Below are 559,376 nucleotides of genomic sequence, written 5' to 3'. Positions count from 1 at the left end.
AAAATTAACTGAGGAGGCCTGAGGAATAGTACAACAGGTAGGATATTTGTCTTGCACTCAGCTGACCCAGGTTCAAATCCCAGCACCACATTTGATTCTGCCTACCAGGAATGTTGCCTTAGCTCAGAGCCAGAAGTAAGCCCCAAGCAGGCTGGGTGTGGCTCAAAAACCTAAAAAAAATTTTTTTAAAAAGTATACTGGGGCCAAAAGAGATAGTACAGGTTGGGCACTTGACTTGCTTGAGGTTGACCCTGGTTCAATTACTGGCATCCCATATGGTCCCTTGAGTACTGCCAGGAGTAATTCCAGAGCTCAGCAGTAAGCCCTGAGCACTGCTGGGTAGCACTGTAGCACTGTCCTCCGGTCATTTATCGATTTGCTTGAGCGGGCACCAGTAACATCTCCATTGTGAGACTTGTTACTGTTTTTGGCATATGAAATACACCACAGGGAGCTTATCGTGCGGGTGGGATACTCTCAGGAGCTTGCCAGGCTCTCCGAGAGGGACGGAGGATAGAACTACTGAGTATCATCCAAAAACCAAATAAACAAAAGTAACTGTAAAGCAAACCAGTTATTAGGAATCAGGGGAAAGAGCTCAAGAACATGCACAAGATTGCAATTGACCTTTGTCCTTTTATCTTTGTCATATTTTTCTTCTGTCCTCTATCTTGACTCTCTGCTCTGAGTATACTTCTTCTCGCACTGTAACAATTATTTTCATTTGTCCTTCTTATTGTTGTTTAGATCTTCTAGGCTCTAAGGGATTCCTTTGTGCATCGAGGAAATAATCTAACTTACACTGTGCCAAATGCTCAAATTTTTTATCATATTAAATTATTTGATCCAAATATTAAAAGTATTTATCAAATTGTCAGACCTTATAATGTTTCTTTGGGTACAACCAGAACATCAAAATGATTCAATTTAACAAAAATTTCCCAAGTACTGGGGCTGGAGAGCTAGTACAGTTGGTTAGGCATATGCTTGCCTTGCAGGCAGCCACCCAGGTTTGAACCCTGGCACCCCTCACCCACCACCCAACATGGTCCCCTGAGCCCTACCAGTAGTGATCCCAGAGCACAGAGCTAGGAGTAAGTCCTGAGCACCACTGGGTGTGGCCCCCAAACACAAAATTTCCCAAGTATTTAAGCATTTATTACAAATCCTATCAACATACCTTTAAAAGTTTAAATTTTACAGGCCAGATGGGTAACACAGGGGGTAAGGCACGAAGCATTCCGGGTTCCAGGTTTCATTCCCAGCCCCAATACAGCCTCAAATATTATTCTCCTTGCACTGCCAGGAGTGATCCAGAGCACAAGGCAAGGAGTACTCCCTGAGAACCACCAGGTACAACTCAAACACCCACCTCTCCCAAAAAAGGAAAGGGGGGGGGAAAGAAGAAGAAAAGAAAGAAGTCAAAGATATAAAAAGAGAAAGAAGATGGGCAAGAGAAATAGTATAGTAGGTAAGGTGTTTGGCTTGCAAGCTCAGTGGTGCTCAGAGCTTACTCCTGGCTCTGCGCTCAGGGACCACTCCTGGCAGTGGTCAAGATACTATATGGGGTGTCAGGGATCGAACTTGGATTGGCCATGTGCAAGGCAAACGCCCTACCCACTGTATTGTTGCTCTAGCCCTCAAAAATCTTTTTGCTGCTATTGCTTATTGTTTTGTTGGGGCCGCACCAAGCAGTGCTCAGGGCTTATTCCTTGTTCAGCACTTAGGGATCACCTTTAGTGAGGCTCAGGGGACCTTACGGACTCCAGAGATAGAACCCAGATCTGCCATATGCAAGACAAGCACCCTGTGTGCTGTACTATCTCTTTTGACCCCAGTACACTGTCAAGTTTTTTAGGTCCCAGAAGAATCGAAGAATCTATTCAGTCCTGTCCTTTGAGACAGCTAAAATTCCATTGGTGGGACAGGGAAGATAGTTCACAAGGTTGCAGATGCCCTAGTTCAATCTCTTGCACCACATGGTGCTCCAAGTACCACCAGATAACTGTAGCACTGTAGCACTATCCTCCCATTGTTCATCGATTTGCTCAAGCAGGCACCAGTAACGTATCCATTGTGAGACTTTTTACTGTTTTTGGCATATCGAATATGTCATGGGTAGCTTGCACAAAAGCAAAATACTAAAGGGGCCAAAGAGATCATGCATTGCATGTGGGAGTACACTGCATGCCGGGTTTGATCCCCAGCACCACTTGGACTCCGAACAGTGCTGGGAGAAACCCCTGAACACAAAACTAAAAGTAGCTCTGAAGCACCAACGGGTATGGTCCACAGACCTAAATATTTACATAAAATCCCATAAAGAAAATAGCATATTTATTTGTGGGTGGGGGGAGTGGGAGGAATTTGGGTCACACATAACACTGCTCCAGTGGCTATGCCTGGTTCTATAATTGGGACTGACCCCAGCAGTGCTCAGGGGACAGTGTGTGATAATGTGAACCAGAGTTTCTGTCTTAGCAGCTGTATACAAGGCAAGTGCCTTATCTCCAGAACTCTTTCTTCAGCCAGAAAATAACATTTTATTTTCAGAAAATATTGCTGCATCCAATTTTTATAGTATTTCAATGTAGGAGGTGATAAGTAGAATTTCAGGGGCATAGAGATTCCCAAAGAACTGGTGTGCATGTTTTGGGAGACTGGTGTCAATCCCATCACTACACGGTCCCCTGGGCACCACCAGTTGTAACACCTAAGCAACCAGCTGGGCATATAGTCCCCTGAGCATCACCCCTGTCTCCCCATTTTAGATTCCCTTTCAACTAAATAAGAGTAGAATATTACCAAATGAAATTGTTTGGATAACTACTTATCAAGCCTAAATAATACTTAGCAGGCAGGCAGTTGGGGTTGGGGGCTGGGCCAGTACTTTTGGGAAATAATGGAATGTTATCATTATTAATAAATTACCTAGTGGGGCTGGAGTGATAGCACAGTGGGTAGGGCGTTTGCCTTGCACGCGGCCGACCCGGGTTCGATTCCCAGCATCCCATATGGTCCCCCAAGCACTGCCAGGAGTAATTCCTGAGTGCAGAGCCAGGAGTAACTCCTAGGCATCTATGGGTGTGACCCAAAAAAAAGAAAAAAAAAAGAAATTACCTAGTGGGCTCGAGCGGGCCCAGTAATGTCTCCATTGGAGACTTTGTTGTTACTGTGTCTGGCATGTCGAATACGTCACGGGTAGCTTGCCAGGCTCTGCCGTGCAGGCGAGATACTCTCAGTAGCTTGCCGGGCTCTCCGAGAGGGGTGGAGGAATCGAACTCGGGTCGGCCATGTTGGCTGTGTGCAAGGCAAACGCCCTAGAGATCATACTGGGTAGGACTCTTACTGCTGGCCAACCCAGGTTTGATCCCGGCATCCCATATGGTCCCCCAAGCTCCTCTAAGAGTAATTCCTGAGTGCAGAGCCAGGAGTAATCCCTGAGCATAAAAATCCCCAGCCCTGAAGAACTCAAAGGCATGAAGACCACATCCCTTTGACGTACCAATCTTGAGCACCCAAAGAAGGGTGACATGCAAATCCTACGCACTTAAAGCAAAGTCGAACCCAAAATAAAGGAAAAGCTACAGAAGAACCTGTGTGATGAACAGTGCAAGGGATGAGATTCTGAACAGGCCATCAACAATGCAAGGCTCTCCCTGTGACAATACCCAGATTAATTTCTGTGTACCAAAATTCCAAGAAAAGGAGTTTGAAGAAGAAAGCCTCTCAGGGCTTAATCTTCAAGCCTGTGTTCGCCCTTGAACATGTGTATCTTGCTTTTTTTTCATTGTCTCTGCTTTTTGCACTCTGGAGAAGCCTGTATTCTCTCTTCAGCACTTTTGTTTCTCTTTCTCTCACATCTCTAAGTAAATTTCGTTCAATAAAATCTATCTCGCTTCACTGTTTTGCCTCCTCCTGAAACTATTTTTTGTGACTGAAAGGCACACAACGCCTGTGCCAAGGTTAGGAATGACTTTCCTTTCCTGCGAAGAGCAATTCCTCACTCCAGCCTCAGTCCATGGCTCCCAGCGTAGGACAAGTGGAGAAGCAGCTTGGAACTGGCAGAACAGGAATGTCTTACCATGTAGGCGCCCGTGGCAGACTTTACCCATCCTGACCCACGCCAGATATTTCCCAGAGTGCTTGTGGCTGAGATGGATTGAGGTGGAAAGTTCCCCACTTTATCCAGCCACTAGAAATAGCACTGTGCATAGGATTATATTTTGTTTCTTACAGTTGGTAACAACAAAGAATGAAATTTTGCCAATGATTTTCTGTTAATTATTCCTAAGGAAAAAAAGCAGTGTTTTTCTTTTTTTGTGGGGGAAGATAAACCTGGCAGAGTGCTCTCAGGAGATACCCTGGCCCAGTGCTCAGGGCTCATTCCTGGCAGTGCTTAGACACCAAATCTGAGCTTCCAGCATACAATGCATACATTCCAGCCCATTGAGCTATTGCTATAGCCTAGGAAAAAAAAATTTTTTCTGTATAGTTACTGTCTGAAAGAGTCAAAAATCCTACAAAACAGGGACTAGAGAGAGTGCACAGGGCACCTGCCTTGTACGAAGTCGACCTGGTTTCAAATCTTGGCACTACATATGCTCCCCAGAGCACTGCCAGGAGTGATCTCTGAACACTCTTGGGTGTGGCTCCAAAACAAACAAACAAACAAAAACAAACATCTACAAAATAAATCATTGCCTAAGTTAACCTTTGCCTTGCCTTTATTCTAAGATTTGTATAACAGAGGGGCTGTAGAGATAGCTCAATAAACTGGACCCTGTGTTTTGCATGAAAGAAGCAAATGTTCAATCCCTCACACCACATTCTGCACTGAGCATCATCCAGAGCACTGAGCACTGGAGTAGCAACTGAGCACTGTGAAATGGCCCCCCAACAAAACCCAGAGAGATTTGTGCAAGAAGATAAAACTGACATCTGACATTCCCTAAGTCATTTCTAAAAATTTCTAAGTTCACAGAAAGACACTGAAAATGTTTAAAGTCAAAGAACTAACACAAGCACCTTCACAGAGAAACTTGGAGTGAAGCCGCAGTGTTGGTATTTTGCCAAGCTTTTCATGTGATATTGATTATGACTTGCAGCCAACTATGACTCATTGCTATAAAGGTATATGTAAAATGATATCATGGTGAGGTGAGGGAGGACCTTGAAACAAAGGTGGAGGGAAACATACACTAAGGGGGGTGGAGGGGAGGGTGGGTATCATACTGGGATGTCATATGCGTGAATCCCTCCCTATCATTGACAGTATCATAAAGTTGTAAACCATGGTGCCTACAAATTTTTTTAAGCAAAATATTGGTTTGTCAAATTTTAAGAAAAGAGAGAGGCTGCTGCACGTAATCAAAATAGGATAAATATTTTGGCCTAACTAGGAAGTTAGCATGTTGCAATTATTCTCAACATGCACAACGAATGCCGAATGCCTATAATGTAAGTTTAAATACTGTCATCAAGGGTTCTCTAAGATAAAATCTAGCCAGATTATTCCATAGTGACTCCCACGAGCTGATAAATAATACATGTCACGCATCCAGAGCTTTCAATCAGTTTCTTACTCTTGCATTCCAGTGTATAAGCAGACAAAGTTGACCGTATTTTTGAGGATCAAAAACAAACACGTAGGAATAAAAGGAAATTACAGGGCGGTGGGGGGAGGGGAGAGAGAGAGAGTAGAAAATCTCTTTAAAAAGCTTCTTTAGGGCCAGGGATGTAGCTCAGTGGTGGGCCATTTGCCTGGCATGTAAGAGACTCTTGGTTCCATCCTCAGAACTGCAAAAAGAGACAATAATAAGGAGCAGCTTTAATTAATAGTCCGAGAACCTGAGAAGTATCTATTAAAATTTTTTTTAATTAAAAATAAATTTTTTGAAAATCCCCTCTCGGAGAGCCCGGCAAGCTACCGAGAGTATTCGATATGCCAGACACAGTAACAACAAAGTCTCCAATGGAGACGTTACTGGGCCCGCTCGAGCAAATCGACGATCAACGGGAGGGCCTTTACCTTTACCTTTACCTTTTTGAAAAACACAGTGTGCTAGGAAAAGTGAATACTGGGGCAGAAGAGATGATGACTCAGAGAGCAGGAATCTACATGCAGGAGGCCTTGGTACAGCTGTGTCCTGAGCCGAACAACCCCCAAGCAGGTGTGACCCAACATACAAAAACTGGGCCAGGGAGATGCACAGATAACTCAATGGACTGGGTACATGCTTTGCATGCAGGAAGCCCGGGTCAGCCACTGACACCACATGGTCTCCTGGGCACTGCTGGGCGTGAACCCTGAACACAGAGCTGTGAGCAGCCATAAGCACTTCTGAGTGTGGCCCCATCAGAAACAAAAACAATAATGAAAATTGTTTGAAAAACGAAAAGTAAAGATAATGGTAAAAGGTAAAGGTAAAGGCCCTCCCGTTGATCGTCGATGTGCTCGAGCGGGCCCAGTAACGTCTCCATAGGAGACTTTGTTGTGACTGTGTCTGGCATATCGAATACTCTCGGTAGCTTGCCGGGCTCTCCGAGAGGGGCGGAGGAATCGAACGCAGGTCGGCCATGTTGGCCGCTTGTAAGGCGAACGCCCTACCCGCTGTGCTATTGCTCCAGCCCTAAAGGAATAAAAAGAAGGAAAAGAGAAGTACAGGATCTGAGCAGAAGTCCTGATAATTCCAAATAAGAATTCAGAAAGAAAAAGCAGATTAAATGGAGGGAAGGAAGCAAAGAAATAAACCATGCAAATTTCCCAGAAATGAAAAACATGAGTCAGGAGGTTGAAATGTCCCGCTGAGTGTTCAGCATAATGAATGAAAATAGACCTACACTAAGAAAGGACATAAAATAGACATAATTACCTATTTTTTTTTCATAAGGTAAAAATAGGTTCACATGCAAAGCAGCTGAATCAGAGTATGTATCTGAAATTTCAGCTTAATGCTAGGAGACAATGGAAGAATGATTTCAAAATTCTAAGGACAAATAAATTGCAAATTAGAAGTATATTTTTCTTCTATTATGCGCAATGTTCACTGTCCTCCCATTTTTTTATATTTAAGTGTTCCTCTTAAATTTTTTGGGGGGAGAATATATGCTTGGGGGGGTTACTCCTAGCCCTGTGCCTAGGTTGCTGTGTGGGGCTGAGATAAAACCCAGGACTCCTCACTTCACTTAATCACTTAACTTCCCGTTAGTCGTTGATTTGCTCGAGCGGGCGCCAGTAACGTCTCCATTTGTCCCTGTCGCGTGCTAGTGTAGCCCAATGGCATCTGTTCGCTCCGGGAACATGAAGGGCCTCAAACCGATCGTTCATGATCTTGACGAAGAAGTCTGACAATCTGGTAAGTGGGCGGCCACTATGGAAAACATACCTTCAGCCTTCTGAGTTATATCTCTGGCTCTTCTAAAATTCGTAGCTGTGGGAATGGAGGTGAGCTCAGTCACAGAGCCCTCACCTTGCATATGAGACCCTGAATTTGACTCCCAGCGCTGCAGACAAAATAAAACTGATATTTGAAATTTTGCCTCCCAAAGTGGTGTTTTCAGAAGTGGGTCCTGTGGGAGCTAATTAGGCCTTGAAAGTAGAATGCTTGTGCATGGGATCAGTGCCTTCAAAATATTCTCCAGAGAGAGCTAGCTTCCTCCCGGCTGTCTGCCCTGGGAAGGGGCGGTGAGAAGTTTGCAGCTGTAACTCAGGAGCAGGTCCTTGACAAAACCAGAACACGCTGCCACTCTGATCTTCGCCCTCAACTTCTAACCCCTCAACTTCCAGCACAATAGAAATGAAGTTCTGTTGTTTATAAACCCTGAAGAAAGTGGCACTTTGTTGGAGCAGCCTAAATGATCTACCTGCCTATCAAGCTTAGCACTGTAGCACTGTCCTCCCATTGTTCATCGATTTGCTCGAGGAGGCACCAGTAACATCTCCATTGTGAGACTTGTTGTTACTGTTTTTGGCATATCGAATATGCCATGTGGAGCTTGCCAGGCTCTGCTGTGCGGGCGGGATACTCTCAGTAGCTTGCCGGGCTCTCCAAGAGGGACGGAGGAATTGAACCTGGGTTGGCCTCATGCAAAGCAAACGCCCTACCCACTGCGCTATCAAGCTTAAGGGTAGGATAAAGAACTTTCGAATCGAGACAAGTTCAAGACATTTATTGCATGGGCATATTTCTCACAGAGATACTGGAAGAGGCATTTTACTAAAGAGAGTAAACCAAGAGTAAGACTTGGGCTCCAGAGAATAAGAGATCCAGGACTGAAGCAGTAGTACAGCGGGTAGGGCACTTGTCTAGTATGCAGCCGACCCAGGTGTGACTCCCAACATCCCATATGGTACCTTGAACTCTGCCAGGTGTGATTCCTGAGTGCAGAGTCAGGAGTATCCCCGAGCATTACTAGGTGTGGCCCCCAAACAAGCAAAAACAGAAAATAAGGGCTCCTACCTACGAGAGATGTGAAGGGAGTTGAGGAGACACAGATATAAGAATATAAAGGTGAAGGGTGCAATCAGCTGAGAACTATGCAGGGGACTAGAAACCTACATTACTTTTAAACTGGGAAGGCTGAAGCTTATAGGGAACAAAGGGATGCCCCATGGGAGTTGAAGGGCACTAGTAAATTTGTTAGAAATATTCTAATGTCACAGAGCTAGTTCAGCGGGCTGGAGCATAAGCTTTGCATGCAGGAGAACTGGGTTAAATCTTTGCACTGCACAGCATCTGAGTATCACCAGGAGTGACTCCTGGATACTAGGGCAAGAGTGTATGGGCGGAATAGCTAATGCATATTAAACAATTAATAATGTCCAGGAAGGAACTCAAGACGGGCAGGCTATGGAGATGAGAGGGAAATTGCCTCACAGATCGGCACAGCCCCCCTCCAAGGGGCCCCGGCGAGAACAGCCAGGCGCAGGGGCAGGAGACTCTGCGCTGTTCTCTTCCGGGAGCTGGGTTTCCTCTGCAAGTTGAGTTTCCCTCCTCACCCCCAGAACCAGCCACAATCATGCTGAGACCACTCTCCACACGCATGAAGGTACCAGCAGAGGAATAAAGGCATGCAGGTTCCGGGACTGAGATCTCCAAGCCTGCTCGGATTGGGGCTGAGCATCCTCCACCCAGATCCTCCATCTTCCAGTAGGCGGGGGTCACACCCACCAACTGGCCCCCTGGCGCCGTGTAATCCCATCAACGGCCAAGACCCAGAGACCATAAAACCCAGCTCCTGGAAGCGCACAGCCGCGAATGCCTTCTTATTATCTCATTCTTACTTTGGACAACCTGGCAGGCTACCAAATGTAACCTGCCCACACGGCAGGGTCTGGCAAACTCCCCGTGGCGTACCCAATATGCCAAATACCAGTAACAACGATGGGTCTCCTTCTCCTAACCCTGAAAGAGCCTTGAATATGGCACTGTTTAAAATCTCAGGGCTAGGATGAAGGAGACGTTACTGGGGCCTGATCGAGGCAATCGAGGAATAACAGGATGATGGTGATAGGCACAGCAACCAGTCACAGGACACTGGAGAGAAGACAGCAGCAGGCTGCACAGGCCAGCATCCTGAGCCGGGGGTAATAGAGGGGCAGAGCAGCAGGAATAAGTAAGCGCCAAACATCAAGCAGGGGGTTGAGAGGGCCTAAGGGGACACTACAGTCTACAGGGGAGATACACCCACACAGGCTACTGAAGAGCTGTAGCACTGATGACCTCAGATGTCCTCAAGGACCTGGACATTAGCTAGTTACACCATCTCACCAGCACATCAACCCATGTTCTCAACTTGGAGAAGATATACAGAGGAAAGAGACAGAGATTGGAAAAATGAACAGTGGTGGGGAATGTGCCTCCCCGAGGCGAAGCCCTGGGTCTGTCTGATCACCAGCACAATCCATGCAAAACATTTTTTTAGTCTTCAACATTAGGGTCAGAGACAGAGACGAGTAGGCTAAGCAAGTACTTTGTGTGCAGGAGGCCTGGGTTTTATCCTGAGTACTACACGGTTCCTTGAATGACATCGAGTAACCCTTGAGGCCTGCCAGATAGGGTCCCAGAGCAAAAACAAAATTCAATGTCATTACTGTTATTGCATATAAAGTAGTTTCCTGAGGAAAATACCAGCACAGAGAATATTTAAGACATAGAATTGATTTAGCTATAAACCTCTTTCTTGAACGGTTGTTTTCTGACAATTTCAGGATCATTATGCAGCAGTTTGGGAAAGCAACTCTATGACAGACTATTCCAATAATTTAATAACCTATGCTGTAATTCTGTGATCTCTCTTGCATCTTTCAGTTTTTGTTTTTGTTTTTGAGCCACACAGCTCAGGGCTGACTCTTGCCTCTTCACTCAGGAATCACTAATGCACTCATGAGAGCATATGGGATCCTGGGAATAGAAGCCGTTTTCCCATGTGCAAAGCAAGCACCTTACCTGCTGTACTATTTCTTCGGCCTAAGATCATGAGCATTTCCAAATGTATTTTAATTATTTTCTTTTAAAAATATTTCTCGTAAGGTCAGGAGTTGCCCCCCACTAGCGGCTCGCCAGCAGGGCCATGGTTCCAGAAGCACAAGGACTTAATGCAGAGCCCAGCAGCTTGCGGCAGAAAAGTGAATGGACTATGCGTTAATCCACACCAGCATGCCTGCCCGGAGGGGAAAGGGTGTTGCTCCCTTCCGCCTTTTTCCCTCTGGAAAGTAAGATGGCAGCTGCTTCAGAGCTTTACGGAATGCCAGGTATGAGCCGGTCGCGACTGAAACCTCATGGGAAGGGGGGTGTTCCCGGCTCTTTCTTCACGCCCTATTGAGGTCAGGAGTTGCCCCCCATGAGCGGGTCTCCAGCACGGCCATGGCTCCAGAGCACAGAAACCAATCTCATAATTATCTGACTCTCAGCAGAAATACTTCCAGGCTTAATAAGTAAAATACCAGAAATCCAAAATCGCACAGCCACTCTTGCGGCCGCGTGACATCATTTGATTCTTGTAACCAGCTGTAGAAAACAAATTATTTCACAATGCCTTTTCAGCATGTCTGATTTGGGGGTGTAAACTCTAAATATTAATGGTGCATCTTTTGTCGAAACAATGAATCTAATCAAAGTAGATAGAGAGTTAACTAGAATTCATCTGCCTCACAGGCATTGGGAGGGTTGGGGGGGGGTTCATTGGGGTTCTTGGTGGTGAAAAATAAGAATTGGTGAAGGGAAATATGTTTGATAATTGCATGACCGAGACTTAAACCTGGTAGCTTTGTAACTTTTCCCACAGTGATTCAATAAATTAAAAATATATATATAAAAAAATTTTCTCATAAACATATATAAAATGTTTAAATATATATAACATAAAATATATTTATATAAATAATAAAATAAATGCAACATTAATTTTATTCTTGTCCTTTGTGTTTTAGACGACTGAAGTCAGTGGGCCAAAAAGATAGTACAGATAGTACAGAAGGTAGCATGCTTGCCTTGCACATGGCAACCTAGGTTCCATTCCTGATCTCCCACATGGTCCCTTGATCCAAGAAGTGATCACTGAGCACAGAGCCAGGAGTAAGCCCTGAGCATTGCTGGATGTGGCCTCAAAATGAAAAAAAAAAAAAAAAGTCTGAAGTCAGTGAGATGAAACCCAACAGAGGAATTTGAAGTGATTTGTGCAGGAAGGATGTAAAGAAAACTTTGGTGATTTGGCTAGAGAATAGAGGCTTTAACGAGATTTTGTTTTTAATTGTAATAAGCTTTTATGTGCTATTTCAGTTTTTTAGTAGCAAGTATGTGTATGTGTGTGTGTCTCTGTGTGTGTCTCTATGTGTGTGTGTTTGTGTGTGTGTGCATAGAGAACTTCATTACAGTTGAGATATTTTCGAGCACCTTTAAGAAAAACATGGTCTGCTTCCCAGATTACTCTGGAGCAGCTGTGAACACTATTTCCTCTGGTTCTCAAAAGTCTCAAAATTTCTGTTTGCTCAGCACATATGCTTTTTGTCTTCTTCAGACTCTTCAAGGTGAAAGAGCAAGATTCTGCTTACCCCAAAATCTTTATATAAGCTTGGCATATCAGAAGAGGAGCAGCATAAATCTCTTGATGTCTTACCCCTGGCCAGATGACTATTGTAGTATTGATACACTTCAGTTTGTAAATCCCGCAGTTTTTTTATTTTTATTTATTTTTGCTTTTTGGGTTACACCCAGCAATGCACAGTTTTCTCCTGGCTCTGCGCTCAGGAATTACCCCTGGCGGTGCTCAGGGGACCATATGAGATGCTGGGAATCGAACCGGGTTGGCCGCGTGCAAGGCAAACGCCCTACCCGCTGTGCTATTGCTCCAGCCCCAATCCTGCAATTTTAAACCCACTGATTCGGGGGCCAGGGAGACCGTACAGGTCCAGCCAATTCAGATTCCTTCCATCCCTGGCACTGCATATGGTTTCCCAATCAGTGCCAAGGTTCACTCCTGAGCAAACATCCAGGATTAGACTCTCAGCACCACTGGGTGTAGCTCCCAAACAAACAAAAAAAAATGAAGACAGGCTGGAGAGAGTACAGTAGGTAGAGTATTTTCCTTGCACACAGATGATTTGGGTTTGATCCCAGGAACCACATGTCCACGCCTAACCGCAGGAATCAGCCTCTAACACAGAGCCATGAGCAGCCTCCAACACAGCAGGGTATGGCCTAAACTCCAACACACACAACAAAGTAAACAAACAAGAATCCCTAATTATATGAAGAACTCTTACAAGTCAATAATAGGCACAAAAAGGCCCTCTAAAGAGTAAGTGCATATTTTGTATCTGAAAGCCTGGATTTCCTCTCCAGCCCTGCAAGGAATGGCTTTTACATAGTAGCCCCAGAGCACCACTGGGCATAGCCCCAAAACAAAGGGGGATGGGGCAGAGAGATAGCATAGCAGGTTGGGCACTTGCCTTGCATGCCCCCACCCTGGGTTCAATCCCTGGCACTACATATGCTCCCCCAAGAAGTGGTCCCTGAGCACAGAGCCAGGAAGTAAGCTCTGAGCACCACTGGATGCAGTCCCAAAACCAAAACAGACAAGAAAAAGAGAAAAAAGAAGAAATTAAGACAAACAGTGCATTTAAGAAATTGCACTTCAAAATTGGCAAAGAATTTGATTTTGTTTTTATGAAGAGCCCCACCCAGCAGTATTCAGGGGTTACTCCTGCCTGTGTGTTCAGAGAGCCAGGTGGTGCTTGGGGATTGAACATGAGCCTCCAACCTGGAGTTATTTCACCAGTTCAGAAATGACTTAAAAAGTGTGAACTAGGGGCTGGAGCGATAGCACAGCGGGTAGGGCGTTTGCCTTGCAGCCAACATAGCCAACACAGGTTCGATTCCCAGCATCCCATATGGTCCCCCAAGCACCGCCAGGAGTGATTCCTGGGTGCATGAGCCAGGGGTAACCCCTGAGCATCGCCAGGTGTGACCCAAAAAGCAAAAAAAAAAAAAGTGTGAGCAAAAAAAAAGTGTGAACTGTGAAGGCCCGAACAACTTGCTTCTGGGGGCTGGAGTGATAGTACAGCGGGTAGGGCATTTGCCTTGCACGAGGCCGACCTGCGTTCAATTCCCAGCATCCCATATGGTCCCCTGAGCACCGCCAGGAGTATTTCCTGAATGCAAAGCCAGAAGTAACCCCTGTGCATCGCCGGGTGTGACCCAAAAAAGCAAAAAAAAAAAAAAAAAGCTTGCTTTGCATACAACTGACCTTAGTACTAATCCTCGAATCCAAATGAGGTTCCCATACACTTCCAGAAGAGAGTAAGCCTTGAGAACTGCTGCATGTGTAACAAAAACATACCTAAAAAGGGTAAATTTTGCAGTATTTGAATTCACGTCAATAAATCTGTGATTTGGCCTTGGGGGCCACATCTGGTAGTGCTCAGATTCTGTGCACAGGGACCATTCCTGCTGGTTGCAACACCTTAATCCCTCCTATATGATTCTTAAAATAAAAAAAAATGTTTTAAAGTATGAGGGAGGCCTTGGTTAGATTCCAGCATAGCCCCCAAAAGGAGAAAAAGCAATCCTTTTTTAAGAAAAAATTATTTAATAATTTAATAAACTGAATCACAGTGATACACAGTTACAAGCTTGTTCATGATTGGGTTTCAGTTATGTAATATTCCAACATCCCATCTTAGCAATCCTTTTTTGTACTTCTCCATTAAGCTAATAGGTGAGTTCTTGGAGAGACACAGAAATCTCTTTGCTACTGGGAAATTACTTCATCTGACCTTTTTAGCAATTGAATCATCTGCTCTGTTATTTAAATGTCTTTGTGTCTTTTGCTTTATGTTTTTTTTTAAATGAAATATCATATCTTCCTTCCTGGGACACTGCTGTTCTGATTTTGGTAAAAATCTGGAACTTCCCAGAGAAATGAAACAGATAAGTGTAGGGCTTTTCTGACTGGTAATGATGCAGAGGACCTGAGATGGCTGAAATAATGTTTTCAGAGCGAGAGACACAGAGACAGAATATGTGCTTTGTCTGTGGGAGGCCTTGGTTTGATCCCCAGCTGTAGAATAACACTGCCACAGGGAGCTCAGGTTTATCGGGTTACACCCATCACAGTGTTCCTGAGTCACTCCCATTCCCCTGTTTATCTGTAAACGCTTCTCTGTGTTCTCCCCAGCCAGTTAATCACCTTTTCTCCCTAATCAGATTCTTTTAGCTTGTAAGATCAGATCCTTCTAAGGACACTGAACTTGTACTGTAAGTTATGTCATTTGCATAGTTTACCTTAAAGCAATGTCCTTTCTGTATGGACACAGGAAGACAGTTAATATTATGCTTTGTAAGTTGGGAGTTGATTGACTCCGAATAATATTTACTCCTGGGCATCTGCTTTCTTGATTCAGTTGCCCTTAGTTCCTAGCACCCCAAAAGCAGGGTCCCAACGAGGGACTGAATGGACCCAGGGCAAGCTGTGAGCTACCCTGGCATCAAAATGGGCCAGGCCAAAGTGCCATGATACTCAACTATAAGTTGAGGGCATGATCATGAACCAATGCTATCATGATCCAAAAGTAAGTAAGGACGAGACTAGGACCCTGCTGGGCTAGGAAGACTAACCTGGCCTGAGGACTGTAATATATATATTACAGCGATATATATATATTACATATAGCTGGAGTGATAGCACAGCGGTAGGGCATTTGCCTTGCACGCAGCCAACATGGCCGACCCGAGTTCGATTCCTCCGCCCCTCTCGGAGAGCCCAGCAAGCTACTGAGAGTATCTCGCCCGCACAGCAGAGCCTGGCAAGCTCCCCGTGACATATTCGATATGCCAAACACAGTAACAACAAAGTCTCCAATGGAGACGTTACTGGGCCCGCTCGAGATCGCCTAGTAATCTGGAATAAATCTCTTTAGATGAGATTTAATCCTTGAGTTAATCTCCTCAGGAGTGGTTTTACCTCTCTTTGCTGATTTGTTAATGTTCAACCCACCTTTGTGTCACCACCCTACGTGATTGCTATATAAACTAAGACTGTAAGCTCGAAAGGGGCTTGGGGCTTGAGAGAGCAGAGACTGAGGCTGAGGCTCGGGCAGAGGCTCAAGATTGGAATAAACTACAATTGATACCGACCAGCCTGGCCCTCGTTCATTGCTTCGCCTGCCCATCGCCATCGACCTCCCTGGGGTGGGGGAAACGGCTTGAGACTACCCAATGCGGGTGGCGGGAGAGATAGAGCGCCGCCGGACCTTCGGAAAACACACACCCAGCTTTGCATGTTCTTCTAAGCACCATCAGGATGGCCACCAAACTGAAAAAAAAAGAAAAAGAAAAAAAAACTGAAACAAAATATAGTTTTGCAAGTAGTCTGATTTTAGTACACGACAGAGAATAAAACTAACCTTTTAACTGAGATTTTTTTTCGGAATAATAGGGACAATTATAGACCATTAGACATTTAAGACTTCTCTATCCTAACCTATTAGTTGGACTTAAAAGAAGAATCTAAGCATTAATCAAATGATAACTATAAGTTACACTCTCTCTTTTTGGGGGTGAAAAACTAGGGGTGCTCAGGGGCTATTCCCAGTTTAGTGCTTGGGATCCCTCCTGGTTGTGTTCAGGTGAGCAGGTGGTACTAGGGATCATATCTATAAATTAATTCTAATGCTATAAGAAATGGGTTTGGGATTTACTTTTGTGGAGCCAGCCATTGAACCCAGGGCCCCACAAACGGATTTGGAGTAATGATCTGATAGAAAGGTGGACATAAATATTCTTTTTTAAAAAAAATTATTTAAGACCTTTATTAATAGGTGCTTGCAGTTTATTGACTTTTTTGAAAAAATCAAGCTGTAAACTTTTTATGACAAATTAAAAATGAGGTTCTTAAAAATCTCAACTTGACATAAATATTCTAAAGTACTCTTTCCTTAAGGTTATCTTAGTTATTTTTTTTATCACCTACCAGATGAAATAATTTTGAGTGTTAAACTTTAAAATATTTCTGTCCTCAGAACTGAGTATCTGTTTTAGGAAACTCCACTTCATATCTTGGCTTTATACAATAATATTTTATTTTTCTAACATAGAAAAATAAAAAGAAAAGATGTACATAGGGTCCTGTGCAGAATGTCTTTAAAACCCCACAAATAAATATTTCCTATTTTCTTTTTTGTTTTGTTTTGGGAGCAAATCCGGAAGTGTTCGAGGACTACTCCCAGCTATGTGCTCAGAGATTACTTTCTGTTGTGCTCAAGGAACCACACGGTAGTGGGGATTGAAACTGGGTCTGCCCCATGCAAAACATGTGCTCAGCCCCTTCGGAAGATAAGCTCGGGCTGGAGAGAGCTCAGTGTGAACTGAAGCACCTGTTTTGTATCCAGAAGGCCCAGGTTCAGCCCTTAGGATCACAGAGTCCTAACTCCGAGCTAGGAATAGCCCCTGAGCACCCTAGTGCTCCACAAAAAAAGAGGAAGTTTTACATAAACAGGGCAAGTAAACAGCATGATGTAGGAAAACCACAGGTTTTGGGTACACATTGTCTTAGAACGCCACAATCCACTCACCTCTTTTACTGATGACAAACTTTTTCGGGGAGGAGGTGTTTGGGCCACCTCCCAGCCCAATACACAGGAGACCATGTGGTGCCCGGGATGGAATAGGCCCAGTACACCCAAGGCAAGTATCTTCACCTCCACTGTCCCATGTTCACAGAGCCAGGACCTCCCAGACAGAGCTGGGCCATTGCAAGGAAAACAGCAAGTTGGGGCCTGCCAGGGCTGCTGGCAGCCATGCACATCCCTCTGTGAAGGAGAGACTCACAGGGAAGCTGGCAGCAATGCTGGCCTGTGGGGATGAGTTGTTTAAGGCAGGAGGTGTTTCCTGAAGCCTTCCAGCTGCGGTACCAACACGGGTCAGCAAACCGTGAATTCACCCTTGCCACAGTGGCATGTGGTAGAGTTCACAGCCTTTTAACCAGCTCCCCAAGGATGGGCTCTCAGCTGCCACCCCGTCAGCAAGGCCCAGGACTGAACGGAAGAAGAAAAAGAACTGGCACACCAGCCCCTCCCTCTCCAGGACCAGCGTCTTCCATTGTTTGGTTTCACTGAGACCATTTTTCAGGAGGGGAGGGGTGGGGTAGGGTGCTCAGGGCTTACTCCTGGCGCTGGCTCTTTGCTCAGGTACCACTCCTGGTGGTGCTTAGGGGACCAGATGGGGTTCTGGGGACGGAACTTGTGTAGGCACCTTACTCTTTGTCCTTTTGCTCTGGTCGGCTAGGAAGACCTGTTTGTGCAAAGTGTTTCTGAACCTTATACTCTCTTATCTCTCCTGAGGATAAAAATGTGTTTTCTTTCCCTGGAAATACATCTGTCTTGTCTTCTCCCTTCTGATGGAGACCAGGATCCTCCCACAGGAACTTCTCTCTTATCTGTTCCCCTGCTCAAGGTTCCCGGCTATTTTCCACTTGGTTGCAGAATTGTGCAACAGTAAGCGAAGAGGCCAACGAAGGGTGAGGGAGACACAGACTGTGTCCTAATGTCAAGGTCTCAGAGCTCTGTTGTGACCATCAGGAGTGCTCAGACCACTGCCACTTTAGGACAGTAGTTTGTGAACGGACTAAAGATGCACTGGCCCCTCAGAGGCCATCTCCCTACCAACATTTCTGAGGCTGGATCTCAACCACAGCCTAGGCACACACGCTCAGGAGATATTCCAGCAGCCACACAAGACACCTATGAGAAAGTAGATGCCATTCTTTTCAGCAACTTTTGTTTCTGAACGTATAGCTATGTTTTATTTTATTATATTATTTTTGGGATTTTGTGTCAAATCTGTTGGTGGTCAGGGCTCACTGGCTGACAGTGCTCCAGGTGCAAATTGGGACTGACTACATGCAAGGCAAGGACCTTACCCCTTGCACTATCTTACCCAGGCATGTATAGCCATGTTTTAAAATTAATATGCCACATATTGAGAGGCCAGAGAGATGGTACAGGGGTAAGACACTTGCCTTGCGTGTGGCGGACCTGGGTTTGATCCCTGTGGAGGAGGGCGATGAGCACTGAAGCAGGAAAAGCCTGACCTTGTAAAGTGGTCCTGAAGTGAAACCTTGCAAGAGGGAGTAACTAGGCAAAGTTAGCAAAACAGGGCACCTGTGTAATGTGTCTGGCCTTAAGACTTACTCGACCCCTTAATCATGTACGCTGAAATGCAGAAACTGTCATGTATGCCTTTAGCAAGTCATTCTAACTGCAACCGACAGCCTTGAAGGGGATTGGACTGGGGGCAAAGCAGAGAAGAAAAGGTAATAGGCCAATAGTGCTAAGCTCTATGTGATTGGACCTCCTGTAAGCCAAGATTCTCTATAAAAATGTGTGCGTTTGGCAATAAAGTGAGCTGTGATCAACTGCTCCCGGAGGGGTTTCTCTGTGCGCTCATCCTCCTTTGCCCCACGATCAGGTTCCTGCCCAGACCTGTTGTGCAACGTATCTGGGAACCAGCACCCCAGAGTCCCACCAAGAGTGACCCTTGACCATAGAAAAAAAAATAAAAACTTAAAATAAAATAAAATGCTATTATGATGAGGTGACCCAAAGTTAACAGAAAAGCAAGCAGCTGCTGATAGATAGCTGGGAAACAGGGTGATAGCTGGGAGGCACTCCAAGGTCAGGATGCTCTGGAAATAACCAGTGTCTTTAGATATCATACACTACTCTCTCCAGTTACCAGAAAAAGAAAAGTATTGGGGGGTGGGGTCACACAGTACTAAGGAATTATTCCTGGAAGTGTTCAGATGCTCAGCATATGGGATGCCAAGGATTAAACCCTGGTTGGCCACATGCAAGGGAACTGCCCTACCCACTGTACCATCTCTCAGGCCCCTCTCTCACCATTTTTTAAAGTATAAAGGGGTTTTGAGAGTTAAAAGTAAGAGAGCTGCTGCTCTAAGTTGGTTCTCCTGGCTCTTACTGAGAGATCTCATCAAGACCCCTTGCTTCGGCTCTGTAAGGGTCTGGAAATAAGGGGAATAAGGTCACCCCTGACACTTGGGCCAATTAACCCCACTTAGAGGGTGTGGTCGGGCATTCACTCATTCAACAACTATTAACTGAGCACTTATCCTATACCAGGAATGCTTTCAAATATTGGCGTTACAGCTGTAAGAAAAGCAAGACATTATCTGTAAAGACTTCGCTTTATAACGTATTTGCGATAACCACACATTCTAGTTTCCTTTCTCCACCAAGTTCCCAAAGGGGATATTCAGTCCAGACAAAAATAAAGAAATGCATTGAGCAGTACAATACAGTAATAAAAGTATAGCAGTAAAGCTGGTAGTAAAGCAGATAATACAGCAGGTAGGGCTCTTGCCTTGTACATTGCTGACCTAAATTGGATCCCCGGCATCCCAAATGGTCCCCTGAGCACTTCCAGGAATAATTCCTCAGTGCAGTGGCAAGAGAAAGCACTGAGCATCGCTGGGTGTGGCCCCCAAACCAAAATAAATTAATAAACAAAGTAAAATAAAGGAAAGCAAAGAAACATGACAAAGACTGTGCATGTGTGAGTATGTGTGTGTGTGTGTGTGTGTGTGTGTGAGAGAGAGAGAGAGAGAGAGAGTGTGTGTATTGCTTTATTTGGGGTGTTACGTCTGATGGATCTTTGGGGCTACTGCTGATTCAGTGTTCAGGTGTTGCTTTCGGCAGAGACCAACCAGTGCTGGGGATCGAACCCTGGGTTTCCGCAAGCAAGTCATGTGCTCAGCCCTTTGCGCCATCTCCTCAGCCTCTGCCCATTACATCAAGTTTCCCAGTCGTCATTCAGCTACTGGGCCTCTGGGGAGTGGATGTTTACCAATTTCATCTTGCTAACAGTCAGCAGGTATGATGCAAGAAAAGCTCCTTCCAGCCTTGAGAGCAGGGAGGGAAGAGAGGCAGGCAGACCTTTGTGAGGATTGGAGGCTCAGAAACAAGACCAGACTAGCCTCCTTGCAGCACAGGTTGTGCTGATCTAGACAAGAGCAGGGTGTTAAGTGACAAACCACAAGGTCACCAAAGCACCAGACATTACACGCTCCCTCTAGACACTCCCTCGAGAGGGCAAAGGGAAAGGGAGAGAAGCAGCTCTAATAGGGAGTTATTTCTAGGAATGAGACCATCTTAAATTAGAAGAGTCAGGCATTTTTTGTTGGTTATTTTAAGTCCCAGCATTTCCTTTGCACATCTGAGATATAGTGTGATGAATTTCAATGGTGGGGGCTGGGAGGAGAGCTGGAGAGAGGCTCCAAGTGATGAGCTCATGGTTTGCCTGTGAGAGCCTCAAGTTTGATCTCTGGCATTTGCACGGTCTCCTGAGCGCCATCAGGAGCCATCTCTGAGCAAAGAGCCCAAGTTGGGAGTAGCCCGAGTACCACCTGGTGTGGCTTTTAAACTGTCTGTCTGTCTGTCCTCCCGTTGTTCATTGATTTGCTCAAGCGGGCCCAGTAACGTCTCCATTGTAAGACTTCTTGTTACTGTGTTTGGCATATTGAATACTCTCAGTAGCTTGCCAGGCTCTCCGAGAGGGGCAGAGGAATCGAACCCGGCTCGGCCGGGCTAACTGTGAGCAAGGCAAACGCCCTACCACTGTGCTATCACTCCAGCCCAGAGAAATAAACAAAAGTCAATCTGGGGGCTGGAGCAATAGCACAGCGGGTAGGGCGTCTACCTTGCATGTGACCGACCCGGGTTGGATTCCCAGCATCCCATATGGTCCCCTGAGCACCGCCAGGGGTAATTCCTGAGTGCAGAGCCAGGAGTAACCCCTAAGCATCACCGAGTGTGACCCCCCCCAAAAAAAAAGTCAATCTGACTGCATTTCACTAGTGGGGAATAGGGAAGGTTAGAGTCACACCCAGAGATGAGGGGGGCTACTCCTGGTTCAGTGTTCATAGGAGCAAACTGGGGTCAGCCTCATGCAAGGCAGCTGTAAGAAAAACAAGACATTATCTGTAAAGACTTTGACTTTATAACGTATTTGCTATAACCACACATTCTAGTTTCCTTTCTCCACCAAGTTCCCAAAGGAGATATTCAGTCCAGACAAAAACAAAGAAGTGCCTTGAGCTGTAGAGTACAGTAGTAAAAGTATAGCAGCAAAGCAGGTAGAAAAGCAGATAATACACCAGGTAGGGCTCTTGCCTTGTACATTGCTGACCTGAGTTGGATCCCGGGCATCCCAAATGGCCCCCTGAGCACTTCCAGGAATAATTCCTCAGTGCAGAGGCAGGAGAAAGCACTGAGCATTGCTGGGTGTGGCCCCCAAACCAAAAAAATTAATAAACAAAGTAAAATAAAGGAAAGCAAAGAAACATGACAAAGACTGTGTATGTGTGAGTATGCCTGTGCATGTGGCACGTGTGTGTGTATGTGTGTGTGTGTGTGTGTGTGTGTGTGTGTGTGTGTTACACTTGATGGTTAGTAGACTTGGATGTCAAATGCCTGGGAAGAAGGACTCAGTGAGACCGTGGCTTTGAATCACATGGGAGACTGGAGGTTGGAGCGAAGAGAAGCCCAAAGGCACGAAGAACAGGACAGACTGGTCCTCCCTCTCAAGCCCCTGCTTCTCATCCTTTTCTCCACCTACATTGCCTGGAAGGAGAAAGCTGAAGACTAAAAGCCCTGCCTTCATACCACCAACAGAACCAGCCAAAGAGAGAAAGGAGAGTGGGAGAGGAAGGCAGTGGGGAGGGGCGTCTCCTTCAAAGCAGGGAAGTGCTGACCTTCGGACAAGATGAAGGAAGACCAGGAGTCCTGGTCTATCCCTGTCCCGACATCACCCTGAGGTTAGGCTTTGGAGTGGCAATGAAAACAAGGATCAAAGCACCTGAGCAAACACCTTCTTCCTTACCTCATCCATAGCATCCCAAGTTAGACATTGTAAACAGTCAACATTAAATGAGACTCAAGAAATTAAGGGTGGGGCCAGAGTGATAGTACAGTGGACAGAGCTGACCTGGGTTCAGTACCTGGTATCCCATATGGTCCCCTAGCACCGCCAGGAGTAATTCCTGAGTGCAGAGTCAGGAGTAACCCCTGAGCATCGCCGGGTGTGACCCAAAAAGCAAAATAATAATAATAATAAATATATAATAGGGGTAGGACTGGAGCCGTAGTGCAGCAGGAAAGTGGTTGCTTTACATGCAGCTAAACTGAGTTCAATCCCTGACACCGCATATGGTCTCTCTAGCACCTTCAGGAGTAATTCCTGAGTGCAATGCCAGGAGTAACCTCTGAGCATCACCAGCTGGGTGGTGTTCCCCTCCCCCAAAAAACAAGAACAAAAAATACTTGGAGTGATGTGGTGATGGGCAGAAGACATAGTTCCCCAGTAGGAAGAGCACATGCCTTGCATGTGTGAGGCCCTGGGTTTGATCCTGGGTACCCTCTCAAATAAGTAAGTAAGGAATTGGAAGCCAGGGGCTAGAGCAATAATAGCACAGCGGGTAGGGCATTTGCCTAACATAAAGCCGACCCGAGTTCGATTCTCAGCATCCCATATGGTCCCCTGAGCACTGCCAGGAGTGATTCCTGAGTGCAGAGCCAGGAGTAACGCCTGCTCATTGTCAGGTGTGACCCAAAAGCAAACAAATAAAAATAAAAAACTGTGGGATAACACTGTTATGTCCTTCCTGCACAGTCTCAGGTAGTTTAGGTTTACTGGGTTGCTCTCATCACAGTGCTCCATTCCTCTGTGTTTATTTGTAACTTCTTTCTTTGTGCTCAGTTGACTTATAAATATTGTTTTTCTCTTCTCCCTAAGTCCTTTGCATAGTTTATTCAGAGCAATGTCCTTTTTGTATGGACACAGAAGACATGCTTTTGTAATGTGACTCTCAGTGATATTTCCCTCCTGGGCATCTGTTCTCTCACCTAAGCCTCAGCTGCCTTTACTTCCTAGCGCCCCCAAATGCAGGATCCTGAAGAGGGACTGGATGGACCCAGGGCAAGCAGTAAGCTATGTGCTACCCTGGCATCGAGATGGGCCTGTCCAAAGCGCCATAATGCTTAACTATAAATTAAGAGCTTGGCCATGGACAAATGCTGTCATGATCCAAAAAGTAATAACTAGATTTGGACCCTGCTAGGGTTAGGAAAGATTAATCTGGCCTGAGCGCTGTAGTCTGAGTCTGTGGCAAGATTTTCCCAGGAGAGCTGCCTCAATGTTATCTCTTATTGTGTCCATACAAAAATAACTAGTATTGAGATGGTGATAGAGTTATTGGACTGAAGAAAGGAGAAAAACACCTTAAGAGGTATTTTGCCTGGGGCAGTCTGGAAGGGCTTTTGAATATCCTAGGTGGTGTTCCCTTTGAACCTGGTGGGCCTTCAGGAAGGGCTTTATTATGTTGATTTGGCCACCTGACTGGGTGCAATGTCAGCCAGGAGAAATCAGGGAGCTGGAGAGGCAAGAGAGCTGGAGTGAGAGAGAGAGCAGGGCAGCATGATGGACTGCGGAGAGGATAGCAAGGGGGGCAGAGAGAGAAGAATGTAGAAGAATACAGGAGCAAGCACGTGGAGAGAGAGAGAGAGAGAGAGAGAGAGAGAGAGAGAGAGAGAGAGAGAGAGAGAGAGGCCCAGGCTGCGAGATGGAGGAGAGACAGGAGGAGATGGGAATGAGGAGCAGTGGAGACTAGGATGGGAGGCTCAGAGAGACTGGGGCAGGTGCATGGGGGGAATGGAATAAACGGCATCTGATCAATCAACTGGTTTGGCCCTCATCTCCTCCCCAGTCTGTCCCATGTCCCGGGCTGCCCCGGCTGGGCGAGTGGCTCGGGGCACCACGAAGGCAGACAACTAGGGAAAGAGCTGTTGGGGCCTCCCCCTGGCCTCCCTCAAAGATTTTTTTAAAAGAAATTGGAAGCCAGGTAAATGTTCAAAGTACTGGAGTGCGTGCATCAGACTCCTAATTCAACCCCTGGTACTACATGGCCTCTGGAAGCCCCAGTGGCCTCAGTCCCACTGGTCTAAGCAGTGCCACATTGCCCAGCCCAAGCATTAAGGCCATCCATCCATGTATTGAGAGCTCCACCTTCCCACTCCCCCAAATGAGAAAGAAGAGAAAGTGAAGTTGCCTGTTAAGTAAGGAGCAGAGTTGTTGCTCTCCTAAACTGTGCTCTTCCACCATCCACAACCAGCTATAATGAGTGTGGGTGTCCTTCCCCACCCCAAGGATATTAAGGGGAAACTGTTTTCTCTGAAGGGCCACACCTACTGTAATTAGTCATTCATCTGAGCTAATATTTATAGAGCTGGAGGCCTTTCCTCATCCGGAGTCCTAAGCTTGCTTCTGTGATCCAGCCTGCTGAATTGTGAGGCGCGGGGAAATGGATACAGCTACTGGGGAGCTCTGAGAAAGCCAAGAGGCAGAAGAGGAGAAAGAAAGAAAAGAAATACTCCCAAGTCCAAGGCAATGGAATTCCTTACTGGGGCAGGACAGGGACTGAGTCAGTCTCACAAAGCAAGAAAGTGGCTTTGAGGCCCGTGTCTGCGTTTGCGTGAGCACACACTGCCTCCTTTCTAGTTGCTTGTTCTTCAGATGGTCCCTTGTCCCATAAAGACACTGTGTCTTTAATTAAGAACAAACAAGCAAACAAAAAAACCAGTGCAGTGCTTGGGGGACCATGCAGTGATAAGAATGGATAAGGATGAATAAGGATGAGGCTCTTGCACGTAAAGCATGTGCTCCAGCTCTGTGATCCATTTCCCTGTCTCCCAGCTTTCTCTTTCTTTCTTTCTTTCTTTCTTTCTTTCTTTCTTTCTTTCTTTCTTTCTTTCTCTTTCTTTTGTTCTTTCTTTATTCTTTCTTTCCCTTCCTTCCTTCCTTCCTTCCTTCCTTCCTTCCTTCCTTCCTTCCTTCCTTCCTTCCTCCCTTCCTCCCTTCCTCCCTTCCTCCCTTCCTTCCTTCTTCCTTCCTTCCTTCCTTCCTTCCTTCCTTCCTTCCTTCCTTCCTTCTTTCCTTTCTTTATTTCTTGAATCTTTGGGTCACACCTGACGTTGCGCAGGGGTTACTCCTGCTTCTGCACTCAGGAATTACTCCTGGCAGTACTCAGAGGAGCATATGGGATGTCTGGGCGAGAACCCAAGTTGGCCATGTGCAAACCTTACCCGCTGTATTATCTCTCTGCCGCCCCATGCAACTTATTTTTAAAACATATAATCAGGTTTATTTTTATTGTTTATTATTATTATCTTTATTATTATCATTATTTTGTTTGCTTGGGGGGGTTATACCTGGAAGTGCTTATGGGTTATTTCCAACTCAGTGCTCGGGAGTTGCTCTTAGCTGTGCTCAGGGGAACAGATGGTGCTGGGGATTGAACCCAGGTCTCTTGCATGCAAATATAGGTGCTTCAGCCCTTTGAACTACCTCCTAGCCACGTTTTTCCTTTTCTATTTTATTTTGTCTTTTATTATTGGAGGGGGCACTGGTGGTGCTCAGAGATTACTGCAGGTGGTGCTTGGAGTGCCAGGGATCACACCAGGGTTGGCTGTACGCAGCAAGAGACAGTACAGCGCCTGAGGCCCTGTACTATCTCTCTGGATATTGTTGTTGTTTTTCTTTTTTAAAGCTGATGAGCAGTGCCTGAGCATCGCAGGGTATAACCCAAAAAGTCAAAAAAAAAAAAGCACTATAGACAGACTGTATGTTGACCATCTTTATTTTTAATCTTTTTTTTTTTCTTGGCTCAAGTATAGAAACTTAGAAGACTGAGGCTCTGTTTTCCAACTCTTCTTGCCATCAATGGTAGTAATGTGATTCAGTTGTGTCTAGTGAGGCATACCTAGCTTGCAGTTTGGAACTGCTGCTAACACTTTATGAATAGGTGAATACTATGAATTAACAATGGCAGTCTGTAAAATTAGGAGGAGTTAAAGACATTGATTATTTAGAGTATATAAAAGCTATGAATGATCTTCTAGATTTATAGTTTTAGGACAAAATGACATTATTTGTTTAAGTCACTATAGATTTTTTCATTTAACTTTAAAAAAATGTATTTTACATATTGCTATAACGGGCTGGAGTGATAGCACAGCAGGTAGGGCATTTGCCTTGCACACGGCCGACCCAGCTTTGATTCCTCCGGCCCTCTCAGAGAGCCCGACAAGCTACCGAGAGTATCTTGCCTGCACGGCAGAGCATGGCAAGTTCCCTGTGGCATATTCAATATGCCAAAAACAGTAACAACAAGTCTCACAATGGAGACATTACTGGTGCCCGCTCTAGCAAATGGATGAACAATGGGAGGACAGTGCTGCAGTGTTGTTTCCTAACTTTTCCTCAGCAATTCGAATCATCCCAACTCTTCCTCAGCAATTTAAATCATCCTCTTTCAACAGTCTTTGAAAGAGTCTAGAAGGTGGAATGCTTCTCTTGTGACATTGTGAGTCCAACCACAACAGAAAGTGTGTGATTCCCTGGTGCACCACATACGGATGCTTGCAACTGCTCTCACACTCTAATGTTTACAACTCCCATGCAAACATGCCACAACCAAGGGAAGGGGAAGCTCGTCTAAAGAAGTCTGAGCAAATAGCAACTTAGACTGGAGGGCACCGGACTGGAAGTGGTGAGGTGCATATTCCCACACAAAATGAGGAAACTGGCATGAGAAAAAGGTGGAAGCAAAAGTGCCAGGGCCATAATAGGATACTAACACCTAAGGGTAGTAGAAATAAGGGCCAGGAGTATCACTCCATGGCTTGGAAGCCAGTCTCATGTGCTGGGGGAAAAGGCAGCTGGGATAGAGAAGGGACCACTAAGTAAATGATGGTTGGAGGGCTCGCTCAAGATGGTAGATGCATGCTGAAAGTAGACTCTGGACCAAACATGATGGACACTTAATACCTGTATTGCAAGACATGACACCCCAGAAGGAGAGCAAAAGAGGGAATGTGCCTGCCACAGAGGCAGGGGGGGGGGGGGTAGCGAATACAGGGGGAGGGGGGGTGGCAGGAGGGATACTGGAAACATTGACAGTGGAGAATGGTCATGGGTGGAGGGATGGGTACTCAAACATTGTATGACCGAAACATAATCATGCAAGTTTGTAAGTCTGTAACTGTATCTCACGGTAATTCAATAAGGTTTTTTTTTTTTTAAATTAGTTTGGGCTTGATTCAGAAAAATCAAGTGAGCTGTTTGTGTGACTGTTTGTCCTTGAGGCAGCTACAGATTTAGGGTTTGTTTTGTTTCCATAGGTTCCCAAGGTATTAGAACCACATCAGTTTAATGATCCTTTCAACATAGTTAACCCTAGCATGGAGTTGACTAATCCTTGGCAACACCTAGTTATTTTTGAGTTTTGGGTGCTGGGCTTCTACACCAGGGAAGGCCTTATTCCTGTGCTAAATCTTTTGCACCCATCACAACCATGATCATGATCATCCTATTGTTCGTGGATTGCCTCAAGCAGGCACCCGGTCCTTAGTCCTAGCCCTTAGTCCTTAGTCCTTAGTCCTTAGTCCTAGCTCTGAGATTTTTAAAGTGCCATATTCAAGGCCCTTTCAGGGTTAGGAGAATGAGACCCATCATTGTTACTGGTATTTGGCATATTGGGTATGCCACGGGGAGTTTGCACCCATCACAAAATTTAAATCACCGTCCTACCATAGCTAGGAATCATTTTCCTCTAGTCTTCTGTGAGTGCACATTTAGGGAATATTAATCTACATAAAACGCAGATTACCCCTCAATTCTCCCCCTCCCCCCTTTTTTTAAAAAATAATTTATTTATTGGGGCTGGAGAGCTAGCACAGCGGGTAGGGCATTGGCCTTGCATGCGGCCGACCCGGGTTCGATTCCCAGCATCCCATATGGTCCCCTGAGCACCGCCAGGAGTAACTCCTGAGTGCAGAGCCAGGAGTAACCCCTGTGCATCGCCAGGTGTAACCCAAAAAGCAAAATAATAATAATAATAATAATAATTTATTTATTGAATCACCGTGAGAAAAGTTACAAAGCTTTCAGGTTTAAGTCTCGGTCATACAATGATCAAACATACCTCCCCTCACCAGTATTCATTTTTCACCACCAAGAATACAAATATACCCCCCTCCCACCCCTCCCGATGCCTGTGAGGCAGATGATTTCTACTTAACTCTCTCTCTACTTTGAATACATTCATTATTTCGACAAAAGAGACACCATTTATTGCTTGGAATTTCCCCTCAACAATCAGAGCTGCTGAAAAGGCATTGTGAAATAATTTATTTTCTATTGCTGGTTATGAAAACCATTATGATGTTGTGTGGCCATTATTGTGGCCACGCGATTTTGGATTTCTGATACTTTATTAATTAAGTCTGGAGGGATTTCTGCCAAGAGCAGGATAATTACAAGATTGGTTTCTGTGCATCTGGTGCCATGGCCGTGCCAGAGAGCCGCTTGTGGGGGCAACTCATGGCCTTGGTTGGGCGTGAAGATCGAGCCGGTTCTGCCCCCCTTCCCATAAGACTGCAGTTGCCCCGTCACCACCGGCTCATACCTTACTTTCCAATAAACTCTGAGGCAGCAGCCACCGTGCTGCCGGGGGCCGGGGGTGTGGGGGGGGAGAAGGCAGAAGAGATAGACACCCTTTTCCTCCTGAGGAACTGCCCCCCTTTTTTGTGTGACTTTGGGGTCATACCCCAGCACTGCTCAGAAGCTATTCCTGGCTCTGTGCTCAGGAGTGATCCCTGGCAGTGCTTAGGGGATGCAAGACCAGTACCTTAACCCCTGTACTATTTCTCCAGCCCCCTAAACTTATTCTTTAAAACTAGATAGTGTCTCCCAAAGATGTTTTTGCTTAGAAGACAGTAGAGCACAGTGATAATAGCAGCGTCCCAGGTGGAGAACTTGGCAGTGAAGTCCTGACAACTGGCACTGTGACTTTGGGAGAGTTAGTCAGCCCTCCTCTCTTTTGTTTTTCCTCAGATACAATGGGGCAGATGATGTGCGAACAGTGAAATTCAGAACCCTCTTCTGAGCAGGTGGGAGGCTAGAGTGCTCGTACTTTTGCAGATTTGCCAAGCATAGGAACCAGCATGCCTTGCATCTCCCAGGAGGGTGATACTGTTTTCTTCTCTGCAGACTGCCAGATGCACTTTGTAGAGGGCATTAGTCTCAGACTTGGGGAGAAGTGGAAATAGATTTTTTGATTGTTTTTTGGGGAGAGATGCCACACATCGGGTGATGCTCTGGGCATATTCCTGGCTCTGCGCTCAGGGATTACCCCTGGCATTCTCGGGGAACCATATGGGGTGCTGGGGATCAACCCCTGGGTCAGTCATATGCAAGTCCCTCTGACCCCAAGGGTTTTTTGTTTGTTTGTTTGTTTTTGTACGTGCGTATCTTGCCATGAATGTACTTAACAATTTGTTCTCTCTTATGTAGTTTTGTTTCTGAATAAACCCTACTTATTGTCAGAACACCTGATTGCTTTTGTTTGACAGGGCTACATAAATGGCTTCTGGGGGTTGGAGAGATAGAACAGAGGTTAAGGCACTTTATCTAGCATGCAGCCAATCCAAGTTCAATCCACAGGGTCCCTGAGCCCCACCAGGAGTAATCTCCGAACATAGAGTCAGGAGTAAGCCCTAAGCACAGCCAGCCAGGTATGGCCCCAAAACTAAATGACAACATATACATAAATGACTTATTTTCTAGAGTTGAGAGTAAGTGAGCAAATTATTGCTCCATAGATAATAAATGACACCCGATAAAATTCCAATTTTATCATAAATAGTTTTAAAATTTCTCTCCCTCTGTTCTCTTCTACTTGCACTGCTGACAGCATTTTCTTCTTTTTCTTTTTGTAGAAAATACCTATTCTGATGACAGAGATAATACCTAGATTCCGAGAATACATAAAAGGATTTTAAAAAGAAATAGAAATTACCCATTCATCCCAGGCCAAATTAGAAACACCTCTCCAGAAATCTAGAATCTCTGAAATGCCTGACATTTTAATTACTTGTTTTAATAAAGAGAAAAATCTCATTTGTACCAAAGTGCTGGGCTGGAGCGATAGCACAGCGGGTAGGGTGTTCGCCTTACAAGCGGCCAACATGGCCGACCCGAGTTCGATTCCTCCGCCCCTCTCGGAGAGCCCGGCAAGCTACCGAGAGTATTCGATATGCCAGACACAGTAACAACAAAGTCTCCAATGGAGACGTTACTGGGCCCGCTCGAGCAAATCGACGATCAACGGGAGGGCCTTTACCTTACCAAAGTGCTATTTCTCTAGCCTACTCTGTCTTAGTAGGCTAGATTTATACACGACTATATGAATTTTTTTATTTTTTTTAAAAAAATATTTTTTAGTGAATCATCATGAGGTACAGTTACAGACTTAACAAACTTTCGTGCTTGTCGACTATATGAACTTTTTAAGTGACTCCCTATAATTTCCTTTCCCAAAGGAAATAAAATAATTACCCTCAAGTTCCGCTCTTTTCTCCTCAGGCCTTGCATTCTGGGATGCCCCATGGCCTATTCCAGGACCATATCTGGGGCCAGGGATGGTACCAGGCAGGCCGAGTGCACCGCAAGCGCCCTAACAGCTGTAATATAGACCCTGCCCCTCCACATCCGAGTCTTTGATTTAGGGACAGAGAGAACCACAGCTTTCCCAGATCCCGCATTTCACCTGGGGACCCTGAGGCCCACCCCTCTAGGCTGCAAAGCCCAGCTTCTCCCCTCCCCCGTGCGTGAAACCTCACCCCTGAAGCCGCCCCTTGCCACGCAGCTGCGACAGGACTCTGGACTCAGAAGCAGCAGGGGCAGAGGGTAATCCCTGTGCTTGAAAGCTTGCCTTCTAGAATAGAAGCGCATGCACCTTTGTACTCACGGCTGCGGGAAGCAGTTTGACTGCGCTCCTATGGAAAAATCCCAGGCCTGCTTGCCCGGTTTGTGTGGGACAGGTCTCCTGGAAACAACCGGTTAAACACGCCCAGAAACGCTGAGTGTGGTTGGCGCCGGGACCCCTCCCGCAGTCACTTCCTGGAGGAAGGGGGAAGGCTCAGTTCCCCTCGCCAGCTGCTGCTGAGAGTAGCTTTGTCTCTAGTAAATAAGTAGGGGTGAGGTGGCCGGCCAGGAGACAGGAAAGGGCCCCCCCCTTCCCATGGCAATGGAATTCCTAGGATGTAATAAAACCAACAGCCCAAGACTGCCAAGAGCCCACCTTGTGAGATCAGGCCTGATAACACTCTCACCTGGCACCACAACAGACCCCCGAGCAGACTGGACCCCCCTCCAGCAGAGACGTTCCAGCAGGAACAAAGGCCAGGAAAGGAATTTCAAAGAGGACCATCCACCACTCCCAGTTCTACCCCCTAGGCAACCACCCTAGCAACGGACATATACCTAGGTAGAAGTCCCGTGTGTGTGTGTGTGTGTGTGTGGGGGGGGGGGGGGGTAGGTGGGAGAAACCCTATAAAAGCCACCTTGGACAAAGGAAGAGTGGGCATGTGACGCCCATATAGCCAAACACGTGTGTCGCCCACATCTCCCTCTTGAGATGGGCCTCTCTCTGCCTTTGGAGAAGCCTGTGTTCTGCTTTGAACAGGTTACTCTCTCTACTTTCGCTCTCCTTCCTTCACCTTCCTAAAAAGCTCCAAATAAAATCTATTTTTACTTCACTGCTCTGTCTACTCCGGAAATTCCTTTTAATGAGATAGGACAAAGTACCTGGAAAGCCTGGGTAAGGCCTAAGACTGACTTTTTCTGCGAAGAGTATTTCCTTTTGCTCCAGGCTGAATCTGTGGCTCCCTGAGTAATTGAGTGGTGGGGATAAACTCCCGTGTCAAGAGGACAAACCACATCAGGTATGGCTTGACAGTGGAGGGGGGGGGCAGGGGGAGGGGGAAGGCCGGGTGCTGGCCCGTACAAGCAGGGGCTTATCTGCAGGCGAGCAGGGGCTTATCCACAGACTTCGCAGTCCTAGGCTTCCCAGCCAGTCCTGGGATGGCAGAGGCAGATCTGGAGAAAGTCACCGTCTCTCTCCTCTCTGCCACACATAAACCACCTCTGCATGCAAATCCTGAGCTCACTGAAAGGGAGAAATTGAGGTAGTACTCTGATGCAGAAATCTAAGACCCATGCAAAGAAAGGTGGGCCTCTAAGCAAAGAAGTTATACGGGCTGGAGCAATAGTACAGCAGGTAGGGTGCTTTTCTTTCATGAGGCAGACCCCAGTTCACCTCCTCAAGCCCACCAGGAGTGATCCCTGAATGCAGAGCCAGGAGTAAACCTGAACACCTTGGGGAATGGTCCACAATAAAAAAGCTACAGAAAAATCTAAGAGATTCTGAAGAGACTATCAAGAATGCAAGGGATGATCGCTTCTCCCCGTTTGGCTAAGACCAAGTGTAGTATCTGTTCTTATCAGTTTAATATCTGATATGTCCTCTACCCAAGGACAGTATATTAAACGGAATTTTGGAACTAGGAGTTGGAATAGGAGCTTGCTCCACCCACTCCACGCATCAAACTGGTATTGCAATACCTCCAGGAACGATGCACCAAAAAAAAAAAAAAAAGAAAAGAAAAAAAGAATGCAAAGGATGAGGAGACCTATCATCCAAAGCAATGTGAAGCTTTCCTTGTGATCACGGTCACGGTCACAGTCCTCCCGTTGTTCATCGATTTGCTCAAGCGGGCCCAGTAACGTCTCCATCGTGAGACTTCTTGTTACTGTGTTCGGCATATCCCAGATTAACTTTAAAAAAATTTTTTTTAATTGAATCAGTATAAGATACAGTTACAAAGTTGTTCATGATTGGGTTTCAGTCATACAAAGTCCCATCACCAGCATACATTTCCCACCACCAGTGTCTCCGTTTCCCTGCTGTCCTACCTGCCTCCCCCGAACCTGCCTTCATGGTAGACACTTCCTCTCTGTCTCTCTCTTTCTGGTTTTTCTTTTATCTTTTTATCTTTTTTTTCTTTTTTTGCTTTTTGGGTCATACCAGGCGATGCACAGGGGTTACTCCTGGCTCTGCACTCAGGAATTACTCCGGGGAGCCCACAATGAAGTCTCAAGTGAACTAAGCTCCAGGGCCGTTATCTGAGATCTTACTCTTAATTTAGCAACCCAAAAGGGGACAAGACTTCTCTGGGAAGTATAGGGGAATCCACCAATGCTTTTTTTTAACCAGAGCTGTCTCTTGAGGCTCTTTGTGTTCCTAAAATGAGCAGATGCCATTGGGCTACACTAGGATGCGACAGGGACGAATGGAGACGTTACTGACGCCTGCTCGAGCAAATCGATGATTCATGGGAAGTCAAGTGATCAAGTCATTTGGTAAGAAACAGAAAAAACTTCAATTTCCCCACAAAAACCCTGCCCTAGAGCCTGCATTTTAAATTAGTCCTAGGTTAGGCTGGTCTTCTGCAGAGAACTTTTCTTTTTCCTTTTTTTTTCTCTGCACTCAGGGGGTGGGGCGGGGGCCGACACGGACAGGGGGAACCATATGGGATGTTGAGAATTGAACCCGGATTGGCCCTGTGCAAGGCAAACACCCTACCCACTGTCCTATAGCTCCTGCCCCAAACAGAGGACTTTTCTTCTGCTTTTCTATAAACTTTCCTGTGGGTTTTTAACTCTGTGCTTCTCTACTAGTGTTTTATTCCTGGAAATGTAGAAGAACCTGGGAACCGGAATCAGCCAGACACCTCTTCACCCCCAACCCCCCAGTTCTTTCCTCTGTTCTCTCTGTTGCTACATTCCCACCTGCCACCCCGCAGCCCCCAACTACCTTACCCGGTTCCCTAAAAAAAAAAAAATAGTTGCGACGGGGTCTGGGGAGACAGTTACAGTTAAAGCACAAGGCTGGCGCGTGACTGACCTAGATTCTATCCTGGGCATCCCACAGGGCCCCCTGAATAAACCCCAAGCACCTCCAGATGTAGCTCCAAAGAAAACCCCCAAATAATAGTGTGTGCTACCTATCTTCCTTGCCCAAAAGGCCCCTGGGGACACCAAGGAAAGCTGGAAGGGCCCAGGGCTTATGCTGGGCAGGCCTTCCCCTGACCAGGGCTATCTTCTTCTATAAGCCGTGGCTGCCCTCTCTGACCTAAGCACCTGGCTATTCAGTACAGTCTATTCGCGGCCCCCCATACTTCCTGCAAATCAAGCCCCTTGGGTTCTGGCTGTGAGCAGCCTCCTTGCAGAGGTGAGCACCAGCCCTGCAGCCCCGCCTGGCTCAAGACTCTGTCTTCCTGGCTCTGAGCCAGGAAGGCCTGGAATTCTGGGATTGGATCTGCAGGGGCAGGAGGCTACTCCCCTCAGCACAGGGCGGGGACAAGAACCCAGGGTGAGGAAGGAGGCTCAGGGCTGGAAAACAAGCATAACCGAGTCACAGAGTAAAGGCCTTCCACAGCACAGACACACGCAGACAGGCGCAAGGATGGAATCTGGAGCTAGACACGTCATTGAGGGCCAGGGACACAGCTGGGTAGACAAATCCCTGGAACAACTAATCAACTACCTAAAAAAACTACCCAAAAATGTTACAAAGAAACACTTTATTATCTTCTTCCCTTTTAGTGGTTGGAGGGAGCCCCGCAGAGCATGGGTGTGTGTGGAGTGGGGGAGACACAGGGTGGAGATGTTAGAACCTCTTCAAGCACACCATCTCATCTGGAAATGCTGAGTGTTTACTTTCTCGGAAATAAAGATAGGGGGCCAGAGAGATAGGACAGTGGGTAGGGTGCTTGTCTAGCAAGCAGATATCCTGGGTTGGACTCCTGGCATCTATGTTCCCCTGTACACCTAAGTACAGAGCCAGTAGTTAGCCTTGAGCCCTGAGCACTACCCAAACCAACAAAACATGGGCTGGAGCAATACTATTACAGGTAGAGTTCTTGCCTTGCATGCAGCCAACCCTGGTTTGGTCCCTGGCACCATGTATGGTATCCTGAGCTCTGTAAGGAATGATCCCTGAGCTCAGAGGCAGAAGATGAGCATTATCAGGTGTGCCCCCCCCCCCCAAAAAAAAAGAAACAAAGATCAAACAAACAAACAAATAGAACCCAGATCCTGATTTGGGGCCAGTAGAGAGCTCTAAGGGCTGGAGTTCAAGCTCTGTGTACTGGTGGTCCAGGTTTGATGCCAGAAACACATGGTCCCCAGTACCACCACGAGCAACCCCCAAGCACTAGTGGCTATGACCACAAAACAAAAACAAAGGAAACAAAAACAAACCCCACCTTCCCAATAAAAACCCTCAATCTCCTCCAAACAAACCCAAGTCTCTCCCCTAAACAAACCCAACATCCCAATAAAAACCAAACTCTGACTGGGACAAGGGTTTGGGCCACATCTGGGTTTCTCAGGGGTCACTCTTGACTCTGTGCTTGAGGGTTCCGGGGATCTAGCTGGGACCTTGCATACTCTGCACCGCCCCCGCCCCCCCCCATCCCAAACCAATGCTGATTTGATTGCCCTCTGAAAGTACTCAATCCTGTCAGGAGTCATGTCTCCCTAGCTGTCTGTGAGATGATTCAGCATGGACAGCAAAATCCCCTTCCTCCCCAATGGCCAGTCAGAACCATAGTATAGCAAGAAGGACATCAAGCTTCAGCTTGAATGAGCTGGAAAAATAATCATCTGGACACAATGTTCTTCTTTTAACATACATGTATTTATTTTAAATGTGATTGTACTTGAGATAAGATAGTTACAATATTGCCAACATTCACTTATGCTTGTTCATATTTTTGTTATACAAAGTTATTACATCCAAGGCCAGAGTCACAGTACAGCAGGTAGGAAGGACACTTGCCTTGTACCCTGCAGATCTGGGTTCGAACCCACATAGTCCCCTGAGCCAGCCAGGAGTGATCCCTGAGTGCAAAGTCAGAAGTAAGTCCTGGGCACTGGTGGGGTATGGCCCAAGAACCAAACAAAAAAATGTTGCATTACTTTCACCCCCCGTTAAATGACCTAAGACCCTTTCCCACTGTCCCCTCTTTGTCACTTCTAGCCAGCCTTTACCTCCTCCTCGACCCAATCTGAACCTGTTGTTTTTCAAAGCATAGCCACCTGGAGAGCAGTTTGGGAGGCCTTTGATCACAGAAATGAAACTCAATGAATGAGATTTACTTCATAACTCAGATTCCAAACTTTTTTTCTTTTTTGCTTTTTGGGTCACACCCAGCCGATGCTCAGGGGATACTCCTGGTTCTGCACTCAGGAATCACTCCTGGGGGTGCTTGGGGGACCATATGGGATGCGGGGAATTGAACCCGGGTCGACGACGTGCAAGGCAAATGCCCTACCCGCTGTGCTATTGCTCCAGCCCCTTGTTTTATTTTTTTAATTTAATTTTATTTCTATAAAGTTGTTCGCAATGATTTATTACATCCATTATTACAACACCAATCCCACCACCTTACACCTTCCCACCACCATTATTTCCAATTTTCCCAACCACCACCCAAGCCTGTCCCAATAGCAGGCGCTCAATTTTTTATTTGGTATTGCTTGTTATGAATAATTCACTAAAAACGATCAAAAAAGATTTCCTTAGAAAAAAGGTGTGTGAAGATTGTTGTATCTCACCCTGGAGCAATGAAGCCTTTGTAGAAGAGATTGCTAACATGTTGTTACAGGTTGAGCCTTTTGTGTTAATATTTTCTTAATCAAGATTAGTTGCCTTCAACTTTACATCCCATCCAATGTGGAGTGCTACTCCTGGTATATCAGTTGTTGGATGACATTGGTTTGTCTTTGCTCCTTCTGCAGGGAGCTTGGGTTTATTGAGTTACTCCCACTACAGTGCTCCCAAGGCACACTCAATTACCTCAGGCACTAATTAACCTATATTGCTTTTCTCTTTCTTTTATGTCCTTTGCATGGGTTAACAATGTCCTTTTTGTATAGACACAGGACAGTTGACTCTATGCTTTGTAACATGGGAGTTAATTGAGTCTGAATAATATTTACTCCTGGGCATCCATTATATTTACTTGACTTAAGCCTCCATTGCCCTTACTTCCTGACACTCCCCAAAGGAGGGTTCTGATGAGGGACTTGGATGAACCCAGGTTAAGCTGAAGGCTACCCTGGCATTGAAAAGGCACAAGCTAAATTCCATAAGAAATATAATAAAATTAAGAGCATGGTTGTGGAACAAATGCTGTCATGACCCAAAAAGAAGTAACTTATGGACACTGCTAGGGTTAGAAAAAACTGATCTGGCCTGAGGACCATAGTTTGGTATACATAGCAAGATGTTCCCAGGAAGAACCACCTTTTAAGCTTAATATATCTCTTACTCTGTTTATACAAAATGACTAGAAATGTTGGTATCACTGCACTGTAGTACTGTCCTCCCGTTGTTCACTGAGTTGCTCGAGTGGGCCCTGAAACGTCTCTATTGTGAGACTTGTTACTGTGTTTGGCATATATTGGTAAGAAACAAATTTAATATGTTGGGTTTTTTTTTCGTGCTTTTTGGGTCACACCCAGTAATGCTCAGGGATTACTCCTGGCTCTGCACTCAGGAATTATTCCTGGAGGTGCTTGGGGGACCATATGAGATGTCAGGGATTGAATCCGGGTCAGCTACGTGCAAGGCAAACGGCTATCACTCCAGCCCTGAAATAAATTTAATATGTTTGTTTAAATGGATTACCAAGGAAAGAGGAAAGCAATATGTCCTTAGAATCTGCCACTGACCGGATCTCCTAGTGATCTAGAGTACTGAACCCCCAAATGAGATTTTGTCCCTCAGTTAATCTCCTAGACAAACTTCCCCTTAAGGAGAAGCTTTATTCCTGCTTGTTGTTATGATAATGTTCAATGCCACCTATGTGTACCCCCACCCTTTATGATTTCTATACAAGTATGCTGTAAGAGAGAAATAGGGAGAAATAAATGTTGCCTGATTACCAACAAGCCTTTGGTCCCATTCCTTCGTTCCTGCATTCCTCTGCTCGTCTTTCATCATGGGCCAGCCTGGGAAAGTGGTTCTCAGCCACTGAACACATGCGTCCCACACCCACAATTTAAACTCACATCAGTGGTGTAGAGTATGAGAAGTCTCACAGTGGTTAAAGTTACTGCACACTCCAGAGATTCTAAACTTTTGGAGGCTTATCATCCCCTCCTGAAAATGATCAGTCATTGAAAAAATTCAAATAAAACAATTAGCTCAAAAGTGAGTTCTTACTATGGAGAGGATCAAGCATCTTTGAAAATATACTGTGTGTTATTGAATCATATACATATTCCATGCATATCCCATGCATTTTATGTCTTATGAAACTGAACTCTGTGGCCAGAGCCATAGTACTATGGGGAGGGTGTTTACCTTCTTTGCAACTACTCTGGGTTCGATTTTCGGCATCCTGAGCACAAGAAGTCATTTCTAAGCACAGAGCCAGGACTGACCCCTGAGCATTCCCGGGTGTGGCCCCCAAACAAATAAGCTAATTAATTAATTAATTTTAAAAAACAACCCTGTACTTAAAAAAAAAAACCCTGAAAAATAAACTGAGCTCATGCTTAGTAAATGTTGTAACAACATATTTAACATTTAAGTTAGGGCCAAGTTCAAAGCAGTTCTCAGTGTTGATCTTTTGAAATTCATCTCAGTGTTGATCTTTTGAAATTCATGATCCAGATAACCATGACACAGCTCTTATTAAAAGGAAAGTCCCGAGAAGAAAATTAGGTCACTCTTAGTGTGCTTCTAGTACTAGTTAATATAAAGCAGAAGTGAAACTGCAGCATTGCCCAGGAGAACAAGAGTTTGCGTAAGGCTCTAGAAGTTCCTTACTTACAAGACTCCAGGGCCAGACCGTACGTACCCTTGTTCTTCCTGGTAGGCCTGTCCATACTGTCTAGATACTTATCTATTACTCTTCTGTGCTTGCCACTCACTCCATGTGCTTCTCTGCTGGGAGGCTTACAACTTTTTTTTTTTTTTTTTGGAATCATTGTGAGATAGTTACAAGCTTTCATGTTTGGGTTACAAACACACAATGATCAAACATCCATTCCTCCACCAGTACACATTCCCCATCACCAATCTCCCCAGTGTACCCCCTCCCCGTCCCTCCCCCTGCCTCCATGGCAGACATGATTCCCCATAATCTCTCTCTACTTTTGGACATTATGGTTTGCAATACAGACACTGAGAGGTCATCATGTTTGGTCCATTATCTACTTTCAGCACACATCTCCCATCCCGATTCCTCCAGCCATCATTTTCTTAGTGATCCCTTCTCTATTCCATCTACCTCCTCCCCTCCGCTCATGAGGCAGGCTTCCAACTATGGAGTAATCCTCCTAGCCCTTGTGTCTACTGCCCTTGGGTGTCAGCCTCATGTTATGTTATCCTATACTCCACAAATAAGTGCAGTCTTTCTATGTCTGTTCCTCTCTTTCTGATTCATTTCACTTAGCATGATACTCTCCATGTCTATCCATTTATAAGAAAATTTCATGACTCCATCTCTCCTAACAGCTGCATAGTATTCCATTGTATATCTTTAACCAGACATCTGTTCTAGGGCATTTAGGTTGTTTCCAGATTTTAGCTATTGTGAACAGTGCTGCAATGAACATATAGGTACAGATGTGTCCTCTACTGTGCTTTTTTGCATCCTCGGGATATTTTCCCAGAAGTGGTATTGCGGAATCATGGAAGCTCAATTTCTAATTTTTGAAGGACTGTCTATATTGTTTTCCAGAAAGGCTGCACCAGTTGGCATTCCCACCAACAGTGAAAGAGCATCGCTTTTTCCCCACATCACATCAGAGTTGAATTATTTTGTCACAGTTTTAAGACTTCTTTGTCAAAACCCTGAATGAACAGTTTGAGGCTCTTCGTGTTCCTGGAGTGAGCAGACGCCATTGGCCAGCACTGGTTGCTTTTGTTCTTTTGAATGTGTGCCAGTCTCTGTGGTGTGAGATGATATCTCATTGTTGTTTTGACTGCATCTCCCTGATGGCTAGCGATGTGGAGCATTTTTTCATGTGCCTTTTGGCCATTTGTATTTCTTTTTTGAGTAAGCTTCTGTTCATTTCTTCTTCCCATTTTTTGATAGGGTTGGAGGTTTTTTTCTTATATAATTCTACTAGTATCTATGAGATGGTCAGACTTCTTTGTCAAGACCCTGAACGAACAGTTTGAGGCTTTTCATGTTCCTGGAGTAAGTAGTCGCCATTGGGCTACACTAGCACGAGATAGGGACAAATGGAGACATTACTGGTGCCCACTTGAGCAAATCGATGAATAATGGGATGTTAAGTGATCAAATGGCCAAGTGTCTTGTATATTCCTGGATATTAATCCCTTATCAGATGGGTATTGGGTAAATATTCTTTTCCAATCTGTGGGCTCTCTCTGTATTTTGGTCACTGTTTCTTTTGAAGTGCAGAAGCTTCTTAATTTGATGTAGTTCCATTTATGTTTGTTTCCATTTGCTTGGTCACTGGTGTTTCATCCTTAAAGATGCTTTTAGCTTCAATGTCATGGGGGGTTCTGCCTACATTTTCCTCTATGGACCTTATGAATTCATGTCTGATATTGAGGTCAGAGTTGAATATTTTGTCACAGACTCCCAAATATTTGACTACTTAATCTTTGACAAAGGAGCAAGAAATGTGAAGTGGAATAAGGAAAGCCTCTTCAACAAGCGGTGCTGGGAAAACGGGATAGCTACCTGCACAAAAATAAACTCTGTCTAGCACCAGGCACAAAAGTCAGATCAAAGTGGATTAAAGACCTTAATATCAGACATTAATTCATAAGGTACATAGATGAAAAGGGAGGCTTACAACTTTTAATGTAAACATAAGAAAGCAGCTAGATGATAGTTGTACATTGCGCAAGGCCAAGCAGGAACTTGTCAATAAATCTGCCTGGGGGTGTGTCATTGTTCTCCCCAATGACACTGCTTATCTGGAGTGAGTAAAGAGCAGTTTAAAGACCTCAGTTGACATGAATGTGTGGACTTTGAAAAAGTCCTGCTTCTGACATAGTGCACTGAGGTAGGGCTGGCTATCTCATGACTTCTTTCCATTATTTGGCAATACTGTTGACACAGTGAGCAATCAAGCAATTACTGAATAGCCCAGTCTTACACCTGTGTTACTAAACAGGACGTGTTCACTGCCAAACCCAGATTCTGAAAGCATCCAGCGCTGTAGGCAAACTGAAAGTTTTCAGGAACAACATCTCCTTTCTGGACTAGTCAACAACTGTACCCAGTTCCGCTCCCTTGTTTTCGTCCTGTGACTCTCCCTGGCCCCGCTCTGCCTAGACCCAGCCTCAAGTCCTCCCCCAAGAACCAGCTCTTAGACATTTCCTGAGCCTACAAATTCTCTGCCACTTAGCAACTGTATTACTTGAGGAACTTCCATGACCTTCTCTGATGGGACTTTTCTTGCGGTGGTGGTTTGACCACAGATGCTCCCAAATCCAAGTTTTTGTTTTTTTTTTTCCCCCCTGGCTGTTCTAGAACAAGAATTGCATCACTTTTCTTCATAGTTTAGCACTTAATGCATTCTCTATTCTTACTCTTCACTCAAATGAGAGAAAGAATCCGGAGTTCCGACCTCCGTCGAGGATCAAGAATCAGGGACGCTGTCTCATTTGCCAAGGCATCAAAAATCAGATGGGCTGGTCACGTAATGAGATTTAAAGACGACCGCTGGACTAGAGCTGTTACCGACTGGATTCCACGGGATGTCAAAAGACCGCGTGGCCGCCCACCTACCAGATGGTCAGACTTGTTTGTCAAGATCATGAACGATCGGTTTGAGGCCCTTTATGTTCCCAGAGCGAACAGATGCCATTGGGCTACACTAGCACGCCACAGGGACAAATGGAGACGTTACTGACGCCTGCTCGAGCAACTCGACGACTAACGGGAAGTCAAGTGATCAAGTGATTCTACTTACTCATTGTAGTATGTGGTTTGTTAAATCCTCATTAACCTAACCCTCCTTTTGGAGAGATAAAACATTTTTTTTCTTTCTCAAAAGAGCACACCAGCTTTTGGGGGGCTACTGCTAGCTCAGTGTTTTAGGGTCATTCCTGGTGGTGGTCCAATGATCCAGTAATCCAGGAATTAAACTCAAGCCTTCTCATGCAGAGCGGGCTTTTTCATTTCTCCAGCCTTTTACTCTTTATTTTGTTATATAAATTTGACCAAGAAGCAGATTGACAACTGGATAGATAAGAGGAAAGGTTCCCGGTTTATTTAATGCATTTGTACTCTACCTACCTGTGGCCAGAGGGTTGAGTAAGGAGTGCAGTTCACAAAAAGCATTTATATTCTAGTTACAGCTATATTGTTCCTAGTGGGAAACATTTTTCATTGAACATAGACAATGGTTGCTAACATGCTTGCTAACAAATACGGTCAGAGATAAGTACAATTTGTTTTAAGTTCTATTCAAACATTTCTAATTGTTTCTTGATCCTTCCCTGTTTAAGCAACCTGATCAGACTTGCTCCCTTGCTCTGTTCCTGTTCTAATGTTGTGATTTACAGCCTCTTTATCTCTGCCCAGCTCCTACAGCTACTAGAATGGGTCCACTCAGAGATCCTGCTTCTAATGTTCCTCCTGTGATTGGAAGTCATCATAGAATATCTACTTAGTCACCATGCAAGGACTTTGAGTAGGCTTTGAGTATGTTATGGTGGAGTAAGTTATTTGATTGATTACACTACTACTTTCAGCAACGTTAGGATCAGACCAAGTGACTGAAGCACAGGGCCTTGTGATGGACTACTGGGCCTCCGTCTCTATGGTTCTCCACTTGACGGGGGTCATCTTATTACAACATAAGAACTCAGGGCTAGAGAGGAAAGGCACTTGCTCTGCAACCCTGGTTCAAATCCCCAGCACTATCTATAATCCCCTAAGCACCGAGCCCTGAGCATGGCAGTGAGAGTGTGGCCCCAAAACCAAAGGGAAAGAGGTGTAGGGGGAAGAGTCCAGTTTCTGCGGGTGGAAAGTTCTCAATTACTGTATCAATCAAAACAGGGCTTAAAAAATTAGTCTAATATGTGAAATATCTCTTACTCATTGCAGTTACTAACACCCACTTGCCCAGTGACGAAACCTGAGCCATCCCTAAGTATTTTCTTTTCCCCTCCTTACCCAAGCTGACAGTCAGCAAGATCCAGAAGATTCTCCCTTTTCTGTGACTTCAGTCTGAACCCTCTAGGTCCTTCCTCCTGACTTATTTCAGCCACTGTCTCCCATCTTGATCTTTACAAAAACCTCACAGCAGTGTCCTGGGAACTAAATTTACCCTTCTCCCCTTTGACTTCCAAAACTGCTGCAACCTTTATCTTTCTGAGCAACCAGAATCCTGTTACTCTCCTTGCTAAAAATCCTTTAATGATCCATTATAATTAATAGGGAATAAAGTAAGTCTTTGCCCCTCACCCACACCCACCATCAAATTCCTTCCTGCTGAAAGATTGGCATCCAAATATCTAAGATGTGTGAATTGTTAAGGGATGTCAAGACCTATGTGCTCAAGAGGAACCTTTACCCTTCTTGGGTGGGTGGGGATAAATCCTAGTGTTGCTCAGAGGATTGTGCATTTGCATACAAAGCGTGTACTCAGGCCTTTAAAGTGTCTCCAGACCTTTGAGACAGAAGCCCAGCTAGTGTATTTAAGGTAAGCAGGGTCAGAGAGCTCGCTCGCAGGGCTGAGTGTGTGCTTCACACGCGGGAGTCCTGGGTCAGTTCTTTCCCAGCACCACGTGATTCTGTCCTCCGCACCACAAAGTCCTCCCGAGTTATCCCTGGGAGTGATCCCCAAGCAGCACTGGATGTAGCCCCCCCGAAACCAAAACAAAACACGGTAAATGACTGACCTAGATAGGGTAGGAATCAGAAAACATTGGCTGTCTTGGGAAAATATTCTTTTGTGAAGATATTGCAAAAGTTAACCACAACATTCTATTTCCTTAAACATGTTTGTGCTTATACAAGGATGAGTAACTATTAAGCTCTGTCCTTAACAAGTCAACATAACACGCCTCCCACCTTCCACCAGACTTTCTTATGCAATCAGATACATATAAACTCTTTTAGTAAAAACATTGTATCTGGCTGCATAAGAAACTCCATGGAATCCAATACTGGCTGGAGTCAAGGAAATTGAAGCTGGCAGTGATTTATGGATGAGTTCCAGCTTCATTATACACTCATTGTAACATATTTGCCTACTGAAAATCACACCCACACACCTATGTCATGACAGCTTAAAATTGCCCCGTGGCAATCCCAGGAGTGACCAAACACAGTGAGAATCTGGGTGGCACCTTGACTCGGAGGAACCTGCTACTCCAAGTCCCTTACCTTCTCTGAAACATGACAAATATTTACCCCTTACTAATGTGTCTGGTTTACTCTCTGAGTGTGTGCCATTGCTACTAGTAAGCTGCCTTAGTATTTCTTGTTTCTTTTGTTTTGGACCACACCCTGCTGTGCTCAGGACATATTCCTGGCTCTGTGCTCAGAGATCACTCCAAGAGGGGCTCAGGGTAAGGTGCTGCGGATCGAAGTTCAGTCAGAGGCATGAAAGACAAGCGCCCTCCCTGCTGAGCTCCTGCCCCTAGAGTTCTCTGAGCTCGCCCCAGCCGCTTACAAAACAAACACCCCCCCACCAAAAGACTGAATGAGGGGACCAGAGAGATAGTATAGTGGGTAGGACGTTTGCCTTGCATGTAGCCTACCGGACTTAGATTCCTGGCATCCCATATAGTCCCCCAAGCACTGCCAGGAGTAATTCCTGAGTGCAGAACCAGGAGCAAACCCTGAGCATCGCTGGGTGTGACCCCAAAAGCAAAATAAATAAATAAATAAATAAGATGTTTAAAAAAAAAGAAAGAAAAATGGCTGAATGAGAAACAAAATAGTGTGTCACCTAGCAGAGTGTAGCAGAGTACCCAGCACAGAGCAAAGATCATTAGATGCTGCCTACTGCTACCCCTTGGAATGCAAGTGTCATGTTAAGTCTTTGCTCTCTCTGTTGTGGGCTGAGTGATGCTCTCTCCTAAATCTGCAGCAGAATCTCCTAATCTTTGAAATCTGTGAATACATTTCTTTACATAGTAAAGGGGTTTTTGCCTATGCGATTAAGCTGAGGAGTCTGAGATGGGAGAGTGCTCCATGTCATGACAAGGGGGTCTTTCTGGTACTCTCTCTCTCTCTTTGTTCTGAGGCTATACTTTCAGTTCTGGAAGATCACGTGGTGCTGGGACCAAACACTCATCTCCCATATACAAAGAATGTGCTTGTTTGTTTTGGGTGGGGGGCTTACCCACCAGAGCTCAAGGGCTTTTGATGGGTTCTATGGCTCTGTGCTGGGGATCAAACCTCTGGTCTCCTGCAGGCAAAAGGCTCAGTCCACTGAGCTTGAGCTACTATCCAGTCTCAGAGGGTACTTTTTTTTTTTGTGTGGGGGTCACACCCATCTATGTTCAGGGGTTACTCCTGCCTCTGCACTCAGGAATTACTCCTGGTGGTGCATAGGGGACCATATGGGATGCCAGGGGCCAGGGATTGAAGTAGGATTGCAAATGCTCCATCTGCTGTACTATCACTCCAGTCCTGTGGTCTCACAGGGTTCTTAAAAGAGAAAATCAGGATGATTAGCGAGGAGAAAAAGATGGCCTGATGATGGGAGAAAAGACTGGAAGGATGCAGTCAAGAGCATAAAAAATTTGGCAGTGCTAGGGCTGGAGAGATAGCACAGCGGGTAGGGCGTTTGCCTTGCATGCGGCCAGCAAAAAAAAAAAATGGCAGTGTTTAAACACTGGAACAGACAAAGACTCTAGAAGACTTAGCATTTAAACTTTGGGAAGCACTAGAGACTCCTAGGACATTCTGGGTGTCCTGTCAGCACCTAGAATATTAGCTCTGAAGACTCATTTCTGACTTCTGACCACCAAAATTGAAAGAATCCACTCCTATTGGATTAAGCAGCCGGAGTGTAAGTCTTCTAACACAGCAGTGGTTGGAAGCAAACACAACCTCCTAGAGATGGGTTGAATTCCCTAGCATCTGCATGTGGATGCATAGTTTCAACTCATATGTCTTCCCCATTAGTCTCTGCTTCTTTTTCTTTCTTTTTTTATTCAGGGATTAATCCTGGTTCTGTGCTCAGGGGTCACTCCTGGCAGTGCTCAGGGACCATATGTAGTGCTAAGGGATTGGACCTGGGATTGGCCATGTGCAAGGCAAAAGCCTTAACCCCTGAGCAGAAGAGGTTAAGCAGAACTATGTCTTATCTCCAGCTCTTAGACTGTTTCCTTTTCTTTCTTTCTTTCTTTCTTTCTTCTTTTTATTTCTTTATTTCTTTCTTTCTTTCTTTCCTTCTTCCTTCCTTCCTTTTTTCTTTCTTTTCTGTCAGTCTTTCAGTTTTGCCTTTCTGTCTTTCTTCCTCAATTCTTCCTCAATTGTGTTTCTTAAGGTCTACTACTTTTTTTTAATTAATATTTAAAACAATCTCTTCCTTACCTCTACATACCTATCACAATCCCAATACAGCTTAAATGCCAGTAAATATTTGATAAAAACAGATGGTGGTCTCAAGCATTATTTTTACTTTTGTTAGTTTTGGTTCATGTCAAAATAGAGGAACCAGGCATGGATTTTCTTTTTCTTTTTTTTACTTGGCACATCTTACAGTTATTTATTTTGCAGTATTCAGATGAATATAGAGACTGAAAACCCAGAACACATATAATAATAGTTTAGAACTCATGTTAAATAAAGAATATTTGAAAAATATCTGAGACATTTACTCTGTTTGAAAAATATGGGGGTTGGGCTGGAGTGAAAATATAGTGGGTAGGGCCTTCCAAGTCATGGATTTTCAAGTAAGGTTCATCCTCTGGAATGCTTAAGTTTGTCTGGGAGGAATGTCAGGAGAAAAGATTGACAAGAGGTCTGGGGACAGTTGTTAAAGAAGAGAGATGACTGCAATGAAAGGAGTGGCCAGTCCTGGAATATTTTAGCGGATGAATATTTCATGGGGCCTGGCTCCCGCTTCTCAAAGATATACCAAAGCCAGGAAAGATCCAGAAAAAGACATTAAAAGTGATCCAGGGGAGAGAGAGTTAAACAAGGTGGCAAAAATAAAAAAGATTCCATTTGCCAAAAATGTCAGTCCTTCATTCACAGAGAAAAATCAGGCAATATTTTCTCAATTCCTGAAAGAAATTAGAAAGAGGCAATATTCTTTGAAGCCTGACAGCCCTTACAACATGCCCTTTTATAAAGCATCTACTGAAATATAGAAACCATTACCTTGCAAGAGGCAGCCTTCCAAAACTGCAAATACTGCAGGCAGGGCTGAATTTAATGCCAAGCCAGATGGGCAGCTGCCCCGATGCTTTCAGGAGACACAAATCTTTGCTGAAAACATTTGAATGTGGTGTCTGTCCATCTCATGTTTCACAGACACAGCTTCTTTCCAGTTTGCATTCTGAAAAATTGCCTGTTCTCATATACATAAATAGTGCCTTTAAATGGGATTTAAAGAGAAGGAAAGCAAAAAAATCTCTCCCTATTCTAATTCATATACCTTGGAACACCTTTGAAATGCACCTCTAAAACCTCAGACTGAACTTCTTAGTTGAATATAATATTCTCTTGAGTACTGTTTACTAGAAGCCTGTGATTTGCTTTCTTACCTACATTGTAATCTCTTTATAATTGCTTTGTAGCACAAAGCTATCAACTTAGAAAATCATCAAAGCAGGGTGGAATGATAGTACAGTGGGTAAGGTGTTTAATTTGCACAGAGCTGATCCTGGTTCCATGCCTGGCATCCCATATAGTATCCTGGATCCACCCGGAGAGAATCCTGAGTGCAGAGCCAGGAGTAAGCCCTGAGCACCACTGTGTGTGACAAAAAAAAAAAGAAAGAAAAGAAAAAATCATCAAAGGAAGCTATAGAGAGAACAACCACAGCATAGCGGGCCTGGAGGACAGACTCTTGTCTTACACACAGCTGATGCCAGAGTTTATCTGACACTCACAACATATAATCCCCATCCCTCCACCTCACACCTAGCAACACCAGAAAGTGATCCTAAACACAGAGCCAGGAGTAAATCCTGAATTAACTGTCAGGTGTGGGGCCCCAAACCAAAAAAGGAATCATAGAAAAGTGGTAACTGTTTTGAAAGAAAACTTACGGGCATTTATCTTTACATGGATGAATGAAAGTGGTTAGTAAATAATTTTAACTGATAAATGTTATTTGATACATTATATGTTTAGAGAGTTCAAACAACTAAAGGCAAGTTCAAATTGTTTTCTTTTAACCAACCCTCCCTTTAATGCCACAGATACGGTGCGTCACATGCATGTCTGGTGGTGATGGTTGTACAGTTAAGTTGTGGAGCTCAGCTGGGGGTGGCACACTCCTAGTCAAAGAACTCATGTGTCTTTTGTTGTTCTGGGGTCACTCTCAGTAATGCTCAGGGCTTACTTCAAACTCTGTGCTCAAGGATTACTTCTGACTAGGTTCAGAGGATCACATGTGGTGCTTGGAATTAAACCTGCGTCAGCTGCATGCAAGGTAAACACTCAACCCCTGGACTACCTCTCCCCCTACTTAGAATTCTCTTAATGACAAAAGTGTATGCATGTGTATATACTACAACACATATTTAAATTTTGCTAAGCAAGTTAGTGGAAAGTGGAGTCTCTTTTCTATAACAGCTAATAATATTGCATATCTATTAATTGGATAATAATATTATAATACTATAAATAATAAACACTAACTGCTCTGCCCCGATGAGGGTTGGTTAAAAGAAGTTCTTAAGCTTCTATTTAGAAGTATATCTGAGGGACTGGAGTTAGAGGGCATAAGGTAGGGTGTTTGCCTTGCAGGTGGCTGACCTAGGTTCAATACCTTTCATCTCATATGGCCCTCTGAGCACCACCAGGAATGATTCCTCAGTGCAAGGTAGGTAAAGGCCCTCCCGTTGATCGTCGATTTGCTCGAGCGGGCCCAGTAACATCTCCATTGGAGACTTTGTTGTTACTGTGTCTGGCATATCGAATACTCTCGGTAGCTTGCCAGGCTCTCCGAGAGGGGCGGAGGAATCTAACTCGGGTCGGCCATGTTGGCCGCTTGTAAGGCGAACACCCTACCCGCTGTGCTATCGCTCCAGCCCTCCTCAGTGCAGAACCAGGAATATACACTGACTATCACTGGCTGTGTTCCCCTCCCACCCAACCACCATGCCCCCACCATCCAAAAAAAAGTATATCTGAAACCAGTAGAAGAGGGGAATCCCTATAAGAGAACAGGATTTGGGGCCTAAGAGAGACAAAAAGGACTGAGCACAAGCTTTGCACGCAAGATACCTAGTTTCAATCCCCTGCACCACATGATGTACTGCTAGAGGTGATCCCTGGGCACAAGTCAGGAGTCGCCAGCACTGTTGAATGTGACCATACAAAACAAACCAAAATGAAGAAATAAAACAAAAAGAGAGAGAGAAAGAACAGGATTGGTTCCCTGAATTTCTAGCCACGGGAGTTTCCAGCTAGGAAAGCATGGGGATTTGGGGAATCTCCGTGGGGACCCACCGACTTCATCATGACCGGGTATACAACCCCTTAGGAGCATCGCAGCCTTCAGCGAGGGTGGCCCCTCGTTATCACAACAACATTAACAGCAACATTAACAAAAAAAAAAGGAGGAGGTTGGAAATTTGAATATGGCTGTTCTTTTCAGAGTGGCTTTCTTTGATAAAACATTTCTGAATTGTTATTTTAACCTGAGGTCATCTCCCTTTTGTACTGGTGATTAAAAAGTGAGTTCTACCTCTCCTACTCCTGTTGAACCAACTGCTGGTCCTTTATTTATTTCTAATTATTTATTTACTTGGGCTGGAGCGATAGCACAGCGGGTAGGGCGTTCGCCTTACAAGCGGCCAACATGGCCGACCCGAGTTCGATTCCTCCGCCCCTCTCGGAGAGCCCGGCAAGCTACCGAGAGTATTCGATATGCCAAACACAGTAACAACAAAGTCTCCAATGGAGACGTTACTGGGCCCGCTCGAGCAAATCGACGATCAACGGGAGGGCCTTTACCTTTACCTTTTATTTATTTACTTATTTTGGTTTTTGGACCACACCCGGTGATACTCAGGTATTACTTTTGATTCTGTATTCAGGAATTACTCTTGGCAGAGATCAGGGAACCCTATAAGATGCTGGGAATTGAACTCAGCAAGGTAAGTTCCTTACCCACTGTACTATCTCTCTGGCCCCAGCTGCTGGTCCTTCAAATGTAAAATCGGTACCACTTGAATTTGTTTTACATAAAAGTTTAGCATATTAAAGGTCCCAAATTTCCTCCTAAAACTTGGAGCACCCAACACTATGAATCAGAAAATTAGATTCAAAACGATTTACAATTTACAGGTTTATGGTAGCCAGATCCACAAAGTGTTTCTATCAAATTGCATGTCGGGGAATAAATTAGTGACTAACTTGGGAAACCTGCAAAGCACAGAGCATTCCAAATCTAAAGGATTTGACAGTGAGTCATTAAGTTAAAAAAGGAAAGCAGTATTGGTAATAAATCTTTGCAGAAGAACTCTATGTTCCTTTTAAAATTGATTGCTTCTAGGTGGCTAGTCCAACTAGCATAATCAAAAGAATAGCTTTCTGTGGTAATTTAAAATGATGCTTTCTGAGAAATCTTTCCTAGTCTTGTTAAAAAAAAAAAAGTGAATACTGAAACATTGCCAGGATATTTATTATGGAGAGTACTTCCAGAAGACCAGAACTTTAAAATAAACTTTTTTCTGTTTTATTTTCATGGCTTAATATTACAGATTTTCAGACTGTAATATTTTGATTGCTGTATTTATGATGAGGTGGTTTGTAGACGTGATACAACACAGAACGTCCTCTACAGGCCCTGGGAGGCTTCACCCGTTAAGGTAGAGATGCTTTGCCAACCTCTGTCTTTTTGTTCAGGTGTGCTCACTGCCCCGCACAAGTCTTGTGGACAAAAGACCCTTCTGTTCTCCCTCTGCAAGAGTCGCTTTCCTTGGGGTTGGAGCGATAGCACAGCGGGTAGGGCGTTTGCCTTGCACGCGGCCGACCTCGGCATACCATACGGTCCTCCAGCATCGCCTGGGTTGATTCCTGAATGCAGAGCCAGGAGTAACCCCTGCGCATCGCTGGGTGTGAAACAAAAAAAAAGAGTCGCTTTCCTTGGTTCCAAGTTCACTCCTTCCATTTGAGTCTCAGAAGTACTTCTCATGACTCTCAGTTTCCCTCCAACTCCTGCCGTTGACCTTGCTCCTGGTCCAGAAGGATGGCTCAGCCGTCGACTCTCCAAGCGCAGGACCCCCCGAGAGTCTCGACACTTCCATCATGTCCTCAGGAAGGTTTGTGGTGCCAAAGAGGGAAGAAGCTCTGGCCTCTAGGAGAAGGACTATTCCTTGGCCTGTCACACGACTGTCAAAGGAGAGAGGTAGGTGGTGAGGAGCTGCAGAAGTGCTACAGGTAGAAGGTTCCCCACCGCTGCGGTGCACAGCGCCGCGCAGGAATCCCATCTGGGATGTCTCGCTGCTCTGCTCACCTTCAGGTCCCGGTGACCGGATTCGTGTCTCCAGGCAGGCGCCCCCAGAGGCCTCTCCAGTCTGGTCTGTCTCGGTCTTCCCCTTACCTTTGGGTGAAAAAAACCCCTTTGTGATGCTGACTTTCTCACCCCTTCTTGGCTGTCCACTGTTGAGGCCGCCCCAGCACGAGTCTGATCAATCACAGTACGCCCAGAGGGAACCCAAGCAGGCTTTGCCCAGGAAGAAGGCACTGCTTCATGCCTATCAGGTCCTCTGCTGGCGCCCCCTCTAACTCCCTTTCAGGCCCTGGGGGAATGGAGTTGGGACCCACTTATGGGTAAAGTAGGTCTGTCTAGCTCTCTCTCTCTCTTCTCTCTCTGTTTCTCTCTCTGTCTCTGTCTCTCTCTGTCTCTCTGTCTCTGTGTCTCTGTCTCTGTCTCTCTCTCTCTCTCTCTGCCTGTCTTCGTGCAAACTGGAGAGAGTAATGCCTACTTCACAGTTTGGGTTGGAATGAAACATTTGCTATTATTATTGATGTTGCTAGGTGAAAGAGTTATGAAAGTGCATTACTGACTGAGGGAGATTCAGATATTTTACCCTTGAGGGCCAGAGAGCTAGGACAGTGGGTAGGGTGCTTGCATGCAAACTTGCTGGTGTCGGGGAGGGGTTATTTCTTACTCAGGAGTAAGCCCTGAGCCACCGCTGGGTGTGTTTGGAACATAGATCACAGGGCAGCTGTGTGTGGCCCCCAAACAACGAATAAATGAATTTAAGAAGGCTGATTATCTTCAACTATATTACCTGGTACCCTCTGTCTCCCTCCACTATAATAAGGTGACCTAGAAATTGCCTTTTTCCCTGTGGTGGACCAAACTGCTCACACCATGTTATCCTAAAGCTAACTCCAGCTTCCCTTAGAAGAGTTAACCACTCATCTTTCTATGTTTCCATGATATTTCCAAACATCTTTTCACTATAAAAGTGAATATGTGCACTGCAGACAATTGTGAGTTCTGTAAAAACAGTATATCAATCCAAATTCCTGACGCCATTTTCAAAGTCATTTTATTTAGCTATTTTCAATTAATTTATTTTTTTGGCTTTGGGGCCATACCTGGCAGAATTTGAGGAGCTGCTTCCAGCCCAGTGCTCAGGGGTCACTTCTGGTGGTGCTCTGGGGACCATGCCATGCTTGGGATTGAAACCTGACTCTCTGCTAGTAAACCATATGCTCATCACCTAGCAAAGCTTTCAGCCATCACCCTGGCTGGTCTTTCTAATACCTTTCTAATCACCTTGTGGTTATTTACTTTGTATTTTTCTGTGATTTTACTTTGTATTTTTAACATGTACATCACCCTTATTGCTGCCCATGTAGTGCAGGGGATCAAACCTGAAGTCCCTCATATTCAACATGCTCAGCTTACAGTCAATTGCTCCAGCCCCTCCATTCCGTTCTCAACAGCTATTATTTTCTGGTGCCTCTCTCTGCACTCCTGCTAGAGACATCACAGGGAATAGGATTTAACTGTCCCTGCAGGTGTTTGGATTCTGATGGGAACAACTAATGTTGAAGGACTCACTGTTTCCAAAGAGAAGAGACATGCTGAGAATTTGTAGAACATGTAGTCAAGGGGTCTTTTATAATTCCTAAAATCTGGAGCTGGGGGGGCGGGGGGCTGTAGTGATAGTGTACTTGCCTTGCGCTCAGTTATGAGTTTTAAGGAAAAGCATGGGCGCAAGGGATTAGAGTGTTTGGTGAACAAGAGCCGTTCCCCTGGCTGACCCATGGCGTTGGATGGATGCAGGACTGGGGAATGGAGAAACGGGGCCCCAGGCTGGTCGATAGTTTATTTCTCTCTTCTTCCCAACATAAAAACCAGCTCCTGGAAGAGAACAGTGCAGTCTCCTGCCCCCGCGCCTGGCTGTCCTCGCCGGGGCCCCTTGGAGGGGAGTGGGTTGAGCTTTCCTCCCCGCCCCGACCAGGGCTCCTGCAACCGAAGTCCTCCAGGACCAGCCACCACCATGCTGAGACCACTCTCCGCACACCTGAAGGTACCGGTAGAGGAACAAAGGCAAGCGGGTCCCGGGGCTGAGATCTCCAAGCCTACTTGGATCGGGGCTGAGCATCTTCCACCCAGATCCTCCGAATTCCAGTAGGCGGGGGTCACACCCACCAACTGGCCCCCTGGCGCCATGTAATCCCATCAATGGCCAAGACTCAGAGACTATAAAAACCAGCTCCCAGAACCGTGCAGCCGCGTTCGAGGCCGCTCAACATCTTATTATGACATCTTATTATCTCATTCCTACTTTAGACAAACTGGCAGGCTACCGAATGTAGCCTGCTCACACGGCAGAGTCTGGCAAACTCCCCGTGGCATACACAATATGCCAAATACCAGTAATAATCATGGGGCTCATTCTCCTAAAGAGCCTTGAATATAGCAGTTTCTTAAAAATCTCAGAGCCAGGATGAAGGAGACATTACTGGGGCCTGCTCGAGGCAATCGACGAATAACAGGATGGTCGTGATTCGTGATTCCCAACATAGTCTAATCTCTCCCCTTACAGCACAATCAGAGTCGCCATTTTGGTCATCGTCCCAGTCATCATAGTTCCATCATCCTAGTCCTAGTCCTTGACATAGTCTTCATCTAGTCCTCTCTTTCTAGTTGTCTCTTTCCCCTTACAGCATAGTTCTATAGAAATCATGAAGGGCGGGGGTACATATAGGTGGGATTGAACATTATCATAACAACAAGCAGAGGTAAAGCCACTCTTTCGGGGGAGTTCTAGGACATTAACTCAAAGACAAAATCTCTTCTGAGGGTTCAGCACTCTAGATTACTAGGAGATCTGCTGAAGGGTAGGATTCCATCCAGGGTGTATTGCTTTCTCTTTTCCTCAGCTAATAATCCATATAAACAGTCATAGTAAATTTACTTCTCATAATATTTCTAGTCATTTTGTATGAGCACAGTAAGAGATATATTAAGCCTAAAGGTTGGCTCTTCCTGGGGACATCTTGCTATATATCCCAGACTACTGACTATATACTACTGACCTTATATCCCAGGTTACTGGCCTAAAGACTAACATCTTTCCTAACTCCAGCAAGGTCCTTATTCAGTTACTTGTTTTTGGGTCATGATGGAGTTTGTTCCATGACCATGCTCTTAACTTATTATACTTATGGTGCTTAGCTCGTCCCCTTTCAATGCCAGGGTAGCTTATAGCTTGCCCTGGGTCCATCCAGTCCCTTTGTTCGGACCCTCCTTTTGGGGGTGTTAGGAAGTAAAGGCAACTGAGGCTTCACTGTATCACTGTCATCCCGTTGTTCATCAAGTTGCTCGAGCAGGCGCCAGTAATGTCTCCATTCCTCCCAGCCCTGAGATTTGAGCAGCCTCTCCTTACTCATCTTTCCCAACCGTGCCGTACTAGAGGCACTTTCAGGGTCAGGAGAATGAGACCTGTTATTGTTACTGTTTTTGGCATATCGAATATGCCACGGGGAGCTTGCCAGGCTCTGCCGTGCAGGCGGGATACTCTTGGTAGCTTGCTGGGCTCTCCAAGAGGGACAGAGAATGTCTAAGTAAGCAAATATGTCAAGTAAATATGATGAATGCCCAGGAGCAAATATTATTTGGAGTTAATTAACTCCCATGCTACAAAAAGTATAGCAGGAGCTGTCTTCCTTTATCTATACAAAAAGGACATTGCTAAACCATGCAAATGACATAAAGGAAATAGAGAAGCAATATAGGATTATTAGTGTGGGTTTGCCTCAGGGACACTGTAGTGGGAGTAACTCAATATATCTAAACTCCCTGAGGGAGAAACAAGGACAACCTAAAGTTATCCAACACTCAGTCAACCTGGGTTTGATCCCTAGCATGCTGTATGGTCCCCAGAATCCAGCAGGAGTAATTCCTGAGTGCAGGGCCAGGGGTAAACTCAAAACCAACAACAACAACAACAAAAAGCAAAATTAAAAAATTGGGGCTGTTTCCCTTCTGATCGTCCAATTATCTTCTACCTCTTTTGTTTCTAAGAGAATGCAGCCCGGACCTCCAAAAGGCAGAGACCAACCAAGGTTTACTATCTGCTCTTCGCACCCCAGAGCTCTGGCTTATCAATCTCCTGTTATGGCACTGCTCTCGCTCTCTGAATCTTGTGGCGTTGGAGCTGGGCCGAGGCACAGGGGGCTGCCTGTGGGAGCTGATGGAATGTAGGCAGACGATAGCAATTGGGGCCAGGCAGTGAGGCAGCTTGCTGATGAGCTAATGCACCAATTATCTGGCTCTCATTCTCTGCGTGGGATGTGGTGCTGACCTGTTGTATTGCTTCCTGAGGGCAGCGGTTATGGGTCCAAGGTAATAGCCAATCACAACGCTCTTTCCTTATTTAGGACACTGACGGGACATATTTCACTTCTTATATAACATAACAGGCAGGCAGGAAGGATTTCTAAACCAGAGCAGGCTTTCACTGGGTTTTTTGATGGTGATAAAAGTACATGTATGCCAGGGAAAAACCCAGAGCCTCATACATGCAAAGCATACACTCTAGCACTGAGCTTCATCCCCAGCCTTAATTGGAGACATTGAATCGCCTTGAGATACACAGTTGCAAAGTTGTTCGTGATTGGGTTTCAGCCATAACACGTACCAACACTTTGGGGAATTTTGCTTGAAAAATAATTTTAAGGCGGATCATATTGTATTATTTATTTATTTATTTGCCACATACACATACACACCCTGTGATGCTCAGGGCCTACTTCCAGTTTGGTGCTTAGAGATTACTCCTGGCAGGGTTGGGCGGTGCTGTGTCCCCGTACAATCAAGCTGTTGATCCATCTCACAGTTTAATCAGATCTTCAGATATTATATGTACTTTGTATTTTCTTTCTTTTGTTCCCTTCCTTCCTTCCTTCCTTCCTTCCTTCCTTCCTTCTTTCTTTCTTTCTTTCTCTCTTTTCCTCCCTCCCCTTCCTGTATTCCTCCATTCCTTCCTTCCTTTCTTCCATTCTTTTGCTCTTTCCTACCATCTTTCCCTCTTTCTTTCCTCTCTTTCACATATTCTTCAGTGCTCAGCGGCTATTCTCAGTTTGGTTCTTGGAGGGTCACGCCTGGAAGTGCTCAGGGAAAAAGTGATACCAGGCATCGAACTTGGGCCTCCTGCATGCAAACCATGTGCTCAACCTGTTGACCCATTTCACGGATTAACTGAGGATCTTTAGAAATTAGATGTACTCCTTATTTTCGATGAAAGGAAAATCTTGTTTAAAGATGACTTACAAATTTTATGGGCCTATTTAATGATATCTATTCTTTGAGAAGGTTTCCCGATGACTTCCCAGCAACTCAGGTCCTGTGTTGTGTTTTCCCAGACTTCTTCTAGGCTCCAGACCCGACCTACTTTGGGAGATGAGGGCTTGCTTCCTAGGGAGATGGTATTTCTGTGGAAGCCTAACACAATAGCATGGTCTTTCCAAAAGAAGGTGTTACAGAGGGCAGCATTCTCAATGAGGGAAGAGTTAATGTGGTGACCTTGAGGCAGCAGGCAAATAGGACCTAGGGCATTCAGGGAAGAGAAAATCTAATATACTTGTTCTGTCAGGGAAAGGGGGGTTACTGGGGCTGGAAGTGATGCAAGGCTCAGATCTTACATAGACCTGAAACAGTGTTGCGGATTTAAGAGGAAGGCAAGGTCTATAACTCAGAAGATCAGGAAGGGTTGGAGAGAGAGTTTAAAGGGGTAAATGCTAGCTTCCTATGTAGGAGATCTGGATTTGACCCCAGCACTGTTTTGGCCCTTGAACGCTCATATTATACTCATTGTCTCAGATCACCGGCAGAGCCCGGCAAGCTCGGCAGAGCCCGGCAAGCTACCCGTGATGTATTCGATATGCTAAACACAGTAATGACAAGCCTCACAATGGAGACGTTACTGGTGCCCGCTCGAGCAAATCGATGAACTACGGGAGGACAGTGCTACAGTGCTACAGTCTCATATCACAAGAGTATTTATTTTTGGGGCAGAGGGGCATAAAGACACTCAGCAACGCTCAGGGTTTAGTCCTGGTAGTGCTCTGGGAATCACAGGAAGTGCTTGAGATCCAGGTCAGCTACATGCAGGGCAAATGCCTTACCCCCTGTACTATATAGCTCTGTCCCCAAGAGGTGCTCAGGGCTACTTCTGGCTCTGGGCTGGGAAGGGCTCAGTGTCATGCCCATTGAGCTATCTCTCTTGATGAAGGGGTCAGTTATTAAGTTAAATCTGTCAAGGTGCTCCATTGAGAATAAAAAGTGTAACATTAGAAAACAGTTTGGTTTTATTGAATAACTTTAAAACTATATAATAAAAATGGCATTTTAGGGGGAGGGGCAGAGAGTTAATATAGCAGGCAGTGTGCTTGCCTGGCACCTGGCAGACCTGGGTTAGATCCCCATCATCCCATATAATCCTCTGAGCCTGCCAGGAGTGATCCCTGTGCTCAGAGCCAGGAGTAACCCCTGCATACTCCCACTGTGGCCCCAAAAAACAACAAAAATCCCCAAACCTTTTATATTTAGAATGCTGCCTCCCTCTACATTCAATAGCTCTTCCTTTTATTTATTTATTTATTTATTTATTTATTTTTAAATTTGGGAGTGCCAGGAATTGAACCCAGGACATCACGTAGGCACTAGATCTTTGGTTTCTAACTTTTCTTTTTATTCAGTGCTGGGGATCAAACTCAGAAGCTGACATGAGTTTTGGGGGTGGCTTTCTTGACGATGCTGGGAGCCATCAGGGTTCCATGCAGAAGTGCTTGGGAGTGGAGTTCATGCCCAATTCAATCAGGCTAGTCAATAGATGAATAAATAGCAATACTCCTTCATTAAAAAAAAAAGAAGTGCTTGGGAGACCCTGACATGTTAGAGATCAAGTGGGGGCTCAGGCCCAGCCTGTACTCTGGTCCTTTAAGCTAATACCCTGTGCCCCTTCTTTTTGTCAGTGCTGGGATTCTAGCCAACGCCTCACACTGGCAAGGCATGAACTCTATCACGGAGCCACATTTCCAGACCTCTAAATTCACAGTGGGAATTTCTAATGTCATTTATAACCAATATTACATATTTGTGAGACTTCAAGCTGAGACTGGGCTGGAGCGATAGCACAGCGGGTAAGGCGTTTGCCTTGCAAACGGCCAATATGGTCGACCCGAGTTCGATTCCTCCGCCCCTCTCGGAGAGCCCAGCAAGCTACCGAGAGTATCTCGCCCCCACGACAGAGCCTGGCAAGCTCCCCGTGACGTATTCGATATGCCAAACACAGTAACAACAAGTCTCACGATGGAGATGTTACTGGGCCTGCTCGAGCAAATCGATGAATAACGGAAGGACCGAGACCGTGACCAAGCTGAGACTGGAGGAGCTGGCACTACATGTTTGCAGAAATGAAATCTCAAGGGCCAATGATTGAATAGCTGTGAATTTCAAAGAAAGGCACAGGCCTGGAGCGTTTGGTGGCCGAGAGCAGTCTCTACAGGCCGGATGGCAGCGGGGAATGGACAAACGAGTGATTCGTGATTCGGAGAACGGAAAAACAGGGCCTGGGCCCTAGGCTCAGTATCACTTCACTTGTCACTTGTCATCTTGTTGCTCATCGATTTGCTTGAGCGGGTGCCAGTAACGTCTCCATTCATCCCTGTCACGTGCTGGTCAGTAGTCAGTTTATTTCTCTCTCCTCCCCAGTGTAGTCCAGTCTCTCCCCTTACAATACAATCATAGTCATAGTTTTGCTCATAGTCCCAGTCACCATAGTTCCATCATCCTAATCTCCTCATAAACCTCAAAGTCCTCTCCCTCATTATATCTTCTTCCTTGTCTGGTGGTAGTCCCATAGTCCTCTACTTCCAGTCATCATCATTATCTAGTCCTCCTTCTAGTCCTTGACTTTCATCATAGTCCTTGTATTCTTGTCCTCAAAGTCCCAGTTCTCATCCTCCCCTTTCCTCTTACAGCACCCAGGAATCATGAAGGGTGGAGGTACACATGGGTGGGGTTGAACATTGTTATAACAACAAATAGAGGTAAGCCACTCCTTTAGGAGACTAACTCAAGGACGAAAATTTCATCTGAGGGTTCAGCACTGGATTACTAGGAGATCCGCTCAAGGGCACGATTCCATCCAGTGTGCATTGCTTTCTCTTTTCCTCAGCTAGTAATCCATTTAAACAACCACAGTAAATTAACTTCTTATATTATTTCTAGTCATTTTGTATGAGCACAGTGAGAGATATATTAAGCTTAAAGTTTGCCTCTTCCTAAGGACATCTTGCTATATATTCCAGACCACAGTCCTCAGGCCAGGTTAGTCTTTCCTACCTCCAGCAGGGTCCTTATTCAGTTACTTCTTTTTGGATTATGACAGAGTTTGTTCCATGACCATGCTCTTAGCTTATTACACTTCTGGTGCTTAGCTTGTCCCCTTTTGATGCCAGGGTAGCTTACAGCTTGCCCTGGGTCCATCCAGTCCCTTTGTCAGGACCCTGCTTTTGGCGTGCTAGGAACTAAGGGCAACTGAGGTTTAAGTGATGTAAATATGGATGCCCAGGAGTAAATATTATTTTGGAGTGAATTAACTCTCATGTTACAAAGCATAGCATCAACTGTCTCCTGTGTCTATACAGAAAGGACATTGCTAAATAAACCATGCAAATGGCATAAAAGAAAAAGAAAAGCAATCTAGGATTATTAGTGGGTGTGCCTCAGGGCACTGTTGTGGGAGTTACGCAATAAACCTAAGTTCCCTGAGGGAGGAGAAAGGACAACCCAGTTTTATCCAACATCAGCTTGGAAGAGTTCATAGGTCTGCTGCTAACTATTGTGTGTGTGTGTGTGTGTGCGTGTGTGAGCGTATGTGTGTCAGACACCCAACTATGCTCAGGGCTTACCCTTAGCTCTGTGTGCAGGAATTTCTCTTGGTGGTGCCTGGGGAACCATATGGGGCACTGGGGATCGAACATGGGTTGGCTGTTTATAATGAAGTGCTCTACCCTCTGTACTATCATTCTGGCCCCTGTCGCTAATTTCTTTTCCCCTAAGGTTTCTGAAAAAATCCAATTCACTTTGTCCTTCATGTAGATGGGCGGTGGTATGATTGTTGCTAAGGTTAATCAGAAAGAGATTTCTGCCTGAACAAAAAAAAAATGTAAATGCTATCATGTTTTGAAAACTTTTTCCATATTCCGCACTGGGTTTTGAGAGAGGTTTCTTTTTTTTTCTTTTTTTAAAATTTTTATTAGTCAAACACCATGAGGTACAGTTGTAGATTTACAATTTTTTGTGCTTGGGTTTCGATTATGCAATGATCAAATACCCATCCCTCCACCAGTGCCCATTTTCCACCACCATGGATAATATCCCTTCCACCCCCATCCCCCGAGCCCACCCTGCCTCTGTGGCAGGGCATTCCCTTTTGTTCTCGAGAGAGGTTTCTTGAGGACAAGAGACCAGGTCACTCTTTGGAGTCACCCTTTGGCTCTAGGATGCTGTGTAGCTGAGGCTGATGCTCCCTTAGGAATTCTTTTCTCCAAAAGGGTCTGTTGATTCTAGAGCCAAGTTGCAGTGGAGTAGCAGCAGCGTTTCTTTCTTATTACTCTAAAAACCTAGGGAAGCTCCCCAAAGTTGGGACAAAAATGCTCCCACCAGGGCAGATAAGGGTTTCTCTTTCATACAGAGCTAGAACTGCACTGTAAACTCTCTCTCTCTCTCTCTCTCTCTCTCTCTCTCTCTCTCATTCACCTTTTCATGGTCTGTACAGGCAACCCTTCCAGCACTGTAATGTTCCTTGAAATGTTCAAGTTACAGAAGGCTCAATTCTACTGCATTTCTGCTTAGTTAAGTAACAGGCCTTAGGATACACTCTGGACATTACCACAGCAGGTTTCTTTGTAAACCATTGCTACTGTTACAAATCATCTCTTAGGAAGGGCTACTTTTGCAAGTGGGTCATAGAAACCATTTAATGTTTATTCTTAGTTTGCTATTTGAGAGTCTGTACCAAAGGCCAAACTAAGAGCTTGACTTACATGATCTAATGTGATGTCCTTATGAAACCCTTTCAAATACATTATTTAAGGGACCAGAGAGATAGTATAGTGGGAAGGGCATTTGCCTTGCAATTGACTGACCCTAGTTCAATCACTGCATCCCATACAGTCTGAGACCCACCAAGACTGATTTCTGAGGCAGAGTGAGAAATAAACCCCGAGCACTGCCAGGTGTGGCCCAGCCCCTCCCCCCCAAATCCATTTATTTTTCCATGTTATAATTAACCTAATTCAGGACCAATTATTAAGTGGTGGTAGAGTTAGGATATAGATAGAACCTCAAGCAGATCTGAATCCATAAGAACAAAGTTACAACTACTCCATATTCCCTTACTGAGCTCCGAGGATGCTATACTCCTAAGCCCAGCCAAAACCCTAGGTGTGTCTCTGTGATTTCCTGTGTGTTTACTATGCATCAGAACATCTAAACTAAGGGTGAGAAAACAAAATGCAAGAAACTGTTTTGTTATTGTTTAGTGTTTAATCTAGTCAAGAGCAAGAGCAAGTAAAGCAATGTCTTCCTTCCTTCCTTCCTTCCTTCCTTCCTTCCTTCCTTCCTTCCTTCCTTCCTTCCTTCCTTCCTTCCTTCTGTGGGGAGGAATATGCAGTTAACACCTGGCAGTACTCAATGGCTGCTCCTGGTTGTAGGCTTTCTGATTCCTCCCGGCAGTGTTCAGGGAGCCACATGCCATGCCAGGAATTGAACCCAGGTCCGCTGCATGCAGGGCAAGCATCTTTATCTCCGTGCTTACTTTCTGGCAGGAAGCAGTGCTTTTCAATTTAAGATGCACTTTAGAAAAGGGCTGGAAAGAGCGAGCTCAGAGGGGAGAGAGCTCTCAAAGGACTGAGCACTGATTTTGCATGAGGGAGTCCCAGTTAGATCCGTGGCAGCACATGGTCCCCAACTACCACAGGAGTGACTCCCAGAGCACAGATTCAGGAGTAAGCCTTGAGTACCTGACTGTGACACTAAAACAAACAAGCACACTCGAATCATCTATAGATCCTTTACACATACTGATGACAGGAATTCCGATTTAGTTGGTCTAAGGTGATACTCGGGCTTCAGAGTTTTAAAAACTCCTCCGGTGTTCTGTAACATGAAGCGGAGGTTGAGAGTCATCTAGTTCAAAGGAAAAACAAAAAGCACTGCACAAGATATTACATTCTGAAGGTTTTTATTTATTCTCCATCTTATTCCACGAAGGATATGGATATGACATAACTGGGGTGGGGGTGGGGGGAAGCTGTGGTACAAAATGAATCCCAGGAGCACATAGTGGTGCACCGGGCCTCTGAGGTCAGGACATTCGTCATCCAGGCGCCTTTTATTATTCTGCTTTGGGTTTGCAAGGCAGCAGTGGCAGAATTTAGGAGAAACAGTTCTCAGGAAACGGTGATTGGTGCAGGCACTGCTTCTGGGGTGCTGATTAGCTGCAGGACTGTTTCCAGGCAGTTGATTGGTGGGGAGCTGTCTCTAGGCTGTTTCGCCAGTGGGCCACCTCATCTCCAAGGGTTACTTAATCTACCAAGTGGGAACAGGGTCTTAGAGGCTTGTGTGGAATGATAATTCCCCCCCCCCCCCCCCCATTACAGAAGCTTGTTGAAGAAAATACCAGTACTTTAAAGATGACTCACAGGCACATTGTATCTTTCTTTTATCCAAGGGGTTATGAAATTGCTCATAAGGCAGAAGCTTCCTAAAAGATTTTCTCACAAATCACTGACAAGCTGGAGCCCTTCCATGAACAATTTCCAGCTGTTAAAAGGGCAGCATGAAGTGATCTGCTGCAGTTCAACCCTTGGGTGGTTTTTCATTTGTTGTTTGTTTGTTTCTCCTTGTGGGCTGAGAAGCTGCACTTAGTTTATTATTAGGAGGGGAAATAGTTTAAGAAATGATGGTTTAATAACAGTTACAAAAAGCTGAGAGGGAGAGGCAGAATGCTATGATTCTTTCAGCTTAATATTAAACTATTTTATACAGTATTTTTAAAAATTTTATTTTATTTTTATAAAGTTGTTCACAATCGTTCATTACAGATAATATTCAAACACCAATCCCACCACCATGCACCTTCCCACTACCATAAGAGGAAAGTGTGTGAAGATCGTTATATTTCATCCTAGAGCCATTTAAGGCCTTGTATAAGAGATTACAAGCAATATATTAAACCCAAACAAACGTGTGCTACTTTTGATACACCAGTGGGCTAGAGTATAAGAGGACGCATGGCCAGGCGCCCAGGACACTCTGTGTCACTCGCTTCTGGGAGCTTTATTTCATAGTCTCTGGATCTTGGCTGTTGATGAGATTATATGGCGGCAGATGCAGTTTATGGGTGCGACTGCCAAGCTACTGGAAAACTGGGGAGCTGGGGGGAGAAGGCTCTGTCCCATTTCGAGCAAGCTTGGAGATCTCAGTCACGGGTCCTGCATACCTGGGTTTTTCTGCAGGTTCTCCAGTAGGTGAGGCTCGACAGAGCCTGTGGAGAGCTGCCTTGAGCATAGCTGCGTGGTTGGATTCTGGAGGGTTTTGGCTGCCGGGGTTCTGCTGGGGTGGGGAGGGAAACTCAACCCGCCCCCCTCCAAGTTGCCCCTGTGAAGACAGGCTGGCACAGGGGCAGGATGTTCTATGTCACTCTCCCAACTATTTAAGAAATGTTTTAAAATATTTTTGTTTCTGTTTTGCCCCTGCTGGTGCTCAGCTTTATTTCTGACTCTGTGTTCAGGTATCACTCCTGACAGGGCTCAGGAACCATATGTGGTACTAGAGATCAAACCTGGGTCACATATAAGGTAAGGGTTCTACCCATGGTGCGATCTCTCCGGCCCTTCGTATGTTCTTATGCTAAAGGCAGCAATGTGTAGATACGTATCATTTAAGAGTTAACTATTTAAATTGTAGAAGACTACATATTTATTGAGGTATTAATGCACTGATCTATTACCAGACCCTACCCTCCTGGGTTTGGTGTTTTGTGTGTGTGTGTGTGTGTGTGTGTGTGTGTGTGTGTGTGTGTGTTTTGCTTTTGTTTTCAGGGGCCACACCCACCGGAACTCAGGGCTTACTCCTGGCTCTGATTCAGGGAACACTCCTGGCAGGCTCAAAGGACCAGCTCATATGGGGTGCTGGAGATCCAACCTAGGTCAGCTGCATGCAAGTCCAGCACCTTTTCTGCTGTACCATCTGCTCTATTATGTATTTTATTTCTTTCGTTAAATTTTGTTATACCACCTGCTTCATTATTGTTGTTGCTATGGTGACCAGCGGTCATCGAGGGCCTGACTATAAAAGCTCACACATTTCACTTGCGGTGCTCCTGGGGGTCAGAGGAGGGGTCACATATCAGACCGTGGTGCCTGGTCATGGTGCTGCCCAAGGTCTTCCCTTCTTCAGTGCTGGAGCTAGTGGGAGGCAAGGGTTTTCTGAGTCTGCTTGGATACTTCAATGCAGATATCCAGTCAACAAGAATTCTCTCACAACCCTCTTCTCTTCCTAGTACAAGGAAGGCACTATTCTTGTGGGAGATTTCAGGGTTTGTTTAAGGGCCACACTAGCAGTGCTCAAGGATCACTACTGGTGGGACTTGGGGGACGCTATGGGGTATAGAGAATTGAACCTGGGTCAGCAGTTTGCAAGGCAAGTGCCCTATGGGTTGTACTATTTCTCCAGACCATATCTCTTGAAACCTCTATTTCTTGCTGTGAAATTGTTTTCACAGTCATGGCACAAAGGCTGTGCCTAATGAATTGGCCCTTTGATTCATTCATGCAGTATTTCACTCTGCAAACTGTTGCTGATATAAATTATATATGTAGTTTATATATATATAGTTTGTTTAATCTCATGGTACATGTCTTACACCACCTTGTTACGGGATGTGCAGATTTGCCCTTGGGATTCCATCCTTATCTCTCTGCTCAGGATTCACCTCTTCTTTTCACTGACTCTCATGTCATTTAAAGTTAATCAAATTTTTCCATTTTTGTTTTATTTTATTTGGGGGGGTCGCAACTCAGCCATGCTCAGGGATTACTCCTGTGCTCAGGGATCACTCCTGGAGGGGCTCAAGGGACTCAATATCCACATGGGATATTGAGTATCAAACCTGGGTTGGTCAAGTACAAGGCAAGGACCCTCCCCGCTGTGCCCATTCCAGTCCTTAATTCTTTCAAATGGCATGTGAAGGGGCTGGGGAACCTCAGGGACTAAAGCATGCATCTGATAGTGTCAGTCAGCCTCTGTCAGTGCTCAAGGGTGATGGACCAGCATCATACTGCGTGTGCCTGACAGCTCTGTTCTCTGTACCTCTGCTACTTTGGCAAGCTGCCCTAGCTGCTTCCCAGCTGGGTGTGCGCAAGCCCTCAAGGGGAGCCCACAGCTGGGGAGATGTGTAAGTTCTGTGGCCTGAGTGCAGCCCTTGGGGAGCACTGTAGTCACCCCAGTGAACTCTCACCAGAAGGACTGCTAGTGGCAAAGAAAGGGGAGCACACCCTGGGGAAACCAACAAGCCATGGAGTCAGGACCTTCTTCTTCCTCCTCAGAGGGAAATGGAGAGAGAACACAGATAAATACAGAAATCCAGTGGTAGGTGACCCCTTTTCAGTCTTGGCTTCCCCACCCTCTTTCCTATCTGTATTGCTCATCCTCTACCCCGACCTGATACAACTGCTTCCAGGTCTTCCCAGCCCATATCTGACCTCTAGTTAATGGTACTGGAGGCTGGCTGGGAGCCCACAATGCCGTCTCTTCCCAGCCCCTTGTTGACTGATGTCATGCTGGTAGGTTAAGAGGTGCTGGTAGGATAAAGCGTGCCCATCAGGTAAGTGAGGAAAATTCTGGAAATTTTTCTCTAAATCCGGGTGCACCTGCTTACCCTTCAGGCAGATGGTTCTTTAACACTTAGATGCACACCACTACTTCCAGATCTTCACATAGCTGGTCCCGCCTCCAGTCCAAAGGATTTCTGACTCAGGCTACAGCTTAATCTCACTTTCTCCCAAGAAGCTTCTCTTGACTCTTAGGACTGGAATGAGCACCCCATTGTGGCACTCATGTTATGTGTTTGCTGCATCTTGTCCTGGCAAGTTAAGGGGTGTGTGTGTATGTGTGTGTGTGTGTGTGTGTGTGTGTGTGTGTATTAGGGCTGTGACTGCTCAGTGTGCTCTCTGTTCAGGGATTACTTCTGGAGGGAATCAAGGCACCCCTATATAGTTCCAGGAAATGAACCTGATCAGCAGTGTTGAAAGCAAGTCCACTATCAGCTGTACAATTTCTCTAGCCTGTGAGGGAAGTTCTTGAAGTGGCTGGGCTGGGGATGGGGTGGGGGGACACTGTCTTGCTTGTTGCTTGCTATTGTTTTCCATATAGTATTTGACACTTGACAAGGTGTTGAATTGTTGTATATACATATATATACAAATATATGTGTGTATATATACATATATATATATATTTGGTGGGGTGGCACACCTGGCTTTACACTCAGGCATTACTAAGTAGAGTAGGAATTACTGAGTAGAGGTGGCTCAGGGGACCATATGGGCTGTTAGGAATTGAATCAGGGTCAGCTTCGTGCAAGGCAAGTGTCTTATCTGCTGCACTCTCTCTCCGGCCCCTAAATTATACTTTGATCAAATACATGAATAATTGATATGGTTTTCTTTGTTTATGGCTCACATATTTTTTCTTAATCTTTTTATTTATTTATTTTGCCATATTCAGCAGTGCTCAGGGATCACTCATGGAGGGGTTTGGAAGATTGAACTCAACTAGCACCCCACCTGCTGTATTATCTCCCCAGCCCTTAATCTTTTCACTTTTGGGGGAGTTGCAGGGGATCAAACCTAGGTCTCAAACATCTGAAGCATGCCCTATACCACAGAGCTACATATGGTGGGCCACTTAATCTCTGTATTCCTTGGATTTCTTTACACATAAAAATCATTCAGTTGTTCAGTGGAACCTTGAATATTATGAGTAGACTAGACTCAATACACTTTATCCTAGACATCAACAAACTTCAATGTGTCACTTTAAAAAAACCTATGTTTTGATTTTAGGCCATAACCAGGAAGTGTTATTTGGGAAACAGGATGCTTTACCTATCTTCTAGCATGCAGTTAGGTAAAGATCATTGTTTCACATAGCATAGACAAACATCAGCTTCACATCACATACTATGTAGGAGATAGTGACAGTAGGACAATCCCACCTGGGATTCGAAATGTTCTATAAATCTTGAATACAAACCAAGCGAGCAGTAGAACAGCTCAGGAGAAGGAAGTGGAGGACAGAGAAAAATGTGTTGAGGTTATAAAAAGTCCATCTAAGAGCAAATGATATGGGGATCTCTCTATATATTTGGTAATCTGAATAAAAAGATTCATTCCTCTATTTGGTAGGTTCTAATTAATATAGAAGCATAATATTATTATTGTCTATAATTATTGTCAACATGCCCTATTGACTAAATTGTCAAATATAAAATACCAAGCGAAGGGTGTGTGCAAGCACTCAAGGGATGCCCACAGCTGGAGAGATGTGGAGCTGCTAGAGAATATCGTTAACCTCAAGCCAACATACAGTTTACTCATTTCTAAGGATTTTTTTTTTTTTTGCTTTTTGGGGTCACACCTGGCATTGTTCAGGGGTTATTCCTGGCACTCCTGGAACCCCGCTCACTCTTCTATAGCTTTGGCCCCCTCACTCTCAAGTTTTGAGACTTATTTTCCCTTGGCTGGAGCGATAGCACAGTGGGTAGGGCATTTGCCTTACACGCAGGCAACATGGCCGACCCGAGTTTGATTCCTCTGCCCCTCTCGGAGAGCCCGGCAAGCTACCGAGAGTATTCGATATGCCAGACACAGTAACAACAAAGTCTCCAATGGAGATGTTACTGGGCCCGCTTGAGCAAATTGATGATCAACGGGAGGGCCTTTACTTTTACTTTACTTTTCCCTTGAAGATTTTAGTGATTAGTTTCCAATCAGGTGCAAGAGAGCCTGTTGAGAAGGAAGAATGTTGTGCTCACCCTAAACTTACTGAATCAAAACCTGTTTTAGCAAATTCTTCACGGGAGCGAATGTGCTGAGTTTAAGGCATACTGCATTGTGGGGGAGTGGGGTCATTGATCCATTATTAATATATTAAAGAAAAAAATATCAAAACTTGAAGGGTGATTTTCCCTCTCAAGATAAAACCAAAGTGATAGTACAGTGGGTAGGGTGTTTGCCTTGCACTCGGCCAACCTGGATTCAATATCCTGCATGCATCCCACATGGTCCCCTGAGCACTGCCAGGAGTAATTCATGAGTGAAGAACCAGGAGTAACCCCTGAGCATCACCAGGTGTTACCCAAAAAGCAAAAAAAAAAAAAAACCAAAAAAACAAACAAACAAAAAAAACCAACCAAAACCCCAACAACAAACAAAACACCAAAAACCAAGATCAAACCGAGATGGAACCTGGGCCTCCCATATTTCATGCATGCCCACTAGTTCTTGGTACCATATCTCTGGCCCTGTTCCATGGATTTTAAATAGGAGACATAGTTTTCATGGCACACAAATGTGCACAGCTATATCTCCAAGCCTTCATGCTCTAGTAGTTTTAGAAAGCAGTTATTTCCTTTTCATCTTTCATCTTTCCCAGGAAATAAATCTATCTAAGTAGTATACCAGGAGCATCCTGCTGTGGTTTAAATAAGTCAGTTGTCAATCATCCTGTAGGTTAGCCTCTCCTTTGTGATGAATTTGGTGAGCCTGGGTTAAATTCAACTTTCTGTCCTAGTAGGCACCCACGAAATTAAAGAACTTGCCTCCACGACCCACTTTCATAGCCATAGAGGTTCTGTTATTTGGTTTCTAGCTCCATCTTGTGGTCACAGATGCACATATATACATACACATAAAGTTTTGAGTTTCAGAGAGTTTATGGGGAATTCTAGTTTTTAGAGTGTAAATCCATCCAGCGTTCATTCCCAAAAGATTGCTGAATATTAACATTTTAAAATTATTTAAAAAGTTTTGATTTTGGGCCACATCTAGCAATGTTCAGGGGTTCCTCCTGGCTCTGCGCTCAGGAATTACTCCTGGAGGTGCTTGGGGGACCATATGGGATGCTGGAGATAGAACCGGGTCAGCTGCATGCAAGGTAAGTACCCTACTCATTGTACAATCTTTTCATATCTTCTCCAGACTTCACCTTTAGGGGAGGAGGGTACGACTGGCGACGCTCAGGGGTTACTCCTGGTTCTGCACTAAGGAATTATTCTTGGCCGTGTGTTGGGGGACTCATGGAATGCCCAGAATTGAACATGGGTTAACCATTACAATACAAATTGCTCTACCTGCTGTACTGTTGCTATGACCCAGTCATTATTATTATTATTATTATTATTGGAGTTGTCAATGTATAAAAACTTGAGGCTATTAGCTACACTTTAAGTTATAGACTAACAGGGACCCAAGCAATAAAACCGTTGATAGGGCATTTGCCTTGCACACGAAGACCCGGGTTAAATTTTCTGCTTTTCAAATGTTCCCCTGGGGTAGCAGTAGGAGTAATTCCTGAATGCAGAGACAGGGAGTAAGACCTGACAACTGCCAGGTGTGGCCTCAAAACAAAACACAATAAAAACGATAGGCTTAGAGATTTTGGTCATGGCCTGAAAGTTTCAGACCATCTTAATTAGAGTAGAATCTGGAGCAATCCTTGGTATTCTTGCAGAGAGGTGTCATCGAATCACAGGGCTTCATTCTCCCCAGGTGTTTCCACCTCCTATTCCCTCTGTGCATGACCAGATTTTCAGTTTCCCTTCTCATGACACCAATCATATTCAATTAGGGCCCACTGAATCACTTAACTGTAGTCTAATTGCCTCTATAAAGACCCCATTTCCAAATAAGATCACATTCTAAGCGCCTAACGAGGATTAGATCTTCAAATATAATTTTTTTTCTTGTGGTGGACACAGTCCCATAATAGGCCTATGCTTTTTGGGTCATACCCAACGATGCACAGGGCTCTGCACTCAGGAATTACTTACTCCTGGTGGTGCTCGGGGACCATATGGGATGCTGGGGATCGAACCTGGGTCGGCCACGTGCAAGTCAAACACCCTACCCGCTGTGCTATAGCTCCAGCCCCTTAATTCAGGTTTTAAAAAGACATTTGCACACACTACAAGTGCAAGCCAGGGCAGCCATTTCTAGTGTTAACCAAGTACTTTCATGCCACCACTCCTTGTACTTACTGGTTCTCCTCTTGCCAGTTCTAGCCAATTCTTCAAATCAGCTCAAACATTCTACTCCTTTGACTTACTATTTAATTTCCTTCCAACAAGTCAAATGCAGCACAAATTTTTTTGTTTCTGTTATACAATATGCAAGACTGGGACAAACATAAGGTCACAGGTACCAGTTTCTAATATTCTGGCCCATTCACAAATTAGAAGGAAAAACATTGTTGTATTATATTCTTCAATTCAAGCATCTAAGGTCATGGTCATGAAAAAGGCTAACACAATTATCAGCCTTTTTATTGTATTTTCTTGTGCTCTTTAGCTTGCTTGTTGAACCCCACACTTGAACTAAATCCCTAAGATGCGGAAACCATGTGTTTATTCATCTTTAGAGCACCCTCCCTCCCCCCCCCCCCCCGTCCCCAGTCCTACTGTGCTCACTGCTATCCTACACAGATTAACGGATGGACAAGTGGCCTAGGAGCAAATTAGAACTTCTTTAGGATTGCGCCACAAAAACAAAACAAATCCAGAACCTGAATGTGAGAACCAGCTCCAGGAGCTCTTCCCTTCTCTAAATGTAGGCAAAATGACCTGAATTTCTCTCACCTAGTGAAGCTGAGAAAGCACCGGCAGGGGGGGTGTGGGTCACCAGAATGCGACAGGGAGCTTGGCATCACAGCTCTAGCTTGGTCTCTGCCATCCTGGAAAGATGGGAACTGATCATCAAAGCTAATGGCATTTTACCAGCGTAGGGGAAGTTAGACAGGATGATCCTTCCACCTATCCCTGACTCATCAGAACAGAAAGATTTGATTCTTTCTCGGCCATTGATGGAGTCACAAGTGGCAGGAGACTGAACTCCACAGCAAGGTTCGAGATGAACTAATAGTTCAGTGAGGCATAAATACATGTTGGGGGAGGCTTGCGCATTTGCCTGATGCGCGCGCGTGCACGTACACACACACACACACACACACACACACACACAGACAGGAATAAAAATTTCTGTCAATTCAGAAAATCCTTGCATACCTTTCTTCTGTGTGGTGTCTGTACACACTGGTAGTGCTTATGGAGGCGGGGAGGGTATTTGTAGAGCTAGCACGTGAACTGATGAGGGGGGTCACACTTCTGTTTGTGGTTCTTGCACATCTTTTTCAGTTTTGGTGCTAAGGGGCTTTCGGGGGGGGACGATGGCGGAGGGGTGTGTGTCATTGTTTTGTTGAGGAGCTCACACACACCTTGCAATGCGAATGGAAATTGCTTGAGACAGCACTTAGCCCATGAAATCAAGGCCTTTCACTTGCAAGGCAGATAACCAGCTTTCTATTGAATATGCTAATTTGCTAACTTGGACTGGGAACTAAGAAATATTAGAGGATAGTGTTTATAAATTGCTTCCAATCATCTCTATTTAACTGGTAGGAAAAGATACCTAGCTTGGGAAAGCAAAAAACATCTCCACTTAGAAGTACTGCAGGGGACAGACAGTTCTCGCCTTTGTCAATGACATGTTAATAAGCAATTTTGAGACATGGGTGTCTCATAAGACACACCAGATATATGTAGTTTTTTTTTTTTTGAGGGGGTACTACCTGGGTGTTTATGGCTTACTCCTGGACTTGCATGAAGAGATCACTCCTGGTGGGGTTTGGGAGACCATATGGAGTCCTGGGGATTAAACCTAGGTCAGCTGATTGCAAGGCAAACGCCAAACGCCCTGTACTATCCCTCTGGCCCTATATACTTACTAGGCTACAGAAATACAGCTTGGCTACAGAAATACACAAACTCTTAAAAAAAAACCCTTTGGGATTAATTTTAGGATCCTTAGAAGCATATGCCGAAAAAAAAATTTGCACATTTCTGGCACATCAATCTTTTGCCCTTATGATTTCTTTAAAAATTGTTCCCTGATACAAGTCAGAAAGAACCTCCTAAATTCCAAATCAAACCCAGACCTGGCCAGGAGGCCAAACTTGGCTGAAGAAGGGGTGACCAGACTCTTAAATTGTGAAAGGTGAAGAAGGCTCCTTTTTATCATTAAAACAGCCTCCTTTCATGATAGCTACGAACCAGTCTACGCGCAGAAAGAAGCTAGGCTCGGTTTCATCTCTGCGCTTTCGAAATTAACAGACAGAAAAAAGTAGAAAAAACAGACGTAGCCCGGCGGGCCAGTTTGGAGGGCTACTGCGCTTGCGCAGAGCTGATTTTAGCCTCGCCCCCCGACTTTTCACGGGGCGGGGCGGGGCTTTCCTGGGGCGGGGCTCTCTCACGGGGCGGGGCTTTCCCGGGGCGGGGCTCTCTCTCACGGGGCGGGGCCCGAGAAAATTCGCTCTTCTCATTCGCCAGGGCCTTAGCTTTTCCCCACCTCCTCCACGGAGCTTCCCTTCCCCTCTGACCTCGGGGCGGAAGTAGCTGTGCATTGTGGGCTCGCCTGGAGCGGCGGAGTTGAGCCTGAATGAAAGTGGCGCGCCTTCTCTGACGTTACTTGATCCGGAGCGGCGGGGACCGAGACCCGGGCTGGTCTCTGGGTGTTTGGGGCCTTCAGTGCCCAGCCGGCCTCGGGGCGGCGGCGGCCGCGCGGCGGGTGTTGGTGGAGAGAGAGAGAGAGAGGGAGAGAGAGAGGAGCGGCTCTGCGTGGCCCCAGGACATGGCCCACAACAAGATCCCGCCTCGGTGGCTAAACTGTCCGCGCCGCGGGCAGCCGGTGGCAGGTGAGCCGAGAGCAGTGTCGGGGTCGCGGGGCAGTGGCTTTGTGCGAGCCTCCCCCCCTCCCCAGTAAGGACCCCGGGGTGGGCATGAGCGTGGGGGCTCAGCTCCGGCGGTTCCGGTCCCTTTGGTGTGTTTAGGACCGAGACGTACCCGGTCCAGTGCAGCAGGGGTGGGCGACAACGTGGGATCCGGGACCAGCGCGGTGGGCGGCGGGACACGTCATCGGTGCCCACGAGGCCGAGGGGAAGGTGGACCCCGACGCCTGTGCCGAGAGCCCCGAGCACCCGTAATTCCGCGGAGGAGGGTGCTCGGAACCCCCGTGAGAAGTCCGGGGACCTTCCGGGGCTCCGAGAAGGGCCCGGTCAGTGTGAAATGCGGGTAACAGCGGGGAAGCTGCCTTTGGGGAAAAGGGTTCTCTGCGTTATAGCGTTCGCCTTGCACGCGGCGGACGCGGGTTCGATCCCCGCACCCCCTACCGCCCCTCGAGCCCCCCCCCCCCCCCAGGAGTGATTCTTGAGCACAGTCAGGAGCACCCTGAGCATTGCCGGCGTGCTGTGGCGCAGTGGCCTCAGTACACCCTAATGACTTAGCATAGCTTTTTTTTTTTTTGTCATCTGGAGTTTGACATGCAGTAAACTTTGAAGTCTACACTTTGATAGAAATAGAGGCACATGGAAAGACCCGAAAACACCCCCAGAACTATCGCCACGGTCAAGACAGTGAACGCAGCTGTTCCCTTAGTGTGTGCATTCTCTCCCGCACCTTTGCAGTCCCATTCTCTGTGGGCAGACTCCGCCTTCGAGACTAGTTTGCATTTTTTCCCCCCTGTGGGGTATCTAGCTTTTTTTCTTCTTTTTTTCTCCACGCAGAATGGCATTGTTGAGATCATGTTTGGGTGCTTGGAAGTAGTTCATGCCTTTTTATTGCTAAGTAGTATTCCATTGTGCCGGGACTAGTTTTATTCACATGACCAGGGTCATTTGTGTTGTTTGGAATCTTTAGTCTATGTATATGAATTGGTTGCAAACTATTTATATACACTCGGGGCTGGAGGGATACACAGTGGGTAGGGCTCTTGCCTTGCATTCTGCTGACTAGGGTTCAATCTCGGAGCACCTCCTGGAGTGATTCCTGAGCCTCGTTGGGTGTGACCCCCCAAAAACAGAACAAAAAAGATGTTTGTATACACTTATGCTTCCACATGTGGAAATTTCATTCTTTTGTGGGCAGAGTTTGGGCCACACCTGGTGTTGCTTGGCGACTTGACTGGCTGAGTGCTTATCAGTGACCCCTGGCAGTATCTGGGGGACCAAGTGTACTACAGGGGTTCTGAGGAGATTAAAGGGCCGATGGTGTGCGAGGCGAGTCGCCTACCTCCTGTACAATCACTCCAGCCCCTTTTGTGTAGGTGTCTAGGAGAGGACTAGGTAATACAGTGGGTATATATTTGACCTTTTAAGAATCTAAAGATTTCTAGCAAAATGGTGACATTTTACATCCCCGTCATCAGTGTGTAAAGAGTTATATTTGCTCCACATCCTAACACCTAAGATAATCAGGTTTTAGGATTTTAGCCACTGTAATAGTGAGCACTGGTCACTCTAATGTATGACAGTCTAAGTACAATTAGAAGCTCTGATCCCTTGTCCAAAATAGTATGACTTGGACTTACCCAACACTTAACTGTTAATAGTTTGTTGTTGAGTTTTAAAATAAGCAGTTCGTTAAACATATTGTAGGTTAGATGTGTTATGTATTTATAGCCTTTGCTCTGGGGGCTACTCCATGCAGTGCCAGGGCATCGTGCAGTGCTGGGGATTGAACCAGCATGCCCTCAGCCCATTGAGCCATCTCTCTGACCTATATTCTATATCCTTACCATAAAGGAAACTAGAAAAAAGGAAAAGGTATTAAGAAAGACATAAGGAAGAGAAAATGTACTGAAAGTACTGTTTCATATTTATTAATGTTGCAAGTTTATATTACCTGTTTACAAGATAGTGTATCAATGAACCCCTGTGATTATGTTCTTGTTTGCATGAACGGTGTGCAAACCCATGTTCAGTTGCCATCTGTATTATCTTCGGGTGATTTGATGTTGTAAAGAAGCACTGTAGTACTTTCCAGTGCTTCTTTACAATTCATGTAGTATACTGCTTTTATACTGCAGTTCATAACCTTTACTTACAACTGGGTGGTTTATTTATTTAAAAGGATTTAAATTAAAGAAGATTGCTGGGCATCCCTAGCAGTGCTCAGAGGGCTCAAAGAGGACCATTTCTGGTGATATGTAGCTCATTCGTTACAGTAATGTGGTGCTGGGGGCCACTAGGGCTGCCCCTGGAGTGGGGAAACAGGCATTGTGGACACCACTCACCTAAGGACCAACAGATGTGTGCTACAGCCCTTTGAACTATTTCCCTGGCTTCTGGATTGTTGTGTTATTGAATTGTTAGATTTCTTTATATATGTAATGCAAATCCTTTGTTGAATATGTGTCCTATAAAATCTCCTTTGTTTTCTTTATTTCTTTTTTTGTTCTGTTTTTTTTTTGTTTTTGGGCCACATCTGATGATGCTCAGAGGTTAATCCTGGCTCTGCACACAGAAATCATTTTGGTGGTGCTCATGAGGCCATATGGGATGCTGGGGATTGAATGTGGTCAGCCGTATGCAAGGCAGGCGCCCGACCCACTTTACTGTTGCTCCAACCCTAAGAATCTCCTTTGTGATTTGTCTTTTCATTCCTAACAGTTTCTTTTGAAGAGTGAAGATTCTAGTTTTTTACTAACTCCAACTTAATTGCTTTTTCTTTAAGGTACTTTGGACAAAATGAAAGGTTTTTGAAGTGAGCAAAAAGTACTTTCTAATTATGTTATGATTTAAATCTGTAGGAAGAGGAAATCTTGTTTTTGACCACTTCTGTCGGTACTGGGGTTGCTCCTTATTGTGCTCAGGGAACCTGCGGTGCTGGGGATTGAACCTGGACCTCCCACATGCAGAGTATTTGCTTAGCACATTGAGTCATCTCTGAATCTAGTTACTTTGCATTCAGATTTAAGATCTTGTTTGTTGCCTTTCACATCTCATACACAATTCTCATAGAAGTGATAAATCAAAGTGATAGTGAAGGACATAAGTGGGTCTTGGTGTGAGAACGTTTTTTAAATGAGAAATGAAATAATACTCTGAATACTAGTATTTACATATATTTTTCACTTATAGCGAAACAGTTATATTTGATACTGATTCTACAGCAGGTTCTCCAGTAACATTTCAGGACACTGTTGATGAGAAGCAATTCTGGCCTATGTCGAATACAAAAGGCATTATTTGATGGGCTTAGTTTTGCCAAGTCTCCTCCTCCTTCTCTTCCCCTACCTTCTCCTCCTCCTCCTCCTCCTTATCCTCATCCTCTTCCTTCCACACACACCTGGTGGTGCTCAAGGTCTTATTCCTGGGGGGCTTGGGATACCACATAGAATGATGGGTATTAAACCTGGGTTGGCCGCGCAAGGCAAGAGCCCTACCCATTGTACTCTTTGATTCCATAACTTAGAATACTTTTTTTTTCCCCAATGAGTTGATCACAATTCTTTGTTTTTATATCTGACTCTTCGGCCATTTTCCTTTTTTTTTTCTTTTTGGGTTACACCCAGCAATGCACAGAGGCTACTCCTAGCTCATGCACTCAGGAATTGCTCCTGGCGGTGCTCAGGGGACCATATGAGATGCTGGGAATCGAACCTGGGTTGGCTGCGTGCAGGGCATATGCCCTACCCACTGTGCTGTCGCTCCAGCCCGTATATCAAGAGTACTTCCTGAAAAATGGGATTGATATCTTTTTTTTTTTTTTGCCTTTTGGGTCACACCCAGTGATGCTCAGGGGTCACTCCTGGCTCTGCACTCAGGAATTAATTACTCCTGGCGGTGCTCGGGGGACCATATGGGATGCTGGGGATTGAACCTGGGTCGGCCGCGTGCAAGGCAAACACCTTGCCCGCTATGCTATCGCTCTGGCCCCGTGAAAAATGGGATTGATATCTTTTCCCTTCCTTCTTCTGAGTGAAGAATCAGAAAGAAAAAGTTCTTCCTTTTGACTGTATTGAGATACTTTGTGTACCTTCCCATAAAACAGATTTATTGTTTTTGGACCACACCTGGCAGCACTCAGGGCTTACACCTGGGTCTGCACTAAGGATCACTCCTGGGAAGCTCTGGGAACCATTTGTGGTGCTGGGCTGGCCTCCTGCAAGGCTATGTGCCCTACCTGCTACACCATCTCTCCAGCCGCCATCATTCGATTGTATTTTAAGTGAATGACTGATCTCACCTGTCAGCTTAGTTGTGATCCCGGGAGAGAACCCCAGGCCTCCTAACATCCAAATAGGATCTTTACTGATAATCAACACCTTTTTGACTTGTGATGCTTATTATAAAGTGATGACAACATAGAATTCATGGGATTTCTCCAAATTTCCGAAAAGTTCTGTCTCTCTCACTGTGTGCTAGGTGTGTTGATGCTATCATATGCACTCTGGAAGTGCAGAGTTGTAAGTGTGTAGTACAAAGTAGAGTGCTCTCATACTCTTATAAGCTTTAGTGGAAATAAGAAATGACTACCATTTTCTGACTTAAAAAAATTAAAACAATTCTTTGCATCTTACTTTTTTTTTTTTTAGGGGGCAGGGGGTTTGTGCTTAGGGTTTACTGTGCTTAGGGTTTACTCCTGCTCTGTGCTCAGTAGTCACTCCTTGTGTTGCTCAGGGAACCATATCAGTGCTGGGAATCTCACTGGAGTTGGCCATGTGCAAAACAAATGCTTTCCCTTCTGTATTCTGGCCCCCATATTACATAAATCTTTGGCATACTTTTGCATATTTAGGAATGTGTGTATAGCTGCTTAAATTTCCCCACAATTAACATTAGGATATGTCTTATTCCTACTCGGAGTTTATAATTTCTCTGAATCAAAAAGACGTTAATTGAAGAACAGAACTGGTCCTCAGTAGAAAGCTCACCCCTGAGGTGGGTGATAGGCCAGGAAAGGGACCACTATGACATTGTTGAAGGGAAGTGGTCACTCTGAACTGGGTGCTGAAAAGATAAAGTACGAGCATGATATCCCGCCAGGATCAATATTGTAAACCATAGTGCCTAAAAGGAAAAAGAAAAAGAAAAAAATGTCTGCCATGGAGGCAGGTTGGGGGACTGGAGGGAGTACAGGGGGTAGAGCATTTGCCTTGCAGATGGCTGACCTGAGTTTGGTCCCTGGCATCCCATATGGTTCCTGGAGCACTGCCAAGAGTAATTCTGAGTGTAGAGACAGGAGTAACCCCAGAGCATCGCCAGGTGTGACCCAAAAAGCATACCTTTCCCTCTCCCCAGATAACACAGAGGCAGGTTGGGGAGCAAGAGGAAAACTGGGTGCGTTGATGAGGGAAGTAGACACTAGGTGATGGCCTTGGTGTTGGTACATTGTAGCCTGAAAATCATTAATAACTTTGTTACTTTGTAATTCCTGTTGATTCAATTAAAAGAAAAAAGTTGTTACGAATTATATATAATATTTCTCTATGAAGTCACTTTTTTTTTTTTTAAGAGCCATATGGGACTGTGCTCAGGGCTTACTCTTGTCTCTGAGCTCAGGGTTCACTCCTGGGCTAGATCTGGAGACCATATGGGATGCTTTGGATCAAACCTGGGTTAGCTATGTATAAGGCAAACACCTTACCCACTGTGCTATCGCTCCAACCCTCTTTCTCTTTAAAAAAAAAAAAAAGACACCTTGATTTACAAAGTTGTTCGTAACAGAGTTGTTTCAGGTATACAATGTTTACCAATCCCACCACCAATGTCCCCTTCCCTCCACCAATGTCCCCATGTTCCCTGACATTCCACAGCCCGCCCTCTAGGCAGGCATTTAACAAATTTATTTTATATTAATTGCTCCAACAAAACTTTAAAAGAATGGCAAATGGAATTATGAGAACATAAATGAAAGTCAGTTTGTAGTGATTGATTGTTATTTGATTTTAACCTATGTAAATAAAGAAATTAAAGTCATTTACTACAATATAGTATAGTGCCTATTCTCATTTACATAACAAAGTTTTCAACTCTGCCATCTAAAATATATTGTATTACATTTTATTTTGTACTTGGATCTTACTGCCGTCATGTCTTCCCTGCCATCAAAGAAGTTTTTTCTCCCCTTGGCAGTAGCCATATATCGAATTTATTTCATATTACTTGGTCCAAAAAAAAAAAACCCTTAAATAGAATTTTCAGAAAATCAATAGAAGTCAATTTGTGATAACTGCTATACGTTTTTAATCTTTCTTAATCTACTAGAGGACAACTGTATGTACCATTAGTGAGTGCCATACTCAAGGCCACATGAAAGAAAATTTCTCCTGTCCTTTAAAGGAGCTCTTTTATTTATTTTTAATTTTTAAAAAAATTTTTATTAGTAAAACACCATGAGGTACAGTAGTAGATCAAATTTTTGTGCTTGTGTTTCAGTTACACAATGATCGAGTACCCATCCCTCCATCAGTGCCCATTCTGCACCACCAGTGATCCCAGTATCACTCCCACCCCCCACCCCCCCATCCCAACCCGCCTCTGTGGCAGAGCATTCCCTTTTGTTCTGTCTCTCCTTTTGGGTGCTGTGGTTTGCAAAAGAGGCATTGAGTGGCAATTATGTTCGATCTATAGTCTACTTTCAGTATGCATCTCCCATCCTAGGAGGATCCTCCCAATACCCTTTATTTGGTGCTCCCTTCTCTATCTGAGCTCCCTTTTCCCCTAGCATGTGTGGCTAGCTTCCAAGCCATGGAGTAAACCTTAACGGAGCTCTTTTAATGCTTCTAGTGAAACTGGTTTCAAGACTATGAATTTCCCAACTGCTGCCTGTCCATGATGCTCTGTATAGTTCCTTCAAATCTGAACGATAATCTAGCTGGATAGAGTATTCTAGGTGACTTGTCCATTTTGTTGAGTTTTTGTGCTATATTCTTCTGACTTGTAGGGTCTCATCGGCTAGATCTGCTGTCTATCTTATGGGCTTTCCTTTCTATATATATTCCTTTTTCGATTCTTCTGCCTTCAATATTGTGCCTCTGTCTTTAGATTTTGAGTATAATGTGTCTTGCAGTTTTCCTAATTTGGTTGTTTTCATTGGGGCCCTTTGGGCCTCTTTGATTTTAGTGCCTGTAATCCTCAACTCTGGAAAGTTCTTATCAGTAATTTTTTTTTTTTTTTTTTTTTTTTTTTGCTTTTTGGGTCACACCCGGCGATGCTAGGGGTTACTCCTGGCTCTGCACTCAGGAATTACTCCTGGCGATGCTTGCTTGGGAACCCTATGGGCTGCTGGAATTGAACCTGGGTTGTGCAAGGCAAATGCCCTACCTGCTGTGCTATGTGCTATTGCTCCAGCCCCGAGCTTCTGTTGTTCTGCTGTTCAGAACTTCTATTGACTCTTTTTTTTTTTTTCCTTCTTTTTGGGTCACACCAGGCAATGCACAGGGATTACTCCTGGTTCTGCACTATATGGGATGCTGGGAATTGAACCATGGTCGGCAGCGTGCAAGGCAAACGTCCTAACCGCTGTACTATCTCTTCAGCCCCTCTATTGACTTTTTAAATATCACCTATCATGATCTTTGTTTCTGTCATTTCTGAATGACACAAATCTATAGCAGTTTTTTAAAATTTTTATTTTTTAATTGAATCACTGTGAGAGACACAGTTACAAAGTTGTTCATGATTGGATTTCAGTCATACAGTGTTCCAACACCCACCCCTTCACCAGTGTACATTTCCCACTACCAGTATGTCCAATTTTCCTGCCCTGTCCCCTCTTAACCTGCCTCCTCCTCCTCCTCCTCCTCCTCCTCCTCCTCCTCTTCCTCCCCCCCTTCCTTTTCCTCCTACTACCAATATACCCAGTTTTCATGCCCTGTCCCTTCTGAGCCTGCCTCTTCCTTCTCCTCCTTCTCCTCCTTCTCCTCCTTCTCCTCCTCCTCCTCCTCCTCCTCCTCCTCCTCCTCCTCCTCCTCCTCCTCCTCCTCATCCTCTTTGTTCTCTCTCTCTCTCTCTCTCTCACTTTATCTTCCCTTAGGCACCTTGGTTTGCAATACTGTTACTGAAAAAGTTATCATGTATTTCACTTTACTTCCTTTCAGCACTCAGTTCTTGTTCAGAGTGATCATTTTCAGATATCATTGTCATAGTGGTTTCTTCACTATTCTAATTGCACTCTCCCATAACCTATGGCAAGCTTCCTACCATGGACTGTCTTCCTAGCCTTCATTTCTACTGTCTATGAGGATTAGTCTTATACTATGTTGTTCTTTTTTAATCTCACAAATGAGTGTGATCAATTTATATCTGTTCCTCTTTTTCTGACTCATTTCACTCTGCATAAGACACTCTTTGTCCATCCATGAATAAGCAAATTTCATGGCTTTGTTTTTCCTAACACCTGTGTGATATTCCACACTGTATGGTAGATCTTGTGTAGATGCACCATAGTGTCTTTATCTATATATATCTGTTTTCGGGTATTTGATTGTTTCCAGATTTTGGCTATTGTGAGTAGTGCTGCAGTAAGCGTAACAGTACAGATGTCTTTTCTAAATCATTTTCTTTAGGCTACTAGGGTATATTTCTAGGAGCAGCATTGCTGGGTTGTATGGAGGCTTAGTTTCTAGTTTTTTGAGGAATGTTCTTATTGTTTTCTAAAACAGACTGAACCAGTCAGCATTCCCACCAACAATGAATGACAGCCCCTTTCTCTCCACAACTGTGCCAGCACTGTTTTTTTTTTTTTTTATAAAAAAAGGTAAAGGTAAAGGCCCTCCCGTTGATTGTCGATTTGCTCGAGTGGGCCCAGTAACGTCTCCATTGGAGACTTTGTTGTTACTGTGTTTGGCATATCGAATACTCTCGGTAGCTTGCCGGGCTCTCCGAGAGGGGCGGAGGAATCGAACTCGGGTCGGCCATGTTGGCCGTTTGTAAGGCGAACGCCCTACCGCTGTGCTATCACTCCATAATTTTATTTAATTTTTAATGTGTGCCAATCTCTGTGGTGGGAGACTGTTTTGATTTGCATCTTCCTGATGATTAGCAGAGTAGAGCATTTTTTCATGTGCCCTTTCACTGTATGTCTTCTTTGAGGAAGTTTCTGTTCTTCTGTTCTCTCCATTTTTTGATGGTGTTGGATGTTAGTTGCTTGGTCAGTGGTATTTCATCCTTAAAGACACTTTTAGCTTCAGTGTTGTGTTTTCGTGTATGCACCTTATGGATTCAGGTGTGCTATTGAGGTCTTTAATTCATTTTGATTTGACTTGTGTGCATGGTGTTAGAAAAAGGTCCGAGTTAAAAATTTTTTTTTTCTTGCGTGTAGTTTTCTCAGCACCTGTAGTGGTATTTTTCACTTCTGCTCTCATATTTACTTGTGCACTGCTGACTACCCATGCTATTATTTCTTTGAACTCATCGAACATCCTTCTCATAGTGTCACAAAAGACACTGTCTGAGGATTTAACTTGTGTTTATGTCTTTGGTGGTACTGGTTTTGCTCAGTGGGCCTGACGGGTTTCTGTGTGTTCTGGCCATTGGTTTTCTAGTGTTCTTGCTGTACTTCGGGGTGAGTCTTAGTAGTTAACCCCCCCAAAAGATGCTGAGGGATTAAGCTAGAGGTTGCTCTCTGTCTTCTCTGTCCATCTTTACAGAATGATTGGAAAATTTATTGAGTAGATCTATAGTGCGTCGCTTAAGTCGCCAGTTTGAGCCCTGCCTTCCATTTGGTATAGGCCCAGTGGTATCATCCGGAGGCAAGCCCCACCTGGGAGGGTAGGGGAGCAAGCAGAAGGGCTCCCAGCTAAGCCTTTTTCTGAAGAATTCTTTTTCCTCTTTCTGAAGAATGGATTACAGGCCAAAACTCTAGTGTTTTGGGGTGGTGCTTGGGTTTGAACCTGGAGTCACATACATGTAAGGCAGGAGCACTGCTTCTAAACTGTCTCCCCACCCAGCTGAACACATAGAGGGAAAAACACTAACTGTCTCCCAGGATTCAACCCAGTTCAACTTCTCATTTCTTTCTTTCTTTTTGGTTCTGGGGCCATCCCCAGGGGTGCTTCGGGGCTACTCCAGGCTCTGTGTTTGGAAGTTGCTCCCGGAGGTGCCGGGATTGAACCAGGCTTTTCACATGCAAACCCTGTACTCCAGCCCCTCGAGCAATTTCCCTATAGAGTTCCAACTTCTCCTTTCTAACAGGCTCATGTTCAGATTAGTTTATTTATGCCTATTTTGTGTAAAGAACTTACTAAGTGAAGGCAGTCTTGTGATAGTGATGGTCGTTATGGAATTAAGAATTTGAAATTTTATTTATTTATTTATTTTTGCTTTTTGGGTCACACCCAGCAATGCTTAGAGGTTACTCCTGGCTTTGCACTCAGGAATTACTCCTGGCGGTGCTTGGGGAACTATATGGGATGCCGGGGATCGAACCTGGGTCGGCTGTGTGCAAGGCAAACGCCCTCTCCGCTGTGCTATCGCTCCGGCCCCAAGAATTTGACATTTTAGAGTTTTTGAAGTAAGTATTTGGTGTCTGTTTTGTTCCTGGCACTAAAGAGATAACTAAAAAATAGTGCATTATCTTAAAGAGCACATAGTCCCAAGGGAATAGGAAACCATTAGTTTTTTCCTTAGTTTTCCTCCCACACAGTTTTGGGAATTGAAATTTTGATTTTTGCTTTTTGGATCACACCCGGTGATGCATAAGGTTACTCCTGGCTTATGCAGTCAGGAATTACTCCGGGTGGTGCTCGGGGGACCATATGGGATGCTGGGAATCGAACCTGAGTCGGCCGTGTACAAGGCAAACGCCCTACCTCCTGTGCTATGCTCCAGCCCCATATTGAAAATTTGGGTTTAGGCAAAACTTCACTTTTAAATGAGATTTTGTTGTAACAAATGCAAAAATGCCTCAATTATAGAATATCAAAGATAATATGCACATGTATATATAGAATATTTTTGTTTGAGACTGTGGAAGAGAAGATGAATAGCAAGAAGGAGATCAGGGAAGACTGCACAGTATAGGTGATACATGAATTGTCTTGAATAAATACAAATTTCGTAGATAAACATACATGTAAGTACTATATCTGTACAAATACTCCAACTTTTTTTTTTTTCAGAGTTTTTGGGTCACACCTGGCATTGCACAGGGGTTACTCCTGGCTCATGCACTCAGGAATTACTCCTGGCGGTGCTTGGTTGATCATATGGATGCTGGGAATCAAACCCAAGTCAGCCGCGTGCAAGGCAAACGCCCTACCCATTGTACTATCACTCCAGCCCCAAATACTCCAACTTTAAGAAGCTTATTCACACACTCCCCTCTCCTCCCTTACTTCCCCCCCCCCACACACACATATTTTCATCAAGGCTGTATGTTAGGATAGGATGGTAGGGAGAGATAAGGCAGAGATCCTGGACAGAAAAGCTTTCAGTGTCCTGGGGAGTCTACATGAGGGAGGATGAGCCTGATCATATAGAACAGAGTGGTAAAAATTTTAATATTTGTTTTTAAATTTATTTTAACTTTTTTTTGGGGGGGAGTAATACTGGCTGATGCCCAGAAGTTACTCCTGGTTCTGCTCAGGAATCCTGGCAGTGCTCGGGGGACTTTATGGGGTGCTAGGATTGAACCTGAATGACTGCAAGGCAGGTGCCCTACCCTCTTGTGCTGTCACTTCGACCCCAGGAATTTTAATATTTGTATCCATATAAAGTGCACTGGTAAACCATTGTGGGGTTTTGTGTGTGTGTGTGTGTGTGTGTGTGTGTGTGTGTCTGTCTGTCTGTCATAAATCTGAGCACACCAGGTATGGCCCCCAAACAAGTAAATAAGACAACCAGTTTGATTGTTTTGTGTTGAATGAATTGAAGAAGATCAGAATGGTGGTGGGGAAATTACAGGTGAACTTCTGTGATAGTCTCGATGGAAGTCAGTGTGATGGATTAGAAGTAAGAGTTGAAGAGTATTAGACAAATTTAAGAGATCTCAAGACGAAAATGTTCAGAACTTGGTGTTGGATTTAGAATGAGCGAAAAGAGTAAATGTTGAGACTTAAGTATCTGACTTACGTAGTGGGATGATTGTATCATTGGGTTTTTAATTTGTTTGTCCATTACATCCGAGTGTGTTCAAGGTTCATTCCTGGTGGGGCTGGGAGGATGTGGTAGGATGCTGGGGATCAAACTTGGTTTTGGTGCGTGGAAGCCTAACATCTGCTGTACTCTCTCTGGCTCCCTCATGAGTGCTTTTGGAGAGGAAGCAGATTGGAAGAGGTAGTTTCAAGATCATGGTTGCTCTAGTAGAGATGAGTATACAGTTGGATATATGACTTGAAATTCAAACATGTTTGTGTTGAAGATAAATATTTAAGGATCACCAGCATAAAGCAATATCATGCTGATCCTCAACATCTTTTATTTCTTTTTGATGATGATGATGATGATGATGATTTTGCCAACTTTAGCAATGCGTAGGGGCTTCTTCTGACTCTGTGCTTGGAGGTTGCTCCCAGTTGTGCTTGAGAGGATAGATAATAGATCTCTTTGGGGCTGGGGCAATAGACTGTGGGTAAGGTGCTTGTCGTTCATGTGACCAGCTGGGATTTGAGCCCTGGCACCCCATATGGTACCCTTAGCCCCACCAGGAGTCATCCCAGAGCACTGCCAGGTGTGACTCAAAAGAAAAAGGAAAAATGATCTCTCTGAAAGTTGAGTAGAATTGATAAATTCTGGATTCATCTGGACCTGGGATTTTATTTTTGGGGAGTTTCTGGGTCACTGTTATATATTCTTTATTAGTGAATGGTCTGTTAGGGTTTTTAATTTTCTCCTGATTCAGTTTTTGGAGGTTGATTGGCTTCATCAAGTCTGAAACATCTTCTATCCATCAAATAGAGCCCAAGTCAAATTAGGCAGTTTGATAGTTGAGAGAGAGAGAGAGAGAGAGAGAGAGAATTCAGAGAGAGGTTTGAACCGGACAGACACGTTCATGACTCATCTGCACATCTATGGGTTTTACAGCTGTGAGACTTTAATGAGACCTCATAAAAACAAGGGAGTTTAGTCCTATGACAAAGCAGAGGGCTCAGGAAGATCAGGAACACCACTGAAAATCCAGGAGGGGTAAGAGAGAGTGAAAGTGAGAGAAAGAGAGAGAGAAAAAGGAAAACCTATTTATTCTGGAAACCAGTGGGAAGTAAATGATCTAAGTGCTCCCTTGTGATTTAAGAAGTGATTACCCAGTTGTTTTCTTATATTGCTGAGAGCTTGAGTTAAGTGAGAACTGAGAAAACTGAGAATTGATCATCAGAATAGCAATAAGATGATGAATAATCTTATTGGTCATCTTGAATAACTTTACAGAAAATAAAATTTAAAATGATTTTTTATGAAATACAGGTTAATCTTGGACAGATGTTAATAATTCACTCCACATATTATAAGTGCTAATGATTATATTGTGACTTAAGTTATATATCAATAAAAATAGGTGATTTATGAATTGATTATATTTAGGTGATATAAAGAAAAGACCAAAAAGATTCTTTTTTATTCATCTTTTAGTCAATAATGGCAGTTTTTAGGGGATTTTGGTTAGCATACTTTTCACGATGATCCTCCTCCTGCATTTTAAGATAAGGTCTGGAGCGATAGCACAGCGGGTAGGGCGTTCGCCTTACAAGCGGCCAACATGGCCGACCCGAGTTCGATTCCTCCACCCCTCTCGGAGAGCCCGGCAAGCTACCGAGAGTATTCGATATGCCAAACACAGTAACAACAAAGTCTCCAATGGAGACGTTACTGGGCCCGCTCGAGCAAATCGATGATCAACGGGAGGGCCTTTACCTTTGGCTGGAGCGATAGCACAGCGGGTAGGGCGTTCGCCTTACAAGCGGCCAACATGGCCGACCCGAGTTCGATTCCTCCGCCCCTCTCGGAGAGCCCGGCAAGCTACCGAGAGTATTGGATATGCCAGACACAGTAACAACAAAGTCTCCAATGGAGACGTTACTGGGCCCGCTGGAGCAAATCGACGATCAACGGGAGGGCCTTTACCTTTACCTTATAAGATTCTATGATGGAGAAATTTCCAATCTCATATTAAAATAATCTTTGTGTGGTTCTGGAGCAGTAGTAGAGTAGGTAGGTGCTGGCATTGTATACAGCTGATTGAGTTTTGTCTCTAGCATCCAGTATGATCCCTCTGAGCTCGGCAGGAGTGACCCCTGAGCACAGCCAGGAGTCAGTCCTTGAACACTACTGGGTATGACCCCCAAACTTTAAAAAGTCTTTGTGAAGGTTTCATCTATTTGTAACTTTTCTTTTGCTTTGTTTTTTGATGGCCAGTTTCTAGAATATATGTTGCCCTATGCTGTACCTTTAAAAAAATATAGCTTTAGGGACCAGAGCAATAGTGCAGTAGGGAGGGTGTCCGGTTCGATCTCTGGCATCCCATATGGTGCCCTGAGCACCACTAAGAGTAATTCCTGAGTGCAGAACCAGGAGTAACCCCTGAGCATCACTGGATTTGACCCAAAAAGCAAAAAAACAAAACAAAAGCAACAAAAAAGTAGTGTAGGTTGAAAATGTGTTAATACACAGTTCTATTTAAAATGCTTCAAGAAAGTCATTTTGGGAATTGTTAATCATAGAGTTTTAACCTGAACCATTTTCTTTAATGAACGTTGTTGTCTATCTTGATGTTGTTTAGGAAGATTTTTACCTCTGAAGACAATGTTAGGACCAAGATATGACAGTCAAGTTGCTGAAGAAAATCGCTTCCATCCCAGTATGCTCTCAAATTATCTGAAGAGTTTGAAGGTAAGAGATGCAACAATTTTGAACATGGATATCATTATTATTAATATTAGTTATTGCAGGGGATGTTCCTGGCATTGCTTGGTACTCAGGGCCTGGATATTTCTGGCATTGCTTGGGACTCAGGGCCAGGATGTTCCTGGCAGTGCTTGGGACTCTGGGCCAGGGCCACAGCAGGCATTGCTTACGGGCCCTTAGAACTACTCCTGATAGTGTTCAGGGGGCCTCTGTGGTATGGGGGATCAAACCCAGGGCCTTACACATGAGAGGCATGTTCTCTACTTTCAGCCATATCCATGACTTCCTGTTGCTCATTAAAAAAATGGGGAGGGGGCTGGAGATATAATACAGTAGGTATGGCGCTTGCCTTGCACGCGGCCAACTTGGGTTTGGTTCCTGGCATCCCATATGGTCCTCTGAGCACCACCGGGATAACCCCCGAGCATCACAAGATGTGGCCCAAAAACAAAAAAATTGAATTTTATATTTTGCCTTATACTTAAATTATTACTGTGTTGTTGGTGTGATGGTGGTGGTGCCCTGTGGGGGTCACACACTTGAATATACTACACTGGGGTTGCACTTGTGCTTGGCTGTTGGAGGCAGTTCAAGGGTTCAAAGGTAAGTGCTCTACTGCTGACACAGACCTAATATCTATGTTTCAGGGCCGGAGAGTTAATTTAAGATGGTTGCTTTGCTTGTTTTGATGGATTGAGCACTCCCAACACTTCCCCCCAACACCTCCCCCCCATGCCCCATCACTGCCTCCCCAATCCCCAGCACTGCATATGGTGTTTTAAACACTGTCAGGAATGATCCCTCTTGCTCCACTCTCCTGGTTCTCCTCTTAAGAAACATGCCTTCTTTAGAACATATGTATGTTGCTTTTTCTCATATTTTTCAGGTGGCTTGATTTTTTTTTTTTTTTTGACGGGACACTCCAGGTTACGCGTTAGGGATCATTGATGCTGGGGATCAAATATGGGGCTCCTACATGCAAAGTGTGTACTCTGGCCCTTTAAACCATCTTCTCAACTCCAGTGGTTTATTTATTTTTTGTTTTGGGCCAGACACGAAAGTGATCAGGGCTTACTCCTGACTCTGTGCACGGATCACTCCTGTGATACTTGGAGGACCATCTGCAGTGTGGGGATAGAATCAGAACTGGCTGCATGACCAGGCAAGGGCCTTCATCCCTGTATTCTTCCTGTACTCTTTCCAGAGACAATGGCTTAAGGTCCCCCCCCCACCCCCCCACATCCAGTGGTGCGCAGGGCATAATCCTAGCTCTCTGCTTAGGGATTACTCCAGGTGGTGCTTGGGGGACTGTATGTGGTGCTGGGGATCCAACCAAGTTGGCCATGTGCAAGGCAGGCACCCTACCTGCTGTACCATCTCCATCCCTAGCTAAAAATTGTAAATATATTTTGAAATAGCAGCTCAAAGAGAGTTGCCAGAACTGTATGTTGTGTTCTGTGAACCCTTCCCTCAACTATTCTTAGTGGTGGTATCTTATATAATTATAGTTTAATAAAAAGGGCTGGAGCGATAGCACAGCGGGTAGGGCGTTTGCCTTACAAGCGGCCAACATGGTCGACCCGAGTTCGATTCCTCCGCCCCTCTCGGAGAGCCCGGCAAGCTACCGAGAGTATTCGATATGCCAGACACAGTAACAACAAAGTCTCCAATGGAGACGTTACTGGGCCCGCTCGAGCAAATCGAGGATCAACGGGAGGGTCTTTACCTTTACCTTAATATTAAAAGCAGTAAGTCGGTTAGCCGACTTACAGGAGGCTAGGTGCTTGCCTTGTATGTGGTCAACTCTGCTTGCATCCTGGCACCACATATGACCCCTGAGCATCATGACTCATGAGCACCATTGGGTGTGGCTCAAATTCCTCCTCTCCTCACACAAAAAAAATAGGAAGTTGGCATTAGAGCACACTGGGTTTTTTTTTTTTTTTTTTGCTTTTTGGGTCATACCCTGCGATGCTCAGGGGTTACACCTGGCTCTGCACTCAGGTATTACTCTTGGCAGTGCTTGGGGACCATATGGGATCAACCCTGGTCGGCAGCATGCAAGGCAAATGCCCTACCCACTGTGCTCTCGCTCTGGCCTTGGAACACATTGTTAACTAGATTTAACTTAGTTTATAAAAACCAGTTTCTGTATGCATTTACATGTTTATAATTTTGTGCAGTTTGATCAAGTGTATGCATTTGCGATGTTGATTATAGAGCTCTTCCATTTCTGTAAAACAACTCACTTTGGGAAAGACTGCCTATAATAATGGAGTCAGATCATATAAAAACTAGCATTTTTACAGATCCAGCAGTAGGAAATCAATAATATCAATAACAACAAAAGAGAGAAAAATGATTATTTAATAAAAAAAAGTACAGGTTTTTGGGGAACTGGAGAGATAAAGAATGTGTAGTGGGTAAGGTACTTGCCTTCTATGCAGCTGACCTGGGTTTGATCCCTGGCATCCCTGTGGTCCTCTAAGCACCACCAGGAGTGATTCCTTAGTGCAGAGCCAGGAGTAAAAAAACCTGAGCACCACCAGATGTGGCCCCAAAACAAACAAAAAAAGATACAGATTCTCCCTCCTCCCCCTCCCCTCCATTCTTTCCTGAGAGCATTTAATTCAGAATGAGGTGAAAGTTGTGAGAATTAACTTATTTTTACTGGACTCATTGTTGTTGTACATTTCTGGTCAAGACTGTTTTGCTAGGCCAAATGTTATTCCAGTTATTTTCACACCTCTTGGCCCCTGAATGCAAGCCTATTGTTTTGAGTTGGTGCTCAGCAGAAGTAATGTATTTTGTTCCAGTACAGGAAGAAAAACTGGTTGAGAGATGGAATTAAGTCTCCAACAAGATACACAGTAGGACCATATGTAATTTTCTTTACCAGAGAATTAGTGAGGGAATTTGCACTGTCCATACTCTTTGCACTATATGCTGCTAATTTGGTAATTTCTCTGCCTTACCCAATGTAGTAATGAATGTGTAGACTGACTTGATGGGTACCTAGAGTTGGGGTTAGGGCATATTTCAGATAGATGCTGAACCTATTCTGATCTGTTACTTAACAACTTGAAGGTTGAAAGGCAGATGCAGAAAACTATGTCAGTTTTTCTTTTGTTTTTTAGGTAGATTTTTTTTTTTTTTAGGTAGATTTTTGTGATGACCATTAGCCTACATTCTTGGTTCTTCATTAGTTTGCAGGTTAATTTTTTTTTTCTAGTGCCTTTGATTAAGATTTGGGTAAGTGCTTATTTCTTTGTCAATAGTTATTGGCAAAAGAGAACATATAATCTCCTTTAGTGTAGTTGGATGAATTTACCATTTAGTTCACATCTTTTGGGACAAATTCAGTTACTACTTGATCACCCCTTTTTTTAAGGTTAAAATGGGCTTGTTGGTGGATCTGACAAATACTTCAAGATTCTATGACAGAAATGATATAGAAAAAGAAGGAATCAAATATATAAAACTTCAGTGTAAAGGGTAAGTTGTGTATTAGACTTTTTAATGTTAAAGTCTTTCGTTGGAATTTTTAATCTCTTTAAAAAAAAATGTTTCCATATTACTAGACATGGTGAATGCCCTACTATTGAGAATACTGAGACATTCATTCGTCTGTGTGAGCGGTTTAATGAAAGAAACCCACCTGAACTTATAGGTATGTTTGACTTTCCTTATTACTGTCCAGTATTTGATGTTGTAATTGGGCTTCCATCATTTCTTTTGCAAGTACGTTGATTGGTAAGTTTTTTCTTTTAATAAAATGAGCACCAAACATTGTTTACTAAAGAGTGACTTTTGTGAACTGTAAAATATATTTTTGAAATTTTAATGGTTTTCAGTGATTGCCCCCTTTAGGTTGTGAAACCACCTTAAGCACTGCATATTTACTGACGTGTTTTCTACAGATATGAATTTTGTACTGTATCACTATTTAAAATTTTTTGCTTCAGTATTGGATTTGAAGCGATCAATGATTTCATAATTATTCAGGTTTTGCTACAGTGTAGCATTCCACCCTAAACATATAGTTCAGCATTTCTTTTTCTTTTTGTTTGTTTGTTTGTTTTGCTTTTTGGGCCACACCCGGCGATGCTCAGGGGTTATTCCTGGTTCTGCACTCAGGAATTACTCCTGGAGGTGCTCAGGGGACCATATGGGATCCTGGGAATCGAACCCGGGCTGGCCGCATGCAAGGCAAATGACCTACCCACTATGCTATCGCTCCAGTCCCAGTTCAGCATTTCTTATTTGTTAAAAATTAAAAAAAAATAGTTATACCTCTGGTTATTGGAATGTAGGTAATATAGGAGATATGGCCGAAGGGGTGGAGCACATGCTGAGAGGGGTTGGGGGGCTGTGCGGTGCTGGGGAGTGACTTGAACCCGAGCATATGCTCTGTCCGTTTGAGCCATATTCCATCCTTGTAAGCATTCCTTATTGTGGTTTCAGTTAAGGCAGATTGTGTATAAGAGGGTGGTCCCAGTGTGCTGTGTCATGTAGCATAGATGTTCAAGATGTTCAGTAGAGGATGTATAGATTTAAATAGTTGCAACTTGCTCAGAATGAATCCCTGTTGTTAGGCAGTGTCATGGCCAGTTTTTTTTTTTTCTATTTTCTTTTTGGGTCACACCTGGTGTTGCACAGGGGTTACTCCTGGCTGTGCTTGGGGGACCATATGGGATGCTGTAAATTGAACCCGGGGCAGCTGCGTGCAGGGCATATTCCCTACCCGCTGTGCTATCGCTCCAGCCCTAATGGCCAGTTTTTTAAAATTTAATTTTTTATAATTAAAAACAATTTTTTAAGCAAGCATTTATTTAATTTTTGGTAGTGCCAGCAAGGATCAACTCTAAGGTCTCACACTTGAGTTCTTGGCTTGTCACCATTTATTTATTGTTACACGTTGCCAGGCATAGTTCTTGGACCGTATTAGGAGGAAAAAAAACTAGGGAAAAAGTTTCTATTTTTCTGGAGCTTGTAGTGTAGCATGGACTGTGGGCAAGGGAGCTACACCAGGCAAGAAAACAACGTGTGAAAAATAATTGTCTGAAAATGACATGTGAGTTATTTTCAGCTTTTAAGTTTTCATTCATGGGATGATTTTTGGGCCTTCCTCAGCAGTGAAGGGATGCTTTCTTCTCTGTGTGGTGGGACCTTGCTGGATTGAATTTAGGATTCCTGAATGCAAAGCCTGTGCTTGGCCCACTGAGCCGTCTCTCTCTGGACCTTATCATAGGGATTGTGTTTATTTGGTTCTTGTGTTAGTCCACACCTGGTGGTGTTCAGGGCTCACTCCTGGCTCTGCACTCAGGGACTGGTTTTGCGGGGGCTCGGGGGGCCAGGGACTGAACTTGGGTCAACTGCGTACAGGGCAAGTGCCTTACCTGCTGGCCTATCTCCCTGGCCCTGCAATTCATAAGTCTGAGCATTTGTTCTGACATCTTAAAGCTTTGTCATTGTATTTTCTCTGGCAAAAAGCAAAAACCTTTTCCCTTGTGTGCAGGATACCCATGTTCAACCTGGGGATCAGACCCCTGGGTACCACTGGGTGGTCATCAGGTTGGGATAGACCTTGAATACTGCTGGTTATGCACCCCTCCCCCTCAGCAACAATAAAATGTTAGGGGGAAAAGAGGTGGTTATTCAATAAACGGTATTGACAGTTTAAAATATATTTTAAGGGTGGGTATGTTGCCACCAGCAGGTCAGTCTGTACCTGTGAGGCGAGTGCACCAGCAGCCTGATGGCGCCTTCAGACTTCCAGATACCCAAAATTTGCTGCTGTACTTTTTGCCAGACCCCAAAAACTTGGGGCAAAGTTTACCAAGAAAGTAAACGGCCAAAAGTTAGGTATGTGGGAAACACACCCACAGACCACCTCCGGCTCAGCTATATAATTGGAGGCATGGCCTCTCTGGTTCCTGATTGAACTGCTTAATGGCCATGATGCCAGAGACTCAGAAACAAATCTCGAAATGCAGTGGCTTTTGGCAGAAATGCGTCTAGTCCCTGCAGTAGGTTACAGGTGCTGGGCCAACCCAGATGGAATAGTTTTCGTGCTTTGGCCTGTTCTCCCTTGTGACCCAGTGGCTGCCATCTTTCAGAGACCACTGTACAGTTAGGTTTGGGCCCCCAGTGACGAGATGCAGGGCCTCACAGGTTGGAGGTGGAGCCAGTCCTGTCCTCCCCACCCCAACAAGACCCCAAGTCATCACCCACGAACGGCCTCTCTGGCTCCTGATCAAGCTGTTTATTAATGGCCATGATCCCAGAAACTCAGAAACAAATTTCAAAACCCAGTGGCTTTTGGCAGAAATGTGTCCAGACCCCATAGTACGTTACTGTCACTGGGCCACCCCAGGGAGGAAAGGGTGTTGTCACTCTGCCTGCTCCACCTTGGCGGCTTGGTGACTGTCATCCTCCAGAGGCCATTGGACAGTCAGGCTTGGGTCTGCAGTGACGAAACTTGTTGGGCCTCATGGGATGGGGGAGAGCCGGGCCTGTCCTCCCCACCCCAGCGAGACCCCAAGTCATCGCCCACAAACGGCCTCTCTGGCTCCTGATCAAGTTGCTTAACGGCCTTGATCCCAGAGACTCAGAAACAAATCTCAAAACCCAGCGGCTTTTGGCAGAAATGCGTCCGGACCCCGCAGTAGGTTACTGTTGCTGGACCACCCAAGGGGGGAAAGGGTTCTGTCCCTCCGCCTGCTCCCCCTTGGCAGCTCAGTGGCCGTCATCCTCTAGAGGCCATTGGACAGTCAGGTCTGGGCCCGCAGTGACAAAACTTGTTGGGCCTCACAGGATGGGGGTGGAGCCGGTGCTGGTCTCCCCGTCCCAACGAGACCCCAAGTCATTGCCCATGAACGGCCTCTCTGGCTCCTGATCAAGCTGCTCAATGGCCATGATCCCAGAGACTCAGGAGCGAATCTCGAAACCCAGTGAGTTTTGGCAGAAATCCCTCCAGATTTAAGTGTTAAAATTTCGGAATTTCAAAATCACATGGCTCTACTGCAGCCACGTGACATCATATGTTATTCATAACCAACAATAGAACACAAATTGTCTACTGTTACCTTTTCAGCAGATCTGAGAGTTGGGGTAAAATCTGAAATAATAATGGTGGGTCTGGTGTTGAAATATTGAATGTGATCAAAGTAGAGAGAGAGTAATGTGGAAATCATCTGCCCCACAGGTAGGGGGAGGGTGTGGGATGGGGGTATACTGGGGTTTTTGGTGGTGGAGAATGGGCACTGGTGAAGGTATGGGTGTTTCATTGTATGACCAAGACTTAAACCCAAAAGCTTTGTAACTGCTCTCACGGTGATTCAATAAATAAAATTATAAAAAATGAAAACAAAATATATTTTAAGTTAAGAGACTTTAAAATGTTGTTAAGTGGGGCCGGAGCGATAGTACAGCCGACCCCTGGGTTAGATCCCTGGCATCCCATGTGGTCAGTGATTACTGAGTGCAGAACCAGGAGTAACCCCTGAGCATCACCGGGTGTGAGGCCCCCCCCCCAAGAAAACCAAAAGAAAAATACAATGATATCAATAGTATACGAGAAAATATAGGGACTGGGAGAGAGAGCAGAGTGCGCTGAACATGTGTGTTTTTTGGGGGGTGTGTGGGGGGGCTTTGTTGGATCCAGTTTTCCAGAGCACTCTTGGAACACAGAACCAAGAGTAGCCCCCAGCACTGCCAGAAGCCAACAACAACAACAAAATAAAGAGGGAAATAAAGATTGGAGAACTTTTTGTTTTGCTTTGTTTTGTTTGTTTTTGGAGCACACCTGGCAGTGTTCAGGGATTTGCTCTCAGGGGTCACTCTGGTGGGCTTTGGGGGGACCATATAAGGTGCTGGGAATTGACCTTGGGTCAGCTGCATGCAAGGCAAATGCTGTACTATCTCTCTGATCCCGAAAATTTTAGAAATAGAGAAAATGTGGGAGAGAATTTTTTGTTTGTTTTGGGGGTGTCACATCTGGTGGTGCTTGGGAATCATTTGCTGCCGCTAATACTCAGAGGCCTGTTACTCTGGCCCTCTTGAGTCATTCATCACACCCACAAATATTTACATTCAGTGTTTTGTACTACCTGGTCTGGCTTATCTGAAGTCGCTTATTATAAATGTGTTTGAGGAGCTGGGGGTGAGCTCAATGAGCTGTGAACTTTGCATGCACGGAGACCTGGGTGTGATCCCTGGCACTGCATGATCCTCTGAGTACCTTCGAGGACATGCCTCAGCCATAGAAGAGGTAGTTACCTCTACTCATGGCTCAAGTAGGCACCCCCTCTCCCACTTCCTACCCCCTCCCCCCAAAAAAGAAACCCAAACAAAAAACTTGGGGTTCCCATTCCAGACTTACATAATCAAAAATCCTGGGTGTTGGGACCAGAGAGCTAGTACAGGGTATAAGGCTCTCCCTTCACACACAGCTGCCCCAGTTTGCTCTCTGGCATCCCCCGGTCCCCACCGTTGAGTGCAACCCTGGCGACCTCGAACCCTGAGCTCTGCTTTTGTGGCCCAGCCTTTCCCCAGCACCGCCTCCTCAGACCCTGGTGTTGAACCGCCACTATGTTGACTGAACCGCGGGAAGGAGGCTCCAGAATTTTTGGTTATTATGTCTGGCCTGGGGTCCTGAACCTTTTTTTTTTTTTCTGTTATATTTTGGACCACATATGACCTGAGAACCCTTGGGAGATTTCTCCTGCCCAAACCAAACAACTCTGGGAGTGTAGTCTAGGAATCTGGCTTTTTCCCCCTGCCTTGTTTGCTGGTTTGAATTTTGGGTCACACCCCGCAGTGTGTGACCCAAAATTCAGAAATAAGTGCCCAGGGCTTATTTCTGGCGGTGCGCTCAGGGATTATTCCTGGTGGTGTTTGGGGGACCACATGGGGAGCCAGGGGTTGAGCCTGGCCTGCATGCAAGGCAAATTCCCTACCTGCTGTACTGTTGCTCTGATTCCGAATTTAGCTTTTTGAAGCAGTGTCTTAATGTGATTTTTATGGAAACTTAACATTAAAATGTGTGTTGGTGACAATAGTAACATCTTCTAAGCTGTGGAGTAATCCTCCTGGCACTTACCTGTACTGTTCTTGGGTGTTAGTCTCCCATTCTGTTACTTTATATTCCACAAATGAGTACAGTCTTTCTATGTCTGTGCCTCTCTTTCTGACACATGTCACTTAACATGATGCTTTCCATGTTGATTGACCTATATGCAAATGTCATGGCTTCATCTTTTCTAACATCTGTATAGTATTCCATTGTGTAGATGTACCAAAGTTTCTTCTCATACTGGGAAAAGTGCTGCTCAGATAGAGAAGGGACCACCAAGTAAAGGGTGCTAGGAGGGCCTGCTTGGGATGGGAGATGCGAACTGAGAGTGGACTATAGACCGAACATGATGGCCATTTAATACCTCTCTGCAAGCCACAACACCCAAAAGGAGAGAGAACAAAAGGGAATGCCCTGCCACAGAGGCTGGGTGGGGTGGAGGGGACAGGGTGGGGCTGGTGGGAGGAATGCTGGGACCATTGGTAGTGGGAAATGGGCACTGATGGAGGGATGGGTACTCGACCATTGTATGACTGAAATGCAAGCATGGAATTTTGTAAGTCTGAAACTGTACCCCACGGTGATTCACTAATGAAAAGCTGAAAAAAAAATTAACATCTTGTATTAATGAATGATATTCCTGGTTAGACATGGGAACTATAAAAGAAGAAAAAAGAATGAAGGTAGGGGCCTGGAATGATAGCACAGCGGGTAGGGCGTTTGCCTTGCATATGGCCCGACCCAGGTTCGATTCCCAGCATCCCATATGGTTCCCCGAGCACAGCCAGGAGTAATTCCTGAGTGCATGAACCAGGAGTAACCCCTGTGCATCGCTGGGTGTGACCCAAAAAGCAAAAAAAAAAAAAGAATGAATGTAATCCCTAAAACTAAGTCACTGAAGTCCCTGAGATTTAGAGTAGTAGTTTTCCAAAGACTTTTTTTTGGCCACATCCAGTGGTGCCCAGAGGCTAGCCTCAGCCTCATGCCCCCTGGTGATCTGGTGACAAGGTGAAGCGAGAGCTGGAACCCAGACTGGCATAGCCCTTTGAGTTAGTTACCTGCGGACCCTGTCATGATTTTTTTTTTTTTTTTTGCCACACCTGTTTATGCTCAGGGGTTACTCCTGGCTCTCCACTCTGGAGCTACTCCTGGATGGTTTGGGGGGATCATATGGGATGCCAGGGCTTGAACCCAGATCGGCGGGTGCAAGACAAGTGCCCTACCTGCTTTATTACTGCTCCGGTCCAGTTCCTGTCATGTTTTTAATTGAATTTCTGATTGCTGAGTCCAAATCCTTGTTAGTTGCTAGACTGGTTTCCAGGCTGATCTTACAAAAATGAAAAGAACAGTTCTGTTGTAAAAGATAAGAGGCTGGAGAGATAGTATAGCTGGTAGGGTGCTTGCCTTGCTGTGGCTAACCTGGGTTCAATCCTTTTTTTGTATGTGTGCTTTTTGAGTCACACCTGGCGATACACAGGGGTTACTCCTGGCTCTGCACTCAGGAATTACCCCTGGCAGTGCTCAGGCGACTATATGGGATGCTGGGAATCAAACCTGGGTTGGCTGCATGCAAGGCAAATGCCCTACCTACCCGCTATGCTATTGCTCCAGCCCCTGGGTTCAATCCTTGATATCTCATGACATTCTTGACAGCAGTCCCTCGAGTGCTGCTAGGAGTAATTACTTAGTACAGAGCCAGGAGTAACCCCTGAGCGTAAAAACAAATAAACCCCCCAAAACAACGCCCCCCTAAAAAAAATCCAAAGAAGCAACAATGAAAGTGGTTAGTTGCTAGCCTGATTTTCAGATTGATCGTATAAAAATGAAAAAAAAAAGTCTGTTTATAAAAAGTAGAGAAATAATGACAAATTGAAGCAAATATTGAAGCACAACGTAATGTTTTTATTCTCATGTGGAATGTCACTGTCCTCCTGTTATTCATCAGATTACTTGAGCGGGCCCAGTAACATTGTGAGACTTGTTACTGTGTTTGGCATATGGAATACATCACGGGTAACTTGCCAGGCTCTGCCGTGGGGGCAAGATACTCCCGGTAAGCTTGCTGGGCTCTCCGAGAGGGGCGGAGAAATTGAACTCAAGTGGATCTTGTCGGCCGCATGCAAGGCAAATGCCCTACCCGCTGTGCTATCGCTCCAGCCCCATGTGGAATGAGATCTTAAAATTTAACAGGCAGTAGAAGCATTCCATAATAGAAAAGCAATGAAAATTAACAAAAGAGATGAAAATAAACAAATCACTTGGTTAGGAGTAATTAATAACTTGGTTTCAAGTAATTAAGAGACGCGAAAACCTTTTTCTTTGTTCCGCCTAGTAGGTGCTGGGAATTGAACCCTGACCTCCCGTTAGCAAAGCATGTCTACTCCATCCAACCTGCTGAGCTTTTTCACCAGCTCAAGATTCCCTGTTGTTGTTATGTTTTATGTTGCTTCTGCTCTTGTCTTTGTTTCCTCCTCCAATTCTGTGTCTTTCTGACTGCCCCCTGGGCACTTGGCATTTTCTTTCAGAAGTGCATCTGATTTTCACAAAGGTTACCTCATGAATTTTTCTGTTTCTCCATCTGTGCTGGCTTCTTTTGTTTTACTGCAGGTGGTGCTCAGGCTTTGTTCTATGATCTTGCTGCAGAGAGGAAGGATGTAGGTTATGAGGAGATGGGAAACTGCTTGACTTAAAGTGTTGCTGGGAAAGGGGTGTGTTTGGAGAGGAATAGCCCACAGCATGAGCTCTGTGCTCCTCTGCCTCCGCAGTCACTCCTGACCTTTATTCCTGCCACAGGTTAGAGTTCTCTGTCCTTGCATTGTGGCCCAAACTCTGAGCCCCCTGAAGTGATGGAGCAGTAACTTAGCTGCAGTTAGCTTAAACATCAAGACCCTTGGTTGTATCCCCTGTGGTCCCGTGCTCCCCCCCCCCCCCCCGCCCCAGCTCATTTCTTGCCAGTAGAGCAGTTCTTTCACCTGCTTATGGAAGGCCACTGATTTTGTGGAAAGTTATTTCTGCACTATCTTAGCATCTCTTAGCATCGTCATTTCTGCTTATAGTAATGCTGTAATACTAAGCAGATCTCTTCACCAGTGGGTTCCTTTTCCTCCATTGTCTGCCTGCCTTCCTTCCTTCCTTCCTTCCTTCCTTCCTTCCTTCCTTCCTCCTCCTCCCCTCCCCCCCCCCCATCCCCTGTGCTATTGCTCTAGTTCCCTGGGTTTAATCCTAGACATCTCATGACATCCTTGACAGCAGTCTCTCTTCCTCCTCTTTTTTCTCCTCCTTCTCCTCCCAGGGATCACTCCTGTTGGAGCTTTGAGGACCATATGGGGTGCTGGGGACTGAATCCGTGTTGGCTGTGTGCAAGGCAGGTTATTCCTGGCAGTGTTCGGGGACCATGTGGTACTGGGGATCAGATCTTGGGGTCCTGTATACAAAGCATGTGCTTCAAGCTGTCAGTTTAAGGTTTTAGACTTCATAATATGGTTCTGTGTGTATCCTTTTACATTTTATTAGGAAGCACATAATGTTTATTTGGGGTTAAGATGAAAGTGAGTTTAGGTGGTAATGATTTGTTCTGTTATAAAGTTCTTCATTGTGTTTTACCTGATTATTTTTATTTTGTATTTTTTTGGTTTTTGGGCAACACCCTGCAGTGCTCAGAGGCTACTCCTGGCTCTGCACTCAGGAATCACTCCTGGTGGTGCTCAGAAGGATCCCTGGGGATCAAACCTGGGTTGGCTGCATGCCAGGCAAGAACCTTACCTGATGTACTATCTCTCCAGCCCCTACTAATGATTTTAGTATCTGTTAATGACAGTTGTCTTGATTTAGTATTTCACTGGGGGGAGATGCAAAAATGATGATTTTTCTGATTAATTTATTCAATTATTAGCTGGAATTCTTTAATTAGTAAAGAAGTAATTTAGCTCTACAATTTGGTTATTAAATGGAGTTTGTAATGGAAAGGCAAGTAAAATGTTTGAATCTTTCATTTATCAATTTTCAGAATAATGAGTTGGTTTCTCAGAAGTCTCCAGCGGAGACTGATTAATTTTATTCTTTTGGAGTATGAACCATAACTTTTTATATAATTGATGTATTTAAGTCAATTAATTCTTAAGGGCCAAATTGCTCCATACTAGGTTAATGGGAGCTCCTTCATGTTGGTTTCTATACCTTTTATATTACTCCATTAATCTTTGATGATTTGCTTATTTTTTGGCATGATGTTTCTTTTAGACCAGGAGTCAGTTATTTCTCTTAAGGAACCTGCATCTTTTTAGTGGAATGTATTATTGGGAGATAATATGAACATTAGAGGGCAGTCAGCAATTAAATATATATTTTCATCATTTAAATACATTAATATTTTCACAGATGAGCTTATGAATATTCATTAGCACCAAGTTGGAAAAGTAGACTTTGTATCACCCCAGGTCAGTTTTTGTTGCCAGATGATACATCAGACACCTTAATTATTTTTAGTTTAAAAAATTATCAGCACATACATGAAATAAGGACCAGTAATACACGTTGTATAGAAATATTTTGGGAGTGAATGTTGTAATTGGAGAGATTGAAAATGTTTTGTGATTAAAAAATGAAATAATTTTTGTTTGGGGTCTACACTTGGCAGTGCTAGGTCTTATGCCTGGTTCTGTGCTCAGGGGTCACTTGCTCAGTGCTACTAGGAATTGAAAACCTATGTGAGCTCTTCTCTAACTTGGCAAATGGCTCTTTGGCCCCAGTAGTTACCGAGTTAGAAAACAGGGACTTTGATTCACTGTTGACTGTCATTCACGTCTCAGATTGTAGATTCTACCATAAAACTGTCTCTTCAAGTTGCCTTTCCTCATCCCTGTTACCATGAGAGTTAGAACCACACGGATCTTGAATGTATCCTAAAAAATAAAATTGAAGAAAATACCTTATTTTGAAATATTAAAAGCTAATATAGGGGCTGGAGTGATAGTACAGCGGGTAGGGCGTTTGCCTTGCATGAGGCTGGCCCGGGTTCAATTCCTAGCATCCCATATGGTCCTCCAGCAACCGCCAGGAGTAATTCCTGAGTGCAGAGCCAGGAATAACCCCCTGAACATTGCAGGGTATGACTCAAAAAGCAAAAAAAAAAAAAAAAAAAAAACCAAGCTAATGTAAAGATTTATTCAATTGATTTCTTCTTTTTTTTTAAACTGTTATCAACATTGCCCTTTTTATTATTGATTCTTTGTGAGGTACAGTTACAAAGCTTTCATGTTTGAACTTCTATCATACTATCATCAGACACCCATCCCTTTACCAGTGCATGTTTTCCACCACCCAAATCCAGTAACCCCCCTCCCCCTGACCCCCATTCCACACCTTCCCCTGCCTGGCAGACAGTTTGCACAATACTCTCTCTACTTTGGTTACCTTCAATATTTTGAGACCAGTCCCACCACCACTGACTGATACCTGCCGAAAAGGCAATTTGTTATATATTGCTTGATATGGATAGCATCTCGCTGCTATGTGCTCTAGGAATTCTAAAATTTTAATAATCAGGGTCTGGAGAGATCACTGCAGCAAGTTGCTCGGGTTCGAAATTCATTTGTGTGTCTCTGGATCATGGCCATGTAGGAGCTTAAGAAGATGGTGGCCATATGTGGGTGTCATCTCAGAGTCTCATCAGGGCGGTGAGAAGGGGAAGGATAAGGGCTGACTCCTCCCCTGTCCCGTGAGGCCTGGCATTTGCTGCCACCGCCACCCGTACCTGGAGCTTTCGCTGAGTTCTAGAAGATGGAAGATGGTGGCCGCTGGTATTCCTCGGGGGCAGGTAGAAGGATGGCACCTGCCTCCGTCTGGAGTGGCCCGGTGAAAGTGGCCTGTTGCAAAGTCCAGAGCCATCTCGGCAGCAAGTTGCTTGGGTTCGAGATTTGTTTGTGTATCTATTCTGTTGATTTCTAAAACATTCCAAGTATTCTTATTTTTAGTATACTGTGTGCACTCACACATACACGCACGCACACACACGCACACATATTTAAGGTATTTAAGGTTTTTTGGTTGCCATTTCCCCCACCCCTCTAAGTCTTTGGTCATACCTGGCAGTGCGCAGGAATCACTCCTTGCGGGCTTGGGGACCTTGTGGGATGCTGGAATCTAGCCTGGTAAATTGCCCCACCCACTGTTACTCTGTGGCCACTTTGTCACTAACATTAAACTAGTGTTAATCCTCCAGATTTGTTTATATTTTCATTTATTTCTTTGTTTTGTTCTAGGTTTTTTTTTTGTTAGATTGTTAGACTTGACCATTCACCTTGCAAACACATGACATTGGTCACCAGGAGGACTGTTCCTGTGTGGGTGTCAATTAAATGTGTGTTTGATGAGAATATCTTCTTCATTTAAAGTGTTTGGAATCTTTTAGTTTTAAAAGAGAGCTTTGGAAGCTGGAGCGATAGCTCAGCAGGTAGGGCGTTTGCCTTGGCACGCGGCTGACCCAGGTTCGATTCCCAGCATCCCATATGGTCCCCGGAGTACCGCCAGGAGTAATTCTTGAGTGAAGAGCCAGGAGTAACCCCTGTGCATTGCTGGGTGTGACCCAAAAAGCAAAAAAAAAAAAAAAAAAAAAAAAAGTAAAATAAAAGAGAGCTTTAGGCACTCAACACAATTGATAGCCAATAAATCAGTATATTGCATTTAAATTTCTAGCTAGAGCTGTAAATTACATTATAAACTACAGTGTCAAATTACTCAGTTATGAGAGGGTTACAGTTTTAAAAATGTGGTTATTTTATATAATGATGCAAAGTTCTTACTGCAAGTTTGTTTTAAAATGAACCGCTGAAGTGATTTATTAATTTTAAATAAAAACTGCTCTATTTTTTAGGTGTTCATTGTACTCATGGTTTCAATCGCACTGGTTTCCTCATATGTGCCTTTTTGGTGGAGAAGATGGACTGGAGGTATTTGTTTTTGTTATAATGGAAGGAGACATAGTAATGTCTGCAGTTTTTCGTTAACCTTTTCTAGGTTTAGCATTTTATTCTGAAACATTTTGATGAAGCCGTTAATATAATTAAGTGACTTTCATTTCTGATCTTGATGATTTTTAGAATACCATTCATTACCTAGTATTTTGTGCTAGTTCAACTTGAGTTGAATTCCTTTGGGTCTCACATATGTGTATAATTTTCCCAGATTTTCCCCCCACACACACCTTACAGGATAATCAAAGTATTTTCTTTGTGTATTCATCTTTAGAAAGTTACTATTTTTGTTGCTCTTTTCTTTTTTTTCTAAGCAGTGCTCCGGGGTCCCATGGTCCCTTCTTGAAATATTCATCCCCCCAGGTTAGACAGATGAGCCATAGGCCCTGGAGCTGTGAGTCCCCGCAATGGTGTACCTCCAGGGCTGTCCTAGCCCACTTGGCATTCCCCATGACGATGCCCAGCAGAACTCGGTGTCCATATAAGTGTTGGGGACTGAACTTGGGCCCAAACTTTGGACGACCTAGCTCCCTGTGTATTTCCATTTTTAATAGTACTTAAAAAAAGAAAAAGAAATAGTTACTGGATACTCTTAGAATACGGGCTGGAGCGATAGCACAGCAGTAGGGCGTTTGCCTTGCACGCAGCCAACATGGCCGACCCGAGTTCGATTCCTCCGCCCCTCTCGGAGAGCCCGGCAAGCTACTGAGAGTATCTCGCCCGCACAGCAGAGCCTGGCAAGCTACCCGTGACATACTCAATATTCCAAACACAGTAACAACAAGTCTCAAAATGGAGAACGCTGCTGGGCTCGCTGGAGCAAATTGATGAATAATGGGAGAACCGTGACCATGACTCTTGGAATACTTAAGAATGCTCTGAGGAAATCTTTTTGGAATTGTTACTCAAAGTGGCCAATTGTCTTTATGGAGACCATGTTATTTGTGATCTTGAGATACTAGAATTTTAGATACTAGTTATCTAAAATTCCTGAGAGAATGGAATGTCACTGAGTTTCTTTCCCCCTTTAATTTCTTTTTTTGATTTTGTTTTTGGTTACATCCTGCAGTGCTCAGGGTTTACTACTGGCTCTGTGCTCAAGGATCACTCCTGGTGGTGCTCATGGGACCATATGGGGTGCTGGGTATTGAACCCGGGTGTTCAAGCCAAGCACCCTGCCTGCTGTACTATTGCTCTGGCCCCAACATATTGCTGAGTTTATTTAGTGACTGATTGAAGTTTATTGTATTTGCTTACAAAGTCAGTTATACAGTAGACCCTTCTCTGATGAATCAACTGGACTACATATCTAATTGAACATTCATCTATTGAAAAATCCTCAATGGTTTTCTACTTTATCGAGATTTTAGATCTCCCTTTCCTGGCCTTTTGTATTCTTTGTACAAGAATCTTAGACCCCTTTGTCAGACTCAATGTATGTTTTTAGCCTCTCATGGCATTTGCTCTAATGCCTGGGTCTGCTGAAAGTAAAATCAGCATTTTCAAATTTTTATTAATATTGTTGGGCTGGAGCGATAGCACAGTGATAGGGTGTTTGCCTTGCACGCAGCCAACATGGCCGACCCGAGTTCAATTCCTCCGCCCCTCTCGGAGAGCCCGGCAAGCTACCGAGAGTATCTTGCCTGCACGGCAGAGCCTGGCAAGCTCCCCGTGACGTATTCGATATGCCAAACACAGTAACAACAAGTCTCATGATGGAGAAGTTACTGGGCCCGCTCGAGCAAATCGATGAACAACGGGAGGATAGTGATCATGATCGTGATTAATATTGTTGCTCACATTTCTTTGATTTTTTTTTTTTAATTTATGCTTTGTGCTGGTCTGTGCTCAGGGCTCTGAGTTTAGGGATCACTACAGAAGGCCTCAGGGGACCGTATGGGGTGCCGGGGATCGAACCTGTGTTGGCTGGGTGCAAGGCAAAAGTTCTGCCAGTGTACTTATCTTTCTGGCCCCTGAAGTCTCCTTTAGATGCTGACTTCAGTCATTAAGGATTTAAAAAAACTCTTCACACATTCTCCTTAGATCTCTTTATATGTTCATGACAATTTACCCTTTTTATAATTAATATACCTATACTAAAACTGGCCTTAGGATAGATTTATCTCTACAGTTGTATACCTCAGGGGGTGGGGACTGTAATTTGTCCATTGTTTACTTTGAGTGTAGTGAATGAGTTTTGGTTAGTCTATGTAAACGGAGAGTGGTGAGAAAATTGCATGGTGTTTGTTTCCCATAGTATTGAAGCAGCAGTTGCTACTTTTGCTCAAGCCAGACCACCAGGAATTTATAAGGGTGATTATTTGAAAGAACTTTTTCGTCGCTATGGCGATATAGAGGAAGCACCACCCCCACCTCTGTTGCCAGATTGGTGTTTTGAGGATGATGAAGATGAAGATGAAGATGAAGATGGAAAAAAAGAGTCAGAACCTGGGTCAAGTGCCTCCTTTGGCAAGAGGAGAAAAGAGCGGTTAAAACTGGTAATGTTAAAAAATATTACCATCGTCATTACATTTTTCTTTAGATATGTTGTTTAGACTTACAAAAATGGAATGCTGCCTTCAGCTATAATTGTACGGTTGTCTTGTTTTATTTCTGAAAGAATTTGTAGTAGTGCCATGAGTCTTTTTTTTTTTTTTGCTTTTTCTAGGAGAAAAGCTGCAGTTATGTAAAGTCTTGTTTCTGGGACTGGAGTGATAGTATTGTGGGTAGGGAGCTTCTCTTGCATGAGGCTGACTTGGGTTCAATCCCCAGCATCCCATAGGGTTGCGTGAGCTCTGCCAGGAGTCATGTCCAAGTACAGAGCCAGAAGTAAAGCCCTGAGCAATGCTCAGTGTGGCCCCAAAGAAAACAAAATATTCATCTTGTTTCCATTTCTTAGGCATACCAAAGAACTCATAGATATTAGATTGAAAATTTGTGATTTTTAAAAAATGTATTGTGAGATTACAGCTAATTACAGCTAATAGTAATTTCCCCTGACTAGCGTTCTACCAGGATGTCATGTAGTTGAAGTAACTTTCCCTCTAAATCCGTTTCTTCCGGTGAGTGTGCATTTAGTGTTTTCTGTCAAGTTTGAACTGAGAAGACTTGGAGCTGGAATACAGTGGTTAGGGTGCTTGCCTTGCATGCAGCCAACCACTTTTAATCCCGAGCACTCCATATGTTCTACACTCTGTCTGGGATAGTTCTTGAGAGCAGTGTCAGGAGTAACCCCTGAGCAGCATCCCTGGGCCTGTTACTATCACATTGAATTTCTTATAGATGTAAAACCCTAGAAGATATATTTATTATTACTTTTACTGTTACTATTGTTACTCTTGGTGCAATTAATTGTCTTCATGTATTTGTCCCATTTGGTGTTTTTTTTTTTTTTGTGATTGGGTAAATTTCATATGCCCGATGGAACTTTCTTTTAAAACAAATTCTTTTTTTTTTTTGATTTTTGGGTCACACCCAGCAATGCTCAGGCGTTACTCCTGGCTCTGCATTCAGGAATTACTCCTGGCGGTGCTTGGGGGACCATATGGGATGCCAGGGATTGAACCTACCCACCCTACCCACTTAAAACAAATTCTTTATAAAATTTTTTTAATTGAATCACCATGAGATGCAGTTACAAAGTTGTTCATAATTGAGTTTCAGGCATATAATGTTCTAATACCCATCTCTTTACCAGTGCGCTTTCCCCTCCATTAGTGTCCCCAGTTTCCCTTCTGTGCCCACCCCCCACCCCCGGCATGCCTTTATGGCATACATTTTTCTCTCTCTTAAAATGAATTTTAAAAGGAATTATATTTATTCTATATGTAAAATGGTAGAAGTGGTTCTAAAGCATTCCACAGATTCTTAAAGAGAGGAGATGGTGTAATTGGAAAGGAATGGTAGTCTCTGGTCCTTTGATCTATAAAATCAAAGTAGAAAGGGCTGTAGTGATAGCACAGCAGGTAGGTTGTTTGCCTTGCACGCGGCTGACCTGGGTTCGATTCCTAGCATCCCATATGGTCCTCTGAGCACTGCCAGGAATGATTTCTGAGTGCAGAGCCAGGTGACGCAAAAAGCAAAAAAAAAAAAAAAAAAGTAGAAAATTTATAAGATAATTAGCAGAGTCATTCAGAATCAGAAACAAAACATAGGACCAATGTCTGCTGGATCACTGAGGATCCCTGGATTCGTGAAGGATGCAAGTCGGCTAAATGTGAACTTTTTTTTTTTTTGTGGGAGAAGGGAGGAAGGTTCTCAAGCTGTGCTCAGGAGACCCTGAAGTCCTCCTAGAGATTCTCTACCAACTGGGCCACTGGTTCAGTGCCAGGGCCCAAAGATACCGGGATACCTGGACCACCCCAGTGGTGCCAGGGCCCCCCCGGGCTGTACCTTGTGATGCTCCAGGGCCTGTGTGGTTCCTGGAACTGAACTGGATAGGACACAGGCCAGGTACTTTCTCTTGGTCCCCATACATTTCTTAACAATAACAAAAAATAGATTTTTAAATTATTGCTTATTTATGTTAGTTTTTTTGGGCCACACCTGGCTGTTGCTTAGGGTTTCCTCCTGGCTCTGTGTTCAGGGGCCATTCAAGGTGATGCTCAGGGGACCCAGTATGGTATCAAATACTGAACCTGGGTTGACTGTGTGCAAGGCAAGTACCTTATCCATTGTACTATCTCTCTTTCTCCCTCTCCCTCTCTCTTCCTCTGTTTCTCTCTGTTTCTCTGTCTGTCTGTCTCTCTCTCCTCTCTCCTCTCTCCCCACACACCCCAGCAGTGCTTCAGAGCTTACTCCTATCTCTTCATGTGTGCTAAGGGATCACTTCCGTCACTTCTGGTGGTTCTTGGAGAACAAAAAGGAGTGCTGCTGGGGATTGAACCCAGGTTGGCCACATGAACGGCAAGCGCTATACCTGGTACACTATTTTTCTGGCTCCTATCCTTTCTCTCTGGCTCTTTTGACTATATGTCTGTTTTTTTTTTCTGATTTGCCAGATTTTATTAATATTTTTGTATACATGGTCAGCAGAGATATTGGTCCGTAATTTTCTTTTTTCTTTTTTTTTTTTTATAATTTATTTATTTATTGAATCACTGTGGGAAAAGTTACAGAGCTTTCAGGTTTAGGTCTCCGTCATGTAAATATCAAACACATTTCCCTTTACCAATACTTATTTCTAACTGCGAACCCTAATAGAACCCCACTTCCCACCCCTCCCAATTCCTGTGAGGCAGATGAGTTCTAGTTAACACTCTATCTACTTTGACTAGATTCATTGTTTCGATAAAAGATGCACCATTATTATTTAGAGTTTACGACCCCCCCCCCCCCCCAATCAGACATGCTGAAAAAGCGTTGTGAAATGATTTGCTTTCTACAGCTGGGTTTTAAGAATTAAATGATGTCACGCGGCCGCAATACCTGCCGCGCGGTTTTGGATTTCTGCTATTTTACTTATTAACCCTGGAAGTATTTCTATTAAAAGTTAGATAGTTAAGAGATTGGTTTCTGTGCTTTGGAGTCGTGGCCGTGCCGGAGAGCCACTCGTGGAGGGCAACTGGTGACCTCGGTAAGGTGTGAAGGATGGACCGGAACGCCCCCCTTCCCATGAGGTCCCTGCCGCCCCCATCCCTGGCTCAAACCTGCTGTCCACAAGGCTCCCGTGTGGCCACCTTCTTTCTTTCCCTGTTTTTTTTTTTTTTTTTTTTTTTTTTGCTACATCAGACAGTGCTTGGAGTCTGTTTCTACTTCTGTGCCCATACATGATGGCAAGGATTTGAACCAGGGTCGTGGCAGTTGCAGTCACAGGGAAGACAAGTGCCTTACCTCCTGTTCTACCTTTGACAGACAATTTCAAAAATTCCTCTTTGCTTTTGCCATTCTGATGAGGGGGTGGGAGGTGTTTCCACACACTGGTGCTCACACACCTTTGAGTTACTGTGCTTGCTGGGGGTTGCACACAGCTGTTGTGTTCGCACCCACTGAGCTTGCCAGGCTCTCTGAGGAGTCCTGCTCTTGGATGGGGTGCTTCTATTCTGGCTGTGATGCTTGCACACTGAAGTGGCCGTGCTCCCATCTGTTTGAGTTGTTGCGCTCCCACACGTGGTTGTGTGATGGCGGTGACTCCAGTGGTGAGGCTGCCAGTGCTTGGGGCAGGGCTGGGAAGGAACGCTCCACCTCAAGCCGCTGGGCAACGGTGCTGCCACTGGTCTTTTTCCCTTTGTAGTGGCTTGAGTTTTACCCCGTCTTTGCCAGAAGTTTGATCACGGCAGCTTGTAAACCAGACTTTTCATTGCCTAACATTACATTTATAGCTAGAGTTGTTTCATAGATTTTTTTTTCTTGAGACTTATGCCAGTACTCTTTTTGTTGTTGTTGTTTGTTTTGTTTTTGGGTCACACCTGATGATGCTCAGTGCTTACTTCTGGCTCTGCACTCAGGAATCACTCCTGGCAGTGCTCCAGGAACCAATGGGATACTGGGGATAGAACTCAGGTCAGCTATGTACAGAGCAAACGCCCTATCCACAGTACTATGACTTCTCTTCATTATGCCAGTGATTTTATGGACTGGAAGAAATTGTAGCATGAAAACCCCTTCTCCCACTTTTTTTTTTTCAGTTTTTCCATTTCCCGGGAGCGTACTTTATTTGATACATAAATTCTCCATCTGTTTCACTTCTCTGTGATAGTTAAAAAATATGCTTGCTGGGAAATGCAATAAGACACTCTACAAAATTCTGAGTTAAAAGCATTTAGATGAAAAATTAACCGATAAGTAATACTTACTACTTTTTATTTGTTTTGTACCACAGCTGGTGGTGTTTGGGGTCACTCTTGGCATTGCTTCAGGGACCAGGTGGGGCCAGGGATTGAACTCAGACCTCCCACTTTCTTAGATTTTATATTGCTATATCTAATGGCTGTAACCTAGATGCTTTCTTTACTGTTACACTCTTATTCTAGTTTACAGAAATACGGTATATTTTGTCGATACTTTCCCCCTGAAAATCTGTATCCCATCAGCAGTGCAACTGTCCTGCTCCCTGCCATGCCCTCGAGGTCGAATGAGAAGCATTGATAAATGGTACATTGTAGACTAGATTCAAATTCTATTATTTATTCTATTTTTTAATGAATAAATTACATTTAATCTATGTCTTATTTACGATTTGTGAAATTAATATAGTACACTATACTTTGCAGAATTGTAAGGATTAGAGAAAATGTTTGTAAGGTGCCAAGTACTACCTAGGTCTGAGTTAATGGTAGGGAAGTCTTTATTACTGTTGTAATTACTGAGTATTGCTTGTTGAATGCTTAACTACACGATGCAGACACTGAGCAGTGTATGAGTACTGGAAATTATTTGCCTCATTAAAGGAAACCAGTGCTCGTTGCAGAGTTTACAGAGTCTCTTGGAGACCTCATTTGTTTCATGTGTTTGCTCAGATTTGTGAAATGAAAGGAATGTATCTCTTCTGGTTTTTGTAAGTAGATTTGGATTCTAATGACGATTTTCTTTTTCTTTTAAGGGTGCTATTTTCTTGGAAGGTGTAACTGTTAAAGGTGTTACTCAAGTAACGACACAACCAAAGTTAGGAGAGGTACAGCAGAAGTGTCATCAGTTCTGTGGCTGGGAAGGGTAATGAACATTTTCAAGCTTTCAATAAACTTCATTCTTACTCTGCAGCATTTAATAATGCAAACGTTGACATAGTTCCATTGTTTCTTTGAAGTCTGTATGTTTACAGAGACTTAAACATAATGTCAGAGTAGAGTTGATTAGATTTTTGTCAAGATAGGTGGTGTAGTAACTAGGCAGTTGAGTCAAAGTCAAATGACTAATATCTTCCTAAAGGAATAGTAAGTACTGTCTGGTGTTTTTGCTTTTGTCTTTGATTTGACAATTGCTGATTAATATTTGGGTTAGTTTATTTTATTAAGGAGAAGTGAAACTTGAATGTGTTTCATTTTCCAGTTGTTCTGTAATCAGAAACTTGGGAGAATTAGCTTTAAATATATTCTGCACCCTTTACTCAATCACATGAAAGTACTAGATGTTTCATGGTGGAGTCAGCTGAGAGTTCTTTGCATCTTAGGTCTTGCTTTATGCTTGTTTCTGTCAATCATTACTAGCCATAGCAGAGAATTTTGATACAGCTAGAACATAATGAAATTACTAATTGTTAAAAAAAAGTCCAATGTCATTTCTAAAATAAAGAACTTTTTGCCTGCTACCTATAGCACAATTAAAGCTAGAAATACTTTTTTTAATTTTTTTTTTTAATTTTGGTTTTTGCTTTTTGGGTCACACCCGGTGATACACAGGGGTTACTTCTGACTCTGCACTTGGGAATTACTCCTGGCGGTGCTCAGGGGACCATATGGGATGCTGGGAATTGAACCTGGGTTGGCCGCCTGCAAGGCAAATGCCCGACCTGCCGTGCTATTGCCCCAGCCCCTTGAAATACTTTTTACCAAGAGACAAAAAAGATGAAATAATACTGATTTCAGTGTTGTGTCAAACTGCCAGTGTAATTTTGACCTACATTTCTCCTGTTTTGTCAGTTCTGGACTTCTTTTAAGTAGGTATTTGCCAACCCTGCAGAATAGTGCCAAGTTGGCAGTATTCTGGTGGAGAAGTCTGGAATCTAGAATAATGTAAGATAATTAAGCCAAGATTTAAATTTTCTGATTAGGACTTGTCATGTACCTATTTGGTCATGTATATATATTTTCTTCCTTCTGCTTTTGATTTTTGGGCCATACCTGGTGGTGGTCTGGAGCTATTCCTGCTTCTGTGTTTAGGGCCAATTCCTGGTAGTGCTTGGGGCACCCCTGTTCTAGGGTCTGAACCCGGACATGCACTGGACTTGTTGAGCTATTTATCTGACCCCACATGCATATTCATATTTAATATTTACAATAGTGATATTAGACCCTCTTTACATTGCATTTTTTAAAATATCAAGAAAATAAACTATGATTTTAGTTGGAAAATAAAATCACTAAAAATGAAAAAAATTAAAAGGGTATTGTGATAATACCGTGACTCATATACTATTGGTTTTAGACATGTATTGCTTTGTATGGATAAAAGCCATGTAGCAATAAAGTGTTCTTCTTTAAGGTCTGGATTCCCTGGAGCACAGCCTGTTTCCATGGACAAGCAAAATATTAAACTTTTGGAGCAAAATCCATATAAAGTAAGCTGGAAAGCAGATGGTACTCGGTAAGTTAAGCTGCTAAAAACAGTTATACAAATAAGCCTAATGCTTGAAGAATATTGCTTGATTATTTTATCTATGTTCTTGGGAGTGTGAATTTCTGACAAAATGACAAAATAAGCACACTTCAATTATTATATATATATATATTTTTTTTTCTCGCTAGTATTCTGAGCTATGTAAAATAGTGATCTCAAACGAAAGTTTTGGCTTTGGTATCTTTTTAGTTTTACATAAATCCATACCAAATTTAAATTTGAAAGCATTTTCTCTTGATAATATTTGTGCTTCTTGGTATGTCTGTAGACTGCCAGGTTGTCTTTAATGTTTGTTGGACACTTAGAAAATTAACAGCTATGTTGTCAGTTCATAATTTAAAAAGTTACTAGTCCTCAATGATTTCATTCATTTTTAAATTTTGACTTTTGGGCTCTACTTGGTAGTGCTCATGGGCTCTTCCTGGCTCTGTGCTTAGGGCATTTGGTGCTGGGGATGTAACAAGTTTCAGCTGCATGCATGGCAATACCTTACCCACTGTACTATCTCTCCAGCCCTTCTTGCTATCCATTCTTTATTTTAATTCTTTTGAATGGGATTTTCTCTTAATTTTTGCATTTGTTCTGGTAGTTTCATATGTAGCTAAGTTTGTTGTATTCTTTACAACCAAGCTTATTTTTGTAACTGTGAGTTTTAGGATATTTATTAGTTGCATTATTTATTTTTTTTTCTCTTTTTGTGGGGGTTGTAGGGGGCTGCCCACACCTTTATTTGGGAATTACTCCCAGTGTGGTGCTTGGGGGTTGCTCCATTGGTGTTTGGGATACCATGCCATGCCAATGGGGGCCATTTGGAAATTGAACTTGGATCTGCAGCATGCAGATCATGTCCTTTAGTCCTTCCAGCCACCTCCTGGTACATTAGCATATATATATATATATGCTTTCTCTCTGACAGTTATTTTCTTTTGTGGTTCATATTTTGGGTTTGGTTGTATGTTTTCTATCTGCATATTCAGAAGAGTTGAAAGTCATTTTAGTATTTCAATATAGATGTTTCATTTACTTTCATAATAATAATTCAGTATTTTCTACCTTGTGTTATTGAGCTATAATTCACATCTAATGTTCTGTAAGTCTAAGGTGTACATGTATGGATTTGATGAACTTAAACACTGTAAAATGAAGCCGTAGCCAACATGTCACTTTATATAATACCATTTCTTTTTTGTGGTGAACACTTTTATGATCTACTCTGTTGCCAGCTTTCAAGTATATAATACAGCATAAGCTCTAATCAGCGTGCTGTGCCTTAGAGCCCTAGAACTTGATTATAACTGGAAGACTGTACCCTTCTAACCTTCAATTTCTGCCACCTGCCTTTTATTCTTTTCTGTGAATTTGGTTATTTAGCCACACCCAGTTGTGCTTAGAGGCTGCTCTTTGCTCAGTGCTCAGAAGTTGCTCCAGTAGTACTCGGGGGACTAGAAGTTGCTCCAATAGTACTCGGGGGACTTCCATGTTCAAATAATGTACATGAGCCTCCTGGGTTATTCCTCCGGCCTGCAGCTTGGCTTTTTTATGTTTATGCAGTATGTTTCTGACCTCTTTCACGTGGCATAATTTCCCTCAAGATCCATCTATGTTGTCACAAATTGAGGATATGTTATATCCCACATCTGGATTCATCTCTTCACCAACACAGATTGTTGCCTTGTTTTGACTCTTGTGAACAATGCTGCGATGAACACAGAAAGACAGATTTTGGGATCCTATATTCTTTTTGAGGGGGTGGGGGGAAGAGCAGGGGCTTCTAAGTGATGCCCAGAAGTCAGGGCCCCTACTGGCGATTTGGCAAACTAGGCCTTAGTTCACTGTGAGGGCCTGAGGATGAAGTATCACTCTGAGTCTGTGGTGCTGAGGATGACCGGGCCTCTGTGGCGCTGCTTGGGGGTTCCTAGGACCTTGGTCCACAGTGGTGCAGCCCTTCTGGGCTACACCTGGTATGCTCTAGGGGTCAGGTGGTCCCAGGCTCAGGCTGGAATCAGTCTCATTTTGGCTATACTGTTCTTACAGTGGCAGTCTCTAGAGGATTTTATTTGACTGATTGATTGTAATGCCAGGGATTGAAGCCAGGGCCTCACATATCTAAAGCAAGGGCTCTTGCTGAGCCACGTCATTGGCACTCTAGTAAATTAAAAACATTGTTGAATAGGGTATATTTCCTGAATGTAAAGTGAAGTAACAAAAATAGAAATTATGTAGTTATAAAACAAATGGCGAGTAACTAGTATGCTGCATAGGTGAACGACTAAGTAAGCCTCTGGAGTCTTTGAAGTAGATTAAATCACTATTCAGCAGGGTTTGTTGTATTTTAGTAAAATGATGGTTAAAAGAGAGATAGCTACTAAAACAGGTTACTCTCCTGCATGGTAGAGGCATGGTATTTTTTTTTAATCTTTAGAAATTATTTATTTTATTTTTGTTTTTTTTTGGGTTACACTTGGCAGTGCACAGGACTTACTCCTGGCTATGTGGTGAGGGCTCACTTTTGGCAGGCCTGGGGATCCAGATGGGATGCCTGGTTGGCCACAAGGCAAGTGGCCCTAGAGGTCCGTCCGTCCTTCCTTCCTTCCTTCCTTCCTTCCTTCCTTCCTTCCTTCCTTCCTTCCTTCCTTCCCTCCCTCCCTCCCTCCCTCCCTCCCTCCCTCCCTCCCTCCCTCCCTCAAAGGGCTAGTGTGTATACTTTGCACGTGAGAGGCCTGGGTTTGCCACCCAGCGCTTTATGGGCCCCTGAACACCACCGAGGGACTCCCCAAGCAGCATGCTAGGAGTAGGAGTGGGGGAGGAGGTTGTTCCCACCCCAAGTGCAGCCCTAAACAAATCAAATAGATTACAAGATAATTTCAAATGGTAGCGGACCATTAATATTGTGTTATTCTTTTTCTTGTAGGGATATATTTGGCTCATGTGTCATAGTGCTCTGGTGTGTTTTGAGCCATACTCCATCTTATTTCTGGAGGTTTGTGTTGGGATACCTTAATTTTTTTGTCAATTTGTTTTTAAAGCTTTGGAGCTGGGTGATAGTACAGCGGGTAGGGCGTTTGCCTTGCACTCGGCCAACCTGGGTTCGATTCCCAGCATTCCATATGGTCCCCTGAGCACTGCCAGGAGTAAGTCCTGACTGCAAAGCCAGAAGTAACCCCTGTGCATCGCCAGGTGTGACCCAAAAAGAAAAAAAAACACAGTTTCTTTCAAAATTATTTATGTATAATCTTTGTAGTGTTGAGTATTTAATACGTAAAGTGAAAAACCACCTTAGGTATTTAAAGCCGGTTTTCAGTGGCTCCTTCACCTCCCACCTTCCTAAGGAAATTGCAGCTTCCAAGAAAGGGGCTTTTATTTATTGCTTCTTATGAGAGAAACTGACCAGTTTACTAGGCTTAAAGTGTACTTTCTCCACAGACTTAATAACATTATTTATTTTTAGTCAGTCTAAAATATTGGATTATTATTTATGTGTGGTACATGTTCCATTAAGTTGGACAGATACATACATTCATGGAAACATTGTTCTGATCAAGATACAGACTATTTCTGTTATCTTTCAAATTTTCTCCTGTTCTTCATCCCTTTTGCTACTTTCTGCTCTACTCAATCAGAAGTTTCCTTTTTGTTATTATATGTATTCTGCATATTCTAGAACTTTGCATACATGAAATCAGAGTGTATACTCGTGTGCATGACTTTGGTTTAGCCTAATGATTTTTAGATTTATCTGTTACTGTTTATGCTAATTAGTAGTGATTTGTTCTTTTTTATTGCTGAACAGTATTAGAACTAGTTTATGGATATACTGAAATGAAACTTTCAGCATTTGCTCATTTAAAAATAATGGTAGTATGAATACTGGACAGTAACTCTTACAGCATGCAAGCTTATCTTCTCATTTTTTTTTTGTGGTTTATGCTTTTTGTGTTCTAAAGAATGTTTGCTTTTCCTGAGATTTGCACGGTTTTCACTTGCATTTTCTTTTAGATGTTCTATGTTGCTTCTGTTAACTTTTCACATTAAAGTTTCACATTTCAGTATTAAAGAAAGGCTGATTTTTTTTTTCACTCCTCAAAGAGTCCCAGTTCCAGTATCATTTATTAAAAAAGATTATCCTTTCTCCCTTTAATTACCATAGCAAATGTATTATAACTCAATTTAGCATAGAGTGTTGTTCTATTTTTATTTTCTTTATCTTGTTACATTGTTCAGGATCTCTATTTTTATCACAGTGTCTTAATTTCTTTAACATTGTAGTAAATTTGAACATCAGATAGGTAAACTCTTAAATTTCTTTATTTTTTTTCATTTTTGAGCTACACCTGGTAGGCTCAGGACTTAACTTCTGGCTCTGTGCTCGGGGATCACTACTGGCAGGACTCAGGGACTTTATGGGATGCCCCGATTGAACTTGGGTTGGCTATGTGCATGGCACGCACCTACCGACTGTTCTGTCTCTTTGTCCCTTAGCTTTCAATTTTAATCTGTTAATTTTTATTATAGTGAATTAGACTCATAGGTTTTCAGAAGTTTTACTGACTTTTTTCCTGATAGGAAGCTGGATTTATTTTAATGGATTTTTGTATTTATGCTTCTAAGTGAAATTCAACTAGTTTTTTTCTTTTGTTTTGTTTTTGGGCCATACTTGTCAATGCTCAGAGGTTACTCCTGGCTCTCTGCTCAGGAGTTACTCCTGGCAGTGCTTGGGGGACTATACGGGATGCTGGCAATGGAGCTCAGGTTGGTTGCAAGGGACTGTATTTTTTTTTTTTGTGCTATTCTTACATGGTTTTGATAGAAAGATTATACGAGTTTCTTACAAATACTGAGAGTTATTTTCCTATCTGTTCTGTATCTACAACATCTATAGGAGATAGGGAAAAGAATTTGTTGGATTAATTAATTAGATTAATCAGTATACTGCTGAGCCTACGTAAGATGCTCGGTAAAAGAGAGGGGATCAGGGATGTGAGTCAGATGATGAGTTCCTGGAGCATCTGAGGCTTTGGGTTTGATCCACGTCACTGCATGACTCCTCATGTACCTCTGGGCCTGGCATAACCATCAGGCTTGCTCCACTGGGCCAAGCATGGGTTTGCTTCTTTCCTCCCTGCACTGCTGGATATGTCCCCTTTAAGAAATAAGGCACTGTCTCCCCAGCCCTGCTTCAAGAAAAAACTTTTCTACTCCTTGCTTGAATCAAAGGTTATAGTAAACAATAGACTAAATGAGTGAATGAATAAGTAAATTACTGTGGGACGGGCAGTTGACATACATAATTAAGTGAAATAATAAAATATTTAATTCAGCAGCATAAACAAAGTATGATGTATCCAGGGAAGTGCATGTAGCCTGATATGGGAGAATTGGAAGGCCGGGTTCCAGAAAGGTAATCTGTATTGATCTTAGTGAAGATGAAGACTGGAGTAAGTTCTGCTTGGGCGTAAATGCAGTTATGCATTTTCAGGAGAAACCATAGAATGATACCACAGAGACTATTGTAATTGAATTTTCTTGCAATTGAAGTACTGCTTTTGCATAGACTTTATACTGAATCATGGAAAAGATAAGAAAGTTTATATTGGAATATCTTTTGCTTACTCAGTTTATCAGTCAGATTTGTAATGTAGTAAGAATGATCAGTCTAGGGGCCAGAGTGATAGCACAATGGACAGGGAGCTTGCCTTGCATGTGGTCCACCTGGGTTTGATCCCCGGCACCACATAAGTCCCTTGAGCCCGTAAGAAGTGATCCCTGAATTAGAGCCAGGAGTAAGTTTTGAGCACTGCTGGACGTGGCCCAAAAACCAAAACCAAAACCAAAAACAAAAAAGAATGTTCAGTCTATAAAAATTTATTTAACATAAATTTGATATTCATGAAAAAGTGGTGAAGATTTAAAACTTTTTTTTTTTAAATGGAGGGCTCAAAAAATGAACCCCAAGTGGTACTCAGGAGGAGGTCCTGGACCCCCTCCCACTGATTCTTAGCTGTCTGTGCCCACTTGACCATGTGGTGCAAATCTATCTAGCCCTGCGCTAGGGGGGACTACCTGGCTTGCACCCTTCACTAGACTTATGTTCCTCTAGAAAACAGTTGGCTTTTCTGGGTGGTTCTGTGTGTGTGTGTGTGTGTGTGTGTGTGTGTGTGTGTGTGTGTGTGTGATGCTGTCTCTCCAATCCCCAACAAAGCACTTGCTTTGCATCTCTCTGAGGCCGATTCAAATTCCCCAATGCCACATAGGACCCCAGGATGCAAAATGTGTGTGTGTGTGTGTGTGTGTGTGTGTGTGTGTGTGTATGTGTATGTGTATGTGTATGTGTATGTGTATGTTTACCATAGCTGCCCTTGGTAGTACCTGGTGTGGATTGTGTGGTGCTGGGGATCTAACTGGGTTGTTTACATCTGACTTACCCCTTGAGTTCTCTCTGACCCCGGAACTATGCAAAAGTTTTGGAATTAATATTAAATATTAAAAGATGATCAATTTATTTTTAGTTTGTTTGAAGTTAAAAAAATGTTTGCCTTTTGGCCACACTCTGCTGTACTTTGGGACTGCTCCTGGCTCTGTGCTCAGTAGTAGCCCCTGTTGGTGTGCTGGGGCCCTATGTGGTGTTGGGGAATTTGAATCAACTACAGTAGGCTACAGAGCAAGTGTGTTAACCTCTCTACTATCTCTCTGGTTTAAAGTTTCTGAATTATTAGGTGAAAAATTCCTTATAGCTAATAATAGTAAAGTGAAAACAAACTGGGCTATGTTTGGTATTAGGGAAAATGTCAGGCTGTGGAAATAATTTGTAATTAATACTCAGAATATTGTAATGAACTGGTAATGAAGGCAAACTTCATGAGAGCTGGGGCATCTTCCTTCCTTCCTTCCTTCCTTCCTTCCTTCCTTCCTTCCTTCCTTCCTTCCTCCCTCCCTCCCTCCCTCCCTCCCTCCCTTCCTTCCCTCCCTCCCTCCCCCGTCCCTCCCTCCCTCCCTCCCTTCCTCCCTCCCTTCCTTGCTTCCTTCCTGCCTGCCGCATGGTAGGTACCTAAGGTTTATTGGGCTGAGCATATGCTTTGTCTGCAGGAGGCCCAGGTTCAGTTCCTGTTATCCTTATGTTCCACTGAGCACTTGAAGCAGTAACCCCTGAACACAGACCCAGCTGGGTCCTTGTGGGTCTGGTCCTTGAGGGTCTGGTCCAAAACACAAAACCAAAGCAAACAAAGTCAGTGCAATTTTTTGAAAGAATTGGTCACTGAAAAGCTGTTAACTTTTCATATATGTCCACATGAAAGATAAGGAAATATAGTGGTTGTGAAACTTTTGAGATTAAAAAAAAATCACAATTTTTAGTTAATATTTCATTTCCAAACAAAAGTGTAAGTAAGGTTGGAAACAACAAGGTCATACATATTTCAATAATTTTAATTGGACAGAACTTAAAGCTAGGTAGATTGAAGAGGAAACTTATGTTTGGATTTCTGTGCATAGGAAAGATCTGTTACCCCCATACACCCATACAGTTGTCATAATCCAAATTGATTAGCATGTAATAAATTCTCAACAAAATGATTGATGCTCGTTATGCATATGTCTTTTTAATCATATCTATGCAAAATTTGCATGCATATGTAAGCATGACCTGTTTTAGGAAAGACAGTGGGTTGGAGGGATAGTAGAGGGGGCTCAGGTTCTTACCATCCTTGTGGCTGACTCAGGTTCACTCCCCAGACCCACACAGTCCTGGAGCCCCATAGTTTTACTAGAGCACCATAGATTTACTATATGCTAAACCTGGAAATACAGGCTTTTTTGGTTTCAGGTGTTTGATTAACTGTTAACTCTGCTATTGTAGCACAAAATTCATTTATCCTTCTATAGCTTTTATGTAAATGAAGATAATTGTGTTTCTTTTTAACTTTTTAAAATTTTATAAAGCAGCACTGCACTGTAGAACTGACCTCCCATTGTTCATAGATTTGCTCAAGCGGGCACCAGTAACGCCTCCATTGTGAGACTTGTTACTGTTTTTGGTATATCGAATACGCCACGGGGAGCTTGCCAGGCCCTGCCATGCGGGCGGGATACTCTCGGTAGCTTGCTGGGCTCTCTGAGAGGGACGGAGGAATTGAACCCGGGTTGGCCGTGTGCAAGGCAAACGCCCTACCCACTGTGCTATCACTCCAGCCATTTTATAAAGTAGTTCACAATATTTGATTGTATTTAATATTCAAACACCAATCCCATCACCATTACACCACCATTCCCACCATCATATTTTGGATGTTTCCATCCTGAACCCCAATCCCTGCCCCAAAGCAGAACTGAAATAATGTATTTTGTATCGTTTGTTATGAAAATCTGCTGAGAATGCTACAAAAAATTATCCTTAGAGGAAGGAGTGTGAGGATTGTTGTATTTCACCCAGGGGCCATTAAACCCCTCTGTAAGAGATCACTAAATAAGAGATCACTAACATGATGTTAAAGGTTGAGACTTTTGTGTTTTTTTTAATATATATATCTGTAAAAAAATGTATTTTCCTTCTAAGATTGGTTGCCTTCTACTTTGAACCTTGTCAAATGTGGTGCAGTAATCCTAGAGTATGGTAAAGTATGTGGTTTGAAGTGTCGCTCGGGCCCAGGACTAGATGCACTTGTGGGAGATGCTCGGCCCTAGTGTGTGAAGAGCGACTAGGAGTGTGGCAGCGGCTGAGTTGTGGAAGTTTTCTGCTGCTGGGGCTGGGTCCCTTGGGGCAGGGAGGGCTCTCACCCATCCCCCTCTGGGGCGCCTTGAGTGAAACAGCCTGGTGTGGGGTCTGGTGGCATGGCTATGGTGGGTGTCATCTTGCTCCTATCCGGGAGAGAAGGACATGCAATCTGGATGGTGACCAATGACGGGATTATCTGGTGCAGGCAGGAGGTGGTTCATGGGCATGACTCCTGGGTCGCTGGAGACAGGGCAGTAGGGGGCGGGGAATTCCATACCTGGTCCCATTGAGCCCAGTGTTCTAAGTCACAAAGTCCCGCATACCTGGGTTTTTTTCAGGGTTTCACTCATGGGTGAGGCTTGGCCCGAGCGTGTGGAGAGCTCTGTGAGCATGGTGGTGTCTGAGTTGTGGAAGTTTTCTGCTGCCTGGGTGGGTTCCTTGGGGTTTCACCCATCCCTCTCTTGGGGGGGCCCTCAGTGAAACAGCCTGGTGCAGGGTCTGGTGGGCATGTTTATGGTGAGCCAGATAATTGTGTTTCAATAAAACTTTATTTGTTTTCCCCTACCCAGCTGTACTCCTGGCCCTGTGCTCAGGAAATCACTCCTAGAGCTGCCCTAGAGATCATATTCTCATGTGGTAGGACTCAATCTGGGGAAGGCTTCATGCAAGGAAAGAGCCTTAACCCTTGACCCTTGTATTATCTTTCTAGTCCCCAAACTCTTTCTTTTTTTCTTTCTTTTTTTTGCTTTTTGGGTCACACCCAGCGATGCACAGGGATTACTCCTGGTTCATGCACTCAGGAATTACTCCTGGCGGGGCTTGGGGGACCATGTGGAATGCTGGGATTTGAACCTGGGTCGTCCGTGTGCTATTGCTCCAGCCCCCACAAACTGTTTCTAAAAGTGGGAATTTGTCAACTTTGACCTTTGGACTCATCAACTCTGATCAAATATATTCTCCGTAAAAGACACCTTTCGTGTATTTTCTTTTTAAGAAAGTGTAGAAATGAGTTTAAGGTAGGGAAAGCAAGTTGAATATAAAAATGCTTTTGTTTTAAAGTTTGCTTCAGTAAATTATTTAAGTTGAAATAAGTTTTTTTTTCTGAGTAATTGTAAATCAATGCTAAGTTCCTTTGACAAGATTTTTAAATTCGATTCTATCACTGTCAGTGTCCTCCCGTTGTTGACGATTTGCTGGAGCAGGCCCAGTAACGTCTCCATTGTGAGACTTGTTGTTACTGTGTTTGGCATATCGAATACATCACGGGGAGCTTGCCAGGCCCTGCTGTGCGGGTGAGATACTGTCGGTAGCTTGCCAGGCTCTCTGAGAGGGGAAGAGGAATCGAACTCTGCTTGGCCATGTTGGCTGTGTGCAAAGCAAACGTCCTAATTGCTGTGCTATCGCTCCAGCCCTAAATTCGATTCTATAAATATTTTAAAAAGTATGCATTTGAAAAGAAAAAAAAGCCATTTCCTTATAGAAATTATTTCCCAGTTGTTATGAATGACTGATTATAATACGTTCAGGTGGCTTTTTAATTTGCTGCTGTAATGGTTTTTATACAAAATAGTGTAATTACTCTAGGTAGGTAGTATTTTGCTTGGATGCCTTGATATGTATCACATTACTAATGTTTGTCTCAGATGTTTGTTTTAATGACTGAAACTGAATGTTCAGACAGGAATAGTAAAGAAGAGGTCATGAGATGCTAGGCTAGGAAAATCATACCTGCTGAGAGATATATTAAAGAGGTTCCAAAGGTCTTGGGGATAATTTTCAGTGAACTACAGATAAAAGGCAAACTATATTGTATATTGTTTAAGAGCAGAATGAGTAAATTAATTATAATTGAATGAATTGTATCTATTTAAATTAGATTGTTCACTTATCTATGTTTTAGTCCCACTTGAGGGAGGAGAAATGTGAATTTCTTCTTTGCTCTGTTTTTCTTGACTGTTGAGTAAGAAATTTCATATTGGTTTCTTAAGAACCGATTATTGATATAATGCAAGTTCTCTGCACACCTTATTTGTATTAATAATGTCATGAATATTTAGAAATTAATAAATATTGAGGTATGCTTGGAAAGGATTTTATATTTTCAAGAATTCTAGTTTTTTTTTGATGATTTTCTGTATTTTTTGTCTTTAGCTAATTTCGTTCTTCAGCTTCTGTCATTTTGTTACTCATTGCCTTTCTTGTGCTTTTTATATATTTACTTTTTATTTTTGTGTACAAATACCTGTCAGTTCTAAGGAGTTATTCTGAGCTCTGTGCTCAGGAGACATGTTCCTGACAGGCTTGGGGGATCGTGTGGGGTGCCTGGGATTGAACCCAGATCAGCAGCAGGTGCTCTACCCACTGTACTATCTCTCCACCTCTGTTGTACTCTTTCGAATTCCTACCTTGCTGATTGATTTCTGATTCAAGTATTCTCATACTTTCTCTTTTTCTGGAAATTCAATTTTCTTGGTGATGGTTTAATGTTTGTGTAAGAAGAGAAGTACAGAACACACTCACACACATACCTCACAGGAGCATTTTCATGCTTTAAAAATATTACCAGAAAAGGTTGTTTATTACCGAGACATACTGTTTTCAGGTTTTTTGATTGTTGTTGTGAATAACTGTAATATCCCTATACCAATCTCTGTGTAGGTTTTGATGAGAATAGTGTTACTCAGGGGAAGAGAATAGAAACATCTTAAAGTTCTTGATAGGTTTTCCCATGGTTCGTGTGATATTACCCAAATACTGAAAGGAGCCCACTTCACTACATTTTTTTGGTAATTTCATTTAGTACAAATAATGATGTAGCCAAGATGACAGTTGGAGATGAAAGTTTGATATTTCTTTAATTAGTAATTTTTGAACATCATTATGGTTGCACAGTTTATTATGTATTTTGGCTCTAGTGGCAATTATATTTTAACAGATAACACTAAGCACATCGCATGTCTGGTATGTTTTGAGTGCTTTATAACTGCCATTTAATGCTTGTAACTGTGAGGTATAGGCGCCGTCATTATCCCTGTTTCATAGGTCTTGAAAACAAGGTATGCTTTCTAAGCCCACATTTTTTGTTTTTGTTTTTGACCCACAGCCAATGGTGCTGAGGGATCACTGCTGGCTCCATGCTCAGGGATCACTCCTGGCGGAGGTTGGGGAACCGTATGTGGTGCTTGGGGGACCATATGGGGATCAAACCTGGGTCGGCGCATCCCTGGCCCCAAGGCAGAACTAATGGTTTTCGTGTGATCCAATCTGATGTAAGAAGTGACATATAGCGTTTCTGTCATTTCTGTTAATTGCAAGTGAGAGGCAAACTCATTCCCCACACAATAGGAATTTAAGTTCTACTTCTGGCGCATCAAAGAATTTGTAGGATTTTGGACATATTTCTAAAGCCACGAGATGACTTTATACTTAAAAAAAAAACAGCGAACAACAGTAATAGAAAAAAGACTCAGCAACATTGTCAGCTAATGTAATATTTGGGAGGAAAAAGAACTTTATGTCCCATTGTATGAAAGCTCTGTGTGTGTGTGTGTGTGTGTGTGTGTGTGTGTGTGTGTGTGTGTTGTCTCCCAAACAGTCCTCACGAGACCCAGGACCCCACCTGCAGTACTCTGCCAACTGGCCCAGATAATTGCAAGTGCCGAGGATGTGGTGCTGTAGGGATGGGGCTTCGAGGGGCCACCCGGCGGCTCTTTTGTTTTTTGATTTTTTTTGCTTTTGGGGTCACACCTGGCGATGTAAAGGGGCAACTCCTGGCTCATGAACTCAGGAATTACTCCTGGTGGTGCTCAGGGGACCATATGGGACGCCGCCAGGAATCGAACCCGGGTCGGCCACATGCAAGGCGAACACCCTACCCGCTGTGCTATCGCTCCCCCCTCCTCCCCTCTCACTCTCTCTCCTCTCACCCCCCCCACCCCCCCGCGGCTCTTTGGCGCCTTTTGGTGCTGGGGGACCTGAAAGCACCATCACTTACTTGATGAATCCTATGTTGCTGTTAAGTCTGGAGTCTCTTGAAATGTTGCTTTGTGAAAAAAACAATATTGTGATAATAATACTGTAGATAATTTTTTTTAAATGGTTAATGTTTCATTTGAGTTATAATTATTCACTATAAGTATTCCTGTTCTCTCTATGGCATAAAATATATTTGTGAGGCTGCATTTTTAAAAGTACGCTGTTAAATATTTCCATAGTGATGATTTATTAAATAGATTCATTACCTGAAAAAGGGTTTTTTTTTCTGCCAGTGGTTTAATTTTCTTGGTCTCACTAGATGGCAGCAGAGGACCAGCTTCAATTCAGGCTGCCTTTGTGAAGTCCTAGAATTCAGTGGTACCCAGTGATGTGTATGTCTTAGTACACCACCCAAATGTTAGTTTGGCATCATTAAGTGAGGATTAAGGAGATATTGTGTACAACCACATTGAAAGCGTGGCAGTTTTGATTATGTTGACGTGTTCTTCTGTGCAGTGCCTCTGGATTTTGATGACAATAAAGTGTCATGTTTTAAAAAACAAATTGACACCCTTTTTTGGTTTTGTTTTGTTCTGAGCCACACCTGGTAATGCTGGGGGCTACTCAGCATGGTTCGGGGCTCGCTCCAAGCAATGCCGTGGTAACTATGAATTAGAATAAATGTAATATCCCGGATCAAACCAGGTTTCTCACATAACATATGCTCCAGCCTTTGATCCATCTTGCTAGTTTTTAAAACCTTTTTTCTTTTGGGTTTCACAACTTGCTCTGCATTCAGGGTCACTTCTGGTGAGTCTTGGGGGACCGTATATGGTACTGGGGCTTGAACCTAGGTCAGCTGCATGCAAAGCAAGTGCCCTCCCTGCTGTACTATCTCTTCCTAGTTTTAGTCTCTAAAAACTATTCTTATAGAAACCATTTTGCCATATTATAACCTCCCAGAATGTTTGGTGTGCCCAGGAAGCTGATGTTCATATATTGGAACCTCAGAAAGTGAGAGAATCTGAAGATTCCATTTTATCCAGTGTGCCTTTTTTCCTTCTCAGTTATTTGTATTGGGACCAGAGTAGTCTTTAGGAAGACTTCAACTCTTCTGTTTTAGGTAGTGAAATTCACGTGCAGAAGGTGGAAACTTTCTTTGACTTGTGTGTGTGGTATATGACGAATAATGATTTGAATAGTGACTTTGATATTTGTGCCCCAGTTATATTTTGGAAAAGAAAAGTTGTATAACCGCCTCCTTCTCTTTCCTCGTCTCCCCTCTGCTCCATCTCCCATCTTCCCTTCCTCTTCCTCCATGGCCTCACACATGGAATGCAAACTGCTCCCCCGCTGTGCTGTGTTATTTAATCAAGTCATTTCTAGGGCAGCGGAGGTAGCTCAGAAGGCTGGGGGAGAGCCTGTATGGCATGCCCCGTTGGTTCCCGCAGCACTGTGTGTAACCAGGCTGAGAGCTGTCATCTGAGTCATTTCGTGTTTTTACTTTCTCGAGAAACTCAATATAGTTTGTATGTTTTTGTAAGTTGGTTCCCCATAGGTACTATTGTCTGTGAACTAGGTAAGGAAGTAGAAGAAGAGCAATTCTGACCACTCCTTCTAGAACTTTGGGATCTAACAGGAAGATTTAATAGGCAGCCCATCTTAGTATAGTACCTGTCTGTACTGTACTGTAAGTACTTGCAGCCTAACTCTAAAACCACTGCTGTGTGGTTATTTTTGTTGATCGGTGAGCTCTCTTGGGTAAATGACTTGTGTAATGTTTTGAAATCTAGAAAATTTAATTGAAAAATAATTTTGCATGAACAACTAAAATTTTCTTTCCATACACAAATCAATTAGAATGGCATTTACTGGTTAGTGGTTGAAACTAACCACAGGTGGGTGTGGGGCTGAGGGTAGGTAAGATAGAGAAGAGACCAGTATGAAAATAATAGCAGGGAATGATCACGCTGGCCAAGAGCTGAGGGTTAAAAGTAGATAAAGAAATATTCCTGATAACCTCTCAGTATCAATATTGCAAACCACAATGCCCGGGGGGAGGGGGGGGGAGAGAGAGAGAGAGAGAGAGAGAGAGAGAGAGAGAGAGAGAGCGCCTGCCATAGAGGGGGGCAGGTGATGGAAGGGAACCTGGGGATGCTGGTGCTGGGAAAATGTACATTGGTGGAGGGATGGGTGTTGGAATAGTGTATGACTGAATTCCAATCCTGAACAGCTCTGTAAAGGTCTATCTCACAGTGATTCAATAAAAAAATTGAAAAAAAGAAAAATAAGAAAATATTGGTTAAAAAAAAAGCCTCACCCTATAGAGGGAGACTGGTGAGTAGGAAGGGAAACGGGCATGGGTTGAGGGAAGTAGACACGGGTGAAGGGATGGGTGTTAGAACATTGTATGCCTGAAACCCAATCATGAACAACTTCGTAATTCATGGTGACTAAATTTTTTTTTTTTAATTTTTGGGTCATACCCAGCGATGCTCAGGGGTTATTTCTGGCTCTGCACTCAGGAATTACTCCTGGCGGTTCTTGGGGGACCATATGGGATGCTAGGAATCGAACCCAGGTCGGCTGCGTGCAAGGCAAACGCCCTACCCATTGTGCTATTGCTCCAGCCCCTAAATAAATTTTAAAAGAAAAACAAAACAAAAACAAAAACAACAACAGCAAAAGGTAATCTAGTGGCTGGAGCAGTAGTACAGTAAGTAGGATGTTTGCCTTGCACAGTGCCGAAGAGGGTTCAAGCCCTCATACCCCTATACAGTCTCTGGAGCCCTTCAGAAGTGATCCCTGAGCTTAGAGTCACAGTTTATCCATGAGCACTATCAGGTGTGGCCAAACGGTGGCCCTCCTCCCCCGCAAAAATCCCTCTTGTTTATTTTCTTTCAGACTTTGCCCCAGTTTTCTGTTCTCTACCAATGGTTTCCTGTGTCTTATCTTCAAACTCACTGATTTGCTCCTCAACTTCTGTTACTGCTACTGAGGATTTCCAGTGAGTTTTTCACCTCCAGTCCCATCTACTACACATGTCCACTTCTGTCCCTAATGAGTGCAGCGTTTTCACTCCCTCTCTCCTGCTTTCTTGTCCTTTGTTGGTGACTACCGTTGTTGCTCTCGGCTCACTGAGGAGCTTTGTTGTGGTCTCTCTGACTTCACTGTCTCAGAGGCGCTAGAGCTTGTTTGCGCTGCCGAGTGTTCTGGGCTGTTTTCTTCACTCCGTAACGCGGTGGGCTTCTCTGCTGGTTCATGTCTTCTGTGCTCTGTGGGCTATGGGCAAAGGTCTGGTTTGTTGTTCCCAGGGCCTCAACCTGGCCTTTTTGGCTTCACAGTCCTTTGACTTGGCTTGTTCTTGAATCCTTTACCTGCTTCCCAGCGGGAGCTGTAGGGGGAGAGTACTGTCTTTTGCAGTTGCCTGCTGCCAGCTAGTGTCAGAAGCTTCCGCCCTAGGTGGGGCTGGCCTTTATAGGCATCTGTGCCTGTGGCTGTGAAAACCTCTCCAGGCTTCTGCGCCCATTTCCAATTTTCTGGGAATTGGCTTGGCTCTTCCCTCAGAGACCCGAAGGCCATGGGTGTGTGCTTCACTGCATTTCCTTTGTGCAGGCCTCCCCCAGACCTCCATCTTCAGCCCCCAGAGCCCAAGCACCTCCTTTCAGCCTCCTTGAGTGCCTTGGTAGCTCACTGAATCACTGCTTTCTCTGCAGAGCTGCTCAAGGACTCCTTTTGCTGTTTTTGTTTCATTGAATTAAGAAAATTTTTCTCTCTCTCTTTTTTAAACAGGTCTCCTTCCTTTGCCAATCTTTAAAATTTAAACTATTTGAGGCACAGAATACAGTAAATATAATTACAGCAAATAAAATCAATGCTTATATCCTCTGATCTTTCTTAGGGCCCGAGGATTATGATATTGCATAACATCTGTATTTTTGCTGTCTTAGTAATAACATTTTGTTGTTAAGGTTGGCACATCTAGAATTTCTCCCGTTTGCGTGAACATGAATAAAGTCTAGTGGAAAGAGTTCATTTCTAATAGTGTGATCCATTAAGCATTGTGTACTGATAGGGAAAGGAAAATTCATTTGAAACATTTGGTGCATTTAGGTAGAAGGTTTTTGGTTTTGAGTCAGAGCAGTAGTACGGTGGGCAGGGGGCTTGCCTTGCACACAGCTGTCCTGGTTTTGATCCCTGGCACTTCATATGGTCTCTGGAGCACTGCCAGGAGTGAGTCTTGAGTGCAGAGGCAAGAGTAACCCCTGAGTATTGCCTGGAGCCTGGTTTTTTTTTTCTAGGGGTACTTAAAGGGCCAGTGATGCTCAAGTATGTATCTGCTCAGCCCACTGAGCTATCTTTTCAGCCCCTAGGTATATTTACCTTTTCTTTCTGTGTATTACTGTTAAATAAGATCAGACATATTTTGTGCATCTTACACAAATCTGTTTTTATTAAAAAAACACCTTGGTACACTTGGTCCGTAAATCTAATTGAAAGCCTTCCCGCCCCCCCCCCCCCCCCGTCCCAAATATGATCTGTGTTAACCAAGTAAAATTACTTAATGTTTTTTTGTAGAGTAGATCTTTTTCATTTACTAAGTTACTTGTAGAAAAGATTCAGGGGGCCAGAGAGATAGTACAGTGGGCAGGGTGTTTGCCTAGCATTTGACTGACCCCGGTTAATACCCAGTATCCCATTGGTTCCCCAAGACAAGCAACAAGTGATCACTGAGTGCAGAGCCAGGAGTAAGCCCTAAGCACCAGAGGGTATGTTCCCAAAACAAACCAAGCTCCACAGGCAGGAGAGGTAGTACAGATGTCAAGGCGTGTGCCTTGTATGCAGCCAACCCTACTTCAGTTCTTGAGCGCATCGCTAGGAATCATCTCTGAGCAGCACAAAACATGTCTTCTCAAAATTCCTCTCTGCACCCAATTAATTGTCCTAGAAAACGTAACATGAAAAAATGTTTGTTAAGAAAATTTCTAACTTCAACTAGCTTTATATGTTAGCTAATCACTTTGACGAGTCACTTAGATTCTGTAAATAAACTATTTTTAGATGTGGCCAATTTCAGTGGCACTAAAGTTTCTAGAGGAAAATTAGTTTGTGCCTATTAAAAAAAAGACATTAAAGACATTTAAGGGCATGGTTCATGCCCTTAAAATGGGTCAAAGCCTAATTGTGATATTTTAATAGCAATCCATGACAGAACAATATGAAATAAAATTGCCTATTACTGACATGACATAGACTTTCGGAATGTAGGAGTTTCTAGGAGGTGGATGACTAGTGAAGGGTAATTAGCATGGGCTGAAGGAGCACTGTGGAGGGAGACACGAGGTGCAGATGGCCTGGCTGGACTGCCCTGCTCTCCTCTCCAGCTCTCCTCTCCATGGGCGTGTCCTGCCATGGGGCAGTTAGGTGCTGAGGCTCAGTGGAGGATATTGGCATATAGGTGTGCCTGGCCATGCCCTTCATTTATGTATTCAAACATGTCAGTTTTAACGATTGCCAAGACTCCGATGTCAAGTTTTCCTGTCACTGCCACTCCTCCTTCTCCCTGAGTTATTCTTAGGAGCTTTAAAGGTGGGAGACCCCCTTTACCTCAGTCTTCTTGAAGTTTAAAGATCACTTGGAATTGTTGAGTCACTTGGTGGGGAGCTCCTCCGAAGGGCTGGATTTTGAAATGGAATGTAGAGTATAGAGAGAGTATTTTCCGTTGTGCTCTGGAAGGCAGAGTATGAGAGCACTGGAGGAATAGTTGCGGAGGGAGGGGCAGCAGAGCGTCTTACCTCTGTGTCTGGAGAAAGAAAAGGAAAAATGTCACAGGAAGTCATCCCTCCCAGGGCATCATCAAGGGGTTCCCCTGCCAGGAGATACAGGAAGACTTCACAGTAATTCGACCCCTCTTATTTCACTAGAAACTTGCTCGTGTTAATCAGAATTTTAGAATTCTTAGATGAAAGTTTTTTGGGAGGGCGATTTAGTGAATATGGTTGAAAGTAGATTATGTTAGCATGTATTCAGCTAGTCTGAGTAAGTTCTAATTGTAAATAGGAAATGTGAAAATGAAGATTGATTGGAACTGACTGGTGCTGTGAGTCTTCTCTTCTCCTTTTACCCTGGTTACCCCCTTTTTGTCTTACATTCAAAATGAAGACAATTGCCATTGTTAAGAAGAGATGAAAAAAATCTATTAAATCTAACATTTAGACAGGCACCTTAGTGGAAATGCCTTTTATCCCTAGGTTTAAAAAATTATTTGCATGCTTATTTTGAGTTCCTTTGGTGTCCCTATTTCCTTTTGTAATTTGAGTGTGAAGGTTAGCAAAAGGCCATACAATCACATGCTTTAATTTAGTACACATCAGAGAAAGCCTGGCTGTCCTCACTGGGGCCCCTTGGAGGAGGGAGGGTTGAGTTTCCCTCCCCGCCCCGAGCAGAGCCCCGGCAGCTGAAGACCTCCAGTTCCAGCCACAGCCATGCTTAATACCACTCTCCACACGTTTGGACGAGCTTCACGCATGAAGGAACCGGCAGAGGAACCCAGGTGTGTGGGACCCGGGGCGTAGATCTCCAAGTCTGCTTGGATCAGGACTGGGCCTCCTCCAACCAGATCCCCCATCTTCCAGTATGTAGGCATTACATCCACCAACTGCCCCTGGCGCTGTGTAATCCCATCAGTGGCCAAGACTCAGAGACTAAAACCCAGCTCCCTGAAACGTGCGGCTGCATTCGCATCCACGCAACATTATTATCTAGTTCTTACCCGGGGAACCTGGCAGGCTGCCAAGAGTAACCTGCCCGCACGGCAGAGTCTGGTAAACTCCCCGTGGCGTATTCAATATGCCAAAAACCAGTAACAATGATGGGTCTCATTCTCCTGACCCTGAAAGAGCCTCAACTGTGGCACTTTCTAAAATCTCAGGGCTAGGACGAAGGAGATGTTACTGGTGCCTGCTCGAGGAAATCGATGAACAACAGGATGACAGTGACAGTGACAGAGAAAGCCAGGGAAATCTTGTTAAAATGCAAATTCTGATTCTGTTGGGACTCAGGATTGTGCATTTTCAACAAGTTGGAGGTGACGTTACTGGACCTAACCGTGTAGCCAGAATCGACCCTAGTTTCTCAGGGTAAAACATCAAAGACAGACCAAGTCTTTCCAATCACCTCTATCTAATTCATCTGTCACTGTCACTGACCTCCCATTGTTCATCGATTTGCTCGAGCGGGCCCGGTAACGTCTCCATTTTGAGACTTGTTGTTACTGTGTTTGGCATATTGAATATGAATATGTCACGGGGAGCTTGCCAGGCTCTGCGGTGCGGGCGAGATACTATAGGTAGCTTGCCGGGCTCTCCCATAGGGGTGGAGGAATCAAACCTGGCTTGGCCTGGCTGCATGCAAGGCAAACACCCTACTGCTGTGCTATCGCTCCAGCCCTATCTAATTCATCATGGTGGACTTTTATTGTGATTTTCAACACCCCCCTCCCCCCCCCCCCCCTGTTGCTGCAGTTGGGATGCTTGGGGCTAACATCCTTGAGCTGTGGTGTTCGTATCTCTGTGCATGCTCACTGGGGAGCTGTGCTTCTGGAGATGGGGTCCTCACTGCTTTCAGCTGTGTTGCTTGCAGTGGTTGCCCTCATCCCCCCAGTGTCGGTGCTTCCGTACAGCTGGCTGTGGTGCAGCTGGAGATAACAACACCTGGGATCACAGGTAGCAGACAGCAAGGCATGCACTGCAGGTGTGCCAGTATCATGCTTGGCACAATTGGGCAGTTGTGGAGATTGAATGTTTGACTTCACTGTTCCAAAACAGGCGCGTTAGCCACTGGGCTATCTCCTTGCCCTTGGGCTTTATTTTATAATGTGACAAAGTATGTCATTCTTTTTTTTTTTAAAATTTTTATTAGTGAAACGCTACGGGTTACAGTTGTAGACTTACAAATTTTTGTGCTTGCGTTTCAGTTATACAATGATCGAGTACCCATCCCTCCACCAGTGCCCGTTCTCCACCACCACTGATCCCAGTATTCCTCCCACCCACTCTCCCCTCCATCCTGCCCTGCCTCTGTGGCAGGGCATTCCCTTTTGTTCTTTCTCTCCTTTTGGGTGCTGTGGTTTGCAAAAGAGGCATTGAGTGGCAATCATATTCGGTCTATAGTCTACTTTCAGCATGTCATTCTTTAGTGTAAGGAAATGCTACAAGTCTAGATAATTCCTCCTCTCTCTCTCTAATTAAATGACAATTAATTTATTTAGCGAAATTTGCTGGAGCGATAGCACAGCGGTAGGGCCTTTGCCTTGCATGCAGCCAACATGGCCGACCCAAGTTCGATTCCTCCGCCCCTCTCGGAGAGCCCGGCAAGCCACTGAGAGTATCCGCCCACACGGCAGAGCCTGGCAAGCTCCCCGTGACGTATTCGATATGCCAGACACAGTAACAACAAAATCTCCAATGGAGACGTTACTGGGCCCGCTCGAGCAAATCGATGATCAACGGGAGGGCCTTTACTTTACTTTTACTTAGCGAAATTTACTTAATTCTAATCTTTAAGCTGTATCTTAAGATTTTTTTTCTTTTCACCTTATCACTTTTGAGAATGGGAAGAGCCAGTTCATTCAGTTATACCTAATTCTAGTTTTGAGCGTTTTGAGCGTTTGCATTTTGTAGTTTGGGTGACCATGACCATGAACATAAGGGGCCTGAGTGATAGGACAGCAGGCAGGGCATTTGCTTTGCACAAGGCAGACCTGGGTTTGATCCCTGGCATCCAGCTTGTTCCCCTAGCCTGCCAGGAGTTATTTGCACTTCCATGTGTGGCTCCTAAAAAAACCAAAAGAAACAGAATTAAGTGAGCCTAGAAGGTTATAAAAAACAGTGATATTATATTCAGATCCAGGTTTTTTTGGGGGGATTGTTTATTTTTTGGGTCACATCCAGTGATGCTCAGGGGTTACTCCTGGCTCTGTACTAAGGAATTACTCCTGATGGTGCTGATAGACCATATGGGATGCTGGGAAATAAACCCAGCTCGGCTCATGCAAGATAAGTGTCATACCTGCTGTATTCTGTACTCTCTCTCCAGCCCCCAGATAAAGTTTTTGAAGTCGAAACTTTTTGTTTTAGAAGGTTAATCATTTCTTTTTTTATTACGTAAAACAACTATTAATGTATAGCCTATTTTCAGACAGATACAAACTGGAGGAGATATATAACCAGGTACCTCTGTGTGTCTTTCATAATGCCTGTATTAATAGTTTTTGCTCCCATTAGCATTCCCCTGGAGTTTTCTTGTGCCTCCTATGCTGTCAGGATTGGCGCAGGGCTGCTTGGGGGAGGTGTGGTGGTGTGTGCCTGCGCGCATTCTTCCTGGCGACATAATATTTTATAAGAATCTTTGTGGCTTGGTGGAAAGGAGGAGGGGGCATAGTCTAGTCCTGTGTTTTTCAACTCTTGGCTGTGGCCCCCTTCTGGGCCTTGTTTCGTCTCCTCCTGCCTTTGTGCCATGGCCTTCATTAATGCAATTTTCCATCCGTGACCTCCTTGGAATATCCTAGATCCTCACAGAGGTCTGTATGTGGTTCCCGGTGAACTAAAAGCACCGTTCTAGTTCACAGAAGTGACAAGTTAGCAAGATGCGTATTATGGTAACAGCCTTGAGTTTTGGGTTCTCTTCACTGGCTGGAAGGAATGCTTTTGATATCTTACAAGAGACATTTCTCTATGCTCTGTTAATTGATTTATAAGTTTGTACTTAAGAGGGGACTTTTTTTTAGCTCTTATTGTTGTGATAATCAGTGCTCCTTCTTGGATTTTTAAGGAAAATATGAGTCCAAATAGATTTTTTTTCTTTTTGGGTCATATCCAGCGATGTACAGTGGTTATTCCTGGTTCATTCACTCAGGAATCACTCCTGGCCATGCTCAGGGGACCATATGGGGTGCTGTGAATAGAACCTGGGTTGGGCCGCATGCAAGACAAACGCCCTACCCGCTTTGCTATCACTCCAGCCCCCGAGGCCAAATAGTTAGATCTTAATAGTTTTATTACATTTATGCTGTTACTAGTTTTAATGATTCCCAGTAATTTCATTAATAATTTAAAAAATAATTTTAATTATTAAATGATACTTAGCTGTTTAAATAACTATTGTTTTTAAGTGTTTTAAATTATTTTAATAAGTTATATTGTGGGGGAAGTAGTTTTCTTTATGCACAGTAGCTTTTGAGGTTATTGTATATTTCTTTGCCAAAATTAAACTGAAAATACTTGAATATTTGAGACTCTTGGTTTGTTTTATCATTCTAATGTTTAGAAATTAAGTTCTTAAATAAATTGAGAGATCCATCTGATTCAAGTTTTTGAGTTCTTTGTTTTCAGACATTGCCCATCTTAGAAGTACTGCTTGTGCCCCTTCAACACCACTATAAAAGAAATTAATGCTGGGAGACAGTGCAGTGGATAGGGTGCTTGCCTTACCTGTGACTGACCTGGGTTTAATCCCTGAGTACAGAGCCAGGATGCTGCATCCCAAACCCTGCTAGGAGTGATCCTTGCGCACAGAGACAGGACTAAGTCCTGAATACCACTGGGTGTGGCCCCAAAACAAAAAATTAAAATGAAAGAAAATGCTGTTTTGATTTTACAAAATTTTCTGTTAACAGTGACAGACACACACATATAGCCCCGAGGTTTTCTTTTGTTGTTGTTGTTGTTGTAAAATTTTTTTTTTTTCTGGAATGCTGGGGATCAGACCCAGGTGGTCCATGTACAAGACAAGCACTTTCCCGCTATACTGTGACTCTGGCCCCTTGATTTTGTCTATAATCATTGATGCTTGGGAGGCTGCTCCTAGCTTTGTGCTCAGGATCTTTCCCATGCAGTGCCTGGGATCAAACCTGAGACTCAGGCAGGCAGGCAGTATGGAAAGGAGAGAACTGGAGAGAAGATGGCCAAAATCAGTAGAAATTTTGAGAAAAGGAGGGCAAGGGGAAGAGTTTGCCTTTATATATATAATGTATTATATATATATATATATATATATATATATATATATATATATATATACTTGAGGGCTGGAGCGATAGCACGGTGGATAGGGCGTTCGCATTACACGCGGCCAACATGGCCAACCCGAGTTCGATTCCTCCGCCCCTCTCGGAGAGCCCGGCAAGCTACCGAGAGTATTCGATATGCCAGACACAGTAACAACAAAGTCTCCAATGGAGACGTTACTGGGCCCGCTCGAGCAAATCGACGATCAACGGGAGGGCCTTTACCTTTACCTTTACCTTTTATACTTGAGTTTATGGATTAAGGGTGATTTTTTTATAGTATTAATTTTATTTATTTATTTATTTATTGCTTTTTGGATCACACCTGGCGATGCACAGGGGTTACTCCTGGCTCTGCACTCAGGAGTTACTCCTGGCGGTGCTCAGGGTACCACATGGGATGCTGGGAATCGAACCCGGGTTGGCTGCATGCAAGGCAAATGTCCTACCCGCTGTGCTATCTCTCCAGCCCCTAAGGATGATTTTTATAGGGAATTACTTGTTTTGTTTATGTTAAAAAAAAGTCTGCATTTACTATTGTAAAGAAGTGTCCTTTTTTTTTTTTTGCCTATAGGGTTCTTAAAATAATTCGTCTGTCTTACCAAGAGTTTTGTTTTGTTAATAGGTAAAGGTAAAGGCCCTCCCATTGATCATCGATTTGCTTGAGCGGGCCCAGTAACGTCTCCATTGGAGACTTTGTTGTTACTGTGTCTGGCATATCGAATACTCTCGTTTTTCTGATCGTATAACATAGTACTGGTTGTAGTACTTTTTTGGTTTTGGAGTCACACCCGCTGTACCCAGGACTTATTCCTGCGTCTGTGCTCAGGCATTACTCCTGGCAGGTCTCGGGGGACTGGACATAACATGGTGGCCGGTGTTGAAGAGAGGTCACCTGCTTGCAGGCCATGTGTCTTAACTACTCTCCTCTTTCTCTCCAGTCCCAGGAAACTGAATCTCAGAGCAGTCACAAAACTTGTACAAAAATCACACACTTTGAAGGCAGTAAGATAAAGCTGATGGCGCTTATTCCACATTAGCGCAGCTCTGCTGAGGATCACCCAGTGGCCTTGGCAATTCAGGCTCCTACCTTGTTTTTCCCTAGTCTGCACTGCACTGGCTAGAACTTCCCTCCCTCTCTGTTTTTTTTTTTTTTAAATTCATAAAAGTTTGGAAAGAAAAGCAGTAAGTTATTGTTTGGAGGGAAAACAAACAAACCACACAGTTAGTTAATAAGAACCTGTCCAGCATGCGAATTCCTCACTACCAGGTTGAACCCATACGTCTTTCTATGACGGTGCCTTTTGTTTTGCTTATGGGTGATTATACCCCTACTCACTTACTCTATATTAATGAATGAAACAGTATGTAGAATGGGCTGGAGCGATGGCACAGCAGGTAGGGTGTTTGCCTTGCACATGGCCAACCTGGGTTTGGTTCCTCCATCCCTCTTGGAGGGCCCGGCAAGCTACTGAGAGTATCCCGCCTGCATGGCACAGCCTGGCAAGCTCCCCGTGGCATATTCGATATGCCAAAAACAGTAATAACAAGTCTCACACTGGAGACGTTACTGGTGCCCGCTTGAGCAAATCAATGAACAACAGGAGGACAGTGCTATAGTGCATGTAGAACAGATTCCTTTACAGCTCTATTGGTAAATGAATATGAGATAAGGAAATTGTAGTTTTGAAGTGAAAGCTTACTTAGGAGTTGTTTAGTTAGAGTATTTTTGTGATATTTGCTGAGATTTTCAGTCCCAGTTTGTCTGCCTATTTTTTTTAGGGATTTAGTTAGCAAGCACCATTGCATCTGATATAATAGGCTTGTGGAACTACAAGTTTCTTCCCAAAGCAAACACGTAATGACAGCATTTGTGTCATTGATTACTTCCTGTAAACAAAGCAAGCTAATTCAAAATTTTAATAGTTGGAAGGTTGGGAGCGCAGTTGTTCTTTATGTTATAATACACTTGATTATTTGTACCATATATCATTCTATGGAATGAGAGGAAGTAATTGAGAAATATACTCTGGTCCTATACCTCACCAATTCTAATTTTTAAGTCTTGTATAAGACTCTAAATCTTGGGCTGGAGTGATAGCACAGTAAGGCATTTGCCTTGCACTTGGCCAACCCGGGTTCGATTCCCAGCATTCCATATGGTCCCCTGAACACTGCCAGGAGTAATTCCTGAGTGCAAAGCTGGGAGTAACCCCTAAGCATCATCGCCAGGTGTGACCCAAGAAGCAAAACAAACAAACAAGCAAAAACAAACAAACTGAAAAACCCCTATAAATCTTTCTGGTTAAGGAGGGTTTAAAATAACACTTTTTTTTTTGTGGGGGAGTGGTAATTTTGGGGCACACCTGTCAGTGTACAGGTTGCCGCTCCCAGCTCTGACTTGGAGGTCACTCCTGGCCTTGCACATGGACCATGCAGCACAGGGGAGTCAAAGCGGCACCCCGCCACGAGCAGCGTGCATTCTATCTCCATCTAGCCTTTGTGTTCTCTGGGGCACAAGAACACATCACTTCTTTTTTCTTTCTCTCTCTCTTTCTCTCTCTCTCTCTCCCCCCCTTCTCTCTCTCTCTCTGTCTTTCTCTGTCTCTCTCTCTCTCTCTCTCTCTCTCTTTATCAGAAGCTTTGGAGGAAGTTTGGTTAAAAATATAAGTAGTAAATACCTCCAAGGTCTTCAAGATTTACTTGTGATCAGTTACCTGAATTGAAACAAAAATGAATCCTTTAGTGATTTTTCTGTAGACCAACTCTACCATGTACTCCTTATTAAGCTTAACACAGGGCTTAGAGGTGACTCAAAGGCATGTGCTTCATATGATGGAGCACTAGGCTTGGTGCCTGGCACCCCAGGGTCCCCCAACCTCACATCAATAAAAGACCGGTGAATAGAAAATTTGCTGCATAAATTTATAAATATATAAAATAACGATGATATGGCTATGCTTAGATAGAAGGCATTTAAATGCTGGCAGATTGTCCAAATGATCAGTGGCATACTGCTAGCCTGTTACTTAATATACAGTTAGCATATTCTGAGATCAAAGTTTGTCTAAAACTCAAGAGTTTAAATTGGTGGGGAAATGTGTGTGCTTTGCAGTTTAAAATTGAATAACGCATATGGTTTGTTTAATTACTTTTGTGTCTATTAGTGGTAACATAGAAATAAAGTGAATTTAAGAAGATCATAAACCTTAATTACATCTGCTTCCTGACTTTAAATTGATGTGATATGAGGACTCAAAAGTGTCTAGTTCTGGGGCCGGAGTGATAGTACAGCACGCAGCCAACCTAGGTTCGATCTTAGTGTCTTATATGGTCTCCCAGCACTGCTAGGAGTAATTTCTATGTGTAGAGCCAGGAGTAACCCCTAAGCATTGATGGGTGTGACTCAAAAATGACCAAAAAAAAAGTATCTAGTTCTTTTGAAGACTACTATGTATTTTCTATCTTGATCTTTTTGTTTGTTTTTTCGGTTACAACTGGCAGTGAACAGAGGTGAGGCTTGTGAGGACCGTTTGGGATGCCAGGCATCAAATCCAGTGGACAACATGCAAAGCAAGCACTCTATCCACTGTACTATTGCTCAGATGCCAGAAGAATATTGTGTTTATGGTATTAATCACAATAACTGTCCATTTGGTTGGAATCTTCTATGGAGCTGAAAACATTTTTTTGATAGTTTTTGATGAAGAGACTGTGTTAGAGCTGTGTCCACATTTGATTGTTATCAGTAATAATAAAAGCCTTTAGGAGAGATTAGGTGGATCTGTGGGTGGATCCCATCAACGGCCAAGACTCAGAGACTATAAAAACCAGCTCCTGGAACCGCGCGGCCGCGACATCCTATTATGACATCTTATTATCTCATTCCTACTTTGGACAAACTGGCAGGCTACCAAATGTAGCCTGCCCACACGGCAGAGTCTGGCAAACTCCCCGTGGCGTACCCAATATACCAAATACCAGTAACAATGATGGGTCTCATTCTCCTAAAGAGCCTTGAATATAATCTCAGGGCTAGGATGAAGGAGACGTTACTGGGGCCTGCTCGTGGCAATCGACGATTAACAGGATGATTTGTGATTTGTGATTTGTGGGTGGATGGGGCTAGTGGTAGAACACATACCTTGCATGTGTGAGGCCCTAGGATCAAAAGACAAGAAAAGAAAGGGAAGGTGGCTGTGGTGTTACTCACTATATGTTCGCATATTATCTTTATTTTTGTTTTTGGGCCACACCCAACTGTACTTAGGACTTACTCCTGGTGGGCAGGCGTTGGGGGAGGGTTGGGGAAGGGAGGGCATATACAGTATCTGGGATTAAGCCTGGGTTGCCTGCGTGTGTGCTAGGCAAGAGCCTTAGCCACTGTACTATCTCTCTGGCCCCAATTCTCTTAATTTTGTTAATGTGAAAACAGGAATTATTTTAATATTAATGATTTGAATTTCTGGGAAGGTGAAGTAATGCATAGCTGTATTTTTTCAAATAATTTTTTTTTTGTTACAAAGGTGAAAGGTTATGTCTCAGATAAACAGACAATAGCCATTAGCATGAAAAACCCTATTATATTTAGGGTTTTATTTTCAAACAACATTCCTTTGGTAGAAGGGATGCTAACAGTTATATGTAGAGTTATCCAAAGCTTTTGCAGAAATTTTTTATGTTGGTAGACTTTAGGTTGCTTTTCCATGGATTCTGGTGGTTTGGTTCCCATCCCAGTTTATAAATCTAACTTAATTAAAGGGTACTAAATTATATGTGATCTCTGCTGAGAAAAATGTCAAAACATACCATTTTAACACTGATATCTAAACTATAATTACACCCAATATAAAAAGTTTATGAACTATTTGACTAGTTAAACTTTGTAGGGGAAATCTGATTTTATAAAATTAGGAGGCGGTATATTAATACTATTAAGGAGATTGGAAAAGGATTCTGACATTCTTTATTTTTGTCTAGGTAGATTAAAAATGTATGATTTTTAATTTTGCTTGATACTGATGTGTGACCAACCTTGATCAGAATTTTCTTAGGCTTATTAAAGAAACTAAGCAAACGAGGTGAGAAATAGGAAAAAAGTATTTTTTAAAATTCTTATTTATTTATTTATTATTAGTGAAACACCATGCGGTACAGTTATAGACTTACAAATTTTTGTGCTTGGGTTTCAGTTATACAATGATCAATTACCCAAAAAGTTTTCTTTTAATCAAGAAAAAATCGTGGCAAATATGCATGTCCAAATCTGTTTTTTCTTTTATTCTCTTCTGCCTCCCTTTGGTGCTGTAATGACTGGAGGTTGCATAAACTTGCCATGCTCTTGTGCATGGTGGGATCACAGATTGGTTTTAGGATACTCGCTGAGGCTTGTCCATCTTCATTTGTGGTGCGTGCACACACACTTTCCAAGGTTTTCCCCCTCTCTGGGTCACAGAAGCTACCGTGTTGCCTGTTGTTGTCTACTATGGTTCTTCCAAACATGCTTACCAGAGGGGCTGGAACGATAGCACAGTGGGTAGGGCATTTTCCTTGCACGTGGCCGACCCGGGTTTGAATCCCAGCATCCCATATGGTCCCCTGAGCACCGCCAGGAGTAAGTCCTGAGTGCAGGAGCCAGGAGTGATCCCTGTGCCTCGCTGGGTGTGACCCAAAAACAAACATGCTCACCAGGAACTGCACTGTTGTGACCCTGCTGCTCACACCTCTCTTGAGTTGTGGCCTTCTCCAGACGGTGTTTACACTCACGCGGCTGCTCCATGGCCAGGAACCATGTGTGGTGCCAGGGGTAACAGACAGTAGAACTGCCAGGATCCAGCGAGGCAATGTGGTGACACCGGGGACTTGAACCCGTGGCCATTCCTTGCAGAGCAGGTACCCTAAGATACTGTGCTGTTCTTCAGTGGCCCTCTGCCTCCACTTTTTATTTTTCAAAAAGAAAAGGGAAAAATGGGTGAAGAGATACATAATATATACTTTTCAGATGATACTGCCAAAAGATAAAATTTAGCTGAGTAATAAATTAGATAAATGGCGAAGTGTGCATAAGTCCCAGTGGTAGAGGAAGAAAGCTAGAGTTTGGCAGGTCAGTGATTCTTGTCTCTTTTCTAGAATATGGATGATAGAGGTTGGTGAGCAGTGGGTGTAGTTTGAACAACTGCTTTTTTTTTGGAGGTGGGGATGGGACTGTGGGTTTTTATTCTAGAATTCTTCAAATTATTCTTTCATCACAATTATGCCATTAAACTTTTTTTTTTTAAATAAAGATACTCTGATTTGCAAAGTCATCTATAGTTGAATTTCAGGCCTAGCTCTGATCCCAGCAGCAGTGTCAGTTTTCCCTCCACCAATATCCCCAAATTCCCTTGTACCTCCCAGCCTGCCTCCAACGGCAGGCACATTTTTAAGTTTGACTGCTATAGTTTGAATCTCCAGCTTTCAGCATTGTATCAACCGCTTCTTATATCAGGAATGTTTATAATCGTATCTGGGAAAGTGGCCGTAAATGGAATTTTTTTCCGTAGGCATTTTAGTGCACCTGAATTTATTTCCGCTTATCTCTCCAAACTTGAGAGGAATCAGGGACTTGTGGGCCAATTCTATTGGGAATAAGAATGAAAGGAGACATAGTTTAAATAACAGCAGTAGAGGTCTGAAATGAATTTTTATGAGAGACAAGATACAAAGGCAAGTGAAGGCCGAGTTAACTATATACTCACGTACACATTTGTCTCTGCTGAAGGACAGGAAATAGAAGATATGTCTGTTGGCTGGAGTTATTATGTAAAGAATTAGGATCCTGTAAACTTTGGTTTACATCGCTTAGCTTGAGGACATACAAGAGGAATTATGTACCATAAGTGCATTTAACTTGCCTGGATTCAGATGAATACAGTCAGCAGCTCGAAAAAAGAAGTGAGCCAACCACCTTCGTTATTAGTCAACTTTGGCTGATTTAAGCCAAGTAAATGGGGAGGATTTTCGAGAGAACCGGTCTTGGAAAACAAGCAGGGGTCATGGGAGGTGGGACCACGGGAGCCTGAGTCAGGCAGAGGAAAACCTGGGAACTACTGTTGGCGCGTGTTGACAGCTTGGCTCCTCTTTCTCTGAGTGCATTTTCAGCAGTTCTCACACCTCTGTTGCTCGCTCAAGTTTTGGGAAGTGATTATCTTGTCTTAGATCCCAAACCTCTGTCCCATTTTATCAGGGACAGGCATGGAGGAAATTTGGACCTTTGCTGTTCCATTGTGAAAATGAGACTCTGTGTGTGAAAAAGAGGACCCATGTCACTTCCCCCACAACGGACCTAGTGTTTACCCTGTCCTCTTCACATGCTCCACGGCTCCTACCTTGTCCTCTTCACATGCTCCACGGCTCCGTAAATGAAAGTGCTTCTGGTCCCTCCTGCCAGCTGCTTAAAAAAAACCTCTGACTTCTGTTCCCTCAGCTTCGCAGCCGGGGAGTTGCATACTGTCTTCCCATCTGCTGCTTGAATGTCTTGAGTTTCTCCACCTACCTTTGATTACCGCTGCCACTGTAGTTCCACCTGGTGTTCTCCAGGCACCTTAGAGCTTCTCGTCTGTAGAGTTGTTTCTGCCAGTAGGAATGAACATTCAAACCTTTCAGCTGACTATTTACTGACTATTGCTTTGCTCCAGTTTTGTCTTTTATTCAGTGATGGGGAATTGGAGCTCTGTAAACTGTTTCTCGGACTCTCTTGCTTTCTGTTGAATTTTGCCTTTGGGAATTCGGCCAGGCTTTTTTTTTTTAATTTATTTTTTTTAATAGTGAGACATCATGAGGTACAGTTGCAGACTTACACATTTTTGTGCTTGGGTTTCAATTATACAATGATCAAATACCCATCCCTCTACCAGTGCCCATTTCCCACCACCACGGATCCCAGAGGATTTTTTTTTATTATTTTCTATTTTTAATTTTTTTTATGTAGGAGTACTGCTTTTATTCAGCCACTGGTGAGCTGATTGAATTGGGCATGAACTCCACCTCACATTTTTTTTTTCATTTTTCTGTACTTATATTTATTGAATCACTGTGAGAGCAGTTACAAAGCTTTTGGGTTTAAGTCTAAGTCATACAATGAAACACCCATACCTTCATCAGTGCCCATTCTCCACCACCAAAAACCCCAGTATACCCCCATCTCACACCCTCTCCCTACCTGTGGGGCAGATGATTGCCACATTGCTCTCTCTCTACTTTGATCACATTCAGTATTCTGGCACCAGACCCACCATTATTTTTTTGGATTTTACCCCAACACTCAGATCTGCTGAAAAGGCAACAGTAGACAATTTGTTTTCTATTGCTGGGTAAGAATAACATATGATGTCACGTAGCTGCAGTAGTGGCCATACGATTTTGAAATTCCGAAATTTTAACAATTTTTTAAAGTTAATTTTTATTAGTGAAACACCATGAGGTACAGTTGTAGGTTTACAAATTTTTGTGCTTGGGTTTCAATTATACAATGATCAAATACCATTCCTCCACCAGTGCCATTTTCCACCACCATGGATCCCAGTATTCCTCCCACACCCATCCCTCCCATCCCACCCTGCCTCTGTGGCAGGGCATTCCCTTGTGTTCTCTCTCTCCTTTTGGGTGTTGTGGTCTGCAAAAGAGGCTTTGAGTGGCAATCATGTTTGGTTCATAGTCTACTTTCAACATGCATCTCCCCTCCTGGGAGGATCCTCCAAACACTCTTTATTTGGTGCCCCCTTCTCTATCTGAGCTGGCCTTTCCCCTAGAATACCTGGCTGGCCTCTAAGACATGGAGTAATCCTCCTGGTACTGATCTCGGCTATTCAGTTTTAATAATTTTAACATTTAAATCTGGAGGGATTTCTACCAAAACCTGCTGGGTTCCGAGATTTGTTCCTGAGTCTCTGGGATCCTGGCCGTTAAGCAGCTTGATCAGGAGCCAGAGAGGCCGTTTGTTGGCGATGACTTGGGGTCTTGTTGGGGTGGGGAGGAAAGGGCCGGCTCCACCCCCATCCTGTGAGGCCCAACGTATCTCATCACTGCGGACTCAAACCTGACTGTCCAATGACCTCTGGCAGATGGCGGCCACTGAGCCGCCAAGGGGGAGCAGGTGGAGGGACAGCACTCTTTACCCCCTGGGATGGCCTGGCAACAGTAACCTACTGCGGGGTCCAGATGCATTTCTGCCAAAAGCCACTGGGTTACAAGATTTGTTTCTGAGTCTCTGGGATCATGACCATTAAGCAGCTTGATCAGGAGCCAGAGAGGCCATTCATGGGCGGCGACTCGGTCTCGTTGGGGTGGGGAGAAAAGGGCTGGCTCCACCCCCGTCCTGTGAGGCCCTGCATGTCTCATCACTGTGGGCCCAAACCTGACTGTCCAGTGGCCTCTGGAGGATGACGGCCAGTGGGGCGCCTGGGGGAACAGATCAAGGCACAAAACCTAGTCCCACCTGGGTTGGCCCAGTGCCGGTGACCTACTGCAGAGACCGGACACGTTTCTGCCAAAAGCCGCTGGGTTTCGAGATTTGTTTTTGAGTCTCTGGGATCATGGCCGTTAAGCAGTTCGATCAGGAACCAGAGATACCATGCCTCCAATTATATAGCTGAGCCCGAGGTGGTTTGTGGGTGTGTCTCCCACATACCTAACTTTTGGCTGTTTACTTTCTTGGTAAACTTTGCCCCAAGTTTTTGGGGTCCAAAGGCACAGCAGCAATTTTGGGGTATCTGGAAGTCTGAAGGCGCCATGAGGCTGTTGATACACTTGCCTCATAGGTACAGATTGACCTGCTGGTGGCACCATGCCCCCAGGAATTTTTTTCTTGTTGTTGTTTGATTTGGTTTTATTTTTGGGCTGCACTCCTGGGTCTGTGCTTAGGGATCACTCCTGGTGGCCTGCTAGGACCATAAGGGGTACCATCTCCCACTTAAAAAAATATAGTGGTTGCTTCCAGTGGTGTTCAGGGTCTGGGGCTATTCTTGGAGGAGCTGACCTGCAGTGATTGGTTAAAGCAAGTACATGGGTGCCTGGTCCAGGGGACAGGGCTGCCAGGGAGGTGAGTGACCATGATATTGGACTTCAAACTTGCACCTCTGACACCATCCCTGCCCCTTAAAAAAAGTTTCCAGAGTGACTGTGATATTGGGATTCAAACTTGTACCTCTGACACCAGCTTCACCCCCTTAAAAAAGAAGTTTCCATTTTCCTTTTTATTTTTTAAGGAATTTCCATACTATGTTCCATAGAGAGTACACAAGTTTATATTCTGGCTTTAAAAAAAAAAGTTTCCAGGCTTTTGTTCAGAGAATCAGCCATCCCTCCGATTTGAGTTGAAGCTTCAGTAAATGCCTCCTATATCTCTCCTTGGCCTCTTGTCATTTTCTGTTATGCTGAGCACGGAATCACCTTGGGGTCTGTAACAACTGGGGTTCAAATCAAAATCCATATCCCAGAAACTTGTTTCAGAGCCTGAAACTTTCAAGTGCAGAAGAATCCCTAAATACCAGCTGCTAAATAATTCTCTGGTATCTTGGCAGATGCAAGACTGTATTTCTCTTGAGCAACCCTTTACGGTGAATTCTATCTTCTCAAACCTTTCTTCCCTGGTCTTTTAAATTTGTTATACACATGTGCACGCAGTATTTTTTTGCCATAGATGTTCTGCTTGAAGTGAAAACAAAACTCTAATTTTTAACTATATCTGTGTATCTGTCTAACTACCTCACTCTTTGGAGTAAGTGCATTAAAACCTAGTGATAGAAAATAGGCAATTATGTCAAGAAAAATAAATGTGCCAGCTCCCAGGGATTAGGAATTTATTATATTTGGACATTTTATTTTCTTCTGAGCTCTTAGACAATCAGTGAAAGGATATTATACTTTCCTTTTATTATATGGTCAGAAGAGGTAAACTGTTTAACATCTTTTTGAACTTTACTTGCATACTTGCATAAATTGTATTTTTCCAGATTGTGAAATAAAATGTTTCCCTCATCAGGATTGAGGGTTTTTTTTTTTGGCTTTTTGGGTCACGCCTGGCAATGCACAGAGGTTACTTCTGGCTCTGCACTCAGAAATTACTCCTGGAGGTGCTTGGGGGACCCTACGGGATGCTGGGAATTGAACCCGGGTTGGCCGTGTGCAAGGCAAATGCCCTAGCCTCTGTGCTATTGCTGCAGCCCCCAGGATTGAGTTAAGAAACAAAGGACTACAGAGATAGACTTTTATGTGTTCTCTTAATTTTAAGTAGTATTAATTTGTATTACGATTTTCTTAGAGACATATAGCAATTCCCTTACTTACATTGCCCCACAATTTGTTTAACATAAGTTATCAAGCTTTTGGAGCTGGAGAGATTGCTCAATGAGCTGGGGAGTATGTTTTACATGCTGAAGACTCAGATTAGAATCCTGGTGCCAAATACGGTCCCCTAAGCACCACCAGAGTGAGCCCTGAGCATTGAACTGTTCTCAGCAAGCATGACTCCAGAATCTACCCCCCCACCCCCAACACGCACGCGCACACACACTCACACACACACACACTCTCTCTCTCTCTCTCTCACACATGTGAGAATCGACACATCTTGGTGAGGTGAGCACCGTTGATTTTTATTTGGCTTTTGTATTGACTGAAGTTATCCTTGAAAAATGATTCAGGGCAAGGCTGACTTCTTCCAGGTAACTTGGGGTTTGCTTCGCCCTCTCCACCTGGAATTGCTGTTTTTTGGAAGCGCGTGCAAGAGGACCTAGGGGCTAACCATTCCCCTGGTCTGCAGTTGTTTTGGTAGCCCTTTGGGTGAGCAGTCAGTCCAGACTCAGGCAGATTTTGTTTTTCTTAGTGAAATTAGTCTCTGCTCTCCTAATCTCAGAACACTGGAGGACTGTTTCAGTGTGTAGCGCATTTCAGCATCCCCAAGGAGCTTTATTGAAATGAAGTATTTCATTGAAATGAAGTATTTTGAAAATATACTTCCTTGTGCTTTTCAACTGTGGAAGACCTCCTCCTCCCATTCCCCCCCCTTCCTTCTCCCCCACCATCTCCTCTTCTTTCCTCTTCCTTTTCCTCCTATTCTTTCTTCTCCTTCTTCTACGTCTCTCTTCTTTCTCCACCCCCTTCCTCCCCCCATTCTCTTCCTCCTCTTTTGTAAATTTTGGGTCAGACCTGGTGATGCTCAGGCCTCACTCCTGGCTCTATACTCAGGATCACTCCTGGTGGTGCTCAGGGGACCATATGGGATGCTGGGATTGAACCTTAGTCTGCTACGTATAAGGCCCAAAGCTTCTTTTATCTTAATCAGGTCTCTCATTTCTCCTCACCTAGCTTAAACTTTGTTTTTGCTTTTGGGCCACCCCTGGCTGTGCTCACTGCTGGTTTACATTGCTCCTGACACTATATCAGGGATCACTCCTGGTGGGACTTGGGGGACCATATGGGACACCAGGAATTGAATCTGGGGTTGGCCATGAGCAGGACAAATGCCCTATTCACTGTACAGTAACTCTGGCTTCACTTAAAGTGTTTGCTCTTTAGAACACTTGTATTTGGTAAAGAAAATATCCTCTGTTCTATTGCTACCTTATTACTTCCTTTTCTTATTTTAGTTAATTCCTTCTCTTACTTTAGTGTTTCTTTTCCTCCCTGATCCGAATTCAGCTTCGTCTAATTGAGCTCCCTCTTTAATTTATCTTCTTTTTTCTTCTTTTAAATTTAAAAAAAAATAAGATATAAGTCATGGGTAGTATAGCTTGTATAAGACTGTAGCATTCTCTTCCAATGTCAGTGGCACATGCAGACTTTCACTGTAATCCTTCCTGCAGACTATTACTCTTTGATTAATTTCATGTAACACCAAACAAAAAGAGTCTCATGACCTTTTAACTTTCTAATTTATTGCCGCCAGTTTTCTCTCATTTTTTGAAGAGTTTGTTACCTGAAAGTGGTTTCCACTTTCACCCCAAATCTTGTCATTATGCATTTGATAAAATTGCCTGTTAGTATGTAATATCCTTAGTGAATTCCAGGCTGACTTTATTTTTACATATAGCATGAAGTGGACTCTATTCTTTTTAAACAAATTTTTAGTTTTTGGGACATACTTACTGGCAGTGCCCAGGGCTTACTCCTGGCTTCATGCTTAGGAATTACTCCTGGTAGGGCTCAGGGGATTTGAAAATAATGTTTTATTCTCCAATAAAAGAGATAGTAATTCTTAATTTCTGTATTGTTGAACCAATAAAATGTAGCCATTGCATATACATACATGTTTTGTAAACTTTGATGTCTAATGTCTAATAAAAAATTGAGACTGTTCTCTCTAAAACTGGACCATAAGATGGCTCTTGAATGTTACATTGTCTCCATAAAAAACTTATTTTCATATACCCTATGATTTTTAAAAATAGGAAATATGTGTGGAAAATGTTACTTGTAATTTGTGGTGCTTCAATCTGAATGATTATAGGGCTGGGAAGGGGGACGCCAGTGAACCTTATTTCATGCATGTATTGTAAATCTTAGGAAAAATAATAGGACTGTTACTTCTTATGATCCTATTCTTGAATTGCATCATTAATACTACATATTTAAAATATTTTATTTATAGGTATATGATGTTGATTGATGGCACAAATGAAGTCTTTATGATTGATAGAGATAATTCAGTGTTTCATGTCTCAAATCTGGAATTTCCATTTCGTAAAGATCACCGAATACATTTATCAAATACTCTCTTAGATGGGGTAAGTCACATTTTATCTTTTAAAAAATATTGCCATTTTCTCTGTTGCAAGCATGTTTTCTTATTAATTAGAAAATTTAGAATTGAATCGTTTATATTAGAATGTTCAGTTCAGTCCATCTTTTAGCAGTTAAAGGTTTAGAGTTTGTTAAACTCCCCTTTCATGGCTTTCTTTACTAAAGAGAACTCTCAAAGGACCAGACAGACAGACTAGTTTGAATTTTGTTGAGTGCTCTTTTGTTGAGTTAATTAAAGAATTTTTGGGGAAGCTCTATCGGCTCCTGTTCTAGTGCTTAGTTTCCATCCTTAGTGGTTTTTAGGGTATAAAACCTGGGCGCCCATAGACTCTGGGCACTCAAATTAGGGAACTGGCTCTAGTGTTTTGAGCCATCTCCCTGATCCTAAGTGGATTTAATGTTTGAGTCTACGTATGAATTTTGAGATGCCTTTTTCCCCCCACTCTGTGTTTTGTGGATGGCGTGGGGGCGGTTAGGCCACACTTGCTGATGCTCTGTGGCTACTTCTGGCTCTGTGGCTAGATGATTGCTTCTGGCAGTCAGACATCATTGAAAAGCACATACTCAGCCCTTTGATCTGGCTCTCTGGCTCCTTGTGATGTTTTCTTTAGTAAAGAGAGCAATTGGAAAAGTAGTTAAATGGATTCCATATTGATCATTTTCCTGAGTATGAGAGTAAGTGAACAAAATCCAATCATATAGTTGGAAATGATTGCTCTGGAAAAGAATTGAGTGCTGAAAGGGATAAGAGATGTACGTGATAACCTGTCAGTACCTGTATTGCAAACCATAATGTGGAGAGAGAGTGGGGGGAGGGTGATAGGAAGGAGGAGGGGAGGGGATAAATGTGGGGGGGAGATAAGAGTGGGGAGAGGGAGGGAGTGAGCGAGGGGGATAGGTAATGGGGATTGTGGCAGGAGGGAAACTGGGGACATTTCTAAGTGGTGGGGAATGTGCAGGGAGAAGGAATGGGTATTGGAGACTATATTATTTCACTTGTGTTTTAATTATGTTTATGATACTGTGTTTTTTCTTGGCTCATAAACTATGTAGTCTAATAATAGTACTGTCTTAAAGAGTGCCTTTGTGGGCCTGGATTGATTGTACAGAGGGTAGGGCGCTTGGCTTACGCATGGCCAACCTGGGTTGGATTCCTGGTGTCCCATACGGTCCCCTAAGCACCTTTAGGAGTGATTTCCTAAGTGCAGAGTGAGGAGTAACTTATTTACCCCTGAGCACCACCAGGTGTGGCCCAAACTCTCTCCCACCCCCCCTCCCCAAAAAGGGGAAGAAATGAAAGTATTGAGAATCTTTTAATTGCAGGAATTGCAGACCAGCTTTAAAAAAAACCTGAAGAAAAAATGTAGTGCATTTGCTCGAATAATTAGCAAGTTTTAGTTTTTCATGTTGTAGGCATGGCTGGATCTGGGGCTGGATTGTTAGTGGCCAGGGCCGTTAAGTTTCTTTGCTTCATTTGTCTGCGTGGTCTTATTTTGCATGAAGGCTCTTTTATGTAAGGCAAGTTGCATAGTGGAAATATAGCCCTTCCCCCGCCCCCCATCTCCTCAGTATGTGAATATCAAGCCCGGAGAAAACTCCAAAGGGCCTCCCTAAACCTTATATTCAAGGGTGAGAGCGAGTGGAGGCTCATTTGTAGCAGTAGATATTGGGGGGTTGAGTTCAGGTCACCTGCATGGAAAACCTGTGCTCCAGTCTATTGAACTATGCCTCTGGCTCTGTCTCTCCAGAAAAGTTTAAACACACACACACACACACACTCACACACACACACCAGATGCACACACGTATAGCTGCGTGCACCACACACACACACACACACACATGCACACACATATACTTCTCCAAAGTGTGTATAAAGCATTGGTACATGTCTAACACCCTGCGCTTAAAAATGTGTTATTTTCTAATTTGATGAGAAAAAGGAATGACTTTCCTATCCTAAAGGAGAGTATAGCATAATGATTAAGCCTCATTTCTAACTGTTGATATCCCATCAAGTGTTATATGTATATGTGAGAGATCCAGTATTTTCCTCTCTGGGAGTAAAGTGAGGTTAATAACAGTATTTAGTTCTTGTGCTGTTGTGAAGACTAAGATAAATAGTTTGTGAAGTAGGTTAATAGTGTCTGACACATAGCAAAATAAATGTTTACTTCCTAATTTGTAGCTAGATAAATTTAGATGAGGCTTAAAATCCTTTCTCTCCTTTATGAATTACTGTATTTCTTCTGTGACTTTTCTAGTTTTAAATCCATTATAAAATCTTTTGGAAGTGTTAAGTTTTTCCAGTTAGGTTTTGAGAAATTTTTATAGTTTAGTGGTATTGCTTTATATCACATTTTGAAAAAAAACATTTTTGCTATTTCTGGTATTTTCTGTGGTACAGAAATTTAAATTTATTCAGGTGAAGTTATGAACTCCTTGATTTTATTTTATTTTTAAACTCCTTGATTTTAAATATTTGGCTTTAGTGCTATTTCCAGAAATTTTACTTTAGAGTTAATTTTGTTAGAGAACTAAGTTTCTAAGAATTTAGGGAATGATAGGGAATGGCCCTGAGGTACTAATGCTTGGTCAGGTACAGACTGCAAAATTATCATACACCTGCATTTTCTTCCAGTACATTATGGTTTTATTTGTATATTTAAATGTTTGATCTTTTTGGTACTATTGTTGATATTGTTGTTGGTTTTTGGTTTTTGATTCACACCCAACAGTGCTCAGGACTTATTCCTGACTCTGGGCTCAGGGATCACACTTGGTGGGACTGGAGGGACCTTTTGGGATGCTGCGGACTGAACCTGGGTCTGTCGTGTATAAGGCAAACTCTCTCCCTGCTGTGTCATCACCCCGGACCCCCTTTCTGCCCCATTTTGATAAAAGGTATAAATATGAGTGCAGTTTTATTTTCAGATGTCTATTTTTCGGCCATTCAATATACCTGCTTTTCTTAATTGAAAATATTGAATTTCTGATATTAGTCTCTTTCTTGATAAGTTTTCTTGTTCTGTTAATACTTTGGTTTTCCAGTGATTATTACATTGATTTAGGTAACAGTGTTCAGCAGTCCATATACTCTAGTCTCCAGGCCGTTCCGGGGTTTCCTACCTAGATTTTCTTTCTTTTTTTTTTTTCAAATTGTTGTTTAAAAAAATATTTGGGCCACCCCTGATGGTACACAGGGCTTATTCCTGACTCTGTGCTCAGGAATCAATTCTGGCAGGGCTTGGGGGCCATTTCTGTTGCCAGGCATTGAACACGGGTCAGCTGCAGTGCAAGGCAAGTGTCCTACCCACCATACTATCACTCCGGACCCAGATTTGCTCTCTTTTTAACTTTGTGGTTGAACAGTCTAATTGAGAAGTCAGACCACATTGATATGTTATTCCAAATGTGCTAGTATGTATGATAGTACACCGATAGGCTTTTTTTTTTTTTTTGGACCATACCTGATGGTGTTTGAGAGTTACTCCAAGAGAGTTACTCCATAAGATGCTCTGACCAAGTCTGAGCTTCCCTCATGTAGAGCATGTGTTAGTCTATCGAGCTAATTCTCTGACCTGTAAGCTAATCTCTCTCTCTCTCTCTCTTTTATAGAACAGTGTCTGGTAGGTTTTTCAAATACTGGTCTGAAGATGCAAAAAGATTACAAAAATGTTTTCAAATACTGGTCTGAAGATGCAAAAAGATTAAAAAGATGTTTCCTACTCTGAAACATCAACCTTTCTCTCTGAATCACCGCATGTAGTTTTTTTGTAACTTCCCACAACTTCAGGCCCCTCTCCCTTATATAAGGGTATCACTAAGGTTGTTTAGAATTTTTTCTCTTTGTTCATTACTGAGTGAGCCAGCTTGGATTGTTTTTGCCTAATATCTTTCTGGACTTCTAATTGGTATCCTTTCTGTGTTAAAGGAGACAATTTGCTCCTCTTTTTCTTGTCTATTTCAACTGATATTGAAATAATATTCAAGAGACTTGAAAATATTCATTAAACCTCAATGATTGAATTGCCCTAATAAAAACCAAACACATTTGTATGTATAGTTTTGTGCAAGAAATATTCCTTTCCAAGTGAATGCTTGGTGCACCCATCTTTTATACTTAATTTTTATCAACTATGTATTGGTGCACACACACCAATTTAAGAATAGGATATTTGATATTGATATTCTCTTTTTTTTTTCCTGAGTCACATATTTTATTATTATATTTTTCATCTTACTGTTGAAGTACTTCAGTTTGCTATTAAATCTGTTCATGGTGGTTTCATAATTCCAACGCCACATTTATCTCAAGACTATTTGCCTCCCTCTTCCAAGAGTCCAAAGGACCCTCCTTCTTTTTTTTTTTTAAATTTATTAGTAAAACAGCATGAGGTACAGTTGTTGTAGACTTAAAAATTTTTGTGCTTTGGTTTCAGTTATACAATGATTAAGTACCCATCCCTCCACCAGTGCCCATTCCCCACCTCCAATGCTCCTAGCCTCCCTCCCACTCCCCCCCCCCCCCCCCCCCCACTGTCCCAATTGCCACTCAGTGCTTCCCCCGCAAACCACAGGACCCAAAAGGAGAGAGAGAATAAGCATAGCTCTTTCGATTCCTCTTTAGGACCCTCCTTCTTAACCTCCTTCCCCCTCCGCCCCCCAAACTCTCCATCCCCCTGAAGTTCAGTTTTGTAAACCAACTCTCTCATTTTGTTGCTTGGACTAAGTCTCTTCTGCAGAATAGTTTTGGTCATGAGAAGTTTTAGAATGTAACTTGGAACATTAGCTCTTTAACTACCAGTCTGTGGACTGGTGCTGGCTTATAGGTATAGAAAGAATGAAAATACTGGTCTACCCTCTTGGTTATAACTGCCAATCTATGAACCCATATGCTGGACAGCTGCCAGCTTGGGGTGTAAAAAGGGTGAAGAGTGCAGATTTACAGAGAGTGATTTGTTGAGCTGAAAAGGGACACTGGGAATTAGATTATGGCTAGGAATTGGATGGGTCATAATACATGCTGATAGGAATCTACCAGTTGGATGGGTAAAGAGGATAACCTTGAGTGAGGTGCTAAAGAGTAGGAGAAAGAAGGAAAATACATTGGATGGAGAGTGAATGATAGTTACAGCATGAGTTAGCTAAGGAAAAAACTAAGAGTTTCAAAACAAGGTTCTGTACAGTGTACTCACTGGTGCTTCTAATAAATTTTTATTTTCATGCTAATAGTCAAAAGCAATTTTGTAAAAAAAATAGACATAGAGCATTTAACAACCCTTCGTGTTGATGTGCACTTAGGTCTACGTGCACACAAACCCAGTCACACACACAATCCCCGGTTCCCTTATATTTGGTAGAGCCACTGCATAAAATTGAAAAGTATTATTAACTGCCTTGTGTATCTGGGGGTGTAGTTGATATAATTGGGACCCTGAACTGGTGCTGGACATAAACTGAATAGCCAATGCAGTGACTCTGGTAGTTGGTTCAGGGAAACAGTAGCAATCTGTAACTATTCTTTCTTATTTTTTGTTTTTGGCCACACCTGTCTCTGCACTCAGGAATCACTCCTGGCTCTGAGGCCCATATGGAGTGCTGGAGATTGAACCTAGATCATGTTCAAGGACATTCAAGGACAAGTGCCCAATATGCTACACTATTGCTCCAGCTCTCTTTTTCTTTCTTAGCTTACTTTCCCACTTAGCTGATACAGGCTTTTAATTTTAATTTTAAATTTATTTATTTTTTTTATTTTTCAAACATTGTAACTAAGAGGAAGAAAAAAAAACACATTTCACGCAGCATTTTTGAAGTTTAGCATGGTTATTTCATTTACCAATAGTTAAGCTAATATTTGTTGAGTGCTTGTCACATTCAGCTTGTCATGCTAAGATTGTGCAGGCGTTGCTTGGAGGAGAAGAAGGGAAGGCCTTCTCAGGAAAAGGCCTGCTTTACCAGGTAGGGCTGGAAGATGACGGCTAATGATGGAGGAGACGTTTAAATAAAATGACGTGAAGATAACTCTTTAGAACAAGTTGGATTTAGAGAAGTAAATTACATCTGGTTAGTTAGAAACTAAAGATGTTTTATGTAGGAGTTGGCATATAGATATGGAAAAATTTTTATAGAAAGAAAACTTTTATTGGACTTGGGGTGAAGGCATTCCAGGTAGAAAATAATGCTTAAAAATTAGAAGTTTAATCACCTTCAGATTTATTTAGTAATACTATTTATTTTCACCCCAAACTTGGATAACTGAGACCAGCAAAATAGATTCTTGTGAGGTTTTAAAATAGCATTATGATTCATGATGTCAATTTACTTGGACCAGAATTACAGTTGCCATATCTGTTTTCCCAGTTAGTTAATTAAAATAACCCTCTGTAGTTTCCTGTTTCTTTTACATTTTCATTTGCAAATTGTTTTTTTGTAAAATTCCAAACCCAAGAATAACTCAAGCCACCTAATTGTCTGGCGTTCAGATGTGAGCACTGAAGCTTTTGTTTTGCTCTCTAGTATGTTCTTTGACCCACAGAATGTGGAAAAACAGGTGCTTTAAAATGTGGCATTAGTTCACTGAAATGAATCAGTGAATTTCAGTCAATTTTATATTGGAGCCAAGAGGAGGATATAACAATCATTAAAACTAATAGCAAGAATGTTGGAAAAATGGCATTCCTTTCAACTATTTGCTTCTCATAAAGGACTGTGCATTTTCATTGTTGAATATTCTTTTGAGTGACATTTGGAGATTGTACAATCATCAAACCCTGTGTAGTCTAGAACATTTTTTATTATCTTTATATGGACCATAATAATTAGACTTAAGTTGGTCGCATCTAAAAAGATTTCAAGGAAATGATTACCTTTTGTGGTGAACTTTGGTAGTCCATAGGTTTTCCTAGAGAATAATTACTTCCTCTCAATACTTTTTAGTCATTTTCCATAATATGATGCTAAACCATTCACATAATATTCTTTATATCTGGATTATGCTATGTTTTTAAGTATCATCTTTGTGAACCTGTAAACCACCTATACCAAGGTTTGGACAATTTACTCTAAACTGTCTTTTTCCCCATCTTTGTGATTGCCATCCTGTTAGAAGATACCCTCCATGTCTTTCATGACTCAACAAATGGGTAATCGCCTTCAGATTTATTTAGTAATACTATTTATTTTCACCCCAAACTTGGATAATTGTTGGAACACTCTCTTATCTTGTTTTATGTATAGAAATAACTCCTCCTTAGGCTTATGCTGTAGGTCTGGACTTAGGTTACTGCTGGTTATTTACTTAGTGTCTTAGTATAATTATTTTAATTAATTCTTTTTTTGTGGTGCTGAGGTGAGGTGTTATTGATAGCTCAGTTTCACTCTCTGAAGCATGTTGGTTTAGAAAATAAGCTCTGCAAGGCCTTCTGTCTCTCTAGTCATCTGTCATTCAAAGTAGGATACCTCATTAGACTTCGCTACTTATCAAATTTCCTCTCTGCTAGTCTAAGTCCCTTGATGTTAGGGACTGCATACATAATTTGTCCAGTGCTTAAAATTATGTCTAGTGCATTGTTGAGGCTCAGAAAATTTTGGATGGGCAGGAGGAAGAAGGGTGAATGCTTAAGGACTCTAACTAAAGGGAGTGTAATACAGAAAAGTACAGTCAGACATGCAAGGAGTGTTCAAACACGCCAAGTGTGTTATTTTTTGGGGGGCTGGGATTGGTCCATAATGAAGAATTCAGGTTTCTCACTTCTCCACAGCATCATTTCATACTGAAAGATGTAGAGTCATTGCCCCTCTTCTTCTCACCCTCCCTCTCCCTCTCCTCCATTTTTGAGCCACATTCAGGGGACCATGCAGTGCCCCCGACTGAATCCAGGCTATCTGCACAGCATGTGCTCAACTCAGGAACAATCTCTCTGACTCAGAATTCAATTTTTTTTTTTTTTTTGAGAGGGTGGCCTCTTAAGCGTTCCATCATTGATGCTAGAAGTTATGAATGTCTGGGATAAAACCTGGGGTTCTGTGTATGCCACAGGGGTGCTCCAGCCCTGTGAGCCCTCACCGGCCACTCAGAGCAGGAAGCTCATGAAGGAGACAGTGTTTAACATCTTGAAATTTTAAAATATGCAGTTCAGTTGTGTTAAGTCTAGTTCATAGTTGTATGACAGTTTTTGAGAACTTCTTTGAGAACTTTCCATCTTGTAAAAGTATACCCATTAGGGATTAGGGATTAGGGTGGGGTACAAAAGGTGGGGGTGGGGCACTGATGGATGCAAGTGGACACTGGGGAAGGGATTGGAGTGATCCCTGAGTGCAGAGCTAGGAGAATAACTTTGTAATTTCATGGTAGCTTTTTTTTTTAATGTATACCCATTCAATAGCTCTTCATTCCTGATGACAACTGTCCTTTTACTTTCATTTTTATAAATTAGAACTAGAAGTACCTACTTTAGATACCTCATGTAAATTAAATGATACAGTACTAGTTTATTTCACTTAGAATACTCTCTTCAAAGTATATATACATGTTGTACTATGTAATTATGCATACATAATTTCCCCAATGCTTAAAATTATGTCTAGTACATTGTTAAGGCTGAGAAAATACTCGATGAGCAGTTTTTGAGTATGAATAGGCTACATTTTGTTTGTTCACCTGTTGTAGACATTTATGTTTCTTTTCCTTTGTAGACACCCATCCCTTCATCCCTTCACGAGTGCCTGTTTTCCACCACCAAAATCCCCAGTATTCCCCCTCACCTCCCCCTGCCTGTGTGGCAGACAATTTGCACACTACTCTCTCTCTCTACTTTAGTTTCCTTCGATATTTTGAGACCAGTCCCCCCACCCCTCATATCTGCCAAAAATGCAGTGTAGACGTGTTTTGTATTGCTTGTTATGGATACAATATGATGTCGCACAGCCGCATGAGTGGCCACATGCTCTAGGAATTCTAAAATTTTAATAATTAGGGTCTGAAGAAATCGCTGCAGCAAGTTGCTTGGGTCCGAGATTTGTTTGTGTGTCTCTGAATCGTGGCCGTGTGGGAGCTTTAGTAGATGGTGGCTGGATGTGTTGAAGTCCCATCGGGGCAGGGGAAGGAGAAGGACCCACTCCTCCTCTGTCCCGTGGGGCTTGGGATTTGCCATCACCATCACTCTACCTGGAGTTTGTTGCTGACTTCGAGAAAACAGCGGCCACCGGAGCTCCTAGAGGGCAGGCGGAGGCATAGCATCTGCCAGCAGCCCCGCAGAAAAGGCCTATCCTAGGCCATCTCTGCAGCAAGTTGCTCGGATCCGAGATTCGTTTGTGTCCCAGTTTGCAAAATTTTTAAGTGCAGACTTGTGTATTTGTAAGGGGTAAGTGCTTGCCTTCCATGTGACCAACTCTGGTTCTGTCTCAGGCACAACCAGTTCTGATCACTGAACACAGAACGAGAAACAAGCCCTGAGCATTGCTGAGCTGGCACAAACCCCACTTTCCACATTGCACTGATTATCATCGTAATTAATACTGGAACTTTGGGGGGTATTTCCAGTCTATTTTATTTGGGTATATGTATGTCTACTGTGAAATTTCATCAAATTATTTATAAATTTCTGTATGTATGTTATGTTACTGTGTGTACATAAATTAAGGAAATTCCTATAAAAGTATGAAGTAACTTAACTTTCTTTTCTCTTTCAAGGAAATGATTATTGACAAAGTAAATGGACAGGCTGTTCCTAGATACTTGATATATGACATAGTTAAATTCAATGTAAGTACTTTTTATATATTATTTTTTTTCCACTGAGACAATTGAAGGATTTTCATAAATATAAAGTGTTGCCTTAGGGTAGGAAAAAAAATCTATCACTTTAACACTATTGAAATCTTGTTATTAATTATATCTCTATATCTATGGCTAGTGTTTTTCGCATTTCTTTGTCTTTAGATTTTTTTGCTGCATCAAGTGAGTAAAGAAGGCTTCAGCTGTTAATTTTTTTCTTTTTTGGATCATATGTGAAAGTGCTCAGGGCTTACTTCTGGCTCTCCACTCTGGGATCACTCTTTCTGGGGCTCAGGGGACTGTGTGTGGTGCTGAGGATTGAATCTGGTCAGCTGAGTACAAGGCAAGCTCCCTATCTGCCACACTATCTCTCCGACCGAGAAGAGTACTGCTTATAAAATAAAGTGAATGAAAATTGCCAGTTTTGGGGTATTCTTTGATTTAAAAATTGCTGAGCAAATTTATTAGTCTGCCACTAAAGAAAGCAAGAAAGCAAACAGCTTTTGAATGTTATAGGTGTAACTTGAAGGCACAAATGTCATTCGTGAGTATAAGCAGTTACTTCTTTTTTCTTTTTTTTCTTTTTGGGTCACACCCGGCGATACACCTGGGGTTACTCTTGGCTTTGTACTCAGGAATCACTCCTGGCAGTGTTCGGGGGACCATATGGGATGCTGGGAATCGAACCCGTGTCGGCCGCATGCAAGGCAAACGCCCTACCCGCTGTGTTATTGCTCCAGCCCCAAGCAGTTACTTCTTATCCTGATAACTTTTCTATTTGACACCAGCCTTTTTGTTTCCCTTAAAAAAATTGAATGAAATATTTCATTGTACATGAAAGTATAGACAATGGTTTGAGAATTTTCCAAGTATTGATTTGTTGAAGCCCAATGTTTTGCCAATTTTCTTTTCTTTTTCTTTTTTCTTTCGTGTTTGTTTTTGGTCACATCTGGTGATGCTCAGGGCTTATTCCTGACTCTGCTCTATACTCAGGAGTTGCTCCTGGTGGTGCTTGGGGAACCATGTGGGATGACAGGGATTAAAAACCAGGTAGGCTGCGTGCAAGGCAAGTGCCCTACCTGCTGTACTATTGCTTCGGCCCCTGGTTTGCTATTTTTCACTGCAGTTTCTTTTAGTAAAAAGTTAAGTCAGGGGTACTAGAGTGCATGCCTTGCATGCTGGAGTTCTGAGTTTGATCCCCAGTATCACACATGGTCCCCTGAGGACTGCCACAAGTGACCCCTGAGAACCCATGGTGTACACCGCAAAAATACCAGAACAAGCAAACAGAAGAAAATGGGGCAAAGGAGACAGTACAGGGGTTAGAGGGTATGCCTTGTATATGTGTGACCTTGCCTCTTTTCCACTACCACATCTTCCCTTCTTCCTCCCAGCTTTCTTGGTTATAGTCCTTGAGGCCCTGGTTGCGGGGTATGGCTCTGGAGACCCCTAAAACTGTCAGATGACCCTGGCCACTGGCACCTCAGGTCTGAGGAACACCACATCCTAGGGACCTACCATTGAAATTGTCCATATTGGCCAAGAATTGCTGGGAGTGAAATAAATAAATCACTGAAAGAAATGAAACCAGGGAAATTAATCATTACAGATTCCATGGAAGTTTCTCATATAATTTTTTCTCTTTTTTTTTTTTTGGCAAGAGTTTTAGTATCTTTGCCCTACAATGGTACTGTGAATATTTATTTCACATTACTTGGTAGAGATTTGTGTTAATAGGTGTACATTCAGTATATTCACTTTACTGTTGGGCATTACGTTTATAGCTCCTTAAATTTGCTGTTTGATGGCCATGTGACTCTCCATTTTTCCTAACACAATGGCAGTGTAATGAAATCTCTACTTCTTGGACATATACACTACAATAATTGTGTAACTGCATTCTGTATTACAGTTTTTATTCTTAGGATGTGATTACCTAGGGAATGTTATTTTCATTATTTTAAGCAATTTTGATTAGGGGGTCACGTTTGAAAGTGTTTGGGTCCACTAGGGCCGCACTCGGTGTGCTATGAGCCATGCAGTGCTGGCCTACTCTCACCCTTCGGCATGTGCTATACCACTTTAGCTCGCTCCCCAGAACTAGCAGGTGGTAGCTAGGTCATGGAGATTCTGGTAAAATTGGAAGCTTCAGCTTGATTCATTATTATTCTTTTAACATTTAAAATTGTTCAAAGTCTCAGGCCTGAGAGATAGTTCAGTGGGTAGGGTGCTTGTCTTGCACACTTGTCCCGGGTTTGATCCTGCATTTGTATGGTCCTCTGAGCACAGCCAGGAGTGATCACTGAGTGCAGAATCAGGAATAAGCCCTGGGCGCAGCCAGTTGTGCTCCATACTCCTGGCACCAAATCAAACCAAAACAAAATTGTTACTTTTCTCAGAAATAGTTGTATCACCTTACCACAGCTGACTTTGTCAGACATGTAACTTTTTGTCAATTTGATGTGTGTCAAATGGTATCTTATTTTGTTTTAATTTACTTTTTTCCTGATTATTGATGAAGTTAAGTATGTTTTAATGTGGTTAGTATTACTTTTGTTTGGAATTCTCTTTTGTGATTTAACCACATGGATTCTACTTCTTTCTTGGTTATATGTAAGGTAAACAATATCTTTACCAAATCAGTGTCTAGTGAGTTACAGTTTTCATTTTAATAAAATCACTAGTGCACTGGCTCCCAAAGAAGGCTCCTTAAGTGGGATTTGGAAGGCAGCTATGCTTTCCACTATACTATCAGTGCCACCTAAGTGGGATTTGGAAAGAAACCAGAGAACTCTTAAAATTTTTTATCTAGTCTTTATTTCTGTATTGATGTACATTTACATGCATATGATTATTAAAGATTAATATTCATTTTTAAAGGATATTTGCTTAGATTATTGTAAAAGCAGAGGAAATGATGAGATTTCCTTTGTGAAAGTTTCCACAAGTTTTATGGGTGAGAATATAAATATAATTAAATAATTAGTCGTGGAGTACAAAAGTATATGATAAATGGAACTATTTGAGGTACTAAAAGCATATTTTTAGAAACATTTTATTTGCACGGGGAGGGATTGTACTACACAGAGCTGTGCTCAGGGATCACTCCTGTTGATGCTCAGAAGACTTCATGCAGTCCTGGGCATGGAACCTGGGTCAGCTCTGTGCAAGGCCACTGCCTTTTCTGCTGTACCTCCTCTCTGGCCCCTGAAAGGTAGTGTTTTGCCCTGAGTGTGATTGAGTCATTAAAGTCATTAAAATGTAGAATTAGATGTGGCAAAAGGGACAGATTAATTTTGAAGGATTGGGTTTGATAGTCCAGAGCATTAAGTGGTGGTTAACATTGTTGCTTTGTGTTGCGATGTGGAACAGAATGAATTGGTGACTTGGGGTTCAGATTCTTTGAGTCAGGCATTTTAGCGGAGGTTTTATTTCTTTTCCTTTTGGTTGGTGCTGGTGATCTAACCAACAAGGTATGTGCTCCACTGCCGAGCCACATCCCTGGCCTCTTAAGCTTAGCTTGTAGGGTACTTTGAGGGGCTTTATGTATGGTAATGGTACGATTGCACTTTAATATTTGGAACAATAGCTCTTTTGTTGGTATGTGTAGTGTTTTAAAGTGAGACCGCTTAGAGCAGGGAGGCCGGTTAGTCAATAGTTATGGAGTGCTTCCTGCAGTCTCTCAGTGGCTGTTTGTCAGGACTCTTCTCTGCCTCAGAGGCAGCATGGATTTAAAGGTGAATCTGGTCTTCGTTTTGGTTTCGTGAAGTTATGTATGGTTTAAGTGAATGCATACAGGAGGGAGTTTAGATTAATTGTATGTATTTTAATAGTTGTTAGGCGTTTGATTTTCTTTATTTAAAAAAGAGGCCTTGGGCCAGAGAGACAACGAAATGAACTGAGAGTAAGTATGCTTGCTTTGCCAGGAGGTCCAGCTCAATTCCCTGCTCTGCATGGTCTCCTGGAGCATTACCAGCTGTGGTCCTAACAAAGCAAAGCAAAGCAAAGCAAAACAAAACAGGGCCATCCTTGGCCAATTTAACATATAGGTGTTCCAATGAACCTAATAGGCCTAATGATTAAGTAAGAAATTTTAGGGTTTAGGCTGGAGTGATAGTACAGCAGGTACAGTGTTGGTTTTCCTTGAATATAGACAACCAGGGCTTGATCATTGGCTTCCCATATAGTCCCCCAAGCAGCGCCAGGAGTAATTCCTGAGTGCAGAGCCAGGAATAACCCCTGAGCATCACCAAGTGTGACCCAAAAAGAAAAAAATAATTAGGATTTTTAAACCTCATTGTTGACACAGGTGGTATAGAAAATATTACCCATGGACTATGTGACTATTTACTAGCATTTCATCAATGAATAACCTTTACAGGTAGTTAAGTAGAGGAATCATATTCTATCTCCTGCTCATTTTTCTTTTGTCTTCCTTTCTTTGCTGAGTAACACAGTTGTCTTATTTCAAAAGTTAAGAAAAAGTCATCCATTTCTTTTTTTTCTTTTTTTTTTGGTTTTTGGGTCACGTCTGGCAATGTATGGGGGTTACTCCTGGCTCATGCACTCAGGAATTACTCCTGGCGGTGCTCAGGGGACCACTATGGGGTACTGGGAGAACCCAGGTCAGCCACGTGCAAGGCAAGCGCCCTACCTGCTGTGCTGTCACTCCAACCCCAAAAGTCATCCATTTTTAAGCAAGGTTGTTATCCTGTGTAAACATTATGTTGGGTAAATGTTAGCCTGAAAAGTATGGATTGGAGGATGGAATAATAAATAATAAATAAAGGCCCTCCCGTTGTTCATCGATTTGCTCGAGCGGGCCCAGTAACGTCTCCATTGGAGACTTTGTTGTTACTGTGTCTGGCATATCGAATACTCTCGGTAGCTTGCCGGGCTCTCCGAGAGGGGCGGAGGAATCGAACTCGGGTCGGCCATGTTGGCTGCGTGCAAGGCAAATGCCCTGCCGCTGTGCTATGGAAAAAAAAAAAGAAAAAAAAAGATACGAAATTATGCATAGAGGAGTGTCCAATTGCAAAGAAAAGAATAGTAAAGTGCCATTGAGTTGATATACTATAATTTGAATGTTTACAGTCAACCATAGCCTTGTAGCTATATTTATATGTACTGTATATATGGGACCAATTCCCATTTTCAACTCATACAAAGCATACATGTGTTTTTTTTATGCATTGTTCAAGTCATCCATACTATAAACTTGTATCACATAGTAGCACTGCACTGTCCTGCACTGTCCTCCTGTTGTCATCGATTTGCTCAAGTAGGCCCAGTAACGTCTCTATTTGAGACTTGTTACTGTGTTTGGCATATCAAATATGTCATGGGTAGTTTGCCAGGCTTTGCTGTGCGGGTGAGATACTCTCGGTAACTTGCCGGGTTCTCCAAGAGGGGCGGAGGAATTCAACCCGGGTTGCCTGGGTCAGCTGCGTGCAAGGCAAATGCCCTACACACTATGGGGCTGAAGTGGCTTGTTTGATCTCAGATCATAACACATATCACATAGTCACTGTCCTCCCGTTGTTCATCGATTTGCTCAAGCGGGCCCAGTAACATCTCCATTGTGACAATTGTTACTGTGTTTGGCATGTCGAATATGTCACGGGTAGCTTGCCAGGCTTTGCCGTGCGGGCGAGATACTCTCGGTAGCTTGCTGGGCTCTCCGAGAGGCGTGGAGGAATCAAACTCGGGTCGGCCATGGTGGCCGCTTGCAAGGCAAATGCCCTACCCGCTGTGCTATCGCCCCACCCATATCACATGGTATGGATGTAAATATAAATGTATTATGTAGATGTGAAACTTGGGAAATAGGAACTTTATAACTATATAATTAACATAAATTGCTGTATATTAATTTTTGAAGGTTATGTAAGTTTTTTCAGTTGATTCTTGTAAAGCACTTTACTAACAAAAACATTAAAAATAACTTGCTTATTTTTGTTATTTGCTTATGATTTCTTGAATGTTGTAGAGTTCAATTTTATGAAGGTGTTACCAGCTTATATAAATAATAAACATGATTAGTGAGTATATAGTATATATTTTCATTCAATGCAAAAATATGCATCAAAACCCACAAGTATTTTCTTATGGTATACCTATGGCATTTTCTATGCTGTCTTAAAATTTATTCTTAAAGAAAAACTGTATGTTTTCATGTTTAGGACCTTTCTACTATAGTCAAATCAGTGATCAGGCTGTCATGTCTGGATGTTTAGGCCATGAATTGGATGATATAAAGGATGCTATTTTCGTAGACTGCTGTATGTAATGAGACACAGCCTTTAGAATTATTGTGATATAATTTATATAATTATTTTATTTAATTCAGGCACAGCCAGTTGGAGATTGTGATTTTAATATTCGTCTACAATGTATAGAACGTGAAATAATAAATCCTCGCCATGAGAAAATGAAAAATGGACTCATTGACAAAACACAGGAACCATTTAGTGTCAGAAATAAGCCATTTTTTGACATTTATACTTCAAGAAAGGTAAAGTTTTCTATTAGTATTTGCAGTGTATTATAATTCAGCTGTGAGAAGAATATAAATGATGCTTTATTGCCTAATTGTCATTAATTTTTCCAGAAATTACTTGACTACAGTATTGTTCTGTATAAATATGTACCATTGTATTCAGTATAATTCTCTTCAATATACTTCTCTGTGAGGGAAACTTAAGCTATAGGTTGCTTTTTTGTAATACTTTTTGATCAATGGATGTTCTTAGCAGGTTTTCCAAAAAATAAGCAGTAGAATTATAGATTGAAAAAATTACCTTTTAGGGCTGCAATGATAGTATAGTAAGTACAGTTTTGCATATGGCTGACTCAGGTTCTATCCCTGGCGGCATCCCATATGGTCTTCTTATCCACAGCCCACCAAGCTCCGAACACACACACACACACACACCATTCTTCTTTTAGGCCTTCTGAATGCCAACTGTGTCTTGTACTTTTATTGAAAATTTATTTAGCACTGTAGCACTGTCCTCCCATTGTTGTTCATCAATTTTCTCAAGCGGGCAACAGTAACGTCTCCATTGTGAGACTTGTTGTTACTGTGTTTGGCATATCGAATACATCACAGGTAGCTTGCCATGCTTTGCCGTGTGGGCAGAATACTCTCAGTAACTTGCCGGTCTCTCCTAGAGGGGTGTAGGAATCGAACCCAGGTCGGCTGCGTGCAAGGCAAACGCCTTACCTACTATGCTATTGCTCCATATATTTATAAATGCACACATTAAAGATTTTCTTTTCTTTTTTTGGTTGCTTTGACACTTAAAATGCATGATGCTCAATATTCAGGGGCTCTTTGATTTTTCGCTTTACAGTAGCTTGGAAATATTCCATATAGTGAGTAGAGATTGCCACATTATTTTTAAACTGCTGTATAATATTTGACAATAAAGATACATAATGGAATTTTTCTTGGAGGAGGGGTGGTCATGATAGGTAGTATGGCAAATATAGTGACATATTTAGTTCTGCTTAAACTTTTTGTAATGTATGCTAGATGTTTTTTTTGTCCACTCCATTTGGTATTAGACTTTGGATATAAACAGTAACCACAGACAACACTTTGAGTGCTTCTCTCTCTCTCTCTCTCTCTCTCTCTCTCTCTCTCTCTCTCTCTCCCTCTTTGGTGTTTGAGCCATACCTGTTGGTTCTCAAGGGTTTATCCTGGCTCTCTGCTCAGGGATCACTCCTGATGGGCTTCACAGGACCATAATGGGATTCCGGGGATTGAACCCAGGTTGTATGTATGCAAGGGGAGGGCCTTACCACTGTATTATCATTCAAGCCCAAATATTGTTATTTTTATCTTTGCTCATGGGATTGATAAAATGATATTATGAATGCTAAATCTTTTGCACAGATGTACCATTCTTATGTAGAATGCTAATTGCTATGAGGTTTGTATTTCTTTGTTATAGTTGCAGTGTGGGTGGGAGTGTTGTAGTTTTTGTTGCTGCTCCAGGTGTTATCCTTGTTGTGAGACCTGTGATTTCAGTGATGTGGGACGATGCCAAGTAGCGGACTTAGGACTTCACTTAATTACGACAGATGCTCTACCACTGAGCTGCAGCTCCAAATTCCTCTTTGATGTTTTAATACAAATTTATAACCGTGAAAGGGTGTATGGCTTTTGGAGGGTATAAAATAATAGGACTGATTTGGCTGCATGCAAGGCAAACATCTTATTCACTCTACTATCACTCTGACCCTTACACCTACATTTAGAATCTGGATTATATTTGTCTCTGATTTTTGCTGAAAATTAAGGCTCCTTTAAAAAGAAGTTTTTGATAATTAAAAATGGAAATGAAAGATATTTTCTTGGTCCTTATGTAGGATTTCCAGAAGGAGGAAAAATTGCATCTGTGCTTGTGCTGCTATTTCAAAGACAATAATTTGAAAGTATTGGGTTTGATGCTTCTGGGCTGATATATGGATTTTGTTAGAGTTGACATGATACTATCTTATATTATTAAAATTTGAATAAAGCAATATAAGTAGAATCTCAGCTTGCATTATAATCCTGCATGCATATGCCTATGTGACATTGGAATTAATTTTATTGCTGTTAGATAAAGGAACTAAATATTAGCTTATATTAAAGGTAGAGAAACTCCAAACTCTTTATTATAACAAAAGTTTTATTTTCTGGAAAAACAAAATGGCAGATTGTTTCAAGTAAAATGGTTCCTCATAACTTTTTAATTTTTTTTTCTTCTTTTTTTTAAATTATTTTTTTCTTCTTTTCCCGATCACTCTTGTTTGTTGGCCCCGCAGTTTGAAGTTGTTTTCTCTAGCCATCCATTTTGGATGTGGATAACCAGCTTTCCACTGTCTATCATTGAAGGTCCCTTTTGTGTTCTGGGTTGTGTTTTATTTTATGTATTTATTTATTTATTTATTTATTTTAATGTTGGAGTACAGCAAAACCTGGCAAGCTAATCGTGATGTATTCAATATGCCAAAAACAGTAACAAGTCTCACAATGGAGATGTTACTGGTGCTCACTTGAGCAAATTGATGAACAACGGGAGGACAGTGCTACAGTGAATGTAGGAGTATTGCTAATTATTCAGCCATTGATTAGGCTGATTGAATTGGGCATGAACTCCACCCTTTTTTTTCCTTTTTTATAAATTTATTTATTGAATCACCGTGAAAGTAGTTACAAAGCTTTTGGGTTTAAGTCTTGGTCACACAATGATGAAATACCTGTCTCATCACAGTGCCCATTTTCCACCACCAAAAACCCCAGCATACCCCCCTACCTGTGGGGCAGATGACTTCCACATTACTCTCTCTCTACTTTGATCACATTCAATATATTGACACCAGACCCACCATTATTATTTGGGATTTTACCCCAACATTCATCTGCCGAAAAGGCAACAGTAGACAAATTTTTTTTTTAATTGCTGGTTATGAATAACATATGATGTCACGTGGCCACAGTAGTGGCTGCGCGATTTTGGAATTTTGAAATTTTGACAGTTAAATCTGGAGGAATTTTTGCCAAAATCTGCTGGGATCCGAGATTGTTCCTGAATCTCTGGGATCATGGCCGTTAAGCAGCTTGATTAGGAGCCAGAGAGGCCAGGGTCTCATTGGGGTGGGGAGGAAAGGGCTGGCCCCACCCCCATCCTGTAAGGCCCCATGTGTCTCATCACTGCAGGCCCAAACCTGACTGTCCAATGGCCTCTGGAGGATGGCAGCTACCGAGCCGCCAAGAGGGAGCAGCTGGAGGGACTGAACCTTTTCCCCCATGGGATGGCCTAGTGCGGGTAACCTACTGCAGGGACTGGACGAGTTTCTGCCAGGTTCCAAGATTTTTTTCTGAGTCTCTGGGATCATGGCCGTTAAGCAGTTCGGTCAGGAACCAGAGAGGCCATGCCTCCAATTATATAGCTGAGCTCGAGGTGGTTTGTGGGTGTGTCTCCCACATACCTAACTTTTGGCTGTTTACTTTCTTGATAAACGTGGCCCCAAGTTGTTGGGGTCTGGCCAAAGGCACCACAGCAATTCTGCGGTATCAAGAAATCTGAAGGTGTCGTCAGGCTGCTGATGCACTTGCCTCACAGGTACAGACTGACCTGCTGGCAGCACCATACTCCAGTGTGTTTTATTTTATCTGCTAACTTATTTCTGTTTTCTGTGTGTTTCAGAGATAAAGTCTTTCTCATTTTCTGATGGTTGCTCTCCAGTTACTTTTACTTTTTTGTATGAATTGCATTGATTTGGGGGGGGTACTTCACTGTGCATTCAAAGTACGTTCCCCCTGACTCCTGATGATTGCTCCCTCGTTCCTTAATTTCATTCTTAACATATTTTGGGGAAGGGGTTTTTGGCCACACCAGCAGTTCTCAGGTCTTATTCCTGGCTCTACCTCAGGGATTACTCCTGGTGGTGCTCAGGGAACCATATCCCAGGGATGGAACCTGGGTTGGCTGTGCGCAAGGCAAGCGCCCTATCCGCTCTGCTATCTCTCTGACCCCATCATGTGTATCATTTTATTTGTATAGTTAACCCTTTTTCTTTGATTGGGGTGGTCCTTCTAGGGTCCTCAGGAGCTCGAGTTACTCCTGGCAATATCTGATCTGGTGATTTTGATCCTGATTGTTGTATGTACTGACCTGGTATTCTTGGGTCTGGAGGTGCTGGGAGCTGCCAGGGCTGCTCCTGACAGCTCCCGGGTTCAGACTTGGGGCCTTCTGCATACAAGGTATATGTGCCTCCCTTTCAAGCTCTCTCCCTGGCCCCCTAGTTCGCACTTTTTCTGGTTAGGAGTGAAATATATGCTGCTTTTAACTACAGAGTTAACTCAGGTATGTTTATGAGAAAGACCCGGAGAATGTTATATAACCGTTAAAATAATTTTTAAGTGCTCTGGTTTCATTTGACACACTTAAAATTATCATCTTGAATATTGATTGTTTTTACAGTATATATTGATTTGTTTTTTTCTAGTTAACCCTTTCTTCCACCTCTCATTCTATAAATTTTTGAGATGTGAAATTTCCCTAATGTCAGTTTCATTAATGTGGATTTTTAAAAATGCTTTACCAAATATTTTTTTCTTTACCTACCTTTTAATCAGATACTTTTTTCTTATCTAATTCTTACTATTCTATTATAATTTTTTTTTATCTTAGGGTATTTGTCACTTGAGCCTATTAAGGTTACGAAACATTTCTTACAATTTCTTTTTAACTCTAGTATAATTTTAAGTTTGAAACTGTACTTTCCAATGAGTTTATTAAATGTTGAAAGACTCAGGCCAGAGTAGCAGTGCCAGGGCTAGGTGCCTGCCTTCGCCTGCTGCCAGCCCTGGCTTGACCCCCTCAACACCATATGGTTTCCCAGGTGTGACTGGGGGAGTGCTGGAACCCTGTGAACAAGACCTGGAGGCCCAGGTGAGCCCTGGCCTGTAGGCCGAGAGGCACCAACTCCTGGAGCTCTTGATTTGAACCAGAGACAGTATTGACTGTGTGTGTGTCTTTTTTTTATTTTTGCTTTTTGGGTCACACCCGGCAATGCACAGGGGTTACTCCTGGCTCTGCACTCAGGAATTACTCCTGGCGGTGCTCAGGGGACCATAAGGGATGCTGGGAATTGAACCCGGGTTGACTACGTGCAAGGCAAACGCCCTACCCGCTGTGCTATCACTCCAGCCCCTATTTGTGTTTTGTTGGAAGGGGCTCTATGGTCCCCTGAGCACTGTTTGGGAGATCCCCTCAGAAATGTTGAATGACTCATTAAGTCCTTATGCTTATCAGTTCTTCAGGATTGTAGACTACATTTGTCTGCATGTTACTCAAAACCCATTGAGATTTCAGTTTACATTCATGGCAGCTGTCTAACTGGGACCATGTTAGAGTGACCGGAAGATTCTTTTGTCTTTTAATGATCATCTGAGGAGCTGGAGATTATTAGTTTTCAGTATGTGCTGCTCTGAGATCCTTCTGTCTTCTCCAGCCCGCCCTCTCCCCCGCCATTTTTGCACTTTTATAAGTGAAGATAAAACTCATATGTATGTTCTCTTTTCTTAAGTATCTTCACAGACTTACTGTTTGTGTCAGCAGAGAAAGTGAAGTTCTTTAAAAGACTCAGACTGCCTAGGATAATGGTTTTCAGGCCCCAAATCTACGAATCCTTGCCAGTTGATAGCTATATAAAAGTTGAAAACCACTGATTTAGAAGGACAGTATTCAGAAATTTTTAGTTTCAGGGCATTTTTGTATTCAGTAATTGCCGAGGACCCTGAAGAGCTTTCATTTATATGGGTTTTATTAGATGTTACTTACCATATTAAAAATGAAAAATTTTGTAAATTTGTTAAAAATAATAAACCTAATATACTAATAGATTTATTTTGAGAATGTGATTCTGTATTCTAAATTGAAATAGAAATTTATGCCAAGGATGGCATTGTATTACTGTTTTTCAAGTTAATGAATACCTGACTTAATTGAAGGCAGCTGAATTCTCATGTTCTTGTTTTATTGTTTGTTGTGATATGATGTCATACATCGTGTAGCCTTAGAAAAATGGCATTGCATGCTAGAAAGAGAGTGATATCGAAGGCTCAGTTCTTGCTTAGTATTATGAAAATAATTTTGACTTCATAGACCATCTGAATATGGGTCTGCAGGAAGTATTTTGAGAGCGATGTTGAGGTACATATACAAGAGCAGTACCCCTCATTTCTGGGAGATAGAAGCTTTGGTATTTATGATCTATAGAAGATGGGGAGAATGGAAATGAGGATTTTTTTGGGTGGGGGCAGGTGGTGGTTATCGGTTGGTCACACTTACTGCCTCTGCAGTAGACAAAGCCAAACTTCTCAGTAGAAATCTCTCAGGCTTGAAGTCTGGTAGGACTTGGATTGGTTTTGTTTTGGTATGGGGCTTAAAGATTTTATCCTGGGTTTTTTACAGGCATTTCTGTAGGTGTTTGGGAAAGTTTGTATCAGAGTTGTCAGAAGGGTAATATTTTAAACTAGCAAAGCTCTATCATTTGCTCTGTTTATGAAACTGCATTTTGCAACTATTTTCTTCTTTTTGATTTTCAAGATATAGTAGCTATCAGTAGTAATAAGTAGTTGAAAAACATACTTTGAAATTTCGTTATTTATAAAACTATAAGATTGATGCATTGTACAGCTATCCTTTCTTTTCTTTTTTTTTTTCCTAACTGACAAAAGTAATTTTCTTCTTTGGTAAAACTCTCATTTCCCAAAGGTGTTCATTTTCATAACAAGGTATTAAATTCACCTCAGTATGACTGAATTATGGGTCCCCTTTGCCTCACTTGATTCCCAGTCCCACAGCTCTGTCTGCTACTCTTTGTTTTTTTTGTTTAGTTTTGGGGCACATCCACTGTACTGTATCTGGCCCCTGATGTCAGGCACTCTTAAAACTGACCAAATTCTGTGACTAAATGGCTGTGGCTGCCTCTTATCCTGTTCGACTGTGGCACTAAAATCACTGCCAGGCATTCATGATTGCACTTTGCCATCATCCAGAGCCTTCCCAATCCCTTGGACAGCACCTGATAAAATGAGACAGGGAAAGTGAACTGCACTGATGGACCAAGAAAAAGATTTAGAAAAACTCAGTACAGCTGAATTATGTGAAGACTTTCAAGTAACAGTCCTAAAAAATAGACGAAGTTCTACAAGGATAGAGAAAGTGTGAGAGAAAGCATGAGAAAAGTCACAACTGAAGCAAAGAGTGCGAGATAGTAAACTTGGTGAAATTTGATTTTTGTGTTACACTAAGGGTACTCTATTTCCAGTTCTGTGCATAGGAATGGGTGGTTCCTTGCAGTACTTGAGGAATATTCTAGTTTGGAGGATTGAACTTTGACCTTCCATATACTAACATGTGTTCAGCCTGTGGAATTGTCTCTTTGATCCTGAACAAAATTTCCTCTTTCTCTTTTTCTCTCTTGGTTTTTGGCATGCTCAGGGCTGACTCGTAGCTCTCTGCTTAAGCATCACTCCTAGCCTGGGATCAAACCAACTGGGGATGACTGTGTGCAAAGAAAGCTCCTTCTGTACTCTCTGTTCCCTGAAATCTTTATGGTTTAATATACCATTAATTTCTATAAATATTCTATGAAGCTTTTAAATTCTATTGTCTGACAAAGAGTGAGAAATAAATAATAAACTCTTTCATCAAATAATTTATTTTTTCCCCCTTTTTTGGGGTGGTCACACCCTTAGATGCTCAGGGCTTATTCCTGACTCTGCACTCTGAAATTACCCCTCGTCATACTTGGGGGACCATATGGGAGATCAGAGATCAAACTCAGTATGGCTGCATGTAAGGCGAGCACCCTCGCTGCTGTAAGGTATCTCTAACCCTTCCACCCCTTTAAAAAAATATTTCTAACATATTTGAAAAAAAAAGATGGTTTATAGCCATATTTTATAAAGATCTTGTATAGCATAAGAGAAAGCAAGGGACTCAAAACTATAAAATGGGTGAAGAACTCAGTAGACACTTCAAAAGAGAAGACATACAGGGGCCTGAGTGATAGTACAGCGAGGAGGGTGCTTGGCTTCTTGTTGCCCAATTTAGGTCAATCCACGGAATCCCACATGGTCCTCTGAGGACTGCCAGGAGTGGCCCCTGAGCACAGAGTCAGAAGTAAGCCATGAGTGCTGCTGCATGTGACCAAAAACATATAAAGAAAGAGGAAAACAAAAACAGAGTGAAGACATAAGCAGATGGCCCACATATACACGGGGAATAAAATGCTTGCCGTCACTTCTCCCAATTACAAGATTGTCTTTGTTTTTGTGGTTCCTGTCATCCCTCACCAGTTTAGAAAAACTTGTTTCATTCTTGCATTTGCTTTCTTTGTTAGTGGAGGTGAGTTTTGAAATATATAGATATTGAGCCTCTGGTTTCTTTTTATATTATTTTGGTAATATAAAGTCTTTAAGCAATTCTGAATTAAATTTTGTCTGTGGTGTTAGTGATTCCCTCCTCCCCTCCCTCCTCATTTTCCATTGTTGGTGTAAAGAGGCTTTCTCTCATCCATGTACAGACTTGGTTTCTTTGTCATAGATGTACATATGTGTGTAGATTCAGATCTGGGCTTTCTGTTCTCTTTCATTAGTTTGTGTGCTTGTTTTTGCTCCAAATACCATACTGCTTTAGTTATAATTGCTTTGAAATTTAGTTTGCAGCTGTGTGTTATTTTTTTGCTGTCTGTGAAAAAAGGTAGTTAAGTGAGGCTTTTTAAAATATGTTTTAAGATACCTCTTAAGGCATGTTAGAAGGCAGAAATCCTTTTTCTATTGAGCTCAAAATTTCAATACTCTAGTTTTGAAATATACAGGGGAGGGAGTGAAGTGATAGGAGGCAGGGGAAGGTAGGTGGGGGGAGAGAGAGAGCCAGAGAGAGAGAGAGAGACTTTTTTTTTTAACTTTTAGACTATGATTTACATCCAAGAAAAAACAAAAATTTTAAGTACTCACATATCTGGGTCACCTTTTCTAAATTATGGTGCATTTTAAATCAGTGTTTTGTCAGGATATAATTAGAATAGATTTTATTATTGATTTTAGGATGCTCCATTTTTAAAAAAAATATTGTCAAGTAGAATCTGAATGACTCATAGCTTTTATATTCTTAAGAACAATCACAATCAATCACAACCATCCTGTTATTCGTCGATTGCCTCGAGCAGGACCCAGTAACGTCTCTTTGTCCTAGCCCTGAGATTTTTTTAAAAAAGTGCCATATTCAAGGCTCTTTCAGAGTTAGGAGAATGAGACCTTTCATTGTTACTGGTATTTGGCATATTGGGTACGCCACGGGGAGTTTGCCAGACTCTGTTGTGTGGGCAGGTTACATTCGGTAGCCTGCCAGTTTGTCCAAAGTAGGAATGAGACGATAAGATGTCTCGCAGCTGCAAATGCGGCCGCGTGCTTCCGGGAGCTGGGTTTTATAGTCTCTGAGTGTTGGCGTTGATGGGATTACATGGCGCCAGGGGGCCAGTTGGTGGGTGTGACCCCCGCCTACTGGAATTTGGAGGATCTGGGTGGAGGATGCTCAGCCCCAATCCGAGTAGGCTTGGAGATCTCGGCCCCGGAACCCGCGTGGCTTTGTTCCTCTGCCGGTACCTTCATGTGTGCGGAGAGTGGTCTCAGCATGGTGGTGGCTGGTTCTGGAGGTCTTCGGCTGCCGGAGCCCTGGTCGGGGCGGGGAGAAAAACTCAACCCGCTCCCCTCCTAGGGGCCCCGCGAGGACAGCCAGGTGCGGGGGCAGGAGACTCTGCACTGTTCTCTTCCGGGAGCTGGGTTTTATAGTCTCTGAGTCTTGGCGTTGTACATAAGAGTAATAATTCTAGAATGGTGCTGTTTTAGGTTTGATTATGTTGCTATTTCTCAAATATACTTTGCTTATTAATAAGTCTTATTTTATATCCTGTTATTTTTGCCCAACATAAGCTATGGGTTTCTTCCACTAGTTTTATTCAGCCCATTCCACACACCCCTCCCCCCACCCCTCCCATCACGGTGATTTTCATATTTTTGTTTTTTTTTGCTGTTTGCCTCTTATTTTTTTTTTTTAGCGTGATCTCAGAATTTCTCATCATATAGGGACTATGAACCGTAGCATGTATGCACCTATACATGCTGTATTAATATGTCCACTGGCATGAGCAAAAGAGTGGGACTCACTAAGCTTAAATTGAATTGACCCTTCTTGGGGAAAAGCATGTAAAGGTAGATGCATGGAAGAGGACAAATATGGATTTGAGTGGGACATAGGAGGCTAATGCTACTGCAATTAAGGAAAGCAAGTGTTCTCTGAAGGTGTTAGATAGAAGTCCAGCGAACCATGTAATTACTTTGCCACATTAAATTGTTGATGAATGTTTAACGTTTAGTGCAGGAAATAAAATCAGTATAGCAGAGGTATAACATATGATTTTTTTGTTTATGAAGTATTTATATTATAGTCAAAATGTCATAGGTTCTTTATCTTAAAAGCGATTTTGAGTTTTTAATTTCTATGCTAGTTTAAACTTGATACAAAGAATAAAGGACATTGGGCCCTGGGAAGTAACTAAAAGGGCTGGCATGCATAGTCCCCCAGGCACCCCAGGATGGCCCTGGTGGCCCCCAACATTGCAGGACCTGAGCAGTTCTGGGTGGAGTGTTGTAGGAACCTTCTAAGGTCCCCTTGAGCTTTACTTGAGACCTAAAAATAATAAGGGAGAGGTTCTGTGTTTTTTATAGTGTGGAAAATGAAGCTTAGCTTTTTGTCTCACTTCTGTTTTCTTGGTAGCTTATTAGGTTGTAAAGATGTTTTGATTACACATAAATGTCATTTTGTACCTCACATCTGAATATAAAAGGTCTCTTCTGTGACCATTAACTGCGTCATTTTATCCATTGACAGGGCAAATGAGACATCATTCTACCAGCTGACAGTCTGGCACAGCCTCTGGGCAGTAATGCCCTCCAGGGGAAAGTCACTTGCTTTCCTCCTGGTGACTGGCTTTCAGCACAGGCAGAATTATAACAGTTTGAGAAATCCAGTGATCTGATGAACACTTTCAGTCATGAGTTCAAGCCAACTATCTATCTCCGTAAGAAGTCTGGGGAAAATTGCCTTCACATAGACGTGACTCCATGATGGGTGTCCCCAAAGCCACTTTCACTTCAAACCAGTGGCTATAGACTCTGGGGTTCCCTGGGACTAACTTGGGTTTCACTAGGAAAACTCAAAGAACTAAGGAAAGGTCTGTAGTTATGTTTCTAGTGTTGCCATAATAAATGGAAGGGCAGGGCTGGAGTGATAGTACAGTGGGCAGGGCATTTGCCTTGCATAGGACTGACCCAGGTTCGATTTCCAGCATCCCACATGGTCCCCTGAGCACCTCCAGGAGTAATTCCCGAGTGCAGAGCTAGGAGTAACCCCTGTGCATCACCCGTGTGATCTAACAAGGAAAAAAAATGGAGGGGCAACACAGGGAAGGACGCAAGCACAAAGTCTGTGACTTGTCCCCGTCCTGGGTAATCATGCTAGCACCCCTTAGTCCTGCTTAATATGTATGACCATACTTAGTGATTGTTAGCCAGGCAAGCTCACTTTTGGTTTCTAAAGTTTGTCTGTGTTCCTACATTGCTAATCTTTGGTCATCAGTATCTCCTGAAGCTCATGTTCCAAAACCTTAAACATAAATATCTCAGGCAAGCAAAGACTTCTCAGAATATATTCTAAAGTCTAGAGATGGTCACCACCTTCTTGGAGAGTTGGGCAAAAGTTATCTGTCTCCTGTAAAATTAATTCTTTAGTACACACACACAGTTTTAAATGTTGTTTTGCAACTTACTGTCCTTTATTTCAATTTTAAATTATGCTTTATAAATATTGCTTTGTCTTTATGTCCAATTTAATATTTTTATTTTAATCTCTCCAGTAGGTTTCTTTGTCTTTGTTGGGGGAGTCACACCCAGCTTTACCTTGGCTTACACTTGGCAGGGCTTGGGGTTCTATATGTGGTGCCAGGAATCAAACCTAAAGGTTGGCTGCTTGCAAGGCAAGTGCCTTGCCCTCTCTACTATCTCTCAACTGTCTTATCGTCTTTCTTATTTTGATCCTTTGTGACATTCAGATCAGCTGTTTATGTAGTTTAACTTATTTGTATTTCATTTACTAAACGTTGACTAGCCAAGTATCCTTTTAAAAGTTTTCCTATCCAAACTCCTTAAAACTAGTAGTGCATATTTTTCTTTTTCTTTTCTTTCCTTTTTTTTGGGGGGGGGGCACACCTGGCCGTACTCAGGGGTAACTCCTGGCTCTGCACTCAGGAATTACTCCTGGCAGTACCCAGGGGACCTTATGGAATGCTAGGGATCGAATCTGGGCCAGCTGCGTACAAGGTAAGCGCCCTACCCACTGTGCTATCGTTTTGGCCTAGTTGAACATGTTTTTGTATCCACAGAAGAAATATTTGCCTATAATTTTTACTAGTTACAATCTGGATGAAATATTCCGGGAAACATTTGGGAGAGGTTTAAGATAAAAAAGACACATGAAAACCATGTTAAGGAAACCTCACCGTAGGCAGTGAGGAGCATTGAAGAGTTTTTGAGGAGGCCAGAGAGGTGGCACCTGCCTATCCTGTTGCTGTTGTCCTGACCCTGGCTCGATCCTGGCTCCGTGTTTGGTTCCTCAGGCACCTCCAGGCATGACCCCTGAGCACTGCTAGAAGTGGCCCCTTCCATTTTTTTTTAAGTTGTGATTGTGATATGTGCAGTTATTTGCTTTAAAAGGTCACTGCTAGAAATATAGAAGTATTCTGGAAAAAGACTCAGTTGCTGTTATTTCTCAGGATAAGAAGAATAGGTTATGAGGAAGTGGTTAACTTTGACAATTGTTACCGATTGGGGGGGGGGGGAGTAGAGAGGGCACTCCTGGCAGTAACTGATTCGGTGCTCAAGGATTACTCAGGGCTGTGCCTAGTGGACTGTATGGGATGCCAGGAATTGAGCAATCGAACTCACAGTGGCAGTGAGCAAGACAAGTGCCCTACCCACTTGTACTATTTCCCTGACCCTAATTTTTTTTATTTTTTAAACTTAGCCCTTTAATAACCTAATCTGTATGTGAATTAAATCAACAGCATTTATTTTGTTTGCTTGTTTGTGGGCAGAGGCACACCAGGCTGTGCTCAGTGCTTGCTTCGGGCCCTACACTCAGGAATTACTCCTGGGGATTGAACCTGGGTTGGCTGTGCGCAAGGCAAGTGCCTTATTCTTGGTATCATCTATCCAGCCCCTAAATCATCAGCTTTTAAACTTACTTTACTCAGGTTTCTGGAATAGTTACTCCGCTTTCTACCTAACATATATGTGTCAACTATTTTATTTAGTTAGGTTTTGGGGCTACGTCTTGTGGTGTTTCTAGCCACCAGGATCGTCTTGGCTAGGCATGTGGTACTGGATCCACCTGGGAGAGCCTTGAGCCACATCCCCAGCTTCATAGAGCAAATATATATCTATCTGTATCTATATATAAATATATGTAGATATGTGTATATGATATATATTTAAAATCTATCATTCTGATGACTTTGCTTTATCCAGAATGTTGATTCTGAGTAGATTGATTTTGTGTGGTTCTTGCTGTACTGACCTTGGCCATTTTTTTGAAATAGGTGATAAAAATGGCCCGAATTTCATATGATTGTTATGAGGCTCAAAGTACTCAGAACAGTGCCTGACATGCTCTCTGTTACTTTTTTCCTTGGTGCTTTTCTCAATCTTTGTTTGACTTTTTTAGTGGATACATAATTAGTACTCAGTAAACATTTGAATAGAGCTGTGACTCATAGGTAAAAATGTAATTGCTTTCTATTCCCTTGAAGTCTTTAAACATCTCTATTAAAAGCCCTAACTGTAAAATGACTATTTTATTTGTATTTAGTTCATATTAATCTATTAATCAAAATCGCAACCTGGTAGACTCCACAAAGCTGAGGTTAAAATGCCTAATCTGCTTGGAGATGATCATCGCCTCTGTCCCTCCTCTTTGGTAGCTCTTCCTTCTGTCTCCACCTCAGGCCTCTTCCGGGATACTGACCTGCTGCTTTAAAGGGATGTGGTGGAGTCTCCCCATTAGACCTGTGATCTCAGATCATTTTTAAATCTCATGCACTTAAAAGAGTGGCTGTTAGTTATTACAGTAACTAAATGCTTGCGTTGAATGAATTGATTATGAAATTAAAAAGAAAAACTTGCTCTCAGTTATGAAATTAAAAAATATAGAAATCCTATCATTTTCTTATCTAGTTGAGAATTTTTGTCTTATTTTTCTTGGCCTGTCAGATTTTTAAAGCACACATTGAGGCTTTTTCAGATGCATAGTTATATACAATTGCATTAAGTTCTTTATTAATGCATATCATTCTCTTTTTATTCCAGAGTTTTTTATTTTTTTATGTTTTTTTTATTTTATTTTATTTATTTATTTATTTATTTATTGAATCACTGTGGGAAAGGTTACAAAGCTTTCAGGTTTATGTCTCAGTCATGCAAATATCAAACACATTTCCCTTTACCAATACTTATTTTTTACCATGAAGAACCCCAATAAAACCCCACCCCCCACCCCTCCCCGTCCCTGTGAGGCAGATGAATTCTAGTTAACACTCTATCTGCTTTGATTAGATTCATTGTTTCAATAAAAGATTCACCACTATTATTTAGAGTTTACCCCCCCCCCCCCCCCCCCCAAATCAGACATGCTGAAAAAGCATTGTGAAGTGATTTGCTTTCTACAGCTGGGTTCAAGAATTAAATGTTGGTTTTGGATTTCTGCTATTTTACCTATTGACCCTGGAAGTATTTCTACTGAAAGTCAGATAGTTAAGAAATTGGTTTCTGTGCTCTGGAGTCGTGGCCGTGCTGGAGAGCCGCTCGCGGGGGGCAACCGGTGGCCTCGGTAGGGCGTGAAGGGCGGAGCGAAACGCCCCCCTTCCCATGAGGTTTTAGTCGCCCCCACACTCCCGGCTCATACCTGCTGTCCACAAGGCTCCCATGTGGCCGCCATCTTTCTTTCCAGAGAGGAGAGGGCGAATGGGGCAACACCCTTTCCCCTCCGGCAGACTTGATGGCCTGGATCAATGCATAGTCCGTTCACTTTTCTGCTCCAAGCTGCTGGGTTCTGCATTAAGTCCTTGTGCTTCTGGGGCCGTGGCTGTGCTGGAGAGTCGCTCGTGGGGGGCAACTGGTGACCTCGGTAGGGCGTGAAGGACGGACCGGAATGCCCCCCTTCCCATGAGGTTTTAGTCGCCCCCACACTCCCGGCTCATACCTGCTGTCCATAAGGCTCCCATGTGGCCGCCATCTTTCTTTCCAGAGGGAGGAGGGCGGAAGGGAGCAACACCCTTTCCCCTCTGGGCAGAAATGATTGCCTGGATTAACGCATAGTCCTTTCACTTTTCTGCTCCAAGCTGCTGGGTTCTGCATTAAGCCCTTGTGCTTCTGGGGCTGTGGCCGTGCTGGAGAGCCGCTCGTGGGGGGCAACTGGTGACCTCGCTAGGGCGTGAAGGACGGACCGGAACGCCCCCCTTCCCATGAGGTTTTAGTCGCCCCCACACCCCCGGCTCATACCTGCTGTCCACAAGACTCCCATGCGGCCGCCATCCTTCTTTCCAGAGAAGAGAGGGCGAATGGGGCAACACCCTTTCCCCTCCGGCAGACTTGATGGCCTTGATTAACACATAATCCTTTCACTTTTCTGCTCCAAGCTGCCGGGTTCTGCATTAAGTCCTTGTGCTTCTGGGACTGTGGCCGTGCTGGGGAGCCGCTCGTGGGGGGCAACTGGTGACCTCGGTAGGGCGTGAAGGACGGACCGGAACGCCCCCCTTCTCGTGAGGTTTTAGTCGCCCCCCACACCCCCGGCTCATACCTGCTGTCCGCAAGGCTCCCATGCGGCCGCCATCCTTCTTTCCAGAGAAGAGAGGGCGAATGGGGCAACACCCTTTCCCCTCTGGGCAGAAATGATGGCCTGGGTTAACTCATCGTCCGTTCACTTTTCTGCTCTAAGCTGCTGGGTTCTGCATTAAGTCCTTGTGTTTCTGGGGCTGTGGCCGTGCTCCAAACTTAACTCTGATTTTCAGGGAGAAAGATTGGGTGGTTTACTTCTCATTGATCACTTTGTATATAGAGAGATGTTGCGCGGCCGCGTAAGGGGCCGCGCGGTTTTGAGAAAAAGTCCTCGTTCCCGCATACTCGAGCTGTGTTTGTAGAGGCTTCTGGTCACCGGGGTTCCATCTGGGGGAGGCGGGATGCGGCACCTACTCCATCTGGAACTTGCCGGTGATCTCGGCTCTTTTTGGAACCTGTTTTTTCTTTTTTTTTTTCCCTCCGGGATCCCGCACCCTCCATGTGTTCCTTCTCTTATGCTGAACGCTTCAAAGATGGCGCTGGGGGGCGGGCTGTGGGCGTGACTTCCGGAATCAGAGGTTACCTGGGAGGTGTAGTCCGGCAGATTTGAGAAAAAGTCCTCGTTCCCGCATACTCGAGCTGTGTTTGTAGAGGCTTCTGGTCACCGGGGTTCCATCTGGGGGAGGCGGGATGCGGCACCTACTCCATCTGGAACTTGCCGGTGATCTCGGCTCTTTTTGGAACCTGTTTTTTCTTTTTTTTTTTCCCTCCGGGATCCCGCACCCTCCATGTGTTCCTTCTCTTATGCTGAACGCTTCAAAGATGGCCTATTTTTTTATGTTTTAAATCTTTGTCCTATAATGATATAGTCTAGTTACTTTGTATTTTTATGTTAGGATTTAAGATATTAAATTCTTTAAAACTAATTGGATTTTTTGATACATAGTACACTGGGTTCATTGCAGGTAGCTATAGTTGGTTCTTCTGTTTTTTTTTTTTTTTTTTTTTTTTGCTTTTTGGGTCACATCCAGAGATGGATAGGGGTTACTCCTGGCTCATGCACTCAGGAATCACTCCTGGCGGTTCTAGGGGGACCATATGGAATACTGGGAATGGAACCCTGGTTGGCCGCATGCAAGGCAAACGCTATAGTTGGTTCTTGATGGCTATTTTTCTAACCTGATAGTATTTTCTGTAAATCAAAGTATTTGTACTGTTTAATTTTGAATGTAATTGTTGTTAAAATTTGATAAATTTTAAGTTTACCATCTTACTACTGCTTGTTTTACGTTTACCTGATATGTTCTTAATTTCTTTTTTTTCTTTCATTCCTTTAGACTGATTTGATACTGTTACATCTTTCCTTTTGACTTATTAATATATATCTTTGTTTATATTTTAGGAATTCTTTTATTTTTTAATTATTTTTATTTTATTATTATCATTATTATTATTATTTTATTAGTGAATCACCATGAGGTACAATTACAGGCTTACAAACCTTCGTGTTTGCATTTTAGTCATACAATGACTGAGTATCCATCCCTCTACCAGTGCCCATTTTCCACCACCAATGGTCCCAGCATTCCTCCCTCCACCCCCACCCCGTCCTCTCCACCCTGCCCCACCTCTGTGGCAGGGCATTCCCTTTTGGTTTCTCTCCTTTGGGTGTTGTGGTGGTTCGCAATAGAGGTATTGAGCGGCCATCATATTCGGTCTATAGTCTACTTTCGGCACCCATCTTTCAACCCGAATGGGTCCTCCCAACATCCTTTACTTGGTGTTCCCTTCTCTATCTGCGTTTCCCCCCAGCATGTGAGGCTAGTTTCCAAGCTGTGGAGCAGACCTCCTTGTCCTTATGTCTACTACTCTTGGGTGTTAGTCTCCCATTCTGTTACTTTCTTTATTCAACGGATGAGTGCAATCTGCTATGCCTCTCTTTCTGACTCATTTTTCACTTACCATTGTATACTTTCCATGGTGATCCACTTATATGCAAATTTCATGACTTCATCTTTCCTGACAGCTGCATAGTATTCCATAGTGTAGATGTACCAAAGTCTCTTTAATTAGTTATCTATTCTTGGGCACTCAGGTTTTTTCTAGATTTTGGCTATTGTGTACAGTGCAGAATTGAACATAGAAGTGCAGATGTCATTTCAACTGTATTTTTTGCCTCTCTGGTATATATTCCCAGGAGTGGTATTGCTGGGTCAAATGGGAGCTCAATTTCTAATTTTTTGAGAATCATCCATACTGTTTTCCAAAAGGGCTGAACCAGTTGGCATTCCCACCAGCAGTTGAAGGAGAGTCCCTTTGTCCCCACATCCACGCCAATGCCAGTTGCTTTTGTTCTTTTGGGTGTGGGCCAGTCTCTGTGGTGTGAGATGATATCTCATTGTTGTTTTGATCTGCATATCCCTGATGATTAATGATGTAGAGCATTTTCTCATGTGCCTTTTAGCCATTCACATTTCTTCTTTAAGAAAGCTTCTGTTCATTACACCACCCCATTTTTTGATGGAGTTGGATATTTTCTTCTTGTGAAGTTCAACCAGTGCCTTGTATATCCTTGATATCAACTCCTTATCAGATGGGTATTGGGTGAATATCCTTTCCCATATGTAGACTGTCCTTGTATTTTGGTCACATTTCTTTTGAGGTGCAGAGTTTCTTAGTTTAAGATAGTCCCATTTGTTTATCTCTGTTTCCACTTGGTTGGTGAGTGGCATGTCATCTTTGAAGATACTGTTAGCTTCAATATCGTGGAGGATTTTGCAGATCAAGTCTTCAATGTACCTACCTTAAGGATTCTGGTCTGATGTTGAAGTCTTTAATCTATTTTGATCTGACTTTTGTACATGGTGTTAATTAGAGGTCTGAGTCCATTTTTTTTTGCATGTAACTGTCCAGTTTTGCCAGCACCATTTGTTAAAGAGGTTATCCTTGCTCCACTTCCCATTTATTTTAGGAATTCTAAGACTTAACGTTTATTTCTAACTTGTTACTAATTATCTTTGTTGTCATATCACTTCAGAGTCAGTGTAATAACTATGTAACAGTATCACTCTATTTTCTCTCACTATTTTGATCCTAAATATATTATAAATCCTTTAATACATTTTCAGTATTCTTTGGAGACCTACTAAGTAGTGCTGGGAGGGTTAGGTGACCTCTTCCTTCTTCCCTCCCTTTAGTAATCTAGGGCATTATTTTCCCCAACTTTTTCTGTATCTCCTGTTTCTGTTAATTAGAATTCAGTTTTCCGCCTGGCAAGCTACCAAGAGTATCTCTCCCGCACGGCAAAGCCTGGTAAGCTCCCCGTGACGTATTCTATATGCCAAAAACAGTAACAACAAGTCTCACAATTTGTTGGGAGACGTTACTGGTGCCCACTTGAGCAAATTGATGAACAATGGGAGGACAGCGACAGTGACATGACTTTGGTGCAATCTCTAAGCTCTTTGATTTTCAATATTTTTTTTCTCTTTTCTATGACCAGTCTGCTGTTAATACATGATTTCGCATTGTCCACAGAATTCTTTGTTGTGACAATGACAGAATTCTTTGTTGTGACAATTTTCATCTCATGATTGAAATTCTACATTTGTTTATTTTTAAAAATGTTTAATTTTTAAAGATTATTCAAAATTATTCTCAGTCATTACAAAATATGGGTTACCTTGATATCATGTTCTGTTGACTGCGTTATCTATTACTGTAGGTCATTTTTCCTTGCTTTGTGCTGATTTTTAATTTTAATTTAGACAATTTTTTTCCTGTGCAAAAATCTTTATGTTTATCACTATGTATAATGGGTATATATATATACATACTAATATATTGATATATACTGGATATATATGTATATAAATGATCTGACCTATCTACTCTGTGCTTGTATTGTCATATAATTGCTCTGTGCTTCAAAAACTTCACATTTCTTTTTGTTCATTTGGTTGGTTTTTGGGTTATGCCCAATGCTGATCAGAATTTATACTCTTACTCAGGGATTATTCCTGGTGAAACTCAGGCTATGTGGTGCTGGGGATTGAACCTGGGTTGACTGTAGGTAGTACTGTTGCTGTACTATTGCTCTGGCCCCAGTGTCATATTTCTATAATAGACCTGTTACTAGAGTTTATTGAGAGACCAAGGTAGGTGTTAAAGGCTAATCACATTCCTTTCCTGTTCCCATAGGATCTTATTTGGGTGATTGCTCTCAATTAGCCTTGATAAAAGTTACTATTGTTTTATTACTATTTTGTCGTTACTCTTTCATGTTGCTATTTATTGTTACTATTGGCAGATTCTACCTTTTGGCCTTTCTACCTTTTAAATGAAAATGGAACTTAATATATTTTACATATGACCCTTTGCATGAATTTGAGAATTTTGTTCCAAAAAATAAAAAGCTATGTTTACTTGTCACCAATGATGTGTATGCAATAAAAGGGAACATTTTCTTTATTAGGCTCTCCATGTTTCCTTTTGAAGGAGATGATTATCTATTTGATTTTTATCTTCCAGGTAAAAAGTAAAGATGGCAATAATATTAGGCTCTATTTTGACATTTTAGTACTTGAAGTTTTTTCTTTTATCTCTTCAAAGAGACTTATAAGAGATTAATACTTTTTTTTTTTTTTTTTTTTTTTTTTTTTGCTTTTTGGGTCACAGCCGGCGATGCTCAGGGGTTACTCCTGGCTCATGCACTCAGGAGTCACTTCTGGCGGTGCTCAGGGGACCAATATGGGATGCTGGGAATCGAAGCTGGGTTGGCCATGTTGGCTGCGTGCAAGGCAGACGCCCTACCCGCTGTGCTATTGCTCCAGCCCCCACTTTTTTTTTTTGAGGGTGGGAAGTAATTTGGCAATACTCAGGGAACCATGTGGTGCTCAGGGTCAAACCTGGGACTCTGGCATGTAGAACATACACTCCAGCCCGTTAAGTGGACTCCCTTGCCCTAGAAGACAGTTCTGTTCATCCATGTTGAATTCTTAAGAAAACGTTCTCCTCAGATGGTTTGGTCATTTACGTCTCTGAGTGAATCTGACATACATGTATGTGTCTCAGAGCTGCCTGCATTATCTGTCCATTTGGCCAAACTAGATAATGTAGTTTGGAAGGTCCAGATTAGCTAGCACACACTTCTTAAATGTAGAAAGAAGAGGGAAAATACCGAGACAGCATTAGGAGTATTACAGTTTTAAAAAAAATATGGTAAGTATATGTGATATAAAATTAACCATTTTAAATTGTCTTTAAGCCATAGCATAAAGTACATTCACATTGTTAGGCCACCATTGTGATCATCCATCTTCAGGTATTTTTTCTTTTTCTTAGTACTAAAATAGATTTATTTCATGAATTCTTGAGAATGGATTATGAAAGACTTCTGTACAAAACTTAGATGCTTAAGAAAAAGACCTATTGTATAGTTCAGGTAGAGGGGTCTGGGTCCCTCCCACTGCCAGTGTCTAGGTCTGTGTATGATGTTACGCGTCCTTAATGCCAGGTTCAGATTTCTATGTCCTGGTTCTGTCCCTTGCTATCTGCTCCCCTCCAGTGTAGAGTGACTGGTATTGTCCCTACGTAGTTCTCTGTTATGTAGAGACAGAGACAGCAAGCCCTAGCATATGCTTTCCTAGGCTGCAGCTGGAACTCTGTCACCTGTGTCCCTTTGCTGGGGCTTGCTGTCTCTGTCACCTGTTTGGGGGCCTCTGAGGACACTGTACCTCAGTAGCTCACTGTTCACTCAGCTTTCCTTAGTGTCTGACCATGTAGGCATGAGTGAGATCCCTGCTGTCCCTGAGGGGGCCAAGAGAGAGTTCCCTGACTGGGGCCTTCCTTTTACCTGCTGCTATCTCCCACTCCCAGCCTTCCTACCTTTATAGCAAGCAATATTTAAAGTGACCAATTAAATGAACTAGCTCACCTGCATTCCACCCTTCCACTCTGTCATTTTCAAACTGAAACACTATCTATTAAATAGTCGCTCCTGATCACCTCTGTGGCCCCTGCCCTAAAGATTGGTGTTAAAAACGGACAGTGAAATTTTTAAGGAAGTATTGACACATTAAGTGTTGATGCTCAAATTTATCAAGTTAAAAATCTAGGGTTGCTTTTATTTTTCTTTGCTGAATTGCCCTCAGAATTTGAGCAGAGAAGATGGATTACAATTTGGGAAGAGAGCTGCAGATTTTGTTGCATGTTCAATGTGCTTGAAATTTTGGTTGTCATTTTTAGAATACAAATTGCCCTGTAAGCATAACTGTTTCAAGATTATATGGTTGTGATAAAAAATTATATCAAAAATATCTCATATTTATCCTGAATGTTCTATCACTTGGTGAGACTAGACAATATGACATTACCTGCAAATATGTATCCTCTTTGCTGAAATGTGGAAATTTATCATTGGGGCCTCCATCCATGATATACATGTTCATTTCTTCAAAATAATGAAAATTTGTAAAGAGACACATGTAATATTCCATATATAGAACTGGGAACATTGGGCCTCTGATACTCCTCTTTTTTGTATGTGGCATTCAGAACACTTCACTTGTGATTTTACTTGTATGTCTTGTCCTGCTCTTTGTAGGGCCACAAAGAAAGATTTAAAAAATGGTCTGCTTGTGGGTTTGAGAAAAACTCAAATCATGTACTTTTGAACTTTGTTTTTTTATCTCAAAGATTATTTTATTCTGTCGCAGCAATATGTTAAAAATATAAACTATTATATATATATAATTTTGGTTGTGTGGTTAGAGTAATTTCAAGATACCTGAAATTACATTTAATAATAAGAGATACATTTGCCATGGAATGGGAACATCATATATTTAAAAAAAATTAATATCATTTCCTCTGGAACACTCCTTCCTTTGTATATCAAAATTTTTGGATGGCTTTTTTTTTGGGGTGGGGAGGTTTGTCCTGTTTAGTTGGCCATACTGAGTGGTCATCAGGGCTTATTCCTGGCTCTCTGCCCAGGCATCACTCCCATTAGGATTCTGGGGACTATATATGTTGCCGGGGATTGACCTGAGGTGCAGGGCAAGTGCCTTGATCTGCTGTACTCTTCTCAGCCTCTATGTCAGTTAAAACTTATGTGTTAAGGCTTTTTATTTTTTTTTATAAATACAAAGTTTGCATAAAGTTCAGATAACTCAATTGATTATTGATTTCTGTATTTCTAAAAATTTACATGTATTTGTTTTATAGCTACTTGAAGGAAATTTTGCCAAAGAAGTCAGCCATGAAATGGATGGACTTATTTTTCAGCCTATTGGAGTAAGTTTGTTTGTGTGTGTATGTGTGTGTGTATGTATGTGTGTGTGTGTGTGTGTGTGTATTCATGTACGTAGAAAGTACATTTTTCTCATACATTTTGTTTGTTTTTGGGTCACACGAGGTTGGGGATCAGGGCTTACTTCTGGCTCTATGCTCAGGGATTGATTGCTCCTTGCAGGGCTCAGGCGATCATATGGGTGACAGGGGTTAAACCCGGTTGGCCAGTGCAAGGCAGATGCCCTCCTGTTGTACGATCTCTGACCCTTCTTACACCTTTTTATTTTTTTTATTTTTTAAATTTTGCTTTTTGTGTTACACCTGGCGGTGCTCAGCTCTGCACTCAGGAATTGCTCCTGGCAGTTCTCGGGGAACCATATGGGATGCTGGGAATCAAACCCAGTTTGACCGCGTGCAAGGCAAGCACCCTACCCGCTCTCCTATTGTTCCAGTCCTCCTTCTTACACATTTTTATTAGGATTGATTACTGTTGTCATTTTGCCTTTCTTTGAAACTAATTATTCATTGTAAAATAGCTTAATTCTTCTAAAACTTCATTTTGATTTTCACTTTGTCGTAGCGTTTTTCAGCTTCAGCCATTGTTGGTGATATTCAGGGCTCACTCTTGGTCCTATGTTCAGTGATCACTCCTGACTGTTCTCAGGGGATCATATGTGGTGCTAGGGATCAAACCAACGTTGGCCCCATGCAGGATAAGTGCCTTACCCACTGTACAATATCTTTGGCCCCAGTACTTTTGGCAGGTTAGCCAGATGATTCTTCGCTCTGGAAAGCTGTTCTGGGTATGGTGGGATTGTTCAGCACCTTTCTTGGTATCTACTTACGAGATGCCAGTGTTGGTTCTGGCTACCTTCACCCTTTTTGTGAATACCAAAATTTTACATAGCATTACCTAATTTCCCATAGAGAGCAAAACTGTTCCAACTCAAGAAGTGTTGCACTATCCTAGAGTTTCCCAAACTTATCCACTTGCTGCTACCTTTTTTCAGAAAAAGAAAGCCACTTAGTGATTCCCCTGGAAATCTACCATCTTTAAGCAATAAAGAAAGCACCTTTCAATTGCACTACTGATCCTCTGGATTATTTCAGTACCCAGTGTTATCACCCTCTGTGGGAAATACAGTTTTGTAGCATTGCTTTCCCAAAGTGTGCCCTGTATGTGCTACATACACTTCACCAAGGAAGTTATAATTGCTTCTTGCTCCAAACCTACTATATAATCTATCACTTTGTACTTTGATTTGCTGTTCAAGTGATTTTGGTGCGTGTTCTAGTATGAGAATCCCTACTTTATAGGACGAGTTATATTTCACGTACTGCACTTCATCCTTTGCTATAGGTTGTGCTATACAGCATATCAACTTAAATTCGAGTATGAGTTAAGTAGTGGAGTTATAGAATTACCAAACTGGATACCTGAAAAAGGGGAACTAATTTTTGTATACCATAAAATACTATATACATTAAATCTATAGTTATACATGTATTATGAAATTTAGATATAATTGATGTATGATTTGTTTCCGTGTTCCTCCTGCTTACCTTCACCAAACCAGAAGGAATAAATAATCTTCTGTGTGCTTTGTGCTTTTGGGTTGTGCTTTGTAGCTATCCTTCCTGTGTTGTGTCTTGTTTCAGTTTGAGTACCTATTCTTTTATTCTCAGTCTATTTCACTTGGTTCTGAGTTGTTCTTTGTATATATACTGCTGTTTGAATCTACTCTTATTTTTCAAGAAAGTTCCAAAAGGGGGCTTGAGATATATAGGGCATTTGCCTTGCATGCAGTCAACCATGATTGAGATCTCTGTTTTTTTTTTTTTTTTTTTTTTTGTTGTTGTTGTTCTTTGTCTTTTCTTTTCTTTTTTAATTGAACCACCATGAGCTACAGTTACAAAACTTTCATGTTTGAGTTTCAGGCATACAGTGATCAAACACCCATCCCTCCACCAGAGCACATTTTCAACCACCAATGTCCCCAGTATCCCTCCTCCTGCCCCCCTCCGCCTCACCCCTCCCCCTGCCTCTATGGCAGACACTTTCTCTTTTATTCTCCCTCTACTTATCGGTATTATGGTTTGCAATACAGATAATGAGAGTTTACAGTATACTGTATGTAGTTTGGTCCTTCATCTACTTTCAGCACACATCTCCCATTCCAAGCTATCCCTCCAACCATTATTGACTTAGTGATCGCGTCTCTCTTTCTGCTGCCTTCTCCACCAGCTCATAAGGCAGGCTTCCAACTGTGGAGCAGTATTCTTGGCCCTTGTCTCTGCTGTCCTTGGGTGTTAGGAGATCCCTGTTACCACATATGGTGCCCTGAGAACTGCCAGGGATCAGTTGAGCACAGAGCCAGGAATAGTAACTGAGTATCACCATATGAGTGCCCCTCAGATCCCCCTCAAACAAAAGAAAAAAATTAAAAGAAAGCATTAAGTGGAGCTCTGTGCTTACCAATAGAAACAGACATACGACTTTAAATGCAGGTCACACATATATTTTTAAGCTTTATTGTAATTGTAGGCTAGTTAAATAAGCAAGTTAAATTAATTCTAAGTATATTTTATTCATGTTAGTTTACCAGTGTACTTAATTGTTTTAGTATAGCAAAAAATATTTCCATTCAATCATTTAAAGTAACCATTATTTTCATGTTAAACATTTGAAATCCAGTGAGCATTTTAGACTTATGCATCTTGGACTTGCTGTTGTACAAGTGCTTATGGTCACAGTGCACTGGGGTGGATATATTTCTCACTTTCTCTTTCTTATGTGCTCAAGGCACACAGACATTATGGAATACATTTGTAGTCTTCAATTGTAATTCTGTGTCATCTTACTTCGATTTTATCTGCAGCTTATGGAACAAGATAAAGGTTATATTTCTTCTGTTTTTTTTTTTGTTTTTGTTTTTGTTTTTGTTTTTTCCCCCCTTTTGGTGGTGGGGATGGTTTGGGCAGTCTAGGTTCTGATCACCAAAAAATCCCTCATTTTCCATTTTCCTGACGTGGAGTTTCGTGGATTCTCTAATGTCAGTTGATACCACTCTGAGATCAGTTCTGTTAAAAGAGATGGAACATTGAGACTGGGAAGGAGAAGCAGTTTGTTTGTAAATGAGATGAGATCTTGGGTGTAGACTCTTTCCCCTACTCGCCAATTCATAGGATTTTGTGGAGTGTGGTAGTTAGCTTTTTTAAAGCCAAGAGTAATGTAATTTTATTTTCTTTCCTTGAACAGTTGTTAATTGCCAAACATCTCTAGAATTAAAGCAGGTCACCAAAATGATTGATCTCAGAGAAATAAAATTCTTTGGGGATGCATTGCCTTTTCTCACATTAGACAAAACAATAATCAGTGCCTCACAAGGCATCCACTGGATATGTTTTTGTCTCACAATAACTGTAGGCACCTCTAAGGTTTTAGTACTTTATGTTCTAATTTAATTTAAATGTTCCATATCTAGCATGGTGTTTTCCGAACAGGTCTTAGAAAATGTTTATGAAACAAATTAAAATGTACCTTGTAATTTAATCTAGTCATTCAGATTTGACTGGTTATGCATTTGCGATAGCACAGCGTTAGGGCCTTATGCTTGCAAATGGCCAACATGGTCGACCCGAGTTTGATTCCTCCGCCCCACTCAGAGAGCCTGGGACAAGCATCCGAGAGTATCTCGCCCCTTGGCAAAGCTTGGCAAGCTACCTGTGGCATATTCCATATGCCAAACACAGTAACAACAAGTCTCAAAAGGGTGACGTTACTGGGCCTGCTCGAGCAAATCAGTGAACATCGGGAGGACAGTGACAGTGACTAAAATAAGCAAACTTAAAAACTTTCTAAATTTCTGTTATCTTTCATTGCATATAACGATGTGTAGGATAATTATGCTCTACCTTTTTGTCTTTGAGTAAATTTTCACTGACTTTCTTTGAGTTTTTCCTGTTCCCTTTCTAAAGTAAAAAAATATAAATGTTCATTCTTCATTAGACATAATCTGAGCTTTGATTTGTTTGTTCTCCTCAGAAATGTCCCAGTGAGTTAGAAGTGGTCTTTGATTAGACAAGATACTGTGTGTCTCCTTTTCTCTGAAAATGTCTCAGGTTTAGAATTTTTAATGTGTGTGTGAGAGAGAGAGGGAGAGAGAGAGAGAGAGAGAGAGAGAGAGAGAGAGAGAGAGAGAGAGAGTTCTTAGTCTTTACTTTTTTTGTTTAAAAAAAACAGTACATCTTGTAAATAGAAATTTAGACCCTTGTAATAGGAAAAATAGACTTAGTTTGCAGTACCGGTCTCACTTTGAGTTTTGGGGCCACAGCTGGCAATACTTAGGTGTTATTCCAGGCTCTACACTCAGGGATCACTTCTGGCAAGCTCAGGGGACCATGTGTGGTGCCAGGGATTGAACCTGGGATGGCCATGTGCAAGGCAAGCTCTCTACCCACTTTTCTATTGTTCTGGCCCCAGTACCAGTCACTTGCACATGACTGTATCCTGATATTTTTCTCCTGTCATAGAATTTTAATCTTTTTATACTTCTCCTACTGATATACATAAGATTGTACAGTATATACTTTGCCTCCCAAATTAAGATTCCATAATATATGGAATAGCTCTGAAAGAGTAACATTTTTTTTAAAAATCAGTAGACAGTGCCAGTTTCTTATTTAGCATAACAGATCGTTAGTATATAACTACAAGTCATATTTTTCCTACAAAAAAAATTTCTCACCTTTCTGTATTGATAAAAGTTTAATTGACTGTATTTTACTATTATTAGTCTTTGACTAACCCTTTTCATTTTCTGTGGAATTTTAATGATCTCTTGACATGTTTTATCTGTAATTGTGATTTCTAGTGGTTACTTTCTTTCTTTCTTCTTTTGGGGTCATACCTGCTCAAGGGCTATGCCTATCTCTTTACTTGAGCAAGGGGCGTGTTGCTCTTGGCAGTGCTCTTACCATGCTGAGGGTTGAACTCAGGCCTTTCGCATGCAAAGAATTTTCTTCTACCCATTGAGCTGTCTTTCCAGCCCACTTTTTTTTTAAACACTATGCATAAACAACTCAATTAATTTTGCCACTAGATATACCCTTCTGGTGCTTGCCACATACCCTTAAGTGGGACTTTACTATTAATGGCCTCTGGAAGTAAAAAGGATGTGGGGTACTTATGTTTCTACCCAGTCTTATAAATTCTGTGCCAGTCTCATATTCCTGTCTTATTGAAGTTAAATCCTCAAAAGGATAATCTGAGTATAAAGTTACCTTAATCCAACCAGAATCAGTTCCAGTTTGTTTTGTTTTGGGCTACACCCAGTGGTGTGATGCTCAGGGTGTACTCCTGGCTCTGTGCTTAGGGGTCAATCTTGGCAATGCTCAGGGGATCATGTGCGGAATGTGCAAGGAAAGTGCTGTAACCTCTGTGCTGTTTCTCTGACCCCTGAACACGCTCCAATTTAACGTGCATTTTTTTCAGGCAAGGCAGTTTTCTCACTTGCCTGCAAAATTCAGTTACTTTAACTCTGTTATTTTTTCCTTATTTTTGCTTTTGCAATTCCAGTTTGATTTTTCTGTTCTCACTGTGGTCTTGGTTCTGACCATCATCACAGCAGTGGTCCTCTGCATTCCATTTTCAGACTCTTAATTTTTGCCAAAGTCCCAGGTGAGATTATTTATACTTAGCTTCTACACAGACATCTATCTTTCCTATCCCTTTTAATATCTGAAAATAGAAGTGCCTATTAAATAAGTTTCTGTTTTACATGTAACTTTAATAAGTTACATATTAAATAGCTTTCAGTGAATGAAATGATCAACATGATCTTTCTAATGTTCTGCTAAAAGGAAGCAAACCTTGCTTGAAAAAATTACTCTTCAAATAATTTATGGTTCCTTCTTACTTTCAGGGCAGGAATGCTTTTTCAAATTTTAATTTTTTTTACCCACACCTAATTCTTTGGGATTGTAAATATTGTCATTGCATATTGTTACCATGTTCCTTCTCTGTACCAAGTGAAATGGTCTTTTTATGGTTGCTACTGCATATTCAAACCTTAATTTCCCTTTCACTGCTGTCTTCTATATAAGGAGGTAAGAAGAGAGTTGATTACAGACAGGTGTAATTTCCAGGGAAAACAGGAGATGTGATTTTAGATGGTGTAGGAACAGAACATTAAATGGTGTTGCATCACATAATGAGAAATTTAGTCCCATTCCAGTTTGCAGTTCATCCTCTCACTTTATAAGGAGAAAGACTGTTTATGACTAGTTTTTTAGGGAAGACTTGATAATTCTTCATTTTGCAACAAAATGAGCAGGAGCCTAGATTTACAGTATTTAATAAATTATTTAATAAATACTAGAATCTCAAATCATTAATTCATGTCCATCCTATCAATTTTAAACTAATTAAGGTAAGTTGAAAACATTTTTATGTATATATAAATGATATAATTTTTGTTTTTTTTTTTAAAAAGTGACTTTTTTCAGTTTTCTTGTTTCAGTGTATTTAAATAGTTTTCATATTTTTAAAGTTTCAGAAGAAAATGATTTTAAAGAAAAATAATAGTTGTCTTGGTAGTGTTAAGTTATGTTGGAAATCCTGAGGGTGGTAGACAGTAAGATGCTGGTTAAAAATTTTTGTTTTAAAATAGGAAACTAACACCCAAGAATGGCAGAGATTAGTACCAGGAATTTTACTCAATGACCTGGAGGCCAACCACACATGTTAGGGGAAAAGGGAGCTCAGAAAAAGAAGGGAACACCAAATAAAGGGTGTTGGGAGGATCCGCCCAGGATGGGAGAAGCATGCTGAAAGTAGACTATAGACCAAACATGATTGCCACTCAATGCCTCTTTTGCAAACCACAGCACTCAAAAGGAGAGAGAGGGAAATTCCCTGCCACAGAGGCAGGGTGGGATGGGGGCTGGGAGGGTGGGAGGGATACTGGGATCCGTGGTGGTGGGAAATGCATACTGGTGGAGGGATGGGTGTTTGATCATTGTATAATTGAAACCCAAGCACAAAAATGTGTAAGTCTGGAAAAAAAATGTTTTTTAGTGGAAAAAAATTTTTTTGTTTTTCCCCATACCCAGCAGTCTCAGGGCTTTATGCTCAGCGATCACTCCTGGTGCTGGGGGGCCATATGGGGTGCTGAGGATCGAAACCATGTCGGCTGTGTGTAAGGCGAATTCCCTACCTACTATACTAATGCATTGCCCCAGTGCTGGTTATTTCTATGGCAGTTACAATGTATACCACTCTCCTGGTGCTTTAAAACACACATGGTTTTCTTACAATGGAAAGGAAAAATCTATAGCTACATCGATATTAGATGTTGGTAGGATCATGCTCCCTCATGGGGGAAAATCCATTTATTTTCCCGCCTTCTTTGTGTCTCCCCTTTCCACCTACAAAGCAGTAAGCAACTCTTTATCAAGTTAAAATGTGCATAAAATTTTCACCCATTACCTATAATTGGGTGCTATCCAAATGTTAGATTCTGTAGTTCTTATTTTCTTTAGCCTGTGCGGAGACCAATCCTCCAGACTCTGCTTTGGGAGGATTTGCCTGGAATAGAGAGTACGGTTTGCAGAGACTCATGCTTCAGAGACAGACTTTAGCTGAACTCTTGAGTCTTTGGTGCTGTTTGGTTGACGCTGTATTTCTTGCCTCTTGCCTGTTCCTGTTTTTCATGTGTACAACTTTCAGAGTGATCTTCCTTAATCATTAGTGATTTCCCCTTGTGCTAAGGTTAAGAAGGGCCTAAGTTAAATTTGAAGCCAGTATGCTTTTGTGTGTGTGTGTGTGTGTGTGTGTGTGTATGAGAGAGAGAGAGAGAGAGAGAGAGAGAGAGAGAGAGAGAGAGAGAGAGAGAGAGAGAGAAGAAAGAGAGAGACATGCTGCTTTGTGGCATTTTTCAATTGTTGCAATAAAATAATCACTGATATTTATATTTAAAGGTGACTTAATTTTCTACAAAATTTTAAAAGCTTTGAACTTTCAGCTGTACTTACCTGTTTAAACATTTTAGAATTTTGGAGGGGCATTTTCAGCAAAAGAGTGACTTTCAGTATGAGCCTCAATTTGAGATAAGGTTCAAGTTTTCATCAAACTTATTTTAATTACATCGAAATATTTGATATGAAGAATTATAGATTTAATTTATTTATGGTCTTCTGTTTTTATAGTTTTTGCTCTATACCTGGCATTGCCCAAGCTTACTCTTTTTAAAATTTTTATTTTAAAAAATTTAAATATTTTTCCCGTGCCTGGCTGTCCTTACCAGGGCCCCTTGGAGGGGGGCGGGTTGAGTTTCCCTCTCTGCCCTGAGCAGAGCCTGGCAGCTGAAGACCTCCAGGACCCAGCCACAGCCATGCTGAGACCACTCTCCACACACTAGGATGGCCTCATTCATGAAGGAACTGGCAGAGGAACCCAGGTATGCGGGACCTGGGGCTGAGATCTCCAAGCCTGCTTGGTTTGGGACTGGGCCTCTTCCACCCAGATCCCCCATCTTCTAGTAGCCAGACAATTACACCCACCACCTGCCATGTAAACCCATCAATGGCCAAGATCCAGAGACTATAAATCCAAGCTCCCAGAAGAGAACAACACAGAGTCTCCTGCCCCCACGCCTGGCTGTCCTCACTGGGGCCCCTTGGAGGACCATGCGACCTCTTATTGTCTAGTACTCACTCTCAGAGAACCCAGCAGGCTACCGAGAGTCTCCTGCCCGAATATGTACCTGACTGGGAACACCTGTAAAGGTGATTAGAGGCTGCCCCAAAAGCCTTCATCCCTCTTGGAGAGCCCGGCAAGCTACTGAGAGTATCCCGCCCACATGGCAGAGCCTGGCAAGCTACCCCTGGCATACTTGATATGCCAAAAACAGTAACAATAATGGTTCTCATTCCACTGACCCTGAAAGAGCCCCCATTATGCCATCGGGCTACGCTAGCATGTGACAGGCATGAATGGAGATGTTACTGGTGCCTGGTTGAGCAAATCAATGAACAATGGGGCGATAGTGATTTATTTATATATTTTTTAATGAATCACCATGAGGTACAGTTACAGACTTACAAACTTTCCTGCTCACATTTTAGTCATACAATGATTGAGCACTGATCCTTCCACCAGTGCCCCTTCTCTACCACCAATGTTCCCATTATCTCCCCCCGTAGGGCATTCCCTTTTACTCTCTCTCTCTCTCTTATGGGTGCTGTGGTTTACAACAGAGGTATTAAGTGGCCATCATGTTCGGTCTGTAATCTGCTTTCAGCACACATCTCCCATCCCAAGCAGGCCCTCCAAAACACCCTTTACTTGGTGGTCCTTTCTCTCTCTGATCTGCCTTTTTCCCCAGCATGTGAGGCTGACTTCCAAGCCGTGGAGCAATCCTCCAGGTCCTTATCTCTACTATCACTCAAGGCTTATTCTTGCCTCTGTGCTCAGACATCACTCCTGGCAGTGCTCAGGGCACAAGAGGTAGTGTCTGTGATTGAATATGAGCCGGCCATGTGCAGGGCAAGTGCCCCATCCATTGTACTATTGCTCTGGTCCTTATTTAGGCTTTTAAATGAAGTATCATTGGTTTATAAGACTGTATGTGTTAAGGGTATGATTTCACATCTTTTCTCATATATGTGGCCCATTCGCATCTACCACCATAAAGCTGATTCCATTTTTCGGGGTGAGTCCTGGGGATGGAGCCCAGAGCCCCATACTGTGAAGGGCATGTGTTCTAATTTTGAGCTACATTGCCAACTCTTGAAATGATCATTTTTAAAAAGATCCAATATCAGATTGAATCTTTTTCTGGCTATTAGTATTGTAAACCAATTAAGTTTTATCCGAGTCTTACGTATAAAATTTACTTCCAGTTTTATGATCTCGTTGACATTTTGAGTTGCAAACTTTGTGGTCTGTTACCTAAAAATGCACATTATAAAATGACTGTTTGGCATTTTAATATTTCATAGGTAGTAAATTTTTAGCTTTGCAGCTGTTATATCTTTAAGTTTAATATATTTTATATTTGTTTACTAGCTCCGCAAGAGGATTTTAATGATTTCTGTTTCACAGTCATTTTAGTTATTGCTAATTTCTAACCTCTGAATATCTTATTTAATTTTATCTGTTCTAGATAAGATTTTTTAATCAATAATCTTATTACTGTGATGAAAATAATTATATAATGAGTTGTAAAATTGAGGTAATAATATTGAAATTTTATTTAAATTCTATGTTTCATTTTTAAAGAATCTTTTCTGGTTTATCTAACAGCTATACTGCAGTTAGGGAAACATAGCTATTTCTATATTGAGACCAGTGTATTTACTCTCAACCAATAATAATATAATTAAAAATTTTTTTTCCCCATCACTATCTCTAAGGTGGGTCAGTTTGATTTTGTATCCCTGGTGTTAATCAGTTTGCATGTAAATTGAGTCAGTTTGATTTTAATATTGCATTCTTGTGAAATATTAATATTTTTATTAAATCTTTACTACTGCCAGGTATATTGAATGTTATGGATAAATTGCAAAATGAAAATAGGAGTTATGCCTTGTCTTGAAGTATATGACGAATTAGAGTGGTTTTCCTCTATAGCAGAGATGATGTTTCCATGGTGAGAGCTTCTGTTGCCATGACATTTGCTTGCATATTTTGATGGGTCTTCAATTGAAGGAGGGCTCTGTTTCCTGGCAGACTGGAGAGGTGTCATTCTGTGTTTTCCCCAAATGCGTTATTATTATTTTTTTATAGAAAAATACAGTAATTTTCAAAGATTGTAATAGTAGAGTGCCAAGTAGGAAAATACACTGTGTTTAACTTTAATTTTTTAAAAATCTTTGTTCAACTTCTATAACATAGCAGCTTACTGTGTGCATGGAAAAGCAGAGAACATCATTTTTCTAGTTTTAATAAAAATACTTGCATCCCCCATTCTGTTTTGTTGACAGAATAGTTTGAAATGAAATAATGTGTAATTATTTCTTTTGGATACAGAAGTATAATGAAGCTATACAAGTAAAATAATCTGTTCATGATGATATACATTGATATTGAGAATGGGGAAAGGATATTAAGGTCTTCACATAAAATAGAGTATCTTGAATTACAAGGTGGTAAATGTATAAAGTAGAAAATCAATTCTCATGAAAATGATACATAATAAATACTTAATTAGAAGTAATTTATTTTTCCTTGCTAACAGTGTTTCTTGTTGAAGCATTATTGGCAGATTTAAGGAATGCTGCAAGTGGTAGTTTTTGTCTTTTTGTGGTGCTTAGGATTGAAAGAAGGGTTCATCCTGATCTCAGAGGGCTATTCTCTACCTGAATTTTCACCTTAAAAACCCACAAAATTCAGGTATTTTAAACTACATGTATTAAAATCCATAGGTGATATTCTGCTTTGCACATTCCCGTTATCTATTCTTAACTAGTTTTTAACTTATTTCCCCCTAGATTTTTTTCATACTGTTTTGACTTCAGTGGGCCCAGAGGGTCACACCCAGTGAGACTTCTGGCTGGTGCTTGTGTTCTGGTGTGTGTTGGCTGTGTGCTGCTTCTCAGCCCTGGAGGCACACCTCAGGGTGTTCAGGATATGAACTATGGACCACCAACTTCAGGACACGTGCTCTACCCTTTGAGCTATCTCCCGGACCCACAGTTTTGTGTGTGTGTGTGTGTGTGTGTGTGTGTGTGTGAGAGAGAGAGAGAGAGAGAGAGAGAGAGAGAGAGAGAGAGAGAGAGAGAGTGTTTGGGGGGGTGGGTAGAGGGTTTGTTTGGGCTCTCCCAGGCAGTGCTTAGGAGACCTTGGAAGTCTGTGCCAGGAATCTATGGACATCTGGGCTGGGGTTGGAGGCGAGGTTTGGGGACACAGTACTGCCAGGGCTGTGTGGGGTAGGAAATTTCTGGCTCCTGTCCCAGAAGTGCTTGTGGATGCCCTTAGGGTTGCACGTAGTGATGTCTGGGGACCATCTGATGTTCAGGATTGAACTGGAGTCTTTCTTATCCAAGGCAGAGGCCCCAACCTCAGTCCTATTGTATCCCCCATTATATTTTGTTGACAAAACAGTTTAAGATATTTTTCTGTTCCCAGGATTTAAAAATATTTATATTTATTAGTATATAAATATACTATATAATATATATGGGCTGTTAGTATATGAATATACTAATATATATATACATATATATATATATATATATATATGGGCTGGAGCGATAGCACAGTGGGTAGGGTGTTTGCCTTGCACATGGCCGACCCGGGTTTGATTCCTCTGTCCCTCTCGGGGAGCTGGACAAGCTACTGAGAGTATCCCTCCCACAAGGCAGAGCCTAACAAGCTCCTCATGGCATATTTGATATGCCAAAAACAGCAACAAGTCTCACAGTGGAGACGTTACTGGTGCCCACTCAAGCAAATCGATGAACAATGGGAGGACAGTGCTACAGTGCTATATTTGTTATGTTAGTACTCTGATTTACTCTGACCAACAGGTTTTTTTTGGGGGGGGCAGTGGTGATGGGGAAGGGGTGTATTGTATTAGCAGAAAGAAAGTACTTAATACTGATATCTCACAGCCCTTATGCTTATGGCAGTTGCAAAATGTAGAACAAAATGTCTAAAAGTACATTTTTTGCCAGTTTGTGTAAGAAAATTATTATTTTTTGGTTGTTCAAGTTCGGTGATCACTTTTCTATTGATTGACCAATTCATTTTGTAAAAGCAACAAAGTGAAAAATATGCTTCAGTGAGTACATATTTACATAAGCTGTTTCTTCACCCTTAAATTGTTTCTTATTACTTTCGATGTTACTCTTATTTCATCATTTGATTATCAAGTTAAGTGTTTCTTAAAGAACATCTGATAATTATTTCTGTGCTGGTTTTTATGAAGTACAAAAGATCTCTGTAATAATTGTTAATATTTCCTCCACCACCTGTGTCTACTATGTTCTGTTACATGACATCTGTATCTATGTATGTGCTTTCTTGATGTTTCTTACTTTCTTCTATCAGAGAATGTGTGTGCTTATATCAAATTTTCATAACATTGCTAAGAGCATAGAAAATTATTTTTTGTTGGCACTGTTTACTACAAATTTGTTAAAAGGTTAAAGTAGTGATAATGTAGCTCCTTTGATGGCAGAAACCCTGCCCTTCTTCATATTTGTAATTTATAAAACTCAGCAGTATATATGACCTATGATTGGCACCCATTTTTCTTTTTAAATTAAAAAAGCTGATATAATCACAATTCAGGACTGACTTTCACTTAAAATTCAAGAATACTGTCATCTGACATAAAATTCCATTAACCTTTGAATGAAAATTTCACAAAAATTATGAATAAAGAAAATTTCATAATTTTTAAAAAGCACAGAAATAATCTTTATTTAAAGGTGACTGCTATTAATATTAGTCTAGACTGCCTTTGCCCTATAATCATTTCTTTTTCCAAATTTAATTTTATTTAAGTGCCGTGAGTTACAAAGTTATTCATTGTTGGGTTTTTGACACTTAATGTTCCATCACTGATCCCATCACTAGTGTCAGCTTCCCTTCACTAGTGTTCCCAGGTTCCCTCTCCTACCCTCCCCCTTTCCCCCTACACCCCCCCCTCCCCAGCCTCAGCCTGCCATCTTGACAGGCATCTTTTAAGTCGGATTATTAAAGTTTGGGTCTCGTGATTTCCCCTGTTGTTGACTCTGGCTTGGATAGTCAGCTCTATCATTCTTTTTTTTTTTTTTTTTTTTGCTTTTTTTTGGGTCACACTCGGCGATGCTCAGGGGTTACTCCTGGCTCATGCACTCAGGAATTGCTCCTGGCGGTGCTCAGGGGACCATATGGGAGGCTGGGAATCAAACCTGTGTTGGTCATGTTGGCTGCGTGCAAGGCAAGCGCCCTACCCGCTGTGCTATGGCTCCAGCCCCTGGCTCTATCATTATTTGACACCACTGATGTTAAAGAAAATTTTGTAATTTTTTTTTTCTTTTTGGGTCACACCCAGCGATGCACGGGGGTTACTCCTGGCTCTGCACTCAGGAGTTACTCCTGGCGGTGCTCAGGGGACCCTATGGGATGCTGGGAATCGAACCTGGGTCGGCCGCGTGCAAGGCAAACGCCCTACCCGCTGTGCTATCTCTCCAGTCCAAATTTTGTAATTTTTATAAAAGAAACTTGACATAGCAGCACATTATGTTATGGTGCATAGGGTGATTGTGCAGAGGCCATGAGTAAGGGAGTCATTTGGGTGGACCCAGAGAGGAGGGTCACGGTGCGCTGGACGTTCAGGCTCCATAGGACAAGAGACTTGGTTCACATCTTTCTCGTGGGTCCGGGTGGTGGAGATTAGGAGAGGCTTAGGTGCTGAAGACCTCTATCAGGTTGTCTGAGTTCTCTCTACTTGCTCCAGGCACTTACCGTTTGTCTCCCCCTCCCACTCACCACTCCACACAAAACTAGATGGAGAGTAATTAGAAAGCTTAGCCGTTCTCTTAGAACAGTTTTGTCATCTCTTCTCGTGAGATCATCAACCCCAGCCCCTTCAACCTAGTATCATTTGCTTTTGGTTAAACCATGCCTTTTATTTTTTATTTCCTGAGGTTTGAGGGCTTTTGTTGTTAACTTATAATCATTCCAGCTTTCAGTGTTTAGCTGTGAAAAAAAGGAAGGGGCTAGAGAGAGAGCATAAGGGGCTGAGCATTATGTGTTGGAGGCCTTTGTGTGTTTGAGACCTGGATTTGATCCATGGCACTCCCCCCCCCCCCCCCCCCCCCCCCCTTAAAAGGAGCTTGGGGTCAGGTTAAGGCACTACCTGGCATACATCTGACCTGGGTTTGAATCTCACCAATAGATGGTCCCCAGAGCACCATTAAGTACAGACCTGGGGACCCCCAATGCTGCTCCGGTGGCCTGAGTATCTCTAGCACTACAGGCCTGGCAGCATTGCAATCTCAAACTCTTGTGCTCAACTGATAGCTGGGCTGGCTGAGAATCATTGATGGGGCCCCTGGATCTCCTGAGGTGCCCTAATAATAATAGTAGTAATAATAATAATAATAATAATTTTAAAGAGGGAGTTATTGCATGCCTTTGGGGCCTCTAATTTCACTTTTTTATGTGTGTGTGGGTTTTGTGTGTGTGTGTGTGTGTGTGTGTGTGTGTGTGTGTGTACTAAGCCAATAGACTGGATGGTTTTTGTTGGTTTGTTTTTCTTTTTTGGGTCACACCCAGTGATGCTCAGGGGTTATTCTTGGCTCTGCACTCAGGAATTACTCCAGGTGAATCTTGGGGGATCATATGGGATGCTAGGAATTAAACCCTGGCCGGCAGCATGCAAGGCAAACGTCCTACCAGCTGTACTATCACTCCGGCCCCAATAGGCTGGATGTTGATCTCTCTTACTACAATAACAAATTTGACATTTCAGAAATAGAATAGCAGGAGATTGCCTTGATATTTTTTATTGGATGTGAATCTTTTTTATTGAAACTTCCTTTCCATATCAATAAGAGCAGCATAGAATACCGAGCAGTTTATATTTCTGTCCCTTCAACTCATAGCCTTGGTCCCTTTCCCTTGTGTAGGACGTTTTTGTAACTCAGTTGCTCTTTGAAATTCAGTTCTTAACATTCTTCTTCTGGTTCAGGGTTCTGGTTCTTCTGCTTTTCCCTCCACCCCTCTGATTTTGATGTTTCTCTGCTGTACCTCCTTTGCAAATCTTGAGTGCTCATTTTAACACCTCTGATCTCTCTCCTGGGTTAGATGAAGACCCCAGACTCCTTTATTATGGTTGGGTTGACTGTCGATTTTTTTATTTTCAACTCTTTCCGGTATTTATATACCTGCTAATGGATGTAACGTTGTCCATGTAGCTTTTCTTCCATACAGAGTTGTTTTGTTTGCATAATATTTGCCAGTTTCTCAGTCAAACAGGCAAAATATCATATCAACTTATTAAGGGAGTGTTTTTTTTTTTTATCTAGTAGCATATCAGTTAAGATATCTTCTTGAAAAGTAACTGTTAGAGGGGCCAGAGCAATAGAACAGCTTGTGGGGCACTTGCCTTGCATACAGTTGACCCAGGTTCAATCCCTGGTACCACCTGTGTTCCTCCGAACCCGGAAGGTGAGATCCCTGAGTGAAGAGCCAGGAATAGGTGCTGAGCTTCCCTATGGCCCCCAAACAAATCATAAAGACAAATGTTAGAACAGTAACAAAAATGAAGTAGATTCTCTTTTAAGTCAGAAATTTCTCTTGGTTTTGGGATGATTCTTATAAATAAATTATGCTTCAGATTTCAGAATAGGGCCTGAGATATTACACTATTCTGATAGTGTAGCTGTCTATATTTTACTAGTGGAAATCATAGTACAGCATAGGGTTGCAAAGCATTTTAAATATTCAGTATTGAATATAAAATATTCTAGATATTCAAGTGTAATGCTACCTCTGGATCTTTACGGTTGTTATCCACGTGAATGACCTCACCCTTCGAATTTGCTTAAAATCATAAAGTTTGTAGTTAACAAAGGGTGAGAGCAACTAAACATTTTTTTTTCTTATAATCATTGTCAGTTTCATTTATATCAGAGATTCTCAAATGCGCTGCTATTGACTTTTTAGGCTGGGTACTAGTGTGGACTGCCTTGTAGAACGTTTAGTGACATCCCTGGTCTCTACCCACTAGATGGCAGTAGCAGTCCCTCCCCACCCCAGTGTAACCACCCCAAAGGCAGGTATTGTTTAATAGGATGGGGGTGGGGTGGGAATCACAAATCACCCCTTGTTGAGAACCACTGATAGATACAACAAATATACCATATATGCCCTCATTTAATTTTCTCTGCTTTAGTTTTAGGGATTTTTAATTTGGCACACATGGCAGTTCTCTGCCTGAAAGTCAGGTTCTGTTCTCATTTAATGAACATTTTCTTGAGCATATTTCTATGTTGTCTGACATTTGCGTTCATCATGTTTTTTCTTTACAGTGATAATGGTATTTATTTTTAAGCATAATATATTCCCACTTTTTTATTTGACAGCACATTTGATAAAATCAGATATATTTCTATAGAACTAAGTAATATGTATGTCAGTTAAATATAGCTTTGATAATCATTTTAATTTAGCTACATGATGGTGAATTTAATGAAATTAAAATGTATTACCCCTTAATTATACATTGGAACTTGTAGCTTAGAAGGATGTTTTTGTATCTTTGTTTATAGTTCAGCAAGATTCTGTATTTTAAGTTTGATAATTCATAAATATTTATTTAAAAATGTCAATTCCTTATATAATATTTTTGTACTTGATATTTTATGGCTCATGAGCAAAGAATATTTTGCAGAGCAACAGATATCCACGATCTTTTTATGAACATTAATTCAAACCACTTTGTAATCTAACAAGTAAATATAACAGATTAACTTTTTGTAGTAGTAAGTTATTTTGTGGGTGGAGGTGGCCGTTATTCTCCACTCCAGAGTGCTCAGGTGTCTGGGGACCACTCCCATCATGGATGGCCAACCAGGCTCGGTGGCCCATTTGGAAGGCCTGAAGAGTTGCAAAGCTCTATGGATTCCAGAGTACTGGGGAATATCAGGTGCACCCTGGAGGTGCTCAGAGCTGACAGGGCCATACCTGGTGGTACAAAGGGCTCTCTAGGGCTGCATCTGTTGGTACTCGGGAGACCATGTGTCACCAGGTTTCAGACTTGCAAGAAGAGTGTGTGTCATGTTTGCTGAGCTGTCTCCCTGGCCTGGGTACTAAGTTTTAAAATTATATTCTTATTAGAATTTATCAAATATTCATGGAACATTTTATTGTGTGTTTTAGAGACGCCTCAAAGATAGATTTTGCTGAAATAGAATTTGCATTTTAATTGATAATTTAAATTGAAATCATGGATTCTGTGCCATTGTTGGTTTTATGTCACTAATTGAACACTGCTATTAAAAATAGTTTTCTAAAAATTTATACCATTTTACTAATTTTGATGGAAATACACTGAAAGTCCCAGTAATATCATATCAAGTCTAGTATTTCAAATTATTCTTAATGATTTGGTGATATTGAGATGAGCAATGACTTAGACTTCTGAATTATATATAAAAACAGTATATACTTTACTAGTGCCCGCTTGGGCAAATAGATGAACATCGGCAGGACAGTGCTACAGTGCTATTATTCTTTTATTTTTTTAATTTTATTTTTCTTTATTTTAAAATTTTTATTAGTGAAACACCATGAGGTACAGTTGTAGACTTACAAATTTTTGTGCTTGGGTTTCAGTTATACAATGATCAAGTACCCATCCCTCCACCAGTGCCCATTTTCCACCACCAAGGGTCCCAGTATCCCTCCCACTCCCCATCCCCCCCATCCCACCCTGCCTCTGTGGCAGGGCATTCCCCTCTGTTCTCTCCCTCCATTTGGGTGTTGTGGTTTACAAAAGAGGCATTGAATGGCAATCATATTTGGTCTATAGTCTGCTTTTAGCATGCTTCTCCCATCCTGGGAGAATCCTCCCAACATCCTTTATTTGGTGCTCCCTTCTCTATCTGAGCTCCCTTTTCCCCTAGCATGTGTGACTGGTCTCCAAGCCATGGAGCAAAATTCCTGGTACTAATCTCGGTCACTCTTGGAGTGTTATTCTTTTAATAGGCTAGATTGAGCCTTGAGTTTCAGAAAAAGAGAGTGAGGAACAGGTAATACTCATTTACAAGTAATGTTATGCATTAAATCTTTTTTGTTTTTATAAGCTTTTGTAAATTGAATAACTTAGATTGACTTTGGTTTCTGAGTGATTTCTTGTTTTGTAAGTCAATAAGGGAGCAGAGTAAAGGATAAAGGATAGTTTGTAGGTAGGATGTTCCCTCTGCAGAGGTTGGGATGAGGTCACGCCTTCCCCCCTTCATCTTTCTTCTTCCTTGCTGCTGCAGTGGGCCACTGCTACTAAAAGGCCAGTGGCATTTCTGTGATACATATTTTGTTACAAAAAGAGTAAGTTTTGTCAGATTATCTTCATTTCTGGACTGACAACTGGAAATACTTTCTATAGTTCCAGCATTCATAAAAATGAATATTTAAAGCAAGTCTTAAGATACTAAAATATTTGATCATACTGCAGGATATGTTACCTAAATGAATCACTCAGGGCAAATAAATAGATGAAAGCTTCCATTTAAATATTGCACGTTTGATTTTATATTCATGCATGTTTAAACATGAGACTAGAGGGGACAGTTTATGTTCTAACATTTTCGCCTCCTGATAAAATGTCTTTCCTGTCAACTCCAGTGGTTGGAGAAGCTTGAGTTGTAGTTTAGTATGTAGTAGATTGAATGTTCTTTGAAGCAAGTGATCCTGTAACTGGGGATTTTTGTTGTTTTTCTCACACTTTTAAAAGTTTGTTTGAAACTGATTTGATTTGTGTATTAAAAATATTAGAAACAGATGATTTCCACTTAACTCTTCTCTACATTGATTACATTCATTATTTCGACAAAAGATGCACCATTATTGTTAGAATTCCCCCCCCCCCCAACAATCAGAATTGCTGAAAAGGCATTGTGAAATACTTTGTTTTCTATAGCTGGTTATATGAGAATCATATAATGTCGCTCCGCCACGACAGCGGCCGCGCGATTTTGGATTTCTGCAAAGAGTCAGATAATTACGAGATTGGTTTCTGTGCATCTGGTATTATGGCTGTGCTGGAGAGCCGCTCATGGGGGGCAACTCATGACCTCGGTAGGGCGTGAAGGACAAGGCATTGGGAGGGGTGGGAGGGGGGTATATTGGGGTTCTTGGTGAAAAATGAGGACTGGTGAAGGGAGAGGTGTTCGATCATTGTATGACCGAGACTTAAACCTGAAAGCTTAGTAACTTTTCCCACAGTGATTCAATAAATAAATATAAGAAAATAAATAAATAAAACTATGAGAAAAAAAAGTAAGGTGGAGTTCATGCCCAATTCAATCAGCTAATCAGTGACTGAATAAATAGCAGTACTCCTACATTAAAGAGAGAGAGAGAGAGAGAGAGAGAGAGGAGAGAGAGAGAGAGAAGGAGGGAGAGAGGGAGGGGCAAATGAGGAATGGGGGCAGGAAAGAAACTGGGGACATTGGTGGTAGGAAATGTACATTGGTGAAGGGATAGATATTGGAGTAGACAAAAATAAAGGTAAAGGTAAAGGCCCTCCCGTTGATCGTCGATTTGCTCGAGCGGGCCCAGTAATGTCTCCATTGGAGACTTTGTTGTTACTGTGTCTGGCATATCGAATATATCACGGGTAGCTTGCCAGGCTCTGCCGTGCCGGCGAGATACTCTTGGTAGTTTGCTGGGCTTTCCCAGAGGGGCAGAGGAATCAAACCCGGCTAGGCCGGGCTGGCTGCATGCAAGGCAAATGCCTTACTGTTGTGCTATTGCTCCAGCCCAAAGTCTGGGTATAATAGGAAATAATACAAACAAAGGTAAAGGTAAAGGTAAAGGCCCTCCCGTTGATCGTCGATTTGCTCGAGCGGGCCCAGTAACGTCTCCATTGGAGACTTTGTTGTTACTGTGTCTGGCATATCGAATACTCTCGGTAGCTTGCCGGGCTCTCCGAGAGGGGCGGAGGAATCGAACTCGGGTCGGCCATGTTGGCTGCTTGTAAGGCGAACGCCCTACCCGCTGTGCTATCGCTCCAGCCCAAAATATAAAAATTTTTGAAAAAAATATATTAGTAACAGGGCATGAAAGATAGTCCAGTCGCCTTGCATGCCACCAACCTGGGTTTGAACCCAGCGTGCCATCTGGTTTTCTAGCCCACCAGGAGTGATTCCTGAGAGCAGAACCCAGAGTAAGCTCAGAGCACAGCTAATGTGACCCTTCTCCCCAGTATTAGTAATCATAGCACATAGCATTTTTCCCTTCCTGGATATTTTATTCTAGGTCATCTCTGCCCCATTGACTTTACTGAATCTGTATACTTGTCTTTCTTTTGGTAGTGTCTGTATTTTTCTGCTCCATTGTTTTGCTCATATTTATTGCAAATCTGCGTGTGTGAACATTGTAAGCCTCTTTCTTGGAGACTTACAATATGCACGCTATTACGTTACAGAGATTATATATATTTTCTCTCATAATGTCTTCTGATGAGCAAAATTTCTAAATTTGATGAAGTCCAGTCCATATTTTCTTGCTTGTGCTGTTGGTAAGAATTCATCAAGTTCAATATTTTGAATTTGAAATTTAAAATTTCAGATTCTAAAAATTTACCCTTGTAGGGGCCAGTAGATAGTTCAGGGATTCCAGTACTTGCCTTGTATCCCACTGACCTTAGCTTGATTCCCTGGAAGCACGTATGGTCCTTCAAGCACAGACAAGGGTCATTCTTAAGCAAAGAGCCAGGAGTAGTAACTGAAGACACATTATTTAGTTTTTGTACATGGCTGGCAGTAGCAATCCGGTTTTTCCATTTTACATGTGCAAATCTAGTTAGTCCTTGTATCATTTAAGAGATTATTCTTTCATCATTGAATAGACTTGGGACAAAAACAAATCAGTTGTTTATTGACTTTTTCTTCTGTTTTCTCTGTTTTAACCCATGGTCTTGATATCTGTCCTTAGATCAGACCACTTTTTTTTTTCCAGGAGGGAGCTGGGGGTGGCAGCCACCCCCGATTGTGCGTAGAGATTACTTCTCTGCTCTCAGTGATCATTCCTGGCAGTGTTCGAGGAACATTTTGTATGGTGGGGATTGAAGCAGGGTCGGCTGCCTGCTGACCTGCTGACCTGCTGACCTGCTTGCAAGCTCCTTCTCCACTGTACTAATGTTCCGGCTCAGGCCACTGTTTTGGATTATGTTGTTTTGTAGTAAGTTTTAAAATTGGAATGTGCAATCTTCCACCTTTATTGTTCTCTTTTCAGATCATTTTTGCTATTTGGGGCCTCTTGCAGGACTATATGAATATGAATAGTGACTTTTCTGTTTCTGTAAAAGTGACAGTTACAATTTTGATAGGAATTGCATTGAATCTGTAGGTTGTCAGGAATATTAAAGATGGTAATAAAACATCCTATCTATGAACATGGGATATCTTTCTATTTTTATGTCACCCTTAACTTCTTTTATTTTTGCAGTTTTCATTATACCTATCATCCAGTTCCTTCGCCAAGTGTATTCCTAGGTATTTTGTTCTTTGAGATAGTCTTTAAATAGAATTGCTTTTTCATGTTTCTTTTTTGGATTATTTATTAACGGCATATAGGGACATAACTTACTTTTTTGGGTGTCAGTAGGATTAGTAAATTTGACAAAAGTTCTACAGAACTCATGTATTGAAAATTCCAGAGAGAAATGATAAAACCTAGATAAATTTGCAGTGATCATGAATTGGAAGAGTTAATATTGTCAGAATCTCCTTTCTTCCCTGATGCCTAATTAAAATCTCAGTAACTTTGGTCATTTTCATACAGGATTTTGGGGACTGAAGTCAGGATCTGTTAACAATGTGACCAAAGGTCATTGTTTCCTCAGATGCATTGGTCACTTAGCGCTTTTTTCCCTTGAGGAACTACAGTTCTTTCAAATCCACAAATGGTGATGCAGGAAAATTTAAGTCAGTGTCCCTCTAGTTTTTAGGATCAGTTTGCAGATTAAGACCCGAAACTTTGGAAGAAGTGAAGTGATGTATAGAAAGGGCAAGGAGCCCTAATTTGAAATGACTTAACTAAATAATTATTGACAGGTACTTTTGCTTGTTACCCATAATGTAAAATCCTTTACACTTAAAAAAAAAATCCTGGGGCTGGAATGATAGGACAGTGGGTAGGGTGTTTGTCTTGCATGCGGCTGATCCCGGATCGATTTCCAGAAGCCCATATGGTTCCCCTGGCACTGGGAGTAATTACTGAGGGCAGAGCCAGGAGTAATCTTTGTGCATCACAGGGTGTGACCCAAAAAGCAAAAAAAAACCCCAATAACAACAACAACAACAACAAAAATCCCAGTGTCTATTTTCATGGAAATTGGCAAACTAATTTATTTTAATGGAGATACAAATGCTACACTAGCTAAGAGTATTTGGGAAAAGCGCAAAGTTTGCGAATCCAGATTACCTCTCCTGTTTTGCAAATTTGTTAAGCTCAGTAATAAAGTGTTGTTAGCCAGAGGAAAGGCATATTATAACTGCAACTGATCAATAAAAATAGAAATTTCTAAGTGATCAGTGAGAAAGCTACTGTATGGAGATGTGAAACACTTGTGCAGTAGAATATCACTCAGCCTTAAAGAAGAAAGAAATCGAACCTTCAAGACATTGTGCTAAATAAAAAATGTCTTAGGCATAGAAAAATTATATTGCATGATCTCACATATATAAGGGATCTTTAAGAAACAAGAAAAGCTTGAATTTATCCCAACAGAGAGTAGAATGTTGGTTATAGCAACTCTTAGTTGTCAGGAAAAATGGGTGGTGTGTCACACCCAATGATGCTCAGGGCTTACTCCTGGTTCTGTGCTCAGGAATCACTGGGTGGTGCTTGAGGGATTATATGGGATGCCAGGGATTAAAGCCTACTTGGCCTTATGTAAGGAAAGCACCTTACCCTCTGTACTATCTCGTAGTATTTCTCTTTGCCCATAGGAAAGAAATATTAATCAAAGGATAAAATATTTCAGTTATAAGTAAGTTCTGGAAACTTAGGTAGAGCATGTTGACAAGTAATGTGTTACGTACTTGAAAATTCTAAGATAGTATATCTTAAATGGTTTACCACGATATGAGAGATTTATTTTGTTATTTCACAATCTCCACATATCAAAACCTCATAGTACATAACTTAAAATTATTGAATCACCATAGGACACAAAGTTACAAAGTTGTTCATGATTGAGTTCAGTCCTGCAATGTTTGAACACCTATTCCTTCATCAGTGCCGACTTACCTCCACCAATGTCCCCAGTTAATTTTATTAATAAGGATAGATAATACATGATTTTACTTAAAAATTCTTCACCTGTTGATGGGGCTGACAAGATAGTTCCAGGGATTAAAGTGCTTGTCTTGCATAGTGTTTGGGTCTCCTGGCGTCACCTGGTCCCCTGAACACTGCCAGGGGTTACTCTTGAGCGTGCACCGCAAGAACCTTACTTGCTGTACTTTCTCTTCAGTCCTGCCTAGAATTTCTTTGAATTATAGAAAAACCACAGTGATAATGATAATAAAGGTAACTGTAAATGTAAGGAGAAACCTTTGAGGTCTTGCTAATTTAAGATTTTTGATGATGGCTGTATTTGGAAAATTTTTCATTTATTTATTTTTTCATTGTAAATTTCTCTGTCATAGAGTGGAACAAGAAAAAATAGACCTTTTTTTTTTTTTTTTTTTTTTTTTTGGTTTTGGACCTCAGTGATGCTTCGGGGTTATTGCTACCTCTGCACTCAGGAATTACTCTGAATGGTGCTCAGGGGACCATATGGGATGTCAGAGATTGAACCTGGGTTGACTGTGTAGCAAGGCAAGTGCCCGACCTGTTCTACTATTGCTCCAGTCCCCAAAAAATAATTTAAAATATTATCAAATTGTTTTGCTTAGAGAAGATTGCCAAAATAAAATATGTGTGTGTGTGTGTGTGTGTGTGTGTGTGTGTGTGTGTGTGATGCATTTTGAGAATTCATACAAATAAATGTCTCTATGCTTTGGGGGAAAAAAAGAAATATCAATAGAAAGTTAGATATTGGGCTGGGGATGTGGCTTAGTGGTCGAGTGCTTGCCTCTAGCACCAGAGTGATACTGAGGTAGAGGAGATGACAATAGGTATCTTCACTGATCTTTTAAGATAACAGTATTTGTATAAAAATTGTGTTGGTGTTACTTAGTAAAATGATCTATGTTTATTCAATAGGAACTTAACTTTTCGCTTCTTACTAACCTTTACTATTTTAATTCACTTTAGAAATATAAACCTGGTCGATGTGATGACATATTAAAGTGGAAACCTCCAAGTCTGAATTCTGTGGATTTTCGCCTAAAGATAACAAGAATGGGAGGAGAAGGGTATGTATGTACATTGTTCCCTCACCATTTTTGTGTAAAATAATACTGTTCTGCTTCACAGTTTATAGGTTGTTCTATACATTTCTTAGTTTATATTGTACTCTACATATATATCTCTATATCGAATTTTTCACAGATTACTATTTTCATCTATGATTGCTAGCATTTTGCAGTGTTACTTTAAACTTAACTTTCTTCTTAAAACCTAATATTTGCTTCCCTAAGCACTATTTGGACTAGCCCTTGAGCACTGCTAGTTGTCGCCCAGAAACTAAGCTGAAATAAAATGCATATGCAGCTTTTTTTGTGTAATCATAGAATTTTTCATTCCTGAAGAGCAAGGACATAGCAGCATCATGCAACTTTTAAATATAGAATTTTTTTAAATAACAAATATCTTAAAATCACAATGGCAGAGTATATAGAGGTTAAGAACATGCATTCCATATACATTTAGCAGTATTTGGTCCATGCCCCTAAAAAATGCTGTTGTTATTTTTATCGAATTTGTATAGTACTTTAGTTAGGACGTTCATTTTAGCATTGTTAATTTTTCCAATCCATAGACTGGGAATGTGTTTCCATTTCTTCATGTCTTCTATTTCTTTTAGCAGTGATTAATAGTTTGTGTAAGTCTTTCCCCTCCTTAAATTGGTTCCCAGGTATTTGAATTTTGAGGTGCAATTGTGAATGGTATTTAAAAAATTTTTTTCTCTGTTCAGCCTTGATTTTTGCATGTAGAAAAGCACGTGGACATTTTAAGCTCTCTCAAAACTTAGCAATGTGGAAATAACCTCATCAATAAATGGGGAGAGAGGCGAACAGCCATTTCTCAAAGAAGACATACATGTGGCCATTAGACATATGAAAAAATGTTCTTTATCCTTATCATCAGGGAAGGCAACAACATGATAACACCTCATATTAGTGAGAGTGGCGTATATTAAAAAAGACTGGAATCAGCCACTGCTGGCAGGGATGTGGGGAAAGAAAATCCTTATCCACTGTAGGTAGGAATGTCATCTGCTTCAGCTGCTACAGAAAAAACAGTTTGGAGATTTCTCAGAATGTGGCCCAGTGAGTTCATTTCTTGGCCTCTACTCTAAGAACCCGAAACGTATTTCAAAAAAGATACTTCTGTTTTGTATTAATTTCTCTTTATAATCACCCTTATGTTTTTCAAAGATATTTTTGGCCCTAAATATGAACAGCTGTCACTGATTCATATTTTTATTGAAATCTTAAAGTGAATCTGAAATATCAATTTTATTCCATTTTTCTAAAATATTTTTTCTTCAGTATATGAATACTTTTTGGGACTTCAGAATATTTGTAATGTCTTTAGATTATAATAATCCTTAGATTTTTCTCTAACCAATGCAGAATATGTCCTGATCTAAAATTTTAAAATTTGTATATTTAATGGAGAGTTAATTTTTTGGCATTACATTAGCTTAGTGAAGGAATAATTGTGTTTATAATAATATAATTGAGTCTTTGTAAAAAAATACTGATTTTTAATTCAGTGGCATATTTTATATGATTATTGATTATAGAAATTAGTAGTTCTTATAGCTTTCATATTTGTAGTTGGCTTGAAGTATTTATGAAGTTACTTTGAAATGCCCCCAATTCAAATTCTTGTTTATTTATTACAGTGGAAGGCAAAGGAAGAAAGATTTGAGCTTTCTAGTGATTGTGCAATTTGAATTCAAATCAGTTTTTCAATAAATTAATAGCTTTTTAAAAATAATTAAAAATAGACATTAATAGAATTATATTCTTTTAACTTTCACAGTTTGTTTTGAACCAAGCCTTTAGTTTAAAGAGTTAATTATGATGAGAGGGTATTTAATATCCTCTAGCATTTGACAGCTTCAAAATATAAATATGGTAATTTATTGTAAAAAGAAGAAAGCTAGGGCACATCATTGTTAATACAGTCCTTTTATCTCTGGAAAATAGAAACTCATATTAAGCTTTGAATCTCAGGGGAGAGTATTGGGGGAGGGTATGGAAATACCTAATTTTGTTCTTTGTGTATATCAGAAAATAGTTTAGTAAACTAGGCTTTCAAGTGAAATGTTGAATAGTGGGTTAGTAGGAACAATTATCAGACAAAATTTTTCCAAAACTCATATGTAATGGTAGTAATGGTTGTTTTTTATTATCTTGATTTTACTTTATTGTTAGTTATCTTACTGTCTTTTATTTGTGATTTTTAAAAATTATACTTAGTTGTAAGAAATGCATTTCAATGTGTAATTGCAATACAAGCCTTTGATTAATATGCCATAATTTTTACTAGCATTGTTAGTGTTAGTACTATATATTTAATGGCAATAAATTATTACCTTATATTGTTTTAATTAGAAACTGTGTCAACTGGAAGTTTCATATATCTATAGCTCAAAGATATTTCGTCTTCATATTGACATATGACAGTGCATTGCAGGTTACAGTATATGTTCTCAAGTTATCAAAGGAAGTCTAGGTATGTGACATTTGAAAATTTATTTTTATTTAATTATATGAAATTGACAGTCTAAGGTATATATTTGAATTAAGCATATTTGAATTAAGGATATTTTTGCTGAGCATTATGCAATTTGATGAGTTCTTCAAATATTAAAGTTCCTCTTTTGGGTAATGTTTCATAATAACTCTCATAGATAGAGATAAAATATGCAGTATTTATATTTAAAAATTTCTTTCTTGAGCATTTGAATATAGCTTATTGTACAGTGTATGGACCATATTCAGTGATCTCAAGGGAGTTTAGAATAAATTAACTGTAAATTGCATGAATTCATTAACCAGAAACAAAGACCTTTATTCATCTTTTTCAGAATTTAATTTATGAAAAAGAAAAAAAATTAACGGCCCTATTTGCTTTCCATTTATTTTTAGTGTATTTGCATAGTAAGTAGCATTATTTAAACAGATTTATCACTATTCGGTAAAAATTTATTGAAGATCATCTGTGTGTAAACTATGTTGTTAGGGAACAAAAAAATAAATAAGTATAGGAGTTATTTATTAGTATAGGAGTTAAGGAGCATGGCTTGCATGCAGCCGACCCTGATGCCAACCCTGGTCGAGATAGTAGTCGAGTCTTTGCAGGTTGTGGCCCTGGAGGCGCCTAGTACTGCTGAGGTGGCTAGGGTAATTCAGCATCACAGGACATGCGCAGCACTGCATCCTCAAGCCCTCGCATTGAACTGCTGCCCCATTGGGCCTCCTGAATGCTGTTGGGAGACCCTCCGTCTCTACCCAATAATGGTTTGAAAGGTGAGGCAGAGTCAGATAAACGTCATTGTGACAGATCCTATCCTGTCCGTGTGAATAAAGTGAAGATTATACCAAAACAAAAGTGTAAGTTAAGTTCTGCTTGGATAGAGGAGACATTCCAATATGACTGTTGTTCTTAGAGTAGGTTATGGGGGAGTGGAAGGGAGTGACGGAGGGAGGAAGAGAGAGAGAGGGAGAGAAGGAGGGAGAGAAGCAGGGAAGAAGGGATAGAGAGGGGGAGAGAGAGAGAGAGAGAGAGAAAGAGAGAGAGGGAGGGAGAGAGAGAGAGCTGTCCACCTATTAAGGGTAAAACATCAGAGACAAATAAGGATTTCTCATACTGTTATAAAAGCCCTAGGAAAGGAGTGCACCTGGTAAATAGTGATTCATCCTTTATCTTTAACCTTTTTCTTCAATAAATTTTAGTTACCTCATAAATAGCATTTAGCTAAATTTATTTTTTTAGTTATGTATTATCTCGAGCTTCCCCCTTCTCTCGTCTTTTTTTTCTTTCTTTTTTTTTTTTTTTTGTGAAGCAAAAAGGTTCTATTGAGAGGAAGAAGGAAAGGAAGATATGTGCAAGAGAAAACAAAGGTTTGAAAGAGCAAGCAAGCAGAGAAAGAAATAAGTGTTCAGGCGCAAACACCCGCTTGGGAGAACAAGTCTGGAGCATTTTTAAACTTAGACCTTGGCATATGCAAGCACACATAAAAATTTTTTTTTTCCCCTCATATTTTGTGACATTAGTCCTTTCCGTATATTTGTTTTTTTCTTTTTTCATTCTGTATATATGCCATGTATTTTAGTTTTGGGGGCTATGCTTCTGGGCCAGGAGAGCTGAGGAGAAAGCCCAAGTTCTTCTGCACTCAAGGATTACATTCCATCACTTGAGCCATATTCCTAGCAGCCCCCCTCCCTTTTTTGCATTTTATTTATCTTTTAGTTTTTATTTTTATGATTTTTATACATTTTTTTTTCATAAAGTAGTTCACATTAGTTCATTACAGATAATATTCAAACACCCACCCAACCAGCGAGCATCTTTCCACCACAATAAGAGGGGAAGTATGTGAAGATTGTTGTATTTCATTCTGGGGCCATTTAAGGCCACGTGTACAAAAATACAGGCAAGTATGTTAAAACCAGACACACGTGTGCTACTTTAGGTACATCAGTGGGCTCACTCCAGGAAATACTGCATCGCTCTCTTCGAGGAGCTTTATTTTATAGTCTCTGGATCTTGGCCGTTGATGAGATTACATGGCCGGTGGGGGTGGTGGTGTGGGGCGGGGGGTTGTGGGTGTGACTGCCAAGCTACTGGAAAACTGGAGATCTGGCTGGAGGAGGCCCAGTCCCCATCTGAGCAGGCTTGGAGATCTCAGTCCTGGGTCCCGCATACCTGAGTTCCTCTGTCAGTTCCTTCATGCGTGAGGCTTGTCTGAGCTTGTGGAGAGTGTCCTTGAGCGTGGCTGTGGCTGGGTTCTGGAGGTTTTCAGCTGCCGGGGTTCTGCTCGGGGCAGGAGGGGAAGCTCAACCTGTCCGCCTCTGGGGTGTCAGGCACGGGGTTGGGAGATCCTGCCTTGCATTTTATTGATTGATGTTTTTTGCATTAATTCTTCCCTACTCAGTTTAAAGTTATATATTGAGGGCTGGGTAGTACAGCAGGTAGAGCGTTTGCCTTGCATGTGGCCAACCTGGGTTCAGTCCATAAGTTCCCCTGAGCAATGCTGGACTAATTTCTAAATGCAGAGCCAGGAGTAGCTCCTGAGCATCACCAGATGTGACCCAAAAAAGTAAAATAATAAATAAAATCTAAAAAAAAAGTTATATATTGAGCTTTTGTTTTCTTAGTGTTTACTCCAGGAATTTTCATGATGTATATCTTAATATGTCTGATTTTACTCTATGTGCTGCCAAAGAGAGTACAGCTTAGTTTTAAGTTGACATCTTTACATTCTCATCTAATGTGCTTTCATTTTTATCATCCTCTTTCCAACTTATGTATTGATTTTTTTCTTCCAGTGAAACCAATATTGTATTATTGTTTTTATTAGATAGTGAATATTTGACTGCTTTTTCTGTTTATTTTCAGATTCCTTTGCTGTACATCCTTCCATCTTTTCATGTTGAAGTCTGCCATTAAATAACATTTCTTTCATGTTGGGCTGGTAGCAAATCTAGCTGCTTTTATAATAGTAGTTTTTTTTCCTTATTCATTGCACATTAAATTATAGTGAAAAGTTGTTTTTTCTTTCACTTTTGACAGTGACTTCTTGTGCCTTTTGACTTTATTGTTCCTTTTGAGAAATCATTTGTTAGTTTATCTTCCTTTGAAGATAACCTTTCTTTTCCTTCTCTTTGTTGTCAGAAATCTAATCTTCATTTTTTAGTGTGCTGCAGATCCACTGTGATGAATATAGGAATGATTTTTTTTCACAAGTAAAATTATTTGGCTTCTGAAGAAATGTCATTTTTTAAATTAGTTTTAAGCATGTCCTGCCTTTTCAAAAATTAAAATTTTTTTTGACCATTTTTTTCTTCTCTTGTACTGTAACTCTTAGTTTGATTTATTTCAAAACAATCAACTTCTGTTAAGTACAGATTTAGGAGCTTATGATATTTTTATGAAATATTAGATCCTTCCTTTATGGAATTTACATGTTAACGAAAAGAGATAAGCCAATGAACAAAACAAATAAGAAAATTAAAATTTTCTACAAGTGCTGAAGATCAAGCCCAGAGCGTCACACATTCAAGACAAGAAGTGATACTTGATTTGTTGTAATCACTGAATAGAAAAAGAAAAAAGAATAGAGTATGAGGCTGAGTGTCCAGATGGAAGGAAAGAGGGAGAAGTTGAAGTGTGCTGTCACTGACAAAGAATTGAAGAAGACAAAGGAATTAGCCAAGCAGATAGAAGTAGCAAAAACACGGAGAAGAAACAGAGCAAATGCCACGCCCCCGCCCCGCCCCGTTTTCAGCTCTGTAACCGGTGTGGCAGGGGAGGAGGGAGTTGGGAGCAGACACTGCATTAGTGTAGCTTACTGCTGCCGTAAGGACTTTAGCTCTTAGTCTGAGGGAAGTCCCAGCGTTGCAGGGTGTTAGAATAAAAAAGTGACTAATCTGGCTTACATTTTATAAGAATTCCTCCGACTGCCATGATGAGAATCAACAGGAAACGGTCAGGGAAAGCAATTTAGAGATTTTTTTTTTTTTTTGCATTTTTACTCTCTTTAGGAGTTCCTCTGACTGTAGTGATGAGAATGAAAAGGAAAGGGTCAGGGAAAGCAATTTTACCAGAATCCAGGCAAACATCCTAGTGAGTGAGTAGGACTAAAGTAGCGTAGTGGTGGTGAGAAATGGTCAGATTCTGAATAAACTTTTGAAAGTATAGTGATTTCTGTGTAATTTGGCTTAACGAAAGTTGTTTCTTTCCCTTGTATGAAGTCAGGTTTGATTTTGCTGTTTAAATGCCCTCTAGTTTTAACGTTGAAGTGCTGCTTAGCAGTTGTAAGGACAAGAAGAAGCCTATAGAATGTTTTTGAGAAATATATCTATCTGTCTACGTTTACTTCTACAGCTACCAGATAAGCATCACCTAGGCGTAAGTTTTAGTTTTTTTTTGGGCTGTGAGTTCAGTGTTAATGAATCATCCTTGCTTATTAAGGAATGTAGAATTAATAAACCTTCTCCCCTCCCCTTGCCATCATTGTTATTGTTGTGATGGCAAGGGTTGTCGCACATGTGCCTGACACTGGTGCACATGCGTTTCAGTTCTGCTCCTTGGGCAGGGGCAGGTGCAGGGGTGGTTGGGGCTGGGTGGAGGAAGTTCAAAGATAGCAGAGCACCATTACACACCCAGTTATGGTACCTGCTGATGGTCACACCCTTTTAGTTCTTCAAATTTTGGTGCTTGCCCATGTGCTCACTAGCGGTCCCCTCTGTAGTTGTGGCACTCACACATATATTCCAGTTATAGTCCTCGCCGGGGTAGCTGCAGTGCTCATACAAGGGCTGTCCAGGGATTGTACTTCCCAGCTGTGGTACTTGCTTGTATTTTATATTGTTAATTTTTTTTTTAATTTTACAGACCATATTTTTACTGTGTATATAAAAAGAATTTTTAAAGATGCCCCACAGATAGAAAATATTTGTTTCATTCCTCATTTTGACAAAAGATTAATATCAAACATTCATAAAGAACTTGTAAAACTCTGGGATCAGAGCTGTAGTACAGCAGGTAGGATGTTTTCTTTGTATGCAGCTGACCTAGGTTCAATTTTAGGCAAGATCAATTCTTTGATCCCCTGAGGGGCCCCCTCCCCAGGAGTGATCCCTGAGCACCAAGCCAGGAGTTATCCCTGAGTACTGCTGGGTGTGACCCAATAACCCTACCCCTTTTGCCCCCCCAAATAAAAAAGGAACTTATAAAACTAAAGAAAAAAAGCAGTTCGTCCCATCAGAAAATGAGGAGAAGAAATAAACAAAACTTCCTCAAGGAAGTACATATAGGTGGGCAGTAGGCGAACAGAAAGTGTTCTCCATCACTTCTCATCGGGCAAATGCAAATCAAAACTAGAATGAGATGTCACCTCACACCAGTGAGACTGGCACACATCATGAAGAATAAAAACGAATGGGGAAAAAGCAACTTTCATTCACTGCTGGTGAGAATGTCATTTAGATCATTGTTTTTGAAAAACTGTATGCTTAAGCTTCTATGCAACCTGGCAATTCCAATTCTTGTCATTTCCCCAAGGGCCAAAAAACTCTATAGTCAGAAAAGACATTTGCACTAATTTAATTTGTTCATTGGAGCACTATTATATTCACAGCAGCTAAAAATCTAGAAACAACCCACGTGTGCAAGAACACATCTTTCAGTGGTGTGCATCGGTGGGTGTACCCTTTGAGTTGTGCTTTTCACACTCTTATGGCTGCAACAGAGCTAGAAATTGCTGTGGGTCCAGGGATCACAGACTCCTCAGCTGCCAGGTACATTCAGCATAAGTAGCGACCCCAAGGTTAAACTGATGTTTGCAAGGCAGGGCTCTAAGCTGCTGAGCTGTATCCCCTGGGCCCTAATAATGTGGTTTTTAAAGCAGAAACACACAGAAAATGAGGCTTTGTACTATCAAGTGTTTGCAGAAATATAATGCTTGTAGAAATTACTTGGTATTCACTATTCTGGCAATATCAGTGAATTTACAGAGTATAACAAACTATGAACAACAGGAATGAATTAATTTTTTTATTATCTCCCTTCAATTAATATATATAATTATAAATGTTATTGATTAAGGATTTTTTTCTTTTAATTATCTGCAGTATTACTAATGTTTGGTGAAACTGAGAAATTGAAGCTGCCCTTTAAAAATGTTTGTTTTTGGATCCCACCTTGCTCAGGTCCTACTCCTGGTTCTGCATTCAGGGATTACTCCTGGTGGGTTTGGGGGCCCATATGGGGTTCCAGTTGCCGGGGGCCAGATATGGGTCAGCTATGTGCAGGGCAAGCACCTTATTTGTTGTTCCATCTCTCTGACCCCTTATTTATTTATTTTTGGAGGGAGCTTCCCAGTTTGTGCTCAGGTATTATGAGAGAGCCAGTGTGAGTGAGTTAGTGCCATGAGGCTCATTGTTCAATGCTCAGGTTCCAGGGTATGCTGCTTCTCAGGCCCTGCAGTGTAGGGGGTGACCAGTGCCACTTCTGCAGTGATTTGGAACTCCAGAACCATTTCTGGCGATGCTCAGGGACTCTAGGGATTATTCCCTTCAATGTTTGGGAGGCCATGGGGTCCTGGGGATTTAACATGGGCTTGGACTGCCTTCTCCCACCCTGAAGCTGTCATTTTAAAGGTAACTTTTGGAATTGTTATGCTTATAAATTTGTTCCAGAAGTGTATTTGAAACAATTGCATTATAATGTTCTGGGAAAATTCTCTATAATTATATTCCTTGCCAAATGTCACTAATTTTTACTTATGTAAGTTGCTCCTCTGCATTTTTTTCAAGGTATGAGTATCTTTTGTTTGTTTCCTTCCTTGTGTTTGGACCACACCTGGCAGTACTCAGGTGTTACTCTTGGCTCTGCACTCAGGAATCACATGTAACATGCTCAGGGGATCATATGGGATACCCGGGTGTGGACCCATTTCGCCCATGCCCAAGGCTTGTACTCTACCTACCGTGCTATCACTCTGGCACTCATTTTTTCCCTCCCTGAAGTTAGTTTTTTAGTGGGGCCAGAGAGATGGTACCAGACTTCTTACGGTCCATGCCTTGAATATGGCTGGTTGGATTCCCGGCACCACATAGTCCCCTGAACTAGTTCTAGTATAGCACTGGACACTCCCAAGCTCTGCTGGAGTAGCCTGAGGAATCCTTGACCCCATTGACTGGCTCAGCATTATGGTGCTGTGTGCTTTGGCCTGTTGATCCTGTGTGTGTGTGTGTGTGTGTGTGTGTGTGTGTGTGTGTGTGTGTGTATGGAGAGAGAGAGAGAGAGAGAGAGAGAGAGAGAGAGAGAGAGAGAGAGAGAGAGAGAAAATTATATGCTGGTGATTTATGAGGCATGAGTTATGACCTTGGCCCTCAGTTAATATTCTAGGGATACATCCAGGCAGTACTCAGAATGTCCAGGACCCCTTCAGAGATACTCAGCCAACAGGACCTGCTGCTCAATGCAGGGGCCCAAGGATGTGATGCTAATTGAGCCCTGTGGTTCAGGGATACGTGCTCTGAGGCTGTTGATGCTGCACCTGGCCATGCTTGATAGGGCATCTGGTGCCAGGAATCGAACCTGAGTTGGGCAGGTACTATCTCCTGGCCCACTACATAGGCTTTTATCAATAGTGGCGTTTGTTAATTTTTGTCTAGAGCTCAGTCTTCTTTTATTTGACCTACATTTTAGTATGGAAATTACCTGGTTATTATGAATGAGCTTTCAGTTAATAAGATTTACTGTATTAGCATCTTTTGCCAACATAAACTGTATTTATTGAATAAGGAAGCATTAATAGTTCATTTGCTAAGGAGAGTTGAATTTGAGAGTGATTCATTAGTTTGCTCAGTGAGGCCTTAGATAAGGTTTAATCTAGTACTTATTCAAAGTCTTTGTTTTATTTACTGTATTATTTGTGGAGATTTTTAGTGGAGTTTAAAAGAACTTTTTATAGTAAGGTGTAGTTCAAGCCCAATTCAATTAGCTAATCAGTGGCTGAATAAATAGCAGTACTCCTACATTAAAAAAAAAAGAACTTTTAATGTAATTTAGATATCACTAACAATTTGACTGGCTTTATGCATTTTTGGGTGAAATTGTTTGACTCATGTTCATACCTCTCCACCTTCATCAGCTAATTCTGTATTTTGTGAAAGTCCAAAATCCAAGATTGCAGCAAATCTTAGGACATTTTACTTTTTCATGGTTGTCTTTCTTCCTAGATTTCTACTTCCTAGAAGTAAATATGTACTTCCTATATATTTGATCCAGCATTGATCCAGCTGGTATGTGTGTATGCATGTATGTATATATGCACACATATACATATATAAATTATTAATTTGAGACCCATGTATTTGTGAATATATATGCATATGTGTATATATCTGTATATATATAATTAACCTGGCATTGCTCAAGGGTTACTCCTAGTATAGGGATTACTCCTTGCAGGCTCAGGGTATCAAACCCAGGTTTGATTAGGTCTGGGTATCAAACCCAGGTTGACTGGGTTGCTGTCATGGCAGTTTCCTAACCACTATACTATCACTGCCTAATCCAGATGGAATATTTTAACTGCTTCCCCACATAAAGTAGGAATAGTCGTGTGTGGTGGTACTTCATTAAATTCCAAATCTTCTTTGTTGACCTTGTTCCACTTGGTATATTTCAATAATTCCACTAATTTTGGTTTTCACTGTTCTGAAAAGGATGGCCTTTTAGTTAGGGTTGTCTGCATCAAGTTGGTTTCTGTAGGAAGTAGGTTCTGAGACAGGAATCTGCATCTTCATTTATTGGAGGATTTTCTTAGGGTCACCTAAAGGGCAAAGATGAATTACCCTGCACATGTGCCAGCATCTCAGCTGATGTATTAGAAGTCCTGCAATTGGGGTTATCCCTCAGCAGTCTCCCAAATTAAGGTATAGGGCTGGCCCTTTGTGCTTTCTATACCAGTAGATGCTAGTTTTCATGGGGAGGACTCATAATGTTGGGTGAAGCAACTTTTCTGTGGTGGTAGTTCTTAAAGAAGGACTTGGTTATCAACCTTGGAAGTCTTGGTACCTGGAATGAATGAATGTCTCATTTTTGAGAAAGAGAGATCTGATTGCCGGCCACAGCATTCACTGCTTGTACTCTGTGACTCCTCTATATTTATTATTGGCACATGGAATAATTGTGGCTTTTAAAATCAATAGCCTCTTTGAAGTGATGTGACATGATACTTTGAACAAAGATTTAAAGGTTGTGCTTGCTATTTGTTCAAGAAAACAAGATTAAAGACCTATCTGTTTCATCTGTTGTAACTATATTGAAATTTGACAGTTATTACGTATTTGATGCTATTTTAGAAGCAAATATGTATATATATTTAGCAATGAATATTAAAGAGAACATCCCTGTCATCATAGGTTTTAAATTCCAGTGGGATAGGACAAATAAATATATATCAGGTGGCATGACACTTTTATAGCATTGTATAACTTTGTATTTATTTACCTTGATGTTGATAATTGTCTTAAGTGACTGATTAAGAGTTTATAAGGACATACTAATTTTTTTGATTGATGATTTTGATTAAGGTATATTACTAAGGAGTTTTCTGTATTAGTAGTCGGAATTAATGAATCTTTCACAATTATATTGTCAAAACCTTTAGGGTTGGGTGAGGGACATTTGTGTAAAATGGTTTATAACATGGTTTTTGTGCATGTTATTAAGTTGCATTTTTGTCATAAGGAACATTATTATTAAAAAAACATTATAGTGTGTTTAATTATACATGGGTATGTACTTGTTATCATTCATAGAAAATTAGAGACCAGAATGTTTCTTAGAATGTTAAACTGTGGAAATGTACCCTATAATAATAGTGTTTTTTAGTTTTATGCAAGATCATGGTTTACTAATTTCAGCCTGGTGAAACGGAATTCTTCCAGAATGCAGTTAATGAAAAAAATTTTTAGAACTTTGGCATGCTGTCTTATGTTGACCTATGTTGTTTTTTTGTACCCTCACTCTCTTACTTAAACCAATAGTCCTTCTGATTGCAGGGTCTTTTTCATCCTTTGCCTAATTTTCTTTTCTTTCTTCAGTGCTAATGATTAACTTTACTAAAGCCTGGCAAGCTCCCTGTGACGTATTTGATATGCCAAAAACAGTAACAGCAAGTCTCACAATTTGGTGTGAGACGTTACTGGTGCCCGCCCGAGCAAATTGATGAACAATGGGAGGACAGTGGCAGTGACAGTACAATTCTTAATTTGAATTCTTAATTCAAATCCACCACTGCTTTCAGATATCCATGACTAGGAAAGTTCTCTTTTTAAGTGTACTCACACCAAGGCATAACAATGGTATAGCACTCTTCTAGTTGAATTTTATATACTTGTATATAAATAATTATTTGGTGTATTACTTTACCACTATTAGACTGTTAGTGACCTGAGAGTAAAAGTATTGTTTGTTTTTTGTGGGGAGGGTGTTTTGGGCCACACCTGAAAATGCTCAGGGCTTACTCCTGAAACTTTTGAGGAGTCATTCCTGGCAATACGTGGGGACCATATGTGGTACTGGGATTGAACTGAACATGTGCAATTGAAGTACCTTAATCACTCTATCCTCTTTTCTGGCCTCATTGTTATTATTTAGTTTGATTTAGGGAGTCACAGCCTAGTGACGCTCAGGGGTTACTCCTGGAGCTGCACTCAGGAGTCACTCCTGGTGGGTCTGGGGGCAACTAGGGGATGATCTGGGTCAGCTCTGTGTGAGACTAGTGCCTCACCAGCTATAATATCTTTCAGGCCCTCGTTTTCCTTTGAGTAATCTTATATCCTTGTGGTCTACAACTGTGTTGGGAGTATGGAAAGTACTCACGTATTTTCCAAGTGAACACCTGAGGATTTGAATATTATATAAAACAGTATATGTAGAATATTGGCATATGTTAAATTTATTATTTTTTTACTGTCAGAATAACTCATTTTTGAGTGGATCTGGAATTTACAAAGTAACAAATAGCTTTCACGAAAATTAAATACATAGTTGAGAGTAGGTCTTTCTAAGTATACGTATCTTTCCCTCTACTAGTGTTTTGTCAGACCTTTTCCACCTTTGGACACCCGCCCCACATCCTCACAACACCTTGGTAACCTCAGTTCTGAGGTCAGAGCCCAAGGGTTTGTTTACATCGGACAGCATCCCCTGTGCATATATGTTACAGAGTAGTGAGGTTATCTGGCCTTTTTGTTCTTCTCCTGGCTTCTTTCACTTAATGCAGCACCCCCAATTCTGTCCATGCTTGCTTGTTGTAGCAGAAGGCAAGTTTCATAGTTGTTTTTTATTTATTTGTTTTTAGAATTTTATTTACTTTTCTTTCTTTCTTTTTTTTTTTTTTTTTTACTTTTGGGGTCACACCCAGCGATGCTCAGAGGTTACTTCTGGCTCATGCCCTCAGGAATTACTCCTGGCAGTGCTGGGGGGACCATATGGGATGCCAGCAATCGAACCTGGGTCTGCTGCATGCAAGGCAAATGCTCCACCCGCTGTACTATCACTCCAGCCCCCTCATAGCTATTGTTTAAACTCTTCTTTAGGAAAGCTACTAAGTTCCACCTCTTTGGAGTTTTCTCTCAGGTTTTGTTTTGCTCCATGATTTGTGGCAGATTCCTTCATTTCCTCATTTTGTGTAACACTGTTTATTAACTACTCTGTGTTGACTTGAGCATCTGTCTTTTCTTGACTTGCTGTGCAGGACTTCTCTTGGATTTCTAGGCCGCAGGAGATAAGCCAGGGACATTTTTCCAGGATACAGTGGTGGCAGTTGTTTTATGTGCTGTGTCAGAGCTACTGCGGGGAGGGAGGGGGAGAGTTCAACCTCCCCCTTCTTTAGGCTGCTTCCACAGTCCATGTTTTCCCGACCCTTCCAGGCCATCTCCTACTTTTCTTGTGGTGCTGCCAGCTCTCACAGAGGGTGCAGGCAGGATGAGAGCAGTCTAGGACCTATGGTTTGGACTCAGGTCAGGCCTCCGTCTCAATAGCAGCTTGGGGTGGATTGAGTAAGGGTGCTTCTCAGAGTCTGAGGGTGTCCCCATTCAGTGTTGATGCTGTAGGCCAGAAGCACCCCACACACTTGGTCAACTGTGCTTTTCAAAAAAGGGGGAGGCACCCAGTGCTCCCCTGAAAATATATCTTCTTTTGAGAACGATTTCCAGTTATAACCTAGACTATCTCTACACTCCTTCCCACCTCGTGACGGGGGAAGGTATTGTCTAGAGTGGCAGCAGCTGCTTTCTGCTTTGACCTGAGGCAGGAAGCCACCCTGTCGGGCCACAATCCTAGCAGTGGCCTTGGGATGGATGGAACAGGGGCCTTTGTAACCCAAGGCCAAAACCTTGCATATGAGGAGGCCTTAGGGAGAATGCCCCAGGTGATGCTCCCCAGGCTTGAACTTCAGCTTCCTGCCTGGTGTGGAAGGAGTGAGGGGGGGATGGCCCCTGGCTGAGTTGTCAGTTGTACCCTGTGTGCTGTCTAGTGGCCGGCAGCAGCCAGCGTGCCAGATGTCTCCTTCCGCCAGCTCCTCAGCTGCTCGCCTGCCTGCCTGCTGTTGCCTCTGGTGTCTCTCTGTTCCCCCAGCCATGGGCTGGGGAGCGCTGCTCCCCGGGGGCATGCTGTCCTCTGGAGGAAAAAAATCTCAGATTTTCTGAGCCTTGGGGCAGGGTTGGTGGTGGTGGTGGGGGGTGCTGGTCTCCTTTGTAGCAGGTCCTGCAGGCCCCTGGTGAGAGGTTATTTGCAGTTGTTCCTGCCTTCCTCAACTCCGCTGCCTCTGTGCAAACACACTTTCTCCCGCCCTGTGGTCCCTTGTCAGAGCTGGTATTTCACAGTTGAAAATGTTTGGAGGTGGAGTCTGGTGTCTCTGCTGGTTTGCTATTGCACTGAAATTCGGGGTTTAATGAAATAAATAGAAGCTTTACATATACTATACAACAGTAGTTTTGTCTGTTTAATATTAATTTTCTGAGGGAGTACTGTTTCCAAGACCTCAAAAACGTGGAGATATTCAATAATATCTTGCTGTAATGTAGTAAATTACACTAACTCAGTCTTATTTTTAGCCTTTTATTTATAGGTTTGTTTGGTCTGAGGGGCAACAACTAGCGATGCTCAGGCTTACTCCTGGCTCTGTGCTCAGGGAATCACTCGTGGTGGGATTCTTATATGGTGAGAGTTCCCATTATAAGGAGGTTCTGAGGGGTGCTGAGGTTCAAACCAGGGCCAATTGTATGGCGAGGTAGAGCTAAACACCTTACTCACTATACTATCTCTCCATTCTTTATTTATGGTTTGATTCACTAGCGTATCTTGGTGTTAAACATTTCAAAAGACATTAAAATATCTAACTCATCTGTAGGCTAAATATGATGACAGAATTGTCTTATAATTAACAAGGAATGTAACAATTATTTTCTAAAGGGTAATGAACACTCCATTTGTTTTCTTTTGGCTGTCATTAATATTTAAGTGTTATTTTTATTCATTTATTGAAATAAAATATTTAGAAGGAATAACACTTGCTACGGGCTTTGTACTATAGTTCTGTTAGTATTTTATTTTCCTTCCTGTTTCCTACAGTCAAACATATTTGATATGCTCAAATACTATAATATTTTGGTATCTAGATTCCTTTTTAGAAATAATTTTTTATTATAGTTTAGGTAGCATGGTTATAGTAGTGATTGCATTTATGTTTTGATGTACAAAGTTACTGTACCCCAGCTGAGATTAGGATCTAGTTTCTTAAACCAAGGATTGTAACCTTATGGAATTGCAAGTATAATGTGGATCCTGAAGAATAATTAAACTACCGTAAATTCAGTAATACGATGCCTCCAATTGCAGTTTTTGTTCTAGATCTCTGCTGAAGCAAATAAGTATAGCATCTGGTACTTGGTATGCAACTACTAAACCTGACTAAGGCCTCTGTCTCCACTCCTTTTTTTGGGGGGGAGGTGGAGGGGAGTCCTTGTAGACTAGAGCCAGTCTCACTGGTGTGAGATTCCTCATTGTTGTTTTGATTTGCATTTCCCTGATGATACGAGATAGTGTTTTGAATAGTTTCTATCATTTCAAATAATTACATTTGGTCCATAAAAGTAAGATATAAAAATATTGCCCTTATTAGAAATAAGTCAGCTAGTTTGATTGTTCTGTTTCCATTTTCAAACTTTGGTCCACAACCGATAATGCTCAGGACTTAATCCTGGCTCTGTGTTCAGGAATCATTTCTAGTGCTGCTTGAGGGATCGACCATATTGGGTGCCAAGGATCGAACCCCAGTTGGCTGCTTGTGCCCTCTGTATAATACTTCACTTCCCACTTTTTTTTTTTTTGACCACAATTTGCAGTGGTCAGAGCTTACACCTAGCAGGATTCAGGGGACCTTATGGGGTGCTGGGAATGGAAACTGGGTCAGTCATGTGTAAGGAAAGTGCATAACCCTTTTTACTGTTGCTCCAGCCCAGAAATAAGTTTTGGAGGGACCCACACCTACCTTTGCTCAGGACCTACTCCTGGCTCTGTATTCAGGGATGGCAGTTCTTGGGGGAATTCTGACAGTTCTTGGGGACTGTATGTTGTGCTGGATATTGTAATTGTGTTGGCAATATGCAAGGCAAGCACCCCTATCCACTGTACTACCTCTCCTGTTCTCCACCTCAAAAATTAGTAAGCTAATTCAAAGTGGTTCAGTAATTTTCCTAAAATCTCATAGCTATTATTATTCTGTATTCAAACCTTATGCCGCACATCTTACTTTCACTATAGTCATGGTTTTCAAAATTGCTTCATGTACGATAATTATTTTGTTCAAGTTAAAGATTCTACACTGCCCTCTTGTGCAGTTTTAATATAAAATTAATGTAAAATTATCATGTCACTTTCAGAATAAAACTGTTGGTCTGGGTTTATCAAATTTAGCATATCTTGTATTATGAAATTAAAGATGTATTAGTTCTACCTGATTTTTTTTTCCTTAGACTTTGTTTTATGATCCTTACTTTTCTCCAGGTGAAAGGTGATGCCTTTAAGCTGCTGCTGCATTTGCAGCAGCATATAAATGGAATACAGGAATAGCATTGTATTTTTCTTTAGAACTTTGATTCTAGAAAATTATTTTCTGATGTACTCAGCACCCTACAAAGTTAAAAACTATGCTAAGTAAATTGTAAATCAGTGCTCACAAACTTTAGAAGCTAGCTATTACAATCCGATCTTGTCTTGGGATTCTTATAGTGCTTACTGGTTAATTTCCTCCCATCAGTATCTCTGGGCACTTACTTTCTGTAACCTAACACAGTGAACTCTCTGCTACCCTATTGTCTTCACTGATAGCTTTTCCACTAGGACCCCCAACATACTTTCATTATTTTTCTTCTGTACCACAGTGAAAAATGGTGAAGAAAACATTGTGACAATGATAATGATGAAGCTTCACAAAGCTATTTGGGGTGGCCAGGAGATTGTACTGTGGTTAGGGTGCTTGCAATCCTGATGCAGTTCATTTCCAGCATCACGTTGCTGGGTGCAGCCTGGAGACCCCACCCTGCTGGGGTGGCCTGGGTAATCCCCAGGACCTCATGCCATCATTGAACCGCCTGCCTGGTTGGCTGAGAATCTTCAGTGGGGACCCCACCTTCACCCTAGTTCTCCTGAGTGCCCTCTCCCTCTTCCATGCCAATAAAAATAAAAGCTATTTTTACTTTTAACTCATCATTGTGACTGTATCAGATGCTTAAATTGAAACCAATTAAAAATTAAAGCTAGTACTTTTAAGTTTTAAAGCATTCATAAATACTTCCATTGACCACTTAACAGTCTTGATGAACTTTCAGTTTGAAATTTTAAATGATTTCTTCCCATTCATTTATGGTGTTCACCTTCTCTTGGGGGCTCCACCCTTCCTTCTGGAAGTCAACTCAACTTTGTACCTTAATCTAGTACAGATTGTGAAAAGTTCTGTTTTCTTTGGGCTTCATTGTATATGTCTCACTTATTTGCTTGAATCAGCATGTTCTTTAGAGACTGTATTCTCAGAGTCTATGGAATATTTTCTTTTTTGTTGCATTGTCATCATTCCATAAATGAAGGGCATTTGATAAATGCTTTCTATCATTGGTTGATGAAATATGTGATTATTCTAGCTTCTTTCATGTAATGTTTTAGATTTTATGGTTTATTTTCCGTGCCCCGCGGGGGTGGGGGTGGGGGGGCATCACATCTCTATGATGAGACTGTATGATCTTACCAGAAAACCTGTCAATTGAAAATTACTTATTTGGGTTTACTTTTCAAAAACTTTTTTTTTTTTTAAAAATAATGTAGGAGTACTGCTGTTTGTTCAGCTATTGATTAAACTGATTGAATTAGGCATGCACTGCACATTACTTTTTTTTTTTTAATTGTCTCACCATGAGATAGCGTTACAAAGTTTTCATGTTTGAGATTCAGGCATACAATGAATGAACACTCATCCCTCCACCAGTGCACATTTTCCACCACCAATGTCCCCAGTATCCCCCGCTGTATCCTCTTCCCCCTGCCACCTCGTGCCCCCCCCCCCCCCCCACACACACACACACGCTCCCACACACTCCCTCTATGGCAGACAATTTCCCCAGTACTTTCTCTCAAATTTTGGGCATTATGTTTAGCTCGAAATTTCCCACCACCATTCAAGCCTACCAGAGGCAGATGCTATATAATTTATTTTCCATTGCTCATTTTGAATATCATGAGAGTCACATGGCTGCAAATTGTAAATGTAAATTTCTAGATTGTAAATGGTTGGGTTCCAGAGATATCTCTGTATGGCACTAATCCATTTTGGGATTCAATTGGGAGTCTCTGGGTCTGGGCTGTAGGTGCGCACTCAGAGGCAAATTGTGGGCGTGACAGCCAGTTTGCTGGATGGGCGGGGATCCAGAGAGGGACAGTTCAGGTCCTCTGCTGCCATGCAGCCTGGAGATTTAGTCCTGGATTCCTCATACCTGGGCCTTGCTTGTGGAAGCTCTTGGACACTGGGATTCCATCTGGAGTAGGCAGGGAGACTGCACCTGCGCCATCTGGGATGCCCCAGGTGAAATTGGCTTGGTATGGGGCCTGGAAAGATCTCTGGCATTGCGGTATCTTCCGGGACTTGCTGCTGTGTCTCTGGGCCAGGGCAGTTGGTGTGCTAAGATCCACATTACAAAATTTTCAGCAGATTATATCTTGGTGAGGTCCATCCTGAGACAGTGGAGTCAGGCTGGGGGTATGGTGGCGATTTTGGATTGTGGAAGCAAGTGGCTGCTAGGGGTTCTGCTTGGGTGGGCACAGGCCAACCTGCCCCTATCCAATTTATCCCACTCTGTTCAGCCATGCACGGGTCCGAGGTTAACTGCGGCTTTTGATCTCTTTTGAGATTTATTTAGGGGTCTCTGAAGGAGGGCCAGTAGCAGAGCTTACAGGGTGGTGCTGGAGTTCGGATATGGGGGTGATTGCCAGTGCGTCCATGTGTAATGGGAAGTTGGGGGAGGTAGCCCACTCCAAGGTGTCAGGCCGGGAATATGGTGGCGATTTTGGATTGTGGAAGCAAGCAGCAGCTGGGGTCTCTGCTTGGACGGGCACAGACCAACCCACCCCCCTCTGGTTTACCTCAGTCTGTTCAGCCAAGTTCGGGTTCGAGATTAACTGTGGCTTTTCATCTCTTTTGAGATTTATATATGAATATCTGAAATAAGGCCAATAAATGAGCTTGTATAGCTGAACTGGAGGTGGTTTGTGGGTGTGGCTCCCACATCCCTAACTTTTGGCCATTTAATTTCTTATAAACTTGGCCCCAAGTTGTTGGGGCCTGGCCAAAGGCACAGCAGCAATTTTGGGGTATCAGGAAGCCCGAAAGCATCACCAGACTGCTGATGCAATCACTCCACAGGTACAGGTTGACCTGCTGACAGCTCCATACCCCCTATTTGGGTTTATTTTTATTTATAAAGGTAATAGATGTTTTCAAGAGGGAAATCAAGTTCGGAGTCACAAAAAGAAAATATTCTTGGGGTGAGAGGGCTACTTGGTTCATTGGTGGTATAGAATGAGCACTGGTGGAGGGATGGGTACTTGATCATTGTATAACTGAAGCCCAAGCATGAAAGTTTGTAACTCTACAACTGTACCTCATGGTGTTTCACTAATAATAATTTAAAAAAATATTCTTTCTCTCCCATCCCCATTATTCATGCATGACCACTTCCAATCATTTATTTACTTACTCTTACTTAAATATCTTCAAGTTTTGCCTTTTGCCTCATATTGAGGTTTGTGATGATTTTTGGAATCCAGAAATCCAAAAATGCTTTAGTATATGGTGACGACAAAGCAGAGCTATATTCCGTTGAATCTTTTGATTATCTTTAGTCCTACTCTTTGATTTCATAGCAGTTCTGAACTCCAGAGTAGTTTTCTTGCTCTTTTCCTCAATATTCTACATTCTTGTTTCTCAGAATTCTTTAATTTTCTTCACAGGCATCTTTTTCTTCCTGCTTCTGGAAAAAGAACACTGGGGGTTCAGGATAAATTTGGTTTCTGGAAAAAGAGTCAGATGATAGCTGGGTGTTGGCCAAGTTGGGAGTGGCTGATGAATTTATTTTATTGGTTCCTCCACCGAGGTGTTATATATAAACATGCATTCTATATTTTAGCAAATAATTTTGTCATAAAAGTTAAATTTGACCTCTGGTACCCGGTAAAGATAAAGATGAAAAAAGTTAAGGGAAATAATTAAGTTATCTGTGAGAATGCTCTATTTCTTCATATATTTTATTGAAATTCTTTTTTTGAGGGGGGTTACTAATATTTTACTCCTGACTCTGCACTCAGGAATCACTCCTAGAGGACTTGGGGAACTATATAGGTTGCTAGAGATTGAACCCAGGTCATCTGTAAGCAAGGCAAGCACACTGCCCACTGTGCTCTCACTCCGCTCCCAATTTTATTAAATTAAAAAAACATCTATTTTATTATATCTAAATCACAAAATTTAACAACACAGATTTTTTTTTTTTGTATAGCAACACAAGTTTTGAATTTTACAATAAGACTAAACCACTTTAGCTTTGATCTGTGCAACATGCATTAGGGGGGAAATGACTAAAAAAAATCCCTTTTTATATACAACAGTTGCATGAAGGAAATATATCCTAATTCTAAAGTGTGAAATTTGAACTGGCAGAATGGTAAACATTTTTAACATTTTTAAGCCTTCAATCTGTTCTATAGGAGATGAGATTTTTTAAAAAATTATTTTTGTTACATGATAGAAAATAGTTCCTGAAAGCAAAACCTCTCCTATTTAATTACTTTATATTTTCACATACAAACATAAGCCTTATTTTCAGTTTTTCAGCTTGTCATCAAAGATCAGAAACTCAAGTTTTTTTTTTTCAACTCTGCACGACTTCTTACTTTGTGATGTGAAACTCGCACTTCGCCCTTTGCTGTGACTGTTGTTCTTTCATATCTTAACCTGCTCATATATTGCAATTTCCTCAGAGGTTTTGCTCTTTGTTTGCTGTCATTTTTGCCAGCTCCTTTTTTGATTTTTGATCATATACTTTATTTCTATCACACTTCATTTATGTTTTGTGAAGCCAGGTAGTTTTTAATTGATATTTAGAAAGATGTGAGGGGAGAGAAAGAGAGAAGTATGTGTTCAAGAGAGAATACAGGCTTCTCCGGAGTGGAAAGAGGCAAGCAAAGACACATGGAGACAAGCAAGTGAGATATGTGTTCAAGGGAGAACATGGGCTTGAAAAGCAAACCTGTGCCATAAATTAATAAGCAAACATTACACTCATGGACATGGAAATGTTAAAATATTTATGCAACCAAGTCAGGAATATAACTAATTGAAGGATAATCAGAATTCCCTATTTTTCTACGCAGACTGTCTAAAATTTATAAAGCTATCAGAAGGTTCATGCTTTCTACTTATGAAAGGCCTCTTCCCACTTATTTTATTGTTCCAGGGGTATTTTTCTGTTTTAAAAGATACTTAATGCTATTGTTAGTTAGTCAATATACATCTTTCCTGTTATGTGTTAATTAAAATAGATCATCTCTTCCCCCTCACCCCCCCTCATGTCTCTGTCTCTGTCTCTCTTTTTCTTCTGTGCCACAGCTGGCAGTGATCCAGGGTAACTCCTGGCTCTGGCTTCACTCTGGCTTCAGGAAATCACTTCTGCCAGGCTTAGGGCACCATCTGAGACATGGGGAATTGAACCTGGGAGGGCTGCGTGAAAGGGGAGCACCCTACCCACTGCACTGTCATAAAGTAGATCATCTTTGGGTGAATGTAAAGAGAACTTAAATTCTTCAGAGTTTACTCCAGGGCTGCCCAGAGGAAGACTCTAAAGTTCTTCGCAGTTCCCCTACCTCTGAAATAGAAATCTTCAGTTTTATATTTGGCAATGTTATCTTCTAATGAGGATATTCTCATTGGAGAATAAATTTATATATGATGTAATAGAAGGAGTCAGCGAACTTGTCTTTGTGGGCACATGGTAATTTTCAATAAGCTGGTTGAACAAAAAATGCACTTGAACTTTCAAGGTGTGCGGTAGTATTCTAAGTGTCGGAAATGCAGTGCAAGTGATACTAATTCATCACTCATAAAGTGCTTTAGAAGACTTTTGGGCGCAGTTGCCGATAGTCTAGAATAGCCTTTAGTAAGGGGCTGAAATTTAGATCAGTGGGAATCAGCACAGGGCTTTTCATCATCAAATGAAGGTTTTTGTCCTCTTAATGACCTAGAAGGAGTCTCTAGAATACAGAACCAATGACCAAAACGTGGTGGGAGGGGAGAGGCGGGAAGAAAACCAGACTGGAAAAGAGATTTAGGGATAGTAATGGGGAACCTGGGCCTTTGGTGTGAGTGTAGTAATTTTGTGTCCTGATGCCATAAACTTTAGTAGTATTGTAGCTACCTAAGCTATGATTTAAAAAAATAAAATATGAATTTGTAACATTGAGGAAAAAAATCCTAGAGACCTCTGGGAAATGAAAATTAGCCCCTGCCCAAATTTTATTGCACCTGTGGAAGTAGTTGTCCCTTTGTTTACCTCAAATCCATTAGAAGTATTACCTGTGAACTGTTGAGTATTAGCCAAACATGTTATCTTCTGATAGGCCCTCATATACTTTACTAGCATAAAGCTATTTATTTTCGTGAATATAATGGTTTATTTCGTGAATATAATGGTTTATTTCATGAATATAATGGTTTATTTTGTATCAGGAATTTTTTTTTTTTTTTTTTTTTTTTTTAGTGAAACACCATGAAGTACAGTTGTAGACTTACAAACTTTCATGCTTGGGGTTCAGTTATACAATGATCGAGTACCCATCCCTCCACCAGTGCCCTTTCTCCACCACCAGTGATCCCAGTAGCCCTCCCACCCTGTCCCCCTCTACCCTGCCCTGCCTCTGTTTTTCTCTCTTTTGCTCTCTCTTTCCTTTAGGGTGTTGTGGTTTGCAAAGGAGGCATTGAGTGAGTGGCAGTCATGTTTGGTCTATAGTCTACTTTCAGCACGCATCTCACATCCTGAGTGAATCCTCCAAATATCCTTTACTTGGTGTTCCTTTCTCTATCTGAACTGCCTTTTCCCCCAGCACATGCTGCCGGCCTCCAAGCCATGGATCAGACCTCCTGGTACTTGTCTCAACTATTCTTGGGTGTTTGTCTCGCATTCTGTTACTTTATATTCCCCAGATGAGTGCAGTCTTTCTATGTCTGTCCCTCTCTTTCTGGCTCATTTGTATCAGGAATTTTTATGCAAGGGTCTGGAGAGATAGTGCAGTGGGTAGGGTATTTGCCTTGCATGTGGCCAATCCTGCATCAATAATAGGCATTCAATATAGTAACCCTGTTCCCTGCCAAGAGTAAGCCCTGAGCACTGCTGAGAGTGGCCCACAAAGTCCCCCAAATCATGTAATATAACTCCTCAGAGATATTTATCAGTTTCTTTTTCTTACTCTTTTAAATTTTATTTTATTTATTTATTTTGCTTTTTGGGTCACACCCGGCGATGCATGGGGTACGGGGTTACTCCTGGCTCTGCACTCAGAAACAACTCCTGGCATTGCCCGGGGAACCATATGGGTTGCTGGGGATTGAACCTGGGTTGGCCACCTGCAAAGCAAATGTCCTACCCGCTGTGCTATCACTCCAGCCCCATTTATCAGTTTCTTTTACGTGAATGCTTTATCCTTATTTTATAAAGTGTGTGTATATGTGTGGGCTTTGTTTATATTTAGTTCTTAGAACCATTTTAGATTTACAGAAAATTTGAGCAGAGAACGCAATTTCCGTTTACATTCTCTGCATCCTCCCTCTCCACTAACACTATAGAGTGCTCCCAGTTCTTCCCTCATATCTCTCATAACATGAAACAGTTAATTCACTTACCATATGCTGTAACGACCCAATACATTGTTAATTATTACTATCATTACCTATTCTCCCCATATAGATTATTTTATTTTTCGTAATAACATTTTTTACTGTAGATTTGTTTTTTTTGTATACATCTGTATATACATACATATGCATATGCATGTATATATAATAATTTTTTTGTACATATATATATATCTTTTCGTTTTTCCCCATGTATATATCTTTTTGTTTTTTCCTGTTCTCTCAAGACCTTCATTTGAGCTCTTCTTGCTGGACAGATCTCTTGGCAACAAATTAAAGGTGTTTCTTACAGGCAGCTTAGTGAAAGCTATCTCATTAGCCCTTGGGTTTCTTTGCAGCTTTCTGCTCTCCACACCCTTGCAGGGAGGTGGGCCGGGGGTGGGGGTGGGGGGCTTTTTTCCCTAACAGTGAGGATGGAAGTCCAGGCTTCCCACTTGGCCTTTGTTGTTAGGTCAAAGATTGATTTGCTACAGTCTTTTGGGGTGGATAATTGAATAAGTGGTGATCATCTACAAGGTTTTGTCTTGCGAGGTTCGTACTGGATAGAGAGAGGAGGTCTTTTTGGTTGGTATTGTATGTCTTTTAATTTTAGAGAGGGGTAGGGTGTTTTTCACTTGCTAACTTCACTAGTATCCAGTTTGAATAAAGTAAATCCAGCAGAAAGAAAATTCAGGCTGTTCCTTACAAGTGGTTTCAAGCTCTCTGGTTGGACATTTTTTTGATTGTTCCTTTCCACCTCTTAGACACTTAGGTATGGATTGTATATGATAGCCCTGTTTTAGTCATACTTAGGAGCACTTGGAGAAATTTTGGCCCACTCCTTCATCTCAGAAGCAGAAATACTTTAATTTAAAAATTTGAGTTACACATAATCTTTAAAGTACACAGTTGACTGTAGTTGTTTACTAATTTCTGAATTGAATCAATAGTACAGCCTTCTTTGAGAGGGATAATTATCTCCTCTGAGATCTTTGTAAATTGAGAGAAGGTACAAGTAAACTAAACAACTTCAGTATTTCTACCAAGTTAGTTTTCAGATATCTCAAATTCTGTGCTTTTCCAGAAGCACTGTTTATGATTTAGAGAAGAAAAAAATAGAACATGTTGTGTTGAAGAGTAGTTTCAGTTTTTTCCTATCTCTTTGTTAACTGGAAATTGAGTCTATTATGTTAAATTCATTTGGATGACCATTTTGCTTTAATTGTTTTTTTGTGCTGTGAATTGTTAAATGAGACTAGTCTTTTATTATAGAATCACAGATCATTTCTGGGCCTGGTGCGCGGTCAAAGCTTCTATACTAAATTACGAGTTATCACTTGTTTCGAAGGTGTTCCACACCTTAAACCATTAAGGTTTGAATAAGTCAAGTCAGGTAACCTTTCAATAGTGCTCTTTGAGTTTCCGGTTTAAATGTTTTACACTTTTTAAAAATTTCACCGTGAATAGTGGTTTAAGTTAGAATTTGAATTTCACTGAGTATTTTTGGTTTACACAGCACTTTACCCAGTTGTTATTAAAGTAAATAGTATCTTCACGAGTTAAGATAGCTCTCTCCACTTCACAGATGAGAAAAAAATACATTGTTGAGTTTATGATGTATCTAAGATCATTCAATGAATTGATTTTAGAAATGGAACAATAGAGCAATATGACTATTCTAAATATTTTTTTACAACTATCTTTTTCTCAGGTCAATAGAGCATGCTAGTAGCCAAATTAAATTGATAAATCTTTCAAAATAAGAGGGGGGGCTTATCCAATTAGAACTTTCAGCATGGTCTTTAAATACCTCATTTTTTCAGTCTGATGAATCAGGAATGTTTTATCATTATGATAATTCTTTCAAATGTAGAATAATAAAAAGCCCATAATATGAAACTATGCTTTCAAAAAATTTTTATTGTAGAAGAAAATATTTACTATTATAGAAGTAATTATGATAGTCTGGTATGAGAAATTTTTTTTTGCAATTTATGAAGAAAAACAGAAAATTGATCTACACAGTAGACATATAAAGATAGTAAACATACTTGCCACTAAAAGTATTATACATTTATACCTTTTATGTTGTACATGTATAATAAAAGTCTTATTATTAACTTCATAATGAGTTTACAAATTTATCAGTGTTACCTTGTAAAAAAGATACTGCTGTATAAAATAACTTGGAATTCAAAATTCCAGTATTGTAATTGAAATGTAAAATTTTGGAAAAACTAGTTTATATTTACTTGTTTAAAATATCAGGAGACCAATGAAATGCAAAAATATTTTTCTTAAACTACTCAAGTTAAAAGCTAGACTTTCTGTTTATGTAAAGTTGAAAATGAGAAGCAAATAAAATAGTTTGTAGATGTATTGTTGTGACAAAATTACCAGACAATTGTCCACCCAAGATAACAAAGAATATCTGAAAAAAATAAAACCCACTATGAAATGCTGGGGCTGCACTTGATTGTGGAGTGGATACTGCACATGAGTGAGTGCCCTATATTTCATACTTAGCACAAACTAAACACACCACCACCACCATCAAACTGGCAGTTCCCAGAGACCAATGTGTTGAGTCAACTTATATGCCCTCAACAGATGATTGGATAAAGAATTTGTGGTTGTATATACTCAGTGGTTACAATGTTTTTTTGGAAACCTCCCGATGCACAGAGGTTACTCCTGGCTCTCAGTTTCTTTCGAGTCTCATTGTTCGTCTCATTGTTTTGCCTGCTGCTGCTGCTTTTCTTAATTTAAAAAGTGTCATGAGAACACCTTTCCTTTTTGAAGTCAGGGCTAATTAGAAAGTCAAGTCTCTTCTTGGCTTAGTCAAGTCCTTTTATTGTTGGGATTTCTTATATTAGTCTACTAACTTCTCTATTCTCACTCTTCCCGTTCCTATCCCAGTGACTCACATAATCAAATCAGACTCCTGAAACAGAAATTCTCATCTGAGAAAAATGCTATTTAAATTCCAAACTATTTTGAGTGCTAGAAAGTGAAGGGAGGCTTTCAACTTACAAGTTCTACTATAATAACAACTCCTTTTTAAGAACTGGAATCTTCCCCCTCCCTGCCGAATACAGAGAAGACTTTATTAAGGGAAGGGAAAGGAAGGCGGGGAAGCTCCCAGATTATGGAAAGGGTCTTCTAAAGAAGGATTCCAGAGAGATGCAGAAGCCTTTCCCCTTTTACACCCTTTCAACGAAGGAGCTGTTATAAAAGGGTACAGTCTAGAAATAAGCGAATGTGGGCTGAGGGGTATAGCTCAGAGGTTTAACACATGCCTAACATACTCAGGCCCTGAGTGCAGTCACTGCACTGTGTACTCCCCCCTCACTGTGGTGCAGAGGAAATATTTACTGCTTACTAAAAAGTTTTTTGATTGCTACCTTACTAACCATAACTAGAATATTTGTTTGTTGGTTTTTATGTCACAGATTATTATGGATATTTTATTTCCAGTTAAGGATATACTATATTTTATAATACAAACATTGAATTTTGAATTTTTTCTCTTAAGGACCACATTCTGTGATGCTGGGGAGGGCAGAGCCAGGACCACTCACAGCAGTGCTTGGCGTAGTGGTGCAGACTTCATAGCTCTGTGCTTGGCCCTGCTCTACAGTGCTGGGGGCCAGCAGGATTGTATCCGACAGGACTGGGGCCTGGGCCATGCAGTGCTGGGATCTGACTCAGGCTTTGCACATGGAAGGCGCTGCTGCTGCTCCCTGGCTCTCGAATTTGTAACGAATACCTCAAGTTTAGTTTTCTAAAATGATTGGAAAATAGTTTTAAGCGGTCAAACATTTTTAAATTTCTATTTGTTTCTCATCTCTCATCTCACTAATAGGAATTCCACTTTGTTTTCCTAAGAGCTATTAATCTTTCTCTTGTTTATGTCTTGCCAGAATTATGGCTTTTCAATTTTGCTTTTGCTATTATCAGAATATTTTATGGCATAGTAATACATGTAGATATTTGCTGCACATCAATTCATTTAAAAACCAGTGAATTATAAAATATTATGTGACTACCCTTATTTGACAAGAGTTTTAAAATAGGAAACTGTCTTAGTGGTTCCAATGTTGGCATAGTGCATGCATCTAAGTAAACCAGCATGCAGGTTTTCACTTTGTGTGCATCTGAACCTATACTTTTAGTCTCTAGTAGTCAGTTTGCTGGTTTTTTTTTTTTCAGTTCAACTATTTTTTTTGTTTGTTTGTTTGCTTTTTTGGGGTCACACCCAGAAGTGCTTAGAGGTTACTCCTGGCTCTGCTCTCAGGGATCACTCTGGCTGTGCTCAGGGCACCATAAGAGATGCCAGAAATCGAACCTGTATCTGCTGTGTGTAAGGCAGATGCCCTACCTGCTCTACTATCTCTCTGGCCCTTGGTTCAATTATTTGAAACCTTTTTTCTTTCTTTCTTTCTTTCTTTCTTTCTTTCTTTCTTTTTACAATTATTCATTGAATCACCACTGTGAGAACAACTACAAAGCTTTCAGGTTTAAGTCTCAGTCATACAATAATCAAACATCCATCCCTTCACCAGTGCATATTTTCCACCACCAAGAAGCCCAATATACTTCCCCATCCCACCGCTCCCCATGCCTGTGAGGCAGATGATTTCCACTTAACTCTCTCTCTACTTTGATTACATTCATTATTTCAACAAAAGATGCACTGTTATTATTGGAATTTTCCCCCAACAATCAAACCTGCTGAAAAGGCGTTGTGAAATAATTTGTTTTCTATTGCTGGTTATGAAGACTATATGATGTTGCGTGGCTGCTATTGTGATTTTGGATTTCTGATATTTTACTAATTAAGTATGAAGGGATTAATGCCAAAAGCTGCATAGTTCTGAGATTGGTTTGTGTGCCTCTGGGTCCATGGCCATGCCGAGAGCCGCTCATGGGGTGCAACTCGTGGTCTCAGTGCGGCAGGAAGGATGTGCCAGTTCCGTCTCCCATCCTATGAGGCCGCAGTTGCCCCTTCACCACCGGCTCATACCTGGCTGTCTAATAAGCTCTGAGGTGGCGGCCACTGTGCCACTAGGGGGTGAGGGGAGGTGGAAGAGACAGACACCATTTCCGGGGAGCGGGGGGCGCATGGCACCATAGCTTAATGCATAGTCCATTCACATTTCTTCCAAAAGCTGTTGGGTTCCGAATTAGGTCTTTGTGTCTCTGGGGCCATTGGTTGTGCCAGACAGCTGCTCGTGGGGGAGGGGCAACTCGTGGTCTCAGTGGGCCAGAAGCGAGACCTTCTGTTTCTTTAAAGCTCTGTCCTGCTGATGACAGGGACCATCTTCTTGTCTCTAATACCTGCCTGGGATGTGACTGATAATAGAATAAAAGGTTGATTCATGGATGATTCAGTTTCCATAAAAGAGAAAATAGAGGAGAACCAAGAAAAATGATTTTCTTTTCCTCCCATGTTACCTTTTTCCACGTTTTTTCCTTGCTTCTCTTTTTTAAGATGTGGGTCATGTTTATTGAAGAGATACTCTACACACCCAAAGAAATAGGCTGGAACCCCAAACTGTTGTTTTTTTTTCATTCACAGTCATCATGTTGTTGAGAAATTTACTCTCTTTCATCAAACTTCTTAATTAAAACAGTGCCTATACAGCATGAAGTTTAGAACGTGGCCAAAGGAAGAGAAATTTAATCCCCAGTTTTACTTCTTATAGTCTGTGTTCCTTTAGGCAAATTGGTTTTTCTCAAGTTTTCTGTTTCTCATAAAAGGAAATGGTGAGGTTCTTAGATGTACTCTGACAGAATATGGGAGATTCCATGGGTTGACTACTCAGTAACCAGTAAATATACACAGAAGAGAGGGGGGAGATAATAATGGTACCTAACTTATGGGGTTAACAAGATTAAGTGACAATTCTCAATTCTTTATATTGATGGAGTGATTTTTGTTTTTCTTTTTGGGTCCCGCCCAGCAATGCTCAGGGATTACTCCTGACTCTGCACACAGGAATTACTCCTGGCAGTGCTTGACGGGTATATGTAATGCTGGGGACCAAACCCAGGTGCAAGGCAAATTCCCTACCCGCTACTGTCGCTCCAGCCTCCACTGATGGAATTTTTAAGTTAAAATTGGAGACTGGCTTACTAGAAAATGGCGCTTAGTATAAGGTTTCACATTTAAGTTCTTAGTAAATAACTATTGTTAATTTTATGATTATTAGCATTCTATCACTACATTAGTGATATTACATATATGCATATGCTTACACAAATATACATACATAATCAAATATACACTGTTACATGTGGCATCTCATTTCTAGTCTGACTAAGAAAATTTAGTGTAGCCATAATTGGGTTGCTTTGTGACCTTGTAATAAAGTAAAAGGTTTGGGTGATCCTGAAGGATATTTCTTTTAAGCTGAAGGCTTGGGAAATTAAGCCTCTCATATTTGTGCATACTTTTCTAGCCTGCAGATAATTCATCTTTGCTGATTTGTCGGTCCCAGTCTTTTCTTACCATCTCTCTTTCTCTCCCCTTTTTATTTATGTAGAGATACACAGGCCATATAAATCACTCAGGTTTATATTCTTTTTTTTTGTTTTGTTTTGTTTTGTTTTGTTTTGTTTTTCTTTTTGGGTCACACCCGGCAATGCACTGGGATTACTCCTGGCAGTGCTCAGAGAACCATATGGGATGCAGGGAATCAAACCTGGGTCGGTCGGTCGCATGCAAGGCCAACACCCTACCCACTGTGCTATTGCTCCGGTACCTGGTTTATATTCTTAAGCTCTTTTTGTCGTTAACCACAAACTTCAGTATTTCATATAGGGCAGTTGATTCTTTCTTCTTTTTCAAAAAAATGTTATGCATTTTGGGAGTGTTCCTTGCTGATTTAATGTATTCAGCGGACAGACTGAGCAAATGTTGAGTGCATTTGCTGTCTCATTTGCCCCCCTCGCACCAGTGTGAAGTTAGCTATACACCGACCCAACAAGATACTGAGGCTTCTAAGGAGAAGTAGTGAGGTCTCAAGTTCTCGTAAAAAGCCCCATAGCTAGGAATCCGGCTTTCACCATAATTTCAGGTCACTCGGCTGGAACATCATAAGAGATTGCACAAAAGGATCTAGAAATTCCCATGTATGAGTTTTCCCTCTTAGGGTTTATAGTGTGTGTGTGTGTGTGTGTGTGTGTGTGTGTGTGTGTGTGTGTGTCTGTTCTGGGGTAATTTTTGGTTAACCCAACTGCATAATTACTATATGGGATAAAATTTTGAAGGGGGCACACCCACCTGTGTTCAGAGCTTACTTCTGCCTCTGTGCTCAGAGATCACTCCTGGCAGGGCTGCGGGCGATCATATGGAGTTCTGGGCATTGAACCAGGGTCATCTGCGTACAAGGCAACTACTCTACCCGTTGTGCTATTGCTGAGTCCTGAGACACACTTAGAGCATTCCTAGCACTAGCCAATGAAAGGCTTTCTAATGAACCGCTTATGAGAGTCCAGAAATTCATTGTGAAAATTTGGAATAGTTGTTACAGAGGCTGAACTCTCATACATTATATTTACTTTCATTAATTAGATTAGGCACATTGAAGATAAAATAATAAATAAATGCCATTTAAGTCAGGATTGTGATCAGTTACTTTAAAATTTAAATTAAAATAGTTCTAGTGTATAATATTTCTTATAAATATTATTAGAACAGATAAAAAACTAAGTAAAAATGTATTTCGTGGCTCAACTTTTTCTACATAAGCACTTTAAGTTGGTAAAAATTTTCTTCAAGGGCTTTACAGATTATAACTGATCAGTACTTAATCTGAACAAAATTTCACTTAAGGCAGCAACTGTGTTGAGCCAACTAAAAAAAAAAGCTGATTTAGTAAATTTCTATGAGTAAACTTTAAAAATAAATGGTCATAAAAATGATAAAAATTATACAAAAATAGCTTATGCATACTAGGCAATAGAAATAATTTAGTAACTATTATAGTTCATATATTAAAAATGGATGCACAATAATACTAGTAGAAGATTCAAGTTAATAGTAGAGAGTACCAATTTGTTGGATATACTCGGAAAGAAACACATTTTCTCTGTACTTTTGATTATAGTTTATGTATCACCATTTTGTTGAAAATTGTGTGAAGCTGAAATTCAGATTTGCAATATATTTTTAAAAAGTGGAATAAGCCAATGTTGTTTTGGGATGTATGACTTAAAAAACAATATTTTTCCTTTGATTGACTATAGCTATTATTGAATATGTGAAATGTGAAATGGTGCTATTATAATTTAAACTTAAAAAGATGAATTGTGAGTTACATCCATGCAGCTCAAATTTCTCTTTCTTATCTCCAGAGTATCATTTGTACTTTCTTTTTCTGCAGAAACAGCTTCTTAACATAATGTTCCTACATTTTTCCAATAGAAAAAGGAAGACCTTACAGTCAAATTCTGTCCAAAGTATAGAAGGGAAAACTCCCCCTGCCTCCCCCCCTGCCCCATAAAGTAGTGAGGGAACAATAAAATAAAATCCAAGATATTTTAACACCTAAAGTATCATTTTCACTCCATTTTGCCTTTTAGCATGATTTTTACATATATTATCACGGAGTCAGTATAAACAGACTCTGCTGGGGGATGCTTCCAGCACTTCTGGAGAAACCATGTTGTACTCCTGCTCCTGAATATTTATCTTTGAAGTTAATGTTTATATTTGAGATGAAGCCCTGTGTAAATCTCTTTTTTTCCTTGTAGGTGAAAGTAAACTGAAGAATAATGCTCAGAATCTTGAGATAACAAAAGAGGCAGGGTATTAAATGTGTTTCATGATTTTCCTATTAAAACTACTTGCCAGCTAAGAGTAAATTAGTGCATCATAATTTGTAGACTCAGTTTGCTATATGGAATGAACAATTAAAGATTTTAAAAATGTATTTAATAATATATTATTAAGCACTATTTGTTGAGAACATGTAGGACCTTCAGATTAGGAAAATGAAACGTGTACATGAAGAGTAATTAATGAATTCCATGTATAGAACTTCAAGGATCACTTGTACACGCAGAATCATCTGTCTGCTCTTTCCCCCCTTCTGAACTCCTGACTTCTTTCCATCTAATATTCATTTCTGTTATTTCACGTGTCAGTATTCCATTTCTTTTCATTACTGACCAGTATCTTATGATACGCCACAATTATCTGTTCCCATGAGATGTACATTTGAGATGTTTCCAACTTGAGACTGTTCAGAATGATGCTTCTAAGAAATTCGAGTATAGGTTCTTAGGAGAGCATGTTTTCCTTTCTTCGACAGTTTTCCTGTATATTTTTCAGACTGTCTTTGCCCAGGTTCTCCATTCTTGCCTTGCAGTGATTTTACTCTTGGTACTTGAAGCTATTTCGTTGGACCTGCATTGACTCTGGGTCACTTTGTGTAAATCTTTCTGTAGCATTGTATTTTAATTGTTTAGTGAGATTTGTCAGTACTTTTCCCACACATTTGTGTTCCACCTTTAATTTTTAATGCTGTTGATAGGCTCTAAGCTCAAATATGTGAATCGTGTTTTCATGTCATATTTATGCCATAGAATATGTAGATCTAGTACTCAAAAGGAAGAGTGACTTTTGGATTTCCTGGGAACTTAAGTCTCAAAATACTCACCTATTTATATAGGAATATTAAAATATGTTAATATGGCAATTAATATTATATTTATCATTTGGGGAGTCATTGTGTCACTGTCTCACTAATTGCTATGTTTTTTGTGTTTTTAATGTATTATGAAATCAAAAATACCTATAGAAGAATACTGATGAATATGCAGCTTAATAAAATTTATGTTAACCAACAGTTATAATTGCTTGGTCCCAGCAATATCCTATATACTTCCAGTATGTTTTCTTTCATTCACAAACTTCTCCCTCCCAGGAGTAACAGACTATCATAGTTTTACTTACTTGCCATTCTTTGTGCTCTGTTACGTTTTTTTTTTTTCCCCTTTATTTTATTTTATTTTTTTTAAAGTTGTAGATTTACAATTTCTTGTGCTTTGGTTTGAATTATACAATGATCAGATACCCATCCCTCCACCAGTGCCCATTTTCCACCACCATGGATAATATCCCTCCCACCCCCATCCCCCCATCCCCCCTGTCTCTGTGGCAGGGCAATCCCCTGTGTTCTCTCTCTCCTTTTGGGTGTTGTGGTCTGCAAAAGAGGCATTGAGTGGCAAACATGTTCAGTCCATAGTCTACTTTCGACATGCATCTCCCCTCCTGGGAGGATCCTCCAAACATCCTTTATCTGGTGCTCCCTTCTCTATCTGAACTGCCCTTTCCTCTAGGATACCCGGCTGGCCTCTAAGTTATGGAGTAATCCTCCTGGTGCTGATCTCAGCTATTCTTGGGTATTAATCTCATACTTTGTTACTTTATATCCCCCAGATGAATGCAATCTTTCTATGTCTATCCCTCTCTTTCTGACTCATTTCGCTTAGCATGATACTTTCCATATTGTACCACTTGTATGTAAATTTCATGACTTCATCTTTTCTAAGAGCTACATAGTACTCCATTGTGTAGATGTACCAAAGTTTCTTTAACCAGTCATCTGTTCTTGGGCACTCAGGTTTCTTCCAGTTTCTGGCTATTGTAAAGAGTGCTGCAATGAACAAACAAGTGCAGATGTCACTTCGACTATACATTTTTGCCTCTCTGGGATATATTCCCAGGAGTGGTATTGCTGGGTCAAATGGGAGCTCAATTTCTAATTTTTTGAGAATCGTCCATACTGTTTTCCAGAAGGGCTGAACCAGTGGACATTCCCACCAACAGTGAAGGAGTGTCCCTTTCTCGCCACATCCATGCCAGCATCGGTTGCTTTTGTTCTTTTGAATGTGGGCTAGTCTCTGAGGTGTGAGATGGTATCTCATTGTGGTTTTGATCTGCATCTCCCTGATGATTAATGATGTAGAGCATTTTCTCATGTGCTTTTTTGCCATTCGGATTTCTTCTTTGAGAAAGTTTCTGTTCATTTCATTGCCCCATTTTTGGATGGGGTTGGATGTTTTCTTCTTGTGGAGTTTAACCAGTATTTTGTATATCCTGGATATCAACCCCTTGTCAGATGTGTATTCGGTGAATATCCTTTCCCATTCTGTAGACTGTCTTTGTATTTTGGTCACTGTTTCTTTGGAGGTGCAGAAGCTTCTTAGTTTAAGATAGTCCCATTTATCTATCTCTGTTTTCACTTGCTCGGCCAGTGGCGTGGCATCTTTGAAGATACCATTAGCTTCAATGTCATGGAGGGTTTTGCCAACTTTATCTTCAATGTACCTTATGGTTTCTGGTCTGATGTTGAGGTCTTTAATCCATTTTGATCTTACTTTTGTACATGGTGTTAGGCAGAGTTCTGAGCCTATTTTTTTGCATGTAGCCGTCCAGTGATGCCAACACAATTTATTAAAGAGGCTTTCCTTACTCCACTTCACATTACTTGCACCTTTATCAAAGATTAGATGAGCATATGATTGAGGAGAGATGTCAGTGTATTCAACCCTGTTCCATTGGTCTGCAGTTCTGTCTTTGTTCCAGTACCATGCTGTTTTAATTATTACTGCTTTGTAGTACAGTTTGAAGTTCGGGAGGTTGATTCCTCCCATTTTCTTTTTCCCAAGAATTGCTTTAGCTATTCGTGGGGGCTTATTGTTCCATATAAATTTCAGGAGTGTTTGCTCCATTTCTTTGAAGAATGTCATGGGTATCCTTATAGGGATTGCATTGAATTTATACAATGCTTTTGGTAGTATTGCCATTTTGACAATGTTAAGTCTCCCGACCCATGAGCAGGGGATATCTTCATCCTCAATGGGGAAAAACTGAGAGCCTTCCCTCTAAGATCAGGGACGAGACAGGGATGCCCACTCTCTCCACTGCTGTTCAATATAGTACTGGAAGTACTTGCAATAGCGATTAGGCAGGAAAAAGATATTAAGGGCATTCAGGTAGGAAAGGAAGAAATCAAGCTCTCACTATTCGCAGATGATATGATACTCTACTTAGAGAACCCAATAACTTCCACCAAAAAACTCCTAGAAACAATAGACTCGTATAGTAAAGTTGCAGCTTATAAAATCAATACCCAAAAGTCCATGGCTTTCCTATACGCAAACAGTGAGAGAGAAGAAAGCAACATGAAAAAAACAATCCCGTTCACAATTGTGCCCCAGAAAATCAAGTACCTAGGAATCAGCTTAACTAAGGAAGTAAAGGACCTGTACAAAGAAAACTACAAAACGCTACTTCAGGAAATAAAAGCTCTGTTACGTTTTGGGGTATATGGTCAGTTATTTTATTAAGTGTTTCTTAGTTTCTTCCACTTTGGTATATTTCTATAAGCACACCATTGGAAGTGATACTTTGCTTTTCTCTCTGCAGTATGTGGTATGTGTGTGAGTGGAGACACATTGCTAAATCAGAACAGTGGTGATGTTAGCCTTGATGACTGGGTTAAGGCAGTCTGTTGCATTTCTCTGCTCCATAGGTGCTGGGCTGTATTTTGTTTGTAATTGTAAGTGCTTTCTAGAGAAAAAAAAATGTTGAGACTAGGCTAATATGTTTCTCATTATATTTCTTTTTCTAGTTTTAATGTCTTTCAGTGGTTTTTACCTCCAGCAGTCATTACTATTGTAATTTTCTAGTTTTGACTTGTTCAGAGTTTTCGGTGTTAAATTTCAGTTTCCCCTCATTCAGTGGAAATGATTATTGGAAGTTTTACTATAAAGGGCACTATCCCCTTTGCCATGTCTGTATATTAAATAAAGATTTAAAGAGTTGATTCCAGTGCTTTCACCATAACGCTATTTTATTTTACTGTTCCTATTGGTGTATGTGAGTCAGTTATTTGCAAGGCAAGTGCCTTACCACTTGTGTCCCTTAGTATTTCTCTTGATAAACAAAAGTTACAAAAGTTACTGATTTCATCTCGTTAATTTCTCAGTCTTTTTTTTTTTTCTTTTTGGGTCACACCCGGCAATGCACAGGGGTCACTCCTGGCTCATGCACTCAGCAGTTACTTCTGACGGTGCTGGGGGACCAAATGGGATGCTGGGAATCAAACCCAGGTCGACTGCATGCAAGGCAAACACCCTACCTGCTGTGCTATCGCTCCAGCCCCAATTTCTCAGTCTTTCCTAGTATATTTCCATCAATGTGAATCCCAGTCATTCCAGCATTACATATTCGATGGACTGTTCTTCTTCATTATTCTGCTCTATCATCTTTGTTGTAAATTAAGTATCTATCTATTTGTAGGTCTACTTGTAGATTCCCTATTCTGTTTCTCTTCCTATTTGCTTGCTATTGTGCTTACCATATATTTTTCATTTTAAAGCTTTCTTTTGTTTTTAAAAAACGTAATATTTTAATAATCATAGTTTAGGTAACATGTTTATAGTAATTTTTGCAGTTTTGATACACATAGTGACCTCACCCCACTACCACCAAAGTACCTAAGAACCACCACCACTGTCTTTATGTTAAACTCCCCTGCTCCTTCTCCCTCACCTTTTTATATATTCTCAGTTTTATAATCGAGGAGCAGGGGTTTGTTACCGTTTGAATGCTGTCTGTTCCCATGTTTGTTTTCCTATGTGCTGCAGATGAGTAATATCTGGCATTTGTCCTTTTGCCTCACTGAGTGACTTGTTTTGTTTAATATTAAGTTGCTACAAATTGCAAGATTTCATCTTTTCTTATGGCTGCATAGTATTCTACTGATTATACATGCAATAGCTGCTTCTGTTTAGCTGCCATTGGACATATATTTGGTGTCGGGGATTGAGCTTGGGCCTTGTCATTCACAGTGTGCTCTGGTTCTTTCCCTTATCTTTCTATCCCAGAATGAATTTTTTAAAATGTTTATTCAGTTGCTTGATTTTTTTTAATTGATAGGGAAACTTAAGAATAGTTTTGCAGCTTCTTTTTTAGATAGAAGATTTGCATTTGGGAAATTGAAGCAAAATGAATCGGATCTTGCCTATCTTCACTTTTCCAAAAGCTCTTAATGGATTAACCCCTCCTGCACCCACAACCTCCCATAGATCTACTTTCCAAAAATACCTTCTCTGGTACTGTGCTATAGAAGCATTAACTCCAAGCAAGTATTTTAGGAGTTGTTATAATATCTGCAGAAAGGTTGAGTTAATTTGCACTTCAGGATAAAAGTCTGGTGGTAATAAATGAATTGGGGTTTCTATTTTAATATATTTATATGAATATATCTGTGTTGTTGCTGAATAAATGCCTTTGGGATTTAAAATGAGTGCTATATTATACACAGGCGCCCTGTTGTGATAAAATGGTGCCTGTTATTTGACAATACTTATGTATTCAACTTGATAAAATAATTTTTGAAGGGTGGAAAAATTATAAAGAGAAGTCTGACTCTAGAAGTGGGAATTGGTATTCTCAAAAACGTGTCAATTATTTTATGCATAGCAGGCCTTGAAATTATGATATGGCTCAAACACTGTAATGATGGTGGTAATGTAATCCGTGGTAAGGAATAATAGGTATAGAAATGAGAGAACAGCATTTTAGAAGGGAGGCATAAGTATGCAGTGTAACTGGTATATTTAAGAAATTCCTTGTTTAGGAAAAGGTAATTGTTAGACAAGCAAGTGGGAAAAAGGGGGAACATGCTAAGTGGTTTATTGGCAAGCTTCCTGAAATGCATATGCATGGTAATCAGAGGCATATTGATTTTTAAATGTCAGTCAATTTTTATTGTTTCCTTTTTCTAGCATCTCGTTGTATGAACAGAGACTGTTCTTCAAAATGGAGTTATCCAGCTTTTTGTGAATATTTATTCAATTGAGAATATATTACCATTGCTATATATAACCAACATTAAACTTGTGCTACTTACTGGTAATGGTAGAATTTTAGGTGAGAAATGGTAACTTTAGGTTGAAAAACCTAAAGTTTTATAGCGTAGATTAAGTTTTTTGTCAGTGCTGCTTTGGGGGCCACTTGCAGCGGTGTTCAGAGGTTACTGAGGCCATATGGGGAGGTGAGGGTTATATGTAGGGCCAGGAACAGGAACCAGGGCCTTGCTCATGCCCTCTATTTGCTCTGCTGTTCCTGGCCTCTGGATCGATTTCTTACTCATCGAATGATGACTAAGAAAGTGACCATGTTGCAGACATGATTTGTAGATATTTAAAGACTTTTTTGTTTTTGCTTTTGCTTTTTGGGTCACACTCTGCAATGCACAGGGGTTACTCCTGGCTCTTCACTCAGGAATCACTCCTGACAGTGCTCAGGAGACCACATGGGATGCTGGGAATCTAACCCGGGTTGGCCGTGTGCAAGGCAAACGCCCTACCCGCTGTACTATCGCTCCAGCCTCTAAAGACATTTTTTTTGTATGTTTTCTGTTTGTATTGCTGTATCACTCTCATCCCATTGTTCGTGAGTTTACTCGAGCAGCCACCAGTAACGTCTCTATTCGTTCCAGTCCTGAGATTTTAGCAGCCTCTCCTTACTCATCTCTCCCAACGATTGGAGGTTATTTCAGGGTCAGGGAAATGAAACCCGTTATAGTTACTGGTTTTGGCATATCGAATACGACACGGGTAGCTTGCCAGGCTCTGCCCTTGCGGACGGGATATTCTTGGTAGCTTGCTCTGCACTCCGAGAGGTGTGTGTATGTGTGTGTGTGTATTTCTCTCTGTGATCTGTTGCCCACTGTCTGGATCACATCAAATATAGTGTGCTAATTATGGACAATGGGTAGGAAGTGTCCCATGATGTGTCGAGCAGGTGGTCCAGAAAGCGGCCTGGAGTGTGGCGGCTGTGGGGTAGTGGAGGTTGGCTGCCCTTGGGGCCGGGAGGGCTTTCGCCTATTCCCCTCTGGTGCTTCCCAAGTGGAAACAGCCTGGCGTGGAGTCCCAGGTTTCTATTTGTATCTAAGAAAAAGTGCCTTCACTTGTAACTATCAACAACATGCTAAAATTTTTCTGCTCAAAGTGTCAACATTCTAAAGTTGAGGAGCTTTTTGTTTTGGCAGTGCTAGCAAGAGTTGGCCTCACTCATCCATAGCAAGTGCTCTTCCACTGAACCACATTCCTGGCCTGTAGCTTTTTCACGTGATTGGTTTAATTCAGGATTCTTTTGACCACGTGATTCTGTTGATCAGCTATTAGCATTCTTCTCATTGACCTTTATTGCTTCACGGGCCTTTAAAGGATATAGGGATTAGAAGATGTTCCTAGATGACTGAATTTCTTCTAATTTTAGATTAGTCTCTTAGCTATACAACCCCTACTCCTATTCCCCTCATCACTATTACCTAGTAACAGAGGTATCCTCCATCCTATCTATCTATCTATCTATCTATCTATCTATCTATCTATCTATCTTTGAATCACCGTGAGATACACAGTTACAAAGTTGTTCATGATTGGATTCAGTCATATAATGTTCCAACACCTGCCCCTTCATAGCACCCTTCCTTTAAAGAAATTGAATAAAATACTGGATTTATTGTAGAAGTCAGTAATTCAAGTTAGTGACTCACGATGATCACGACCATCCTGTTGTTCGTCGATTGCCTCGAGCAGGCCCCAGTAACGTCTCCTTCATCCTCGCCCTGAGATTTGTTTTTAAAAGTGCCATATTCAAGACTCTTTCAGGGTTAGGAGAATGAGACCCATCATTGTTACTGGTGTTTGGCATATTGGGTACGCCACGGGGAGTTTGCCAGACTCTGCCGTGTGGGCAGGTTACATTCGGTAGCCTGCCAGTTTGTCCAAAGTAGGAATGAGATAATAAGATGTGGCACGGCCACAAATGCGGCCGTGTGCTTCCTGGAGCTGGGTTTTATAGTCTCTGACTATAAAGTTAAAGTTAGTGACTAAGTCACCAAATTTAAGGAAAGGTTATGGTATTCTTGTGTTCTGAGTTTTTGTTGACACCAGTATGACACATTGAAAATTTTTCATTAGATTTTTTGTTTCGTAGTTTTACCCTTCATGTAATAGAAATGTTTCATGCTCAGTTTCTTACCTTAGAATTGTGTCATCTTCTGGTTAAAGAAACTTTGGTACATCTACACAATGGAGTACTATGTAGCTTTTAGAAAAGATGAATTCATGAAATTTACATACAAGTGGTAAGTAAAAGTAAAGTAAAGGCCCTCCCGTTGATCATCGATTTGCTCGAGCGGGCCCAGTAACGTCTCCATTGGAGACATTGTTGTTACTGTGTCTGGCATATCGAATATGTCACAGGGAGCTTGCCAGGCTCTGCCGTGCGGGCGAGATACTCTCGGTAGCTTGCCGGGCTCTCTGAGAGGGGCAGAGGAATTGAACTCGGGTCGGCCATGTTGGCTGCGTGCAAGGCAAATGCCCTGCTGCCTACATGGAAAGTATCATGCTAAGCGAAATGAGTCAGAAAGAGAGGGACAGACATAGAAAGATTGCATTCATCTGGGGAACATAAAGTAACAAAATAGGAGACTAAGACCCAAGAATAGTTGAGATAAGTACCAGGAGGTTTACTCCATGGCTTGGAGGCCAGCCACACATGCTAGGGGAAAAGGGAGCTCGATACTCAGATAGAGAAGGGAGCACCAAATAAAGGGTATTGGGAGGACCCTCCCAGAATGGGAGAAGCATGCTGAAAGTAGACTATAGACCGAACATGATTGCCACTCAGTGCCTCTTTTGCAAACCACAGCACCCAAAAGGAGAGAGAGAACAAAAGGGAATGCCCTGCCACAGAGGCAGGGTGGGAGGGATACTGGGATCCCTGGTGGTGGAAAATGGGCACTGGTGGAGGGATGGGTACTTAATCATTGTATAATTGAAACCCAAGCACAAAAATTTGTAAGTCTGCAACTGTACCTCTTGGTTTGTCACTAATAAAAATTAAAAATAAAATTGTGTCATCCTTGAAATTCTTAGAATTCTTTTTATCTGTCATAAATTGCTATTAAATTTAATTATGTATTTTGGCCTTTGAGGAAGGATTATTGGCATTTTCCCGCCTTCTCCCTCTAATATTCTTTCTTTGTAAGTTAGAAGACTGGAATTGTATGCATTTGCTCACAATTTCCATTTGGAAGAGGTTTGTGATTTTAAAACTTAAGAGAAAAACAAGACCATTTCACTATACATTCTTATGCACATGCCACTACTTGCTCCAGAATCATACTTCTGATGATGGTATCTCTTCATTCACAATGTTTTCATGCAATCCTGAATGATGAGCCTCTTTGAAGTGAGAACAGAAAGGGGTGATGTAGGGAAGGTAACCTTTAATTCTTCCATGTTCTTTATATTGAGTTTTGCTGTCATATGCATTTAATGTTTTATAAGAAATAAATATATATTGGAAAAATTATCACAGCAATGCCTAGCAAGCTACCACGGCAAAGCCTAGCAAGCTACCCGTGATGTATTGGATATGCCAAACATAGTAACAAGTCTTACAATGTTACTGGACCCACTTGAGCAAATCATTGAACAATGGGAGGACAGTGACAGTAACTGTGGGGGGAAAAAATTCTGTATAGCTTGCAAAATAAAGTTTATGGCATTTGCTGTTTTGCCTGGTCTTTTCAAACTCTTTCATTTTCTTTTACGTTGAACTAATGCTGGTTTACGCATGTGTGACATATGCCTTATATGTATACATTTGCTATACATGTTTTGTTCATACAGCTTCAGACATCTTCAAATGTATGTCACCATACAGTACCCACCACCACAGTACTAATATCCTTTCCCCATGATCTATTTTCAGCTTTTCATCACCTTTCACACTCCCACTTGGGAGTGGGGCTCTCACTTCTGAGAGCCAACTCTTCTTTTAGATTTTTTTTCTGGGGGGTGGGGTGGGGATTTTTAGATTACAAGTGGCAATGCTTAGGGCTTACTCCTGGCTCTGTGCTCAGGGGTCACTCGTGGTGGCCTCAGGGGACCATTTGTGGTGCCAGGGATTGAACCCAATTTACCATGTGCAAGGCAAGTGCCCTACCTGCTATGCTATTGCTTGGGCTCTCCTTTAGATTTTTATCTCTTTTCTAAATTACCCCATACTCTTGCTATACTTTTTACTTTGTCTCAGATCTGCATTCACAAGGTTTTAACTTTTTCTTTCTCCTACTACCATTTAAGAGTAACTCCAAAGCCCACACATCCAGGGCTGGAGAGATAGCACAGCGTGTAGGGCGTTTGCCTTGCACGCGGGTGACCCGGGTTCGATTCCCAGCATCCCATGTGGTCTCCTGAGCACTGTCAGGAATAACTCCGGAGTGAAGAGCCAGGAGTAACCCCTGAGCATCGCCGGGTGTGACCCAAAAAGCAAAAGAAAGAAAAAAAAAAGCTAACATATCCCAACTTGTCTAGACTCTCCACAGCAGTAACTTCTTATTAATCCACTAATTTGAAAATGATGAGTTTCACTATGATAGTTTTCCTGTTAGGCGTTGTGACTAAATTAGATTTATATTATTTCCTGTAGTATATAGCATAAATATGCAAAATATGTTTCTTGGATTAAGTTCTTAGGGATTTTTTAATGTATGCATTGCTTCTTTTTAATTCTCCCCCAGGGACATTTTATAGTATTTTTTCCAGAATTGATAATATATTAGAATGTTTTGCATTTAAATTTCCATTCTTAATATTTTCTTACTTTCTGAAGTTTACAAATTATTCCTTTGCTAGCTACTGCCTCTAAGTCAAAAGGTAAGAATAATTGCATAGATGCTAATTTTTCACACTGTCTGATAATATAAAACTCGGTAATTAAAGAACCTTATATTTAAGGAAGTACATAAATAATATATTTTTTTCTTTTTCAGGTTACTTCCTCAGAATGTTGGTCTTCTCTATGTTGGAGGTTATGAAAGACCCTTTGCACAAATCAAGGTAGTGTTCATTTTTTAATATACTCTTCCCACATGTAATTTGTATGTATAGGACTCACAGATATCAATCAAATAATTATGAACCCATTAAAAAGATAATGAATGTGAATTGTTCATTTCATTTGCTTTTGCATATTTCTCCTGGAAAGTAATTCTGTTTTAAAGAATTGATTGTTTTAATATTATAGTTTGTAGCAGAGTTACCTTGACCAAAATGGTTCAGTAATTAAGAAAATATAATTTAAAAGCAGAAGTTGATCCTTTGGATGACTCTTTTACCATTAAATTTTTGACAGTGTTTGGGTCATAATTAACATTCAACAAATCATACATATTTAAAATTTACACTTTGATCAATTTCACATACTTAAACTTGTGAAATCATGACCATAATAAGTCTCTTACCGTCACTCTCTGAATTTTCTTGTACTCCTTTGAAATTACCCACTCCTGTACTGTCCTTTCTGTTTCCTAGGCAACCACTGATTTGTTTCACTATGGATTAATTTGCATTTTCTATAATCTAATATAAATGGAATCATACAGCCACTCTCAACCATCCCCCCTTCTTTCACTCAGTGTAACTATTTTGAGATTCATTCATTCCATCACACTTTATCATATACCTGTTGGCTATCTTTATGTCTTCTTTGCAGTAGAATCTTTTTTTTTTTTTTTTTTTTTTTTTGCTTTTTGGGTCACACCCAGCAATGCTCAGGGGTTACTGCTGGCTTTGCACTCAGGAATTACTCCTGGCAGTGCTTGGGGGACCATATGGGATGCTGGGGATTGAACCCAGGTCATCCGCATGCAAGGCAAACGCCCTACCCACTGTGCTATCGCTCCGGCCCAGTATCTGTTTTTTTGTGAGATTGTGTTCTTGTGTAGAGGTTTGTGAATGCTTTATGTAACTTGGATATTAGTCCTTTGTTTTGGGTATCAAAGTAATGTTATGGTGGTCTCATAGAAACTATTTAGGAGGATTTCTGTTTACTCCTCTTCCTGGAAGAGCTTGAGAGGGATGGGTTGTTGGTCCTCATCGAAGCTTTGGAAGAATTTACCGGTGAACCCATCTCAACACAGGTTTTTGTTTTTGAGAATCTTTTGTTAACTGTCTCATTTTCCATTGTAGTAATGGTTCTTTTCAGATGTTCTTCTTCCTCCTTACTCAGTCTTGTGATGTTGGAAGACCAGAAATATATCCATATCTTCTATTTTCTCCAATTTGATGGCATAAAGTTGTTAGGAAATTATGAACTTTTGTATTCCTGAGGTGTGTATTGTAACTTCTCCCTTTTCATTTCTGATCTAATTTGTCAGTCTTCTCTCTTGTTTGTGATCTTGCCCAGCAGTTTGTTAGATCTTATTAATACTTTTTTTTTTAAAAAAGCCTCAAACCCTCAGTTCTTGATTTTATTTTTTTGTTTTGTTGTGTCTTTCATTTCTTTATCATTGATCTCTGCTCATATTTTTATTGTTTTCCTCCTACTTTTGACTTTTTTGTGGAGTTATTGTCTGGCTTTTTGAGGTGAGAGGGTAGGTTATTTATTTGTGCTTATTCTTGTTTTCTGTGACTCTCTGTGTTGCTGTAAACTTTCCTCTTAGTAGAACTTTTGCTGTGTCCTATGAGATCCAGTAGCTCATGTTTCCATTATTGCTTGTTATTCAGGAATCTTTTAAACCTATTGTTTGATTTCTTTCTTTCTTTTTTTTTTTTGACCCAGTGGTTTTCAGTAGTAGATTGTTGAAATGTTTTGAGTTTCTGCCAGTTTTTTATTTTTGTTTTTTTAATTGTCTTCAAAATGTTATAATCTGATAGGATACTTGTGATGACTTCCATTTTCCTAATTTTGTGTAAACTTGTTTTGTGTCCCAGCATGTGGTCTATCCTAGAGAATGATTTATATGTACTGAAGATTTGTACTCAGCTTATGGAGGATAAAGAGATCTGTAAATGTCTAGTAAACGCACTTCATCCATTTTTTTTCTTCAGTGCCTCCATTTCTGTATTGATTCTCTCTGGTGGTTAATCTATCCGGTGGTGAGAGGCTGGTATTAAAATCTATGATGTTGGATTATTGTTGATATTTTTCTCAGGCTTCTAGTCATTGCTTTACATATCTTGACACTCCCATTTGGTGCTTATATTTTAAAGAGTATTAAGTATTGATATATATATATAGTATATATATAGATGTATGAATCCATTTAGTGCATCTTATAGTGCTTGTTTAGTGCCCATGAACTTCTTTAGCTGGTGTTTTTGTCAAAGAAGTTTTATGCCATGGCTTCGAATTTGAATGATAACCTACCTTGATAAAGTATTCCTGTTGGATGCTTATTTCATTCGGTGCAGAGGTTATATAGTTCCATTCCCTTCTAACCTGTAAGGCTTTATTTGAAAGATCTGCCATAGTCTTCTTGAAATTCCCTTATAGGTAGTGTATTGTTGTTGTTGTTTTACTCTGCCTTTAGAATTGTATCTCTGTCTTTGGCTCTTCCTATTTTAATCATGATGTTTCTTGATGTTTCATTTGGGTACATTCTATTGGAAACTCTTTGTGCTTTTTTTAAAAATATTTTAATATATTTTTTTTTATTTTGGGGTCACAGCCGGCAATGCACAGGGGTTACTTCTGGCTCATGCACTCAGGAATTACTCCTGGCCATGCTCAGGGGATCGTATGGGATGCTGGGAATTGAACCCGGGGTGACTGTGTGCAAGGCAGACACCCTATCCCTTGTACTATTGCTCCAGCCCCCTCTTTGTGCTTTTTTGAGTTTGAGTCAATCCTCCACTTGGAGAAGTTCTTGCCTGCTTTTTCTTCTGTCAAAACTTCTGTATTCTTTCTTCTCTGTCCAGAACCCCTATAATTCAATATTGTTTCTCTTGTGGCTGTCTGTACATCTCCCACATTTTCTTCTTCTTTTTTTTTTTTGGTTGTTTTATTTTACTTTGGGGCCTGATGATACTTAGAGCTTACTCTTGGCTCTGCACTCAGGAATTACTCCTGATAGTCTCAGGGGACCATATGGGATGCCAGGGATTGAATCCAGGTCAGCTCCATGCAAGGCAAATGCCCCATTTGCTGGCCTTCCACTGCAGTCTCTATTTTCTTCATTGCTTAAAAGTGTTTTTCCTTCTTCTGTTCTTTCTCAGTGGTTTCTGCATCTTGTTCTAAAGCACACTGATTTAGTTTTCTGCCTGTCTCATTTTCTTCTGCGTATTCTCATTTTGCTGTTCCATTGTGATTTTTATTGATTTTTAGTTTTTTTTCTCCAGTGTCCCTTCTGATTGAAGTTTTCTCCTACTTTTCATTTTCTCATTGAAGCTCTCTTCTGTTGTTTAATTCAATGGGCAGCCTAACTATGTCGCACTGAATTCCTCAGCAGGAGAGTAAAGAGCTCTTGTATGCTTGAAGCCCTTCCCAGGCTTTTTTCTTCCATTAGTGCAGGTAAATTCCTTCATTTCTCATTGTGTCTGGTGCTGTGTGGATGGTAGTGGTGAGAGTCTGGTCTACTGATTCACACCAGCAACATAAAAATAGATTCAGTTCATAATTTTGTACTTAGGGGTTTTGCATCTGTGTTTATGTGTGAAATTGGTCTGGAACTTTCTTTTTGCATTTGTGGACAGCTTCATGATTTTGTGTATCTTCCTTGCGCAAGGGGTCACGTTTATGTCTCATCTTATTGCAGTTTTGTCTATGCTGTCAAGCCTTAGGTGCTCACTGTCTCAGCTTTGAGTCAGTGGAACCTTGCTGCCTGAGATGTGGAGTCGTTGCTCTTCGCTCCTTCATGTAGGGACTGGTGGACTGGGGTACATTAGGGCTCGACCAGTGGCTAGTGGCCTCAAACAGTCTCTCCATCCTGGGACCAGCTACACACACACACACACACACACACGCTACCCCAACCCCACTTTATTTAAAAACCATGGTTTACAAAGTTGTTTGTGATGATTTGTTACAGGCATTCAATATTCCAACACCAAGCCCACCCCACTATCACCTACCGTCCACCATTGTCTCCATTTTCCCAACCACCCCTCAAGCTTGTTCCCATAGCAAACCTACAATAATGTTTTTATATTCCCTAAAATTGTATTTTATTTCAATTTTTGATTGTACGTTGCTAGCATAATAAGATGGCTAGTTTTTTGTATTTTTAAAATAGTTTTACTATATTTGTATAATTCTAGCATCTTTTTTGTAGATATCAAAGGTTTTTCTATATAAATGATTGTCACAGCTACTAATAATGACAATTTTCTTTTTGCTTTCTGCTCTGGATTCCTTTTGACATTTTTTCCTTTGTTTTCATCAGTCCAGAGTGAAAAAGAAATGGTGAAGACATTGCCTTGTTTCTGATATTAGAGTTAAGGCATTGCATTTTTCACCAAAAAGTGTTTATATAGAATATTAATGATCGAAATAACAGATTTCAACTAAGCTTTCTTGAGGGGGGTGGAGAATGTTATGAATTGGGCACCCTGTACAGTGCTTAATGTACAGGCACTTAATAAAAGTCCCTTTTCTTTTTCCCTCTTTTTTTGCGGGGGGGGATTAGAAGGATTTGGACACACTGGGCAATACCCTGGGCTTAGTCCTGACTCTGTGCTGAGGGGTCACTCTTGATGGTGCTTAGGGATAGTACTGGGATCATCACAAGTGCATCACAAGTGCCTTACTCCTGTACTGTCACTCTGGCCCTCCTCTTTTAAATGACTTTCAATTTTAATTGTTTTTGTTAATATTAATAATAAACCTGTAAAATCTGTTCTGTGGGTTTTTTGTTTGGTTTTCTGATATTTTTTTGTATTTGTTTCTTTGCTCCATGAGTAGGTAGTGGTGGTGGTAGTGCTAGTGGTGGTGTTGGTTGTTGTTGTTGTTGTTGTTGTTGTTGTTGTTCTTCTTCTTCTTCTTCTTCTTCTTCTTCTTCTTCTTCTTCTTCTTCTTCTTCTTCTTCTTCTTCTTCTTCTTCTTCTTTTCTTTTTCTCTTCTTCTCTCCTTTTTCTCTCCTCCTGATAAGATGGCTAGTTTTCCTCTTCCTCCTCCTCCTCCTCCTCCTCCTCCTCCTCTTCTTTTCCCTCCTTCTTGTACCTCTTCCTCTTCCTCCTCCTCCTCCTCCTTTTTTTTTTTTTTTGCTTTTCCCCTGTATTTATAACATACTTTTCTGCTTGGAAAATCACACTTGTTTTAAGCATAGACCAAGGCTGAGTAAATCATAAAGTAATTAATACTGAGGAGAGCTAGTCATATTATTACCATTTTTTAAATTAAAAATAATCTAAGCACCTCTAAGTACTATCTCCATTAATTTCACTTAAATCCAAAATCTTAAAAGTTCATCATCAGGATGAATTGTGAATCTTTTTGATCATTTCTGAAAATTTATCTGAACTTTTCTGAAAAACTTAAGTAATAATAAGCATCCAGATGCATTTTATCTTCTAAGTTTTAATATTCCACAAATAAATTTTGTAAGAGTCTTTTCATAAACTACCCCACTACCCCAGCCCTACTTCTTCTGTTCATCAGATCCAATTTCAGGGTCTGGAATGCTAGTAAGTTTCAGCAGGATCATCTTTTGAAAGTCTTAATTTCTGTTCAGTGGTTTGGAAATTTTGCATCTCCTTATAATTACTAATAACTAAATAAAAAAAAAGTAAGAGGCTTATCCAGTGTCTTTAAGGAATGGTAGAATATTCTGTGGATGTATGTGTGTTTCAAAGTCTAAATATACGTGTGAAAATATTCCTCTGCTACTTTCATAACTTTCTTTATCCAGACCTTTCCCAACAACCATTAACAGGATCTCTTTTGCAGTTCTTTTGCCTGGACAATCAGTAGGGAAAAGTCCATTGTATTAGTCTTTTGCCTTTGATGTTGGTGTGGGAAAGATTTTTTTGCATGAACTGTGAAAATATTTTATAAATTAACAACCTTTTATTATTTCGTTAATAATTGAAGTTCTTTCATAATTTCACAGTTGTAAGGGGGAAGTACATATACAGGCATATATATGTGTATATATATTAGCTTGGGGCTACATCAGACAGTGCTTAGGGTCTCTCTATACTTGGTGTTCAGAATTTGCTCCCGGTGGTGCTGGGGATCAAGTCTAGGCTTCCAGCTTGCAACTACAGTCCTGTAGTCCAACCCTTTGATCTTATGTTCCTGGCCTTTTTTGTGAAAATGTTAAAGATTCCCACATAATGAGAATAAATATACATTAATTGGAGAACAATAAAATCGTAGTTTAAATGATTGAGATTCGATTAGACATTCAAGCTTCATTTCTTCCTTGCTTTGTGCCTGACTTCTCATGAACATGAAATTCCAGTATTTATTATAGCATTTTCTCCCCATTACAGTAAGTGTAATGATCTGTGCTCTGCAGCAAAGATAATCAGATATAACCTTTAGTAAATGGAAACTTTTTTTTAAAAGAGCATATTAGTTGTTGAATTAATTCTTTTGCTAAAGCAAGAAAGAAAATTGTTCACTTGAGCATTTGGGAAAAGGAATTTTTATTCACTTATAGAGCTAAGTTTAACTATGTGTTACAGTTTGTATTTGTTAAGGAGTTATCATGCAAATGGATGTCTATAAAGGAACTTCATATTATAAAAATTAGAAAAGGAAGGAAAAAGAAGTAATATATCTTTGGACAAATATTAAATATGTTCAGAAATTTGCTGTAGCAAGACAATAGGTTATCTGTATGTAGTATGTTATCTAACATGTGTCATAACTACTGAGACACACATTCTTCTTTTATTATCCATCAATTAATATTTATTTTCTATCCAAGTCTTAGATAAAGACCCGGTTCTGTACAAGTATGGGATTTCATTATAGTCTTAGACTAGTACATCTTTTTGCTAGTTTCAGATTTCAGTCTTTGGACCATATTTATTGAGGTACCAGTATTTATAATGCTATTATACTTTTCAGGCGGAGCAGCACGTTGGGTGTTTGCCTTGCTCGTGTCTGACGTGGGTTTCTTTTGTTCCTCTCTGAGAGCCCGGCAAGCTATCGAGAGTATCTCTCCCGCAAGGCAGAGCCTGGCAAGCTCCCTGTGGCGTGTTTGATATGCCAAAAACAGAAACAACAAGTCTCACAATGGAGATGTAACCGGTGCCCGCTCAAGCAAATTGATAACAACTGGAGGGCAGTACTACTGTGCTATTATACTTTTTATGCATTCATCGTTATAACACAACCACAATGACCGTAGTACCTGTTTCTCTCCACCAGTTTACCAATGCCCCATTGCCCTTCCTCCCATGGAAGGTTTTATGGACAAAAATCTCAAGTTTTGGTGACTTTTGCCATTTGTTATTTCCTTATTATGCTTAATATCCCACCTATGAGAGGGACTTTTTTTTTTTTAACTACTGTTTAGTAAGTCATATACACCTGTAGATGAATAAAACCAAACTAAAACTCCACAAAACTGTCAATGATAAATTGATAATTCCCCCAATCTCTTTATCTTTTAAAATTTGAAATTTTATAAAGAAGGTGTGTAAAAATTTAAAAAATAGTAGTATGAGTAATTTCTATGTGATACATTTTAAAATTTACATGAAATAGATAAATCCTAAAAATCTATACTTAAGTAAAGTGAGATGAAGAGAATTAAGAAAAATTTAAGGGAAAATCTGATTAGGTCTATAAAAGTATTAAAGTCTTTTATCCTTCAAAGGGAATATTGACTTTCCTGTTAGGAAATATTATAGTGTTTAAGTACCATCATCAATATATAAAATCTGATAATTAAAATCTCTATAGGTGTAAGGAAATAAATGACCCAAGAGACATAGAACTTTGAATATAAAAACTCATTAGTTCATTTTGTAAATTGTAAAATGTTTTAGCAGGCTAGGAATAAACAGATATTTCCTAATCTAGTAGAGTACAACCTAAGTGCCATGAGTTTACACTGTACTCAGTGGCAAAATGCTTAGACATTTGTCTTGTCTTTTAAAGAAGTTCCTCGAATGTTTCTTGAAAAACTGGTTTCAAGACCATGAATTTCTTAAGCTGTTGCCTATCCATGAAACTCTGTATCCATCAAATATGAATGATAATATATCCGGATAGAGTGCTCTCGATGATTCTTTTCACAGAGGTTTTTTTGTTTGTTTGTTTGTTTTTAAAATATACTTTATCCCACCATTCTGACTCTTAGGATCTCATTTGATAGCTCTGCTATGTATCTTAATGGCCTTTCCTTTGTATATAAGTTTCGATTTTCAATTTTGCTGCTTTCAATATCTGTCTTTGGTTTTTGTCCTTGTGATTATAATGTGTATTGGCCTTTTTCCCTTTGTGTTTGTTTTTGCCGACACCCTTTGTGCCTCTTGGATTGCCTTGTACACCTCAGTTCTGGGAAATTCTTATCTATGGCTTATGTAACTTAGTGGGTTTTTTGGTTTTTTTTTTTCCATCAAATTTGCTTTACTCTTCTTCAGGGACTCAGATGATTCTTGTAATTTTCCTTCCTGAACTCAGCATAGCTGTCTGCTGTGTGGTTTGGTTCTTTTTAGACCTTTTCTGCATCTTCTATTGTTTTCTAGAGATTTTCTGCATTTCATCTTGGAACTCACAGATCATTTTCGTTGGTTGCTGTTATTGTGTTGCTAAGACCTTCTATTGAGCTTTTATGTATTTTTTAATTATTATTATTTTTATTTTTGGGTCACACCTGGTGATGCACAGGGGTTACTCCTGGCTCTGCACTCAGGAATTACCCCTGGCGGTACTCAGGGGACTATATGGGATGCTGGGAATTGAACCTGGGACAGCCGTGTGCAAGGCAAATGCCCTACCCGCTGTTCTATTGCTCCCCTCTATTGAGCTTTTAATATCACCAACCATATGCTTCATTTCTATTACTTCTGATTGTAGTTTTCTCATTATCACTGTCATACTTGTGCTTTTCTGACTGCACACCAATTGTTTCTTTTGAGTTTGTTAAACATCGTCAGTAGGGGGTCACAAAGGTCATTCTCTGAGATTTTCACATATTGGCCTTGGTGGGCTTCTGCATATCTTTCCCTTCGTGTGCTGTGTTCTTGCCCTGCTGAGGAAGAATCTTTGTAGTTAGCCCACTTGGGCATTTTAGGGAACAATCTGGGTATCCCACTGTTTTATTTCTTTCCCATCTTAACCCAGTGACAGGAGATATAAATGTGAATTGAGTGAGGTGGAATGAGGATACCTGTCACATAGCAGAAGTAAGCAGCTACACGGAGGCTGTCCATATCCTACTGGAAGGGAGGGGAACCAGCTTCTGGTTCTCAAGAGGCACCAGAGATAGCAGCTGGGAGCCTAATTGCACCTGGGATTGTGGAGGAGTGAGCAGATGGTGTGAGATGTGGGGTTGGACCTGCTGAGATCATGGAGGTTGGACCTCATCTTAGTTTTGATCTTTCATCTTCTATAAAGTAGTTAGGAAGGTTCTTTTTAAAAAATAAGTTCAATCCTTTCATCTACAACTTTTATCCAAATATATAACTCTACACTCATGTCATTGATTTCCTTTCATGACAGAGTAAGGAAGGAATTGCTTCTGGTATCAAGTTGATGCTTTATGCTTTATTCTTTGAATAAAGCAGATTTCTCAGAAAATCATTGAGCATCTATTAGCTTTTTTTTTTTTTTTTTTTTTTTTTTTTGTCAGGGTGGGGAACATCTGGTTGTGCTCAGGACTGACTCCTGGTGGCTCTGCACTCAGGAATCATTCCTTGCAGGTTTCGGGACCATATGGGGTACTGGGGATTGAACCCAGGCTGGTTGTGTGCAAGGCAAGCATCCTACCCACTGTACTATCATTCTATCATTCTATCCCCAACACCTGTCAGCTTTATGCAATTTACTTTTTAAGTGTACTAGACTGTATATATAGACTTTAGGTCTTATTAAGTAAGAGATACCTTAAATACAGTCTCTGAAATTAAAAAGGAAAGTATGGTTAAAATAAAATTTTACTTAATTTCTGTTTGTATGCTTTCCAGCTGTGAGAAGTTTCTCAGAAGTCTCTTATTTGGTTGGAGGGATATATAATGTAAAAATACATATACATAATACTACATCTCACAATACTTCCATCTTAATTATTTATGTATATATTCTGTTATTCACAGCTTATTTTTGTAGCTATGTTTAAGTTTAAGAAATAACTAAAAAAAAGCTTATATTCCATCCCTATTTTTTCTGTGCTTTCTAGAGTATTTCATAGTCTCTAGTAGAAAGCTTTAATGCTGTTTTCATAGGTTTCTAGACCTCGAGGCTTTGCTTAGCAGCCAGAATCCATAAACCACGAAGGAGTGAAGCCTGTCAGCATCATTTCCAGTCATCCCAGGGTGCTTGTATGCAGAGATGCATGACCACAGGGCTGCCCCTCCCCGCGGGGCTTGGTATTAGTTGCCCCCTCTGGTTCTGGCAGCCCATGAAGTGAGAAGCTGTGAAGCTGAACCACAGAGTAGCCACTTTAACCCTGCAGAGGGACTGAAAAATGTCTTCTATATTTTAACTATGAGTTCTATGTAGCAGCCATATGTGAAAAGTAAGGAAAATAACCATTACTCTGAGGCAGTTATTTTGTTGTCAGTACAGCTAAGTTATTCTCTGCCTCAGAGCTTTGATCTGTCTCTGCTGAGGGGCGAGATGCCATTAGTCACAGTCCCATACTCTTAAGCTTACAAGCTGAATTTTTAAAAATCTCTTTATAGCCAAGGAAAGATGGGCATTTATTAGATGGGTATTTATATGCATATATGATAGATGCGAAGAAAAAATCATCTTCATTTTTGAAATTACTGAAAATGCATTAAACCATTCCCTCTTTCTTATTTTTTTTAAAATTAGAATATTTTTCCTTTAAATTAGACTGAGTACAGATTGTTATTTACTTAAGTATTTCTGAAATGGCTACTCTTTCAATTTTAATTTTTAGAGTAAATAAGGGCTGGAGTGATAGCACAGCGGTAGGGAGTTTGCCTTGTCCGCAGCCAGCCTGGTAGAGCCGGGTTCGATTCCTCCGCCCCTCTCAGAGAGCCTGGCAAGCTACCAAGAGTATCTCGCCCATTCGGCAGAGCCTAGCAAGCTCCCTGTGACGTATTAGACATGCCAATCACAGTAACAGCAAGTCCCAAAATGGAGACATTACCGCTCAAGCAAATTGATAAACAACAGGAGGACAGTGACAGTGACAGAGTAAATAAATTTAAATCTAAAGTATTTGGGTCTCTTTATTAATTTTTTTTTTTGCTGACTAATATTCTAAAACATGTTTACTAAGTCATTTTCAATTTAACATCATATGATATCCCAAGTTTGATTCCTGGTGGAACTATAACCTCCCACCCCAGGCAAGACGGATTGTAGTTTTGACAACCCACAAACACTGCTGGATATAGCTCTGATGGCCCCCAGTACCAAAACCATCACATCATCCATTCCTGGGCAAGTATTACCACAAGTGGTCCTAGGACCTTGAGCCCTGCTGGGGAGATATCTCCTTTCAAATTACTTAACATTTATATTTTAAATCTCCAAAATATCTGAAGTATTGTATCAAAGATCCCCCCCCCCCCCAGAACTACCTCATGAGAACTGGGGAGGGGTGGAAATAAGTGATATAATATATACCACAGGAATATGAAGATTTTAAGAGATTTAGATATTATTTTAGAGAATCTTTAAGTAGATAGACTTTTAGAATTATACAACCGCACAGGAATTAATCAGAGGGAAGTAGAATATACAAACAGACCAATTACCTGTTAATAAATTGAAACAATAATCAGAAGTCTCCCCTACGCTCCCCCCCCACCAAAAAAATAAAGCCCAGGTTCGTATGGGTTCACTTATGAGTTCTTTCAAACCTTCAAAAGAACCTATTATCTATTCTTGTCAAGCTCTTCCAGAAAACTGAAGAAACAGGATATTTTCCAAATAGTATCTATTACGCTATCATTATCTTGATATTTCAAAAGCAGACAAAGGCATCACTATAAAAATTATAGATCAGTATCACTAGTGAACATATATGTGAAGATCCTAAACAAAATCATAACCAGCTAAATTCAGCTGTTCATTTTAAAGACCATATACCATGATCAAGTGAGATTTATCCCAGGGATGCAAGTTTGGTTCAGTATATGTAAATCAACTAACATGATAAACCACTTCAACAAAGGTTAAAGCTATATGATCATTGTTAGTTGAGGCAGTAAATACTTTTGACAAGATTCAGTACCTATTTATGATTTAAAACGACAATAACAACAAAACTCTAACAAGGGACCAGAAAGATAATACAGATAATACAAACTGATTTGATCCCTGACACCCCATATGTACTTCCAAAGCCCTCCAGAAGTGATCTCTGAGCAGTGCTAGGTGTAACTAAAACCAGTTAAAAACAAAAACTAACCTTCTCACCAAATTGGGGGTAGAATCAACTTCTTTCAGTATAGCAAAGATCAGACATAACAAACTCAGTTAAAATCAGACTCAGTGACAAAAATATGAAAGCTTTCCTCTAAAATCAAGCACAAGACAAGGATGTTAAGGTTTGTCACTGTTGTTTGTAGATGATGATATACATTTTTAAAAAGCCCTAAAGGCTCTACCAAATCTCTTTTTTGAGACAGTAAACCTATACATCAAATTGGCAACCTACAAAATAATCTTACCTTTTTATATGAAAACAATGATATAGAAGAGAAAGAAAACAACCCCATGTACATTGTGTCGAAAAAGAAAATCTTGTAACTTGGGTTCCACTAAAACTAGTCACTATAGGGGCCAGAGCGATAGCACAGCAGGTAGGGCATTTACCTTGCACGCTGCTGACCCAGATTCGATCCCCGGCATTCCATATGGTCTCCCAAGCACCGCCAGGAGTAATTCCTGAGTGCAGAGCCAGGAGTGGTCCCTGAGCATTGCTGTGTGTGACCTAAAAAAGGCAAAAAACCCCCAAAAAACAAAAAAACAAAACTAGTCACTGTAGAAGAAGACACTAGAAAATGAAAAAAATGTTCATATGCGGAAAGAATCGGCATTGTTAAAATGGCTATCCTATCCAAACATATAGATTTGGTGCAGTGCCTATTAAACTTCTAATGGCATTCTTCTTTTAGGGAAAATGCTACTTAAATTTGTATAGAACCATATAACTTCCTTAATAGCTAACAACGTGAACAGCATCAAAATTGCAATTCTGAGAATAATAGAAGATGGGAGGATTGCATTCCCTGACTTTAAACTATATATCCTATAAAGTTCTATCCTATAAACTTTATATCCTTTAAAGTTGTAGTGATCAAAACTCTGTGGCACTGAAGTAAAAGCAGACTAAAGGAATTAAATTCAGAGCCTAGAAGTAAACTGTCAGATGTTGTGGCCAGTTAATTTTAAAACATGGAAGAGCCAAGAGCAGAAAATGGGGGAAAGAATGTCTTTTCACCAGATAATTATGGGGAAACTGATCGGCCAAGTGCAAAAAGATGAATCTGAACCACCACATCACACCAATACAGAAAATTTAATTCAAAACATATTAAAGACCTTTATGTTAAACTTGGATCTTCAAAATACATAAAGGAAGACATAGGCAGAACTCTCCATAATACTGACTTCAGAAATTTTTTCATAGATTTGACTCCATTGGCCAAGGAAACAAATAAATAAATAAATAAACAAATGGCACACTGTCAAACTGAAAAATCTACCATGTGAAACAAAGTGGCTAAGATAAGAGACACCCTACTGAATGGGGGGAAATATTTGTATACCATACAGTAGACAGAGGGCTACCTTTAGTATATATAAATCAATTAAGAAAGTTAGTAACTACCGGCAAACAATTCTTTATCAAGATGTGGGGGGAAGAGTAAGCAGACACTTTTGTAAAGATATAAAAAGTGGTTAACAGGCATATTTAAAGTATGCATTATCAGGGCTGGAGCAATAGCTGTGGGTAAGGCATTTTCCTTGCACACAGCTGACCCAGGTTCAATTCCCAGCATCCATATGGTCTCCTGAACACCGCCAGGAGTAATTCCTGAGTGCAAGAGCCAGGAGTAACCCCTGTGCATCGCCGGATGTGACCCAAAAAAGCAAAAAAGAAAAAAAAAGCATGCATTATCGCTGATTATCAAAGAAGTGCAGATCAAGACATCACAGAGCTATTTATCACCTCTCAGTGGTAAGAAAAGCCTATACCAAAAGGTACGGAAACAACCGGTATGGTGATGTAGATAAAGAAACCCTGTTGGTGGAATTGTAAACTGGTTCAGCCGCTAGGGAATACAGTATAGTGACTTCTCAAAACATTTAAGGCAGAACTACCATGTCATCGGTAATTCCACGACTATGTATCTATCCCAAGAGCATAAGCACACTAAGTTAATAATATATATGAACACCTGTGTTTACTCCAGCTCTGTCTTCAACAGCCAAGATCTGAATTGACCCAAGTGCCCAGTAACAGTGAATATAGAAATTGCAGTAAATATGCACTGTAGCATTGTCCTCCCATTGTTCATCAATTTGCTCGAGCAGGTCCAGTAACGTCTCCATTGTGAGAGTTGTTGTTACTGTGTTTGGCTTATCAAATACGTCAAGGGTAGCTTGCCAGTCTTTGCTGTGCAGGCAAGATACTCTCAGTAGCTTGCCGGGTTCTCCAAGAGGGGCGGAGGAATCGAAAACCTGGGTCGGCCATGTCAGTTGCGACCAAAGCAAAAGTTGTATCTGCTGTGCTATCGCTCCAGCCTGCAGTAAATATATGTGGTGGAATTATACTCAGCTATATGAAAAATGTGAAATGTTCCATTTTGCTGTAACTTGGTTGGAATTAGAAGGCATTATATTAAGTAAAGGAAGTTAAAGAGAGACAAATACCAGATGATCTTACCCATATAAAGAAACAAAGCAAAGGAGTGGGCAATAGTTAATGAAAACAGAGCTTTAGATTATTCACAGAACTGTGTTTACCAAGTGGGAAGAGGTGAGGAGAGGGATAGGCAGAGAAGTGGCAGACAAGAGGGGACCTAGATCGATGTTGGAGAAAAAGTGGCACTTTGATAAAGGGTGTGGTCCAATAGCACTATATATCTAAAGCATAAATATTAATACCATTTTATACCGCTGGAACGATAGCACAGCGGAAAGGCGTTTGCCTTGCATACAGCCAACATGGCCGACTCGAGTTCAATTCCTCCGCCCCTCTCGGAGAGCCCAGCAAGCTACTGAGAGTATTTGCCCAAGCTACCCGTGACGTACTCGATATGCCAAACACAGTAACAAGTCTCATGATGGAGACGTTACTGGGCCCATTCGAGCAAATCAATGAACAATGGGAGGACCGTGACCATGATACTGCGGTAGCACTGTCTTCCCATTTTTCATCGATTTGCTCGAACGGGCCCAGTAACATCTCTATTGTGAGACTTGTTGTTAGTTACTGTGTTTGGCATATCAAATACGTCATGGGTAGCTTGCCAGGCTCTGCCGTGTGGGCAAGATCCTCTCGGTAGCTTGCCGGGCTCTCCGAGAGGGGCGAAGGAATCCATGGTACCTCAACTAAAATAAAATGAAGGCGAGAAGTTAAGAGAAAACAGTGAAATCATATCATGATGTATGTGCCGTAGTCATTGGAAAAATAGGCTGATATTTTAGTACTATAAGTGGAGACAAATTTTCATTGTCTTATCCAGCAGTAATAAAAGAGGACTTAGCTATCCCTTAGTGAAAACAGGTACATAAAATGAAAAAGCTTGAAAAAAAAATCAGACATCTAGGCATCGGAGAGCTTGTTCAAACAGTTGGAATACAGGCCTGGCATCCACATGGTCTGTAGTTCAGCCCCAGGTACAGCATTTCTTCTCTCTCTCTCTCTCTCTCTCTCTCTCTCTCTCTCTCTCTTCCCCCCCCCCCCCGCCCCGAGCGCCTACCAAGTGTAGCCCTTGTGGCTCCTGAGCCCCTCCAGGTTGGTCCTAGTGACCCCCAGCACTGGCAAGCCCATCACTGAGCTCTGGCTTTGAGTAGTCAGATCTGCACTGCTGGACCCATATGAGCCAAGCACTGCTGGGGGGGCCTACCCAAAGTACCCACAAACCTCACCACACTAACAGCCTTCCTACTTCAGTGAAGTGGCTGTTACATTACCAGCAGCTTTCTCTCTTGCACACTTGCAGTTGTTTGGGGTACTGATTGACTCTCAACTAAGCCCACAATATAACTTTCCAAATCTTAAAGCATGCTATTTGCAAATTCACAATTAACTGCAAACTTGGGTTAAGAAAATTCTCTGTGATAATGGTTCACTTTCCATTTTCATCAGCATGGGTATTATTATTATTAACCAAACTGAGTTAACAGTGAAGACATAGTTATACATGCTTCAGTTTCAGTATTCTTTTTATCTCTAGATAAGTTACTTCCAAGTCCAAGACATGGAAGCACTTAATTATTTTTTGTTAACATTATTTTGAAGAATGCCTAGAAATTTATTTGGTTTTTATGTTTGTTTTTTTCCCTGAAGTATCTGCCATGAAGTTCATCTAACTATTTTAAAATTGCACTTCTAATTATGTACATATTTACTGCCTTAAAACTTTATTTTCTAATCTCTGTTAAGTCTTGAGTTGGGATATCTTTGAGGCAACATAAATTTGTTTTATTTTCTAATTTAAGTTTGTGGTTGAAAATTATTATTAACATCAGTAGCTTTATTTGAAATGTAGATTTTGTGAATACATTATTCTGAGAACATTTTAAATATAGTCCTCAAATTATTTGCCAATTAAAGAAGTTAGCATTTTTCTTAGCTGGAAATTCCAATGCCTTTCAATCTTTCCTGAGCTAGAAACTTTATAGAAAAATATTGGAAACTATTTTAGAATGTTTTAGTTTTTAAAAAAAATACACAACTAGATTATCATATCAGGATAAATTCTGTTACACATGCTTTACTGCAAGGGGGAAAAGGGACCTAACTAAACCTTCTTTTTAATAATTTTTAAGCTTTTAAAGTAAATCACATGCCTACTTCAGTATTTGTAGTGCAGTGTTTCTGTTTTGATGAAAAGAAATAAAATAGTATTTCTTCTTGTGTGCTTTTTCTTACCAATATTTTACTTCTAAGAAGGAGAACTTCTCACATGTGAATTTTTAACACACTGACAGCTATATAAAGTTTATATCTAAAATGAGTGGTTACTGTCACATTTCTGACAAATAATGATGTGATTTCTTATAAGTGATTATTAGACATCAATGAGTTTTACATATAGTAATGCATAATTATATTATTCCCACAAAATGAGAGAATTAATTTTCTGGATAGTCAGTTATAAAGGAATATTTGTTGTTTTCATGCCTAACAAAATTTAAAAAGAATTGCCACACACTTCCAAATACAAAGAGCTAGTAAAAACCCACTTCAAGTATTTCACAGCATGATTCAGACAATTAAGGACACCATGGCCAAGCGTCCTCCTTATTAACTCTTCAAAAAAACAACAAATACTGAATCTCAAACTAGATAATGAATATCCATTTGTATTCCCAAACTTCATTGTTGAAAGAATTAAAATCACTCTCTTGGCCACCTTCAGAAGTTGAGACTTCTGCAGTAAGTGACCACCTGTCATAAATATGTTGGTTGGGCCTATAGTTAAGAGATATTATTAATTTTGTGAAGCAGAAATAAATAAATATAGCCAAGTAAATCTTAAAATATTTTTACCTAAATGGCCGAATATTGGACTATGATATTATGTTATAGAATTACTGGCTAGAAAGTAAAAATAATGCGTTTGTAGTTTAGGAAATTCACCACCGACCCTAAATGCAATGTAATAAAAGTTTTGGAGAAATTACCAAATTAAGTTTTTATGTTGCAAATGCAAATCATTGAGATACCACTTAAAATATTTGTAGCATTGCTGAAATACTGTGAGCATTAAGTTTTTTCTATAATGTTGCTCGATATATATATATATATATAAGCACAGAAGGCTCAACCAGTAACATGTTAGTGATCTCTTATACAGAGACTTAATGGCTCCAAGATGAGATTCAACAGTTTTCACACACTTTTCTCTAAGGAAACCTTTTTGGATTATTTTTAGTGGATTATTCATAACAAGCAATACAAAATATTTAGGATCTGCCTTTAGGGCAATTTTGGGTGGTGGTGGCAAAATGTGAAATGGTGGTAAGAAGGTGCTATGGTATTGGAATATTGAATGTAATGAAACATTGTGAACTTTATAAAAATAAAATTTAAAAAATTAAACACAAGAAAGGACAGGGGAGGAGGAGTAAATTAAAAAAAAATTCTTTTTCCTGTTTCTGTAGACTGGAGGATCACATGCTGCCTGGGACGAAACCCAGGCTGCTCACACACTAATCATGAGATCAGTGCCTGAGTTCTCTCTCTGGCCTGCAAACAAAACTTCATGGCGCTCTATTATGCTTAGAAGAAAAGTCCCATGTCTTGATTCTTTATTCTTAGAACTTTTTCTCTCTAATTCACCACTCATCACTCGTTTAAATAATGTCTGGGAGCCAGAGATTAAGTTTTGCGTGTTACTGCCTCTGGTTTGATCCTGTGTATCACATGGTTCCCCTGAGCATGCCCAACCAACCAACCAACCAACCACCCACCCATCCAAACACTCTCTCTCCTCACCCCGACCTCTCTCTCTGTACATGTCCCTTCAAGACCTAAAGATCTGAGCAGAAAGTTTCCAGGAGGCTTGCACATCTCATTTCCCGACCACCCCTTCTTCACACTTGTCACTGGACAGAACAGGGTGTGTATGGATGCCCATGGGGCGAATCTTACTTCCCTTTAAGTTACCCAAGACCCCCAGGAGCATTCTTGGCACACGGGTGCACCCTTCCCTGCTGGGCCCGTCTGGGGTGAAAGAGTGCTGTGGAGCCCGGTGGAGAGAGCGTCCCATTGCTAAGAGACCGGCCTCTGACGCCAGCTCCCTTGGAGTATTGGAAAGTAATGCTTCACCCTGATGCTACCTGGAGGGGCCAGGAACTTGAGCTCGGTTTTCCTGTCCTTCTTCAGTTACTGGTGTGCTGCTCCCTGCCTGTGAATTTCACATGGGAAGGCGCTCGTAAGTTCGTCCTTTGTGAAGTTTTTGGTTTGGTTGTGTGTGGTGTTCCCCCCTCCCCCCCTTTGGCACCTGTATTTTATTTATTTATTTATTTATTAGTGAGACACCCTGAGGTACAGTTGTAGACTTACAAATTTTTGTGCTTGGGTTTCAGTTATACAATGATCAAATACCCATGGTATTGATAAATACCAATATCAAATCCACCAGTGCCCATTTCCCACCACCACGGATCCCAGTATCCCTCCCACCACCCATCCCCGCCATCCCACCCTGCCTCTGTGGCAGGGAATTCCCTTTTGATCTCTCTCTCTCCTTTTGGATGTTGTGGTTTGCAAAAGAGACATTGAGTGGCAATCATGTTGTAAGATCCATGAGTAAATTGACCCTAATTTTGAGATTGGTTCTAAGAAGCTATTGTAAAGATCACTTGTCTTCAAAGAGCAGTTCTCCCTCCTAGCTTCACCATTCCAAGACAGTGTGTAGACCTGGGTCCCCAATTTCTCCCGTTTCAGTGAAAATGCTAGAATTAAGTTCTACTTGCATATCATTTTTAGCAGTGCAGTTTCTTCTCAGTAGATTGAAGTAATTAATATCCAACTCAGCTTTCTAAATCTGAGTTAATGAAAGCAACTCTCTAGCAGAAAATCTGTTTAAACAAACATTTTAAAAAATATGTCTTTTTGGTCAATGGAGTTCGAGACTTGGCAAATAAAATACTATAGAAGAATGCTTAATTTTAATGTATCCCTAATTTACAAAATCTTCATTTTATCAGCCAGTTTTGCAGTTCTAGTGATAATGTCCTTTGAAATCCCATCTTTTAAGCTTGTCATTATTGGGTAACTTTCTAATATGAAAAATGGGATAATTGGTATCAAATGAAAAGTATTTTAGCTGACATTTGTTAGATTTTATGTCGCAGATGATGTTTTAATTAAGTCTGAAGCAACCTATGAAGTGTGTGTACTTTTAGTGCTTTTAGTTGTTTAGATCAGGAAGACATTGTATACTAGTGACAGATCCAATAGGTAACGCCATGGAGAATATAGTTAATTTTGGTGTTGTTGATTGTCTTTGGGCCACGTTTGCCAATGCTCAGGAGTTATTCCTGGGTTCTGCACTCAGAGATCATTCCTGGCAGAGCTCAGGAGATCATACGTGCTAGGGATTGAACATGGGTGGGCTGCATGCAAGACAAGCGCCCTGCTTGGTGTACTATCTCTCCGGCCCCTAAGGTTAACATTTCTTTACTTAAGAGTTTGAGAACCACACCTAGGGATGCTCAGGGTTATTTCTCACTCCATGCTCAGGAATGAGCCCTGCACTGTTTACGGGATCGTATGTGGTGGTAGGGATTTGAACCAGTCAATGAGATGCAAGGCAAGCAAACACACTAATCCCTGTATTAACTCTCGAGCATTTTAATGCACCTAGTGGGATATTACTTCACTCTGTACTGTTTTGAAGTTTAGTTACTATTTATGTTGTATTATCATCATATACAATATATTAGTATAGTCCTTGAAGCTCTACTGAGTTTTGCTTGCGGTAAACAAAAATTATCTCTGTAATTGAGGTACTACTAGTAAGTCACTGAATTTAATGACCCAATCAAAGGAATGTGTTGTTATATGGATTCAAGATAGTTACTGTGGTTTGTTTACATAAAAAGAGGTGAGAGTATAAAAGAGTTCTTCAAAGTCTTAATCGCACCTCTGTGACTTATTTAGTCATTATTGAGTCCATATGTTCATTAGTTGTGAATAACAAGAGCTGAGACTTCTTGTATTGGGAACATTTGTGAATCTCTGACTTATTAAAAGGCTTCTAATTACAGGATCATCTGATACAATTATGGCACATTTTCCTTTCTGTTCCCAAAGCATCTATTTTAAAGCTTGGCGTTGTAGATTTCTTCTTAGGCATTATTCTTTGCAGAAGAGCCAACCTTGCTTCTTTTTTTGTATTAAATTTTTATCACTATTCTTAGGACCTAAGATTTGAGTGAAAGTATTAGTTATTTGAAAGTCTCTTTATTTCTTTAAATGCATATTATTAAGAAAGAAACAACTCGTAGGAGATCAGGCATATAAATAAATCACCTGTGCATTTTAAGAGCATTGATTTACTGAGAAAGTCAAGGTTGGTATCTCATTTACAAGAATTCGTTTTTTCAAGCAGGTGTGGCAGTTTTTTTGTAGGCTTGAAGTTCAGTAAGCTTTGTGAGCCTAACTGGAATTAAAACACTTTAATGTTTTTCAAGATCTGTATATCTTGGAGGCATTTTGATGACTCAGGGTTATTTTAGCTACAAAAAAATTATAGCAGAATTGCAAGGAGAAGGAACAGATGTTTTTCAAGTTTCAAGATGAGTAGGTTTCTTGCATAGCACGGGGGTAATTGGATGATGTAGAAGGCAGTGACTTATAAGAATAAACATGGGGATATTCTTGGGTTGATTATGGTTTAGCAAAAAAGTATGAATGAAAAAAGGTAACAGGCACATGATAAAGGTTAAAAGTTGTCACAAAAAAGAAAAGATAGGAATTAGAGAGAGAGGAAGAGGGCAATTCACTGATGTAGAGGCGGGGGGGGGGGATGGGGGGCAGAGGGAAGGATACTGGGGACATCGGTGGTGGAAAATGTACAGTGGTGGAGGAATGGGTATTCGATCATTGTATGATTGTATGTTTCACTCAAACATGAAAGTTTTGTGACTATAGCCCAAGGTGATTCACTAAAAAAAAAAAATAAAAAAGAGAATAGATAGAAATTGTGTTGGTGAGGGTAAGTTACTACTAGTAATTCTACTATTGTTTTCTGTTAAAATTAATTCTTGTAGAAAGTATTCTTATCCATCATAAATATTAAGTCTGATGATGTTTTCACATGATTTTCACACTGACATGAGTGATTTCACAACTCATTAAATTATGAAAAATTAGAGTTCTGGAAAACAAAATAAAGACAAGTCTATTCTTTGGAGTTCCTCTCTTTTTTTGTGGTGTTTCCCCAACTATCTTCACAGGATCTTGTCCCAGGGTCATGACTTTGCCTTTGGCCAGTACTCTTCGCCAGGGTAGTCAGCATCTCTTCTGGGAACTTTTCCTCCTCCAACATTCCACTCCTTAGTAGCCTTTAGTCCTCTTGATGTGCTCTAGAATAAATTCTGTCTTCTAGTTAGGGCATCCAGAACATTGAGAGACCTTTGTGAATTTTCCCTGTATTCATTTGCTTTTTTTCATTTTTTTCCCTTTTTATAATGATCACCAATGCACACTGTAGTAAAAGTAAAACCTCTTATCAGGCATTCCTATCCTATTATACCTTGATTTTCCTTAATTCCCACTCATCTTCGATGCTTTTATATCTATGTATATTCTTCTGTTGTCCATTTTATTGTCTCAAAGCTAGTTGCTAGTCAAAAACCAAACATCTGTGCAAGGCATTTTGTGGACAAGAAGACTAAGGATATAAATATGTGACTTAGGGGCAGGAGTGATAGTACAGCAGGCAGGGTGTTTGCTTTGCTTGCGGCTGACCCAGGTTTGACCCCCAGCATCCCATAATGGTCTCCTGAGCACTGCCGGGAGTGATCCTTGAGCATTGCTGGGTGTGTCCCAAAATCAGAAAAGGAAAAATAAAACACTTTTGTCTGCCCCCATGGTAAGTTGTTGATTGCCTTACCAATGAGGTGAATGAAATCTATTTAAAAGAACACCAACACACTAGGATTTGATGTGTTAAAAGCTGAGAAAAAAATGGGCGCAGATGAGTAAAGGTTGGATTCTAGAAGAAAGAATGTTGTCCTTGACCAGGTGGATAGCTCAGAGGTTTAGTACACATGCTTGTCATGTGGGAGGACCAGATTTGCATGGTCCCCTGAGCACTAAGATGTGAGTAGTCCCTGAACCAAATGAAATAACAAAACTTCATATCCCACCAGTTAGATAAATAAGTTATGTGTGTATTTATCGTTTTGCAACCTGGAGGACTAGATGGATGGCCAGTATTTCAGAAAAATACAAAGTGCCAAGAGTGGGGTTTTGGGGATTTGCCTGAATGCAAGAGGAAAGATTTATGTCAGAAAGTAATAGGAGATACTGTTGCAAAGGAAAATTGTTATTAGAGAATTAAAAACAAACAGGCAGCAAGACTATCGGACCACTGTAAGAATTTATAAATTGGGGACAGGAGAGATAATACAGTGGGTGGGATGCTTGCCTTCCATGTGGCTGGCCGGGTTTATTCCTCAGCACTGTAGTCCCTGAGCCTGCCGGGAGTGATCGCTGAGTACCACTGGGGTGTCCCAAAAGTTTTTCTAAAAAAATTTTTTTTTGTAGAAGGATTTCTGTGTTGAAGCCACAGAGGAAAATACTGTATCTTTATAGAGAAATATCACAATTTTAGATAATAAAAAATAGATTTTCTTGGTAGGTATGCATGTCAATATTTCTGATGACTTTTTAAGGAAAGAAAGTAGTAATCCTGGTCACTCACATCACAGTTAGACCAGGATCCTAGATTCCAGAAGTGATAACTGTCAGGGAGTAAAATATTTTTATATCTTCTTCATATTATTTGAAGTGTTCGTGTCTCTGGGAAACAAAGAAGTGGAACTAATATAAAAATTGTTCAAATTAATGTCTCTATTTCTTGTTTCTGACATTCTGTTGCTGTTCAAGTTGAACTATTATTTGTGACAGGAAAGTGAATGCACTAGGGAACCTTTCTTAATATGGCGAGTTGTATCTTTGAATCTGACAGTTCACGGCACAAAAGATCTTACCATTCCATAGTTGTTATTTCTGTTCTTTTCATCTGCGTTATGTCTTGAGGAATTACGATTAATCCTAAATCTCTTAGACATGTTTTTGAGATGAGTACTTTATTTTGGAAAAGACAACAGATTGGTTGGGTTTTGTTCATTGTATCTTTTTATTGTAAGAAAAAACCCAACTGATCACCACAAAGGATGGATAATTACCCTTTGTTCTTTGCAGTGACAGTTTCTTCAGGCCGATACTTTAAAATTTAACTTTAAGAACATAGCAGTAAGTCCTTACTGAGTTAGGCATAAATATTTATAAATAATACACATGTCTAAATCTTCAGCTCCTATATTATACCATTTTCATTAAATATTTTTTCCTTAGTGATTCTACATGGTAGTTCTCAAAGCAGAATTTATAAAATCCTGGTTCTGCATATATACGCTTTCTCTTGGAAATAATCATCTTTCGCATATCTTCAAAATTAAATGTGTTGAAACCAATGGTAATTAAAAAATTTGCTTCTGACATAATGTGTTTATAACATGACTTTATAGTAGGTATAAAAATACTTTTTATAAAGAGCAAAAGAAATCATTTTTATTGAGTACCCAAGACATAATCCCTGCTATTAATTGTAGAAGTCATATATGCTTATAACTATTTACAAATGAAAAAATTAAGGGTTATATAACTTGTTCATGAACAAGCAGTCTTATCTATAATTGGGATTGAATCCAGATTTTTCTGACTTCCTAAGTCCACTTGTTCTTTTACAATATTGCTCTTATATAAATATTACTGACTTAAATTTGCTTATTCAGTTTTTATTTAAGCACCAGGATTTACAGTACTTTTAATAATAGAGGTTCAGGTGTGTTCTAGCACCACACCCCACTATCAGTGTGTCCACAACGCTTCACCAATGTTTTACAGTCCCCTCCTACCCTGCAAACTACTACTTTGGCAGACACACTTCTGTCAGCTGATTCTTAGGGTCTGTTTCTATTGGTCTTTTGTTATTTCCTCACCCTTTCTTTATATCCCACACATAAGAGATAATTTTGTATTTGTCCCTCTCTCTGACTAACTTTACTGCAAACAGTAGGACTTCAACTTTTGGCGTAGTAATCCATTGTGTATAGCCTCTTTAAGTTTCTTTATGCACTCCTCTGTTCTTGGGTATTTGTTTGTTAACAGATCTTGGCTACTGAGAATAGCACTGTAATGAGCATAGGGGTGCAAATATCTTTTTGAAATACCATTTTTGGGTTCTTAGATGTTAGTAGGTGGAATTGTTGGGTCATATAAAAGCTCAATTCTTAATTTTTGGGAAATCCATACTGTTTCCATAGAGGCTGAACCAGATGGCGTGCTAAGCAGTGGATCAGTGTGCTTTTGTCCCTATATGCCTGCCAGCATTGGCTACTTCTACTCTTTGATGTGTGTCAATCTCATGGGTGTGAGGTGGTATCTCATTGCTATTTCGATCTTCATTTCCCTCGTAAGCGATGAGCACTTTTTCATATATTCTGTAGGCAAGCACAATGGCATCTGCGAGGAAATGTCTGCTCCATTCTTCTTTCAGTTTCTTTTATGATTCTGTTGTGGTTAAGTTTTCTGAGTGCTTTATATATCTTGGATATCTGCCCTTCGTCAGATGTATGGTGAGCAAATATTTTCTACCATTCCATAGGATATCTTTTTTTTCACTAGGCTTTATTTCTTTCAGGGGCTAGAACCATAGCATAGTGGGTAGGACCTTGCATATGGCCGACCCTAGTTTGATTCCTCTGTCCATCTCGGAGTGCCCCGCAAGCTCCCCATGCATAGTCAATATGCCACAGTAACAACAAGTCTCACAGTGGCGACATTACTGGTGCCCGCTCTAGCAAATCAATGAACAACGGGAGGACAGTGCTACAGTGCTATTTCTTTCAAAGCATCCTAATTTGATACAGTCCATTTCTCTATTTTTGCTTCTCTCTGCTTGACCAGTTGCATCAAATCATTGAAGATGCCTCTAGAGTCAACATCATGTAGAGTTCTTAGACCCAAATCTGTAAGTCACTTTGAGGAAACCATAGGCAGAACTTGAATACATTTCTAATTCATTAGTACTTATCAATTAGGTCAGGGAATCAGCTTGCCCAACAGTTCATTGAAAAGCACAAGTTCTGTGGAAATGCAGGACAGAAAGACTTGAGTTATCCAGTAGCAAGCATCATCAATAAATGAAAGGGTTTCCATGGCACTTTTATTTTAAATCCTTAAAAATTTTACATCCTGCATTCTCTCTCCTGCCCCCAAATGTAGCTTTTTAAAGCCAATGTTTGCTTTCTTCCCCTTTGTGTTGCAAGTATCTCTTCCTTATTAATTTTTTTTTGTAATTCACTTAACTTCTATTTTGAGCACCATCTTAGGCCATTTACACATGCTTGAATAAAGTGATGGTCTCAGGAGCTAGCTGTTAATGTCTTTTAAGTCAGTTACAGTCTCAGAAAGTGACCAAGATTACTATGCTTTTGTGGTTCATTTGCTGTCAGCTGTCATGTCTCACAGTCACATTCTGACAGTTCGGATTTTTTGCTGCTTCTAATTTTTTTCTGCTAGTAATGAAGGAAGTGCTAATATTTTAGGGAAAACCAGATAACTTATTTTTAATTAGCAGCCTTCATTTATACCCTATTGTCACTGTACATAGACAAGAACTTTGACCAGTGGGCCTGAATTTGTTTTAATATTCTCCTGGAAAAGTGTGGTACGTTTATTCACTGACATTGCATGTCAGATTTTCTCTCTTTTTATAATGTGGGCGTGCCAATTTTTCTTAAGGTATTAGCACACTAGTGGGATAGAAATTTTTTGTTGAAAGGGTTTGCGGGTTTACCATTATTACTTTCCATTACATGTGTTACTCTGGTGATTCTAAATATTTGGGTGTGGTGATGCTTTCTGGCAGTGCATGTGTGAATACAGCCAAGGTGATGAAAGGCACCCACAGTTATGCTGAGAAAGAATGTTCTTTCATTTGAGGTGGCTTCCTGTCTGGGGGGGGGGGGGGGTTGCCACAGTCACTCTCCCGTTCTTCACTCTAGCAGCCTCTGATGTCTCTGTCACTGCTCCCCACAGCCAGAGCAAAAGATGGAAAGCAGGTTTGAGGTTTGAGATATTTCTCTTTCCAGCTTACCTTACTGTGTATTTCATCAGGTTTCTTGAGCAAAACAACTGAACTGGTTCTGTTTATTTTTTTTTCTCCTCAGTCAGTGCCTTTACAGGATTCCTGCCTTTAGTCAGAGCAATAAGGTGTGACTTACAATTCCTATTTCTCTTCAAAGTCTATCAGTAGTTACATTTTTTTTTAAAATGAATCAACATGAGATACAGTTGCAGACTTCCAAACTTTCGTGCTTATGTTTTAGTTGTACAATGATGGAGTACCCATCCCTCCATCAGTGCTCATTCTCCACCACCAATGATCCCAGTATTCCTTCCACCACCCACCCCCCCCCCCACCCCCCCCCCCCCCCCCGTGGCAGACGCATTCCCTTTTACTCTCTCTCTCCTTTTGGTTGTTGTGGTTTGCAGTACAGGTATTTATATACTTTTTTTTAGACTCTAAAACACAGAGCCCATTTCTAATGCCTGAGCATTTGTGATGTATATTTACTTTGGCAGTTATTTTCATTATTCTAGGGTCATCTTCTAGAAAATCTTGTAAAAGAAAACTCATAGTGAACTTAATATAAATTAGGAGCTTTTCTGTAGAACTTGAAATGTGCTAATTGCAGGTTTCAAGAATTCTCATAAAAGGAAAATTTTCATTAAGCGTAATAAAATAAAATTTTCATAAGAATAATCTCATAGTCAGAGAGGGACAGACATAGAATGACTGCACTCAGTTGTGGAATATTAAATAACATAACATGATATTTAACACCCAAGGACAGTAGAGACAGGGCCAGAATATTGCTTCATGGTTGGCAGCCTGCCTCATGAGATGGGGAGAAGGTAGCTGGAATAGAGAAGGGATCCCTAAGTCAATGATGGTAGGAGGGATTGTTCAGGATGGGAGATGTGTACTGAAAGTAGTTAAAGGACCAAACATGATAGCCTCTCAATATCTGTATTGCAAACCATAATGCCCAAAAGGAGAGAGAGAGAGTATGGGGGAAATTGTCTGCCATAGAGTAAGGGGGAGGGGTGAGATGGCGGGTGGTGGAGTGGTGGGGTGGGGGGATACTAGGGACATTGGTGGAAGAAAATGTGCACTGGTGGAGGGGATGGGTGTTCGATCATTGTATGACTGAAACTCAAACATGAAAGCTTTGTAAGTGTATTTTACGGTGATTCAATAGTTTTGTTTTTTTTAAAAAAGAGTTATCTCTTAAAATACAGGTGTTATCTGTTTTATAATAACTGGGAATTTATGAAATTTTATTTGGGGGCTCACAACTTCAACGAGATGTTGAATTTTCCTGAATATACAAATAATATGTGTTTAGAAAGTGGGTCAGAGAGCTTTGTTGTGGCCATATAGAACTGGAAAAATAGTCTGCTGGTGATTTTCAAATCTTTACTTCTACCTAATTCTTCTCTTAAACTCAGTTTTGAATTTTCAAATACCTACTGGGCAATTTTATTGACTATGAAAATATTATCTCAGGCTTATCTTATTTCAGTGATTAATTCCTTAAATGCACTCTTAATGGGTACTTGCCAAATACCATATGTTCTTCACTAAGCACCCATTATGTGCTATACACTTTGGTAGGCACTAGGATTAGAGCAGTTCCTGTCTTATTGGAGAACATAAAAGACTGAGCTAAGGTAATATCCAAAGTATTTATTACATTATATGCTAATTAATCAATGCTGATGTAATAAATACTTCAGAAGTAATGTCTAATGCTGTAGGAAAAGTAAGGGAATTGCAGGGGCAGCTAACTCTTTTTAATGGGTGAAGAGCTTCCTAATGAAGTCCCTTGAACCAAAAATTGAAAGGTGTGAAGGAGTTAGATGAATGATAATGTGCTATTTTCTCTTTGTCTCAGTTTACTCGTTTGTAAAATGGAGAGACTAAGAGAAAACTAATAGTTAATTAGTTAATGCATGTGAAACTCATAATGGAAAAATGATGAATTATTTTTCATCACAATCATCAGTCACTCATTATTTTCAAGTATTAAAAACCATTTATTGAGCATTTAGCTGTATGCTACGTAATTTACAGCACTGTGGTATAGGATTCAGACTTTTAAAATACAAAGTCTGGTCTCACATGAGTTTAATGCATGTTTTTCAAATGGCTAACAGTTGAAGAATAGTACAGTAAGATCCTAAGTGAGTTATGTGCCAATTCTCGGAAGGAACAGTTCTTTCTTTCTTGGAGTGATTTGTTGGTTTTTACTTACTTGGTAAATCATCATACACTAACTGTGAAATCTTGTTTTTCCATGTTCCTACTCACCTTTTCTGATTTTACCTTAATACTGAAATGTTCCATGCTTGAAAAGAGAAGCTATTTCTGTTTCATACTAAAGCATACGAATACTAATAGATTAATGTGTAGTCTTGGAAGCCTATTAAACTTCATAGGAGTACTTAATATGAAGGCCGCATAATTGCTGGAGACCTCTGAGAGATAATATCACATCCTTGAGAGCACCATTTGTCAGCCCTTTCCATGCATTGGACTGGTACCTGGCCTGCATACAGCTCCACCATCACTTCAAATCAAGGTGGTATAGATCAGTGATTTTCTACCTTTCTACACCCGTGGATGGGTTGCTGAAGACACTGTTTTAGAGAAAATCATTATAGATTAAGCTATAGATGTCACCTCCTAGAAAGTGAAAAATGTTCCCCCTGTTCTTCATCACTGTACCATATGTTGACTCCACCAAATGTCTGTTTTAATATTTTGCTATAGTAAAGTGGCATCTTTGACATAATTTCTGAATGTATTACCATATCCAAGCGAAAAACTTAAGAGTCAAAATTGGTGATAATTCTAAATATTTTTGTTTGACATTAGCAAAATAGCATAATTCACTTTTGTGGATAGAAAATAAACTCAGCTGACTACATATTTTAACAAATACAAGTTTTTAAAATGTGGCTTGCAATTAATTCCTTCTTGAAAGAAAACAGTTATTGTGTAGCAAATAACATATTGTAGGTTTTGAAAAAAAAGTATGGATTTTAAAACATCTGTAAAGATGGGAAGTGCATCTGTTTAACTGGAAACAAACCAGTGTAAACATTTCAGTGTTTGCAGCCTGTAATACCTGAACATTTTGTTTTCTGGGATCTTTGTTGTTATGTCTTAATATGGTACATTCATAATTAAGGCATACGCTTTTTAAAGTTGTAAACTTAAAAACTAATTTTACTAACAGACATTTCTATCACAATCAGGTGGAACATAGAATTTTATTATCACAGTCTGTCTCATAGATTATATCATCTGAAAAAAATAGATTAATGGATTTTTTAGTTAAAGGTAGTCCTCAAATTCTCTGGTGATAAGTCTTTGCAGTGACTTTTAATCTCTTTTAACATTAGGCTTGCATGGGATGAGGCATGAATTAATTTCCCAGCTTTCGACAAAATTGAATCCTAAAACCATCCACATACATATGACAGACTCTTCTAGAGAGTAATTAACTTGCTATAAATACAAGAGATTTCCTGTGAGAAAATTGCTCACTCTATGTAACCAATAGAGAAATTTGGCAGATTAGAGAAAAAAGTATATTTTATCCAAAAGAATAGAACCCTTCAGATTTTCAGTTTGTTTTGGCTCTTGTGCTTTTTTGCTTAGATTTAATCGTGAGAAATGTAGCAGGCTGGTGTGTGAGACATGTTTATGTCCTTTACGGCGTGTGGGATTATGTTTCTTAATTAGCTTTTGGAAATCTTTATGGAAATTTTTTCATGAACCTATTAAAATGCACAAGGATGATTGGCCATCAGTTGAAAAGCAAACTAATCTCTGAGCCTTAGGATGGACTTAGAACTAGACAAATTCTGTTCTCATTCAATTTGTATACCTTGCTGAATGTACCTGGGTTATTCATTGATAATGCGAATGACAGTTCTTCTACTTCTTAGAATTATTATATAGAATAGTGTGGATTAGGTACTTGAGTGATTTTTTTTTTAAAATGGTTTCCTTCTATCCCTACTGTTCATACCCCGAGGCATCTAAGAAGCCATTCCAAGTAAGGACCTTATTCTTTTGTTACCTTGGGATTTAGATTATTAGTATCCTCAGATATACTTTTTAATTTAGGAACTTTTTTCCCTTTACATAAGAGAAATTATGACAGGAGAAATTGAGCAGGCAAATAACCAAAGCCATAGAATATTTTAAAAAAAATATTACAAGGGACTTGGGCTCCTGAACACTTTCTGTACATCTGAAAAGTAGGATGCATAGATGAGCTCAGGAGTGTACGACTGTGGCAGGGAATTCAGGAGACATTTTGAACGCGAGATATTTTATTTCAAAGCCAGATCCAACTTTGATGTTAATTCAGGCATCCCCTCAAGGAAGTCAGCCTTTTCCAATTCAGGTCGACAAAGAATATAATAAAAATACATTACATGGTCAGTTATTTGCCTTCATTTACTACATTAATTGTTCTTATACCAAAGCATGCATTTAATAAGAAAGAGTGAATATCACATGGAGTTTTGCTCCTTCATGTTATTGTGTTTTCTTTTCTTGTTGCTTAAAATGCAAGTTGAAGGGAATGGAACGGAGGACAATTCTTCTGTTTATGTAATGCATTATCAAACTTAAAAATTGAGTAGTGCAGAATAACCCCAGGAAATAACAGGAACGCAGACTAACGGAGTTAAGGCCCCTTATGTCTACCAAATGGTTTACATAGGTTAACTCATTCAGTCCCAACAGCAACCATCTGGCAGATTCTGAGCATTGTGCTCCTCTTGATGATATAGCTTCAGATATGAAGGCCAGTGAGAAGGCTCAGAGGTGGGTGCACATTTTGTAGGCTGGAGCCCAGGTTGGGTCCTGAGCTCACCATGGGTCCCTACTCACCATGGGGAATGGCTGCTGAGCACCCACTTGGGAGTGCACTGGAAGTTGTTGTCCAGCCCCCTAAATTAAACAAAGTAAACCTGAATAGGGCTGGAAAGATAGCTCAACAGGCTGATTTGTTTGCATTGCACAGAGGTCCTGGGTCCCTGACACTGCAGGATCCTATGAGCACTGCTGGGAATAGTCCCCGGCACAACAGAGATGGTCCTCACCTCATCACTTTCTCCCTCCCCCACCTCCCCACCCCCAAACTGAATAATTTAGAGGAATTGTACTATCGCCTAAGGATGGAATAACATTTAGCACAATGCATGTCTCAAAAGCGTTCAGGTTTTAAACTAGTCCTGCTGTCTCCAGAATCCTTTATATTCTCTTGTAGTAATCTTACCTAAATTATCTTAGAAATCTAGCAAGATGTTTATTTACAGTTATCCCTAAAATTGTACGCTATATAGTCTGTGGGAAAATAAAAAGGAAACCGTGTGTTGTGTGAGATTTGAAGTTCTCATTTTTATCTTAAAGAGGTGTTATTTTATTTTATTGTAATCGTGGCTTTTCATTGTATTACATCCAAGGTTCTTCCTTGATTAACTGCCTGAATCTTGTAAACACAGTCTTGACCTCACGGCCCACGTTATCTCCTCCTTCCTTACAGAGGAGGTATTCAGAATAAACTCACTGTTCTCTTAGAGGCTTCAGCCATTCTGGCTATCTCTGCAGCTGTGGGGAGGAGCAGAGCTGTGCACTGCTCAGCGATGTGTGTGAGAGAATAATATCCTCATCTGCAGGGTAGGTGCCAGAACTATGCTGACCACAGCGGAGTTGTGGCTGTGGCTTATTGTTGGTTTTGGTGGGAGTGGGCTGCACCTGGCAATGCTCAGGGCTTTCTCCTGACTGCTCGGGCATCACTCCTGGTGTTGTTCGGGCCACCATATGCCGTGCTGGGGACTGAACTGGCGTCAGCCAGATGCCTGTGATGGTAGCTCCTTTTTGATATAGATATACCCACACTTCCTTCCCTCTCCAAGAGGCTCCTTTGATCTCTCAGAATACGACTGAACAATCATAAGAGCTGAAGATATATTTGTTGAATAAATGAGCTATGGCTCTTACAAAGGAGAATGTGCCCCTACTTTTGTGCCAAAGAGCAGGAGAGGGTTGAATCTGTGATGCATTTTTCAGATGCCAAAACAAGTACTAGAAACCACAAGGACTCTATCTGCAGATCCGGAGACTAAAAATAAAAATAATTACATACATTCAGATGATGAAATTAGAATATATGTTGGACAGTGTGATATGGAGGAAGGATTGCAGGGCTGATAAGAAAATAGAATTTCATTCCCAACTTTGTTGTTCTCTGACTACATAGGCAGTTATATACATGTGTATTAAGGCTGGATTTGTTCTTTTGAATTTTTTTTTTGTATGTTTTACTTAAGTATCAACTACATGCTTTCTGAAGCTCTGGATTTGGTATTTAAAATCATAAAGTATATAGATTAAGGACATAAGCATTATATTTATATGTACACACTTTTATCTTTAGCACTGCCCTAGCACTGCCCTCCCATTGTTCATCGATTTGCTCGAGCGGGCACCAGTAACATCTCCATTGCAAGACTTGTTGTTACTGTGTTTGGCATATTGAATACGCCACGGGGAGCTTGCCAGGCTCTGCCGTGCAGGCGGGATACTCTTAGTAGCTTGCCGGGTTCTACAAGAGGGCCAGAGGAATCGAAAATATCTTTGAAAATACTAAAGAACACTTGTTTCTGTATTTGTTTCCTCCCTGTTACTTTACTTTTTCTAGTTTTGTAGCTTTCTGCGTGAAAACAGAATAGAAAAAAGAATGAGCTTCACCCCATCTCCCCATCCCTGAGTAGATTGATTTTCTTCCTTAAGAATTTCTAATCCAAAATTTTGCCTTCTAGTATATAGTAATATAACTCTCCAGTAATAATTGTAACATATAAACATGAACATCTTGTTCTCTTCTCTTCTATGCAAACCAGTTTTATTGCGTGTAAAAGCTCTGACAGTGGCTTCCCCAAGTAGATTGAGAAGATTTTTCTATCACAGTCATGGCCAGCAGAAAAAAACTTTATTTATGCCTATCAAAGTTGAGAAATGGGAAATGAGGACACTGTTAGTTAATATTCTCTTTGGCTTTTTTTAAAAAACTTTTTAATTATTAAAACTTCAATTATATTTTAGGTCACTTGTTCACAAGTGTTAACATTTATGATTTTGATGTACAGTTACTGTGCCTCACCTCCATCAAGAGTGTCCAAGACGCTCCACTATGTCCTTCTGTGCCTTTTCATCCACTTCTTCTTCTTCCTTGCCCCTCCTCCCTGTTTAGTAATCTCAGTTTTGTTGTCCCAGACCAGGGCTGGTCACCATTTATTCTGTGAATTCTCTTGTTTTGTCTCCCTATACCCCAGAGGACCCTCCAGTATTTGTCCTTCTGCCTCTGGCTCATTTCCTTTAACATGATGCCCTCCAGCCCTTCAGTCCCATCCCCAGTTGCAGCAAATCACAAGATTTCACCTTTTAACTGCATAGTGGAATGTCTCATTTTGAATCTTGTTCTGGCAGAGTCCATCTGCTGTCATTTCTCTCTGGTGATTGCAGCTTTCCATTCTGTTGTATATATTAAAAATTCACTCAGATTTCATCTTTTATATTTTTCCAAATTGTGGGTTGTTTTTTTTTTGGTAACTCTTCCGTAAAATATTTCCTAGAATTCTTTTGTTATATTACTTTTCCCTAATGCATATTGAAATGGACCTTATTAGCAGACTATTCATTAAGTTATCTGTTGGATTATTAATAAAGTAATAAATTATTAGAGATTTGAAGCCAACCTTTTGTGCATTCAGGACAGATTCTCAATTACTTGTCTGTAGCTTTTCAGCTTTTTTTGTAGCTCTATTGAATATTTTTATCGAGGCCACTTGGGCTAATGGCAAGTGATATTTCTAACTTGCTGATTTATTCTTCTATAGGTAAATGTGAGAAATTTTGATGAGGATGTTTTATATGATTTTTATTGTGGGAAATACATGGGAATTTATTTTAAGAAGGTAACATTTGCTGATTTTAGAGTCACAGGCCAGAAAAGAGGAAGTTTTTTTTAAAAAAATATTTAATAGTGAGACATCATGAGGTACAGTTGCAGACTTACACATTTTTGTGCTTGGGTTTCAATTATACAATGATCAAATACCCATCCAGGAGGAAGTTATTTTGAATTCATCCTTATTACCATGGGTCTTAAGTCACTATTTAAAAATAGAACTGTCATGTAAAACTAGTTCCCCAGAATTTATAGGGGCAATATTTATATTGATATTCGAGGTCCTTTCAGTGGAGCTGTGTATATGTATTACTTGTCTAAAATTTGCATTTGTGCATGTGTTATCATCTGAGGCTTTGCATATTTGGACACTTGATGCAAAGGAAATGATGCTTTCATCTTTTTTTTTCTGAATGTGAACAGTATTGATAAATGCTTTGTATAGTTAAGACATTCTACCTAACAATGCATGATAGGTGTTTAGTGCCTGTTTCCCCTTCAGCTCTTCCCCAAAGCTGCCATTCTGTTTTCTGTTTCACTAGAAATACTCAATGGTATGAGAAGCCTAATTGTGTTAACTTAAAGGGATTTCTAATGAGAAATCTATAGTTGATCCAACTCCCAGTTATCTATTTGTCTGGGTCTTTAAGATCGAGCTCATCAGTTTTGTCTTGGCTTTTTTAAGCCACCAAGTATGTCATTTTTCATGTATGTGAAAATTTTAACTATGTGCTTGGCAGTCTGTTATAGTTTGATCCTCTTTAAGCTTGCTGTCAAGTTGGAGATGTAGAAAATTCAATTGGTTTTCTTTCTGCCCTCGAGGAGCAGCCAGGGATATAGGTCAGCAGTAGAACACTCGCCTTGCATGTGTGAGGCCCTGGGTTTAATCCCTGGCATTGTAAAAGACAAAAAAGACAGATGGGAAGAATAAGCTGTTGTGGCAGTTTATTGACAAAGTTCAAGAATTTGTGGAATCCCAAAGAAAGTGATCTTGGTGAAAGAGAAGTAGTTAACACAGGCAGTGGGAAATATGCCCCTTAGAGAGAAAAATAAGTGCAAAAACCTGCCTCAAGAGCCTGATAAATGCAGAGGATGAAATCATTTAATAGTGACCAGCAGGGTTTAGAATCTGATGTCATTTTTATAACATATAATGTTCATCTTGTGTGTGTGTGTGTGTGTGTGTATGTGTTGTGTTTTCAATGCTTTTTTATGTGATCAGTGGGATTTGGCAATGAACAAAGCAAGGGCCCTTGTTTTGTTCAAACAGATTACAGTCTAACAGAAGAGAATATAAACAACAGGATGGAATTATTATACTCTAAAATAGATATACCATGTGACATCGCAGAAACTGCCAGAATAGGTTCAGTTGTCTGAGGGAAAAAAACGTAATATGACATTATTAAAGTCAATCATAAGCTCTTCTTGCCAGCACACTACAGGTGAGATGGATGAGTACATTTGCTTGAAGGACTGTCCCTCTGGCTGGGATAAGGAGAGGCTGTGTGAGACTTGAAGATGAGAATAATGGAAAAGGCCCTGGGTGTGGCGGAGTGGGTGTGTCTCCTTAGCTTCCTGAGCAGGATCACACTTCTCCATCTCCATTTTCTGTCTAAGACCATGAAAGAGAAATGTTTTCTCTTCTGCCTTGCTGGTTCCTTCAAATTGAACCATTCTTCTAAGTATACCTGGAGTTTTTTTCCCCAACTCTGGTAGTTAGCCTTTAATTTAGTGCATGTTTAATTTATTTATTTATTTATTTATTTTTAGTGAAGCACCATGAGGTACAGTTGTAGACTTACACGTTCGTGCTTGGGTTTCAATTATACAATGCTCGAGTACCCATCCCTCCACCTGTGCCCATTCTCCACCACCAATGATTCCAGTAGCCCTTCCACCCTCCCACCCTATTCCCCCTACCCCCACCCCGCCTCTGTGGCAGGGCATTCCTCTTTGCTCTTTCTTTCCTTTAGGGTGTTGTAGTTTGCAATAGAGGTATTGAGTAGCCATCGTGTTGGGTCTATAGTCTACTTTCAGCACGCATTTCGCATCCCGAGCGAGTCCTCCAAATATCCTTTACTTGGTGTTCCCTTCTCTATCTGAGCTGCCTTTTTCCCCCCAGCATGTGCATGTTAATCAATTTTCCATGTTTTGGTTTATAAAAATAAATAAAAGGGAAAATAGCATGGTCCACCTAGTAAAAAAATTGTTGTTTTGTGAAATGTTTGGAGGGGGTGGGCAGGTTTCACACGTGCACACACCTGTCTGTCTATCTTGCATTGGTTGGGGTATAAACCTTTTTTTTTTTTTCATTAGAAAGCTGGGTCAGACTTTTTCTCTTTGTGTGACTTTTATGACTACATGTAGAAATTCATCCTGCAAATGTATGCCATTGTGTCTTGAAGACCACAGAGTTAGTACATTGGATTGAAATGTCAGTAATCTCAACCCCTATTTTATGTTTGCCTATGAAGAACCCTGTGCTTTGACAAATAATAGGCTTTTAAAAAATGATTTTAAATTAAAAGGAGAATTTCCCTAGATAAGTGCTTATGCTCCTCTCTAGCCAAGCTTCTTGACTCAGTACCTTGCAAAGCACGTGGGTATAAAAATATAACTTGTCTTAAAGTTGATTGAGAAATTGCTCAAACCTGTTACAAATTCCAAGAGGTGGTCCTGGAATAAAAGCAAAAAGGTACATAGCGATATAGACATATGTCTCTCTATAGATGAATAGATAATCCAGCTGCTGGATCCTTGATCCATGTTGTCCCCTCCCACATAAAAGCAGATAAAAGGTAAAGGTAAAGGCCCTCCCGTTGATCGTCGATTTGCTCGAGCGGGCCCAGTAACGTCTCCATTGGAGACTCTGTTGTTACTGTGTCTGGCATATCGAATACTCTCGGTAGCTTGCCGGGCTCTCCGAGAGGGGCGGAGGAGTCGAACTCGGGTCGGCCATGTTGGCCGCTTGTAAGGCGAACGCCCTACCCGCTGTGCTATCGCTCCAGGGATTAAACCCAGGGCCTCACACATGCAAAGCAGATATTCCATGTAAATAGCATGAACAAAGCAACAAACATGACAGCACTTCCCCTCCATAGTAGAGTCTTTAAAATCTGCTGGGTTGAGAAAACATTGCTTGAGACTTCATCTCCCTTTGCTGGACAGTTGTATACAGCAGTTGTTGAGCAACTTATCACAAAGGTGAGGATGGCATGAGTACTGCATAAAACCCAGTAACTGTAAGGAGTGCACCTTTATTCCTCACTTCATTATAATCCACCTCATTTCAGTTACTCCACTCCAGTCATCCCATTTCATTCCATTTTACTTTTTATATTCCAGTTATTCTTTTCATTTATTGCTTTCAGTTACCATTCACTTCATTGTTTGCTTCTGGTTATTGACTCTACAACTGAGTTTTCTCATATTCTTTTGTGATATGCCAGCTGTATCTTCCAGGTAGCTTTGTATCACTGCATGTAGTGGTGAACATCAAGTATCCAGGCACTTGTCAGTCTTATTTCTGGTACTTCTGGTACCAACAGACTATTTTATCCCAATGATATTTTCAGGTATTTCGGGTCATTTTCCCTGTAAGAGCTCGCCTATATTCTGAGATAGTAGCTGTGAAACTGAGCTAAGCGTAGCAAAAGAATAGTACATGTTACAAACGAAATCTAAAAAATCTCAAAGCGCTCTTTGCTTTCAGCAGTTTCATAGCGTTATAGAACACAAATCTGTCTCCAAATCTTTCTGTCCCCAGAAAGACAGAGTTGCTAACATTCCCTTTGGGACAGTGTTTGTCAGTTCTGTTGACACATGAATATATTTCATATGATTATCATAAAATTGTGGCCTGGAAATTGAGCAGCCATGGTGCTGCATTACAGACTCCCATTTATCATAAGCTGTAATAAAGTAAACATTTTAAATGGATATAAGAATAGGCATTACTGGTATGTTCAATTGAAGTGCTTCTGAAGCTCAATTTAACAAAGCAAACAAATTTCCTGGCACTATTAACATAATTGTTCTCACTGTTGGGTTTTGATTTCTAAAAAGTTATTTAAGAAAAAAAAGAAGAAGAAAAGTGTCTGAAAAACAGAATCAGAAAATGAGATGTAACTAAGAATGAGCTCCTTTTCCTTTTATCCTGTCAGATTGAAAAATAAAAGTCCAAATGTTCACTCTGCCACTTCCCCTAACTTGCCAAGGCATTGCCAGCCGGTTTAACAGGGTTAAGTTCAGCTGTTTGCTCTGCCAGGAGCCGGGTTGGAGTGGGTCCCGCACAGCATTCATATGCTAGTGACACTTCAGCCTTCCCTTCCCCTTGTGTAAGCACAGAAAAGGGTGGCAGGACCACAGAACACCAAAGTGGAGGAAGCATGACTATGAAAATTTAACACCAATTAGATAGTAGGATTAAGCATTCTGTTCCTGCACTATTCCAAAAGCAAAATGGAGATGAAGTGTTCTCATACACTGTGGTGGCCAGGCAGTTGAAACAGAGCTCATTTGTTCTGGGCACGGAGCACTACCAGGAAGTGACCACTGTGACTTCTATGGCCCTGGCAAACACCGTTCTTAGCATGTTGCTTTCCAGCAGTCCATGATGTGCGTGCCAGTGGTGAGTAAACTCCCCACCAGCACCTTTCCTGTACTGTTATTTGACTGGAGTAAACCCTCACATAGCCCAGTGTGCAGTTGGCATGACAGTCCACGGCAGGGGAAACCAGGAGAACCTGGGGTCTCCATGAACTCTCCTAAAAGTTGGCAAAGACATAGCCTGACATTACTAGAGGGAACACTGATTTTTTAAGGATTCAGGTAGTGGTTTTTGATGTGCTAAAGCTGGACTGACAGTCAAAATGAGAAGGAAGGACACTATTATGAGACTATCCTCTAAAATAGCAATGATTTGAAAGTGTTTCTGCCAAACATACCGGTTAATCCAGTTGCCTACCTCATACTTAATAAAAATATTCTATTTTATTAAGTATCAAAATCATCTTAGAAGGTAGGTAACTTTTTAGAGGAAAAGTAGAAGATCACTTGTCACATTTATCTTCAGATTTAAGTAGTATATAGCATGTTATTGCTATTTTTTTTTTGCTTTTTGGGTCACACCTAGCGTTGCACAGGAGTTACTTCTGGCTCATGCACTCAGGAATCACTCCTGGTGTGCTCTGGCGACCATATGGGATGCTGAGAATTGAACCTGGGTCAGCCGCGTGCAAGGCAAATGCCCTACCCACTGTGCTATCGCTTCAGCCGCCATATAGGACCAACCTGGGTTTGATTCCTCTGTCCCTCTCGGAGAGCCCAGCAAGCTACCGAGAGTATTCCGCCCACATGGCAGAGCCTGGCAAGCTCCCCGTAGCATATTTGATATGCCAAACACAGTAACAAAAAGTCTAACAATGTAGACATTTCCGGTGCCCGCTCGAGCAAATTGATGAACAACGGGAGGACAGTGAACAGTGCTACATAGCATTTTTTTAATATATATATGTATATATATATATATATATACAACTCACTACTCATATATAACGTATAAAATAATTTCCTTCCTAAATAGGTAGCCACAACTATCTTATTCAGAACAAGATAAAATAATATTCGGAAGGTTTGTGAAGAACAACTGTGTGGTAAATATCCAAAGATATGATGTTTGGATGTTTCTATTTTTTCCCCTTGTACTTTTGATTTTTCAATTCTTTATTTCATTAGGAGACATTCCCATTATTCTTACCAGGATTGGACTAAGAAAGTATTGGATGTGGGGAGAGGAATAGTGAGGGAACTAAATGCAGTATCTAATGTTTCCAGATGTAATCTTTAGGAGTTGTGAATTTTCTTAAAAATGGGGCAATCAGACACATGTAAATGTGGAAATCTTTAGACGGTGTTTTGTTTTGTTTAACAGTTTACTTAAGTGCATAATGTTTTGCAGTTTCTCCTTTTCTGTCCCAATACCCAATCTGAAAATAAAGCAGATAAACCTGTTACCAGAACAAAGAAGAAGACTCTTAAATCGTTGGAGTCTACTGAAAATTTAAACAGTGACTCATCACTGAAATCTTCCGTAGTGTCTATTACTCAGCGGAAAAGCACTCATTCTGTCTCCTGGATTTATAGCTCTGACTTAGGGCACTTAGTATTTCCACTAAGTCTCCTCTGCATCTTTTCCTTATTCACTTTTAAGATTTCTCCCATTTGTTCTTTCCGGTCTTTTTCCCCAGACCTCTTTCTCTAGACTAGTATTAGCCACCCCAAATCACTCAGAGATTTGAATAGGTTTTGGGTTGGATTGGCTTGTTTTGTGTTTGTTATGTTTTTCTTATATGCAGTCATCCTGTTTTTTGGTTGAGGAAGAATTATATATTACATTAAACCTAGCATGACCTACTGGAGTTAACATGGCTCTTTTAGTTTTTGGAGATTGCGGAGGAAACTCTCCAAGTTTTTTGGGTTAGCTATTAAATAATTTCTTAATTGGGAGTGAATAGTAATTTTTTCCCTATGGTATGTTGAATTTCCCGGATAATACCAAGATATAATACAATGTGAAGCTCTAAATTGAAGCGCAGCCTAAAAATAATTACTTAAGTGAACAGATGACTGGTTAAAGAAACTTTGGTACATCTACACAATGTCATACTATTCAGCAGTTAGGAGAGATGAAGTAATGAAATTTGCTTATAAATGAATAGACATGGAGAGTATCATGCTAAGTGAAATGAGTCAGAGAGGGACAGAAATAGAAGGACTGCACTCATTCGTGGAGTATAAAACAGCATAACATGAAGCTTACACTTAAGGACAGTAGATACATGGGCCAGGAAGATTGCTGCATAGGTGGAAGCCTGCCTCATGAGTGGGGGAGAGAGGGTTGCTGGAATAGAGAAGGAATCACTACGAAAATGATGGCTGGAGGAACCGGTCAGGATAGGAGATAGGTGCTGACAGTAGATAATGGACCAAACATGATAACCTCTCAGTATCTGTATTGCAAATCATAATGCCCAAAAGGAGAGAGAGAGTATGGGGAATATTGCCTGCCATGGAGGCAGGAAGAGGGTTGTAAAGGGGGGTTATACCGGGGATATTGGTGGTGGGGAATTTGCACAGGTGGAGGGACAGGTGTTTGATCATTGTGTGATTGTAACCCAAACATGAAAGCTTGTAACTATCTCATGGTGATGCAATAAAATTTAAATTAAAAAAAATAATTACTAAATACTGATCTTTAGTTTCTCCATTATTATAAAAGAAAGAAAGAAGAATGTATATAAAGTACCCTGCATGGTGCATGCTTCATATCAGGTGTTTAATAAATGTCAGTCCCTTCTCCTTTCCTCCTCATGAAAGTTTCAGTCAGTTTTAAATGTCTGTGCTGAAAAGAAAGATCTTGGGTGAGACCATTAAGTTAATTTTGAATGTGTTACAAAATAATAAATTTGCTTTTCCCCTTCTCTTTTTTTTTACCTTCTTGGTGCATGAATGTTCACATACATAGATATTTCTCCCAATAGGGATAATGGGAGGACAGTTTTTTTAGACTTGAGTATTTCAAAGTGTTTGATTTAATGATCTCCAAGTTTCTTAGTGATTCAAAATAAATAAATTTTAAGAAAGATAATTATGATGTTTTGAGAAAAGATTTTTAAAGAAAATACTTAGGGAATATGACTCCTGATGCAGATAATTGTCTCATTTTCAAACTTTTAACATCTTTTGAATTTTCTTTTGAAATATACCTAGTATATGGAGCTGATGAGGCACATTTTAATAAGTGCATATCATTCAAAGAAAACAAAGACCTGAAATAGAACTCCAGGGTTCTGAACGGTGCTGTTATCACTTCACTGTGTCTGGTGTGATGTCTTTGTCAATATGCAAGGATTTTTTCCTCAGAAAAGAGGAAATAAAATTGTCGAGAGATCACATATAAAAGTAGAATGTGCATAGAAGAGAGTAAAAGAATGATGCGAAGTGTGCACAGGGACATGTAGAATATGGGTCACAGCTACTCTGCTTGGGTCTTCGTGAAAGTCTGATGACCCGAAGAGTGAACTTGTCAGAGAGGAATCCTGGAATCTGTTAGCTGTTAGCTCCGGTGAGCCCTGGTTATGTGTTTTACTGATCCGTGTTCCTAAGCTAATGAGACAGAACTGTGCATGGGTCCTTAGGCTTTGGTGCCTATTAGTGCTGCCAGAGCTAATGGTGTCATTTTAAAGGAGAAAATGATTGAAAAGAAATTCAGCATGTTTGTGTATGTTCTGCATTAGCCAGAACAGAAAGGAAATCATATGTTATTGTGGTACTTGGTTTATTATTACATGCCATATATGTATTTGCATGTATATATGTGTGCATATATATATGTATCGTCGATCGTTACATATATATATGCACACATATATATACATGCAAATACATATATGGCATGTAATAATAAACCAAGTACCACAATAACATATGATTTCGACTGGTTCAGCACCTCCATGAATGTGCGAGGAACGCCAAGAGAGAGATAGCCACAAAAAGTCGCCTATCTTCAAAAACTCTTGAGCTAATTCGCCAGCGTGGTTTGGCGCATGCCTCAGGCAACCGCAAGCTAACGTCCGAGCTTGCAAAGCAGTGCAGAGATGCGATCAAGGAAGACCTCAAAGAGAGAAGAGCAGAAGTACTGGTAGATGCGGCAGAAGCCGGGAAAAGTATTCGTAAGGCCCGCCTGTCCTTCGCCAACTATAAGACCAAGATGACTGCCCTCCGACGTCCTGATGGATCCATCACATCCTCCAGAACGGCAATGGAGAAGATTATCCATGACTTCTACTCAAATCTCTTCGATAGCCATGTCCACTTGCCGACATACCAAATTCCAGAGGATGGGTATGTCGTTCCCAACGTTCTCCCTTCCGAAATCCGACACGCCATTTCGTTGGTAAAGAAGCAAACAGCACCCGGTCCAGACAAGGTCAGACCTGAACACCTGAAGAACCTGCCGTCAGTACTCATCAATACACTGGCTCGGCTCTTCACTCGCTACCTGTCTGAATGCAAGGTTCCGTCCCAATGGAAAACCAGCAGGACCGTACTACTGTTCAAGAAGGGAGACATCCATGACATTGGCAACTATCGCCCGATCTGCCTATTGTCTGTCATCTACAAGCTGTTCACTCGAGTCATCCTGAATAGGATTGGCAGAACACTAGATGAAGGACAACCATGCGAGCAAGCAGGGTTCCGCAAAGGATTCAGCACCATCGACCATATCCACACGGTAACCAAGCTCATTGAGGTTTCTCGGGAGTTCAAGATGCCGCTCTGCTTAACGTTCATTGATTTAAAGAAGGCCTTTGATTCTGTTGAGACGGAAGCGGTCATTGAAGCCCTAGCCAATCAGGGCATTCAAGCCCAATACATCAGGATCCTCCGTGAGCTGTATTGCGGATTCACTACCAGGATCTCACCATTCTACAAAGAAGTGATCGTTGATGTCAAGAGAGGGGTGCGGCAGGGTGATACCATTTCACCGAAACTCTTCAGTGCCACCCTCGAGAACATCATGCGACGACTGGAATGGGAAGGAATGGGAGTGAAGATAGATGGTCGGCAACTACACCACCTCCGCTTTGCTGATGACATTGTTTTAATAACACCAAACATCAGCCAAGCGGCACAAATGCTGGCCGACTTTGACCGTGAGTGTGGAAAGGTAGGACTACAGCTGAATCTTATGAAGACAATGTTTATGAGAAACAGCCTTGTTCCTGACGCCCCATTCGCTCTCAATGGAACGACCATCTCCGAATGCAACAGCTATGTGTACCTAGGTCGAGAGGTCAACATGAGAAATGACCTGGCACCTGAGCTGCGCAGGAGGAAGAGAGCGGCTTGGAACGCCTTCAAGAACGTCGAAGAAATAGCTAAGAGGACGAAGAACCTCCGGCTCCGGGCACATCTCTTTGATTCCACTGTTCTTCCTGCATTAACATATGCCTCAGAGACCTGGGCCCTACGCAAACAAGATGAGAACGCCATTCAGGTCTCCCAAAGAATAGAAAGAGCTATGCTTGGAATATCACGTTTCACTCAAATGAGAGAACGAATCCGGAGTTCTGACATCCGTCAACGATCAAGGATCAGGGACGCTGTCTCATATGCCAAGGTGTCGAAAATCAGATGGGCTGGTCACGTAATGAGATTTAAAGACGACCGTTGGACTAGAGCTGTTACTGATTGGATTCCACGGGATATCAAGAGACCGCGTGGCCGCCCACCTACCAGATGGTCAGACTTCTTTGTCAAGATCATGAACGATCGGTTTGAGGCCCTCCATGTTCCCGGAGCGAAGAGATGCCATTGGGCTACACTAGCACGCGACAGGGACAAATGGAGACGTTACTGGCGCCCGCTCGAGCAAATCGACGACTAACGGGAAGTTAAGTGATTAAGTGATATATATGTATATATATTATTTGAGACTTCTCTTTGAGATCTCTATCAAAAGAGCAGAGTTGAATTTGAAAGAGAAATAGTTAACTTGAAAGTTTAAAAAACGTTGAATTTGAAATGGGTGAGAGAAGATATAGTAATATGGAATTAACATGCATTCCTAAAGGGATAGAGAACATAAACATTATTGGATCTAAATTGTTAGCAAATCCTTGGAATGCAAATGAAGGACTCACTAAAGTAAATTTGAGCTGTGAATTAACATCTTAATAAATTACCCACCCCAACTTTGGACCCAGGGGTCAGAGACACAGCTCTCATGGCTAGCACCTGCATGCCTTGAGTTTGATTGTCCAGGTGACCCTGGCAGCCCCAGAGCACCACTGGTCCCAGTCCCAAGCATCACACAAAACCAGGAGGCTCAGCGTCAAGACGGAGGTTCCAACACCATTAGGTTTGACCCCTGTTTTTAAAGAAAAAACTTTTTTTAGATTCACTGTGTTTGTGGACTTCATCAAACATTGAGTGAGCATAAAATGATTTTAGGTGTTAATTACTGCCAATTATCAAATTTACTCTGAAACTTTAGAATAATTGGCTTTGGTTGTCCCAGACATCTTTAACAAGCAAGTGACATCAGCTGAGTCTTGTATTTATAACTGTTTGGAAAGAGAAAAGTCTTAGATATGCGTATTGGATTTTGGCCTCCTCCTGTTATTAAGAGCTTAGTTGTAGTTGTCCCAGGCAAAATGGATTCTGTGATCTGCTTATAATTCTCATCATGAATAATTCTCGCATTGCATAAAACAGACAGGAGTGATGCAGTTATGCCATTCAGTTTGGCATCCTAATAAACCAATACTATTAAACATTACCATTACCTTACCTTACTTGGCAGAAACCCCCATTTGATTCATGTGACCTTTATTTGTGCTGCTCATGCCCATGGAAAGGTTATTCAGTTCAATAATGGTTTCTCGTTTTGCCTTAAAAAAAAAACACAAAAGCTCTGCAGCTGTGAAATGCAGTTCATTTTAAAATTAACCTATTGTAAAATCCTTAATGATTGAGAAATTCTGCAATTTGCAATGATTTGTGGTTTGTGTTGCAACCAGAATAGCAAACAGCAGAGAAGCTGCAGGTCAGAATGCTACGCTTTTGAAAAGTAAAAGAAGAGAAACTCGATAAGATACTGTTCTTGGTTCAAGACAAGTATGTTATTCTCCTTCTGCCCTTCATCTGTCACATTGGTTCATCTCCCACCCACAGACTCTCTCCCAAATAGATTATAATCCTTGGGAGAAAAAAAGTCCCTTTAATTGGAGATTTTTACACATGTAGTATAACCGACTACAGGTGGACTCTATACTCTTTTCTCCTCTTTAATATCAGCCTAGAGCTGAGATTCTTAACAGAAGACACAGGTTTGATCTAGTATTTGAATATGACTTCCGAAACAAATTAGCTTTGTTTCAAGTTCAACTCCTGGGGATTCAGTTTTCGCCTCCAGAAAATGTCGTTGACTTCTTAAATAGATTTAATTAGATAGTGTATCAGGAAGCCTAGTGGGCTTGCTTCTCTATTATTCAGCAACTATGAGGCCATAATAAACTTAAGTCTTCTGTGCTTCTGCTCCTCTGTCTATAAAAGTGTGCATATCTCTAGGGTTGCTGTGAGGATCAAATGAATTAATCTGTAAAATACTTCGAATAGTACTTGGCACCTAAAGTATTTAGTAATTATCAACCATTGTGGTTAGCAAATAATTTAGCTAAAACGCTTTATTTATGAATAATAGTAATATAAAGGAAAGTTTAGAGTGCTCTGAGAAAATTTGTAAGAGCTAGAAAGATTAGCTGTGACTTTGTTATTGAGTCCTTTATGATGGAAAGCCATTGCCAAAGAATGGCGTGGTTGGATTTCCGTGAAGTGTTTGTTACATTTCTTTGCTTTTATTCACCTTTAATTTTTTTCAATAAGGAATTGAGCAGTATACAGTTTTGTGATTTTAGACAGATGCATATAGTTACCACTAGAGTGGAGATACAGAATAGGTTCATCACCTGTCCCCCAAATCCCACGTGAAACCTCTTTGTAATCAAGTATTACCTTCTGTTGCCAAACACTGCAACTGCTTTTTTGGTTTTTGTTCCTGTAATTTTTGCTCTTTTTCTAGGGTGTCATGTAAATCTAATTTCTTTAAGTTAGCATGTTCTTGCATTTCTCAATAGTTTATAAATAGTTTTTATTGCTTGGTGGTATTCCATTCTGTGGCTGTACCAAAATTTATCACTTCTCAAGCTGAAGGATATTTGAGTCATTTCCAATTTGGGGTTGTAAATAAAACTACCGTAAGTGTTCTTATACAGATTTTTATGTGAACTTATTTTATTTCTCTTATGGTTGCTGCCTATTAATGACCATTATATGCTTATCTTTATCTTTTAAAAATCAAACTTTTCTGAAGTGGTTGTACCACTTGTATTCCCACCGAGAATATGAGAATTCAGTGAGTTAAGTATGACTGAGAAGGTTTGAAAAAATACAGCAAAATACAGAGAAGAAAACAAATCTTTTCTGATTCCATTACATACCAGTAATCACTACCAATATGTTGCAACTTTAACCATCCACTTATGTCCTATCAAGATTCATTATAGTTTAATAACATCTATGGGCTGGAGCGATAGCACAGCGGTAGGGCGTTTGCCTTACAAGCAGCCAACATGGCTGACCCGAGTTTGATTCCTCCGCCCCTCTTGGAGAACCCGGCAAGCTACTGAGAGTATCTCGCCTGCACGGCAGAGCCTGGCAAGCTGCCTGTGACGTATTCGATATGCCAAACACATTAACAACAAAGTCTCCAATGGAGACGTTACTGGGCCCGCTCGAGCAAATCGATGAACAACAGAAGAACCGTGACCGTGACCGTGATGATAAACTCTGATTCTGTTAGAAGGCAGTCTGTAGTATGGTGGGAATTTAGTGCCTTGGAGTTGTGACTTGTCTGTAGTGATTATCAGGATAAAGAAGACAGTGTCCTAATTGCTTTCTTTTCTTTTCTAAAATTAAAAAAAAAATTTATTAGTGAAACACCATGAAGTACAGTTGTAAACTTTTATATATATATATATATTTTTTTTTTTTTGCTTTTTTGGTCACACCCGGTGATGCACAGGGGTTACTCCTGGCTCTGCACTCAGAAATCACTCCTGGCGGTGCTCAGGGGACCATATGGGATGCTGGGAATTGAACCTGGGTCAGCTGCATGCAAGGCAAACGCCCTACCCGCTGTGCTATCGCTCCAGCCCCTAGACTTATAAATTTTTGTGCTTGGGTTTCAGTTATATAGTGATCGAGTACCCAACCCTCCACCAGTGCCCATTCTCCACCATCACTAATCCCAGAATCCCTCCCAACCCCACCCCACCCTGCCTCTGTGGCAGGGCATTCCCTTTTGTTCTCTCTCTCCTTTTGGGTGCTGTGGTTTACAAAAGAGGCATCGAGTGGCAATCATGTTCAGTCTATAGTCTACTTTCAGCATGCATCTCCCATCCTGGGAGGATTCTCCCAACACCCTTTACTTGGTGCTCCCTTCTCTATCTGAGCTGCCTTTTCCCCTAGCATGTGTCGCTGGCCTCCAAGCCATGGAGTGAACCTCTGCCCAGTGAATTTTTAATTTCATCTACTGAATCGTTTATTTGTGACATTTCTTTTTGTAGCTTTCTTATTTCTGCTCTCATTTCTTCCTGTATTTTCTCGGCTATCCGTTCCACTGTTTCTTTCATTTCTTCCTTTAATTTTCTGGATGTCTGTATCATTCATTCTTTGAATTCCTTGAACATCCTGAGCATTTCATTACGGAATTCTTCGTCGGAGTGCTCATATTTGTGGGTAGCCCCTGTTGAGGATTTGGGACTCTTTTCTTCGTCCTCTTCTCGTAATGGAGATTTGCGCCGTTTCTTCATGCTGTTGTGGTTGTCCAGAGGTAAAACCTTGAAGTTCACTAGCACTGTTCCCTCTTATTGCAGGAAAGGATTCTGAATAAGGTTGGTCGATGGTGGTCACCCTTCTCCTCTTCTAGAAAATGTCCTTCCTCTCAGACTTTATTCTGTTGTTTATGATAGGCATCAGTGAAGTGTTGGAGGAGGTGCTCTTTTATATTGGGCTTGCTTGTACAGCTTGTGGGGTACACTGGTCTATTGTTGGAATGGGAGTGGGCTGGTGGATTATTGTCCTGTTGTGTTTGAGGCAGCCAGGTCATTTCCCACAGAATTAGGTGATGAAGGTTAGGGTGCGAATCTATCCTGCTAGGAATGGGGGAATGGGAACTATAACTGTGGCCACACAGAGGGCCACACCCACTTTTGAGGAGGCCACGCCCCCTGCAGTGGAAGCCGTGCCCCCAGCCAGTCCTGGTGCTCGTGCACAGACCTGTCGTGGGGGCGGCGACTAGTTGGGCTGGCACTCGCTGTGGAAGTGGGCAGGTGCCCCAGGCTGGGTCCCGGCTGGCGTTCAGGGGCGCAGGTCTGGGTGGGGAGGCTGCGCCAAGCAGGTACAGACCTGTTGGGGGGCGGCGGGGGCTCGGCAGCGACTACTTGGGCTGGCGGTGGCTGCAGAAGTCCTCGTTGCTTTCTTTTCATTCGTTTCTTTCATTAGCTGAACTGAATGCTCGATTGGAGGGAACTTTTAGTGAATTCCATCTTGCATGAGAGAGACTTCTGCTAATGTGTTTTTAACCTACCAGAATATGGTATTTATTTTATACAGTAGACTTGCACAGTCGATCTTTATTCAAGAGGCACAAAGTTTAGTAAAGCAACTTCTTTGTAAATGGTAGGCTTAGAATGCTTTGGGGGTTTTGTTTTTTTAATTTGTTTTTTAATTTGAAGGCCATGCCTGGAGGTGCCCAGGGATTGCTCCTGGTTATGTGCTCAGGGGTCACTCCTGGTGGTTGCTCTGAGACCCGTATGCAGTGTCAGGGATCAGACTGGGATCAGCCTCATGCAAGGCAAGTGCCTTGCTTTCTGTGCTATCTCTCCCACCCCTACTAATGACGTGTCCAGGATTTTACTTACTCTGTGTATCATGACATTGCTATAGTAGTTCTGAAAGACAATCTAATAATTCAGATAAGTTATTTGTATTATCTAATAAAAGAGAAACTTAGACTTGCATTTCATTCTCACTTGTTTTCATTGACTTTATAAGTATTAGAAACTGAAGTTACTTAGCTTAAAAAAATAAGATTTCGAGGTCATCGACTTAAGATATGTTTTAAAGATCTACCTTCTGTTATACTGCAGAGGTAGAGCTTGACTTACTGAGCAGTAGAATTGCTGAGAAAAGAAAGGAAAGCTGGCTGCCTGTGCTGTCCACAGAGGTAGGGTGAGAATCTCTGCATTATATATTGAATATATACAGAGTATGCAGAATACACAATATATATTCTTGTTTAGTCTCACCATCGTTATTCTGTTTCACCCCAGTCTCTTCCCCTCTCTTTCTCTCAATAAATTGAAATTCTGAAAAATGGTATAAATGCTTTTAAAAATACATTTTGCATGGTTGAGGAATAGCACTGTCAGTCTTCTTAGATTCTGGTCGAGGATTCGTGGCTGACTCCGGGTAGGGCTAAAGAAAATGGAAGATAATGACGGAGTAGTATCTTGTGTTAACACCCCGTCCCAGGTTAAGTGATGCTAAAAATAGATGCATAAGAGTGGGAACAAGTGAAAAGGGCACATAAGCCAACTCGAGGAAGTTTCCAGGGGCCCAAACTGGACCAACAGGAGCCAAATAACAAATGGCAGTAGCCTCCCGTTATAAACCAAAGAACAAATAAATACCTGCAAATGTGAACTGATGTGTACAAATAGGTAAGTGAGGGAGAAGGGTCAAATTTTCCTTACAGATGTAGTTCAGATCATGGAGAAAATTGAAAACTCCATTAGCACACCATGGTGATAATTGCTGCTGGCAAGATTCACGGATGAATGCTAAATTTAATGAGCAAAATTTTAAAGAGAATTTGGATATTTATATAGCCCCAAAATATCTCTCCCCAGACTTAATAATATCTGGGATGGTTTTAATAAGAGTACACAAATTCTCTGTTACCCTTCCCTCCAGAAAATAGAGTTTACTTCCCTTATCCTTAAGTGAGACGAGTCATAGTGACATAATCTACAGTAGAGTTTGGGAAGGGAATAATAGTACCTTCACAGCAGAGAAACTTGCAGACGACATCCTGACCTATTGATGAGGGTTACCATCACCTGTGATGAATCATCTCCTAACACTCCCAGCCCCAGATAGTATACAATGAAAATGACACTTTACCTCTTTGGCATTCTTCCCGAAAAGCAACAACCTTAGTCTAATCACGAGAAAACACCAAAATATCCCCAAATTAAGTAATATTTTTTAAAATATCTGACTAACAGCCTGCAAAAGTGTCAGGAAAAGTCTGAGAACTGTCACAGATCAGAAAGAGCTGAGCAGGTCTGATGACTAATAAATACATTGGAACAGGCAAAGATATTCATTTCTAGAATTGCTCAGTTCCATGATATCATATTTAAACATTAGGGGAAGTTAAGTGACCGGAATCCTGGAGCTTTCTGTACCACTTTACAAATGTTCGGTAAATCTAAAAATCACTAAAAACTTGGAATTAAAGAATATTATTGGTGATTTTTCTCAGTCTAAGGCTATTTGTTCTTTCAAAGTTTCTTCAGCTCAAATTAATTCAGTTGTCCCAACACATCCACCTCCCCAAGACTTTGTACAATCTCTTCTTCTGATTCAACTTAATTAAAAACTTTTATTGCAATCATCATGAATATAGAGTTACAAAGTTGTTCGTGATTGAATTTCAGTTGGACAGTCCCTTCACTAGAGTCCACATCCCTCTACCAGTGTCCCCAGTTTCCCTTCTGGCCCTAGCCTGCCTCTATGGCAGACACTTTTCATTTTTTCTTTTTGGATCCTGTGGTTTGTGATACTATTACTGAAAGGGCATTGTGCATATTACTTTACCTCCTGATGGACGTTTGGTAGCACAGCCTTCTGTGACTCGTAGTATTCCCAATACTGAGGATAGACAGGTATTTCAAAAAGCAGTGGCAAAGGCAAGCGGGCCATGTTTATATTTGTCTGTTTGGGGAACCTGGGGTGGGGGGTGGAAGGGAAGGTCTCCTTTTGGGTCTTATCATTGAGCTGTTAATTAAAAATCTCCAGAGATACTAGACCTCATCTTATCTGAATGTCACTTAATTCCAGATTATTGGTAGATTCAAATACTATATTAAAAATTTTTTTTAAAGAACACCTTGGTACTCAAAATAGATTTGTAAAAAGCACTTTTTTTTTTTAGGGGTGAAAGACTCTCAGGCAGTACTCAGGTTCCCCACTAGCCATTCTAGGTCAGACTTATCTGTGCTTCAGTGCAGGAGCCTGAAGATGAAGTGTTAGGACACCCAGCCACTTGGGTGATGCTCAGGGGCATCTGGTGCCCGGAATCAAACCATACCTAGCACGCACCTTGGTTGCTATGCTATCTCCTGGCCCCTATAAAAAGCACTTTTTTCAGAGAAAATATGCTGGATTATTTTGCTTTTCTTTCCCCATTCCCACCCCCCCACCCCAAAACAGAAAAGCTTCATTCATTGGGTGCAATTACAGCTACTGATTTGAGATCCTGATTTATAAATATTTTATTCTTATTACTTTCAAGCTCTCATTAACTTGAGCTAGGATAACAGAGTTGATTATAGCAGGGCTGACGGGATCTTGTTTTAGTAAATAATAATATGTAATTGACTGAGGATGATTATTGTCATAGTAACAAATTAGGATTTGGACATTAAAATTAAACTTCTCCCCAGTATGCCAATCATGCTTTTGATCTGACCATTAGTGAAAACTGTTTTTAGTTTGTGCACATATGGGAGGTATTATTTTTATCAGTTAAATATATTTTACTACCTAACCCAACAATTACCTGGCAGTGTGTTTATCTTGGAGATATGATTTGTGTGATCAGTGCAAAAAAAATTTAATATTCTTGAGCATGGAGATACATTTAGATTAGTAGGTGGCAGGTGTACGCATTTTCTAGGAAACTCAGTTTTCCAGACTCTTGGACTGTTAATAATTGCCCACATAAATACAGATACTTAATAATAACTGCTTAATTGCTATGGTTAAATTGACAAACACATAATTCATAGCAATTCTGAAACTAGGAACACAGGAATAATAAAGCTGAAAGATAAAGACTTACTGTAGTTACTCATCAGTAAAAGTGGAGGCCGCACTGTGTGACTCGCAGGCTTTTCATGTGTAATAATATTTTCTTGATAGCTGTTTTCAGAGTGGATCTTTCCAGGTTTCTTTAGTGAATCTACTTACAAAGAGTTTTTTTTTTTTTTAAGATTTTTTTCCCCACTTTATTTAGTATTATTTTTATTGTATTGAATCACTGTGAGAGATCAGTTACAGAGTTGTTGATAATTGGGTTTCAGTCATACAGTGTTCCAACACTCATCCCTTCATCAGTGCACATTTCCCTCCCGTATCCTTCCCCCCACCCCATGGTAGACAATTTTTTCCTTTCTCTCTTTCCCTCTCTCTAATAAGCAGTAGACATACTCTCCTCTGGGCTTGCCCATGTCTGTTTTTTCATCATCTCCCTCTCACCTCCACCCTGGAGAATCCTACATTATCCTTAGAATGAGAATCTACTCTCAGTAAAACTACCTAATTTCATTAGAAAAAAAAACTATCGCATTTCATTTCCTAATTTTGTACTCAATTAAAAATTATATTGGTTGGCTGAAATGTGCAAGACACTTTGGCTTATAATTTGATTGTCCCAATAAGTTTGGAATTCCTTTGCCTATTTTTGGATATTAGACAATTTCTAAGACTCTGAAATGTTTAGAGACATTAAGTGTGATTACCTAAGTGAAAGAACTGCCTAATATGTATAGATAACGAATAAATAAAAAGTAAAAGGACATAGATTCCTAGGAAGGGAGGGGCTAAGAATAGGTTAATGAATGTTATTTTCATGACAGTGAATATTCTAATAATGAGAGTAAAGTTGTTAGCAAGTTTGCTGAAGGAGCATCGTTTTGGGGGACAGATCTGATTGCACAGTCATTGGACATATTAGACTTGTTAGATTGTTCAAAATGTAAATAGTTTAATCAAGTGTAATGCTCATTAAGGGAGTAGGAATATAATTTGAAAGTTTTTAGGGAGATGTGCGCTGCTGAATCTATGAATTAAAAGCATCTTTCAGAATTTGGTTTCCTTCATATTCCTAGGTGGTAGTGAATATATGGGTAGAAAAATGAGAGCATTTCAAATAATGCTAATGAAGTTAAGTGATTGCAATCTACCATATTGTGAGGAAAAGTTGTTAGCTGTGAAAGATGAGGATAGAATTAAAATATTGCCATGACTGGCATTTGATTTGAAAACTGCAAAGATAAGCTTAGGTTCCTATTTATGAAAACCATCCTCACAGCCTGATGAAATATCTTTTAAAAGGTCTTATAGTTACCATGGATACTTGTTAGCTTTGATACAGTAAGTTGTAATTCATATTCAATCATCTGAGGTAAAGTAACCAAAAAGCAAAATAAAACAAAGCAAAACAAGAAATGAAATCCCACCAACTAAAATCAAAAGTAACTTCATCTCTGAATTCTTACTAGTTGGAAATGGAAAGGCCGAAAATAGTGCAAGGATTTGGTTTTTTGGCTAATTTCTACTGCTTGAAAAGCATAACATTTGCGTTGCTCCTTGTTAGATCTCATCCTAATGATTGCCTTCTCTGTGTTACTTGTTCATTTGACCAGTAAAGGGAAATTTGAAGGAATTTAGATGGTGAAACCTTTATGAACATTGACCCAAGTAGCATCTTCAGTTTCTTAATGCCATTAGGATAGGTGTTGGAGGCGTGGGTCCCAGTAGTCTCACCTTTGTAGGTGGCCTGGAAGTGGCTGCATCTGCGTAGCCTCTTTTAATTGCAGTATATTACAGCCATTTTTGTGTGTCTGTGAAATGTTGGGGTGATGAGCCTGTGTGTAAGGGCCGCACACCGAATCCTGAGGCTTCACTAGACGTTTTAGATGACAAAAGAGCTCTGCATGGAGAGCTACTGAGGGATTTCTGGCATCTCCTCAGGCGTCTGTCACAGAATGGCAAGCAAAAAGCCTTTCAGATGATTGAAGCTGTTTCCTCAATTCTCTTAAAAACAGGTGACAAAAGACCTGAAACAGTATGACAACAAAATTATAGAATGCAAATTTGAGAACAACAGCTGGGTCTTCATGAGGCAGAGAACAGACAAAAGTTTTCCGAATGCCTACAACACTGCCTTGGGTGAGTATTACACCTCCTGCCGTAAGGAAGCTGTGGCAATAAAAACCAGAGAATGAAGGGGATAGAAACTGGATGTGTTTGTGTTGTTCTGCCTGATGTAGCATCAAGCCCTTCAAACCCTGTCCTGCCAGCGGGGAAGGGACTGTCCAAGTTTGGTTTTGTCCCGTTGGTTTCAATTGGCTTGTGCCCATATGCCCAAAAGTGAAAACTTTAAAAGGCAGGATAATTGGCTGCATTCAAGTTGGATTTGTTGAACAACAGTAGCAACAAAAGCCAGGATAATTTCGGATTTTTTCAAAAACGATTTAAAAAAATTATTTGCCAGATGGTAAAATGCTAAATTATCAGGGGAAAATGTAATTTCCATTTCCTAAAATAACTTTTACAAATAATGGAGAACAAAGTAATGAAAACCGTTCATATTAAAAAAAACAACAGCTAAGCACCAAAAAAAATGACAAAAATCAAGAATAAAAGTTAATATATGCCAGAGCAAGTAGGTGTTTGACTCACATGCTGTCAACTTGAGTTCATCCCCAGTATCCCATATGGTCCCTTGAGTACTGCCACAAGTGATTCCCGAGCACCACCAGGTATTGCCCCGCAAAACAAGCAAACAGAAAAGTTAATATAAATGTGTATGATTAGAAAAGTGTTCCATTGGTGGTGACGATGATTATGTGATTAGTTTATGAGAAAATATAGAAATTGTCAGTGTGACTTTTTCAACTGGAAAGTGAATTAATAGACACAAATATCCTTACTGAAGCAAGTATCTGTATTCGGACAAGGTGCATTTATTTTGAAAGTTGGAATAATTAAAGCCAGTGTCTTTTCTTCCATTACCAAATAGGTAAATCGTTTGAAACACTGGCACTAAATTTTGGTTACATAAGAAAAATAGCTCTTCTTGCTAGCAATTTTTTTCGAATACCTTATTTCCAGCAAGTGAGTAAAATAGTAGGAGCCACCAGCTACAGTGAGACTGACATATTTATTCCACTGGAATGGTGGCTTTTGTTGTTCTATGCTTCCCAGTTTTTCCTCAGAGAAAAACTATCGACAGTCACTCAGGTTTTCTATAGAAGATTTGACTGGAACTTCTGTTACCGAACAAGCATTGGTAGACATGCTTCTGATGTCAGTACTCTGTGTAGGTGTCAAAGTAGTGACCAGGGGACTGAGCGCGGAAGCAGTCCCTTCAGTGTGGGGGATCGGCAGAGGAGTTTAGTCCTCCAGGCAGGTGAAACAAAAGTGTTCTGCGTAGTGCACCTAGACTTTACCCTTTCTCATCTTCCTGGCTGAATCTGGTCTCTTCATCCTCCCACTCACGCGGGACATGTGTCTGCCTTTATCCAACAGCTGTGTGCAACAGCATCTCAAACCCTGTCACCAAGGAGATGCTATTCGAGTTCATCGACCGATGTGGAGCTGCGACTCAGGGACAGAAACGAAAGCATCATGTGGACCCTGACACGGAGCTCATGCCCCCGCCACCTCCCAAAAGGCCACGCCCGTTCCCTTGAGGCCTGCCTTCAGCTGGGGCTGGAGGAAGAAGAGAGCCGAGGAGAGATGCTGCTGCCTCACACCTGCAGCCAGAGAATTTCACAGGCGTGTGTGGCTTAATGTTGAAACAAATCTGAGACATATATATATATATATTTATATATTTTTTTTTTTGTAAAAAGAAAAGTATTGTAGCCAGCCTGTAAATATTTGATGCTTTCGTTTCCTCAGTGCTACAGTACATCATGGACTTAAACATTTTATTTATATCTGATAAACTCAGCCTTACCTTGAGGAGTCTGAAGATTGAAATATCCAAAGGTTTAAAATGAGATTGAAATCAATGAAAAGAGGCCTTGTTTATGTATGGAGAACTTTCACCTTTAATTTATAAAGTTAACAATCTGCAACTCTGAGAGCCTAGAACTCTGCTTTTTTTTTTTTTTTTTTTTGCAGTTGTATTTCAACTATGGTGAATTTTCCTTTGAAAAATTTAGGCAGTGGCATTAAACATTCTTGCTGTCATTTATCATGGATTTCCTACATCTCCGAGATTCTTGTATTTAAAAAGAAATGACAAGGTTGTTAAGTATTGAACTTTATCAAACAACTTGGTCTGGCTTCTATCATTTTTAGAAGATTTTTTTTCAAAGATGTAAAATTACAAAAAAGTAAAGCTCCAGTTTTGTGAATTTCATCCTTCCTAAAGAAAGTACATTGAGTATTTTTATTTGTTTTTGTTATTGTTCCTCTGAACTAGAACACCAGCTATTCAAGGTGCCCCTTAAGGCAGTGGTTTCAAGTTACATCAGCAAACTCCCAGTCCTCTGAGTGGTGTTCTCCTGGGAAACTTTTCTTTCTTTCTTTCTTTCTTTCTTTCTTTCTTTCTTTCTTTCTTTCTTTCTTTCTTTCCTTCCTTTTTTAAAAAAAGAAAAATGCCAGGGCTGTCTCTTGCTTTGCCTCAGTGGGATAAGCCCCTTGTGAATTACATTAAAACGCACAACTCACTGTGATTATGGGAGTGATATCAGATACAAGCAGTGTTGTCTCGGTACCCGCAAGCCATGTGGCACAGACAATGCCGGCTGACTCCTTTGATTAGAAGGTAGCATCAGTGGGACAGAGTGCTGTCCCAGGAACGTGCCGGCCCTGCCAGACAAACGCAGAGGCAAGAAGTAGACATCTGTAGGACTATCATGGAAACCAAGACATTTATTTTCAAAGCCAGATTTCTGCGTTCTATTCTGGGAGTGCTATTTCTGTTCGACATCTGAATTTTAAAACATTTACTGATAGATAATGGATTTGAAGAGCAGCTAATTGGTCATCTGCCATTGTTGAGAAACTGTGTTCTGATTGGTTTGTGAGGGAGCTTTGAGAATTAGCCAGCTAGAGGCTAGTGTATTTATTTTTAGAGGTACAGGTTTTAAATATATGTATTTGAAACAAATTTTCATGATCCGAATTTTATATATGTATATGCATATGTGAGTATATGCAACATTGTATATTCTTCTAATAATACAGACAGACATGAAAATCCAAACGAGTGACCTAGTAGACTGAAAATCTGGTAGGCTTTCTATATGCTATAGCACAGATTAACCAAAAATGTATTTATATTCACCTGAGTTTTAATGTTTTTTAAACCGTTTTCTCCTGTAGTCCTTTTCTATATGAAATACTAGAATCATGCTTGGGCTTTTTCCTTTGTTGACCCCCAAGTCATGAAACATAGTGTGAAACTTACCTAAAAGGCCATTTTAGTGTTTCTTTATTAGAGTGCATCTGTTCATTTGGGTGTTAAATGAATTAGAACACCCAAATGCCATGGTGATGGTGGAAAGCTGGAGAGGTCTCATGATCCCATACATAGTGTCTTGTACAGAAGTGGATCTTAAAAAAATGCCTATGCAGCTCCAGCGATACAACCTTGCCCAGGGTTTGGGACTCTTCAGGTGTTGAGCTGCTTTCTGCGTGGAAGGTGCAGAGAGGCCTTTTGCAGATAGGAGAGCGAGCATTTGCCAGTGATCTTTAACAGAGTTAAAGTGTTTATGGTAATTGTAACCTTTTAAATGAGTTATGTGAAAAGAGCACCTCATTTTTTAATATACCCAGTTATTTTTTGTTGTTGTTGTTGCCTTTGTGCATTTTAACAGGACTTAATTTTCTTAACTTGTCCTCTCCTTTCTATTACAGTGAATATAATAATCGGCCCCAATCAGCTCCTGAGCACATTACCTTTTGCAGGATTATAAACAGTTACATCCAGAAAATTTGGTGGTGGGGAGGGGACCAAGTGGCAGGATCAGGAACATCGTCAAGGAAACACTTCTCTGCCCACTTTACAGGAACTATTTTCTGACACTGAAGTTTTATAGACAAGAATAAGAAAACTTTGCTTTTCTGAGTTAACACATATAAAAGCTTTTGCTTTGCATTTGGAAAAGATATGAATGACTCGACTGCCTGAATGGTTTACATTTGCTTTCCGTGAAATGCTCAGAAATTGTCAGGACATTCCTTCTCTAATTGTGTGTCAGTGTATATTGTAATAAAACTACTGATGTAAAATCACAAAAAGTGGATCTCCTTTGTTTTACTGGTGGTGGCTTTGTGTCCCTTTGTCTAACTATTGCTCCTGTGTCCCTCCATTGCTGGCATAAGGTCTCGTTTCTCTCAGCCATACCCAACATCTTCCATCTGGTTTGTTGCATTCTAGAAATTAGCATAAAGTCTTGGAAAATCCTCTGGTTTTCTTTCTGGGAAACCAAGAAATTTTGATGAACATGGGGGTTATAGTTTACACCTCCTGTTTTGGGAGCATAGTGGGTGGGGAAAGCACCTCTTCCTAGTATGTGTACAGTATTTTTGTTCATTGCCCTCCTCTTAGCACTTCTTGCATGAGTAGATGCTCCATTATATTCTTTTTTTCCCCCATTACATTCTTTATTAATGCATTTAATTCTTCTAGAACACTCAACAGTAAATATTGGCCAACCAATATTTTATTGTTGTTGACTGTGTATTTTTATAGTTTGAAATTTCCCGCATTTAAACGATAGCCTCATTTAAAATATATGAGTGGAATTCTTGCAGATCAGGAACCAAATCCTTTCAAATGGGGAAATCTTATGGAGTATAGGAACCCAGACCCGGAGACCATGTCTGAGCTCCAGGCTCTCACTGGAACTTGTTTTTCTTTAGAACTATTTCCAAGCTACCCTTGACATATTTGATATGCCAAACACATTAGCAACAAGTCTTACAATAGAGACCCTACTGGGCCCGCTCGAGCAACTCGATGAACAACAGGAGGACAGTGCTACAGTGCTCCTTCACCTCTAGGGGGTGGAGAGAACAGCACAGCAGGAAGGGTGCTTTTGTCTAGAACATGCCCAACCCAGGTCCATTCCTAGTATCCCATATGGCCTTTGAGCACCACCAGGAGGGGTTCTTGAGTGCAGAGCCAAGAGTTACCATGGAACATTGCTGGGTTTGGCCCCAAAACAAAAGCAAACAAAAAAACTCTACTAGAACTTCTTCATTTTCTGCCTTTCTCCTTTCATATGCCAAAATTGGGCTAGTTGATCAAAAAGACCCTTATCAGGTATAACACATTTCTTTCTTTTTTCTTTTTTTTAAATTTTTATTAGTGAAACACCATGAAGTACAGTTTTTGTGTACTTTTTAAATTTTTGTGCTTGGGTTTCAATTATACAATGATCCAATACCCATCCCTCCACCAGTGCCCATTTTCCACCACCACTGATCTCAGATCCATCCCCCTCCCTCCCCCCCCCCCCCCCATCCCACCCTGCCTCTGTGGCTGGGCATTCCCTTTTGTTCTCTCTCTCCTTTCGGGTGTTGTGGTTTGCAAAAGAGGCATTGAGTGGCGATCATGTTTGGTCTATAGTCTACTTTCAGCATGCTTCTCCCATCCTGGGAGGATCCTCCCAACACCCTTTATTTGGTGCTCCCTTCTCTATCTGAGCTTCCTTTTCCCCTAGCATGTGTGGCTGGCCTCCAAGCCATGGAGTGAACCTCCTGGTACTAATCTCAGCCACTCTTGGGTGTTAGTCTTCTATTTTGTTACTTTATGTTCCCCAGATGAATGCAATCTTTCTATGTCTATCCCTCTCTGACTCATTTTGCTTAACATGATACTTTCCATGTAGTACCACTTGTATGTAAATTTCATGACTTCATCTTTTGTAACAGCTACATAGTACCCCATTGTGTAAATGTACCAGAGTTTCTTTAACCAGTCATCTGATCCTGGGCACTCGGGTTTTTTCCAGATTTTGCTATTGTGAACAGTACTGCAATGAACAAACAAGTGCAGATGTCACTTTGACTATACTTTTTTTGCCTCTCTGGGATATATTCCCAGGAGTAGTATTGCTGAGTCAAATGGGAGCTCAGTTTCTAATTTTTTGAGAATCATCCATACTGTTTTCCAAAAGGGCTGAACCAGTCGGCATTCCCACCAGCAGTGAAGGAGGGTCCCTTTCTCGTCACATCCACGCCAGCACCAGTTGCTTTTGTTCTTTTGGACGTGGGCCAGTCTCTGTGGTGTGAAATGATATCTCATTGCTGTTTTGATCTGCGTCTCCCTGATGATTAATGATGTAGAGCATGTTCTCATGATGTAACACATTTCTTGTGTAAAATCCTGTGCTTTACAAATAATATTGCCTTGGTGGGATACTCCACATACCCCAAGACTGTCTTAGGCACAGCAGTGGCTCTGAGTAGGCAGGTACATTACTAACCACATTTTCTAGATGAAGAACCTGAGCCTTGGGGTAAAGGAACCTGGGAGGGCTGCAAGCTGAGCCCCAAGGCCTTTCTGAGTGGATTGCTGACATGTATTCTGCTAATGGAAGGCTTGGCTAGATCCCTGTGTGGAGGACTGCTTCAGTGTTGGGATCCCTCACACTTTAAGCCTTTTCCTTGGTGCTAAAATGATAGATTTCTGCAGTATAAGGAGAGGAAATTGGGAGCAGAGAAGTAAGACATTTCAAGACCTTACTTAACACTTATTTAACAATATTGAAATGTGGTGACTCAGAGGCCATGAAAAGAAGTTTAATATTCTCATTAAGATGCTTAATTCCAAAGATGTAATCGGAAGAAAGAAGTGATTCAATTACACATCGGGCTGCCAATTCCTGGCTGTCGCGCACTTGGCTGTCAGCTCTGCCACTGTGGCAGGCTGGTGTCAGCTTTGGTTAACCCAGATGGGCCTCAGCCCTCACTGGACTCTTGAGTGGTCACTGCTTCCATGGTGTACTCAGCATGGGGCTCTAAGATTTCACATGTCAAGAAAAGCCAGTACACAGATCTAGGTTTCCTCACTATTTTGCCTCGGAAGGACATGACCAAAAGGTTGCTGCCCTCATTTCATAAAACAAAAGTGGGGCTTAACAACAAAGAACAGGACATTGCATAGGACAAAGTTCACTACACTTTGCTTCTCTATTGTCCCTGCTAACTCTTTCATGGACCAACGTGGGAATTATTGCATCAGTGAGTTTCTCACGCTTGTAAGGGGGACAGGGACCAGAAAAATCCCCCACCCCCAGAGCAAATAGTCACTGGCCCTATAGAAAGGATCATTTTCTCAGAGTTGGCCAAAGTAAAATTATCTTCAGTTATTGATTATAGGGGTTGATTATACTGTGCTCTGGCACAAAATGTATAGGTGAAACAGTGAATTCATCAGTAATTCAAAATACCTGAAACAGGGACTGGAGAGGTAGCACAGCGGGTAGGGCGTTTGCCTTGCGCGTGGCCAACCTGAGTTCAATTCCCAGCATCCCATATGGTCCCCTGAGCACCGCCAGGAGTAACCCCTGAGTGCAGTGCCAGGAGTAACCCCTGTGCATCGCCAGGTGTGACCCAAAAAGAAAAAAAAAAATACCTGAAACAAACTGAAACCTTAGTTGTTTGAGGTATGAAAATAAGCACAGCTGAATACAACACGGGAAAAAACCAATTTGGCTTTCTTTGAAAACAAATCAGAGCAATAGAGTCACCAGTTTCCACAACTTGGAAGTTGGGCTTTTGTAGTCCCCCACCTCCAGCCCCCATCCCACCCACTTTTCTCTGTCACCAGAACAAGCTTTCAAAATTTCAGTCTTCAGGCTAGACAGATAGCCCGGCAGGATGGAAGCATGCTTTGCGTGCAGAGGGACGCAGTTTCATCCCTGAAAACCATCAGGAGTTACCCTTAAAGCACTTAGCTGGGAATAACCCCTGAGCTCTGCCAGGTATGACTCCAGAACAACATCAAAAGACCCCTCTCTCCCTCAACCTGCCATCTTGTTCCTGTTTTTCTGCAATCAGCACACCCAGGTGCTGTCATCAGAGACCCTTCAGCACGGGCCAGAGCCTGGCGGTCCCAGTTGGGTCCCATCCCGCACTAGACTTCTTTGCACTAGAGCCATTCTGTACTTGAGCTCTAGTCCAGAACTGTGACCGGTGCTGCTCCTGCTCTTGCCAGGAACCCCAGCGTCCCTAGTCTTGGGCCAAGAGCACCTTCATCCCATAACGGGCCTCCCTGATCTCACCCTGCACGGTGAGAGGCTGCTCTGGTCTCCCCTTGACAACGAGGCCTCCTGGAGTGACGATTGAGTCGTCTGTAGGATCACTTGGCAGTAGAGAGCATGCGGTAGTAGTTTGGGCCTTAGGGTCAAAGACCCTTTTGTATTTGATATTGAGAATCAGTCAAGAAGCCTTTGCTGTTGTCTCTTTCAATTTAGTCCAAAATGCTGGTTTTTCTTTCTCTTTTTCAAAAATCACTCTTAGCCTTCTCACCATAATAGAAGCATTGATAAAGCCCTTATTTCCTAACAATTCCTTCAGAGGCCGTCTTTGATGCATCTTGTATTTAATCCCGCTGAGAGGTGTCTTGTCTGCTCTTGCCTTTTGCTCCAAAAAAGAGTACCTCTGTGGGAAACTTCCCAGCAGAAAGAAGCTTAGGAAGAAGCTTAAGAAACTGGCCGTGTCTCTCTACTGTGGCAGCTTCTCTGTAGACACAGTGATACACTGTGTGAGGGACTGAGTGTTTTTAATCACAAGTCTTTTTTTTTTTAGTATAGTTTCATGGAGCTATTTACATCTTAAACTAGAGGGCTTCTCTCTACCCACCTACCCCCACCTGGTCTCTGATGTTTTCTGAGAAAAGTCCTTTGGTAGCTGCTGAGACTTTTCAGTTTGTTTTAAAATAAACACCAGCCCATGGTGCCTTAGTGTGAATCTCAGAGTGGGCAAGGCAAGAGAGAGAGAGGTGGGGGGGGGGGGGGGGGGGGGAGAAGGAGGGAGAGAGGGAGAGAGAAAGATCCTTGTTGCTACTATTGAATGCTCTCTTTCAGGATCTAAAGAAAAAGAGACTTGACAGTTTTTGTTGAAGTTCTCTTCTCTCTGAAAGCTGTCAGAAGAACATTGTGAGCTTTGGTCTGCATTCTAAACACACAGGATAATCTCATACCCATTGAAGATGAAGGCGACAGATCTCAGTCCAACACCAGCACAACCCAAAGGCTCCCATGGTTTTCTCGAAAATTCCATGCATCACTAGAAACTGCACATCCGGAGACTTCCCTTACAACTGGGAGGAGGTGGGATGTGGGAAAACTAATGTGGTAGAGGCAGCCGAGACCCAGAGATCAAGTCTGGAGGGCTAGGAGAGGGGCTGCCAGCAGAAGGCGGGAAGGGGTGCTATGAGGGGGTTGCCTAGAGATAGTGTGAAGGATAGTGGTAGGATACATAGCAGTTGTCACTCCATCTTAAACTTGCCAACCAACTGACTCACTGCCCATGGCTGTGATCTCCCTCCAGCTGCTCATTGTAAATTTCTCTATTCCCCTTGCTGCACATTCAAGGAGGTTATTGCACTCGTTCACAAGACATCCTTTCCTTCAATCCTTCATGCCAGCAGCCTCTCACAGCTGCCAGTGCCTCGAAGGGTCAAATTAACTCTCCTAATTAACCCATCAGTTGATGGTTTCTTTATTCCTTTCGCACCCTTTTTAATGGAAAATTTCCACATACCAAAGAAAGAAAAATGGCAACATGAATTCTCATCTCCACCCACACTTTCCAGTGGTCAATCTATGGTGATTCTTGGTTGTTATGTGCCCACTAGTTTTCCACTCTCCTGTACATGTGCCTATACACACACACACACACACACACACTTGGAAATAACTCATCGAAAGCTGTGAAGCCTTCAATCATCTCAGGGAGAGGCACCTCTGGGCTGAAAAACTACCCTTCTTAGAGTGAGAGTGGGCAGATTTGATTCCTTTTTCTACTGGATGGGCCCAATAACCCCCACCCACACATCACACATCAACATCCCTAACATATAATAAGAGGCCCAGCTCCACAGGTCCAGGACTGTGCAACCACATGGATGGCCATGCAACACCCCCAAATTTCATAGTTCTGGCAGCCCAGTAGGAGCCTAGTAAATTTGGTTGGAAAGTTATGTAGTGACCCACCAAGCACAATGAGCAAAAATAGTAGCACAGCCCCAACCAGCTCAGTAAATCCTCAGACAACAACTTCAGTAACAATATTATGAGATATAGCCATTATTACGAACTGACTTATTGATTTATTTTTCTGGTAACTCCATTTGCCATTTTGTTGTAATAAGCAGTATGAGATAAAATGTGTGCTGTTAAGGAGGCAGGCTTGGGGAAGGGGGAAACTGAGGAGGATGGTGGCAGGAAGGTCACACTGAGAGTGGGATTGGTGATAGAACATTGCCTGAAAGAGATGCATTATGAACAACTTTGTAAATCACAGTGTTTAAATAAAATATTTTAAAACAACCTTATACATTCCCTCCTCCTCCTTGAACCTTCTTTTTTCAGGACGGGAAGGTGTCTGGACCACACCTGGAGGTGTTCGGGACTTTCTCCTGACTCTGTGCTCAGGGATCACTCCTGGCAGGCTTGGAGGATCCTATGAAGTACTGCTGAGGAAACCAGTTGGCTGCATGCAAGGCAAGAGCCTTTATCCCTGTATATCTCTTTGGCTCCTGAACGTCCTTTCCTCCCACCTTCTGTGCCATTGTAGTTTCTTGACTTTGTTTACCTCCTCTTGTTCCTTACCAATCCCATTTTATCTTCTTAACCTCCACAGGCAGTGACCAGATTTAGGCCTCTAGGCTCCATCTACACTTTCTGTAAGATCTCTCTTAGTCTCCGAACACTAATGCTTTCTATTCACAGACAATTTCTAAATTTATGTCTAACCCGGATCTCTCACTTTTTCTAATTCTAGACTCAAATATCCAACTGACAGTTTGACATCTTCACTTAGATGCCTCATAGTCCCCTCACACTTAATACACCCAAATGTGAACTTTCTTTTTATAGATTTCCTTCTCTTCCCACGTTCTTCTTAACGAGCTGAGTTAATAACGGCAATTGCATTTTTCCAGTTGCTTCACATCAACGCAAGCTTTTCTCTTACCCTTCATGCACAATTCATCTACAGATACCATCGGCAGTTCCTTCAAATAGACCCAGAATTGTACAACTTCTTATCCTTTCTAGCATTTCTTATCCATCTGCCTCTACAGGTAGTTGCCACATCTAGCCCAGTTTACATGTGTGCACACACTCTCACACACATTCAAGTATACATATTCTTGCTCACATACTTTTATACTCAACCTCACCTGCTCACTCTCACTTTCACACACCCTCACTCTTAACACAGTCATGCATATACACTCACTCAATCTCACATTCACACTCACTCTCAAGCACACTCAATCCTTCACCTACAGTCTTACTCATACTCCTGTGCTCAGTCTCACACTCACATACAACACTCACTCACACTCTTACATGTACTCATACACATTCACTCTTACACACGCACTCATAGTCTCACATACACTTACTTTCATACTCCACTTGACAGTTCTCTTCAGAGATGTCTGTGATATTTTTTAAGAAGATGTCACACTAGTGCCTTAAACATCCTAATTTTACCTCATTCTGAATAGAATTCTAAATTCATACATATCCCTAAGGTCCACCTAATCCACCCGTTCTCATCTCTCATTCTTCTTGTTCACTCTACACATCTCTTCTGGCTTCTTTGCAGTTTCTCCAACTTGCCCAACATGTTCCCATTTCAAAGACTGAGCTGTCTCTTTACTACCCAAAGTGATATTACTCTGCAAGTCATAGACTTTCTCTCATTTCATTCAAGTTTTTTGGACGGAGGAAGGGGGGAACCGACACCCAGCAGGGCTTGTGATGTATCCCTGGCTCTATGTTCAGAGATCACTCCTGGTGCGACTCAGGGGGATCATATAAATCGCCAGGAATTGAACTGGGGTTGGCAGCATGCCAGGCAAGTCCCCTACCCACTGCATCAGCTCTCTAGCCCCTTTACTCGTGTTTCTTGGCAGAGGTCTGCATCAGAATTGTCTTTCTGGCCATAGCATCTAAAATGCCACTCCCAAGGTTTGCAGGAATTAAGAGCTTGGTGACTTAGAATGCCTGAGTCATGCAGAAGGTTGAAAGTTCAGTCCCTGGTGCTGCCCCAAATGCCAGGCATGATCCCAGCCAGCTGTGATTTCCCAGTGCCACAAATGACACGTGACTGCACCATTTTCAGATGTGTGTTAGCATTGCAGTGGAGTGGGTTGCTGAAACTGAAAGATGACGCAGGTGCTAGGAAGCACAATCCCCACTGAGCACAGTCCCCAGTGGACCTTGGAATGTGCCACAACCAAAGAGTGATCATCCAACTAAGTCTGTGAGCACTGCAGCCTGGGAGTGCCCTTTGGCAAATTCCACTTCAAGCACCACTATCCAGTAACCCCTACAACACCACCTACAACTATGTAGGCGTAGTTACAGTAAAGGAAAGAAAACATGTCACCCTCATTATTATTTACCTGTCAACCCTGCTTAATTTTTCTACAAGCACTTTAGAGTTTAACATATATATATATTTACTTATCTACCTACCACCCAACTCTCCTCTCTAGAACTTAAGTTCTGTGAGAACAATGAATTTTATTTTATTCATTGCTATATTTTCAGCACTAAGGTTCAATAAACATTTATAGGATCTGTATATGAACTAGCATTCATATATAGACTGGGGGCAGATGATGAAGGAATTTGAATTTCTGACTAAGAAGTGAAGCTAAATTTTGTGAATAATAAAGAGCTATTGAAAACTTTTAATGAGGGTTTTTTGGTGAGAGTAAACTGACACTGACCAAAGGAAAAAAACAAAATGGCAGACCAGTTGTAATAATTAATAATTAAAATAATAATAGTTACAGTATCACAACCATGAAATAATAACAATTTGTTGTAATAATTATAATAATCTAGGAAAGGTCGCTCAGGCTCAGAAGTATATGCTCTTGCAGAATACAGGAGTCCCTGGTCCAATTTCTCATGATACATGGTCCCAGATCTCAAAAAGCTCCCCCTGCACCCCACCAAATAATAATGAGAAGATGAAGGAACAGAGGGGGGAGTCTCTCTCTCAGGAGGGAGACTCATACATGTGCAACTCTGAGTCGAAAAGCTGAGGTTACAGTCTAGGGTTGAGTCCAGGCCAGAAGAGTAAGACAGGATGAGACGGGGTGCAGAAGGCTGCTGGTGTTTGAGAAGACTGAGATGACAAAATTGCCTAAAGAGATGGCAGAAACTCAGAACTGGAATTCAGGCAGACAACTCTCAAGATGAGTATTTGTTCAAACAGCTGTCATGGTAAAAAGCAGCATAAGTAGATGGTGTGGAGTAAAAGGAGTTTCCGTGTCCCTTGTATCAGCCTATGGAAGCAAAAAATAACCAAGAAACAAAGACACTGAGAAGTAAGGTAAGGAAAATAAAAAAAATCAGAAAGTAAAGTCAAGAAGTGAGAAGTGGCTCATAGAAGTCACTAAAGAGGAATGCCTCTTAGAGATGTCGTTTCTAGGAGCTTGGATGTGGTTTCCAGGAGACCTTTGAAAGCCTAAGGATTGGGGAGTGGGAATTCCAGGGATGAAGGGGAAAATAGGATGAAAGAGAAGTAATGACATCTGGGATTTGATCTGTGTCAACAAAGGAATTCATATTCCGGAGGGAGGGAGTGCTGACAAAGGGCCTGGTCTGTGTGACAGCAATGGCGGCTGTTTTTGTACCCACTCTCCTCAGCTGCGTGGCTGGAGTCACAAGTGTGCTGTCCGGGTGTGCTGTCTCAGCCTGGGGTGGCCAGCTGTGACCTCCTGCTCAGAAATTTCTCTGGGCTCCCAACAGAGGACACCTTAGGATTCTTCCAGGAGCAATTACTAAAATCAGAAGCAAGTACTCAGTTTCTCACCATCAAGCCTGGGCCAGGCCTTCTGCAGAGTACACCAGCGCCACCCCAGCCCGGAGCCCGGGGGCTGACCATAGCTGATCAGAAAGAGGAACTGGGAAGCAGATGAGAGTTCTAAGGAGCAGGCCTGGGTCTCATCCCTTCACGTATTTTCGAACTGTGATGGCGACCTGTTTTGTCCTTAGTATAGTGCATGTGCAAATGTTCTTTCTCATTATTTGGAAACAATGGATGTAGAAGTAATTCTATTGCATTAGGAGTCCATTTGTTTTATCAGAAAAAATGTCAGCAAGAAATTGCAAGAAATTCGTACATAGAGAACACCAATTCCTTAAATATAAGTTCAACTTGACATTTTTGAAAGGGTGAAAAGAAAAATGAGTTGCTTTAATATTCTTTAATATTCTTATTCCCAGCATGCTCAAAGCTTCTCATTGATAGTGACTCCAATCATTTGGAGAGATTATCATTAAAAAGTTTTGATCCAGATTTAAGAACAACCATTTGAAGCATTACACCTGATTTAAAAAGACATGCTTATGGAAGGAAGCTCATTATTTTTCATTGAACGTTTTAAAATTTTTTACAATTTTTAAATTATCACAATTATGTAAGGAAAATGTAATTGACTAACCCCCATTTCTGCCACACACACACACACGACAAGATTGATTATTGGCAGGAGAAATCAAAAGAAGGCTGAAAGATAAAGGATTTGGCTCCAGTTTGTGTGAGAAATAAAGCCAATAATGAAGGAGCTGGGACTTGATCTCAAGCCTAGAATATACAGCCGGTTTTATAATGCTAAGAGACATACGAGACATACACTATCTCTAGAGACAGAAGGTATGTTGTGTTTTATCTCTCCTAGATTTATCTTGCCTTTTTTGCTTCAAACTAGTATGAGGACTATTATTTGTTATTCATTTTTCAAAATGAATAACATTTTAGAAGTGTGGGGTGGAGACATAATACAGCAGGCAGAGAGCTTGCCTTAGGGACACAGCCTATCCAGGTTCCATCCCAGCACCACGTGTGGTTCCCAAACACAGCCAGAAATGACCTCTGGGTGAAGAACAAGAAGTAAGCCCTGAGCACAACTGGGTGTAACTCCCAAACCAATCCCCCCCTGCCAAAAAATAAAAAACCCTCACTAAAATCCAAAACCTTACTTCAGTACAAAATCAGGTAGGAACTGCTTGACCAGGGTTTTTTCATCTCTCTTAGCATCATTGGGCTTTGTGTGGTAGCCCTGGGTCCTCAAGAACCATGTCTCAGTTCAGATCCATCATAAATAGCTTTCTCTTGACCAACTGTCCTTGTAGAAGTTTCATTGCATCTCAATACCTCTGTCTTGGTCTTTTGCCCATTCCTAAACCAATTACATTCTCTCTCTCAGATTATATCCGGTGCCCATGGGTTACAGATAAAGGGCAGAACCAATTCTCCAATACCTCCTTACTTTACTAAATCATTTTGCCATTTCTTTTTTGGAACCTGACTCACCTTTACTCACACTCAGTTAATCAGTAGTCAAACTATTGATCACCTGTTAGGCATCAATCAGAGTAATGCTCAACACCCTACTTTGTGAAGCTGATTTTTTTTGCCACCTCTATTTCTAGGTGCTAGGGAGGCCCAGGGTTCCAGGAGAGAGACAGAACATCTGGGAAAAGGAAGCTATTTGTCGAGGGTGGCTAGGGAAGTGTTCAGCCAGAATAATCTTTTATTACTTGTAATGTTACAGCACCAGGAACATTGGCATAGTTTGTATTCTATGGGGTGTTTGTGTGTGTGTGTGTGTGTGTGTGTGTGTGTGTGTGTTTCCTCTCCTATCCTCCATAGATCAACCATCTTCAAAGGCTGCGGAGAGGCGTTCTCTGTTTCTCAATTTCCTCTGTCACCTAGTAAGATACAGATGTCAATTCACCTACTCAGCAGATAAACCTCACAGGTAGCAGGCCCTGAACAATTGTAACTGAATCAATGCAATGACCTTTAGAGGTTGCAAAAGTATAACCATGAGAGACAAATCAAGTTTTATTTATGGATATGAGGCAAGCAGAGAATTTAAAGATGATAGATATTCAAGTTTCCCAGGTACAGGGACTACGGCTTTTCCAGAGCTTGGCCTGCTTACTTCAGTCATCTTGTGTCAGTTACCTGTCACCCCAGACACCTTGTTGATGGGCTGCGATTAGAGTGGTCAAGTGAGAGAGATCTTAGGGAGGGGTAGGCTGAGGGCAGAGATGCAGAGATGCAGTGGGAAAGGCATGGCCAGCAGGACTCTTTCTGAGGAATGTGGTGGTTGGGGCGGGGGCGGTGACCGAGGAGGGCTTACTCTCAGAACTCTGCTCCCCTTCCAGGATCTTCCAGAGAAAAGCAAAGCATAAGACCGAGTTTAGAGCTAGAAGTCACCTTGGAGACCAATATCGGGACCTATTTTAGAGGTTAGCAAAGCAAGGCCCTGGAAGAAGAAGTGATTTCCAAAGTCGCATGGCTGACTGTGATTTCCAGCTCTTTTGCTGTTATTCCATGTGGAACTAAAGATGGAGATAATTAAAAAAAAAATCACTTCCAATGAGGAAGCTTAACCTTTGGCAAAGCGCATATGGAACCCGGAGTAGTGTGGGTCCTTGTCCTTTTGGAACCCCGAAAGTATTCATTTATCCCCAGGGATTTAGTGGTTCAGTCATGCATGGGCTCACGCACACACCAGCCTCCAGGATGAAGAAGTTTATCCAAGGTGAAGCCAAGACCACAGGCACCGCTGGTGGGTGCTCCGAGTTGCATAAGCCACCAGCTCGAGTCTGCTTAGGGAAGTTTGATTTTGATTGCCATAGAAGGCGAAACATCTTAAAATGAAGTTGAGCTATCTTTGGGTAGGATGCAAAACCGCCCGTGGGTATATCACATCAGAAATGATGTGTGATTTTTCTTCCAGTCCCGCAACTCAAAAAAGATGAACAGATTTAACCAGTGCGTTCTAAAAAGAAATAAATAAATAAAATCTGCTTTGGACTGGAAACCAAGAAGAGGAGTTTCAGGGTCCTGGGGAGTGCGGGTGGGGGTCGAGTGGTGGGGTGGGATTGGAAGGTAAAACTATAGTGGTGGATTTTTTTCCACTTCCATGTAAAGGCCAAGTTATATCAGGGCCCCTGTTTTCAGTTCTGAGCTCCTCACAGCCCCCCAGGGATAACGAGGTTAATAAAGGTCACAGTAATAAGGTTGGCGGAGAAAAACTTAATTAATAGTGGTTGGACATTTAAATCATCACCCGTCTGCCTGAGATTTCTCGGAATTGGAAACCAGCAGTACTATTTTAAACCTGTAGTTTCCATTAAAAACATAAGTCAGGTTCTGAGATGGCAATCATGGGTCTCATATTTGGGGAGGTAGCATTTGTCTTGGGGTAATCCTATGTGGATGCAAATGCAGGGAGCTGCAAGTCTCCCTGTCCCTGGCAGTGTCTGTGTCCCAGGAGGCGTCCCTGAGGTCTGAGTCACAAAGTCACCTTACTGGGGATTGGACACACAACCCCTCCTATCTTCTTTGGGGCGCAGCTGAGTTCTCACTGATTACGTAACAGGGTTTGCTGAATTGAACAAAATGTCCTTCTTAGATCATCTTCTATTAAAAAAAAAAGGCAACTTACCAAATTAATTTTGTCCTACAAGTACCTCCCTATCCCTACATTCTGGAGTGAGGGTTTGTTCTTTTACTTCTCTTTTGTCTTTTTCCCCAAAAGAGATCTAATGTGTTACGGTGCTGCAGAAAAATCAATGCTCTGAAATCAATGGTAATTTTTCAGGCTGTTTAAAATTATTCACATGGTGGCTAAGCCTGCTGCAGAGAGCAAAACACAGTTTTATTGCAGAGGAAATCTTCACATCTGAGACCAACCTCAACGTGGTTGTACCTCAGTGCCATTTCTTCCTAGGATTTGTCTTTTTATTTTTTAATTTTTTTAATGTGTGTGTTTGTGTGTGTAATGAGCAAAGACATCTCATATGTGTTTAATCACTGTGAAATACAGTTACAAAGCTTTCATGTTTGGGTTTCAGTCATACAATGATTGAGCACCCATCGCTCCACCAGTGCACATTTTCTGCCACCAATGTCCCCAATACCCCCTCCCCGCCAAATCCTCCCCCTACCTCAATGACACAATTTCCCTCATACTCTCTCTCTACTTTTGAGCATTATGGTTTGCAATACAGATACTGAGAGGCTATCACGTTTGGTCCTCTATGTACTTTTGGCACACATCTCCCATTCCGAATGATCCCTCCAACCATCATTGACTCAGTGATCCCTTCTCCATTCCAGCTGCCTTCTCTCCCAGCTCATGAGGCAGGCTTCTAACGATGTAGCAACATTCCTGGCCCTTGTCTCTACTGTCCTTCGGTGTTAGTCTCATATTATGATATTTTATATTCCACAAATGAGTGCAGTCATTCTATGTCTGTCCCTCTCTTTCTGACCCATTTCACTTAGCATGATACCCTCCATGTCCATCCACTTAGAAGCAAATTTCATGAGTTCATCTTTCCAAACAGCTGCATAGTATTCCATTGTGTAGATATACCAAAGTTCCTTTTATCAGTCATCTGTTCTCGGGCACTCAGATTGTTTCCATATTCTAGCTATTATGTACAGTACTACAAATGAACATACAGGTGCTTTTTTACTGTGCTTTTTTGCATTCTTGGGATTGTCTTTTTATACAGGGCTGAAGGATGGCATGCAGGCAGAGCCAGGGTCATCTGATGTGAATGGGGGTGTATGCCTGTTTCTGAGTGAGCTGGTACATGTGGCCCTCAGCTGTGGATGGACATTCAGGGAAGGCTCAGAATGGGGGAGGAAGGGGGGTTGGCAAGCTCATGTTGCTGTGTCATGAGTGATAGTGGGACCCTATGGAGATCAGTGGTGAGCAAGCGGCCAGCATGAGTGGGGCATGTGTTCTGGCCTGGGGAACTGGACTGTTGTGTCTGAACCACAGAAACGAGCTGTGCTTTAAAGGCCCCTGTCAGAATCAATGGAGACTTGCAGGAGACCTGCCAGTGTGAGTCCTGAGGGGCTTGGAAAAGAGACAGCAGCAGCACAGCAGCTCTCCAAAACTGCATCATAGCGAAAGCACCGTGAGACTGGCAGATGTGTTGGAAAAGAGGATCAGGAACAGAGTGCTCCTAATGGGGACCAAATGGCATGAATATTCCCACCCAGGCTGTGGGACCAGGAATGGCTGGGAATGGGGCATTTACTGGAGACAGGTCCCACAGGGGATTTGGTGATGGCACCTGCTGTGGCTTTTCAGGGCAGGAGGTATCCTGATCGCTTTGGATTTTGAGGGTGGGCAGAGATGCATTCATTTTAGGAGAGCTCCTGACGGCATGAGCAAAGACATCCCAACGACTCTGAATTTTCTCTGTCCAATGCCCCACACGGACCTCAAAATGCGTACAAGATACAGACCTTCTAGAACATACTTCCTGCACGGCTGAGGGAAGAGAAGCTGCCCAGTGCAAACACTTTGAAAGGGAACTGGCCACCACTGTGTGAGCAGGAAGCACACACTTGCCTCTTTCACTAAATAGAGTATGTGATTCAGGGGGCACTCCTGTCCCTGAATCACCCTGTCCCAAGCCGTAGCCATGCCCTTCCCAGGCTGTCCTTACTGTGAGCCTGAGGCCTGGACAGTTGTCAGAAGGGAGGAGGGGGAACACAGTCCTTGGTCTTTCTTTTCCAGACTGACAGGCAAGCATTATCCCTAGCACTGATCAGGGCTGGGGAAACCCACAATCGAACTACTTCCTTTGAGCTAAGCTGGAAGGGGGCTGGCCCTCAACCCTTGCACCCTTAGCCAGTACCCACATAACCTGAAAAGTCTAGGAACTCCTACTCAGCTCCCACACACCCCGAGTCTCAACTGCTTCCTGTGGAAATGTTTGCCCAGCCATGAACGTCTATTCCATATTGGATAGTGATTTCCAAAACCCCCAGTCAGGGCAATCACTTGGGAAAAGTGTGCTAGGGACGCTGGGGAGGAAAAGTGGCCTCTGAAGAGATAAGGAGGCAAATTCAGGCTTGTTGTAGCTGGGAGATAACGTCCAAATTGGCTGCTCAGAGTCACAGCCCAGCTAGTTGGCAATAAATCACACTGGGCAGTGACCCTGTGCCGAAGTCATTACCAACCATGTCACTAAAAACACCCAGATGGACGCTGCTCCCATAAATTATCAGCAGCCAGAGAGATGCCCAGGAAAGTCGTGCTGACAGTGAGACAGGGCTGAGTAGGAGTCCAGGTGGGAGTAGTCCGGGGATCAGTCCCCTACAGACCCTATGGCCAGCTCCTCCCACTGACCATCTCCCTTCCGAAACCACCTTTCTCTGTGATGCCCTCGGCAGACTTTCCTGGGAGCTGTAAATTGTTGAGTCTTGGTGAAAACAGTTTCTTCTAATGTGCTCAGTAAGAACTCAGTATATTGTACATGGCAGGAAAGAACATTCTCCTTGGAAGGACGTTTTTGGGGGGTCACTTTCTAAAAATGGGATCTTTAAAATTTGAACTGCCAGTGCTGGTTGCATGCTTATCATAGATGCTTGTTATTAAGCTTATTATAGAAACTTCAGGTGCATCATTAAGAATCAGCCTGAGTATACACGACATTAACGTCAGGACTGGGAGTCTAATTTCGTCCTTCACCATACAGATGACGTCTCTCTCCCACTCACTCTGACCTTTCATTCTGCTAATCTGGGATCTTAAACCTGCACTGGCTCTCAGTGAACCCCAAGATCCTTGATTTTGGGGTAAATGATAGGAACAACTTTTGTTTATGTGTGTGTATGTGTATGTGTATAAATTTTTTTTTTCTGAAATGAGGGTCCGGAACTTCTGCATAATGAATATTCAAGGCGTTTGGCAAGCCAAAAAGCTTCTAGAACCAGAAGCAGTTTGGGAGACAACTTCAAAGTGATGGCATCTGGCATAACATCCAGCAGTGCAGAAGTGCCCCTCACATAGGTCTAGGACCATGGAATAGGTTCTGACTGGGGAACTCCCCATGCCTGACCCCCAGTAAGCAAGCACGTTCTTAGGTGTTTGCAAAGACAGAAGAGTGACTCCAGGAGGCTCAAAACTGACTCTCTTGTTTCCGAATAGGACAGCCAACCTGTACTCAAACACATTTTAGAACCCCTTTTTGTGTGGAGGTCACAGCTCTATCACGGCAATGGTGCAGCATTACTGGTTTAATTTTGGCACCTCCAAACTAGCCCATAATAGGCTCCAAATCCCTGGAGGGGGGTGACCATGGGGACGTGGCCATGGAGGGTTGAGCTGAGAGTCTGTTTGGAGTTCCAACTGCACTGTCCACCCTGACCATCCTCTCTGAGGCCCAAGCCTGCTCCTCCCTCTTGGCTTCTTTCCTGCAAAGAATGGTTGTTCAGCAGCAAGACGGCTTCCCCTACTGTCACTCATTTTCACTAATGCTGGGTGTTGCTGCATTTGGGACCCTAAAGGACAAGTAACTGGGTGACGAGGCTGATGTCCTGATAGAATCTCAGGTGGGGACTGAGGGAGGAGGTGACTTTCGTATAGATGGCTATAAATGATTGGTAGGTTCAGTTTGCCTCCTGCCCTCATCCTTGGAAATACTTTTGGGGGGATCAGAGGGCACATCCAGCAGTGCTCAGGGCTTCCTGCTAGCTCTCTGCTCAGGGATCTCTCCTGCTAGGCTCGGAGAACCATTTTGAATAGGGGGGGATTGAACGTAGGCGGACCACATGTGAAGCAAATGCCCTGCTTCAGCCCCTCTTCTCTGGAAAGCTAATGCTACAACCTTCTGGCTCAACTGCTGTTCTTGAACTTTGCCCAACAAGTGCTACTCATGTGTGAGGAAGGGGCTCAGAGACTGAGACCCTCCAGGGATTCCTATTCTCTCTGGATGAACAGCTCCTGCCTCTTCATTTCCAGCAGATTTTGGGATGAGGTCTGGATTGGCCTCCAAAACCAATAGTGAAGACAGGTCAGGGTATGGGGTGAATAGCTTTCTCCACCTCCAGTATTTCTTTTGTTTACTTGTTTAGTTTTTGGCTGGTGCTCAGGGGCTACTCCTGGCTCTGCAGTCAGGGATTACTCCTGGTGGTGCTCAGGAAATGTGGGATATATTATGTGTGCTCAGAAATATGGAATGTGAGGGATTGAACCTAGGTCAGCTGTATGCAACAGCCTTACCCACTGTACTGTCACTCTGGCCCTATTCATCTCTAATATTTCCATTGCTGTCCCTTCTCCTGTCCATTCCAACCGGAAGAAGGTAAATAATAATGCTGGCTGTGTGAACAGAGACTTCTAAGTAAACACAAAGTCCTCTCTACCCTACCTCATGCTGTAAATGCTGCCCAGAAAATGTGAATGTTTCCAAGACCCAGAAACCCAGAGAGCAAATCTTGACACAGCCATCCAGCTCCATGGATGCCTTTCAGACAACCCCACCACAAAAAAAGGATGGGTACTCGATCATTGTATAACTGAAACCCAAGCACAAAAATTTGTAAGTCTACAACTGTACCTCATGGTGTTTCACTAATAAAAGCTTTAAAAAAAGTGTTTCCCTTGCCAATGCACTTGGTATGCTTTCTTTTTGATGATTTCAGAGATTTAAAAATGTCAGATTCTGGCTGTAAATGTCCCCACAGTGATTTTGTCATTTTGTAAAGAAAAGAGCGTGAGTGCCACCCCTGCCCCTTTCAGAATAGACCAAGCTGTGGGACCCAACCCTCTCCTTTCACAATCCCTTCCTACCACACCCCTATCCTATTCATAGTCTGATCTTCAACGCACTTGAAAAGATGTTCTTTCAAATGTTCCTACCAAAGAGAAAATCTTCCTCGTGTTTGTTTGAGCCTGTCATCAAAGGATTTCATCTGCACTGGGGGCTGGTGGCTGCAGATGTGGGAGATGGAGGCAAGAGAATCCAAATGGCCAAGTTGGTGAGGCCTGCAGCTCTCTGGGACCCACATCACTGAGTCTCCCTGGTCAGGGTAGGGGAGTCAGCCAGGGGGACTGGCCTGTCCAAGACATTGCAGCCTAGAGATGGGAAGATCCCAGTCTCAGTTCTTCCAAAACAGCATCCCAAGCCATTGGCTTCCCAGCCCTTCTGTGGCTGGGAATGGGGCATTTACTTGGAGCAGCAGTAATAGTGAATGCAAGGCTTCACTCAGGTCTTCCTGATTGAATCTTCATCATCTATAGATCAGGGTTAAGACTCCAGTGACCCTTGGGAACAGCAGACACCAGGCTGTGTGGTTAGAAATGGGGTTAGTCAATTACATTTTCCTTACATAATTGTGATAATTTAAAAATTGTAAAAAATTTTAAAACATTCAATGAAAAATAATGAGCTTCCTTCCATAAGCATGTCTTTTTAAATCAGGTATAATGCTTCAAATGGTTGTTCTTAAATCTGGATCAAAACTTTTTAATGATAATCTCTCCAAATGATTGGAGTCACTATCAATGAGAAACTTTGAGCATGCTGGGAATAAGAATATTAAAGAATATTAAAGCAACTCATTTTTCTTTTCACCCTTTCAAAAATGTCAAGTTGAACTTATATTTGAGGAATCGGTGTTCTCTTTTACATTTCCCTGTACGAATTTCTTGCAGTTTCTTGCTGACACTTTTTCTGATAAAGCAAATGGACTTCTAATGCAATAGAATTGCTTCTACATCCATTGTTTCCAAATAATGAGAAAGAACTCATGTGCAAGTGCACATGCACTATACTAAGGACAAAACAGGTCGCCACCACAGTTTGAAAATACGTGAAGGGATGAGACTCAGGCCTGCTCCTTAGAACTCTCATCTGCTTCCCAGTTCCTCTTTCTGATCAGCTATGGTCAGCCCCCGGGCTCCGGGCTGGGGTGGCGCTGGTGCACTCTGCAGAAGGCCTGGCCCAGGTTTGATGGTGAGAAACCGACTACTTGCTTCTGATTTTAGTAATTGCTCCTGGAAGAATCCTAAGGTGTACATTGTTGGGAGCCCAGAGAAATTTCTGAACTGGAGGCCACAGCTGGCCATCCCAGGCTAAGACACCACACCTAGACAGCACACCTGTGACTCCTGCCACACAACTGAGGAAACATGCTTGGCCAGGTTTTCAGTCTGTAACATTTCCTTTGATGAAGTGAGCTGGCCAGCATCTTGTTGTTTAGTGATGCAAATAGGCCTTCCCCATGCTGAGTGCTTCAGTGTTTCAGAGTGTGAGTGTGTGTGTGTGTGTGTGTGTGTGTGTGTGTGTGTGTGTGTGAGAGAGAGAGAGAGAGAGAGAGAGAGAGAGAGAGAGAGAGGTACTGCTGAAGTGAATGGAAGGACACTTACATCAGACATGGGCAATTGGGGGTCTTGAACGTCTTCTCAGTGGTCACCATGTCTGAACTAAAGGGAAACAAAGTTACATGAAGTGGTGGTTGGGAAGAGGCACACCAGTGACAGTCTGGCATGTGGATGGGGCTGTGAGAGATGGTGTGGAGGCAGGGGAAATCCCTACAGCCCCCAGCACAAAGGTGAGCCAAGGTAGAACAAGAAGCAGTAGCAGCAGCCTTGGAGACAGGTGGGATGTAGGTTTGTAGTGGGCAGCAGTTCATGAGGAAACCCGCACTCCTGGGTTTGGTGACTCTGACTCAAAGAGGGGCTCATGAGGAGAAAAATTATCTGGGAAAGGAGAGGGAATGAGGGAAGATGGCAGTGATGTCAGAGGATAGATTTCTCAGAAGGCTACAAGTGATGGAAGGGATCAGAACTCAAGTTCTGTTTTATTTATTCGTTTGGGTTTTGGGAGGAGGGGGGAAGGCAGGGGTCATGTGTTAAACTTATTGGTGCTCAGGGTTTATTCCTGGCTCTACTACAGGGATCTCTCCTGGAGGGGTTCAGGGGACCATATGAGGCACCAGGGATTGAATTGGGGATCAGCTGCATGCAAGGCAAGTCTTACCTGCTGTTATCATCTGGTCCTTGAGTCCTATTTTATTTTATTTTATTTTATTATTAAATCACAGGAGAGACATAGTTACAAAGTTGTTCATGATTGGGTTTCAGTCATACAATGTTTCAACATCCAGTGGACATTTACCACCACCAATGATCCAATTTTCCCTCCTGCCACCTACACCCAACTCCCCACAGGGTTCACTGGGGTCTTCCTGATTCAGTCTTCATTGTCTATTGTATAATTGTCTATTGTATAATCAGACCAGCAAAACAGAGTGAATTTAAAACCAAAGAGAGGATTCTATTTTGCACCTTCAGAAAGGCATAGAAGGTCATAGATTCTCTCTCTCTCTCTCTCTCTCTCTCTCTCTCTCTCTCTCTCTCTCTCTCATTTTGGGCATTATCATTTGCAATATATGTACTGAAAAGTTATCTTCCTCCTCCTCCTCCTCCTTCTTCTTCCTCTTCCTCCTCCTCCTTCTCCTTCTTCTTCTCCTTCTCTTTCTTCTCCTTCTCCTCCTCCTCCTTCTCCTCCTCCTTCCTCCTCCTCCTCCTCCTTCCTCCTCCTCCTTCCTCCTCCTCCTCCCTCTCTCACTCTCCTCCTCCTCCTCCTCCCTCTCTCACTCTCCTCCTCCTCCTCCTTCTCTTCTTCTTCTTCTTCTTCTTCTTCTTCTTCTTCTTCTTCTTCTTCTTCTTCTTCTTCTTCTTCTCCTCCTCTTTTTGGGTCACACTCTGTGATTCTCAGGGGCTACTCCTCGGTCTGCACTCAGGAATTACTCCTGGCAGTGTTCAGGGGACCACATGAGATGCCAGGGATCGAACCCAGGTTGGCACCATGCAAGGCAAATGTCCTACTGCTGTAATATAATATCGCTCTGGCACACAGCACTCAGTTCTTGTCCAGAGTGATCATTTCCAGCTATTATTGTCCTTGTGATCCCTTTTCTATCCTAACTTCCCTCTTCTTCACACACTTGTGGCAAGCTTCCAACTATGGACCAGTCCTCCTAGCCCTTGTTTCTACTGCCTTTAGATATGAGTTTATTATACTGTTATATATCTATATCTGTACATATAATATATACCACAAATTAGTGCAATATTTCTGTCTATCCCTCTTCTTCTGTTGAGTTCCATTTTAGAGCTCTTTAAAAGAATAGAAGGAGGAGGGGTCCAGGAGGAGGTTGCATAGTTGAGAGGAGAAAAGAGAATCCAGGCTGTAGGTAAGGTCTGGAGGTCATTGGGCACGTGGAAACTTGAAAGAGGATCACAGACTTTCCTAAGCTTGTTAGTAGCATCTTTGCTAGTCAAGAATTTGGTGCTAATTACAGATAACAGCAGGCCTCATTTGCATATTAACAACTAAATGTACTAATTACAAATTAGCTTTATCTATTCATTAAAACAAGCCCAGGAGGCCTTTTCACTTAGAAAGGCTTTGATAGCATTTAGTTAAATCACTGTGTGAGCACCTGGAAGTAGTAACAGCTGCATTTCTTTCTTGCCATTGTATAAATCAGACCAGCAAAACACAGTGGATTTAAAACCAAAGAGGGGATTCTATTTTGCACCTTCAGAAAGACAAGGCGCATGTGGATAAAAATAGTTTCCATAATCATAAAAAAGGAAATACAAACTTATTCTAGTTTGAAAAAAAAACCTAACACCAAAAAAACAGTTTAGCTAGCTCCTTCTCCCCAAGAGAGCAAGGTCCCCCAAATGCTCCTTTGAAGAGCCTCTGAAGACAAAGGAATTTTCCAAGAAAGAGTGAAAGGAAGCCCTATGAGCTAAGCTGAGCTGGCGCCTCAATCTTCCACATGGAGTTTGACAAGGCATACCGGCAGGGGATCTCTAGAGGAAAAGGTACTTGTGGAAGACTCTCTCTACTCCAAAGTATGAAGGGACATTCCAGGCTTCATCAGGAAGGTCGGGAATCAACCAATAATAGTTACACAGAGGAAAACAAACAAGAAGACTAACTCCAGGAAAAACACAAAGCATATCCAAAAAAATGTCATTCCAGTATATGAAATGGCTCAACAACGGGAAAACACAGTCCCAGCCACTAAATTAGCTAAAAGTGGTGGTGACATACTGAGAGAATGGAGAAGAGGCAGCTGTATCTATAGAGCATGGTCTTCCAAAGCAAGCCTAAAACAGAATCATGAAAAAAGCATGCGGTGTATGTTGCCTGCAGACATAAGGGTAAACACCAGAAAGATATGTGAGAACTGAAAAATAGGGAGACAGGTGGGTGGGCATGTAGTTTGCCATTATGTGCTTGATAAACATCTTTGACTTCTTAAACCCATTAAAATAAAATACAGGAGCCTGAGCAGTAAGTAGTACAGTGGGTAGGGTGCTTGCCTTGCATGCATCTGATTCTGCTTCGATCTGCAGCACCCCACATAGTCTCCCCACCTCAAGAGAGATTCCTGAGAATAAAGCTAGAAATAAGCCCTGAGCATCACCGCTGAGTGTGGCCCCAAACCAGACCTCACCTGGCGGTACTTAGGGGCTACCACTGGTGGTGCTCCAGGGATCATTTAGTGCCTGGGATTGAACCCAGTTCTCCAACATGTACTCAGCCCAAGCTGTTCCTCAGAAAAGCTCTTCCCCTGGCACAGAGAAGTGACACAGGAGTAGGGGGTGGCCTGTGATCCTCATCATGAGGACTCACATTCTGGCTTCTTAGTAGACAGAGCCTTTGGAAGGGAAGAGCAGATGGGAGAAATCGGAGAGATCATCAGCATCAGTTCACAAGCACATGGGAAAGGCATAATAGCCCTAGAAGCACGGTAGTAAATTGAACTATGATGGCAGAGACAATTGAACTTCCCCTTAGTGCCAGAAATGGTGCTAAATGCCTTGCACAGAGTTCTCATCTGGTCTGTGGGCCCAGCACTCAACAGGTTTGAGTCTCAGGCTCAGAGCTCACTTGGAGGTCTTGTGGAGGTGTTGGCTGAGGAGTATTTTTTTTTTTTAATTCTGGTTATCTCTGGCTTCAGAGTCTGCTTTCTTTTTTTTTTGTTTTTGGACCACCCTGATGGTGTTCAGAGCCTACCCCAGGTTCTGTACTCAGGGATCCCTCCTGGTGGGGCTCAGGGACCATATGTGGTGCAAGGATTCGAACATGTATTGGCTGTGTGCAAGGCAAGTGCCCAGCAGCTGAACTACCATATACTACGGTGATCCATGGCTTTAGAATATGAAATTAGATATTGTGCTTCTAAATACCTGGGTGGCAAAGAAAAAGGAGCTAGAGAGAAGAGAAGAGGTATGATCTTTGATTTCTGGCAAGAAGCTCAGCACATTTTGGAGAATAAAATTGTAAGGAAAGCCTAGCTCTTGAGTACACTAGTGACCCCCCTACCCCACTTCCCACCCTTCACCCCTCCAAACCTACAACCAACAACCCAGCTACTTTAGGGACTTTGGGGTCACTTTTTCTTCCTCCCATTCAAAGTTGAGTCAACTGTAAACAAGCAAGTGCTTTAAATAATGCTCCCCAGAGGTGCTGCCCTAATCTGCATCTTGTCTAGACTTTATAATGCCCCTGCAGGAGCAGAGCGGGATCTTATCAGTGTCTATGTTTTTTGACAAGCAATAAGCTTATACTTATCTGGGCTGATGGCTCTGGGTGCCTTCTGCAACTAGTTAGTAATTTCAGATGTTGTAGGAGGGAGTTCTGGTGGAAGAATCACACTTTCAATCCAAAATTAAAACTCAGTTTGGTCTAATTGTTCTTGATTTTATCAGTCATAAAAAATGGCTGATTCCATATGTAAAAATAAATAAATAGTTGCAGAGCTCGAAACTCCCTCATCCTGCGGACAGAACCATGGAGTTCTTTGCTGTCTCTATTGCTATTTTCATCCAGCAAACAGTGCCCATCTTTCTCTCTCCTTTTCTATTTTCTCTCCCATCTCTGCTCTTCCCCCAGCCCTTACCAAAAAAAGACAAGCATAGTGTCTCTGTATGTCTCTCTCCTCTGTCTGTGTCTTGTTATAATTTTAGAATGGAAGTTCCTTAAGAGCGAGAATAGTTCCTTCATGCGATGATGACGTCCAGAAATCTGGAAATGCCTATTTAAATGGTAAATTGGTAAACTGGAACAAAGAAAATAAGAGTGGTTGTTTATTTCTCAGGCAACCATTTCTTTGTCAGAGAGACCATACATGGAACCTGGAATGAAGAAGTGAGAGTCCATCCTGGACCTCTGATGGGAGAATGTCTTTCAAGACATCCATACAGTGCTGGTGTCCTTGCCTCTGGCTAACCACATGTCTCTTAGCAAGTCCCTTCAACTCTTTGGTACTCAGCCACCTACTCAGGAAAGTGTCTGATCTGAAGTGAAGTGTATTAAAGTGTATGGTCTGAAGTCTGGAAGCCTGTGTATCTCCTGGGAAGGATGTTTGTGATGAGCAGATATCAGGCACCTGCTAGGGGTCCAACCACAACCATGGCATGTGGGGACAACGAGGTGCCAAGTTATGCCAGAGAAATTTCAGAGGTGAGTAAAGAGGGCCTGGTGCCCAGTGGCTTGGGCTGAGAAGAGACTCTGTCACCTCTTCTCTGAGGACCTTTGGGGGGTGGGGTGGTGGCCATAGACCAAGAGGGTGATGGAGGAAGAGGTGCCACATATGTAATTTATCCTCTGTGATTTTAAAGCATTTCCACAATTTTTTCAAACCTTTGCTTTATTTTGAATATGGATTTACCTTTAGGAATACATGACTTGTAAGATGAGGCCATTCAACTGTTCAGTTTGCCTGTGACTCCTCAGACCCTGAGAACACAACTGCCATGCTGTAAGGAGGCTCAGAGTCTGTAGGGGAAGGAAACAAATGGAATTCCTAGCTGAAACAACAGTTGAGGTGTAAGAATTAAGATCTCTCCAGTCTCTACGTCCATCCGAAGCCTTGTGAGAAACCTGGATTGAGAGAACAACTCTCCTGGGCTGAGTCAGCAACCATGAAAGGCAACACTGATATATAACTGGAATTGGCAATGCCACTGCTTGAGGCAGTTTGTTGCAGCCACAGGTAACAGGTGCCTTGGAGAAGCGTGTTGGAACCTGGGTCCTGGAAAACAACCAAACAGATGAAATGGTGGTATATATAGGAGGACAAAAAGCAGTTGGAGGGAGGGACTTTCCACAGAGACATATGTCACATGGTTGAGGGCCAATGTGAGAAGGTAGCCACATGGACAAGAGAAATGGAAATAGCCATTCCTGCCTGCGGTCTAAAGGGACGGTGAGACAAAGCCTAGTAGCTATGACAGGTGTAAAAGAGGGACTTGGGGAAATGAAAACCTAGAATTTCAACGGGACTCTGAGAGAGGACAGGTAAGAAAGGGTGAAAAGGTCTAGTGCACATGCTCTTCGCGGTGGAGACCTGGATTCAGTCCTGGCACTGCGGAGCACCCAACTGGGGGTAGACCCTAGGCACTGCCAGGTGTGTCAACACCCACCCCTGCCAAAGTTAAGAAGGTCATAATTACCTGCCATTCTTTATTTTTTGTGGCTTTCATATTCTGTGATTCCACTCCATTAACTGTCCCAGTGGCAGGCAGGAAGGTAAATCAGGGAGGCAGTAACCAGCGTGTGGAAGCTTCCAGAAGCATGAGGTGACACAGGGCAGAGTTCTGACATCAGTGGAAGGAAAGCAAACAGCATAAATTATGAGCACGAAGGAACAGGGTCCAGTGGAAAAGTGAGGGGACACAGCTCTAAAAAGTGTTGGCAGTGGTGGGGGCAAGCCCTTGCGGGGGGCGGGGGAGCTTGAGGACAGTAGTGTGTGACCCCTGACCCCACATAGCAGGAAGCTGAGAGGAAAGTTAGGGACACTGCCAGGCTCCCTCAGGGAGCCCTTCTTTTCCCTGTCCTGGCAGGCAACCGGGCTCTTCAGATTAAAGTAGTTTCTCATGAAGGACCCAGATAATCCACATGTCAGACCCCATCCTGTCAAGCCACTGGACAGGTGCCTCAAGGAACACCCTCACTTTATGGGACTTAAAAAAAATTTTTTTTTATTGAATCACTGTGAGATAGATCCTTACAAAGCTGTTTATGATTAGATTTCAGTCATACAGTGTTCCAACACCCATCCCTCCACCAGTGTACATTTCCCAGCACCAGTGTCCCCAGGTTCCATCCCATCACCTCCACCCCCACCCCCACCCCCAGTCTGCCTCTATGGCAGGCACTTTTCTTCTCTCTCTGTCTCTGTCTCTCTATATTTCTCTTTCTCCATTTGGGTATTGTGGCTTGCAATATTGACACTGAAAGGTTATCAAGAATGTCCCTTTACCTACTTTTAACTCTCAGGTCTTGTCCAGCATGATCATTCCCAGCTACTGTTATACTGTTCCCTTCTCCATCTTACCTACCCTCTGATCCACATACCTTTGTGGTTAGTTTCGACAATTGACCAGTCCTCCTAGCACCTGTTTTCTGTGGCTATGGATATTAGTCTTCTACTATATATTTTTTCATATACCACAAATGAATGTAGTCATTCTATATCTGGCGAGATTTTCTTGGACAGGAGATTAAGGGGTTTTTGCGGCTCATATCTTTCCCCATGAGAAAGCACAGGGCTGACTTTGTCAGACTATGCAATCACTGTTTTGTTTGTTTTGAGGCCACACCTGGCAATACTCAGGGCTTTCTCTGGGTTTTATACACAGGGATCACTCCTTGCAGACTCAGGGAACCGTATGAAGTGCCGGGTTCAAACCCTGGTTGGTCTCTTACAAGACAAATGCCTTACCTTCTGTGTATCACTCTGGCTCCTATGGAATCCCTTTGAAGTTAGAAAGAATGCCTCTCCTTTGTGGTGTTCTGCCTCTGCCAGAACCCAGACTCCTTCAGGTTAAATGCCAAGGTAGAAAAAGAACTAGGTTTCTTATTTTCTTTTTATAAACCATCTGTGGAGCCAGAGAGATCATACAGTGGGCAGAGTAGTTTGCCTTGCTTGCTTCTGACCCAAGTTTGATCCCGGACATCCCATTTGGTGTCTATCGTCCTACCAGGAGTGACTCCTGAGTGCAGAGCCAGGAATAAGCACTGAGCACTGAGGGGTGAGACACAGGAACTCAATAAAACAAACACATAAAAGCTAATGGTGCTTCTCTCTGTGTCTTGAACTTACCACACTACTTTGTAAATCAAAGTGACTGGTCCCGGGTCCAGGTTTTCAGTGTGACTCTGAGTAACCTTTTCAACAGCTGTCTCTTTTACTAAAGTTTGAATTCATGTCAGAGCCTGTGGGGAGTGTGACTGTCGAGGACAGAGACGCCATCTCTTCTAGCAGCTGTTTGCCCAGGGTGCCATGGGCAGCTGGACAACGGTTCTGGAGACTGCCATGCTGACATGAAACCTGAATGTAGTTGTGGCTACTTTTTGTGCAGGTGTGGCCGCGCTGTGGCCAGTGGTTCCTGCAAGTCCTGCCTGGTGATAGAGGCTTCAGCCGAGCAGACAGTCCTCACATCAGCCCAGAAGGAATGAGGAGGCATCTTTTCTCTAGGCATCTCTGCTCTGGACATCTAAGGAAGGAACTCACAGCCTGCTCCCCAGAAAGAAAACACCAGAGCTAGAAGAAAGCTCAGAGACCAGCTGGTCTTGAGCACATATGGCTGAGAGGAAAGCATGAGGGAGTCAGCCTCGGACAGAGCCGAGTTGGAGAGATGAAAAGGGAAGGAAAAGGATCTGGAACAATAGTACAGTGGGTAGGACACTTGCCTTACATATGGCCAACCCAGGTTTGATCACGAGAATCCCCCATACGGTCGCCTGAGTACTGCCAGACGTGAATTCTGAGCACAGAGCCAGGAATATCCCCAGAGCATCACTGGGTGTGGCCCCAAACCAAAAAACAAACAAAAAAAGGGGGAGGAAGAAAGAGAGCTCAGAGGGTCTCCTCTCTGCTTCAACACTGTAGTGGAACCCCTAGCCAGAATCTCAGTCACTGACCCTGGCCCTGCCAGAATAGAGCAGAAAGCTCCAAGCTCAAGGAAGAAGTTGCTAGAGGAGCTGGTTTCTGGACTTAGGCTCTGTGGAGGAGGAGCCGAGCCTCAGCCCTGTGCACTGGTCCGGAAGTCCTGCTTTGTTCCCCTGAAGGCCCCTGCAATCTGATGCCAGAAACACCAGCCATAAGCTTCTCCAGACCCCCAGCTCTGCAGCCCATACACTGGAAGGCCAGGAGGGTGCTGAGGGCTGAGGTGTGAGCTAGGAAGGGGCTCTGCTTGGCCATTGTTCCAACACCAGAATTTTCACTCCTGTTGGGCTGGAATGAGCCTCTGCTGGGCCAATCAGCTGAATTTTTTTTTTCTATTCTGGTGTATCACATTTAAAATAAGAATAGGGTGGCGGCAGTGGCTAGATTTTGGCCTTGAAACATAAAGCACTGTCTTGGTTTTCAGCTCAGGGCCGGAGACACAGATGCCAGTGTGGGCGAAAGCAAGTACTCCAATCGCTCCTGACTTCTGTAGCAGTCAGTTTCAGAGGGTGGTCTGTGGAGGTGCTGGGTCCTCCTCTAAGGCAGTGAACCTTCTGGAAAGGAAGGCTGGTGTTTGAACTCACAGCACAGGGTCTTCGAGGGACTAGGGAGCCTGTTGTTGCTCCCGCTTACCTTATCTACTTACCCAGTCATCCACTACCCATCTTCCACCCACCATTCACGTGCGCGCGCGCACACACACACACACACACACACACACACACACACACACACACCACAAAACCAAGTACCATTCTATCACTTCTATTCCTCCATCTACCCACCCACTATTTTACACACCAAAACATCCATCCACTAATTCAGTGACTCTATTAGAAAACTTTTATGGCCATGTGGGTTAGCAGGAGGGGAAGACCAGCATCTGCATACTTTATGATACTGATGTGTGGATTGAGGCCACACAAAGCAGTGGTGTCCATCCTGGAAGAAGTGACAGCTGGGGTATGATGGGTCCAGCTCATTGTGCAGGGCTGAGAGTCAGGTCCAGTTTCCTTCAGAGAAGAGGTGGTCTTCACTACAGGAAGGAAAAACAAACAAACACACACAGTGGTTCTGATCCGAGAAGGAATTTGGTTGCACAGAGAAGATTCTTGAGAACATTGAAAAGAAGCACAAGAACATGACTAGGTATGGCATATATTTGAAGTATAAAAGCTCTAATAGACCCAATTCATGGGAAAGGATCAACAAAACGCCACACTGGTGTTTATTTTGAAGCTTCTACATCCCGTTTAAACTCAATGCCTAATCCAACTCTCTTTCTCGGGAAGACATTCTGAGGCCAGGAAGATTAAAGAAGGAACAGAAAGGGGGCAAGAAGAACGCATGTGAGGTTACGAAGAGGGAAAGACACTGTTTTGGGGGCACAAATTCTGGGTTCAAATTTGCACTGGGCTTAAGGGAAGAACATTTTCAGCTTCTCCTCCGAGTGAACTCTCGAGTCCGTGACGAGAGCAGGGCTCCTCTTGGGAAGCAGGCAAAGGGTGACGGGTTAAATGCTTGACAATCACTCCAGTGTCCCCATCTCCCACCCTGAGCCCTGAGTTCCAGCACCAGGGAGCCGGCTTCAGCCGGTGGGTGTTCTCTGCCTGGTGGGTGCCCAGCTCTGGCTTTGATTCTCCTAGGAGCCTCGCCTCGCTCTCACGTTTACTCACATTCACTCACGTTCTGTTCCCCCAGCAGCCAGGCAGTGTGTTGTCTTAAATAACAAAACTGTGCAAATGGCAGTTGCATTTCAAAGAAAATGCCACCAGAGGAAATCATCGCTCTGTGCCAATTGTGGGATGATCATTTTCCACACCGAAAAAAACGCACAGAAAATGTTGGCTTTTGAGACACAAGCTGTAAGAAAGGCGAATTCACTTGCAAATGCAGGAAGAGCCTGAAGGCACATTTCCCTAGGATGGCAGGCCTGCCGCCCCTCCCTGGCCCATGTGTGCCCAGCAAAGTCAGCCATGCCACTTGGTGAAGGCTTCTGAGTCTCTGATGTTCACAAGAGGTGGGTGTCTGCATCAGGAGAACTGATTTTAGGGTGCTGATCAGGCCGTGTTGCTTCCTTATAAACTTGCAGGTCTCTCATACTGATTTTCTCTCTCTGCTCCCCGCTGCCCAATGCACAGGAACCAGCCTGCTTTCAGTTGCAAGGCCATGCCAGCGAGCATGGCCAAGGGCTGCAATACGGGCTCTCTGAATGTGCTTCTTTCTTAAAATTTTTTTTTATTAAATCACCATGATATACTGTTACGAAGCTTTCGTGATTGAGTTTCAGTCATATAATGATCGAACCACCCATCCCTCTACCAGTGTAGCTTTCCACTATGTTCCCAGTATCCCTCCCACCATCCCCACTCCACCCCATTCCCTGCCTCTATGGCACGCAGTTTCTTCTTACTCTCTCTCTACTTTGGGGCTTTATGGTTTACAATACCCATGTGCTTCTGCTTTCCAGCATTTCTCTTCCACTCACACAGTGGGACAAGAACCCCACTGTCCCGCCAGCCAAGCCCGCCTCCCCAACCACCCTTGTGTGCAGGAAATAGTTTTGATTCTGTGCTTCGAACCATATGGTTTCAGGCATCAAATCGGAACCTGCCACACACAAGGCAATCACATCTGAATCCTTGTACCATTTCGCCAGGATCCTATTTGCTCTACATTTTAAACAATGATTGTTGTTCTCTGTGTTTTTGCTAGTAACATCCTAATAAGTCTGAGATGGTTTCTCATTGCAGTTTTGTTGTACATTTCCTTAAAGATGAGTGGTGTTGAACATCTTTTCATGACCTTGTGGGGAGTCCCTTGATGATCTTCGTAGAAATATCAATTCAGATTTTTTTTTGTATATGGTTGGTTGTTTGTTCCAACCCAGAGGAAAACAGAAGCAGTTAAACAAAGGAACAACAAGATAGAAAATAAATAATAAAATAACCCAGTAAGTCCTATAATGACAATAATTGCACTAAATGTAAATGGTTTAATGTATGCAAATTGAAAGATAGAGATTTTTCAATTAAAGGCAAAATGTAGACATGCATATAGCCTAATCTATGTTTTCTATAAGAAACCCACTTCAAATATAGTGATACAGGCTGATAAAAAGAAAAAGTATAAAAATATGTTGTGAAAAACTGAATTAAAAGAAAGATGGAGAAGTTTTATTCATGTCATATAAATGTAGAGTTTTGTATAAATAAAGAGGTGAGTGAAAAAGAAGGACATTAAATAACCAAGAAGACATAATCCTAAATATATGTGTATCATACAACAGAGCAAAAATGAATGTAAATGAACAAAGAAAATAGACATACAGTGAGAGACTTCAACACGGTTTTTTCAGTAACTGAGAGAGCCCCTACATAGGATATGTACATGGATGTAGAAAAATTCATAATACTATTAACAAACATGATCTAATTAACATTTATAGACCATATCACCCAATAATGGCAGGTGCTCATGGAATGTCACCAAGATAGAGTTATCTAAAATCATTAAAAGAAACAACACATGCAGGAAATCAAAGCCATATTGAGGAGGCCAGGAAAGAACTCAAATACCTATGTTGCAAGTTCAATCCTTAGGGCTTTTGCAAGCTCCTAGTGCAATCTTGGCATCTATTGTTTTTGCCTGCAGTTCTTCTGTACCACAGTCAGGTATATGTAAGCTCTTTAGTTGCAGGGTTCAAGCTAGCACTACATGGGAAACCTCTATGACCAAAAGAGTGCACCACGTTTGAATTATGAACACTGTGGCCAGAGAGTTAATACAAGTGTTCAGACACTTGTCTTGCATGAGACCAATCTTGGTTCTATCCCTGGCACTACATATGTTCCCAGAACATTTCCAGGATTGATCCCTGAGTACAGAGCTAGGAGTAATCCCTGAGCACCACCAAACCAAATGATTGAGCACCAAAAGCAAGCATGTATACAACTCTTAGTCAGAGCAACATCAATAGAGGGAAGAAAAGGGGAAAAATAACACAAACTTTATGAAATATGTGACATGACTGTTGAATTCAGCACAAAATATGACTGGATAATCTCCAAACACATAGAAATTAATAACACACTTCTGAATAATGCAGGCGCCAAAGAGGAAGTCTCAAGATAAATTTAAAAGTAGACTCAACTGAATAGATAAAAATACGGTATGTCAAAATCTTATGGGTTTAGTTGAAGCATCCTTACAACACTACATATATTTAAAAAGAAGAAAGTGTATTCTCAAGTAACATATAGGAAGTAATAAAACAAGAGAAGAAATAGATAAAATTGAAAACAAACAAGAGTGAACATCAATGAGACTAAAAGTTAATAATTTGAAATCAATAAAATTGACTAAACTTTAACAAGATCAGAAAAGATAAAACCATTGAAGAAACAAGTTCTTGGCATTAGGAATAAAAGAGACTCTGGCCACAGACCATACAGATATTTAAAGGATAAATAAGAATAGAACTTAAACAGCTCTAGGTACAGAAATATGAGAATGTTGAAATGGAACTATTCCTCCAAAAACTCAAGCTACCAAATAAATAAAACACATAAATAAATAGAATTCATCCACAATAAAACATATTTGTAATATCCTTATAACTATTAAGGAAATTGAATTCATAGTTAAACGTCATCTTGAAAAACAAATCAAACAAAACAAAACCAAGCCAGAAAAAGCTTCAGGTCTGGATAATTCACTATTTCTACAAAGTACTTAAGGAAGAGACAATATTAGCTTTACATCATTTCTTTCAGAATGTAGAAGAAAAAGGAAACTCTATAATTCATTTCGTAAATGTGAGGAAGGAGAGGGGAGTGATAGAGACTTTAGAGAGATAGACACTGCGAAACAGAAAGACAGAAAGACAGGGGTAGAGGGGATAATTAAGAGAGACCAATCCTCTATAGAGTTCTCTAATAGACCACAGAAACAAAAATCTTATGTAAAATACTAACAAAGTGAATTCAACAATATAGTAAAATAATGGTACTTCATAGCTAATAGAATGTTTTCTCTGTAGATGACAAAACTGTATAAATAGAAAAATTCTTTCTATTTATATATAATAGAATATGTTGTAGAATGGCATAAGGGCTCCTAGAACTAAAATAAAAGTTTACCAAGGTTTCAGTATACAAGGTCAACACCCAAAAGTTCAACATACTTATACATACTATCAATGTACAGCTCAAAATTTTAAAATGGTGTTATTTTAAATGTTATTTTAACATCAAAATCAAAGAAGAAATTAAAGAATCTGTATGCTGAAAATAATGAAGGGCTGTATCACCGTATCACTGTCCTCCCATTGTTCATTGATTTTGCTCAAGCGGGCCCAGTAACGTCTCCATCTTGAGACTTGTTGTAACTGTGTTTGGCATATCGAATACATCATGGGGAGCTTGCCAGGCTCTGCTGTGCAGGCGGGATACTCTCGGTAGCTTGCCGGGCTCTCTGAGAGGAACAGAGGAATCAAACCCAGGTCAGCCATGTGCAAGGCAAATGCCCTACGCCCTACCCACTGCGCTATTGCTCCAGCCCAACCATGATAGTAGAACAATATAATTTAAAAATAGACTAATGGTTTGAGTGACACTTCCCCACATAGAATGCATGCATGACAAACATGCATAAGAATAGATGTGTAACTCATGTACCATTTTTGAAAATACAACTCAAAACCAGGATGAGATGCCCTACATCTGTTTAAGGTGAAATTTAAAAAATCAACAATACCAGTTGCTGTGGTTGATTGTATTGTAGCAGTGTTGTTTTCTGAGTTCTGATAATGTTATGTAAGATGGAAATGGTTACATAAGATTCTAGGTCATATAGAAAACCTGGATGAAGGGTATCTTGGAACTCTACTATTTTTGCAACTTTATGCCATTCTGCCGTTATTTCAAAATAAAAAGCACAATAAAACCACACCTTGAGTGGGAACCAGTGTTTCAATATTGGTCTGTGTACAAACACATGGCATCCCTGGGCACAGGATGGAACTCTCTCCTGTCTTGCTTTCTTTTGGACCATCAAATTTGCTTCATTCCTTAAAGGACTTATTGAGAGCAGACCTCCTCATACTCATTATTTGAGAGAAAAGCTGGTGACATCTCTCCCAGGAGCCATACAATCATTTCCCCCTTCACCTGCCTGCTCCTTGTACCCTCTTCCTGAGCAGTTCCAATGTAGAAGTGTGGCTAATTTTGACCAATCACTACACATTTACTAAGCATAAAGTGTGTGCTGAAAGAAACGTAACTTAGTATTTCAGTTTCTCTGGGTCTCTGAATTCCAAGAGACATCAGGGTTATGCTTAGGGGCAGCCATCCACCCAGGATGGGCTCCCTTCTGGGGCCTCCAGGTGTTATCTCATTGCAGTTGATTTAGCAGTTTTTCCTGTGAGTTCATCCCACTGAATGAGATCCCATCTTCCAGGTAATCTTCACCCATCCCACTGCTGGTCACTGTAGATGTCAATTCCAGTTGCTATGGTCACAACACATTTGGTGATCTGTGTGGACAGAACACCTGAACTCCTCTGGTAGCACCAGCTCTATCCCAGCATCTCAGGAGAGGACCTGTGAATGGTAGAATGGGGTCCAGCGGCTGCCAGTTGAAGCAGAGGTTACAAGTGCCAACCTCTTCCTTTGCAGAATTCTCACATTGTTTGTGTGTGGGGGTGAGGATGGGGATGGGGGAGGGTGAAACAGGCTTAAGGAATAGATCCCCCTCTCACAGCTTCCAGTGTTTTAGCTAAACCGAGGATTTGGGTGAAATGCGACCACATTTCTTTCTTTTATTTATTTATTTATTTTTAGTACAGTGGTAGGGCGTTTGCCTTGCACGCAGTGAACATGGCCAACCCGAGTTCAATTCCTCCGCCCCTCTCGGAGAGCCCGGCAAGCTACCGAGAGTATCTCGCCCGCACGGCAGAGCCTGGCAAGCTCCCCGTGACGTATTCGATATGCCAAACACAGTAACAACAAAGTCTCCAATGGAGACGTTACTGGGCCCGCTCGAGCAAATTGATGATCAACGGGAGGGCCTTTACCTTTACCTTTACCTATTTTTTTAAAATAAATTTTATTGGATCACCCTGAGATACAGTTACAAACTTTCATGGTTACCTTTCAGTCATACAATGATTGCGCACCCATCCCTCCACCAGTGCACATTTTCTACCACCATTGTTCTCAGTGTCCCTCTCGCCACCCCCACCTCATCCCACCCCCATCTCTGTCCAGGTACATTCCTTCTTACTCTTTCTCTTTAATTTTATGACCACATTTCTTAAGAGACAGGCAGTCGTGGCCGTCTCTGATTTTTGCCCCTTCCGTCTGCTTCCTGCCTGGAATCTGGAGGTAATGGCACGTGTCTCAGCATTAATCTTTCTCCATGTAGTGACCTTCAGGATGAGAGCTTGAAGGAAAAGTTGTTGAACTCCAAAGTGGAAGGACTCAGGGCGCCCCAGAGGTAGGCAGGTGAGAGCCTTTCCTGGCTCAAGGGACCCAGCCCTGACAGCCGAAAACCTCCAGAACCCAACCGTTGCGATGCTCAACACTACTCCCCACATGCTTGGGCTGAACATCACATACGAGTGGATGTATTCCTGGACTGTACATTTGTGGCCTTGCAGCACATCATAAGACACTTCTTACCCATTTTCCTCAGAGACCTAGGCTCTACGAAAACAGGACCAGAGTGCTGTTCAGGTATCCCAAAAAGGAATCAAAAGAGCTATGCTTGGAATATCACATTTCACTCAAGTGAGAGAAGGAATCTGGAGTTCCAACAATTGAGAATCAGGGACTCTGTCTCGTTTGCCAAGGTGTTGAAAATCAGATGGGCCGGACATGTAGTACAATTTGTAGATGACTGCTGAATTAGAGCTGTTACCGACTGGATTCCATGGAATGTCAAAAGGACGCGTGGCCACCCACCTATGAGATGGTCAAACTTCTTCGTCAAAACCCTGAACAGGGTTGAGGCTCTTTGTGTTCCTGGAGCAAGCAGATGCCATTGCGTTACACTAGCATGTGACAGGGACAAATGGCTTCGTTAGTGGCGCCTGCTTGAGCAAATTGAAGATCAACGGGATGACAAGTGATATGTGGGAAGCCAAGAGCCCTCTCATAGACCCTGGCCATGGTTCCCATGTTAGGAACTGCTTGGGACAGACATTGGTGACAGTCTCCCATGGCTTCCTGACCTAGTGGATGCCTGATCTATAGCAAATAACATCAGGCTGACAGTTATCTTATCTTATCTGGCCTTATCTATAGGAACCTCCAGGATGTATCTACTGCCCTAAGACCCTTTGATATACAAATGTAAAGCTCAGGATGCACCTACTGCCATAAGACCCTTTGATGTACAAATGTCTACCTTGAATGTTAGGTAAAGCTCTTGTTGCTGACCTTACCATATATGGTTATACTGCTTCTGCTCCTGACTGAGCTGCCCCGACCCTATATAAACAGCCTGTATCCCTCACTAAAGCCTGTCCCTTTTTCTCTCTATTTCTAAACTGTGCTCTATTTCTTGTATCTTGTGTTCATTTGGTCGGTCCTTCCCTGCACCTATGGATCCTAGGGCCACCTCCGCGGGCCGGAGAGTGGTTTTGCGGGCTCTCTGCAAAATGTAATCAAATATTGTGACCTACCTCTTTTTATTAGCACTGTCCTCCCATTGTTCATCAATTTGCTCGAGTGGGCACCAGTAATGTCTCCATTGTGCGACTTGTTGTTACTGTTTTTGGCATATCGAATACGCCCTGGGCAGCTTGCCAGGCTCTGCCGTGAGGGCGGGATACTCTTGGTAGCTTGCCAGGCTCTCCGAAAGAGACGGAGGACTCGAACCCAGATCGGCTGCGTGCAAGGCAAACGCCCTATCCATTGTGCTATCACTGATTGAACTACCTTATAAAATAAAAATTTAAAAACAACAACAACAATAACAGCAAAGTGGAAGGACCTTGGCTTTTTGATGCCTGTTGCAGCGTTCCCCTGAGAATGTTTGTGTGAGAGGACACAAACGGGTACCATTTCCATGGAATGTTTCCCCCTGCCAGGCTCGTGGTATGTGGGTTGTTCCTGGCCTCTGTGCACCGGGCCACGCTTGCTGGGCTCTAGCTGGGAGCTGCTCGTGAATTTCTCAGTTTGCAAAAACTGGAACTATCTTGTTCTGATTTCCAGGAGAGGAGAATGATATCGTCTGTCCTCTGCCTCTCCCTTCTGTTCAGTGGTTTGCCTTGATTTTATGTATAACTCTGTTGTGTTGGGGGCACCATGCCTTCTCACCTTCCCCAAGCACATGAAGGCAACTGGTAGGGGGTGTGGGCTGAAGGAAGGGGTGGGAGACAATTTGGAACCCAGGCAGAGCCGGCTGAGGCCTTGCGAGGACTAATACAACTAGAAGGCACAGTGAAGCGCTTCTCTCGGTTCGAGATAGGAATTTAAATTAAACCTCATTTAGCTGGGCGCTCCCTTTTGATTTATCGGCAGATGCCTCTTGCTGTTTGAGCCTTGTTAAATTGCTAGCAAACACTTCACTGACCAGCTGTTCCTATTAAGCTGAAATGGCGCTGCCGAGCGGGGTCAATCCCTGTGCACTTTCGATGGTTCTTCTCTCGGGTCCCCGTGGAGCAGCGGCAGGGAGGGCATTATCCCCTGCACCCTGGCTAATGGCGATGAGGAATTCTTATGCCGCTGGTGTGTGGGAGCGGGAGGTAGCTGGCCTGGTCGGGACCCGCAGTGCTCTGTTCTGCCAGCCGAACGGCAGAGACCAAGTCCCGATGCCAAGCCCTGGGGGTTAACGGCAGGTTGGTAATTGGCCCCCCTGGATAAATAAGCCCAAGTCACGCAGCGTTTTCTCTCCCCCATTTGCCAGCCAGGGATATGGCTTGGAGGAGCCAGAAATGGCTTGATAAAGGCCAGAGGGGACTGCTCACTTGAAGCACAGGGCCCAAGGACCCCTCGGTGAGAAGGCCAGGCCACAGCTGTTGATGGCCCTTCCCTTGGGAATGAGAGCATCCCCTCGTCCTTGGGATGGACAAGCCCCTGTGCTGGGGCCAGAGCAAGATTCCTCCAGCCCCGTGCCTCCACCCCTGCCCTGTGCCATGTAAAAGCTGCCCCCGGCCCTGAGTCTGACATGAGTTCTGAGAGTGTGGCCATCTGTCTGGATCTTGGTCTCTGCACTGTGTCCCTTGGTTCCCAGGGTACCTTTGCACCCTCCTGTCCTCTGTGCTCACTCCCATTCCTTTCCCCCAAACCAAATCCCATGAGGCCAGGTGCAACTGTGTCCCCGGGACTGAGTAGGAGTCAGAGTTGCCCTTGAGGTGAGCTGAGAGCCTGGCCCTGGTCAGGGTTCTGGGGGCTACTGTCCTGGGATCCAGACAGTTCCTGCTTCCCAGTGCTTGGTGGCTGGACATGATGGTGGTGGTGACACGCAGCCCCTAGGGAACGTAGGAGGCCCCGAGTTATTTGTCTGCTTCTTTGGTTTTTGTGCCTCATGGCAGAGGCCTCACTGTGGATTGAACTGCTTCAGCAAAATGTCTCAGGGGCAAAGTGGAGACAGTGCCTGTGGGTGCAACCCTCCACCCCTGCAGCTGGGGGTAAGGGAGGCGGGAGGTGTCTCTGCAAGCTTTGGGGGACCAGTGGCCCTGTCCTGGGTCCCACTCAGAAACCCCACAATCTCTCTCTCTCTCTCTTTTTTTTTTTGGTACACCCAGCAATGCACAGGGGCTACTTCTGGCTCTGCACTCAGAAATCACTCCTGGTGGTGCTCAGGGGACCATATGGGGTGCTGGGAATCAAACTTGGGTTGACTGTATGCAAGGTAAATGCCCTACCTGCTGTGCTATTGCTCCAGCACCCCCCCCCCCCGACTCTTTAAGGGAACTGTGAGGTGTCTGTTCACCTGTCTCCTTTAGCAAGACCCTGGCCCCAGGGACTCCTAGATGCTGTGCCCCTGATGTCCAGTATTTGGGTGCCTTTCCCCCACAGAGGTGCATTGGGCAGCTTTGTGTCTTCAGACATGGACACATCTCTCTCCAGATGTTGCTGGAACCACTGTCGTGTTGAGGTTAACACCGTCTTCTTCAGAGTGCTGATGGGATGACTCTCTGAGGGCGAGTCTTTGTACTTTACATTCCTAAAATTTACCCGACTTTGTGTAGTTCATTCCCTGACCTGGAAGTACTAGAAATCTGGTGCCCCATTGCTTGTTTGTTCAGAGTTTCCTTGCAGATTTGGAGAAATCTCCCTCCCTTTCTGCGTTGTTACAGCTAAATATATGTGTTCTAGTCTGAGATTCAGTCTTCAAGTCTGAATCCTTTAGGCTCAATGATATACTTTTCTTTGTTCACTATTGATACTTAAAAAAAAAAAGATGTTTGTTTCCGGGCTGGAGCGATAGCACAGCAGGTAGGGCGTTTGCCTTGCACACAGCCAACATGGCTGACACAAGTTTGATTCCTCAGCCCCTCTTGGAGAGCCCGGCAAGCTACCGAGAGTATCTCGCCCTCACGGCAGAACCTGGCAAGCTACCCGTGATGTATTCAATATGCCAAACACAGTAACAACAACTGTCATGATAGAGACGTTACTGGGCCTGCAAATCGATGAACAACGGGAGGACCATGACTGTTTGTTTCCGAGCACAGGAGAAGAAGGAGGTGTAGTGGTCCAGCCTGTGTCACTCCTTGTCTGCACACATGGCAGTTCCAGCTCTGACTTGCTTACAGCAAGTGGAATGAGAGGGCCAAGAGGCTCTGAGTCCAGGAGCCAGACCAGCCATAACTTTCAGGTCTTTCTGGCTGTATCTCCTGGGATGACTGATCTAGCCTCCCCAAACTCTCATTTTACAGTATGCAATGGTACAATCATCTCTGCCTCCAAGAATCCCCTGATGGTACAGAGGATGCAGCCATTTGAAGGCCAAAAATGACTAAATGGATATTTATTTACCAGGTGCCCTGACCTCCCTTTGCTTCCTGATGGTCACAGAAGAATAAACTTCTAAAAAACTGTTTTTAAAGCAGTCTTGTTGGCACTCCCTGCACATAGCAGCATTCTTCATGAGTGCCGAAAGGTAGAAGCAGCTACTGCCCATAACAGATCAGTGAAAAAAGATCTGCAATGAGAGATTATTTGGCCCTAAAAAGGAGTGACATTTGGGGGCCGTAAATTGGGACAACCACTTTGGAAAATGTTACCAAGCTTCCTGCAGATGCTGAGGATATAAGCTAGTAATTCCACTTTTGGGTCTCTATCCCCAAATACAAAACCATAAACACAAAATGTTACAGTGTTTATTGTGGTGTTATAGCAGAAAGCAGCCAAGGTGCCTTTCGATAGATAATTGGATAAAGATATGCCACATTTTGTGCAATAAAATGTGATATAGGGACCTGAGTGATAGTACAGCAGGTAGGGTGTTTGCCTTGCATGCAGCGAATCGGAATTCAATCTCTGAACTCTTCCTATGGACTCCTCCAGCCCCATCAGGAGTGACCCTGAGTGCAGAGCCAAGAGTAAGCCCTGAGTACTACTGGGAGTGAACCCCCAAACATAAAAATATATAATTTAGCTATATAAAAACAATGAAGAAAAAGGTGAGGAAAGAGGCAGGACATGAGGCAGGATAAGGTTAGTGACATGCTAAATCTCCTACTGATCACTTCCAATGTGATTGTCCGAAACTTTGCTGATAACTACCACCTAAGATATAAAAATTAATCGTATTTTCTTCATAGGAATAGAATGTGAGCATAGACCACCTGAACCACCAGGAATGCATAGTTCTTACTATGTATTTTCATGCAGAACATCTCAGTTGCTGGTGATTCCAGCCTGGAAATACGGCCACACAGAACATATTACTCCCAAAAATAAATACACATGCAACCACATAAACGAACCTTACAGACATTAGGTGATGTGAAACAGACCATCCACAAAGAAGATACAGATACTGTGTGATTCCACTTGGAGAAGGACTGTGACATTGTCAATTCATTCAGATCAGTGTTTGTCAAGGACTGTGATGGGGAGGTAGGGAATCAGAAGTTACTGTTTTAATGGGTACAGAGTTTCTGTTTTGCAAGATGAAAAGAATGCTAGGGTCTGGGAGATAGTATAGTGGTTAGAGAACTTGCCTAACATGCTTCCGACTTGGGTTTTATTCTCAGCATCAAGGTTCCCTGAGCATTGTGGGGTGCAGTGCTGGCTATGGCTCTGGAGGTCCCCAGTACTCTCTGAGTGGCCTGGATAATCCCCAGCACTGCAGAACCATATCTTCTTTCTTGCATTGAACTGTTGGCCCAATTGGTGGAGAATCATTGTGGGGTCCTTGGACTTTCTGAGTGGCCCAACCCTTGCAGAAAGAAAATATTTCTGGAGATAGTTCTCATAGTTATCATACAATGACTGTGCATGAGCTTATAGCCCCTTAAACAAGGTTAAGGTGGTCAATTTTGTTATATGTATTTTACCACAACTGAAAAAGTTAAAGCTGAATAGGCTTTGTTTTTTCAGTTATGTTGCTTTTTAATTGTTTGTCAGTTGAACATTTTCTTTTACTTAAAGCTTGATCACAGTAATCTATGCCAAGATGGAAAAAATGAGCTGAAAAATAGCTGTTTCCTCCTCAGGCCATCTCCTTGCTGAGGAGAAGAGCTTGAGGCGAGGACAAAGCAAGATCTTATTAGGGTGGCTCCAAAGAAATGAGTATGGAATTGAAATACTGGGAGTCAAGTCTTGCTCTTATCTCAGGGAAGAGTTACACTGCGGAAGAAAAGGATGATAGTTGGAAGCCTGTCTCATGAGCCAGGGAAGAAGGCGGCTGGAATAGAGAAGTGATCACTAAGTCAATGATGGTTGGAGGAATCATTCAGGATCAGATATATGTGCTGAAAGTAGATAAAGGATCAAACGTGATAGCCTCTCAGTATCTTTATTGAAAGCCATAATGCTCAAAAGTAGAGAGAGAGTATGGGGGAAATTGTCTGCCATAGAAGCAGGGGGAGCATTGGGAAGGGGGGATATACTGGAGACATTGGTGGTGAGGAATATGCATTGGTGGAGGGATGGGCGTTCAATCATTGTATGGCTGAAACTCAAACATGAATGCTTTATAACTGTATCTCATGGTCATTCAATAAAAAAAAAGAAAAGAAAAGGAGAGAAGAGAAATGAAAAGAAAAGAAAAGGAAAGAAAAGAAAAGAAAAGAAAAGAAAAGAAAGAAATAAGGCTGATGGGGAGGAACAATGGGCAGGGGCTTTGCTGGACTCTCCAATTTCTCTCCTCTTCCTCCTGGCTCAGAGAAATTCTGCATTGGCAGAAACAGATGAACAGAGGGGAATTAAAACACCAGAAGTAAAACTGGGTTTAGAGGTGAAAACGTGCATTTATGAAATTTTGGAGTGTCCTACGACTCAAGCCTCACAATGACTCAAGCAGACATGGGCTACCATGAACCACAATTTCTATGTGTGTGACTTGAGGCAAAGAAATTGGTGAGCAGCCCTATTAAGGTCAAGGAAGTCACAAAGCAGAATTGAAATCCAGACTGTGGAACTCCTAGGCTCAGTGGTTGGGGACGGTGAAAGTGAAAGCAAAGCTCATGGGTCCTGGCAGGAAGAGCTGGAGGCAGCCACTGGGAGTGTGTGGGGCATAGGAGCATGATGAGCATAGGAGAGCCCAGAGAGAGGCTGCAGAGGGGACTCAAGGCAGAGAAGAGGGATCTTCATTCTTCTGGGAGATTGGAGCTGGTTTCTAGGGGCCAGGAAAGAGGGAGGGACAATATCTAGAGAGAGAACTCTGGGGAAGAAGAGGTTGAGGACACCGAGAGGAGACTAGAGTAGAAGGTAAAGGCAGTGTCTTTCATACCCGGCACTGAGATGGGTGCCAATTTCTGGACTCTCAGGCTGCTGCTGAATATAAGAGCAACACTGAGTAAGAGCCACAGAGCTTGGAGAGGTAATATCCTACAAGTCCTTCCTTCCTTCCTTCCTTCCTTCCTTCCTTCCTTCCTTCCTTCCTTCCTTCCTTCCTTCCTTCCTCTTTCCATGCATCCATGCATCCATCCACATTAGAGTCCTAGGGCCACCAAAACAAAGACTGGGTGACTTAAACAACAAGAAATAAATTTTCTAGTAGTTCTGGAGGGTGAAGTCCCAGATCAAGTGTCAGCAGGGTTGGGTTCTTCTGACATGTCTCCTTAGTGTCTGAATGACTGTCCACTTCCTGTGTCTTTCCTTAGACATGTCTGCAGGTCCGTCTCCAAATTTACCCCTTTAAAAATGACCACAGTCATATTCAATGAGGGGCCACCACAATTACTTTATTGGTATATAATTGCCTCTTTAAAGATCCTATTTAACAAAGTCATTTTTGGGGGGAGCCTATCAAGGTTAATCTTCAAAATAGACCTCTTGGAGGAATGTCAGCTCATAAGGCCTTCAATCCATTCATTCATCTTTTAATTCATCCGTATGTCCTTTCTTCCTTTTCATTCTTCCATTCCTGAAAGCTTATATTTGTTTATTCAGTATATGTAAGAGGTCAGACACTTAGAAGATATAAAGGTAAAAGATTCCCTCCCCCCGGCAGTGAGGAAAGAGAAATGCAATATGGGGAACAGAGAAATTACTGGGATATTCCCCATGAAATCAACGATATTTCTTGTGTGGTTTAATTTAGTTTTAAATTTAAATTTATTTTTTAATTGAACCACAGTGAAATACACAGTTAGAAAGTTGTTCTATGATTGGGTTTCAATTATATAATGTTCCAACACCCATCCCTTCACCAATGTACATTTCCTACTACCAGTGCCCCGTTTCCCTCTGAACAATTTTTTTATTTAAAAATATATTTTTCAGTTTTGGTTTGTGAGCCACACTTGGTTGTGGTCAGGGCTTACACCTGGTTCTGCACTCAGGGATCACTCCAGACGGTGCTCAGAAGACCATATGTTGTGCTGGGAATCTAACTTGGGTCAGCCACGTTCAAGACAAAGGCCCTACCTGCCATAATTTTGCTTTGGCCCCTGCCATAATTTTGCTCTGGCCCTGTGAACAATAGTTTTAGGAAGGGCATATACCAACTGAGATGGAAGTGGGAGCTTCCATGGGGGTGGCTGGGATTGATTACTAGGAGTGTAAGAAGATATGGTGCCCTAGTTCTCATTGTGGATTAAACTGGGAAAGAAAGTGGAAGGAGGAGCTGAAGTATTGCTATGCAAAAATATAGATGCACAGGGTTCAAGACACAACTGGGGAACGACAACAAATCCATTTCACCTGGAGGATGGAGTGCATTAGCAAGAGCTGAGCTGGGGCATGAGACATAAAAGCTGGGGTAGAGTTGTTGCCTCTGGCATAAGAGGTAAGGGACCAGTATCAGTGAACGTGTCTGAAGCAGGGGCACCATGAGGATTAAGAAAAAAAGACAGAAATAAGAGAGAAAGGCATGGAGTCAGGTGGCTCACAGCTTCATGATGGAAGGCTCCCAATTCTCTATCATACCCCTTGTTTATTGCTTTCAACCAGCAATCAGAGAACAAGGGCAGTCATTTACAAACGTCTGTTTATCTGTGCTAACCTAACTAGACTAAGCTAAAACAAGTCAAGAGGAAATGTAGTGACTGAAGAAAAGGGGTATGTGATTTAAGGGGGCACAAGAGATACATGACTGAGGGTGTTTAAAGTGAGTCTATCTCTAAGGGATCTTCTCTGGCAGAGATAGCAGAGATAAGAGCATTGACAGGGTCTCCATTTGGAAGTTTTCTTCCCAATGATGCCGACTTTCTGGTGGAGTAAAAGTCCCACAATTTACTCTATCCAGTCTTTCTCCTCAGTCTACTTAAGTTACTTCCCAATACAAGACACTTGAATTTATTCATAGACACTGTAGGGAGTGAAAGATGTGTCTGATCAAGTTAAGAGCAGGAACTCTCCTCAGCAACATCTTATAGCATAGGTTTAATTTGATTTATCTTGCTTGTTTTCAGCTATGTCCTCCAGACTATGACCATCCTGAAGGCATGCCACTGGATGTGGCAATAGTTGCTACTAGCCCCTAGACCAATTTTGGCACACAGTGGGCACTCCAGGAACATGAATGAGGTGGTTTATAGGATAACACTCTTTTGTCCTTCCTCAGGTAGCTTAGGTTTATCGGGTCACACCCATCTAAGACACTGAACTTGTATTGTAAGCAATGTCCTTTCTGTATGGACACAGAAAGACAGTTAATATTATGCTTTGTAACTCGGGAGTTGATTGACTCCGAATAATATTTACTCCTGGGCATCTGATTTCTTGACTCAGTTGCCCTTAGTTCCTAGCACCCCAAAAGCAGGGTCCCGACGAGGGACCGAATGGACCCAGGGCAAGCAGTGAGCTACCCTGGCATCGAAATGGGCCAGGCCAAAGAGCCACGATACTCAACTATAAGTTGAGGGCATGATCATGGACAAATGCTGTCATTATCCAAAAGTAAGTAATGATGAGACTAGGACTCTGCTGGAGCTAGGAAGATTAACCTGACATGAGGACTGCGGAATGTATAGTGAGATGTTCTCAGGAAGAACCAAACTAAGTTTATATCTCTTACTTCTCTTACTGTGCTCATACAGAATGACATTGCTAGAAATATTAGAAGTAGATTTATTACAACTATTTATTTATTACAACTATTTAAGTAGATTACTACCTGAGGGAAGAACACACCCTTGTTGGGATCCCACCCTTGAGTGGATCTCCTAGTAATCTGGAGTAATCTCTGTAGATGAGATTTTATCCTTGAGCTAATCTCCTGGAGGAGTGGTCTTACCTCTCTTTGTTGATTCGTCAATATTCAACCCACCTTTATGTCACCGCCTTATGTGACTGCTATATAAACTAAGACTGTAAGCTCAGGGAGAAGAGAGTCAGAGTGAGAGGGACTCAAGCTTGAGAGAAAGAACAGCCGTCCTGATCCAAGCCACACACAGGACTCAAGAGCACCGAACATAGGCGGTGAGAAAGAGCCATCCAGTGAGCCCGTGAACACACAACCTTCGGCGTGATAAGATTTTACAGTGGTTCATTTGATTTTATGTTTCGAAAGTGTTGTGGAACAGACATTGGATAGATCCATTAGAGAAGCTGAGAAAAATTGTTGTGAGAAAACAAAGTGTGAAGAGCTGGCAGTGTTAGGGTCCCAGGAAGGCAGATACAGTCTCACAGGACAGTGTTCTATGGAGAGGCTTCCCAGAGCACGGTTGCTTCGTGTGGCTCACTGTTGCCTCCACCCCAGCAGGCAGGGGCTGGGCATTTTTTTCTCACCAATTTTCTCTTGTTATTATGCTGCTTCAATTTTGAAAGTCCAGCATTGGCCTAACATATATGTGACATGCATGCAGCAAATAGTTATGGAACTGCTATGTGCATAGGAACCTGCTATGTGCTGGGTGCCTGTCTAGGAATGAACAAAACCAAACAGAACGTTTTGCTCTTATGACTGATTTTCTAGCTGGGGACTGGGCCACTGCTGAGGAATACACAGAATAGCTGAGTTAACAATAGGGTATGTGAGAGCATGATTGTTGTAGAAGCTACCATAAAGCATGCCTGGAGTTAAGCATGTGGTGGGGGGCAGTGAGGTTTCCATCTGTCATAGGGTGCCCAGGCTGGGTCTCAGTGAAAAGATGGCCCTGAACAAAACTCCGAGGCAAGTGGAGAGCCAGTTGGACATCTGGGGTGGAGTGGGGGAAAAGTTTTAGTCAGAGGAAACAGCCTGAAGTGGAAGTATGGTCAGAGTCAGTAAATGAGGAGAGGGTAGGAAGGAGAATAGTTGGGGGAGAGTGAGAAGGTCAGTGTGTGTGTGTGTGTGTGTGTGTGTGTGTGTGTGTGCATGTGGGGGGGTGTAGTGATAGGAGCATATTATGCAGGCCCTGTAGACCATTAGTCACATGGACTTTTGTTTGTATTGAAGATGATATAAATAACCATGGCCAGACTTTGCTGTGTCTACTACTGCAATTTCTTTCTTTTTTTTTTTTTTTTGCTTTTTTGGGTCACACCCGGCATAGCACAGAGGTTACTCCTGGCTCTGCACTCAGGAATTACTCATGGTGGTGCTCAGGGGACCAAATGGGATACTGGGAATTGAACCCAGGTCGGCTATGTGCAAGGCAAACACCCTACCCGCTATGCTATGACTCCAGCCCCCAACTCCTGGGATTTCTTAAACCCATGAAAGTTTAACTACCAACTCATGACCTCCCCAAGTACAAGTCTGGCCGCTGCAGAAACAACATGTCCCTGAGAGAGGGCCTTCATGGGTACAACACTCTCTAAATACTTAACAACGACTTGTGGTAGGAGTCCTGAAGTTGATAGAGGTTGTGGAAAAGAAGCACCACTCACTCAAGCAGAGGGATCATTTGCAACATGGGTTTTGACCCAGGAAAAAGATTCCTTTTTAAAAACAATTAAAAACTGCAAGTAGCCCCTGAAATAAGGTCTAGAGGATGGGGGTCCTACATGGGAACAAATGGACTCTTCCGTCAATGGCAGCCCAGCGCGTGCCTCTCCCTCCATTTATTTCCTTTTGTTCAAATAATTGCCCCAGTCAACTGGGTATCTCTGTGTGAAATTATTTTTTGATCTCATGCTGGGGCTTCCTCTGCCTTTCCTAGTGCTTCTCACTACATGCAAATTAACCAACACAATTAACAGTGCTATTGTCAGGCTCTGTCACCAGAAGCTCTGTAAAAAGAGATATTATCAGAGCAAACTGCATTATTCATGGCCCAGAGCAGATCCCAGAGCAGGACTTGAAAACCCACCTGGAGGGGCCTGCCTCGCTCCCAGGCTGTCAGTCCTGCTCTCAGTTGAGGGCAGCCAGAGAGCCTTTGTGGAACCCATCACATTGCCGAGAAGAAGGGAGGGAGGTAGCTGTGGGAAATCCAGGAAGGGGAAAGGGAGTATTCTTCAGGCTCTCCCCAGGTCCTGCCTTCATGGGCTGTCAAGGCAGGCGACATGGCCTTAAGTGATGCTCTTGACAACAAAGAGAGTTTCATATTTATCTAATTCTTGAACAGACAATTTTTACACCACAAGATTATCATCATCCCCGTCCCTGTGGAAGTTATCGATGCCCTAACTTCGGGGCTGACAAAGTAATGTGCAGTTTATGGCATCTGTCAGGCAGACGGAGGGCATGGCGTCTCTTACCAGTAAGCAGATGAAAGGAGTTTGGAGATGAGAAGCAGCAATATCATCACTGAGGTGAAGAGATGTCAGTCAGGGGCTGCTTGCTTTTTAAAGAAAGGGAAAAGAGCATCATAGCTCTTGCCTTTAAAATGGACTGAGTCTGACTTGTAAACATGTCTCATGTTGTTAAGTTTTTCCCATGCCTCTGGGAGGCCCAGGAGAATGGAAAGAAAACTGATTGTCAGGCCAAAACTCAGCTTTAATTCAGGTCCAAATCCATCACCTTTCTGGAAATTTTCCCCAAGGACACCAACTGGTGGCCCTACCCATTCTTGATATGATGGCGCCCACATATCAAGGTTTTGAACTTTTAACTGACATCTTAAATAGACACACTTATTATTGGAAACATTACATAAGTTCAGCTCCGGTCTCAAAATGTCGTCAGTTGACGTTTATGTTCCTATGCAATTTATAATTCTTCCCAGAAAGGTTAACACTTAATTAACGTACTGCTGGAAACTGCCTTCTCAATAAACCTGGGCTTTTTTGCTTTCCTTTGGTTGGAGTGCAGGAAAAATACTCTCCCATGATCTATAGGCCTCTGGGTAGACACAATCATTTTAGGACCCATAGGATGCCAAAGGCAGGATGCCAGTAGGGTTGCTTCTCAGAATCTTGCCTCCCAATTCTCAAGAGCCTCAGCACCTGTTGAAAACTCTCCTGGCAGAGGGAGTGGTTGACTGGGCTATGGACCAAATAGAATTTTTCTTTTAGTTTTTCCTGGGTACCCAGTGTAGGTTAAGGCAAAGACAGATTGCTGATTCTCCTTCAGTTGATTACTTTGTAGAGAAACAGTGTGTGTTATGATAAGAAAACTTGGAAGACTGTAATTAGAAAGATGTTTTACACATTGCTCACAAGCTTCATACAAGATCTTTGTGGTCTAAAAGGTAGTGTGAGGGGCTAGAGATCTCTCACAGTCTAGTGGGTAAGGTGCTTGCCTTGCACATATCTGACCCGGGGTTTAATCCCCAGCATTCCACATAGTCTCCAGAGCAACCCCAGCAGTGATTGCTGAGTATAGAGCCAGGAGTAACCCCCAAGCATAACTAGGTGTGGCCCTAAAAGTCAAGGGAATAAAAAGGTAGAGTGAGTGAACTTATCATTAAAAAATTAAAAACTATTATCTCATTATTGCTGGAAAAATAGTATTGCAGTAAGGTGATTGCCTCGAATGCCACCAACCCAGGATTGATTGATTTCTGGTATTGCATATGGTCCCCTGAACCCCACCAGGAGTGATCCCTGAACACAGACTCAGGAGGAAGTCTGGAGCACCAGGGGGTGTGGCCACGAAATAAAACAAAATACAGGATTAAAAACCATTATTAGTTCAGCTCAAAGCAATGCTGTTCCACACTCCTGCCGAGCAGAGACGTTTCCTTTCTGCTCTGTGCTCTTATGCTGGGAAGAAGCAAACACCCTGGGTGGATGTCTGGGGTGGGGGTGAGGGAGTGAGGGGGGGTGATATTTTTTTTTTCCCCTTTATTTTATTTTATTTTTTTTAAAGTTGTAGATTTACAATTTTTTGTGCTTTGGTTTCAATTATACAATGATCAGATACCCATCCCTCCACCAGTGCCCATTTTCCACCACCATGGATAATATCCCTCCCACCCCCATCCCCCCATCCCCCCTGTCTCTGTGGCAGGGCAATCCCCTGTGTTCTCTCTCTCCTTTTGGGTGTTGTGGTCTGCGAAAGAGGCATTGAGTGGCAAACATGTTCAGTCCATAGTCTACTTTCGACATGCATCTCCCCCCCTGGGAGGATCCTCCAAACATCCTTTATTTGGTGCTCCCTTCTCTATCTGAACAGCCCTTTCCTCTAGGATACCCAGCTGGCCTCTAAGTTATGGAGTAATCCTCCTGGTGCTGATCTCAGCTATTCTTGGGTATTAATCTCATACTTTGTTACTTTATATCGAGGGGGGGTGATATTAACTTTAGGAGGAAGGAAAGGATCAAGGCCGGGACCTGCACCCAAGGAAACTCATGGCACATGAAACTGGATCTCTCTGTGCGTTTTTTTGAGCTCAATTTATCAAACTGAGTGTGGAAGAAAGTTGCCTATGACTTTTTTTTTTACACAAGGGAAACATTTGGATATTATAGAATATTGTTTGTGCCAAATTCTATTTTCAACTCCTTGCCTATACAGAGCTCGCTGAAGGTTTTTAAAACAAGGGCATAAGAGTTTTTAGATTAAAAAAAAATTTTTTTTAAGACAAGTAGGCTTTTGTCTGAAAAAACAAACAGAAACAGCAACAATTATTCCAAGGGCTAATAGCTCCTTCAAAACTTTAACACAATAAAGATATTTATACACAGATCAGCCACAGAAGTCATTATTATATGGTACATGGAGAGGGGCCAACTCAGAAGAGACGGAAGCACATGGCACTAGGGCTCCTCACAGCTGCTTTCCTGCCTGCTCGCTTTGCACAGTTCGTGGAAAACTACCGACGAGCTCTCTAGTTAGGTGACTATTGTGGACAAGTGCCTGGTGGTGATAAATCTGATGTGACTGGCTCCGCGTGTTGCTTGTTATTTTGGTAGACACACGGTCCCCTAATGAACTTGTCTATCTAATATATGTGCTCTTTGGTAAACTTCCTCTGAGATTTCTCAGGGAACCTGTGGGGGGACCTGCTTTGGATCAGGGCCCAGGCTTTTTAGCACATCAAATGTGGAAGTCAGAAATCCAGCCAACCACAGATGGGTGAAGTGACAGCAGGAGGCATGAGAGGAGAAGAGTTTTAGGAACCAGGGAGCCCCGTCTTCTTCAACCTCGTCTTCCTGGCACTTAGTGGGTGAGCTATTGTAAATGCAGATCAGGGGGCTGGGGGGAGAGCTCACAGGGTACAGTGCATGCAGGCCTGGCAAGCACAAGGCCTGGAGTTTGACCCTCAGTACTGCCTTCCCCCAGTACTGCTGGGGTGGTCCTGATGCTGTCCAGCACCACAGCACCGATGGACCCAAACCAAATCATCAGGCCTGCATAGCTGGGCTTAGAAATGGAAGAACCCCTCCCCCCTCCCCACCCCACCCTAGTACTTCTTTGCAGCTCATGGATTATGCCCAGCAAAATGTATCACTGTATCACTGTCACCCTGTTGTTCGTTGATTTACTCGAGAGAGTGCCAGTAACATCTCTGTCTCTCCCAGCCCTGAGGTTTTAGCAGTGTCTTCTTACTTATCTTTTCCCAATGATTGGAGGCTCTGGGAATGGAGGTCAGGGGAATGAGACCTGTTATCCTTACTGGTTTTGGCCTATCGAATACACCACAGGGAGCTTGCCAGACTCTGCCGTGCTGGCAGGATACTCTCAATAGCTTGCTTGGCTCTCCGAGAGGCATATATTTCTCACTATGATTTGTTGCCTACTGTCTCAACCCCATCAAATATGGTGTGGCAATTATGGAAAATGGGTAGGAAGTGTCTTATGATGTGTCTGGAATGTGCAGTCCGGAAGCGGCCTGGAGCATGGCGGTGGTTGGGTAGTGGAGGTCGGCTGCCGGGGCTGGGTCCCTTGGGGCAGGGAGGGCTCTCTCCCGTCCCCCTCTGGGGTGGCCCCGGTGAAAACAGTCTGGTGAGGATCTGGTGGCATGGTTATGGGGGCCTCCTTTTATACTCCCGTCTGGGAGGAGCAGCCGTGAGTTGCTCAGCAAAAGGTAAAATGTGAAACGGCATTGACAGTTTCGATGCAACGGCATGAAACTGCCAGAAGGAGAGCCTGTCTCACAGCCTCCTTGTCCAGCTGTGTGAACACAGGCAGGTGACTGAACGTCTCTGTCTCTGAGTTTCCATCTTGCTTAAGGGACTGATTCTAATGAGAGCTCCTCCCAGGGTTGCTGTGAGATTAAATGAGTCAACAAAGTGTTGCGCAGAGCCTGGCAATTCCGGCAGTAATTGTAATCTCTTAGGATTCTTACGTGTTAACTGGGTCTGCGTGCTAGTGGAGGAGGAGCTGATCTTGGCTGAATCTCTTGAACAAAAACTGCCAGACCTTGGTGTTCGGCAGGGCAAGTGAGAAAGAGGTTAATTGTTTTAGCCTTTTAAAAAGAGCTCCGAGGGGAAATATCAGCCTAGCAAAATGAGCTGGGAACAGAAAAATATGGTTGATGCTTCTGGTTTACATCCTCTATTATTAGTAAGAAGCACATTTCCTTTTGGGGTGAACATTAGGGACAAAAATAAGGCTCTTCAGCTCGCCACCCTCCCTTGATGAATGCTGTGGAGACATTCAGTTTGCATTGAGTTGACTGGCAAACACATCCTCATCAGAGCAATGTGGCGTTTTTAGAAACCTCTTCACTTAGAGCAGGACAGAAAGAGGGGCTTTGTGTGCTGGCATTGCAGTGCCTGATTTCAGTGGTGGTTATTAACATTCCTAGATGAGGGGTTCAGGTCACAGCTCTTAAAGTTCCAAAGGTGAGAAACAGCTGAATGCCATTTGCAAGCTGCTGGAAAGATCTGCAGACTTGCAGGCATGCATTTGCATTCCCTATACATACAGTCAGGTTCACCTTTCCCAGCAAAGGATCTCATAGGAACCGATTTCTCAGACTTTGCAAGTAGATTTCATATCTTTGGGTGAGTCTCCATTTTATTCAGTACCAGTAAAAGAACAGGCAAAAAAGGAAAGGAAACCAAAATGTTGCCTAATGGCATGATTCCCCTAAATCCTTTCAATCAATTTTGCTTTTCCCAGCAGTACCAAGCTTTGTGATTTCTTGCATGATGTGAATTCACAAAGCTGAAGAGAATTTTCTTGAGGATTCAAAGTTTTTATCCTCAGAGAAGCCCATAGCACCACAGGTGCCCAGGAAGCTTGTTTGTGAAGGACACCCAGCCACACTCCAGAGACAGGAACAGCGGGGTACCTGTGTCTACGAGAGTTCTCCAGCAGCTTTGAAAATTGGAAGGAGGTAAGTTTAGAGCTTCCTTGCACACTGAGACACATGTCTGCCATGAGCTGAGGAGTTGGGACGCAGGTAAAATGAAGCTGATAGCTTCTGTTCAAATGCCTTAGAGAAAGACTGGCTACTTCCAAAGGCATTATGCCTCACACTTTCCATGTAAAGTTAAAATGGATTCATTTATCCCTCATCATGGTTCTGGCTGCAAACCTGGTATAACAAATTGAGCTCCACCCTGTCCAAAGGACTTAATTCACAACCTCTGTGGAGGTCCTGGAACTTCTGAGAGAATTTGAGAACATATAGGACTCTCAATCACTTTAGTCTTAAAGGTATGACATTGAAATGAAGTTTCAAAGGGAGACCATGAAATTCTTTTTTATGGAAACTTTGAGATGAGCTTAGACCACAGAGGAGAAGAGACTGGATGCTAGGGGGGAATGTCTAGCATCAATTATTTGTCTCCGATTCTCTAAACTTCAGCCAGAAACCCGCCTTTGTAACTATCCAAGTTACATTTAACAGGAATCAAATGACTAAAAGGCTGATTCAGTATTTAAATTGTTCTAGGAAACTTTTTAAAAACTGCTTTTGCATTGATATTTTACAGAGCAAAAAGGACAATCATGGAAAAGCACGACCAACTGTGACCGAAATAAGTGGAAAAAAACCTGAGCATAACAATGAGAAGCCTCATGGGCAGAATCGCAAGAAGATGGCCCAGGCGCTCCTCGCCCGCGTGTGCAATTATGTATGGATGAAAAATTATAGGGGCTAATAATTACAGCGGCAATTGTCCACTTGCAGAACAATTAGCCCTTTGCTCCTCATTCTGAGAAAGTGACTAATTGTACCCACAGCAAGCCAGCTACTGGCACATTTGTTTGGGAATGAAATTTTAGTCTTGCCAGAATGAGCCACCTACAAGAGTCCAGGACTTAGGGTTGCCACAGGCCCAGGGACCCACAGCTTTGAAATTCTCACCTTCTAATCCAGGGCAGGCACTGAGGTATTTGGGAAATCTTGTCCAAATACTAATTCTGGAGTTTTGTGACCATATCATGCCATAATGTGTGCATATATATTTATATATGTGCATATATATAAATGAGTAGCATAAAAATAGATTCAGGTAATGATAACAATTATACTTAATGAGTACCTTTCATCGGAGATCATAAGTGGCTTCTAGCTCAATTTCACAGCTTCCTCAGAGATATAAGAGAAAAATATTTGTAAGCTGATCTTTGCTTTTCAGTCTAAGGAGCTGGCATTTTAGGTGGCAGTGAGTTGACTTATGCTGGAAACAGATAGAAGATGAAATCCAGCGATAACTTCTTGCTCCTGAAATTACACCTCTGCTCGTTCAGCATAGGCAAACATTTTTCCAAGACAAGGTGTATATTGAGTTCAGTGGGTGGGGATGAGCAAAAAAACACCAGTCCTCATCCTCTCAACACTCTTGCTTTAGCAATCCTGCTCCCTGAATACAAAATCTTACGAAGATGGAATGGATACATTCAGGGCAAGAAGAGATGGTCTGTCTCTGGGTGTCCCTGATTTCCTTATGGGACACACAGCTCCTTGCAACAATGGTCACTCACCCAGGACTCTGCAATTTTTGCTGCTATTGAACATCAAACATGTGCTCACATCATTCTTCCAGAAGGTGGAAACTTTTCCATGTAAGGATCAGTCACATTTTCTTGAAGGCCATTGGTGTCTGGAACAGAATCAGGGCCCCACGGACTCTGACATTGTCTTTGCCTTCAGTCTTCAGGTTAATGGAATGGGCCACTCCTAATGCTAACTATATTCCTTTTCATCTAGGTGTTTTAGTAGTTTAATCTACCAATGATTAATACAACTTATTAGATAAATAACAATCTATCTAAAGTTCACACCCTCTGTCCCGCCCCTGACCTTGGGTCACTGTTATCCTACCCTGGAGATGACACAGGTCAAGTGTGTGTGTGAGTGTGTGTGTGTGTGTGTGTTTGTACATGTATTTGCTATTATAGAAAATATATTGGTGTAGCAATATTCAGTGGTACTCAATGTGAGAGCCCATAAGGGTCTCAATTAATCCTGGACTCAGGGCACTTAGCCTTAATGTACACTCCTGCACTCTCTTAAGCCTTTGGAAGCTGGGACACTGTAGCACTGTAGCACTGTAGTACTGTTCATTGATTTGCTTCGAGCAGGCACCAGTAACATCTCCATTGTGAGGCTTGTGGTTACTGTATTTGGCACATTGAATACGCTACGGGAAGCTTGCCAGGCTCTGCTGTGTGGGCGGGATACTCTCGGTAGCTTGCGGCGCTCTCCAAGAGGGATGGAGGAATTGAACTCGGATCAGCCGTGTGCAAGGCAAAAGCCCTACCCGTTGTGCTATCGCTCCAGCCCAAAAGCTGGGACAAGTGTTTAAAAAAATTTTATTATTATTATTATTTTTATTTTTTAGTGAATCACCATGAGGTACAGTTACACACTTACAAACACATGCTTACATTACAATCATACAATGATCGAGTATCCATCCTTCCACCGTTGCCCATTCTCCACCACCGATATTCCCAGTATCCCATCCCACCCACCCCACCCACCTCCATGGCAGGCGCATTCCCTTTTACTATCTCTCCTTCCTTTAGGGTGTTGTGGTGTGCAATGCCATTAAGTGGCTATCGTGTTTGGTCTATACTACTTTCAGCATGCATCTCCCATCCCAAGGCCCTCCAAGCACCTTTTACTTAGTGGTCCCTTCTCTATCTGAGCTGCCATTTCCCCTAGCATGTGAGACCGGCTTCCAAGCAGTGGAGCACTCCTCCTGGTCCTAATCTCTACTATCCTTGGGTGTTAGTCTCCCATTCTGCTACTTTATATTCCACAAATGAGTGCAGTCCTTCTATGTTTGTCCTCTCTTTCTGACTCATTTCACTTAGCATGATACTCTCCATGTTGATCCACTTATATGCAAATTTAATGACTTCATCTTTTCTAACAGCTGCGTAGTGTTCTATTTTGTAGATGTACCAAAGTCTTTGTCTCCTTCTCTTAGCTAAGCTTCTGTGAGGGTCCCTGGTTCCCTGCTTGAGTAGGTCCCGGCTGGGTGGGGCTGCTCTCTCAATGACTCAGGCAATGGCAGAGGAGTTGGTGGGTGCAGGGGCCTGTTTCCACAGATCCTTGTCACCTGAACCTCTCCTGCTTGCCTTGCTGGTCAGTCTGTCCATTGTGCTAGTGTTCCAAGTGACAAAAGAGGAAATGTCTGAAATGAATCTTTTTTTCTGAGGTCTCATCCCCCTTTGGTTGTTCTCTCCATAGGAGACATGTTTACGGATAAAAATTTCTGATATTTTCTCTTTCAGTGTTTGTGGCACCTTCTGTTCCATCCTATTCATTTCCCACACCCTTCACCTTCTACATATTCACCTTCCTCAGCGTTTCCCTACATTTTGCTGAAGGAAGGAGGGAGGTACTGCTGTCTGACCATGCTCCTTAGCTCAAACTCAGATAGCAAAAACATAGTGGCCACAAGCCAAGATTCTAAGGTGACCCAGAAGAAAGGAAAAACACTTCTCTCCCCAAGATTTCTTGCTTTGGAGATGCTGGGAACACTGCCAGCTTTCCTCGTCTCCACTGGCTCTGATCCAGCCAATTCCTTTATGCCCCAGACAGAATCGTGTCTAAAACACAGGAGTGCGACTTACTTGCTTGAGCTGTATTGTCTTTAGATCAGTTGTCTTGAGATGGATTAAATTCAGGCTTCTTGGAAGCAGTGAACATCCTGAAAATGATGCACATCCTTTATTTCTACACTGAGCTCAGGCACCCAAACAGGTTACTGTGTCAGGGGACACATGTACATATCTGCTTCCAGTAGAAGTTTCAAAAGTAATCATTTGCATTTCTATTGACAAAACACCATGTTTTTATTGACAAAATTCTGAAACTTTAAAACACAAAATTGAAACCCATTAGTTCCTTGGATGTTTGTCCAAATCTGTCTCAGGGTTTGCATGCCAGAAGAGCTATTTCTCACATACTTTTATAAACAGATTAATTTATAGTTAAGATGTTAAAATAGGAACCATTGGTCTCTGTAGCCACATTTGTTTGGAATAGTCAGTAAGACAGTGTTTAAGATTTTGTGAGTTTACTTAATCTTCTCATCTTTCCTGTAGTGGTGGTTTAGAGAGCAGGAGTTAAAATATTTTTCTGGCATGGTTACCCCTTAATAATTGTAAAACTTAGGAATTTTTGAGTACTTGTTGGTGGTGTCTCAAAGGAGTCTTTCACATTATGGACCCAGTTGACAGAGAAAAGTGACCTTTCTAGATCATAGTCCTCCATTATCTTTGGGGATATTCAATTATTCCCAAATCCAGTGATAGATCCTCCAGGGCTGCAGATTTAAGAGAAAGTAGAGAATTTAGCTGGGCACATCTTACTCTGAGAAACAATCTTTAAAATTATCCACTGGTGCTGCTGACCTCTCGAAGGTAAATAAATATATGAAGCCCATTGCTATTATTATTCTTTTGAAGAGCCCTAAAACATTTCTTAGTTCCACTAAGGACTATGAAGTCCATAACTAAGAATTTTGGGCTTATTTCCTTCTTTCAACCTCCTGCCATCCTTCCAAAGTTCATCATGTATAAGGAAAACCAATGTTTCATTCCTTCTTCTGAAATCAACTGTGGTACTGCTGTTACAGTGTCAATGGTGGAAAAAGAGCTTTCTAAAAAAAATTAGAATTGAGCCTCATGTGACCCAGCAATTCCACTTTTGAGCATCTAACCTAAGGATCCTCAAACTCTATTCATAAAAGATTTTTGTGCTCCTATGTACATTGTAGCATTATTTACAGTAGCCCAAATCTGGAAACAACCCCAATGTCCAAAATCTGATGACTGGATAAAGAAACTGTGGTACATATACAGAATGCAATAACACTATAAGAAAAGATGAAACCAAGCAATTTGCTGTTATGTGGAGGAATCTGGAGAATATCATGCTAAGTGAAGGAAGTCAGTCAGAAGAAGAATAGACACTGAATGATCTCTTTCATATGTAGAATATAAGAAGGACAGTAAAGGAATAACAAATGGTCAAATACAACAGAAATTTAGAACTAGCCTTTGGTAGGAAGACTAGCTTACCACAGAGGCACTGTATGGGGGCACACTGAGTCATTGGTGGAAGGAAGTGAACCCTTAGGTAGAGGGTGTGGTGATGGAACATTTTATGCATGAAACTTTGCCATTAACATTATTTAAAACACAGTGCCTAAAATTAAAGAAAAAGAAATAAGATCATTGTTATTTTGTATTAATAAAGAAAATAAACTCTAAAAAACTAAAACTAAAAACTTTGTCACATATACGCACATCCTTTCTGCTATAAAATCCTCATGCTGACCTTTGCAGTGACCATATCAAGTTTCTTTCTTAAGAAGTCAAAGACACCAAATCTCGTTGAAATCAGCTGCAGGGGGAAGAAGCACATAGACTCTCTTAGCATATCTTCTTGCTCTTGGGATCCCAACAGGAGCTTGAAATTGCTAGCAATGCTATCTAGTTCTTCTTAAACCGTGAAAGTGCAGTTTGTGCAGATACCTTTCCCTTTTTAATATCAAAGATTATGTCAGTGTTCCACAAAAAAATCGTACTACTGGACTTTGTGCCTTAATTTAAGTGAAACTTGAAAATATCCCTTCATTCTTTTTTGTCAATCAAAGCATTAATAAGGTCAATAGTTCACTCTAGCAGAGAGCACTAATAAAAGTAGAGTTCATGCCTAGTTTCTCAATGCTTAGTTTACCTATTCCAGACAACTGATTTCTCCACAATTAATATTCATCATATTTCTCAAGTCTACACAATGACTCAACAGTCTCTTCAATCTAGCTTAATACCCATGTCTAATGGAAGGCTATGACTGTGTTCCTGGCCTTCTATCACCCAGTTGCTCTATTCTACTAATGCACTGAACTTGTTTCCTTATACAGAAAAGACATTTAATTATTGATGCACTTTTGTATCATGTTAGATCACTCATTGAGACTATTTTTCGACTTTTTTGTCTTGTCCTATACACTTAGGTTTCTCCCAGTGTCTACTTACCTTTTGTCTGGAGTTTCTGAGGATTACCTCCCTTCCCTTCATTCAGCTCAGGAAATATTCATTTAAAAACTTCATTTAACAACTCAGAGGTGCAATGTGGTATATGGACCTGTGAAAATAGCATTCTGCTTTCCCTGGTCTCAGCAATTGGTGCAAGTGACATTGTGCAACCCCCTCTGAACAACACTTTCCTGGAACAAAGGGAGATACTTCCTCTACGGGACCCAAATTAGCTAGGAATGAAATTTGAGGCTCTTGGTCTCCATCTTGAAATTATGCCAAGTAGAGCTAGTAGCAAGCCAAGTGGAGAAAAGAACTAATCTAAAAAAGTGGGTTCAGGGAGCAGAGAGAGAGGAAAATGAATTCTGATGTTGAGCTCTACCTCAAACTAAGGCCACAGCTAGCCTTAGATTCTTTGTTACATAGTCTTTTAATCTTATACTTAGATATATCCATCGATCTACTTTCAATGGGTCATTTCTCCATTCACCAAGTACCACTTTACACAGGTTATTATAAAGATGACATGGGAAAATGCATATGAAACATTTTGGACAGTGCTTTATATAAAGAAATTACTCAATAAATGTTAGCTATTATCAGGGAAATAGTAGAAAATTAAATCAATATTATATTAAAATATTTTAAATGATTGTTTTCCCAACAATTAAGAGCAACTATGGAATTCTTGTTCTGTGCAGCAGTGAATGATGAGAACTTAGAAAAGTTGGGGGGTGTGAAACATACCAAAACCTGCATGTGATGTGGGACTTCACTGTTTTCTAGAGTATCAGTAACTGTGCCTCATGTACAAAGATTTTTTTCCATACTGAAGAAATTCCCGTCATGGTTTCTGATGTCCTTGTGTATTTTGTCATACCCTCTTAGTAAGCAGGAAAGGTGTTTAAAGAAGCTTTTCCATTTGAATTTTTATTTTGGAATCTCAATCGCAGGAATGTATGTAGTATAACATTACAACCAGATGCTTCAATCTGACACACTCAGCTGGATACTAATCTGAGTATTCTCACACATCTCCAATCTCCTAGGACTATATTAAAGGACTATATTTTTTTCCCAGGTGTCTATCTATCACTCTGGCGGGAATTTATTTGCTCATTATTTCAGATGCATGTACTTCATTTGGTTTAGAAATATTTTCTATTGTCTAATAGCAAGAACTTCTTTGAATGGTTAATATTATTCTGTCCATCAGTTCCAATTATGGCTTCATCATTCAGTGACATATAATTTTATAAAATAGCTCAGATTCCCACCACGATAGCACAACTATTTATGAGATGCAGAAAGTTATATTTTTCATTGGATGTTGAAATAGTGTTGTGTAGTCTGATATTAATATGAGATGTTCCAAAGCAAGTGGTCATTATCACCTCACCCGGTTTTAGCTGAGGGATATTTAATAAAGCTGATTCTAATTTTCTTTTGGTCTGATAATTATAGAGTAGGTGAATCTAGTCTAAATAAAGGTGAACATTTATTTTAATTTGTTTCAATATTTTTTTCCCCAGTGCTTTATATTTAGAACCGTGACTGTCATCAGTATTATCACAGAACTTTTATTCCATGCTGGTATTTTCTGTAGTGCTCTGCATGACAGAGGCTTCCCTGTTGCTTACCTTAAAAGAGGGCAATGTTGATGAATAAGTTTGAGAAATTCACCAATACAGACAAGCGTTTAGTAAGCCTTTCTGTATGCCTTTCCAAAGTACACAAGTTATAAATTAAATAAAGCTATTCATCTTTATGATATACCCTGTGGAAATTGGTTCTCCACAGAAGGAGTGAATTAAAGGTTGTTAAGAAATTTTTAGAGAAACTGTTCTACAAATGATATAATTTTCTGTAATTGTTACTCTCAATTAATATTCAAATTCTGGACTTCTGAGAGAGAATTTTCTTTCCCATTTCAAGAATGTACACTTTAAGATTATGACAAGGAAGAGAAAATAGGTAAGTGGGTTTGAATATTAACTCTCAAGAAGAACAGAAAGGGATTTGATATGTGAGATAGGGATTTGATATATGAGATAGGGATTTGATATGTGAGATAGCAGAAATTTAACTGGTTAATTAAACAATAGAGCTGATCATAAACATCTTAGATAAGAAGAAAAGGAATCTAAGATGAAAAGTCACAATATTGTTTATATAAAATTGAGAAACAGAGGGTGTGGTGCCGTCAGCAGGTCAATCTGTACTTGTGAGGCGAGTGCATCAGCAACCTGATGGTGCCTTTAGACTTCTAGATACCCCAAAGTTGCTGCTGTGACCTTGACCAGACCCCAATAACTTGGGGCCAAGTTTGCCAAGAAACTAAACGGCCAAAATGTAGGTATGTGGGAGACACACCCACAAACCACCCCTGGCTCAGCTACACAACTGGAGGCAAGGCCTCCTGTTCCTGATCAAACTACTTAACAGCCATGATCCCAGACTCAGAAACAAATCTTAAAACCCAACGGCTTTTGGCAGAAATGTGTCCAGTTCCTGCAGTAGGTTACCAGCGCCGGGCCACCCCAGTGGGGAAAGGGTGCTGTCCCTCTGCTTGCTCCCTCTTGGGGGCTCGGAGGCCACCATCCTCCAGAGGCCTTTGGACAGTGAGACTTGGGCCCACAGTGATGAGACACGTGGGGCATCACGGGATGGGGGTGGAGCTGGCCCTTTCCTCCCCCCCTCAATGAGACCCCAAGTTGCTGCCCACGGACAGCCTCTCTGACTCCTGATTAAGCTGCTTAACGGCCATGATCCTAGAGACCCAGGAACAAATCTCGGAACCCAACAGGTTTTAGCAGAAGTCCCTCCAGATTTAATTGTTATAATTTCGGAATTCCAATGAACAAACAAGTGCAGATGTCACTATGACTATACTTTTTTGCCTGTCTGGGATGTATTCCCAGGAATGGTATTGCTGGGTCAAATGGAAGCTCAATTTCTAATTTTTTGAGAATTGACCATACTGTTTTCCAAAAGGGCTGAACCAGTCGGCATTCCCACCAGCAGTGAAGGAGGGTCAATTTCTCACCACATCTGCACCAACACCGGTTGCTTTTGTTCTTTTGGATGTGAGATGATATCTCATTGTTGTTTTGATCTGCATCTCCCTGATGATTAATGACGTAGAGCATTTTCTCATGTGCCTTTTTACAATTCAAATTTCTTCTTTGAGAAACTTTCTGTTCATTTTGTTGCCCCATTTTTTGATGGGGTTGGATGTTTTCTTCTTGTGGAGTTCAACCAGTACTTTGTATATCCTTGATATCAACCCCTTGTCAGAAGTGTATTGGGCAAATATCCTTTCCATTCTGTAGACAGTCTTTGTATTTTGGTCACTGTTTCTTTTGAGGTGCAGAAGCTTCTTAGTTTAAGATAGTCCCATTTGTTAATCTCTGTTTCCACTTGGTTGGCCAGTGGCGTGGCATCTTTGAAGATACCATTAGCTTCAATGTCATGTCCTTCCTCTCCACATAGAAGTGGGTTGGGATCCCAGCTGCCCATCTCTCTCAGGGAAGAAAAAGCAAGCAACTGACCTGCTGTCGTGTTTCTCAGGGCCCTTAATTCCACTCTAAGGTTTTGTCAACTTTGTCTTCAATGTACCTTATGGATTCCAGTCTGATGTTGAGGTCTTTAATCCATATTGATCTTATGTTTGTACATGGTGTTTGGCAGAGATCTGAGCCCATTTTTTTGCATGTAGCCATCCAGTTTTGTCAGCACAATTTGGTAAAGAGGCTTTCCTTGCTCCACTTTACATTTATTGCCCCCTTATCGAAGATTAGATGGTCGTATGCTTGGGGGGAGATGTCAGTATATTCAACCCTTTTCCATTGGTCTGCAGCTCTGCCTTTGTTCCAGTACCATGCTGTTTTAATTATTATTTCTTTGTAGTAGAGTTTGAAGTTAGGGAGGTTGATTCCTCCCATTTTCTTTTTCCCAAGAATTGCTTTAGCTATACGTGGGGGCTTATTGTTCCATATGAATTTCAGGAGTGTTTGCTCCATTTCTTTGAAGAATGTCCTGGGTATCGTTATAGGGATCACATTGAATTTGCTTTGGGAAGTATTGCTATTTTGACAATGTTAATTCTCCCGATCCATGAGCAGGGGATATCTTTCCATTTCCTCGTGTCCTCTTTTATTTCCTGAAGTAGCGTTTTGTAGTTTTCTTTGTACAGGTCCTTTACTTCCTTAGTTAAGCTGATTCCTAGGTACTCGATTTTCTGGGGTACAATTGTGAACGGGATTGTTTTTTCATGTCACTTTCTCCTCTCTCACTATTTACATATAGGAAAGCCATGGACTTTTGGGTATTGGTTTTATAGCCTGCAACTTTACTCTACAAATCCATTGTTTCTAGGAGTTTCTTGGTAGAGGTTTTAGGGTTCTCTAAGTATAGTATTATATCATTTGCGAATAGTGAGAGCTTGATTTCTTCCTTTCCTACCTGAATGCCCTTAATATCTTTTTCTTGCCTAACCGCTATTGCAATATAGTACTGGAAGTACTATGTTGAACAGCAGTGGAGAGAGTGGGCATCCTTGTCTCGTCCCTGATCTAGAGGAAAAGCTCTCAGTTTTCCCCCATTGAGGATGATACTTGTTGTAGATTTGTGGTAGATGGTTTTAACTATATTGAGGAAAGTCCTCTCTATACCATTTCGGCAAGGGTTTTCATCATAAATGGGTGCTGGATCTTGTAAAATGCTTTCTCTGCATCTATTGATATGGTCATATGGTTTTTATCTTTTCTTTTGTTGATATGAAGGATTATGTTGATTGATTTCCAAATGTTAAACCATCCTTGCATCCCCGGGATGAGTCCCACTTGGTCATGGTGTATGATCTTTTTGATGAGTTGTTGGATTATATTTGCTTGTTTGTTCATTGCAGCACTGTTTACAATAGCCAGAATCTGGAAAAGACCTGAGTGCCCAAGAACAGATGACTGTTTAAAGAAACTTTGGTACATCTACACAATGGAGTACTATGTAGCTGTTAGAGAAGATGAAGTCATGGAATTTACATACAAGTGCTACTACATGGAAAGTACCATGCTAAGTGAAATGAGTCAGAAAGAGAGGGGCAGACATAGAAAGATTGCATTCATCTGGGGAACATAAAGTAACAAAATAGGAGACTAACACCCAAGAATAGCCAAGATAAGTACCAGGAGGTTCACTCCATGGCTTGAAGGCAAGCCACACATGCAAGGGGAAAAGGGAGCTCAGATAGAGAAGGAAGCACCAAATAAAGTGTATTGGGAGGATCCTCCCAGGATGGGAGATGCATGCTGAAAGTAGACTATAGACTGAACATGATTGCCACTCAATGCAAACCACAGCATCCAAAAGGAGAGAGAGAACAAAAGGGATTGTCCTGCCACAGAGGCAGGGTGGGAGGGGGGCATGGGGGTGGGAGGGATACTGGGATCATTGGTGGTGGAAAATGGGCACTGGTGGAGGGATGGGTACTTGATCATTGTATAATTGATACCCAAGCACAAAACTTTGGAGTCTAGAACTGTACCTCATGGTGTTTCACTAATAAAAATTAAATTTCAGAATTCCAAAATTGCGCAGCCACTACTGTGGCCGCGTAACATCATATGTTATTCATAATCAGTGATAGAAAACAAATTGTCTATGATTGTCTTTTGGCAGATCTGAGTGTTGGGGTAAAATCCCAAATAATAATGGTGCTTCTGGGGTCGAAATATTGAATGAAATCAAAGTAGACAGAGGGTAATGTAGAGGGAGTGTGTGGGATGGGGCTTATACTGGGGTTTTTGGTGGTGGAAAATGGGCACTGATGAAGGGACAGGTGTTTCATCATTGTATGACTGAGACTTAAACCTGAAAGCTTTGTAACTGTCTCACGGTGATTCAATAAATATATTTATAAAAAAGAAAAAAAATGTAAGGTGGAGTTCATTCACAATTCAATCAGCCTAATCAATAGTTGAATAAATAGTAATATTCCTACATTAAAAAATTGAGAAACAAAACATTCTAGTTATAGAAATCTAGAAATAGATTTCTCTAGAAATTCTTTTTTTTTTTTTATAAAAAGTGAGTGGTGAAGGTGAAGCAATGGCACCTTGGGATAACCATGGATGATTATGCAGTCATTATCAGTCAAATTTTCAAGATGTAGAAATGCCAGTTTGAAAATTTGTCAATCTAAAATTGTATCTCTTGTCTGTGCAACCAACAATGATAATGAAGCCATTTGGAACAAGAAAGATCAAAATAGGAAGGAGAGTGGAGAAGGGATTGTTATATGCTCCACTTGGGCAGACTAAGCAGCAAACTCTAAAATGTAGAGGATGTGAAGCATAAGGGATTTCTGGGCTGGCTTCTGGGCTGGCAGACATGAGAATGTACTGGTTGAAACAGGCTTTGGAAACTTCATGTCTAGGTAACTACAATGACAAAATTTATTTTAATGTGACTAAAACCATATCCTTTAAAACCAGTGAATGAAATGGCCATGTTCGCAAGGGATCTCCTAAATCTATGAACTTATTTCTGTCATCAAAGCTAAATTTTGGATCAGGCACATGCATAATTTACATGCAGAAGACTGATGTTCAATCCCTGGCACTAATGTTTCCTTGAGCACCACTGAAAACAACCCAAAAGCACAAAGTGAGGGTCTGGGAGTAGTCCCCAGGATGCCGCTCTGTGTGGCCCTAAAACAAAACCAAACAAGCAAACAAACAAAAAACTAAATGTTGGTCAACAAGATTTGTTAACTCCTCTTTGACTAATGCAAGTTTGAATGCTTCTAGTTTCCATGATGTAAGATGCAAATGGGTTGAAGGAACTGATGGTAGAAGTAGTTAGTCAGGCAGTGGATCAGGTGATGGCCATTGAGGAATGACTGAGGAAAGAGGGGAGTTTCCCACATATGTTTGGGGATCATATAAATTCTTGATAAGAGTGAGCAACTGCCTCTGAATGTGATCTCATATATTGACATGGGGAGAGTCTGAATGTGACACCGACTGGAACTTTCATGGATAGTTGCCATGACACCTAGCCCCTGCGCCTCATAACCACTGATTTCTGCTGTGGGGGAAAGAAAGTCTGGATATCAGGGATGAGGAGCTTGAGGAAGAAAGAGAAATAAGGCTTACTGTGACTATCTCTCTTACTTTACTGGACACAGTCCTTGTTTATGTCATACCCCCTATAAATTATTAAAATGTAGCCCCCTTTACTTTAGAGATGTTCCTGATTGGATGATAAATTATATAGTTACCTCACAGGGGCCACAGGACATAGGAAAAGCACAGATATGGGCTGGCTTAATCCAGTCAAGAACATTAAAGTCATCTGTTGAAAGTTCTAACACTGGAATAGTTTGTGCTCTGACTCATAGCTGAGTTAAGGGGCAAAATGTCAGCAGCACCACAATTCCTTATATCCAACTGTTATGAAGGCTGTGAATTTAAATGGTTCCTGTCTTTGAAGCTGCAAATGAACCTTGTCAAATTCCCAGTGTTGTCAGGGTCCTCGCTGAGATATGAGCCCAGCAAGAGCTGACTGGCTCTGCCCACCAAAATTATCTCCCCAGCTTGGTAAATGAGAATTTGAATATCCTTTGCAAAAATGCTTTTTATAAAAATTACCTTCCCATTTGGATCTGGAAAGCTGAGCCACACATAAATTTTGCAGAATGTTTGAGAATATATTCCTAGAAAATTTAACTGATTATCTTTAAGATCAGTCAACTTGACTATCTTTCTTGCACAGATGAAAGAATGAATGATTAAAGCTGAAAAGAAATGTGGGTATTTTAACTGAATTGAATTCTTTTGCCATCATAATCATCTTATTCATGTTTCTTCCCACTCTGGTAACATTTTGATAAACAGCCCATGTTCGAGATCACCAATGGAAGCAGGCACAGAAATGAAATAAAATGAACTTCAACAATAGACATTTTTAGATATTCCAGGCAGCTTTCCCTGTAGGCTCCGGAATGCCTAATAATGAAAAAAGGTCTCAAGGCTCACCAGCAAACCACAAAGCAGCTAATTTGGTATTTCTTGCAAGAAAAGAACTGGAAGCTGCACAGTTTGTTTAGGAAAGAACTTGGCTAAGTTAGTTGATTAGGGTGTTTCAGGAAGGACAGATTATATTCCAGTCACCCTCAGAATACAAAATAGGGATGTGAAGTGAGTTCTATCTAGGAACAGTCTTTTTCTGAAGCCTATATTGGGTCTGGGTAGAAGTGTTTCATATAAAGGAATATCCTTTCCACAATATTCTCTCTACAAGTCCTTGGGCAAAAAACAAAACAAAACGAAAACAAAAAACAAAAACCCAAAAAAACCCCAAAGCCAAAACTAAAATAAAACTATCTAACTCCTAGATAACCCCATCCCTACAATAACAGGAAAAATAAAGGAACCAACCATCCCTGTGATTTTTGGTCATGTTTTACGTGTAATTAGGAGACCTATTTGTTCCAATGAAAGAACATGATTGAAACTTGACTTGTAACCTAAAAGTTTAGACCCATGCTACTTGAGAGAAAAGGAAGTTACTGGTGCCTTCTGATTATGTCATACTCAAAGGAGACTGACTTTCTTTGTCTGTCTATTCAGAGGCCAAGACAGGAAGGCAACACCTTTCGAGTGGGTGGGTGGGTGGGTGGAGGTGGACATGGAAAAGTAAAGGGGCTGCTTCTTCTATATCCACCACAGTTGGAGGAAATGTTCACTTGAACAGTCTGCCAACCTTATGTATTATTAGATTAGAAGAAAGAATGCCAGCTTTTCTGGCTCTTTTGTATTTAAAGACCATTGATGGTGCAGCTACTGGGACTGGAGCACAGGGGTGCTGAGATAATGATCAGTTCAGGGCCTGCAGTAGTCAGAATCAATTCCTCCATGGTGGCCTTGGGCTGTGAGTGGCTTGCACTGTTGTGTTCCAGTCTTGTGCTAAAATGGTATCAATATATGTGCTCTGAGATGACCATCCAGCAAGTCTTGGAATAGAATATCTCCGTGTGGGAATGCCTATGTGGTGGTGAAGTGGGGGCGTGGAAGATGTAGCATTTACTTGTGCAGTTGGCTGAATTATATTTTTCTCAAGATATGTCCAAATCCTAATCACTAGTTAGGTTTGACCTTGTTTGAATATGACCTCATTAAATGTGACCTTAGTGCGAAAATTGACCTAATTACATTGCAAATACATTTGGAAATGAAACCTTTGTGGATGAATTAAAGAACTTGGACTTAGGGTGGATCCAATATCTAATGACTGATGGCCTTATAAAGGACAGGTTTGAAACAAATGTGAAAGAAGGTCACTAAGAATGGAGGCAGAAATTGGGATTAAGCAGGTCACAGACCATGGAATGCCTGGAGCCTCCCGAATTGAAAGGAGCAATGAGAGATTCTCCCCTTTGAGTGGGAGTGTGGCCTTGTCATCACTTTGATTTCAGAATTTTGTCTCCCTTGTGTTCTCCTTTTTCCTCTTCATTTTATTTTCCAGGGGGAGGACAAGGCACATTTGAGGGATTGAATCCAAGGCCTCATACATGTGGAACATGTCCTCTATGGCTGAGTGACATCCCTAATCCCTGGCCACATTTCCATTGCTTTAAACCATCAAATTTTGTGGCAGTTAGTATGATAAAAAAAATCCCCATCTTGCCTTTTGTGCTTTTCCTTTTGTATCTTCCTTTCTTCACTTTTTCCTTATTTCCCTCATCTCCTGTTACATGAGATGACATAGCAGAGTAGCATCTTCACTGCTACTCTGTTCCTGGTACTGGGAGGACTCCTGGACAAGTAAGTATCATGTCTTTCTTCAGCTCAGTTTCATAGTGACACACACATCACATCAAGGTATGTAAGTGCTGGAACTGGTGTCAGTTCAAAGAGCTATGAGAATCCAGAAGAAAGAAAGAGGAACAAGTTCAGTGGGTATCTGAGAAACATTCCCCAGAGGTGGGAACATCTGAGCAATACCCCTTGAAGAATGAGTGGGAAATAGACTGGTGGAAAGTGTCATCAGTCACTGTTCAGAAAGAAAAAGTTATTTGGGGTAAATCTAGGAAGGATGACTCATTAGTGATGCATCATTTACTTGTGCTTCTTTCTGCCCCGTGAGAGGTGATAAAATATTGGATTGTTGGTACATTTCTTTACCTGAATTCCATTTCCCAAAAGGTTATTTTTGGGTTCAAAGCCTGGATTGAATTGCACATGAAAGTTGTTTGTATCCAGATCCCTCTAAAGAGATATGGCCCTTTTTATATTCTGCAAGCACAGAAGTACCATACTCAATCAGGATTGCCTATGAACATATGGTTTATTAGAAGGAAAGAGAAGTGATTCTTTGTAGAATAGAGTTCTGAGTCCATTTGAATATAGGCAGATTTAGAACTCCCCTGGCATCACGGGATACAGTTTGGGACATACGAAGGCTACAATGAAATGCAGTTCTGTGGATCCCTTTAGTCAAGAGGTGAATTAGCCAGTGAAAAATGCCGTAGAAGAAAAAGACTACTAGCATTGCCACATCACTTAAAATTTGAAATGTATACGAAGGATAATACTTTGATATTTTTCAGTTTTAAAACATATGTTCTTGACTTAAGTGGATTTGGGGTTTGAATCTGAAAACCTACACTTGATTCTTGGTGTTCTACATTCCAACTAGTCAGGTGTACCTTGTGAAACATTAGACTGAAGAACAGAGTTCCAAATATCCTAGTTTTTAAGCCAAGAAAAGTTAATTATTGTTTCCATATTGGAGGTAGGTCACTATTACCCTGAAAGGAGCCAGTCAGAGAAGACAGGCAAGGATAAGAAAAGCAAAGTCTCTGTATGCTGTTGCAAGTTCTGACATACTAAATTTCCCGTGTTCTTGAGCACATGGCTTAACTCATTTGTATCTGGGCTTTCTCACCTGTAAAATGGATCAACTCTCATCACTGTGTTCATGTTTGTTGAGAAATTAAAATGAATTGGTTGTGAAGTGCTGAGTCCTATACCTGGCACATAGTCAAGCCATCAGGAAATGCCATAATGAAGACCTGGAGACACTGATGACTCACTCCAAAATGTTACATGAGACGAACGATGTGTCTAGCAGAGTTCTAGCCTTCTGGAGTTAGATTCTCAACAAGCCAAATATCTCCTTTCTGAAATGGGAAGGCTCCCCAGCTAATCTGGAGTGCTCAGGAAGGACTCAAGGACACAATCTGCATGTGTGTAGAGTCCAGGTGGTGCAGACCTGCCAGCAGGCAGAGAAGGGGCAGCAGTATCCACAGAGAACCAGTTGGGGCAGTGACAGAAGCTGTCATGACCATCCCCAGGCCAGGCCTGGCAATGCAGGGTGAAGCCATTCCCTTAGTGCCATTACTGCATGCTTATTAGTGCTTGCTGAGGATTGCAAGGATCCTGTGCAAAATTAACAAGAGATGTGTGTGTGTGTGTGTGTGTGTGTGTGTGTGTGTGTGTGTGTGTGTGTGTGAAGGGGGCTGAGCGTGGTTCATCTAGATGTGCCCTGGGTGAGGGTGATACTGGGGTCCGGGGTTAATTGCAGAGGATGGGTACATATATATAATCTCGCCCAACTGTCACCACAGCCCAGAATGGTGGGCCCCAATTTTGATTTTATGGGAGAGGTTTAAGAGTACAGTACCTAGTTATGGCTAGTGTGGGCAGAGCTGAGAGTCAAATTCAAACCTGCTTGCTTTCTGCTTTTCCACTTCCTTTCCCTCTAGCAAGCTGCTTCATGCTTCTAATATCCCCTGAACCGTAAACACACACTTATTTTCCCACTAAGGCATTTTTCTTGTAAATTTTATTTTCAAGGGAAAAGTAGTATTTTTGTTCAGTTAACTAAAATTGTTCTTGTGCCCAGAGCAAAACCTAGAAACTTAGAATCGAATTGAACATCCAAACTTTTTAATTTAGCATAAACACCACAGTGCTCTAAGGATTTTTCACCTCCCTTCGCTTTCAAAAGAGGAATAAGCCAGAATGTTATACAAAAAAAAACCTGGTTTTATCAAAAATTTGGAACAAATTAAAATGAGGATATGATTGTTATAATTATACACAGGAAAAATGGTTTGGGGCAAGAACTTCTGAGTTTCAGATGTTCATTTCTGTGCCTTAAAAACAAATGAACTTGTGGCAACAGAGAAATAAAGGAATCTGTAGAATTTGGGCTGGGTCTGGTTTCTCAGCATCAGCACTATTGCCATTTTGGACTAAATACTTCTTTGTGGTGGGAGGGGCAGCTGTCCAGAACATTGTAGGAAATCCAACAGGATCCCTGGACTCTACCCATCTTGTGCTGCCCCCACCACAGACCCGACAACTAAAGCTGTCCCCAGACATTGCCAAATGCTCCTGAGACAGTCACACATGGCTGAGAATGACCAAGCTCAGGAAAAAGTGTTCTCAATAATTCCTGTTTGTGCTTGTCCTCATGGTTTGCGGCATTTTCTCAAGAGCACAGCTGTCCGCCCCTCCTCCTCCCATCCCTCTGGCATTTTGCATGACCTGAGAACAGAGAGGAGCTCCACAAGAGGGTTGTATTAGAGCTTTATTCTAATGGATGTGTTGAGATCAAATTCCCATACCATAAAATTCATCCTATAGAGTGTACAACCTATTGGATTTGATATATTTAGAGAGCTGAGCAATTACAACTACTGAAATTGATAGTCTTTTTATGACCCCCACCAAGGAAACTCCATGCTCAGAAGTAGTTTTACTCCTTGCCCAGCCCCTGGAAAATACAAATCTCTTTTATGAATGTGTAGTGATCACTTCTGAGGCTCGAGGTACTTGGCTTGGAATCCTAACAGACAGTGTGCATAGGATCCCTTACACTGGCCTGTGGTTTCTCCTCTCTCTTATGTGTTTTCAGTCTTGCTTTAAAATCCAGATCAAGATTCTCTCTTTCTAAGAAGCATGTGTGGTTTTCTCTCTAGTTGATCTCTCTAATCAATACCCAGAGCTCCCCTCTCTTCTTCTCTCCTCTCTCCCCATCCTCTCGCCTCCCCTTCTCTCCCCCCTTTACCATCTCTCCCTTCCTCTCTTCAGAACCCCATTGTCATTCTCTTGGGCAGAAGAAGTTTGTGGTGACAAGTTCCTTCCCACTATGTGCTCTAGGCAGTGTTTAGCCAAATAGAATCATGGAGTCAATATGATCTGAGTGATTTGTCCTGAATTTCAAAGGGTACCTTTTAGGAATTAACCCCCTCCCCCTCCAATAATATTTGAGTATAAACCATCGATCCCTGCAGTCAACCAGACACCAATAATAGAAATTTGGGGGGAGTGGGTTTGGAGTTTGGTACTATATCCATAAGTCCTCAGCTTACTCTTGGTTCTGCTCTTAGGGATCACACCTGATTGTGCTTGAGGAAATACATGGGGTGCTGGGATGGGGTCCACTATGTGCAAGGCAACTGCCTTAACCTTTGTACTACTCTCCTGCCCATTTGAAATCTTTTGGCATTGGGGCACTAGGATAATGGTTAGAGGTGAAAAAATCAAAACGAAAATTTACTAATGGTCCCTACAACAACATTCAACTGAAAAAAAGGAAAAAATGGTAATTCTCAGATGTCTTGGTTTTGTTTGTGGAGAGCTGGAATCAGAAGCTAGTACTTCCTATCCTACATCCTACATTTTGGTGAAGTGGCTATAAACCCCTTCACAATACTGGGGCTTCTGTGGGGAGGATGTTGAACACCAAATTGCATGAATGTTTGCCATCTTCCAGCTCTGGGCCAGAAAGATAGTAGCTAAGAACAAAACATCCATTGACCTAGACCTAAGATCTGACTTTTATCTCATCAAAGAGTCCAATGAGGTCAGTTCTATCACAAAGCCCATCCCAGAAATGAAGAAATAAAACAAACCACCAGAGACCCAAGGAACGTGAGTAGGTTTGTCAAGATGTTTAAAAATTGGTGGTGTTAGGAGTCAGGTCTAAATTTTGGGTGTGTGACCATTGCATAACTCACTTCTCTGAAGAATACTAACAAATCATGGGATTCATGCAACTCCTCTTAGTTCTGCAGGTCTATATATAACCCTATTTTCTCAATGACAAATCTGATGCGCAGATAAACTGTCACATAGCTCATAGGTGGTAGAGTAGGATTCAAACCAATGACGGGGCCTTTCTAAAGATCAGGCTGAAAGCCTGAGGTCTTCTGCTGAAAAGAGTCTTTGATTACTAAGGATAAATTGCTTTGTTGTTTTCTTATTTATAAGTGAAGATGGAATGGGAAGAACCACTCTAAAAGGATAGGAGTAGTTATTCCTGGCATATACAGAAAGAATATAGGAAAAGGAAAAATGGCACTCAACTTGAAGAACTTAAAAAGTAGTTTGAAGAAATAGGGATTCAATTCTTTTCATTCCTTAAAAGACTCTTTAAGACTTGAGAACTGGCAAGAGTATGTGTTGAGCATGAGGAGGAAGACTGGAGGTCAGGCCATCTCAGTCAGGACACTGACAGGACGCTTCCCTGGGGACACTCATCTCCTGCATAGGCCCTTGTGTCTGGGATATTAGCACACCTCCAATCTGATAAATATAGATGAATGCACTGTAAACCCGAATGGAAGCTCATCAAAGAAGAGAGCTAATTACAGGGCTAGTTATTTACATAATTTATATGACAATCTTGAAAACAGTTATACTTCAGAGATTCATGACTTTAATCAGGTTTCAAATAATGCAGAATAATAGATCAAGCTAGGCTTATTTGCACATCTATTAAATGTATAGGTCATCTCCTATACATTTAATTATACATACATACATTTTACATAGTGCAAAATTATCTTAGAGATTTTCTGGAGAATTGGAATAATGATTCAGAAGGGAAAATGTAGAAAATAAAATTTTTGATCAGGGAAGTTATTTGAATATGGAATTAGGATGAATCTGTAACTTTTATAATCAAAGTCAAAGTACGCATCTGTAGCATAAAAATGTTTTACTGAAAGCTTACTGACTAGGAGAATAATATAAATGAAATAATTTTATTACCATAAACCATGGAGCTAAATTTTATGCAAAAATAAAAGTGTCAGGCAACAAAACAATTGGGATATATAAGAAATCATTTCCTGCAGTCATAATCTACTTTCGGGCTGGTTATAGATGGTTTGCTTTCTAACAGGAAACTAAATACAAATATATTTGCTCTTTTTTGTTAGGTTTTTCCTCCTTCTACCTATAGTGCCCTGCCTTGTCCCATAGACTAGCACAAACATGTTCAACTTACAAAAAAGAATTTAAAGCAATCTGTGAGCAGATTGGGCTTTAGAGAGAGGAGTTTGGGTTTGGTGTTCCAGCTCAGTGATTGATTATCTATCTGTGAGGATTTTTTTCACTTCTCTGACCCTTTGTCTCTCACTACCATCAATAATAGTTCTTATTAAATCTCTCTCCCCAATGAGTTCCTTTGTGACTTTTGCTTCCCATGTTACTATCACCACATTCACTATTGTAGACATTTATTATTTAATAATGTGACTTTTGTCTTTTAATCAAGGGTCCTGGTTTTTCCCATGTTACTATCACCACATTCACTATTGTAGACATTTATTATTTAATAATGTGACTTTTGTCTTTTAATCAAGGGTCCTGGTTTCAAATTCTAGAATTTCTACTTATTGCTCAATTTTCTCAACTTCAAAATGGGAACAATACAAAGGTTTCCAATTTAACACCAAATTTCTTCTACCTGAACACAGAAATAGTATTTCCCAGCCTACTATAAAATTCTGCTGGTCATCCTTGAGGAGAGTCAATGGAATATGAGTAGGAGTTTTGAGGTCTAAGTGCCTGGCTTACCTGCTGCTTCTAGATTAAAGTAGTTGGAAACTGAACTGGTCTAGTATTAGCCACACAAAGAGATGCCTACCTCAATTCCCTTATCTAAAATGCTTGGCGCACTGAGACTTGCCCTGCTAATACAGTCAGCTGTGCCCAGAATATTCTTTATGCTTCACTGTCACTCAGTTCTGCAACTCAGTCCCTAGAATTGGAGTAGTCACTCTCTTCACAGGATTGGTTGATTGGCTTCAAATAATTCATATACATATCACTCCTTTTCCATAATTGGTTCAGTGCATTTTATATGATTCTCACTCCTTTTGCCAGAATGAACTGCACATCTCCTGCTCGCCCACCTCCCAGAATGAACTCATTTATAGATAGCAGAAACTTGCCTCCTAAGCAGCTATCGACACATGAAAGATTCCCCATGATGGGGCTAGGTGATCTATCTCTCTGGCTGTCTGTTTATCTGTCTGTCTGTCTGTCTCTCTGTCTCTCTGTCTGTCTCTGCCTTTACCATGTCAAGTCAGACCACTGTACTCTCTTTGTAATAAACTTTGCTCTTGCCTGAACTGTTTTGCTGTTCTGGAAATTTTCTTTACACTTCACCTTTTTGTACCCATCAGAACCTGAGTTCAAGTTCTTCAATTTTAAAAAACTATGATCTAGAAAAAAATGTTTGGAAAGCAGCAAAGACAGGAGATGGGGAATCTTAGTGCCTGAATCATTGTATCACTGTAATCCCGTTGTCAGTTTACTCGAGCGGGCACCAGTAACATCTCTATTCATCTTAGCCCTAAGATTTTAGCAGCCTCTTCTTACTCATCTTTCCCAATGATTGGAGGCCATTTCAGGGTCAGGGGAATGAAACCCATTATAGTTACTGGTTTTGGCATATCGAATATGACACGGGGAGCTTGCCAAGCTCTGCCCACGCAGGCGGGATACTCTCGGTAGCTTGCCGGGCACTCCGAAAGGCATATATATGTATTTTTTTTTCTTTCTATGATCTGTTGCCTACTGTCTGAACTCCATCAAACATGGTGTGGTAATTATGGAAAATGGGTAGGAAGTGTCTTATGATGTGTCAGTCCAGAAAGCAGCCTGGAGAGTGGCAGCAGTTGGGCGGCAGTGGTCGGCTCCCGGGGTTGAGTCCCTTGGGGCAGAGAGGGCTCATGCCCACCCCCTTCTGGGGCGCCCTGAGTGGAAATAGTCTGGTGTGGAGTCCAGTGGCGTGGTTATAAGGGCCTCCTTTTATACTCCTGTCTGGGAGGAGCAGCCATGAGTTCTGGAGGGTGGTCGATGAGGAGATTATCTGGTGCCGGCAGGGAGTGGCTTATGTGTGTGACCCCAGGGTCATTGGAGACTGGGGGAAGCAGGCAGAGGATCTCTGCTCCCGGTTCCTTTGAGTCAAGAGTCCAAGGTCACAAAGTTCCACATTACCTGGGTTCTGTGGGACTTCACTCCTGCATAAGGCTCGGCCTGAGCGTCCGAAAAGTGGCCTGGAGCATGGTGGCAGTTGGATAGTAGAGGTTGAATGCTGGGACTGGGTCCCTTGGGGCGGGGAGGGTCCTGCCCGCCCCCCTCTGGGACGCCCCGAGTGGAAACAGCTTGGCACAGAGTCCTGAATCATCAGGACCATATCCCTCTCCCCCAATAGAAATACCCCCTGGGGCTCTAAGTGAATGAGAAGCACTTCTTCAGTAGTAGCCCATGAGAACAGTTTTTTTTTTTTGTCATTCTGTCTTGCATTACCTACATGCTACATCAGTCTCACAGAAGAGGATCTTATATGAAGATTGTAATAATGGTTGATAGAGTTCTGGGTATATAATGTACCTTAACAAAGTCTGATAAATGACTTTAATGGGTCATTTGATTCTCCAGAAAATAAAGTGGAATTAGCATGCATACTAATTTCCCCTTAGATCAAGTCAAATTTAGTTTCATTTTCTGTCATGTTAAATACAGATACTTGGTCTCCTATAGTTTTGTAAAGACTAGTGTGTGTGTGTGTGTGTGTGTGTGTGTGCGCGCGCGTGCGCGCGCGTGTGTGCTGCTCTTGAAAGGTATTTCTCCACGCACCGATCATCCTTCACCCCTTGTCAGCCTGAACCTGGTGCGCAACGTGTCTGGGCACCTCGGGGGGGAAAAACTGTTCCCCAACATATGTGTGTGTGTGTGTGAGAAGTAGTATAACCAATTATAATCAAGTTTCTTAAAGATTGTTGGTGCTGAGTGTGACCTTAGTGAATCAGTTGCACATGCCACCTTCTTATTCCAAAAATGAGAAAACCAAGGCCTGGAGAGGTGATTACTCTGCAGTCATCAGGGACAGAGCAAGGACCTGTAACTTGTAATTATCTTCACAATTCAAAGAGAATATTTTCTGATTGTGAAAGTAACGAATGATTGTGGCTGAAAATTGGTAAAATAGAAGCTTCATTTATGGGGAAAATGAGAAGAACTGTGATGTAGATGTGGGTTCTGTGGCTAATCTTTTTTTTTAATGTAGGAGTACTGCTATTTATTCAGCTACTGATTGACTGATTGAATTGTGCATGAACTCCACTGTGGCTAATCTTTTACCCATATGGATAAGGCACAGTATTGAGCAGCTATCATGGTGACTAGATGATAATAAACATGGGTCATGAAGACCGGGCTGTGGAGCTCAGGAAGAATCCAGGCCTCCCTGAATCATTTGGGAGCCAGAATCAATCTGAAGCAGGATGGCTCTCAGCATGGTGACACCCACAGGGTGAAGGGCTTCCCACTTCTTACTCTAGGAGGCTGTGGAATGAGGGAGCGAGTTGGCCCTTGCATGTTTTGGGACAACCCTCTTCCACTTATATATACCTTTAGTGATGATTTTGGAGGGACTTAATCACTTCGTATTTATTAATTTTTTTTGTTTCTTAAGCCACACCCAGCGGTGTTCAAAGTTTATTACTGGCTCATTGCTCAAGAATCACTCCTGGTCTGCCCACCTAGCCCCCGCAGGTCTTCTGTGCAGGTGCGTTCTTCTGTGAGCTGTCCCACCCCTACCTCCTCTCATCCCCTGCCACCCAGACAGATCCCTGAGGGCACCTGCCCGGAGTTCTGCTGCAAGCGCCTGCCAATGTAGCCCACGCAGGTCTTCTGTGCAGGTGCGTCAGTCTGTGCCTCCGTGAACCCCGGGAATAGCATCAGGAGGGGCTGGGGGTGTGGCCTCCACTGTAGGGGATGTGGCCTTCACAGAAGTGGGCGTGGCCTTCGGTGTGGTCACAGTTATATTCCCATTTCCCAGCACTCTCAACTCACATCCCAACCTTTAACACCTAATTCTGTGGAAAACGTCCTGGCCGCCTCACACAAAATCCGACAATAGTCCACTGGCCTACGACAATTTCACCAAAAGATCAGTGTACACAAGAAGCTGTACAAGCCCAATATAAAAGAACACATGCTCCAAAGCTTCACTAGATGCTTATCATAAGTCACAGAAAAATGTCTAAGAGGAAGGACATCTTGTAGAAGGTGAGAAGGGTGGCCATCATTGACTGAGCTCATCTAGAATCATTTCCTGCTATAAGAAGAAACAGTGCTAGTGAACTGGAATGTTTTACCTCTATACAACCACAGCACATAAAGAAATAGTGCAAATCTTCACTACAAGGAGAGAACGAAGAAAAGAGTCCAAAATCCTCAACAGGGGTTACCCACAAAAATGATCTCTCCGATAAAGAATTCGGGGATGAAATGCTGAGAATGTTCAAGGAACTCAAAGAAACAATGGAGCAGACATTCAGAAAATTAAAGGAGAAAATGAAAGAAATAGTAGAACAGACAGCCAACAAAATACAGGAAGAAATGAGAGCAGAAATAAGAAAGCTACAATCAGAAGTGTCACTAATAAAAGTCTTGGTAGATGAAATAAAAAACTCAGTAGGTGCCCTCAACAGTAGAATGGCTATAGCCGAAGACAGAATCAGTGAGCTTGAAGATGAGCTGCAGAAATCGCCCAGGCAACAACAAACAATGGGAAAAGACCTCAAAATAGCTCTAAGGTGAATCAGAGAACTAGGGGATGATTCCAAGTGGAACAATATTAGAATCATCTGAGTACCAGAAGGACAGGGAGTCAACCCCAATGAAAAAGCCACAGTTAAAGAAATCATTGCTACAGAGGCCCAGCTCTGGGCAACAAAGCTGAACGGCTCCAATTCCAACAGGTACAGCCCGCCCCCAACGGCCTGGGTTCCTTTCTGGGCACGCGCAGCTAGAAACAGCCCCTAGACAGCCGGTTTTCAACCCCTGATCTGCGTGGGACGGGCACAGAGGCCCAGCTCTGGGCAACAAAGCTGAACGGCTCCAATTCCAACAGGTACAGCCCGCCCCCAACGGCCTGGGTTCCTTTCTGGGCACGCGCAGCTAGAAACAGCCCCTAGACAGCCGGTTTTCAACCCCTGATCTGCGTGGGACGGGCACAGAGGCCCAGCTCTGGGCAACAAAGCTGAACGGCTCCAATTCCAAACAGGAGGCGTTCCCAACTCCTCGCCCAGTGCCAGGGACTCTTTCCGGAGCCGCGGCCGCGTCAGCGGCCGCGAAATATTTTCCCACTACATGTGCCATAGGAACCATAAGCTAACTTCTTAGATGGAAACTTCTCTATTTTAGCTCAGCCACTAGAAACACAGTCGCCAATAACTCATAAGCTTATCTTAACTCACACTGCATATCAAGCAGAATAGTAACAGTGAACGTGAAGGACTAAACCACACCTCTCACAATGGTAAAGCAACGCAAAAGCCCACCAAACTTTCATATTGAAGAGTCTAGCCCAGATGACACCAACAGTGCTGTAGTGTTAGACAACCTCTCTGACAAGGAATTCAGGAGGGAGCTACTTAGGATGCTTAGGGAATTAAAAGAAACAATAGAAAGCAATGCCAATAGAAGACAAGAGGATCTGAAGGCAGAAATGAGGAAAATGCAATCAGAAATGTCAGACCTGAAAAATCTCATAGGCGAATTGAAAAGCTCAGTGGAAGGCCTCAGCAGCAGAGTAACAGCGGCTGAGAACAGAATCAGTGAGCTCGAAGATGAAGTTCAGAGACTATCCAGAAAAGAGCAGAAAATGGAAAAGAGACTCACAATTCGGGAACAGATGGCAAGAGAAGATCGTGATGAAGCCAAGAGGGGTAACATAAGAATTATTGGAGTCCCAGAGGGACAGGAAGAAAACCTCGATGAAGAAGAAACTGTCAAAGAAATCATTGCTACAACATTTCCAGAGCTGAAGAAAACTTGTGACCACATTCAGGAGGCCCGAAGGGTACCAGCTAGAAGAAATCCGAATAAAAATACCCCAAGACACATTCTGATCAAAATGACCAAAACCTTAGACAGAGACAAAATTCTGAAAGCAGCAAGATCGAAGAAAGAAATCTCTTACAAAGGAGCATCCTTAAAATTCACAGCTGATTTTTCTGATGAAACCCTCATGGCCCGAAAACAGTGGTGGGACATAGTAAAAAAACTCAATGAAATAAATGCCTCCCCCAAAATACTTTTCCCAGCAAGACTCTCATTCATAATAGAAGGAACAACACACAGTTTCACAGACAAACAACAGCTCAGGAACTTCATAGACTCAAAACCATGGTTACAAGAACAACTAAATGGGTTACTTTATGGCAAGGAAGGCCCCTCAAATACACCAAACTTTAACAGAACAATGGGACAAAATCCCATAACAATAATCTCTCTCAATGTCAACGGGCTAAACGCACCAATTAAAAGACATAGAGTGGCAGGATGGATTAGAAAATTGAACCCAACATTCTGCTGCCTGCAAGAAACGCATCTCAATAGTCAAAGCAAACACAGACTCAGAGTCAAAGGCTGGAAAACAATCCTACAGGCAAACAGCTCCCATAAAAAAGCTGGGGTAGCCATCCTTATATCAGACCACATCAATTTCAGAGTGAGGAAGGTCATAAGAGACAGTGAAGGCCATTTCTTATTGATCAGAGGATCTGTACAACAGGAAGAACTTACAATAATAAATGTATATGCACCTAATGAGAGACCAGCAAAGTACTTAAAACAACTACTCATAGATTTGGAAAAAGACATCAATAGCAACACAATACTAGTGGGAGACTTCAACACTGCTTTGTCACCTCTTGATAGATCAACCAGACTCAAGCTTAGCAAGGACATACTTCATTTGAGGGAAACAATGGAAGAAAGGGACTTAGTAGATATATATAGGACACTTCATCCACAAAAAGCTGAATACACATTCTTCTCAAGCGTACATGGAACATTCTCCAAGATAGACCACATGCTGAGCCACAAAACATGCCTCCATAAAATTAAGAAGATAGAGATTGTATCAACAATCTTCTCAGACCATAATGCGCTGAAATTAGAAGTAAATCACACACAAAAACAGAAAACTAAATCAAACACCTGGAAATTAAACAGTGCACTATTGAACAACGAGTGGATTAGACAGGAAATTAAAGAGGAAATCAAAAGATTCCTAGAAACGAATGAAAATGAGAACACGAGTTACCAAAACTTATGGGACACAGCAAAGGCTGTGTTAAGAGGAAAGTTTATAGCTCTACAAGCATTCCTCAGGAAGGAGCAGCGAACACACATAAGTAACCTAACCTCACAGCTTAAGAGCTTGGAGAAGGACCAAAAAAAGGAGCACAACCCGAACAGGAGAAAGGAAATAATAAAACTCAGAGCAGAGATTAATGAGATGGAAACCCAAAAAACAATCCAAAAGATCAATGAAACCAAAAGCTGGTTCTTTGAGAAAATTAACAAGATCGATAAGCCGCTAGCAAAACTCACAAAGAAAGGGAGAGAGAAAACCCTAATAAACCGAATCAGAAATGAAAAGGGGGTCATTACAACAGAAACCACAGAAATTCAGAGGATCCTCAGGGAGTACTTTGAGAAGCTTTATGCCACGGAACATCAAAACCTCGAGGAAATGGATAAATTCCTAGACTCCTACAGACTCCCAAGGCTGAACCAAGAAGACCTGGAATACCTGAACAGACCTATCACCATCAAGGAAATTGAACTGGTAATAAAAAGTCTCCCCAAGCACAAAAGTCCTGGCCCGGATGGATTCACTAGTGAATTCTTCCAAATCTTTAAAGAGGACTTACTCCCAATGCTCTTTAAGCTTTTCCACGAAATTGAAATATCAAAAACACTTCCGAACAGTTTCTACGAAGCGAATATCACACTGATACCAAAAGCAGACAGAGATACCACAAAGAAAGAGAATTACAGGCCGATATCCCTGATGAACACAGATGCAAAGATCCTCAACAAACTACTAGCAAATAGAATCCAACTACTCATCAAAAAGATCATACACCATGACCAAGTAGGATTCATCCCAGGGATGCAAGGATGGTTTAACATTCGAAAATCAATCAACATAATCCATCATATCAACAAAAGAAAAGATAAAAAGCATATGATTATATCAATAGATGCAGAGAAAGCATTTGACAAGATCCAGCACCCCTTTATGATGAAAACCCTAGCCAAAATGGGTATAGAGGGGACCTTCCTCAACATAATTAAAGCCATCTACCACAAGTCTACAGCAAGCATCATCCTCAATGGGGAAAAACTGAGAGCCTTCCCTCTAAGATCAGGGACGAGACAGGGATGCCCACTCTCTCCACTGCTGTTCAATATAGTACTGGAAGTACTTGCAATAGCGATTAGGCAGGAAAAAGATATTAAGGGCATTCAGGTAGGAAAGGAAGAAATCAAGCTCTCACTATTCGCAGATGATATGATACTCTACTTAGAGAACCCAATAACTTCCACCAAAAAACTCCTAGAAACAATAGACTCGTATAGTAAAGTTGCAGGTTATAAAATCAATACCCAAAAGTCCATGGCTTTCCTATACGCAAACAGTGAGAGAGAAGAAAGCAACATGAAAAAAACAATCCCATTCACAATTGTGCCCCAGAAAATCAAGTACCTAGGAATCAGCTTAACTAAGGAAGTAAAGGACCTGTACAAAGAAAACTACAAAACGCTACTTCAGGAAATAAAAGAGGACATGAGGAAATGGAAAGATATCCCCTGCTCATGGGTCGGGAGACTTAACATTGTCAAAATGGCAATACTACCGAAAGCATTGTATAAATTCAATGCAATCCCTATAAGGATACCCATGACATTCTTCAAAGAAATGGAGCAAACACTCTTGAAATTTATATGGAACAATAAGCCCCCACGAATAGCTAAAGCAATTCTTGGGAAAAAGAAAATGGGAGGAATCAACCTCCCGAACTTCAAACTGTACTACAAAGCAGTAATAATTAAAACAGCATGGTACTGGAACAAAGGCAGAACTGCAGACCAATGGAACAGGGTTGAATACACTGACATCTCTCCTCAATCATATGCTCATCTAATCTTTGATAAAGGTGCAAGTAATGTGAAGTGGAGTAAGGAAAGCCTCTTTAATAAATTGTGTTGGCATCACTGGACGGCTACATGCAAAAAAATAGGCTCAGAACTCTGCCTAACACCATGTACAAAAGTAAGATCAAAATGGATTAAAGACCTCAACATCAGACCAGAAACCATAAGGTACATTGAAGATAAAGTTGGCAAAACCCTCCATGACATTGAAGCTAATGGTATCTTCAAAGATGCCATGCCACTGGCCGAGCAAGTGAAAACAGAGATAGATAAATGGGACTATCTTAAACTAAGAAGCTTCTGCACCTCCAAAGAAACAGTGACCAAAATACAAAGACACTCTACAGAATGGGAAAGGATATTCACCGAATACACATCTGACAAGGGGTTGATATCCAGGATATACAGAATACTGGTTAAACTCCACAAGAAGAAAACATCCAACCCCATCCAAAAATGGGGCAATGAAATGAACAAAAACTTTCTCAAAGAAGAAATCCGAATGGCAAAAAAGCACATGAGAAAATGCTCTACATCATTAATCATCAGGGAGATGCAGATCAAAACCACAATGAGATACCATCTCACACCTCAGAGACTGGCCCACATCCAAAAGAACAAAAGCAACCGATGCTGGCGTGGATGTGGCGAGAAAGGGACACTCCTTCACTGTTGGTGGGAATGTCCACTGGTTCAGCCCTTCTGGAAAACAGTATGGACGATTCTCAAAAAATTAGAAATTGAGCTCCCATTTGACCCAGCAATACCACTCCTGGGAATATATCCCAGAGAGGCAAAAATATATAGTCGAAGTGACATCTGCACTTGTTTGTTCATTGCAGCGCTCTTTACAATAGCCAGAAACTGGAAGAAACCTGAATGCCCAAGAACAGATGACTGGTTAAAGAAACTTTGGTACATCTACACGATGGAGTACTATGTAGCTCTTAGAAAAGATGAAGTCATGAAATTTACATACAAGTGGTACAATATGGAAAGTATCATGCTAAGTGAAATGAGTCAGAAAGAGAGGGATAGACATAGAAAGATTGCATTCATCTGGGGGATATAAAGTAACAAAGTATGAGATTAATACCCAAGAATAGCTGAGATCAGCACCAGGAGGATTACTCCATAACTTAGAGGCCAGCCAGGTATCCTAGAGGAAAGGGCAGTTCAGATAGAGAAGGGAGCACCAAATAAAGTATGTTTGGAGGATCCTCCCAGGAGGGGAGATGCATGTCGAAAGTAGACTATGGACTGAACATGTTTGCCACTCAATGCCTCTTTTGCAGACCACAACACCCAAAAGGAGAGAGAGAACACAGGGGATTGCCCTGCCACAGAGACAGGGGGGATGGGGGGATGGGGGTGGGAGGGATATTATCCATGGTGGTGGAAAATGGGCACTGGTGGAGGGATGGGTATCTGATCATTGTATAATTGAAACCAAAGCACAAAAAATTGTAAATCTACAACTTTAAAAAAAATAAAATAAAATAAAGGGGGAAAAAAAAAACAAAAAAAAAAACAAAAAAAAAAACAAAAAAAAAAACCAAAAAAAAAAGAAATCATTGCTGAAAAAATTCCAGAGTTAGAGAAAGCAGGCATCCAGATCCATGGAGTCAGAAGGGTGCCAGCTAAAAGAGACCCGAATAAAAACACTCCAAGGCATATCATAGTCAGAACGATGGATGCCGTAGATGGAGACACAATAATGCAAGCAGCATCGTCAAAGAAGGAAATCCCATACAAAGGAGCACCCCTTAGATTTACAGCAGACCTATTAGAGGAAACCCTCCAAGCCTGAAGACAATGGTGAGATCTAGTGAAAAACTCAATGAAATGAACACCTCACCAAGAATACTTTATCTGGATAAACTCTCACTCAAACTTGAAGGAATGATACACCATATTATAGATAAACAACAGCTCAGGAACTTCATAGTTTCAAACCCAAATCTGAAAGAAGGACGAAAGGGACTCCTGTAAGACAAGAAGAAAAACACCTATAATCACAACAAACCTCTGTACAGAAAGATGGCACAGAACCCCATGATAATAATCTCTCTCAATGCCAATGGTCTAAATGCACCAATTAAGAGACACAGAGTGGCAAAATGGATCCAGAAACTGAAACGAACATTCTGCTGCCTACAAGAAACACATCTGAACAGTAAGAGCAAACACAGACTCAAAGTCAAAGGATGGAAAACAGTCCTGCAAACAGACAACTCCTTCAAAAAAAGCTGGGGTGGCCATACTCGTATTTGACAACATAGACCAGGTTGAAAAAAATTAGAAGGGACAATGAAGGCTATTTTCTATTTATCAACGGATATGTACAACAGGAAGAAATCACACTCTTAAACGTATATGCACCTAATGAGGGACCAGCTAAATACTTAAAACAACTGCTAACAGATTTTAAGGGCATTGCTAGCAACACAATAGTAGTCAGAGACTTCAACTCTGCCTTATCATCTCTGGATAGATCAAAAGGAAACAAAACTCAGCAAGGAAACACTGGCTTTGAAGGAAGAAATAGAAGAGAGAAGGCTAATAGATTTATACAGGGCTTTAATAGGCTAATAGTCTTACACCCCAAAAAGAAAGAATACAGATTCTTTTCCAGTGCAAATGGAATAGCTTCCAAAATAGACCATGTGCTTGGTCACAAAACATACCTCAATAGAATCAGAAAGATAGAAATTGTATCAACTATCTTTTCAGACTACGATGCACTGAAGATAGAAGCTAATGACACACAGATGCGGAGAATCAAATCAAATCAAATCAATCCTGGAAATTAAACAAGTCAATGTTTAACAATGAGTGGGTCAGGAAGGAAATCAAGGGAGAAATCAAAAGATACTTGGAAACAAATGAGAATGAAGACACGAGCTACCAAAACCTATGGGATGCAGCTAAAGCCGTGTTAAGGGGAAAATTTATAACTCTGCCAGCATTTCTCAGGAAGGAAGAAAGGGCCTATATAGATAACTTAACTTCACAGCTCAAGATATTAGAAAAGGACAAACAAAAGGAACCCAAACCCGACCAAAGGAAAGAAATAATAAAACTTAAAACAGAAATTAACGACATAGAAACCCAATAAACAATCTGAAAGTTCAATAAAACCAAGAGCTGGTTCTTTGAGAAAATAACAAGATTGATAAACCACTAGAAAGACTCACAAATGAAGAGAGAGAAGTTTTGGTTTATTAGTAAGCCAAATAAGAAATGAAAAGGAGGACACCACTACAGAAATCAGTGAAATTCAAAAGATCATCAGAGACTATTTTGAAAGTTTGTATGCCATGAAACAAGAGAACCTAAAAGAAATGGATAAATTCCTGATTCTTATAATCTACCAAGACTGAACTAAGAAGAGTTGGAATACCTGAATAGATCCATTAATATCTTGAAAATTGAAACTGTAATCAAAAGTCTTCCCAAAAACAAAAGCCCAGGTCCAGACAGATTCACTAGAGAATTCTTCCAAACATGTAAAGAGGACATGTTGCTAGTTCTTCTTAAGCTTTTCCAGGAAACCAAAGAAACAGGAACTCTCCCAAACAGTTTCGATGAGGCACATATCTCCCTAATACCAAAATCAAACAAAGACACCACTTACAAAGAAAACTATAGGCCAATATCCCTGATAAACATGGATGCAAAGATCTTCAACAAAATATTAGCAAATAGAATCCAACAATTCATCAAAAAGATCATACATCACAACCAAATGGGTTTCATTCCAGGGATGCAAGGATGGTTTAACATTTGGAAATCAATCAACATAGTCCATCATATCAACAAAAGTAAAGATAAAAACCATATGATAATATCAATAGATGCAGAGAAAGCATTTGACAAGATCCAATACCTGTTTATGATGAAAACTCTCACCAAAATGGGTTTAGTAGGAACCTTCCTCAAAAAAGTCAAAGCCATCTAACACAAACCCATGGCAACCATTATTCTCAATGGGGAAAAACTAAGGGCCTTCCCTCTAAGATGAGGGACAAGACAAGGATGCCCACTATCACCATTTCTGCTCAATATAGTACTGGAAGTACTCACAATAGTGGTTAGACAAGAAAAAGATATTAAGGGCATCCAGATAGGAAAGGACGAAATCAAGCTCTCACTATTCACAGATGATATGATACTATATATAGAGAATCCTAAAGCCTCTACCAAGAAACTCCTAGAAACAATAGACTTGTAGAGTAAAGTCACAGGTTATAAAATCAATACCCAAAAGTCCATGGCCTTCCTATAGGCAAACAATAAGACAGAAGAAAGTGACATGAAAAAAGTAATCCCGTTCGCAATCATGCCCCAGAAAATCAAGTACCTTGGAATCAGCTTAACTAAGGAGGTAAAGGACCTCTACAATGAAAACTACAAAACTCTACTCCATGAAATAAAATAGGACATGAGGAAATGGAAACATATCCCCTGCTCAAGGATAGGGATAATAAACATTGTCAAAATGGCAATACTCCCCAAAGCATTATACAGATTCAATGTGATCCCTATAAGGATACCCACGAAATTCTTCAAAGAAATGGATCAAGCACTCCTGTAATTCATATGGAACAACAAATGACCATGAATAGCTAAAGCAATTCTTGAGAAAAAGACAATGGGTGGCATCACCCTCCCCAAACTTAAACTGTAGTACAAAGTGGTAACAATTAAAACAGCATGGTACTGGAACAAAGGTCGAGCCTCAGACAAATGGAACAGGGTGGAATATTCCTACACTCACCCCCAAATGTATGATCATCTAATCTTTGATAAGGGAGCAAGAAATGTGAATTGGAACAAGGAAAGCCTCTTTAACAAATGGTGCTGGCATAACTGGACAACCACATGCAAAAGAATGGGCTTAGAACTCAACCTAACACCATGCACAAAAGTCAGATCAAAATGGATTAAAGATCTTAACATCAGACCAGAATTCATAAGGTACACTGAAGACAAAGTTGGCAAAACCCTCCACGATATTGAAGCTAAAGGTCTCTTCAAAGATGACACGCCACTGATCAACCAAGTGAAACAGAGATAAACAAATGGGACTATATTAAACTAAGAAGCTTTTGCACCACAAAAGATATAGTGACCAGAATACAAAGATAATCTACAGAATGGGAAAGGATATTCACCCAATACTCATCTGATAAGGGGTTGATATCAAGGATATATAAGGCACTGGTTGAACTCTACAAGAAGTAAACATCCAACTTCATCAGAAAATGGGGCGAAAGAATGAACAGAAACTTTCTTAAGGAAGAAATACGAATGGCCAAAAGGCACATGAAAAAATGCTCTCCACCACTAATCATCAGGGTGATGCAGATCAAAACAACTATGAGATACCACCTCATACCACAGAGACTAGCACACATCCAAAAGAAAAAAATCAAATGGTGTTGGTGTGGATGTGGGAAGAAAGGGACCTTCCTACACTGCTGGTGGGAATGCCGACTGGTTCAGCGCTTTTGGAAAACAGTATAGACGCTTCTCAAAAAAATTAGAAATTGAGCTCCCATTTGACTCAGCAATACCCTCCTGGGAATATATTCCGGAGAGGCAAAAAAGTTTAGTCGAAATGACATCTGCACTTGTATGTTCATTGCAGCACTGTTTACAATAGCCAGAATCTGGGAAAAACCCGAGTGCCCGAGAACAGATGACTGGTTAAAGAAACTCTGCTACATCTACACAATGGAATACTATGCAGCTGTTAGAAAAGATGAAGTAATTAACTTTGCATATAAGTGGATAAACATGGAAAGTATCATGCTAAGTGAAATGAATCAGAAAGAGAGAGACAGACATAGAAAGATTGCATTCATAAAGTAACGGTATGGGAGACTAACACCCAAGAATAGTAGAGATAAGTACCAGGAGGTTTGCTCCATAGCTTGGAAGCCAGCCTCACATGCTGGGGGGAAAAGGTAGCTCATATAGAGAAGGGAACACCAAGTAAAGAGGATCCGTTTGGGATGGGAGATGTGTGCTCAAAGTAGACTATAGATAGATAGAACATGATGGCCACTCAATACCTCTATTGCAAACCACAACACCCCAAAGGAGAGAGAACAAAAGGGAATGCCCTTCCACAGAGGTGGGATGGGGAGGATGGGGTGGGGGTGGGTGGGAGGGATACTGGGATCATTGCTGGTGGAGAATGGGCACTGGTGGAGAGATGGGTACTCGAGCATTGTATGACTGAAACACAAGCACAAAAATATGTAAATCTACCTCATGCTGAGTCACTAATAAAAAATTTAAAAAAAAGAATCACTCCTGATGGGGGCTCAAGGAATTGTACAACATCAGGGATTGAACCAGGTTGGGCCATGTGAAAGGCAAGTGCCTAAAACTCTGGGCCATCTCTTGGTTCCTCCTCCTCCTCCTCCTCCTCCTCCTCTCCTCCTCCTCCTCCTCCTCCTCCTCCTCCTCCTCCTCCTCCTCCTCCTCCTCCTCCTCCAACTACTACTACTACTACTACTTGTACTACAACTACAGCTCCTCCTCCTCCTCCTCCTCCTCCTTCTCCTTCTTCTCCTTCTTTTTGATATAAAGTTATTTCTTAACTAGGGAAATTTATAAATAATTTTATCAATTGGAATTTATTTATTTGTTTTTTTAAAATTTTGGGATAACACTCGGTGATGCACAGGGATTACTCCTGGATATGCACTCAGGAAGTACTTCCGGCAGTGGTCAGGGGACCATATGGGATGCTGGGAATCGAACCCGGGTCAGCAGCATGCAAGGCAAATGCCCTAACCTCTGTACTATCGCTCCAGCCCCTCAATTCGGATTTATGAAACCCCTTTACAGGGAATTATTATCTCATAGGTTTCTTTTGGTCCATAGGATGGTAGCCTCTACCAAATGGCCAAGGGGAGCGCCAGTCCCTTAGACACGTGATTAATAGCCTGTCCTATTACTGGGGTCTCCTGTTAACATGTGTGGTAGGACCTCTGGCCACAGAGGAAACCAGTAACTGACATTGAGTTGCAAGAAAGAGGTTGTTTCACTGAGAAGCGACCTGGCCTTTGAAGCTCTTTCAAGGCTGCTTTGTAAGTGAATGGGTTAAGGTCATTCTGAAAAACAAGACTGATTTCTTCATTCCACCATGAAAGACTTATTTTTCTCTGGAAAACCCATCTGTGTCCCCCTTATCTGCTCTTTCAACAACGATGCTGGATTGTAACCTATACAAATGGGCGCTTCCACAGTGCCCTTCTGATGTGTGGAGGTAAAAGCTGTTACTCCATGATACTTAGCAGGATTTTGAGTTTTCACTACTGTCATTGAGAAAGAATAATGATCAGAGTCAAAAACTTGCACAGAAAATTTAGAAGCATTCTCTTTCTCTCTCTCTCTCTCTCTCTCTCTCTCTCTCTCTCTCTCTCTCTCTCCTTCCTGCAATGCAGTGGCTCCTCCAGGCTGGACCGTCTCCCAGCTGGGCTTCTGACCAGTGAGTGGGAGCTGGGTCCTCCCTCCTTGCTCCTTTACACACCCATTCTCTGCACGTTCTGAAGCAGAATTAGCTCTGGCTTCCAGTCTCCCCACCACCCACAGCATCTGCTAAGCATAGAGCAAGTCCTTTCAGCAAGTAGAGGGTAAGACTGTGTATACTGATAGATTTTATTTCCCCCACCTCATAACTCAAATTCTTTCTTTCAATTTACATTATGTTTTACTGTAACGTGATTTCATTTGCATGATGGATGCTTTTGTAGGGAGTATGCTTAGAGGTGTGTGAAGGCATTATTATTATTATTTTTATTGAGTCACTGTGAGATCCATTTACAAAGTTGTTCATGACTGGGTTTCAGTCATACAATATTCCAACACTCATCCCTTCACTAGTTTACATTTCCCACCACCAATATCCCCACTTTCCCTCCCTTATCAGGCAGTTTTTTATTAAAAGCTGAATTAGGCCCTCAGATCTAAATAAATAAAGTGGGGTCTAAGTTCAAGACAGGAAAATAAAAGCCTCTGGCAAAAACAACTCAGGAAGCAAAGTTGTTTCCAAAAATTTCTGACCATTTCCCTTCACCTCACTGGTTCTTCTCCCCAGCTCTCCGCGCTGCCCTCCCAAGCTGTCCACAATAGCACCCAGCACAGCATTTTGCTGACTTCTGAGCTAAAGGAAATGAGAAACGGAAGAGGAAATCCTGCGGGGTAGGAAAGATAAGTACAAATTTATACTGAATTTATAGATTGGGAATGAAAAACCCACACAGAACCCTTGAAACCGAGAGTTAACACTTCCCGTGGAAGAGAAATGTGAAAATGAAGCCTTCGCAGTGGCAGACAAAGAAGTCTGGCTCTGTGCTTCTAATTGACAGTGCGAGGCACCCCCCACCCCTCTCTCCCCAGGAGCTGTTGTGGCTGGTGGTGGTGGGCGAGGGGATGGCTCACAATAAAGTCACAGAGGGAAGAGTCTATGTGAAAACCAGAACGTGACTAGGGCTTGGGCAGAGGAGGGAACAAACTACTTAAAAAGTATCGGGAAGGAGAGCAGGCGGCAGCATCTGGTCAGACGGTGCCTGAGGTACAGTTTCAGTGAAAGAGACTTGGTCTGGGGTACCCCTCCCCGCAGTTTGTAACCTAGTGATTTCCTCTCTATAGGCGCATAGCAGCTGTGTGAAAATTTCTGTATTGATTGACTGATTAATGAGCTCTCTTCAGAGTATGTGTTTTCCAGGGAACTCAGGGAAAGGGAGATGTGTTCCGGGGGATCAGAAAGCAGACAGCAGCAGTTCTGCAAAAAAGAGCAGCAGGGTCAGCTTCCCTGGGCTCACGGACATCATCACTCTCCCTCCGGGGCTGGCCCCAGCATCAGGCCCCCCATGCAGAGGGAGTTTGCTCTGCACTGAGTTGAATGACACATACTTCTCCTGGTTTCATTGATCAAAAATAAACACTTTCCTCCACTGGTTTCTCTGTCTCCCCCCACCCCAGTCTCCGTCCCCAGAGTGTCCCTGACGAGGAAAGAGTCTGACTCTGGTCTCTGGCCCCCTCTGCAGCCTCCTCTCTCTGTTAAGAAAGAAGAACCTACCACGGACAGGGGCAAACCCCAGGAAGGATAGTGTCTGAGCTCTGCAACAAGACTGCCTCAAGCCACAGCACTTTTTTTTTTTCCAAGAGCACTTCCTCCCAGGGCTACTGCTGGACTGGGCACCTCTTATTAGCCCTTTGCAGCCCAGGTGAAGAAGAAATTTCGGCTCCTTTGTATGTGAAACAGACTTTGTTATCAAACCGGTTTGGTAACTGTGAGCTTGCCCAGCCAGGCCGGCCTTCTGGCGCATAGGTCACTCATATATATATATATATATATATATATATATTAATCAAAAAATGAAGTGGGTGCCTATTTTATACCTAGGTGCTGAGACAAGAATCCAAACCAAAACATGGACAATGGCAGTTTCTGCCCCTTAGGATACCAGAACCTAGATGTAAACACAAATGATTCTAGTACAAGCCCACAGTGCCAGGTGGAAGGCCAGCTCTGAACTCTGAGACCAGCCTTGGGGCTGAAGATACAAAAGAAAGCAAACATTTCATGCAGATTCACTGCTTTTTCCTCCCCTGAGCAAGTTGGTCTTCTCAGTTCATTTTGCCACTCTTATCCTTCTTTCTTTCTTTCTTTCTTTCTTTCTTTCTTTTTTTTTTGCTTTTTGGGTCACACCCAGCGATGCTCAGGGGTTACTCCTGGCTCTGCGCTCAGGAATTACTCCTGGTGGTGCTTGGGGGACCATATGGAATGCCAGGGATTGAACCCAGGTCGGCAGCATGCAAGCATTTGCCCTACCAGCTGTACTATCACTCTAGCTCTTATCCTTATCTCTTTATCTTGAATTTTTTACTTTCAGTTCCTTCTTCACCACTGCCCTTCCCATTAGTCAACAAATGTGTTGGTCTAATCTCAGATGCTTCCATACTCTTCCATATCCTTCAATCTCTGTTCCCTCTTCCTCTGTGGCCTTGAGATGGATGCTGGTCAAGTTCCCAGTTTGTGTCCCAGGCCTCAGGCTCTCCCCAATCAGACCTTTTCTGCCTTTCTGCCTGGCTATTTTCTTAACACAAATCAAATTATACTGTTACTTGTTTAGAAATGATCATGGACTCGTTCAGCTTTCAGCACTGGGCTTATCACCATCTGCAGGCACTTGGTGGAGGAGGGGGTACTAATGATGTCCCTGGCCCAGAAGAAAAATGTCAATGGAAGGGACAGGGACTCAGCTAAGAGCCAGGATGGCCAAAGACAGGCCTCTCGTGGTGATTGCATATTGGGGCCACCTGAGAACTTTCCTCAGTCAGATGCCAGAGCTGCATAGCCGTCTCCAGCCCTGGACTTGACACTCTGGCTGAGTCCTGAATGTGTTGAGATTGGAAAGCTGCCCGGAGTTATTCTGAAAAACACTGAGCACCACAGTTCCTGGTGCTGGGGACCCAGCAGCTCATGCTCTGGGTAGATTATGTGCTTTGAAATAGGGTACACACATCAGCACTATCCTTCCTAGGCTGGATAGGAAGGATAGTGCTTCTCTTATTCGGTGGCCCTCTGGCTCCTGATGCCAAATGAAGTGATGACTGGTCAGCCTCATAGTTCTGACCTTAACTCTGAGGCTTTTGGAAAGCTCTAGTTACTGGATCTAACTTGCCAAAAGTCAGTCTGTTTCCCAGCTGATCTATGTTTCAGCACTTAACCAATTTCTCATTCTAGATATGTACATTCTGCTTTCTACAGGGATTTCATCCACACAATTTAGTGATCACTTTAAAATAGCATAGTGTGTATGAAGCATGACTTAAAGCAAACACAATCTTTGCTGGCTCTGGGATTGATTTGGAAAGCCTCTTTATATTCTGGGTGTGTGATAATTCAGTAGATTTAGAAAGTATGTAGATTGGCTTTTAATTCACTAGGGGTTCCTTTTTGGGGGATAGGATTTGTTGATCTTGAAGTTCATTAAATATCTATCTATCGACCTATCTTCAGGTTTGTTTTATTTCAGTGTTTAGCAAATGTGCAGACTTGTGTTTGGAATGGAAAGGGGTGGTCTGATCTGATTACTGACATTTTTATTCACCTCTCTTTAGAAAACACACATTTATTTGGAGTTTATCACAGAAGTTGCCCCAAAATTATTCTATGGCCTCAAAACATTACAATGTGGAAGAAATTTTTATTTTCTTGGTGGTACTTTTTAATTTTTTTCCATTTTGTAAGGCTTTGATACTTGCTTCAGGCTGGTCAAAACAGCTTCATTATTGAAGTCTGGGCTAGCCTAGATCAGGGCAAAGATGTTCAGGTAGAAGTGCTTTAACTCTTCACCCCAGTGTACTCCACACTTTTTAGTGCCCTCTCCTTCCCATGCAATAAGCCTACAAAGATATTATTTGTCTGTGGTTCCTTATCTCTGCTCACCAACTTTTTAATGCAGGCCTTTGATTTGGTCTCAGATGCCCTATTTCTTCTTCCACTTCTTTTCACCAATTTTCCCCACCTAATAATTACAAAGAAAAACATTAGCTACAAAACCTCTCCCTCCCCCTTGTTCTTTTATCTACATAAATATTCTGGACTGCAAGACATCTAGTACAGTACATTCATTAATTTTTAATTTGTCTCTTCTTGTGGTTTCTGTGTGCCAGAGACTGAAGGACCCCGAACAATGGTCTCCAAAACCTTGGGCTGAACCTTTGTACTCATGTGCAGGGATATAGCTGAAGGCATAATGGAGTCAGATCAAACAAATATCTGCTATCTGAAATAGCCTCTTCAAGGTGAATATAGATTTTCATCACATTAAACCCAGCTTGTGAGCTGGAGTTTTTGTGCATGAATATTATTAGCAAATAGGAAAATCACTGAAAGAATGATTCCTTGTAGGGGAGTTGTTCCAGAGGCAGCCCACAGGACTCTCTCAGGGAGAAGCAGCCTCATTGCAGAGTAAACAATGAGCCATTTAGCAGATTGCTAGCTGGCCACTGGCGCTCCTCGGGTATTTGTGGACATGCTGTTCACCTCCTCCTAGAGGACCATCCACTCTTTCAACTTCTCCTCAGACACCTCTCCCAGCTCTCTTCAGCCAACTGCCTCATGAGCACTACCCAAAGGGCCTTCTTAGACTCCCCAGAAGTCCCTCTCCACAACCCCTGGTCCTGCCCCAAGCATTCTCTTCTCCTCACAAACATACATCTCTGCTCATCTCTTTCATAAAGCACGACTCCCTTTCTCTTTTTCCTCTTTTTTATTTATTTATTTTTTGTTAGTGAATCACCGTGGGGTACAGTTACAAATTATGAACTTTCATGTTTGCATTACAGTCATACAATGAACGTTTACCCGTCCCTCCACCAGTGCCCATTCTCCCCAACCAATGTTCCCAGCAAAGCTCCCACCACCCCCACCTCATCCCCCACCACCCCACCCCACCTCAGCAGCAGGGTATTCCCTTTTATTCTCTCTCCTTTTGGGTGTTGTGGTTTAAAGCATGACTCTCTTGCTTAGAAATTTTGAATGCTAGAAATCTTGGTGCCTTGTGTTCACTATGTTGCCCAACAATTTGGCTGTGAAGACACTTGAGTGTATTTGAGATACATCTCAAGTCCTCCTAAATGACCTTTTGCTGTCTCACATCTGGGGGGCAAATGGTTCCCAATGAAGCTTCTCCTCCTTCTCCTCTGGTCTGTCTTGTCTATAAACAATTATCATTGTTTCATACAATAGGTTTTTTTGGTTTGTTTTGGTTTTGGGGCCACATATAGTGTTTTTCAGGGATTATTCTTGGCTGTACATTCAGGGATCACTTTTAGCAGTGTTGGGGGACCATATGGGGTGTTGGGGATAGAACCTGGGTGGGCCACATGCAAAGCAATTGTCTTACCTGCTCTATTATCTTCCCAGACCAAATAGGTCATTTTTAGGACACAGAGGAAAGACTTCCTCAGTATCCTAGACTTAATGTTTAAGCTTCTTTTCACAGCTTCTCAGATTCATCCCTTTTTGACCTCAACCTGTTTTTCTTGCTTCATTTTCCCTCACAAAGCAGTGCTCACTCTCTACTTACAAATTTCTCCCTGCGCCAAGTTTCTCCACTTCTCTATTTGAGTACTGTTGTACGTGTACATGTGTGTGGGTTCTGGGGCCACACACAGCAGTGTTCAGGGGCTAATTCTGGCTCTGTGCTCAGAAGTGATCCCTAGTGGTGCTCTGGGGTCGGGGGGTCTTATGCAGGGCTGGGATTGAAGAATGAACTGGAATTGGCTGCCTGCTATGCAAGTGTCTTTCCTCCTGTACTCTCCAGGCCTTACTTGAATACTTATGATGTCCCTAATCTCTGCGTTTTTCCTCTTCTTAGATGGAAGCCAATCAGTGGAGTACCTTATACTACCACAGTTTTGTTGTTGGCAGAGGTGAAGGGTGTCTCCTAAGTGATGCTTAGGAGGTTTGGAGACACCACAATTAGTTCCCAACCAATCAGGCTGGGAAAGGTTGTGAAGCTGCTTAAACTGTGTGGTTCCTGAGATGGCTGGGTCAGCCTGTCAGTGCTGGGGGTGCCTTGGGGCTAATCCTGGCAATGCTTGGGGGGACCATGTGGTGTTGACAATCAAGTTTTGTTGGGTGCATGTCCAGAATGAGTCAGAACTGCTGGACTATCTCCCAGCCCTTGCCTCAGCATGGAAAATGCAAAATCTCAAGGGAAATGTAGTCAGACTATACAATTAAAATGAGGTGGACTGTCTTTTTATTCCCCTTATTTCTTCCCTCTTCCCCTCCTGTCTTCCCTCCCTTCTTTTCATCCAGCTCAGGGCTGATGCAAGAATCTCTCTTAATGCAATGTGTAGTGCTTTTGTGCAGTGCCTGTATCTGGTCTTCAGGCTCGAGGGGACCCATACGAGCATAAAAGTGTTCCCTCTGGAAAGTCTCCTTTGTTCCTCAGATGTTCTATCTACCCACTTAAACAAGTTCTCTTATAAAAGGGAAGTCTTCAAAGTCTGTCAAAGATAACAAACAAGAGGGTAGATTTGGCTGTGTTCTCTACGTAGATGCAGTTTCACACTGGCCGCATCTCACTGTCCACTGGAGAACAGGTGTATACTGTGGTGTAGTTTACAAGGGAGAGGATTAGGCTGATGATCATTGACTCACTCCTTCCATCTGTTAAACTCCAAGTCTTTTTCGCGCTTGAAGCAAACCTTAGACAAGGCTGCTGGGTGGAGAAAGCTCCTTGGAACAGGCAGGGAAAATCCCCCACAGGCCTGATGAGAAGCTGCAGTTTGATTAGTTGCTTCCTGATGAGCACAGAATTCAAGAAGGACAACAGACGTCACTGATGTCAGTCACAGCCCAGCACTGTGCAGCTAAGTGGATTTTTATTATTCTGTCTCGTGGAAGGAGACAGTAAATCCGGGAGTCAATAAATCATTCAAAGAAATGAGAGATCTCAGGGGCTCAGCCGCCAAGCTAGAGACCCCCTCAACCTGTCCTCAGCTGTGGCCACAGCACTGTGTCACCTCATGCTCATGGCCTTCCTGCACTGGACACTTGTTCCTCCACCCTCTCTGTCCATTCTTATGGGTTAGCATCTGAATGGGACAACAACCGCATTTCCTCCCCACGTGCATGTGAGACAGACACTGCGGAGCGCAGAGCTGGGGAGTGCAGAAACCCCACTGAAGTGTGAAGCTGTAAGTCTGGAGTGCTCACTTCTGAGGGGTGGAAGAGAAGCCCACTCTCTATTTTAGCTAAGCTAAGTCACCCCTGCCCCCGACAATGCTGTTACAACCATTTAGACTTTTTTCCTAACTAATAAAAGGTGGGTGAAACAACATCCCTCTCTTATGCAGTTCTGGGGATTGAAGATTGAACTGAGATTGGCTGCCTGCGAGGGAAGCCCCTTACCTCCTGTACTCCCCAGGCCTTACTTGAATTCTTATGATGTCCCTAATCTGTGTGTAGTTGTCCAAATTTTCCTTTTCTCAGATGGAAGCTGATCAGCAGAGTGGCTTATACTACCACAGTTTTGTTGGTATTGATGGCGGGGTGGTGGTAAGGGAGAGCGTTTGTCTCACAAGAGGCACTTAGGAGGTTTGTGGACAGCACCAGCAATCCTCAGCCAACCAATTGAGCTGGTGGCTCAATACAAAGGCTCAAGGATGTGATCTGCTTAGGCTGTTTTTGTTGAGCTCTTTTTGCTCTCTTCCCTCTCTCGCAGCCCCCCCTTTTTCCGGTGTTCAGCACCAAGTAAAGGAGAAAAGTTGCATTCAGTCCGACAAGGGTCAAAATACTGAGTTTGTTACCTAAAAACTAGATTGAAGAGACAGTGCTCCTTTGCCTTCCCTTCCCCTCTCTTCCTCAGTCCTGCTCTCCTCTTCTATCCTCCCTCCTATCCTCCCTTCCCCTTCCCTCTCCTACAGCCCTGTCCTCTCTTTACCCTTCCTTTCCTTCTCCTTTGCTTTCCTTCCCTCATCTTTCCTTTTCTCTCTCTTCTTTTCCCCTCTCCTTCTCCCCTTCCTCCCCTTCCTTCCCTTCTCCTCTCTTTCCCCCTTCCCTTCTCCTTCCCTCCCCTTTCTTCTCCTCTCCGTCTCTTCCCCTTCCCTTCCTGTCTTTTCCTTCATCATTGTTGCAAAGAGAGGTTTGCACAGACTTGGTCTGATGTTCACCCCCTTGACAGAGGTCTCCTTCTCTGGTTGTGGCACAGGTCACAATGCTTACCAGTGTCCCCTCCACACTCGTATTGTTTTGCTGCCCAGACAATTCTTGTGCACTGCTCCTGGGGAGTCTGCAGTGCACTCACCATTGCTCACTCTTGGCTCTTACATCTTTAGCCCTGGAGCTCGCTGTGGTCACTCATGTTGGCAGCGTTGCTCAAGCACCGCTGGCTGTGCATTGGAGAGGCTCAAGCTACTGTGGGCCACAACCAGCTACACTAGACTGGAAGCATGGACCTGAAGGTCCCCAAATATGCCATGTTTCTTGGGCCAGTGGTGCTGGGGACCTTACCTCAGGGTTCCTGGTGGTGCTCAAAGAACCATAGGGTGCAATGGATCAAACTTATACCCCAGACATGCTAGGCATGTACTATAGCCCTTGAAACTATGTCTCTGGACTGATGATATACTATATGGGTAATTTTGGGCCATGCTGGGAACCTTGGTGTCACTTCTGGCAGAGATTGGCTGATGAGAACCAACCCCGTCAGACTGGTTGTACTTGAGCAGAAGCCAGGGCTAAGTTTAATAATCTTGAGATGAATTCCAGGGCTTTTCCTGACTGTGCATAGGGTCTTTCTCCTCCCTAAATACATTAACTATGTTCCTGCCTCAGATCTTTTGCATGCTATCTCTTCTGCCTGCAACACTGTCTCTCCAGATACCCACAGTGTCTTTCACTTTCTGAAGCTCTTCAAACACTATCTCTTCAGGGACTGCCTTTCAGAGACTTCTGTCCAAGTTTCCAGTCCCTTCACCATCATTTCCTCTCCTTTCCTGTAAAATTTTCACCCCTCAAGCTCTTATCTGGCAGACTTTCTGTTTACTTGTTTATTTGCTCACAGTCAATCTTTCTCCTCAGTCCTCACTGGGGTATAATTTCCAGAGGAGCAGGTGCTTGGTCTGTTTTCCTCCTTCTCCCCCCCCCCCCCCAGTTGTAATCTCTGTGTTTAGAATAGGCTTGCCAGAGTAGGTAATCAATAAAAAGCTGATGGATGGACAAGGAAATCAATAGACAAATAGCTGTATAATTCAACTTTAGGGAGTGGTAAGCGCTACTGAGACAAATTCAGCAGGGGCCCGACAGTGTGTGGAGAGGGCTGTCTTCTGTGAGGTGGTCAGCCATAAGGAGGCGCATGGTGAGCAGATGTGAATGAGGTGTGACAGAAGCTCCCTCTACCTCCAACCTTCCCTTGGAACCATCTCCCTCCTACCTATCTGCCTGGGGAAATCCCTCCTCAGACACACAAGAGCTTGACTATGGGTCCTTATCCAGGGCAGACATCAGTAAAACCGTTTCCCTTCCTGGCTTATTTACCTACTCACTGAAGAGAACAATGGGTGGGTGATGCTGGAGCTTATTTTTCGTCTTGAGCTGTCAGAGTGCCGCTGTTGGAATCCCACTGACAGCTGCTGACAACCACTGGGCCTGTTGACATCCCTCCAGGTACCACCCCCTTCCTCCTGCCCACAGGGGACTGGGTATAAGTTTTTCTATTTTCATTCTGAGTTGGGGGTTCCCAGACAAGAGCTTCTCCCTGGAATGGGAAATGAAAGTCAGGGTCTGTGAGGTCATCTCCTGGGAATTGGAGGATTTATCTTACACATTTGAAGTGAACAAACTCTCTATTCTCAGTAAGGACCATCTGGAAGATGGTGTTTCGAAGCTTTAAAGAAAAAAAAGAATGCTTTAATCTTCTTAGTGTCTTCAAACATCAGGCTTTCTTTTTCAAACTCAGCTGGGGGATCAAGTTCTTTATCTACATCTGTGTCACTCCCTGAGAAGATATGTCCCAGGAATTATGCACAGGAGCCCAGGGTCCTACCACAGTATTGCTTTAGGTACTTCAAAAAATGGTGTTCAACTTATGCAGCACTCTCCAACCCACAAGCCCATAAGCGATTCTATGGGGAGGGGGTTTCTCTCTCTTGGTAAGTTTCATTTTTGTCTTCTCCATCACTTTATGATTTGTCAAGATACACTTTCATATTCAGATGATTAAAATTGTTGTGTGGAAAATAGCCTTATAGCTTTCAACCATTACCGAAACCAAACAGCTTTGTTCTAAACACGAAAACCAAATAATACAAATTTTATTTTCATTTCATTTTCTTTTTGGCTGTTTGGGGAATTTATATTGGCCATTTAATTTTACTGTTATGTGGTTTTATAAGGATATTATGTCTGTGTACAATAATGTTATTTTAAAAACAAAAGAGTTGTGAATTGTTTTAAAGCTTTGTGTCTAAACTTTTAAAAGCTAAACATTATCGTTTTGTTTTCCATTTGAATTTTGAAAGTCATGTTCTTTCTAGATTGGCACCTAAAGAATACTGTAGGAAAACTTGTCTCTGTCCCTATTTTATATTCTCAAAGTTTACTAATCTATGATTTTTTCTTGACCAAAGGTATAAATAAATCTTGAGAATAACCAATGAGCTCTTATTCATAATGTATAGACACTTGCAAAAAATCATGACTTTCATTTAATAAATGTCAGCACTAAAGGCAAGCACAGCAAGACCAGTTACCTTTTATTAGATGTTTATTCCATGATAAACATAGTGTGAGGGGATTTCCGTGGATTATCTCAGTTATTCCCCATGACAGCCCTCCAAGCTAGATTCCACTATGAACTCTATTTTACAGCTGATAAAGTTAAGACTTAGAATGTCTCAGGGTCAGAGTGATAGTACAACAGGTTGGGCACTTGTCTTGCACATGGTTGCCTGGGTTTGATCCCAGCCATCTCATACACCCGTGTAACACAAGCAGTAATTTCTAACTACAGAGCCAGGAGTAACCCCTGAACACCATGAGGTGTGGACACCAAAGCAGAGAGAGAGAGAGAGAGAGAGAGAGAGAGAGAGAGAGAGAGAGAGAGAGAGAAAGAGAGAGAGAGAGAGAGAGAGAGAGAGAGAGAGAGAGAGAGAGAGGAGGGAGCATCATAAAAGGGAAGGAGCATATTGCCAGTTTGGGTAATGGCAACGTAAGGAGGAATATCATTCTTAGACAAGTCTTCTTGCCCCCCTGAAAGCTTGTAGGTCAGACTTTCAATTTCAGGCTTTTTAAACTCTAAGGGTTAACCAATGCAGTGAATATGCAACACTTTACTATCCTGGTATATCCTAACATTTGCAATTTATGTTATGCTTTATAATAATGGAAAAAAATCCATGAAGTGGCAATGAAGCACAGCGCAAGGAATTGGCAGTATCCAAAGGCACAGCTCAGCCAAGCTCAATTAGAGAAGAATTTCAAGGAGAGCACTAATGCAAAGAAAAATCCACAGGAAAATCAAATAAGTGAATAGACTATGAGAAGAAATAGACGAGTCTATAGACTAAGTAGTTGTATAGTCAGGACACTTGGAAGGTAAGTCTGCATGAGTCAATATACGTGTCTAACAGAATGTCTTTCAGGTTGTAGATGCTTAGTAGAAAGACACATTGAATAAATGGGTGCACCATTTGAATATCAAGGGGGCTCAGCATCCAAGTTAGCAAATTTACTCTCGTCACAGAATGAACAACTTTAAAGGTCACTTACAAGTTGTTAAGAAGAAAATAGAAATAGCTTCTAACCATGTTAAAGTAATAGTCATTTAGTTGATCCTCAGATTCAAGTAAAGAAGGACCCGAGGGAAAGTAACCTCTGAAAATCAACAGAAATGGAATTATCACCACTTTTATAATGCCTTGTCAAGTTGACTACTCTGTGAGAGCAGAAATAGACCATTTCAAAGGCTAGCGAAGCCCATAAGGGTTATTCACAAAGTTTTCACAGTTGGCAAGATCATTACAAGTGGTTTTTGTGCATTTGAAAGTAGATGAAAGGCTCTAATAAAAGATAAATAAAACATTTCCAGTGGGCAAGATTAATGTTATAAAATAAAATCAATAGGAAAATCAGACATGCCATTTTTCAAATGACCTTGTATAAAATATAGGTATCCTGCTTAATAAAATGATCACAGTATTTTCTTAAAGTACACAAAAATATTGAAAAGTAAACATTTTAAATTTAACCCATCCCTCATCTCCCCATCAAAAAAATTTTGATTTTGGGTTCATACCTGGCGTATTCAGGGCTTAGTCCTGTCTTACTCACTGTGCTAGCTTCCTGGACCCAAATTTTTTAATACATCCATTCCTACTGTCTATAGATTGGAATGAGAGGATAAGAATGAAATATTTTTGAAAAATATCATAAAGTATGGTGGTTGAATGATTTTATTTCAATAGCCATATGTTTATTCTCATTTTGTGATTTTATACTGCTTTGTTAATAACATTATTTTTTGTTGTTGTGATGCAAGGTGTGTATTATTGACTGTTACACAATATTGACTGTTACAATTCATTGCATATTATGTGGCAGTTTTTGCTGTGAGCCAAGACTTCAAACAATAGCATTATTTCTTGTGACTGTGTAGATTAGTTTTTCAGATCTGGGTGGCCTCAGCTGATCTGTGCTGAGCTCATTCATGCATATGAGGTCAATAGGACCTGTACATCCCATTACAAGATCATCAGTACAGTGAGAGAAAATTTGTGGCCATTTAAAACACATTTAGAACAATCTGCAATATGAACAGCCTGAGTTAGCCTGCTGGAGAATGAGAGTCATGTGAGTAGCTGAGGTAACTCAATGAACTGTCTTATAGGTGACTCTGGCCATCCTAAATTACCCAACTGACCAAGTAGTTCACAGAATCATGGGAAATTTGAGCTCATTACTGTTTTAAGCCATTAATTGTAGAGTGGTTTCCTATACAGTTACGGTAGGTTGCAATGTGACTGCTACTGCCTTAGTCTGTGTTTGTTTGTTTGTTTGTTTGGAAAGAGACTCTAAGATAAAGATTTACATGCACATGGATTAGTGGGGGGAGTACTCTTGGTATGTTTGTGATGATATGGGGGGAAAAGAAGATTGAGTGGAAGAAGAATCTGAACTCCAGTGCAATGGCAAGAGTGACCATAGTCAATCTCACAGGAGTTCTGAATATGGATCTAAATGTTAAATATATTCTTTATTAAAGTATCCCTTGTCTGATTTACCAGATTGTAGTGACTACAGGGAGAAGGTGTGTAACCTGGGGTTAGAGACTCCTTTGGACCCAGGCTATTACTAGAGATGGACTTCAGTGTGCGTTTTAGCAACAGTGTCTCCAAGATTTTTTTTTTTTCCCTCCCGTTGTGAATTGATTTGCTGGAGCGGGCCCAGTAATGTCTCCATTGGAGACTTTGTTGTTACTGTGTTTGGCATATCGAATACATCACAGTGGCCAGGCTCTGCCGTGCGGGCGAGATACTCTTGGTAGCTTGCCGGGCTCTCCGAGAGGGGCGGAGGAATCGAACTCGGGTCGGCCATGTTGGCTGTGTGCAAGGCAAACGCCCTACCCGCTGTGCTATCGCTCCAGCCCAAGTCTCCAAGATGTGGGAGACAAATACCCTTGGCTTAAGGAGCAAGGACTATGTCAGTTCATGGCATCCTCCATTGCTGCTTTTTCCTTTAAAGGTGCCACTGATTTTTAGGTTGGCTCTGAAAGTCACTATATCAGTTGAATTTGGTGGAAGAAACAGGATGGTTCCTAGGCAATATAATATTTTGAACTTTTACTTTCGTCTTTGTTGAACTTTGATTCTGTTTTGTAAAGGAGCCTGAGCCAGTCTGTAGCATGACTGAAATTCATGGTCAGCATTAGCCACCAGACACATGTGTAAAGTTCTCATAAACCATCAAATTAGCCACCATACTGCTAAAAACTACAACTTCAGAAGAAATTTTAGAAGATCCCAGAAGAACTCTTATCAACTTAGGACAGACCCAAACAAAGATCCCTGCAATCATCAGGAAGAAAAATGACTAGTGTTTGTGGTCATTTGTTATCAAACAGAAAGATAGTCAATAAACAGAATAGTCCAGATGACGGAATTATTGATATAAAGAATTGCCACAGCAAATATTCAAAATATATGCTCATTAATTTTAAGGTTAGGCAGTGACATAGAAAAGTGGCAAGGAAATACTGAAGAAAGTTGAACAAATGAGGAGTATTGTTTTGGAGATGGGGATATTGGGTGACAGTGATGCATTAAAAGGTAGCAAAAAGTTCCATGTGGAAAATACTGTGGATAGTTACTTGAAAGATAGAAAAATGTGCCTAATAAAATTGTAGTTTCAGAGGACTAGATTTTTTCAGACAAAATCCTGAAAGTGTCAGCATGTTCATAATAAAGCTAGAGAGAGACTAAAGTAATTTTGCTTTGCAAGCAGTATTTTTTTCTAAGTAAAATAGTTTCAATTAGAGAAATGAGGGGGGAGAAAGGAGGGAGTGACAGGAGAGAGAGAGAGAGAGAGACTACTTTTCAGATTGGTATGCGGACAAATCTCTATGACAGAAAAATACACTGGAAGATTTTACAAAGGTAAGTAGTATTTTCTTCAAACTACCTTTATCTGGGAAGCTGGGACTTTGTTGCTAGAGTGTGGGAAAGGGGGGGTATACTGGGGATATTGGTGGTGGGAAATGTGCACTGGTGGAGGGATGGGTGTTTGATCACTGTGTGATTGTAACCCAAACATGAAAGCTTGTAACTATCTCACGGTGGTTCAATAAAATAAAAAAAAATAAAGTGATACCAACTAAAGAAATTGACAGTTTATGCTCAAAAGGAACAGAAATCTGCTTACGTTGCAAAGTTATCCCTCAACTTCCTATACGTAGAGAGTAGGTGTCAAGAACTATGAGAGGTGGATATTTTACCCTGTTTCCAAGTAAGCAAGTGAGCCTCCCACAGTTTGGCAAATGCTGGCAAAAGACACAAACTTCGCAGGTCAGAGACAAAGAAATTTATTGCTCATGGTGTAGCAGGCCACACGAGTATGAGCATGCTTATGTAAATTCCCTGAGTCCCAATTCCCAAAGGATGATAGGAAGAGAGCTGAAGACAGCTGCACATTCCAGGAGTGGAACTGAAGTTTGGACCCATGAATTTTTCATAGTAGGCAGGAAGTATGCCAGCCTATTTGTTCAGAGCAAGGCATCATCACTATCTTTAGGATTATAAGCAAATCTGCCCTTTATTTCAGCTGGAAACACAATCTCCACATTCCATGTCTGTTCTCTATATAAACTTTTATTTATTTTTTGGAGAGATAGCACAGCGGTAGGGCGTTTGCCTTACAAGCGGCCAACATGGCCGACCAGAGTTCGATTCCTCCGCCCCTCTCGGAGAGCCCGGCAAGCTACCGAGAGTATTCGATATGCCAGACACAGTAACAACAAAGTCTCCAATGGAGACGTTACTGGGCCCGCTCGAGCAAATCGATGATCAACGGGAGGGCCATTTCTATGATAAAAGTTACATAAATTATTGATAATTTTGTAAAATCTAATTACTATATTTATTTTAAAAATTCTTGATAATAATTCAAAAAGCTCATCTAATAAGAAATAAGCAATATCCCAGTTATAATTAAATTTCTTTTAAAAGTTGAAAAGCAAATGGACAAAAATAAAATGAATATAAAAAATAATAAATATTAAAATAGGGAAATAGGGGCCTGGGGCAGAGATATAGTAAAGAGATTCTGTTTTATGTCTTACATATGGCTGACCCCAGGTCAATCTCCAGCACTATGTATTCTCATAATCAATACCAGATATGGCCCTAAAGACTTTCAAATGCATCCAGGATGACCTGTGTAGATCCTGGCATTATGTGGCCCGACAGTACTGCACCCTTGTGTCTTTGAACTGATATAGAGAATAGATTGGCTAAGAATTTCTAGGAGTGGCCCCAGTTTTTGTTGTGTATGCTCTAAAGGCCCTTCTGCACAAAATAAATAAAACACAGGGACTGAGGACATGCTAAAAAATCTAGAGCGTAAGCTTTGTATGAGGGAGTCCTGTGTGAGCCTCCACACTGCATTATTACCCAAATGCTGCCACCTCTGATTACTGAGTGGTGTGGTAGCAGAACTATTGGAAGTGATTAAAAAATTTAATATATATAGATGTATACTCATATAAATACACATATATAAATATTTTACATAAATAAAGAACCTGAGAGATAGTACATGAAATAGGTCAAAGCAACTACCTTGTATTAAGTTGACTCTAGTTTGATCCTCAGAGTTGCATGGTTCTCTGAGCATGACCAGGAGCAATTCTGGAGTACAGAGCTGAAAGTAGCCCTCAAGCATTACCAGTTGTGGTCAAACTCCCATAAAATGTGTGTGTGTATACTTTTGTATATGTTTGTGTATATATATATATATAGAGAGAGAGAGTGTGTGTGTTTGTGTGTATATAGTTTGTATACATATATATACATATAAGATGTATATGTATATATATGTATACAAACTATATACACACAAACACTCTCTCTCTCTCTCTCTCTCTCTATATATATATATATATATATATATACACACATACATATACAAAGGAGTGATAGCACAGCGGTAGGGCGTTTGCCTTGCACGCAGCCAACACGGCCGACCCGAGTTCGATTCCTCCACCCCTCTCGGAGAGCCCGGCAAGCTACCGAGAGTATTCGATATGCCAGACACAGTAACAACAAAGTCTCCAATGGAGACGTTACTGGGCCCGCTCGAGCAAATCGACGATCAACGGGAGGGCCTTTACTTTACTTTACTAAAGGTAGTTTAGAACAAAGGCAGTCAGTGTCTCTACTTGTTAGAGATGTAGAAGAGACCCATGAGAATTGGATCCCATAGCAGGAAGTGTAAATGGGAACTGATCCAATGGAGAAAGAAGAGTGTCTCAGAAAGCATGGCCAAGTGCCCAGAGTTAAAACAAAAGCTTTGAAAGACCATGGACTAGAGTGGCCAGGGGCCTGCTCTCAGGTTTCATCCCAGGTCTTTGGTAAGTAACGCTCTTTGCTTCCAGAGGACAGGACCCTGGTGCCATATGCACAGCTGGATTTTACCATTTCTATGGGCTGGTGACTGTGGGGATCTCGCATTCTTCCTGTTTGATATAGGAGTGTCTGTGGCAGTTATTCTCTCCTGTAGATGGGATATAATCTTTTATTTATTTATATATTTATTTGCATTTTTGGCTCACACCCGGCTATGCACAGGGGTTACTCCTGGCTCTGCACTCAGGAATTAATCCTGGTGGTGCTCAGGGGACCATAAGGGATGCTGGGAATCGAACCCAGGTTGGCCGCATGCAAGGGAAATGCCCTACCCCATGTGCAATTATTGCTCCAGCCCCAGGATATAATCATTTAAACTCATCAGTCTCTGGATGCAAATTTTCTACTGCAGGTGAACCAAAGTTAAGTCTTGGAATCATGGACATCAAGTGTTTTTCCGTTACTTTTTCCGTATGGGGTTTTGGATGTCCTGGAATGGGAGTGGGCAAATGTTGCAAGAGAGAAAAACAAGGCTAATATGTAGTCAAAGTTAGACTGTTAGATTGCAATTCCATGTAGTTCTCCTTCCTTGCGTTCACTTCTAATGTGATGGGTTAGTTATTTTCATTGAGGTAGTGGCTGCTTCTCTGCTGTGAGAATCCAAAAGGCATCAGCAAATATGATGGGGGAGAGTAGAAGATACTCCATGTTCTGTGCTTGCACTCACTTGCTGAACCAGGAACCCAGGTATCACTATATCACTGTCATCCCATTGTTCATCGATTTGCTCAAGCGAGTACCAGTAACGTCTCATTCGTCCCAGTCCTAAGATTTTAGCAGCCTCTCCGTACTCATCCTTCCCAACGCTGCCATACTGGAGGGTCTTTCAGGGTCAGGGGAATGAAAATAAATAAATAAATGTAAATAAATCGGCTGGAGCGATAGCACAGAGGTAGGGCGTTTGCCTTATAAGCGGCCAACATGGTCGTCCCGAGTTCGATTCCTCCGCCCCTCTCGGAGAGCCCGGCAAGCTACCGAGAGTATTCGATATGCCAGACACAGTAACAACAAAGTCTCCAATGGAGACGTTACTGGGCCCGCTCGAGCAAATCGACGATCAACGGGAGGGCCTCGAGCAAAATAAATCTTACTAATCTATGGAGAATGAGAGGTCCCAGGGAGAGAAATGTAGACTCCTAGACCAAAACCTCTTGGCTATTAAACATGTAACGAGAATATTTGTGATTGACACTCACCAGCCAACCTACTAAACTAGCCTTGGACACATGATCTAGCCCAACAGGTCTGCCTCTCCAGCCCAGACTAGATCTATGATCTTCCCTTCACACAGAATGTGGGAAGTGGTATAGGATTGTTATTTAAAGCCACAGAGCTCTAGGCTCTGAAGTAAACCCATATGCCACTGCACCCAAACACAACACCCAATAGGTGCTCAGTAGGTATTTGTTTAATTAATATTTGTAGTGTTATATTGAATGTAAGACCATCATAATTACCAATAAAAGTTTTCCCACCTGATTGAACTTGTAATCACTGAATTAAAGTATATGCTCTTTAAAGTATCAGATGGTAAGGTAGAATTTTTTTCTAAGGTATAATTACCAGAGGCAAAGAAGGAAAGTGAAACATGGTAGAAACCCAAACAGCTACATGCCGTGTATCTGATAGATGTTTACTTTGTCAATAGAATAGACATAATGAACTTAGGTCTGAAAAAATAGATTATACTCTAACATGTTTTTTAAAACAAAAAATTACTTAACACATTCTTATATTATATGCATGCAAAATAAAAAGACAAATCCAAGAAAATGTTGGTATATACAGAGAAATATAATGAAAGAATGTTGCATAAGCTTAATGGGATGAATCCATTCTAGGAAAAGAAGGATTGATAGCTATTTTATAGTTTAGTTTTTTAAATTTAATACTTTGCAATGATTTTACATTTCAATGCACATTCTTATATTTAAAAATGGAAAGAATAGCAACAACAAATCAAAATGGAGTATGTAGCTATATGTTAAAACTATGCTTGAAGCTACACAGATTGAATAGACAAATGTCCTCTCAGGGGAACCCATATGCTGAGGTGAAGTACAGAAATATAACATGTTAATGCCATTTATTTCTTTTCTGTAGTCGAATTTTCTGTGGGAATTTTCTGTGGGAAATATAACATGTTAATGCCATTTATTTCTTTTCTGTAGTTGAATTTTCTGTATAAATAGTGAAACTAGAGACTATAGGGTCAAGGCTGACTTCAGAATTTCCAATTTATATATGAGAGTATATGATTCATCGGAACAAGAGATTCTGGGAAGATGAACTTCCGTCTGGTTATTATAAGTTTGAGGTGTCCATGGGAAGTCTGGGTAGTGGATATCATTTAGATGTATTTGTGTTCAGGGAACTGTCTTGGTATAGATATTTTGGAATAGAAACCACAGGAAGCAATAGGATAAAATGGGGTGATCATGGGAAGAAAGGGTTTAAAATTAATTCACCACATAGATAAAAACATCTTCCTATAGATTAATGATGCAAGGCTGGTAAATGCAATATAAATGTGCATTCTGTTAAAATAACAGCAGGGTATTAAATTCCTGGCTATTAATATAATCCAGGACAAAGAGATATATTTGAAGACTCTATAAAACTCTAATGAGGACAATAAAGGCAAACTTGAGTAAGTAGCGAGCTAAACCGTACTATTTTTTTGAAAGACTAAAAATAGTGTGGATGACAGTACTCCCTAGTTTAATATATAAATTTAATGCAATGTCTATTAAAATCTCAGCAAGATACTTTATGGAAATATACAAAATGATGATGCAATTATTTGAAGACAATCTGTGAGCATGAACGCACATGTGGATCAATACATAGATATTCATACATTTCAGATTATACCAGGTATTTTCCCAGAATCATCTCACCACACCTCCACCCCTGGATGCTGTTGCTGTCATTGCAACCTCTCACTGTGGTGCTTACTTGTTTCCTTTGTGGGACTCGCCAGAGCTATACTTCAGGTTATGGTGCACATTCACTCAGTTGAGATGGTTGCCATGAGTCACACTCTTATTCTTGTTGTGGTGTTCACATACATACAAACTACTATTTCTTTGTGTATTTGGTATTTACTTGTATTCTGGTTGTTGGGTTCACTATAGATTGCTGTGGTGCCCAAACATGTGTGCTTGTGAGGAAGTTGCACTTCCTGGCCACAGTACTTGCACATCTTTCAATTGTGGAGCTTACTGGGAATTGCTTCACTTTAGCTCACATACAGCTAGCAACAACATGACCAGTAATCACTTACAACTGGGATTATAGACATCAGAACAGTCTAGATCAAACAGCAGAGCTGCCAGGATTGTGCTTGGCACATGTACCAGTACCAGTAATTTAATTCATGGCCTTACATTTGCAGGAATGTGTTCTAAGTCACTGAGATATCCCCTGAGACCAAAATTATTTCATTTAATTTTGCAATAAGTCTTATAATGATATATCTTCAATTGTTATCCTAATATTAGGGTAACCATAAATTCTACTATACCTAAGGTCAACCTGTTTCATGCTTTTGCCTGAATGCCTCTGTTCCAATTTAATAGTTTTCTTAGACATATTCATTTAAAAGATTGTGTGTGTATGTGTGTGTGTGTGTGTGTGTGTGTGTGTGTGTGTGAAGATTGTTGTATTTCACCCAGGAGCCATTAAACCCTTTCATAAGAGATTAGCAATATGCTGTTAACGGTTGAGTCTTGCATGATTATATATATTATATATAATACATATTTGAATAAATATATTACCCCCTAAAATTGGCTGCCTTCCCAATCAAATGTGGTGTGCTACTCTTGGCATGTTGGTGGTGTAAAGTACAAAATGTTAAGGAAGAGTGTCACTCATGGGTGAGGATCGCCCATCTGAACATGTGGAGAGCAGCCATGAGCCTGGAAGTGGTTGAGTTCTGGAGGTTTTTGGCTGCTGAGGCTGACTCTGTTGGGGTGGGGAGGAGCCTCACCCGCCCTCCTCTGGGTTGTCCTGAATGAAACAGATTGGAGCGGGGTCTAGTGGCATGGCTATGGTGTTTTCACTAAAAGATTTATTTTTTTTAAATGGAGGGCATGCCTTCTGACTCTGTATTCAGGATTAATTCCTGAAGGGGTTTGGGGGAATCACATGCAATGCTGGATGTCGCTGCATGCAAGCTGGGGGGAGAGAGAGAGAAAGAGAGAGAGAGAAAGAGAGAGAGAGGTGGGGGGGGGACCGTGCACCCTATCTTTACTGGTGTTGAGAATAGGATGCCTAGGATTTTGCAGGTCACTATTAAAGAATTTAAAATGTCAAAGTGGAAAGTCAAACTGCAAAAAGAAAGTAGTAGGGTCATTCAAATGATCAATTATCTAGGATTTCCAGTTTGTTTTTTTTTAAGAGGAGAAAACTTCATGGGTGAGGTAGCCAGGATCTTCATCTAGTTGTGTAGCTGGCAATCTGTGTGTGTTTATGTGTGTGTGTGTGTGTATGTGTGTGTGTATGTGTGTATGTGGTGTTTTAATGAATGCCATGTGCAAAGACTGTGGGGAGAGAGAGCTAAATTCAGTATTATAGAAAGGCACTAGGAAAATGGCTTCAAAAAGAACTCTGTTCATCCTAGCTAGAGAGCAGAGGAAATGGTGATGTCATCCCTATAGATGTCACAGGATGGACATTAAAGTGACATTGTTGGTCTGGATGTAAAATATCCTGCACAATATAGCTAAGTTATTGTCATTAGTACTCATGTCAGGCTGGATATTTAAATAAAAGAGGGACTTTATAAGCTGTCATTAAAACAAAAAGCACACTGCTAAGTGGGAGACAATATTTGGAACCACCAAGTAAATAAAACAACCCTGTCAAACAATGGGGAGAAAAGCTAAATATACACTTTATATATTTAGAAAGACTTTCACTAAGAAAGTCATATAGTAGCCAAAAGAAGCATGATAAGGGCTGGAGTGATAGCACAGCGGGTAGAGCATTTGCCTTGCAAGTGGCTGACCCAGGTTCGATTCCCAGCATCCCTTATGTCCCCCAAGCACTGCCAGGAGTGATTCCTGAGTGCAGAGCCAGAAGTAACTTCTGAGCATCGCTGGGTGTGACCCAAAAAGAAAAAAATAGAAGCATAATAAACTTTTCATCCATAAATTGCAAATCAAAAGCATAATGAGATCTCATCTATGAGAATAATATCTACCCAAAAAGGCCAGAAACAAGTATTGGCAGGGGTGTGTAGAAAAAGGAACCCTCAGTCACTGTTGATGAGACATAAACTGGTTCAACTCCTATGGAAAATAGTATGGAGATTTCTTTAAAAAGCAAAAACAGTTATCTCAGATATACAACCCAGCAGCTCCATTTTTAGGCATATTCCCAAAGGATAAAAACACTGATTTGAAAATATATATGCACACCTATGTTTACCCCAGGGCTATTTGCAATAGCCAAGATATGGAAATAACCCAATATCTGGAAACAACAGAATTGTGGATAGAGAAGATGTGATTTGTGGAAGATTCCATTTGTGAAATCACAAATGGAATACTATTTAGCTGTAAGGAAAGATAAAATCATGCTCCTAGTTACAATAAGAATGGAAGTTACAAAACAAGAATCATGCGAAATGAAATAATTCAAAGGGAGAAAGACAAATACCAGATGATTTCATTCATATGTGAAATGTAGGCAAGACAAAGTTAAGCGAAAATAAACTCCTTTTTCCCCCTTTTATTTTTTTAAAAATCGAATCATTGTGAGATACAGAGTTACAAAGCTGCTTATGGTTGAGTTTTGTCATACAATCTTCCAACATCCAACCCTCCACCAGTGTACATTTCCCACCACCAATGTTTTTGGGTTATCATTCCTTCTCCTCCCTGACTCCCCCAGCCTGTCTCTATGGCAGGCACTTTTTTTTCCTTTCTGTTTCTCTGTCTCTCTCTGATTCTCTCTCCCATTTGGGGCATTACGGTTTGCAATACAGATACAGAGAGGAGGTTATCATGTTCGTTACTTTACTTACTTTCAGCATGATGTTCTTATCCAGAGTGATCATTTCCAGCTATCATGGCTAGGGTTCTCACCTCTATCCCAACTGACTTCTCTCCCAGCCCTTGAGACAGGTTTCCAACCGTAGACCAATTCTCCTGGCCCATGTTTCTGTTATCCTTGGGTATTAGTCTCATTTTATGTTTTTTAATATCCCACAAATGAGTACAATCATTCTATGTTGTAGGATAACAATGGGTTTGTCCTTTCAGCCTTGCCACAGGGGATTTAGTTTACCTTAAAGCAATGTCCTTTCTCTATGGGCATAGGAAGACAGTTAATATTATGCTTTGTAACTTGAGAGTTGATTGACTTCAATAATATTTACTCCTGGGCATCTGCTCTCAACTCAGTTGCCCTTCGTTCCTAGCACCCCAAAAGCAGGGTCCCGAAGAGAGACTGAATGGACCCAGGGCAAGCTATGAGCTACCCTGGCATAGAAATGGGCCAGGCCAAAGTGCTAAAATACTCAACTACAAGTTGAGAGCACGATCATAGACAAATGCTGTCATGATCCAAAAGTAATGACAAGACTAGGACCCTGCTTGGGTTAGGAAGACTAACCTGGCCTGAGGACTGTGGTAAGATGTCCTCAGGAAGAACCAAACTGTAAGCTCATAAAGTTACTTCTGTAATTTACTATGCTCATACAGAATGGCAACACACCCTGAATGGGATCCCGCCCTTGAGCAGATCTCCTAGTAATCCAGAGTAATTTCTTTAGATGAGATTTTATCCTTGAGTTAATCTCCTGGAGGAGTAGTCTTACTTCTCTTTGTTGATTTGTTAATGTTCAACCCACCTTTGTTTCACTACCCTATGTGATTGCTATATAAACTAAGACTGTAGGGGCTAGATTCGAAATCCAGAGAGCAGGGTCAGAATCCAGAGGCAGAGTCAGAATCCAGGGGCAGAGTTAGAATACAGAGCGAAGGGCTCCAGAGAGAGAAGCAGAAGAGCTCCAGTCCATCCATTTATAAGCAGATTTCATTATTTTATTTTCCTTAACAGTTGTGTAGTATTCCATTGTGTATATGTACCATAATTTCTTTAACCAGTCATCTATTCTTGGGCACTCAGGTTGTTTCCAGATTCTGGCTATTGTGAATAGTGCTGCAATAAACACAGAAGTGCAAATGGCAATTCTGTTGTGTATTTTGGGGCCCCTGAGGTGTATTCCCAGAAGTGGTATTGCTGGGTCATATGGAAGCTCAGTTTCTAATTAAGGAACACCCATATTCTTTTACCCATATTCTTTCATCCATATTCAGTTTCCTGCCCCGCCGCCTGGCTGTCCTCGCTGGGGCCCCTTGGAGGGGAGCAGGTTGAGCTTTCCTCCCCGCCCCGACCAGGGCTCAGGCAGCTGAAGACCTCCAGGACCAGCCACCACCATGCTGAGACCACTCTCTGCACACATGAAAGTACTGGCAGAGGGACAAAGCCACGCAGGTTCCGGGGCTGAGATCTCCAAGCCTACTCGGACTGGGGCCGAGCATCCTCCACCCAGATCTTCCAAATTCCAGTAGGCGGGGGCCGCACAACATCTTATTATGACATCTTATTATCTCATTCCTTCTTTGGACAAATTGGCAGGCTACCGAATGTAGCCTGCCCACACGGCAGAGTCTGGCAAACCCCCCGTGGCGTACCCAATATGCCAAATACCAGTAACAATGATGGGTCTCATTCTCCTAAATAGCCTTGAATATAATCTCAGGGCTAGGATGAAGGAGACATTACTGGGGCCTGCTCGAGGCAATCGACGAATAACAGGATGGTCGTGATTCGTCGTGATATTCTTTTACAAAAAGGCTAGACCAGTTTGCATTTCTACTGACAACGACTGAATCCTTTTTCCCTTGCATCCATGCCAACACTGATTGTTCTTGTTCTTTTTGATGCGTGCCAGTGTCTGTGATGTGAGATGTTATCTCATGGTTGTTTTGATTTGCATCTCCCTGATTTTGATTTGCATCTTGGATATTAATCCCTAATCTTATAAGTATTGGGTAAATAATTGTTCCCACTCTGTGGGCTGTCTCTGCATCTTCATCACCATTTCTTTTGAGATGCAGAAGCTTCTTAGTTTAATGTAGTCCCATTTATTTATCTTTGCTTCTGCTTTCTTGGTCAGTGGTGTTTCATATTTAAGATGCCTTTAGCTTCAATGTCTCAGAGAGTTCTGCCTATGTTTTCCTCCAGATACCATATAGATTCAGGTATGATATTGAGTTTTTTAATCTATTTTGATCTGACTTTTGTGCCTGGTGTTAGAGAAATATCTGAATCTATAATATATTATGTACAATGTGTGATATATGTATTGCATATGAAATTCTATATAAGGATGTATTTGAGATATATGATAATATATAATATCTGTGAGATAGAATTTATTTATCAGGAAAACTGGAGCTACATTGCAGATGCATTTTTACCCCAATTAAATCAGCTTCATTGCAAAGTAAATTGTGAAAATGTAAATATGCATGTTATAACCCCAAGAAAAACTTGCAAGAAAATAATTTTAAAATGAAAATCAACAGAGAAATTAGAATATAACATTAAAATAAATTGTTTAATCCTAAAAAAGTAATAGGAATCGAAAAATACCAAAAGCGTTGTATAGATACAAATAGCCTATCAATAATCATGCTTAAGTGTGAATTGACTAAATATTCATGTTTTAATAGGCTATTACATAGTAGAATAGCAATTATGCTGAGAGACCAGAGAGATAGTACAGAGATTAAGGTATTTGTCTTGAAATACAGCCAATGACCCACGCATTTTTAGGGGTCACACTGGAGCACAGAGCCATGAATAATTCCTGAGCACCAGCCCCTAAACCAAAAATTCCAACAATCCTCCCTGCCAAATTGTGTTGATATGTTACAACTTATTTAACCAGTCCCCAGATGCTCAGATTATTTATAATTTTCTAATATTATAATAACACTACTGTAAACACTTTTACACATTGTTTTTGTTTGTGGTATGTCTTATAAGATGGAGCAAAATTGCCTCAAGGCTTCATATTTATTGATGTATACTGATGAATTGCTTTATTAAATACGTAAGAGTATTTTCTGAACAGATCCATCAAGAAGCCTTAAGAATTTCATAAAGGAATGAAGAATGGTAAGGGGAAGAAATTCATATTGGTATTGGTTTCGTTGATATTGAGGCAAGCATTTTGTTGTTGTTGTCACCTGGTGGTGCCCAGGGAATACTCCTGGTTCTGCATTTCAGGAATCATTCCTCGTGGGCTCAGAGATGCCAGTGATCAAACTTGGGCAGATTTTGTGCAAGGCAAGAGCCCTACCTGCTGGCCCAGAGGTCACGGTCACGGTCCTCCTGTTGTTCATAGATTTGCTCGAGCAGGCCCAGTAACGTCTCCATTGTGAGACTTGTTATTACTGTGTTTGGCATATTGAATACGTCACCGGTAGCTTGCCAGGCTCTGCCATGTGGGCTAGATACTCTCGGTAGCTTGCCGGGCTCTCTGAGAGGGGCGGAGGAATCGAACTCGGGTCGGCCATATTGCCTGCGTGCAAGGCAAACACCCTACCACTGTGCTATCACTCCATAGCACAGAGGTAGGGCGTTTGCCTTGCACGCGGCTGGCCCAGAGGTAAGATTTTTTTTTAAATGTAGGAGTACTACCATTTATTCAGCCATTGATTAAACTAATTGAATTGAGCATGAACTCCACATTACTTTTTTTTTAAACGGAATCACCGTGAGATAGTTACAAAGCTTTTATGTTTGAGATTCAGCTGTACAATGACCAAACACCCATCCTTCCACCAGTGTGCACTTTCTACCACCAGTGTCCCCAGTATATTCCTCCCTCCCTCCAATCCCAGTCCTCACCTTTCCTCCATAGCAGACAATTTCCCCAAATACTCTCTCTATACTTTCGGACATTATGTTTTGCTCAAACTTTACCACCATCATTCAAGCCTGACTGCCAGTGGCAGATGCTAGATTATTTATTGTACATTGCTCATTTTGAATATCAGAATGATATTCAAATGCTGTGTGCTTCTGGAATCCTGGATTGTAAATGGTTGGGTTCCAGAGAAATTTCTGTAAGGCACTAATCCATTTTGGGATTCAACTGGGCGCTTCTGGACCAAGGCTGTTGTTGAACTAAGATGGCGCCTGGAGGCACATTGTGGGTATGATAGCCAGGCCAAGAAGCGGGCTGGAAGTGGGGGAGGGATAGGCCAGCACCTCTGCTACCATGTGGTATGGAGATTTAGTTCTGGAACCCGCATACCTGGGCCTTGCTTGTGGAAGGTCTTGGTCGCTAGGATTCCATCTGGAGTAGACAGGGAGACTGCACCTGCTCCATCTGGGGTGCCCTGGTGAAATTGGCTTTGTATGGGGCCCAGAGAGATCTCCAGCTCTGTGGTGTCTTCTGGGATTTGCTGCTGTGTCTCTGGCTTTTGATCTCTTTCAACATTTATTTATGGATCTCTGAAGCAAGGCCAGTAATAGAGTTTATGGAATGGCGCTGGAGTCGGTTTGTGGGGGTGACTGCCAGTGCTTCCATGTGTACTGGTAAGTGGGGGAAGGTAGCCCATCCCAACTCCATGAAAGCCTAGAGATTTCAGCCATAAAACTCACACACCCGAATTTTCAGCAGATTATATCTTGGTGAGGTCCATCCTATGACGGTAGAGACAAATGGGGTGTATGGAATTGATTTTGGATTATGGAAGCAAGCGGCTGCTGGTGCCTGTGCTTGGGCAGGCACAGTCCAACTTGATCCCCCTTCAATTACCCCACTCTGTTCAGCCATGCATGAGTCCAAGATTAACTGTGGCTTTTGATCTCTTTCGAGATTTATCTATGGGTCTCTGTATTTCAGGCCAAAAAATGAGCTTGTGTTTTTTGGCTGAGCCAGAGGTGCTTTGTGGGCATGGCTCCTACATACCTAACTTTTGGCTGTTTAATTTTTTGGTAAACTTGGTCCCACGTTGTTGGGGTCTGGCCAAAGGCACAGCAACAATTTTGGGGTGTCAGGAAGGCACCATCAGTCTGCTGATGCACTCACCTCGCAGGTACAGGTTTACCTGTTGGTGGCACCATAACCCCGGGGGTAAGCATTTTCAATCTTGATAGTTTACCACCCCTATTTCCTTATGTGTAACTTGCTCAACCAGTTGTTTGGAGGAATGTAGATCTCCGTTTGTTTTTCAATTCTGTTGTATTGATGGAGGTGCTGAGACTTAATATCTTCTGGACATCCCCCATTACTAGTGGCCTTGCTTCATTAAATTAGTTTCAAGATGACAACTTCTAAAGAAATTGGATAATTAAGAAAAGGATTTAGGGAAAGCTGGTAATTGAGTGGCAAACCACTTGGTACCTTTCGGGAGTTCTTCTTAGCTCTCAGGCTTCTCTCTCTGAGAACTTCACAGATGAGGGACCCAAAACCTTCTGTGTGCTCTGAGGACTCTGAGGTAAAACAGGAAAAGAAGAAATGACTATGAAAAGAACTATGAGCCAGAGAATCTTAGGTAGAAGGCTCAGCTGAGCTGGAAATAATCGATTAGTCAGGGAAGTTTCAGTGCCAAAACATTAAAAATAACACTATAATGATGCTTCCTATTATCAGATATGGTAATTTTGCATGATCCAGAAATAGATAATAACTCAGGTCAGTTGAGGATCTCTGGGCTTTCTCAAGAAAAGTAGTGGGAGAGATAAATTGATTTTGTACATAAGAGCTAGTTTCCCTTTTCTCCACAGATTTTAACTATAATTTCTGCATTTACTCCAAGACATGTTCCTTAATATTCTGAGTCAGACTATATGGAAAAGTATCCATGGTATCAAGAACCAAATAGTTCAAATTGTGGCCATCATCTCAGAACTAAGTTCCCATCACAATATCTCTAACATCCTCAGTGCAGGTATTTTAGGGATGAGATTAATAAAAAAATGGATTTTGACGAAAATCTCAGCTGTCATAAGTATTGACTCATATATTGTAGATCATTATAAATTAGAGGATTGTATACTATACAAATTGTATAGAGGATTGTATACTAATCAAATTGTATACTAATTTGTATACTATACAAATTGTATAGAGGATTGTATACTAATCAAATGCAACCAGATGCAAGACACTTTGATAATATGTAGAAATCCAGGTGAAACATGGCACCTATCTTGAGTAGTTGGTTTTTAGCATTCAGACAGATAAATCTTGTGTTACCTTTCTGTGGGCATTTGAGGACACCTAATAGTTCCTTTATTCCATCCCCAAGCATAGAATTACTAAACATGTATATATGGAAATAAGGCATCTGGGAATAAAAGGATGAGAGCAAGGCTGGAATGCTTGGTACAGGGTATCATGGAATAAAACATGGTAGTTTTTCTCGCTAGGAATCTTGACCTCAGAACTAGCCTTGGGAATTAATTTCCTGTGGAAGGTATATGTCTAGAAGCACTGAGGTCAAGCTAGACTGGGGGTGGGGAGGGGTGAAAAGGCCCCGGGTCTTACTAGGTCAGCTTTACCCAGTAAAGAAACACTGTTGGTTGGCACTTATCTATCAGGGACTTCTACACTGTGAGAAAGAAAGAACTGATCTTAGTGAGACAGAACCTAGCAAATTGTTCAGGAAAAATATAATTCTTCTAAAATCAATTGAGAATGTTTACCAGCTCCCACCGCCCCTGACCCAGCTCTGAGAGTCACAGGCATGCATGTCTCTTCTGGCTTAGAGGGACAGTTGGGGAAAGATTCCAGCACAGTCTGTGACATGGTGCTAGGGACAGCCATGATGCCATTCCCCAGGGGAACAAAGTGTCTCTGGTCCAGGCTAGACCCAACTCATCCCCCACATCCATTCACTTACCCTAGTACCTATGGCCACTAAAGGATAGAAGTGTTGGGAAGGAGGTGGAGGGAAAAAGAAAACAAGGACAAAAAGGTGAGAAGGAGAACAAACCCTTTCACTTAGGGTTCCTGTGGGACATGTCAGCAGTGAGTGGGACACCCCACTATTCTTCTGTGTCTTCATGTGGAGGAGGACACTCAGCCCCCACCCTCCACGCCCTTCCCACCTCCTGGCTGAGTGCAGTGTCTGCAGACACAAAGATTCCCACAATAAGACAGTCCCAGGGCCAGGCCTGTGGGGTTTCCTAGGAGGGAGCATAGACAAGCTGGTTCCATGGCACCCCCTGCATAGTCATGCATTCCAGGCTTTCTCTCATCCTTTTCATTTTCAACTGTCTGATTTCCATGTCTATGTCTTCAGTAATTCTAGATCTGGGCAGGGAAAGAAGAGACTATTGAATTTCTTTCTAGTTCTTTCCTCGGAGAGAAGGAAAGCTTAGAGGCAGATATGTCTCTCTCTCTCTCTCTCTCTCTCTCTCTCTCTCTCTCTCTCTCTCTCTCTTTCTGTGAGTGCACAGAGTTTTCAGCTCTGCCTGCCTGTATCATTTATGACTTCTTTACATGCCCCCAATCCTTCTATTTTCTTTTTCCTTGTTTTCCTAGCTCTTATTTATGTTACCGTGTACTTTCGGTGTCCTTGTAAGGTGCCTTGTGTTCTTCCTGAAGCCAAGCAAAGTATAAATACATGAATAAATATAGCAAGCACCTGGCTCTCTGAGCCTCTGGCTCCATATCATGCTCTGCTGCTTTTTGACCTCTTGGCTCAATGCAAGCATAAGGTAATAGGCGCTGTGCCTCACTGGGATGTGCCATGCGCCTGCTCTGCAGAACTTCCCTTCATTCTTGGCATTCATTCTTCTCCTTAAGATCTGATTGCTACTTTGGACAAACTTGCAGGCTATCGAATGTAGCCTGCCCACAGGGCAGAGTCTGGCAAACTCCCCGTGGCGTACCAAATATGCCAAATACCAGTAACAATGATGGGTCTCATTCTCCTAAATAGCCTTGAATATAATCTCAGGGCTAGGATGAAAGAGACGTTACTGGGGCCTGCTCGAGGCAATCGACGAATAACAGGATGATGAAATGAAAAAAAAATGAAGATCTGATTGCAGTCTCCTGTGCTTTGCTTCTCTCCTGCCCATCTTCTCCTCATCCCAAGTTTGGATTTTGTTTTCAAATGTCCATAGTCTGTGCACCCCTCTGGCTGTGACTAAATTATAGTTTCCAGTCTTGTTGATATGGTATATAAAACCCTGGGGAGTAATGCAGTTTGATGATGGAGATTTGGATTTGAGCTGATTCTTCTGTCCTATCAATATTACATCCGTCACTCACTATAGGTATATAGGATCTATAAAGACTATTTGCTCTATGAGAGAGAGAGAGAGAGAGAGAGAAAGAGAGAGAGTAAAAAGGAATGTTCCCACCACAGAGGCAGGGGGTGGGGTTGGGATGGGGTGGGGGTGGCGGGAGGGATACTGGGAACATTGGTGGTGGAGAATGGGCACTGGTAGAGGGATGGGTACTCGATCGTTGTATACTGAAACACAATCACGAAAGTTTGTAAGTCTATAACTGTACCTCACAGTGATTCATTAAAACATAAAAAAAGAGACTGTTTGACCTGTGCAGTGTTCTGAATGGAGGGGAGGATGGTATATGATAATGAACTATAGACCCAACATCAAATTTTGTGCATTTGAATCCAAGCTCTGACACTTGCACACTGTGAGAAATTAGGTACTCAATGTTTTCTAGTGTCAGATCATTTTGTTTGCTTTAGGACCACACCTGGCAGTGCTTAGACTTGGCTCTGTGCTCAGGATTCATTCCTGGCAGAGTTTGGGGGTCTGTCAAGTGCCTTAGCCCCATACTATCTCTTCATCAGATTCTTCATTAGTAAAACATGGGGAGTAATTCCTGCCACATGAGGCCACTTAACAGATTAAATGAGATAAAGAATGAGAAATAGCACAAGCAACGGGCACACACAGCATCACATAGCAGGCATCACTCACCAGCACCACAAAACACCACACATGAGCACCATGCAGCAGGTATACACAGCACCACACGGCAGCAAGCATGAGTGAGATGTGACCTCACACACCGGTGGGGCTGCTTGCCTCACTTCACATAGGACACATGAGGCTTAGACTGCTCTCATCCACACTTGCTTCCCTGAAACCTGCACTTTCTCTGTTCCCAAGACTCCCCATTTTGATTCCATTTCTGGATAGACTTCTTTCTCTTTCTACCGTTGTTTTGGAAACACAACAACAATTACGACAAAACCAACAGAGCAACCCAGTTTGCTGGGCACAGCAGTGCTCTGACTTGTGAAGCAGATGAACTGTCCCACACCTAAGGCAGTGCTCCACTCACACTGTCTTCACTGTCCTCATTGCAAGAAGACGCCGTTGGCGCTGAAGCTGCAGAGTGCTGTGCCTTGTGTTCCAACAGCACCTTATTGCTCAAATCTCTTGACCTCTACTGAGAACACACCTTCCAGCTTCCACCTTCCAAGCCCGTCCTTAAGATAAATGCTCCAAGTGCCCCTGTCAAGTACCTCTCTCTTCAAGGTTGGGAAGCTCTCTGCCAGGGCTCATTGGTTGGTGGACGCCAAGACTCATTTCCTATGGTTGGCGAGGTGGAAAACACATCAGGTCTGCAATATGAACCAGGACCTTCGCACCCCCCCTCAAAAAAAAAACCCCAATGTTTCACTTGGCAAGGCAACACCTTAAACAAATATAAAACCCAGGTATCACCAGGACGACCCAGTCACCACCTTTGTTTCATGCTCCCAGAAGACGACTGGAGATGGAAGGTGTTTCTGGGAACTGGGCTTTTGAGTGGCAGAGGCGGTTTGTCGGCCAGACTCACCCTTCTCTCTTCCTCTCCCACCGTGCCCCTCAGCACTCTGCAGTAGGGACTGGTGCTGGCCGTGGCAGAGTGCAGACTCTTCAGCAGTGCCCAGAGTCTCAGGGAGAATAGGCTGGGCTGAGGAGCTTTGCAGAGAATTGACTGTGGCTTCAGATTTAACAAGAAACATGAAAGCAGATGAACTTGGAGGCGGTCTCTGTCTTTGCACAGGTTCCACTTGTCTGGGTCACAAATAAACTTCTGTTAGCTTCAGAGATTATGCCGGTTGTCTGATCTCTCAGCAGGCCTGCCTGGTGTTGTTTCCGTGACTGCGAACATGCTCTGAATGTTTGATGCTAAAGGGAGCAGTTGGTGGGGAGGCACTCTCGCAGAGTGTCTTGGAACAATTGAAAATGGATGCCTTTCAATCAGTCTCCCAGTTTCTTTCACAGTGAAGAGGGTTCTTGAAGGACTCCTGTCCTACTGATGGGGGATATGCTGATGACTATGGCTGATCCACTGGCAAATGAGAATAAGTTTGTACTCCTGAGAGTCATTGCCAGAGGAACCTCAAGGTTTGAAAATTTAAGCACAAGCCCCTGGATAGGAGAGAACAGATTGCATCACAGAACATGTGGCCCTCAGTGGGAGATTCTTTAGCTGATGGAGGCTGTGTGTCAGTACTGGGAAATACTTAGTGCTGCTGTGCAGGCTAGGAGTCAGCTACGACCCTGTGTTCAGAATGACCCTGTCTTTCCTGTCATCTCCCAGGCTCCGCATCACCTGGCAGCAAACGTAAACCTGGCACAGTAGGGTTAGGATCCTGTCCCCATTGTTTTGGGCCATTTGGTAGAGACCCTGTCTGCTTTTAGGTATTTTGGGGGGTCTTCTTTGCTTTTTATTTTTGGGCTACACTCAGTGGTGCTCAGAGCTGACTATTGGCCCTGTGCTCAGGGCTCTCCCCTGGTGGTATTTGGGGACCATATATGGTGCTGGAAAAGGAACCAGAGGAGGTAAGTCAGCGAGGACTCAAAGCTGCAGAAGACAGGCTGTGGGGATGGGCTATGGTCAAAAAGGAGATCTACTAGTTGCTCAGAAAAGGTAAGGTGAGGACAGACCCTCCCGCTGAAGCTTCCAGATAACAAAGGGACAGAATAATAATAGCGAGGATCATTTTTTAGCAGTAACAAAATTGTTGCTGCAGCAAAAGAGGGGGAGCTCTCCAGTTTGATGGTGGCCACCCCAGCATGTCCTGTCTCACACTCCACTGATGTCTCAGTGAGCCATTGTCATTCTTCAGATGCATCAAACCCCTTCCACCTCAGGAACTTTGTTGCCTCCTCTCCCTCTCATTTTCTCTCTCTTCAGGTCTTTCTTCAAATACTACTTCTTCAGGAGCCCTTCTGTAAGGCAGTGGCATATCCACCACCCCCACCATCCCTGCTGTAGCTCCTTCTTAGCACCTCTCACCAAATATATCGCACATTCTGTTCTTTTCTTTTTGCTCTATTCATTACAATGCAAGCGCCAAGAGGGAAGAGACTTTTTGCTCTGTTATGTTCACTGCTGCATCCCTGGTAACTAGAAGAGCACACAGCAGTGTTCAGGGATGATTGGTTGCATGGACAAAGAAAGGAACAAACACCTTTGATTATACTGGGTGTTGTATTTCTGGTATTATGGATTATTCCTGTCAGGTCCTTATAGAACTACCACCAAAGAGCTTCCTCCTTCTCCTCCTACATTTGTAATGTTAATTAGGTAATGTTTCAATAAACACAGGTGGCTAAGATCAATTGTGCTAGACAGAGTAGCTTTGGCATAAGATGCCAGACCAAGTAGAGTTCATGCTCTGTTGAGGAGACAGGAGTATCCAAAGTCACCAGTGTCCTGGAGTTCACAAACCTTTGGCACAATTCCTTGGCTTTTGGAATAAGACCATTCTAATCCTGCCTTTTCGTTTTGGCTTGAGCCCCTTTCTTATATTGTGTGGTTTCATATATGATGCCTGCCTACCTGACACAACATCAGAGCTGTCTAACTCTGGGCTCCTCGGGATCAGCATGTAAGAATAGCATGCCAACCACCATATATTTTCAGGGTTACATTGAAAAAATATATATAACAGCTCTTTAACAGTTCACATAGGGTTATCTCTGCAGGCTACAGCTGTCCCAGAAGCTCCTCCTCTAGACAGCAACCCCAGAGGTCACTTGATCTTGCTGTGTTACTGCTTGCAGTTTCTTGCCATTTGCAAGTCCCCTGGCTGCAATGATGGTTGCAATGATGGGGGCCTCTCACTGGTCTCTGACATGTTGCTGGTTCTCAGTTGTTGTCTTCTTCCCCTCTGTTCTTCAGTGTCTGTGGAGCTGAATACTCCTGTCTGTCCGTCCGTCCGTCTGTCTGTCTCTCTGTCTCTCCCTTTCTCCTCCCCAAATATTTTTAGCTAGTTCTTTTCTTCATAGGGAATGAGAGGAGCTACATCTGGCAGATCTCAGGGCTTATTCCTGGCTCTGAGCTCTGGGATCAATGCTGGCTGGTCGGACTTGGGGAAAATCACATGGATTGCATCCAACCTGGATCAGCTGCATGCAAGGCAAATGCTCTACATGTTCTACTAGTGCTCATTTCCACTCTTAGCTATTTCTGATAGGTGACTGGTTATACCCCACATAAATGAGATTTGGAATGATCAATTTCATTGTTTTGATTTTTTGCTTCTCCACGTCCTTTATAATACGTCCATTAAAGAGATAAATAAAAAATATTTTATGTAATTTTTTTGCAGTTCTATCTGTAAGACAGACTTTATATTTTCATTTTTACAAGATAGCATGCCATCAAATGTTCTATCTCTTACTAATACAAGAGACAAGCTGGTATCTTAAGGTAGGTTTAAATTGCATTTTTCTTATTATACAGAAGATTGCATATAAATTCTTATTTTTAAGGACATTTGGATTCTCCTTCCATCAGCTGTCATCTGTATTCTGTACCCATTTGAGAAATTAGATTATATGTCCTTTTCAGTTTTGATTTATGGATCCTCTTTATATATTAAAGAAAACTTAAAGAAATTAGCCTTTTGCCTCAAATACCATCTTTCTAGTAGCTACATAACATTACTTAGTATTGATGTTTATTATGAGATATCCCCCATTAAAATATATATTTTAATTGAATCACCATGAATTACAGTTACAAAGTTATTCATGATAGAGTTTCAGAAGTACAATATTCCTACATCAGTCCCTTCACTAGTGTTTACTTCCCTCTGCCAATGGCTCCAGTTTTCTTCCTGCCCACCAGCTTGTATCTATGACAGGCATATTTTCCTTTTTCACCCCTCCCACTGTGATTTATAATATTGTTACTTACAGGACATTGTGCACACCACTTTAACTCCTTTCAGCACCTAGTCCTGGTCCAGAGTGACCAATTCCTCAATCATTGTCATTGTGGTCCTTTCCCTGATCTTTCCTGCCTCCCACCACCCTCTCCCAGTTCCAAGCTTCCTACTAAGGATCCATTCTCTTGCTCTTTGTTTCCATTGCTTTTAGGCTTTAGTTATTACCCCACTATGTTTCTTTATATCCAGGATATGAATAAGATCATCCTGTGTCTGTCCTTCTGCCTCCCATTTCACCCAACATAATACTCATCAGATCCATCCATGTGTCAAAAAATCTCACGGCTTCATTATTTCTTATAGCTGAGTAGTATTTCATTGTGTATATATACCATGGATTCTTTATCCAGTTATCTGTTCTTGAGCACTTGAGTTATTTCCAGATTTTGGCTGTTATGAATAGTGTTTCAGTGAACATAAGAGTGCAGGTGTCTACAGAGACTGTCCCACACCCAAAAGAACAAAAGCAACCGGTGTTGGCATGGATGTGGCGAGAAAGGGACTCTCCATCACTGCTGGTGAGAATGCCGACTGATTCAGCCCTTTTGGAAAACAGTTTGGATGATTCTCAAAAAATTACAATTGAGCTCCAATTTGACCCAGAAATACCACTCCTGGGAATATATCCTGGCAAGGCAAAAAAATACAGTCGAAATGACATCTGCACTTGTATGTTCTTTGCTGCACTATTCACAATAGCCAAAATCTGGAAAAAACCCAAGTGCCCGAGAACAGATAACTGGTTAAAGAAATTTTGGTACATATACACAATGGAGTACTATGCAGTTGTTAGAAAAGATGAAGTCATGAAATTTACATACAAGCGGTACTACATGGAAAGTATCATGCTAAGCAAAATGAGTCATAAAGAGAGGGACAGACATAGAAATTCATCTAGGGAATATAAAGTAACAAATTGGGAGACTAACACCCAAGAATAGCCGAGATAAGTATCAGGAGGTTCACTCCATGGCTTGGAGGCCAGAAGCACATGCTGAGGGAGAAGGCAGCTCAGATAGAGTGGGGAGCACCAAGTAAAGGGTGTTGGGAGGACCCTCCCAGCATGAGAGATGCATGCTGAAAATAGACTATAGACCGCACATGATAGCCACTCAATGCCTCTTTTGTAAACCATAGCACCCAAAAGGAGTGAGAGAACGAAAGGGAATGCCCTGCCACAGGGGTGGGGTGGGGGTGGGGGGGGGTGGGAGGGATGCTGGGAGCATTGGAGGTGGGGAATGGGCACCAGAGGAGGGATGTGTACTCAATCATTGTATAACTGAAACCCAAGCACAAGTAAAAAATTAAAAAAAGTTTCACTAGAAAAAATTAAAAAAAAGAGTAAGAGAAAAAATTGAAATCTGAAATTTCCTTTAATAAAAACTTTAAAAAAGACTGAAAAAAAAGAGTGCAGGTGTCTTTCCTGAATTGTGTTTTTGGACCTTTGGGGTATTTTCCCAGGAGTGGAATTGCTGGGTATATGGAAGTTCAATTCCTAGATTTTAAATGAATGTTCATATTGTCTTCCAAAAAGGTTGGATCAATCAACATCCCAACCAGCAGCAAAAGAGGGTTCTTTCCCCGCCAATGCAATTCCCCCCACCCCTGCCCCACTCCTCACATCCACTCCAATACTGGTTGTTGTTGTTTTATTTTTATGAGTGCCAGTCTCTTTGGTGTGAGATGATATCTCATTTTTGTTTTTCTTTGTATTTATCTGATGATTAGTGATATACAGCATTTTTTTCATATGCCGTATTTATCTTTTTATATTTCTTCTTTGAGGAAGCATTTGTTCATCTCGTCTCACTCTTTCATGGAATTGGATTATTTTTTTTTCTTGTAAACTTTTATTGAATGATTGGACATTGTGTACATAGTTTCTCCCAAAATGTGTCTGTCTTCATATTCTGGTCATTGTTTCATCTGAAGTATCCCCCAATTTTGGGGGGTGCTTGATTACAAAGACAAATAATGTTATAAGAATATCCTCGTAAATATCTATGAATTGGTGCTTTTATTTTTGTAGGCAAGATTTCCTAAAGTGGAGTTGTTTGCTTAAGAAATCTGCATATTTTAACTACTCAGCCATAAGAAAAGAAGAATCATGTACCTGCAGGGACCTGGGGCATATTATGCTAAATGAAGTTAGTCAGCGGGAGAGGGTCAGTCACAGAATTATCTCTCTCATATGTGGGATATAAAGAAACATAGCAGGAGAACAACAAATGCCCCAAGCAACAGAAATTGGAATGGATCTCCTTAGTAGGAAGACTGCAGGGATGGGGATGTGGAATAGAGGGACACTGGGGAAATGGTGGAGGCAAGTCGAAACTCTGAGGAGGGAGTAGTGCTGAACTTGTAGTGCCTGGAGCCCAACCTTTAACAATATTCAAAACTACATTGCATGTAAAAATATCTGTATATTTTAGTAGCTGTTGTTAGGTTACATTTTAAAAAGTCTGAAGCAATTTACACTCCCACAGGCCATGAATGGAAGCCCCCATTTCTGGCATCCTGGTTTACACTAGTTATTATTAATTTTGTAGTGATAAATAGTATTATCTTATGATTTTAATTTGTAGTCATCTGACCACAAGTGATGTTAAGCATCTTTAAGCAGGTTTATTGGCTATTTAGATTTTATTTTTTATAAATTGATTATTCTTCTTGACTATTTTTCTCCTGGATATTTGGATTCTTTACTTTCAATTTTCAGAGACACTGTATATATTAGCAATATTAACTCTTTGTGATAAACATTTTCCCATCTTGTATTTGCTCCTGCATCTTAATTTTTACTTAATAACTTAACTTTATGCTACTGAATATATCTTTTTATTAGTGACTTCTGAGCTTTTATTTTTTATTATTCCATTAAGATTTCTCTACACTATTTCTAAAGGGTGAAAGAGCAAGTAAGTGAGTTTTTATGAATGACTGGTCTCTACAGTAGCCACTCATTCCTATTGCCTGAAACTAACCATAGATAATATCTAATAGTCAGGCACCTGTATTACAATAAAACTTTATGTACAATAAAGCAGCTGGTGACAAGCTGAGTATCCTTTGATGAATCTCCCTTAAAGGACATTGACCTCATGTTAAAACTCAGATGGTGAAATTTTTGCTTCGTTACTCATAAAAGTTCCCATCTCACTTAAAGGAATGAAAACTAAAATCACATATGATATCTGTCTTCATCTTCCACCTACACCCCTCCCCTAGACTCTGCTAGAACTGCAGCAGCATGCTTTTTGTTCTGTGAACTCACCAGACAAAACTTTTTGCAGTTTATCTGCCTCCCTCTTTGCAGTTGCTTTTTCTTACATCTAGAATGTTATTCCCTTATATTCCTAAATAGTTTTCTCCCTCATGTCCTCCAGGGCTTCATTGCAGATCTCAGCAAATATGGGAGCTCTCCCTTGTTCACCTTATTAAAATTAACTCCTTTTTTTAACATACTTTCTTTAATACTTTGCTCTGCATCCCATTCTCATTGGCACTTACCATTCATATATATATATATATATGTATATTATATTTGTAATGTCTTCTGCCCCCGCGCCTGGCTGTTCCTCGCCGAGGCCCCTTGGAGGGGAGCGGGTTGAGCTTTCCTCCCCGCCCCGACCAGGGCTCCAGCAGCCGAAGACCTCCAGGACCAGCCACCACCATGCTGAGACCACTCTCCGCACACATGAAGGTACTGGCAGAGGGACAAAGCCACGCGGGTTCCAGGGCCGAGATCTCCAAGCCTACTCGGACTGGAGTCGAGCATCTTCCACCCAGATCCTCCAAATCCCAGTAGGCGGGGGTCACACCCACCACCTGGGCCCCTGGCGCCGTGTAATCCCATCAACGGCCAAGACCCAGAGACTATAAAATCCAGCTCCCAGAACCGTGGGGCTGCATTTGCGGCCGCGCGATGTCTTATCAGGACATTTTTTTTTTTATGACATCTTATTATTTCATTCCTACTTTGGACAAACTTGCAGGCTATCGAATGTAGCCTGCCCACAGGTCAGAGTCTGGCAAACTCCCTGTGGCATACCAAATATGCCAAATACCAGTAACAATGATGGGTCTCATTCTCCTAAAGAGCCTTGAATATAATCTCAGGGCTAGGATGAAAGAGACATTACTGGGGCATGCTCAAGGCAATCGACGAATAACAGGATGATGAAAATGAAAAAAAAATGTTGGTTGTTTTCCTCTTCTAGAACATAAACTCATAAGGACAGATTTTTAAAATATATTTTCATCCTTGACATAGAAAAGTGGCATATGTAAGAGTTGACAACATTTTAGCAAAATGACTGAATATATATAACAGAGAGGAAAGAATAAAGATGAGATAATAATCTTAGAAAGAGGGCTAGAGCAATAGTACAGAGGGTTGGGCATTTGCTTTGCATATGGTAGATCTGGATTTGATATGCGGCACCCCATATGGTACCCTGAGCACTGCCAGGAGTGATCCCGGAGTCCAGAGACAGGAGTAGCATCACTGAATGTGGCCCTTAAATGAAAAAGGAAAGGAAAAAATAATTTTAGGAGCAATTACTTCAGGAATTACTTTAGGAATTTCTCCTAAAAAATAATTTTAGGAGGAATTACTTCAGCATAAGTAATAACTGGTTTTGGTGGGGTTAGAGATATGCTTCCATTAAATAACAGAAGAAATGGGTATTTTTACAGGTTGATTTTTCTATTTCTCATCCTTAACACTATTGACTTTCTGGGTTAGGTTATTTTTTGAAGTTTGAATCTGTCCTGTCCTTTGTAGAGTAGTATTCTTGGTCACTACCTACAGCATCCAGTAAATCCATCTCTTCAACTATGGCATTGAAGCCTGTTTCGAAAGCAAGTTCATGATAGGTGAACTTGCCCTAGTTGAACACCACTACTGTGAAATATTGTCCACCTGATACCTAATCATGAATAACTTTGTAACTTTGTAATTCATGGAGCTTAAACTAAAAATTAAGTTAGTTAAAAAATTAAATTAAATTAAAAAAGAAAACCACTAGTCTATAAATTTAGACTGGGAAAGTTATCTTTGATAAAAGCTCTTATTATCTTAGGTAGATTAAAAAAAAGAGGTTATCAGTTATCATTACTCTTCGAAGGAAGAGTGATGGGTTTGAAGAAAGTGAAAGCAAGTGGTAGTCTCAGAATGGGAAGAGGCAGTGATGAATAAAAAAAATCTGTGTACTTCCTTCCTATACTCAAAGAACTTTCAGTGGGGATTGAGAAAAAAATAGCCTCTTCATTGTAGGTCTACAGGAGAAGCAATGCTTATTGTGAATAACCGTTCAGTGATTAAATCATGAAGAGTTTTAGAATGCTGAACAAAGAAGTTCTGGAAGAAATGGTAGGGTGTGAAGTTAAATGAGATTAGCAGTTTTTATTACAAATAGCTTTCCATATCTAAATTTATAGATTAGTGGTTTTTTTTTCTTTTCTTTTTTAAAATTTAATCAACTTAAATTAAAAAGTTACTTATCATTGGGATTCAGGTTCCAACACCAAAAATCTAGAGAATTTTAAGTAAGGTGAGTTCACCTATCAATGTCTAGAAACAAGCTTGAATGTCACAATCGAGAGATGGTTTTACTGGATGTATAGAGTTGAACTACCACATAAAAGTTTCTGGTTGAAAGGCTTGGGTTTATGAAGAAGGAAGGCTAACATTTTTTAAAAAAACATCTTAAAAAGGGGTTTACAGGGTTTCACATGAGTTTATAGGACTCATGGGAGATGTGAAGGATTTCAAGTCAGTGTTACAAATGAGAATATATTTTGCTTGAAAATTTACTAAATCTCTTAGAAAGGAAACAAACACACCCATGCTTTTATAGCTAATACAAAGGGGACTTTTCTATTAAAATTTTAAACGCTAATCTCATCTTGAAGAAAATCTTCCACTTTCTTGTATATTTATCTTATGTTTAGCCTCATTGACACATTTCCTTATTTATGCTGATAGTTTTAAACAAGTTTTAGTCAGTCATATAATTTTACCATATGCAATAAGTTGCACATTTCCAGGGTGATCCAGGCCAATATTTGAGACCCATTTTTGTGACTTCCTTTAGGACCCAATTCATGCTCTCTTCTCAGGGTTAAAGCAGACAACACTATTCAGCCACCGGATGGCAGTGACTCAGCATGTGTATATTACTTGGTTAATTTGTAGATATCCTCTAAGAAAATGATGGCTGGAGGAATCGTTCAGGATGGGAGATGTGTGTTGAAGGTGTATAATGGACCTAACATGATGATCTCTAAGTGTCTGTATTGCAAACCATAATACCCCAAAGTAGAGAGTCACGGTCCTCCCATTGTTCATCGATTTGCTCGAGCGGGCCCAGTAGCGTCTCCATCATGAGACTTCAAGTTACTGTGTTTGGCATATTGAATACGTCACGGGGAGCTTGCCAGGATTTGCCATGCGGGCGAGATACTCTTTGTAGTTTGCCGGGCTCTCCGAGAGGAGCGGAGGAATTGAACTCAGGTCGGCCATGTTGGCTGCGTGCAAGGCAAACGCCCTACCACTGTGCTATCGCTCCAGCCCCAAAGTAGAGACTATGGAGAATAAAATCTGCCATGGAGGCAGGGGGAGGTTCGGGAAGGGGGTGCATACTGGGGACATTGGTAGTGGGGAATGGACACTGGTGGGGGAATGGGTGTTTGATCATTGTGTGATTGTAACCCAAACATGAAAGCTTGCAACTGTTTCACGAAGATTCAATAAAATAAAAAAAATTGTAGATATCAGAGATATTGGCTGAGCTAGTCTTTCAACTCATAGAAAAAAATGCCATTACTAACCAAATCAAGAAATAGATCTCTTCTCAGAACCAATAACCCCTCAGCTAGTTGAAAATACTGGTGATCTACTAATAAAGTAACTAGAACTAGTGCTTGCCCAAGAAAAGGCCTTTGTTCTTTAGTCATTTAATAAGCTTAATAACTTAAAAGATCACTTATAGCATATAAAATCTTTATGTCCTGTTTCCTAGACATGGCTCAATTTCAGATCATCTCCAAAGATTTTTTAATTAATTTTTATTAGTGAAACACCATGAGGTACAGTTGTAGACTTACAAACTTTTGTGCTTGGGTTGCAATTATAAAATGATCAAATACCCATCCCTCCACCAGTGCCCATTTTCCACCACCATGGATCCCAGTATCTCTCCCACCCTCATCCCCCCATTCCACCCTGTCTCTGTGGCAGGGCATTCCCTTTTGTTCTCTCTCTCATTTTGGGTGTTGTGGTCTGCAAAAGAGGCATTGAGTGGCAATCATGTTTGGTCCATAGTCTACTTTCAACATGCATCTCCCATCCTGGGAGGATCCTCCAAACACCCTTTATTTGGTGCTCTCTTCTCTCTCTGAGTTTCCCTTTCCCTTAGAATGCCCCGCTGGCCTCTAAGCCATGGAGTAATCCTCCTGGTACTGATCTCGGCTATTCTTGGGTATTAATCTCCTATTTCATTACTTTATGTCCCCCAGCTGAATGCAATCTTTTTATGTCTATCCCTCTCTTTCTGACTCATTTCGCTTACCATGATACTTTCCATGTAGTACCACTTGTATGTAAATTTCATGACTTCATCTTTTCTAACAGCTACATAGTACTCCACTGTGTAGATGTACCAAAGTTTGTTTAACCAGTCATCTGTTCTTGGGCACTCAGATTTTTTCCAGATTCTGGCTATTGTAAAGAGTGCTGCAATGAACAAACAAGTGCAGATGTCACTTCGACTATACTTTTTTTGCCTCTCTGGGATATATTCCCAGGAGTGGTATTGCTGGGTCAAATGGGAGCTCAATTTCTAATTTTTTGAGAATCGTCCATACTGTTTTCCAAAAGGGCTGAACCAGTTGGCATTCTCACCAGCAGTGAAGGAGTGTTCCTTTCTCGCCACATCTGCGCCAGCATTGGTTGCTTTTGTTCTTTTGGATGTGGGCCAGTCTCTGAGGTGTGGGATGGTATATCTCATTGTGATTTTGATCTGCATCTCCTTGATGATTAATGATGTAAAGCATTTTCTCAGGTGCCTTTTTGCCATTCGGATTTCTTCTTTGAGAAAGTTTCTGTTCATTTCATTGCCCCATTTTTTTATGGGGTTGGATGTTTTCTTCTTGTGGAGTTCAACCAGTACTTTATATATCCTTGATATCAACCCCTTGACAGATGTGTATTCAGTGAATACCGTATCCCATTCTGTAGACTGTCTTTGTATTTTGGTAACTGTTTCTTTTGAGGTGCAGAAGCTTCTTAGTTTAAGACAGTCCCATTTGTCTATCTCTGTCTTCACTTGCTTGGCCAGTGGTGTGACATCTTTGAAGATACCATTAGCTTCAATGTCATGGAGGGTTTTACCAACTTTGTCTTCAATGTACCTTATGGATTCCGGTCTGATGTTGAGGTCTTTAATAGACTTTGATCTTACTTTTGTACGTGGTGTTAGGCAGAGTTCTGAGCCCATTTTTTTGCATGTAGCCATCCAGTTTTGCCAGCACAATTTGTTAAAGAGGCTTTCCTTACTCCACTTCACATTTCTTGCTCCTTTATCAAAGATTAGGTTATCATATGTTTGGGGGGAGATGTCAGTATATTCAACTCTGTTCCATTGGTCTACAGCTCTTCCTTTGTTACGGTACCATGCTGTTTTAATTATTACTGCTTTGTAGTAGAGTTTGAAGTTAGGGAGGTTGATTCCTTCCTTTTTATTTTTTCCAGAATTGGTTTAGCTCTTTGTGGGGGCTTATTGTTCCATATGAATTTCAGGAGTGTTTGCTCCATTTCTATGAAGAATGTCATGGGTATCCTTAAGGGATTGCATTGAATTTGTACAATGCTTTGGGAATTATTGCCATTTTAAAAATGTTAATTCTCCCGACCCATGAACAGGGGATATCTTTCCATTTTCTCATGTCCTCTTTTATTTCCCGAATTAGAGTTTTGTAGTTTTCTTTGTACAGGTCCTTTACTTCCTTAGTTAAGCTGATTACTAGGTACTTGATTTTCTGAGGCACAATTGTGAAGGGGATTGTTTTTTCATGTTGCTTTCTTCTCTCTCACTGTTTGCCTATAGGAAAGCCATGGACTTTTGGTTATTGATTTTATAGCCTGCATCTTTACTATACAAGTCTATTGTTTCTAGGAGTTTTTTGGTGGAGGTTATTGGGTTCTCTAAGTATAGTATCATATCATCTGCGAATAGTGAAAGCTTGATTTCTTCCATTCCTACCTGAATGCCCTTAATATCTTTTTCTTGCCTAATCGCTATTGCAAGTATTTCCAGTACTATATTGAACAGCAGTGGAGAGAGTGGGCATCCTTGTCTTGTCCCTAATCTTAGAGGAAAGACTTTCAGTTTTTTCCCCATTGAGGATGATGCTTGCTGTAGGCTTGAGGTAGATGGCTTTAACTATGTTGAGGAAAGTTCCCTCTATGCACATTTTGACTAGGGTTTTCATCATAAAGGGGTGCTGGATCTTGTCAAATGCTCTCTCCAAGTCAATTGGTATGATCACATGGTTTTATCTTTTCTTTTGTTGATATGATGGAGTATTTTGATTGATTTTCGAACGTTAAACCATCCTTGCATCCCCGGGATGAATTTTACTTGGTATGATCTTTTTGATGAGTTGTTGGATTCTATTTGCTAGTAGTTTGTTGAGGATCTTTGCATCTGTGTTCATCAGGGATATTGGCCTGTAATTCTCTTTCTTTGTGGTATCTCTGTCTGCTTTTGGTATCAGGGTAATATTTGCTTCATAGAAACTGTTAGGAAGTGTTTTTGATATTTCTATTTTGTGGAAAAGATTAAAGAGGATTGGGAGTATGTCCTCTTTAAAGATTTGGAAGAATTCACTAGTGAATCCATCTGTGCCAGGACTTTTGTACTTGGGGAGACTTTTTATTACCATTTCAATTTCATTGATTGTGATAGGTCTGTTCAGGTATTCTAGGTCTTCTTTGTTCAGCCTTGGGAGTCGGTAGGAGTCTAGGAATTTATCCATTTCCTCAAGGTTTTTATGTTCCGTGGCATAAAGGTTCTCAAAGTACTCCCTGAGTATCCTTTGAATTTCTGTAGTTTCTGTTGTAATGACCCCCTTTTCATTTCTGATTCGGTTTATTAGGGTTTTCTCTCTCCATTTCTTGTGAGTTTTGCTAGAGGCTTATTGATCTTATTAATTTTCTTGAAGAACCAGCTCTTGGTTTCATTGATCTTTTGGATTATTTTTTGGGTTTCCATCTCGTTAATCTCTGCTCTGAGTTTTATTATTTCCTTTCTCCTGTTCGGGTTGTGCTCCTTTTGTTGGTCCTTCTCCAAGCTCTTAAGCTGTGAGGTTAGGTTATTTATGTGGGCTCACTCCTCCTTCCTGAGGAATGCTTGTAGAGCTATAAACTTTCCTCTTAACACAGCTTTTGCTGTGTCCCATAATTTTTGGTAACTCGTGTCCTCATTTTCATTTGTTTCTGGGCATCTTTTGATTTCCTCTTTGATTTCCTTTCTAAGCCACTCATTGTTCATTAGCGTACTGTTTAATTTCCAGGTGTTTGATTTAGTTTTCTGTTTTTGTGTGTGATTTACTTCTAATTTCAGCGCATTATGATCTGAGAAGATTGTTGATACAATCTCTATCCTCTTAATTTTATGGAGGTATGTTTTGTGGCTCAGCATGTGGTCTATCTTGGAGAAATTTCCATGTACGCTTGAGAAGAATACGTATTCAGCTTTTTGAGGATGAAGTGTCCTGTATATATATACTAAATCCCTTTCTTCCATTGTTTCCCTCAGATGAAGTATGTCCTTGCTAAGCTTGTGTCTGGTTGATCTATCAAGAGATGATAAAGCGGTGTTGAAGTCTCCCACTAGTATTGTGTTGCTATTAATGTTTTTGTCCAAATCTATGAGTAGTTGTTTTAAGTACTTTGCTGATCCCTCATTAGGTGCATATACATTTAGTATTGTAAGTTCTTCCTGTTGTACAGATCCTTTGATCAATAAGAAATGGCCTTCACTTTCTCGTGTTACCTTCTTCACTCTGAAATCGATGTCGTCTGATATTAGGATGGCTACACCAGCTTTTTTTATGGGAGCTGTTTGCGTGTAGGATTGTTTTCCAGCCTTTGACTCTGAGCCTGTGTTTGCTTTGACTATTGAGATGTGTTTCTTGCAGGCAGCAGAATGTTGGGTTTAATTTTCTAATCCATCCTGCCACTCTGTGTCTTTTAATTGGTGAATTTAGCCCATTGACATTGATAGAGATTATTGTTATGGGGTTTTGTCCCATTGTTCTGTTGAAATTTGGTGTATTTGAGGGACCTGACTTGTCTTAAAGTAGCCCATTTAGTTGCTCTTGTATCTATGGTTTTGAGTCTATGAAGTTCCTGAGCTGTTGTTTGTCCGTGAAACTGTGTGTTGTTCCTTCTGTTATGAATGAGAGTCTTGCTGGGTAAAGTATTTTTGGTGAGGCGTTTATTTCTTTGAGCTTTTTCCACTATATTTCACCACTGTTTTCAGGCCATGAGGGTTTCATCAGACAAATCAGCTGTGAATTTTAAGGATGCTCCTTTGTAGGAAATTTCTTTCTTTGATCTTGCTGCTTTCAGAATTTTGTCTCTATCTAAGGTTTTGGTCATTTTGTTCAGGTGTGTCTTGTGGTATTTTTATTCGGATTTCTTTGAGCTGGTAGCCTTTGGGCCTCCTGGATGTGGTCACAAGTTTTCTTCAGCTCTGGAAACGTTGTAACAATGGTGTCTTTGGCAGTTTCTTCTTCATCAGGATTTTCTTCCTGTCCCTCGGGGACTCCTATAATTCTTATGTTACCCCTCTTGGCTTCATCACGATCTTCTCTTGCCATCTGTTCCCGAATTTTGAGTCTCTTTTCCATTTTCTGCTCTTTTCTGGAGTCATTAAACTTTGTCTTAGAGCTCACTGATTCTTTTCTCAGCAGCTGTTACTCTGCTGCTGAGGCCTTCCACTGATTTTTTCAATTAGCCTACCAGGTTTTTCAGGTCTGACATTTCTGTTTGCATTTTCCTTATTTCTGCCTTAAAATTCTCTTGTCTTTTATTGGCATTGCTTTCCATTGTTTCTTTTGGCTCCCTAAGCATCCTAAGTAGCTCCCTTCTGAATTCCTTGTCAGAGAGGTTGTCTAACACTACAGTACTGTTGGTGTCTTCTGTGCTAGCCTCTTCGATAAGAAAGTTTGGTGGGCTTTTGCGTTGCTTTACCATTGTTACCTGTATGGTTTAGACCTTCACGTTCACTGTTACTATTCTTCTTGATATGCAGAATGAATTGAGATAGGCTTAACGAATTATTTGCTAATGTGTTTCTAGTGGTTGAGCTAACCTAGAGAAGGTTCCATCTAAGAGGGTAACTTATGGTTCCTATGGGATATTTAGTGGGAGAATAATTTGTGGTCGCTAATGCAGCCACGGCTCCAGAAAGGGTCCCTGGCATTGGGCACTGGGCGGTACCTGTTTGAAAGAGTAGAGAATTCTTGGAGCCGTTCAGTTTTTTTTTCTGTGAGATGTTCTTCAATTCCCGTCCCGCACAGATCAAGGGTGAAGACCGGCTGTTCTAAGGGATTAAGCTAGCTGTGCATGCCCAGAAAGAGTCCCTGGCGCTGGGCGCTGGGAGGTACCTGATTGAATGAGGAGAGAATGCCCGGAGCCATTCAGCTTTGTTTCCACGAGATGTGCCTCAGTTCCCATCCCGCACAAATCAAGGGTGAAGACCGGCTGTTCTAGGGCCAAAGATTTTTCTAATTTTTGCAATTATCACTTTCCTCACTGAAAATGAAGCCTATCATTGTTTCTCTATTTCCTAGGTCCAATTAATAATCTGAAATAAGGAGGAAGAGTACATGTTTAAATAAGATGTCCCTTTTGGGTTCCATTTTTTCAAATATCATGTTGAATATTTCATTTGAGTCAAAAATTTTACTTGATTTTAACCTAGTGGAATAAACAATTAGCCTTTATCTGTTAGGAGTTCAAAAACTAGGTGTATAGATACAAAGAACCCCACTGTATTATTATGATCCAAGAAAAATTACCCAAAATAACATAAAATTTGTGTGAAAAGACTCAGAAACAACTGCATTTTTGACACACTGTAAAGCATGTAATTAGTGTTTTAAATTTCTCTCGACTGTAGGAACAGTCAGAAAACTTTTTCTGTAAAGTTTCAAATAGTAAGTCTTTTAGCTTTTGTGGAAAATAGGGTGTCTATATCAACCATTCAACTCTGTTGTAGCAAAGCAAAAGTAATGCTATGTAATACATACACGGAAGGGTAGACTTAAGTCTTTAATAAAACTTCAGTGATAAAAATTAGTTTTTCTTGTATTTGGCCTGGGTGTAATAGCTTTTCAATGCCTCCTTGACAATAACATTTGGTGAGGTCAATAGAACTTTGAGAATATATGGTAAATAGGGTCAGAGAACAAGTATAATTAGTGAACTTAGAGAATAGATTTGAAACACCTCAGGAATGGGATCGTGGATGATTATGGTAATAGTTTATATTGTACTTGAGAAATGTTCATGAAAGCAAAATTAAAATTAAAATTTGGAAGACACAATACAGAAATAGGATTCTCCATCTGATTATCTGATTTCTTCACCGCTATGAGAATCACGTGTCTAATTATAGTGTCCTGGAGCCATTCAGAACTTCACCTTTTCCTGGAAGTAATGGATTTTGCATAGTACAAAAAGAAGTGTATTTTGTCCAAGTCATGGTTCTCAAGAGGGAAGCTAGCCCCAAAAAACTATTACTGGAGAATTTAACCCTTACAGTTTCTCCTAATTAGAGTCTCCTGGGCCTGAGAGTTATCTTTTATTTATAGACCTAACCTTTTTGCTATACTGACGGAGCTTTGGTTGCTCCTCCTCCATGGGGAAAGAGATAGAGAGAGAAAAGGATCTATTAGCCCCCGTTTGAAAGAGTAGTTTTGTGGCCCAATATAAGAAGCAGCTTGTTAGAAAAGATGAAGTCATGAAATTCACATACAGGTGGATCAATATGGAAAGTATCATGTTAAGTGAAATGAGTCAGAAACAGACATAGAAAGATTGCACTCATTTGTGGAATATAAAGTAACAGATTGGGAGACAAACACCCAAGAATAGTAGAGATACGTACCAGGAGGATTACTCTACAGCTTAGAAGCTGGCTTCACAACCTGGGGAAAAAGACAGCTCAGATAGAGAAGGGACTACCAAGTAAAGGGTGCTAGGAGGGCCAGCTTGGAATGGGAGATGTGGTCTGAAAGTAGATTATAGACCGAACATGATGGCCAATTAATACCTCTTTTGCAAACCAGAGCAGAGAGAGAGAGAGAGAGAGAGAGAGAGAGAGAGAGAGAGAGAGAGCGCAAAAGGGAATGCTCTGCCACAGAGTCGGGGTAGGGTTGAGGGGGCGGGGTGGGGATGGTGGGAGGGATGCTGGGACCATTGGTGTTGGAAAAATGGGCTCTGGTGGAAGGATGGGTATTCAATTATTTTATGATTGAAATGCAAGCACGAAAGTTTGTAAGTCTGTAACTGTACCTCACGGTGATTCACTAATAAAAAAATTAGAAAAATCTAAAAATAGAAAAAAGAGAACAGAGGTCAGGGTTGCCCAGCACATGAGCAAATGGATTCCTGAAGAGCTGAGGGCAGGGACTCTTCACTAAGTCTCAGGTGCTACTTCAACTTCAATCTCAAGATTCCGTGGCAATGCCAGACCCATAGCATACACAAAAAATTGTTTATAACTCAATTAGCTGTCTTCAGTGGTTAAAGAAGAATTTATCAAAAAACTACTTTCTTTCTTATGTTCAACAGTACAGAGTGAGAAGGAAAGAGTTGAGATAAAATATTTTTAAAAAATTTATTTATTTATTTTGAATACCTATCCCTCCATCAGTGATCGTTTCCCACCACCGCAGATCCCAGTATCCCTCCCGCCCCCCCACCCACCTTGTCTCTGTGGCAGGGCATTCCCTTTTGTTCTCTCTCTCCTATTGGGTGTTGTGGTTTGTATAAGAGTTTAGCCTGATTTTCAGGGAGAAAAGTTGGATGATTTACTTTCCACTGATCACTTTTGTATATAGGGAGATGTGCGGCCGCATAAGTGGCCGCGCAGTTTGGAGGAAAAGTCCTGGTTCCCACATACTTGAGCTATGCTTATAGAGGCTTCTGGTCACCAGGGTTCCATCTGGAGGAGGTGGGATGTGACACCTACCCCATGGCCCCCCCCCCTCGCACCCGCGGCCTTTCTTCTCTGCCGAGATCAAAGATTTTATAGGACTTTTTCCTCAAGGAATTATGGTGCCTGGGACCAGTGCAATAGTACAATGGGTAGGGTGTTTGTATTGCTTGCAGTTGACCTGGGTTCAGTCTCCAGTATCCCATATGGTCTCTTGAGACAGCCAGAAGTGATTCCTGAATGCAGGGCCAGGAGTAATCCATGAATACCACTGGGTGTGTCCCCCAAATAAAAACAAAAGAGTTATGAAGTCTGGTCACATCCCTCTTCTAACATGTGATCTTTGCTTTCCACTCAACTACTCATGAGCTTTCAATCTTGGAAGCCATCTGCACAGATGGCTGAGCTTGCTCATGTCAGTATTTTGTGAGTGTTCAGCTTAGCTGAACTTCTCAGTTGAGCATAGCAAATTGGCACCCCACAGAAACTCATGGTAAGCACATATTTCCATGTCTTTCCACCTGAACAAGTAAGCTCTTCGATGACAGACAACCCACACATTTCCCTTCTGTTGTATCTTTTCAACAACTGATAATGGGTTGAGAAGTCATCTTGAGAACTACCTGATCTATGATCTATGTAGATTTATGCCATTTCCTGGGCACTGGTCTGAACCAAACTGACTTATTTTTTGGGGGGTGGGGATTCACAGAATTCATGGTGTTCCTGGCTTTCTCCTGGCTTTGCATTCACCAATCACTACTCGAAGAGCTCTGTGGCCCGAGGGATAGAACGTGTCTTGGCCAATTGCTAGGCAAGCATTTTACCTGCTGTAAATTTACTGTGGCCCCCAAACTGACCATTTTTGAACTGCCACTCAAGCTGGGAGAAAGCCACAGTCAGAACTCAGTGATTCCAAGTGGGAGCTCCAAGTAGAAGTTCCTCTTTCCGCTTTACCTTCCAATCAGCCTCCAACTCAAAGCAACTTCAATACTCCTCTCTCCTCTCTGTTCCCTTACATGAAAGATGAGAATCTATGAACCCCAACACTTAATAGCCTTCAGAGTACTCTGAAATCTTGAATGAAAGGACTTAGGCCAAAAAGAAAAAGCATGCCGAATTGTGAACGTGATGTTCTTTTATCTTAAAGCCTCCCAGCTTTATAGTTTCTGTGGGGGAAATAAAATCAACTCAGAGATGCAGAAATGTCAGCTCCCAGCACAGATAGTAAGTCACTGCTGACTCCACTGCCAGGTGCTTGTTTGCCCAGCTCTCTCCTCTCTCGCCCGCACGGCAGAGCCTGGCAAGCTCCCCGTGACGTATTCGATATGCCAGACACAGTAACAACAAAGTCTCCAATGGAGACGTTACTGGGCCCGCTCGAGCAAATCGACGAACAACGGGAGGGCCTTTACCTTACCTTTACCTCCTCTCTCAAGGCAGCAAGAAGCTCTGGGGCACCCAAAGACGCCTGGCTTGTATAGTTTATTTGGAACATTGTACTGCCTCAACTCAAAGAGTCCTTCATGCATATTTTTGTATTCTTGAACATATCTCTTCCTGTGAATTAAAAAATATATTTATTGCTTCTTTTTTCATTTTCCTATTCACATGTTAACTTCCAGAAAAATACGTATTTAAAAAACCTGCAAATATAATGCCTGCCCGGAGGGGAAAGGGTGTTGACCCACTCACCCTCTCCTCTCTGGAAAGAAAGATGGCGGCCGCACGGGAGCCTTGTGGACAGCAGGTTTGAGCCGGGGGTGGGGGCGGCAGGGACCTCATGGGAAGGGGGGCGTTCCGGTCCGTCCTTCACGCCCTACCGAGGTCACCAGTTGCCCCCTACGAGTGGCTCTCCGGCACGGCCACGACTCCAGAGCACAGAAACCAATCTCTTAACTATCTAACTTTTAATAGAAATACTTCCAGGGTTAATAAGTAAAATAGCAGAAATCCAAAACCGCGCGGCCACAATAGCAATCATTTAATTCTTAATACCCAGCTGTAGAAAGCAAATCATTTCACAACGCTTTTTCAGCATGTCTGATTTGGGGGGGGGGGGGTCGTAAACTCTAAATAATAATGGTGCATCTTTTATCGAAACAATGAATCTAGTCAAAGTAGATAGAGTGTTAACTAGAACTCATCTGCCTCACAGGAATTGGGAGGGGTGGGAGGTGGGGTTCTATTGGGGTTCGCGGTTAAAAATAAGTATTGGTAAAGGGAAATGTGTTTGATATTTACATGACTGAGACATAAACCTGAGAGACATAAACATGGGGAGGTTATCAAAGAATATTTGAAGGATGGCAGGGTGAGCCTACCCTGAAAAATATCAGCTACATGGTGACTGTAATAAAAGCAAAACAGTCCTATTATTGCAATTATAGATAAGTAGGATACTGGGAGATATACTAGAGAATATACAAATAGATCCAAGTATATTTGAGGAATCTGATATAGAAAATAAGGGAAACATTTCATTTTGGAGGTAATCATGAATGACTCCCTAAATTTGAAGAAGAGGATGTTATATTCACCCACATATTTGTCATTTATGGCATTCTTTATTCCTTTATGTAGATCAAATTTCCATCTGGCATCATTTTTCTTCTGCTGAGGAACTTCCTTTAACATTTCTGTTAAACTTTTCCCACAGTGATTCAATAAATAAATAAATTATTAAAAATTAAAAAAACCAAAAAACCCCTGCAAATATATATATATATATATATATATATGTGTGTGTGTGTGTGTGTGTGTGTGTGTGTGTGTCTATAGTGTGTATACATGTATCCTCTTTTAAATATCATGGTTCTCGGCCCTTTTACCTTTACTTGAGAATGTCAAAAACATATTGCAGCTTGATGGAAAGAACCATGGGCAAGTTTATCACCTGAGCATTTCTATTCAGCTGATGCTTCCATAGAGTCTTGGTAACCACCCCCCGCCTTCCATTTCTTCCTTACAGGAATCTTTTGTTAATAGGTTATACCAGTGATGTGAGTGAAGGGTATAGCCATATATCCCAAAAACAGAATCAACAAAACTGAAAACATGAGATCTAAGCAGCGAGCCACTGAAACTTTGTAATGTGCCTGTTAAATTGACAGACAAGGACAGGTTGGAGATTGGGCTAGGGAGGGTATCTGGAAACACCGGTAGAGGGGAGTTGACACTGGTGGAGAGATTGGTGTTGAATTACTGTATGCCTAAAACTCAACTATCAGTAACTTTGTAAATCATGTTTCTTTAATAAAAATTTAAAACAAAAAGCTAATCTTCAAAGAAAAGCTGTTACCATTTCTGAGAGAGGGTGAATCAGATGGACCATCCGTGCAAATGCTTCCTTCTCCCATGTCTGTATGTGGTGTGGATTTCAGAGGCTGCCCCCACTCCCAGCACTGTCCCTTGCCTAGGGAGTATTCCACTAAGCAATGATGGCCCTGCTTCAGCGTAAAATGTAGCTTCCTGTGGTTCTCCTCAGGTCCTGAATTTCTTGATATCTTTCTCTTGATTGAAACTGGCTTTGGGATTACTGTTAGACTGAAGATAAAGATATGAATTTATTAACATTTTCACCAGTCCCAGTAGGAATTTATAATGGTGTTCAGGGGAGGGAGTAGATATATTGATTTTCAAGTTTATATCATAAATAAACATGGGGAGGTTATCAAAGAATATTTGAAGGATGGCAGGGTGAGCCTACCCTGAAAAATATCAGCTACATGGTGACTGTAATAAAAGCAAAACAGTCCTATTATTGCAATTATAGATAAGTAGGATACTGGGAGATATACTAGAGAATATACAAATAGATCCAAGTATATTTGAGGAATCTGATATAGAAAATAAGGGAAACATTTCATTTTGGAGGTAATCATGAACGACTCCCTAAATTTGAAGAAGAGGATGTTATATTCACCCACATATTTGTCATTTATGGCATTCTTCATTCCTTTATGTAGATCAAATTTCCATCTGGCATCATTTTTCTTCTGCTGAGGAACTTCCTTTAACATTTCTGTTAAAGATTTGGTGGTGGCGAGTTCTTTAGCTTTGTTTGTCTGACAATACCTCTAATTACTTTTGAAGTGAAGGATAGTGATCCCCAGCAGTTGGGAATTAACCCAGGCAGAATTGATTTTATCTTATTTTTTGTTTGTTTTCTTGTTTTGTTTTGTTTTGTTTTAGAGTCACATCCAATGATGTTCAGGGGTTACTCCTGGCTCTGTAGTCAGAAATTACTCCTGGTGGTGCTCTGGGGACCCTATAGAATGCTGGGGATAGAAATCAAGTTGGCTGCGTGCAAGATAAATGCACTACCCACCGTAATATTCCTCTGGCTCCTCCAGGCAGTATTTAGAGCCCTAGATTTATATGTTTTCAGGCCAGAACACAGGGGGTAACCCAGGCAAAGGTCCAAAACCACCTTACCTAAAGTTCAGGGATCCCAACAAGACTCTAGCAAGAGAACAAAGCCCTAGGGAGGAAAATGCAGAGCAGCGAGACTTCTGGAGACATGTGCAGTTCCACCCTCACCCCACCACAACATACCTCACTGCTACTCCCCAATTCTGCAGCGTAGAACCATCAGCACTGTGAGAAGGCATAAAGACTTGAGGAAAAATGTTCATTTGAAAGGTGAATACAGTGCCCATGCTTGAACTGCTGGTACTGACAAATCCAACTGGATGAGCTTAGCGGTGCAGGAGTCCTTTTCATAAGGGCAGTGATTCCTTTCCAAGACCCTACCCTGAAAGAAAGAATTAGAAGGCACGGCTTTCCATCAGGGCATGTGGGGGTTTAAGAAAACAAATCCCAGCAACGAAAATAAAGAATTTTCAATAAAAAAAAAACAATAACAGAGAAGGCTCAACCTCTTAGTAAACCCTCAGACAAGGACTTAATGACGCCATGTTGAGATATAATAATTTTCACAATTTTTTTATTGAAGTAGTTTTTGATAATTTCATTACCCATTTAGTTGTAACAAGCAATATAAAATAAATTAGTGTGAGCCCACTAAGGGGACAGGTTTGGGGAGTGGATAAGAAACTGATGGAGGGAAGGTCACATTTTAGTGGTAGGACTGATGTTGGAACATTAAATACCAGCCAGTAACAAATGTATTATGAACAATTTTTAAAATCACAGTGTTATAAAAGTATATCTCACAGTGATTCAATAAAAAGTATTTAAAAGATTACTGTTTAAATAATATTAGGGGGAAAAAAGAATCAGGAATACTAATAGCAGGAGAGAATCTCCCATTGGACTAGTGCTCAGCAATCAGACCACAAAGCATTGAAAGGAATAGTAGGACAATCCACGATGATGCATGTTTATTGTCCCGGAGTTGAATTTAATGGGTAGGAGGTCCAGTAAAAGCATTTAGTGCAGTCTGAGTGGAGAGAATGCAAAGAGTGTGAATAGACTGTGAATAGGCTATGCTAGCATCTTCTCTTCCAGATTCCAGCAACCTTTAAGATGGGGAGCTTTCTAGCCATCACCTCATGGGTGGAAACAGAGGAAAAGTCCATCCCTGGAGGAATATAATATGTAACCTTGGCAAAGGAGAAAGCAGGTAAGTCCACTCTTCTCAACACAGATCCAGTCACTTTTCTCATGAGTTTGGTGTGCTTGCATACACTTTTCCCTTGCAATTCCTGCGTGGTCTTTTCTCTTCCTATACCATGCTCAGGGGCTGCTGCTGCAGCTCTGAGTCCAGGATGTTAATTCTTTAGTTGGGCAAAGAGCAGACTGAGAAATTCAGAGACCATTGGTTTATCTGCATATCACAACCAAATAACCCACCTCACTTCAAATTACTGGCATAGAGGGGGTTTGTGTTTAGAAGTTTTGAGTTTAATGTATGAATTTGGGGGATGGGTAAGACTTCAGTATAAAGCAAGTGAGCATGAGCATATGGTTTATAGGAACTAATCTCAGGAAACACTAATACATCACTGAGGTAGAGAAACAGAAAAATAAAAATAATAATGTGTATGTTTAAAAAGAATTACCATTGTGGGAGGCTGCTGTTTAATCCTGACGTTAGTGGGGGCTGTGGAGAGTGAGAGAGGTGTGAGTCTGCAGTGCCACTTGTCCCTCCCTTTGGCTAAACTGGGTAGGTTGAAGAGTCTGGAAGGTCAGGACTGGGCACTTCCTTTGCCAGCACCCACATAAAGTGGTTCCAAGGGGTGCACTAGTCCCACACAGAAATTGTCCAGTTGCACCCAAGGACCACTTGATTATGCTTTATGGGAACTGGCCTCTGTCACTGGAGTTTGTGGGGGAGCCCTGGCCTCAGGGAGAAGTGAGGGATTTTTCTTTGTAGAAAAGAACAGTCAGTCCTGACGTTCCAGGATTTCCAGGTCGATGGTCTTTCATCACAGAAAAGAACTTCAGAAGATGAATAGTGAAGTAAAGCAGTTTGATATAGGAAATTTGAAAGGAGGCTGAGCAAATGTGTGAGGGAGAGTTGAAGGAAGGGAGATAGGCAGGGAGAAGGGAGAGAAAAGGAGGAAGAGGGAATGGGGTCCGGGAGATAGAAGGAAAATAGAAGGAGACAGAAGGAAAGAGAGGCCCTAAAGTAAAAGAGAGTAAACATTGCAGATTGGGATACAGTGAATTCCAAAATGGAAGCAAGTTACTTGTTTTTGGGAAGTTGTTTTTATAGCATTTTACCCCAACTACCCCCAGCTGGGGGTTTTCTTTGTAGGTAAAGGTTTGTTGCTAGGGTATTGCCAATGAAAACATCATTTGAATTGATGAGGTTGTAGAGTCTTATGATGACTTTTAGTTCCTGATAAAGTACCTCCTTTCTTGAGGAGGTTCAACCTTCTCTGGGCTGGCACCTGTGTAGTGTCTTATATTGTCACAGTTCCTTTCTTTTTGAAAAGGTCCAGCCTTCAAGCATTTGGGCACGGTGAATTGAGTAACTTCTTTTTCTTATGTGGTATCTTGGTTTTATTATATCCTGAAACTCATTGCCAGTGATCCCTTATCTCAATTCCACTTTAGAATTTTAAGCAATAATATAAACATGGGCTGGAGCGATAGCACAGCGGGTAAGAAGACATTTGCCTTGCAAGCAGCCAATATGGCTGACCCAAGTTCGATTCCTCTGCCCCTCTCGGAGGGCCGGGCAAGCTCCTGAGAGTATATTGTCCACACGGCAAAGCCTGATAAGCTACCCGTGATGTATTCAATATGCCAAACACAGTAACAATTGTCACAATGGAGACGTTACTGGGCCTGCTCGAGCAAATCGATGAATAGTGGGAAGACAGTGACAGTGACAATATAAACATACAGAAAGACTAGTCTTGGAATTATGCCTTTTGGATAAGAGCTGGGTTATTTATTTATTCAGTGATAATTTGTTGAGAGGTGCTCTTAGAAAACATTAGTGTGCTTTTTTTGGAAATTATTAAAAACATTTGTTATTGGCTCACCATAAGATAGAGCATTACAAAGTTTCTCATGGTTGGGTCTCAGTCATACACTGTTCCAAATCCCATCCCTCTACCAGTGTAATTCCCCATAACCAACGTCCCCAGTTTTCCTCCTACCATCATCACCAACACCACCCTTCCCAGCCTGCCTCAATGGCAGACACTTTTCTTCTCTCTCTCTCTCTTCCCCTCTCTTTCCTTTTGTGCATTATGGTATGAAAGTTTTCTAAGAAATTTGAAATATGCATCTTATGCAGGTTGAGCTGACTCTGGCAGCCACAGACAACTCTTAAGCATTGTCTTAGGTTTCAGCAGATGGAAATGGGTCTGGCAAGCAAAGAAAGGCAAGAGTGGGGTTGTGATAGCACTGATGATATTAAAGAAATGTCACAATATTTCATATTCTTTAAAAGAAATTTAACCTAATTCCAGGCCTTTGTCTCTCTAGCCTGTCAGACAATATAACATCATCCATTAATAGGTTCTTCCTGTTTTTTTTTTATGAAGATCAGATTTCAGAAATGTTTCCAGAAAACTCACACAAAACAAACATTACAGGAAACCCTATTCCTCACTCCACCATTGTGTAGATTAAAATGACTCCACGTGTGTCTGGGAGGTCTACCATGACTTGCAGCTTTAGAACTGAGGATTTATCTCCTTGATCCCAAGTTCATTTCCAAGCACCGGCAAGCAGCTGGCTTTGGGTGTTTATTTGTTGGAACCAATCCTTACTTACCTGGGTATTTGTCTCACCTTCTGGTGCATGTTGCTACCTTTTCAAAGGAATTCTATCAGCTACCTCGCACCCTTAACTCAGTGTCCCATGATTTGACTTAGGCTCTTGTAAATTCAGAAGTGGAAGTGACTGTCTATTATTTTTTTTAATTTTCTTCAAGTTCATTTAAGACAAGGACTAAAGGAAGTCTGCCCACATGGCCAGAGAGAAGGTAGGAGAGAAAAATGTAGGAAGGGCAAGCAGAAATGAAATATCCATACTATTCTGCCACAACTAAATTAGAACGAACCAGAAATTTATCTTTTTAATATGTACTTGTTTATGGAATTGATGGCCCTCATCTGTACTGCTAGGAAGTCACTCTCCTGTTGAAGAAGCATCTCTAACCCCATGCAAAATTGTGTGTTACTTACTTATGAGACAAGGGCTTCTCAGCATATAACCAGAATCTTACCAGCAATCAAGACAAAAAAAAAATCAGTGCCTGGTTCAGCTAATCAAAGTGAGGAATGGGATTGAAGATTGAAGAAAGGATTTAGGAATAAGCCACATTAACTGGGGCATGAATTTCCTAACTATAAAACTTCACAGTGTTCGTCTCAATGAATTATTTTGGAGTGTGTGTGTGTGTGTGTGTGTGTGTGTGTGTGTGTGTAATTTTGATTTTTGAGTGCTTGTTTGGAGGTTCTATCAGGGGATCAGAGCCACTTACACACCCTCAACCAAGAACTGTCTGTCTATTTGGATAAGACTGTCCTCTGATCATGCAGCTTTGGGAGTGATGCACATAAAGTGGTGAGGGAGGAAGTGTTCAGCTGGATTAGCCGAATCAACCTTGGCAATCAGTGGGGTTGCAGTTATTGCAGCCAGATCACCCTCACATCCATAACTTTGATTTTGGGGATACTCCTGGCTCTGTACTCAGGAATCACTCCTGGTGTGGCTCAGGGGATCCTTTGTGGTGCTGGGGTTCATTGAACTTGGATTAGTCTCTTGCAACACAAGTGCCCTACCTACTGTACTATCTCTCCTGCCCCATTGTTTATATGTATTTTTTAAATTTAAAAAATATAGAATTTTTCCCCATGGAGAATAGTTCTATAAGGTTAAATACCTAATGAATAAGTCCTGGCAACCACTGCTATGTTCTTCATCATAATAGTTTTGTTTTTTCCAGAATTTTGAATAGAAATGTAAATATATATATATACATATATATCATGCAAATTTTTGAGAGTTGTTTCTTTCATTCAGCATGATATCTTTGGGATTGTCGTATGCAACATGTTAATATGGCATATTGATCTGCTCTCCCATGTTATCATGAGGGAAGGATCTCACAGGGGCCATAAAGGGCCTGGTAAAGTTAATCACTGCTATAAATCAGAGTTGATGGAGAGCTAAGACTATTTGGCTTTACTCTAAGGACTGTGCTGGTGGCCAGTTGTTAAACACTTCTTTGCTTTTCTCTGTCTTATCTCCTGGTCTCAGAACCTGACCCACATTGTGTACCATCTAACTAATATGCCAACAAACACATTGGTGATGTAAACACAGATTTTCATTTCTCTAGATGATATATCTATTATATAATATACATATGTATTGTATCTACCACAAGATTGTTGTTATAGCAAAGTTCTACACCAAAGCATCTGAGGCCTCTGCCTTCTGTTCCTTTTTTCTTTCATCCTCTGCTTGCTCTCTCCTTCAGTTTCTTCTCTTTACCATCCTCCATAGTTCTATAATCTAGAAACCAGAGTAATCTAGGACTCCCCTATTGATACCTTGAATTTCCTTTTACTATTATTCTAGTTTCCCTCCCCACCCCCACCAGGGCTCCAGCTGCCAAAGACCTCCAGAACCAGCCACCACCATGCTGAGACCACTCTCCACACACATGAAGGTACTGGCAGAGGAACAAAGGCATGCAGGTCCCTGGACTGAGATCTCCAAGCCTACTCAGATCAGGGCTGAACATCCTCCACCCAGATTCTTCAAATTCCAGTAGGCGGGGGTCACACCCACCAACTGACCCCCTGGTGTGTGTAATCCCATCAACGGCCTAAGACTCAGAGACTATAAAACCCAGCTCCCGGAAGGGCGCGGCCACATTTGTGGCTACGCGACATCTTATTATCTCATTCCTACTTTGGACAAAACTGGCAGGCTACCAAATGTAACCTACCCACACAGCAGAGTCTGGCAAACTCCCCGTGGCGTACCCAATATGCCATATACCAGTAACAATGATGGGTCTCATTCTCCTAACTCTGAAAGAGCCTTGAATATGGCACTTTTTAAAAATCTCAGGGATAGGACAAAGGAGACGTTACTGGGGCCTGCTCGAGGCAATCGACAAATAACAGGATGGTCGTGATCGTGATCGTGATTATTCTATAGGGCTGGAGTGATAGCACAGTGAGTAGGGTGTTTGCCTTCCACGCGGCTGACCAGGATTCGATTCCTCCACCCCTTTCGGAGAGCCAAGAAAGCTACCTAGAGTATCCTGCCCGCACGGCAAAGCCTGGCAAGCTCCCCATGGCGTATTTGATATGCCAAAAAAAGTAACAACAAGTCTCACAATGGAGATGTTACTGGTGCCCGCTTGAGCAAATTGATGAGCAAAGGGAGGACAGTGCTACAGTACTGTATTATTTTTTATAATTAACTGGAAAACTGTTCTCTAAAGTAACTGTAACACTTTATCTTAAGATAATGTAAATCCCTTCTCATCCTCATTAGCATTTAATATTGTCGGTTTATTTATTTAAAATTTTGTTTTTATAAAGTTGTTCACAATATTTGATTACATTTAGTATTTAAATGAACTAACACTAATTTCACCCTCCTTACACCTTCTCACCACCATATTTCCATCCCAAGTCCCAAACCCTGACCCCCAAGCAGAGCTGAAATAATTTATTTTGTACTGCTTGTTATGAATAATCCACTAAAAATGAGACAAAAAAGAATTCTTAGAGGAAAGTATGTAAAGATTTTTGTATTTCACTCAGGAGCCATTAAGCCATTCTATAATAGATTAGTAATATGTTATTAAAGGTTGAACCACATGCTTATATATATGTATATATATGCATATATAGATATGTATAAATATACTTACCCCTAAGATTGGTTACCTTCCCAATAAAATGTGGTGTGCTACTCTTGTTATATCAGTGGTGTAAAGTATGAAATGTCCAGGAATAGATGCATTCATGGGAGAGACTCGTCCAAAGCTGTGGAGAGCAGCTGTGAGCATGGCGGCAGTTGACTTCTGGAGGTTTTCAGCTGCTAGGGCTGGCTTGTTGGGGTGGAGAGGGGCCCCAGCCACCCCCTCTGGGTTGCCCCGAATGAAACCGCCTGGAGCTGGGTCTGGCAGCATGGCTATGGCAAATTGTTCTGTTGTTGGTTTATTTTTGAGTCATTCTGATAGTTATACAGTGATAAGTAAAGTGGCTTTATTTTATTCCTCTCTCAGTATTTAGTTCATTCTTCTCCCTTCTTCTGATTGCCTATAAGATTTTCTCTTTGTTTTGGTTTCTAAATATTTTGAATTTTGATATAATGAACTTAATGCTCTATCTCTCTCTGTATCTCACTTTCTCTCTCTCTCTCTCTCTCTCTCTCTCTCTCTCTCTCCATATGGTACTTTTTAATGTTTGGTTAGTATATGTAATAACTTTTAGAAAATTGTCAGCTATAATTTCTTTGAGTATTTTATGCCCTATTGTTTGTTCTTTCTATTTTTGGTATTTATCTATCATCTATAAAAGGCCACTTCATGTTGTCTTATAACTCAGGATGTTTTACTAAAGGCATGCTTTAGCTCTTACTGTGGTTTTGATATCATTTTTATTTTCTTCTTCCATATAATTTTTCCATGATGAGATTATTTCTGATTATATAGTTTACCTTTTCCATAATATTTCTTAACATACAATATTATGTTAAAGTTCCTATTATGTCCGAGGCTGACGTTTGTTTTGCTTGTTTTGTCTTTTAGTATTAGATCTTTCTTTACTTTTTATATGCCTTATTTTTCAGTAAGAAAGAAACTTTCATGTCTTATAGATAGAAAATGCTGAAGGAATTAAAATAAATTATTTTTACATCACAATTAGGAATGCTTGGGGGTTACTCCCAGCTCAGTTCTTGGAGGTCGCTCTTGAGATGCTACAAAATGAGCATATATTTCCCCCTTCTGTAGTTGTAGTGTGGAGCTTTGTACTTAAATTGGGCTGAGCCAGAATGATAGTACAGAGTACAGCAAGTACAGCTCTTGCCTTGCATGTAGCTGACCGAGGCTTGATTCCTTGCACTCTATATGGTCCCCTGAGCCCTCCAGGAATAATCCCTGAGCAGAGAGCCCTTTTCACTGGGCTTTGCACTGGGCTTTGGATCTTTTGCACTGGGCTAAGCCGTTTGCACTGGGCTTTGAACCACTAGTTGTGGTCTAAAAACCAAATAAATAATTTGAACTGAGCTTGAAGGGTTTTTTTTTTTTTTGGTGATCTTTAGTGTACTCCAAACTTCACATTTCTCTATAGCGATATCTTGTTTTAAAAATGTGGACAACTTTTTCAGAGTATTTTTCCCTCAGTTTCCATGCCCCAGGGAGAATCTACTACTTGAACATACTCCAATTATATTCCACTGTTATTTCTTTCAATTTTTGTTACTGGGGTAGAGGGGAATGAGTGGATGTGTGGAATGTTCTCTGAAGTTTTAATTTAGTGTCAGTAAATTGGTATCAGTAAATTTAGTATCAGCAAATTTAGGTAGACACTGTAAGCCTGTGTCTTAGGAATGTCATCCTCTCAAGTATTCCTGTGTTTCCTCCAGAAGGAATGCTGGTCCTGGTACATGACTGAGTCATTCCCAGGGCAAGAGCTTTTTAAAAATTCATTTCCTCCTCTGCAGCTATAAGAAAAGGTGAAATTTTGTAGATGATTGTAACTTGGATGGAACTGGAGGATATCAGGTAAGTGAAATAAGTCATAGGAGAAGGAAAAATATCATTTGTGGTATACAGAACAATAAGAAGTAGACAGTATTGAATGATGTTCATTCTTTGACGTTGGATCACAAAACTGAGATTATCAAGCAGTGTGGGGAAAGATTGGTTGGTGGGGAGAGGTGAACTAAAAGTAACAAAAATTGAAGGGACTTGGGCATTTTGGTGATGGTGAGTTGCAATAATTCTGCACACCCAAACCAGAAACATTAATACTATTAATAACCATGTTGAGGTGTCGGTGGTGTCGGTGTCCTTGTCAACACAAACATGGCCAAAAACATTGATTCATTCGAATGCCTAACAACCTGAATCAGACGATTACACTTAAATGGATATGGCTCACTGCCGGCAGTTTCTATCTTTGTTGTCTATGCACCAACACCTAATTATGATGAAGGAGAAATTGAGAAGTTCTACATGGATCTGTAGAAGTTCTATAAAGAAGATCAACCTTCTACAAGATCATTGTTAGTGATTTTAATACCAAGATAGGATTGAGAAGATCAGCTGAAGAACTCTACATCGGGACCCATGGCCTAGAATGGAACCAACAGGGTGAGAGATTGTCCGAGTTCAACATGTCGACCAAGACCATCCATGGTAACTCACAATTCCAGAAGGTTGAATCTAAACGTTGGACATTGGAGTCTCCCGGTGGACAGTTCCACAATGAAATTGACCACATCGTATTCAATCAACGGTTTTGCCTGAATGATGTCGCTGTTGTCCCAAAATTCCAAACAGGATCCGACCACCGTCTCCTTTGTGCAAAATTATACTTCACAGAGTGGGGAGAAAGGACTGCAAAGTTTAAGAATAAGAGAACTCCCAGAATGACCACCAACTGGGAGCTCTTTGGCACTATTGCAGAAACATGGGAAGATGCTGTCGTCGACAACATTGATGAGGAATACGATTGACTGGTTCAGCACCTCCATGATTGTGCGAGGAATGCCAAGAGAGAGATAGCCACAAAAAGACTCCTGTCTTCAAAAACTCTAGAGATCATTCACCAACGTGGCTTGGCGCAAGCCTCAGGCAACTGCAAGAAAACGTTCGAGCTCGCAACACAGTGCAGAGAAGCGATAAAGGAAGAACTCAAAAAGAGAAGAGCAGCAGCACTGACAGATACAGCAGAAGCTAGGAAAAGCATTTGCAATGCCTGCCTGTCCTTCGCCAACTATAAGACCAAGATGACTGCCCTCCAACATCCTGATGGATTTATCACATCTTCCAGAAGGGCAATGGAGAAGATTATCCATGACTTCTACTCGGATCTCTTTGATAGCCACGTCCACCTGCCCACATACCAAATTCTGCAGGATGGATATGTCATTCCCAACGTTCTCCCTTCCAAAATCTGACACACCATTTTTTAAAAAAAATTTTATTAGTGAGACACCATGAGGTACAGTTGTAGACTTACAAATTTTTGTGCTTGGGTTTCAATTATACAATGATCAAATACCCATCCCTCCACCAGTGCCCATTTCCCACCACCACGGATCCCAGTATTCCTCCCACCCCCCATCCCCCTATCCCACCCTGCCTCTGTGGCAGAGAATTCCCTTTTGTTCTCTCTTTCCTATTGGGCGACACAACATTTTGTTGGTAAAGAACGAACATCACCTGACCCAGACAAGATCAGACCTGAACACCTGAAGAGCCTGCCATCAGTACTCATCAAAACACTGGCTAGGCTCTTCACATACTACCTGTCTGAATGCAAGGTTCCATCCCAATGGAAAACCAGCAGGACTGTACTACTGTACAAGAAAGGAGACATCCATGACATTGGCATCTATTGCCCAATCTGCCTGTTTTCTGTCTTCTACAAGTTGTTCACTTGAGTCATCCTGAATAGGATTGGCAGAACACTAGATGAAGGACAACCATACAAGCAAGCTGGTTTTCGAAAAGGATTAAGCACAATCAACCATATCCACATGATAACCAAGCTCATTGATGTTTCTCGGGAGTTCAAGATGCCGCTCTGTCTAACGTTCATTGATTTAAAGAAGGCCTTTGATTCTGTTGAGACAGAAGAGGTCATCGAGGCCCTAGCCAACCAGGGCATTCGAAGTCAATACATCAGGAACCTCCGTGAGCTGTATTGCGGATTCACTACCAAGATCTCACCATTATACAGGAAGGTGATCATTGACGTCAAAAGAGGGGTTTGGCAGGGTGATACCATTTCACCGAAACTCTTCAGTGGCACCCTCCAGAACGTCATGCGATGACTAGAATGGGAAGGAATGGGAGTGAAGATAGACGGCTACTACACCACCTCCGATTCGCTGATGACATCGTTCTTATAACACCAAACATCAGCCAAGCGGCACAAATACTTGCCGACTTCGATCATGAGTGTGGAAAGGTCAGACTACAGCTGAATCTAACAAAGACAATGTTTATGAGAAATAGTCTCGTTCCTGATGTTCCATTCACTCTCAACGGGACGAACATCTCCGAATGCAACAGTTATGTGTACCTAGGTCGAGAAGTCAACATGATGAATGACCTGGTGCCTGAGTTGTGCAGGAAGAAGAGAGCGGCTTGGAATGCCTTCAAGAACGTCGGAGAAATACTTAAAAGGACAATGATTCTCTGACTCCAGGGACATCTCATCGATTCCACTGTTCTTCCTGCATTAACATACGCCTCAGAGACCTGGGCCCTATGAAAGCAGGATGAGAACGCTATTTGGGTCTCTCAAAGAGGAATAGAAAGAGGTATGCTTGGAGTATCATGCTTCACTCAAATGAGAGAAAAAATCCAGAAGTCTGAACTTCGCCGACGGTCAAGAATCAGGGACACTGTCTTGTTTGCCAAGGCATCGAAAATGAGATGGGCTGGACACGTAATGAGATTTGGAGATGACTGCTTAACTAGAGCCATTACCGACTGCGTTCCATGGGACGTCAAAAGATTGGGTGGCCTCCCACCTATGAGATGGTCAGACTTCTTCATCAAGACTCTGAACAATCGGTTTGAGGCTCTTCATGTTCCTAGAATGAGCAGGTGCCATTGGGCTACATTAGCACGCAACAGGGATGAATAGAGAGGTTGCTAGTGCCTGCTCGAGCAAATCGATGAGTAACAGGATGTCAAGTGATCAAGTGATCAATAACCATGTTGCATAAACTATAATTAAAAAAGAGCAGAAATTCATTGTCTTTGCACAATCTCAATAGGCTTCTTCCAGTGATCTAAGGTGTCAATCTTCTGTTTCAGAAAGAAGATAGGAAAGTGGTCAGGCTCCCCTCCTCCCTCCCACCTGGCCTCCCCAACCTAGTCGACCTTGGGGAAGAGACCTATCTCATGCTCATAATAGTTTTCTTATTAGTGTCTAGTGTGGGTTGTAGGAGAATGCAGATGAACTATTCACACTTCAAGTTCTTCCAGATAGAAAAAAATAGCACAGAGCCTCTGATGCCCCTAAACTGTTTGTGCACGCAGGCCTGATGGTTATGAAAAGTGCAAGCAAGGCTTTGTAAGGGTATATCTGAAAAAAAAGAAAAGAAAAGAAAGAAGGAAAGAAAATGCAAGCAAAGGACACACCTGCATCCCACTTGTCTATCTCTTTATAAAGTACAGTTTCAGGAAAATCTCATTTTCCTACAGTAAAGTAAGGAGCAAATCTGAATCTGTTCTGCTTTATTTAAAATAATAGAAAATATCTTGATTGATTTCTTCTAACCACAAAAGTGTCTAAGAGCCACTCTAAAAAAATTAAGACATAAACACAGGAAAACTACTTTTTTTCATCCTCCCCGATCCTAATCAGATGACCACTACTTTGGCAGACATTCTATTCTATATAAAAGAATATGCATTTTGATTTTTAAAATTCACATGACAGAAAAATGCAATAGTATTTTTGTTTGTTTTTGGCCCACACTCAACAGTGCTCACCTTAGTCCTGGAGGTGCTTAGGGGAATCATATGTGGTACGGAAGACCAAACCAGGCTTGTGTGCCTGCAAGAGAAGCAACTTACCCTTGAATTGTCTCTTTGGTCAAACATAATAGTATTTTTGAAGAAATAGATTAAATGAAAATTTCTTTCCTCTTGAAACCTCAAGACTTTCCTGCTATGCTGGGGGAGGCAGAAACAGGAAAACAAAGTGAAGCTGCAAGATTTCCTAAAAGATAGAGTGTGAGAAGGAAGGCAAAAGCTAAATTAAAAATGGAGGTGACTCAGGAAAATGTTGCTATCCTTGCATTTAATGGTATGGGGTGCTGTCTTGGCAAAAACCTGGGGCCAGCCTGAAATCTGTCGGGATAGACAAAGTCATTGAGGAATGCCCCTATTCTCCCCTGGGTCCTTTCCTCACGTCCTATGTTCCTTGGATATCTGTGGCCAGACTGTCACATCACACAAGAACTGCAGCTCTTTGTAGCTGTCTCATTGCTAAAAGGTCATTTTGCTCCTGTTTTCCTTTCCGTGCTTGTGGCTCCCCTGACAGTAGGAGTGCTAACCTTCTCTTTGATCTCTAACACGGGAGGCTCCTGGGGGACCATGCATGTCAGCAGCAAATGTGTGTTTGTGTCATATCTGTCTGGACAAGGGAGGTGCAGGTAGCATTGTCAAATGTCAGCATTCCCAATCCAGCAATTCTCTTCTCAGCTAGAAGGAACAGGGGAGAATCAGGACACTCCTTCAGTGCACATGAAAAGGCCTTTCTGTATCATCTGTGGCTTCCCTCTCTTTCAAAGGTGATGAGAGTTCACACAAACACAAGCCTTGAGATTTCTCACAAAGAGAGGTGTATATTCAGAATCTTTGCTTTGAGTGTAGAGCTCAGGATCAGAAATTCAAATCTTGGGCAATGCCTGATGTGAATCATGGTCCCAGAAGAAGTAAAAATATCACTCTACTGAATTATCAGTGATTTTTTTTAAAAAAATGAGGAAAGGGTATTTCTGTTAACTAGGAGATATGCCTTATTCTATATGCTCATTAGTTACCTTTAGATTTCTTTCCATAGTAGACCTCTTATTTAATTGATTTCTTAATATGACAAATAATTATAGTGTTGACTCAATGTTGGGCGGTGCCTGGACCTCTAGCCTTCCATCTGGTGAGATGTGCTCTGGGCTGAGAGCCCCTGCTGGCTTGATGCAAAAGAAAGAAGTATCACCAATGTAGATTAATCCTTCTGTCAACCTATAGAGAAAGGGCCACAGACCCCATGTAGATTTTCTCAGCAGGCTACTGACTGTTAAATAATCAACTGGACAAAGGAAAACAAGGCCTTTGCTCTTCTAAAAGAGCACTATGTCAAAATGTAGCACATGAGTTAAAGGCCACAGGTTCAGGTCCAAGAAAACTTATTTATTTATTTATTTTTATTTAAAGACTAAAAAATTTATTTAAAAAATTTTTAAAAACTTTTATTAGAATTTTTATTAGAAACACCATGAAGTACAGTTGTAGATTTACAAATTTTTGTGCTTGGGTTTCAGTTATACAATGATTGAGTACCCATCCCTGCACTGGTGCCCATTCCCCACCTCCAATGCTCCCAGCATCCCTCCCACCCCCCACCCCTGTGGCAGGGCATTCCCTTTTGTTCTCTCGCTCCTTTTGGGTGCTGTGGTTTGCAAAAGAGGCATTGAGTGGCTATCATGTGCGGTCTATAGTCTATTTTCAGCATGCATCTCTCATGCTGGGAGTGTCCTCCCAACACCCTTTACTTGGTGCTCCCCTCTCTATCTGAGCTGCCTTCTCCCTCAGCATGTGCTTCTGGCCTCCAAGCCATGGAGTGAACCTCCTGGTACTTATCTCGGCTATTCTTGGGTGTTAGTCTCCCAATTTGTTGCTTTATATTCCCCAGATAAATGCAATCTTTCTATGTCTGTCCCTCTCTTTCTGACTCATTTTGCTTAGCATGATACTTTCCATGTAGTACCACTTGTATGTAAACTTCATGACTTATCTTTTCTAACAGCTGCATAGTATTCCATTGTGTAGATGTACCAAAGTTTCTTTAACCAGTCATCTGTTCTCGGACACTCGAGTTTTTTCCAGATTTTGGCTATTGTGAATAGTGCAGCAATGAACATACAAGTGCAGATGTCATTTCGACTGTACTTTTTTGCCTTGCCAGGATATATTCCCAGGAGTGGTATTGCTGGGTCAAATTGGAGCTCAATTTCTAATTTTTTGAGAATCGTCCATACTGTTTTCCAAAAGGGCTAAATCAGTCAGCATTCTCACCAGCAGTGAAGGAGGGTCCCTTTCTCACCACATCCACAGTAATACTGGTTGCTTTTGTTCTTTTGGATGTGGGCCAGGCTCTGTGGTGTGAGATGATATCTCATTGTTGTTTTGATCTGCATCTCCCTGATGATTAGTTATGTAGAGTATTTTCTCATGTGCCTTTTAGCCATTCAGATTTCTTCTTTGGGAAAGTTTCTGTTCATTTTATCACCCCATTTTTTTGATGGGGTTAAATGTTTTCTTCTTGTAGAGTTCAACCAGTGCTTTGTATGTCCTTGATATCAACCCTTTATCAAATGGGTATTGGGTAAATATCCTTTTCCATTCTCTAGATTGTCTTTGTATTCTGGTTATTGTGTTTTTTGAGGTACAGAAGCTTCTTAACTTAAGATAGTCCCATTTGTTTATCTCTGTTTCCACTTGGTTGGTCAGTGGAGTGTAGTCTTTGAAGATACCATTAGCCTCAATACCCTGGAGGGTTTTGACCTTGTATTATTTGAAAACATTTTCTTCTAGTGTGTGATAAGATTGGATTTAAAGAGTCTGGAGTTGATAAGATGGTATGAGCCAAGTCTGAGGAAGAAAGTCAAACTTCTCAGAGAAGACTAAGCTTGGAAGAATCATTCAAATACTGTTAACTTATTGACTATTTATCAATTACTATGGGATGCTAACTTTATACTGTGCTAGGTACAGTGAGCTGAATGATGCGTATCCCTCCTCTTCCCCCAATATATGTTCAAATCCTAATCTTTGAAAACTAGTGAATATTGCCTTATATGGCAAAAGTTGTGATTAAGAATCTTGAGAGGAGGAGTTTATCCTGGATGATATTAACTGGAATAATTGCAGACTACAGTTGTAATGATTCTGGTTGTACCCTAAACATGATCATATGTTGCCTTGTAAGAGAAGACCGGCAATGTAAAGAGAGAGGTGTTGACTGGAATAATTCGTCAGTGCAGTCCCACAGTCTATAAGCAAGTAAACCAAACATTATGTAATGTTGTCACCTCTTTTCTTCCCACCAAAATGGAAAAGACTCTCTGGAGTTAGTAAAGCAAAAACAGGGGCTAGAAAGATAGTATAGTGGGTAGGGTGCTTAACTTCATGTCTTTCACATGGCTTACCGAGGTAAGCATCTCATATGGTTCTTAGAGCCCACCAGTAGTAATTCCTGAGTGCAGAGCCAGGAGTAAGCCCAAGGGCTACCAAGTGTGACTCAAATACACACACATACACACACACACACACACACATACACACACACACACACACACACTGATCTGAGGCTTGTAGTTTGAATGAGATGAAAGATCTATCCTGGGAGCAACTCCATGGTTCTGTTTCTTCAGCTTTGTTTGGGCCAGGTCAGAAATGTATAAATATCTTTGTATTGATGAAGACATAGGCCTAGGCCTAACTGGGCAGTGGGGTCAGAGCCATGTTGATCTCAACTACTGGAAAAAGGTGAAGAGGCCAGTTGCTACTAAAACAGTAAAAGAGAAAGGAGGTCCGCTCCTGGACTTGTCAGTATCTTTGCCTGAGAAGGGCATGCATTGTCTCACAGGGCATGGGTGCAGCAAGTTGTACAACTGTGTCTAATTGGAAATGTAGATGGGAATCAAACATTTGGTTCTCTTCCAATAGAGCATAACTGACTTGGCCACTGAGAATACAGTATATGTTGACTGGATCTTTACTTTTAAGTTACTTCACACTGGTATGAATTTGTTGTTTAGTCATACAATAAATATTTTGCAAGAACAAAATATCCTACAACTTTGCATATAACTTTAAAGACCTAGGTATTCTTTCTTTATTTTTTAAGCTGTCATTATTTGCCTTCATCCTTCCCTGTTTACTTCATTCCTTCTTCCCTACCTTCCTTATTCCTTTCTTCCTTGAGGTAATATTGGTCAACACTGTAAGGTTCAGGAGTATAGTTTTGCATCTTAAAAAATTTACATATCACACCATGCCGTCAATGGAGAGTCTAGTTTCCATTTACCACCGGAATCTAGTTTCCATTTACTTCCGGTCAACTCTGCTTGCTGTTTTTTCCAATTTCTGCCCCCTTCCTCTTCTGCAAGCCCATTTTGTCAGAATCTAGGTTTACTACATTTTGGTGGATGTGGAAAGTCATAGAAGCTATTTGGGGTCTCTTTCATCTTTCCTTGATAATTCTGTCTAGACCATAACACAGAAACAGATACCCACTTCCCTAAAACTGTCTTTCTACCTAAAAATGTGAACCCAGGAAAAAGGTCTCTGAAATGCTAGTTCTGGGAGAACTGGCACACTGGAACTTACTTTCTTAAGGTTCAGACTTTAACCTGATGGGAGGGTTATCTCTATCTGATAGTAAATGGTGCTTAAAAAAGAAAACAAAAGGTAACAACAGTAACAACAACAAAAACTACAACAAGCCTTTCATGGAGTTACAGAAATAAATGGAAGGATTAATAATAGTCAATAATAGTCAACGGTCAACTTATTTTATATTTGAGTTTTAGTTTTCTCATGATTTGGTGCGTGTAAATAAGTTTAATTTTAGTATAATTAGTATCAAATCAACATATCAGAAGAGATACAGTAAAAATAAGAAAACTGTAGTCTCCCCATCCCCTCTATGCTTTGCCCTGCATTATGCCTGAATCACTTTTGCTTGGAAACTTTTCTTTTTCACCAAAAAAATATAAGCTTGGCAAACTGAGTCTGATTTCAAGAAATAATCAATGAAATTATTCCCTGTGGCAAAGAAGACCTTGGTGAGTTCAAAAGCCAGGCGTTTTTAGAACTTTCAGAACTTAGAAGTTCATATACCCAAGAGCAGAGCATGAGCCACTGAATGAAGTGACCTTAAATATTGTCCAGAAGGGGATTAAATGGTTTTCAGATCTCATCAAAATTACCACATGTTCTTGCCCCCTGGCAGAAGAATACAGAAAAAAAAATTGGGATTAAGCTTCAACATTTGTCTCCAGGGGAACTATCTCTGCAAAGGAAACTTTTATTCACTTTTATTCAGAGTTCCATTTTGATCAATCAGACTGGGCTTCTGTGCCTGCCTTAAGAGCAGATGTGTGATTACATTGGCGGTTTTGTGTTCCTCCAAGCACCCATGCAGGGTATTGGACCTGAAAAGAACTTCAGGAATTTTTAAATTTCTAAAGACCCCACTTACAATTGAGAGGATTCGTACCAATCTCATCTCTAATTGAATCTCTGCTCCAGGAACTGTGCTGGTGCGTGACTCAGACCTTGAGCATTGTTATTAAACATTTTACAGCAGAGGAAACTACAGAAGAAAAGAATGTACAGGTAAGAGAAGCCCTTTACTAAGGTCTTGCCTTGTGTAAGGGATGAAGTTCCCAGTTTGTCAAATTCCTAACCCAAGTCCAGTGGCTTCCAGGCCAATGTGAGCTTCGCTTTAAGTCTCTTCAAAAGCTGACCTCAGAATGGAAACAGATCAAGGGGTGGTGGAGGTGACTAACAATACATTTAAAGACACTGCAGGAAATCAGAGAGGACAGATAGGGGCAGAAAACAAAGGTCTGGGACATTAGGTCTTTGTATATTTGGCCAAAGTAGTTGAAAGTTCATCACAAAGTGAGCACTCTTTGATGTTTGTCTATGTAACTAAAATTTTAATTCATTTTACCCTCAATAGAGTTTCATTTTATTAAGTTTATTTTTGGCATTCTCTGGCTTCACCTGTGTTCTTGGTTTCTGGAATTTCAAAATCACATTGTTGGGGAGGATGATGGTAAATGAATAACTATGTAAATGGAAAGAGTCCATTCCCACCTTTTGCAGTATATTTTAGATGTTCTGAGTGTGTCAATATTGCATGAAAGATGGCAAGAGTAGAGTCGTGATGAAACTTGGAAGGTGGTATCTGATCTCTTAACTTGAGGGGATAGTGAAAGAGGTTAGGGACAACCTGTGTTGACCCATGATAGATCAACCAAAGAAGATATCCAGTATGACTACGGCTAACAAAGGAGTCTACTATATGCTCAGATCGAAACCTGTAACTATGTACAAAAGCACAAAGCATTTGAAAGGAATCAGGAGCTAGTATAAGAATCAGGCGATCTTGCTGGGGAAACCAGGATAATTGCCCCAGTGTTAACTGTGAAGAATTAATGGTGGATAATAGAAGAATGCTTGGATAATAGAAGAAGCCTACTCGGATTGGAGTCGAGCATCCTCCACCCAGATCCCCCAAATTCCAGTAGGCGGGGGTCACACCCACCACCTGGCCCACTGGTGCCGTATAATCCCATCAGCGGCCAAGACTCAGAAACTATAAAATCCAGCTCCCGGACGATAACAGTGCAGTCTCCTGCCCCCGCGCCTGGCTGTTCCTCGCCAGGGCCCCTTGGAGGGGAGCGGGTTGAGCTTTCCTCCCCGCCCTGGCCAGGGCTCCGGCAGCCGAAGACCTCCAGGACCAGCCACCACCATGCTGAGACCACTCTCCACACACATGAAGGTACTGGCAGAGGGACAAATCCACGGGGGTTCCGGGGCCAAGATCTCCAAGCCTACTCAGATTGGAGTTGAGCATCCTCCACCCAGATCCTCCAAATTCCAGTAGGCGGGGGTCACGCCCACCACCTGGCCCCCTGGCGCCGTGTAATCCCATCAATGGCCAAGACTCAGAGACTATAAAATCCAGCTCCCGGAACCGCGCGGCCGCATTTGCAGCCGCGCGACATCTTATCAGGACATCTTTTTATGACATCTTATTATCTCATTCCTACTTTGGAGAAACTTGCAGGGTATCGAATGTAGCCTGCCCACAGGGCAGAGTCTGGCAAACTCCCCGTGGCGTACCCAATATGCCAAATACCAGTAACAATGATGGGTCTCATTCTCCTAAAGAGCCTTGAATATAATCTCAGGGCTAGGATGAAAGAGACGTTACTGGGGCCTGCTCGAGGCAATTGATGAATAACAGGATGATGAATGAATGAATGAAATAGAAGAAGAAATCCAAGTACTATCTTTTTAGTATTAACAAAATAAACATGGCATCCATTTAAAAAGAAGAGCAGATTATGTAAAATTTGAAATATTAAGTAAAAAAGGACTCTCAAAAATTTAAATGAAAAAAATTAAAACTCATTACATTAATTTTATGTCTTCTATATTTCACTACGTGAATAAAATACAAATTTTTTTAGAACATTCCAGTGCAGGTTATTAAAAAATTTAGGACCTTGGTTTTCATTTGAACATGATTTTATGTATGGTTTTACTATTTTTGTAATTTAATCAAAATAAGCTTATTAACTCTTATCAACTAGAAAGAGTTATTTCAATAACTTATTTAATTTTTAGTCACATGAAAACACTATTAAACCCCCAAATCAAATTTATACATAATCAGCATGCAAAAATACAAAAATAGCTTTATCTATATCAAATTCATATAATATTTATATGTCTTTAGTTTTCAGGGAATAATACTACTCTATAACGACATCCTGAAAACATTAAGGTTTTTTTCAGGGTTCAAAAATAACAGTACTCTATATTTCTGCATGTAAAATGAAACAATACTCTTGATGCATTTGTTATTTTTGAAGGCAAATAAAAGGAACTTGAATCTGACCAAAGAGTTACTACAAAAGAATTATGGTTTAAGTAGCAGGTGTATTTTCCTCTTTAGGGAATAACTAAATAAACAAAAAAATATTGACAAAATACCTCAAACAGTAATAAAACAAAAATAGCCATCTCTCTCAAATGAATAGAGCACTCATTTTATACAATTACAACTTCAGCCAATCATTCTTAATATTTTTTTTGTAAATGAAAAAGAAAGTATCCAAAATGAAAAAAAAGTAGTATAATAAGAAATACAGTAAAACAAATACTCTGTTGGGGATAATACAAGTAGGACAGGCAGGAAGTGTAGCTGGCCTGGAAGGTGAACATGAATCAACAGTGTATTCTTGGGATGCCCATGGGGAATGCTGGGCGAGCTGAAAAAATATATAAAAAGTGTAAGCCAAGAATTCTTTGTTCATTCTGCACTGTTCAAAACACTGTTTTTATTAATTGAATGGAATACCAAGACTTTTGTAGGGTATTGGGCTGGAAACCTAAAAAGACCAATACAAACAAGTTTTAGAAAAGAATAACCTGAAAATACATGAAATAAACAATGCCTCAGAACCTAAGTAAATTAAAGGAAGAGAGAAAAGAAGCAAAGACAAATAAAACCTCAAAGAAACATTTGAAATTTGTGTTTACTTGCTAAGAAAATAAAAGGAAGGCTAATTTAGGAACTATTTACAGAGGACAGCTTACAGCTTGATGGCTGCTGTTTTTCTCCACCTGGGACTGGGAGCTTCATTGTTAGAACTAGAGGATAAGAACCAAAGGGTAGAATCGAAGCTACAGGTGTGAAAAAAATTCCCTTCCTTGTATGACATTATGTTACTAGATGTTGATGTGGGTATCAAGAGGTTACAGGATTTTCTAAAGAGTGGGTGGAGAGTCTGGAAAGCAGAGAAGAGCGAAGATGGAATTCTTCATGTTCATATTCATCTAGGATAATTTCTTTTAGAAAGTCCTCTCAAAGGACTCTGATGCAGGTTAGTAAAGAATGTGGATACACACGCCTCTTGGAAAACCAGTTCTTTGGAAATAGTTTAGAATAGAATTCACTATACTCTCAACTGTAAAGATTGCACACAGAACTGATAAGAGTTGAGTAAATGGATCAGTAAAGAAATGGAAGGCACCAAGGCCTCTCAGGCACTAATATGAGCCCATCCAAAAGGGTGCTTTGCAATTGAACCATTTTAGATCTACCGGTCTGTTAAAATAACAAAAATATTTTACAGACTGCTAAGGCAACTTAAAAACATTATTTATAATAAAACTACTTCTATTAAACTATTTATGATAGTAGCGATAGCACAGAGGGTAGGGCATTTGCCTTGCACAAGGCTAACCTGGCCAACCCAGGTTCAATTCCTCCACCCCTCTCGGAGACTCTGGAGAGCTACCGAGAGTATCTCACCCGAACGACAAAGCCTGGCAAGCTACCCACGACCTATTCGATATGCCAAACACAACAACAAGTGACACAATGGAGATGTTACTGGGCCCACTCGAGCAAAGTGATGAACAGCGGGAGGTCAGTGACAGTGACAGTGACTAGCACACAACCAGGGACACCATGTGTTAAGTGGCAGTGATTTGTTCATGAACTGGCAGGACATTTCTGTGGACAGGCTCTGGTCTGGCCACTGGCACTGAAAGCACTGGTTTGGAGGATAAAATTGAGTTCCATGTGTGGCAATGGTAAGAGTGGGTGTTAGAGAGGAATGGCAGAGACAGTCATAATAAGGAGCAAAATCAGAGTGGAGAGCTGAGCAAGGTAAGGACTACAGTTATGGGGACCTAGGCTGGGGATGGGACAAGGGTGCAAGGTTAGTGCTCAAGCCAGCATCCAGGCTCTGGCCTGTGAACTCCTAAATCCTGTCTGAATTCACTGTACTCTCAACTAGAAAGATTGCACAAAGCACTTATAAGAGTTGAGTAAATGGATCAGTGAAGAAATAGAAGGCACTAAGACCTCTCACAAACTAGCACAAACACATCCCAAAAGGGGCTTTGCAATTGCAAGACTTTTCATTGTTATTATTATTATATATTTTAATTGAATCACAGTGAGATAACAGTTACTTTTAGTTATTCATGAGTTGTATGGGTTTCAGTCATACAATGTTCCAATACCCATTCCTTCACCAGTGTACTTTTCACACCACTTATGTGCCCAGTTCCCCTCCTTCCCCGCCCCAACCCACTCCCTCTGTGGTGGGCATTTTTCTTCTCTCTCTCTCTGTCTCTCTCTCTCTGTCTCTCTCTCTCTGTCTCTCTCTCAAGAATTGATGCAAAGTTCTTTATTTTTTAACTAATTAAAATATTTTTAGTAGCCTCATTTAAAAACTACAAAGAAACCAGTGTAATTAATTTTAGTAGAAACAGTTTTAGCAGAAACAGTAACTGTTTCCTTCAGCAGATCTAAAATATTCTCTTAATATAAAATCAATATAAAAGTCATGGGCCCAAACATACAGCTCAGTAGTAAAGCTCTTGTCTTGTATATGTGAGGTCCTGGGCTTGATCCCTGACAGCACAAAAAAACCAAAAAACTAATAATAAAGGAAGTAGAAATAGTTATTAATGGGCCATTCAAAAAATTGTTTTTAAGACTAAGTCTTTAAACTTGGATGCATTTCATGGTTGCATCACATTTCAAATGAGACTGGCCACATTTCAAGACTTTTATAGTCGTGTTTGGTAATGGCTAATGTATTAGACAGTGCAAATCTAGGGTTGGCCTGTCATTATATTTTAACTTACCAGATATGATGGTTCAAGAGAACATAAAATTATGTTCTTTCTAAAATAAGCTGGCAAACTCATTTTACCATTATATAAAATGACTTTCTCTTTTCCTATTTAACTATTTGAACATTTTAAATAATTATTTTATACATAAAATAAATAGCTTTCTGAATCATCCATTATTACTGAATTTCAGTCATAGCATAAATATCCATTTATACTTTAGTTATTGAATTTGAAGGAAACATTTAGGGCCCAAAGAAAGAATGTCTCAATGCTAAGCCTGACAGAGTCTTGGCCATTGCAGAATCCTCTAATCCAGTGAATCAAGTCTCTTCCTTGTTCATGTCTATCAGGACAATTCCTGCTTGCTTTGCTTCTGCTAATATTCAATGTTATTCTGCTAATGCTCGCAGCTCATGATAACAGTGATGATAAGGAACATTGATTAATCTATGCATTAGAAACATAATCTTACGTTCTCTAAATATTATTTCATCAACTCTCACAATAACAGCACATGGTAGGCACAATTATTCTCCCAATATTGGAGGTTAGGAAGCTCTAGAGTCACTTATGATTACACAGGTGTCGAGAAACAGAACATTACATTTTTCTTTGCTTCTCTTCCTCTCTTGTGCAATATGCACAAAGCAGAAGACAGTTCACATAGGTAGGGTTTAGGAGGACTTGAAAATTTAACACTCACTTGATTCATTTTTATTATTTGTTTATTTACAAGAATGTAAATGCTTATACACTTTAGGGCACAGTATTACCACACTACACCTACAACCAGTGCCAACATCCTTTTACTACAGTACCACCGGAGTCTTTCATCACAATCATATTCCCTCACCCCCCAACCAGGTAACCTCAAAACCTGTGTTTTGATTCTAAGAATTTGTTTTAGAATTCTTAAGGATCATTTAAGGGATTTATATATTCCTTTTATTTTGTTTTTTTATGCACAAATGAATGAAATTATCTGGCATTTTTTTCCTATTTAATTTAGAAGGATCCTCTCCAGTTCTGCCAGATGACAGACCTCATTTTTTCCTTATAGCTGAGCAGTGCTCCTTTGTGTATATATAGCACAGGTTCTGTACCCAAACATTTGTTGTGGGACTCTTGGGTTGTTTCCAGATCTTGACCATTGTAACTCATCCAGAAATAAATATAAGTGCACACATATCTTTTTAAATTGTTCTTGAATAGATTCCTAAGTGCACTTGATGGATTATGTGTTTCTATTTTTATTTTTTTGAGAATTTGTGACGTTATTTTTCATAGAAACTGCCCAGTTTACCTTTCCACCAAGAATGCCATGAGGTTCCCTTTACTCCACATGCCAAATAGCACTTGTTGTTTCTGGTCTCTTTGATAAAGGATGTTCTCGTAATGTGAAGTGATGTCTCACTGTAGTTTTCATTGCATTTCCCTGGTAAGCAGTGATAATGGTAATTTTTTTCCCATGTACCTATGGCCATGCGTATATTTTTTTTTTTTTGGAGAAATGTCTGTTCAATTCCTTGACTCATTTTAATATTTATTTATTTGTTTATTTATTTAGTTTTTGGGCCACACCTGCTTGTACTCAGGGCTTACGCCTGACTCTTTGCTTACACATCACTACTGGCAGAACTCACAGAACCATACTGGGTGCCAGGGATTGAACCCAGGTCATGGATGTACAACTAACCTCTGTACTATCTTTTTGGTTCCTCTTTTGCACATTAAAAACTAGTTTTTTTATTTTTGTCGTTTCTAAGTTCTTTTTCAAACAAACGTTGGCTTTGGGGCCATACCCAGCAGTGCTCAGGGCTTATTCCTGACTTTGTGCTCAGGAATCACTCCTGGTTTTATGGTTCCTGGGATGAACCCAGTCAGCTGCATGCTAGACAAGTGACAACCCTGCTGTGCTGTCTCTCTGGCCTCTTGATCTAAGGTTTTTTTTTTTTTTAAATGTAGGAGTACTGCTATTTATTCAGCCACTGATTAGCTGATTGAATTGGGCATGAACTCCACCTTACTTTTTTTTTTCATTTTTTATAATTTTATTTATTGAGTCACCATGAGAGCAGTTACAAAGCTTTTGGGTCTAAGTCTCGATCATACAATTAAACACCCGTACCTTCACCAGTGCCCATTCTCCACCACCAAAAACCCCAGTATACCCCCATCCCACACTCTCCTCCTACCTGTGGGGCAGATGATTTCCACATTACTCTCTCTCTACTTTGATCACATTCAATATTTTGACACCAGACCTACCATTATTATTTGAGATTTTACCCCAACACTCAGATCTGCTGAAAAGGCAACAGTAGACAATTTATGTTCTATTGCTGATTATGAATAACATATGATGTTGCGTGGCTGCAGTAGAGCCATGTGATTTTGAAATTCCGAAATTTTAACACTTAAATCTGGAGGGATTTCTGCCAAAAGCCACTGGGTTTTGAGGTTTGCTCCTGAGTCTCTGGGATCATGGCTGTTGAGCAGCTTGATTAGGAGCCAGAGAGGCCATTTGTGGGCGATGACTTGGGGTCTCGTTGGGGTGAGGAGGACAGGACTGGCTCCACTCCCATCCCGTGAGGCCCAAAAATGTCTCCTCAGGGCCCAGACCTGACTGTCCAATGGCCTCTGGAGGATGACAGCCACAGAGCCGCCAAGGGGGAGCAGGCGGAGGGACAACACCCTTTCCCCCCCTGGGGTGGACTGGCGACAGTAACCTACTGTGGGGTCTGGACACATTTCTGCCAAAAGCTGCTGGGTTTCGAGATTTGTTTCTGAGTCTCTGGGATCAAGGCCATTAAGCAGCTTGATAAGGAGCCAGAGAGCCCGTTCGTGGGCAATGACTTGGGATCTTGTTGGGGTGAGGAGGACAGGTCCTGCTCCACCCCCATCCCGTGAGGCCCCAAATATCTCATCACAGCGAGCCCAGATCTGACTGCCTCTGGAGGATGACAGCCACTGAGCCGCCAAGGGGAGTAGGCGGAGTGACAACACCCTCTCCTGCCTGGGGTGGCCCAGCGACAGTAATGTACTGTGGGGTTCAGATGCATTTTTGCCAAAAGCCACAGGGTTTCGAGATTTGTTTCTGAGTCTCTGAGATCATGGCCGTTAAGCAGCTTGATCAGGTGCCAGAGAGGCCATTCGTGGGCAATGACTTGGAGTCTCATTGGGGTGGGGAGGATAGGACTGGCTCTACCCCCATCCCGTGAGGCCCTGCGTGTCCCTTCACTGGGGGCCCAAACCTGACTGTCCAGTGGCCACTGGACCGCCGGGGGGAATAGGCCAACGCACAAAACCTATTCCCACCTGGGTTGGTCCAGCACTGGTAACATACTGCAGGGACCGGGCGCATTTCTGCCAAAAGCCGCTGGGTTTCGAGATTTGTTTCTGAGTCTCTGAGATCATGGCCGTTAAGCAGCTTGATCAGGTGCCAGAGAGACTGTTCGTGGGCAATGACTTGGAGTCTCATTGGGGTGGGGAGGACAGGACTGGCTCCACCCCCATCCCGTGAGGCCCTGCATGTCTCGTCACTGCGGGCCCAAACCCGACTGTCCAGTGTCCTCTGGAGGATGGCAGCCACTTGGACGCCAGGGGGAACAGGCCAAGGCACAAAACCTATTTTCCCACCTGGGTTGGCCCAGTGTCGGTAACCTACTGCAGGGACCGGACGCATTTCTGCCAAAAGCCGCTGGGTTTCGAGATTTGTTTCTGAGTCTCTGGGATCATGGCCATTAAGCAGTTCAATCAGGAACCAGAGAGGCCATGCCTCCATGCCTCCAATTATATAGCTGAGCCAGAGGTGGTTTGTGGGTGTGTCTCCCACATACCTAACTTTTGGCCGTTTACTTTCTTGGTAAACTTTGCCCCAAGTTTTTGGGATCTGGCCAAAGGCACAGCAACAATTTTGGGGTATCTGGAAGTCTGAAGGTGCCATCAGGCTGCTGATGCACTAGCCTCACAGGTACAGATTGCCCTGCTGGTGGCACCATATCCCCATTGATCCGAGTTTTGATATGAACTTAGATGTGGAGGTCAAGTTATTGACTTAGCTGTGCTCTCTCCATGAGTTTAGGGATGAATCTCTTGTTGCCTTTTGTTATCTTTTTCTTGGCTTCAGGCTTTCTCTGACATATAGCATATAGTTAGACTTCACATGGCCTTTATTTCCCTGAGTCCTCTTCTCATCTTAAAATAAACCATTCTTGGATTGTAATTAGTCATTCTCTTAAAGAAACTAAGCATTGAGTCACTCTAAATCCAGGGTGACTTTATCTCCAGATCCTTAAGTCATTATATCTGTATAGAGTGATATTTTCAAAAATGTTTCATTCTGAAGTTCTAGGTAGACATGAGTTCGTGAGGAATACTACTTACAACACCCAGGAACATTTGTGACATGTTGAGTCCTCTCCTAAGACATGTCCCAAGGCGTACAATATCAACATTTGTTTAAGGCATGATTTGCTCTTGGAATTTGGTATCAAAAAGGTAAAGGGAGACAGAGAATTCCAAAGTCTTGGATTCTTAAAATGGAAGGAATAAGTAACCTTTATCTCCTTTTAAACCCACTGAATTTTAGACAAGGAGCAAACTTCCTGTTGGGCATTTGATTGATAAAAGAATGATTTTCAAAGAAAACCAAGTATAAATTTTATATCTACCTTAGAAAAACTTAAAATATTATTCCCAGTCAACTATATACCTCTTCTAAACTTTTGTAGTACTTTCCATCACATATTACTTATAATATTAATACCAGTTTTGAACATGTAAAACATGCAACATCATTCAACTAAGTAAACTCAAGAGAAAGATCTTCAGGAAGGGAGGCCGTCAATGGAACTTATCATGTTAAAAAAAGAAATGGACAGAAAATTAAAAAAATGAAATTAACAGGGCATTGAAGCATTTAACTTTCACTTTCCTTATTGGACTTGGCATTCATTTATATAGCATTTACTTTTTCTAGTAAATCTATCAGGGACAGCCACTGGGAGAAATACTTCAGGGTCTGAGGTAGGAGAACTCTGTTGGAGTTTTTCCTTATTTTCACTATATCCTATTACCCGTTGAATTTCAGCCCTAGCATTTCTCTTATTAGTAGTTCTTTTTTAAATTTTATTTTATTCTAGATACTGTGGTTTATAATATCGATTATTATATGATTTTATGCATAACATATCCCAGCACCATGTACTCCATTAGGATGTCCATTTCCCTTCCATCATTGGCAGCTCCTCCCCGCCTCCTACATCCATTGGTTGTTCTTAATGGCAAAGCATATTCAGTGTGGGTGGAGAGCCCTGTTTGACTAAGAATTAGTTCCAGATGATAGTCTCTTACTGAGAATATATGTGCAAAAATGGGAATTAGTAATTAGTTGTCTTTGCATCTCAGAAAATATAACAAAAGGCTTTTTCATAAAAAAAATTTGTTGCATGAGAGAATGCTAAATGATATCTCATGCTTCCAACTCTAAAGCTAATTACCCTGATGATTCTTCTTCAGTTGCTATGATTGACAGACTCTGATTCCCTCAGATTCCTACCTTCCATAAACACATCCTTGTATAACTCCTTCCTCTTAAGTGATGGCTAAATGTATTGACTTGTCACTAATGAAACAGTTGGCAGAAGCAATGGTATATCACTCTTAAGACGATTCCAATAAAACCTCTAACTTTGATTTTGGTTTCTTTCTTCTTTTTCCTTTTCCTGCTGCAATCTCTCATTCTGGGAAAAGTCAGCTGCCTATTTTTGAATAGCCCTATGGAGAAGCTCTTGTGGCAAGGAGTGGGTGTCTCTGGCTAGCATCCGAGGCCCTCTGTCCAACAAACTAGAGGAACTGAATTCTGCCAACAGTCAGAGGAGTGAGTATGGAAGTGGTTCCTGCTGTATCAAACCTTGAGATAAGAAACATCCCTGATTAAGAACTTAATCAAAGACTGGGCAAGAATCTGAAATGGGACTCTTCCCTCTCCAACCTGATCCAGGACTACTATCAGATAATAAATGTGATGGAAGTTTCTACGTTTTTGAGTAATTTGTTATATAGTAAGTAACACAACTGCTCAATCCCCCTATTCCTAACCCAAATGTTTCATGTGAAAAATAGAATTTCTGAGCAAGTACACTCTCCTGGAGACTATACATCTAAATCCTTCATTGTACAACTACAAAGACTCAGACTCAGAGGTAGGTTATGACCTGACAAGGAATACAGTGAGAAATGGCAGAGTTATGGCAATTGGTCCTGTATCCTAAGGATACCCAGTGTTCTATTCATTTCTTTGCAGCTGCCTGAGCTGAGAAATTGGTCTTTGCACCAATCGCATCAGTAGAGAACTGTCACCTTAGTGATTGCAGTTATGTGTCTGTCACAATTTAATTGTCTATATTTTAGGAACAAAACGTCAAAGGAACTCCAAAAAGTACAAAGGTATTTTCTATATATTGAATATATATTAGAAAATGTATCACAATTATTATTTAACACACACTCACTTGATATTATATAATTTGCTATTATATAAAGATGGGTGAAACTAATGCTACTTTTGTGATGCCTTGTTTTAAAATATTTCTTGTGCAGTATCTTTGAAATGATCGTATAGTCTGAGTCATTATTTTACAGCTGAGAGGACTGGGGTTCAGTCTGTGAAACTGTTGGCTTGTGTGTTCACAGCTAGAACTGGACCTTGGTTTCTGATTGCAGGTTCCAGCACTACCACTCGACTCTCATACCCTTTTTTGGGTCTTCGTCTGTGAGGCGCCAGCTGTGTGGGTCAATCCGCTTGGTAGGCCTTCAATTCCTTCTAGCCTGACTTCCTCTGGGCTGCTGTTTGCCCCCTGCTATGAATGAAAAAAACTGTAAAAACATTTTTAATGTGTTTCCCAAATCTTAATGACCACAGTAATCAATAAAAATAATGAAGGGTGTAAAAGAAAAATCACTTTTAAAAAAAAGTTTGGAATAGCAATTTTAATGTGGCTTCCTTCCAGACGTTCAAAACTCAGAGTCTCATCTGTTTTCTCAAAATCAGCAGGAGGCCTCCCTGTCTCTTGTACTCTTTGCTGAAGTCTTTTAAACCGTGGAAGCCCCACGTGGAGCCTTTACAGAGTAGCGTTTGAGAAGGACTTGATTAGTCTATTTTAGACAACTCAACTCCAGGATATAACAATAGACTTTCACACAAGGGTCACAATATGGACCCCAGGAGGCCCTTTCATACCAGTAGACTTCAGGATTCCATCAAACTCCTCCAGCCCTCTGTGGATAGCCCCACACAGGGAGTTCCAACTCCTGAGAAGATGCAACATCACAGACTGCTTCAGAGAATCAGCAAAGACCTCTAATCTTACACCCGACTGAAAAACAAACAATTTACCCAAAGGACATTTTTATCAAGGAGCCGAGATTTATGTTAGCAGCAGGACCTCCAAATACTCATCTCTTCCTCTGTCCTCACCACTTTCTCTCATGTCACTTACACCTCCTTGTGCATGTATGTTTACGTATTTTCATAAATACTGTGCATGTGTGCTCAGATGTAGTGCACATATGAGGATTTAAACATAAATTTCCTACAGTACTTCCATTTCCTGATCATTTCATATCTATTTATTTCAAGCCTCCTTCATGTTCATTAATTTCACTTCCATTTCTAATTTGTAGTTGGTGGGCCCCCAACCTGAATTTGTTAATTGCTTGTGCTTTTTTCTCATATAATTTCCTCTAAGAAACTTCAACATTTCACACAGTTTATCAATTTATTATATTTTCCTGGAGACTCTCCCAGACCCACTGGAGGGTTGTCTCACCCTGGACTTGCTGGTCTTTAGGCTTCTGGCACTGCTATAATTCATTTTCCTTCAACATCACTTTGGGAATTTTATTTGTGACTTTCCTGTAGAATTCCCACATTTTCTTATTTCTGTCTTGTATTATCAGGATAATTTTACTTATTTCTATAAATAAATATCAAATGGGTATTTTTTTTTAAATAAAAGGTACAGTGAAGGTAAGTGTTGACATCCTTATCTTTCTGAAAATATCTTCCTTTCTATCTACTCTTGATTGATAGTTTGGCTGGCTATACACTTCAAGGTCATTGTTTTTTTCTGCAGAGATTTTTGGGATATTATCTTATTGCTTTTTGGTAAGCAATATACGACTGAATTGCTATTTTAATTATATTTTCTTGTATCACTATCACTGTCCTCTTGTTGTTCATCGATTTGCTCGAGCGGGCTCAGTAACGTCTCCATTGGAAACTTTGTTGTTACTGTGTTTGGCATATCGAGTATGTCACGGGTAGCTTGCCAGGCTCTGCCGTGAGGGCGAGATACTCTCGGTAGCTTGCCGGGCTCTCCGAGAGAGGCGGAGGAATTGAACTCAGGTCGGCCATGTTGGCTGCGTGCAAGGCAAATGCCCTACTGCTATGCTATAGCTCCAGCCCATTATCTTGTATATGGATGTTATTTTTCTTATTAAAAACTTATAAAATTGTTATTTTATTTCTGGGATTCTAAAATTTATAATTTATCTAAATATGAATATCCTTATGATATGTTATGTACCCCTTTGCATGTAGATGTTCACATGTCTTCCTTCCTTCCTTTTTTTTGGAGGGGTGGTCACACTTGACAATGCTCAGGGGTCAATCCTGGTAGTGCTTGGGGGATCATATGTGGTGATGGGGATTGAATTCATGTTGGCAATGTGTTAGGCAAGTGTCTTACCTCCTGTGCTATCTCTCTGGCCCCTCACATTATATATCTAGTAATTTTCTTCCTACCACTCTATTTATCCTTTTTTAAAAAAAAACTCAGATGTATAGGTCAAAACTTTATATTTATTTTTTTCTCCAATTTTCTATTTTTTGCCTTTTTGTTCTGCGGGAGTTTTTTGATTTTAATTTTAATTTTCAAGAGTAGTTCCTGAGCCTTAGCCAATTATTTCTTTAAAAGACTTATTTTATGAATGCAGCATATTCTCTTATTTCTACAGTGGTATTTTTGAGGGCGGATTCTTCTGTTTTCTGCATGCTCTTTTCCTTCCTCTGATCTATTTTTCCCTACCTCTCTCCTCATGATGGAAGTTTTTCTAAAATTACAATACCAGTTGGAATTCCTTTTCTGATAGTAATGAAAGGGAAACAGGGGAAGGACAGATAATATAGTGGTTAAGGTGCTTGCCTTGCATCAGGCTGATCCTGGTTACATCCCCAGAAAAACATGGCCTCTGAGCCTCACCAGGTGCACCATAGAAGCTCCCAGTACCTCTGGGTGACCCGGGTAACCCCTAGTATCAGCACCACTGGCAATGGCCCCCCCCAATGCCAACAAAAATAAATAAGTAAAAGAAGCAGCAAAAAACAGAATTTAAAAAAAAAATTCCTGGGATCTCTTTATATAACAGGTGAAATTTGTTAGCTGGGACACATCTTTGCTGAGTCTGATTTTGAAGTGGACCTAAAAGTCATTCTCTGAAGGTTTGTTCTCTGAGAGCTTCAGTTTCTGTGAGAAGAAGACTCCAGTTTCCTAACCGGAGGGCTGAATGCCCAGTTGCCAGCATCATGGGAGTGAGCAAAGCAAGAACCACCCATCATTCTGTGTTCTCTCTCAAATTTCTTCACTCAATGCCCCCACTGCATCTGGGATCTCTGAGTTCATTTCTTTGTCCTGGAGTTCTCAAGAAATAAAATCTGTCTTTCCCTTATTGGGACAGAGGTTAGAGTGGACAGATGGTGTGTAATTGCCTGACAGAAAAATGTGGAAAAGGGAGCCAAGCCTCTGTGCAGACTTTCAGCAATTCCATTTGTTCTACTTCTCTTTTTATTTTCACTAAGGATTCTACAGGCTATTCCACCGACCTTTTTCCCTTCTTGTTTTCTGCTTCTGAAGTAATTAAACTCTTTCTGGTTAACATTTCCATGACAGGCAAAATTCCTTTTTTGAGGAGGGGTTGGGTCACACCTGATTCACTGCTCAGAGCTTATTCCTGGCTCTGTGCTCAGGGTCCCTTGGCAGTGCTCAGGGGACCATATGTGGTGGTGAGGATTAAATGGAGGTCAGCCTTTGCATGGCAAGGTCTCTAGTATCTCTCTGGCCCCAACAATTTCTTTTTTAAACCTGGACCTTACTCTCTTCTTTTTTTTTTTTTTGCAGTATCTGACAGCCAGAATCTCATCACAGTGATTTTATGTCTGAAGTATTTTCTTGTGTCTGCTTCTTCCTCTGAGTCAGTCACTGCAGTGCTGTCTCCTCTGTCTGCCCAGGATACAGAGCAACTTTTTGTCAGTCAATATTTTTATCTCCCATTTTCTTTATAAATATGTTCTATATATTTTTCCTTTCCTTTTTCTTTCAACAGTTTTGAAAATGAGATAAGGAACATGCATATGCTCAATAACCCAGGTACAAATCAAAGTTTTAACTGGTTTTATTGATGCAGATCATAAAATCAACACAGATACTTATCATGCACCTTAGGAATCTGGGAAATGGAGCAGGGTAGAAAAATGGCATCAAATATAGAGTCACACTCAAAATCTCCTAGTAAATCAAGAATTATATGGCTTAACCCAGTAATAGCATTTGGGAGATCTAGGCTTAAGAAAAATAATTCACAAAGCTTTAAGAAAGCCTCTGTTTGAATGTGTACACAACTGTCGACTTTATGAGTGGCTTGAGAATATTATAGCTGAAAAGCAAAGCTACTCAAAATGTCTTGCAATGGGTAAGAAGTGGACCATATCATGAGAGTGTGACAAAGAAGAGGTTTGATTTTTTTGTTTGATGATTTGGGGGCCACACCCAGTGATACTCAGGGCTTATTCCTGCCTCTGTGCTCAGGGATCACTCTTGGATGGACTCAAGGGACCATATAGGTTACCTGCGATTGAACCTGGGTAAGCCCTGTGTAAGGCAAGTGCCCTACCCACTGTATTATCTTTCTTGCCTCAAGGATGGAGATTGGGAGGAATTAGTTGGGAGGAGGTGCAAATGCTTTCTGGAGTGCGGGAGAGGTTGTGTCTCTTGTTTGCAGTGATATGATAGTGTTCATTTGCTAAGTCTGTCTTCCATGCATTCAAAAAGTATCCGTTTGATGGTTTGTAAATTATACCTCGATAAAGTCAACTTAATAATGAAATCTTTTATTACCTATTGTCATGAAGATGAAGCACAGCTGCTAGTGAAAATGTCCTGCAAACCATCGCTAATTTACTCTCCTGCTTGTTTTCCTGACTGTCACGCTGAGGAGTTTTCTTCCAATGTGCCTGCATCTTTCACCTTCTGCATTCTGACCCAGGTCTTTGTTTATGCCTGGACTGTCTCTTTTAAAATGGATCAAACTGCTGCTCCTTTCCCATGAAGCATGAGCACTGGAGGATTATTGTTTTTCTTACTTCCCTCTTTTACTCTTTGTCTATACTACCTAGTTATCTGGCATTTCAAAATGTATAGCATTGAGATAGCCCTTTATTGTCTGGTATTATTCTAACTTCTGTATTGTTATTTTACTTTTTGTGTTTGTACCTTATTGTTATGCCAAAAATAAATTTTCTAGAGGGCTTGGAGTATGCTTTATATATCTTTCCCCATGTCAAGAATATTGCTAGATATATTGTTGGTAGTCAATAAATATTTTCCGAATGAAAAATAAGATAAATCAAGTAGACATTTTAAGGAAAAGAAGCTGGAGATTGTGAAACCGAAGGAAGAATGATTTGCTTTGCCAATAAGAATTGCTAGAACAGATTCATCTGTAGAATATATAGAATTAACTAGAGGGCCATGCCATTTGTAACCTGCATTTTGTAAAGGATAGTTGTTATGATGAAATAAACATGTTTTATAGAATTAATTCAAGGACTTGTGGGACTGTGAAGAAAAGTCTGTAATTCGGATATGACAATTTAAAACTATAGTGATTCCTGGGTTTATTCCCAAGAATTTATCACTAGGAATCCTGACGTGGTCCCAGGAGACAGTATCTTGAGCTATATATAGAGTTCTTCTTGTCATCTTCTTTTCTTGACTCCATGTTGTCAAGATAACAAGCACTTCTGCAATGCTAGGTAGAATGTATGTGCTACAAACAGTAGGAACGTATTCAGCTGTAACATATGCTACATTTATTATGCACAGCTTGTTAGGTTCTGATTTCTGATCTGCCATTTCCCCCAAAGGAATATAGACTTTCAGTGTGGCAAAAAATAATATGGCTATTTAATTTTAAAGGGCAGGCTATTTATATAAAATAAGATCCCAAATGAACTCATTCATAAGTCATATAGAATCTTTCTTTTCACTTATTCATTAGATGAATTTATGATAAGTAAGCCTGAATAGTATTGTATTTATTTTATCACAGAATCAGTGCATGGGCAGAAATTGAACGCCACACATAACCATTCAACTTGAGGTAATGAGGACCGTTCTCACTGATATACTTTGCTGTCTGACAGGAAGACTGTTCATTTTATCATTGTTGCCCACACCTATCAACCCTTCCTCCAATCTGATGACTACCACAGCAATATATATATAACAAATCTCTTCAGGGACTATAATTATTCATCTTTCAGAGGGCACAAGATCTTTAATGGGTGAAGGCTATAGACAAGAAGACATTTTAAAGGTTTATCTCTAAGTGAAAGACTAATTTATCTTTATTGGAGGAAAAGACCATTACCATTTAATAAATGGATTGTAAGTATTAAAAAAAGATGATGTATAAATGTAGTTGTGATTCAGGCATATATACTGTTTTGAAATTACCATGTAGAAAACACAAACTGATATATTAAGTCCACCAGGCCATACCAAGTTATGGATAAACCAGAGCCCTGTTATGAAGCCTCAGCTTGTCATCTTGAGCTATGAATTATGCTTGAATTAATATTGCTGGTGCTGTTATTGGGAGTGTCAGACTTCATAACATTTTTGAGCCCAGTAGTCAATCAAGGCACTCAAGCTGTTAGTTCCATCAGAGATGAGGGCTTAAAATGTCCCCTGTGGCATGTATCTTGGTTTCCCATACAATCTCAAGTTGAAGATGCAATCCATTTTGCTCTCTCATGTTTATGATAGCCAGCAGTGCATTTTTCACCATTTGCTTTGCAGTATTCTGTTGATTTTCACTAATTGAGCTTGTTTACCCACTGAAGCATTTGAATGTTACTTATGCCAAGTAATAAAATGGTTCTGCTTAACTGTCTTCTGATTTGTCTTAGTCAAGACTTTCTAGTATCCAAAGAAAGTAAATCCACCCAAGCTGTGGATTTACTATTCCAAGCTATTCCAAGTAGAGAGGGAGTGCTAATATAGAGACGCTGTGTTATTTCATGCCAGGTGTCAATCCAGGGGCTGAAGTGAAGAACCCATGCTTTATCAGTAGCTTAGGTTCTTATGATCTCTCTTATTTTAGGTTCTTTTTACTTTTTCTTCTTTTTTTCTATCTTTCCATGGTCCTTTTGTCCAGTTTCTTCTCTAATTCATCCTGTCCATAAGCCCTAGAAATCACAGCTTTAACTGTATATTATGATTTCTGCCTTGTTGCATTATCCATCCTAAGTCCAAATTCTTCTGAGAATCGTATTTGCTTTCTTTCTGGTTGGGAAGGTCACCTTTTGTTTGTTTTTGGGCCACATCCAGTGGTACTCAGGTATTTCTAACTAAGTTCTCACTCCTGGCAGGCTTAGGCGGGGGGAGACCATATTTGGCACTGAGGTTGAACCCTGGGTCTGGGAGTGTGTAAGAATGGTACCATCTCCTTGGCCTGGGGTGGGGGGGTTACCTCTGGGATACTCTTTCCAAGGCCTTTTATATAGCAGGTTCTTTAAAAGGGATAAATCATAAAACCCAACAAGTCATGGGCTTACTATCATGCTAGATTTCAGCCTATAGTCTTAATAATAACTCCAAACTGCTTTGGGATTACATGTCTGCACTCAGAAACAAACATCAAGTAGCCCTTTGTGTTACAAGATTTACAGTTCTGCAGAGACTAAAATTAAAGCATATGGAGTTATTCCTATGTATATTTTCTACTTTAGAACACTAGCAGCAGAGTTCTCTTTATTGGGGGCCAAATATATTAACAACCAGTGTAGTGCAATGCAGTACAGCAAAGAGGCAGGATGTTGTGCTAGTAAATATGTTTCTATCATGTCTCACTATAGCTCAAGTACAAATGTGTCTACCTAAAATAGAATTTAAGATCCTTGACGACATAAATGATACACCATCATGTAGTAGCTAGGGAGTCCAAGAATCTCTCTCATTTGTGGCACATAGTGGGTACTCACTGTTTGCTCAGAGGATGAATGGATAGAATGTAGAAGAGAACTCCCTTACTGACATCATCAGAGCCATCTGCAGAAGCTTGCTTTCCTTTTCTGCTTTCCTGTGTAGAATATTGAGCTGATTAATCATCCTAATTAAAATTTAAATGTATTTTCTAATCTTAGGCAATTTCAGGAAGTGTGTTTCTTCATTGTCTTCCTTCAAAAGAACGGTTTTTATTTCACATCTTCTCGTTATCGTAGCACTTTATTGTGAGCTAAAGGAATACATCTTCCTAAGTGTTTAGATCTTAACATTTAGAACCCATTCTCTGTCAGGTTTGCCTACTTAAACCTTTCTGCGCCATTGACTCCCATAAGTCACCTCATTTTTTATTTTTCTCTCCTTCTGATGCAAGGAACCTGTCTGCACTTGGTGTTCATTATGAAGCACTGACCCTGGAAGACTACATGTAGACCCTGTCTCCCAGTCATGATGCTTTATTTCATGTATCTTTGCCCTAGAAATAGTTATTTCCACTTCTTGTTTTGACAAATTCAAACACAATTGTTTGCTCTATGGGATGGTTATTTGAAAGAGAAAGTGTCACTTTTAAGTTTTTCCCTCAAACACTAATAGTATCTCTCAAACTCCCAGTAGCTGTAAACCTGCTGAACATGATGAGCAATGTGCTGTCTCATCATATAAATTCTGTCACCACCAGATAAGTGATTCATCTGAATTTCACTCAAGAATTAGGTTATATTTTTGCCATGCTAAAACATGATAGCCTTTTTTGATTTATTTGGCATGTGTTCTGGGCTGCTTTCACATCCCAGTTAATTGATAGGTTTCCCTGGCTTTACACAATAATAAATGTTAAAACACAAAGGGCGATGTCTGTTTGTAGCAGTGCAGAGAGAATAGATGTCCTGAACAGATTACTAGGAGGGAAACATGTTAAGGATAATTTTTTTTCAAATCTTTGAAAATTAATTGCTGACATGGCATGATACTTCTTTTCATGCTTTCTAGAGGTGAGACCTGAAATAAATGCAACCCCCCCGTGGGTGCCAGGCTGGTTTTTGCACTAAGATCGTGTGCTTTTGTTTTGGTAGAGGTGTGGGTGCTGGAAAAGAGAGCAAGTGCCAGAAACGTCTTACAGAAATCCTCCAATAAGCCAGAACTTTGAAAGGCTACATTCAAGTGAGATGGAAAATGGGAAATGAAGCCCACCCTATAGAAGAGGGCAGCAAGGCAGTTAAAGCCAATTTGATTTTAACATTGGGAATGAGAAAAATAATGTCTATGTTGCCCCTGCTAATTCATAACTGAAAACCAACTCTTCTCTGGGTTTCAAGGAAAGAAGTAGGGAGGGAAGAACAGAAAAAGGGAGTGCAACTGGAATAATAAGAAGATTATAAAAGTAAATTAAAACACAGACATATATTGCACAAATTTCCTCAGCTAATATTGTTCCAATAGAACAGCTCTTGTTTTTTAATAACCAAATCCTAGAACTTACATATCTCTGGATGAACTTTAAAAATATCAATCAGTGCCTTATTACATTCTACGTACTCGGTGCATTTTTAATTTTCTTTTTACAAAATGTTGTGCTAGTAAGGTATCAGGTTATATTCCAAATACAATAGGTATGCCAGTAGAGTCATATGAAGATTATTTGAAAAGCGTGCAGTGCTCCAACAAAGGGAAGCTAGCCCTGAGCAAAACATCAGATTTATATACAAAGGACCCCTCCCAGCCCATTTTCACTGTGTACTTATTTTAATCATATTTGCAAAGTGTCTTCCAGATTTAGCCCTCATTTTAAAAATGAATGTTGAATGAATTTTACACACACACACATACACACACACACACACACACACACACGCACACACTATCTCTCTTTCTCTCTCTCCTCAAAAGCATTGAGGAAAGTATGGAGAATAAAGGGGAAAATGGAAATTTAAAGAAAGCTCCAATTAATAGTTTTTTTTTTCATGGTGAAATGCTGGTTACCTCCTTTGTAAGGTTGTGTTCACTTCCTCATCAGGAACTACTTCAGAGAAGCCAAACTAGAGAATCTCTGTCAGCTTCTGAGTTGGGTACTTTGCTTTAGATGGCCTGTTATCAACCACTCATTCAGTTTCTCTATCGAGTGACAATTACTGCTTTGTCACTGCTTCCTTCTCTATTTTCATATATAAAGTTTTCTCCTCACTTGGCAAGTTATCGTCTGATACAGGGAATTATCTTGATTTTCTTGGAAAATTTCACTGCAATAAAAAAAATTATTGCTGTTATTCATTAAGCCACAATATTTATTCTATGTGTGTGAACTTACATGTTTGGTAACTATTATCCAATGACTTATACATTTTGGGGGTGACTAGGATAGCTTATTATTTATATTTAAGTAATTTGCTTTAAAAATTGTTTGGGAGGTTGAGTTAACATTAAATACTGTCACTGTCCTCCTTTTGTTCATCAATTTGCTCGAGCAGGCCTAGTAACATCTCCATTGGAGACTTTTGTTACTGTGTTTGACATATTAAATATATTACACATTAAATACATTACACATTTTTGAGTGTGTGTCACAGTCCACTGTCCTCCTGTTGTTCATCAATTTGCTCGAGTGGGCCCAGTAACTTCTCCATCGTGAGACCTGTTACTGCATTTGACATATTGAATACGTCACGGGTAGCTTGCCAGGCTTTGCAGTGCGGGGGAGATACTCTTGGTAGCTTGTCGAGCTCTCCGAGAGGAGTGGAGGAATTGAACCCAGCTTGTCCGCACCGGCAGCACGCAAGGCGAATGCTCTATAGCTATGCTATCATTCCATGTGTGTAAAGGTAAAGGTAAAGGCCCTCCCGTTGATCGTCGATTTGCTCGAGCGGGCCCAGTAACATCTCCATTGGAGACTTTGTTGTTACTGTGTCTGGCATATCGAATACTCTCGGTAGCTTGCCGGGCTCTCCGAGAGGGGCGGAGGAATTGAACTCGGGTCGGCCATGTTGGCCGCTTGTAAGGCGAATGCCCTACCCACTGTGCTATCACAGAACTTTCTTTTTTTGTTTTTTAATTCTTTTTAGTGAAAGACCTTGAGGTGCAGTTGTAGACTTACACATTTTGTGCTTGGGTTTCAGTTATAAAATGATCGAGTACCCATCCCTCCACCAGTGCCCATTTTCCACCACCATGGATCCCAGTATCCCTCCAATCTCCCAACCCCCCATCCCACCCTGCCTCTGTGGCAGGGCATTCCTTTTTGTTCTCTCTCTCCTTTTGGGTGTTGTGGTTTGCAAAAGAAACATTGAGTGGCAATCATGTTTGGTCTATAGTCTACTCTCAGCATGCAACTCCCATCCTGGGAGGATCCTCCCAACACCCTTTATTTGGTGCTCCCTTCTCTATCTGAGCTGCCTTTTCACCTAGCATGTGCGGTTGATCTCCAAGCCATGGAGTGAACCTCCTGGTACTTATCTCTGCTATTCTTGGGTGTGAGTCTCCTATTTTGTTACTTTACATCCCCCAGATGAATGCAATCTTTCTATGTCTGTCCCTCTCTTTTTGACTCATTTCACTTAGCATGATACTTTCCATGTAGTACCACTTGAATGTAAATTTCATGACTTCATCTTTTCTAACAGCTACATAGTACTCCACTGTGTAGATGTACCAAAGTTTCTTTAACTAGATGTCTGTTCTTGGGCACTCAGGTTTTTTCCAGATTCTGGCTATTGTAAACAGTGCTGCAATGAACAAACAAGTGCAGATGTCACTTCAACTATACTTTTTTGCCTCTCTGGGATATATTCCCAGGACTGGTGTTGCTGGATCAAATGGGAGCTCAATTTTTAATTTTTGAGAATCATCCATACTGTTTTCCAGAAGGGCTGAACCAGTCGGCATTCCCACCAGCAGTGGAGGAGGGTCCCTTTCTCGCCACATCCGCACCAACACCGGTTGCTTTTGTTCTTCTGGATGTGGGCCAGTCTCTGTGGTATGAGATGATATCTCATTGTTGTTTTGATCTGCATCTCCCTGATGAGTAATGATGTAGAGCATTTTCTCAAGTGCTTTTTAGCCATTTGAATTTCTTCTTTGGGAAAGTTTCTGTTCATTCCATCACCCCATTTTTTTGATGGGGTTGGAAGTTTTCTTCTTGTGGAGTTTACCCAGTACTCTGTATATCCTTCATATCAACCCCTTGTGACATGTGTATTGGGAGAATATTCTTTCCCATTCTGTAGACTGTCTTTGTATTTTGGTCACTGTTTCTTTTGAGGTTCAGAAGCTTCTTAGTTTAAGATAGTCCCATGTTTTCACTTGCGTGGCCAGTGGCGTGACATCTTTGAAGATAACTTTAGCTTCAATGTCATGGAGGGTTTTGCCAACTTTGTCTTCAATGTACCTTATAGATTTGGGTCTGATGATGAGGTCCTTAATCCATTTTGATCTTACTTTTGTACATGGTGTTAGGCAGAGATCAGAGCACATTTTTTGCATGTAGCTGTCCAGTTTTGCCAGCACAATTTTTTAAAAAGGCTTTCCTTGCTCCACCCCACATTTCTTGCTCCCTTGTCAAAGATTAGATGATCATATGTTTGGGGGGAGATGTCAGTATATTCAACCCTAGTCCATTGGTCTGCAGCTCTGCCTTTGTTCCAGTACCATGCTGTTTTAATTATTACTGCTTTGTAGTAGTATTTGAAGTTAGGGAGGTTGATTCCTCCAACTTTCTTTTTGCCAAGAATTGGTTTAGCTTTTCGTGGGGCTTATTGTTCCATATAAATTTCAGGAGTTTTTGCTCCATATCTTTGAAGAATGTCATGCATATCATTAAAAGGATCATATTTGTACATATTTGAATTTGTACAATGCTTTGGGAAATAATGCCATTTTGACAATGTTAATTCTCCCTATCCATGAGCACGGGATATCTTTTCATTTTCTCGTGTCCTCTTTTATTTACTGAAGCAGCGTTTTGTAGTTTTCTTTGTACACGTCCTTTACTTCCTTAGTTAAGCTGATTCCTAGGTACTTGATTTTCTGGGGCACAATTGTGAACGGGATTTTTTTTTATGTCACTTTCTTCTCTCTCACTATTTGCATATAGGAAATCCATGAACTTTGAAGTATTGATTTTATAACCTGCAACTTTACCATACAAGTCTATTGTTTCTAAGAGTTTCTTGGTAGACGTTTTAGGGTTCTCTTAGTATAGTATCATATCATCTATGAATAGTTAGAGCTTTATTTCTTCCTTTCCTACCTGAATGCCCTTAATATCTTTTTCTTGCCTAACCACTATTGCAAGTACTACCAGTACTATATTGAACAGCAGTGGAGAGAGTGGGCATCTTTGTCTCATCCCTGATCTTAGAGGGAAGGCTCTCAGTTTTTCCCTATTAAGGATTATGCTTGCTGAAGGCTTGTGGTAGATGGGTTATCTATATTGGACAAAGTATCCTCTATACCTTTTTGGCAAGGGTTTTCATCATAAATGGGTGCTGGATCTTGTCAAATGCTTTCTCTGAATTTATTGATATGATCATATGGTTTTTAATCTTTCTTTTTTAAATATGGTGGATTATGTTGATTGATTCCTGAATGTTAAACCATCCTTGCATCCCCGGGATGAATTCCACTTGGTCATGGTGTATGATCTTTATGATGAGTTGTTTGATTCTATTTGCTAAGTTTGTTGAGGATCTTTGTATCTGTGTTCATCAGGGATACCGGCCTGTAATTCTCTTTCTTTGTGATATCTCTGTCTGCTTTTGTATCAGGGTGATATTTGCTTCATAGAAATCTGTTTGGAAGTGGTTTTGATATTTCAATTTCATGGAAAAGCTTAAAGAGAATTGGCAGTAAGTCCTCTTTAAAGATTTGGAAGAATTCACTAGTGAATCCATCTGGGTCAGGACTTTTGTGCTTGGGGAGGCTTTTTATTGCCATTTAGTTTCCTTGATGGTGATAGGTCTGTTCAGATATTCAAGGTCTTCTTAGTTCAGCCTTGGGAAGCTATAGGAATGTAGGAATTTATCCATCTCCCTGAGGTTTTCATGTTCCGTGGCATAAAGCTTCTCAACGTACTCCCTGAGGATCTTTTGAATTTCTGTAGTTTCTGTTGTAATGACCCCCTTTTCATTTCTGATTCGGTTTATTAGGGTTTTCTCTCTCCCTTTCTTTGTGAGTTTTGCTAAAGGCTTATCAATCTTATTAATTTTCTCGAAGAACCAGCTCTTGGTTTCATTGATCTTTTGGATTGTTTTTTGGGTTTCCATCTCGTTAATCTCTGCTCTGAGTTTTATTATTTCCTTTCTCCTGTTCGGGTTGTGTTCCTTTTTTTGATCCTTCTCCAAGCTCTTAAGCTGTGAGGTTAGGTTACTTATGTGTGCTCGCTCCTCCTTCCTGAGGAATGCTTGTAGAGCTATAAACTTTCCTCTTAACACAGCTTTTGCTGTGTCCCCTAAGTTTTGGTAGCTTTTGTCCTCATTTTTGTTCATTCCCAGGAATCTTCTGATTTCCTCTTTGATTTCCTTTTTAAGCCACTCGTTGTCCAAAAGTGAACTGTTTAATTTTCAGGTGTTTGATTTAGGTTTCTGTTTGTGTGTGTGATTTACTTCTTATTTCAGTGAATTATGATCTGAGAAGATTGTTGATACTATCTCTATCTTCTTAATTTTATGCAGGTATGTTTTTTCACTCAGCATGTGGTCTATCTTGGAGAAAGTTCCATGTACACTTGAGAAGAATCTGTACTAAGCTTTTTCAGGATGAAGTGTCCTGTATATATCTACTAAGTCCCTTTCTTCCATTTTTTTCCCTCAGATGAAGTATGTCCTTGATAAGCTGGTTGATCTACCAAGAGGTGATAAAATGGTGTTGAAGTCTCCCACTAGTATTGTGTTGCTATCAATGTCTTTCTCCAAGTCTATGAGTAGTAGTTTTAAGTACTTTGCTGGTTTCTCATTAGGTGCATATACATTTAGTATTGTATGTTCTTCCTGTTGTACAGATCCCTTGATCAATAAGAAATGGCCTTCACCGTCTCTTGTGACCTTCTTTAGTCTGAAATCAATCTGGTCTGATACTAGGATGGCTACCTCAGCTTTTTTAAAGGAGTTTTTTGCCTGTAGGATTTTTTTCCAGCCTTTGACTCTGAGCCTGTGTTTGCTTTGACTATTGAGATGTGTTTCTTACAGGCAGCAGAATGTTGCATTCAATTTTCTAATCCATCCTGCCACTCTGTGTCTTTTAGTTGGTGCATTTAGCCATGATGTTGAGAGAGATTATTGTTATGGGGTTTTGTCCCATTTTTCTGTTGAAATTTGGTGTATTTGAGGGGCCTGTCTTGTCTCCTGCCCCCGCGTCTGGCTGTCCTCACTGGGGCTCTTTGGAGGGGGGAGGGTTGAGTTTCTCCCCGCCCCCTGCCCCGAGCAGAGCCACAGCAGCTGAGGACCTCTGGAGCCAGCTATGACCATGCTGGGACCACTCTCCACACTTCTGGACAGGCCTCATGCATGAAAGAACTGGCAGAGGAACCCAGGCATGTGGGTCCCGGGGCTGAGGTCTCCAAGACTACTCTGATTGGGACTGGGCCTTCTCCACCTAGACCCTCCATCTTCCAGTAGGTAGGCGTCACACCCACCAGCTGCCGCCAGTGCCAGGTTGGTCCCATCAACGGCCAAGACGCAGAGACTATAAAACCAAGCTCCTGGAAGTGCACGGCCGTATTTGCGGCCATGTGACATCTTATCTTATTTTTTCTTTGGAGAACCTGGCAGGCTACCAAAAGTATCCTGCCCGCATGGCAGAGTGTGGCAAACTTCCCATGTCGTATTCAGTATGCCAAATACCAGTAACAATGATGGGTCTCATTCTCCTAATCCTGAAAGAGCATTGAAATGGCTCTTTTAAAATCTCAGGGCTAGGAAGAAGGAGATGTTACTGGTGCCTGCTAGAGGAAATCAACGAACAACAGGATGATCGTGATTGTGATCGTCTTGTCTTAAAGTAGCCCATTTAGTTGTTCTTGTAACCATGGTTTTGAGTCTATGAAGTTCCTGAGCTGTTCTTTGTCTGTGAAACTGTGTGTTGTTCCTTCTGTTATGAATGAGAGTCTAACGCTGGGTAAAGTATTTTTGGTGAAGCGTTTATTTCATTGAGTTTTTTCACTATATCCCACCACTGTTTTTGGGCCATGAGGGTTTCATCAGACGAATCAGCTGTGAATCTTAAGGATCCTCCTTTGTAGAAAATTTCTTTCTTTGATCTTGCTGCTTTCAGAATTTTGTCTCTATCTAAGGTTTTGGTCATTTTGATCAGGATGTGTCTTAGCTTATTTTTATTCAGATTTCTTCTAGTTGGTACCCTTCGGGCCTCCTGGATGTGGTCACATGTTTTCTTCAGCTCTGGAAATGTTGTAGCAATGATGTATTTGACAGTTTTTTTCTTCATCAAGGTTTTCTTCCTGTTTCTCTGGGACTCCAATAATTCTTATGTTACTCCTCTTGGCTTCATCACCATCTTCTCTTGCCATCTGTTCCCGAATTGTGAGTCTCTTTTCCATTTTCTGCTCTCTTCTGCAGAGTCTCTGGACTTCATCTTCAAGCTCACTGATTCTGTCCTCAGCAGCTATTACTCTGCTGCTGAGGCTTTCCATTGAGTTTTTCAATTCGCCTTCCAGGGGTTTCAGGTTTGACATTTTCATTTATAATTTTGTTTGCATTTTCTTCATTTATACCTTCAAATCCTCTTGTCTTTTATTGGCTTTGCTTTCCATTGTTTCTTTTAGTTCCCTAAGCATCCTCAGTAGCTCCATTCTAAATTCCTTGTCAGAGAGGTTGTCTAGCACTTCATTACTGTTGATGTCTTCTGGGATAGCCTCTTCAATAAGTAAACTTGGTGGGCTTCTGTGTTGCTTTACCATTGTGACTTGTGTGGTTTAGATCTTCACACTCACTGTTACTATTCTGCTTGAGATGCAGAATGAATTGAGATGGGCTTAATGAATTATTGACTATTGTGTTTCTGGTTATGCTAACCTAGTGAAAGTTCCATCTAAGAGGGTAATTTATGGTTCTTATGGGATATGTAGGAGGAATATAACCCATGGCTGCGGGTTATTCTCACCCTACATATACCATAGGAATCCTGCTGCCGGGTGGTACTTGGATGAATGAGGAGAGGGTGCCCGGAATGGTTCAGCTTTTGTTTTGCGTGGTGTGCCTCAATTCCTGTCCCCTGCAGACCAAGGGTGAAAACCAGCCATTCTCAGGGGATCTAGTTAGATGCACAGCCCTGGGAAGGGGCCCTGCTGCCGGGTGGGTACCTGGATCAAATCACAGTATTTTCATGCAAAATATTTGAAAATTTAGAAATCAACTATTGACATAAGCTGGTGTGATGTTAATTTTATTTATTGGCTCAAATGAGCCAGGATTGCCCAGCTATTTGACAAAAATGTTTGGAGTACAACTGTGGCGAGTATTTTCTTTTCCTCCTTTTGTTTTTGGGCCACACCTGGTGGTACTCAAGGCTTATTCCTGACTTTGAGTTCAGAAATCACTCCTGATCGGCTCAGGGATCCATATGGGGTACTGGGGATTGAAAGTAGGTCTGTTGCCTGAAAGACAAGTGCCCTACTTGCTGTATTATCTCTCTGGTCCTGCTGGGAGTGTTTCTGAATGAGATTAGCATATGAACTGTAGATTAAGTATAGCAGATTGCCTTACTGTGGGGCCATTATCCAATCAATTGAAGATCTGAATAGGATTAAATGGGAGAAGAAGATGGAATCAATAAACCTGGCAGTTTGAGATGGGACCTTGGTTTTCTGTTATTCAACTGAAAATTACCTTGACTCTCAGGTTTTCAGACTTGAGCAGCATTTGCTTTCTTGGATTTCTAGCTCTAAGTAACAGATTGCAGAACACCTCAGATTTCACAATCATGTGAACCCATTCCTCTGTGCATATATGTCTATCATCTTATTATATATTATTAATCGCAGTCACAATAAATGTAAATGTACTAAAATAAGCGGAACTCTCTGAGACCATGGACTCCAGGCTCGGCAGACCCAGGGACAGAGCTTCTCTGCTTGCTCCCACCACCACAGGTGACAAAGGGATTCTAATCAAGAGCCCCACCCTACCCTGCCCTGTCTGCTTCCATCAACCACCCAGGGATCAAATTGTGCGCAGGAGACCCACCCTACCCAGATAAATACCCCACTCGCAGACTTCCACTCTCGACACTACTTCCACTACCCAGCCGTCACCACACTCCAGGACACATCATAAGACACTAAATACCCATCTTCCAGAATTGTCGTACCATATTTGATAGGGTTCAAATATGGTAACACCTACAAGGGTGATTAGAGGTCGCCCCAAAAGCCTCTATCCCTCTCGGAAAGACTGGCAAGCTACTGAGAGTATTCCGCCCGCATGGAAGAGCCTGGCAAGCTATCCGCTGTGTATTCGATATGCCAAAACCAGTAACTACAACTGGTCTCATTCACCTGACCCTGACGGCTTCACCGACATGGCAGCACTGAGAAGGATGAGAAAGGAGAGGCCGACAAAATCTCAAGGCCGACCTAGGCTGCCACAACGAAGGAAGACAAAAATGATCGTCTGTACTTTCAATGCACGTATGCTAGCATCAGATGCATCCATCGAGGACCTGATGGTACAAGCGCGAATGATCAAGTACGACATCATTGGTCTGACCGAGACAAGAAGGCACGAATCTCACCATGCCGTTTTCGACACTGGAGAAGAATTGTTCCTCGGAACATGCGATAAAAGAGGTGTTGGAGGCGTTGGAGGCGTCGGTGTCCTTGTCAACACAAACTTGGCCAAGAGCATTGATTCATTCGAATGCCTAACAACCCGAATCGGACGTCTACATTTGAATATATGTGGCTCACTGCCTGCAGTTTCTATCTTCGTTGTCTACGCACCAACATCTCATTATGATGAAAGAGAAATCGAGAAGTTCTACATGGAGCTAGAGAAGTTCTATAAAGAAGACCACACCTTCTACAAGATCATTGTCGGTGATTTTAATGCCAAGATAGGACCGAGAAGATCAGCTGAAGAACTTCACATCGGGACCCATGGCCTAGAATGGAACGAACAGGGTGAGAGACTGTCTGAGTTCATCATGTCGACCAAGACCATTCATGGTAACTCACAGTTCCAGAAGGCAGAACCTAAACGATGGACATGGGAGTCTCCCGGTGGACGATTCCACAACGAAATAGACCACATCATATTCAATCGACGGTTTTGCCCTGACTGATGTCGCTATTGTCCCAAAATTTCAAACAGTATCGGACCACTGTCTCCTTCGTGCAAAATTCTACTTCACAGAGCGGGGAGAAAGGGCTGCAAAGATCAAAAAGAGAACTCCCAGAATGACCACCAACTGGGAACTCTTTGGTACTATTGCGGCAACATGGGAAGATGCCATTGTTGAGAACATTGACGAGGAATACGATCGACTGGTTCAGCACCTCCATGAATGTGCGAGGAACGCCAAGAGAGAGATAGCCGCAAAAAATCGCCTATCTTCAAAAACTCTTGAGCTAATTCGCCAGCATGGTTTGGCGCATGCCTCAGGCAACCGCAAGCTAACATCTGAGCTCGAAAAGCAGTGCAGAGATGCGATCAAGGAAGACCTCAAAGAGAGAAGAGCAGAAGTACTGATAGATGCAGCAGAAGCCGGGAAAAGTATTCGTAATGCCCGCCTGTCCTTCGCCAACTATAAGACCAAGATGACTGCCCTCCGACGTCCTGATGGATCCATCACATCCTCCAGAACGGCAATGACTTCTACTCAAATCTCTTCGATAGCCATGTCCACTTGCCGACATACTAAATTCCACAGGATGGATATGTCGTTCCCAACGTTCTCCCTTCCGAAATCCGACACGCCATTTCGTCAGTAAAGAAACAAACAGCACCCGGTCCAGACAAGGTCAGACCTGAACACCTGAAGAACCTCCATCAGTACTCATCAATACACTGGCTCGGCTCTTCACACACTACCTGTCTGAATGCAAGGTTCCATCCCAATGGAAAACCAGCAGGACCGTACTACTGTTCAAGAAGGGAGACATCCATGACATTGGGAACTATCACCTGATCTGCCTATTGTCTGTCATCTACAAGTTGTTCACTCGAGTCATCCTAAATAGGATTGGCAGAACACTAGATGAAGGACAACCATGCGAGCAAGCCGGGTTCCGCAAAGGATTCAGCACCATCGACCATATCCACACGATAACCAAGCTCATTGAGGGTTCTCGGGAGTTCAAGATGCCACTCTGTTTAACGTTCATTGATTTAAAGAAGGTCTTTGATTCTGTTGAGACGGAAGCGGTCATTGAAGCCCTAGCCAATCAGGGCATTCAAGCCCAATACATCAGGATCCTCCGTGAGCTGTATTGCGGATTCACTACCAGGATCTCACCATTCTACAAAGAAGTGATCGTTGATGTCAAGAGAGGGGTGCAGCAGGGTGATACCATTTCACTGAAACTCTTCAGTGCCACCCTCGAGAACATCATGCGACGACTGGAATGGGAAGGAATGGGAGTGAAGATAGATGGTCGGCAACTACACCACCTCCGCTTTGCTGATGACATTGTTTTAATAACACCAAACATCAGCCAAGCGGCACAAATGCTGGCCGACTTTGACCGTGAGTGTGGAAAGGTAGGACTACAGCTGAATCTTACGAAGACAATGTTTGTGAGAAACAGCCTTGTTCCTGACGCCCCATTCGCTCTCAATGGAATGACCATCTCCGAATGCAACAGCTATGTGTACCTAGGTCGAGAGGTCAACATGACAAATGACCTGGCACCCGAGCTGCGCAGGAGGAAGAGAGCGGCTTGGAACGCCTTCAAGAACGTTGAAGAAATAGCTAAGAGGACGAAGAACCTCCGGCTCCGGGCACATCACTTTGATTCCACTGTTCTTCCTGCATTAACATATGCCTCAGAGACCTGGGCCCTACACAAACAAGATGAGAATGCTATTCAGGTCTCCCAAAGAAGAATAGAAAGAGCTATGCTCGGAATATCACGTTTCACTCAAATGAGAGAAAGAATCCGGAGTTCTGACATCCGTCGACGATCAAGGATCAGGGACGCTGTCTCATTTGCCAAGGTGTCGAAAATCAGATGGGCTGGTCACGTAATGAGATTTAAAGACGACCGTTGGACTAGAGCTGTTACTGACTGGATTCCACGGGATGTCAAAAGACCGCGTGGCCGCCCATCTACCAGATGGTCAGATTTCTTCGTCAAGATCATGAACGATCGGTTTGAGGCCCTTCATGTTCCCGGAGCGAAGAGATACTATTGGGCTACACTAGCACGCGACAGGGACAAATGGAGATGTTACTGGCACCCGCTCGAGCGAATCGACGACTAACGGGAAGTTAAGTGATTAAGTGATTAATCGCAGTCACAATAAATGTAAATGTACTAAATTCTATAGATGAATATATGTATAGCCAGACTGAATTTAAAAAATTAAAAATTTTAAAAACCCAGCCATATGCTATTATAAAAAATTTCATCCATCAAAAGGATGACTACATACATGAAACCAAATGATAGGAAAAATTTATATTAGATAATCTATCATTGAAACCTGGGGAAACTATCTTATTTTTTAAAAAATTTTTATTAGTGAAACACCATGAGGTACAGTTGAAGACTTACAAATTTTTGTGTTTGGGTTTCAATTATACAATGATCAAATACCCATCCCTCCACCAGTGCCCATTTTCCACCACCATGGATCCCAGTATCCCTCTGACCCCCCAACCCCCCATCCCACCCTGCCTCTGTGGCAGGGCATTCCCTTTTGTTCTCTCTCTCCTTTTAGGTGTTGTGGTCTGCAAAATAGGCATTGAGTGGCAATCATGTTTGGTCCATAGTCTACTTTCATCATGCATCTCCCATCCTGGGAGGATCCTCCAAACACCCTTTATTTGGTGCTTCCTTCTCTATCTGAGCTGCCCTTTCCCCTAGCATGCCCAGCTGGCCTCTAAGCCATGGAGTAATCCTCCTGGTACTGATCTCAGCTATTCTTGGGTATTAATCTCCAATTTTGTTACTTTATGTCCCCCAGATGAATGCAATCTTTTTATGTCTATCCCTCTCTTTCTGACTCATTTTGCTTAGCATGATACTTTCCATGTAGTATCACTTGTATGTAAATTTCATGACTTCATCTTTTCTGACAGCTACATAGTACTCCACTGTGTAGATGTACCAAAGTTTCTTTAACCAGTTGTCTGTTCTTGGGCACTCAGTTTTTTTCAGGTTCTGGCTATTGTAAAGAGTGCTGCAATGAACAAACAAGTGCACATGTCACTTTGACGATACTTTTTTGCCTCTCTGGGATATATTCCCAGGAGTGGTAATGCTGGGTCACATGGGAGCTCAATTTCTAAATTTTTGAGGATTGTCCATACTGTTTTCCAAAAGGGCTGAACCAGTTGGCATTCCCACCCGCAGTGAAGGAGGGTCACTTTCTCAACACATCCACGCCAGCACCGGTTGCTTTTGTTCTTTTGGGTGTGGGCAATGAGATACCATCTCACACCTCAGAGACTGGGGAAACTATCTTAATGTTAGCTAGACTATAAGAGTATAAAAAAGAACCAACAAAATGCTATTAATGTTTCTTGAAGCAACATTGACCTTTAAAATTATTTAACTTTTGTGAATGTGTTATATTAAATTTACCACTGAAACTCCAATTCTGTCCTTCACCATACATTTGTCTCTTTGTTCCAATCAACATCTTCCTACTACAAGTAGTTTTTAGAGTATAATAGTTCATTTTTGTTTCATTTAGCTAATCTATATGTTTCCTCTGTATACTGCTTATACCTGGTATCATACTGTTTATTTTCTTTGTCTGGCTTATTTCATTTTGTTTACTGCCTTCTGTGCTGGAGCAATAGCACAATAGGCAGGGCATTTGATTACTTCGTCCCTCTCGGAGAGCCTGGCAAGCTACTGAGAGTATCCCACCTACAAGGCAGAGCCTGGCAAGCTCCCTATGGTGTATTCGATATGCCAAAAACAGTAACAACACAGTGGGTATGGTGCTACCAGTAGGTCAATCTGTACCTGTGAGGTGAGTGCATCAGCAGCCTGATGGCGCCTTCAGACTTCCAGATACCCCAAAATTGCTGCTGTGCCTTTGGCCAGACCCCAAAAACTTGGGGCAAAGTTTACCAAGAAAGTAAACGGCCAAAAGTTAGGTATGTGGGAGACACACCCACAAACCACCTCCGGCTCAGGTATATAACTGGAGGCATGGCCTCTCTGGTTCCTGATCGAACTGCTTAACGGCCATAATCCCAAAGACTCAGAAACAAATCTCGAAACCCATTAGTTTTTGGCAGAAATGTGTCCAGTCCCTGCAGTAGGTTACAGGCGCAGGCCCACCCCAGGTGGAAATAGGTTTCGTGCCTTGGCCTGTTCCTTCTGGCAGGACCAATGTCGACAATCCTCCAGAGGCCATTGGACAGTCAGATTTGGGCCTGCAGAAACAAAACATGCAGGACCTCACGTGATGGGTGTGGAGCCGGCCCTTTCCCTACCACCTCAACGAGACCCCGAGTAACCCCCAATGAACGGCCTCTCTGGCTCCTGATCAAGTCGTTTAATGGCCATGATCCCAGAGACTCAAACAAATTGCAGAACACAGAGGCTTTTGGCAGAAATGCATCCAGTTGCTGCAGTAGGTTACTGGCACTGGGCCACCTCAGGTGGGAATAGGTTTCGTGCCTTGGCCTGTTCCCCCTGGTGGCCTGGTGTCCGCCATCCTCCAGAGGCCACTGGACAGTCAGTTTTGGGCCCGAGTGATGAGACACGCAGGGCCTCATGGGATGGGGGTGGAGCCGGCCCTTTCCTCCCCATCCTAACAAGACCCCAGGTCGTTGCCCAAGAACGGCCTCTCTGGCTCCTGATCAAGCTGCTTAACGGCCATGATCCCAGAGACTCAAAAACAAATCTTGAAACCCAGTGGCTTTTGGCAGAAATGCATGTGGACTGCGTAGTAGGTTACTGTTGCCAGGCCACGCCAGGGGGGAATGGGTGTTGTCCCTCCACCTGCTCCCCCTTGGTGGCTCGGTGGCCACCATCTGCCAGAGGCTATTGAACAGTCAGGTTTGGGCCCACAGTGATGAGACACTTGGGCCCTCACGGGATGGGGGTAGAGCCGGCCCTTTCTTCCTCGTCCCAATGAGATCCCGAGTCACCACCCATGAATGGCCTTTCTGGATCCTGATCAAGCTGCTTAACGGCCATGATCCAAGAGACTCAGGAACAAATCTCAGAACGCATCAGGTTTTGGCAGAAATTTCTTCAGATTTAAGTGTTAAAATTTCAGAATTTCAAAATCGTGCGGCCACTACTGCAGACACACGACATCATATGTTATTCATAACCAGCAATTGAAAACAAATTGTCTACTGTTGCCTTTTCAGCAGATCTGAGTGTTGGGCTAAAATCCCAAATTATAATAGTGGGTCTGGTGTCAAAATATTGAATGTAATCAAAGTAGAGAGAGAGAGTAATGTGGAAATCATCTGCCCCACAGGTAGGGGGAGGATGTGGGATGGGGGTATACTGGGGTTTTGGGGAATGGAGAATGGGCACTGGTGAAGGTATGGGTGTTTCATTGTATGACTGAGGCTTAGACCGAAAGGCTTTGTAACTGCTCTCATGAAGATTCAATAAAAAAAATTATAAAAAATGAAACAAAAACAAGTCTCACAATGGAGACATTGAACAATGGGAGGACAGTGCTTACTCTTGACTTTGTGCACAGTAATAACTCATGGCAGTGCTTGGGGTACCATATGGAATGCTGGGGGTTGAACCCGGATCAACTGCATGGAAGGCAAGGGCCTTAGTCTCAGTACTATTGCTCCAGTACCTATTACTGTATGATTTCTGTTCTGTTTTTTGTTGATGTGGTGTGTGGAGCTTATTGATTTGTGTGTGATTGAGCCATTCTTAAAACCTTGGGAAAATATCCCTTAAATCATAGTGTATAATTCTATTAATATATTGCTAAATTCAGAATGCAAGTATTTTGTAAGATATATATATATATATTTGTGTATATATATTTATGGTAGTCTTAATGTTTATACTCTTGGAATACAAACTTTTGCACCCCCTCTACTATGTGTCCCGAACTATTCACTACTGTCCTAATTTCTGACTTTAGTCTGCTACATCCCTCTTTGCCTACCTTTTCCTTCCTCCACTTGGTGACCTAAGTTCTAACATAAAGAGTCAAACTACTTTTACATCTCTGGCAGGTGGTGCTGTATTTAATCAGGTTTTATTTTATTGTTTTGGCCTTTATTGATTTCTACAGAAACAAGTTTTCGAATAATCAATTGCTATGTCAGCAAGGTGGGAGAAGAGCACGGAGGGGTTGAACCACTATAGAGAAAGTACTAATAGGGCCCTAGTTAATGTTGGTAGAATCACTGATATCTCTCCTCTCTGGGCACCCAGATATGAGACACAGCAGTATGTCTGCAGAAATCAGTACCTGTCCCAAAGGGAAAGAATGTTATATAAGATGCTTTCCACATTGTCCTCCTTTTTTGAGTTCAGCCTCTAGGGATCACCCCAGTTTCTATGAATAAAAGCAGATATGCCACACTGTCTCTGTTTCCCTGCAGTCCTGGAGCTCTAATTAGACCAGCTGTCATGCCATTTGTGCCCCCCCCCCCACAGACTGTGGCCACACATATCTCTCTCAGCCCTCTCCTGTCCAACTGGAGGTAGGGTGAGATAGTTAGGAAGGTCCCCCAGAATAACAAAAATTCTGAGAACTAAGATATAACGTATGTTCTGAGGTGGGATGCATGAGAATGTACTCTTTATTATTAAAAAAAGACATAAGTTAGACTTTGACTAGAGATAACACAAGAGACCAGAATGGAGCAAGTGACTGATAAGATTGAGAAAACTACACCTCCAGAGAACCAGAGTACCTTGATGATATCCTTAATAATGATTCTTATACTTGCAAGAGAGCCAACTACTCAAAGTCATTAGTAGCACTTCATCTTGGGTATATACTTTCCTTCTTTAACAAACTTCTTATTGCTTCATATTGTTTATATTTTGTCTTTTGGAAATCTTTCTCATGAAGAGAGACAAGAGCCTAGACTCTAGAGAAGGCCAGCCTAACTTATTTTTACTTCCATATAGAACAAGAAATTACCTTTGCCTGAGACCACTGTTCTCTGAACATCATTTGCCTCTCATGCATCAAAGCATTATTTGGTAGATCCCTCCCAAATCAGGGAGATTGGAAAATATCAGGAAAATTGAGAATATCTTGTCATTGAAATACATATAAAAGAAAGTGAGAAGGTTTGGGAGAAAATATGTAAAAGGTTTTCAGTATCAGTAGAAATCAACAGGGGAAAAATGAGAAGCAATATGCAAAAGAGGGTAAAGTTATTATCAGAAGAGCCATTTCAACTATCCTATTTGTCCATGTTAATGCCAGAATGTCAGTCCAACAGGAAGTTCTCCATTTACTGTGAATGAAAATATTGTTTGGAGACATATACAGGCAAAACACTCACTTAAGAAAGGCAAGATCCTCAATAGCACCAAATTCAGGATGGCTATTATCCTGGGAGGAAATAATTTACTAACTTACAGATTTAGTTTTTAATACATGACATCGGGACTTCACAGTTTGAACATATTAATGAAGGAAAATACTGGCATGAGCAAATACTAAAAGTTATTCTGATTAGTATTTGGTAAGTATTGCACCATGGTTTACAGAATTCCCCTATGCTGTTCACTTGCCTTTAATTTTTCTTTATATTTTTTTCTAATGGTTTCCAATAGTAACCCTAAGTTCTAGTCAATTGCACCAACTATGCACATTAAATTTGAGTATATTTAATGATTTACTACAAATCCAAATTATTTACTGCAAATCTTTTTAAACAAATTGGTCATCGAACATGATGGCCACTTAATACCTCTACTGCAAACAACAACACCCAAAAGGAGAGAGAGAGCAAAAGGGAATGCCCTGCCACAGAGGTGGGGTGGAGTGGAGGGGATGGGGTAGGGGTGATGGGAGGGATGCTGGGGCCATTGGTGATGGAAAATGGGAAGTGGTAGAGGGATGGGTACTCGACCATTGTATGAATGAAATGCAAACATGAAAATTTGTAAGTCTGTAACTGTACCTCATGGTGATTCACTAATAAAAATTTTTTTAAAAATTGGTCATGATCCCAAGCCTTCTTAATAGAACCAATATTGAATAAAATGGTCTAATATTATCTAAATATTTGACATTAATGTTATAAAAATTTGACATTAGTCAGATTGTAACCTTTTAGATCTTTTTAGTTATATATGAAATGATATCCCATGAAATCATGTTGCTAAATTATTATAATGTGCTTATGAACATTCTATATTGATATTGATTTTAAATGTCTCTTAAGATGACTTTAATATTCTAGAAATGCTAAGAAAAGTGAGTATCATACCACTTATCCTTAACTTGTAATAATTACAAAATTATTAAACCCATATCTAGCTAACTCTAAGGTTTCATAAAGACTCTATAATGATTTACTGAATCAAAACCCTAAAACTTTTTTCTGACTTGATTGATAAGTCAAATCAAATATCAATGGCTAGACTTCTAGGACCATCTGACTCTTATTTGAATTGAATAAATACTGCCTGACTTTATGTGTATTTGTACATGAAAGGGTTAGCTTTACAGAAGCAGATGTTAAGGACAGGCATCAATAACTGCATATTTATTCCTTTTTCTTTTCCTAGAATTTTATGAGAAAGAGGAGAATTTCATCCCCTTTACATTTTTCCATAACATGACATCTTGAACTATAAGTTAAAAATTTTTGCTTCTTTATTCAAGAGATTTGGCTTTTATAGTTAGTTCCCCCAACTCCATTTCATTGCTCTCAATGACTCTTACATTTTTCTACATCCCACATTCTTTAAATACCACTTTGTTTAAATACCACTTTCTCTGGTGTCACTAGTTCATCTGTCTTTTCTTTTTTCTTCTTAAGCTTTGTTTCAACCACTCTAGTTTCCTTCTTCTTTCTTTAGGCTAAGTTCACCATCATTTCAGCCTTTAAATTATGTCTTCCTCCAAGGTCCAGTTTTGGACCGTAAAAACTTGTGGGTGCTTACATCATAAGAGATTTCTTCTCTTCATTTTTTTGTTATTTATTTTGGGGGCCACACTCGGCAATGCTAGGGCTTATGCCTGGCTCTGAGTTCAGAGATCACTCCCAGCAGTGCTCAAGGAACCATATAAAGTGCTAGGGATGTGCAAGGCAAGTGCCCTAACTGCTGTACTATTTTTGCAATAAAAAATAGTATGAAATTTATTGTATTTCCCCTTTCCCTTCCCTTTGTTGTGGTTGTGGTATACTTACACTCACACACTTGTTGCAGTGCTGTGGGGATCACTCTCAGCAGAAGAGATCATATCCGTTGCTGCCCTTGTGTTTTCATACAGGAAGGCAGGCACTCTACAACTGAGCCACATCCCAGCCCAACACATAAACCATCCTTAAGCACACAGTTTAGAAGTGTTAACTGTAGGCAACAGTTCCTGTAGAAAACAGTTCTTGTAGAACTTTTTCAAATTGCAAAGCAGAAACATGATAATTAAAGAGCATTACCTCTTTTCTCCCTCTCCTACTTCTCAACCACAAGTTTAATTTCCGTTTCTATGAGTTTGACTAGATACTTCATATGCAGACTCATAGAGTACTTGTCACTGTGAGTGTGAATATGTAGACACATATGTGTAGTTATGTACTATATTATGACACTTAATAAATAAGTAAATGACAAACTATGCCTCCCACATAAAGCTTACATCTATATATAAGTATATATAAGTACCCTCCTGACTTTTCCACAAAGACAGATTTACCGAATTTTTCTTAGCTCAAAATGTATTCCCATTGTTTTGTGACACATGGTTATACACACTACCCATATTTTCTTTGTCCATTCTTATGCTAGTGTACATTCAATAAATATTTATTCAAGTCATTTGCATATTTTAATAAGTTTTTTTAGGTAGTAGAGTTATAGTTCTTTACATAGTTTGGATATTAACCTCTTATCAAATGTATGCTTTGGTAATATTTTACTTTTTTCCATGGAATGCCTTTTTATTCTGTTAGCTGTTTATTTTGTGCTTCAGTTGACTCTTGATTTAAGTCTAAGGTACTCACCTTTATTTACATACCTTTTTCTACTTATGCCTTGCGGCCGACCTGTGTTTGATCTTCAATACCTCAGATGGTCCCCGGAGCCTGCTGGGAATGATACCTGAGTGCAGAGCCAGGAGAAGCCAGGCGCCATCCATAAACAAACAAAAGAATGTCAAGTATAGAGTTATATGTAAAGTGGAAACTCAAAAATTGAGTTACCAAACTGGAATCACTAGAAATTGCCACACTGTTCTTCCAGTTTTGACTGCTTATCAAGTGACCAAGTACATATGTCTAAATGCCATACCAACATTTAAGTTCTTGCAATGATAATTCCATACACTTTCTTAGCTAGTCATTTAATAATTTCTACTTCTTTTGGACAATGAGTCTTAGATTGAACATTTTATTTGCATTTGTAGAGTTGCTGTGAGGTAACCCCAAGGAACGAAACGTTCTTTCTCAAATCTGTCTCCTATTCTCTCAACGTTTCTTTTTTGAATAACTATCATACCTTTACCATCTTTTTCAGAACCCTATGGGATATCCAGTCATGTCACACAATAATACTGAAAACATTCCTTGGATTTTATTTTGTTCTATGAAGGTAAGATAAATAATTTAAACAAAAAATCCCTAAGACGGTTCCTTTGTTTTATGCCAAATTCTGTTTTATCCTTCGTTTTCAAAGCATTTCCTTCATGTCATAAAACTTCCTTTGTGTCATAAAACTGTTTCCTAGAAAACATTCCCACCTGATTTAAATAATTTAAGTTCTCTTGGCGTTCCTGCCCAATTAAATCAGCTTAATCAATGGCTGAATAAATAGCAGTACTCCTACATTAAAAAATATCACTGAATCTAAGGGAGCAAGAAATGTGAAGTTGAGTAAGGAAAGCCTCTTTAACAAATTGTGCTGGCAAAACTGGACAGCTACTGCAAAAAAATGGGCTCAGATCTCTGTCTAACACCATGTACAAAAGTAAGATCAAAATGAATTAAAGACCTCAACATCAGACCGGAATCCATAAGGTACATTGAAGACAAAGTTGGCAAAACCCTCCATGACATTGAAGCTAATGGTATCTTCGAAGATGTCACACCACTGGCCAAGCAAGTGAAGACAGAGATAGATAAATGGGACTATCTTAAACTAAGAAGCTTCTACACCTCATAAGAAACAGTGGCCAAAATACAAAGACAGTCTACAGAATGGGAAAGAATATTCACCCAATACACATCTGACAAGGGGTTGATATGAAGGATATACAGATTACTGGTTAAATTCCACAAGAAGAAAACATTCAACCCCATCAAAAAATGGGGTGACAAAATGAACAGAAATTTTCTCAAAGAAGAAATTCAAAAGGCAAAAAGGCACATGGAAAATGCTCTACATCATTACTCATCAGGGAGACGCAGATCAAAACAACAATGAGATATCATCTCATACCACAGAGACTGGCCCACATTCAAAAGAACAAAAGCAACCAATGTTGGTGCAGATGTGGCGAGAAAGAGACCCTCCTTCACTGCTGGTGGGAATGCCGATTGGTTTAGCCCTTTTGGAAACCAGTATGGACGATTTTCAAAAAATTATAAATTGAGCTCCCATTTGACCCAGCTATATCACTCCTGGGAATATATCCCAGAGAGGCAAAAAAGTATAGTCGAAGTGACATCTGCACTTGTTTGTTCATTGCAGCACTCTTTACTATAGCCAGAACCTGGAAAAAACCTGAGTGCCCAAGAACAGACAACTGGTTAAAGAAACTTTGGTACATCTACACAGTGGAGTACAAAGTAGCTGTCAGAAAAGATGAAGTCATGAAATTTACATACAAGTGATACTACATGGAAAGTATCATGCTAAGTGAAATGAGTCAGAAAGAGAGGGACAGATTGCATTCATCTGGGGAACATAAAGTAACAAAATAGGAGACTAACACCCAAGAATAGCCGAGATAATTACCAAGAGGTTCTCTCCATGGCTTGCAGGCCAACCGCACGTGCTAGGGGAAAAGGTAGCTCAGATAGAGAAGGGAGCACCAAATAAAGGTGTTGAGAGGATCCTTCCAGGATGGGAGATACATGCTGAAAGTTGACTATAGACTGAACATGATTGCCACTGAATGCAAACCACAGCACCCAAAAGGAGAGAGAGAACAAAAAGGAATGCCCTGCTACAGAGGCAGGGTGAGATGGGGGGTTGGGGGGTGGGAGGGATACTAGGATCAGTGATGGTGGGAAATGGGCACTGGTGGAGGGATGGGTACTCTATCATTTTATAACAGAAACCCAAGCACAAAAATTTGTAAGTCTACAACTGTACTTCATGGTGTTTCACTAATAAAAATAAAAAAAAAATCATCACTGTATCACTGTCATCCCATTATTTATTGATTTACTCTAGTGGGCACCAGTAACATTTCCATTTGTCCCAGTCCTGAGATTTTATCAGTCTCTCCTTACTCATCTTTCCCAATGCTGCCGTATTTGAGGCTTTTTCAGGGTCAGGGGAATGAGACCTGTTATTGTTACTGTTTTTGGCATATCAAATATGCCACAGGTATCTTGCCAGGGTCTGCTGTGTAGGTGCGATACTCTCAGTAGCTTGCTGGGCTCTCTGAAATATATAATATATATATTTTCCCTCTATGATTTCATTAAATAATTAATGATTTAATGCTAGATTTAATGCAAATCATTAAAAAAATAAAATGTTGATACCAAAAAATAATTTAAGTTCTACTTTTTTTTCAAATCTTGACCCATGGATACTCTTCAATTTTTCTTCATAGATAATCAGAACTAACTGCTAACAGTGAGTTACCTATCTCTATATGTTTAAACACAATATTAGCTTACTATTTTCCTTAATATAGCAGCATAATCCTTTAGAATAAGTACCACTGCTTTTATACTTTTTATTCTTTTTTGAGTAGTGATGACAAGTGAAATCATATTTTCCTAATTCCTTTTATCAGAGTTAATAGTGATTCTTTTTTATTCACCATAGTAGCTCCCTCCAAAATCCCAAACTATGAACTTTATGATAATCTTAAATTTTTTTTCTAGAAAACTAAAATCCAAGGTGACTTTGGAATATAGACTGGTGTTCTTTAAATGCATTATTAAGATAATTAATATTCTAACTAAGTCATGACTTTGGAACAAATGCAGTGTCATCTATAAACAGTGTACTGTGTGGGAAAGCGAAACCTATTAATGGGCGATCCTGAGTAATTCATTCAACTTTTATCTTCCCTTTTATTTGAAAATGGAGGTAAGACTGAGGTGTAATATACACTTCTTTTTTTTTTTTATCAGTTTAAAGATGTTAGGACAGGTAAGACATGAATTATAACATTAAGCTAAAATAAATTTTCCTTTTGAAAATTTAAGTTAGTTATTTTTAGGTGAGACTTTTTTATCTAAAAGGTTTTATCATTGCTCAAAAAGTCTAGTGCTAGACTTAATTATTTTATAAACTCAATGGGAGAGAGATAGTAAATAGGAAAACGCTCTATTGTCTTGCACCTGGTCAATCCTCCTTGGATCGTGTCACTACATATGGTTTCCTGAGCACTGAGCCAGGAATAAACCTTGAGCACAGCCAGGTCTGGTTCACAAACAAACAAAAAGTCAGAATAGTTAAATGAGAAGAAATGGATGAAAAAAGAGGAGGATTTATACAGAGAAAGTATGTCATGAAATGCAATTCACTTGCCACAGATGGGTTGCAAATCTGACTTGGAGATTTCAAGCAGCCAACTCAGAGAGGCGAGCATGATCAGCTAAATGATTCATGAAGTCCATACGTAAAGACAAACCAACTGCTCAAAAGCAGAACTATTCCTGGTACTAAGATCAAAGGGAAATTTCCTTTCCTAAACAATGACACGCAGTGATTAAGTGAAGCAGTTGAATAAGTATTTTTTAAAAAGATGTCTTTCAACTTCACTCCCATTAATATTCCTTTCTTTATTTTATTATCAATAAGAAAAAGTTGACGTAAAGCCTGTATTGGCCAATTTTCACTTGGGTACGTGAAAAGTAATTTTTAGGAGGAATTTGAAAGGGATGAGTTGGGAGTAGCTAAAATATATACCTAGAAGGAACTGAGCAAAAATATAGAAATGACAGGTTTTCAGGACAAAATAGAAAGTCAGAAGCCATCTGGATAGATGAAGTATGGTGCCAGAGCCCTGAAGTACTAGAGGCTGAAATTTACGCAAAATCTGAAATGAGCTCATAGATAAGACAAGGTCAGAATATAATTGTAATGAGTAAAATTATTTTAACTATAACAGTTAATAGGATCTATTCTGTTACTTCATATAATTCATCCAATTTCTAGGAAATAACTGTGTTTTCAGTTATCCTGAAAGGATTTCTACATTAAGACCATAATTAGCTTTGACCGTTAGTCTATCACAGTGAAATTACAGACTAGAGAAAAATGAACAAAAGGCAAATTCAACACTGTGATTTATATGGTTCCTTGTATGGTCTCTATACATGAGTATTGCTCCTGCTTTACTAGTAAAGGCAAATTATACATTAAAAATTCCCAGTAAAACACCATGCCTTACTGGTCTTATCTATAAAATTATACAGCAACTTCGAATATCTTTAATGGTATTACATAGTGTTTGCTCTCTCATAAACTACTGGTGGCAGCCATGAAGCAGTTTAGCAATATATATGAATATCCTTAAAAATGAATATATACTTTACTTTAAAAACTATACTTTTAGAAAAATAATTTAGTACAATTCCAAAGATACCCTTGCAGAATTTTATTTTATTTTATTTTTAAAAATTTTATTGAATCACTGTGAGATGCTTATAAGCTTTCATGTTTGGGTTACAATCACACAATGATCAAAACCCATCCCTCCACCAGTGCACATTCCCCACCACAAATATCCCCGGTATACCCCCCCTTTCCCACCCTCCCCCTGCCTCCATGGGAGACATGATTCCCCATACTCTTTCTCTACTTTTGGGCATTATAGTTTGCAATACAGACACTGAGAGGTTATCATGTTTGGTCCTTTATCTACTTTATGCACACATCTGCCATCCCGACTGGTTCTGCAAGCCATCATTTTCTTAGTGACCCCTTCTCTATTCCAGCTGCCTTCTCCCCTTTGCTCATGAGGCAGGCTTCCAGCTATGGAGCAATCTTCCTGTCCCATGTATCTACTATCCACAGGTGTCAGTCTCATGTTATGTTGTTTTATACTACACAAATGAGTGCAGTCCTTCTATGTTTGTTCCTCTCTTTCTGACTATTTCACTTAGCATGATACTCTCCATGTCTATCCACTTATAAGCAAATTTCATGTCTTCATCTCTCCATTAGGCAGAATTTTAAAGTAATTATTTGGAATTATTAAAGAAGTTCAGAGTTAAGGGGTCTAAAAGCTAGTACAGTAGGCAAGACTGTATATGTAGTCAACCCAGTTTGATTCCAGGCATCATATATGGTCTCCTGAACCTCACCAGGAGTAACCTCTGAGCACAGAGGCAGGAGTAAGCCCTCAAGAATATCTGAATATAGCGCAACCTTCTATGCATCCCACAAAATAACACAGAGTTGAAAAAAGATTGAACAGTAAGGAATTTGTTTTATAGATTGTTTCAGATCCAGAGACTATAATAGAATGATTTGTGCTTTTATAAAACCAAACCAAATCAAATCAAAACGAAGCCCCCAAAGTCATGTAAGAAGAGTGTAAGTTTAAGACAATTAAAATAAAGGCCATAAGAGGTGAAAATATATTTGATTGATTTTTAATAAAGTAATAAAACACTTGAGATGGAGAAGATCCTCTTTATCAAATAATGATAGAAATACCAAATTTCCATATGGAAAAGAAATGTATTGCTTCCCCTGTTTCATACCATATTGTGTTAGCAGTTTATGATGTTTTTATAGACATAGTAGAAACATATGAGAGTATTGCTACAACCTGTCACAAAAAGCACTAACAATAAATATAAAATTATTAATTTTTATTTATTAAAATATATCATAGAAGACACCATTAAGAAAATGAAAAGATTCACTACAGATCCATACAGCGTGATATTTGGGGATCCTCCCAAGAGGTACTCAATAGATGTCAATATTCAATGCTAAGGTCTGATCTGAGGATTGTTTGGGTCTTGTTGTGCAGGGGATTGAACCCAGGTTGAGTCATGCATCCTAATTTCTATACTCTCTTCCTGTTCTTAGAGTGGTCTTACCTGAACATCCCTTATCACATCAGCTAAAACACACTTTCCAAAAAAGACCATATTCACAGGTATGGGAATTAAGAGAATTAAAACTTAGACACATCTATTTGGGAGACACAACTCAAATCACTGCAGGTTTAGTCACACATGAATGCTAATGCTTAGGTATTAACACTCCAGTGTTGAATTGATAAGCAAGAGCTTCTCTAGCCATGAGGGATGGTCTACTTTTGAGCACCTCTTGAGAGAGTAGAACTTTTATGCTCTTAATTACTGAAGTTCATAAAAGGTGAATCTTCTTGGACCCTATAAGGAGAACCACGTCATTGCCATTCTGTACCAACAGGGTAAACAGCATCTTGCTCGAGTGGTGAGAAACAGAGATATCAGCCCTCCTCTCTTGGTAGATATCTTACTTTTCTCCCGCACAGAATCCTCAGAAATACCAGATTGAATTTAAATGTCCAAGAGTTTTCATGTATTCGCCGTGGGTCTGTACCTTAATGTAAAGGTACATTCTTGTGGAGTGAAAGGATTTACTTTTAGTTCTAAAATTAAGTTACGAGTGTATAAAAGGTAGGTAGCTGATGTGGAAGCTAAAAATTTTGGATTCTAAAGGAGTGAAGATATAATAGTGGCCTTTGAGGAAGGTTTTGTGTTTTGTACAGGAAAAATCAGAGGAAGCAGATGAAACACAGAGACATTTTGTTTACGAGAATAAACCCCAATAGAGGGATTAGATTGGAGGTGGCTTCAAGAGGAGAACTCGGCACAGAAAGGCTTCACAGTATGAAGTTGAGACAGGAATAAAAAGCGAGTCTGTCTCTATAGACCAAAACATGTGGAATTGCTGACAAAACCTGGGAGCCTGAGATGATTGAGTTGTTTCCATTTTCATCCTTTGTTGGAGATTCATTTTTATCCCACTTATGTCTCTCTCTCTCTCTCTCTCTCTCTCTCTCTCTCTCTCTCTCTCTCTCTCTCTCTCTCTGTGTGTATGTGTTGTGTGTCGGGTGGGGAGGGGTAGCTTTAGCCTGTTAGGGCTTTGTTTCACACTAATCATAAGTGGCTGCTATTGCCAAAATGTGACATATCCAATTTATGATTTTGCCTGTTACTTCTCCCAAGCTCTGCTGGGTCATTTGCTGTAACTTTTTTTTTTTGCTTATTATTAGTATGTCATGTTACAGAGTATTGTGCAAGTCACAGAGTTTCATGATGGTGTTTAGGCTCTGCAAAGATGTACTTATTAAATAGTCTGATTAAAGTTGATGTTTTTGTGTGTGTGTATGTGTGTGCTAAATTGTAGTGTCATAGTGAAACATAAATGCATTTTATCCACTTATGGTATGGAGAAAATGATTCAGAAAAATATTCTCATATTTCTCTATAAGGTGTGAGAAATGAGTCAGAGGAGTCACAATTAACATCAACTCAGCTAGCCATAGTATTTTGTTTCCAAGACCAACTGTAATGATATCAGAAGCACTATACATAAGTATGTTTGTAGAGGTTCTGGTGATATTTTAGGTTCATGTTGTTATATCAGAACAGAGGGTTTCACAAAGAATGGATGGCCAACTTCCTTCCCAGAAATCTCAACCCAGTTGACATTGCTCTGGGTAGTAATAATTTCACCCTCTTGTCAGCAGATCAGGGAGTTGGCAGTCTCAGTTACCAGAAGAGAAGTTAGTTACTAGTTTCAGTTACCACAGAGAAGGCTGGGTAGACATTTTTATAAAGAACTTTTTCCCCAAGGGATGATATACCAGGGTTGGCCAGGTGCCAGTAGGATCAGAGACAGAAGGGGACTGGGCTGCCAGAGCAACAAAATGGTGTCCCCCTTCAATCCCCCTGGCTTTACTCAGGACTTCTGGGAGGTGTGTCTCTGAAGAGCTAGGAAAGTACTAGTAAGAGAATTTACATTTCAAACTCCCTACAGGGGCTATAGTGATAGTACAACAGATAGTATGATTGCCTTCTAAAGGGCTGATTCAAGCTCTCCAGTATCCCATATCGCTCACTGAGTCCTTGGGGTAGGTGCTAATAAATGAAATAACTGAGTCATACTGAGGCTCAATTTATAATATTTTGAAATGTGCCCAAAGAGATTGAAACAACCAATATTTACATTGGTAGTGAATGAGGGTTTATTTTTTTCTCCATATTCACACCAACACTAGTTGTTTTTGTTCTTTTTGATATGTACCAGTCCCACTGGTGTGAAGCAATATCTTATTGATTTTATGTTATGAATTTCCATGATTAGGAGTGCTTAAGTTTTTTTCCCACATAAAAGATGACATTTTGTATGCAGACAGTAAGTACCTTTATCCCATACTCTTGAGTTCTAGGCTTTCCTAAAGGCCAAATTTGGGCTTTAGATTTGCTTAGTTAGTCCTAATAATTGTTTAACACAATGTCTTGCATCAGTCTCTCTCTCTCTCTCTATATATATATATATATATATAAAACTTAAATATATATAAGTAATATGTCTCCTAGTTCTGTTTCTCTGGTTGATGATTAATACAGATACAATAATTTATATAGAATTACAAGAGATGTAACTTAAGCAAAACAATCTTCAAACAGAAAAAAGTTGGGGAACTTACAAAACCCAAGTTCAAAACGTGTATAAAGCTAGGGGGTATGGTGCCACCAGCAGGTCAATCTGTACCTGTGAGGCTAGTGTATCAGCAGCCTGATGGCGCCTTCAGACTTCAGATACCCCAAAATTGCTGCCGTGCCTTTGGCCAGACCCCAAAAACTTGGGGCAAAGTTTACCAAGAAAGTAAACGGCCAAAAGTTAGGTATGTGGGAGACACACCCACAAACCACCTCTGGCCCAGCTATATAATTGGAGGCAAGGCCTCTCTGGTTCCTGATTGAACTGCTTAATGGCCATGATCCCAGAGACTCAGAAACAAATCTTGAAACCCAGTGGCTTTTGGCAAAAATGCATGTGGATCTCGCAGTAGGTTACTGTTGCCAGGCCACCCCAGGGGGGAAAGGGTGCTGTCCCTCCGCCTGATCTCCCTAGGCGGCTTGGTGGATGCCATCTTCCAGAGGCCATTGGACAGTTAGGTTTGGGCCCAAAGTGAAGAGACACGTGGGGCCTCACAGGATGGGGGTGGAGCTGGCCCTTTTCTCCCTGTTCCAACAAGATCCCGAGTTGCCACCCATGAACGGCCTCTCCGGCTCCTGATCAAGCTACTTAACAGCCATGATCTCAGAGACTTGAGAAACAAATCTCAAAACCCAATGGCTTTTGGCAGAAATGTGTCCGGTCCCTGCAGTAGGTTACCGGCACTGGGCCACCCCAGGTGGGAATCGGTTTCATGTGGCCCAGTGGCTGCCATCCTCCAGAGGCCTCTGGACAGTCAGTTTTGGGTCCGAGTGACGAGATATGCAGGGCCTCATGGGATGGTGGTGGAGCGGGCCCTTTCCTCCCCATCCCAATGAGACCCCAAGTCGCTGTCCACAAATGGCCTCTGGCTCCTGATCAAGCTGCTTACTGGTCATGTTCCCAGAGACTCAGAAACAAATCTCGAAACCCAGTGGCTTTGGGCAGAAATGCATCTGGACCCCTCAGTAGGTTACTGTTGCGGAGCCACCCCAGGGGGAAAAGGGTGCTGTCCCTCCACCTGCTCCCCCTTAGTGGCCTAGTGGCTGCCATCTTCCAGAGGCCATTGGACAGTCAGGTTTGGGCCCACAGTGACGAGACACGAGGGGCCTCATGGGATGGTGGTGGAGTCGGCCCTTTCCTCCCTGTCCCAATGAGACCCCGAGTTGCTGCCCACAAATGGTCTCTCTGGCTGATGATCAAGCTGCCTAATGACCATGATGCCAGAGACTGAGAAACCATTCTTGAAACCCAGAAGCTTTTGGCAGAAATGCGTGTGGACCCTGCAGTAGGTTACTGTTGCCGGGCCACCCCAGGGGGGGAAAGAGTGTTGTCCCTCCACTTGCTCCCCCGAAGTGGCTCAGTGGCTGCCATCTTCCAGAGGCCATTGGTCAGTTAGGTTTGGGCCCGCAGAGACGAGACACGTGGCGCCTTACAGTATAGGGGTAGAGCTGGCCCTTTCCTCCCTGTCCCAGCGAGACCCCGAGTCGCTGCCCACAAATGGCCTCTCTGGCTCCTGATCAAGCTATTTAATGGCCATGATCCCAGAGACTCAAATAAATCTCGAAACCCAGCGGCTTTTGGCAGAAATGTGTCCAGTCCCTGCAGTAGGTTACCGGCACTGGGCCACCCCAGGTGGGAATGGATTTCATGCCTTGGCCTGTTCTCCCTGGTGGCCTGGTGGCCACCATCCTCCAGAGGCCACTGAACAGTCAGGTTTGGGCCCTCAGTGGCGAGTCACATGGGGCCTCATGGGATGGTGGTGAAGCTGGCCCTTTCCTCCTCATCCCAACGAGACACCGTTTCGCAGCCCATGAATGGCCTCTCTGGCTCCTGATCAAACTGCTTAATGACCATGATCCCAGAGACTTAGAAACAAATCTTGAAACCAAGCGGTTTTTGGCAGAAATACGTCCAGACCGTGCAGTAGGTTGCTGTCGCTGGGGCACACCAGGGGGTAAAGGTTGCTGCCTTCCACCTGCTCCCCCTTGGCGGCTTGGTGGCTGCCATTCACCAGAGGCCACTGGACAGTCAGGTTTGGGCCCGAAGTGATGAGACACGCAGGGCCTCGTGGGATGGGGGTGGAGCCGGTCCTTTCTTCCCCATCCCAATGAGAACGCGAGTCACCACCCACAAATGGCCTCTCTGGCTCCTGATCAAGCTGCTTAATGGCCATGATCCCAGAGAATCAGGAACAAATCTTGGAACCTAGCAGGTTTTGTCAAGAAATTCCTCAAGATTTAATTATTGAAATTTCAAAATTTCAAAATTATGTGGCCACTACTACAGCCACGTGGCATCATATGTTATTCATAACCAAAAACAGAAAACAAATTGTCTACTGTTGCCTTTTCAGCAGATCTGAGTGTGTGGGTAAAATACCAAATACTAATGATGGGTGTGGTGTCAAAACGCTGAGTGTAATCAAAGTATAGAGAGAGTAATTTGTAAATCATCTGCCTCACAGGTAGGGGGAGGATGTGGGATGGGGGTATACTGGGGATTTTGGTGGTGGAGAATGGGCACTGGTGAAGGTACGGATGTTTCATTGTATGACCAAGACTTAAACCTGAAAGTTTATAACTGCTCTCATAGTGATTCAATAAATAAAATTATAAAAAAAATGGAAAAAAGTAAGGCGAAGTTCATACACAATTCTATCAGCCTAATAAGTGGCTGAATAAATAGCAGTACTTCTACATTAAAAAAATTGTATGAAACTAGAGTAATCATAGTATCTTGGTATTGGTGTAAGAATAGACATGTAGGCCAATGATGACTGAAAGTTCTCATTGTATAATTGAAACCCAGGCACAAAAATTTGTAAGTCTACAACTGTACCTCATGGTGTCTCACTAATAAAAATAAAAAAAAATAACTTTTTAAGATTAAAAAACTTTATGCTTTTGATGATTTTATGTTCTTTATGTTTCAACTGATGATGGAAAGCTATGTCCACATAAAGATTTGTATATGAAACTCATAGCATTATTATTAAAAATGCAAAAATGGAAACAATCTAAATGCCCATGGATTGGTAACTCAATAAAAAATCTGTGGCATACCCACAGTTATTGTTTAGTAATAAAAAGGATGTATGCTCCATACAAGATGAATTACAAAAGCATTTTTCTAAGTGAAATAGAAATGAGTTGTATTATATCATTTATATAATGTGTAGAGAAAGATGAATTTATAGAGACAGAATATAGATTTGTGTTTCCAGGAAAGCAGGGTGGAGCAAGTCAGGAGTCTGCAAGTGGGTCTGAGATATTTGTACTAAGTATACAATTAAAATTGTTGTGACAATGGTTGCACAATGGTTGAACAGTTATCATCAATAGTATTAATGAGATGTAACTGTACAATGTCATAAGTTTATAATGTTTTAAATATTTTTAAAAATTATTTTATTTTATTTGGGGTGGAAGTTTGTGCTACACTTGGCAGTGCTCAGTACTTCCTCCTGACTCTATCCTCAAGGATCACTCCTGTTGGTGCTCATGGGACCACATGTTGTGCCTGGAATAGAACCTAGATTGACAGCATGAAAGACAAGTATTTTTACTGCTGTACTATCTGTCTGGTCTCCACAATTAATAAAAAAAGCTATGTGAATAGATTTTAGTAAAGCTATTTTCTTCCCCATTTTTATTGAGGCGTGCGATTTATAATACTGCTAACGACAGCTTCATGCACAAAGCGTCCAATCAGTTCCATCACCAGGCTACCTACTTCTTTTCAGCAAAGTCCCAGAGACTTCTCCCATTGCCAAACCCCTTCAGGTAAACTTAGTTCTGTGGACCAACTCCTTCCATTCTTTTGAATGCGATCATTTGTTTCTCCCTAACTATGTTTATTTATAATCCACAAATGACAGAGATTATCCATTGTCTGTGTCCCTTCATTCTGACTGATTTTACTCAGCACAGTACCGTATAGTTCCATCCAGGTAACAACAAATTGCATAAATGATTTTTTTCTTATAGCTAAGTATTATTCCATTGTGTTTATATTTCACAATTTCTTTATATAACCATCTGTTCTTGGGCACTTGGGTTCTTTCCAGATTTAGGGTATTGTGAATAGTTGCAATGAAAATAGGAGCGTAAATCTATTTTCAAAATAGTTTTTTGGGACCCTTGAGGTAGGAGCCTAGAGGTGGAATTGCTGGTCATATGGAAGCTCAATTTTTAGATTTTTTTTACAAGCGTCTATATTGTTTTCCAAAGTGATTGTATTAGTTGATATTCCCACCAGCAGTAGATGAGGGTTCCTTTCTCCACATTCATACCAATATCTTTTAATTTTTCTCAAATGTCTCTCAAATGTCTTCACTGAGCTTGTAAAACTTAGTAACAAAAAACCACAATCCCATCAAAAAAGGGAGAGAAGAGATGAACAAACACTTCCTTAAAGAAGACACACAGATGGCTAATATGTATATGAAAAATGGTTCTTATCACTGAACATCAGGGAAATGCAAACCAAAGCTTTTATTTTTATAACATATGGAACCTGCCCCACTACTTATCAAGAGAAAAAAGAAGAGAGAATTCATCACAGCTCAGATTTAAAGTGACAGTGAAAAAAATTATTTTGCAAATATATTCCAAGTCCAAACTTTTAATGTTACAGCGGTCAGTATCATTAAATCTCCATAGTGTAGCCATAACTTAGAATATATATGAATATAGATTACAAATTTAATTCAGCTGTACTTACCTTGTAATACAGTATTATATTTTCCTGCGTTATGAGCCACAAACTTCTTCTGTATGAGATTCCATAATAATGGGGAAAGCAATGGAAATTATTTTATTTTATTGAGTCATAGTGAGCTACTGTTACAAGATGCTCACGATCGGGTTTCAGTCATACAATAATCCAACAAGCATCCTTCCACCAGTGCCTGTTTCCCTCCCCAGTTTCTCTCCTGACACTTCCCCTTCCCAGCAAAGCAACCAGAGTAATCTATGGGCTCAGATATTTCAGTCAGTTCTTACACAAGTCATTATATATTTTACTTGGAAGAAAAACTTCTCCAAGGTCGAATTCCACCTAAAAAAAGAGTGAGAGTGAACCTTTAGTCCCAGTTGCTTTAGCAAAATGATTGTATGACTTAGAACACTTGTTGTCAGGGAGAGAGATAAAGGAAAAACACCATTCACAATTCACATCAACTCTAAAAGCTAAAGATAAAAAAGATAGGAAAATCCAATTTGCAATGTCACACTATTTACGAATGACAAGTGCTATGTTTAATAAGTAAATGGGAAAGTTTGCTGAGAGTTAAGAGAACTAGTTGGGAAACCAAGTTTTGTCTGATTTTGTGTTTAAGAAGGGAATACACTAAGTTTTAAAAGGGTGAAATCTGGGTTAAATATTAGGACAGCAAATTTGTGCATTATACAAAGACAGTTCTACTCTCTCCTTCAATAAAGGGGCACTGATTTCTCTTCAAGTAATAGTATTTGAAGATATTTTACAAGCTATAGTTTTGTAAACACTGTACTTACACTCTGTGTTTAATAGGTATCCAAAGACACTATGGCTACTGCTCTAATTATTTGGCCTTGTATTTCCAAGGCAACTCACTTTTTAAGGAGTATGCTCACACTCATTTCGCTCAGCAAACTTCTCAGTCACTCTGGGTAATAGTACTGTGCTGTGCCCTGGAGAGAACCAGAGGGAGATGCTGGGAGGTTTTTGGACTTGAGGCTCATGTACTACAATCACCATACAAATAGGACCTAGCGACGACCTGTGTTGTAAGGATATTTGGCCAGCATGGAAAGACACCAAATATCCCAGAAACCAAACTCTTTTCTCATTTCAGTTTGCAAAGAGAGAGTTTGACCCTATCTGTGACTGAGATTATTGCTTTCAACTGAGTGTAAAAAATGTATCTCAGATTCAGATATTTTTAAGCTCCCTTTTAAAATGGAGAAGATGAAACTTGCTTATCATCGGACTTAGAGAATTTCATTACAGAACTGTTTTGTCTGTCCAGGGGAGGTCACTTGCCACAGCTCTGATAACTGACTTGTCCAGTTATCAGAGACATCCAGCTGGATGTGCCGTCTTCCTGCTCTGTGGGAACAGAGCAGACACAGCTGGTCGCAGGTGTTATACTGGCCTCAGACACACAATCTCCCCATTCTCTGACTGACCTGACATCATCTTTACCATATTTTCCACATATTTTCCATTTGTAGAAAATGGGATATCACTCAAATTTTGTAAGCAGGTATGAAAGCCTTGGGAAGAATCGAGGGTACTGTCATTAGGGATCACAATTCCAGTCACTGTACCCAGATGCTCAAGATCCTCCCCAGCACTCTCTATAGTCCAACTGTATTTGTATTTGTGTTTGCCAATTTGATTCTTCAGGCCAGTTGCTGAAATAGATACTACCAGACAATGTTGTCTCATTTTTAATTTTTATTAGAGACAATTATATGGTCAAGCTTAAGTCTCACAAGCAAAGATAATTTAATAAGAAGGACTCAGGTATATTTTTAAGAGAGAACACAGAAAAAAAAGAGACTTTTTAAATTAAAAAAATCATGGGACAGTATAGCAGGTAGGGTGTTTGCTTTGGACATGGCCAACCTGGGTTCAGTTGGCCTTAAGATCTCCTGAGCGACTCCAAGAATTACCCATGAGTACAGATCCAGGAGTAAGCCCTAAGCACTGCTGGATGTGACTCAATACACTCGCACCAAAAAAAAAAAAAAATCAAAGAGCAAAAAGAAAATTACATATAACTCTTTATACTTTTTCCTAAATTCTGAAAGTCTAATGTTTTAAATTTTACTATTTTTAAATATGTGTGTTTTAATTTTGATGTCCCTGTTGAACCAATGCTTATTTAGGATGGAATAAAAAATGTTCAGATTGTTTGAGGATACTCGTGTATACCCTCGTTATGTTGACATGCTGTCATATGAAATGTGTCGACATAGTCCCTGCCTGACTTTCTTGGTTTGTAGGTCAAATAATGTCAACTTAAAAATATTTTTAAACACTAAGGGGTGGGAGAGGACACGAAGATATTGGTGGAGAGAAAAGGACATTCTGGTGAAGGGTATGGTGTTTGTATGCATGACATCCTGTTATCAATAATAATGTAAATCATGGTGCCCCAAATAAAATTAAAACAAACACAAAAGTTGTATTTGTATTCAGTATTTGTAAACTATATACAGACAAAAGAATGTATAGATTCTGAAAGGAATAAATCTTATCTATAGCACAGCGGTAGGGCATTTGCCTTACGTGCAGCCGGCCCGGCCTAGCCGGGTTCGATTCCTCCGCCCCTCTCAGAGAGTCTGGCAAGCTACTGAGAGTACCTTGCCCACACGGCAAAACCTGGCAAGCTACGCGTGACGTATTCGATATGCCAAACACAGTAACAACAAGTCTCACAAAAGAGACATTACTAGGCCCACTTGAGCAACTTGATGAACAACGGGAGGACAGTGCAGTGCTAATTTATAATTCAGAGCATTTAAATTCACTGAAGCTTCATGTTTTATTTATTAAATACCTTAACTTGTCAGGGACTGGGAGTGATGTACTGTCGTTTTCCATAATTGTTTGACAATTACTTTTCACCAAAATTTTTATTTTATTTTGAAATTTATATATTGTTTAGTTCTGTGCATTCTCAGAGGAGTTACTTATATATTTTTTCTGTTATCAGATCTCTTGTCTTTGACTTGAGATTACCTTATCTACTGTTAGTATTTTTGCATTTCTTTTTATTGGTCTCTGCCTGATCTAAGCCTGCTTATAAACTTTTTATCTTGCAGTTTAGTTTTTAGTGTCTGTTTTAAGAATCAGATTCTTAGGATTTTTCCCTTTCTTTTCCTACAGCATTATTTTGTATCTAACACTATGCTTTAGAATAATAAATGACAAAACTCACTTTTGGTCACCATGAAAAATTTGGAAATATTGAACAATACAAAATAAAATAAAGTCATTTTATTAATTATTATATAATTAATATAATAGTTATATGATATTAATGGCAAGCTCCCCGTGGCATGTTTGATATGCCAAAAACAGTAATGATAACAGGTCTCATTCCCCTGGCCCTTTATAGAGCCTCCAATCATTGGGAAAGACAAGTAAGAAGAGGTTACTAAAATCTCAGGGCTGGAAGGAATAGAGATGTTACTGGCACCCACTCAAGTAAATCGACGAACAGGATGACAGTGATGATATAATTGGGTCTTAAGTACTTCTAATACACAAGAACATCACATTTTTAACTTCCCTCCTCTTATACACAAATCACTATTTTCCCCAAGATTGATATTGCAGCTCCTGAACCAGATATTAAATTAATTTTATTATGATTGGGACAGTGGTTTGGGCCATACCCAGCTGTGCTTGGGGATCACTCCTGGTGGTATCTGGGGGACCAAATGTAATGTGGGAGATTGAACCTGAGTACATGTAAGGAAGCATCTTACACTCTACTACTTTCAGTTCAACTTATTTGTACTATGTATAAGACAAAGTACACTAGTAACCGAGCAACTTTTTCATGAAACTAGCCTATCCCAGACAAGAAAGGAAGATATCACCAGCGTCCTGGGTCAACCTGTATACCCCTCCCTGGGCAATCAGTTTCTTTCCTCGCACTCTTCTCACTAATGTTCTTCAGACTCATTTTGAGCACTTGTGTATTATAGGTGGATGCACGTGCACTAGGTATTCTTTTATGTCAACTTCACTGGCACAGTGTTGTATTATGTATTCATTCATGTTCTTTTAAGTCTCCTCATTTTTATTGTTGGATGTTATTTTTATTATGTAATGATACTACCACTTATCCTTTCTATGGTTCATTTCCAGTTGGAGCCTTTTAGAAATAATGCTGCATGAACATTTTGATACACATTTGGAGTAAAAATATATTCATTTCAGTTGTCTCTATACTATGGAGTAAATTACTGGGTCATATGGCATACTTAAGCTCAGTGTTAGGAGATAATGCCAAGTAATTTTGCCAAAGTGTTGATAGACATTTACATTCCTAGAAATAGTATATAACATTTTCAATTGTGCATATTTATCAACTCTTTGTAATTTTGTCAATTATTTTGGGTGTGTATTAGCATCTCAGTATGGTTATTCATATTTCCTTGAGCTTGAAGAGGTAAAGTAGCTTTTTGTCTTCATATATATTATTATTTGTGTATTATTTTCTTTTTTGAAGATTTTTGTTCTGCATTTTACTTGCTCTTATGGTCATTATTTCAAAAATGCATTTTTAGGAATTTAATATGATTTATATGTGAGTCATCTTTCAGATATGTTTTAATTAACTTTTTTATAGTTACAAAATAGTCATTACTATTTTCAACATAATCTTCATCTAATTCAATGCTTGCTTCTCTGTTCTATGGATAAAGTTCAGAGAGTTATGTAACTTCTTATATATTTTTATAGACTTGCTTTGGCTCTATTATGGGTGTCTTTGGGTGAAAAGCAGTTTTAATCAAGAATTTTCTTTGTATTATGACGTTTCGGGTCATGATAAAGTGTTCCTCCTATATCCCTAATCATCTATTTATACTCTGATAATCTGATGGCTGTAATTTTATAACTTTAACATTTATACTTGATATTAACTAAAAGACTAAATCTTTTACATTTATATATAACTTTCACTTAGTATTGACTGGTATTGCTTTTAAGTTTGATGTGGTATTATAATTAATTTATTATCAAGCATTATTCATAAATCATTTGTTTATTCAATGTCATCTTTCTTTTTTTTTATAAATTTATTTATTTATTTATTGAATCACCATGGGAAAGGTTACAAAGCTTTCAGGTTTAGGTCTCAGTCATGCAAATATCAAGCACATTTCCCTTTACCAAAACTTATTTTTTACCATGAAGAACCCCAATAAAACCCCACCCCCACCCCTCCCAGTCCCTGTGGGGCAGATGAATTCTAGTTAACACTCTATCTGCTTTGATTAGATTCAATGTTTCAATAAAAGATTCACCACTATTATTTAGAGTTTACCCTCCCCCCCCAATCAGACACGCTGACAAAGCATTGTGAAGTGATTTGCTTTCTACAGCTGGGTTCAAGAATTATATGTTGGTTTTGGATTTCTGCTATTTTACTTATTGACCCTGGAAGTATTTCTACTGAAAGTCGATAGTTAAGAAATTGGTTTCTGTGCTCTGGAGTCGTGGCCGTGCTGGAGAGCCGCTAGTGGGGGGCAACTGGTGGCCTCGGTAGGGCGTGAAGGGCGGACCGAAACGCCCCCCTTCCCATGAGGTTTTAGTCGCCCCCAGTCCCCCGGCTCATACCTGCTGTCCACAAGGCTCCCATGCGGCCGCCATCTTTCTTTCCAGAGAGGAGAAGGCGACTGGGGCAACACCCTTTCCCCTCCGGACAGACCTGATGGCCTGGATTAACGCATAGTCCGTTCACTTTTCTGCTCCAAGCTGCCGGGTTCTGCATTAAGTCCTTGTGCTTCTGGGGCCGTGGCCGTGCTGGAGAGCCGCTCGCGGGGGGCAACTGGTGACCTCGGTAGGGCGTGAAGGATGGACCGGAACGCCCCCCTTCCCATGAGGTTTTAGTCGCCCCCACACCCCCGGCTCATACCTGCTGTCCACAAGGCTCCCATGCGGCCACCATCTTTCTTTCCAGAGAGGAGAAGGCGACTGGGGCAACACCCTTTCCCCTCCGGACAGACCTGATGGCCTGGATTAACGCATAGTCCGTTCACTTTTCTGCTCCAAGCTGCCGGGTTCTGCATTAAGTCCTTGTGCTTCTGGGGCCGTGGCCGTGCTGGAGAGCCGCTCGCGGGGGGCAACTGGTGACCTCGGTAGGGCGTGAAGGATGGACCGGAACGCCCCCCTCCCATGAGGTTTCAGTCGCCCCCACACCCCCGGCTCATACCTGCTGTCCACAAGGCTCCCATGTGGCCGCCATCTTTCTTTCCAGAGGGAGGAGGGTGGAAGGGACCAACACCCTTTCCCCTCCGGGCAGACATGATGGCCAGGATTAACGCATAGTCCTTTCACTTTTCTGCTCCAAGCTGCTGGGTTCTGCATTAAGTCCTTGTGCTTCTGGGGCCGTGGCCGTGCTGGAGAGCCGCTCATGGGGGGCAACTGGTGACCTCGGTAGGGCGTGAAGGATGGACCAGAACGCCCCCCTTCCCATGAGGTTTTAGTCGCCCCCACTCCCCCGGCTCATACCTGCTGTCCACAAGGCTCCCATGCAGCCACCATCCTTCTTTCCAGAGAAGAGAGGGCGAATGGGGCAACATCCTTTCTCCTCCGGCAGACTTGATGGCCTGGGTTAACGCATGGTCCGTTCACTTTTCTGCTCCAAGCTTCCGGGTTCTGCATTAAGTCCTTGTGCTTCTGGGGCCGTGGCCGTGCTGGAGAGCCGCTCGTGGGGGGCAACTGGTGACCTCGGTAGGGCGTGAAGGACGGACCGGAACGCCCCCCTTCCCATGAGGTTTTAGTTGCTCCCACACCCACGGCTCATACCTGCTGTCTCAATGTCATCTTTCTTATAGAACAAATGACCATGTAACTTGTGACAGTTTCTGCCAACTCCTTCGGTCTATTTGTGTTATGATAGTGGTTTTATAATGAATCTTGATATGTGACATTATGTTTTCCAGACTAATACTTTGAGAACTTCTTCTATACTTGATCTTTAAATGTTTACCTATTGTTTAGATTCATTTTGTCAGCTAGAAAGCAATTGCTATAATAGCTGCAGCAACAAACTTCATTGGGATTTTATGATATTTATGAGTTGTAGAAAGAATTTAATTTGGAGAACACAGATAGCTTTGGGATATAGAATTTTCAGCTCATGGACATCATATATTTTTCTGTTTACTTGTTTTCTCAAAATATCCCAGTAGCATTTTTAGTTTTGTAGTTAGAGATTTTGCATATCATTTGTATAATGGATTACTGGTATTTGATGTTTTTATTTGATGCTATTTTAATGTTATTACCTTTCAGATGTCACTTTCTTACTGTTTTATGTTGATGTGTAGAAGAAGAATTGATCTTGGTATCTTACTTTTATTTCCAGAAATCTGGCTAAATTTTCTTTTAATTTTCAAATTTATATGTAGATGGCTTTGGGTTTTATTAACAAAGTCATATTTTTTATACATATTATTGTTATATAATTTGCTATTTTTTCCATTAATGCTAGTGTGTTGACTAGAACTGTTGGTTGTGATTTCCTTTTTTATTCCTAATCTCAAAGAGAAAGCTTTAAATATTCACCATTAAACATAATTTTGATGAATATTTTTAGAAGACAGTTTTAGAATGAGTTTTTTTATATGTAAAATAATTTCTCTTTGTATAATTTTTGTATGACAACAGATACAAATATATAATCACCATGAGATACAGTTAAAAAGCTTTCATGTTTTTTTCAGTTATACATTAAATGAACACCCAACCCTCCACCAGTGCACCTCTCCCACCACCAATGTCCCCAGTATCTCCCGCATCCCACCCTTTCCCCTGCTTCTATGGCAGATAATGGCCCTTATACTCTCTTTTGTATTGCTTGTGATAAATAGCAAAAATGAATTAGTGACTTATTTTTATTGGTTGTTCTATGTCTGGTGAGTTTCTTTTTTTTTATGTAGGAGTACTGCTATTTATTCAGCCACTGGTAAGCTAATTGAATTGTGCATGAAATCTACCTTACTTTTTTTTTTCATTTTTTATGATTTTATTTATTGAATCACCGTGAGAGCAGTTACAAAGCTTTTGGGTCTAAGTCTCGGTCATACAATGAAACATCCGTACCTTCACCAGTGCCCATTCTCCACCCCCAACAACCCCAGTGTACCCCCATCCCACACTCACCCCCTACCTGTGGGGCAGATGATTTCCACATTACTCTCTCTCTACTTTGATCACATTCAATATTTTGACACCAGCCCCACCATTATTATTTGGGATTTTACCCCAACATTCAGATCTGCTAAAAAGGCAACAGTAGACGATTTGTTTTCTATTGCTGGTTATGAATAACATATGATGTTGCGTGGCCACAGTAGTGGCTGCGTGATTTTGAAATTCTCAAATTTTGACACTTAAATCTGGAGGGATTTCTGCCAAAACCTGCTAGGTTCCGAGATTTGCTCTTGAGTCTCTGGGATCATGGCCCTTAAGCAGCTTGATCAGGAGCCAGAAAGGCCATTCGTGGGCGATGACTTGGGGTCTTGTTGGGGTGGGGTGGACAGGGCAAACTCCACCCCCATCCCGTGAGGCCCAAAATGTCTCATCACTGCGGGCCCAAACCTGACTGTACAATGGCCTCTGGAGGATGATGGCCACCAAGCTGCCAGAGGGAAGCAGGTAGAGGGACAATACCCTATCCCCCCTGGGGTGGCCTGGTGACAGTAACCTACTGCATGGTCCAGACCATTTCTGCCAAAAGCCATTGGGTTTCGAGATTTGTTTCTGAGTCTCTGGAAGCATGGCCGTTAAGCAGTTTGATCAGGAGCCAGAGAGGCTGTTCGTGGTTGATGACTTGGGGTCTCGTTGGGACGGGGAGGACAGGTCCTGCTCCACTCCCATCTCGTGAAGCCCAACAAGTTTTATAACGGTGGGCCCAAGCCTGACTGTCCAATGGCCTCTGGAGGATAATGGCCACCGAGCCGCCAAGGGGGAGCAGGGAGAGTGACAACACCCTTCCCCCGCTGGGCTGGCCTGGCGGCAGTAACCTACTGTGGAGTCCGGATGCATTTCTGCCAAAAGCCAATGGATTTTGAGATTTGTTTCTGAGTCTCTGGGATCATGGCCGTTAAGCAGCTTGATCAGGAGCCAGAGAGGCTGTTTGTGGGTGATGACTCGGGGTCTTGTTGGGGTAGGGAGGACAGGACCGGTTCCACCCCCATCCTGTGAGACCCTGTGTGTCTCGTCACTGCGGGCCCAAACCCGACTGTCCAGTGTCCTCTGGAGGATGGCAGCCACTTGGCCGCCAGGGGGAACAGGCCAAGGCACAAAACCTATTTTCCCACCTGGGTTAGCCCAGTGTCAGTAATCTACTGCAGGGACCGGACGCCTTTTTGCCAAAAGCTGCTGGGTTTCGAGATTTGTTTCTGAGTCTCTGGGATCATGGCCATTAAGCAGTTCAATTGGAACCAGAGAGGCCATGCCTCCAATTATATAGCCGAACCAGAGGTGGTTTGTGGGTGTGTTTCCCACATATCTAACTTTTGGCTGTTTACTTTCTTGTTAAACTTTGCCCCAAGTTTTTGGGGTCTGGCCAAAGGCACAGTAGCAATTTGGGGGTATCTGGAAGTCTGAAGGAGCCATCAGGCTGCTGATGCACTTGCCTTACAGGTACAGACTGACCTGCTGGAGGCACTCTACCCGCGTAGAATGAGTTTATTTTTAACTTTTTTTGTTGCTGGGGACCAAACGTAGATCTCATATATGTAAGGCATGTGTATTACTGCTGAACCACAGCCCTGGCCTTGGAGAGAATCTTAATCAGATGAAAAGGGTTCATTTTTCTCCAGCAGTACATTTAAAGCCTTATTTCTGAATTTGCATTGAATTGTCATTTTCCCTGTGGAAAAGTTTTAAATTATATATTAATTTTCTTTAATAAATATATGTCCACTTATAGTTTACTTTGGTGGAGTTTAAAAGTTGTAGTTTTGAAAGAAAGGTAATCATTGCATTAAATATTTGTGCTTATTTGCATAAATTATCTCTATAATATGCACTGTAGACATATGCATGTTTGTGAATATGGTATGTCACTGTCACTGTCCTCTTGTTGTTTATTGATTTGCTTGAGCAGACACCAGTAATGTCTCACAACAAATTGTGAGACTTGTTACTGTTTTTGGCATATTGAATACGTCACAGGTAGCTTGCCAGGCATTGCTGTGCAGGCGACATATTCTCAGTAGCTTGTCGGGCTCTCCAAGAGGGGTGGAGGAATCGAACCTGGGTTGGCTGCATGCAAGCAGACACCCTAACCGCTGTGCTATCGCTCCAGCCCAATATGATATGTATTTAACTTAATTTTTTTTGTCCGTAATAATATTTGGTCTTGGGGTCATTCCCAGCTATGCTCAGGTATTACACTTGACTCTGTGCTCAGGATTATTCCTGGTGGTGCTTGGGGCCCATAAGTGGTTTGGGGTATCAAATGGGATTAGTCTCATGTAAGACAAGTGTCTTAGCCTCTATGTTATCTCTCTGGTCCTATTTCACCTTTCCTATTATTACATTTTTTTGTTTACATACAAAATTTTTGCTTGTTTTATAATTGTTATTATATTGACATCATATTGCCAAATAATATTATTTAGACATTAAATGCCCTCATTCTCAAAAGTGACCTATTACATTTGCAATTGTACCATGAACGGAAGTTATTCAAAACTTATTCTGTTAATGTAAGAATTTTAATTCTATTATTTCATTCTTCAATTTTTTAAAATTTGTGTATTATAATTTTGGAGGATCTTGCATTTATTTATTTATTTATTTTTATTGACTCATCATGAGATGCACAGTTACATGATTGGATTTCAGCCAAACAATTTTCCAACTCCTTACCCCTCATTCCTGCAACCCCCAGTCTGCCTCTATGACAAGAACTTTTCTTTCTTTCTCTCTCTTTTCTTCTGTTATTATGGTTTTTTGCATATTTTGAAATCATGCTTTTGTTTATATATTCCCTGCTTCTACTGACTATGATTTTTGTATAGAATTCTTTTGGTTTTGGTCCACATGATTGTGCCAGCTTTCTCTTGGATCTATGCTCAGGAATCACTTCTGGTAGGACATGGAGGACCATATGGGGTGCCAGGGATGGAACCAGGATCAGCCACTTGCAAGGCATGTACTCTATTTTCCATCGCTCCCACCCCAGGATTTCTGTATAGAATTCTTGATTAGAACATTATCCTTTAAATATCACATTTCCTTCATTTTAGGTGACTGAAAAGAAATTTGAACAGACAAGACTCTTGCCTTGTTTTGGTAACTTCTGTTAGCAAAGTTTTTTTTTGTCAATTTTTTTTTTGATATTCCAAAATAGCCTCTTTCACTAATTTTGTTTGGTACCTAAGTAATTCCTTCTCACATTATATTCAAGTTTCTTCACTTAATTTATACATTTTATAATTATTTCCAGTGGAGTCTCACAAGCACATATACAAATTTTCTGATTTCTATTCATTGCCCAGAGTAACTATTAAATTAATTTTAATATTTCACCACTAATTCAATTTAATGTACATTTTTAAAAGAAAAACTTCATCTCTGCATAGATACTTCTCTGTTAGTGATGCCAGTGCAGTAACTCCATGTGTACATTGCACAAATGTTCAGATTTTTGAGTCTAGATTCAATTTTGTCTCTGTTTCATTCCAGTTACTCAGGATCAGAATGTCTGTATCTCAGTTTTAGTAGCTCCTATGAGAAGGTAAAATCTTGCTACATTAAAGAAGCCCCCCTTGGGCTAGGAATTTGACTCAATGATAGAGTGAATGCCTTGCATGCATGAGACTTGGATTCAATTCCTGGTAACATACACACACTTGTTTGCATGCACACATACATACACAGCTTTTATTATTTCTTTTATTAGTTTTATTCATAAACCTGTGAGAGTAATCCTATTTGTTGCCCTAATCTGTTGAAATAGGTTTCAAAAGAATTGTCTTATATTTTTACTTATTTTGATACCTGAGCTCCTGTGTCTTTTCTTTCCCTTCCTCCTCCCTCTCCCCCTCCCTTCCCCTTTCTCCCTCTCCTTTCCTTCTTTTCTCTCCTTTTCTTTTTGGTTTTTTTTTTGGTCATACTCAGCAGTATTTAGGGTATACTCCTGGCTCTGTCCTCAGAAACTAATCCCAGCAGGGTTCATGAGACCATATGTGCTGCTTGAGGATTGAACCAAAATTGGTGTGTGCAAGGCAAGCACCTAACCCCTATCTCTCCACCGATATTGTCATCTTACCTGGTGACTGCAAGTGGAATTCCCTCTTTTTAGCAGTGTTAGTTTTACCTTAGATTTTATTTAATACCTACTGTCACCATGAAATTTGAGTGAAACATTTAAAAACTATTATTGAATCTTCTTTTCAAAAGTTATATAAATTTGACATGCTCAATACCCCAAATTAACAATCCAAGACTAATTGTAAAGTATAACATAAACATTTTTATACAACCCATAAAAGTTTATATTATCAATTCAAAGAAGTAACATAAGATGCACAAAATTTTAGAGCTATAAAAATATCTGAGACCAAAAAAGTCAAAATAACTTGTCCAAACATGTGGTGGCAGTACTTTAACAGAGACAAAACCAAACTGAGACACAAGAAGACACCCATTTGGGGGTTGACCCATCACATCTTTCTAGAAAAGGATTCATCTTAGGAAATTTGTTATGAAATTATCATTCTGATATGAAGATATGTAACCCTTCTGGGAACTGAAAACCATACTGATACATTTCTACATAATTTCCACAGAATTTTGAAATTTGACCCAAGGAAAGGAGCAGTTATTTTTTATTTTAAAGCTAAGAAGAGTCCTTCATGGCATTATGGAACATTTCTTTGAGAGAACTCCCAAGAACCTCAATGAGCTTGGTTATTGTGTGGATATGGTCGATCATGCAGAATCCTTTTCGGAACCCAGTTTGCTCGCATGGTTGTCCTTCATCTAGTGTTCTGCCAATCCTATTCAGGATGACTTGAGTGAACAGCTTGGAGATGACAGACAACAGGCAGATCAGGTGATAGTTGCCAATGTCGTGGATGTCTCCCTTCTTGTACAGTAGTACAGTCCTGCTGGTTTTCCACCGGGACAGAACCTTGCATTCAGGCAGGTAGCGTGTGAAGAGCCGAGCCAGTGTATTTATTAATGAGTACTGACAGCAGGTTCTTCAGGTGTTCGGATCTGACCCAGTCTGGCCAGGTGTTGTTCGCTTCTTTACTGACAAAATGGTGTGTCGGATTTTGGAAGGGAGAATGTGGGAATGACATATCCATCCTGTGGAATTTGATATGTGGGCAGGTGGATGTGGCTATCAAAGAGATCTGAGTAGAAGTCATGGATAATCTCCACTGCCCTTCTGGATTATGTGACAGATCCATCAGGACGTTGGAGAGCAGTTATCTTGGTCTTGTAGTTGGCGAAGAACAGTTGGGAGTTGCAAATGCTTTTCCTGGCTTCTGCTGCATCTGCCAGCAATGCTGCTCTTCTCTCTTTGAGGTCTTCCTTTATTACTTCTCTGCACTACTTTGTGAGTTTGGATATTCACTTGCGGTTGCCTGACGTTTGCACCAAGCCATGTTGGCGAATAAGCTCAAAAGTTTTCGAAGACAAGCATTTTTTTTTGCCTATCTCTCTCTTGGCATTTCTCGCACAATCATGGAGGTGCTGAACCAGTTGATTGTATTCCTCATCAATGTAATCAATGACGGCATCTTCCCAGCTTGCCGCAATAGTGCCAAAGAGCTCCCAGTTGGCTGGGAGTTCTCTTCTTAAACTTTGCAGCCTTTCTCCCCGCTCTGTGAAGTAGAATTTTGCACAAAGGAGTTGGTTGTCTGATCCCGTTTGGAATTTTGGGACAATAGTGACATCGGTCAGGCAAAACCATTGATTGAAAAGGATGTGGTCAATTTCATTGTGGAACCATCTACTGGGAGATTCCCATGTCCAATGTTTAGATTTGGCCTTATGGAACTGTGAGTTACCATGGATGGTCTTGGTTGACATGATGACCTCAGACAGTCTCTCACCCCGTTTGTTCCATTCTAGGCCATGGACCCCGATGTGGAGTTCCTTGGCTGATCTTCTCGGTTCTCTCTTGTCATTAAAATCACCAACAATGATCTTGTAGAAGGTGTGGTCTTCTTTATAGAACTTCTCTAGCTCTAACTTCTCAATTTCTGAATCATAATTAGATGTTGGTGTGTAGACAATGAAGATAGAAACTGCCAGCAGTGAGCCACATCTATTCAAGTGCAATCATCTGATTCGGGTTGTTAGGCATTCGAATGAATCAATGTTTATGGCCAAGTTCATGTTGACAAGGACACTGAACCACCAATGCCTCTTTTGTCACATATTCCGAGGAACAGTTCTTCTCCAGTGTCGAAAACGGTGTGATGTGAAGCGGTCATCAAAGCACTAGCCAAACAGGGTGTTCAAACTCAATACATCAGGATCCTCCGTGAGCTGTATTATGGATTCACTACCAGGATCTCACCATTCTACAAGGAAGTCATCATCCATGTCAAGAGAGGGGTTCAGCAGGATGATACCATTTCACCGAAACTCTTCAGTGCCACTCTGGAGAACGTCATGCAATGACTAAAATGGGAAGGAATGGGAATGAAGATAGACGGTCGGCAACTACACCACCTCCGCTTTGCTGATGACATCGTTCTAATAACACCAAACATTAACCAAGATGCACAAATGCTGGCCGACTCCGTCTGTGAGTGTGGAAAGGTCAGATTACAGCTGAGTCTCATGAAGACAATGTTTATGAGAAACAGTCTCATTCCTGATGTTCCATTCGCTCTCAACCAAATGAACTTCTTTGAATGCAACAGTTATGTGTGCCTGGGTCGAGAAGTCAACATGACAAATGATCTGGCACCTGAGTTGTGCAGGAGGAAGAGAGTGACTTGGAATGCCTTCAAGAGTGTTGAGGAAATAGCTAAGAGGACGAAGGACCTCTGGCTCCTGGCACATCTCTTCTATTCCACTGTTCTGCATTAACATACACCTCAGAGACCTGGGCCCTACATAAACAGGATGAGAAGGCTACTCAGGTCTCCCAAAGAGAAATTGAAAGAGCTATGCTTGGAGTATCATGCTTCACTTCACGTTGCTGGAGCCCGCTTAAGCAAATCGATGAGTATGCCAAGTGATCATGTGATCAAGTGATCTTTGAGAGAATAAAGACAACCCTTTGGATTTATCAGAAGTTAAATAGAGAGATGGAAGGCTTTAACAATATCTGGGATCTTGATCAGGAATTTGTGGGTATCTTTCACTGTTTGTAACTTAGCACCTAAGTTCAACAAATGCCCTGTTGACCTAAGATTGTATTAAGCTTAGTTGCTTTAAGAAAAAGTAGAAGTTGAGGAGTAGGAAGGAAGATGGTTAACTAGGGAAAATTCATCTAGCACTCTCCTGTGCTTAAGGCAAATAAATATCTCCCCAAAACTGAATTAAATACAGTCCTGTCTTCTATCCAGCAAAAAAGATCACTAAATCCAGGTAGCCTCACCTCAGTCCCAGGGAAGAAACCCTACTATAGAAAAATTACAAGTGGCACAGCAGCAGAGATAAAAGACCAGGGAATCCCAATGAACACAGCTGTGTGGACTATAATGAGCTAGGATCAGGTTTAAGGGGCGAATATTCTAATATTCTAAGGGGCAAACACAGTGTGAAGTTCACTGAGCACCAGGGTACCAGATTTACACAATTGTTTACACATCAATTGAACTGAGAAGTTAGTAACCAAGAATTGGAAGGTTAAGTCAGAGCCGACTCTTTCGTTGCCTCTGTTACTAGTGATCTAGCTGTTGGTTGCCATTTTTGAAGTCAATAACAGACCAAGGTCCTATCCCAGGTTAATAACAGACCAAGCTCAGTCACCATTGATGAGCAGCTGTTTGACGGAGCCAACGAACTCAGCCTCTTCCAGACTATTGTCATCTGTTAGTGAGCAGGCCATATTTTTAAAGCATGTCCAGCTAGCAATGGGCCAAATGGCTTATGTGAATATTTAATCCCAGGTGACAAATGTGTTGATGGGGGCCCCATGTAGGTTGTCTGTCTACACATAGACTTGTGCAAACTCAGGAAGGATGGGGAACTTCCAGGCTCTGGCAATATAAAGATCCTAACTGCCTCTCAGGCCCTTCCAGTGTCTGTGCTAGATGCCATGGAACATTTGTGGTCTAAAACCTAGTGGTCCAACGTTGAATGAATCTAGTTTACAGCTATTCTTGAACATGAACAAGCCTAAGTTGCCTGGCCATCACTGTCCAAATACTTCAAAACTGATAAAAAGACATTCCTGGTTTTCGTGAACGTACTACAGCAGGCAGCCCAACAGACTTGTTTGAACTTGGCACAGAGCAGCTCTAACTATACCCAATCATCTTTCAGAGTTGCATAAATGTAGTACTGAGGCAAACTTACACTCACATGAATTGCTTTATCTGGAATATGCAAAGGTTGACTCAAATTTCATATCACAACCCTACCAAAACAATTACAATATCACACTATAGACACAACCCAGGACAGTTGAAACTTAGCTCTACAATTGCTGTCAGGTGCTGGCAGATGTAATCATCCTAGAAACAATGTCAGAAAATAAGAGACAAATGAGAGCAGATTACTACACAAAAGACCAATATAAAGTGCCAGCAGAGACTGTAAAGAAAAGCAAGAGGAACAGACAAATGTCAAAACACCCAATATCCTCATTTAAAATGACAATAAATTTCTTTATGTTAATCATCTTTCTCCATGAAAAATTTTAGGAACTTTATTGTTCAGGCTGAGAACTCTGGGGTATTATTGGACGTGGTGTGCATAGCCTCCCCTTCTCTTCCATATTCCCGGAAGTCCAGCGGCCATTGTTACTCCACAAGTCTCCACCATGTTGACTTATCCACTGGCCTGTTCTACTAATGCACGACTAAATCTCCAAGATAGAATTTGTGGGCACACTGGTATCCTGGCTGAAAATTCTGGGGTCCCCTCGAAGGTGGGTGGGCTG

General features: G+C 41.5%; 1 protein-coding gene and 1 non-coding gene across 3 annotated transcripts; both read left to right on the top strand.

Annotated features, from left to right (window-relative positions):
- Positions 1-32,867: 32,867 nt before the first annotated feature.
- Positions 32,868-33,057, top strand: LOC130033834 (U2 spliceosomal RNA). The gene has a single exon (XR_008793986.1). It is a non-coding gene; the product is annotated as a U2 spliceosomal RNA (small nuclear RNA).
- Positions 33,058-73,902: 40,845 nt separating this feature from the next.
- Positions 73,903-319,099, top strand: RNGTT (RNA guanylyltransferase and 5'-phosphatase). 2 transcript variants are annotated; one of them, XM_056125213.1, is made up of 16 exons: positions 73,903-74,186; positions 88,987-89,096; positions 92,503-92,606; positions 92,693-92,781; positions 105,059-105,134; positions 107,416-107,656; positions 112,699-112,808; positions 114,297-114,398; positions 151,806-151,941; positions 161,655-161,726; positions 168,088-168,252; positions 191,422-191,490; positions 216,473-216,573; positions 261,449-261,515; positions 317,346-317,469; positions 318,832-319,099. In XM_056125213.1, the coding sequence occupies exons 1-16, from the start codon at positions 74,123-74,125 to the stop codon at positions 318,993-318,995; spliced, it is 1,794 nt and encodes a 597-aa protein (XP_055981188.1). In that variant the 5' UTR covers positions 73,903-74,122; the 3' UTR covers positions 318,996-319,099. The 2 variants fall into 2 exon arrangements, with proteins under 2 accessions (XP_055981188.1, XP_055981189.1); XM_056125214.1 differs by lacking the exon at positions 191,422-191,490.
- Positions 319,100-559,376: the final 240,277 nt, after the last annotated feature.

The sequence above is a fragment of the Sorex fumeus genome, unplaced genomic scaffold (genome assembly GCF_029834395.1).
Source record: "Sorex fumeus unplaced genomic scaffold, SorFum_2.1 ptg000054l, whole genome shotgun sequence".
Taxonomy (NCBI): domain Eukaryota; kingdom Metazoa; phylum Chordata; class Mammalia; order Eulipotyphla; family Soricidae; genus Sorex; species Sorex fumeus.
The sequence above is the reverse complement of the archived record's forward strand: the minus strand, read 5'-3'. Positions and strand labels throughout refer to the sequence as shown.

Coding starts and splice junctions, on each gene's coding strand:
- RNGTT (XM_056125213.1), top strand. CDS start 74,123: ATGGCCCACAACAAGATCCCGCCTCGGTGGCTAAACTGTCCGCGCCGC. Junction 112,809..114,296: donor CAGTTCTGTGGCTGGGAAGG/GTAATGAACATT, acceptor TTCTTCTTTAAG/GTCTGGATTCCCTGGAGCAC. Junction 191,491..216,472: donor TTATTTTTCAGCCTATTGGA/GTAAGTTTGTTT, acceptor AATTCACTTTAG/AAATATAAACCTGGTCGATG.